Raw genomic sequence first — 544,719 nt, forward strand, 5'->3', positions numbered from 1 at the left:
TGGTCTTTGTCTTTTCCCAGTACATTATAGCCTGAAGTCAGTAATAATAATCCCGAAGTCAGTAATAATGTCTAACAAACTTGGTAGAGACACGTAAGCTTATTATGAAGAGAATATCAGCATAGTGCACTGTATCTGTTTAGTTTGTGAGTTGCTAATGGTTCAATTGCAAGGAAGAAAAATTGCACCCTTGCTTCATTCCTTAAAATGTATTAAAAACTGGGAGGAAAAAGACAAAGACAGAGACTGAAATTTAAGAATGTGTTTATTTACACATTTACAAATAAAGTCATATATATATATATATTTGACTTATATATACACCACACACTATTTTGGCACTATTTTAACTGACACAAACTCACTGAAGAGTCTGAACTCCAAAGATTAAAGCCAACACAGAGGGGTTCAGTGAAAGTGGTGTGTAGCGTGTGCAAGTGTGTGTGGATTTGTGTGTCAGTGGAGATGCTGTAAAAGGACAGCGTGCCAGCCTCATAGTCCACATACATTCCTACTCTCTTAGACCTGGAGGGAGGAGGAGGGATATCAGTGCTCTTCTTATTGTGAAGGACAGAGTAACTGTTATTAGAACAGATAAGGCTCCAGGATTTTTCATTTCGTCCAAACCTACAGTCCTCACTGACTCCCTTTCGCCTGATTGATTTATATGCCACTGAAATATAAACCCCCAACCCCCCACTCCACTCAGTTTCCCAGTAACAGCGTCCAGTCAGACTCTCTCTACACAGAACCTGTCCCCAGCCATCGAATCTCCCTGGATGATCTGGATAGTTCTCTTTCTTCAACACACGGTTCACCTTCCTGTTCCCCTCAGACAGAGAGAGGAGTGTGTTCACTGTATCTTGGTCCAGTGTGAGCTCACAGGCATCTGCACACAACAAGATATACAACACACAATCAGATATGCAACACTCAATCACAGCAGTAAGTTGAGAATAGGAAGTATAAAATTTATAACGTGTGAAAGATTTTGAGAGAGAGGGATGCAGAAGGAGAGCAAGGAATGAAAACAGAAACAGTAAAAGTGGGAACGAGCAGTATAGTGGAACAGAGACAGGTGGTATAGAAAGAAGCAGTCAGAATATAGAAAGTAAAGAAAAAGAAATAAAAAGGGAACTAGAGAGAAAGCATGGGAACTTACATTTTCTTGGTCCTGGTTGTATCCTGATTTTTCCTGCATGCTCCAACCTAAAGAACATAAACACACAAATGAGAGAATGTTCTGAGTTGATGTTTGTCTTTACTGTCCTACAAGATGGTAATCAGCTGACAGATCAGCCTCTCTCTTTACCCAAGTGTACAACCCATACAGCCTCAGATAACAAGAAACAACCACATTCATGAACATGAAGATAAGCCATATTCAGAGACAGGAGGGCTTTTGCACTGGGACACACTATAGAAAGCTGTCCGTACCCGAGTTTGTCCAGTCTGCAGTGTGGATCCTCCAGTTTAACAGAGAGCAGCTTCACTCCCGTCTCCCCTGGGTGATTGTAGCTCAGATCCAGTTCTTTCAGGTGTGAGGGGTTTGAACATAGAGCTGAAGCCAGAGAAGCACAGCCTTCCTCTGTAACCATACAACCAGATAATCTGCAGAGAGCAGGGAAAAAGTGATGCATAAAGTGAGATTCAGAAGCATTAAATTCTGTACATTGTGAATAAATAAATGTCAAACATGATTGAAGTGTTTATTAACATCACACATAACAGTTAAAGAGGTAAGATTTTAGTTAAACAATGATAAAATAGTTGGTTGTTTTATGATATAGAATTCCAGCACGTTTTGCTTAACATTTTATCTTATTTTCTAAATAAGATCAAGTTGCTGAAGCATTACATATCAAAAATTCATTCATGGCAATCTGACCTGAGTGTCTCTAGTTTACACTGTGAACTCTTCAGTCCAGCACAGAGCTTCTCCACTCCTGAATCCTGCAAGTCATTGTTACTGAGGTCCAGTTCTTGCAAGGAGGAGTTTACCAGTAAAATTGATCCCAGAGTTTCACCAGACTTTTCCCCAAGTTTACACCAAGCTAGTCTGTAAAGAGAGAACACTACTCAATGAATTGTTACACAAACATTTCTGAAAGTTGAGGAGCATTTTAACTTAATGAACAGGTTTTCCTTTTTTTTTTTTAAACTTTACAGTGTCACTGTTTCTTTTTTCAAAGAATTTCATTTTACGTATGAGAACCAGCTACTGCTAGTCTCTGAAAAAAAATTCTGCTCTCCTCTAAAAATTCATTTGATTTGAACGTTATGTTTTACAATTGAAAAAATCAATGTGATCAAGTTATGAAACTACAGTAGAGATTTCCTCACAATGACCCAGTATTTCAGTCAGAAAATAAAAAAATGCAAAATGTGACTCACCTGAGTTTCTTTAGTTTACATTTTGAACTCTTCAGTCCATCAGAGAGAAGTTTAACTTCTGATTCCTGCAGCTCAGTGTTACTTAGGTCCAGCTCTGTCAGTGAGGAGTTTGGCGATTTCAGAGCAGAGAAGTGAACTTCGCAGGAATTCATGGTGAGTTTATATCTATTCAGTCTGCAAAGCAAAATGCATACAGCATATTTCAAACAGAACCTGGACTTCAGCCTGAGATAAATAAGATTAGACAGTTTAAAACAGCACACTCCTTTTATTGGTAGTCAAGATTAAAAATGTGAAAATAGTTATTCCAAGTAATTTTGAAGCATGTATATGGGTCCTTTCATCATGAATTTTTCACACAATGTGAAGGACAGCTGAGGTGTTTAAATAAATGGTCTTATAAAGAGCTTATTGTACTTCAATGCCGAACATTTTCCATCCAGAAATGAAATTAAAAGAAAATCTTACCTGATTATCTCCAGTTTACATTTTGAAGCCTTAGGCCCCCCAGAGATCAGCTCCACTCCTGAATCCTGCTCTGTGTTTGGTGATGTCAGAGCAGAGCAGAGAGTTTCATAGGAATTGAGGGTAAATTTACAATCTGTGAGTCTGCAAGGTACAGTAAATACAGAAAAACGGTTAAAACAGAATTCAGGCTCATACGAAACAAGAATTATGAGACTTTCAAATATTAGTATTTTTCTTAAAAAAAAAAAAAAGTACATACACTATGTGCTCAATCTGAATATTAAGAATGTTATTCTGAATATTTCTAGTACTATTAACATTACTTTTCCACATAGACCTACCCCCACCCAAAAGGAAAAACTATCCCTTTTCCTTCCAGTTCAATAAACAGAAATGGAATGAGTGTCAGTAATTCACTAGTGACTTGTCTCAGTTCCAGACTAACCCCTATACAATGGAAATGTCTTATCCTCTTTTTCCAGAAATGAAATCACAGAAATCTCACCTGAGTAGCTCCAGTTTACAGTTTGAACTCTTTAGTGCCTCAGAGATCAGCTTCAATTCTGAATCCTGCAGGTGAGTGTTACTGAGCTCCAGGTTTCTCAGGTGAGAGTTTGGTGATTTCAGAGCAGAGCAGAGACATTCATAAGAATTCATGGACAGCTTACAGCGAGCCATTCTATAAGGCAAAAATACAGTGAATTAGTGAAATTTAAGCAGTGAGTTCAGATATTAAAACAATTATAAACATTTCAGCCTGAAAATAAAAAGTTAAAAAAGCTTGCCTCACCTGAGTATTTCAACTTTACAGTTTGAACTTTTCAGTCCATCAGAGATCAGCTTCACTTCTGATTCATGAAGTTCAGTGTCACTGAAATCCAGCACTTTCAGGGAGGAGCTTGGTGAGTTCAGAGCAGAGAAGTGAACTTCACTGGAATTTATGGAGAGTTTATATCCATTGAGTCTACAAAGCAAAGTAAATATAGCACAGTTAAAATATGGATTTCAGTCTCACAGGAATCAATTTAATATCAATGTAACAAAAACAAAATAGCTAAAGTCTTCTCAGAAAGACAACTGAAGTAGTGCCTCTTAGTGTTTAAGCACCATTTTCTTATGCTTATTCCATTATTATTATTCAGATTACATGATTCGGGTGATTAAAGTATCACAGATTATTTTATTTAAAAATTATAAATCAGTTTAGACCAAGAGTTCCAAATATGGGCAAATCACAGTCTACAGGATGTCATACAGATTCAGTTGTCAATGTCACTAGATGACATTGTGTGCTAATAAGCATATATGTGATCTTAAAATTGACATCATTCCTCCTAATTTCTAAGCCAGAATCTGCCTTATTATGACAATCTGTGCTAAATCTGCCCCTAGTGAATAAATCCAGTCTTAAATGGAGCATGAAACGCTTAAGCCCTCAAAGATTATTCATTCAGTAACGAAATAACAGAAATCTCACCCGACTATTTCCAGTTTACATTTCGAACTCCCACGTCCCTCTGAGATAGACTCCACTCTTGAAACCTGCAGGTCACTGTCACTGAGGTCCAGTTCTTTCAAGGGTGAGATTGGTGACTTCAGAGCAGAGCAGAGAGTTTCATAGGAATGCGGGCTGAATTTACAATCTGTGAGTCTGCATGGTAAACACACGAGTAACTGAAGTTAGAATACATCAAGTAAAATTGAAGCTAATATGAAACAAAGATTGAGACATTCACAGTAGTATGAAAGTGTCACTTTTAGTTCTTAGTTCTACTCTAGCTGCTCTCCCCTTGAGAAAAGTGCCTCATCCTGTTCTCATGTGATTTGTCAATATTTATAATCATTGTACAGGGTGGGCCATTTAAATGGTGAAAAGAAAAACAATGGTGTTCTTGGTTTTTCCATATGTATCCATATAAAATGGCCCACCCTGTAGTTCCCTTTGTACTTTGTAGCATTACTAATTCTAAAATTTATCTAACATTACTGAAAACTAACATTTCCAATGGGTTGAAGTGATGACTCAAGTCTGACTGTACATTCCAATTGTTTTGATATTTGTGGTCAACTCTTAGCTGTGTTCTTTAAGATATTCCTTCATATAAACACTTACTGAAGGACTACGATAAACTGCATTGCAGTGTTACATATTTATTTTTTCCTGTTTTCCTTTAATTATGCACCTGCAGAATTCAAGAACTTTGTGGTCAAATGATTTGCATGTTTAAAATGTTTCAGTAACAATGCTTTTGTAGCGAAGAACAGATCGTGAAAATGATAAATGGGCAGAAATATGGTCAAAACAATTAAGACCAGAAAAGTGAGCTAAGTAAAAAAAATAATAATAATAACACCAAGTGTAAGTGATTTGTTTGCTTTAGCATATAGTGTCTGTTTTCATGTTTTGCAGGTCAAATTTACCTGAGTAATTTAAAAAAAAAAAAAAAAAAAAAAATCAGAGCATGTATTCAAATTTTAATAAATGAACCAGCAGAGGCTTTATACATACACACAGGCATTGGAACTCTTAATTGTAAAACCCAAAACAACAGAATTGCTCTGTTAAAATTTGCCATCTTTCAACGCATCATTGTTGTCTTATTTTATTATTTTTTTTAGCATTCACTGCACTGTACCACCTCTTCTTAAACTATGAATGTCACACCTGACACATTTATAGCCTTATTATCCTTATGCAATGCTAAAGTTATTCATTTATATGTAGTTGACCATTCCTGTGCTGACTACCCAATTCCCTGGCTTAGGGAAAGACCCTCCTTTACAGAATGGTCTTAACATTATCCATTCTGACATGAAATCACAGAAATCTCACCTGAGTATCTCCAGTTTACAGTCTGAATTCTTCAGTGCTTCAGAGATCAGCTCCACTCCTGAGTCCTGCAAGTTTGTGTTATTGAGCTCCAACACTTTCAGGGTTGAGTTTAGTGATTGCAGAGTTGAGCAGAGTTTTTCATAGGAATTTATGGAGAGATTACAGCCAGACAATCTGCAAGGAGTTGTAAATAAAAGCATAGTAACTTTAAAACACACATTAAGTAATTCTGCTTCACAGGACTCAAGAATCATGAAATAATAATTTAAATAAAAAATAACTTCTGGTCTCTAGAAGCTACTGATTTCCTTCATTAATTTATCATCAGCAAATGTGACCATCTCTATAAAAGGAGAAATTTTGCTACAGAATGCCAAGAAAAATAGATCTCAGCAGTCATCTTAGAGAAGCCGTTGTAGATAATTTCTGCCAAAATCAAAAACCCATTTTTACAGAACGGTCTTAACTTTTACCATGTAGGAACAAAACGAGAAATCTCACCTCAGTATCTCCAGTTCACAGTTTGAACTCTTGAGTGCCTGAAAGATCAACTGCAATCCTGAGTCCTGCAGGTCAGTGTTACTGAGGTCCAGTTTTTTCAGGGGTGAGTTTGTTGATTTCAGAGCAGAGCAGAGTGTTTCATAGCAATTCATGGATAGGTTACAGCTGGGCAATCTGGAAGGTGAGATCAACACAATGTGAAGTACAATTAAAACAGAATGTTAAATTTAGTCTCACAGAATGATGAATGATAAGAGCATCAAGACTGCTATAATAAAATTAATGAATTTAGACACTCACATAGCCTTTTTACAGTTCCTCACAGCTGGGATCAATCTCCAGTAGCCCTTCTCGTTGGTATTGTAATTCGTCAAGTCCAGTTCATCCAGCACCTTGTCTGAATTCACAAGCACGTAGGCTACTGCTAAACACTCTCCAGTAGACAGTTTATTTGGGTGTTTCACTGATTTGAAATCTTCCTGAATTTTACTGGATAAAAAGCAGTGATTCATTTCAGTGAGACAGAAGAACAGGTTGATAGATCGGTCAGAAGGAAGATCCTCCATTTGTATTATTCGTTCAATGTACTGAATTGTTTTCTTGATGATCTCTGAGGTTCTCACAGTATGTGTCAATAGACCATGCAAGAGTTTTTGATTGGATTCCAGTGAGATGCCCAACAGAAAACGGAGAAACAGATCCAGATATCCATTCTTACTCTTTAAAGCTGTACGCACAGCTCCTTTTAGCAGCCCTTCCAATGTAACACTCTCAGAGGTCTTCATGCTTCGAGGTTTCAAAAAGTGCAGCTCCTGCATGTTCTTGTTCACATAGCAGTGAAATACATAGAAAGCAGCCAAGAACTCCTGAAAGCTCAGATGCACAAAGCAGTAAACCTTCCTCTGGTAAAGCACAGATTCCTCCCTAAAGATCTCAGAAAATCTACAAATCCCAGAGTACACTGAGGCGTCAGTCACATTAATCCCACACTCTCTCAGGTCGTCTTCATAAAACATTACATTGCCCTTCATCAGCTGTTTGAAAGCCAGTTCAGACAGTTTCAGAAACATGTTCCTGTTGGATCTCACTTGTTCCTGTAGAGCTCTTCCCTCATCTCCCTCCTCATATTTAACATTCCTCATGACTATCTGAGTGCACAGGAAGTGTGAGTACATTGCAGTCAGAGTTTTAGGGATTTCGGTGGTCCCTTGTTTCATGATTCTCTGAAGCACAGTTGCTGAGATCCAGCAGAAGACTGGAATGCGGCACATGATGTGGAGACTCTGTGTTGTCTTAATGTGGGAGATGACACGCTCGACTTGGTGTTGGTCACTAATCCTCTTCCTGAAATACTCCTCCTTCTGTGGATCATTGAATCCCTGAATTTCTGTCACACGGCTGATGTACTGAGAAGGGATCTGATTGGCTGCTGCTGGTCTGGAGGTTATCCAGATGTGAGCAGAGGGAAGCAGGTCTCCTTTGATGAGGTTTGTCATTAACACGTTCACTGAAGACACCTTGGTCACGTCTGACACTTTCTCACATTCTGAGAACTTCAGTGGAATTCTGCTTTCATCAAGGCCGTCAAATATGAACATAGTTTTACACACGTCATATTCCTTTGTGTCCAGACCTCGGAGCTCAGGATGGAGGTCACACAGAAGTCCATGAAGACTGTACTGTTTGTCTTTAATCAGGTTCAGCTCTCGGAATGGAAGCACAAACATGAACTCTATATCCTGATTGGCTTTTCCTTCAGCCCAGTCCAGAATGAACTTCTGCACAGAGACAGTTTTTCCAATTCCAGCAATGCCTTTAGTCAGAACACTTTTCAGTTTTTCCACTTGTGGGAAAATATCTTCTTTTGTTTCTTCTCTGACTGTCACAGCTATGATATTGCCTTCTTCCATTTCTCCCATTGCACACTGTACAGGGTTAAATACGTCTAAAAAGTGAATTGGTGTACACGGCAAGTGCTGTTTCCAGGGTTTGTTTTCAATCTGTAAAACTTCATGTTCTTCATTCAGTACTTCTCTCTCTCCCTCAGTGATGTAGAGCTGAGTGTAAACTCTTCTGGTGAGGATTTTATTTCCTTGTGTTCTTAATCCCTCAAATATACCCTTGTACTTGTTTTTCAGGCTAATTTTATTTCTCTCTGAGATACTGAGCAGTATGTCATCAGCCGGTTTGTGTTCATCCAGCTCCATGGACTCCTCCTTTGGTGTATGTTGTAAATGGTATGTTTTAAACCTCTTTCTGCAGCAGGGACAGGTCAAGTTTCCTGAATGGACAGACTGGTCCCAAAGGGTCCTAAAGCACAGCCTACAAAAAATGTGTCCACAGTTGATAGAGACGGGATCTGTCTGAATCTGCTCACACACTCCACACATGGACTGATCCTGGAGTAGCCCGTCCCTCCCAGAGCTAGAGGAGAAAATAGAGTAAGAGACTATAAGTGTGGGAGCCTAAAATAATATAGTACACATAAAAGAAATATAGTATACATATACAATGAAATACAAAAAGTTAAATATAGTTCCTGTCCAATCTTAACTATGGAAGCTAGTTTCCACCACATTAAAAAAGATCAGCGTAAGGTAGTATCTAGTAAGACAGAGGTAGCCAGAGTGGTGTCCTTTAGTGACCAATGGCTATAAAATATCCAAAGAACAATGGGAAACAAATGTTGACTGTCTATAAAATGTGTGAAAAGTCATCCCACATGTTCCTAATTTCATTCCTTTTATCCAGCAATTTACTGCTATTTCAGTCTCTGTTCACCCAGTTCCATCTTCAATTGTCCATTGAATCTGCTAAACATCCCATCGCTTGGAAATTTGGTCCAGGTCCAAGTCAAGGTTTTTGGCTGCTTCTTGACAAATGTCCTAATGAAAATAACTACCACGTTGTGTTAATGTCTCACCTCATGTCAGAATGGATTCTTTTATTATTTAATTCAGGAGGAAGAAACACTGCATTTTCGCTCTTTACAGACACACAGCTGGGCTCCAAAGGTTCTGCTTTAATAGACTGCAATCTGTAAATGCAAAGTGGGGGCACAACACAGAGTATTTATTATGAGAATTTGTAAACTGCTACTACATCAGACAACTGCAGCTTTAATGACCATCTAAATGAACCAACAGAAGTGAATGTGCACAGCTGCGTATAATTAAATATTTAAACTGCATGCTCTGGCATCATCAATACCTTTGAGGTGAGGAGGGAGAAACGTTGTGTTGTTGCTCTTCAGATACACAGAGCTCTAGAGGTTCTGCTTTGATTGTCTGGAGACTGGAAATGCTAAGTGGGAACACAAGAAAGAGTTGTGTATGAGTATTAGCAAACTGCTTTATCAGAGAACTGCTACGTTTGTGAACCGTCCACCTAATAAAGTCAATTATCTAAAGTGCATCAATTGCAGAGACACATTTCACTGTACAGAAATAGAATTGGATGCTGTTGCAGCTGCATTTGAACCAACTAATAACTCTGTTGCTTTTGTAATGCGTTAAAATGTCTCTGACATTCTAAATCATATTTAATCTGAGTTTGGATAAATGTATTTGTCCTGTCCAATCATCTAGAGACCTTTTAAAACCTGCCAAAGAACTGTGACTTCTTTGCATTGCTTGAAAACCAAGACATGACTAAATGCTGCTTGTTGAAAAATGTCCTGCTGAAAATCAGTACTATGTTGTGTTACAGGTCTCACTTCAGATCAGAAACGGTTCTTTCATTACTGAAATCAGGAGGGAGAACAACAGAGTTTTCGCTCTTCACAGTAACACAGCTGGGCACAAGAGATTCTACTTTGATAATCTGGGGTCTGGAAATGCAACATGAGGACACAAGAAAGAGTTTAAAAGGAGAATTAGAAAACTGTTGGTGAACATTTAGATGAATCAATAGAATTGACTGATTTTGCATAGCTCCATATAAACATATTTCTGTTGCATTCTCAGCAGAGATGGAGCACAATTCAATACCTTGGTGAAGAGGGAGAAGCACTGAGTTGTTGCTCTTCATAGACACAGGGCTCTAAAGGTTCTGCTTTGACTGTCTGAAGACTGTAAATACAAAGTGGGGACATGAGAATTAGCAAAATGCTTCTTCAGGAAACTGCTACATTTGTGAACCTGTCCCCTAATGAACACGTTCAGATACTTTAACGTCCGTCAATTGTTGACAGATATTCCACTGCACAGTTTGTATTATCTCTATAGACAATAGAATTGGATGATTTTGCACAGTTGATTATGAAGTTCATGACACGTAGTGACAAGCAGTTGATCTGTAATCTACAAAATGTTTCATCTCCCTAATCGGTTTAAAAGAGTTGTTGATAAATCTACACTGCACAGACACATCCAGGGAAATTCAGTCCGTCAAGGGAAATTCAGTCTGTAATTTTCTCAGGTGTGGAAAAACACAGACATGAACAATCTACACAAACCTGAGGTCAACTTATCCCTTTTAAATAGAGCTTTAGTTAAATTAATGGTTTTCCCATTGTAATATTGTAAAAGTGCTAGAACTGTAGCAGATATTGTTAAAGATGGGAAAATTAAAGGCATTTGTAGTGAAAGGTGGCCTTACTTTGAGGCCAGTGTTTCTTCTTCACTGCTGAAGTTACAGGGCTCCATCATGAAGCTTTCACTCTTCACAGACATATTTGGGTATTTCCTGTGAAGAGATTTCCTCATTGTTAAAAAAAAAAAAAAAAACTAGACTGGATGCAAATGAAGTTTGAATAAAATTTAAGAGGCAAAGGCAAAATAAATCAAGAAGTTATGGGTCAAAAAACAGCAAACAGACACTGTTTGAATTTTGAAAATACAGACAGAAAATTTAAAACAATAGAGAGATAAAATTTGAAAATAAGAAGTGTTTAACAAGGACACACACTGTCACAGATGTGAGACAATGAAAAACACACCCTGTAGGTATCTTTTGTTAACTGAAATGCTGCTTTGTGGAACAGCCCCCAGTGTGCATCAAAGCTCTGATCATAGTGACTTTACCGGCTGTACAAAATGGGGACCATCAGTTAAACACTCACTGTTGTCACATTATTCATTCCCTTTCTGTCTGCCCACAATCTGGAGCTTTACAGCATTTTACAGCTAATCTACTCATTGAAACCTTTCAATGACAATTTCAATGTCCTAGCCAATGTGACCAAAATGATCCAATAGTTTATTAGCAAGCTGTTATCTCTTATGTTTAATGCCTAGCTAGCTAAGGCAACAACAGTGTCTTTTTCTTTTCCATGAGATAAAATACATCTTCGTTTCACTGGGAGGTTTACATTAATAATTCCTAATGTAAATTCCCTTTTCTGACTGATACTGGAGGATTTATACATTTGGCATGTTACAAAGCTCTGGTGTTTATCACATGCTTTCTGGGCATAAATAGCAGCTAATTTATGTTTTACGCTCATTAACTATTCCTGAGGCTTCCACGGCTTCTCCTGGCTTGTACTTTGTGGATCCAAGCATCACTACATTTGAGTAGTTTGCCCTGTAGGAGTCTTGGTGATGCAACAACAAGGCTTTTCTAACAAACCTAAAAAATAAATCAAAAGTCTCCCTCAATAACTGAGAAAAGTTCAAAGTTTTTAGCACTAACAAAAAACAGACTTCTCCCAATCACAGAATAGACAGCAATCACAAAATGCTAAGTTTTACCCATGATACACATACACTTCATTATTTTCAGAGTGAGTAAACAGTTACAAATCCCAGTCTTCCCTGTCTCAAGGGGCTAACAGTTACAAACAAATTGTGTTCCCTCACTTTAGCTGGACTTACATTCTTTCTCTTTACTATTATGCAAAGGAGAATATCAAACCAAAATTTCTGTTGAGTTTGTAATGCTGTTACTCACCAAGAAGCTGAGTGTATGATGTCCAGGTCACGGCACCAAGTTGTTAGAAAGTAAGTAGGAAGAGTCAAGACTCTGTATGTGGAAATAAATTCAAGTCAACTGCAAGCAACAGAGAGTCACATAAGAGTACAGCTGAGTCCTCACAGTCTGCCGCCACTAAAATCTAACTAGAAGAATTTTAGGAGGGTCTTATATACATTGGGCCTTAGGGGGAGGGAGTAGGAGGAGGGGTGGGGTGATGATGTAGGAAGAGTAAAGGAAAGGAGATGTTGGGGGTAAAGTTGGGGGGTGACTGTTAGCACCTTAAGATAATAAGACAATAGAGGTGTGTGAAAATGTGATGGGTCATGGAGGGAGAAGGGACCATTAGGGACCATTGGGTAACAAAAGGTGAAAACTAAACACAGTTTCACTCAATCATTATAGCAGATATATATATATATATATATATATGATTTTAGATATTTATTTTTTTAAACTGGCCATTCTAGGAGGATAATGTGTGAAAAATGAAATAGCCAGCTGAATAAATCCTTTTGCTGTTTTGTTTTAAAGCTGGACAAAATTATCTTTCTCTGATATATTTTAAATATCATAAAAACATGCATTTTACAAAATAGTACATTTACAAGAAAAGGAAAAACCTTAATTTTCAGTGAAAGTGAATGCAAACAAATAATAATTTTGGAGCATTTCTTTTAGACCATGCATCATTAGGTTTTTACACAATGTGAAGGACAGCTGCGGTGTTCAAATGATGTAGTAAACTAAAAACAAACAGAAATGAAGACATGTTTTTACCTGGACAACTACGATATCCCCCTTCACCATATGTAGTGCAGGGTGTATATCATAAAATAACATGTTCTGTGCTCTACTGGTGTACATTGTATGTAAGATAATACAGGCATTTAAATTCAGATAAATGTTTCATGTTTATTTGTCTAATATTCAGTGCAATGTCTGGGTTTATTCCTAGTTGTATAACTATGAAATGCACTATGTAATGAGTAGGGCACTATTGGGGACAGAGAATGAAAAAGGGCACTTTTCTACCAGATTAAGTCTGGTCCTTGAACTGGTTGTGTTGAAGGTTATTAGAACTTTTGTGCTATACACCCCACCCCCAGCAACCACTGGTTTTAATGGGAACATTTGGGCTGCTGCTTCCAAGTTCTGCTGTTTTAACCAGGTGGTCGCCAATACATTATTGTATGTATCATCAAATATTCTTATTACACAATCCAACACAGGACATTTTCAGCCATCAAAACTGACTGTGTGTGTTTGGCATATGCTGTGTTTAACTCCCTATTCTTTCTAGCTATCAGCACTGGCTCTGGAAGCGTTTGAGCTCAACAGTATTTTATTTGTAACCTATGTAAACGTTGATATACACAAGCACTTCTGTTAATCGCTCTGGATAACTGCCGTAATGTAAATGTAAACCCAAATGTAGAACGCAACTATCCCCCTGAAAACCCAAAACCAAACACCCCCGGTCACTTTGAACTCATTGTTTACCCGCTGCCCTTTAAGACTTCTCATCGAGTAAGACAACTTCAGGTTTTGTCGCAGAAGATGCACTCGCCGTCTCAGTAGTCCCACCGCTGAACAACAGGAAAACACCATGTAATTCTCTGTAACTCCCTGCGCGCATTGTGCTCCAAACACTGCCTTTAAATCCACCGTAACCGCTGCGCAAACATCCCGAGTGCTGAGCGGCCAGGCAGTGCAGGATTCTAGCGTATATTCTTCGTGAATACAGAGCTTGAGACGTCCATTGTTAGACCGTGGTCGTTTTGAACCAATGAAGGGATTTTCACACCACACCCTCTCTCCCCCTTCTCTCTCGATTCCAGAGTTTAGCACTAGAACAAACCGCCGCCATTTGGCAGTTATAACTTTAAACCCCAAAGAACTGCCATTTGGCAGGTGTGAACAGCTCTTCTTGCCTCCAGTGTTATGTAAATGAGGGCATGAGTAAACCCATGAGTCACAGGGGTTGACATGGTTGAGGATCATGTCCAAAGCCTGCTGTGTACTGTAAACCTTTGCCATCTTTGCTTCTCAGTCAACAGAGTAAGTGAAATATGTGGTGACGTGGCTTTTTATCCACATGGAGGTGGATACACACATAATTGTTATTATCATCGTTCACGCTATCACCCATCACACTCATCCCTGTTCACTGTTACCTGGTACTGGCATTGTTCCATCTAACAACATTTTTTAAATAAATATAGAACCCATCTCAGTTCCCTCCATGGTGTATATTTGCAATATTGTACTATAGTGAGAAATGTTTATTCTATTTTATTTCACTCAGCATGTAGCCAGATAGGCTATTTACTTCGGTGCAGTTTATTATATAAAGTTTATGCACTTTATTAACAAGTTTTCCTGTGTCTGCAGTCATCTTTCTCTTTATTCTAAAACTGACACAAAGACATTATTTGAACTATAATTCCAAAACATCTCAAGTCTACCTCCTTTGTACTAATTTTGGATAGTTTTCTCACTGATGATTGGTCAAAATAGCTAAAGTTCAGATTTTTAAACCATTATTTTAAGTAATCTTTTCTTTTGAAAAACTGCAAATAGGTAAAGATATTTTGACACAGATTTATACAAAAAAAAAAAACAACAACCCTCAGCTACTTGTAAAAAAGACATTTTCACTTAAACATTTTTAAAACCCAAAGTAAAAGAATCTTATCAGGACATTTTGTCTTGTTTTAAGTCAAAATAGTCAAAGGATCAACATAGTTCACACTATCACTCATCCCCCCCGTTTAGCACCTAGTAGTGGCTTAATGTACTCCATTTGGCAGTCTCTGGTAGAAGAAGGGGTCATATGCAAATCCTGGTAATTATAGTGTTAGGTGGTACTCCAAAAATCAGGATTTCTCATTTTGCCCCTAACTTAAGCCTAAAGTTGAGGACTCTGTTCTTCCACTATGTCATTCATTATCTGTAACCCTTATCCAGTTCAGGGTCGCGGTGGGTCCAGAGCCTACCTGGAATCATTGGGCGTAAGGCGGGAATACTCCCTGGAGGGGGCGCCAGTCCTTCACAGGGCAACACACACACACATTCACTCACACCTAAGGACACCAGGCCTTCCACTATGTCCTGTCTTGCTAGTTCTGTCTAAGTCAGGGATCAGCAACCTTTACCACTCAAAGAGCCATTTGGACCCGTTTCACACAGTAAAGAAAACACTGGGAGCCACAAAACCCTTTTGAAACTCTAAATGAAATAACACTGCGCATAACAGGTTTTTTTTTTGCCTTTGTGCTGTGTATAAACAAACTATACTGTGTTACATGTATGAAATCAATGAACGACTGCAGAGAAAAAAAAGACGTTGGGTTGAAGGTTAAGTAAAATACTCAATGTCTATTTGAGTCCTTGTAGTAATGGAAAAAAACGAAGAACTTAAATTAAATTATCCACTGGTAGCAAACAATGCTGTCCTCTCTCTGCGTGCCGTTGTTACACCAAATTCTGTGACCGTCGAGTTCTGTGACCCTAGAGGGCGCTACTTCATTGCTTTGGCATAGGGGGTCACAATTTCTGACAGCTGCCGGCAGAATTTGTGACCCCCACTGAATCTCCATATAAACCTTACAAGCATTCCGGTTTTAAGTACATTTATGTAATTAATATTCAGTGGGGTCACAAATTCTGACGGTAGCTGTCAGAAATTGTGACCCCCCCTGTGCCAAAGTTATGAAGTAGCGCCCTCTAGGGTCACAGAACTCGACGGTCACAGAATTCGGTGTAACACCGTCATTATTTTACTGGCGCCGTGCAGTCAGCGGTCAAAAAGTTCAAGAAACCGCACACTGGCGGGTGTCGCACATTGGAAGTTGTGACGTGTATTAAGAGCGACAAAAATATCTTAAATATTAAATATTAAAATATTTTAGATGTTACAAGATCGCCACAACCTTCATAGAATTACATTTTGAAAATGAACGCACTAAAATAAAATACATTTATATAATTAAACACTTATTAATTATTTTAAAAAGCTGAGCCGCATCATAGAGATCAAAGAGCCGCGGGTTTCCGACCCCTGGTCTAAGTGTTTGTTTCATGGAGCTCTTGTTATTTGTACTATGTTAACAGGTGTTACGTGTAAACGACTCGGGTTCGTTCACACCTTTAGCGCGATTCTTTAGCGCGGGTTTGAATGCCGTAATCGCATTCGGATGCGGACCAAAACAACCGCACCTAGACCTTTAAAATGAGATGGTTTCGAGAGCAGTTAGTTTGTGTTGAGAATGTAATCCGTCCTCGATCAGACCCAAATATCAGGTGATGTTTGAGCTAAAACACTTCCGTATGATATGGTTACTATGAAACATGACATGCATCTGTGTATTGGTACTTGACACAAGTTCATTAATTCATTGATATATCTGTAGCCACTTATCCAGTTCAGACACTTTATTAAGTAGCTAATCCACTTACCAACGTCCCCGTTTTTATTTATTGTTGTTTTACAATGGGAGGAGACGGGAAAGTGGAGCACCTGGGGGAAACCCAAGCAGACAAGAGAAAACACCAAACTCGAACCCAGGACCCTGGAGCCGTGTCACTGCGACACTACCTGTTGCATCTTGACAAAAGTTAAATATTATAATGTAATGAGGATTAGACTGACTTTTACACATCTTAAATAAGATGCCTCCTCTCAGGATTGTAGAAACCAAGGAACCAAAAATAGTTTCCCTGAGCTGGAACAAAGCTGGACATATTCTGCTTTTTAGAAAAGCTACATTGTCTTTGTATAATTTTCAGTTGGGTTGTAACCAATAGAAGCACAGTTAACGCCTACATTTACAGACACGTTTAAAAAGTGGCTGCAGTGGAAAAGATTGACAAGTAACTTCTAATGGTGATTGGTTTAATGAAGAGTGACAGCAAACCTACCACCCACTGTTTGCTGGTTCCTACCTTTGGATATCATTTACCCCCACACCACCCCTGCCCACAGTTCCTCCCTTTTATTTCGGAAAGTTGTCAACTGTAGATTAACAGCGTTTCACAGCGTTTGTCCTGGAAAAGGAGCTGAAACTTGAATAGCCCCAGAAGTGTTTAGCGCTGTTAGCACGGGGTTGAGTGGCTTTAATACTTTAACAGACTCTTGAAGAGGGTCCACAGCGGATAAAACATGTTAAAGATGATTAACGGACTTACCGCGTTCAATCCGAAAGAATAAATACACCACTTCATAGTGTCTAACGGCCGCCGGAGCTGTATGTTTCAAAATAAAAGCCTCAGACACTTAATGCTTTAACATTATAGTAATAATAGTTTTATTATTACACTCAGTAATCATTTTATTTTATTTTTAATATTCTAAAACACTTAATGGGTATATACTTAACTCGTCACTGCGCATGGAGTCTTTCATTTTCTATCATTCAGTTGTACGTTTATTATTACTAATAATAGATTTGTTTAAATATATGTGAAGAAGTCACACACAGTGGTTTCTGGGAAGTGTGTCTTAGACCAGGAAAGAAAAAGAAAGAAACAAAAAATAATTATTAATTCAGTGTGGTCTGAAAGCCAGAAGACCACAGCCAGCTACTGGTTTTGAGCTTTATTCCTTAGAGATTTCTCCAGATTCTCTGACACCTTTAATGATATTATGTGTCGTACGTTGAGAAACACGAAAATAAATAATTAAATAAAAACCAAAACCCCACCATCAATAACACCGGCTTTATTTTATATTATAGCTGTTATATCAATTTTTATTTTTTACAAAATCTTCAAAACTGTTTCAGATGGATATACAGATGCTGTCCACTCAGATCAGGGTCACTAACAAGGTCAACCTCATTCACAGAGAGACTGTAATCTTAGTGTTTTTTTCCCCCCAGATGTTCAAAAGAACAGAATGAAGGTAGAAACTCTGTACAGACATAAAATACATCAATACTTTCTCTTAAATGCACACACAACTGATACACACTGTAAAAGTGACTGTAATGTGTGTGTGTGTGTGTGTGTGAGAGAGAGAGAGAGACTGAGAAAATAAAAAGGAGCAACAAAATATGGTATAAAACATGGTATAAAAGAAAAAAGGGTAGAAAACAGCAAAAGTGAGGAAGGGAAAAAGCAATACAGAGAAAGATGGAGTAAAAACAAGGTAGAAATGGAGAAAAATGATAGTAATCAAGAAAGTGAAATAAGATGAAAAGAAAATGTGAATGAAAAAATAAAAGATAAAATAGTTTATGTGCTTAATTATTAAAAGAAAAAAGAAAAGAGTCATACAAGAGAGAAGTTAAGGAAAACCTAAAGTGTCAAAGACAGAAAGAGACAGAAGGAAAAGGATGAAGTTATAGGGGAAAACAATGTTTGTGTGAATGTTTTTGCACACAAATAAAAATAAGAGAACGAAGAAGAAAAAAAAAACGCACACACTGCATTATTTTTTCTGACAGAGGACTCCAAAGAGTAAACTCAACACAGAGGGGTTCAGTGAATGTGGTGGTGAGTGTGTGTAAGTGTGAGTGTGTGTGTGTGTCAGTGGAGATGCTGTAGAAGGACAGAGTGCCGGCCGGACAGTCCACATACACTCCTACACTGTTAGATCTGGAGGGAGGAGGAGGGAGAGCAGTTCTGTTCTTATTGTGACGGACAGAGTAACTGTTATTAGAGCAGATCAGACTCCAGTACTTTTCATTCTCTCCAAACCAACAGTCATCACTGTCTCCTTTTCTCCTGATTGATTTATACACCACTGAAAAATAGACCCCTCCCCCACTCCACTCAGTTTCCCAGTAACAGCGTCCAGTCAGACTCTCTCTGCACAGAACCTGTTCGACTGAATCTCTGGATGATCAGGATTTGACTGTTTCTTCTTCACACACTACATATTCATAATAAAAACACATAAGGAACAAACAATGAACAAAACACACCAAAAACACAAAAAGAAACAAGACCCACAACAAATACATCAGATAAACACAACACAAAAAAGAAGAAACAAGAGAAAAACAATAAGACAGTCTTACTACAACCTACATTTTTTATCCTGATTATCAACCTGGTTTTATCCTAAACATTCCTGCTTGCTCCAACCTAAAGGACATAAACACACACAATGTTAAAACAGAGTTAATGGTTGTGTTTGAGTGGTGTGTGTTCTCACTGTTCTCTCTGAGCCCCACATTCAGCTTCATTCATTGATGTCATTTTTGGAAACAAGAAAGATCATCATCTGTGGTGTTTCATTCTGTCTTTTTATCACAGAGAAATATTCTGTTTCTCTTTCTCTGTGTTTCATTTCCTCCATTTCCCTCTGTTCCCCTCAGCCTTCAACACAGAATAATGCTCTTCAACTGCTCCATTAAACCCTTTCTAGATCCTACACTCAGCTGCTCATTTATTAGGTTCTTCTGCCTTGTACCTGCTCTCACTGACCATTTCATCACAGACCCCTACACTGCCCGACCAACACAACTCTCACACTCTAATATTTCACTGGACCACCTTTAGCTTTGATTACGCTCCACATTCACCACGGCTCTGTTTCTAAAACCTTCTACAACACCACAACATTTATCTCCTCCAGAGCTGTGTTTATTTTTGGAGCCAGTTTTAAATTCATTAATTAGAGATTGTACATTTCTGCAGTCTGTTCTAGAAAACGCCTATAATCCACATAAAAAGATGTTATATGATGCTTAGCTTTACTTCAGTTTCTCACAAGTCTTTAACCACTGAAAACATTTACATTGAACTGTGAAGATGAACTGGTGAAGGTTGTCCTTTATAGAAATACAGCAATAGCTGTAACTGAACACACACAAATAAGAAAAGCTGTCTTTATTTGAGTGTGTCCAGTCTGCAGTGTGGATCCTCCAGTTTAACAGAGAGCAGCTTCACTCCTGTGACTCCTGGGAGATTGTATGTCAAATTCAGTATTTTCAGGTATGAGAGGTTTGAATTAAGAGCTTTAGCCAGACAAGCACAGCATTCCTCAGTATTCAAACGAAAAAAGATCCTCTGTAGAGAACCAGGAAAAGTGTGTGTAAATAAGATTTATTTGCATTAAATTCTGTACATTGTGCATAAATTTGCCAGACGTGATTAAAACCAAACATAAAATCAATTCACAAAACACATAATAGTTGCAAGCTATTTTATTAAATCACAAAAGAAAACAAAAACCAAAAAACTAACATTTGGAACACACCCAGGGTCCCTCCTTTCTACATTTGCGACAGGTGTATTTGTCACACACTTCACAGCGTTCTGTGCTGTGATTTCTGTTGCAGTGCTTCTGTACTTGGCACTGCCTCTTCTTTCCCAGACCAAGTGGAGGATTTAGTTTTGCCTTCATGGCCTTTTTCTCTAGGAAAAACTGCCGAAGTTCATCTGCAAGGCCATGTACAAAGTCTCTCCTGCTCTCGGTAGACCCTGTACATGTCTTGTATAAAATATGTGAGTTCATCACTGCCAGGTCAAGCATGTTGTAAAACACTGCAACTGGCCACCTGCATGTTCCTGCACGAACTGAATACGCACGCACCATCTGGTCCATATCAACGCCACTCTGCAATGAATTTAGAGAAATGATGTTACATTTAGAAAACATGTACTTATAAATTGAAGGGCATGATGTGTGATATAAATACCTGAATTCAGTATAGCAAAATGTACAATACATACCTTCATGTGGTTGTAGTCCGTTACCGTGTTCGGTTTCCGTTTGTGCCCATTGACAATCTGTACTTGTTGGTGCATTGTGCTGAGAATGCAGACCAACTTGTTTTTTCTGGGAGCATATACAGTCAGAGTGGCACTGCCAGACTTATAAACATGTGTCGAGAACTCCTGCCGTCCTTTGGCATTCTTTGCTGGAGGAGGTATCTCCCGACTAATTGTGTTGATCGTGCCAAGCAGAGTAGTCCTCTGTTCTAGTAGTCTGTTCGCCAGTGAAACAGATGTGAAAAATTTGCCTGTTGTGACAGTTCTGCCCTTGCCCAGAAATGGCTCCACAAGTTTCATGACGACATTCTCAGAGAGTCTTTCACCTTTGGGTTGACTTGGGTCCTTTCCTAAATATGGAGTAGCGTTGCACATATATTTAGTCTTCAAGTCAGTCACAGCCCAGAATTTAATTCCGAATTTATCAGGCTTTGTTGCAGCGTACTGAAGGAAAGGGCAGCGGACCTTGGTGGGATACAGCTGTTCATCAACAGTAATGTGTTTTCCTGGCTTGTAACACAGTTGACAGTTATGAATGAAACGCTGCCAGATGTCTGAAATTGCAGCAAATCTGTCGGTTTTCACACGTTCTGCACGGGTGTCCTTGTAATCAAACCGCAGATAGCGCATAATTTCTCTGTAGCGGTCATGGGACATGGTGTCCTTGATTGCAGGCACAGCATATCTTTCAGACCAACACTCGGCCATTGTACCAACTCCGCAGAGTGTGGCTCGTAGAAGCAGAACTGCCATAAAAGCCATCAGTTCAGAGATAGAAAAGGTCCAGCTGCGGTCTTCTTTGCAGGCTTCATGGACTGTGCAGAAAGTGATGATCCTAAGCATCTCAAAGTCAATCAAACTCTGAAAGCTCTGTAGTCTACTCTTTATTCTACGCTGTAAGATAAAAAAATGCCTGTCAAAATTAACATAGGCTCACAGAAACACCAGTACAGATTACCAAATTAACAAAATCTGAAAAAAAAAAACAAACTCATTCAAATCTGTTATTTGGTATTCAATTTCTATTCATATATATACTCATAAAATTGATAGTCTATCGTACAAATAATAATAATCAAACGATGATTTGTTGAGGTATGTCTTTCCTGTAATTATCTAGGTTTTATACTCAACATTAATAGCAATGCAGGCAAAAACAGAAACCGTGCCAAAATACAAAAAAACTCTCATAAATACATCTTCAAAACCACACCTGAAGAATTTTCATGTGTAATAAAATATCAGTCATAACATATAGAAAACAATCTGGGTTACCCTGGCATGCTCTGTAGGTCCAGCTGTTTCACAGAACGTCAACTTTGGGACAGATTCAACGATGTGAGCATTTTTCCCCATTTCCTCCCAAACTGTACCATCCTTTGCTGTAAGTTTTGGAGCTGTGTTGTCTGTCTGTCTTTTCAAACGTTTCTTTTGTGGAGGACTGCTGCTCTCATCATCAGTTGTGCAGCTGTCTTCTGTTGACTCAGTATCTGAATCCTCTATTGCCAAAGACAGTTCCTCTCCACCGTCTGACTCGCAGTCATCCAAGGAATTCAGCAAAGCCAGTGCTTCCAAACCAGTACATTTCCTCTTGTGCTCCATTGTGGGATTAGTTGTCTGCAAACTGGTAGCATGAAAAAATTATTATTCAACTACGTCTTTGCATGTGCTTTTATGAAGGCTCTTAAGAACACGTTTTCAGGTGTAAATGCTTGGTGCGTGAATGGCAGGGGATATGCTATTTCAATAATGGGCTACAATAGTGGTACACGAATGCTTGTTTGCTCATTCCCAGCCAAATGATGGCTTCTGCATAGTTCAATAAGAAAGGCAAAATGTACAACAATGAAGGGCAGTGAAATTAACCAATAAATCAAGATCCAAAATTTTAAACTAACTACTTCTAATATAAACTATAGCCAAAAAGATAGACATAGATTAATAATATTGTGTTTATGCATATATACTGAAATTAAAGGACTCTCACCTGATTATCTCCAGTGCACAGTTTGAAGCCTTAGGCCCCTCAGAGGTCAGCTTCACTCCTGAAACCTGCAGGTCAGACTGACTGAGGTCTGGCTCTTTCAGGGGTGAGTTTGGTGAGTTCAGAGCAGAGCAGAGAGTTTCATAGGATTTCAGGGTGAATTTACAGTCTGTGAGCCTGCAAGGTAAAGTAAATACAGGAGAAAGTGAAGTTAAAATAGAGAATGTGACATGGACCTTCACCCCCAAATCAAACTCGCCCCTTTTCCTTTCACTTCAGTAGACAGAAAAGAAACGAGGGGAACTACAAACATCTGAAGCAGGAGAATACACATAAGAACAGGTAAGTCGGTGCCTCAGTAGTGACTTGTCTCAGGTCCACATTAGCCCCTCTACAACAGAAAGGACGTATCCTCTTTTTCCAGGAATGAAATAAAAAAAATCTCACCTGAGTACCTCCAGTTTACAGTTTGAACTCTTTAGTGCCTCAGAGATCAGCTTCACTTTTGAATCCTGCAGGTGAATGTTAACGAGCTCCAGCTTTTTCAGGTGAGAATTTGGTGATTTCAAAGCAGAGCAGAGACATTCATAGGAATTCATGGACAGCTTACAGCGAGCCAATCTATAAGGCAAAAATACAGTGAATTGTTGAATTTGGCCATGAGAGAGAGCACAGTGAGAGAGGATTTATACATGCTGAACTGGGGCCTTTTATGTAATTTCTTATTCATTAAAAATTGTGATTGTATAAAATACACATTCAGTGTAAACCCCAAACACACACACACACACACACAGATGTGTTTGTTACTTTGATGTTTCTCTTTGCACCTTAGTTAGCACAAACAGTTAGCCTAAAATCCTGTCCAATTTGTATTAATGATGACCCTTCTTTGGTTCATTTAAATGTTTGAAAATTGGTAACTCAAAAACTTTATTCCACTTTCTTGTAGAGAAGATCAATCTATAGCCACCTTCTGCTGTAAAGGACAACACAGTTTGGTAAAATGCTTAGCTAAAGTAATTTTGTATATATAAGCAGTGAGGGCATATATTTAAAACAATTATAAACATTTCAGCCTGAAAATAAAAGTAAAAAAAAAAAATGCTTGCCCCACCTGAGCATTTCAACTTTACAGTTTGAACCCTTCAGTCCATCTGAGATTAGCTTCACTTCTGATTCATGAAGCTCAGTGTCACTGAAGTCCAGCACTTTCAGGGAGGACCTTGATGATTTCAGAGCAGAGAAGTGAACTTCACAGGAATTCATGGTGAGTTTATATCCATTCAGTCTGCAAAGTAAATAAAGCACAGTCCAAACAGAATATGGATTTCAGTCTCAGTTAAGGAATCAGTTAAATGTAAATGTGATAAAAATCTTCCCCCTAGTGAATAAACCCAGTCATAAATGGAGCATGAAGCCCTTGAGACCTCAAAGTCATTTAGTAAGCAAATAACAGAAATCTTACCCAACTATTTCCAGTTTACATTTTGACCTCTCACGTCCCTCTGAGATCGATTTCACTCTTGAATACCTCAGGTCACGGTCACTGAGGACCGGCTCTTTCAGGGGTGAGATTGGAGATTTCAGAGCAGAGCAGAGAGTTTCATAGGAATACAGGCTAAATTTACAATCTGTGAGTCTGCATGGTAAACACAGGAGAAAGTGAAGTTAGAATACAGCATGTAAAATTGAAGCTAAAATGAAACTTAATGCCATGTGTCACTTTTAATGTTTAAAGTCAGATTTACCTCAGTATTGAAATGAAAGAGCATGTCTGCAAATATTGATTAATAGACCAGCAGCATAGGTTTTATCCATATACACAGGCATTGGAACTTAGAATGACAGAATTGCACTATGCCATCTCTCTACACAATACAAGTTGTTATATGGTTTTTGGGATTTTTTTAACTTTAACTTTTAGTCTTACTTTTCTGGTGTGGGTAAATGCAATAATTCCTTTTTGACCATCATTAACATCCTTTCTCAATCTATGAATCATTTCACACACCCAACATATATTTATAGTCTGAGGGAAAGACTAAACATTATCACTTGTCAAAATCTGCTATTTTTGCTACTTCTGCTCTGCAGGCATGGTTCTCTACAATAGAGAATAAAGTTTTGTTTGTGAAAATAAGGATTCTCTCACTTTTGATGACATTAAAAAGTATAATGTTCATATTTTAAGAATAGAAAGGGATATCTGAGGTTTGGCATTAATTAATATTTTTCATTATTAATTAGAGATTTTGCTCATTCTGTTGGAATAAAAGACCCCCCTTTACAGAATGGCTATCCATTTTGGCATGAAATCACAGAAATCTCACCTGAGTGTCAGTTTACAGTCTGAACTCTTTAGTGCCTCAGAGATCAGCTCCACTCCCGAGTCATGCAAGTCAGTGTTATTGAGCTCCAACACTTTCAGGGTTGAGTTTTGTGATTTCAGAGCTGAGCAGAGTTTTTCATAGGAATTTATGGAGAGATTACAGCCAGACAATCTGTAAGGAGATGTAAATAAAGGGCATGGTGCATCTTAAACAGATATTAAAGTAAAGTAATGTCTGCTTCACAGGAATCTAGAATCAAGGAACAATAATTTGAAATTTAACATTAGGTTAAAACAACATCAGATGAACACCAACACAGAGCTGGAGAAATTAAGAACACCCTTGTGGCTCCCATTAGATTTAAAAAGTTAAATAGCTGCTGAACATAATTCATTGGTTAATTTATCATCAGTAAATGTGAGCATCTCTATAAAAGGAGAAGTTTGCCTGAGATGTGTGTTAACAGAATGCCCGAGAAAAAAGGACATCAGTGGTGATCTTAGAGAAGCAGTTGTAGATCATTTTTCCAAAATCAAAAACCCACTTTTATAGAACTGCCTTATCATTTTCCATGTATGAGCAAAACGAGAAATCTCACCTCAGTATCTCCAGTTCACAGTTTGAACTCTTTAGTGCCTGAAAGATCAACTGCAATCCTGAGTCCTGCAGGTCAGTGTTACTGAGGTCCAGTTCTTTCAGGATTGAGTTTGGTGATTTCAAAGTGGAGCAGAGTGTTTCATAGCAATTCATGGATAGGTTACAGTTGGGCAATCTGGAAGGTGAGATCAACACAATGTGAAGTACAGTTAAAACCCAATGAAATGTGAAATTCAGTCTCACAGGATGATGAATGATAAGAGTTTTCTAAAGCTCAGCATGAGGGATTTGTGATATACCTTATTAAGAGATGCAAACATAAGCAGCTCAGTCAGACAATGTACGGTTGTGCCATTCACCCCAAAATAAACTGTCTCTTATGGCTTTTCTTCTAATTTAATGGCAGCAATGGAGTGATTTTTTAAATAAAATTTAAGGAAGTAAACTTGCTCAAAACCATTTTGGACCATTTAGCATCAACACTGAAATATTAAAAATGATTAATTTAGATACTCACACAGCCTTTTTACAGTTCCTCACAGCAGGGATCAATCTCCAGTAGCCTTTCTCATTGGTATTGTAATTCGTCAAGTCCAGTTCATCCAGCACCTTGTCTGAATTCAAAACCATGTAGGCTAACACTAAACACTCTCCAGTAGACAGTGTATTTGGGTGTTTCTCTGATTTGAAATCTTCCTGAATTTTACTGAATGAAGAGAAGTGATTCATTTCAGTGAGACAGAGGAACAGGTTGATAGATCTGTCAGAAGGAAGATCCTCGGTTTGTATCATGCGTTCAATGTACTGAATTGTTTTCTTCATGCTCTCAGAGCTGCTCACTGTGTGTGTCAGTAGGTCCTGCAAAAGATGTTGATTGGATTCCAGTGAGATGCCCAACAGAAAACGGAGAAACAGATCCAAGTGTCCAGTCTTACTCTTTAATGCTGTACGTACAGCTCTCTTTAGCAGACCTTCCAATGTAACACTCTCAAACGGCTTCATGCTTCGAGGTTTCAAAAAGTGCAGGTCCTTCATGTTCTTGTTCACATAGCAGTGAAACACATAGAAAGCAGCCAGGAACTCCTGAAAGCTCAGATGCACAAAGCAGTAAACCTTCCTCTGGTGAAGCACAGACTCCTCCCTAAAAATCTCAGTGCAAATCCCAGAGTACACTGAGGCCTCAGTGACATCAATCCCACACTCTCTCAGGTCGTCTTCATAAAACATCACATTGCCCTTCATCAGCTGTTTGAAAGCCAGTTCAGACAGTTTCAGAAACATGTTCCTGTTGGATTTTAAGAGCTCCTTTTTAGTTCCTCTCCCTTGTTGTTTTAAACACTTCTCCTTCCTCATGATTGTCTGAGTGCACAGGAAGTGTGAGTACATTGCAGTCAGAGTCTTAGGGATTCCTGTGGTCCCTTGTTTCATGATTCTCTGAAGCACAGTTGCTGAGATCCAGCAGAAGACTGGAATGTGGCACATGATGTGGAGACTCCTCGTTGTCTTAATGTGGGAGATGACACTGTCGGCTTGGTGTTGGTCACTAATCCTCTTCCTGAAGTACTCCTCCTTCTGTGGATCATTGAATCCCTGAATTTCTGTCACACGGCTGATGTACTGAGAGGGGATCTGATTGGCTGCTGCTGGTCTGGAGGTTATCCAGATGTGAGCAGAGGGAAGCAGGTCTCCTCTGATGAGGTTTGTAATCAACACATCCACTGAAGACACCTTGGTCACGTCTGACACTTTCTCACACTCTGAGAACTTCAGTGGAATTCTGCTTTCATCGAGGCCGTCAAATATGAACATAGTTTTACACACGTCATATTCCTTTGTGTCCAGACCTCGGAGCTCAGGATGGAGGTCACACAGAAGTCCATGAAGGCTGTACTGATTGTCTTTAATCAGGTTCAGCTCTTGGAATGGAAGCACAAACATGAACTCTATATCCTGATTGGCTTCTCCTTCAGCCCAGTCCAGAATGAACTTCTGCACAGAGACAGTTTTTCCAATGCCAGCAATGCCTTTAGTCAGAACGCTTCTGAGATTTTTTAATTGTGGATCTTTATCTTCTTTTGTTTCTTCTCTGACTGTCAGAGGTATGATATTGCCTTCTTCCATTTCTCCCATTGCACACTGTACAGGGTTAAATATTTCTAAAAAGTGAATTGGTGTACACGGAGAGTGCTGTTTCCAGGGTTTGTTTTCAATCTGTAAATCTTCATGTTCTTCATTCAGTCCTTCCCTCTCTCCCTCAGTGATGTAGAGCTGAGTGTAAACTCTTCTGGTGAGGATTTTATTTCCTTGTGTTATTAATCTCTCAAATATACCCTTGTACTTGTTTTTCAGGCTAATTTTATTTCTCTCTGAGATACTGAGCAGTATGTCATCAGCCGGTTTGTGTTCATCCAGCTCCATGGACTCCTCCTTTGGTGTAAGTTGTAAAGGGTATGTTTTAAACCTCTTTCTGCAGCAGGGACAGGTCAAGTCTCCTGAGTGGACAGACTGGTCCCAAAGGGTCCTAAAGCACAGCCTACAAAAAATGTGTCCACAGTTGATAGAGACTGGATCTGTCTGAATCTGCTCACACACTCCACACATGGACTGATCCTGGAGTAGCCCGTCCCCCCCAGAGCTAGAGGAGAAAATAGAGTAAGAGACTATAAGTGTGGACGTTTAAAATAATATAGTACACATAAAAGAAATATAGTATACATATACAATGAAATACAAATGAAATATAAAAAGTTAAATATAGTTCCTGTCCAATCTTAACTATGGAAGCTAGTTCCACCACATTTTAAAAAATTAGCGTAAGGTAGTATCTAGTACTTTCTCATAGAGAAAAAGTAAGACAGAGGTAGCTGGAGTGGTGTCCTTTAGTGACCAATGATTATAAAACATCTAAAGAATAGAGGTGGAAAGCACATTAACTTGATTTACTGTAATTGAGTAGTTTTTTGTGTACTTGCATATTTTAAGTAGTTTTTATAAATTGTAATTTTACTTTTACTTAGGTTTATTTTACTTGAAGTATTGCATTTCACTACATTTTAAATCACAACCGTTGCTGAGTAAAAATGTAAATAAAATGCAAGGAAAAAAAAACGTGCACAGGAAACTCCTGGAGTTAATGATGGGCTGGAGAGCAATCTACTGCTAAAATCACAATAAATATGGAGAAAGTCCCTCACTGGAGTAGACCCAGCTGAATTCTGAGTTCTTCTGGAAGAAAAAGAACCCCCAGCTATGTTTAAGGGACCACTTTGGCTTCAAGGCAAGAAAGGCCACATCTTTATAATGCAGTGTGAGCGGTGTGTACCAATAAACAAGATAAAAACAAATTTTGGAATGAGGCCAAATTTAGCAGAAAATACACCAGTGTGTGTTGGTATTATTGAACTGTTACCTATACTGACCTTTCTTATGACTCGATCTGCAGCAATTAGATACATTTTATCTCTTATACTTTCATTTTCTACATGTGTATTAACAAACTTTTTTTCACACCTATGACAACGTAATTTCCCTCAAGGGACTCCTAAAATTCATAAAATCTAGCTAGCAACCTACTGGTAACGTGCAACCTACTGGTACTTCGGCAAAAGCAGTTACCTAGCGTGATCAACTTTATGAATCATTCAATATATTTTGGTGTATTACACATACACATCAGTATATCAGCGTATTAGTAGACAGCACTCAGCAGTTTTCCTGTTTGCAGGGACAGACTGAAAGAAGACTGAACTGTGTCACCTCATGTCAGAACGGAGTCTTTTACTATTTAATTCAGGAGGGAGAAACACTGCGTTTTCGCTCTTTGCAGACACACAGCTGGGCTCCAAAGGTTCTGCTTTAATAGACTGCAATCTGTAAATGCAAAGTGGGGACACAACACAGAGTGTTTAATATGTATATATAAATGTAGATATATATGTTTTATATCAAATGAATTTGAAAACTGCTACTACATCAGAAAATTGAATGATTGTGCACAGCTGCGTATAATTAAATATTTAAACTGCATGCTCTGCAGAGATGGAGCACCATCAATACCTTTGAGGTGAGGAGGGAGAAACATTGGGTTGTTGCTCTTCAGATACACAGAGCTCTAGAGGTTCTGCTTTGATTGTCTGGAGACTGTAAATACAAGATGGAACACAAGAAATGGTTTAATATGAGAATTAGAAAACTGCTTTATCAGACAACTGCTACATTTGATACATAAGGTACATCAATTGCTAAGAGACATTTCACTGTGCAGCAATAGAATTGGATGTTGCTGCACAGTTGCATTTGAACCTAATGCCAAGCAAAGGAGCTGCAATCAAGAGTCTACAAACCGTTATTTCTACATCTCCCTCATCAGTTTAGAAGAGCTGTAGATAAAACTACACTGCACAGACACACCATCAATTATCAAAACGGCATAAACCACAGACAATACTTAGTGTTACGAATCTCACCTCATGTCAGAAACAGTTATTTCATTACTGAAATCAGGAGGGAGAACCACAGAAACACAGCTGGGCACAAGAGATTCTACTTTGATAATCTGGAGCCTGGAAATGCAAAGTGAGGACACAAGAAAGATTATTAGCAACCTGCTTTATCAGACAACTGCTATATACATGTATATAAACATATATTGAATATAAACATATTCAAATACATTCTTTGCAGAAATAGAGTACCATTCAATACCTTGGTAAAGAGGGAGAAGCACTGAGTTGTTGCTCTTCATAGACACAGGACTCTAGAGGTTCTGCTTTGACTGTCTGGAGACTGTAAATACAAAGTGGGGACATGAGAATTAGCAAAAATACTTCTTCAGGAAACTGCTACATTTGCGAACCTTGCTGACAGATATTCCATTGCAGTCTGTATTATCTCTATAGACAATAGAATTGGATGCTTTGTGCAGTTGCACTTGAAGGTCATGACACCTAGTGACAAGCAATTCATCTGTAATATACAAAAATGTTTAATCTCCCTGATCAACTTAATAGAGTTGTAGATAAATCTATACTGCACAGACACAGCTACATCCTCACTGACCAAAACAGCCCAAAACACACACATGGTTCTCACCGAGGTTCCATTTTTCTATAACATTAAGGAATATATTTAAACTGAGTCTTGATTAATGGGTTGTGTGAGCTCTTTAAAACCTGCCACAGTTCACTGACTTTATTCCTTGTTCACAACTTTGTCTTTGAGACTTTTTTTTCTTTTGAGTCTTTGTTCACCCAGTTTCTTCCTCCATTTTCCTTTAAATCTGATAAGCTCCCGACAGCACGAAGCCCAAGGATGCTTCTAGAGAAATGTTCTGTCTCACCTCAGGTCAGAACTGAGTCTTTCATGGCTAAATTCAGGAGGGACTTCTTCACTCTTCACAGAATCACAGCTGGGATCCAGAGATTCTGCTTTGACTATCTGCAGTCTGGAAATGACAAGTGGAAACACAAGAAAATATATTATATATAGATCTAGTTTAGTGTAAAATGTAAAAAAAATAAAATAAAATACTGGCTAACAATGAGTTAGGACAATAACTGAATATTTGGCTTATAATTTACTGGGGATTTATAAGATTCTCTATCAAAATATGATTCATAGATAGATCACTCAAATTTGACCCACTCTCTGCTTCAAAGAAACATGCTCAAAGAGCATGGGCAAGCTCTTATTATTATACAAAAAAAGGAACCAACATTTCCAGATGAGTAAATTTGTTGAAAAACAAAAGGCAATTCAGTCTGTAAATCGTCACTGAAGGTAACTTACTTCAAGTCCAATGTTTCTTCTTCACTGCTGAAGATATTAGGCTCCATCATGATGTTTTCACTTTTCACCGACATACTTGGATGTTTCCTGTGAAGAGATTTCCACATTTAAAGAATGACCAGGATACTGTCACAGAGGAAGCTGGATGAAAATGCAGAAAGTTCAAGACTGACTAGCCTGTCCAGTAGGAACCGAGCAGACGGTTAACTGGTATCTGGTTAACTGAGAAATTCTGCTTTGTGGAACAGCCCCCAGTGTGCATCAAATCTTTGATTATAGTGACTCTACTGGCTGTACAAAATGTGGACCATCAGTTAAACACTCACTGTTGTTACCATTGTATCCATTCCATTTTTCTGTCTGCACTTAGATATTTGCCCACAATCCGTGGCTTTATAATATTTTACAGCTAATTCACACATTAAAATCTTTACAACCATTTTGATGTCCTAGCCATTGTCACCCAAATGATCCAACAGTTTATTAGCAAGCTATTATCTCTTATGTCAAATACCTGGCTGGTTAAGGCAACAGCATATTTATGAGCACAGTCCCTTTTTCTTTTCCACGAGACAAAAGAAATCAAGCTCAATTTCCCTGGGAGGTTTTTTACTATTGTCCAACTTATCTAAGGTACTTGCATCTAAATGAACATTAGGAATCCCTACTTTAGTTTCCTTATCCTTAAAAAATTCTGCCTGATATTGGAGGATTTATATCTTCTGAGAAACAAGACTGTGCCTGTGGATGACCTCTGGGTGGGGGACAACACCAAATTTTGCATTTGACATGTCGCTGTTAAGGAGCTTTTAGTAATCTCTGGTGTTTTCACAGGCTTTCAGGACATTAATAGCAATTAATAAGGCAAATGTAAAATTAAAAATGTTTAAATTTCACTATCAGCATAAAAACATTTGGTTGCAAAGAAATTTGATTTCTTTGGCTCTTTGATACACTTATTGATGTCATTTATCTTTTCAAATTGTGATTTATCCCATCCTTAACTAAAGCACCTTCTACAGTGAAGGTGTTTCCCAGTTTCCTCCACATTTCTGAGTAGTTTGCCCTGTAGGACGCAACAACTTGGCTTTTCTAACAAAACTAATGAACAAATCCAAAACCTCCTTCAAAAACTGAGAAATTTTAGTAATGACAAAAAAAAACCAGACCTCAATCACAGAATAGACAGCAATAACAAAATGCTAAGTTTTACCCATGATACACATACACTTCATTCTTTTCAGAGTGAGTAAACAGTCTTCCCTGTCTCAAGGGGCTAACAGTAACAAAACTGTTACAAACTAATTGTGTTCCCTCACTTTAGCTGGACTTACATTCTTTCTCTTTACTATTCTGCAAAGGAAAATATCAAACCAAAACTTCTGTTGAATTTGTAATGCTGTTACTCACCAAGAAGGACCCAGTATGACGTGCAGGTCACGGCATCAAGTTGTTTGAAAGTAAGTAGGAAGAGTCAAGAGTCTGTATGTGGAAATAAATTAAGGTCAACTGCAAGCTGCAGAGAATCACATAAGAGTACAGCTGAGTCCTCACGGTCTGCCGCCACTAAAATCTAACTAGAAGTGTTTTAGTAGGGTCTTATATACATTGGGCATTAGGAGGAGGAATAGGAGTTTGAGGAGGGGTGGGGAAAACTGTTATCACCTTAAGATAATAAGTAAGAAAATACAGGTGTGAGAAAATGTAATGAGTCATAGAGGGAGAAGGGATCATTATGACAATTCAGGTGCGAATGGGGGACGGAAAGGGGTAACGACACAGAGTTTCATTCACTCGCTAAAGCAGTTTATCTGGGTCAGACACACAAAATTTATTTTCCTCTAGTTTCCTCTAGTAAGTAAATCACCATTTAATAAAAATGACAAGAAATCAGGAGTAAATGAATCGTACTTGACTGGTATTAACAGTCACCAACCTGCTAAAAAAAACACTACGCTCCACATTAAACACAATGGAAGGCTACAATTAAATAATGCCAAGGAATTGATTCTGTCAATTCCAGCAGCAGGAGTTGAATATGGAGTCAATTTGTTTTAAACTGACCTTTCTTGGTGGATAATGTCTGAAAAAATAAATAGTCTGAATAAATTCTCTCTCCTATATGTCCTGCTGTTTTAACCAGGTGTGCACCAATACATTACTATTGATACTAGTGATTAGTTCTGGGTGATAAACACTATAACCCCACAAATCCCAGGTCTACTGCTCTTCATCCCAATGCTGGGGTGATTTATATCCCTCTAGTCCATGCACTAGCACATGTGTAGCTGATCCAGAGCTTTCTAAAAGCATGTGTAATGTATTAAACAAATACCAGTCTATTAAATTCTTTTCTTCCATCTTATTTGATCTGAGGCCACTCCTATCCTACTACTATCCACTGTAGCAAATACAGTAGCCATAGGAAGAACAGCAGAAGCCTTTATAAACATGTTCCTGACTCCTCTGGGACCAAAAGTACCGCTCTATAAAGCTGTATAATGTCAGGATGCTTGCTAAGCTGTGCACGGTCCTTTCTTGACAGAAACTCCTTGGTGTAAGTCTCTATCTTTTTTAGCTATTATCACTAGCTCTGTTCTGGCAGTGTCTGAGCCCAACGGTCTTTTAGACTCTAAGCCACGTGTGTCAAACTCAAGGCCTGCGTCATTTGATATGGCCCGCAAGAGTTTAAAAGATCTGATTGACTGCAATCTAGTGGCTTAATGCAGTCGCTTCACGGGAACATAATCTGCATGAATTGGGGGAAATGTAGTTTATGGTCAATGCACGCATTTAGACTTTATTATTATATATTCCGCCATTAATTCCAACTACATATCTCTGCAGGCTGGAGGCCAGCAAGTGGGAGGGGCATACGCAGCAAGTGGGGGGAAACCAGCAAATTGGCAGGCTATGTTTTGTGAGAAGGTGTATGTCAGAAAGCAGCCTTTGTGATTTGAGAAAAGGGCATAGTTTCTATCCAACAGAACTAGGTACCATCTACTAGTAATATCGTTTAAAATATTAGGTTTCAGTGAAAACGAAATACATAGCACTTCTGATATTTTAATTATATATTTTTGGAAATGATTATGGGGTGAACTGCAAACTTATCTTGTACCCAGCACAGTATTGGATTATAATCAGTTTAAATATGTAAACCCTTAAGTAACACTAAAGAATATGGCCCACTATTCAAAAAAATATTTAAAGCAGCCACTTTCCATTAATGGACATGGGAAAAATGGTGCTAATAATTTTCAAATAATCATAATATTCAGCAAACCTACCATGAGCACTCAGTCACAGTGGGTGTATATGACAGTGTAGTCAGTGCATGTAGCTACAAGTGAGGTGAACGTAGTGAAGTGGAAACTCACTGTAATGTGGTGATGGTTTAATGAATTCTGAGACACCCTTGTGGTGCACCCTTTTCAGGTGAATGTGGCTCAACTTAAAACTAAGAATATAAACAGACGCTCAGAGAAGTTCACTGTACTTCATTTAGTTCCTTTGCATGGTTTTAAATGATTCTTTATAGAAGTATGTCCTTGTTGTAGAGTATTATGTATTACTCTTAGCGTTCAGATGGACACATATGCTTTGATTTGGCATCAGAACCAGGTCCTGGAACACCCTACTCACAAAATTAGTTGAATCAAGTTTGTTTGAAAAGGTTTCTAAAAGTATCAAACTATACACACTGTCTGAACTGTGGTGTACAAGGTGCCCTGCAGTCTAGTATCTGTGCCTTAAGAAGTGAGGTGAGAGGCCAGCTACAGTTCATTTTCCATGCCTTAAAAATTCTGGGGTGATGGGGCATGGCGAAACCACAAACATCGCATTGACCCTGAGACCCTGCTCATCAACACAAGCTTTTAGAAACAGCTCCATATCAGCCCTGTTTTTAAAAACAAATAAAAAGGGTTCTTTATCCTCTGGGTCATCTCCAGAGCCTTTATGCCAACTACATATCTCGAAGCCAGTGACGTTCTTGAGTCGTGCTTAAAGAGTTCTTCCGCGCTCACTTGGAGCTGCCTCCGGCCTGCAGAGATACCTTTCTCACTAATTCTAAAGCGTGCATTGACCTTAAACTATATTTCCCACAATTCATGCTGATTATGTTGCCCGCCAAGTGACGGCATTCCATCACTAGATTACAGTGTATCCTCTTCAATTGAATTTTTTTCCAACAAGTGGAATTAAGAAATAGCCCCCCCCCCCCCCCCCGTGTCCTCTTTTTCACCATCTCAGATCTGGTCACCCTATAAATATGCCAAAGTTAGCCTTCAAGAAAAGCAACAAATTGTACAAGAATTAAAAGGCAAACTGCAATGACGACAGAATATTTTCACAATTGAGCTATGGCCCAAAACTACACAGCTGTGAAAGCAAGCTTTATTGTAGCTGAAGAAATCGCTTGCACGTCTAATCCTTGTTCAGATGGTGCATTTTTGAAGCAGTGCATACTGAAGGTCATAACTTGTGTTTGATGATATTTTTCTTTATTCACTTGGATAGTTCGATCGTTGATTGATGGAGTAATATGAGTTTCTTAACCTGACAGATTAACAGGATTTATCTTATGTTAACAAAGCAACAAGCAAACACATTTTACATCTATGCAAATATTTATAAGTTGAATAAGTAATAAATTCAGAGTTATTTAACATTAAGGAGTACTTACATTTATTCTACATTACATTTGGTTACATTTAGTTACATTTATACGGTCTTACAGTTACATCTGGCCCTTTGAGGGCAATCATGCTGATGTGCCCCTCTGTGAAAATGAGTTTGACACCCCTGCTCTAAGCTATTTGTGACCTATGTAAACGTTGATATACACAAGCACTTCTGTTAATCGCTCTGGATAAGTGTCGTAATGTAAATGTGGATGCAAATGTAGCACGCAACTATCCCACAGAAATTCCAAAACCAAACACCCCCAGCCATTTTGTCCTCACTGTTTACACCTGGCCCCTGCCGTCCTTTAAAATTCTTTACAAAACGCTCACCGTCTCAGTAGCTCTCAGCTGAACAACAAGAAAACAAAAAAATCACTGCAGTCAAGCCAGCCTCCATTTGTGAAAAAGCTTGGTCAAACTAGCCCTTCTTTGTTTTGGTAGAACTCTTACATTACAGTAAGAGCGTGTAGAGGAAGGGATTTCAAAATAAAAGTTACTGACAGGAAATTGATTTAAACAAAACAACTACAAAAACACTATTAAATAAATAAATAAATTAATCAAAAGATATATGCTATTTAGAGGATGTGATGAAAATATTAAGACATGTCAATTCAAAATAAAAGTTTTGTATATTATCATATTTCTATCATTTTGATTCTAAATTTAAATTGTTATTAAAGAGAATCCTCCAGTTTGCACACACAACTTTCACTTCATAATGATAGTACACGACTGTACAGAAATTGTACAGAACTTAAGATGTCCTTTGTTAGACCAGTGGTCATTTTGGACCAATGAAGGGATTCACACACCTCCAGCAGTCCCTCCCTGAGATTTTCTCTAATCTCTAAAGAGTTTAGGGGGTACTCCAAATCAGGGATTTTTCATTGAGCCAGCTAACTTAAGCCCAAGGTTTAGGACTCTCTAGTAGGAATTTTAGCTCAGCTCTGTTGCTGTTGGACTTAAGTTATCTGAATAAATTCAGAAATCCTGAGAGAGTCAGAAATGTTTCAGAACATCTTCAGACAAATAGTACTCAGATATGCAAGGAGCAATGAAATGCCAATTCTGCTTTACATTGTTCCACTGTAAATGTTATACCAGGAATACTATCATTTTTACACCAAAGTGTACTTCATGATCTAAATTGCAGTCGTTTTTTTTCTTTTTTTGCTGCCTCTTTGAGAGTTAGGCTTAAGAGCTGAGGGAGATTTAAATGTAATTATTTTGTTATTCTTTATGCTGAGATTTAACCTTTTGACCAAAGTTGATTTATACAATCGATTTTGAATGTTTGAATGAAGTTAACAAATAAAAATTCCACTAAAAGTTCTTTGAATGTTAAGTAAAATGAAGTAGTAGCATTGCATAACTGAGGGAGTATTATTTAATTAAAATTGAGTATGATGTTATTAAGATTTAAGCAAAGTACATCAAAACAGCTTAGTTGTTTAAAAAGGGGAAACCATGTTGGTCAGATTAGTGTCAGTATCAATGACATGAAAAAGTGGTATTGAGTGACCCCTAGTAAAGAGTTATATATTTATATTTCTTTACAAACACTGTAATATTTTAATAATTTCTTATGACAGTACATTTATTGGTATTTATAATTTCTGAGTAAAGTTCACTGTATTATTTTATTAAAAATAATAAAATTCTATGTAATTCATTTTCACATATTGCCACAAAACTCCACAATCGTTTGATAGACAGGTTGAGAACAGTGCAGTTTCGGGAAATCAGTGATCCATTAAAAATAAATCACATACTACTTCATGTAAACTTTATTTGAATTTAAAATTGAATAAAAAAAACAATATTTGGGAAATTTAACCGTGAAACATTTTTCACAGTATTGCTTTTACAAAATTTCATGCTGAATCTTGTCTAATATACATCTTAAACGTCTTAAAGGTTCATGGACCAACTGTAGCTGGATGTCCCACGCCGTCAGCTAATGCTTGAGGGTGATTTAATTTGACCAGGCGTTTAATATGACTTAGAGGTTATGCATAAATTGCTCTGTTCCGTCTGGTGTCCATGATGTTTTCCACTTATCAGTTGATCTAATTTCTGCCTTGTGTCTCTTCTGCGCACTTAATACTAAACATGCCAAAGCAAGATTTTTATGTGAGCAAACGATCCCCAGCACACCTGCTATAAAGCCCATTGTTTTGCTAATAGGAGCACTAAGTGGGAGACAGGGTGGGGAGTCATTTATCTTACATTTGTCTCATTTCTTGTTCAGCTATTAATTTTTTTTATGAAAATGCAAACAGCACCCAGACACTACAAAAATCTTTATAAATATAACACTGTTGGAGCAAGTTAATATTCATAAATGTTTACCTCATAAATATATTACTATACTGTACCAGCAAAAGGAAAGCCACAATAACTGTTTGCAAGTTTTTTACATTTTATTTAAAAAATAAAAAAATATTCACTAAACTAACATTTGGAACACACCCAGGGTCCCTCCTTTCTACATTTGCGGCAGGTGTATTTGTCACACACTGCACAGCGTTCTGTGCTGCGATTTCTGTTGCAGTGCATCTGAACTTGGCACTGCGTCTTCTTTCCAGGAGCAGGAGGAGGATGTTGCTTTTTCTTCATGGCCCTTGCCTGTAGGAAATTCTGCCGAAGTTCATCTGCAAGGCCATGTACAAAGTCCCTTTGGCTCTCAGTAGACCCTGTACATGCCTTGTGTAAAATATATGCATTCATCCAGGTCAAGCATGTTGTAAAACACTGCAACTGGCCACCTGCATGTTCCTGCACGAACTGAATACGCACGCACCCTCTGGTCCATATCAACGCCACTCTGCAATGAATTTAGAGAAATGATGTTACATTTAGAAAACATGTACTTATAAATTGAAGGGCATGATGTGTGATATAAATACCTGAATTCAGTATAGCAAAATGTACAATACATACCTTCATGTGGTTGTAGTCCGTTACCGTGTTCGGTTTCCGTTTGTGCCCATTGACAATCTGTACTTGTTGGTGCATTGTGCTGAGAATGCAGACCAACTTGTTTTTTCTGGGAGCATATACAGTCAGAGTGGCACTGCCAGACTTATAAACATGTGTCGAGAACTCCTGCCGTCTTTTGGCATTCTTTGCTGGAGGAGGAATTGTGTTGATCGTGCCAAGCAGAGTAGTGCTGTGTTCTAGTAGTCTGTTTGCCAGTGAAACTGAAAAATTTGCCTGTTGTGACAGTTCTGCCCTTGCCCAGAAATGGCTCCACAAGTTTCATGACGATATTCTCAGAGAGTCTTTCACCTTTGGGTTGACTTGGGTCCTTTCCTAAATATGGAGTAGCGTTGCACATATATTTAGTCTCCAAGGCAGTCACAACCCAGAATTTAATTCCGAATTGATCAGGCTTTTTTGCAGCGTACTGAAGGAAAGGGCAGCGGACCTTGGTGGGATACAGCTGTTCATCAACAGTAATGTGTTTTCCTGGCTTGTAACACAGTTGACAGTTATGAATGAAATGCTGCCAGATGCCTGAGATCACAGCAAATCTGTCGGTTTTCACACATTCTGCATGGGTGTCCTTGTAATCAAACCGCAGATAGCGCATCATTTCTCTGTAGCGGTCATGGGTCATGGTGTCCTTGATTGCAGGCACAGCATATCTTTCAGACCAAGACTCAGCCATTGTACCAACTCTGCAGAGTGTGGCTTGTAGAAGCAGAACTGCCAGAAAAGCCATTAGTTCGCAGATAGAAAAGGTCCAGCTGCGGTCTTCTCTGCAGGCTTCATGGACTGTGCAGTCTGTGATGATCCTAAGCATCTCAACATCAATCAAACACTGAAAGCTCTGTAGTCTACTCTTTATCCTACACTGTAAGATAAATAAATAAATGAATAAATAAATAAATACCAGTCAAAATTAACAGTCTCACAAAAACACCAGTAAAAAAAAAACACTAAAAACAAAACCTCATCCAAATCTGTTATTTGGTATTCAATTTCTATTCATATATATATATATATATATATATATATATATATATATATATACTCATATATAGTTATTCGTTTGATTATTATTTTTACAATAATTTGTTGAGGCATTTCTTCCCTATAATTATAGGTTTTATACTGAACATAAATAGCAATGCAGGCAAAAACAGAAACCGTGCCAAAATACAAAAAAAACTCTCATAAATACATCTTCAAAACCACACCTGAAGAATTTTCATGTGTAATAAAATATCAGTCATAACATATAGAAAACAATCTGGGTTACCCTGGCATGCTCTGTAGGTCCAGCTGTTTCACAGAACGTCAACTTTGGGACAGATTCAATGATGTGAGCATTTTTCCCCATTTCCTCCCAAACTGTACCATCCTTTGCTGTAAGTTTTGGAGCTGTGTTGTCTGTCTGTCTTTTCAAACGTTTCTTTTGTGGAGGACTGCTGCTCTCATCGTCAGTTGTGCAGCTGTCTTCTGTTGACTCAGTATCTGAATCCTCTACTGCCAAAGACAGTTCCTCTCCACCGTCTGACTCGCAGTCATCCAAGGAATTCAGCAAAGCCAGTGCTTCCAAACCAGTACACTTCCTCTTGTGCTCCATTGCGGGATTAGTTCTATCCAAAATGGTAGCAGGAAAAAAAAAGGTAAGGATTCAACCATGTGTATACATATGCTTTTATTTTACCACTTACATTCTTTCTTTTCACTATTCTGAAAAAGGAGAAAATCAAACCAAAACTGTGTTTTTAGTTTGCAATGCAGTTACTCACCGAAAAGCACTCTGTGTGATGTCCAGGTCACGGCACCAAGTTGTTAGAAAGTAAGTTGGAAGAGTCAAGAGTCTGTATGTGGAAATAAAGTTAGGTCAACTTCAAGCTGCAGAGAATCAGCTGAGTTCTTGCAGTCTGCCGCCACTAAAATCTAACTATAAGTATTTTAGGAGGGTCTTATACACATTGGGCATTAGGGGGAGGCAGTAGGAGGAGGAAGAGGAGTTTGTGGAGGGGTGGGGTGATGATGAAGGTAGAGAAAATGAAAGGAGATGTTGGGGTAGAGTTGGGGGGTGACTGTTATCACCTTAAGATAATAAGTAAGACAATACGGGTGTGGGAAAATATAATGGGTCTTGGAGGGAGAAGGGATCATTAGGACAATTCAGCTGTGAATGGGGAATGGGGAACGGAAAGGGGTAACAAAAGGAGAAGGCATGGGAGATTATGTGGGTCAGACACATAACTTATGTTCCTCCAGTTTAATAAAAATGAGATAAGAAATCAGGAGTGTCTGGATCGTACTTGACTGGTATTAACAGTCAACAACCTGCATGTGCTTATTCTGTTTCATCCTCAACTTTAAAACCAGCTGCTGATTTAAAATCAAATATTCAAATATCAAACATTTATTTAAATATTCTGATCAAACAGTCCAACACCAGGTATTTTCAGCCATCAAAACTGACTAGGTGTGTTTAATTATCTATTCTTTCTAGCTGTAAGCACTGGCTCTGTTCTCAACGGTATTTTAGACTATTTGTCACCTGTGTAAACTGTAATATACACAATCACTTCTGGACCACTCCTGGTTAATCGCTCTGGATAAGTGCCGTAATGTACATGTAAACGTAAATGTAGCACTAAATCCCAAAACAGCCCCCACTACTTTTTACTCATTGTTTTACACATTTTTTATTCATCGTTTAGCCGCTGCACTTTAAGACTTCACGGAGTAAGACAACTTCAGGATTTGTCGCAGAAGATGCACTCGCCGTCTCAGTCGTCCCACCGCTGAACAACAGGAAAACACAAAGTAATTCTGTTACTCCCTACGCGCATTGTGCTGCCTTTAAATCCACCGTAACCGCTGCGCAAAAATCCCGAGCCCTAAGGGGCCTGGTAGTGTATATTTGTACCGTAAATCCATCGTGAATACCGATCTTAAGATGTAAATTTTTAGACCCTCCCTCATTTTCTCTCGTCTCCTGAGTTATAGAGGTACTTCATAAAGCAGGATTTCACATTTGGCCGGGCAACTTAGCACACTTAAATGTGCAGCTTGCTTTTTTAATAATGCAGATGGACAAGCTGTAAATTTAAGACATTCTTCAGTTAGTAAGGTTTAACGTACAGTAATAGTTTTAAGGCAGACTATCTAAATATTTTGTAATTTGTATTACACATATAACCATTCATTCATTATCATTAAGTGCTTATCCAGTTCAGGGTTGAGGTGGGTCCGGGGCCTACCGGGAGTCATTGGGCAGAAGGAACACACCCAGGATGGGGCGCCAGTCCTTTACAGGGCGACACACACTCACACCTATGGACACATTTGAGTCACCAATCCACCTGCCAAAGTGTGTTTTTGGACCATGGGAGGAAACCCATGCAGACATGGGGAGAATACAACAAACACCTCACAGACAGTCAAACCCCTGGAGCTGTCTGACAGTGACACTACCTGCCAGGGTACAGGTTGTACAAATCAAATCAAATTTATTTATATAGCGCCTTTTACAACTGACATTGTCACAAAGCAGCTTCACAGTTTCAGAACAGAACATTTAAATCAAAGCCCAATGGGAGCAACCCGAAGGCGACAGTGGCAAGGAAAAACTCCCTCGAGGCTGGAGGAAGAAACCTTGGGAGGAACCAAGACCAGGCGCAGCAGGTAGTGTCGCAGTCACACAGCTCCAGGGACCTCTATTGCCAAAGGCTGGCGCCCTGAGACCTGAGTAATCTTGGTGGTTCATAGTGCTTGATGAGGTCTCGCAGGTATTCAAGGGTGAGACCGTGTAGGGATTTATACGTGAGTAAAAGAACTTTGTAATCAATACGGAATTTAACTGGAAGCCAGTGAAGGGCCGATAAAAATGGGCTGATATGATCAAATTTTCTAGTTTTAGTTAGGACCCTGGCTGCAGCATTTTGAATTAGCTGAAGTTTACTCAAATTTCTACTGGAGCATCCTAATAAACGTGCATTGCAATAATCTAATCTTGATGTAATGAAAGCATTAACTAATTTTTCCGCATCTGGGAGGGATAAGGAATTTCTTAACTTAAGAAACTTATGTATCATGAGGCAATAGTTTTTAACCAATGTATGTGAATGAAGCTCTACCATGATAACCTAGGATAGTAAATGTACATTTCTGGTAGAATATGTCCCAAAGCATTTAATAATTTTATACCTAACGCATTACTGCAAAGACTTACTACTGAAGTCTTTCATATTCCATGCTATCTATCCTTGTGTTGTACATCTTTTATTACTGTTAACAGATGTGATATTGTGGCGTACATGATAAGATACCCAAGTCTTTTTCAATTTTAATTGAATAGAAACACAAACAAAACCCCACCATCATTAACACCAGCTTTATTTCAGACATCAGTGCTTTTATATTATACATCAGTTTTTACTTTTTTACAAAAACTTCAAAACTGTTCCAAATGGATATACAGATACTGTCCACTCAGATCAGGGTCACTAACAAGTTCAACCTCAATTTAAGCCTTTATTTTCTGAGGTGTTCAAGAGGTCAGAAACTCTGTAGAGATATAAAAGATATCAATACTTTCTCTTCAGCACACACTGTAAAAGAGATTGTAATGGGGTGGGAGAGGGAGAGAGAATGACTGAGGAAACAAAAACTAGTATAAAAGTAAAAAGGGGAGTGACTAGCAAGAGTGAAGAAGAGAAAGAGAAAACAATACAGAATACAGAAAGATGGAGAAAGAAAAGATGAAATATTTAAGAGAAGGTTATAGTGAATACTAAAGAAAAGAGAAAAAAGTGCATGTGCTTAATCAATAAAAACTGAAAAAGGAGGTTTAATGCCTTAAAGAAAATGTAATAAGGAGATTTAAAATGAAGAAAAAAAAAACCAAACTGACAGTGGGATCAGAAAGAAAAGAAATAAAAAAAAATGTGTGAATTAGAGCCCGTTTCTCTGTGCAAAAAAAAAACAAAAAAAAAAAAAAAAAAAAAAAAAACAAACAAACAAACAAAAAAAAAACACAATCTGCAAACACTGCACTATTTTATCTCACACAATGTCACTGAGGACTCCGAACACCAAAGAGTAAATCCAACATTTAGAGGTTCCATAAATGTGATTTGGAGTGTGTATAAGTGTGAGAGTGTGTGTGTGTCAGTGGAAACGCTGTAGAAAGACAGCGTGCCGGCCTCATAGTCCACATACACTCCTGCTCTGTTAGAGCTGTAGGGAGGAGGAGGGATAGAAGTTCTGTCCTTATCGTGAAGTACAGAGTAACAGTTACTAGAGCACTCCAGATTCCAGGACTTTTCATTTGCGCCAAACAAACAGTCAAAACTGACTCCCTTTCTTCTGATTGATTTATACGCCACTGAAATATTAACCTCCCCACTCCACTCAGTCTCCCAGTAACAGCGTCCAGTCAGACTCTCTCTGCACATAACCTGCTGCCAGTAACTGAATCTATCTGGATGACCAGGATACGTTTGTTTCTCCTTCACACGCTCCGCCTTCCTGTTCCCCTCAGACAGAGAGAGACGTGTGTTCACTGTATTTGGGTCCAGTGTGAGCTCACAGGCATCTGCACACAGCAAGATACATAACACACAAATCAGACACACAACACAATAAATAACACAAAATAAGATACACAACTTGCCAAATGTGAATCCAATTTTACCCCTTAGCCCTGGGGGTGTCTCAATTCTTGTTGGGAAAGAGGAGTAGGCTCAAGGGGGATGGCCATATACACCTTGAAACTGAGCATTTTAGGCGTCACACTTCAGACAAAAGGCTATGCCTTGTGAATCACTGGCAAGATGGCAGCACAAGCGACCAAAACAAGTCACAAAATGTAAGTATTTTCTCCTTTAAAAACTGATGACCATTGTATTATCTTAGTTTTAATGTAGTTTCAGTGCATTACGCCCTGAACATTTTTGTTCTGATGACATATCAGATGCATTAAGTGTTGTTCAATTTCATAGTGGAAGATATAACAAATTGTAATTTAGTTTGAAGGAGCAAGATAATGCTCAAAAACGAGGGGAAGGGGTAAAATTTAGGAATGGGATTTACCCTAAAATACACAACACACATACAAAATTCAGCACTCACACACAAGAATAGAAAACAACCATAGCACACACAAAACAGGAGACAGACACATACACACAACACAAAAAAACATAAGAAACAAAATACACTAAGCAACAAAACAATGGACAAAACACACCAAAAGCACACAAAGAAACATAACCCACAATAAACACATCAGATAAACACAAGATTACACAAGAAAAAGATAAAGGAAACAATGAAAAATGAGAAGGAGTTTGTGAGAGTGGGATGGAGAGATGGAAAGGGGGCAGGGAAAGAAAAGGAGTGACTAAACGAGAAAATGACAGACACTGGAACGAAGCAAAAATAAACAACCTACATTTTTTTAGTCCGGGTTTTATCCTGAACACTCCTGCTTGCTCCAACCTAAAGGACATAAACACATACAATGTTCAAACAGTTAATGGTTGTGTTTGAGACATATTTGTTCTCCCCATTTTCTCCATCTGAGCCCTACATTCAGCTTCATTACAGCGCCATTCATTGATGTCATTTTTGGAAAAAGATGAAAGATCATCTTCTGTGGTGTTTCATCCTCTCTGTCTTTTTATCACAGAGAAATATTCTATTTATATATTTAATTTCCTCCATTTCCCTCTGTTCCCCTCAGCCTTCAACACAGAATAATGCAGCAGAGTCACTCTTCTACAACTGCTCCATTAAACTCTTTCTAGATCCTACACTCAGATGCTGATTTATTAGGTTCTTCTGCCTTGTACCTGCTCTCACTGACCATTTCTTCACAGACCACTACACTGCCCGACCAACACAACTCACACATGCTAATATTTCACAGGACCACCTTTAGCTTTGATTATGCTCCACATTCACCATGGCTCTCACTTTAGGCGGAGTGTGTTTTAAGATAACTGTAAAAGATTGCACATTTCTGCAGTCTATTCTGCCTATACAAGAGCCTGTCATCCACATAAAGAGATGTTATATGATGCTTAGCTTTACTTCAGTTTCTCACAAGTCTTCAACTACTGAAAACAGAACTTTATAGAAATACAGTAACAATAGATGATATCAGTAACTGAACACACACAAATACAGCTGTCCGTACCTGAGTGTGTTCAGTCTGCAGTTTGGATCCTTTAGTTTAACAGAGAGCAGCTTCACTCCTGTGTCTCCTGGGTGATTGTAGCTGAGATCCAATTCTTTCAGGTGTGAGGGGTTTGAGCACAGAGCTGAAGCCAGAAAAGCACAGCCTTTCTCTGTAACCATACAACCAGACAATCTGTAGAGAACAGGGAAAGAGAGAGATGAAAGCAAAGTGAGTAGTATTTACTCAGAACAAAGGTTCTTGTTCAGCATAAAACCAGCAAGTACCAAGATGTACATGTATTGTGTTTTTGCATTATGCATAACCACATTTTAAAATTATGATATCTTTTCATAGAGCTAACCCATTTGAGTTTTTGTATGGTATCACATATGGAATGGAACATAACATTGTCTTAACTGTTACTGCTAGTAGGTTGTGAATGTCTACTATTTCAGTCGTTATATAACTTGGGAAAATGATGTTTTTTTTTTATAAAACATTGTGAAGCATTGTATATGACAACAAAAGACAAACCCCAGAACTCTGACCTGAGCGTCTCCAATTTACAGTGTGAACTCTTCAGTCCAGCACAGAGCTTCTCCACTCCTGAATCCTGCAGGTCATTGTTACTGAGGTCCATTTCTTTCAGGGAGGAATATTCCAGTAAAACTGACCCCAGATCTTCACAAGATTTTTCCCCAAGTTCACACATAGTTAGTCTGTAAAGAGAGAGGGCATTAATCAATGAGCCAAATATTTTTTTTTTTAATCAGAAAAGAAGGAAAGTCATTACTTCTTTACTAACATTATTCTTTGTATTTGTAAAAATATTGATATTTTAGCTCCATACAACAGATCCATGTGGATGATCTCTGTAAATATTATTTAATGAGCACATACAGTATAATGCCCCATTAATTTAAAGTAAATAATATAAGAAAAAGAGTAAAACACATGTTGAGTGTAAAATATAAAGTGAGTTATAAAGCCGATATTTTAAAACAATTTCAAACCTCTATACTAGAAAATAAAAAAATTAAAATCCTCTCTGACCTGAGTATCTCCATCTGACAGTTTGAATTCTTCAGTCCGTCAGAAATCAGCTTCACTTCTGATTCCTGGAGCTCAATGTTACTGAGGTTCAGCTCTTTCAGGGAGGAGTTTGGTGATTTCAGAGCAGAGAAGTGAACTTCACAGGAATTCATTGTGAGTTTATATCCATTCAGTCTGCAAAGCAAAGTAAATACAGCACAGTTCAAACAGAATGTAGATTTCAGACTCAGAATCAGTTTAATGAGATTAATGAGTAAAATAATACTTTCCATTATTTACATTATTCAGAGGGGCATTAATAACAGACTCAGTCTGAATATTTTTTCTGAATAGATTTGTAAATATTCAGATAAATAAAACATTGTTTGTAAGTTTCTCTTCACGTTTCATCCCTAAATATAACTTTTCAATTCAGGAAGCAGGAATAGGGGGAGGAAGGGTTACAATCAGCTGAAGTTTTGCCAATTAGTCTCAATGGAAATATCCAAGCCTGCTAAAAAAGCAGTGCATGAATGAATTAATGAATTTCATACAGTCAATCCACTTAACAGGTGGTTTGTACAAAGGTAAGAAACCAGAGAATCCAAAGGAAACACACAGAGACACAGGGAGAATGAACCACACTCCTCACAGGGCTTCCGTGACCCTGGATTTATGTGGCAGCAATGCTACCTCTACAGCCACAGTGTAGATCAGTGCCATATACTAATACACCTATAAAGGCCAATTTATACTTATGCAACACACCTACACTGTCGGCAACATGGAGGTCCTTTGTCAACACAAAGCCTGATGCACACATCCCCAGAAATTTAACTAGGAGTTGTGTTGATGCAGACCTCAACGGCTGTGATTGGTCCGCAGACCAACCCACCAAAAACATGGCCAAAATTTAATCGATGTCACATTGTCAAAAGACAATCACAGAATATTAAAATGTGTATAATTGTAGATCTACTAAAATTAGTATATGATTAGATGCCAGTTTTAAACCTTCTAACATATGAATAATTTGATAGCCATTCCTTTGAATTTTTCCATTTAAGAATGAAATCACAAATCTCACCTGATTATTTCCAGTTTACATTCTGAATTCTTATTTCCCTCTGACTTCAGAGCAGAGCAGAGAGTTTCATAGCAATTCAGGGTGAATTTACAATCTGTGAGTCTGCAAGGAGTAAATAGAGGAGAAAGTAAAAATCAAGAATTATGAGACATTTGTATATTAGTAATTATCCAAATATTAATTATTCAGGGATGTAAAACACTGAGCTCAATCCAAACATTTGTCCTAAAGTTTGTGAATATTTTTTTGTACTATTTACATTCTATTTATACATGGACATTCATCCTCCAACTAAACTCCCTTTACGCTTCCTTTCAGTTAATGCAAAATTCAGATGAGGCATGCTAGACGAATGTGACATCTGAATAAGGAAAAGGAATCTGAGGTTTGCCTCTGTGATCTTAATTTTCAAAGACCCACTTTTACCACATAACCTGAACTTTTCATTCAGAAATGAAATCACACACCTGAGTGTCTCCAGTTTACAATTTGAACTCTTTAGTGCCTCAGAGATCAGCTCCACTCCTGAGTCCTGCAGCTCAGTGTTTCTTAGGTCCAGCTCTTTCAGGGATGAGTTTGAGGATTTCAGAGCACAGTGGATAGTTTTATAGGAATTCATGGACAGTTTACAGCCACAGAATCTGCAAGGTTGAAACAGCACACAGTACAGTTAAAACATGGAATATGAAATTCAGCTTCAAATGAATTAAGAATTATGAGAGTTGTAGAAAATACTACTTTTATATGCTTGGGGTATTTTTTATGTTATATATATCATTAAGATTATAATATCTATTAATTCATCTTCTGTAACAACTTCATCCTGTTCAGGTCATGGGGAGTCCAGAGTCTACCCAGAATCACTGCGCTTAACAGATTCACACAGGCACTCACACACTCAAACCTCTGGACAGTTTTGAAAAGTTAATCCACATACCAAAGTGTTTTTGGACAATAAGAGCACTCAGGAAACACACACACACACACACACACACACACACACACACACACACATATTAAGAACACACTAAACTACTCAAAAACAGAGACCTGACATGGACTTGAACCCCATTGAACCAGGCCATTAGACCATGATTTGATATTTAGAATTTAAAAGATAAAAAGATTGTCTTACCTGAGCACCTCCAGCTGAACAGTTAAACTATTCAGTCCATCAGAAATCAGCTTTACTTCGGATTCCTGGAGCTCAGTGTCACTGAGGTCCAGCTCTTTCAGGGAGGAGTTTGGTGATTTCAGAGCAGAGAAGTGAACTTCAAAGGAATTCATGGTGAGTTTATATCCATTCAGTCTGCAAAGAAAAGTAAATACAGCACAGTTCAAACAGAATGTGGATTTCAGACTCAGAATCAGTTTAATGAGATTAATGAGCAAAATAACACTTTCCATTATTTACATTATTCAGAGGGGCATTAATAACAGACTCAGTCTGAAAATTTTTTCTGAATACTGTTCTGAATATTTTCAGCATTGTTTGTATTCTCTTCTCCACATGAACTTTCACCCCCAAAATAAAACTCCCTCTCACTTCAAGAGGCAGAAATGGGGGAAGAGAGAGTTACATATTTCATATATATTTAACATATATAGAACCCTCTCTATGAGAAGAATGTAAATGGTAGCACACAGCCAAAGACAGTTCATAAAAAATATCCGCACTTAACTCACTGATTTTCTTAAACACGGAAGACTGTTCATTAAAACATGGGAGGTGAAAAGGGCGAGATTTTAAGGCACCGAACTAAAATAATAATAATAAAAAAAACATTCCATGAATGGAAAACATACAACGTGTGTTGAATTCTGATTGTCAGCTGGAGATTATTCCTAGCCAAATTAAAGAGTGAATTAAAGTGCATTACAAAAGCAAAGTTAACTGCTTCTTCAAACCTGATCTTTTTCCATTCAGGAATCTAATCAGGAATAATCACCTAATTATCTCCAGTGTACAGCCTGAAGTCTTATTTCCTTCAGACACCAATCTCAATCCTGAATTGTGCAGGTCAGTGTCACTGGGGTCCAGCTCTTTTGGTGAGTTTAGTGATTTAAAAACAGAGCTAAGAGTAACATAGGAATTCAGGGTGAATTTACAATCCGTGAGTCTGTAAGATAAAGACACATGTAACTTAAGTTAAAAGAGAGACTGTGAAATTGAAGCTCATATGAAACAAAAATTATTAAAACATAATATATTAGTATTCCTCTGATATTCGTAATTCTAGCGTGCATACAGGTCTATATAGGGCAGTTTTTACATAATAATTACAGTATCCTGAGATTTATCTATTGAATTGTAAACAGCTTTAGCTCATTTCTGCTGAAATTAAAAACACACTTTTACAACATAAACTAAGCATTTTCCTTTCAGAAACGAAACCACACACCTGAGTGTCTCCAGTTTACAGTCTGAACAGTTCAGTGTCTCTGAGATCAGCTTCACTCCTGAATCCTGCAGGTCAGTGTTACTGAGCTCCAGCACTTTCAGGGGTGAGTTTATTGATTTCAGAGCAGAGCAAAGACTTTCATAGGAATTTATGGACAGATCACAGCCAGAAAATCTGCAAAATGAGGGAAATTAAGTGCAAACAACAGTTAAAACAGAATAAAAATTCAGCCTCAGTATTAAATTGTTTCTAAGCCCACACTTTGATTTCCACTACAGAATTTTATTTATTATTATTTATTTAATTCAATGCCATCTGAGGGCCTAAAATCACAGCCAGCCAGTACATGGAGACCTCATCTCTTGCATTAAGAGGTTATTCTAGATTCTCTACATCTTTTAATAATATGTACTATAGATAATGTAATCCCTAAATAATGAATATACTTTACTGTTGAGAAACATTATTCTGAAATTGCTGCAGTATTTGCCCATGCAGTCACTGACCTGTTGACAATATATATATATATATATATATATATTGTATATCATTACACTAATTACTAATTTTCTGCAAAAAAAAAAGTCCCAATTTTCCAAAAGTGTTATAACTTTTACCATTCAGGAAAAAAAGAGAAATCTCACCTGAGCGTCTCCAGTTTACAGTTCGAACTCTTCAGTGCCTCACAAATCAGCTTTACTCCTGAATCCTGCAGGTGAGTCTTACTGAACTCCAGCTCTTTCAGGAGTGAGTTTGGTGATTTCAGAGCAGAGTAGAGAGTTTCACAGGAATTCATGGAGAGATTACAGTGAGGCAATCTGCAATGTGAGGTAAATACAGTGAGTGGTACAATTAAAACACAGAGTGTGAGTTACAATAGAACGTCCTGTGGCACAACTGATTAGGCACTCCAAAACCAGTTAAAATATTAAATAAATTAATTCTTATGTAACACTCACACAGCCTTTCTGCAGTTCCTCACAGCTGGAATCAATCTCCAATGACCCTTCTCAGTGGTGTTGTAATTCCTCAAGTCCAGTTCATCCAGCACCTCGTCTGAATTCACGAGCATGTAGGCTAAAACTAAACAATCTCCAGTAGACAGTCTCTTATTTGAGCGTTTCTGTGATTTGAGACGCTCTTGAATTTTACTAGATACAAAGCAGTGATTCATTTCAGTGAGACAGAATAACAGGTTGCTAGATCGCTCAGAAGGAAGATCGTCTGTTTGTATCATGCGTTCAATGTACTGAATTGTTTTCTTGATGCTCTCAGAGCTGCTCACTGTGTGTGTCAGTAGGTCCTGCAGGAGTTGTTGGTTGGACTCCAGTGAGATGCCCACCAGAAAACGGAGAAACAGATCCAGATAACCATTCTTACTCTTTAAAGCTGTACGCACAGCTCCCTTCAACAGCTCGTCCAGTGAAACACTGTCAGACTGCATTGTTTTTCCAAGTTTTAAAACATGCAGTTCCTCCATGTTGTTGCTCACATAGCTTTGAAACACATAGAAAGCAGCCAGGAACTCCTGAAAGCTCAGATGCACAAAGCAGTAAACCTTCCTCTGGTAAAGCACAGACTCCTCCCTAAAGATCTCAGTGCAAATCCCAGAGTACACCGAGGCCTCAGTGACATCAATCCCACACTCTCTCAGGTCACCTTCATAGAACACCACATTGCCCTTCATCAGCTGTTTGAAAGCCAGTTTAGACAGTTTCAGAAACATGTTCCTGTTGGATCTCACTTGTTCCTGTAGAGCACTTCCCTGATCTCCCTCCTCATATTTCACATTCCTCATGAATGTCTGAGTGCACAGGAAGTGTGAGTACATTGCAGTCAGAGTTTTAGGGATTTCTGTGGCCCCTTGTTTCATGATTCGCTGAAGCACATTTGCTGAGATCCAGCAGAAGACTGGAATGTGGCACATGATGTGGAGACTCCTTGTTGTGTTCATGTGGGAGATGACACTGTTGGCTTGGTGTTGGTCACTAATCCTCTTCCTGAAGTACTCCTCCTTCTGTGGATCATTGAATCCCTGAATTTCTGTCACACGGCTGATGTACTGAGAGGGGATCTGATTGGCTGCTGCTGGTCTGGAGGTTATCCAGATGTGAGCAGAGGGAAGCAGGTCTCCTCTGATGAGGTTTGTAACCAACGCGGCCACTGAAGACACTTTGGTCACTTCTGACACTTTCTCACACTCTGAGAACTTCAGTGGAATTCTGCTTTCATCGAGGCCGTCAAATATGAACATAGTTTTACACATGTTATATTGCCTTGCGTCCAGACCTCGAAGAGCAGGATGGAGGGTACACAGAAGTCCATGAAGACTTGACTTTTTGCCTTTTATCAGGTTCAGCTCTCGGAATGGAAGCACAAACATGAACTCTATATCCTGATTGGCTTTTCCTTCAGCCCAGTCCAGAATGAACTTCTGCACAGAGACAGTTTTTCCAATGCCAGCAATGCCTTTAGTCAGAACGCTTTTAGGTTTTTCCACTTGTGGATATATTTCTTCTTTTGTTTCTTCATGTTTCATATCTTCTTCAACTGTCACAGCTCTGATGTTGTCTTCTTCCATTTCACCCATCGTACATGGTGCAGGATTAAATATGTCTAAAAAGTGAATTGGTGTATATGGCAAGTGTTGTTTCCAGGGTTTGTTTTCTATATGTGAAACTTCATGTTCTTCATTCACTCCTTCTCTCTCTCCCTCAATGATGTAGAGCTGAGTGTAAACTGTTCTGAAGAGGAGTTTATTCCCTTGTGTTCTTAATCCCTCAAACAACTTTTTGTATTTGTTCTTCAGGCTGATTTTGTTTCTTTCTGGGATGCTGAGCAGGACATCTGTGCCTTCATCCAACTCCATGGGCTCCTCTTTGGGTGGATGTTGAACATAGCATATTTTAAATCTCTTTCGGCAACAGGGACAGGTCAAAGATCGTGAGTGGAAAGACTGGTCCCAAAGGCTCTTAAAGCACTGCTTACAAAATGTGTGTCCACAGGTGATAGAGACTGGATCTGCCTGAACCTGCTCGCACATTCCACACCTGGACTGATTCTGGGGTAGCACATCTCTCCCAGAGCTAACAATAGTAGGAAACAGAAAAACAACAGTAGGAGACAGAGTGAATATTTCATTGACATACTAGGTTCATGATCATGCCACTCAAAGAATATAAATAATAAATCCTTACACACTATTCTCACTTTTTTTTTTTTTTTTTTTTTTTTAAAGTTCTTAATCACATATCCGGCAGTATACAACAAACAAAGCATATCCATACATACAATTTTAGAAATAAAATACATGGGGACATACATATTCATGAATGAGTAAGAGGATAGATGTAAATTATACTCATCCTATACCCACATGTGTGTATATATATATTTATATATACCCGCCTTACATTTCTAGTATTATTAGGTCCCATACACTATGCCTTGTCATATTTCTTTTTAGGCCCTGACCCAATATTCCAGCTAACATGTTTTCACAAGCAGCAGTTTCTGTCATTAAATGTGGCTATTCATTTAGCTGGCAACTTAGTTCTATTGTTTTAGTATTATTCTTGATGCAATAGCTAAACCAGTAATGAAAATCTCAAATCAACCTTATTTAGTTCTGATATTATTCCTTTTATCCAGCCCTTTACTGCTATTTGATTATATATATATATATATATGCCAAACATCCCACAGCTTGGAGTTATGGTCCATTCCAAGACAACAGCAAAAGCTATTTCTAGACAAAAGTCCTGCTGAAAAGCACTGCCACATTGTGTTAGAATCTCACCTCAGGTCAGAACTGACTGGGTTTTCTCTCTTCACAGACACACCGCTGGGCTCCAGGGGTTCTGATTTAATTGTCTGCAGTCTGGAAATGCAAAGTGGGGACACAAGACAGAGAGTTCAACATTAGAATTAGAAAATTGCAGTGTTGGTGAACCTTTAGATGAACTGAATGATATGAGCTCTAAGCATTCTCTGTAGAGATGGAGAACAATGCAATACCTTTGAGGTGAAGAGGGAGAAACATTGAGTTGTTGCTGCTGAGGCTCTTGAGGTTCTGCTTTGACTGTTTGGAGTCTGGAAATGCAAAGTGAAGACACAAAAAAGTGGGTATAAGATGAGCATTAACAAACTGGACAGTTTGTATAATCTTCGTGTAAATAAAATTGGCAATATTAATGGATGTTTATTTTAACACCATTGCATATGAACCTATGGTCATAACACCCAATTACAAACAGTTGAACTGCAATTTCTAAATGTCCTTGAGCAGTTTAGTAGAGCTGTAGATAAATTTACACTGCACAGACATAGCCATATCCTCACTGACAAAAAGAGCACAAAACACAGACATTTCTGTGGTCTCATTGAGTTTAGCACTGTTGTTCTTGTAAATAGATGTTTGGTGACATTGATAAACAACTGTAATCTGACTCTGCATAAATGCATTTGTGGTCCTGATCTTTAAAACCTTGCCACAGTTCCCTCATTTCTTCCCATGCCTTGAAGATGAGGTCCATTTCTAGAAAAGACAAAAGGCTGCTTCCTGAAAAACCTCACTATCATGTTGTGTTAAAGCCTCACCTCATGACAGAACTAGTTCTTTCATTACTGATTTCAGGAGGGAGAAACGTTGAGTTTTCACTCTTCACAGACACGCACCTGGGCTCTGGTGCTTCTGCTTTAATAATCTGCAATCTGAAAATGCAAAGTGGGGACACAAGAAAGATTTTAATAGGAGAATTAGAAACCTGATTCATTAGACAACTGCAGTGATGGCCAATAGAATTTAATGCTTTTGCATGGCGCAATATGAAAAACTACTAAAATATTCTGCAGTGATGGAGCACAATTCAATACCTTTGAGGTGAGGAGGAAGAAGCGTTGAGTATTTCCTGTTCATAGACACAGGGCTCTAGCGGTTCTGCTTTAATAATCTGGAGTCTGGAATGGCAAAGTGGAGACACAGGAGAGAGGGTTTAATATGAGAATTAGAAAACTGCTTCATCTGGCAATCGCTACGTTCGTGAACCCTTCCCCCAATTAACAATTTAATATAATTTAAGGTGCGTCAATTACTGACAGACATTTCATTGTGCAGTTCGTATTATCTCCAAAAAATTGGGTAGTAGGATTGAATGCTTTGTAGTTGTAGATGAAGAGTATGACACCCAATGCCAAGCAGTTGAACAGACTTCCAGACTCTGAACATTGTTATTTTTACATCTACCTGAACACTGAGCTATAGCTAAATCTACAATGCAGATACAGACTTGCCCCCCACTGATCAAAACACACACATTACTGCATTCTCATTTAGTTTAGCACTTCTGCTCATGTAGGGAGTTATTTTTATTATTATATAATGTATTAGTATTATTTTGTGACATTCATAAACATCTTTCTAAGCTTGGATAAATGAGTTTGTGGTGTTGAAGCAACAAGTGATTTCTTTAAACATTGATATAGGTCTCTGATTACTTCTCTTGGCTTGAAGGTTAAATGCTGCTACTCAAATAATGTCCTACTGAAAATCAGTAGTATGTTGTGTTACGAGTCTCACCTCAGGTCAGAAACAGTTCTTTCATTATTGAAATCAGGAGGGAGAAACGTGGAGTCTTCGCTCTTCACAGAAACACAATTGGGCTCTGGCGGTTCTGCTTTGACAGTCTGAAGTCTGGAAATGCAAAGTGGGGACACAAGAAAGTGTGCTTAGAAACATGTTTCATCAGCCAGTAGAATTTAATGATTTCAAATAGATCGACATGAACATATATTTTAAATGCATTCTCTGCAGAGATGGAACAACATTCAATACCTTTGAGATGATGAGGGAGAAATATTGAGTTGTTCTTGAGAGCCACAGGGATTTAGAGATTCTACTTTGATAATCCGGAGTCTGGAAATGCAAAGCGGGGACACAAGAAAGCGTTTAATATGAGAATTAGAAAACTGCTTCATTAAAACTGCTTACGTTTGCTAACATTTGATGAACCAATAAAATGAACGCCTTTGCACAGCTCCATAGGAACATAAAACTGCTGTTTTTTTAACCTTTCCTGTAACTAACAAATTTAAGGTGCATGCACTGCTGAAACAGATATTCCAACTGAACCTATTGCTGTTAAACAGATGAAGTTCATTCAATCTACAAGGCGTTTATTCTAATTGTCCCTGATCAATTTAGTAGAGCTGTAGATAAATCTACACTGCACAGACACAGTTAGAGCCTTACTGACCAAAACAGCACAAAACACAGACATTACTGGGTTCTCACTGAGTTTAGACTGTTGCTCTTATAAGGAATTATATTTTATCTAACACTCAAACATGTTTCATCCGGAATAAATATTTAGTCTGGATAAATGTGCTTGTCTTGTTGAAGCAACTGGTGATCAATCTCCTCAAACCCTGTCACGGTTCCTGGCTTAAAGATTTAGTCCAAGACTAAGACAACACTTAAGTCTACTTATTGAGAAACGTCCAGCTGAAAAATCATTACCATGTTGTCTCATAATAAATGAACATTGTTCATTGTTCATAATAAATGAACATTTGATGGGTCAGATACTTGGGATTCATGAGGGTGCTTACAAATACATCCATAACAAAGACCACAAGAAAATGGCACTGGCAGGCTCTTGTTTTTTCCCAGAACACAGAAAGCCGGGAGAGTTTAACTTGACCAGATGAGTGAGCTTGGTGAAAAACAACAGATAAATCGGCTTGTACTTTTTCAGATGAAGGAGAAAAAAAGACATATCTGATCCAGTCATAAATAAAAGATTTTGTCAATAATTTGTAGGTTGTTTGACCAGAGCAGGATAGGACCCCCCCCAAACACAAACCCACGGTCATCTAATCTGAATAAAACTATGGAAGTGCAGTTGGACATTCTCAGCTGAGAGTGATATCAGGGAATGCCAGGCTGAAGCTTAGATATACTTGGAAACACCAAATAAGCAGATAATGTTAAACATTGAAAATCTTTATGCCATTGGTCACTGAAAGCCACTTACCTTGATTCCAATGTTTCCTCTTCACTGCTGAAGGTTTGAGGATCCATCATAAAGTTCTCACTCTTCACAGACATACTTGAATGATTCCTGTAAAGAGATTATCTCAGTTAAGGCATTTCTCTACTAATGGATACAGTTCAATAAACATTAGCCTAAGCAGTTACTGGTCACAAAACAGCAAACAGGCTAATAGATGGTTGCCAGACCCTGTGTTGAAAACACATACAAATGGTCTAGAAACAGACAGAGACACAATCCAAAAATGAAGGGTTAATCTAATTTACACTGTGTTTTACTAAGTAATTTACTAAGTGTCACTAATGTGCATCCATGAATAATGCACCTTGCAAGTGAGTGATTGAGTGAGTGAGACAATATGGCTGAACTCCACCACGGAGAGTCAATACCTGATAAAGGAACATATGAATTCATGTTGGATGTCTCAAAAGGTGAGACCCGCTGGACAGAACAGTACTACAATAAGATGACAGAAGTATGCCTCTCTGGTCTCCGTTTAGTCAAACACTTGTTCTCTCACAAAAATCACTTGTCTTTAAGTAACTCTTCTTGATCTGCCCCAAATAACAATGATGATTCTGCTGTGGTCCCCAGTGAAAATCCATTAGGATTCAGGTTGCAAACCACAAACATATTTTGTGTGAAAACTTTAAAAGACCAGATTTATACAAAGATTTCACACATGCCATTAATGAGTCTCACGAGATCCAATAGTTATCAGACGTTTTCCATAGCTTCTCCTAGCTTGTGCTTCATGGATCTAAGCCCGAACCTCCAGTACCGTCTAATAACATAAAAGGCCATTTTTAACTGAGTTATACTTGACACCTTGACCTAAATTTGTTTTTGACTATTGTCATATACCTTGCCCTTAACTATTGTGCTGTTTCTATATTTAAGAGGCTTTCAAGAGTCTTTAACATACATTAGAGCATTTTCACTTAAGAGTAGTGGTGGGGTAACACAACTAATAATTTCTAACAAAAAAAAAACAAAACAAAGAAATCTTCACTCAATATGTGAGAAAACTAATCTCAAACACATTAGTGTTGACAAAAAAAAAAAATCTGAGTGTAGACAACCGTCACAAAATGCTGTTTTACCAGTGACACAAGTACACTTCACTCTTTTGTCCTTCACTTTTAGGGCTAACAGTAATAAAAACAACAATATACTAACAAACTACTGGTATTCAGTTGTATGCTAAATCTGACCAAAACTTCTTTTTAGTTTGTAAAGCCACTGCTCACCAAGTTACTAGGAAGTCCGAAAGAAGAATCAAAAGACTGCAGCTTACGGTTCACTTTTTCCACTTAGACAGTCGTGTATGAGCACAGCCAGATGTATCACAGTCTGTCACAAGTAAATCTGACAAGAAATGTTTTAGGAGGATCATATATACATATGTGGGAGGGTGTAGGAGGAAAAAGGGGAGTTGGAGGAGGGGTAAGAGAGATGATGAAGTAGTAGGATGAAAGAAGATGCATAGGGCAAAGAAAAGTGGGGTGGGGTGGGGGGTGACTGTTAGCACCCTAAGAGAATAAGGAATCTGAAAGACAATACAGGTGTGAGAAGGGAATGGCTCAGGGAGGGAGACTATCTTCGTATCTATAAAAGTGTGAAAAGGGAATGGGTCCAAAAGGAGTCTAACAAAAGGAGATGATGACAAACAGTTTCACTCAATTGCTATGGCAGATGATTAGGGGCAGAGACTTACTTTTTAGATGTTTCTTTATTTTAAACAAAACTGAACCAGTGAATCACCATTTTCTTCAAAAATGTGATGAGAAATCATCAGTTAAATAACTGAATCATACTTGATTGTTACCATCAAAAGCCTGTCTGTGCTTGTAGCTACCACCTCAAATTTAAAATTATCTGCTGCTTTAAAATGTAGAAATAACTCAAGGCACTAAATATCCCCCAATATTAAAATTAAAACAAATAACCTGATTCCAGTGTGATACTCTGTGTGAGAATGTGTTGGTTTAACATTTTCCAAATCTCTACTCCTGGAGTCTTTATTATTTGAGGTTATCATCCATTACCTAGATTTATCGGTTAATAAATAATGATTTTAAATTATGTATGCTGTTGATTTAACAAATTCATACAAAACAAAGACAATCTGAACAAAGCATTGTTCTTCAAATTCACTCTCACCTACTAGTATACAGAAAAAAATTCTTATATTCCTTATTGGTTTTATATTATTTTTTTATATTTGCTGTGCTTATATATAACTTTATACAAGCACCACGCTCACTGAGAAGGCATTATTTTAAACATATATCATTATATTAGGTGCCTAAGACTTCTACTCAGTACTGTACATATTTATCTTTATATATTTACTGGGGATAGTGCTTAATCACAACTGTGTGAATAAATTCTCTCTTTTGGCCTAAAGTTGGAAAAAGGAATTCTCTTTGTGTGAAACTGTCTCTATGCCACAGTGAAAAAGGCTTAATCTCAAATACCTCCCTCCACCCTATGTAGTGCACGATGTATGTCACAAAAATATTGGGTCCTTTGCTCAACTACTGCATTGTATGTCAGCTAATAAAAATATTTATATTCAGTTAAAACCCTGTGTTTTTGTGTAACATTTAGTGCACTAAGTGGATCTTGAACTGGTTCCATTTAGGACCAGAACCTTAGTTCACACCAGCAAACAACAGTGAACAAAAATCTTCATGCCGATATTTATCCTTCAACATATAACCCCCAGAAATCCCAAACCATTCCCACACATCGATCTTGTTTACACCTGGAGCCCGCTGCCCTTTCAAGCTCTGCCTTTTAAAACATGCTTAGTTTATAAATTGACCTCAGGTTTTGGGTTTTGTCACAGAAGATGCACTCGCTGCCTCAGTAGCTCTCACCTCTGAAGAACACAAAAATAGTTATCTCCTTAACTACGTGCACTAACCCTTGTGCTCCAAACACCATAACAGCCTGGTAGTATATTGGTTTGCGTAAAAACCTTAGTGAATACAGAGCTTAAGCTGTCCTTTGTTAGCCCAGTGTTCGTTTTGGACCAATGAAGGGAGGCTCACACATCCAGCAGGGAAGCCCTCCCCCACCTCTTTCCTCTCCAAAGAGTTTCCACAAAGCAGGATTTCTCACTTTAATTTCTAACTAACTTAAGCCCAAAGTTGAAGACTCTCCAACAGGAATCTCTCTCAGCTCTGTTCCCGTTGGACAGGCTTCACTTTGGGCTTAGGTTATCTATATTGCAATTTATTGTTTTGCAGCCTCACAGACAGTTAGACTTGAGAGACGAGAGATCCAGTAATTCTGTTGTGATTCTATATACAGAGGTTTAAACTTTGACACAAATTTTGAGATAACCTTTAAAAACCCTAAGATTTCTGTGTGTGTAAAAAACATTAAACAAAAGGAAACAGCAGCACTGCAGAACTGAGTCATGAACTGGATTATGTGTTTCATTCCTTAAAGGAGTAGAACGTGTTTCACAGTTTGAGCATGATGTTATGTAACATATGCAAACAATGAAGAACAATTGTATAATTAAGTGGTTTTGTTTTTGAGCTTGAAAGAAGTAATAAAAAAAGTAGGGTTCGATCATTAGACTGCATTTGGCTAAGAAACTTAAAAGTGGTTGCATTGATCAGTGGGCAATTGGTATAGGTTTCTATGAAAATATCCCATGCATCTGTGCATTTTTACTGGACATAAGTTTATTCACTGTATTATAATGTAATGAACATAGACTAACTTTCATACTAGATGATTTCACTTGAGATTTCTTATAGAGATTAATGAACAACTTGACACAGTGCAGTAGTCTTTTCAGTTGGATTGATTTGTAACCAATAGAAAGGCAGTTAACGCTAACTTTTGAAAACAGGGGCTGCAGGGGAAACTAACTCCTCTGCGATTGGATAAATAAAAGGTGATTAACAACAAACCACCTGGTTCCTACATTCGGTATCATTACCTCCCAACAACCCATTATAGTCCAGCGTTCAGAAAGTGGGGAACCCTATATTTACAGCATTTTCACACCGCCGTCTCTGTGAGCTTTGTTCGGCAAAAGGACGTCGAGCAAAAGGTCCTCGAGAAGCTCCAGAAGGTTGTAGCGCTCTTAATACGCACAGGTGTGAGCGGTTTAGACAGATTTTTTTATAAAACAGATTCATGAAGATGCTCCACAGCTGAAACATATTATTAAAAGAGGATTAATAAACTTACAACGTTCAACCCGAAAGAGTGAGAAAACAGCGAGCCTAGTCCCACGGCCACTGGAGCTGTATTTTTCAAAATAAAAGACTCAGTAAGGGACATGCCTGAACATCAACATACGAGATTTATAAAAGGTTCTAAAACATTTACCTATTTTACAAACAAATATCTCACACTACTACTACATTCTCATTAATAATGGATGTGTAAAAAAGGCATAGTTTGTTTATATATAGTACTGTACAGAAGTTTTAAACACATAATATTACACTTACTGTAATAATGTTATTTGGTTTTATTCTAATGTTGGGCTTGATTTGTTTTTATTTTTTAACAAATAAACACTTATTACTCAGATAAATAGCTTTTAAAATCTCAATCTCTGGGGCCTAAAACTTTTGCACAGTATATATTACATATAACCTAAAACAAAACAATGCCTTTTTGAATATTAATTAATATCTTTTAAACTAACAAAAACTTTTTAAATGATAAAATACAATAAAATGTAGTTTTTATTACAAAACACATTTTTTAGTTTTATTTGAAAATATAAGATTTAAGCAGGCTACTAATGACTCTGATCAATCACGTTACACATGAAATGTTAGTGTCCTTGAAGGTTTAAGGCACTAGTGTAATAAACTAACAATAAATGAATAAATTACTACTACACTTATCCTCACACATGCATTCCACTTTACACACAAAAAAATGTGAAAACAGGTACATACTTTCAGTGGCTAGATTTTCCTATTGAAAAATCTAAAGAGCTAAGTATAGCAGAGCTAAATTGAGTAGACCCAAAAGTGAGATCATGACCAAATTTAGGGACACAATAAAGCGCCCAGCTAGCAAAATTGTATCGGCCCACACTCGGGCCGAATCACGCATGCCGGAACAAAAACACTACGTCCGGCATTGTCTCGGCTGTAGAGTGGGCCGATAGTTGTGGCCCAAGTCTGTGAAACTCTCGGCCCAGACTCGGCTGAGTGTTGTGGCTGAGGTGCTATGAATGACTCGACCATAGTCCGGTAAACCATAACTAAATCGCGATAACCGGACCACGGCCGAGTTTGAGCCAGAAGCACGCCATTAGTGCCAGACTGGGCCCAGATCTGGCTCATCTTTTGTGTTTTTACAGCGGTTCGCTTCTGCCACCTTCTGTTTTCTCATTCAGAGTTCATTCATTTTAAAGCTGTCCTTCCAGTCCAGTCGTCTTCAAAAACTTAACAATTTCCTCCCTTCAGCGCAGCACTGTCTCCTTATTAAACCTATTTATCATTATGATTTCTGTCGTTCGTGTCCCAGTCATTACATCAATATTCTAAAATATTACAATATTACCAAAGCTTACCTATAACTGTATGGCATTTAACAAGTTAAAATAATGATTCTGTTTATTTAACATTTTTTACATTGTGTTCCAGACAGTTACCAGTATTGGCTTTTATTTTTAGATGTGAGCCACATACGATTTATACGCAGTATTTAATAAAATGCTCTGATCAGTGTAGTGTGCTAACTGCAAGGGCAATCGCCTCGCCAGCCGACAGTGCCTGCGTGCAGCCGGAACTGGGCCATATACAGGGTGCCGCATTCACGCCGAATCACAGCCAGCCGACAGTGCCACCGTGAAGCCGAAAATGGGCCAGATGCAGGGTGCCGCATTCACACCGAGACGGCAGCCAGCCGACAGTGCGGAGCTGGAGCCAGAATCGGCCCAGATCTACCTTGCTAGCTGGGGCAGGGATGCACACCGCCGCCCAGACTGTGAACATATATCGGTCCACTGGTGTAAAAAGGTTGGCAAACCACTGACTGTAGACCATTGCTGGTCCACCACTGTACCACTCAGATTACTGTCCTGTAATCAGAATATAATGATTTATTTTTATCTCCTCAAACAGATTTTAAAGTCACAGAGACCTTTATTCTGGAATAAAAGCTAATACAAATATTATCAAAAATTAAGAGAGATATAATAATGAGTATAAGCCTGATATAAAAAGAAGACGCTGAAAACGTTGACACTGTGCTGGATTAAAATGATAACTAATCTACTATATACAGAATAACAAAAGAACCTAATGAAGGAAAAATTTGTAAATTGGATTGTGAAGTGCTAACATGTGGTATTATATCTAAAACCAGTGGAACACCAACTTTGCCCTCAGTAGATAAATGTACTCCGCCATCTCCTTGCTATCAGGACGGTCTGGTGTCACACAATATTTGCTGATGTCCCTATTAAAACACACCTACTAAACCTGTCAATTAACAGATATTAATATGTGTGTGAGCACTACACCCGCTTCAGCACAGGAGTACTGCACCCCTGATTTTGAGTATAACAATTCTAGGAAATTCTATTAAGGGTATATCTGACTTACACTTGTCTGGCGTATCTCAAGGTGTCCCCAATACAGTCCTCAAACACATAATGTCACCTTGGGGTTGGCTTGTAGTTGGCTGCCTATTTGCATTTATTGGTCCACCTTTAAATCATTCAGCAGTTCCATTATGGTGCCATAATGTACCGCTCCGGGTGACTGTCTGTGAGGAATTTTGTGTGTTCTACCTGTGTCCGCTGGTTTCCTCCCATGGTCCAAAAACACACGTTGGTAGGTGGCATGGTGACTCAAAAGTGTCCCTAGGTGTGAGTGAATGTGAGTGACTAGTGCCCCCACCAGGTTGTGTCTCAGCCTTGCGCCCAATTATTCTGGGTAGGCTCTGGACCCACCGCGACCATGAACTGGATAGGGGCTTACAGACAATGAATGAAGGAATGAAGTATAAATACTTTGAGCAAAATGTACTAAAAGTAAAAGATTTTAAAAACTACTTAAAAAACTACAAGTACACACACAAAAAAACTACTCAAATACAGCAACGTGAGTAAATGTAATTTGTTACTTTTTATCTTTAAGAATGAGGTACAAATTCATTCATTATCTGTAACCCTTATCCAGTTCAGGGACATGGGGGGTCCAGAGCCTACCCGGAATCATTGGGCGCAAGGCAGGAATACACCCTGGATGGGCACCAGTCCTTCACAGGGCAGCACACACACACACACACACACACACTTTTGAATCGGAGCACCCAGAGGAAACCCACACGGACACGGGGACAACACACCAACTCCATACAGACAGTCCCCGGAGCAGGACTTGAACCCACAACCCCCAAGTCCCTGGAGCTGTGTGACTGTGACACTACCACACCATGCCGCCCTGAGGTACAAATATGTTCCCTAATTAAAGGCACAAAATATGTGCTCTTAAGGGTACCACCACAGTGACAATATAAGTGTTGGGTGTTAGAATTATTCAACTGCTGCACAGAATCACTGCAAGATTAAACATGTTTTACTGTATTATGCTCATTGAAACTATAAAAACAAACTAGAGAAAACTGATTCACAGACTCTACTTTATTTTACTGAAGTATCAAAGAGTAAATTTACTCAGCTTAAACAAGGACACTTTATTCCAGTGCAAATAAAGTGTGTAAGTTTAGTCATGCATGTCCTGGATCAGTCCTGTCTCCTGGAGTGCCTACAGATAACAGACTCTTGGAGGATAGTGTCATGACTGTCTACAAGACTTTCTTTAAAACACAGTAGTTTTTTTTACCTTTTGAATGTTTCCTCGCCTTAGTGAGACTAATGCTGAAATGATCACACTTCTCCATGTGTACTGCACTGTGTAGGTCATAAAATTAACGTGTAAAGCTTAATTGCTCGACGTATTTTCAGTATTCTTGAAGTGCACTATGTAGGGAGAATGGCGCTGTTTGTGACGGAGCCCGGAGTGTGCACTGACTAAGAGCGTTGGGCGGGAACGCGGCTCTGTTTACAAAGGTGACGCTGATTATCCAAAGGAAAAGAAGAAACAAAACCGAAAATATCTTAGAGATGATAACGATTTCAGATGAAGACTCTCTGGATTTCACACGGCAAGAGTTTTTATTTTTAATCATTAAGACTGTCTTTGAGTGGAGTGTTGTTATATTTTTGTGCTTATATCTGATTATAACTTAATAAGGCTTGTCATGTTTTAGCCTAAAACATCAAGAAAGATATTAACTTCTATAATGCGTTAGACAAAGCAAAGGCAACAAAACGATGTGCACACGACAACAACAGCTGAATAACACTCTGGCATTCAATATTGAGTTTATTCAAAATTAAATCCAGATGTTTTGATAATTTAAAAAAAGTGCCTGGATAATAATTAATAGAAATTACATTTAAATCAATATATTTGTCAGAAAAATAACTCTCCAAGAATATGTGTGTTACTATGTGGGTGTGCCCTGTGTTTGACAGGGAGTGTTCTTGCGTTGTGGTGAATAAGTAAATATATCTTAAAACTGTCCATCTTCTATCTGTGCATTAGGTGTTATCAAATTAAACAGAAGCCTAAAGCCCTCTGTTAAATTCATACAAAGTAGACTGTCTTTTCTGTTGTGAGATATAGTTATACCAGATGTTGTCAGAACGCACAACTCTTGTGATTGTTGATCTGTAGAGTGTCGAATAGTTTTGGAGAGTTTGTTTTGATTGGAGAATGCCTTTCACGAATCGTATTATGAATAAACATTTTGCACCTATCAGGGAGCAGCATGTTCAGTGTCTGACTTGTGTGTCCCTATGAAGATTAGTAGTCCCATGATGGAAACTCACAAGCGTAGCAGTGGAGGACAAGCCTCTCAGCTAAAGTAAGAAGCTTTAATTAATTTCTAAAACTCATATAGCCTCAGTGTCAAGGAATGTCTCAATACTTTCCCTACTTTCGTGGATGCACTTTTTTAGGGTGAAGAGAACAGCATCTCCAGCACCTGGGGGTGAACTTGTTAAACGGTGCCGATATAGCAGTGGAGAAGAAAAAACACAGAACATCAGTTCAAATAGTTCTGGGCAGAGGTAAAATGGATTGCTGAATAAAATCTACTACACATATCACTTTAAAAGTATGTATAAATGTTTTAAAGTCTCTTGATAAACAGTTTTTCTCCTCTTTGCTTAGAAGAAGAAGAAACAGAAGAAGAAGAAACAGAAGAAGAAGAAGAAACACCTTTATTGATCCCCATAGGGAAATTTCTTCTCTGCATTTAACCCCTCCATGGTAGTGAACACACAAACACACACTAGTGAGCAATTCTTCACACACACATTAGGGGCAGTGAACACACACACACACAACAGGAGCAGGGGACTGCCAACCGTCTCTGAGCCAGGGAAACAGTGTGGGGGTTAGGTGCCTTGCTAGAGGCCATTTCAGCCCTGAATGATTTTCTTTTTTTTAACACTGGAATTGAACTAGCGACACTCTGACCTCATGCTCAATTCTCTAACCTCAAGGCCATGGCTGTTTACTTTTCTGTAGTGGAAATGTGACCATTACAGGAGTCAACCTTTATATTCTGCAGTGTTCCTTTGTCTTCTGTCTTGAAGTGAGTGAAACAGTAAAGACTTCCTTTTTGTATCATAAAGTAATGTGGCTTATGTGACCCATAGCCACTTATACATTCACCCATATTTGTTGTTATATATTTGCTGTTGTGCAATCCCCAGTGGACTGGGTCTGAAAATCTTGAGAACCATTGATTGAGAGTACAGCAGCTTGTAAACAGGAATAAAGGAAACGTGACTTTTCCAAAATACTGATTACTTTTGTCATCCAGCATCAAACAGTCTTAGTTTAAGAAGCGATCCATTTCTAAAACTCAAATAGCCCCAGCATCAATGACAGTCTTTCCACTTCCATTTTGTTCATATTAAGAGTTGATGGAATTTCTCACTACTTTGCTTTCATCCTGGATGTAATATTCTTAGGGGGAAGAGAGCAGCATCTCCAGGACCTGGGGGTGGGCTTGCTAAGAGGTGCAGATACATTATGAAGTCTAAAGACATCAACAGTGGAGAAGAAAAAACATGGACCCTCGGTATAACTAGTTCTGTGAAGAGGTAAAAGGTATTTCTGCTAAAAAAAAAGTGCTACATGCAGCACTTCACTTTTATAACAGTTAAGCTTTTTTCACTTTGTTTAACAACAGTAGGCGAGAGACACAGAGACCAATTTCTCCAGGTTTCAGCTGTGTGTCGATGAAAAGTGACCATTCCATGAGTCAACCTTTATATTTCAGCAGTATTCCAGTGTCTTCTGTTTTGAAGTGAGTGAAACATTAAGGGCTTTGAGTGTTTTAACATGATGTAAATGTATGTGACAAATAGCCACTTACACATTCACCCATGTTTGTTGCATGTTTGCTGTTATTATGGTGGACAATGACGTCCACATCACCGTTAAGCCTCAGTGGACTGTGACTAAAAATCTTGAGAACCATTGATAGAAAGAACTAGACCTTGTAAAAAGGAATAAATAGAAATTGACCGTTTGATAATGATTCCAAGGCATTGATATTCTTCCTGTCAAGCTTAAATCATACCACATAAATAATAATAGTTTGGACAATTGGAAAATCTTTTCCAGTTCCTTCATCCACCCTCTGCCAAATGCCAGGCTGAGTCATACTTCATGAGTGCTGCAGGGTACATCTGCAGCTCTGGCTCTGGCCTACATTTAATAAAAATACTTCAGTGTATTTGAGATCATCCAAAGTGTCTTGTTTGTAGAGGCCTTTTGTACACTGCTTCCATGTTCTTTGAGAATTGGTCATTTATCATTTGTCCATTTACATCCCTTATCATATCAACTTGAGGCTGAAATTTATTTGTGATTTCACAGATAATCTGAAAAACACTCCTTGTTTTTGGCGCAGCAGGTAGTGTCTCCAGGACATGTCTTTGCAACTGAAACAGAGCTCTTCCCTCTCTTGGTTCACAAAACGTAGTCAATTTGGTTTTGGTAAATTCCATCTGGTGATGCTTGAAGAATGTAATTGTAATGTAAAGTCCATCCATCCATTATCTGTAACCGCTTATCCAATTTAGGGTCGCGGGGGGTCCAGAGCCTACCTGGAATCATTGGGCGCAAGGCGGGAATACACCCTGGAGGGGACGCCAGTCCTTCACAGTGTGTGTCAACACAGACACACACATTCACTCACACCTACGGACACTTTCGAGTCGCCAATCCACCTGCAAGATTAAGGTGTAGGGGGCTAAAATATACATGAGAATATTGTAATTATATATCAATCAAGATTTGTTTGAACCAATTTATGGCATTATGGGTATTTTAATTGTGTTTTTAATCAACCTTATCAGACAGAAGTTTATACCAGTGGAAGGAACTGGAGAACTACAAAATCCACCTGAACTAACACATGATGTCCTGGTCAGTTTCTCAGAAATAAACAAAATTAGCCTGAAGAACAAGTACGAGAGCTTATTTGAGGGATTCAGAACACAAGAGAATAAAATTCTCCTGAACAGGGTTTACACTCAGCTCTACATCATCGAGGGAGAGAGGGAAGGAGTGAATGAAGAACATGAAGTTTTACAGATTGAAAAGACTTCTAGGAAACATCGACATGATATTCCAATCAACTGCAATGACATTTTTGAATACACACTCAAGCCCGTGCTTGATGGAAATGAAAGAGATAAAAAAGGCATAAATCTAAGAACCGTTCTGACTAAAGGCATTGCTGGCATTGGAAAAACTGTCTCTGTGCAGAAGTTCATTCTGGACTGGGCTGAAGGAAAAGCCAATCAGGATATAGAGTTCATGTTTGTGCTTCCATTCCGAGAGCTGAACCTGATTAAAGACAAACAGTACAGTCTTCATGGACTTCTGTGTGACCTCCATCCTGAGCTCCGAGGTCTGGACACAAAGGATTATGACGTGTGTAAAACTGTGTTCATATTTGACGGCCTTGATGAAAGCAGAATTCCACTGAAGTTCTCAGAGTGTGAGAAAGTGTCAGACGTGACCAAAATGTCTTCAGTGAACGTGTTGATTACAAACCTCATCAAAGGAGACCTGCTTCCCTCTGCTCACATCTGGATAACCTCCAGACCAGCAGCAGCCAATCAGATCCCCTCTCAGTACATCAGCTGTGTGACAGAAATTCAGGGATTCAATGATCCACAGAAGGAGGAGTACTTCAGGAAGAGGATTAGTGACCAACACCAAGCCGACAGTGTCATCTCCCACATTAAGATGACGAGGAGTCTCCACATCATGTGCCACATTCCAGTCTTCTGCTGGATCTCTGCAACTGTGCTTCAGCGAATCATGAAACAAGGGACCACAGAAATCCCTAAAACTCTGACTGCAATGTACTCACACTTCCTGTGCACTCAGACAATCATGAGGAAGGAGAAGTATGAGGAGGAAGATGAGAGAGGAACTCTACAGGAACTCCTGAGATCCAACAGGAACATGTTTCTGAAACTGTCTGAACTGGCTTTCAAACAGCTGATGGAGGGCAATGTGATGTTCTATGAAGACGACCTGAGAGAGTGTGGGATTGATGTCACTGAGGCCTCAGTGTACTCTGGGATTTGCACTGAGATCTTTAGGGAGGAGTCTGTGCTTTACCAGAGGAAGGTTTACTGCTTTGTGCATCTGAGCTTTCAGGAGTTCCTGGCTGCTTTCTATGTGTTTCACTGCTATGTGAACAAGAACATGCAGGAGCTGCACTTTTTGAAACCTCGAAGCATGAAGCCGTTTGAGAGTGTGAACAAGAACATGGAGGTGCTGCGTCTTTTCAAGCCTCAAGATACAAATTGGTCTCACAGAGTTTCACTGGACGAGCTGCTGAAGGGAGCTGTGCGTACAGCTTTAAAGAGCAAGACTGGACACCTCGATCTGTTTCTCCGTTTTCTGGTGGGCATCTCTCTAGAGTCCAATCAAAAACTTTTGCAGGTCCTACTGACGCACAGAGTGAACAGTTCAGAGAACATAAAGAAAACCATTCAGTACATCAAACATATAATACAAAAAGAGGATCCTCCTTCTGACAGGTCTATTAACTTGCTCTTTTCTCTCACTGAAATGAATGACTCCCTTTTATCCAGTAAACTTCAGGATTATCTCAAGACAGAGAAACACTCAAAAACACCGCTGTCTTCTGGAGAATGTTTAGCATTAGCCTACATGCTCGTGAACTCAGATGAGGTGCTGGATGAACTGGATTTGAGGAAGTACAACACCACTGAAAAGGGTTATTGGAGACTGATCCCAGCTGTGAGTAACTGCAGAAAGGCAGTGTGAGTGTTGTGACTGAATTTTTATTTATGTTGAAGTTTTGATGTTGAATGAGACCCAAATTGTTCCAAGTTGTTTATAGAGCACTGATTTATAAATTTTTCACAATAAATTCTGAAGTAAAATAAAACTTACCTCACTGCGTTAATTATGTGAGGAAAGTGAAAGCAATAAACAAATGAATTAATTATTTTCCTAAAGTAATTCTTGAATCCTCTGGGGCTGAATTTCACATTCTCTGTTTTAAATGTACTATGCACTGCATTTACCTCCCGTTACAGATTGTCTGGCTATAACCTGTCTGTGAGTTCATGTGAAACTCTCTGCTCTGCTTTGAAATCACCGAATACATTCCTGAAGGAGCTGGACCTCAGTAACACTCACCTGCGGGATACAGGAGTGAAGCTGATCTGTGAGACACTACAGAGTTCAAACTGTAAACTGGAGACTCTCAGGTGAGATCAGGTTTGATTTACTCCTGAAAAACTCCAGAAAAACAGAAAAACAGCAGCCAATGAAATTCTTGATTTTGGCAGAAATTATCTAAAAAAAAAGCATTTGGAATTCAAGAATTGATCCCCAGATACATTTCCATTTATGGGAACAAGGAGTGGTAAAAAAAAAATAGTTCATACAAAATGGAAGGTTTTATATATTAAAATGTTATATTTGCAGTTTTCTGTGCCCCTAAAATTAAACATTTTACGTCTAAGTTTTTATTGACACTACTCTGTTATATGTATTCATGTATTTTGTTTTATCCGGCTTTTCATATTTATTTTATTTTATAGATTTTGATATTTGTTCCTTGGGGATATTTGTATTTCTATTATAAATGGATGTGTACAAATAACATGAGATCGTAGAAGTGGGCAAATGTCATATAAAGAAACCTTTCATGATATATTACAGTATATAAATTTAAACTGTTTATAAGGAACCATGTTTGCAGAGCAGAAATCAAAGTAAATGTATTGTGAAATAGTGGGAATTACATATGCAGGTATGTCAAAAGAGACAAAACAAATATAAAACATAACTTAAAATGAGTGTAAATAGTACTAGAGGTATCCAGAACATGTAAATGTTTATGTATTCATCACATAATTTGTTATTTTTGGAGAAATAAAGGAAAATTTTAGTTTATTCACATGAGCCTGTAATTAACATTCTCTATTTAAAATATTCTTTCTCCTGTATTTTCTTTACATTTCAGACTCACAGATTGTCAGTACACCAGGAACTCTTGCAAAGCTCTCTGCTCTGCTTTAAAATCACCAAACACATCCCTGAAAGAGCTGGACCTCAGTAAAAATGACCTGCAGGACTCTGGAGTAAAGCTGATCTCTGGTGGACTGAAGAGTTCAAACTGTAAATTGGAGACACTCAGGTGAGATTTCATTCCATAATTTAAAAAGTTATAAATTCCATTTTATAAATATCTTTAAGTTTGGCTGAAATTGGCTAAAGCTTTTTTATCATTTTCACTCATGAGAATGGTTAACAATTTATGTTTAAACGTCGCAAGGTATTAAACTAGTAACACACCCTGCAAAATATGAAGAGTGTAGAATATAATATGCATATGTAAAATTTGTGACTTTCAGTTCAGGGCAAAAATGCAGTAATATTTCATGGGTTTGGAATGTATTAATGGCTCAAATAATTAAAGATCTCAAATATAACTTAAAATGTTTTGAATGTCATCTGTCAAAAAAATAGTTACCTCAGAAAGTGAAAGGATAAAAGCATAAATGAACCTGAAACTCTATCAGACATGGAGAAAGATTTTAATCAATTTTATGCAGAAATGCTACTGAGGTCCCTAGCATGGAGCTGATGGTTAGAAAATCTGTGTACATTTGTGCTGGGGTCTGCTGAGTTTACATTTCAACTTGATGTTGAAACATATCCAAATGAATGTCTAGTTCAATTAAATTCATTCATTCATTCATTCATTTTCTGTAAACGCTTATCCAGTTCAGTGTCGCGGTGGGTCCAGAACCTACCTGGAATTATTGGGCACAAGGCGGGAATACACCCTGGAGGGGGCTAGATCAATTAAATGTCCATTGAAAATCATTCATTCATTCATTATCTGTAACCGCTTATCCAGTTCAGGGTCGCGGTGGGTCCAGAGCCTACCTGGAATCATTGGGCGCAAGGTGGGAATACACCCTGGAGAGGGCTAGTTCAATTAAATGTCCAATGAAAATCATTATTCTCCAAAATAGTAGCATTACATGAGAAGAAAAAAACCTTTTCCTTTCAACAGGTTTTTACGGCTTTATATACACACTGGCAGATTTAACCAATGGCACACCTTTATGGGATTATTTTTCTCATTAATCTCATTGAATTAATACCCCTGAGCTTTCTGTTTCACTTCACAGACTGACTGGTTGTAAACTCACTATGAGTTCCTGTGGAACTCTCTTTTCTGCTCTGAATTCACCAAACTCGTCCCTAAAAGAGCTGGACCTCAGTAGCAATGACCTGAAAGATTCAGGAGTGAAGCTGCTCTCTGATGCACTGAAACGTTCAAAATGTAAACTGGAGACACTCAGGTGGGGCAAGATTTTTTTCCTGACAGAAATTTTTTAACTTCTTTAAAATGTCAGATGACAAAGGTCTGGCGACATGACTGTAGTTACTTTGTGAGAACATCACTGCTTCAACTTCTGTATATTTTGCACACAAGGCATTTTTTTTGTTTTCGATGCTTCTTTATTATATACTTAAATTGAGTAATATTTATTAAATAATATTTTTACATAATTACTTTATTTTTCAGAGATCTAAGTAAATGGAGCTTAATTTAGCGGCAAAAATTGTGTTTGATATAAAATACAGATATAAAATGGACCAGGCACACAATATGTCATAGTATATTGATTTCAAACACTGTTTTTTCTATATCCTACAATTCTACACTCTGTATCTCGGTATCCATGTCCCTTTAGTCATTTATATGATGGCCTGCTGAACTGCTAAACAGTAAGGAACCACACACAATGAAAGCAATCGCTCATCAGCAGCTGGTGCATCAGGATGGCATATATATATATATATATTCCCCCTCTCTTTATAGACTAGCTTGGTGTAATTTTGGGGAAAAGTCTTGTGAAAACCTGGGGTCAGTTTTACTGGTGAACTCCTCCCTGAAAGAACTGGACCTCAGTAACAATGACCTGCTGGATTCAGGAGTGGAGAAGCTCTCTGCTGGACTGAAGAGTTCACACTGTAAACTGGTGATACTCAGGTCAGTTCTGGGGTTTTATTCTTCATATGTAAAGCATCACCAAGAAGAGTTGTTATGTTTAAAAATAATCTAAAAACACTTTTAGAAAAAGTTACCTAGATGTTGGAGCTAGGAGTTGGACTGGTGGCCTTGAGCATGCTTTAACTGTGCCAGTGGAGCCAGATACCCCCATTGTGGATCTACATATAAGAAGCTGATTTAAATGAGTGGTGGGTATGGAACAGCAGACCTCACTTTTGAGACTTCCAGAAGTGTTATTGGCTTAATTCATTCAAAATATTGGCCCACTGACGTGCTTAACAGATGACCCCTGTGAAAATCTTGTGATGTAATGGGTCCTTAAAGATATGTGAAGGTAACAGGTAAGGCCCTGTTTGTACAATGAGTAATTGATTTTGTCATATCCTGTATACATTTAAATTTCTGTTAAGCAGAATGCACAGAATTTTGTGTTTGCTGGTTTTGTTCTGAACAGCAGCCTATTTTGATCTGAGTAAATACCACTTCTCTAAATTTGCTTATGCCTTTTCCCTGCTATTTGCAGATTGTCTGGTTGTATGGTTACAGAGGAAGGCTGTGCTTCTCTAGCTTCAGCTCTGAGCTCAAACCCCTCTCATCTGAAAGTACTGGATCTGACCTACAATCACCCAGGAGACACCGGAGAGATGCTGCTCTTGAATAAACTTGAGGAACCACATTGCAGATTGAAAACCCTCAGGTGTGAATAACTTTCCATATTTTTGTGTTGAACAACTAATCTGGTGATATCAGCTATTACTGTGTTTTCTATAAAGCTCTATGGATTATTGATTCTAGTTTGTGTGGAATGTAGTCTGAAGAACCCAATAAATGAGCAGCTGAGTGTAGGATCGAGAAAGGATTTAATGTGATCATAGTAGAAGAGCGACAGCTGCATTATTCTTTGTTTGAGGGTGCGAAGAACAAATGGATTTGGGGGAATGATTCACAGAGAAAGTGAAACATTGTTTCTCTGTAATAAAAACCAGAGGTGATGATCTTTCTTCTGTTATCAAAAATAAAATAAATAAATGACACCAGTTATTAAGCTGAACATGGGCCTCAGAATAGAGAAAACCGTGAGAAGGCACAATATTTCAACACAGCCATCAGCTCAGCATTGTGTGTGTTTCTGTAGGTTGGAACATGCAGGAGAGATCAGGATAAAACCAGGACCAAGAAAATGTAGGTTTTCTCGCTTCAGGCTCTTTCACACACACTTTATCACTCTCTTGCTGTTTTCAGTTTTGTGTGTCTGTTTTATATCTGATAATGTTTTGTGTTTATTTTGTGCTGTGTTTCTTGTTGTATGACATGTAGCTCATTGTTGTGTATCTTATTGTGTGTTATATGTGTTCTTGTGTGTAGATGCTTGCAAGCTCACACTTGACCCAAACACAGTGAACAGAGAACTCTCACTGTTTGCTGGGAACAGGAATGTGAAGCGTATGAGGAGGACACAATGGTCGTATCCTGATCATCCAGAGAGATTTAATGTTTGGAACCAGGTTCTGTGTAGAGAAAATCTGACTGGACCCTGTTACTGGGAAACTAAACGGAGTGGGGGAAGGGTCTATATTGCAGTGGCGTGTAGATCAATCACGAGAAAAGGAAACAAGAATGACAGCTGCTTTGGACGAAATGAGAAGTCCTGGATTCTGAGTTGCTGTAATAACTATTACGCTGTTTGTCACAATAATAATGGAACTCTTGTCTCTCCTCCTCCCTCCAGCTCTAACAGAGTAGGAGTGTATGTGGATCATGAGGCTGGCACTCTGTCCTTCTACAGCGTCTCACCTGACACACACACACTAACAAACTTACACACACTCCACACCACATTCACGGAACCCCTCTGTGCTGGGTTTTATCTTTGGGATACAGAGTCCACATTGGATTTGTGTCAGATAGAATAGTTTTTCCATTGTTTCTGTGTGGGATTTGATGTGTTTGTAATGTTTACATTGCTTAATCAAAGATTATTCAGGCTAATTAAAAGCCATTATGAGATCATCAGCGTTGGTTGATGTCAGTGTTCAAGACAGATAAAACCAAATGTTTTCATTATTTGCAAAAGCCCAGTTAATGGAAAATTCTTCATTATTCTGCAGTGACGTAGCATGTAAATAAATACATAAACATGTCCACTCTCACATGTTTGATAAACCAGTGAGTTTCTGCTTATTGCATCTAACCAAGTGACAGATCAGTAATCTAACAAGGATTTCATTAGTTTATATTTGTTTTGGTTGTGTCTTTTAGCCTTCGCCCACTGAGCAAGTTTTAACATGTTTGTCAGATGTTCAAAAGACGTCCGGAGAGACACAAGAAGCAAGTTTTTTGCAACATCTTTTTAAAACATCTGTAATCTCACATCCACATGGCAATGAAGAACTAAAGGATGTCCAATTTTCTAGTTCCCAATATAATAGACATGAAAAGTTATGCATATAGTGCATATCTGAATATAAATGTAAAGCTATATACCAGCTGCTGCCATTATAATCACTCCTTTCATTATTATTTTTTTTATATTATTTTTTAATAATATTTTTTTTCTTCTTATATCATACTCCCAGTTGAAGTCCAGAGAACTTTTAACACATACACTGAGTAACTCTTCTATTTTCTATTTTTTCGCTGCTCTGAAAACATTAACTGGGGTTTTCTATGGAAATGCACACTCAGAGGCTAAATATGGTTTGTAGCAGTGGGCAAACTTCTATTTTATTCAATGTGAGGCGAGATCTGCCTGTTAAAACTCAGAGATTTGCATCTGGACAGGAGTAAAGTGATTAAAATGATAAAACCAATAAAAATTTGACAAAACTGAGATCACACAGGCTGATGAATGGAGTGATTATAATGGCAGAATATTGCATTACTTTTATATTAATATAATTATAGACCTAGGACTTTCCTTGTTTTCATGTGACAACGCATCATATTTCAGGAACTAGGAAATCATACTCTCTTTCTCTGCTCAGGACAACTTAACTCTACTATATTGTTACACTGCAATGAGTCACTTGCTGCTATATTAATGTTTAAAATGTGAGATAGTTCACTTTTAAATAACATTCCATCAATTTAACAAACTACTTTCTTTTTCAGAGTAATGTTTCCTATTCCACAGATTATTTGTTTAGAACATTTCGAAAAAAGGTTGAAGTCATTAATATAAATTAAGTCTATTAAGAAATCTGGGAAAGATTTAGTTGTCTTTAGAGTCAGGTTCTGCTTCTTCTCCTTCCCCTTCATATTGAATTTTGCCATCAGGAGGTTGCTGAAGAGCCTGAAGAAACAGATATTGCACCATTTAGAAATTCTTTGTGTATATGTAGTCTACAGCAACTTCAGCATTGGCGAGAGTACTTGATATTTCTGGGACTAATTAAACAAAACCTCTAATGGGAGGAGACCATTGGATAGCTTACATCATTAAATATGACATACTGTCCCTAAGAAATGTGGAAATTTCTTGATTATAAGATACTGCACTGACAAACCATAACCACGCAAAATGAATACCCAGCCAGAGTCAAACATTAATACCCGGCAAGCATCTAATTTTCATCTACTTATCAATAATCTGCTCATCTTCTATAAAAACAGCAGTTTCAAAAAATATTCAATAACTGATCACATTGCAGAGATTTAATAGGTTTTTTAGCACAAGGGAAAGATTCATTACATCCTGCCTATTGGCAATCTGTGATGGCTCTTGTAACATTACCTGTTTGTCAAGATCTGTGTGTACAAATACTGTTGAAAATATCTGTCAAGAATTTTGTTTGTGGTTGGGTTCAGTAAGGGGATAATTTGGGCACAAATACGGAGTACACAATGCTATCATTCCATATTAAAACACTGAAGAGCAAAGACATTCATATACAGGTCTATTCATTCATTCATTATCTGTAACCGCTTATCCAATTCAGGGTTGCGGTGGGTCCAGAGCCTACCTGGAATCATTGGGCGCAAGACGGGAATACACCCTGGAGGGGGCGCCAGTCCTTCACAGGGCAACACAGACACACACACACATTCACTCACACTCACTCATACCTACGGACACTTTTGAGTTGCCAATCCACCTACAACGTGTGTTTTTGGACTGTGGGAGGAATTGGAGTATGTGGTTTGCAAACTTAAGCCACTCTGTCTATTTTCACCCCAAGACTGAATCGTTTTTTTCTAATGATCTTGTTGAGTCTGTTGATGTCCTTGGCTGTGACACTGCTGCCCCAGCATACAGTGGAAAATACACTACATGTTCATAGAAAGTTTCACATCAAAGGACTTCATGCCTTCCCATCCCTACATGCGAAGTACAATAGAGCTATGCCTCCTTGATGCTGACATAAAGCAAGTCCAGTGTTTTATTTTCCCTGGTAGGCCAGCTGATGTACTGACTGAAAGTGGGTAGGGTACAGGAGAGGTTTGCATGATTCAAACCCTTAGAAACAACAAACGGGGCTTGAGGGTGGCAAGTCTGTAGTGCAGCATGGTTGTGGTGTCACGAGTGGAGGCAGCAGTGACAGATGCCTGTTTGTAAACTACTAACACAAACATGCAAAAGGATATTTTTGGCAACTGTTACAAACTATAGCCTCTTTTCATCTGAGACTTAGCACTGGATTTTTGCGCAGTGGACATCTGACTCTGCTGGGAGTATTTTGAGGCTGGTGTTCAAACACTTACAGAGTCTGATACTTTGTTATACTTTGTTAAATGCTTGTCTAATATTCAGAAGCAAAAAGTAGATCTTACATAGAACACAGCTTTGTTGCACATGCATTACTGAAATCATGAATGAGGGACCTGTTATTCTACTGGGAAAAAGACGTCCAGAGTATCTTGAGCTTGGCATTGGAACACATTCAGAATCTGAGAGAAACACTCAAATATTAGCTTGACCAATGTAGAGAAGCAAAACATTATTTTCTTCCAGTCTTACGCGTATTTCTTCCATCCGATTACAAGTGGCCACCTTAAGTGCCTCTGTTTGCACACAGCATTACAACAGCTTATGATTGTATCTTACATCCCTGCTTTATATGCAAATAAACATTTGTGATCTGCTGAATTAAAAAAATATATATCTGTTTTGTGATTATCAACTGGTTACTACTTTTGAAACACTGTGTAGCATAGTAGCATTTAGGACACAGCCCAGCTAAACCAGCTTCAGATAACACACAAATGTTGGAACGGACACTCAGTTAGTGCTTAGCTGTAGCTGCAAGAACACCTAATACAACCATTATGTGACATGTTTGGTTAGTTTAGATGACTTTGGTTCATACTATGTTCCTACATCAAATGAACTTCACCAGAATTTATTTAGAAACAGACTGAGACACACCTGCTCAGGTCGTCAGTGTCCCCTTGTCTGGTGCACACCAAAGTTTAAATGGCATTGTTTACACATAATCAAACAAACCACAGTAACAGAGCAATTCATTGTAATCAAACCAAATCTGACAAATCTGAAGACCCTAAAAAACACTTACTGTTTCTGCTGCCTTGTGATATTGCAGGTATTTATTAAATTCTAAGAACAATATGATTTAAATAGTTTTGAAAGCCTCAAACATGAAGAGCTATGATAGACAATAAATTTAGCATTTTACTATGAGACCATCTGAATTTATATAATTTAACCTTTATTCAATTGAGATTTAAAGTCATTGAGATAAAAAATCAGGTAGAAAAAAATGTTGAGGATATGTTTCAGGGTTTGTTTTTGTTCTTGTTGGCATTTGAATATTCAGTATCTGGGGCAGCATGGTGGTGCAGCAGGTGTCACAGTGGGTTCAAGTCCTGCTCTGGGTGACTATCTGTGAGGAGTGTGGTGTGTTCTCCCCGTGTCTGCGTGGGTTTCCTCCGAGTGCTCCAGTTTCCTCCCACTGTCCAAAAACACACGTTGGTAGGTGGATTGGTGACTAAAGGGTGTCCATAGGTGTGAGTGTGTTTGTGTGTGTGTGTGTGTGTGTGTGTTAGAGACTTTGCCTTACTGCATTTCAAAATGTGACTTTCAACATAAATTTTGCACATTTCAGTATACTCAGGAATTCCTGCATTCTGAAAAAAACTTTCTGTACTCATCATGATGAAAACTTTAAAATGGAACCACTTGAGAAATGTCTAACCAGAAACACAAATGACCTCTGACAATGCCCCAGGTTAGTGCCTACATATTAGAAACCAAGTGATCTATTTAAATTCTCAAATAAGATCCTTTTTGGCATTACTGATAATCAATTTCCAGTAAAAAAAAAATAATTCTAGTATTGTATTGTTGGTCTAAGTGGACTTAATTGAGAGAAACACTGATCAGGGGAGGTGTCTACCTAATGACTCATGTGAAAAGCTAATGGATGTGGACCACCACAGAGCCAAGACCTCAACTAACCATCTTTGGGATTAGTTTAATCAGGAGATACAACCAGTTCCTGAGACTGAAATTTGGAGGATGTACTAAAGATTTTATTGAGAATTTTAAAGCAAGGTAAATAATATGTTTAGATATTGAGTCTTCTGTGTAATGTTCTGTGAAAAAACTAAACAGAAAGTGGATCATATAAAGCTAATGTTGAGTGGTGTGTGTGCTCCACAAGCTGTAAAAATGGAGTGTATGTCACAACACTAGACAATTCTGAGTGTTAAAAGTGTCCAGAAGGACACACCCTTCAAGAGCTGATATTCAGTCCCGCTCTCATTTCTCCACCTCACAGCTTTCACAGTCCACCAGCTATGAAGCATCTGATCTCAGTGCTGCTCTTCTGCGTCTTCCTGTTTGGAGGTAAACTGATTAACATAAAGTACTCTAATTATTCATTAATTCATTATATGTTACTGCTTATCCAATTCAGGGTTGCAGTGGGTCCAGAGCCTACCTGGAATCATTGGGCGCAAGGCGGGAATACACCCTGGAGGGGGCGCGAGTCCTTCACAGGGCAACACAGACACACACACACATTCACTCACACCTACGGACACATTTGAGTTGCCAATCCACCTACCAACCTGTGTTTTTGGACTGTGGGAGGAAACCGGAGCACCCGGAGGAAACCCACGCGAACACTGGGAGAACACACCAACTCCTCACAGACATTAATTAGAAAAATATAGTCATATTTTAATATATTTAATATTTCATACTTTAAATAAAAAGGGTCACATTCAAAAACAATTATAGCAGGGGTATCCATAATGTTGCATTGTATTTTTTTAATTTTTTATAAATGTTGCTCAGTGGAGCCCTAGCCATGACGCTTATATTAAAGAACAATGTAAACAATGATACGTTCAAACAGCTTCATTTTATTGTTGCTATTTCCATTGTTTTTATATTGTTTTTGTACATTTTGTGTGTATGACTTTGTCAAAAGAGAGGCAAGATGTTTTATCATTTTTTCTTTCTATATTTGTTTCTTTTTTATTTGAAAAGCTTTTCAGGCTTCTGCAGCACTGCAGTGTTACCAGTGTCTGGCAGAAACTTGTGACTCTACAACTGTGAATTGCACTAGTCTTGAAGATCACTGCATGTCCTCAACAGGTGAGATAAATATCTATCTCTGTAATATCTTAAACAAACCCACAAGCCCATAATATGCAGAACTGTAGGAGCATGTGAAGTGTAAGAGTATATGTCAATATTTGTTTTTGAAATGAGACACTTGTGTGTCATATCCTAGCAAAACACAACATTGATATCAATCTGTAGGCTACCTGTGTGTGAATATTTCAGCTGTTGTGTTGAATCACTGAGACGGTTGCTCCAACGTGTTCTAACAACTCATTACACAGACCACTGGTCGTCCCGGGAAGGTGGACATTTCAGTTAGTGAAAGGGGATGACCAAAACCTCAAGAAACCATTGTAACATTTATACAATTAACAGGACAATGTGAGCACATCACAAAGTATGAGAGAAGAAATAATGTATGAAACTTATGTTTGCATCATTTCACAAAAAAATAAAACATTCTCTGAATTTAACTAGTGTTCATATTAATAACGTGAATATTGTCACATCTTAATGGAAGTTGATGAACAAAGGCTTTATTTCAAGTATCAACTCTCATCTATTTTTACCCATTCATCATAATATTTTGAGGTAGTTTAAAGGAAATGTGGTATTTTCAACATATGTCATCAAATCAGTGGTGTCAACAATTACTACAACAACAATTAACAAAGCATTAATTCTGTTCTCTCTCTCAGTTGAACAGAATGGCATAAAGGTGACTGTAAAACGATGTACAAACCAGATTGGATGTGATGCAGCAAAAAAGATCTCTTCAAAGACAACTTGCTGTCAGAAAGACCTGTGTAACGGCGCTGAAGGGGTTAATCTGAGTCTGATGATGATACTGGTTCCTCTGCTCTCCTCCCTCCCCTTCTTCTGAACTCAATGATTTTTCTCTAACTGCAGTAACAGAAATACTAGCACTGTCTGGATATCAGTTAATTTCTCCATTTATTCCCATGTTTATTCATGATGATTAGATTGTAACAGAATTCTGTTTATCAATAAATGATTTGAAGGCTTCAGAAGAGAGTCATTTACTGTCTTTTATGGTGAAATAGTGTTGAACCACTTTTGTCACCAAGTGATTTAGTGCTCCCAATCACATGATATCACTCTGTAATTTCCCCAGGTCTTTGACATTTTGTTAGTGTTCTGTTGTCCTGACAATATGGCCTTGACAATGGTACAATAAAGTTGTGTGACTACAACAAGACTACAACACTAAGTCCATGATGGAACCACTGGGCAAAATTTTAAATCCTGATAAATACATAGTTAAATTCTGCTTCATCCATAATAATTTATTTATTTTAATACTTAAATCATTTCTGGGTTAATTCAGTACTGTGTCAAATAATGGGTTGTTTCATGATGATGTCATGCTATTATTATTTTTATTTATTTATTTATTTATTTTTTGGTGCATGGGTATGGTTAATACTGGCTCTGTTTTAGGACGATAAAAAAACTAACAAACATACACTATACCATTATAATAATCCTCATCATAACACCCTAAATTTGAAATGTATTTATAGGAGAAAAACTCAATGTAAGTGAAGAAAGCAATGCCAAGCACAAGTTTGCTTGATAGCAGCCAGCTAATCTCTGCTGGTAGGACTGTGTTATCGCAGATACATTAGCAGCCAGTACCAAGAAAAACAACAACACAGTAAAATTCACAGAAGGATATTACGATATACAAGATATGAAAAAGTGACTGCACCCTCACTACACATGGGTAGAGCAGACCAAGCTATAAAACCATACAAAAATTAAATGCAAAAAATGGGAAACTATAGAAGGCAAAGGACATTGCATTGACAAACTACAGCAATGTGAGGAATCCTCTCACTGTGTTAATGCTTCTCCAGTTTTAGTGCTGTCACTGCCCAAGGATAAACATAATGTAAGCACTTGGTGACATCACTGGGAAAAGTAATATTTTTAGAACAATGTACTGTATTATTATTATTATTATTATTATTATTATTATTATATAAATGCAATTTTAATTTATTATTATTGTCATAAATGTAACTTATTACCTTTGCAACCATTGTTGCTTATGTTAAAATAGGTTGCTAATTCTAACCTATCTGTTCTTATGTGTGTGTTCCCTGAAAAGTGCCTAATCGTATATCAACAGACATGTTCAGTGGAGCAGAATAGTGCCACCTAGTGTACAGAACAAAAACGTATTCATCATTAGTTTTTGTGTCTCGTCCACAAGGCGGCGCTGTTCTCCAGCTATTTTTTCAGTAAACATAATCTTTTCTGGAGTATTCTGTCTACATCTTTCTTAATGGGCTTTTCTTGATTTCTCTGATTACATCCTTCTTAAAGCTGAGCGACCATCCTCTATTTCCAGCAAACTATGTTTTTATAAGTTTTTTCTTTTTTTAATCAAATTTAATTTAATTTAATTACTTTTGTCCACTTGTCTCCATGTTTTCACCTCAACCCAGACAGCGAGCATATATCGGTCCACTGGCATAAAAAGGCTGGCACACCACTGACTGTACACCACTGCTGGTCCACCATCCGACCACTCAGATTACTGTCCTGTTCAGGATATAACTAATTTTTAATCTTCTCAAACATATTTTAAATGCACAGGGACTTTTATTTTGGAAAACAAACTAATACAAAAATTACCAACAACTATGAGAGATATAATAATGAGTATAAGCCTGAAATAAAATGATTATGCTAAAAATGTTGACACTGTGCTGGATTAAAATTATTTACTTAACTTTTATATGTAAAGGATAACAAAAGAACCTAATGAAGGAAAAAAATGATAAAAAGTGCTATAATGTGGCATTTTGTCTAAGATTCTGTTTAATCACCAGCGGTCCGCCCAGAAAATGCTGTGCCAAACACTAGTGGACCTCCAACTTTGCCATCAGTGGGCCAAAAGTGGACCGCCATCTCCATGCTCTCAGGGAAGGTCCACATATTGAATGTGACGTCCCATTAAGCTCACAATGCCCACATTTTTGGGAAGAGTTTCTTTGGAAATTCTATATTTTCTTTCCTTTTTCCAACTTTTCATTAGGGACTAACTTTGAATTTGTTCTTAAAGCTAGGGTTTGGTGATCTGCCTTAAAAATATTTTTTTTTTGTTATATTTCTCAAAATACTCTTGACATCCTGATAGCAGCCAGTAAGTTTAAAGATCTGACGACATAAAGAAAGAGATTTGTTGTGTATATAAAAAAATAGCAAAAACAGTAAATATTTCATCCAATCGTTTCTTTCGGACCGAAGAAAATGACTGAATGGCTTAACTGACAATCTACTTACTGGCCCAATATCCATACCCTCATACTGGACCTGCAGGTGTATTTGTTTGCACATTTGCGGCTACAAACCTACGTGCGAGTGTGAAAATAAAATGTGAAAAAAACACTATATTTATTACAAAAAAAAAAGTGTTCATGACAGACTTGGTGCAGTAAACATGTATATTACAGAAGAGTCATGAAATAACTGCCAGTGATCTGTAAAAAATCCAACATACATGGTTTCAAATGTGACAGGAATAAAAAGACAGGAAAGACATAGACAGGAAAAAAAAACAGAAAAATGCACAGTCCTATTTCAATCTCTCCCTTGTCTAGACATTATTCTCCCTCTCCCTCTCTCTCTCTGCTCCTGTATGGTGTTGTGTACCCACATTGACCACACTCGATACAGAAAGCCTCGTTTTATAAGTCGACACCTGTGTCTCCGATTGAGTTTGGAATCAGTTGTGGTTCATCTAATTAGGGAACATATTTGTACCACGGTCTGTTATAATCATAGATTTTAATGTTTTGTTTCATCTCCAGGACATTCTTATTTTATTTGACACAGTTCTATAACGAAATTTTACAAATAATCAACTCTCCTTTTGGAGAAGAAAATGTAATGTATCTTTAGGGAACACAACTCAACTCTAAACCACTGTTGTACATTTAAAAGTACATTTACACTGTTTGTACCTTTAGTGACAGTAATATACCTGTACAGTACCTTTTTTTCTGAGAGTGTATAGTTATAAGCACTTTTACTGCACCAAGTCTTTCATGAACACTTTGTTGTCGACCACACAGTAAATATCAGTCATTCACCTGTAAATTATATGTTACCAAAAATGCACACATTTGACACTAAACCAATAAAAGTAGTGGTTTCCAGGAAAAAAGCAGTGGACGTCATAACGTCTGTTTTTTTCCTAGAAGAACTGACACATGGAAAGTGAAACTGTTTCTGTAATGCCATCAACTGTTAGAGTGCTGAGAGCTGCTTTGCTGTGATTGACTATATGTTCCTCTTGGATAAAAACATGTGCCAGAGTTTTGAAAGAACGACTTAATATTGAGGTGGGTTTGCCGTGTTTTGGAGCAGGAACAAGGCGTGCATTGCAGGATACTTCTTTACGACCTTGCTGAATTTCATGGAGTCAAACTGTATTAGACCTGCAGAGTTTCTCTAAAAGGTGGATTGGTAGCCATCCAGCTATGTACTTTTACTGTACAGTCACCTTAATTTTTATGTTTTCCTCTCAATGTCCAGACTATGAAGGTCATGGTGAAACTGCTGAAAAGTTGCCCACTTCGTCCTGTTTCCCTTACATTCATAACAATCACTGAAAAAGACATTTGTGCACAGTATGTAGTGTTCTATCCTGCGTCAGTTGTGTTTAACCTTTGTAGCTAGTGACTGACACTTAGGAGTACAGTGCACCACAGTGCAGAATGTGTATACTATGTTCATGAGAAAGTGTTTAGAGTTTTGCAAAAAAGGCTGCATCAGATCAGAAAACTGTGTCTTCTGGGTGAGTATTGTCTGATTTTTCTGTGTAAATGTAACACTTCAATGAGGATCATTTCTGCTTGAAAATGTGCAGCTGTTTGCTGAGACCAAACTGCAAAACTTCATGGTAGGAGTCTGTGGTTTCACTTTCTCAAAGCTTGCTTCATTGTCATTTGCCCAACCTCAGACTGGTCCTGTTAAAAAAAAAGAGACAGAAAAGAATCTCTCACTTATTGGGTAATAAAGTATGACAAAATACATTTCATAGTTCAGTTGAAGTTCCTTTATCTTTAAAAAATAACTGAAAATCAAATATCCATACGCACAAATACAGTACAACCAATAAACACGCCCTTTAATAAGATTTACTTGTCTTTCATAGTACTTTTATTTTGTAAATAAGCCTCAAGGTTTCCAGTTCTGAGATTACAGACCAAAAGCCTCTAAATTAAAGTCATGTTTAATTTAGAAGAACAATTAAACTCCAACCTTCATTCTTCTTCCATATTCACCAGTGTATAATGTTTAAAATGACCTGACAGTTCAAACAAAATAAAGTTAATACAAATCCAACAAATGCTTAGAATGAAGTGATACTCTCTACATCAGTTTATACCTCCGCATAATAGCACTATTTTGTCAATGAATTAGTAGCTGTTTAAAACCTCTGGCCTGTTATCTTTATTACAATCAGGTGATATTTCTACAGTTGCTCTGTGGCAAAAAGCAACCGATCTGAGATACTTTTTCCAGATAAAAAAGGAAATGTTTCATTGCTTCATCAGTTGAACACGGCAGCTGTCCTCCACTGTATGAAACATTCAGTTAATGAACCAATAGGAATGCTTCAAAATCAAATCACTTGGAATAAAATATATTTACTTTCACTTCCACTGAAATTTAAGAAGGCTATTTTCCTTCTGTAAAATAAAAAAAAAATTGGAGGTTATTTATATATTTATTATTTGTATAATAATAATAATAATAATAATAATAATAATAATAATAACAACAATAATAATAATAATAATAATAATAATAAATCACATTTATAAGCTCCTTTCAGGATACTGAAGAACACTTTACGGTTCAATACCTCATGAAACCATGAGAAGAGAAAGGGGAAATAAAACTACAAACTAGGAATAAAAGTCTGAAAAAGAAGGAACTGAGAGCAAATGAGCATCAGCAGACCAGAGTGAACGTGAAGGTGTATGTGTGGACAACAGAGCATTGAGGTCATCAGAACCAGACAATGTAATGGTTTAAAAAAACAGGAGTAGGATTTTATATCGTATGTGTTGATGGACTGGGAAGACAGTGTAGGGCTTTTAACCTTTAGATTGATCACATACACTCTCTCTCACGCACACCCAGACACCTAAATGCGAAGGTGTCTTCATAAGCAGTGACCTGAGACATGGACCAGACTCAGGGCCCCGAGATCCTGAGCTGTGTGGTAGCAACATTACATGTAGTATGACGGTGTCACCCTAACTATTAATGAATTCATTAATTACATCCTATCTGCAAATAACCTCTGCTGGTAAATAAATAAAGAGTTGTTCCCTTTTTTTTTTAAATGGTGAGCAATCCACCTACCAACGTGTGTTTTTGGATCGTGGGAGGAAACCGAAGAACATGGAGGAAACCCACGCAGACACAGGGAGAACACACCAACTCCTCAAAGACAGTCACCCAGAGGAAACCCACACAGACACAGGGAGAACACACCAACTCCTCACAGACAGTCACCCGGAGGAAACCCATGCAGACACAGAGAGAACACACCAACTACTCACAGACAGTCACCCGGAGCGGGACTCAAACCCACAACCTCCAGGTCCCTGGAGCTGTGTTACTGCGACACTACCTGCTGCACCACCTTTATGTCAAAATTAAGCACAAAATACATATAAAATATTATATAGCCAAAAAATTTTTTTCCTGAATAAAAGTTATAGACCTTTTACAGCTGAGGTATTGTGATGTAGGCTTTTTGTTTTCTTTAATATATATAGTGTTTTCTTCTGCAAAAGAATACTAATATATTATTATTGATTAAATATTATATTGAGGATTTTAATGCAATCATTTTTGTTTGTTTTTGACAACTATTAACATATAAAAAAAATAAATAATTAATAAAGGTTTCCTGTGTAAAACACTTGAATATTCAAAAGGAAACTTCATATTTAAAATATTGCTTACATTTTTGTTGCTCAGTGCTGCATGGCCAAAATACACATTTAATGGGTTTGAAGGGTTTTTAAATATTTTTATTGTACAATGTGTGAGTATGTCCTTGTCAAAAGGAGCAGTAAGACATCTTGTCACTTCATTTATTTTTTTGTGTTTTTTTTTAATCTGACAAGCTTTTCAGGCTTCTGCAGTACTGAAGTGTTTCCAGTGTCGGGGGAAGCATGTGACAGTAGAGTCGTGACTTGCTCTGGTCTCGAAGATCGCTGCATATCCTCAATAGGTGAGACAAAGTTCCATCTTAAAGAAGCCCAACTCACATTCCCTGCAATTTAACAGGAGCCAGCTTTTTCTAGGATGACCAAATGCAGGGTGTTTATACGTGACTGTTTCAGCACGGGTACAATGTATCTTACCAAAATCACCAGCGCTGAATCCCAGCTCCCCTGTTCTCAAACAGAGAAGCTCCTGTCCGACATAGCTGACATTTTAACTAAAGCTAGTTCTGAGCCTGTTAAATACAGACAACTTAGTGTATTGACTTTTAATGGATGCTGATAAAGAAAGACTTTATGAAGTTTTCCGACAATTTCTTCTGATCCATTTATCATAACTATGTTGATTGAATGTAAAAGAGATGTGCTTTTTTCCTTTTTTTTTAATAAAATGAAAAAAGTCATGCCCCCTCCAGGGTGTTTTCCCGGCCTTGCGCCCGATGATTCCAGGTAGGCTCTGGACCCACCGCGACCCTGAACTGGATAAGCAGTTACAGGTAATGAATGAATGAATGAATGAAAAAAGTCATTTGCAAAGTGTGGACAACCGAAATGTGTGTGGCAAGGAAGGGGAACTCTGAGGGAATTGAGCTGGAGTTCTGATTGGCGTCTGCTGGTGCAATCTGAAGCTGGACCTCCGCTTGCGAGTCAATGTTGGAAGAGGAGGAGCTGGGGTGGTGGTGGGGTGTGAATTTTTGTCACAAGAAGGTGAGGGGAGAGGGGTTTTATAGGGTGTGTAATGATTTAGAGGTGGAGTTTGGGTGTCGTCCTTCTCCGAAACTCCTGTTATTTCCTAATAACAGGAGGAAATAAATTTTTGGTCAGTTTTTGTGGCAAAAAAGGAGATTTGGTATTTTCAATATTAATTCTTGGTAGGAGAGAATTAATCTCTCTCTCTCTCTCTCTCTCTCTCTCTCTCTCTCTCAGTTGAACAGAGTGGCATATAGATGATTTTGAACGTATTTAAAAACCTGATTGGATGTGATGAAGCAGAACAGCTCCCTGTAGCAGCATTTTCTGTAACATACTTATCAATTAATTATGTCTTAAAAGGAGTGTAATGTCCTTTAATTTGTTTTATATTTTAAAGATTATTGTAGATTTGTGCAGGATTTTTTTTCTCAGCAGCTAGCTAATCTGTCCAAGTGATAAACAATAGCAAACAGTTTATAACACAGTCTTCTGAATGTTCTGAATCTATCATCCTGAAATCACAGTGTAATTTTTCAAATCACAACTACTACTACTACTACCAATAATAATATGACTAGGAAGAAGAACATAGAATAATTTAAACTATAAAATAACTCTACACTGTGTTATTGTGCGCCTGGTAAAGAACTGGTGCCCCCTCCAGGGTGTGTTCCTGGCCTTTACAACCACACAACTACAGAAAACACTTCAAAATGACCAGAATCTTGGTCTCTCACTAAAAAGTTCACAAATTAGGCTAAAGTTAGCAGCTGCTAACCCTGGCTCACTGCTCTGTTACTCTCAAAAACATGATTATAACACTTTCATCAACAAAACATGGTAACAATGGAAGTGATAAGTTTTGGGTAACACTTAAATTACAGCCCGCTAATTACTGGGTAAGTACAGAGTAAGTACATGTTAAGTAAGCTGTAAGACACAGAAAACCAGAGAATAAAACGTGACTCAAGTAGGCCTTGCATTAAGAATGTGATATTAAATAGGACCAAATGCCTCATCAAACCAAGTTAATGAGAATTTAACAATCTCTTAATTTCATAGTTTTCCTGTAGATTTGCTCTTGACAATGACATTGTCTCTTGACATTGGTGCCTGTTTTTTTTTCTTTGCTCCATGATAAAACGGGTTTTTTTGTGCAGTTTATTTCCAAACTATGTTATTCACACCTTCAGACGATTTGAGCCTGCTTTTATTATGATGGACTCATTTCATTAGCAGATTTAACTTCTCTGAAATATACCTCCTATGTTGAACAGTGAGCGTCCACAGAGTTCAGTAGCGAAGCAGCGAAGGGCGGCGAAACGAGACGAGTCATTGGATAAATGCTGGGTTTTGTCCCGCCCATCGGACGCTCAGCGTCTCTGGGGGTCTATGGGGCAGTGGGCTGGCCTCGGCTGGCCCGGACGCTCAGCTTCTGCATGATGATTGGATGATCTGTCTGAGACTGAATCCCTTTTTGATTGACAGCGAAATGAGCGAATCAGCGATACTTTGGTGTAAAGATCCGTGGGAGAATTACATTTTCATTCTGTTCTGAGTTGAACCAGACTTTCTTAAACCTCTTAGCGGCATTTTCTTTGTTAACGACTAGTGACAAATCGAGCTTCTATTTCTGGTGGGTTTTTTGTAGCTGCTTGTGTTTGGAGACTGACATCTATCACTCTTTCTGACTTCTATCGCAGTTTCTGTCCAGCGGGTGCTGCTGAGCCCCTCCACCGTCACAAAGCACTCACAGGCGGACACACTTCACATGGGCCAAGGCCGTTTAAGCAGCCTAGCTCTGCTGGCCATTGAGAGGACACTAGTCAAGTCCCTAGAAAAGACGCCTTGTTGGTACGACAGGGTCACAGATCATTTTCTTGAAAAGGAACGGAGGGTAGAATTTACGTATAAATAAACCGACAAATTTTATGATGTAGGCCGAAATTGAGCTTCCCCTCCTTGAAAGACCAGCATCCGCCCCTGGCACTTATTCAGCTCAGGGTTGTGGTGGGTGCAAGGTGGCCCCAGTCCTTCACAAGGCCAATCCACCTACCAACGTGTGTTTTTGGACCGTGGGAGGAAACCGGAGCACCCGGAGGAAACCCATGCAGACATGGGGAGTATACTACAATGCATACAGTGAACTTTAAATTATATTTTCCATTAAAAATTATTAAATTCTTTATTTATAAATATCTTACTTCTCAGCAGATTTATTTTGTAATCCCTAAAATATGTCATGGTCAGAAACAAATGAGGACTTTGTTTCTTTAGCTCCGTCATTCTGGCTGTTGGAGCGCCCCTTGCGTCCATTTTGTTATCTTACAGACAAACATCATTGAGCACAAGTACAGGAGTATAAGCCTCCAACCTGGAGCTGCATGCCGTCTCATCAGAGAAAACGGTATGAGTTATCTTCTCTTCTTCAGCTCTCACTATTTGTTACTGGCTGCTCTTTGTAACATACTCTCAATAATCTGCATCATAAACGAATGAGTTGATAGGTGTAACCTAGAAACCCAGCGTAAATTTGCCTCGTTTTGCTCATTGGTCAGCGGCGCCTATGAAAAAATCACCCATTGTTATATCCGTCAGTATATCTCACGTACTACAGGTCCAAAGTCGACAGTCAATGTACCAAATTAAAGTGTAAAATCACTGATTTTCACTCACCGTTCATGAGTAATCCTCATGCATGTGTCAAGAGTACTGGCAAAAAAAATCCAGAAAAAATAGTACACATTTTCAAAAAATAATTAAAATGTGATCCCCGTGGACCCATGTCACACCTACTGCCGCGTAGCGTAGGCGCTCAGCTTTCCAACGACATGTCAATCAAGTCTGTAGGCCAATCAGGGGCAGAGTTATGGCGATTTGCACCCAAGGAGGAGGGACAAACACGCAGCAGAGCGCATGTTTTCAGCGCCTAACAGACCCAGACACGGCGCGAGACACTCAAACGGTTCTGTTTGACAGCCACAAGCTCCACAAACAATATTCAAGTCAATAAACATGTTTCAAAGCTTAGATGTCTTTTACTAGTTAAATTTCCCCCACTGTGAAATTTAAATGCAGCAGGGGTTTGGGGGAGGTTGCCTTGCTCTACAGCCAATCAGAGTGCAGCTCTCGCCTTTTAACACGTCAGTCATTTAAAGGAACACTGTATTCAGTGAGAAACAAGTGTAAACATCAGAAATAAACTCAGTACATCAGAATAAAACACACCATAACTAAGGGTTTTTACTGTTTGGTGAGGGGTGAATGGCCACTTGGTGAGGGACAGGAGACTAGTTTCTCATTGAAAGTAAAGAAAAACACTAAGATGTTGACATTAGGTCTAGACAAGATAAATACACTGTATTTGTGCAGTAAAAGTAATCATTTTCCTTATGGAGAGCTTGTGGTCTAAAGAGACACTTGGAGAGGCCATCTGTCCACTGTCTGCTTCAGCTTCAATAACTTCAAATCAGTAGGAGGTATCAACTCCAAATTTTACCTGATGAAAGTAGACCCCTGGAGACACAATTTTAAAAAGAAAAAAGTAATGGGACTCATGAACTCTTCAGTTTATAGTCACTAACATTTTTTTTTAAATTAGACAAGCGCCTACATTTTTTTGTGGTTTTCATAAGCTTTTGACCACTTCATATATATTTCAGAACTTCTAAATGGTTTCTTTTACAAATTTAAGGGTTTTCTGTAAAAATAAATCATGATAATGCCTTTAGTTTACTCACTGCCTGAGGAATGGGAATATCGGCTTTACATATTGGCCATCGGCCACTACTGCTGTCTGAAAATCAGCATTGGCATCGGCCATCAAAAAACCCATATCGGTCGATCACTAGTTAACACTTACCATTATGAAAATTCTCGTTAAGAATTGTGGAACCAATGCTGGGCATTTACATTACAGAGGAAGTTAGCAAATGAGACACAAACCAAAACAAAATATAAAAAGCCTCCAGTCCACAAAACAGAAGAAAGAAGAAAAAATCATTTCATTTTCAGACAGATTTCATGCTTAAAGTAATAATGATAATGTGCAATTGTAGTACAATGAAATGTGTCTTCTTCATTTAACCCATCTGTGGCAGTGAGCACACACACACACAATATACACGCATATATTTTTGTATGCAATGGATAACAACCTTGTATGCTAATACAATAAATCTCCCATATATCTCCCAATAAATACAAACTTTTATTTATTGCTTTTTCCCCCTGTACTGCAGACACTGAAGAAAATATCTGTGGAAGAACAATCCAAAGCAACATCACTGATATTACATTATTCATTCATTCATTTCATTCATTATCTGTAATTCATTCATTCATTATCTGTAACCCTTATCCAGTTCAGGGTCGCGGTGGGTCCAGAGCCTACCTGGAATCATTGGGTGCAAGGTGGGAATACACCCTGGAGGGGGCACCAGTCCTTCACAGGGCAACACAGACACACACACACACATATACTCACACACTCATGCCTACGGACACTTTTGAGTCACCAGTCCACCTACCAACGTGTGTTTTTGGACTGTGGGAGGAAACCGGAGCACCCGGAGGAAACCCACGCGGACACGGGGAGAACACACCACACTCCTCACAGACAGTCACCCAGAGGAAACCCACGCGGACACGGGGAGAACACACCACACTCCTCACAGACAGTCACCCGGAGCGGGAATCGAACCCACAACCTCCAGGCCCCTGGAGCTGTGTGACTGCGACACTACCTGCTGCACCTTATCTGTAATTATATTTTGTAATTAACATTATGTGCTTTATTATGTGAACAAGGGAGAAAAACGTATACAAAAAAATCCAAGTTCCAATGATTTTCAAGATTCTGTGGAGAATCACAGAAATGTAAACTAAAATAATTTGAGACATTGATATTGAATGAAGGACAGCCACAGGAATCTACACATAATACAATTACAATTATTAATTATTTACGTGGCACGGTGGCGCAGCAGATAGTGTCGCAGTCACACAGCTCCAGGGACCTGGAGGTTGTGGGTTCGATTCCCACTCCGGGTGACTGTCTGTGAGGAGTTGGTGTGTTCTCCCCGTGTCCGGGTGGGTTTCCTCCGGGTGCCCCCTCCAGGGTGTATTCCTGCCTTGCGCCCAATGATTCCAGGTAGGCTCTGGACCCACCGTGACCCTGAATTGGATAAGCGGTTACAGATAATGAATGAATGAATGAATTATTTACGTTCATTAACCAAGTAAACGTGTAAAAAAAATAAATAAAAGTGCCTCGGTCAGACCTAGGCAATAGGCTTCCTCTCTCTGCTCTCAGCAGAAAAATGGCAAAGAGCCTTCCAAACATCGAAAATCATGAAAAGACAGGTGGGTAGTACTGACTTGCTTTTACCGTTATGGATCACTTAATGTAGGAACCCACACTAAATTCGGGAGAACTCTGCATGAAAGCAAACACAGACTGCAAGTGCTAAAAAACTAAAGAACTCGTTACTAATGAGATTCTGTGGTAATTCAAACAGTGAATTGAAACTTCAGTAAATAAAAATGTCATATATTTTTAATGTTAAAGGACTAAAACTAAATCAAAATAGATTTAGTTTTCATTCAGTAAAACAAAATTAATTAAATGTCTAAAATGAAATTAAACCTCACAGATAAGGTTTATAAATAAACATTTTAGTCAAAAGACAAAGTTCGATAAGTCTCTGCCATTCATCATTCATCGTCACAGCAAGGAAAAATAATGCCTTGTATATATGTGCTTTCTAAACTAAATAAGATGAACTCTTATATCACCCGTGTGGGACCTGATGTCACAATTTCTGGTTCCATCAGGTTTTGCTGATACATGTATTACACATGTGTGTTGCATAATTTGGCTCACTGGGGCTAAAAAGTCAGACATGTCACAAGACACAACACGTCTGGTTCAAAATGGAACTGAAATCAAAATTAAAATCATTAACATCCTTATTCAAAATGCCATTTTTTGCAGCTATACTTTCAAAGCAGCAAGAATGAACTGAGGTAATTTATACTAAACTAATGGATTTTTTTCAATGTTTGCTTTTATTGTTGCTTTTATGTTTGATTATCCTTTAGCACATAGAGATTTCTTTGAAATGTAAAATGCATTACAAATAAAATGTATTATTATTATTATTATTATTAATAAACACTGCTTTATATATAAAACACTAAACACTACTTCTTTATATTTTTAGACTTCTGTGAAAGATTGTTTCAGTTCAGTACCACAGAGACTGCAAGGAAAAATATAATTTTATTACATTGCTTAAATAATACAGTATTTTTCCATGGAACTATACAGTTTCACATGGAATTGTCAAGAAGCCCTTACAGAGAAAAACCTGAGGTCTTTGGAGATTACTGTATACTGAACTGTACCTTCTGTAAATACTGACATTCTGTTAAATGTATTTGAGGTTTCTGTGTAATTATATTCTTTCACACAGTTTAGAGTGGTGTGTGTGTGTGTGTGTGTGTGTGTGTGTGTTTTTGACAGTAAATGTATTGGATGTCTCAACATTGGGGAATTTTCAGTGTGAAAAGAATTTAAAAACCCCACCCTATCAGAAAAGCTATTTACACACCCTCTCATTTCCCACTTCATTTTACTTCAACAATCCACCAAAAATGAAGCGCCTGATCTCGCTGCTGCTCCTCTGTATCTTTCTGTCTGAAGGTAAACTGATACAGATTTAACAAGTTATACAAATTATATTACTGGTTATTATCTGCTGATTATTATTATTGATTAATGTTCATATTTATAGCTTTTGATGTGCTTGGGTTATAGTTACTTTGATTAATTTTACAGCTGAGGATTCCTGATGCAGACATGGTGTTTTCTTTAATATTTAGAATGTTTTCTTTGGCCAAACTATACTTGTACAGCCAAGAGCAGTGATTTGGGCACTCCTGATCAAATGACATGTTTTGTTGACAACTTTTAGCATTAATTGTTAACATTATTATCATTAACAAATATTATCAGAAGAAAACATTTCATATTTTAAATATTTTTTGTTGCTCAGTGCTCCATGGGGAAAATGTACATTTAAAGGGTTTTAAAAGCTAATGAAAAAAATAATTTCAGAAGGCAACTTTTGATAGTTGCCCCTTATTTTGGGAGTATGTTTTAGCTGTCAGTTTTTATATTGTTTTTGTACAGTGTGTGATGGCTTTATCAAAAAGGACATAAGACATAAGACATTTAATTTATTTTATTTATTTATTTATTTATTTATTTATTCTTATTTCACAAGCTTTTCAGGTTTCTGCAGCACTGAAGTGTTACAAGTGTCAGGGGCAAACATGTGACCCCACAGTCGTGACATGCTCTAGTCTTGAAGACCGCTGCATATCCTCAACAGGTGAGATAAACAATGTACCATCTTAAACAAGCCCAGTCCCTTCATTCACCGCTCACATTTTCTGCAATTTTACAGGAGACAGTGTAGTTTAAGATTATGTCCAGCACAACACAAGATACAAATTCCGATTTTCCTGGATGACCAGTTTAGAGAGTCTCTATGTAACTAATTTCGCATTGCCAGGGTCTCAAGGAGGAGTCTGGTACCTTTTGCCACCTACTACTGCAGCAGAGGCGATTGCTCTAAGACTGCAAGGGAAGTTCAGCTTCCCCTAAAATGTCAAAAAATAAGTGACCAAATATATACTGTTGTGTGTACATGTCATTGAATAAATATGCACTACAACGCGCTCAACGTTTGTTCAGAATCAGCTTCTTATCACTGGTAAAGACACGGCTTTCCTCTCAATCATTCCCTTCACGGTGCTTTAAACAGTGTGGACGCTCCACGGAGTTCAATTGCGAAGCAGCGAAGTGCAGCGAAACGAGACGAGTGATTGGATAAATGCTGGGCTTTGTCCCGCCCATCGGACGCTCAGCGTCTCTGGGGGTCTATGGGACAGTGGGCTGGCCTCGGCTGGCCCGGACGCTCAGCTTCTGTATGATGATTGGATGATTTGTCTGAGGCTGAATCCCTTTTTGATTGACAGCGAAATGAGCGAATCAGCGACCCTTTGGTGTTCTGAGTTGAATCAGACTTTCTAAGTTCTCTTAGCGGCATTTTCTTTGCTAAAAACGACTAGCGACAAATCGAGCTTCTATTTCTGGTGGGTTTTTTGTAGCTGCTTGTGTTTGGAGACTGACATCTATCACTCTTTCTGACTTCTATCGCAGTTTCTGTCCAGCAGGTGCTGCTGAGCCCCTCCACCGTCACAAAGCACTCACAGGCGGACACATTTCACATGGGCCAAGGCCGTTTAAGCAGCCTAGCTCTGCTGGCCATTGAGAGAACAATAGTCAAGTCCCTGGAAAAGACCCCTTGTTGGTACGACAGGGTCACAAATCATTTTCTTGAAAACGAACGGAGGGTAGAATTTATGTATAAATAAACCAACACATTTTATGATGTAGGCTGAAATTGAGCTTCTCCTCCTTGAAAGACCAGCATCCGCCACTGTACTGCAGGATAAGAGATTTGACTGACTCTCAAAAAGGACCAATCACAAGTCTGCTATTTTGGCATGACATGGAGGTAGGTAGTCATGTCAGACCAGTAGCAGAGCCAGTACAAAACTACACATGGAAGTACGTTTACGCAGAGATACAGACAGCCAATCAGAATACAACTGGCAGAATCCTGAGGCCAGGTTAACGCACTCAAGCTATCAGACTCTCCGTCAACTTGTGAGCCTAGTATGTAACTGTTTCAGCACTGGGTCATTTTAACTGACCAAAATAACCAGCTCTGAATTCCTAGTTCCCCATTTCTCACAGAGAGATCTTTCTGTATGCCATAGTCCATCATAGTTCATGGTTTTTAGAAAACTCTGTTCTTGTTTTCCCATGATGTTCCAGACAAAAAAAAAAAACTTGAACTGGGCTCTGATGATACGGTTACTCAGTCAAACCCTAAGGGTGCTCCAATGTGTTTCCAAACCTTTTACACACAGACAACTAGCAGTGTATTTACATTTAATGGATGCTGACAAAGAAAGGCTTTATCCAATAATTCTTGCACAATTAATCTTAAAAAATATGTTTATTGAGTGTAAAAAGGTCACAAATTAAGATACAAGTTGTGGTTCTGACAGCAGCAATATATTAAATCAGTTTTACTTGTGGCAATACATTTCTCTCTCTCTTTCTCTCTCTCAGTTGAAGGGAGTGGCATAAAGGCGATTTTAAAAGGATGTGCAAACCAGATTGCATGTGATGCAGCACAAAAGATCTCTTCAAAGACAACCTGCTGTCAGCAGGACCTGTGTAACAGCGCTGAAGGGGTTAATCTGAGTCTGATGATGATACTGGTTCCTCTGCTCTCCTCCCTCCTCTTCCTCTAAACTCAGTGATTTATTTGTAACTGCAGTAACAGAAATGCTAGCACTGTGGATTCATGATAGTTAGATTGTAACAGCATTGTCTGTAACATACTTATCAATAAATGATGTCTTAAAAGGTGTGTAATCTCCTTAAATTAATTTTTTATTTCTTACGGATTGTTGTATATTTGTGCAGGATTTTTTTTGTAAACAACTTGCTAATCTGTCCAAGTTATAAACAATAGCAAACAGTTTATAACAGTGTAACATTAAGCGTTGTTTACTCATTGTGTATTGGCGTGTTGTTGTTGTTTGGGACTGAACACAGCTCCGTCATCAGTTCAGACAGATCAATAGAGTTTGTTCCTTCCTTGTTGAAGCATCAATCCAAGGAGCATTTGAATCTCTTCAAAATACCACGGGGTAATTTTACAAGCTGCTGTCGTGAGTTGGATAAAAACAAATCTGATCTCTGCTGCAGCTAGAGATTTTACAAATGGTAGGTTTGTGCTGGATGTCTGCATTTCAATGTGACTGTCAAGTCTCTCTGTCCAATCAGAGCTCTGCAATGTTCACACATCACAGTTTAGTCCCTACTCATCTCGCTTCGAACCACGAACGAGCAGGTACCAGATTTGCAGAATGGAAAAGCAAAATAGCAGAGCCGAGCTGAGTGGAGTAGGGATCATTCAGTGGAAAAGTGTCTTTGGTATTCTCCTGTAAGTTTTTGAGCACCTCAGTTAGAAGCAGTTAAAAATTAGTGGTATTTGACATCATGCCTGGGAAGAAATATGTGTTCCTCACCCTCCCAGCCTGGTGGCATTGTGTGTTATTAGGGGAGTAATGAAAATTAGCCATAACTATATTGGGGAGAACATTGGGTATGAACAAATGTCTGAAGCAGATGGTGAACAAGACAGACACAATCAGAGAAATCATGAAGAGGCCATTAAGAGGCTTAAACACCCAAATACAGCACTAGAATACTCCAAAAAAAATACAATGTTCAAATTTCACACATGTTAGAGACATAACAATCTAACAGCATAAAGATAAATATTACAGATTAGAAACAAATACTACAAATGTTAGAAAATGACCATTTAAAAGATTTTTTAACAGCAATCACTACAGTGCACACACACACTGAGTAAAGAAATGGAGAACAGCACCCCATAGTGGACAGTACACACAAACAAATGATAAATCATTCTTCATTTTCCACACTAGAGGACACTGTTCTCCTGCTCCACTCAACATGTGCAGAGTCTGTGAACAACTGAATGTCTGGCCACTTATTGTGAGATCTGCCTTAAAACTTGACCTTACCCTGAACCTACAGTAGAGTACAGTAGAGTTAACTTTATAACCTTTTCCCTTATTTAAACAAACATGTAAATCTGTGGCCAGAAAGATTAGAAATGGCATGTTTAAAGCTATCATTAAAGCCTAAAAATAACTAGTGAAGTTTTTAATTTTAAATATTTTTCTTTGTATATTTTTCGCTACAGAAACTTTAATAGGTTTGAAACTTGGATTTTTTCCCCCTCAGTTCTTCACATAATATAGTGTAGAGACTGGGGTTTCAGTTTCATTGTCCAACCCCTGTATATATATATATGAGATATATAATTAGCACTGATTGGACCAGTGTACTATAGTTTTATGTATGAATGTATCCAACTGAACCATATATGTATAAGCGATATTGAATCAGATAATTGAGGTGTGTTTAACAAATTCTTGAAAAGGAGCCCAGATTTCAATGTATTTATCCCTCAAACCTCTTCAATTGTATCTCATCTTCTGTAGTAGAATCATAGCAAGTACTTCCTTTACCCAAAGTTTAAATGAGGGCAGTTTGACAGATTTGCACCCCCGGAGAATCAACCTCAGAGCCAGCAGTGTAGGAAAGGCCACAGCATTCGCCTGAGGGGCAGTAAACTGTTCTTCTAATGGAGATACTCCAAAAACAGCGGTTATAGGGTTAGGATCTACTGTCACACCACAAATATGGGAGATTGCCTCAAAAACCCCTGTCCAGAAATTGACTAGTGAATTGCAGAACCAGAACATGTGTCCTAAAGTGGCTGAATGATAGTGGCATCTGGGGCAAGCAGAGTTGATTCCAGGATAAATTTTGGCTAGTTTTGCATTTGAATAATGCAGTCGGTGTACTACTTTGAATTGGATGAGGCCATGTCTTATGCAGAGAGAGGTAGTATTTATGCGTTGTACACTACACAGCCATGTTTCATCAATAAGTGTAACCTCCAAGTCTTTTTCCCATGCCTGCTTAATATGTGGGGGATTGATTTCTTGAAGTGCTTTATAAACGTTTGATACAGTGTCTTTTTCGTACTGCTCTAAGTCCAGTCTGGAATCAACAGCATTTTTATGTGGTAAAGAGCGGAATGAGAAATATTTTCTAGCGAAACTGCGTACTTGAAGATTTCTAAAAAAAAAAAAGGGTCTTTGGTATATTAAACTCTTTCTGCAGAGTTTTGAATAATGCAAATGTGCCTTCTGTAAAAAGGTCTCCAAAAAATATTACACCATTTCTGGACCATGTTCTGGACCAAAGCCGAGTCAGACAGAGGTGGGGGGAACAGATGGTTATTTATTAACTGCAGACATAATTATGCAAAACTCATGCGAACGTGTTGAATGGAGACCCACCTGTACAAACCCTTGTTCCCAAACAGAACTGCAGTCTCTCTCTACACCCACCACTATGTACGAAGTTTACAACTTGTGCATCAGCAAATAGGACTCAAGAGGAACAGGCAAAAACTGGCATCGATAAAACATCTTAACAACGTCAGGTACATAAGCAAACATAACCAACACACAAAACCAAATCAAATTTCTCCTGAGGTTCACTCAAGTTGATGTTTATTCTAGTAAGAACAATTTTTAATTCCTAGAAAGACATGCTTAAATAAATAATTAATAATAAAAATGTTGCCCAATTCATTTGGTGCATCTTTGATTCTGACCCATTAAAACAGGAGAAAACACCAGAATTATGTGCTCCTTTAAATGTTATAAATATATGTAAAACTAAACAGGGAACATTCATTCATTGTCTGTGACCCTTGTCCAGTTCAGGGTCGCGGTGGGTCCAGAGCCTACCTGGAATCATTGGGCGCAAGGCAGGAATAAACCCTGGAGGGGGCGCCAGTCCTTCACAGGGCAACACACACTCACGGACACTTCTGAGTCGCCAATCCACCTACCAACGTGTGTTTTTGGACTGTGGGAGGAAACCAGGGCACACAGAGGAAACCCACGCAGATACAAAACAAACTCCTCACAGAGGGTCACCAGCAGGAATTGAACCCACAACCTCCAAATCCCTGGAGCTGTGTGACTGCAACACTACCTGCTGCACCACCATGCTGCCCAAACAGAGAACAGTGTTTCACAGATGAAGTCATTCAGTTTGAACAAATTGAATTGGTTAAAGACATCAAAATTACTGCTGATACCAAGTTAACCAAACAATAGCATGTTCACTAAGCCCACCTCAAGTGCTGCTGATTTGCTCAATATAATCAAATTTACTGTTATTTACCCAAAGGAAAAGCTGCAAAACAGCAGTGTCATCTGTTTTTAGAGAAGTACACAAGCACAGAATTCTCTTATTTCTAACATTTGAGTTTACAGTAAGGTCATCTGTTAACTATCATTGAACAAACAATAACTGGTGGAGCTTCAAACATTTGAGCCTAAGGTTAAGTTTAAGGTTATGTTTAGAGTTAAGGCTAGTGTAAGGTTAGTGTTAAAACAATTCTAACCTTTTGCAGCTTAGAGTTACATTAATAATGAAATTTTGGTATGAGGGTAGGGTCAGATATACAGATAAGGTTAGGTTTTGGGTTAAGAGATTTTTCACAAAGTAGTGACTTCAAAAATAATTCACTTGAACATGAATACGTATAAATAATATCCATTTTACATGTACTGTAATGTTGTCTTATTAAAATATGTATTAAATCAACTTGAGACCAACCTGTTCAGACACTGCACATGTTTAGTGGAACAGAAGAACAGTGTCACCAAGTGTACAAAATAAAGAAACATTCATCCTGTATCTCTTCCGCAAGGTGGTGCTGTTCTCCAGTCTTTTATGCAGAGTCTGTGTGCTGGAGAGTGAGACTCACTCGGTGAGGGAGCTGAACCCAGTTCTTCATTCTCAGGAGAGAGGGCAGTGGAACCAAAGCGAAGAGCTAAACAGACCTAGAATGTGGTTCTATGGAAGTAAATCTGTCTCAACAGACTTTGAAATATTACCACTTTTGAATTTGTAGCACTGAATGTTTTTGCACTGAAATTATGCATCTGAATTTTGTTGCTTTTGAATTTAAGTCTTCAGACTTCCACTTTCCACTTTATTTGGAGTCTGTTACCTTTCTGCTTTTTTACAAAACAACATCTTGTCTTTCCTTATAATCCTCACTGGACACACCTGTTAATGCTTTTCTGATGAGTTCACCACAGCTTTTCTGTAAAACCTTACATGAAATATCTAGATTTATTGAAGGAAACACCAAAGAGTGAATTTGTTCAGACTGTGACCTCCATTATATAGAGCATGATTTATTGACCAAGCTTCTCAATAGAAATGTAAATATTTGTGCATAAATAGTGGGTTACCAGCAATGTCCTGTTATTTTATCAATTATTACTTGTATTGTTACTTGTAATAATACTATGTTACTTGTAAGGAACTTGCATCTAGCAAATTTACAATAAAACTATTAATATGGACTGAACTGCTTGGTGATACATTTGCATCAGTACAGTGAAAGGGGACACTTCTCTTAATAACGTGACTCAAATCACATTGGTTTTGATGTTTCTGCAAGGAATGTCACAGGCTTGTAGTAGAACATGCGTAATTCCCTTCATGAAAATGTCATCTGCTCTGGGCTTGCAGGAGAGGCACATCAACTGCACATAGGGGGCACCCGGGAACACCCTTGTTGAGGATAATAAAAGAATTAGGACACCCTAATGCCTTGCACATTTAGGTGGGGACGCACAAAACCAGGGCCGCGAGGGTGCAAGTGGTATTTAAATGTTAACTGGTAACAGGTCAGCTCAGAGTGGCAGATGAGGAGTGGCTTGTTATAAACATAGTTCAAATGCCAGTGTCCATGATGGTGTGAGGATGCATTAGTGCACATGGCATGGGTGACTTGCACATCTGTGAAAACACGTTAATGCTGAATGATAAGTTTTGAAGCAGCATGCTGCCGTCCAGGCATTGATTTCTGGGAAAAGCCTTGTTTGTAAGACAAGGCCAATCTACATTCTGCACGCCCTACAACAGCATGACTGCTAAACAAATCCAATACCCACGGAAAACAACTGGCACATTATGTAATCAAAACATGTGCAGCTGAAATCCTATAACATGTACGAATCGGAAACCAGTTCACTTTCAGAACTACCACAACTAGTCTCCTCAGTTCCCAGATACTTACAGCGTGTGATTAAAATGAGAGATGAGGCAACACACTGATAAACTGCTGTCTTAACTTTTTTGGAACATGTTGTTGGCATCAAATTCAAAGTGACCTAATATTTTTCAAAGAACAAACTTTATCCATTTCAAAATTTAGAATGTAATCTTTGTACTATTTGAAATTAAATATAGGTTTTAAGTAATTTGCCTGTCTTTGCATTTTGTTTCTATTTACATTTTGCACACACTTCATTCTCTGACATAATCCTCTCTGTTGGGCATTCAGCTCTCTTCTGCTCTTCCTCTGGGGCCCAGAAAAGTCCATTTTCCAAAGCAAATTTTCAACATGAACTTAACCATCAGAAATCCTAAAGTGAAATTAAGAGACTGAAATATCCACGGAATGATATATGTGTTTTTCTTTTAACAATGCTTTGGAAATATGGGTTATTGAATATATTTAAATAGGTTTTCTCCACAGTGATGACATTATTGGGATGGGTAGAGAGCTCAAACTTCTCACAGTTAGAAAATACAAAGTTTAAATTGCACGCATAAAAAATATAAGCCATTTGTAATTCAGTAAGTATTCATACAGTTATTTTAATTCAGCCTGTATGCCTGACTGTTCTGTCTGCTGATGCTTTGCTGTAAACAGTTTTACAATGTGCCAGAGTGTAGAGACCTGTAAGAACACACTCTGATAGATTTTATTCAATATATTCAAAAATAAATGCATCTTTTTCTACGCTCCTGACAAATGGGTGTTGGAGCACAACATTTTCAATAATAATAATGAATATGTGGTCTGTGATTGTTGCATGCACAGTAAATTCACCAGTGTTAAATCAACACTATTAGTGTTAATACTGAGAGTGTTAAATTATTACACAAACAGTGTTAATTTAATACTAATAGTGTTGATCTAACACTGATGAATTTACTGTGTGGTATAGTAGATAAAACATTTTAAAATACCTGAATGTTCTGTAAGCACAAGAGTGTGTGTGCGTGTGTGTGTGTGTGCGCGCACATTTGTTGGGTGTGTGTGTGTGTAGTGTTGGGAGTGATTATCTTATGATTGTCCCACTCTGTGTTTTTGTTATCAAATGCATAGTTAGTGACTAATGTAAAATTAACCAGAAAGTACTGCAGCACTATTTTTACAAGTTTACTGTAATGTCATTAATTTTAAGTGAGCATATATATATATATATTTGAAGTGATGGAGGATGAACACGGCCACTGTCATCAAGTGAACAGTGGTAACAGAGTCTTTGCCCTCATGATGCTTTTTGAAGTGTTGTATGCTGTGAACTTGGAATATCCAAAGAGACTAAATTACACATTTTGCGGCTGTGCAAATCATTTGTTGAACAAGGAGTAGTAAAATATTTAAATTTTATAACTGATCACTGAAAGTGTACATGTTATGACTCAAGACCGTTCATCACTCAGCCACCTAACAGCACACAAAAGGATTTGAGCATTTCGAGAAATATTAAGCCATTGCCAGTCCATGGGATCGTAAATATACGTTTATAGAAAATGAATAAATCATTTATTCAGTAACACATTTACGTTTTACTCCAAATACAATTAATCATGCTACCTCAGGTTTGCGCGCTGCTGTGTATGATTATCCTCAGGTCAATATAAATGTTTTTTTTTTTTTTTTTTTTTTAATCTTATTAAAAGTGTAATATATTTATTTCATTCACATATTTAGTTCAATACATAATATATTTAATTATTTTTTATTGAAATATTTGTTTAAAAATACTTTTATGCACATATTTGCATAACACACACGAGAAGGACACTCAGAAAAGATTTTTAAAATATATTTTACTTTTTACCTCCGGGCGCTCCGGTTTCCTCCCATAGTTCAAAAACACATGTTGGTAGGTGGATTGGAGACTTAAAAGTGTCCGTAGGTGCGAGTGTGTATTGCCCTGTGAAGGATTGACGCCCCCTCCAGGGTGTGTTCCCGCCTTGCACCCAAAAATTCAGACAATGCATTTGTGAATATGAGACTTATGCCTAAGTGTGTTGAAAAATGAAATGTTCAGGTTTTTTATACTACCAGAATTTTATTTAATTTTTTACACTTTGAGGTTCTTATTTGTCTTATATATGCGCATTATCACATCTAAAACTGACTTCTGTATGACAGTTTGTAGCATTCTCTTTTATGGGTAGTGCAATCACAGCTTCTGATATTTTTAAGTATGTTATTACGTTAAAATTGTATCTTGTTAAGTTCACAGTTCTTGATATGCCACTTGGGTCATTGAATCAACATGAACATTGAATCAGTGCCATGTTGAACCAACATGAAATCAACATAAAATCAATGTGCACAAATAAGTTAATTCTGACGTCGGAGAACAACGCTGATTCAACCATTAAGATGATGAAAAAACAAACGTTGATTCAACATAATTTTGCTATCTGGGAAGCATTCAAATCTCTGTGTCAATGGAAGATCAATAAAAGTCTAATAGTTGTAAATTTAAATGTAATTTTTCTGTACATTTAAATGTAATCATTTAACGTAGGAGCCTAGTATAAAATATTTATTATAAATATGACTATATTATTTTACATGGGTCTTGTTTTTGTTTAAGTGTTTAAATGTAAACATGTTTACCATGTGGTCTCCATGGCAACATTAATGCTGTCAGCTTCAAAACAGCTGTAGTGAAGGTCTATGGCTGTAGACGCTGGTCATGTTCAGGTCTGGGTCAACGTGAAAAAGAGAGTGTCCATGTGCTTTAGAGAGGTTCTCAGACTCAGAGGAACTGCTCCAGCTTCAGTGAGGTGTGGAACATGTTTCAGACCCGGAGCAGAGGCTGTGAGATGCTGTCCAGCTGGTGGTGCCCCACGTCTTCTGTCATCTGTACGACGGCTTCATCGGACGGGTCACCGGAGACCAGCCTGAGGTCACTATCCACACACACTACCACTGCTGGGAGTAACTCCACTCAATATAACGAACACACTGATCTCCACCTCACTCTCTGTTTACTGCAGGTCCGCACAGAGGAGGGTGGGACCCTTGTGGTCCCCTCGGGCCCTGTGATCACATACAGTGTAAGTGAAGCTGCTGGTTTAATTGTAAATTACTTATATTTAAGTGAGCCCTGTTCTCATTGGTTTCCTCATTTAACTTCAGTGTGAATGGGCGGGGCTTAACTGCTGTAGGCTGAATAGGTGGATGTATGGTAATGTGTTGGTGTATGACGCCACAAAGAGGAGTGAATACTAACTGTTCATATTTAGACGGTGCGTATCTGGACCACTAGAGGGCGTTAACAGTGGTCACCGATGGAGAGAATGAGATTCATATGAGCTCTTTAACTTCTGAGCCTGTTTGTAGTGGTTCATTCTAATGTGCACCACCCCCCACCCCCACAGTGTCCCAGGCTCTTTCTGGAGCGGCTGGTCGTTCGGCTTCATGGAGGAATGCAGAGGGCTTTCTGGACTCTGCGTTTCTCCAGCACAGAGTGGCACCGTGCAGACAAGAAGGTGTGCACCTTTATCTGTCCAAGACCTCTGTCTGGTGTTGTTAATCACATCTGTAGCTCTGTAGGGTCTTATTTGCCTGTGTGTGTGTGTTCATGTGTCTTCCAGAGGGTCCATGTCAGGCTCCACTACGTTGAGCTCACGCGGGGGGCACTTGCATATCACTGGTTGATTCACAGCAAGGGTTTTTTCATTCCATCGGCTAAGGCCCAAACCTCCTCCCACTGCACTCATCTCCAGCACCATTCTTTCATTTTCTCTCATTCATTTCACTAGTCGTAGTTTATATCATCCATATGACGACCAGAACTTCTCTTACAGTGCCCTGTTTGGACCGCATTCACCGCGAGGGTCACCCTTGCCCAGGTGAGATCTCTCAGACGTGTCTATGTTCACTTCAGCCTGGTCTTTTGATGGAGCTTGACTCACACTGTGAAGCTGGTGTAAGGAGCTGAGCTGTTGCTGTTGTTTCTTTTTTAGCGAGTTGACGGTCTCCTGACGCGAGTGGCATCCTGCGCGTTCACCGAGGAACACAGCTGCAAAACATCTGGAGGTGTTTGGGTGGGTTCAGTGTGTTCTAGTAAACACTAACACACCTGCTCTTGTACAAACCTCACTTCCAAAAGAGTCGGGGACAGTTTAAAAGTTGTAAATAAACAGAGAAAGCAGCTATTCATTCTGTTTGTAACAATATAGTCAGTGTTTTATCTTAAGAACTTATTCATAATCAGTGTTTATTTATTTCATATTAGGGCCCTCTTTCCTGGACCTGAGCTTTGTAGAATGCCTTTCGAAAAACCACTGCACTGCGCTGTTCCCAAGTACTGAGTGTGTTGTTGTTGTCCAGGTGACGGCCTTGCTCCGCATGTGTCAGTCCCTCTTCATCGGACAGGAGGCGTGGTCCTTCAGAACCAGCTCGGGCACAGAGGTGACCCGCCCTGACCCAGACCCTCGGCCTCAGCCCACTCCTGAGGTAAAGCAGATGTGGGGCTGTTATTACGGTAATTAGAACTCCCTGAATGATATAAGACTGGAGCAGGAGGTGAATGTGTGGTGTTACAGACGTCTGGAGATGCAGAGGCTATGGCTCGGGAGGTGCCCTCTTTGCAGTGAGTACAGGGGCAGCTTTAACCCTTTAGGTCCCACACTGAATAAAAGCGCTGGCATCTATTAACAGAACTGACCTCATGCAAAACCTGCTCCTTCTCCACAGCATCTACTCAGAGATTAAGAGGATGACCAGCTTCCCTCTTAAACTGCGGGCCCTGCGCCCGGCCTTCACTGTAAGTGAGCCACATGAAACGGCTATTTTTCTACCTCATCTGAAGGCCGCTGTCTTTAAGCAGTGATGAGTCTCCAGTCCGTTTTCACTGAAACTCCTTCCATTGCTTGTGTAGACCACACTCAGTGAAGCAGGCTGTCGTTGCAGTCTCCGTGAAGCTGGCCGTATGATGTTGGAGGACCTGGCCGCCCTCAACGACAGGGTAAGAAAATGATCGCTTCATCATATTAAATGATATGATGCAAGATAACTGCTTCACTAATGTGATTCTGTGCATCTCTTTACATCCTGCAGGACGTGAGACTCTTCCAGCAGCTCTACCATCGTCTGCTGGTGATGGCCGAGTATCTCCTGTCGTGAAGGGATTGTAGAGGAGCTGGCTGAGATCGGAGTGAGTCTGAATAACCAGACGTGATGGAAAGCATCGGCACTACTTATGAAACCGGACCGTGTGTGTCACTAACGCTTCCTCTCACTCTCAGATCCAGCTCTTCAACTTCATGGACGTCATCTTTGAGGTTGTGCTGCTGAGAATCCAGGCGGGGGCGGAGCCTCAGATCTGTCCAGTAAGATTTCCTTCTGTTTCTCCAGTGGAGCGTGTGTATGTGGTGTCCATCACTGCTTCTAGAATGGATGTGACCCCTAGGGGCCTAGAATAACTAAATGGCAGCGCTCATGTCATTTGAATTTCATTTTCAGAGGCCAGGAGGATTTCTCCACCACCTGATGGCTGTGATTTCCAAGGTCTCTGCAGTCACCAGGCAGAGCAGACCCAGAGCTGACCAGTGCCTGGTCCTTGTCAGGGTAACACTGACAATCCATCGGCACACTTAACACTGTCTCTGTTTGCAGTCTCTCTTTGCAGGGTTCCCACTGGATCTGAGGAGTTAGTTTGTGGTGTTAGACGAGCTGTAGATGTGTGTTTATACTTCGTGTCTGTAGATGCTAGAGGAAGTGTGTTGTGATTGTGTGTGTAATGTCATTCCTTGCCTTTGTTGACTGTTTTTGCAGGGAATGCCAGTTGCCACGTGATCACAGCCTCTATAAGCAAACACCAGTCAGTCCAGTAGTGCCCCATCTCTGCTGGACTGACTGGTCACCACCACAACCCCCTGTAAGTGAACCATCCTGTTGTTTGTCTACTGTCCATTTGTAATGATCCTGTGTAGAGATGAGACACACAAACAGTGAATCTGAGCCCATGTTTCTGTCTTTCCTCCCTCTGTCTGAGTGGTGGAGCCTCACCACACAGACATGTACAGACCCAATAGAGCCTGACAGACCACAGGAAACCTCTGACTGACTTCAGAGTGAAAAGGGAGCAAAATACGACAAGAACAGCACCTCATTTTTCCTTTTATGGCCTGAATATCTCATTATTCATTCTTTATAAACTCCATAAGCGAGTCTCCAAACGTCCACAGCACGCGTCTGAATGGAGGCTCTTTACAGGGTTCTTCTCCAGTCTCAGAAACAACCTCAAAAGCAGAAAGAGTGACTCCTCTAATGTCAGCGCTGAAGACAAGGTGAGACAGCCGTCTACAAGACTAGATGTGGTATATTTAACACACGAGCACTGGCATAATCACTGCACTCTTCTCTCCTCAGTCTACAGTAGACTGCAGTTCTAATCAATTTCCAACTGCTGCAAGGGACGTGAAGAGCCAGATGCAGATGTGAAATCCTGCATTTCATAAGGACTGAGTAGGAGAGGACACTGAGCCTCAGAGACAGCAAACACATTTAAATTCATCGCTGCAGATGAGAGTCCCCCCCTTGCTCTTTAAACAGTGTTTCTGGACGAAGTGTGTGACAGTTTCTGAACGTCCGGACTCAAGACGCTGAAAACTGAGAATTATGATTATATTAATAGAATTTACAACATTCATCACCTGTATTTGAAGCATAAAGACAACTGAAATAACACTCTGCAGAATTGTTCTCTTAATTAAAATAATAAAAGTTATTTTGCATGTTGTAGCTACTTTTTTCCTGAATAAAGCCATCTTCAACAAACTCGAACACACAGACATATTACAGTATTGTATAATTAAAATACATTTAAGATGATCAGCTTTCAATACGTTCACTACAGATCTCAACCAGTTACTGCTGAGTAGTACAGTGTTCATATTAATATATTTATTTACTGTCTTCACTATATATAGATTTATATATAAACTAGGTATTAATTGCCATTTATGTCTTATAAAGCATCATGTAATGCAAAATATATAAGCCTCTAACATATATACATAGACAGTATATATTGCTGATTATTACTAACATTTTTGTTAAGTTTTGGCCATAGTGGAATTAGCTCTCTAGTTAAAGAGTATCTGTTTATGTTCAAAAACATAGTTGCATGGTTATGGACGCCTTTATTACACCCCGCCCCATGTTACCAACCTGCCCCAAGTGTCCTCTTTGTTGAAAACCAAAAGATGGTCTCCCTGTTGTACATTACATATTAAATATTTTTGGGAGTATTTGCCTACCCCTGTCAACTTAAACTTTAACTGTCAGACATGAAATCTCTCTGAACATGAAGTGTTTTCTTCATTATTGTGTGTTGTATACTGATGCAAACCTCAATGTTAACTTCCACTACCTTCCACTGTAAAATTCACTAAACTGCCAATATTTATTTCATAACTGTTATCTAGTAATGTCATAATGGGTGTTAACATGTTAAAGCGGTGACTGAAGTGATATCCATATTGGGTAACACTGTAGCGCCTTGTCAAGTACTTCCCCAGGAAGTAAAGCGTTTTATGGTGTACTTTCCCACGCTTTTAAGAGTATTTACCTGGTACTTACAGTGTACCTTCCCGTTACCTCTGTACATCTAAAATACCTACCAGCCTGTGTTTTAATTTGAACTTTCCTGGCTCTTACAGTGTATTTTCCTCACATTCTGTGGTGTACATTCCATTGTTTTTAAGGGGAATTTACCTGGTACTTATTTCCCATATCTTAAGCATTAACTTCTTTATATCAATCCATACATATATAATATTTACTGGTTCCTACTGGTATTTATCAGTTTCTTTTCAGTGTAATTTCAGATAGTGGTGTTTTATTAAGGTGTTTTGACAGAACATATAATACATTTTTGTCCCAAATATTATGGAGTGGGCCATATCTTCTCTCAACAATGCCTTATCATAGGGTAAGGTTTGTACTCGCAAGAATTAAATTTCTTAATCACACAGTGTAACCACATTTCACTGCCACACTTACATAGGAAATCCTCTTTCTTCACAGAGTAAGAACAACTGAACATCACTTGTTATTTCTGTGTAATTAATGAATACATACATTTTATAATTCTCATTATTTTGTGACTGAAAAGAGAATTGAGTAACTTAAAATTAAACTGTAAGTACCAGGAAAATAATCTGGAAAATGTAGGCGAAATGTGGGAAACTACATTTTAAATTGCAGGAAATTACACAGTAATACCAGGATAGTATACCCTAAAACAGGGGTGTCAAACCAAATCCACGGAAGGCCGTGTGGGTGCAGGTGTTCTTTTCAACCACGTAAAAGCCCCACACTACTGAAAGTCAAGATCTATTGATTAGATCCAATAATTAAAAAAGGTGGAATGAGGTATGGCTTCTGCGTGGTTGGAAAGAAATCCTGCACCCACACGGCCCTCCGTGGATCTGGTTTGACACCCCTGCCCTAAAACATGGGAAGATACACTGCAAGTACCATGTAAGTACACTGTAAAACACAGGCTGTATTATAACGTGTTACCCTTTAGGTTTATGAATGGAATGCAGGTGTCTTGTGGGTATGAGTGGTGATGCAGAGTGTAGAGTCCACATGCCAGTGTTGGCACTGAGCATGCATTAACAGTGCCAGCTAGGTACAGCCATAGTCACCTGGGAGGCTGATGTAGATCTAAATATTAGATGATGGGTCTGTAAATGAGCTTGGAGGGTGTGGGTCTAGGACTCCAAGCTTCAATGTTAAGCTTTTTGAAAGTGTCTTTAATGAAACATCAATGAAGGGAGGTGACTTCCTGATGACCACTGAGAGGGGCTAGTGATGATATGGTTGCTGACAGGAAAGAGTGGACTGAGAGTGACTAAATCATCAATACGAGAATGAGACTGACTAAGAAAAACCTGTCTAAAAAGCCATTGATATATCTGACATTTGCCTAGACATATGACCAAAAATAAGAACTGGGAAGTGCCCACTAAAAGTTTAGCTAAACACTACTGGCCTATGATCAGAAAAGAAGTAATATCTTCAATGTCTAATTTGTTACCTTCAAAACCAGTTGAAAACACCAAATCAAGTGTATGACCTTGAATTAAATAAAATTAAATGGAACCCAAAGCTGCATAAAATCATTAACCTGATATTTAGCAGGGCCGCAAGCATGAATATTAACATCACATAAGTAAAATTCTATCAGACATAAGTACAACCAAGGCACTGAGCATGCATTAACAGTGTCAGCTGGGTACAGCCTTAGTCACCAGGGAGACTGATATGGGTCTATTATATGAGACCATAATGGGTGATGGAATGGCATTGTGTGTTGATTGTAAAGTGTCCTTGGGTGTCAAGAAAAGCACTATACAAGTGTAACTATCCATAAGTACATACATAAAAAAAAAAAAAAATGAATTCTGAAAAATCTGTGACACAATGTGTGTGGTTTAGCAGATCTATATTCAATAGCAGAGAGCAGGGGGAAATAAGATTGAACCTTAAACACAGATTCTAAACTTTAAACACCCCAACATTTATCATTTGACATCTAAGACCATGATTAAAAATAACTGCAGCATCTCCACTTCCAAAAATATTCTGAGTTGAACTGAAGAAACCACAGTGTAAGTTCCTGGGTGGAGGTGGCACAGAGTCACCAGCAGCTACACAAACTTTAGCCTGTATCTAAGTTATAAACAAACAGCCATGGGAACTAGAAAAATAATTGAAGATGTACATTTTATTGTGGACAGAACAAGCATTTATCAGTGCCACAAAGTCACACATTTAGATTGCAGTAACTGTCTAATAGTGCTTTCTTACTAAAACAGAAGTACCTGCTTGTATCTGGCCAGCTCTGAGTCCTCAGTCCACAGTAGACTGCAGTTCTAATGAATTTCCAACTGCTGCAAGGGACGTGAAGAGCCAGATGCAGATGTGAAATCCTGCGTTTCATAAGGACTGAGTAGGAGAGGACACTGAGCCTCAGAGACAGCAAACACAGTAAATACATCGGAAAACAAAGAATTATGATTATATTAATAGAATTTACAACATTCATCACCTGTATTTGAAGCATAAAGACAACTGAAACAACTTTGCAGAATTGTTCTCTTAATTAAAATAATAAAAGTTATTTTGCATGTTGTAGCTCCTTTTTTCCTGAATAAAGCCATCTTCAATAAACTCGAACACACAGACATTACAGCATTGTATAATTAAAATACATTTAAGATGATCAGCTTTTAATATGTTCACTACAGATCTCAACCAGTTACTGCTGAGTAGTACAGTGTTCATATTAATATATTTATTTACTGTCTTCACTATATATAGATTCATATATAAACTAGGTATTAATTGCCATTTATGTCTTATAAAGCATCATGTAATACAAAATATATAAGCCTCTAACAAATATACATAGACAGTATATATTACTGATTATTACTAACATTTTTGTTAGGTTTTGGCCATAGTGGAATTAGTTAGTTCTTTAGTTAAAGAGTATCTATTTATGTTCAGCAACACAGTTGCATGGTTATGGACGCCTTTATCACACCATGCCCCATGTTACCAACCTGCCCCAAGTGTCCTCTTTGTTGAAAACCAAAAGATGGTCTCCCTGTTGTACATTACATATTAAATATTTTTGGGAGTATTTGCCTACCCCTGTCAACTTAAACTTTAACTGTCAGACATGAAATCTCTCTGAACATGAAGTGTTTTCTTCATTATTGTGTGTTGTATACTGATGCAAACCTCAATGTTAACTTCCACTACCTTCCACTGTAAAATTCACTAAACTGCCAATATTTATTTCATAGCTGTTATCTAGTAATGTCATAATGGGTGTTAACATGTTAAAGCGGTGACTGAAGTGATATCCATATTGGGTAACACTGTAGCGCCTTGTCAAGTACTTCCCTAGGAAGGAACGCGTTTTATGGTGTACTTTCCCACGCTTTTAAGAGTATTTACCTGGTACTTACAGTGTACCTTCCCATGACCCCAGTACATCTAAAATACCTACCAGCCCGTGTTTTAATTTGACCTTCACTCTTACAGTGCATTTTCCTCACATTCTATGGTGTACATTCCATCGTTTTTAAGGGGAATTTACCTGGTACTTATTTCCCATATCTTAAGGATTAACTTCTTTATATGAATCCATACATATATAATATTTACTGGTTCCTACTGGTATTTATCAGTTTCTTTTCAGTGTAATTTCAGATAGTGGTGTTTTATTAAGGTTTTTTATGTTGACAGAACATATAATACATATTTGTCCCAAATATTATGGAGTGGGCCATATCTTCACTCAACACTTTCTTATCGTAAGGTTTGTACTCGCAACAATTAAATTTCTTAATCACACAGTGTAACCACATTTCACTGCCACACTTGCATAGGAAATCCTCTTTATTCACAGAGTAAGAACAACTGAACATCACTTGTTATTTCTGTGTAATTAATGATTACATACATTTTATAATTCTCATTATTTTGTGACTGAAAAGAGAATTGAGTAACTTAAAATTAAACTGTAAGTACCAGGAAAATAATCTGGAAAATGTAGGCGAAATGTGGGAAACTACATTTTAAATTGCAGGAAATTACACAGTAATACCAGGATAGTATACCCTAAAACAGGGGTGTCAAACCAAATCCACGGAAGGCCGTGTGGGTGCAGGTGTTCTTTTCAACCACGTAAAAGCCCCACACTACTGAAAGTCAAGATCTATTGATTAGATCCAATAATTAAAAAAGGTGGAATGAGGTATGGCTTCTGCGTGGTTGGAAAGAAATCCTGCACCCACACGGCCCTCCGTGGATCTGGTTTGACACCCCTGCCCTAAAACATGGGAAGATACACTGCAAGTACCATGTAAGTACACTGTAAAACACAGGCTGTATTATAACGTGTTACCCTTTAGGTTTATGAATGGAATGCAGGTGTCTTGTGGGTATGAGTGGTGATGCAGAGTGTAGAGTCCACATACCAGTGATGGCACTGAGCATGCATTAACAGTGCCAGCTAGGTACAGCCATAGTCACCTGGGAGGCTGATGTAGATCTAAATATTAGATGATGGGTCTGTAAATGAGCTTGGAGGGTGTGGGTCTAGGACTCCAAGCTTCAATGTTAAGCTTTTCGAAGTTGTCTTTAGTGAAACACCAATGAAGGGAGGTGACTTCCTGATGACCACTGAGAGGGGCTAGTGATGATGTGGTTGCTGACAGGAAAGAGTGGACTGAGAGTGACTAAATCATCAATACTAGAATGAGACTGGCCAAGAGAAACTGTCTAAAAAAGTAATTGATATATCTGACATTTACCTAGACATATGACCAAAAATAAGAACTGGGAAGTGCCCACTAAAAGTTTAGCTAAACACTACTGGCCTATGATCAGAAAAGAAGTAATATCTTCAATGTCTAATTTGTTACCTTCAAAACCAGTTGAAAAAAAAAAAAAACAAAACAAGTGTATGACCTTGTATTAAATAACATTAAATTGAACCCAAAGCTGCATAAATCAAACCTGATATTTAGCAGGGCCACAAGAATGAATATTAACATTACATATAAGTAAAATTCTATCAGACATAAGTACAACCAACGCACTGAGCATGCATTTACAGAGTCAGCTGGGTACAGCCTTAGTCACCACGGAGACTGATATGGATCTATTATATGAGACCATAATGGGTGATGATGGAATGGCATTGTGTGTTGATTGTAAAGTGTCCTTGGGTGTGAAGAAAAGCGCTATAAAAATGTAACTATACATAAAATAAAACAAAATGAATTCTGAAAAATCTGTGACACAATGTGTGTGGTTTAGCAGATCTATATTCAATAGCAGAGAGCAGGGGGAAATAAGATTGAACCTTAAACACAGATTCTAAACTTTAAACACCCCAACATTTATCATTTGACATCTAAGACCATGATTAAAAATAACTGCAGCATCTCCACTTCCAAAAATATTCTGAGTTGAAATGAAGAAACCACAGTGTAAGTTCCTGGGTGGAGGTGGCACAGAGTCACCAGCAGCTACACAAACTTTAGCCTGTATCTAAGTTATAAACAAACAGCCATGGGAACTAGAAAAATAATTGATGTACATTTTATTGTGGAACAAGAACAAGCATTTATCAGTGCCACAAAGTCACACATTCAGATTGCAGTAACTGTCTAATAGTGCTTTGTGATATTAACTTCTATATTTCTGACCCTGACTCTCAGCCGAGGTTGTAGGTGTGTAGCAGGCTATTAACAGGTACCAGCCTGTTGTAGACCATTTGAGGGTAGGAAGAGATAATACTTGGGAGTTGTGAGCACTGGACACAAACAGTGCATACTGGGAAACACCAGAGTCACCAGCAGCTACACAAAATGTAGCCCATAAAGCACAAGTTATGAACAAAAAAAAAAAGCACAGTCACACATTCAGACTGCAGTAACTGTGTAACAGTGCTCTGTGATGGTAACCCCTTTATTTCTGGCCCTGACTCATGGCCAAGGTTGTAGGTGTTTAGCAGATAATGTAATGCTTGGGAGTTGTGAGCACTGGACACAAACAGTGCATGCTGGGAAACACCTGCATCACCCTCCATGCCTTTCTTTATTTTCACTAGGATGCCTCCTCATTTCACCCTGTTTTCTATGGAACTCCACTTTGTGGGTAAAGCAGGGATAGGGACAGACCTCCCTGAGACATGGAGACAGAAACCAGACGTGAAAGCTACTCTGTTCTTTTGGATTCCTGTTTCTAAAATCCCACATAGATGTATGAATGATGTAGTATTTGACAATCTTAGAAAATAAAATAAACCAAGAGTGGATCACTATAAAGACTACCACACAAGAATAACACCTAAAACAACAGAACATAGAGGTATGGCAAGCTCATTCATTCATTATCATAACTGCTTATCCAGTTCTGGGTTGCGGTGGGTCCAGAGCCTACCTGGAATAATTGAGAGCAAGGCAGGAATACACCATAGTGGGGGCGCCCACAGGGCAACACGGACACACACACATTCACTCACACTTTTGAGTCGCCAATCCACCTACCAACGTGTGTTTTTGGACCATGGGTAGAAACTGGAGCACACGGAGGAAACCCACGCAGATACAGGGAGAACACAACAACTCCTCACACAGTCACCCAGAGCGGGACTCAATCCCACAACCTCCAGGTCCCTGTAGCTGTGTGACTTCGACGCTACCTGCTGCGCCACTGTGCCACCCACATAGTAAATTCACCCGTGGTAAATTAACAGAGTGTTAAATTATTACATTAACAGTGTTACTTTAACACTAATAGTGTTGATTTAACACTGGTGAATTAACTATGCATATGGCAAGCTGACAAACAAATACATTGGTGTCATTATAGGTTGCACAAGGTGTTCTGCATCCCACACAGACACACTGCAGATCACTGAAATGATTGTGTGTAGTTTTTGCTGGAAGTGTTACTTGTGTTTAAAATTTGTAGCTAGTGAGTGGCAAGGTGCACCACTGCAGAATGTGCTTTTGTGAGTGAGAATTTGTTTAAAGTTTTGCAAAAAGCCTGAATAAAGTCTGTGTTAACTAACTATAAATACTAATTAAGGTTTTGTGAAAAGTAAGCACAGATTATTGTTCAGTTTTTTTCTGAGACCAAACTGTGAAGGCGGCTGTTTTGTTTTCCTCAAAGCCTTGCTACGCTGTTCCTGTTGAGCCAACCACAAACTGTTCCTGTGAAAAAAAATACATTATGCAAATTCAGAAGGGCCACAAAGAATACATTTTGTAGTTCAGCTGAATTCTCTTCACCTCTGAGAGTGTAATTGGAAAATCAACTATCAGATCATGCAAACAGAGTATAATGAAAAACCTTACTCAGTGCATCTTTTGTGAATAAGCCTCAGGACTTAAAGACTCATGACTGGAAGGAGGGACAGCAGAAGGAACACAGACATTAGAGCATACTGAAACGCTGGCACCCATCCACTCCAAGTGTGTTTAAACCCTAGATTTAAAAGATAGTGACTGTGCCCCAAACACTAACTGGAAGATTATTCCAGAGCTGAGGAGCTTTGTAGAGAAAGCTTTCCCAACCCCCCCACTGTTGAAGTCTTATGAATTCTGGGTACTAGTAAGAGGCTAGCGCCCTGAGATTTCAGTTATCTCAGTGGTTCTTAGTGTGTGATGAGGTCTCACAGGTATTCAGGGGTGAGACCATGCTAGGTTTTATACGTTGGTAGAAGAATTGTGTAATCAATACAGTATTTAACTGGTAGCCAGTGAAGGGCTGATAAGACTTGCCTGATATGTTACATTTTTTTGGCTTTAGTTAGGACCCTGGCAGCAGCGTTGTGAATTAGCTGAAGTTTACTTACGTTTCTGCTGGGACATCCTGACCATAGTGCATTACAACAATCTAATCTGGCAGAGATAAGGCTTTTCTTAACTTAGTGATGTTACCAAAATGTAGGAAAGCTGTTTCTCAAATGATATACCTGGGTCAATTACAACACCCAGATATTTAGCTGATGAGCTCGGAAGAACAGGGAAATGTTTGACCGATATGTATAACTGTGTATCATCAGCATATCTGTGGAAGGTAATGCCATGCCTGTTAACTCTGCCAAGTGGCAGCATGTATAATATGAATAATAAAGGTCCAAAAATGGAGACTTGTGGCATTTATGTTTAGTTAGAGGTCACATTTACTTTTACAAACTGGTAGCGATCTGTAAGATAAGACCTAAACCATGATAGAGCTGCTCCAGTGATTCCTACCATCTAATCTTTCTAGCAGAATAGTTTGGTCACTTGTATCAAAAACTGCACTGAAGTCAAGAAGAACCAGCATGGATACGCAGCCTTGATCAGAAGTGAGAAGATGGTCATTTGTTCATGTAACTAAAGCGGTTTCAGTGCCATGTTGTGGCCTAAAACCAGACTGAAATTTTTCATAAATGTTATTCTTATACAGGTATGAGCGAAGTTGCTGGCCCACCACTTTCTAAGATCTTAGATATAAATGGCAGGGTAGAGATAGGATCAAGATTTGCTTTCCTGTTCTGGGGTTTAATAACTGCTAGTTTAAATGCTTTGGGTATGTGACACAGGCTAAGGGACAGATTTATGATTGATAATTTTACTGTGGAAGTTGGTCAAAGGCCTCTAATCTTTCGTCTGTAGCTATGTTTTGTTCTATATCAGCCACATCAGATGACAGACAAGCTGAAATTAATAATATGGAACTAATTGTTTGTCTGATATTTCCAATTTTGTTGTTAAAAAAAGTCTATAAAGCTGGTGTGATTGGCTCGCATCTGGGGATCAGTAGCTGCCTGATTGGTTGTAAGTTTAGAGATCACACTAAAAAGTACTGTCTTTGACTTTATTATTTCTGTGAGGACAGATGTGCTGAACAAGTTTTGGCGAGTGCCCTTCTATATTCAATAAGGCTGTCGTTCATGGCACTGTGAAATACTTCCAGTTTAGTCGACCGCCATTTCCGCTCTAATTTCTTTACAGTTTGTTTTAAGGTGAGAGTTTACGCATTAAACCACGCAGCAAGTTTTTCTGTCATAGCTTTTTACACTTGAGTGGTGCTACACTATTTAAAGTTGATCGAAGTGTATTATCTACATATTCGGTTAGTCTAACTCCAGTGGGTCTGATGGACCATTGACTGAGGTCAGTAGATCTGTGATGTTTTCAGTTAATTTAGGGGCTGTAAAAGTTAACGAGCTCCTTAAATATTAACGTAGGCTCTTCCGTCTGTGTCTGCCCTCCTGACAGCATCTTCCAGTGGTTTTTGCCTGAATCTGCTGCATCTTTCCATGTGCGCTTCTGTTTGGTTATGCCCCTTAATTTTTTTGGTTCCTTTTTTTTCCCCCAAGTTGTTAACCCCATTGTTCTCCAAGTTGCTTTATTCTCATATTTCTTTTCTTTCAGTCGACAACTAAAATAAATCATCGAATCACTTTCAAGCCAGAGATTATCTTGATACCTACCACTCCCTGTGGAATGAACACCCTTGTGTTTGAATAACTTAAGGCTGGCTGACAAGGTCCAATAGAGCAGGAGAACTGTAATATCTTCATTATTCTATCTGCCCAGCATCCCTTGGCTCTCTAATATCTCCACCATCACTGTCTGTGCTGTCTTTTTTGATTATAATAAAAAAATATTGATAACTGTCCTGTATAGACTATGCACTGTATGATATAACTGCATCACATACCCTTGCCAAGAAAACCCAAAGAGCAGCAAATTAAAAAAGGAGCTGTAAAACACAGCCATCAATTTGACACCACATACGTGCTAACTATGATTATTATGGTTTTAACATGGTTAATGATACAGAAACAGAATCCTGATTCACGATTTGTGAATCTGCAGATTATTATTAATTTACTTTCTCTAGACCTGTAAATAAAAAGACACTGTCTTTCGACATGGTTGTTTAGCAACTGAGAAGCTACTCACTGCATCAGTTAGAGTTAAATAACTTGTTGCCAGCTGAAACAATCACCCACAGAGTAATTATCCAATGGGAGGCTCCTTCCTATTTTCTTAGTTAAATCCTGGTGGTGACCTTTGTTTTTGGCAGTGTATATGCCATACAACATTACCATAATTAAGCCCTTTTGACTTGATTGAAATTAATCCCCTTCAACATCACGCAAATAAATTAAAGGTTTGTCACTTTGAAATGACTGTGTGGTTGATACATAAGCACCAGATTGTCAATAGATAATGTCTGCACATAAGACAAGGAAGTGCATAACTAGCTGTCAGAAGTCATACTTTTATCATTCTCTCCTCCCTCACTGTTGCAGCTTTGGACCTGATCTTTCAAAGAAATCTTCAGCTTCAGCACTTAGTCATGCTTTTATTGATGAACCTCAATCATTACAACTTGAATCTTGCAGTATTACCTCCTCACAAACTGCTGAAAGACATCAGGATTACAGCTCAGTTATCTGTGGCAACTGTGTGTACATTTAAAATTACATCTAAAGTATTTCACTGGATCCTTAGACTGCTGTCATGGCACCAACTTTGGGAAAGCCTGACCCAAAAGAGGTTTTACAAGGGCACTGCATCATGTTTTCTCACTTGGAAGGGCATTTGAAAGGACACTTCACAGGTTTTTTAATTACAAAGTAGATGTTGAATTTATCCCACTGTGGGGGAACCTATAGGACACTGCAAAACTTTCTCCACCGACAAGGCTTCCATTAGAAAACTTACACATATATTTTCTAATGTAGATTTTTTGTGTGCCATTATCTCTACTGGAAAGGGCACAATGTCAAGGAGGGGCACAATAGAGGACACTTAATAATGCACCCTATTCAAAGACAACCATATACGGGCAGTTCTTAAGACATCAGTCACCACCCCCCTGCTCCCGCCCCAAGTCCACTGGTGTGTTTTATACAAAAGCTCCACTCACACACTTGCTACTTCACGTCAACAGTCCCCCAACAATGAAGCGTCTGATCTCACTGCTGATCCTCTGCATCTTCCTGTTTGAAGGTAAAGTGATATAGATTTAACAAAATATACTGATTACATTACTGATTGTCTGTTGACCATGAATTATTATCATATTTATATTTGTCCATAGTAAAGAAAGATTTTACCGCAGAGGTTTTATAAGTTTTAAATGTACTCCACATCCTCAAAACACATCATTTGTGCAGAACTTGTACCTTTTTAAAAATATTACTTTTCACTGTAAGTTGCTTGTGTTGTTCTCATTGGTGCATGGCATTAAGGCACTTTGAAAGGTTTTTTTAAAGGAATGAAACATAAGTTCAGCAAAATTTTGTTTTATTGTTGCCAATTCATCATAGGAGCTTTGCTTTTGCTGTTTGTTTTAATATTGTTTTTGTCGTGTGTAGGACCTTCTCAAAAGGGAGTTTAGACATATTCTCAATTTATTTCTTTGTGTTTTTTCTCCTGAAAAGTTTTTCAGGCTTCTGAAGCACTGAAGTGTTACAAGTGTGAGAAAGATCCATGTACTTCATTTACAGAGGAGAGTTGCACAAGCACTGATCCTCAGTGCTTATTCTCAACAGGTGAGATACCACAGAAGTTGGGATGTTATCTTAAACAAATCCACAATCCCCTCATTCACTGCTCAGTCTCTGCAAGTTGGTAGGTGCCAGTTAATTTTATGACTTAATCCAGCACAACACAACATTCCGTTCCAAATTCCAGGATAAATAGTGTAGAGTCTGTATGTGACTGTTTCAGCACTGGGACAGTTTAACTGACTAAAATCATAGTACACAGTGCAACAGTTCTCATGGAGAGAAGAGCCTGTCCACTGTAGTCTCTCCTTAAACTCTTTTCCCATTGCAGTGTTACACCTGCTGTTCCAGAATAAGAACTGAACTGACCTGTGGGAGCTCCTTCATGTTTCTGCACACAGACAAATTAGTGTTATTTTAATAAAAATAGAAAGGATTTATTTAATGTATTTTTGGACAATTTACATTTATCATAAAATGTTAATGCAGTGTAGAAATGTGTGATTTTCAAATAATTTTTTAAAATAGGAACAGAAAATGTTACAAATAAAAGATATAAGGTTTGGTTTGGACAGCAACAAAATACCGCAACTGTTTCACTAACTTGTGGCAATAATCCCTTCCTGCCCTCTCTCAAATGAAGGCAAAGACAACAAGAAGATTCCGAAAGGTTGTACAACCAAGGCTGAATGTGACAAACCAAAAGATGGCACCAAGGACGCCTGCTGCAATGAGAACCTGTGTAACAGCGCTGAAGGTGTTAATCTGAGTCTGATGATGATACTGGGTCCTCTGCTCTCCTCCCTCCTCTTCCTCTGATCTCAGTGATTTATCTCTAACTGCAGTAACAAAGATTAGCATTCTCTGGAAATCAGTTAATTTCTCAATTTCTTTGCCCAGTTGTTGATTCATGATGATTATATTGTAACCACAAATTCTGTCATAAAATAAATGTGAAAAGTTAAGAGGAGCACAGTGTCATTTAATTCATAATGGTTTTAGGATTATTTTAGATTGGTGTAGGATTGTCAGCAATTTGCTAATCTGCGGTTTTGAGTTTCAGAAGTCTTTGGTGCTGTATGTGTTGTAATCTAAAGGGATCATGTAATCTAAATTCAACATTAGTATATTATAATTATCCTAATTAAATTTGTTTATCTGTTTTTGCTTGTGCAAACAAGGTTTCTCCTACTAACTTCTCTTATTGAAAGTGTGTGGACTCAGGAGGATGAATCCCACTCAACACCAAGTGCTGAACTAGTTTACATTATGAAGGTCTCCCAAACCCAGTTCATTTAAAAAAATAAAACTCACAAATTTGTTACATTTATAGATTCTGTATTCTCAGTTTGTGTTTTCAAACATTAATTTCCACCTTAAATGAGTCAGGTTAGAAGGTTAAGTTGGTTTCATTCGCCAGCCTCTTATGAATTTTCTGTTCCACTTTAAAAAGGTGACTATGCGATGCTGAAATTACCTTTAAAAATTAAAACCTTTAACCCAAATTACTTATTTAATATTGCTATTATTCCTTACATTTGTTTTTCATTTAAAACACCAACTTTACTCCTTTAATCCACACATGCATCTGTACTTAACCAAGTTAACACAAAGGAATTGTTGAAAGCGGTTGTGGAGGAACAAGGTGAATACATTTTCATGACCTCGTCAAGGGGAAAAGGGGCTGCCACGGTATAAATAATGCAGCTGACAGGGGCTGTATGATTAGATTAGAAGGAAGAAATAAATGCTCAAAAGTGGTGGACATTGTACATAAGTGTATTGGATTTTCTGTGTGTTAAATTAGTACACAAGCTCTACCTTACATTGCGGTGAAACAAAAACACACGTGTGCTTCTTCCTGACTACACGAACAAGGTGAGCTTTCCATCCACAGAGTTTTATTTGAATTATGAAAACGTGCATGAAAAAACCTGGATGGAAAACAGCCAAAAAAAAAAAAACAAAACAAAAAAACAAAAAAAAACAAAAACCGAATATTTCAGATTTCAGCTGCTTTATATGCACTGCACATGCGACACACTGGAGCCCTGGACTGATCCCATGACCACAGGCTTTTAATGGACTCTTGTTCCCAAACATAACTGCAGTCTCTCTCTACACCCACCTTTTGTACAATGTTTACAACTTGTGCATCAGCAAACAGGACTCAAGAGGAACAGGAAAAAACTGGCATTGATAAAACATCTTATCATCATCAGGTACACAACCGAACATAAACACACAAAACCAAATCAAATCTCTCCTGATGTTCACTTGAGTGCAGCACCATTTTGATGAATTTAGGTCAGGGGTCACCAATCTTATCCACTAAGGGCCAGTGTGGCTGCAGGGTTTCATTTCAATTAAGCAGGAGCACACCTGATTCAACTTGAAACAGGAGAAAACACCAGAATTATGTGCTCCTTTAAATGTCATAAATATATGTAAAACTACAGGGAACAGTGCTGCACAGATGAAGTCATTCACAATAATTCAAACAAATTTAATTGGTTAATTGCTGATACCAAGTTAACCAAACAATGGCATGTTCACAAAGTCATCCAGAGGTGCTGCTGATTTGCTCAATATAATCAAATTTACTGCTATTTACCCAAAGGAAAGCTACAAAACAGCAGTGTAATCTGTTTTTAGAGAAGTACACAAGCACAGAATTCTCTTATTTCTAACATTTGAGTTTACAGTAAGGTCATCTGTTAACTGTCGTTGAACAAACAATAACTGGTGGAGCTTTAAACATTTGAGCCTAGGGTTAAGTTTAAGGTTATGTTTAGAGTTACGGCTAGTGTAAGGTTAGTGTTAAAACAATTCTAACCTTTTGCAGCTTAGAGTTACATTAATAATGAAATTTAGGTATGAGGGTAGGGTCAGATATACAGATAAGGTTAGGTTTTGGGTTAAGAGATTTTTCACAAAGTAGTGACTTCAAAAATAATTCACTTGAACATGAATACGTATAAATAATATCCATTTTACATGTACTGTAATGTTGTCTTATTAAAATATGTATTAAATCAACTTGAGACCAACCTGTTCAGACACTGCACATGTTTAGTGGAGCAGAAGAACAGTGCCACCAAGTGTACAAAATAGAGAAACATTCATCCTGTATCTCTTCCACAAGGTGGTGCTGTTCTCCAGTCCTTCATGCAGAGTCTGTGTGCTGGAGAGTGAGACTCATTCGGTGAGGGAACTGAACCCAGTCCTTCATTCAGGAGAGAGGGCAGTGGAACCAAAGCGAAGAGCTAAACAGACCTAGGAGCGAGTCACTCAAAAAAGGAGGGAAAACAAGGGGGACCAGAGCCCTACAAACTGAGACTTAAAGGTGATGTCTATAGTTGTGTGCGTAGATGCTCCACGTCTTTTAAGGTGGAATATTATATTTGAGAAAATCGACTGTTTCAATGTGGCTCAAGTTTAACTTGTTTGTAAGACTTTACTCAGTGTTTGAATTGCCACACTGTAACCGCTTACTTACCGCTTTGTTTACTTTCATGCAGTTAGCACTCTCCCTAAGAATGTCTCAGTGAGCAAACAGACTGGAGCAAAGTGAAAGTGAAGCCTTGAGACTCTGAAAAACCAGAATTGAGCACAAGGCTGTGCGTGTACTTGGCTTTTAAAGAGTACACACAGGTGTCACAAATGGCCTCTGATTACTTTGTGGCAGCTCTGTGTCTCCCTCTAGTGGCCCAGGGCTGGTACCATACAGAAGAGCATTTATTACTCCACCACATTCCTATTTTGTATCAGTTTAAAGGCATTAAAGGATTTGAACAGTGTAAAGGAACAGTGTAACGAGCCTTATGCTTTTCTAAACTCTGTTTTTACCCTTCTATCTGGATGTTTTTACTCTGGAACGAGCCACTGCCAGGTGACCTCATTCAAGAGCAGCCACCACTGGAAAACGGTCACCTGGAGCAGGGCATGAACCCACAACCTCCAGCACACTGGAACTGTGTGACTGCGACACTCCCTGCTGCACCTCTGTGCTGCCCTTTAATTAATGCAGTTAAATGAAAATGTTAATATAATGTTGTTTTAGAAACCAAGCTTTTATTCATTCCTTCATTATCTGTAAGCACTTATCCAGTTAAGGGTCACAGCGGGTCCAGAGCCTACCTGGAATCATTGGGCGCAAGGCAGGAATACACCCTGGAGGGGGCGCCAGTCCTTCACAGGGCAACACACACACATTCACACCTCCAGACACTTTTGAGTCGCCAGTCCACCTACCTATGTGTGTTTTTGGACTGTGGGAGGAAACCGGAGCACCCGGAGGAAACCCACGGGGAGAACACACCAACTCCTCACAGACAGTCACCTTGAGTGGGAATCGAACCCACAACCTCCAGGTCCCTGGAGCTGTGTGACTGCGACACTACCTGTCATGCCACCCTCCAAGCTTTTATGTTTATTTTAATTTTTTGCTCGTAAAAGTGAAAATATCACATCTTTTACACAGTCAACATTTTATATTAAAGGATCAATCAATATAAAATGTCCAAAACTACTTGTAAAGCCATTCTGCATCAGCAACTATTTAGATCATTTCCCACATTAAAGTGCAAACACTATAAGTTGTCTGTTTATAGGATGGTGGAGCACTGGCAGGGACTGACTAAGAGCATCACCAGAGCTCAGTTCCAGTTCTTAACTTGGTACAGTAAGGGAAGGCTGCAATACAAATAGAGTTTTAGCTTTTTATTTAACTGTAGCTTGGGCAGAATGGTGGTGTAAAAGGTAGTGTTGCTGCAGGGTCCTGTGGTTATGGGTTCAATCACACCTCAGCACATTATCTGTGAGGAGTTTGCTGTGTTCTCCCTGTGTCTGCAAGGTTTTCCACTGGATTCTCTCACTTCCTCCCACAGTCCAAAACAACACACACTGTTATGTGAATAGGTGAAAGTGTGAGTGACTGAGTGAGTAATTGTGCGAGTGTGTGATGCCCTGCGATGGTCCGACACCCTGTTCATGTGTTCCCACTTTGCCTGCCGGCAATTCTGTGTAGGCTACAGACCCTCTACGATCCTGAACAGTTTGAAACAGTTAAAGAAAAATGAAAGAATAATTGTAAGTGTATTATATGTAGATTACCGTTGTTGTCCTTCGTCCTCCCGATGGCTTACTGGTAAATCAAAGTAAAGTGTCAGATTCATAATATGTCAAATGTTTCAGTACAGTTTTTTTTTACTTAAATATCATTTAAAATAATTAAAATAACAGGACTGCTGTCTGGTGACCGAGCTGCCTGGCCACCTCCAGTGTGTTCTTGAGCACAACACATAACCATAATTTACTCTTGGGGCCTGTCACTGTAATCTCACTGATCATGCTTTGGATAAAAGAGTCTTCTAAATAAATAATAGTTCATATTGCAGGTCCAGGTGAACACAGCATATTTGATTCTGAGTCAGATATCAACATTATGAAGAAATAGGACTCGTGTAGAACTAGAATCATCAAAGCAGGTGATTATGTGTAGTAATATGTCCAAATATATTTTTTTCACAGGACTTCAGGTGAAGCCTTTTTTTGAAGCTCATTTATTGCTGTCTGGGTCACTGTTACATATTGATTTTGGATACTGCTTATTTGTTTTTTGTTCCTCCACTGACATGCTTCTCTGCAGTAAACCAATAGACTGAACCAATAAATATTAGTTTGTTATTAGTGGGAGATGGGTGAGGTGCATTCGTATAGAAGTATATTACTGACTAAAGTCGTGGAAATATATAATATAAAGATAATTGAATTGAAATAAACTGAGTCACAAACGGCTTACATTTTTTAATGTAATGAACAATGGCAGGGAGGTTGATTTGAAACTCAGTTGACATATATAGGCCTATAAATAACCTGGACATGCATTCAATGCTCATTGTTGGTTAATTGATGCACAGATTGCAGTGATGCTAGTTTTCAGTAACATGTTGGTACTACTCTTAATGGATAACGTTAGCATTTATTAGTCAACTGTCTAGTAATCGTACAGTAATGCCAGCTAAAAAGCACACTAAGTCTTTTCTGTTTCATTTATGTTAGAGTTTTACTCAAACATTCAGGTGTCATAAACAAAGATTGTGAATAATGAAGTAGGGTGCTCAGTTCCTGGCTTGTGAAAATCGAGTCTGGCTGCCTGTTTAACTGGAGTAACATACTGGCTGTATAGACCACCCAGCAAGAACAGAACATCCGGAGTTGCCCTTTCAGACATGTAATGTATAGCATGAGAATTCCCATGTTGGACACATTCTCACAACTGGAAATGTTCTATGTGGTTTATGCATGGAGGAGGCATGCTGGGAATTCACTGTGTATTCTCCAGAACATTCACATACGTAGCTTACTTGGAAATTACCTGATCTTTGTACTAGGGGGCTGGCACAACAAGATCCATTACATAGCATTAAAGTTTGAGAACTTTATAAAGAGTGGGTGGTGTAATTTCATTTCCAGTGAAGTAGGATAAAGTTTAAGAAGGAATTTAAATGAATGGGAAAACAAATGGTGCTTGATGCTTCTAGGTCAAAAACATTATACAGTTTGACTTGGATAAATACGGGTTATTATTGTATTTTATTTTATTGATGTAAACGCAAGTTTACTGTTCACTAAGTTGACTGGCTCCTGATGTAAGATTTTCAGTGCTCTGTTTTTAATTGTTTGCAAATGTGAACACACTGGATAGATATCATTAAAACAATGTGAACTGCTGCCTTTCATGCGTTTATGCAAGAAAAGAGCTAGCTACTTGCTGTTTGCGAATAGTATCCACAGGTGAAATCTCTACATTCTGAAGAGTCAGAGCATGTACATGCAAAAAAAAATGTTCATGACCCCTCAGAATTTCTAGAACTTAATGGTTTTACAGCTTTCTGTAACCCTACGGTCTTATTGTATGTTCCACATACAATCTTTACACTGAGTGTCCAGAGGACTAATGGTCTTTCCTGAAGTAAAAATATGTCAGCTGGCCCCTAAATCAGGATCCGGGTTCTGGACAGATTTGTGAAAATATTTGAAATCATTAATTAATTTAAAACTTTTGTGAAAAATACTGAATCACCTCAGATTTTGTGAATAAATTTCTTTAAAAGACAAGGTAAGCAGGTTCTTTGAAAATGTTACAATAAAGTTTTGTTTGATACCTCATTGCATTTATGTGTCATTTATTCAGTAAAAACTGTCAAACATTAGTAGGTAACAGTACAGTACAGTAACTGTAGTTTCAGAAAGACAGACAGATAGATAGAGTATCATAGAATTCTTCAAAGGTTACTTAATCATATGTAACCAAACAAGGAGTATTCAATCATTCATTCATTTTCTGTAACCCTTATCCAGTTCAGGGTCATGGTGGGTCCACAGCCTACCCAGAATCATTGGGTGCAAAGGAGGAACACACCCTGGAGGGGGCGCCACCAACATGTGTTTTTGGACAATGCAAGGAGACCGGAGCACCCGGAGGAAACCCACACCAAACTCCTCACAGACTGTCACCCGGAGTGGGACTTGAACCCACAAGAGCTGTGTGACTGCACTATACTAATAGTGTTGATTTAACACTGGAGAATTTGCTGTGCACTGTGCACAACTCATAGATTTGTTTCAATGTTCATTTCACATAATCAGTCCTTTCACTGGAGGTACAGGCATAGGTGAGGAAATCCTGCCCTTAACAGTCTGGTCTCACCTCTCATGTACACACTTGTACCCTCTTTTTATAAAATTCTAAGGATGTTTCCTCACCATTTGCTGTTCTCCAGTCTGTTTGTGCACTGGAAACCGATCTAATATGTTTACGAATATAGTGTCTGTAAATGGTTAAAAAAACAAAAAGAAAACAATAAAAGAAAATGTCTCAGTCCAAAATGTAAGGCTTTTTCTGTCTCTCTCTCTCTGCTCATGGCATCTTGAGATTTTTAGACAACAAATAGACCTCCAAACTGTGAAAAGCATGAACTGAGATGAGAATATTGCTTTATTATTTCTAAGATGTTTTACAAATAAAATAAAATCCTTATTTTTAATGGGAATTATACATATCATTGGCTGCAAACTGCTGCTTTCACTGTAAAAATCTAATAAAAAAGTTGTAAAATACACCAAATCATGCACTCATTATAGTAGAAATATATATATACCTGTTTTCCTGTATTTGTGTTCCCCAAGAACATAATCATATAATCTATGAGAGAGAGAGAGAGAGAGAGAGAGAGAGAGAGAGAGACATTGCAGGAAATGCACAGGTTTGTTTTACACTAAGCTGTTTTGTAGCATAAAAGATAAACCTATCCGGAACTCTTTGTATTTCATGCCCCTGAAGGGAGAGACGTGTGTACTACAAAACTAACTAAACAAAGTGGGTTACTGTGTTTAACAAGTTACTGTGCTGATTTTGTTTATTTAATAATCCCAACAGTTTCCAGTTGCCAGCATCAGCCAGAGTCTGTTATTTCTATTCGTAATTCATATTAGTCATGCCAAATGTGGCCCTTCACTCAGCCACATTTTACCACCGGTATTGGCCCAGGCCCGGCTCTAATGAAGTCACCTAAGTTCGTCAGTGCTCCATATATCTGGTGCCCCAGCCACCTGTGGCATGATAGTACACTAGCTTGGAGCTGCCACAGAAAAGGTCCAATTAACTTTTCATTTCAGCTGATAGCAAGGAACAGTTAAAAAAACATCTGATTTGTTGATCTCAGCACCCTGGAAGTGAGGCTTGAGAGTGTTGTACTTGGAGAATAAATTAGATGAAGCATTTGAAAGGAGAAAGCTGAAATACGCAGACTTGGTGGATGAGGTGGGAGAATGGGTGGCAGGCACATGTAAGACCAGTAGAAATAGGAGATTTTTAGCCAAGTCTGCCACATAATTTCTTGTGCTGTTTAGCTTTAGAGGCTGAAACCTAGTCAGTGTCAAGAAAAGCACAGACATAGTGCTCTGTAAATTTAGAATGGGCACAACTAACTTAAATTAATTCCATTATTCATTATTTGATATTACAATTAATAAACCAGTTGTGTGATAAAACCAATCCTTGGTTATTTGTTTGTGTGTGCACCTTTCTTGTATGGAATTATAACTTCTAGTTCAGATTCCATTTCAGAGTCAAGAACCCACAGCGTGTCAATGAGCATAATTCATTAATAATAGTTAATTCTAGCTAATTCTGTTGTATAATATGTGAAGATGGCTTTCTTGTCTAAGCTGAAAATTAGATAGGTAAATACACTAAATATTATTTAATGGCTCCCAAACATGGAGCTTAGCAAAATGAATTAAATAATTAATTATTCATAAAATAATAATTAATTATCATTGACTCCACTATGTAGTGCTTTTGTCACCGCAACGTGTGCATACTATTTCCTGTACAATATGTACCTTGTCATTGATTTCTAGAAAAGAGTTTTATGTGTCCCTACCAATGTTGACATCAAATCTATGGCCCTGTTTAGGCCACTGGATATTCATTTTGAAATGGGAAATTGAGAAAACCCCATTTTTGAATTGTAAACAGAAAATTGCATAAAAATAAAATGAAATTGCTCCATCTGTTCCTGGGGCAGTGCTCAGGTCGACACCCAAAGTATCGATTCTTTGGTTTGGTTTGTTGTGGCTGCAGTGTCATGGTAGTGTGTGCATGCATAATTGTGTAAATAAATTGCTTGCGGCTTCTGGTAGCAGTGGGTTTGTTTTTTGGCTCTTTGTGTCTGATAGGTTGGCCACACTGGGAAAAAAAAATCAAGATCAACCAAGAAAGCACATCTTTAAAATATCTGAAAAAAAAAAAACACTGATACACCTTACATACACCTAGACATATGACCCACCCAAAAGTTGAGCTAAAGGCCTATGATCAGAAAAACAGTAGCCTCTTAAGTGTCTAATTTGTTTCCATCAAAAACAGTTGAAAACACCAAATCAAGGGTATGATTTGTATTAAATAAAATTTAACAGAACCCAAAGCTGCATAAAATCATTAACCCTCTGAGGCGGGATAAAATTGAAATTCCACATAAACACGTATATAACTCTGCGAGATTTTATCCTAAAAAAAAATACAACATACCTCGGAAACCTTGAAGGGTCTACTTTCCAACTATATATAGGATGAAATGATATATATATTTATATTCTTGTGAGAGAAGCGTAAACAACAACCGGCACATTTTTGAGGCACAAGCTTTTTTGTTCCGCCCATAGACGCGTTCTGCCATTCATATGTTGACACTATGGTAATTCGGCAGCTGCTAGTGGAGGATCATTGGCTGATAATTTGCATGAAAACGCCCATTCGCTTGTTACAAACACAGAGCACATGTCGCGGAATTATTTTCGTGGAGCGTCGTCATGTCGCACTCACGGAAGCTGCACTGCGGAGGAGAGCTTTGTTCTGGAAAATGAAGAGGATTTCAGCTAATCTGACGAAAGCGGGGAGGACAGTGACGAAGAAAGATTTATTTTGAGATGCGGATTGATCCGAAGGAGGATTTTTGTGATAGGTAAGTGAAATATTTCCTTTCAAATGAAACAAACCCACGCTTCGCGCTTACTGTGTACACTCCGCGAATTCCGGATAAATTAAAATAAAGAATAAATTAAATAAGTATTACTTTGTATATGAAAGCATAAATGAATGTAAAAAAAAACTGCTGTTGTGTAAACGGGACATTAAAGTGTAGCCTGTTGCTAATCTGAGTGCATGCTGAGAGTGCTAACATTAGCATGCGAGGCTCCAGTACCATAAGTGTGGCTTATGGCTGTAAATGTTTAGCCTAGTGTGGTAATGTCATGTGTAAATGGCCTGTGTGAATGTAATAGTGTCATCCTATGTAGCTTGTTATGCTATGTACTGCTATACATAGGTCATATACAAGTACTGTATTTGAAATACAAGTAATTATTAGTTGTAGTGACTGTTGGCATGAATAGCTAATCTTTGTAACTGCTCAGAAGCTCACATTTCTTATTATTTTTCTTTCAGAAATGTGGAAAATACTCCACCTCCAAGCAAAGACGACGGCGTCAACCAAGTCTGCAACCACCAACGTGTAAACACATGGTCCTTCCACATCTGCTCTGCAAGTTTAGCATTTTGCATTACACAACTCAGCACAAAACTTTGAAGTGGTACAGAAAACTGTTTCTTCACTTCTTGGACATTGCTGCTACCAATGCCTACATTCTCCACAACAACTTATGCAACAGGACAGCCTGACCCACAAGGCATTCATGGAAGAGCTTGTTGAACAGCTGTGTGGTATGCAAAAACCCCATGGAAATGTGAACAGTGTGATGTCTACCTTTGCATGCAGCCAGACAGAAACTGTTTTAGAGACTGGCATCTTTTGTTGAACTGACTCAAATATATATACACACACAAGGATATACAGTATGACTATCTTTAGTATATTATCACTATGTTTACATGTGAACACATTTTCCATTTATTTTAATTCATGCCAGTTATTTATTTTTTTGTTTTTATTGCTTGTTTAGTTCTCTTTTTTTGAAATAAACTGTGATAAACTCTGCCTCTGGTCTCTTCTCTTTTGACAGCTGTGGCAGTGACAGCTAATGGGCCATTCATTAGGCAGTGGGGTGGGGACCTCGCACCTCGGTTTTCGCACCTATCTTCATACATATGCAATGTAGGAGCCAGTGACTGAGAAAAACAGAGTGTAAATAAACTTGTTATAAACTTGTAAATAAATTTGTTATGTCCTAAGTATAAAATTACATACAATTTATGAAAAGTAGAATCAGCAGTGTGTTGCCAAGACCCGTGTTCACAAAGTTTTGACCTCAAAGGTCCCGGTGAGAAATGTTTAGAATGTGTTTTTTTTCACAGTATATCAGCACTTCTGAAAATTGGTTTTTGGAAAGTCTAAGTTTAGAGTAAATTTAATCAAAATATAGATGTATGACACTCTTACTGGTTCAACATTGTTGTTGCAGAGATAGTTCTGAAAAATGCATGTGTAACACTTTGAGAAAAAATAATTTCAGATGCGTACAATTTGTAAAACAATCAAGGCATGTCAGACTACACCAGAGTGTCTGAAAACCCCTCAGACTCCAGGGGGTTAACCTGATATTTATCAGGGCCGCAAACATGAACACTACAAACCGGATTCCAAAAAGTTGGGACACTAAACAAATTGTGAATAAAAACTGAATGCAATTATGTGGAGGTGCCAAAATCTCATATTTTATTCAGAATAGAACACAAATCACAGATCAAAAGTTTAAACTGAGAGAATGTATCATTCTCTGGATTCAAGATCTGGACTGCAGACTGGCCATTTCAGTACCCGGATCCTTCACCTACATAGCCATGATGTTGTGATTGCTGCAGAATGTGGTCTGGCATTATCTTGTTGAAAAATGCATGGTCTTCCCTGAAAGAGATGATGTCTATATGGGGGCATATGTTGTTCTAGAACCTGAACATAGTTCTCTGTATTAATGATGCCTTTCCAGACATGCAAGCTGCCCATGCCACAAGCACTCATGCAACCCCACACCATCATTGATGCAGGCTTCTGAACGGAGTGTTGATAACAACTTGGGTTATCCTTGTCCTCTCTGGTACGGATGACATGGCGTCCCAGTGTTCCATAAAGAACATCAAATCGTGACTCATCTATGACCACAGAACAGTCTTCCATTTTGCCACACTCCAATTTTAAAAGACCCCTGGCTCAGTGCAAACGTCTGAGCTTGTGGAGCTTGCTTAGAAATGGCTTCCTCTTTGCACTGTAGAGTTTCAGCTGGCAACGGTGGATTGTGTTCACTGACAATGCTTTCTGGAAGTATTCCTGAGCCCATTGTGTTATTTCCTTGACAGTGGCATTCCTGTTTGAGGTGCAGTGACGTTTAAGGGTCCGGAGATCACGAGCATCCAGTAGAATTTTACGGCCTTGACCCTTACGCACAGCAATTGTTCCAGATTCTCTGAATCTTTTGATGATGTTACGCACAGTTGATGATGATAACTTAAAAGTCTTTGCTATTTTACGCTGGGTAACACCATTCTGGTATTGCTGCACTATCTTTCTGTGCAACAATGGTGGAATTGGTGATCCTCTTACTCTCTTGGCTTCAGAGAGACACTGACACTCTGAGAAGCTCTTTTTATACCCAATCATGTTGTCAATTGACCTAATTGGTGTTAATTGGTCTTCCAGCTGTTCATTATATGCTCAATTTCCTTTTTCCAGCCACTTATTGCTACTTGTCCCAACTTTCTTGGGATTTGTTGACACTGTGAAATTTTGAATCAACATATTTTTCCTTTAAAATGTTACATTTACTCAAATTAAACTTTTGATCTGTCATCTATGTTCTATTACGAATAAAATATTGACATTTGCCATCTCCACATTATTGCATTCAGTTTTTATTCTCAATTTGTTTAGTGTCCCAACTTTTTTGGAATCCGGTTTGTAATATCACCCATAATTAAAATCAGACATAAGTACAATGAAGGCACTGAGCATTGACAGTGTCAGCGGCACAGAGTCACCAGCAGCTACACAAACTGTAGCTCATAAAGCCCAAGTTATGAACAAAAGACCTAGGCTATGGGAACAAGAAAAATAATTGAAGATGTACATCTTAATGTGGATAGAACAAGCATTTATAAGTGCCACTTCAGACTGCAGTAACTTTAACAGTGCTCTATGATGACAAGTGTTAACTCCTATATTTCTGGCCTTGACTCTCAGCCAAGGTAGTAGATGTTTAATGGGCTGTTTACAGGTACCAGCCTGTTGTAGACCAGTTTTAGGGTAGGAAGAGATAATTGTTGAGAGTTGTGAGCACTGGACACAAACAGTGCATGCTGGGAAACACCGAGATCACCATCCAAGCCTTTACTTATTCACACTAGGAAGCACACTTGGAACTTCTGTCTGTGGATAAAGCGGGGATAGGGACAAACCTCCCTGAGACATGGAGACAGCAACTAGAAGTGAAAGCTAACTGGCCCTTCAGGATTTCAGTCCCAGAAACCCCACATAGAGGTACAACTGAAAACAGAGCAGGTAGAGAGAGATGGCAAGCTGACAAACACAAATACACTGGCACAAGGTGTTCTGCTTCCCAGATAGTCACTGCAGATCACTGAAACACAGTGTACACAGGTTTAATTGGTATATATACCACATTTTTTTGTTTGTTTTTAATCAGGAAGTTTCACTGAGTATCAGAAAATCTCTTTTACAAATGAGACCTGGTAGTTTTCACTAGTAGTGTGTTAACATGTGTCTTTAACATTTGTAGCCAGTGAGTACCATTTAGAATAAAAGTGCAACACCATGCAGAATATGCTTTTCTCAGTGAGAATGTGTTAAGATTTGTGCAAAAACTGGCATCAGATTTTTGTGAAAAGTAAACAACAATATAATGATCATTGTCACTTGAAATATATGCAGCTGTTTGCTGTGACCAGACTATGAAACTTTGTGGCAGAAGGCTGTGGTTTTTCTTACTCAAAGCCTTGCTAACCTGTCCTTGTAAAGCCAAACACAAATTGTAACTTGAAAAAAAGGCATGATGTAAATGCAAAAGAACCACAAAGAATGCATTCGGCAGTTCAGTTGAATTCTCTTTATCTGTAAACATAACTGAAAGTTATAATGACCTTATATGTAAATACAGTTTAACACTAAACACCCTTTAATCAGAGTAGTAAGAATTCAAGCTGAATAAGATTTCAAATTTTTTAAAGATCTACAGACGAAAACCCATGCACACTAGTGCATTTTTGCTTTTGTATTTCTTAAATTATAAGCCCACTTTAAATAAATCTTCAGACTTCAAATACCACATCCGCATTTATTGAAACTGAAAACAATTAACAATTAGCTTGTTATGCTATGTACTGCTATACATAGGTCATATGTAAGTACTGTATTTGAAATACAAGTAATTATTAGTTGTAGTGACTGTTGGCATGTATAGCTAATCTTTGTAACTGCTCAGAAGCTCACATTTCTTATTATTTTTCTTTCAGAAATGTGGAAAATACTCCACCTCCAAGCAAAAGACAACAGCGTCAACCAAGTCTGCAACCACCAACGTGTAAACACATGGTCCTTCCACATCTGCTCTGTAAGTTTAGCATTTTGCATTACACAACTCAGCACAAAACTTTGAAGTGGTACAGAAAACTGTTTCTTCACTTCTTGGACATTGCTGCTACCAATGCCTACATTCTCCACAGACAACTTATGCAACAGGACAGCCTGACCCACAAGGCATTCATGGAAGAGCTTGTTGAACAGCTGTGTGGTATGCAAAAACCCCATGGAAGTGTGAACAGTGTGATGTCTACCTTTGCATGCAGCCAGACAGAAACTGTTTTAGAGACTGGCATCTTTTGTTGAACTGACTCAAACATATATACACACACAAGGATATACAGTATGACTATCTTTAGTATATTATCACTATCTTTACATGTGAACACATTTTCCATTTATTTTAATTCATGCCAGTTATTTATTTTTTTGTTTTTATTGCTTGTTTAGTTCTCTTTTTTTGAAATAAACTGTGATAAACTCTGCCTCTGGTCTCTTCTCTTTTGACAGCTGTGGCGGTGACAGCTAATGGGCCATTCATTAGGCAGTGGGGTGGGGACCTCGCACCTCGGTTTTCGCACCTATCTTCATACATATGCAATGTAGGAGCCAGTGACTGAGAAAAACAGAGTGTCACCTCACATTTGTTATGTCCTAAGTATAAAATTACATACAATTTATGAAAAGTAGAATCAGCAGTGTGTTGCCAAGACCCGTGTTCACAAAGTTTTGACCTCAAAGGTCCCAGTGAGAAATGTTTAGAATGTGTTTTTTTTCACAGTATATCAGCACTTCTGAAAATAGGTTTTTGGAAAGTCTAAGTTTAGAGTAAATTTAATCAAAATATAGATGTATGACACTCTTACTGGTTCAACATTGTTGTTGCAGAGATAGTTCTGAAAAATGCATGTGTAACACTTTGAGAAAAAATAATTTCAGATGCGTACAATTTGTAAAACAATCAAGGCATGTCAGACTACACCAGAGTGTCTGAAAACCCCTCAGACTCCAGGGGGTTAACCTGATATTTATCAGGGCCGCAAACATGAACACTACAAACCGGATTCCAAAAAGTTGGGACACTAAACAAATTGTGAATAAAAACTGAATGCAATTATGTGGAGGTGCCAAAATCTCATATTTTATTCAGAATAGAACACAAATCACAGATCAAAAGTTTAAACTGAGAGAATGTATCATTCTCTGGATTCAAGATCTGGACTGCAGACTGGCCATTTCAGTACCCGGATCCTTCACCTACATAAGAGAGTTGTGAGCACTGGACACAAACAGTGCATGCTGGGAAACACCGAGATCACCATCCAAGCCTTTACTTATTCACACTAGGAAGCACACTTGGAACTTCTGTCTGTGGATAAAGCGGGGATAGGGACAAACCTCCCTGAGACATGGAGACAGCAACTAGAAGTGAAAGCTAACTGGCCCTTCAGGATTTCAGTCCCAGAAACCCCACATAGAGGTACAACTGAAAACAGAGCAGGTAGAGAGAGATGGCAAGCTGACAAACACAAATACACTGGCACAAGGTGTTCTGCTTCCCAGATAGTCACTGCAGATCACTGAAACACAGTGTACACAGGTTTAATTGGTATATATACCACATTTTTTTGTTTGTTTTTAATCAGGAAGTTTCACTGAGTATCAGAAAATCTCTTTTACAAATGAGACCTGGTAGTTTTCACTAGTAGTGTGTTAACATGTGTCTTTAACATTTGTAGCCAGTGAGTACCATTTAGAATAAAAGTGCAACACCATGCAGAATATGCTTTTCTCAGTGAGAATGTGTTAAGATTTGTGCAAAAATTGGCATCAGATTTTTGTGAAAAGTAAACAACAATATAATGATCATTGTCACTTGAAATATATGCAGCTGTTTGCTGTGACCAGACTATGAAACTTTGTGGCAGAAGGCTGTGGTTTTTCTTACTCAAAGCCTTGCTAACCTGTCCTTGTAAAGCCAAACACAAATTGTAACTTGAAAAAAAGGCATGATGTAAATGCAAAAGAACCACAAAGAATGCATTCGGCAGTTCAGTTGAATTCTCTTTATCTGTAAACATAACTGAAAGTTATAATGACCTTATATGTAAATACAGTTTAACACTAAACACCCTTTAATCAGAGTAGTAAGAATTCAAGCTGAATAAGATTTCAAATTTTTTAAAGATCTACAGACGAAAACCCATGCACACTAGTGCATTTTTGCTTTTGTATTTCTTAAATTATAAGCCCACTTTAAATAAATCTTCAGACTTCAAATACCACATCCGCATTTATTGAAACTGAAAACAATTAACAAACAAAAAATAGACTTAAAGTATATTCAGTACATAATAATTAAACATACAGATTATACAACACTTAAAAAATTTGTTTAACTGTAATGAATCTTTAAAACAGAACGGAAAAAAAAACGGAAACTCCTTGGTGGTAGGGCCCCGGGGGTGGATGAGGTTCACCCCGGGTTCCTCAAGGCTCTGGATGTTGTGGGGCTGTCCTGGTTGACACGTCTTTGCAACATCGCGTGGACATCGGGGGCAGTGCCTCTGGACTGGCAGACTGGGGTGGTGGTTCCCCTTTTTAAAAAGGGGGATCGGAGGGTGTGTTCCAACTATAGGGGGATCACACTCCTCAGCCTCCCCGGTAAGGGCTATGCGGGGGTACTGGAGAAGAGAGTCCGACCGATAGTTGAACCTCGGATCCAGGAGGAACAATGCGGATTCCGCCCCGGTCGTGGAACACAGGACCAGCTCTTTACCCTCGCTAGGATCCTGGAGGGTGCATGAGAGTTTTCTCAACCAGTCTACATGTGTTTTGTGGATCTGGAGAAGGCATTCGACCGTGTCCCTCGGGGTATTCTGTGGGGGGTGCTCAGGGAGTATGGGGTACTGGGCTCTTTGTTACGAGCTATCCAGTCCCTGTACAAACAGAGCAGGAGTCTGGTTCGTATGGCTGGCAGTAAGTCCGACTGGTTTCCAGTCGGAGTTGGACTCCGTCAGGGCTGCCCGTTGTCACCGGTTCTGTTCACAATTTTTATGGACAGAATTTCTCGGCGTAGCCAAGTGGCGGAGGGTGTCCGGTTTGGTGGTCTCAGGATCCCATGTCTGCTTTTTGCAGATGATGTGGTCTTGTTGGCTTCATCGAGCCGGGACCTCCAGCTCTTGCTGGACCAGTTTGCAGCCGAGTGTGAAGCGGTAGGGATGAGGATCAGTACCTCCAAGTCCGAGTCCATGGTACTCAGTCGGAAAAGGGTGGAGTGCTCTCTCCAGGTTGGAAGTGAGATCCTGCCTCAAGTGGAGGAGTTTAAATACCTCGGGGTCTTGTTCACGAGTGAGGGAAAGATGGAGCGTGAGATTGACAGGCGGATCGGTGCAGCGTCAGCAGTAATGCGGGCTCTGTACCGGTCCGTTGTGGTGAAGAAAGAGCTGAGCAGAAAAGCAAAGCTCTCGATTTACCGGTCAATCTACGTCCCAACCCTCACCTATGGTCACGAGCTTTGGGTAGTGACCGAAAGAACGAGATCGCGGGTACAAGCGGCTGAAATGAGTTTTCTCCGCAGGATGTCTGGACTCTCCCTTAGAGACAGGGTTAGGAGCTCGGACATCCGGGAGAGACTCGGAGTGGAGCCGCTGCTCCTCCACGTCGAGAGGAGCCAGTTGAGGTGGTTCGGGCATCTGGTTCGGATGCCTCCTGGACGCCTTCCTGGAGAGGTGTTCCGGGCATGTCCAACGGGGAGGAGGCCCCGGGGCAGACCAAGAACACGCTGGAGAGACTATATGTCTCGACTGGCCTGGGAACGCCTCGGTATACCCCCGGAGGAGCTGGCGTCGGTGGCTGGGGAGAGGGAGGTCTGGGTTTCTTTGCTCCGACTGCTTCCCCCGCGACCCGGACCCGGATAAGCGGTGGATAATGGATGGATGGATGGATGAATCTTTAAAACAGAAATGATATTTACAACAATATAATTTTAATCATAATAATAAACAAAAATGTGGTCAGAAATGGAATTTACTATCATTTACTGTACAGTGGACAACAGCTTTCTTTTTCTTTCCTTAAATTGAATAAAAGTGTCACACCCAATATATCTGAAGTTCTCAACACTTGTATAGTGAAGACAATTTAAGTACATAATTTGTGAAAGTCTCAACTCAATGGTTCAAACAACACTGCAAAGCTATTTGCTTAGCTGTTTAACTTACTAACCAAATGCCTTGCCAAATTAAATTTTTCCAGCCCTCATCTTCTTCCACACATCAAATCTAGCATTTGGCTAGCTGGTTATCCTAGCTTGGAAACAGGACCTATCAAACTAGGTTTATCCAGAGAAGAGTATTTCCATATTTACAACTCCTCCCATTATGTTTACGTATATGAGTAGCAAGGAAAACAATATTTAATATTATCAAGTTTGCAATATGAGCTCAGCAAAATCAAACTTGAGCAAAAATTACCCTATCTATTTGAAAAGCATGTTAGTTAGTCAGCTAAAAAATGAAAGATTGATACAAAATGTAGAGTCAAAGTTTTGCAGAGAAGAGCTTGCTGTGTTTTAGGATTACAATTTGGATCACCATTGCAAGAATTAAACACAGAAAAATACAAGAAGTTGAGAGATACAGAGTGTGCACAGACTTCTGAAGATTTGCTAGCTAAACCGCAAAAATATAAAGGATTTGTACCAAGCTTTACACGGGGATTGACCAGTCAAGACTAGCTTTGTGATATCCCACTAAATCACAATAAACAGTAAGACATTCTCTAAAGGGGAATTTATTAAATACTGTTTGCTGGTGGACGCCACTTCACAAATTTGCCTTGAGAATAATTAAGCATTTGGCAGCAATGTAGTCAATGAAAGCAATAATGACTGGGAGTGTTATGTTCATGGAGATAAATGCCTTGCTGGACAAGCTAGGACTTAAATTTGACAAAATGTGGCAGGTGTTAAAATCCATTGTCCAAATCTGACAGGGAATCTCTGCTGTAGCTTGGAGATTTTACAGATGGAGAGTTTGTGCTGGATATCTGCATCTCGTTGTGATTGACAAGTCTCTCTGGCCATTCCGGTTTACACATTACATGTTTTGTCCTTACTCTGCTCTCTTGGAACCACAAGTGAGCAGGTAATAAATAAGTATTAAATTTACCTAAAAGCAAAAAAGTACAGCAGAGTAGTGTAGGTACTATGCAGTGGAAAAGTACTAAAAAATGTGGAAAAAATTAGCTGCAATATTGGAGAAGAATGAGACTCAACATGGTGACAAAGGCAACCAGACTTACAGTTGTAAGATGGCTCAAACCGGGCAAAGTGCTTAAAAGAGTGTGGGACCAGAGAGCAGAAATTCAAAACTTTTTTGACAAGAAAGGCAAGGGCATCCCAGAGTTCTCAGATATAGACTGGTTGGAATATTCTGTGACTGCACAAATAAATGAAGTAAATGCCAAGCCACAAGGCAAGGGCCTAATTTCACATGAAATGTACAGCATGGTAAAGGCTTTCTTGAGAAAGTTGTAGTTTGTTTCAAGCTAATTGGAGGGTAATATTCTCACCCACAGAAAGCCACACTATCAGCTGATCATCTCCGCAAGAACACATCCATGTTAAGGACCCTGCACTGTGTGTCTTCAATGTGATTTGAAGGCTTCAAAAGAACTGAGAGTAAAATGCACACTTTTCCCTTCAATTCTGTGTCAATAAAGCACCCATTGATGTTCAGCTTGAATTCATAAACAAATGTAAATTCAATGTAAACAAAAACAGAAAGGCTTTTTAGAAGTGTTTCCCAATGACTGCAGGAGCTGTCATTCTTAACAATGTAAGAAACAATGTGTAGAACATTCAAGTCTGGGAGGGAAAATAATACACTCCAATTTAGCTTCAGATCTGAACAAATTTACAGGTGCTTTTATCTATCAAACCATGGAGAGAATGGCCCTTATGTTTAATGACAACAAAAATGATTTACTTGCACTAATTTAGAATGGTGTCTGTGTAGATTTTAGAAAGCCACACCCCGTTTGAAAAGATATTTAGCCACACTCTCACTTCCCAGTTCAGTTCAATTCACCTTAACAATCCATCAACAATGAAGCGTCTGATCTCTCTGCTGCTCCTCTGCATCTTTCTGTTTGAAGGTAAACTGATATAGATTTAATAAATTACTCCAGCTACATTACTGATTATTTTACATATTTATAACAATTGTGTTTGATGTATTTTGAGAATAGTTAGAGATATTTTACAGCTGTAATGCTAAATAGTGTTAGTTTCTGCAAAAGTATACATGTACAGCTAAGTACAAAGGGCACCCCTGCTCAAATTACAAGATTTTTGGCAACTGTTATAGTAATAAAAAATAAAATTTAAATAGATTGTGTCCTGTGCAAGTAACTTTATAAAGTTTTATAATTTAAATATTTCAGTTTAATATATATAATCCACATCCTCAAAACACATCATTAGAACAGAACCTTTGCCTTGACATTTAAAAAAAATATTTATTTTTATGTTAAATTTTGCTGTACATGCCCAAAAGGCATTTAAAACCAGTTTTAAGAATTATTGAAAAAAATAATGTTTGTTTTCATTTTGTTACTGCACCTTGTGTGAGAGAATGATCCTTTTAAAAGGGAGGTAAAGCATCTCATTTCATATTTTCTTTACTTGACAAGCTTTTCGGGCTTCTGTAGCACTGAATTGTTACAAGTGTCAGGGAGAAACTTGTAAAAACCCTACAACTGAGACTTGCACACTTCTTGACGATCACTGCCTATCCACAACAGGTGAGTTAAAACTTTACTTTTATTTCAACAGGAACCAGTGAACCTTAAGACTATGTCCAGCACAGCTCAGTATTCATGTTCCTATTTTTCAGGGTATGTTTCAGTATGCGTTTCAGCAGTGGGACAATTTAACTGACCAAAATCACTAGTGCTGAATCACAGTCCCCCAGTTATCATAGGGAGAAGTTCTTGTTCACTGTTTTATGAACTTAATGTAAAAATATTGTAGCTTTCCCCCTGTTGTTTCAGAATTGGAATTGAGCTCTGGTGAAACCGTTACTCAAGTCTGTCAGTCAGGGGCGGCTGGTCAATTGAGGGAGCTAGGGCGCTGCCCTCCCTGGTGGAAATATATATACTTTTTCCTCAATTAAATAAACATTTCTGTAAAACATTAAATATATGAGATATGAGTATGTTACAAATGTAAAATAATATGCAATATAAAATATATAATGAGAAAAATTAGCTTTTTTCATTTATTGTTCTACTGGTAGTGTTCGGCAGCACGGTGGTGCAGTAGGTAGTGTCGCAGTCACACAGCTCCAGGGACAACTAAGTGTTTGGACTGGAAACTTGGAATTTTTACTTTTAATGCATGCTGATGCAGAAAGGCTTTTATTTTTGAAAAATTCCTATATCCATTCATCATTGGTTTTGAATAAAAAAATTAATAATAAAGAAACAAGGTTTGGTTCTGACAGCAACATTACGTTAGTTTCACTTGGCAATCTCTCTCTCTCTCTCTCTCTCTCTCTCTCTCTCTCTCTCAGTTGAAACCAGTGGCATAAAGGTGCCTTCGAAAGGATGTGCAACTAAGTTAAAATGTGTTGCAGCAGAAACTCTCCTGGTGACAACATGCTGTCAGAAGGATCTGTGTAATGGTGCAGATGGGGTTAATCTGAGTCTGATGATGATGATGATGATGATATTGGTCCCTCTGATCTCCTCCCTACTCCTCCTCTGAACTCAGTGATTTATCTCTAATCACAGAAGCAGAAATATTAGCATTGTATGGAAAAGCTAATTTCTCTATTTGTTTCCCAGGTATAGATTTACGATGATTAGATTAAAACTGCATTTCTGTATTATACATATCAATAAATGCTTTGAATGCCTAAGAGAAGTGAAGTGTGTTTTATTTGGTTATATGTCTTCAAGCCCTGATGCTGAGTATGTGAATGGCAGGGTGAATGTGTGAATGACTGGGTGACCATGTGAAATTATCCAAATGTGTGACTGTGTGAGTGTGTACAGTGTGTGTTCCTGCCTTCCAGCCAGTGAATCGCGATTAACCCATAGTTAAATGGTTACTGTCATACCTACTATTGTTCATGTAACAAAGTATGTTCCTCCTGTTAACCTATCGACTCTTATTGAGGTGTGTGGAAATTCTGAAGTGGTAGGCTCTGGACCCCCCACGACCCTAAAATTGGATAAGCGGTTACAGATAATGGATGGATGGATGGATGGAAATTCTGAAGTGTGAATCTATACACACCCATCTAATGAGCTAATGTGACCATATTTTGGTTTTCAAAGAAGAGTACACTTAGGGTAGGTTGGCAGCATGGGGTCCAGGTGTGTGTGTAAGATGTTGACAAATGCATCCATAATCATGCAACTACGTTGCTGAACTTTAATACCAGATCACCTGGAGGAAACCCACACAGGCACAGGGAGAACACACCAAACTCCTCACAGTCACCTGGAGTGGGGCTTGAACCTACAACCCCAGGAACCTATAGATGCAAGACAATGACACTACTTGTTGCGGTACTGTGCCACCTTCACTGTAACAAGATCTCCCAAAATGAGCACCTAATTTACAAAAATAGAACGCCAGATCTTTTCATAGTTAGGAGCTCACTATAACTTATCGACTAGTGATACTGTTTTGCTACACAAACTCCACTATTATTACAAGCCAAAGCCAAAACTCTTTTTTTGGTACTATATAAAACCCTTGTAGGTTAAGCCAATAAGCTTAACATTTGGGTTAGGTTCAGAGATAGGTTTAAATGACAGCATCAAACAAGAGCAAGACACCTCCATTTCTAACCTTTGGTGTTTAGACATACATTTATTTTTAAATTTAAGGATAAGGCTAGGGTTAGATGTATAGTTAAGTTTAGGTTGAGAGTTAGGTGAAAATTTATGGTTAGGGGAAATTTCAAGGCAGATTTTTCACACCGAGTAGCCAGTAATTGATTGAACATCCACAAATATAACAGTACACATTTCACAAATGCCAATTATATTTTGTACAAATTTCACCATTACTGGGAATGTTCACGGACTCTGCCCATTTATGTGGAGCAGGAGAACAGTGTCACCAAGTGTACAACATAAACAATGATGTATCAATTGTTTGTGCATTTTGCCCACTAGGTGGCGCTCTTTACTCTGTGTCCCTGGGCTCTAGTGTATTTATTACTATTCTTGATCTCTTTAAAGGCAGTTGAAAGTCAAAAAGCCATTCAAAAAGTGGTGTTTGAATGTTCTTTTCCTCATTAGCTTTTTACATTTTAGATTTGACCATGAAATATGGTAGAAGTTTTGAAAATTAAATGAAAAAAAAGCTTTTTTAATTTTGTCAGTGCTGACCCATGCTTGAGTGGAAAAAGAAATTGCAAATGAAGTTATTTCATTGCATTTTTACTTTTGTCATAATATTTGTGCACACCTTTCAATTTTAATTATGGCAAGATTTACCTCCCATAACCCTTGACACTTGACAACCCTTGACAATTATTATTGTTGTTATTATTCTAAGAAATTAAACTCCTTAATAAATAGAGAGTAATTAATTATGGTCTGGTAATAGTGGCAGATTACAAGCCTAAACAGTTGTAACTTACACAGAGTCAGAGATTTATATGTAAATAAACAAGAGGCTGATGCACTGTGTCATAATGGCTTTTTTGGCGCTGCTAAAACCCAGCTCATTGACGACATGACAAAAAGGTGACATGTTTTCAGAGATCATAAACTCACAAGACCGTCTGCCAAATGCCGAAATGTAAATGTTTAATTAGCTGATTTATCACTTTACTGCTGCAGCCACATGTTGTCACCAACGTTTGTTTGTAACGCTACGACCAAGGCTACCAAACAACACGTTTTTCCTGGCCTCGACCTCTGAAACAACTTCTACCGTGCAGTCTCTAAAGTTTCTCTTTTTTGTCTTGTGGTCCTCCACTTCTTTTGTGAAAATGAATGAAAGAATAGAGAAGCCCACATTTAAATATCCATGAGGTTATTTGCATTGACCATTTATAGGTAAATGTGGGTGTTACAGAGGCAACACAGAGAAAACAGCGTTCAGGTGTGTGTACAAATGGTATTATAAATGATGTTTTTTGGGCGCAGGCTATTTTCTGGCTGTTCATGCTCATTTGAAGATCCATGAAGAGTTTTATAAATGAGGCCATTGATCTTTAATCCAGCATCTCACTGATGCGGGGATGGGAGGACTTAAAGTTTACATAATAGTTCCTTGGCTCTCAGTGGTTTAGATAAAGCTTGTGATTTTTAACTGAAGGTTTTCATTCCAAGAGCATTGTTATACTTTCAGAAATGTCCTTGTTCCTCCATGACATAAGAAATATACAATGTTGTAACTCCATCATTAACAGCAGCTTTATTTCATAAAAAAAAGTGTTTGTTTATATTATTTTTTTTAAAACCACACTACATACACAGCAGTTCTCAATGAATCTACAGACATTGTGCTGTCCACTCACATCAGGCAAAACCGAAAGGTGGGGGGAGAAGGAGAGAGAGAATATGAAAAATACAGAGAAGAAAAATAGAAAATACTACAAAGACAGAATGTAGTGAAAGACAAAATGAGAGTTACAGTGTGAGAGAAGAAAATAGAGGGCAAGATGTAAATAGAGCAACCAAGAATGATTAGAAAAAGAAAGAATATTAATAATATAGAAAATAAAGAAATAGTGGAGACCAATAAAAAGGAAATGTAGGAAATAACTGTGCATGATTGTATGTGTGTGTCAGCAGCACAGTGGCACAACAGTGGGTGTTGATGTCTCATAGCCCCAGATTACTGTGTTTGTGGGTTTAAATCAAGTCCCCAATCCCAAGAGCTCACCAGGCATTGGGGATAAGGGAATAGTAACAAGAGAGACATAAATAGAGGAAGAAAAGTAACCGTATCCGAGAGTGAAATAAAAGAAAGCAAACAAGAAAATCTGTATCAAGTGAGTATCAATTAAAAAAAAAAGTATAAAAATCACACAATCATACAACACTATTCTATATGACGCAAACTCACTGAGGAGTATAAGTAATAAAGCCTAAACCCAGCATAGAGAGGTTCAGTAAATGTGGTGCGGAGTGTATGTAAGTGTGTTAGTGTGTGTGTGTCAGGGGAGATGCTGTAGAAAGACAGAATGCCAGCCGGACAGTCCACATACACTCCTACTCTGTTAGATCTGGAGGGAGGGGGAGTGATAGCAGTGATCACATTGTTGTGACAGATAGAGTAACTCTCATTAGCGCACTCCAGATTCCAGGACTTTTCATTAAGTCCAAACCTACAATCACTGCCTCCTTTTCTCCTGATTGATTTATATGTCACTGAAATATTAACTCTCCCCCACTCCACCCCACCATTCCAGTCAGTTTCCCAGTAACAGCGTCCAGTCAGACTCTCTCTACTCAAAACCTGTTCCCAAAACTCAAATCTCTCTGGATGATCAGGATATGACTGTTTCTCCCAAACACGCTCCACCTTCCTGTTCCCCTCAGACAGAGAGAGGTCTGTGTGCACTGTGTTTGGGTCCAGTGTGAGCTCACAGGCATCTGCACACAACAAGACAACATACAATCAGACACACAATAATATATACAAGAAAAAACACAACACTCAACACATAAAATAAATAAATACAACATATATAAAGGCCGGCACGGTGGCGCAGCAGGTAGTGTCGCAGTCACACAGCTCCAGGGGCCTGGAGGTTGTGGGTTCGAATCCCGCTCCGGGTGACTGTCTGTGAGGAGTTGGTGTGTTCTCCCCGTGGGTTTCCTCCGGGTGCTCCGGTTTCCGTCCACAGTCCAAAAACACACGTTGGTAGGTGGATTGGTGTGAGTGAATGTGTGTGTCTGTGTTGCCCTGTGAAGGACTGGCGCCCCCTCCAGGGTGTATTCCTGCCTTGCGCCCAATGATTCCAGGTAGGCTCTGGACCCACCGTGACCCTGAATTGGATAAGCGGTTACAGATAATGAATGAATGAATGAATGAACATATATAAAGATGATGAAAATGAGCAAAAAACAGAGTGTTTAAATTTAGAAGGTTAGGTTAGTTGAGCAAGCTTGGGACCAGAGGGTCACTGTTTCAGTTCCCAGGACTGGCAGGAAAAAATTCATCCATGACTGAAGTGCTGTTGAGCAAGGCACCCAACTCCCAAACTGCTTCCTGGGCACCGAGCTGGTTTGTAGCCTCCTGCTCTGATTGTGTCCTGCCCCTAGTGTGTGTGCCAAATTGCTCACTAGTGTGAGTTTGTATTCACTACCATGGATGGGTTAAATGCAAACTGGATTAATAAAGGCAGTTCTTCTTCTTTAAACACCGTTCAAAAAGCCACTGACAAAGTACAAGCAAATGGAAGGCATTGTGTATCTGAAAAATGCCATATGAGAATTATAAGTAGTTGTGCAACTAACACTGTAGCTGGGTGCTGGAGCAAAAACAGTGACAAACTTTTTATTTCTTTATTTCTAAGAGATAAATCTTAAGATTTCATTCCAACAAATCACCAACAAACTCTCATCAACAAATCGACCTCTTAGCCCAAACTTCTCTCAGTCAGAACCCCCAGGATGCAACCAGAGAGCGAGAGAGAAAGATTAAAAATTAAAAAAAGCAAGATGATAGCAAGAGAGAGAGAAAACATACATTTTCTTGGTCCTGGTCTCATCCTGATCTCTCCTGCATGTTCCAACCTACAGCAGAAAATAACCACACACAGAGTTGAGTTGGTAGTGTTTGAGTGGTGTGTTTTCTCACTGTTCTCTTCGTCTGAGCCCTACATTCAGCTTCATTACAGCTGTCATTCATTTATTTCATTTTTGGAAACAGACGTGTGTCTACACTCACTGTTTGCTCTCTCAACTCCACTGACAACACAGGAGCACTTTGCTGTTGTACAATTACAGACTGTAGTCCATCTGCATTCGTTTTTCAATGGTCAGGACCAATGCTTCATTTGTAAATTACGAGGTAAGGGAACACAGAGGGAGGAGCTATCTGGCAAGCACTGGAGGCTGCCTGCAGGATGCTGTTGGCTGGATATTTTTGATTGTTGCACTAATTTCAGTACAGTAGGAACACAAAGTTTTATAAATCCAGCAGCACTGCTGTGTCTGATCCTTGTCACAGTCACTGAGCACTGAGAATCATACCTACTCTGTGGTGGTTCTCACCTTTAAAATAGTGTGAAAACAGGCATAAAATGTATGCAGAGCCTCATGGATTACAGTCTGTCATTGTAGAACTACAAACATACACTACAAAGTGTATGACCAGTGGGACTGAGAGTATGTACAGTGGGTTCAGAAACAAGGCAGTGATCATAATTTATTGCTAAAGCAGTGTATACTACTACAGCACAGATGTTTCATATCAAGGACCATAAAAACACAATAATAGCCTACGAGACCAGATTAACACACAAGTTCAGCACTCAACGGAAAAGGTTGTCCATACCTGAGTGTGTCCAGTCTGCAGTGTGGATCCTCCAGTTTAACAGTGAGCAGCTTCACTCCTGTGTCTCCTGGGTGATTGTAGCTCAGATCCAGTTCTTTTAGGTGTGAGGGGTTTGAGCTCAGAGCTGAAGCAAGACAAGCACAGCCTTCCATTGTAACCAAACAAAATGACAATCTGCAGAGAGCAGGGAGAGGGATGTGATATTTACTCAAAGAAAAAGAACCAGTAAGCATCAAATTCTGTCCAGTGTGCATTAACATTCATTCATTCATTCATTCATTCATTGTCTGTAAGGGTTTATCCAGTTCAGGGTTGCGGTGGGTCCAGAGCCTACCCAGAATCACTGGGCACAAGGCAGGAATACACCCTGGAGTGTATTCAACCACATAACATTACCAAATATTGTAAATATCATATAATGTGCAATTAATTACTATTAATGTAGTACCTGGAAAACAGAGGCCATTACAGACCTTAATTAGGTAAACTACACTATGGATTTTTTGAGCTTTTATGTTGGCAGATTTATTTGTGATATTAGTTTTGTAGATTAGATCGGCAAGCATATTAAATATATATTTTTATAAATCACTCCTACAAAAAACTGATGTAAGGCTTGAACCCATCTGTGATATGGTGATTCATGGTGATACACATTAAAAATGATTGCTTTGTGTCAGCTTGAGTATCATGTGAATTAGGATCTATTCTATAAAATTTATTTTACATAATTTTTTTTTACATTTTTTTCTTTATGTTTAAAATGTTCTTTTTTTTGTAAATATACAACAAAGATACAATAAAGATGTTGGTGAAACATTTAATATCAAGAATGAACTGACATGACAGTAAATAAAATCACAGCTGAACTCTGACCTGAGTGTCTCCAGTTTACAGAGTGAATTCTTCAGTGCAGCAGAGAGCTTCTCCACTCCTGAATCCTGCAGGTCATTGTTACTGAGGTCCATTTCTTTCAGGGAGGAGTTCACCAGTAAAACTGAGCCCATATATTTGCAAGAGGTTTCTCCAAGTTTACACCCCGCTAGTCTGTAAAGAGAGAGGATATTACACAAGTGTCACTGTGTTTCTTTTTCTCAAAAAGTTTTAGAATCAGCTACAAAATTCAATTATATGAACATGGTAAAAGAATCTTTATTAAAAATGCTTGAGTTCTGAATTTGTGTCAGTTCAGAGTTTTGGATTGTGTTGTATACCAGTAAAATACACCCATGGGAAATTTCAGCTGATTAAATTAAACTTGTGTATGTGCAGACATCAATATTTTGTGGTCCATATGGCCAATGCATCTTCTGGTGAGAGAATGCTGTGTGCACCCGAGCTGACACAATAGACTTTCTTTGACTTTTCTTTTGGACGTTTTGAACTTCATCTACCTCTTGTAAATTTCTGCTTTTTCTATCGGCACTAACTGAATTTGCCTAGTGTAACTGAAAGCCTGTGCTCTTACTGGTGGTATTTACTCTTTACTGCTGCCACTGAAGGACTCTTTACATGCTGATTTATAGGAGGACTACTTATTGTCTGCCTACTGGCTCTATCCATACTGCTTGCTGCCTGCTGTTACTCCTCCTTCCACTTCTCGCGAGACCCTTTACTCCTGCTGTCTGTGGGCTGTTTACCAGCCTTCAACTAGTGAGTCTTTTTTATAGATGATTTCTATGAGACTCACTCTGTTACATTCGCTTGGCTGTCTAACTGGTGTGTTTTCATACAGATGCAAGCTCTCTGCCTCTTTATATGATGTGTTCACTTATTTGACCAAATCCCATTTCACCCCTTAGCCCTACCCCACTATTTTGCATAGGGCTAGGCATGTCTCAGTTAATGTTGGCAATTAGGAGTGGGGTCAAGGAGGAGGGCCATACACCCCTTGAAAGAGAGATTTTTCAGGAGCGCACTTCAAATGATGGGCTATTAATGAAAGATGGTGGTACAAGCAACCAAATAAAGCCACAAATGTCAGTATAATATAATCACAGTAAATAAAATCACAACTGAACTCTGACCTGAGTGTCTCCAGTTTACAGTGTGAAATCTTCAGTCCAGCAGAGAGCTTCTCCACTCCTGAATCCTGCAGGTCATTGTTACTGAGGTCCAGTTCTTTCAGGGAGGAGTTCACCCAAAAAACTGACCCCAGATCTTCACAAGATCTTAATCTAAGTTTACACACACCTAGTCTGGAAAGAGAGAAGTTATTATTCACAGAATAGTTACTCCTGAATATATTAGGAAAATCATGCTGATTTCATTTTACAGATGTAACAAACAAACAACAACAAAGCAAAAGAAAAGCTTCCTACATTGGAAGGTGTAAAAGCTTTCGCTTCACAGCTAAACACAAAAAGCTCTTAGTGAAGATAAACAGAAACACCACAAATAACAGGATAACATCAAGCAGATCAAATTTCAGGCAAATGTTTTACATCTTATTAGACAGGCTCCTTGTAGAATACATTAATACATAAAACCTCTGCTCTTTAGGAAAATCTGTTACTCCACCAACAGAATATTTTTTAAGCCCTGACAAATTTAGAGACAATGTAAAACAAGCTGATTGAATTATTGCTTGTTGTGTTTTATTAGCTAGGAATGCAGCATTTGATATTTACTTATTCTAAATAAAAAAATTTAAAACTAAACAAAATTAATGTTGGTGAAGCATTACATATTAAATATGAACTGACCTGAGTGTCTCCAGTTTACAATGTGAACTCTTCAGTGTCACAGTGATCATAAATATCACTGTATATATGTATATATATGTACATATATGTATATATGTAAATATACAACAAAGATACAATAAAGATGTTGGTGAAACATTTAATATCAAGAATGAACTGACATGACAGTAAATAAAATCACAGCTGAACTCTGACCTGAGTGTCTCCAGTTTACAGAGTGAATTCTTCAGTGCAGCAGAGAGCTTCTCCACTCCTGAATCCTGCAGGTCATTGTTACTGAGGTCCAGTTCTTTCAGGGAGGAGTTCACCAGTAAAACTGAGCCCAGATTTTCACAAGACTTTTCCCCAAGTTTACACAAATTTAGTCTGTAAAAAAAGTAAACACCTCACAAAATAATCAAAGATTTTTTTCTGGAAAAAAAGAAGTACAAAATTATATCTTTTAAGTAAGCAACATCATAAACTGCAGATCACATGACATGCAAGAGGAAAGGCTCTGTGGGAAAGGTTGATGGTGTTGTGTTATTTGATTGGATTTTGAGTTTAAAAGGGCAGCTTTATTTTATTCCATATGTAAATGGCCATTTGAATTGAATAGACCTATCATTATGACATAACCATCTTAATGAATGAGATAGAGACAAGAGAAAGGGGTGCTACTAGGTTTCAGAGGAATGCTAATCCAGAGCTTCCTCCTGCATTTTTTCCAAATGCAAGGAACTAAGAGTAGAGTACATGACAAGGTGATAGGATATAGAAGTTTAGTGAGATATTGTGGGCTTAAACAATTTAGCCATTTACAAGCCAAGATGATTATTTTATAGTAAATGCTAAATTTTACAGGTAGACGGTGTAGGAATGTGTCTGTAATTGTAGAAAGACAAAGTGCTCCTCTAGGGTCAGAAGAGATGAGAGAATGGACAGAGAATAGAGAAACAAGGAGGTGGTCTTTCTGTTATGGTTGATGAGTGTATTTATGTGTGCATAGTGAGTGGACCGTTTACTGTACCTTTCAAACCTTACCTTCTATTCAAGAATGAACAGAAATAAAGCTCACCTGAGTATCTCCAATTTACAGTTTAAGCTCTTTAGTCCGTCAGACAACAGCTTCAATCCTGAATACTGCAAGTCACTGTTACTGAGGTCAAGCTCTTTCAGGGGAGAATTTGGTGATTTTAGAGCAGAGCCAAGAGTTTCACAGGAAACAGTGGTGAGTTTACAACCCGTTAGTCTGCAGGACAAAAACAGAACAGTATAACTAATTCAGGATTGAAGTTGTAAGTGATTATTAAACTGGGGAAAGGGTCTGGGTTACACTATACACACATCTATACTCAGTTTCTCTAAACTTGCTTACACACTCCACAAGCTGTGGGATCTGTGATTCATTTTGTAATCAATATGATTCAGTAGGCACTGACAGCTCTATTAGAAAACTACTATTCACCTGACATGAACCACTCCATATTTTATATCAACTGTAACATTCAAACACTCACACAGCCTTTCTGCAGTTGATCAGGGCTGGGATCAATCTGTAGAAACCCTTCTCAGTGGTTTTGTACTTCCTCAAGTCCAATTCATCCAGCACCTCATCTGAATTCACAAGCATGTAGGCTAACGCTAAACACTCTCCAGTAGACAGTTCCTTTTCTGAGCGTTTCTCTGGCTTAAGACACTCATGAACTTCCCTGGATAAAAATGAGTGATTCATTTCAGTGAGACAGAGGAACAGGTTGATAGATCTGTCAGAAGGAAGATCCTCTGATTGTATTATGCGTTTGATGTACTGAACTGTTTTCTTGAGGGTCTGTGAACTGCTCACTGTGTGTGTCAGTAGGTCCTGCAGAAGTTGTTGATTGGAATCCAGTGAGATGCCCAAAAGAAAACGGAGAAACAGATCCAGGTGTCCAGTTTTACTTTTCAAAGCTGAACACACAGCTTCTCTTAGCAGCTCGTCCAATGAAACTTTGCCAGGCTGCTTCATGTTTCCAGGCTTTAAAAGCTGCAGTTCCTTCATGTTCTTGTTCACATAGCAGTGAAACACATAGAAAGCAGCCAGGAACTCCTGAAAGCTCAGATGCACAAAGCAGTAAACCTTCCTCTGGTAAAGCACAGACTCCTCCCTAAAGATCTCAGTGCAAATCCCAGAGTACACTGAGGCCTCAGTGACATCAATCCCACACTCTCTCAGGTCATCTTCATAGAACATCACATTTCCCTTGATCAGCTGTTTGAAAGCCAGTTCAGACAGTTTCAGAAACATGTTCCTGTTGGATTTTAAGAGCTCTTTTTTAGTTCCTCTCCCTTGTCCTTTTAAACACTTTTCCTTCCTCATGAGTGTCTGAGTGCACAGGAAGTGTGAGTACATTGCAGTCAGAGTTTTAGGGATTTCTGTGGTCCCTTGTTTCATGATTTGCTGAAGCACAGTTGCTGAGATCCAGCAGAAGACTGGAATGTGGCACATGATGTGGAGACTCCTCGTCGTCTTAATGTGGGAGATGACACGGTCGGCTTGGTCTTGGTCACTAATCCTCTTCCTGAAGTACTCCTCCTTCTGTGGATCATTGAATCCCTGAATTTCTGTCACACGACTGATGTACTGAGAGGGGATCTGATTGGCTGCTGCTGGTCTGGAGGTTATCCAGATGTGAGCAGAGGGAAGCAGGTCTCCTTTGATGAGGTTTGTCATCAACACGTCCACTGAAGACACCTTGGTCACGTATGACACTTTCTCACACTCTGAGAACTTCAGTGGAATTCTGCTTTCATCGAGGCCGTCAAATATGAACGCAGTTTTACACACGTCATATTCCTTTGTGTCCAGACCTCGGAGCTCAGGATGAAGGTCACACAGAAGTCCATGAAGACTGTACTGTTTGTCTTTAATCAGGTTCAGCTCTCGGAATGGAAGCACAAACATGAACTCTATATCCTGATTGGCTTTTCCTTCAGCCCAGTCCAGAATGAACTTCTGCACAGAGACAGTTTTTCCAATGCCAGCAATGCCTTTAGTCAGAACGCTTTTCAGTTTTTCCACTTGTGGATTTTTATCTTCTTCTCTTTCTTCATATCTCACATCTTCATCCATCACAGCTCTGGTGTTGTCTTCTTCCATTTCTCCCATCGTACACTGTACAGGGTTAAATATGTCTAAACAGTTTATTGGTGTATCTGGCAGGTTTCGTTTCCAGTGTTTGTTTTCAATCTGTAAAACTTCATGTTCCTCATTCACTCCTTCCCTCTCTCCCTCAATGATGTAGAGCTGAGTGTTAACCCTGTTCAGGAGGATTTTATTCTCTTGTGTTTTGAATCCCTCAAATAAGCTCTCGTACTTGTTCTTCAGGCTGACTCTGTTTCTCTCTGAGACACTGAGCAGAACGTCATCCACTGGTTTGTATTCATCCAGGTCCATGGACTCCTCCATTTTTGGATACTGAACTGGACATGTTTTAAACCTCTTTCTGCAAGAGATAAATAAGTGAAAATGAATGTGAGAATGACAGCAGAATGAAAAGTAACTTTAAATGACTGAGACCATCACAAATAGCAGTAGTGAGTATTTCAGACCGGCTGTATACCTGTGTTTTACTGAGCCACTACTCTAGCTGAGTAAAGGGATTGTAATTTTGGAAACTAGCGAGTGGTTATAATGCTATCGTTGGTGGGTGAAAATCTAGTTATCTGTGAAAATTCAGCTGACAAAATTTACCTGGTTCTCCCACCCTACAATGGCTACCTGTAAAGTTTTGATTTGACTATGTAATACCTTTCTTATAAATCTCTAAATGGTTTAGGCCTTTATCATCTCACTGACTTTCTCATAACCTAACATCATACTAGTTTTTTAAACTCAAAGTGTAAACCTACCTTTTCATAAAAGACTTTGGTTTATCATCAACTTTCAGGCTACTGATTCTCTACTGGTGTTATACTTGACAAATAACCATCCACCTTTTGAAATGACAGAGAAGACTACCATGAACTAATGTGTAGAATCTGCTCTCCAGAGATTGATGCAGGAAAAGACGGATCAAACAAACTGTGAAAGTGTTTAGTCTACTGTTTCATGAGCACTATTTATATCTTAGACTATTCCTTTTAAAATGTGGTCTGTCTGAACACAAACTCCAGTCAAACATGCTACCCAGCTCCTCTTGAGAGGAAAGGTCTCCCAGTGATGTGGAATGACTTTATAGCTTGTGAAATCAAGACTGACAAGCCATTATCAGATGTTATTTTCTAGTCTGAATAGTTTTTAATGAACTAGTCTGAAGTTTCTCTAATGATTCTTATTCACGTTATGGAACAGCCATTGTAGTGATGCCTAGTGTCCTGGACGCTTCAGATATTCTGTACTAAAATCAGCTTTAAATATGACTTTCCCATTTTGCTCAGTGGAGAATAACCTCATTATCTGGGGGTTACAAAGCAATTTGATTCTTCAGTTCATGTGAGATGCACTTAGTAGGAATATTAAAAGTAGTAAATAATATTTTTTATAAATAATGTTTGCTTCTATTTGTTGTAAAATAACAAATAGCTAACTCACTTTGAGTCACACTTTCCACAGCTGAAATCTGTCATATTATCAGGCTCCATCATGAAGTTTTCAGTTTTCAAAGACCCAGGTAAACACTGGAGATGCTGCTGTCTTCTCAGTGTGAAGAAGAAGCATGACTAAGATTCTGAAACACACACTGTAATAAACTTCAATTCACTGAAAGAATCAGTCAATGCAGTTTGAAGAAATACATTTAAGAGTGCATTTGTTTAAATTCCATATCAACACAAAACTTTAATTTCTTAACTAATCAACAGTAATGTATATTTCCAAGGTATTCTTCTGCAGCCAACATCTGCAGATGTTCTTCAAAAGATAACTCAGCACAATGGAAACAGACCCCAGTAAAAACATTGATCACATATCATGAAAATTACTCACTCACATCTGCATTTTCTCTCCATGTTTTACACTTTTTAAAATCTCCATTTACTTTGTCTCCTCTCCTATTTCCGGACTGTTCTTTCTGCCACATTCAGCCCACTTTCCCCCCCTCTCTCTTACTGATTTCCCTCTTTCTTCTCACTCATTTTCTTTCTTTCCTCTTAAAGGTCACTCTTTTAACTGGGTAAACTTGCTTTTCTTGTCATTATACCTATGCACAACAATTTTTTCCTCCGGTTCTGGAGCATCTGTGGCAATGAACACACAAAAACACACAAAATCGGAGCTTCTGCTGTGGCTCATTCTCATTTATATACAAGATAAAATATATAGATAAGGCACAGAGGTCTGCTCTGAACAGGGTTGTTTAGAGAAGGTAAGAACGGTGTTGAGCTGTTTAGGAGTGGTGTTTTACCCAGAGCAGGGTTGTACAGCCTTTTGTTTTAACCAACAGATTTCACATATACACCTACACCAGAGGGCAAATACCAGCGGAATCACTGGGTCGGGTCCAGTTTATATGACGTCACTTCCTGTCACTGTCCGAAACAGCAAGCTCAGTGTATCTCTAACAAAAATCCCACTAACGCGCTTCGGTTTTGTTTTTAAATCAGTTCCCAACACGCTACCGTAAGGTTTAATAGAGGCACTTCTTCGCAATGTTTAGCGGAGCTTTTCCAAAAGGAGGCTTGGCTGACCGCAGTTGAAATCTGACACCGACCATGTTTTCATCCAGATGGAGTATGACTGCCCAAAACAAAAAGCGATAAAAAAAAACGTGTATCTCTTACATAAATCGCACGAACGCCCTTCTGCTCGGACACAGAGCAGAACAGGAGTTTAGTTTAAACATAGCTTTAGCTGAAGAAACACCCAGGTCTTGTACCGCGAAAGAGAAATCCCAGTTTGGCGTTCACTCCACACGGAGCCAACGGAAAGCTCCCCTGGGTTCTAACATTTCATTCGAATATCAGCAGCTCGGCTGTGAATTTAGGTTTATTTACAGCTACAGCAACTTTCCACGGACACAGCGGTTTAAATTCAGAAAGATATTAAGCATTTTCACACCGTCCTCATTGTGAACTTTGTCCTGGAGCTAAACCTGCGGTCAGCAGCTCCAGAGGATTTTAGCGCTGTTAACTCACACAGATTCCAGCCCAAACAGAGTGGTTTTAATCTTTTTGCAGAACCTATGAACTGATTCCCAGGTATTAAATCATATTAAAGAAGATTAATAAGCTCACCGTGTTCAATCCCAAACGTGTGGGATCCATCCTCCTCTCCTTTAGCAAGGCCCCCCGGTCATAGTTTCACTTTCATTAACCCTTCAGACTCCACTGCGCTCTTCTGATGTTTAGAGATCACTCAGTTTATTCCACGAGCTCATTCATTCATTATCTGAAACCGCTTATCCAGTTCAAGATCGTGGTGGGGCCGGAGCCTACCCGAAATCACTGGGCGCAAGGCGGGAACACAGCCTGGAGGGGGCGCCAGTCCTTCACAAGGCGACACACACCCACACACTCACGGTTCCCCCTGTAGGAAAGTATCTATACACCACTGGAGTGGGTCAGGGTCTTTCCTCGCTGATCCTGGATCAGTGCTGGCTGAGATAACGCTGAAAGCTGCTTCTTAAACTGTGGGTTCTTCACGCTGAAGAACTGACCATTTCCAAAGTCATCAGAAGGAGCTCAGAGATGATGCTGAGAGATGATTAATGTGATGGTTTGGTTATTACCAAATTCATAACAGAAACACATCATTCATTTATTAACAACTGTACATTTAGTTTAGAAACAGTGCCAGGAACAAATCCATCCTCCATTTGGTGACACCCCCAACACACACACACACACACACACACACACACACACACTAAGAAAAACAGACACCCCTTTAAATCATCATGGTTTAGAAGAGGAGCCAGAATTAAAGGATGAGGTTACACAGTGGGAAAATTTGGACAACCCCAGTCAACATACATATATATATATATATATATATATATATATATATATATATATATATATATAATTTCTCTAAATGAAAAAAGGAAGAATTATTGCTCATAAATAAAGCATTGAATTCACAGTTTCTGTTTATTTTTGAACATAAAATATTGGGAAATTCAGAAAATAAAAATAGAAGCAGAAGTGAGGAGAATGTGTTCATCTACTTCACCTCAGAAACTCAACCATGTACTCAGGTGTACCCACACTTGTGATGAACTGCACTGAAGCTGCTGATAGAAAGGAGGTGTGTCACGGCTGTTGTGTCAGAACCTCATATCTCTAAAGAGTGCCTTTACAGGAGCAGTGAAGTGAAGCCCTGGTCTTCAGCTTCAGAACAGAACTCACAGCCCTGAAAATTCCAGCTCTGGAGCTTTTTAACATCTGAAGGAGTTTAGAGATCTTTGGCACGTTCTCAACAAGCTCCACTATAAAGTTCATTGCTGGAACCGCCTTGAAACATATTTTACACAGATTCCTGAAGATAGTTGAAGATTTACTGAAGCTCCATCTGACACAACCCCACTGAATATTCACAACCATCCCAACCCCCTGAGGAGACACCATCACACAGACTACACCCTGAATAGAGGGCTTCAGAGTGTGTGTGTGTGTGTGTGTGTGTGTGTGTGGAGATGCAGTAGAAAGACAGACTTCTGTTTTTTAAGAGATTTATTAAATGTTCATAATATTAAACTTTAATAAAAGTATATTTCAGAATTCTTCTTTTCCACCAACAAACATCACTCTTTCATTTCCCCCCACAACAAACCCCCAGAATCCAATCTCACAGAAAGGAGAAGAGTTTCTTAGAGAAGCCCCATCTTTTCCTTCTGTTCCTATGTTTGTGTTTCCTTTCAGCTTTAAGACACATCTCTTAACCCCCGTCCACTCAGCATCAACACACTGTCTGTGCTCAGTTTACACCATTAACCAGATTAACAAGAACAAAGACAGTTCAGTGTTAGCCCACATTTACATTGTGTTTGGCGTCGTTTGAAAACTAAATATTTAATATTTACAAATATCTGAAGAGTTCTGGAGGTGGAAGTGCACTATGACGAGGGTCTGTGTTTACACTGACGACACAGATGAACACAACCCACCCATTACACCCTGATCCCCTCTGTCCTCTTTCCTCCTACAGGAAACACCTTCACTCACTCACACCCTCACTCCTTCATTACAGAGTAACAATAGAAACCTCTCCCATGTTCTGGGCTAAGGCTGGCTCTCTCTGTTTGAAGCTATGTTTCCTGCTGTAGAGAAGAGGCGCTCAGATGGTGTTGAGGAGCCTGGGATACAGAAGTAGGACCGAGCTGGACATGTCAGAGACAGAGAATCCACTGTTTTGTAACTGACTTCCCATAGATTTGATGTGAGAGACGATGGAGACCAGCGCACAGTGTAAATAAACACAGCGCTTTATAACGAGAGAAATCAAATAAACAGCTGAAAAATCCTGTTTACATCAGGGATATAAAAGAGAGAGAAGTGCAGGGGTGTAGTGTTCACTCAGATCCAGGTTTTATCACTGTTTTGTCCCTGAAGAGTCTCTCTGCTCGCTTTCTTTTACAAACTGAACTTCATTTCTGTTTCATCGTCTTTTGTGATTAAAACAAGAGCAGAATCTGAAAAGTGGAGTCACTTTCTGTAAATTGTCCTCATTTTAAAGCAGCAGCTCATTTTACAGAAAACATGGTAAAAAACAAAAGATGGAGGAATGGAGCAACCAATAGAGGAGTGCTAGATGTAGATATTTTATAAATAATTTTCTATAAAGAAAAATCATTGTTTTCTGTGTATTAAAATAAATAGATCACACACAGCACTATTTTATCTGACACAGACTCACTGAGGAGATAAATATAAAACCCAGCACAGAGGGGCACAGAACCTGCCACTGGTCGTTCTGGATGATCAGGATATGACTGTGTCTCCATCACACACTCCACCACACTCTCCACCTTCCTGTTCCCCTCAGACAGAGAGAGGTATGCGTTCACTGTGTTTGGGTCAAGTGTGAGCTCACAGGCATCTGCACACAACAAGATACACAACACACAATCAGACACACAACACACAATCAGACACATGACACACAATCAAAAGCACGACGCACACACAGTTTATTCTTTTATAAAGTTCTCCATGTTAAACCACTTCAAACATTTATGAAATTACTGAAACCGTTTGTTTTATTTGATGTTAGTAAAGTTATTTGTGAAATGTCTTAAAGTAAAACCTTCTTTGAATATTTATAACTCATTTCCACACACAACTAAAACTTCTATGATACATTTCTATGGCGTCACATCACTGTCAAAATGAGAGGTCACAAAAACACCAGGTGGAAAATTTAAATCTGTAAGTTTTAAATGTTTGTTTGTGTAAATATCCCTCTCACAAGCGCAAATGTGACCACAGACACAGGAATTGCGCTCTGATCATAATCTCCCCAACTTTTTTCTCAAATGGTTTTTACCCGCTTTTAATTCTCATGAGAATTTTCCCCGTTCGTGTTTTGAAATGGGAGGTTTGTGACAGTTTGGGGGCGGGGTCAGGGCTGTTTCTCTCAGTGATTGCTATTGGCTGATGTCTCCTGGTTCTGTGACTGCCTCATACACTGTATATGTCCCTCCTACTGGGAGCAGCAGAGCTGCTGTTTTCCCCGGGCAGCACCATGGATAAACAGAGTCGAGATAAGGTCATATTCCACTGTCTACAGTGGGTTCAGATCATAGTAATATGTGATAAACATGTGGAAATGATGTTCACTGCAAGAAGGCGTTAGAAAACTGAGACTGAGTCGATAGTGAGTTTGATTCTCCGACTCATTTGCCAAGAGTCAATCCCTAGTTCCAGATGCTCAAATAATTGATCCTGATTGGCTTTTCCTTCAGCCCAGTCCAGAATGAACTTCTGCACAGAGACAGTTTTTCCAATGCCAGCAATGCCTTTAGTCAGAACGCTTTTAAGTTTTTCCACTTGTGGATCTTTATCTTCTTCTCCTTCATGTCTCACATCTTCATCCATCACAGCTCTGGTGTTGTCTTCTTCCATTTCTTCCATCGTACATTGTACAGTGTTAAATATGTCTAAACAGTTTATTGGTGTATCTGGCAGGTTTTGTTTCCAGGGTTTGTTCTCAATCTGTAAAACTTCATGTTCTTCATTCACTCCTTCCCTCTCTCCCTCGATGATGTAGAGCTGAGTGTAAACCCTGTTCAGGAGGATTTTATTCTCTTGTGTTTTGAATCCCTCAAATAAGCTCTCGTACTTGTTCTTCAGGCTGATTTTGTTTCTCTCTGAGACACTGAGCAGGACGTCATCCACCGGTTTGTATTCATCCAGCTCCATGGACTCCTCCGTGTGTGGAAACTGAACGGAGCCTGTTTTAAACCTCTTTCTGCAGCAGGGACAGGTCAAGTCTCCTGAGTGGACAGACTGGTCCCTAAGGCTCCTGATGCACTGCCTACAAAAAGTGTGTCCACAAGTGATAGAGACTGGATCTGTCTGAATCTGCTCACACACTCCACACCTGGAACTATCCTGAAGCAGCACATCCCTCGCAGATCTAGGGGAGAAAATACAGTAGAAAATATATAGGATAGTGACCCTGGCAGCAGCACACTCCAGAAAATAAGTACATTACAGAAGAACCCTGTTCTCCCATGTGCAGGATCGATAAAATAGAATCAATTGCAGAGAACACACACACACACACACACACGAAAAATCAATAAAAATATCCAATACTTCTTGTTGAGTCGTGTTGTGCTGAAACTCATGAGAATGTTAAGTCATATCTCACCTCGGGTCAGAACTGATTCTCCCATCACTGAAAGCAACATTGAATTGTTGCTCTTCAGAGACACACAGCTGGGCTCTGGAAGATCTGCACTGAATGTCTGCCATCTGGAAAAGAAAAGTGGAGGCACAAGTAAGAGTTTAAAGACACAATCTGATTATTAGTGAATTTAACAATAGCTTCATCTGCTGTAAATGTGTCTACTGTCATCACACAGTAGCGCTGCAGTGCTCCCATGTGCAGGATCAATAACTCAAAATAGAATCAATTGCAGAAAACACACACACACACACACACACACACACACACACACACACGATAAATCAAGAGAAATATCAAACACTGCTGGTTGAGTCGTGTCGTGCTGAAACTCATGAGAATGTTAAGTCAGGTCTCAGCATGGGTCAGAACTGACTCTTTCGTTACCGAAAGTAGGAGGGAGAAACATTGAGTTGTTGCTCTTCAGAGACACACCGCTGGGCTCTGGAAGATCTGCTTTTAATGTCTGCCCTTTGGAAAAGTGAAGTGGAGACACAAGTAAGAGTTTAAACCACAATCTGATTACAAAGAATTATATTTAACCATAGCTTCATCTGCTGTAAATCTACTGTCATCACACAGTAGCGCTGCAGTGCTCTATAGATTAATATTTTCAAGGTTAAACACTAGAAAATACTTCTTCTCATGACATCATTTATTAAGGGAGGGGGGTCAGACAAGTAGAATGTAAAAGGTCAGGGCTGACACTTCTCTAAGTATTTCCTGCTCAAGAATAATTACAGTGAACATAACTCACATTTCTAAATGTGAGTGAAAACAAATCCTGGCTTATTCCTCTTAGATTTCACCCCCTGCTCTACAGAGAGCTCATACACTCAGCAGTGTAAGACACACACACATTGCTCGTTCATGTAAAGAAAAGTGACCCTGGCAACAGCACACTCCAGAAAATAGTGGATTACATTACAGGAGAACCCTGTTCTCCCATGTGCAGGATCGATAAAATAGAATCAATTGCAGAGAACACACACACACACACACACACGAAAAATCAATAAAAATATCCAATACTTCTTGTTGAGTCGTGTCGTGCTGAAACTCATGAGAATGTTAAGTCATATCTCACCTCGGGTCAGAACTGATTCTCCCATCACTGAAAGCAACATTGAATTGTTGCTCTTCAGAGACACACAGCTGGGCTCTGGAAGATCTGCACTGAATGTCTGCCATCTGGAAAAGAAAAGTGGAGGCACAAGTAAGAGTTTAAAGACACAATCTGATTATTAGTGAATTTAACAATAGCTTCATCTGCTGTAAATGTGTCTACTGTCATCACACAGTAGCGCTTCAGTGCTCCCATGTGCAGGATCAATAACTCAAAATAGAATCAATTGCAGAAAACACACACACACACACACACACACACACACATGATAAATCAAGAGAAATATCAAACACTGCTGGTTGAGTCGTGTCGTGCTGAAACTCATGAGAATGTTAAGTCAGGTCTCAGCATGGGTCAGAACTGACTCTTTCGTTACCGAAAGTAGGAGGGAGAAACATTGAGTTGTTGCTCTTCAGAGACACACCGCTGGGCTCTGGAAGATCTGCTTTTAATGTCTGCCCTTTGGAAAAGTGAAGTGGAGACACAAGTAAGAGTTTAAACCACAATCTGATTACAAAGAATTATATTTAACCATAGCTTCATCTGCTGTAAATCTACTGTCATCACACAGTAGCGCTGCAGTGCTCTATAGATTAATATTTTCAAGGTTAAACACTAGAAAATACTTCTTCTCATGACATCATTTATTAAGGGAGGGGGGTCAGACAAGTAGAATGTAAAAGGTCAGGGCTGACACTTCTCTAAGTATTTCCTGCTCAAGAATAATTACAGTGAACATAACTCACATTTCTAAATGTGAGTGAAAACAAATCCTGGCTTATTCCTCTTAGATTTCACCCCCTGCTCTACAGAGAGCTCATACACTCAGCAGTGTAAGACACACACACATTGCTCGTTCATGTAAAGAAAAGTGACCCTGGCAACAGCACACTCCAGAAAATAGTGGATTACATTACAGGAGAACCCTGTTCTCCCATGTGCAGGATCGATAAAATAGAATCAATGGCAGAGAACACACACACACACACACGAAAAATCAAGAAAAATATCAAACACTGCTTGTTGAGTCGTGTCGTGCTGAAACTCATGAGAATGTTAAGTCATGTCTCACCTCGGGTCAGAACTGACTCTTTCGTTACTCAAAGTAGGAGGATTAAACATTGAGTTGTTGCTCCTCAGAAACACACAGCTGGGGGCTGGAGATTGTCATTACCATGACGTACTCATCTTATATCTAGTCTAAACTATAATACTTAAAAGAATAAGTTCAAATAAAAGTTTCTAGTTCTTAAAAAAATACTTGAAAGACGAAGAAGACTTCTTGGAAGATCAGCAGGCTCTTTATTTTCTTAAAGCATTGGAGAGCAGTCTCAGAAGCCTCCTGCAGACTCACTCACAATGAGATACTGAAAACCACAGTTTACATACACTTTTTGGGGTGAGGTCATCTCGCCCCTCCCATTTTTTTCATTAGGTTGTATTCCATAGAACCCCAATTAAATGGTACCCTTGTCTCCTTAAGGATGCAGTATATCATAGAAGTCCAACTAAGAAGGTATCCTTATCTTCTAAAGATGTCGTATATCACACCGTACCAGACAGTCCCATGCTACACCATTCTCCTTCTTTTCTACAGAGTTCAGGCCTGAGTTATAAACTCAAGTACCTTTGACCATTCTAATATCCTCTGCCACAAAACTCATTTGTTTAAAATAATTCTCATGTCTTTATATTATTTGATTATTACAGTCATATGTTTTCTATATTATTTGTTTATTGCAGTCACATGTCTGTATATTTTTTTCTCTGGGGAAATGTCCAATGCCTGATCTATGAATAAGTGAATTCTCCATCAAGATTCTGCTCTGAACGTCTACCATCTGCAACAGAGCAGTTAAAAATATAGAAAGGAAATAGAATTCAGATTTTTACACATCACCGGTTTACATCCAGTCAGGTGAAAATAAATGTAGTTATCCAGTTGTATAATCTAAATAAAGGGTAAATTATCCAACACTTTAATGATTAATATCTATAAGTTGCCGTAACGAGATTTTTTTTTTTTTTGCTGTGGGCGCCATATTGAGTGATGGTCTGGTTTCAGAACGCAGCACAGAAACACACCTCCTCTTCACATCAGGGGGTAAAGCATCCTGTAGTGTGGCATAATGAGGAGAAAAACACTGCTAAAACTGGTTAGACAAATTAACATTTTCGTCATAGGATCTAATGGACAACTAGTGACTTATTCATACACAGATCATATACAAGCTTCATCTTATTTCACCCGTGTTTTATTTCAGTGCAAGAGACTACAGACACAAGCCAGATATTCTTTTGTTTTTTGATTAAAGCATGTCACTGCGCTCTGAAAGTGTAAATGATCATGTTTTTATCGTGACTGTCTTCCTCTGGTTTGGCCTAAAGTTTAATAAAGTAGTTCTCCTTGTCTGAAAGTGTGAGTGATCAGCGAGAGAGGTTTCCATGCCACAGTGAAGACAAAGCAGAATCCCAAATCTCTCTACGACCTTCGTAGGGCTCAGCGTTGATCATAAAATAATGGTCTCTGCACCTGCATAGTGCCTTTTGTTATTACTGTAAATGAATATTTAGTGAGCTATAAGGTTCACATTTCCCTGTCGAATTAGTGACTATTTACTGTCTGGGTGGAGTATTACTCGTTTTATCATCTGTGTTGTACACTTTGTAGGGAGTATGGTGCTATTTTTGGACACAGCCCAAGCTCCTCTACTGACTGACACAAACAAACAAACAAACGAGTTCTGTTTACAAACGTGATGCGGATAGAAGGGTCAGGGTTCCATACTTATATAATTTAATTTTAACGTCTAAATGAGGACTAAAAGTGTTGAAAGAAACAATAAAACAATTGAAATATCACAGTTTTATTTGAGTTGTGTGTTTGAGTAATGAGTAAGTCCCCAATACTCTACATTGTGACATCAACTGAAACCCATGGATGGCAGCACATGACACACACACATGATCTACACCACCATTTAATGTAGAAAGGGTAAATTCAAATGAGACGCTAAGTACAACAGAGTGGGAGAGTCTGATTTTACTGGTGATTCCATGTCTGGTTTCACGAGTGACTGGCATGATAACTTTAGACATAATGTTAATATGAATTTGTCATAAATACTGTAAGCTCAGTTGGAGTGAGTGAGTGTGATTTTCAGGTTTTCCTCTGAGCTCTGAGAAGCTGAGGTGGGAGGTTGGGGGGGGTGTTGAGGCTGAAGTGAGGGGTGCTCCTGTATAACTCTTTTGTTTGGAGACGCTGTGCTCTTAGTGCGACATCTGGTGGCAAAACACTGGAAAGTGCACCTTTCAAAATATCATTTTATACTTGTATCTGCTTATTGCAGTGTGTGCTATTTTTTTTTTTATCTAATCATTTTAATGTTTTATTCTGTGGTTTTTATATTGTATTAAATCACCTCCGGCCATTGTTTGTTTGGTTTCAGTTTTACCACCTCCCAGGGTCATGCCTTCACTTATTGTTACACATTTAATTAATTATGAGTATGTAAATAAACATTTATTTATGTGTAGAGCAGTACTGTATCCTCCACAGAGACTAAGCCGCTATTTCAAATTTAATTTAATTACTACATTATAATGCCGTTTTAAAGTGCCTGTGAATTATTATTTTCATTTTATTGCAGCTCGATTCGAACCAGTGTTCATTTACCTGAGTTATATACCTTTATATAATGTTAATTTATATGCTTTCATGATAATTCATATATATATTTCTCATCAAACAGGAGCTGATTGTCTGTGTGGAAAGACTGGTCTCTGGTGGTGACATCTCTTCACTGCTGGCTTTGTGTTTTAACATTTTAACTCATTCCCCAAACTGTGATCATTAAGTGTTGAATCTCAACACTGGAACTTGTGTTTCAACATCACAGAATCAATAAAACAGACACAAATGACATGTCTAATATTTCTAACAGAAGGTAACACACTTTGAGTCCGGGGGGTCTTCTCCAGTCCAGGGGTCATGAACCTCCATCATAACCTTTTACTCTTCAGAGATAAACCTGGACACTGGACACACTCCTCTGTTTCCTGTGAATACATTTTATCCTTTAATACATTGATAGGACACTGCCACAAAGGAGAAGGGACTGGATGCAAATGCAGAAAAAAAAATTAAATCAGGAGGCAGAGGTAAAAGCAAATCAGTCCCAGGTTAAAATACATCAAACACAATAATACAGGGCGGCACGGTGGCGCAGCAGGTAGGTGTCACACAGCTCCAGGGACCTGGAGGTTGTGGGTTCGATTCCCGCTCCGGGTGACTGTCTGTGAAGAGTTGGTGTGTTCTCCCCGTGTCCGCGTGGGTTTTCTCCGGGTGCTCCGGTTTCCTCCCACAGTCCAAAAACACACGTTGCAGGTGGATTGGCGACTCGAAAGTGTCCGTAGGTGTGAGTGAATGTGTGTGTGTCTGTGTTGCCCTGTGAAGGACTGGCGTCCCCTCCAGGGTGTATTCCCGCCTTGCGATGATTCCCGGTAGGCTCTGGACCCCCCGTGACCCTAAATTGGATAAGCGGTTACAGATAATGAATGAATTATTTTATTCTCATATTCACATTGGGAACTCTAACACCTGCTTTTTTTTTATCAGGTATTGATTGATTCACTGTAGTGGTGTGGAGCTCAACCTGCTTCATTCACTCACCTTAAGTGAAGAAAATGATGAAATGATCTGCAGGGTGTATTCCTCATTGTTTCACATCTGCAACACTTTGTGTCTTTATTAAACCCTCAGTGTGTCTCACCATTGTAAGGTCTGTGTTAGATCTGTGTTAAATTCAGAGCCAATGTTTTTTTTTCACGGGCTTGTGCATCTCTCTCTCTCTCTCTCTCATACATTTTAATATTCTCAGTATTTCGACAGAGTCTACCTGCCCTGTATTATTGTCCATCCATCCATCCATCCATTATCTGTAACCGCTTATCCAATATCCAGTTCAGGGTCGCGGTGGGTCCAGAGCCTACCTGGAATCATTGGGCGCAAGGCGGGAATACACCCTGGAGGGGGCGTCCTCACAGGGCAACACAGACACACACATTCACTCACACCTACGGACACTTTTGAGTCGCCAATCCACCTACCAACGTGTGTTTTTGGACTGTGGGAGGAAACCGGAGCACCCGGAGGAAACCCACACGGACACGGGGAGAACACACCAAACTCCTCACAGACAGTCACCCGGAGCGGGAATTGAACCCACGACCTCCAGGTCCCTGGAGCTGTGTGACTGTGACACTACCTGCTGTGCCACCGTGCCACCCTCCCACTGGATAATGTTCCCATTAATGTTATAATGGTTTAATGTTATTAAAGCTCACCGTCTCAAACCCCAGCGGCTTTGTCTAGTTTCTCTTCTGACTCTGCTTTCGTCCATCTTTAGATGTAATTTTCTTGACATGTCCCCAAGTGCGTCTCGCTGCAGCCTGTAGCAAGGAGGAATGAAACTTTAGGTTACTATGTAACCCCGGTTCTCTGATAGCATGACTGAGGTGTCTCACTGTGGGATACGCCCCCTTTGCGTATACCTCAGAAGCTCTATTACACTATGCCAGCCCCTGGGCTGGCTGACAGCTGTGATGTTCATGCACCGCCCTCAATATATAATACGGAGCACATCATAACCTCATTCAAAACAGGTACACCTCTTCCTTGCTTCACACTCCAAGGAGGGTGGTCTGGTGAGACACCAGTCTCACGTGTTTCGGTGTCTCACTATGGGATATCCTTACTCCCGTATTGCCAGACAAGCCTGTCCCGAACATACTGTCAACCAGCTATGCCTCAGAGAGGCTGGGACTGTTAAATCCCAGAGCCGGCACTCAATACCATATGTGCTACACTAGGTGCTGTCACATCCATTTTATAAAACCTGGTGAACGTATGAGGCAAGGACCAGCTCGCTGCTGCGCACACCTCCTGAATCGAGAGACCTCTAAAGATTGCCCGAGATGTTGCTACACCTCTCGTGGAGTGTGCACGGACGCCCGGTGGAACTGCCAGTCCTTTACTGGAGTATGCCAAAGCGATCGCATCTGAAATCCAATGCGATAGTCTTTGTTTGTAATCGCTTTCCCGGTGTATGGCTTTGCCCACGACACGAAAAGCTGATCACTTTTCCTAAATTCCTTAATTTTATCCACAAAAATTTGCAGTGCTCGCACAAGACATAACGTATGCAGCTGCTGCTGGCCTGGAGAGGTAAAAGATGGAGGATAAAACGCCTGAAGTTCCAAAGGGAGACAAGGCTGAATAACCTTGGGAATAAAGGCAGGATTTGGACGTAAACATACTTTAGAGTCCCCCTGCGAAAACTGCATACTTGTAGAGCACACGGATAATGCGTGTATTTCACTTACACGCTTAGCCGATGCCAGGGCTAGCGAAAGTGCTGTCTTGAAAGACAAAAACTTAAAGTCTACCTGGTTCAGTGGCTCAAAAGGTGTGACTGACATAGCCTCCAGCACCAAGGCCAAATCCCAAGATGGAGACACAGGTTTGGAGACCAGCAAACTACGTCGTGCCCCCTTCATGAAACGGCACACCAAAGGGTGTTGCCCCACAGTTTTCCCTTCGAAGCCCACATGGCATGCTGCAATAGCTGCCAGGTACACTTTAATAGTGGAAAATGATCTGCCTTTGTCAATCAAATCTTGGAGGAAAGCTAGTATAACCCCAACAGAGCACTGAAATGGGGTTTTGAGTTTGTCTGGGCACCATTACTCAAATATCCGCCACTTGTACCCATAAAGGGACCTGGTAGATGGAGCTCTAGCATTCTGAATGGTTTCAATCACATTCAGCGGCAACCCTGTTATGCTGTAATAGCGTTTAAGTGGCTCATTGCCTTTGAGGGCATGGAAACCCTCCAAGGCTTTTGTTTTAGGCTGTTTATGTTTTGCAACATTTTTTGCATTGCACTGCCTCTTAACACACTCAACTTTATTTTGTTTTGCAATGTTTTGTGTTTTATTTTGTTTTGCGACATGTGAAAAACAGGAAACACAGAGACACCTTGCTTTATTGAACACAGCTCTGGAATGAGTGGTTGTGTGTTGAGTGAATGGGCTGGTAGCCAAATGGAACATAAGGGGGGGGGGGTGGTTAATCCATGCTCCACCTGAACATAGTGGGGCCTGGGGGTAAGAGCCGGAGAACGGGGGGGCGGCGGCTCTCCCCTGAAGCAAAAGACCCCTAGGCAGACTTCTTCTTCCTCCTTACCACCTGTGAGGATGGAGGGAGAGGCTGTACTGCCTGTGGCTGCCCCTGGGTCTTCTTGGGCCAGACAGTCTTACTTTCAACGCCCCCACTTTGACTTGGCGGGCCAGGCTGTGGCTTAGGCCGTCTGGGTATGCGGAAACTGGTGGCCGGGCAAGTGGAAGCCTGCACGAAAGAGGGCCGAGGTTGTGCTGAGGGGCCCTGCTGTGGCTTCCTGGGCAAGCACAGCTGAAGGGGTTCATCATCCCTCTTCTTTTCCTCACACCACTTCTGCATTAATGTGAGAGCGGAGCCAAAGATGCCCTCTGGCACCACTGGTGCATCCAGGATCGCATCTTTCTCCCTGTCAGAGAGGTTTGCCAGGTTAAGCCACCTGCCTCTTTCTTGGACCACCATGGTGGCCATCGCTTTCCCCGCTGATTTCCCCGCACATCTCTGGAGACGGAGGGAGAGGTCAGTGACCACACAAATCTCTTCCCACTGAGACAGACCTGGCGTGGCTGACGTCTCGTCCTGCAGTTTAGCTTGGAAGACTGTCAGCATGGAGATGGCATTCAGGGCTCTCACGGAAAGAGTCACTGCTTTATAAGCCCGTTCAGTCATGTTAGACTGAAAGCGGTCAGCTTTGGAGGGCAACGTAGGGTTGCTGGTTGCTGAGTGGCTGGGGTGCAGGTGCGCTGCCACCAGGGGCTCCATTGGAGGCATGCGCAGAAGGCCTTCCTTCTCCATACCTTCCATGTCGAGGGCAGATCCCCCCTGAATGGGAGTTTTGCCAGTAAATGGCTTCTCCTTCCAGAAAGTAGCCAACTCCTTCACCAGTTCAGGAAATATGGGGAGTAGCTGTCTTGCAGCCCGTTTTGCCCGCGGCAGTCTCTTCCCTTCGTAGCGTGACTTTGCAGTCTCCGCGCTCACGGTCGGCCACGGGATGTCCAGCTTGTCAGCTGCGCGCTTAAGCACATCCTGCAGGTCCACACTTAGAAGGGGTGACAGTGGCGTCCCATCTGGGTCATTAGTGGCCTGCATGGCACCGGGATGTTTTGCCATCTGGGCGGGGTGGAGAAATGGAGAGTCCTAAAATTCAACGTCCTCATCCGAGACAAGAAATTCGGAACCGCCATCCTCATAGTCCTCCTCTGCCTCTTCCTCATCCTCCTTTGCGTCTAGCAGGGTGGGCAGGGGGGCGAGGGAATCGAGTTGATCACCCCAGCTAAGAGCCACGGGGTGGACAATTCAATGGGCATGGTGGCCTGCTGTAAAGTCAGCGTAATGGTAGCGCCGGGCACAAGGGGGTCCTCGCCTGAAAAACTGGCTTGGCGTACCAGCCTATGGTGGAGGCTTTTAACGTGCGCAGTGCTCGCTCGAGCCCGGGTCATTCAATGCTGCCTGGGCATGTCGCAGCCCGAGACAAACGGAGCAGACCTGGTGAGTGTCCCTGCTAGAGATTTTATTCCCGCAGGGACACGTCCGCGCTGGTTCTCCGTCCCCAATAGGCACCGCCTGCATTGCTGCAGGGGCGGCACGGTGGCACAGCAGGTAGTGTCGCAGTCACACAGCTCCAGGGGCCTGGAGGTTGTGGGTTTGATTCCCACTCCGGGTGACTGTCTATGAGGAGTTGGTGTGTTCTCCCCGTGTCCGTGTGGGTTTCCTCCGGTTGCTCCGGTTTCCTCCCACAGTCCAAAAGCACACGATGCAGGTGGATTGGCGACTCAAAAAGTGTCCGTAGGTGTGAGTGTGTGTCTGTGTTGCCCTGTGAAGGACTGGCACCCCCTCCAGGGTGCATTCCCGCCTTGCGCCCAATGATTCCAGGTAGGCTCTGGACCCACCGCGACCCTGAATTGGATAAGCAGTTACAGATAATGAATGAATGAATGAATGCATTGCTGCAGCCATTTAGCTGGTGTGCAAAATTGTGCTTAGACTGTGCTGCTGGAAACAATTGGCGTGGTGACCAAATAGTACCACAAGCACAGGAGCTAATGACTAGCCAAAATCGCAACTAACGTGGTGGTTAGGTAGCAGGGCCCGTTAGCTACGTAGCCGTTGTTTGGAGTCAAACCGACTAGAATAATCCGAGCTATGGTGAAGACACGAATCAATAACTTTTTTCTTCCTTAACGACACTAAGCGCCCGTCGACGGAGGTATTAACTCCGTCTGCGGACAGTGAAGCTTAGGTGTCGCAAGGGGAGAGAGAATGAAGGCTTCTGGAGTGAAGCGAGAAGAAGGTTTTGAATGAGGTTATGATGTCGTGCTCCGTATTATATATTGAGGGCGGCACATGAGCATCACAGCTGTCAGCCAGCCCAGGGGCTGGCGTAGTGTAATAGAGCTTCTGAGGTATACGCGAAGGGGGCGTATCCCATAGTGAGACACCGAAACAAATGCTTGAAAGAGAACCTATAGAATGCTGTTGGTCTCTAAATGTGTGAACACATGTAAAATTTTGTCATGATAACGTGACCAAAATTGACACGTTTACACGCTTCTTAAAGTTTTCGCCAATGGGAGGCCTCAAATCTGGGCGTATTTACATATTCATGATAGGATTTACATCACACACTGTAGCTGACACGAAACATAAATCCTTTGTGAGCATAGTCCCTACGTTTCATCTGAATTATTCATAACATAGTGAGCTGAGCACTGACCTATGGCTACGTTGAGCCCTACGTGAGCATTGTGAAGACAGCAATACTAGTAAGCTGATCCCCATAGCAACTGGAAATTTATTTTTCACAATAAAAAAACTCTGGTGTTTAGTACCTTAAAATTTGTAAACATGCATATTATTATATAACTTCATTCATAACATGCTTTAAAGCTTTTCATAATTTTATATCAAACATCACTATTCTCTCACACTATGTGTGTGACACATACTGAGGCGTAATCCATTCACATTGATAAATTATGTGCATTCTTTTAATAGCATACTGCTAAACAATACAGTGTCAATACAAACCTATAACTTTCCTGATCCTCCTCTTTCTGTAAACATGTATAATATTTACATTTACATTTATGCATTTGGCAGATGCTTTTATCCAAAGCGACTTACAAAAGAGGATCTAACATTCAAACTAAGGCACAATTTATACAAAATACCATACATTGAGTGCAATATGCCAGGAAATAAAAAGTGCATTAAAGAAAGACTTTCAGTGCAAGAGATACTCTTGGAAGAGTTGGGTCTTCGAGGATTTCTTGAATGCGGAGAGGGTTTCTGTTGCTCGGATAGTGCTTGGAAGCTCGTTCCACCAGCGTGGTACCAGAGATGAGAATAGCCTCGACTGACCTGTACGGGGGGTTGGTCGTGTTTGTGTTAGTTGGCGCTCCTTTGAGGAACGGAGAGGGTGGGCACTAACATATGGTTTTAAGAGTCTATTGAGGAAGATGAACCAGTGAATACTCTGAAGGCCATCATTAGTGATTTAAATTTGATGCGAGCAGCTAAGGGTAGCCAATGCAGCTCAACTTATAGGGGTGTGACATGTGCTCTTTTTTTGGCTGGTTGAAAACCAGGCGTGCTGCAGCATTCTGGATCGTCTGTAGCGGTCTCACAGCACAGGCTGGAAGACCTGTCAGGAGGGCATTGCAATAATCAAGATGGGAGATTACTAACGTCTGAACAAGGAGCTGTGTTGCATGTTGAGTTAGGTATGGCCTAATCTTCCTTATGTTGAATAGGGAGAAGCGGCACGATCGAGCTACAGCGGTAACGTGATCTGCGAAGGTCAGCTGGTCATCAACCATGACACCCAGGTTTCTTACAACCTTGGTGGGAGCCACTGATAGGGACTCTAGCCTGATGCTGATGTTGTGGAGAATAACTTGCTTGGCTGGGAGGACCAGCAGTTCAGTTTTGGATAAATACAATTGGAGGTGATGTTCCTTCATCCATGTAGATATATAAGAAGGATGGTTACAGGTATGAAATGATTGACAGTCTTGGCTGATCTGAGACCACCTGTGAGACCTGCTCCTTCTCACATGCCCGCATCACTCCTTTTGTTCATGGAGGAGCTTAGTTTTAGTTAACGTTGGCAGGCACCGGTTAATCACATTATTATTTATCATTTCGTGTTACTTTTAGATTTAGACGTGTTGACTCTCATGTTGGGTTCTGCTGTTTGATGCATTAACAGAAACTGTACAAGACTCAGGGTTGGTGACTGGTTCCTTCCTTTGATCTGTTTCCTTTTTATTTTAGTCTGATACTTTGGTCTCTGTTTTCTGTGCTTCCTTGTTTTGTTTACATTCCACATATATTTGTTGTTTTCATGCTTTGGAAGCCACACCCCTCTCATGTCTCTGAAATATCCCCAGGTGTTTTGTGTTCCATATTGATTTATATTCCCAGTTCCTTGTCCCTGTCTTTGTCTGACAGGTTGTGTGTTTCTGGTGTTTCCTAGTGTCCTTTACACTAGCATCCTATACTATTTATAGTTTGCCGTTAGAAAGTTCTGTTTCTGTTCCTAGTATCTGCTGTTACTGTTCTGTTTAATTGTAGCTATTTCTCTGTTGTCTCTTATGGTTTATTTGTTCTCTTTATCAGTATTATTTTTGTCTCTGGTTCCCTCTGCTCTCTCTGTTATTTGGTCTTGTTTCCATTTAGCTTTAGTTTCACGTTTTGTCCTGATCTTATTGTTTTGTGTTTTACTTCTTACTTCTCTTAAACTTTAGTTTGTTGTGTTTAGCATTCTGTCTTTTTAGTTCTCAGTAGTTTTTATTATTCTGTGTTTTCGGGTCCCATACACACATTACACATATGTGGTTGTTGCCTTTTAACAATTTAGTCAGTTTTTAATAAGTTTAAAAACTTCTAAGCAGGACTCATTTTGTGATTGTTACCCTGTGTGAAATGTTGGATGTGTTTTGAAATCATTGTCTGATTTGTTGTCAATAAATATTTTTGACTATGCATTGATTTTAAATAAATTACACATCCTATGCTGTATTTTGTGTATTAGACAGCATAATAACGTTGACAAAATTGTACTCCCCTAATAATATTCCCTATTACAATAAATTACATTTGAGAATAATGTCTACAGAGCAAGTCATGTAGCCAAAATGATTTGATGTGTATCAGGCCTCACCACCCAGAGTAAAGGGGGAGTATCTTTTCAGCAGACGTCAAAAATAGCTTTGCCAAAAATCCTACTCTAACAAAATCCTCCCTGTAGAAACTACAATTAAATGACTTTAATTAACTTTTAAGGGCATCAGGCTTTACACCCCAGAGATAAGTAGGGAGTATTATTTGGCAAGTGTCAAAAATAGTATTGCCAGTGTACTCCCTAACAACAGAAAACGTATATGCCAAAGAATGCATTCACACACCTACATACACCCCTCCCCCCTTTGGTCACCACCACAGCAAAGCAATTATATTTTTATAGCACCTTTAATACATTGTTGTCATTCAAATACAAAATTACAAATACAAAGATAGATGTGGGAGAAAATACAAAAATATATAAAAATCTGATTATGACAAATGAAAACGTACATGATCCTGAGATCTAGCACCTCAGAAAGGCATTTACACAGATAATTACTATTATAACAAAGTTTAAAACAAAGATGACACTCAAATCTGGAGTTTTCCAGCATCCTAAGTGAGGAACAGAAGTGCCTCTGTTAAATACAATATAAATCCCATATATGGCAAAATCATACATGAAACATTATTCATAAGCTCCGTATATACCCATATTTTGTTTATAAGAGATGAATGCGGATAAATGCGTCTGGAGTTTTTAAATGCACTACGTGTTTATAAAAAGAAAGAACAGAAATCACTAGTGTTCTCTGTCGCGTTCAAACTGCTGCAGTGACGCAGGAAAAAAGAAAAAAGGGAAGGAGACGAAGCTTGAGTCAAAGGAGAAAGGAGATAAAGTAAATGGACTTTAAAACGGTAAGCCTTAATAAGGTGTTTGAGCACTATCCCGCAGATTAGAGAGAGGGATCCCTGTGTGTTTGTAGAGTGTTCTCGGTCGATTATTCTCAGAACAAACAGCTTTACTTTTCCCCAGTCGTAAAATTGCGTTCGGTGAACTACGCAGCTCACGCAGATGTTTGTGCGACGTAGGCATGTTCGCTGATATGTTTTTTTCGACTGCAGCTAATCAGATATACTAGATTTTTTTTATATACTAGATCAGCAGTGAACAGTGGCAAAGTAAAATTAGCCAAAAAGACATTATGAGGCCGCTTTCGTTATTAAGCTTGTACGTTTTAATGTATAACTAAAACGTAATTTTAATAATAAATATAATAAAAATTTAAAAATCCATAACAATAATAAATAATTTAAAATGTCTGTTTACCTGCACGTGTCTTTAGTTTAATTTCTCTCACTGTCCTGACTAATTTATTTTTGAAAAAATATTTTTTTTGTTATTTATTTGTATTTCTTTTTTTTCACAGTGTAATTATCAAATTTATGGTAAATGAATATTAGCATATTTTTATTTACATTAATAGCCTCTGTGATTACAGATAATCAGTTTCAGCAGAAATATATAAAAAATCTTTTTTCCTGGGAAGGAAACTGATGCTGATTATTTATGAAATTTATGGAGGAAAACTTTGCTGTGGAAATAAATTTTAATCAGTGTAGTGTTGCATGTATATTTTTTAATCTGATAGTTTGTGTCTTCAGGTTAATTGTAAGTCTTAATATCAGAATATGTGTTTCAGAATCCCAGTCCTACTTCAAAACAAAACCAAAAAAAAAAAAAAAACTAACAGCAGAAATGTTTGGCGCCAAGCTTTATGATGGACCTGCATTATAATACAGACTTCAGCTGTGGAACTGTGACACAAAGTGAGTTACTGTCTATTAATAATTTTAGTGAGCAAAAAGTTATTTTACCACAAATGGTAGCAAACGTTTTTTATAAAAGTGACTCTTTTCTTACTTTTACTTTGCTTATAAAGTGAAACTCACATGAACTGAAAAATACCCAGGTTGACTTAATAGAGCAAACCCACGTGTAAAATAGAATTTAGTACAGAATCATTGAAACATCCAGGCCACAAGGTGTCAGTATAATGGCTGTTTCATAACATGAAAACAAATAATTGGAGAAAATGATATTTTGCTCTTTTGGTCCCTTTCACACCAAGCCGGGGAACAAAAGCGGTTTGGTCTGATCTTCACGTGTCTCTGCTCTAGAGCAGTACACATTGAATTACTGGAAGACATGACTACGGACGCATTCATCAATGCCTAAAGATGTTTCAAAGCTATCCGAGGACTAGTGAGACAATTAAGATCAGATCATGGATCCAACTTTGTTGGTGCAAAGAATGAGCTGCATAGAGCTCCGAACGAATTAGATGAAGAGATAGTGGCAAGATTTCTGGCGGAACGACAGACAGTGCTATTTTGCATGAATGTTCCCGATGCAAGTCACGTAGGGGGAGTCTGGGAGAAACAGATACGCATAGAAAGGAGGGTGTTGAGTTCAGTCTTAGCACAGAGCGCTGGGAGACTAGATGACGCCTCTCTCAGGACATTCATTTATGAGGCCATGTCCATTATAACAGCCGCCCTCTCACTGTGGATAGTATCAGTGATCCCACAAGCCCAGAACCACTGACACCAAATTATCTGCTCACAATGAAATCCTCTGTCCCTCTACCCCCACCAGGCAGATTTGTCAAAGAGGACGCGAGGAAAAGATGGAGGCGGGTGCAGTATATATTTGAGCAATTTTGGTGCAGATGGAGAAAGGAATATCTAGCAGGGATTAGCATCAGGCAGAAATGGCACGCTCCAAGACGAAATGTGCAAGTCAATGATATTGTTATCGTCCAAGAAGATGCTCCTCGCAACGACTGGAATCTGGCCAGGGTTTTGGACATATGCAAGGACGATGATGGTCTTGTCCGCAGAGCTACCATACAGATGCACTTTCAGAGGCGAGCAAAATCTAAGGGACGTAGGTGAACGCCTCAGCAAGCCATCTGTTGTTGAGCGGCCCATTCAAAAGTTAGTTGTTTTCGTAGAGAGCAATAAATTCCCTGTGTCTCAAGATAAATGTTTATAATTTGTCATAAGGGAGAAATTACGTTTTATTTATTGGCTAAGATGTATATATGTGGCATGCCCAATATTGTATGTTTAAGCCATAAACCAAACGGTAATTTGGTGGGAGTGTAAATGATACCATAAGATTTTATTTTGACTGCATTTTGTTATTTATTTATTCATTCATTCATTCATTATCTTTAACCGCTTATCCAGTTCAGGGTCACGGTGGGTCCAGAGCCTACCTGGAGTCATTGGGTGCAAGGCGGGAATACACCCTGGAGGGGGCGCCAGTCCTTCACAGGGCAACACAGACACACACACACACATTCACTCACACCTATGGACACTTTTTGAGTCAATTCACCTACCAACGCGTGTTTTTGGACTGTGGGAGGAAACCGGAGCACCCGGAGGAAACCCACACGGACACAGGGAGAACACACCACACTCCTCACAGACAATCACCTGGAGTGGGAATCGAACCCACAACCTCCAGGCCCCTGGAGCTGTGTGACTGCAACACTACATGCTGCGCCACTGTGCCGCCCAAAAATGTTACATTTACTCAGATTAAACTTTTGATCTGTCATCTATGTTCTATTACGAATAAAATATTGACATTTGCCATCATTGCATTCAGTTTTTATTCACAATTTGTTTAGTGTCCCAACTTTTTTGGAATCCGGTTTGCAGTTTACTGTCTACACACAGCCTGAGCAGCAGCTGCCAACCACCTCAGCGTCTGGGACCTATAGTGTGGGGTTTGGAGCCTTCAGTTGCCTATTCACATTTTCTTGCTGGTCCTGGAAATTGAACCGAAACTGAACTGAAGCTCACTTCTCTAACGTTAAGGCCACAGCTGCCCCCAGGGGTTTAAAAACACTGCTGTGTCTGATCCATTCTTACCAGCGCAACACACACTAACACATCACCACCACATCAGTGTTACTGCAGCACAGAGTAAGATCCACCACCCTAATCAGACCTGCTCTGTGGGGGTCCTGACCATTGAAGAGGAGAGTGGAAGGGGAAAGAAAACTTATAGAGTAACATATAGACTACAGTCTGTAATTTAGACTAATACCTTTAAAACTAGTAAAGAACTTTTGCTTCAAGTGAAGGTTCTTTAAAAGGTTCTTCACACTCACTCATCTCTTAAACAAACATGGTTCTTCATAGAAACAAAAGTGGTTCTTCTGTGGCAGTGCTCAAAAACCCTTTTGTAGCACCTTTATTTTAAGAATGTGTTGAAAATTTCAACTATTTCCACATTTTAAAATGACTTCACTATATTAATATTTCATAATAATAATAATTTATTTAAAAAGCACCTTTCAATACACCCAAGGACACTGTACAATATATAGTATATATTTATTTGTTCATTTATTATTGAATTTTTAAATGTATCTTTACCCTATTAAATGAAATAACAATTACAATATTTAAAAGTAAATAAAAACTAGTAATGTTTAAATAAAAAGAGGACATTCCCACCTCATTTAGACAACACACAGCAGTGCGCAGCTAAATGAGACTCCGGTTCTCTAATCACCAATGTGCTAGGCAAAATAAGACAATACGTAATTTAAATAGACATACTCACAATAAACTATAGACAATACAACTACACAGAATAAGGCACTATATCTATGAAATTAAATAATAGCAGCAAGGAATGGCTGTGTGTTTAATAAATAGGTATACGCAAAGAATGTAATATACATTTGAAGCAGAAAAATATTGCACATGAATATTGCACATCAGGTATATAAATGAATGTAAGTTGTGCTGTATAAAATATGTTCTAATACCTCATTAACCCCTCTACTTATACTCCCCTCACACAGAGATTCACTGCGAAGCATTGCTAGTATTTTCTGAAAGCCAAGCGCACATAGTTATTTGCGCTCTTGTGTTTTAATCTAAGCCTGCCTTTTTGACTCTACAGTTTGGACCTTGCCTTGGAACTGTTTACCTGGTTTCCTATGATTGTTGTTCCAAAGTTTTTGAACTTGCCCTTGACTCTGCTTTTTGGATTTGTGTTATTAAATCCTGCATGTGGATCCTACCAACTTGTCTGCCTTTAAATATGCTAAGTTAGGTCATTAACTGATGTTGCTAGGGTCAAAAAATGCGAGATTTTAGCAGCTGCTCCAGTCACAAAAGCAGGAAGAGAGTGCACTCTGAGTCTGTAAGAGAACACTGGAGCACATGGGGAGGGCAGGCCTAGTGTCAAGTGACCCATGAAAAGTATTTAGTGTTCTGTGTGACTGGGGCGAGTGGAATTGTCATGACTAATATTTAGGGAGAAGCGTAATAATAATTCAAAAAAATGTATTGTTTGCTTCGTAAATGCTGGTGTGTATTGACTCTGGGCTGAAGTGTTTGTGAGAAAAAGCTGCTGTGACTGTAGATGAACACTTTAAACCTGGATTCACTGCAGAACTGATGTTGTAGGAATAAAATCCTTGTATTAAGATGGATTTTCTGTTTGTTCACTCTGTGTGGTGAGTGGAGGTCAAACAGAAACTTCACCAGAGGGACAGGACGTGCCTTTAATTCAGGAAGTTCCAGTGTTCCACTTCCCTTCCTGTGTAAGCATGTTATTCAACAGACAGTGACTGCAAATCCCTTCCCCCAGTTTATTATAGTTATATAACTGACCTTGTTAGGCCAAAAAAAAAATATCATGAGGAAGAAAGTAAAACGCACACAGTAAGGGAACATCATTCTGTATCTTCCAAAACCTGAATTAAGGTTGTATCCTTTTGCACTAAGGCTGCAAGAATCTGTGAAAGGATGGGGAGGTTTTCAGAAATACGAATAAAGATTTTACCTTAAAGGATCAAGTTGTTGATCATGAGTTCAGTATTCCTGCCTTTGAAGATGAGCCCACAACGTCTTCATCAGTGAACATGGACAGATCTGGAATTGTAAGTGGTAACCACTCCATAAGTTTCTCCAAAAAGTCTGACTGTGAACACAAGTAAAGAACAAATGGTCTGACGTTCCTTAGTCACAGTAATTATGGTCAAAAGCACATCTAAAGCTGTGTTTCAACTGTGATGTTCAGTTGCTCTCACACACTTTCACTGACCACATGAGTAGCATCTACATCAAACCAAGTGTCCACTCTCAGCACAAGGGGAAGATGGGCCAAGGAGGAGCAGGATTTTCAATCGGACAAGAGCATGAAACCTGCTGCACTGATTTCTTTTGTGATTTGCACATTAAATGGTCTATGGACTTTGTCTGTACACCGTCATTAATGAAAAGGTGAAGATTCAGAGTGATCACAACATCGCTCGAGATGAACATCAAATTTTTTTTTTTGTTTGTTTTTTTAAAGCATTGTGAAGATTTGTATTTTGTCTTACGTTTAAACCGCTTTGACCAAATGTTTTCACCATTGCTATAGATTTTGTTTCAAACTGCAATGCATTCTGGGAAAGTTCTGCTTCTGAAGTGGACATCAGTGTTGACCCGCTCCCTCACCCCCTGAGGGCTCATTTAAAACACTTCACTATGCTTCAAATAGAAACTGAATGTTCTCCTCTAAACAGTGTTTCCATCTCTAGTGTGTAAATCCAGTTAGTTTTCCATGTGCTAATATTGGCATATTTTTATTTTTCCCTGAGATCACATTTTAAGAAGTCACGCTGCTGTATATAAGAAGGCAGGGTTACAGTTAGCTATGAAATGATTGACAGCCTTGGCTGGTCTGAGACCATATGTGAGACTTGTCCCCTTCTCACAGACCTGCATCACTACTTTTCTGTTCATGGAGTGTTGTAGTGGAGCTGGCAGGCACCAGTTAATCATACTATTATTTAAACTTGTAAATAAGTGGCTCTTTAGCGGTGGCTTGTTCGCCTGCTGGCCACATTTGTGGATCAGGCTGCATTTGTATTTGGATCGGGTGAAATGCGAGAGGAAAGTCTCAAAATCCAAAAACTCACGAGAGGAAATGAACAAATGCATATCACGAAAAACGAGAGTGATTTCATCCACAAATGAAGATTCAGCAATTTACAAATACATTTAATTTATTTTCGCATAAAAGTATGATATATCCATGAAAAACAAACACGTGTTTATGAATGTAACTGTATTTGTACAAACTGCAGACCATGAGACACAGAGTGTGATGTGTTCATTTGTGAACAGTGAAACATATCTGTGACTCGTGTTTAATTTGTGGATTAACATTTACGCATATGTAAAGTATTCTGAGACTAACCTCTCTCCATACCTTTTGCCTATTAACTTATTAATCTTATCGGTGTCAATATATAATGTGTGTTTTAATGTGTGTGTGTTAATAATATAATGTGTAATTTATTTAAAATCAAGGCATAATCAAAATATTTATTGAAAACAAATCAGACATATATATATTGATTATGCCTTGATTTTAAATAAATTACACATCCTCTACAATAAACATTATTCTGTCCTGTTGTATTTACAGAATTTAATTTATTGTATTAAAAGGCATAAATTGACAAAAATGCACTGCCCATTATATTATTCACTGTTAAAATGAGGTACATTTGAGAATTGTATCTACAGAGCAAGTCATGTAACCAAAATGATTTGATGTGTATCAGGTCTCACAACCCAGACAAAATGGAAAGTGATGTTTCAGGAGGTGTCAAAAATATCTTTGAATGATTTTCACCTAACCAAACCCTCCCCATAAATACTACAATAAAATGCATTACCATGTAATGTAACCCAAATAGCTTTGATGTGCATCAGGCTTCACCCTCCAGAGATGAGCAAGGAGAATAATTTTGGCAGGTGTCAAAAATAGCACCACTGCCTGACACACCTAAAAAACTTGATATTTGTGGGGTTTAACCAATCCCTCAACCCTCCTCAAACACACACACACACTCAAAATCCTATGTTGAGTCTACATTTAAATAAACCCTGGATTTCTGGTCAGTCCCACAGCAAGGCGATATTTTTATAGCGCACCTTTCATACATTGTGTTCATTCAAAGTGGTTTACAAATACAAAAATAAAGGATGTGGGAGAAAAGAAATGAAAACATCAAAATCTGATTAAATAAAGGGACACATAAATGACTAAATATTAAAAACATAAGAGTGTTGCTGAGATCTAGTATTTCAGAAAACATTTGGACTGGAGAGTTACTATTAAAACTAAAAAGATTAAAAGAAAGATGGTGCTCAAATCTGCAGTTTTCTAGCATCCTAAGTGAGAAAGATCTGACATGAAATACATTTAAACACCAGAAATAAACATACCCTAGAATTCATGTTTTTCTATATTGATCTTTTAAACAAGGTATTAGAGGGTTTAATGTGAGTAACATTCAAACAATTAAAGCTTAAACACTGTTCCTAACAATGATTTATACTTTCTTTAGCCAGCCTTTCTATTGGAGTGCAGTGTTCATTACTGCTCAGATTACAGTAACCCAGGTCGGTGAGCACCCCTCACAATGTCCAACAATGAGGAGATGCTCTTAGCGTTTGTCAACCTAGTCATGGTTGAGTTGTGTGTCTTATTTTAAAAACGCTTTAATAATACGGATATATTTGAGTCCAAATATATTTAAATCCATTAAAATTATTAGGATGTGCAGTAAATTAAGTTTAACACTTTCTTATAAACAGAAATAAATTGTGAGTGTTATCTGTAGTGTTCATACCGCTGCGCGACGTTGGGAGGTCAGTCTTCGGAACAACGCCCACATCCTGAAACTGAAAGGAGACGAGGTCAGAGTGAGAGGAGAGACCAGATAAAGCTGCTGGTGTTTGAGACGGTAAGCCTTTACAACATTAAAAACGGAGTGTGTGAGGATTATCCAGCGGGTTAAAGAGAGAGTCCCGTGTGTTTGTAGCTGTTGTTCTCGGCAGTTTACTTTCAGCTTTAGTCGTGTTTACTTTTTAACTAGTTACAAAATGGAGTTCAGGAAACTACGCAGCACACGCAGCTGTTTGTGCGAAGCCTGGTTCTGTTTTAATTGTGTTGCTGGAGTCAAGCAATGACCACAGCCGAGTGTGTGTATTAACTGTATACTAGTTTAATGTAGTTTACAATCGTTATTTATCGTAATTTATAGTTTTATGTCGTTACTTTCGGTTTCAAAACTACACCCTTCTCCCTTCGCTGTAGAGGGGGTGGGGGTAAGTGGGCGGGTTCGCTGGCAGCCATTTTCTATTGTAGCCAATCAGACACTAGACTTTTGTTGCCGGTCATGTTTTTAAGCCAATCGCCAACAGGAGCCGTTTGTCTTTTCCCACTGTAGCCACTGTTATTATCCACACCGCGGCCTGGACCAAATAAAAAAAAACTTGGGCTGTGTTTGAAATGATTCACTTGTTCACTCGTTCACTGATCACTATAAAGGCTGCACTATTTAGAACACTATATATCTAGGGAAGCAGTGAGCGACAAAAAAGGGGAATTCAGACAACAAGTACGTATTCCAGAAACAAATTAGCTTGACCTTTCGTCACGAGACACGAGAGAGTTTGGCAGTGTTTTGGCTGAAGCTCCATTTATTCAATAATCTCCACTTTTGTATTCAGTATCAAGATGTCCGTCATACTTGCAGTCCTGTTGGTTTTAGTGAAGATTTGAGCCCTGAGACAGAGAGGTAGACGTGCTCTAAGGACTGGGGACCTGAGACGAGCTGTATTAGTTCATCTGTGAATTAAAATATTAAGCTGTAACCTACTGCTGTGATCACAAAAGGGCTTGTCATTACCTCAGAACACCCACCGCTGAATATTAGCTTTATAGTCAGTTACCAAATTAAGACAATTCAAATACACTGCCTGTTTTTATCAAGTACAAACTTATTGAGAATGGTGTATAATATTTTAAATGATTAGAAAACCCTACAATCTGAATGCATTTTGTGGTATCCTAATTCTCCAAGTCTCCTAGTGAGTGCAACACCACTTTACTCCAGTAGGATGTACTGTGGAGCCACGTGTTGTGAAAGGACCTTCAGGAGAAGAACAGCCAGAGAGATCAGAGTGCACATGTGAGAGCTGGTTGTATTGTCGGAATGCTTGGTGGAGTTCAAGATAAAAATAGTAAAAGTGATTTCTCAGAATCATCTTTATTAAATGATTAAGTTATCACACATTTTTATTACTTATTTTACAGTAAGCAACAACTATTAACTAATGTTTTATACTCAAATCTCATTTACTATTACTAAAACAGTGCACGGCGGCACGGTGGCGCAGCAGGTAGTGTCGCAGTCACACAGCTCCAGGGGCCTGGAGGTTGTGGGTTCGATTCCCGCTCCGGGTGACTGTCTGTGAGGAGTTGGTGTGTTCTCCCCGTGTCCGCGTGGGTTTCCTCCGGGTGCTCCGGTTTCCTCCCAAAAACACACATTGCAGGTGGATTGGCGACTCGAAAGTGTCCGTAGGTGTGAGTGTGTGAGTGAATGTGTGTGTGTTGCCCTGTGAAGGACTGGCGTCCCCTCCAGGGTGTATTCCCGCCTTGCGCCCGATGATTCCAGGTAGGCTCTGGACCCCCCGCGACCCTAAATTGGATAAGCGGTTACAGATAATGGATGGATGGAAAACAGTGCACTGTTAACCTACCTTTTAGAAACAAAACTCACTATACCACAAAAAAGACTGGAAACCTTTATGTTATTAAACCGCTGTACATTGTGGGATATTAGTCCGTAAGTAGTGTACATCAGTTGTTCACTGGATTTACGGTGCATTGTGGGTAATAATCTAGTGTACTCTATAGGGAATCAAATCGCTCAATGAGAATTCGGACAACACCACAAAACGGCAGACACTCCCTAGTAGTAAATAGTACCCTAACTAATACATCTCAACCTAGGTATGCACATTCACACAATCTTTTTGGAATATTCTCACTGACTTTTAAAATCAGAACATGTTGAATTAACCATTGTGCATGCATGTGCACACACACACACACACAACCACACGCAAAATAAATATAAATTTGAATTGCTTATGTTTAAATGCAAGTTCTTCAGTTAACTAAATATAAATTCAGTTAAAGGAACACTAGGTAAGATTTGTATTTTTTTTTCTCCTGGAGCTCTCCCTAGTGTAATTAATTTTGACAGCACTGTACTGTAATAAATTGGGAGGGGGTGGTTTCCTGCCCTCCTCCAAAATTTACATGGTGCAGTTTCTGCAGTGCTCAGCCCACAGTAATGACAGCTGAGGCCCTACTCTTCATTTTTACAGGTCAGTGAAGGAACACAATGATTTTGAAGTTGTAATTTTAGATAAAAATATCATGTAGTGTTCCTTTAACTTTAATTTCAGTCAATTTGGTTAGTTTTCCCATTTTACAAATTGCATCCTTTTTTATTCGTTTTAATAATAAATCTATAGAAAACATTCACACTTGGGCACAAAAATTGAAATTATTTTGCTTTAGTTTCTTCAGTATTCACAACATGCATTATGTTATATTTACATTTATGGCTTTTTCTAACTCTTTTATCCAAAGTTACTTCCAAGGTATTTACAGAAATAACTGGGCAGAACTAAGTAAAGACGTGATAATTTAATGTACAATGACTGCTGGAGATGTGCATTTCTGTCTGATGATAAATTATGCTGCAGCTTTGGCAGGTCATTTTGACATTTTGTGGTTGAGAGTGATATTACTGAGTTCTCCTGAACATTTAGTGTTATGTTCAGAGTATATTAAGGTTCACTGGTCTCTTTTGAACTGTTTATATTTAAGAGAAACAGAAACTTGGTGCTTTTACTTCATGTGTGAACCATGTGATGAACTCTGAACTCATAATCATTTATGGACAAGTTATTGGGGGGGGTCATGAGGTGTTGACGTTAGAGTTTGATTGACCAGTGTAAAGATGTTGATGTTCCCTGCAGCTGTTTAACTGTGTTTTTGTGAAAAGCTGGAATAATCGTAGTCCGATTTTCCTCACGCACGAGGCGTTCTTACGGTGTGAGCATGTGTCGATTAGTGATGAAATCTAACAAATCTAATGAAATCTAAGGGGAAGAGTTTGTTGAAGTAATGAGTTTTAACTTGTTCAGTGTTAAATATATTTTTTTCTTTATGTTTTTTTCAGAATTTCAGATATTTCAGAATCCTAGTCTTACTTCGAATCAAAACCTCTTCCAACGGAGCAGAAAGCAGCATGTCCAGCCTCCAGTTGTGTCTGTGATAACTTCATGATGGAGCCTCAAAACACAACAGACGTCAGCAGTGGAACCTGTCACACAAAGTGAGTTATCATCTGTTAATAATTTAAATAAGCTGTAAGATATTTATGATTGCTTTAACATTCCTTTTATAGTGAAACTCACATATCGTGAAGAAACAAATAGCTTTGTAAACTCCAAATGGACCAGATTATTTCCCATAGAGCAAGTTTCCCCATAGAGGCCCATGTTTAAATGAGATTTTGGTACAGAACCTCAAACATCCAGACCACTAGGTGTCAGTATAACGTCTGTTTCATAACTTGAAGAGTTGAAATTGAGTTTGCGCCTATCAGAGACTATTTCATTATTATTAGTATTTAATTATTTCAGTTCAAACCAGTTAATAATGTCTGCTAATGGCTTATTAGGGCGTTATTACACTTGTCCCATATACCTGAGGCTGCACCTAGTATAGATTCTGCCCTCGTTTGTGGCTGAGGCTTATTACCTCTGGTTTACTCTGACGTACAGGAACTCCTGAATCGTGGGGCAATTGCAAAACTGCACACAGAACAGTGAAATATAGAATTGTGCAGAAGAAAAGGTTTTTTTTTTTTGGTGTATACACATGCTCAAGCAGTAAGGAACAACACTTTTAGGGCATTTCTCCAAGCAAGAGCCACTGTAACCATGGAGACATTCTTGTATGAGATGATGTTTATCTATATAGACCAGTGTGTTTTTCTCCATGCTCTCAGACCACACACTCACTCCACAGAGCTGATCTTAGATGAGACGATACTTAAATAGTCCTACAGAGGGGACGATTACAGAGTCCTGAAAATTTCTCCTGCATGGATCCTTATTTGGGTTACATCCTACTTTGCCCCACCACTAGGTCTACTAGGTCTATGGGACTAACCAGGAGAGAGCTGGCCTTCTTAATAAATGTAACCTGTCTCCTCTTATCTGCAGCTGATATGCTGCTGCCCCATCAGACCACTCCATAAAAGTTTGCTGATGCTACAGCTGTGTTTAAAAAATGATCCTGAGCAAGGAGCTCTGTACTTTCTTTGTAAAGTGCTCTAGTGTTATCTGAGCAGTCCAGACTATTGGTGAGGTGAAAACTCAGGTACTGCATCAGGGGGAGAGTTATGTCTGCTCCTGTGGAAATACTCCACCATTTCTTTGGTCTTCCCTGAAATGATCTGGAGGTGATACGGCATACACCACTCTACAAAGTCCTGTATCAGTGCTTTGTGCTCCACTGTTGTTCTCCTGTAGTTGGCTTTCCCCTCCCAGATCTACCTACTCAGCTCCCTCTGCACGGCTCTCAACTTGTCATTAACTCCTGATCTAGAAGCTAGAACCTCTCTTTTTTCTTTCAGGAGAGAAAGCAGGGTTATAGCAAGTTTGTTGTTGGAGAAACAGAACAGACTTAGCAGGTACAGTGTTCTCCACAAAGAACTTGACATAATGTGTTCTGCAGTGGGTGAAATTATCAGTGTCCTCTCTCTCAGAGCTTCTTCACGCTCCTCAGACAATTTCTTCACTGTGCAGGCGATGGCTGGTTCCCTATGTACAAGGGGATTGTACACAGGCATAAGGTGAACCAGATTGTGATCTGATCTTCCAAGGGGAGGGAGTGGTGAGGAGTAATATGCCTCCTCCTGTGTGGGCATTAAACGGGTCCAGTATTTTATTGTCTGGTGTGGCAGGTTACAAACTTTCAAAAATTCTGCCGACCCACCTTCTTTCCCTTTTCCACTCCCCTGAACGTCAGCTGTAGCTTTCTCTAAATATCCTCACTGAACTCTTTCTCTGTTCTCCACATTTTATTTCAGATGGCAGACGTTCAGAGCAGAATCTCCAGAGCCCAGCTGTGTGTCAATGAAGAGCAACATCTCGATGATTGATCCTGTTAATTTCAGTAGTGAAAGACACTGTACTGATGTGAGGTGAGACACAAAAACAGCAGCACATCTTCACTTCTGACCGTGGTGTGCACTGCTGCTTTATGAAACACTTACTTTAGGCAAAACACTGACCAGCTCTGTGTCAGTTATCGCTCTGTGAATGTTGCGAAATCAGGAGAAATACTGAATACCGAACTGAAGGCCCCTTAGATTAATGTATCAAATCTAAAACACTAAACCTTTGTATAATCTCAGACTGGTCAGTGATATCCGCTAATGGCCACCAGTGATGTTGACTCATAGAAAACACTCAAACCAAAATCAGCTGTAGCTTTCACCAAATATCCACACTGAACTCTTTCTCTTTTCTCCTCTTTATATTTCAGAGAGCACACGTTCAGAGCAGAACCTCCAGAGCCCAGCTGTGTGTCAATGAAGAGCAACATCTCGATGATTGATCCTTTTAATTTCAGTAAAGAAAGACACCGTACTGATATGGGGTGAGACACAAAAACAGCAGCACCTCTTCACCTCTGACCGTGGTGTTATAAATGTGTCAGTTATACGTCAATTTCTGTTTTGTAGTTGCTGCTCTAGTCACTGCTCATTTACATAAATGTCCCCCATTTCCTGCACTAGGTCTATGTAACTAACCAGGAGAGAGCTGGCCTTCTTAATAAATGTATCCTGTCTCCTCTTATCTGCAGCTGATATGCTGCTGCCCCATCAGACCACTCCATAAAAGATGGCTGATGCTACAGCTGTGTTAAAAAAACAATCCTGAGCAAGTGTAGTGTGCTCTGTCCTTTCTTTGTAAAGTGCTCTAGTGTTATCTGACCAGTCCAGACTATTGGTGAGGTGAAAACTCAGGTACTGCATCGGGGGGGAGTTATGTCTGCTCCTGTGGAAATACTCCACCATTTCTTTAGTCTTCCCTGAAATGATCTGGAGGTGAAACGGCATACACCACTCTACAAAGTCCTGTATCAGTTCACTGTGCTCCACTGTTGTTCTCCTGTAGTTGGCTTTCCCCTCCCAGATCTACCTACTCAGCTCCCTCTGCACGGCTCTCAGCTCGTCCTTAACTCCTGATCTAGAAGCTAGAACCTCTCTTTTTTTCTTTCAGGAGAGAAAGCAGGGTTATAGCAAGTTTGTTGTTGGAGAAACAGAACAGACTTAGCAGGTACAGTGTTCTCCACAAAGAACTTGACATAATGTGTTCTGCAGTGGGTGAAATTATCAGTGTCCTCTCTCTCAGAGCTTCTTCACGCTCCTCAGACAATTTCTTCACTGTGCAGGGGATGGCTGGTTCCCTGTGTACAAGGGGTTTGTACACAGGCATAAGGTGAACCAGATTGTGATCTGATCTTCCAAGGGGAGGGAGTGGTGAGGGGTAATATGCCTCCTCCTGTGTGGGCATTAAACGGGTCCAGTATTTTATTGTCTGGTGTGGCAGGTTACGAACTTTCACAATTTCTGCCGACCCACCTTCTTTCCCTTTTCCACTCCCCTGAACGTCAGCTGTAGCTTTCTCCGATTATCCACACTGAACTCTTTCTCTGTTCTCCACATTTTATTTCAGAGAGCAGACGTTCAGAGCAGAATCTCCAGAGCCCAGCTGTGTGTCAATGAAGAGCAACATCTCGATGATTGATCCTGTTAATTTCAGTAGTGAAAGACACCGTACTGATATGAGGTGAGACACAAAAACAGCAGCACATCTTCACTCCTGACCGTGGTGTACACTGCTGCTTTATGAAACACTTACTTTAAGCAAAACACTGACCAGCTCTGTGTCAGATATCGCTCTTTGAATGTTGCGAAGTCAGGAGAAATACTGAATACCGAACTGAAGGCCCCTTAGATTAATGTATCAAATCTAAAACACTAAACCTTTGTATAATCTCAGACTGGTCAGTGATATCCGCTAATGGCCACCAGTGATGTTGACTCATAGAAAACACTCAAACCAAAATCAGCTGTAGCTTTCACCAAATATCCACACTGAACTCTTTCTCTTTTCTCGTCTTTATATTTCAGAGAGCACACGTTCAGAGCAGAACCTCCAGAGCCCAGCTGTGTGTCAATGAAGAGCAACATCTCGATGATTGATCCTGTTAATTTCAGTAAAGAAAGACACCGTACTGATATGAGGTGAGACACAAAACAGCAACACCTCTTCACTTCTGACCGTGCTGTTATAAATGTGTCAGTTATACGTCAATTTCTGTTTTGTAGTTGCTGCTCTAGTCACTGCTCATTTGCATAAGTTTCCCCCATTTCCTGCACTAGGTCTATGGGACTAACCAGGAGAGAGCTGGCCTTCTTAATAAATGTAACCTGTCTCCTCTTATCTGCAGCTGATATGCTGCTGCCTCAGCAAACCACTCCATAAAAGATGGCTGATGCTACAGCTGTATTGTTAAAATGATCCTGAGCAAGGAGCTCTGTACTTTCTTTGTAAAGTGCTCTAGTGTTATCTGACCAGTCCAGACTATTGGTGAGGTGAAAACTCAGGTACTGCATCGGGGGGGAGTTATGTCTGCTCCTGTGGAAATACTCCACCATTTCTTTAGTCTTCACTGAAATGATCTGGAGGTGATACGGCATACACCACTCTACAAAGTCCTGTATCAGTTCACTGTGCTCCACTGTTGTTCTCCTGTAGTTGGCTTTCCCCTCCCAGATCTTCCTACTCAGCTCCCTCTGCACAGCTCTCAACTTGTCATTAACTCCTGATCTAGAAGCTAGAACCTCTCTTTTTTCTTTCAGGAGAGAAAGCAGGGTTATAGCAAGTTTGTTGTTGGAGAAACAGAACAGACTTAGCAGGTACAGTGTTCTCCACAAAGAACTTGACATAATGTGTTCTGCAGTGGGTGAAATTATCAGTGTCCTCTCTCTCAGAGCTTCTTCACGCTCCTCAGACAATTTCTTCACTGTGCAGGCGATGGCTGGTTCCCTATGTACAAGGGGTTTGTACACAGGCATAAGGTGAACCAGATTGTGATCTGATCTTCCAAGGGGAGGGAGTGGTGAGGAGTAATATGCCTCCTCCTGTGTGGGCATTAAACGGGTCCAGTATTTTATTGTCTGGTGTGGCAGGTTACAAACTTTCAAAAATTCTGCCGACCCACCTTCTTTCCCTTTTCCACTCCCCTGAACGTCAGCTGTAGCTTTCTCCAAATATCCTCACTGAACTCTTTCTCTGTTCTCCACATTTTATTTCAGATGGCAGACGTTCAGAGCAGAATCTCCAGAGCCCAGCTGTGTGTCAATGAAGAGCAACATCTCGATGATTGATCCTGTTAATTTCAGTAGTGAAAGACACCGTACTGATGTGAGGTGAGACACAAAAACAGGAGCACCTCTTCACTTCTGACCGTGGTGTTATAAATGTGTCAGTTATACGTCAAAGTTACTGTAAAAGCTAAAGGGGTTTAATCAATCACAACTAATGTCTACAATAATTTGTTTTGCAGTTAGCCCCAAATTACTGCTTGTACCATTGTGTCATGGGAACCTTAGTATCCTTATAGTTATAATGATCATAAAACCACTTTCATCTACCTTTTGTTATCTTCTTTTTTTTTTTTTTTTTTTGTTCTTTGTTTTAAACCCTCACTGATAAATATAGGCCCTTTACAGCTCAGTCAACATCGACTCTGCTGTGATTGTTTTTCATTTTAATTATATAAACGAAGCAGAACAAATCATCAGGCCCCAACTCCACACGTGTGTTCAGTTGGACAAGAGAGACTTTCTCATTTGTAGTCGCTGCTGTAGTCACTGCTCATTTGCATAAATTCGAGTTGAGGTGATCCCTCGATCCCTCGAGTTGATGTTGGTCTTATTGCTTAGTGTAACTCAATCACATAGACATTTGACGTCCAGCACCTTTGACACTTCAATAAAAAAAATAATAATTCTTGCTGTGTCCCACGAGGCTCATTTTAAAGTCCTTTGTTTATTCGCATCCTTCATGTTACCCATAGGTAATGTCATCACGAAACATCAGTTTTTATAGCTGTGCTGAAAATGTTTAATTATACATCTCCAATCTTTCTGTAAATCAGGGATCAAGATCTGTTATCAGACTGACTAGCTCTGTATATCTGCTAATGGCCACCAGTGATGTTGACTCATAGAAAACACTCAAACCATTTGATTGTTATCACAAAAACAGCAGCACATATTCACTTTATGGTGTGCACTACTGCTTAATGAAACACATCCTTGAGTCCTTGAAATGTTTTTTTTTTTTTGTCTGAAAAGGTTTAGTTTTAGGACCTTTATTTGTTCTCTCTTGCACATGTTCCCTGTAGGTAATGTCATCAGGGACCAGAATATCTGTTTTTATCCACGCTGAAGATGCTAGTTAAACACTTTCTTTCTTTCTGAAAATCTGCTGGATCCACACCTGTTGTCAGGCTAACAAACTGTGTATCAGGAATCTCTCTGTGGAGTTGTTGGCTTCTCTTTTTAGTATTATTATGTTTTGTTGTAGTATTGTAACAGGCCGAGAACAGCAACACAGCTTCTCTTCTGACTGTGGTATGGGTGTGCACTGCTTCTTTGATGAAAATTTTTTTATCATTTTTTATTATTTTTAAGCACTATCTTTTTTCCTGGTTGAACATTGAGTCATCAAAATTGCTGATAAGTCTTAGTAATTATTAATAAGACAGACACGTTTACAAGTTTCTTCCTTTGCATATCTCAGTGAGCTGGATGCGTCATAGTTATTGTTTTTTTTAATTTAGGATGCCACTGTGGAGATCAGGGGAGATTCACCAAAGAGTGAAATGCACAACAACTATTTGCTTTGGAGAAAAAAGTTGGACTAAACAAAATGTATAATAATGGATTTAGTTTAAATAGCAGTGTAGACAGTTTGAAAACTACAGAATGATAAGTACCTCAAAAAAAAAACAAAACAAAAAAAAAACCAGAAGAATTGTGAAATTCAGAGTGGCGTGAAGGAGAGAGTCTTTGTGAATAGAGAAGTAGATTTGGTTCGACAGAGAAAAGGACTTGATGTTTTTGTTGAACACATTTGGAAATTACTCTTCAGTGACACCCTGTGGTACTGCATATGATTAGCTCAGTGTGCAAAAGTGGGTTATGTGACTTACATGAAAATGTATCTATAAATCATAAATGAGGTATTTTATTTCATGTGAATGGCTGGATATATATATATACTTTTACCCACTAACTCTTATTCCCTGATTTTATCGGCTGCTTAACAGCTTTTAGAATGATTTTAATAAGGATTATGGTATGAGATGGAAGAAAACATCCATTCTGAGATGTTAATTTACCAATAAAATGTGTATTTAATTTACCAATATATGTATATTTTTGTCTAAGAAAAGTGAATTGAAAAAAATCACCAATCTAATTGAGCTTATGAATGAGAAATTTAGTGTAATTTGGCAGATACTCACTAGCAGGAAGGCTAGAGATGCACACAGGTCACCTTCATTGTATCAGTGACATTTTCCCATTATAGGTTTTCAGAGTGTGTTTATCCATGAGACATTCACATGGTCCATGATGTAGATTTGCCCATCGCATGCTATGTTCACACTCCACTCGTGTGACTTCGTGTGCTTTAGGGTGACACATACTGACTTGTGTCCATGCCCTAAACACTTGCTCTCAAGGCCCCCTGCTGACAGAGAAAATCTGGTCTCCTGGTTTTGGTGATAATTTTTTAACATGCATTTTTACATGAAACAAACAAACAACAAAAACACAGGCTTTGATGTTTACAGTTTAGTTTTGGAAAAATATGATGTGATTTTAATTTTTTTCTTTATTGAAATAGAGCATTATATTATACAGAACATTAAACTGCATGTATGGCGCTACTATTGAGAAGGTGTCAAGTTTGAAATATATAAAGACTGTACATTATTTAATAAGTATACTGGGTTTTGAGTGGGAAAATCCTATTAATGACCTGGACATCAGAATTGTGAAACTTAAAAGAAAAAAATTACTGTCAATCTGTTTAAAAATTTAATTAATACTTCCTCTTGTGATTGTGACATTCATTTTCATCCACCCACTCTAGGAGGGATGTGCTGCTCCAGGACTGTTCCAGGTGTGGAGTGTGTGAGCAGATTCAGACAGATCCAGTGTCTATCACCTGTGGACACTCTTTTTGTAGACAGTGCATCAGGAGCCTTAGGGACCAGTCTGTCCACTCAGGAGACTTCACCTGTCCCTGCTGCAGAAGGAGGTTTAAAACAGGCTCTGTTCAGTTTCCACACACGGAGGAGTCCATGGAGCTGGATGAATACAAACCAGTGGATGACGTCCTGATCAGTGTCTCAGAGAGAAACAAAATCAGCCTGAAGAACAAGTACGAGAGCTTATTTGAGGGATTCAAAACACAAGAGAATAAAATCCTCCTGAACAGGGTTTACACTCAGCTCTACATCATCGAGGGAGAGAGGGAAGGAGTGAATGAAGAACATGAAGTTTTACAGATTGAAAACAAACCCTGGAAACAAAACCTGCCAGATACACCAATAAACTGTTTAGACATATTTAACCCTGTACAGTGTACGATGGGAGAAATGGAAGAAGACAACACCAGAGCTGTGATGGATGAAGATGTGAGACGTGAAGAAGGAGAAGAAGATAAAGATCCACAAGTGGAAAAACTTAAAAGCGTTCTGACTAAAGGCATTGCTGGCATTGGAAAAACTGTCTCTGTGCAGAAGTTCATTCTGGACTGGGCTGAAGGAAAAGCCAATCAGGATATAGAGTTCATGTTTGTGCTTCCATTCCGAGAGCTGAACCTGATTAAAGACAAACAGTACAGTCTTCATGGACTTCTGTGTGACCTCCATCCTGAGCTTCGAGGTCTGGACACAAAGGAATATGACGTGTGTAAAACTGTGTTCATATTTGACGGCCTCGATGAAAGCAGAATTCCACTGAAGTTCTCAGAGTGTGAGAAAGTGTTAGACGTGACTAAGGTGTCTTCAGGGGACGTGTTGATGACAAACCTCATCAAAGGAGACCTGCTTCCCTCTGCTCACATCTGGATAACCTCCAGACCAGCAGCAGCCAATCAGATCCCCTCTCAGTACATCAGCCGTGTGACAGAAATTCAGGGATTCAATGATCCACAGAAGGAGGAGTACTTCAGGAAGAGGATTAGTGACCAACACCAAGCCGACAGTGTCATCTCCCACATTAAGACGACGAGGAGTCTCCACATCATGTGCCACATTCCAGTCTTCTGCTGGATCTCAGCCACTGTGCTTCAGCGAATCATGAAACAAGGGACCACAGAAATCCCTAAAACTCTGACTGCAATGTACTCACACTTCCTGTGCACTCAGACAATCATGAGGAAGGAGAAGTATGAGGAGGAAGATGAGAGAGGAACTCTACAGGAACTCCTGAGATCCAACAGGAACATGTTTCTGAAACTGTCTGAACTGGCTTTCAAACAGCTGATGAAGGGCAATGTGATGTTCTATGAAGACGACCTGAGAGAGTGTGGGATTGATGTCACTGAGGCCTCAGTGTACTCTGGGATTTGCACTGAGATCTTTAGGGAGGAGTCTGTGCTTTACCAGAGGAAGGTTTACTGCTTTGTGCATCTGAGCTTTCAGGAGTTCCTGGCTGCTTTCTATGTGTTTCACTGCTATGTGAGCAACAACATGGAGGAACTGAAGCTTCTGAAGCCAATAACCAGGAAGTGGTCTGACAGTGTTTCACTGGACGAGCTGCTGAAGGGAGCTGTGCGTACAGCTATAGAGAGTAAGACTGGACACCTGGATCTGTTTCTCCGTTTTCTGTTGGGCATCTCACTGGAGTCCAATCAACAACTCCTGCAGGACCTACTGACACACACAGTGAGCAGCTCTGAGAGCATCAAGAAAACAGTCCAGTACATCATATGCATAATAACATCAGAGGATCTTCCTTCTGAAAGATCTATCAACCTGTTCCTCTGTCTCACTGAAATGAAAGACTCCTCTTTATCCAGTAAAATCCAGGAGTATCTCAAATCAGAGAAACACTCAGAAAAGGAACTGTCTGCTGGAGAGTGTGTAGCGTTAGCCTACATGCTCGTGAACTCAGACGAGGTGCTGGATGAACTGGACTTGAGGAAGTACAACACCACTGTGAAGGGTTATTGGAGACTGATCCCAGCTGTGAGCAACTGCAGAAAGGCCATGTGAGTGTTGTTTCTAATATATTTTTTAATTATTATTTTTTATTTATTTATTTTTTTTTATTTATATATATATTTAATTTTTTGTTAATGTATTCCAGTGTTGTTGTTGACTGAGACAAGTTTCCAGATTGTTTTACTGTGAGTAGAAGTTCCTCACTGTGTGTATAATTAGGATGTGATAAATAAAATGAATGAGACGTTACAGAACAGGTGGAGTTTGATGAACATGGATAAGACTGATGTCTTTCTCTTGTTTTCTCTCACTCACACTGTATCTCACACAAATCCCCCATGTTTATAAAAGCAGTATTTTCCTGAAGTCTGATCATTTTTATTCCTGTGAGGCTGAATTTCAAGGAGTGTTCAGATTGTAGTTCAGTTTCCTTGGGTTGGAGCAAATATGTAAATTCAAGCATTGTTATATTTTAGTCCTGGTTTGGTCCTGAACCAAATATGTTTTTAAAAAAAGCGATGATGTATGACGTATGTAAGCGGCGCATGTATGACATTAGTTTTGTCGTCTGAACAATGCCCCACACTGAGCTTAAAGCACTTCTTGGGGCTGTGTACCTGGTGGTATTTTTTCAACTGGAAACACAAGAAGACGTGGTCAAATGGATAAAGGAGTCAAAACAGCACCTGAAATTCCTCCACTGCACAGAATAAAAAAGGAGTTGCTGTTTGTTTGGTGAACACCAGTGTTAAAAGGAAGCGGTCACATTTGCTCTAACAAACCAAACTAACAGACAGTTCCTCACCTTCACATTTTTTACTGTATTATGCACTGTGTTTACATTGTGTTGCAGATTGTCTGGCTGTAAGCCGACCATGAATTCCTGTGAAACTCTCTGCTCTGTTCTGAAATCACCAAACTCACCCCTGAAAGAGCTGGAGTTCAGTGAGACTGAGCTGCAGGATTCAGGAGTGAAGCTGATCTCTGAGGCACTGAAGAGTTCAAACTGTAAACTGGAGACTCTCAGGTGAGATTTTGGATGAATGTCCATGTGGATAATGAGTGTATTCTCCTGCTCTGATTGGCTGTAGTTTGCCCTCAAAAAGTTTAGACCATTGTTTTTACATCCATAAGGTTGAGAGATTTTACTATTTGTGTTTGTACTATATTCTATTTGTAAACTGACATTTATTCCCAAAAGAAAACATTATTCTCAGGCACAGAGACAGAGAACCATTCCTGCAGAGCAGAAATCAGAGAAACAGCATTTTACCAGTGATAATAATAGTAATAATAATAATAATAATAATAATAATTTACAGCATTGTAGTGCAGCAGGTTAGTGTCGCAGTCACACAGCTCCCGGGACCTGGAGGTTGTGGGTTCAAGTCCTGCTCCTAGTGACTGTCTGTGAGGAGTGTGGTGTGTTCTCCCTGTGTCCACGGTCCAAAAACACACGTTAGTAGGTGGATTGGTGACTGTAGATGTGAGTGTGTGTGTGTGTCTGTGTCACCCTGTGAAGGACTGGTGCCCCCTCCAGAGCGTGTTCCTGCCTTGCACGCAGTGATTCCGGGTAGGCTCCAGACCAACTGTGCCCCTGAACTGGATAAGGGTTACAGACTGAATGAATGAATGAATGAATGATAATAATAATAAGAAGTAATACTTAATATGCTGCATTTCAGAAAATCTATGATCATGATGAACATGTGATATGTTCCTTAATTGCATTGAGAAAAGGAAAAAGTGAGACAAGGTTTCCATTCATTCATTCGTTATCTGTAACTGCGTATCCAGTTTTTGACACATTTCTTCACAGGCCTAACACGGTCAGTGCTCCATTTGCAGTTCTCTAAAAAGCTGTGATAGAGCACAACACCATAGTTTATCTGTGAAAGGAAAATGGAAATGTGCTACAACCCACTGAAGACGTTAACAGAGTTAGTAAAGTAATGATATTAATGCTGTTGTGAACAGAGGGACTACTACACATACATAAGACACGACAGAAGATGATCAGTTCAAGGAAGAACTAGAGACTAGACCCTGGGCTAAAGTGAGACTAAGACCAGTCACTCACTCCCCTGCTCTTAGGTGTGTATTCTCCTGCTCCAGCCGAATGTAGTTTACTCTCACTCTGTTTCTGTTTGTGAAAGAAGAGTGAAGAGTGTTTAGTTTGGAGTGAAATTCCTTGTGGAAATAGAATGTAAATAGCACTAAAATATTCAGAATAACATTCAGAACAAATGTACACACCCCTGAATAATTAATATTGGAGAAGTACTGATGTATGAAAATCTCATAATAGGTGAGTCTGAATTTCACATTCTCTATTTTAACTTCACTTTCTCCTGTATTTACTTTACCTTGCAGACTCACAGACTGTAAATTCACCCTGAATTCCTATGAAAGTCTCTGCTCTTCTCTGAACTCACCAAACTCACCCCTGAAAGAGCTGGACCTCAGTCAGACTGACCTGCAGGATTCAGGAGTGAAGCTGGTCTCTGAGGGATGGAGGAGTTCACACTGTACACTGGAGATAATCAGGTGAGAGTTCTGTGTGTTCCTGAATAGAAAAGGTTTGTAGAAACAGTAAGATTTGCTCTAGTTTTACACAGAACATTTAATAAAGGTTGGTCTGTGATTTGGACAGAAGTGATCTAAATGTTTCTGATATTCAACATTCAAAGCTCACATAGTTTTCCATTTAATGGTGCAGAGGATGGCTCTGAGATTGTTTACGTGACAAGGTTTTAAACCAGTCAACTCCGTGTGTTTATTAGGAACATTTGGTGGTTCATCTTTGAGGTAAAGTCTTAGTTTTAATATTTCAGGTGTTATAAATGGACAGCTGTGGTGTAGTGGTCAGAGAAGAGGGTTTGGGGCTGGAAGGTCTCTGACTCAAACCTCATGACCCGCAGGAACAATTGGGGGTGGAGGGAGTGAAGGAAAAGCACTGTCCTCCTTCAGTCCACAGCTGAGGGGCCCTTGAGCAAGGCACCAACCCCCAACTGCTCCTCAGGCAGAGGTGGGCGGATCGATCCAAATATCGATAATATCGACCAATGGAAAAAGATTGAAAAACTCAAGCTTTTTTTCTCTCCCGCTAAAGTCTGTGGGTGTATGTCGTTATTTTTGAGCCACCATTCTGCATGTGCGTGGATATTTCGAGCGAGCTAGAAGGTTTCTGAGCTCGCATAAATATTTTTGAGCGAGCAAGAAGGTTTCTGCGCACGTGTGGGAATATTAGGGAAGGACATAAAGGCCGGAGACCAGTAAATAACTTTCTAAAGAAAGCTTAATACTGCAGTTCAAAAACTGTTCATGTAGAGAGAGGAAGGCAGGTTTAAATCAACTCACCTGAGCAACCCTCCTGAGTTTTACACACACACACACACACAAAACCTCAGAGGTCAGAGACATCGCACGCGCAGAAACCTTCTTGCTTGCTCGAAATATCCACGCGGCAATATCCCCGCGTGAGCGCATGCAGAATTGTGGCACAAAAATAACGCCATATGGCATTGTCAGTGCACAGCAGGCACGCACACTCCCCCCAGCTCCTGTCTTTTGCTTCGCCACCTGCACATGGTGAAGACTAGCGGTATCGTTATCAATATCGGCGATACTGGCCCTGTATTTACTTGGTATCGGATCGATACCAAAACTTCCGGTATCGCCCACCTCTATCCTCAGGCTCCGAGGATGACAGCCCCTAGTGCACTTGTGTGTGTGAATGAGAGAGAGAGAGTGTGATGTTCCTGCTTTGCTCAGAGTGATTTTTATTAAGACTCTGTTCCCACCGTGACCCTGATCAGGATGAAGCTGTAACTGACATTTAACAAATCAATTTATTCCTTCATTCACTGCTTATTTTGTGACATTTAGAGCAGACTGTAGCTATTTTCCATTGAGACGGGGATCCAAGCGGGATAAACGGGACACGGGGAGTTAAACAGGACTAACGGGACAGACAGACGAAAGAACGAAACGACAGAGGAAATACAGCGACAACGTGGAAACCAATAACAGGGAGAGACTAAGGAACACGACAGACTTGACATGGTACACGGAACAATGACCAACAAACAGGAAGTGCAGGAAGGGGACTTAAATACAAGACACTGACGAGACGCACCTGATACAGATAACAAGGGGGCAGGGTAACAAATGACAGACGAGGAGGCGAAACAAAGGCGGAGACTAGGACATAAACAAAACATAGCCATGTGCTAAAATGAGCACATGACCGGGGAAAACAGACATGACGAGACGAGGGCGTGACACTCTCTCTTCCCCCGTTTCTGCCTCCCGAAGTGAGAGGGAGTTTAATGAGAGTTTAATTTTGGGGGTGAAAGTTCACGTGGAGAAGAGAATACAAACAGTGCTGAAAATATTCAGAACAATATTCAGAAAAAATGTTCAGACTGAGTCTGTTATTAATGCCCCTCTGAATAATGTAAATAATGGAAAGTATTATTTTACTCATTAATCTCATACTGATTCTGAGTCTGAAATCCACATTCTGTTTGAACTGTGCTGTATTTACTTTGCTTTGCAGACTGAATGTGTATAAATTCACCATGAATTCCTGTGAAGTTCACTTCTCTGCTCTGAAATCACCAAACTCCTCCCTGAAAGAGCTGGACCTCAGAGACACTCAGCTGCAGGAATCAGAAGTGAAGCTGATCTCTGACGGACTGAAGAGTTCAAACAGTAAAGTGGAGATACTCAGGTAAGACAAGCTTTTTATTTTTTAATTTCTGACAGAAATGTGTGAAAGTGTTTGAAATATCAGATTGTGGAGGTCTGACGGCGTGGCTCTGCTGCTTCAGCTTCATGATTCACTTTATATTTTACACACAGCACATGTTCACTATGTTCTTATATTATTTATATCAAATGGGACATTTTACTGAATGAAACCCATGCAGACACAGGGAGAACACAACAAACTCCTCACAGACAGTCACCCAGAGCGGGACTCGAACCCACAACCTCCAGGTCCCTAGAGCTGTGTGACTGCGACACTACCTGCTGCGCTACCTTAAAATTACAGTTTCAAAATGTTTGTGACGCTCCTCCAACATGTAAGAGTGGGAATAGCGCCTCTCTCACTGCTGTGCCGGGCTGGTCCCCTAAAACCTGGCTATGCAACTTCAGAATCAAGGGGTGGAGAACTATGGTGAGAGCTGAGTAACGATTTATGGCCCCCGAGTGTTTATTTCACTACAAGTAGAATCTAGCTAGAGAGAGAGATGTGTGTAAAAGTTCTTTTGATTACAGTACTATAAACATGAATTACACTCAGCAACAGGTAGGGGGAGCTCAGGAGACAAAAAAGCCCATTCTTACATAGTGTTCCTCTAAGTGTGATCATAAATGTCAATCCTAAATCATAAAAGACCTCCATCCATCCATCCATCCATCCATCCATTATCCACTGCTTATCCGGGTCCGGGTCGCGGGGGAAGCAGTCGGAGCCTCCCTCTCCCCAGCCACCGACTCCAGCCCCTCTGGGGGTATACCGAGGCGTTCCCAGGCCAGTCGAGACATGTAGTCTCTCCAGCGTGTTCTTGGTCTGCCCCGGGGCCTCCTCCCCGTTGGACATGCCCGGAACACCTCTCCAGGAAGGCGTCCAGGAGGCATCCGAACCAGATGCCCAAACCACCTCAACTGGCTCCTCTCGACGTGGAGGAGCAGCGGCTCCACTCCGAGTCTCTCCCGGATATCCGAGCTCCTAACCCTGTCTCAAAGGGAGAGTCCAGACATCCTGCGGAGAAAACTCATTTCAGCCCACGATCTCGTACTTTCGGTCACTACCCAAAGCTCGTGACCATAGGTGAGGGTTGGGACGTAGATTAAATGGTAAATCGAGAGCTTTGCTTTTCTGCTCAGCTCTCTCTTCACCACAACGGACCGGTACAGAGCCCGCATTACTGCTGACACTGTACCGATCCGCCTGTCAATCTCACGCTCCATATTTCCCTCACTCGTGAACAAGACCCTGAGGTATTTAAACTCCTCCACTTGAGGCAGGATCTCACTTCCAACCTGGAGAGAGCACTCCACCCTTTTCCGACTGAGTACCATGGACTCGGACTTGGAGGTGCTGATCCTCATTCCTACCACTTCACACTCGACTGCAAACTGGTCCAGCAAGAGCTGGAGGTCCCGGCTCGATGAAGCCAACAAGACCACAACATCTGCAAAAAGCAGACATGGAATCCTGAGACCACCAAACCGGACACCCTCCGCCACTTGGCTACGCTGAGAAATTCTGTCCATAAAAATTATGAACAGAACCAGTGACAACGGGCAGCCCTGACGGAGTCCAACTCCGAATGGAAATCAGTCAGACTTACTGCCAGCCATATGAACCAGACTCCTGCTCTGTTTGTACAGGGACTGGATAGCTCTTAACAAAGAGCCCAATACCCCATACTCCCTGAGCACCCCCCACAGAATACCCCGAGGGACACGGTCGAATGCCTTCTCCAGATCCACAAAACACATGTAGACTGGTTGAGCAAACTCCCATGCACCCTCCAGGATCCTAGCGAGGGTAAAGAGCTGGTCCTGTGTTCCACGACCGGGGCGGAATCCGCATTGTTCCTCCTGGATCCGAGGTTCAACTATCAGTCGGACTCTCTTCTCCAGTACCCCCGCATAGACCTTACCGGGGAGGCTGAGGAGTGTGATCCGCCTATAGATGGAACACACCCTTCGATCCCCCTTTTTAAAAAGGGTGACCACCACCCCAGTCTGCCAGTCCAGAGGCACTGCCCCCGATGTCCACGCGATGTTGCTAAGATGTGTCAACCAGGACAGCCCCACAACATCCAGAGCCTTGAGGAACCCGGGGTGAACCTCATCCACCCTCGGGGCCCTACCGCCAAAGAGTTTCCCTAAACCTTGGCCACTTCAGCCCCAGTGATAGACGCCTGTCCGGCATCCTCCCTCACCATCTGATCCAACTCACCACAAGGTGGTGATCAGTTGACAGCTCAGCGCCTCTCTTCACCCGAGTGTCCAGAACATATGGCCGCAGGTCAGATGATACGACTATAAAGTCGATCATTGAAATGCGACCTAGGGTATCCTGATGCCAGGTGTACTTGTGGACACCCTTATGCTCGAACATGGTGTTTGTAATGGACAAACTGTGACGGGCACAGAAATCCAATAACTGAACACCACTCGGGTTCAGATCAGCGGGGCCGTTCCTCCCAATCACGCCCCTCCAGGTCTCACTGTCATTACCCACGTGAGCATTGAAGTCCCCCAGCAGAACAATGGAGTCCCCAGAATGAGTGTTCTCCAGCACTCCTTCTAGGGTCCCCAAGAAGGCATGGTACTCTGAACTGCTGTTCGGTGCATAAGCACAAACAACAGTCAGAGCCCTTTCCCCAACCCGAAGGCGCAGGGAAATTACCCTCTTGTCTACTGGGGTAAACCCCAACGTACAGGCGCTAATCCGGGGGGCTATGAGTAAGCCCACACCTGCCTTACGCCTCTCACCCTGGGCAACTCCAGAGTGAAAGAGCATCCAGCCTCTCTCAAGGAGATTGGTTCCAGAGGCCATACTGTGTGTCGAGGTGAGCCCAACTATATCTAGCCGGTACCTCTCAACCTCACGCCAGCTCAGGCTCTTTTCCCACCAGAGAGGTTACGTTCCATGTTCCAAAAGCCAGTTTCAGTAACCGAGGATCAGAACGCCAGGGCCCCTGACCCCGACCGCCACCCGATCCACAATGCACCAGACCCGGATTACTACCTCTCCCACAGGTGGTGGGCCCATGGGAGAGTGGACCCATGTATCTCCTTCGGGCTAAGCCCGGCCGGACCTCATAGGTGAAAGTCCGGCGCTCGCCAATGAGCCCCTCCCCCAGGCCTGGCTCCAGGGTGAGGCCCCGGTAACCCTGCTCTGGGCAAGGGAGGCTGTGTCCACGATCTTATCTTTTTCATCCGTGGTGTCCTTATGGATCACTCTTTGTGTGGCCCATCACCTAGGACCAATTTGCCTTGGGAGACCCTACCAGGGGCTATTGCCCCCGACAATATAGCTCCTAGGCTCACGCAGGCATGCAAACCCCTCCACCACGTTAAGGTGGTGATTCAAGGAGGAGCATAAAAGACCTCATAGATGTCAAATGGGTGAGTGAGTGAAGACCTATGATGCACTTGGGCCCTGTCCAGGGAGTGTTCCTCTTGCAGCCAGTGATTCTGGGGAGGATTCAGACCCACGTGACCCTGAACAGGACGAAGCACTTACAGAAAATTAATGAATGTTCAGATTGAGCTCATTGTTTGTGTTTCTTAATAACGTTTATAACACACAGACCTCAAGTTTATAACAGTAGTGTTTTCCACACGTCATAATTCTTGATTCCTGTGAGGGTGAGTTTCACATTCTCTGTTTTAACTCTACACTGTGTTTACTTCTCCTTACAGATTTTCTCACTTTAATCAGTCCTTGAATTCCTATGAAAGTCTCTGCTCTGCTCTGAAATCACCAAACTCACCCCTGAAAGAGCTGGACCTCAGTCACACTGACCTGCAGGATTCAGGAGTGAAGCTGATCTCTGAGGCACTAAAGAGTTCACACTGTAAACTGGAGACACTCAGGTGAGAGTTGTGTGATTGTGAGTTGAATGTCCATGTGGATAATGTGTGTGTTCTCCTGCTCCAGTTGGCTGTAGTTACCCTCACAAAGTTTAGTTTGGAGTGAAATTCCATGTGGAAATAGAACGTAAATAGCACGAAAATATTCAGAATAACATTCAGAACAAATGTTCAGATTGAGCTCATAATGTACACACCCCTGAATAATTAATGTTGGAGAAATACTGATGTATGAAAATCTCATAATAGGTGAGTCTGAATTTCACATTCTCTATTTTAACTTCACTTTCTCCTGTATTTACTTTACCTTGCAGACTCACAGACTGTAAATTCACCCTGAATTCCTATGAAAGTCTCTGCTCTGCTCTGAACTCACCAAACTCACCCCTGAAAGAGCCAGACCTCAGTCAGACTGACCTGCAGGATTCAGGAGTGAAGCTGGTCTCTGAGGGATGGAGGAGTTCACACTGTACACTGGAGATAATCAGGTGAGATTTCTGTGTGTTCCTGAATCGAAAAGGTTTGTAGAAACAGTAAGATTTGCTCTAGTTTTACACAGAACATTTAATAAAGGTTGGTCTGTGATTTGGACAGAAGTGATCTAAATGTTTCTGATATTCAACATTCAAAGCTCACATAGTTTTCCATTTAATGGTGCAGAGGATGGCTCTGAGATTGTTTACGTTACAAGGTTTTAAACCAGTCACCTCAGTGTGTTTATTAGGAACATTTGGTGGTTCATCTTTGAGGTAAAGTCTTAGTTTTAATATTTCAGGTGTTATAAATGGACAGCTGTGGTGTAGTGGTCAGAGAAGAGGGTTTGGGGCTGGAAGGTCTCTGACTCAAACCTCATGACCCGCAGGAACAATTGGGGGTGGAGGGAGTGAAGGAAAAGCACTATACTCCTTCAGTCCATGGCTGAGGGGCCCTTGAGCAAGGCACCAACCCCCAACTGCTCCTCAGGCAGAGGTGGGCGGATCGATCCAAATATCATGTTCAAGTTTCAAGTTCAAGAAGTTTATTGTCATTTCAGCAGTATACAGTGTTTACAGTACACAGTGAAACGAAATAGCGTTCCTCCAGGACCAAGGTGCTACATAAGACAGTACACAACATTAAAGTGCAACTAGTACAAAGCTAGTGCAAACAGAAAACAGTGCATACACATTAAAGTGCAAAAGATATGGCTAAGAAATACAAAACAATGTCCATACAGTACAATACTATACAATGCAATACAAGACAATGAAAAACCATAAGTACGGAGGGGGTGAGGGGGAGAGACACTGCAATTTAAAGTGTATTTGTGCTGTAAACAGTAACTGGATGTAACCATGAGGTAAACAGTACACTCATTTTCAGTCCAACAGACCAGTGTTTGCGTGAAGAAGTGTATGTGTGTGCTTCTTCAGTCCAGTCTCAGTCTCTAGGTGTTCAGGAGTCTGATAGCAGACTCCTAAATATCGATAATATCGATACCAATGCTGGTATTGGTATTGATCAATACTCATGGAAAAAGATTGATACTCAAGCTTTTTTTCTCTCCCGCTAAAGTCTGTGGGTGTATGTCGTTATTTTTGAGCCACCATTCTGCATGTGCGTGGATATTTCGAGCGAGCTAGAAGGTTTCTGAGCTCGCATAAATATTTTTGAGCGAGCAAGAAGGTTTCTGCGCACGTGTGGGAATATTAGGGAAGGACATAAAGGCCGGAGACCAGTAAATAACTTTCTAAAGAAAGCTTAATACTGCAGTTCAAAAACTGTTCATGTAGAGAGAGGAAGGCAGGTTTAAATCAACTCACCTGAGCCACCCTCCTGAGTTTTACACACACACACACACACAAAACCTCAGAGGTCAGAGACATCGCACGCGCAGAAACCTTCTTGCTTGCTCGAAATATCCACGCGGCAATATCCCCGCGTGAGCGCATGCAGAATTGTGGCACAAAAATAACGCCATATGGCTGAGTCAGTGCAGAGCAGGCACGCACACTCCCCCAAGCTCCTGTCTTTTGCTTCGCCACCTGCACATGGTGAAGACTAGCGGTATCAATATCAATATCGCGATACTGGCCCTGTATTTACTTGGTATCGGATCGATACCAAAACTTCCGGTATCGCCCACCTCTATCCTCAGGCTCCGAGGATGACAGCCCCTAGTGCACTTGTGTGTGTGAATGAGAGAGAGAGAGTGTGATGTTCCTGCTTTGCTCAGAGTGATTTTTATTAAGACTCTGGTCCCACCGTGACCCTGATCAGGATGAAGCTGTAACTGACATTTAACAAATCAATTTATTCCTTCATTCACTGCTTATTTTGTGACATTTAGAGCAGACTGTAGCTATTTTCCATTGAGACTAGTCCCCAACACTGTCTTCATCTGACTGTAACTCTCTCTTCCCCCGTTTCTGCCTCCTGAAGTGAGAGGGAGTTTAAAGAGAGTTTAATTTTGGGGGTGAAAGTTCATGTGGAGAAGAGAATACAAACAGTGCTGAAAATATTCAGAAAAAATGTTCAGACTGAGTCTGTTATTAATGCCCCTCTGAATAATGTAAATAATGGAAAGTATTATTTTACTCATTAATCTCATTAAACTGATTCTGAGTCTGAAATCCACATTCTGTTTGAACTGTGCTGTATTTACTTTGCTTTGCAGACTGAATGTGTATAAACTCACCATGAATTCCTGTGAAGTTCACTTCTCTGCTCTGAAATCACCAAACTCCTCCCTGAAAGAGCTGGACCTCAGAGACACTCAGCTGCAGGAATCAGAAGTGAAGCTGATCTCTGACGGACTGAAGAGTTCAAACAGTAAAGTGGAGATACTCAGGTAAGACAAGCTTTTTATTTTTTAATTTCTGACAGAAATGTGTGAAAGTGTTTGAAATATCAGATTGTGGAGGTCTGACGGCGTGGCTCTGCTGCTTCAGCTTCATGATTCACTTTATATTTTACACACAGCACATGTTCACTATGTTCTTATATTATTTATATCAAATGGGACATTTTACTGAATGAAACCCATGCAGACACAGGGAGAACACAACAAACTCCTCACAGACAGTCACCCGGAGCGGGGCTCGAACCCACAACCTCCAGGTCCCTAGAGCTGTGTGACTGCGACACTACCTGCTGCGCTACCTTAAAATTACAGTTTCAAAATGTTTGTGATGCTCCTCCGACATGTAAGAGTGGGAATAGCGCCTCTCTCACTGCTGTGCCGGGCTGGTCCCCTAAAACCTGGCTATGCAACTTCAGAATCAAGGGGTGGAGAACTATGGTGAGAGCTGAGTAACGATTTATGGCCCCCGAGTGTTTATTTCACTACAAGTAGAATCTAGCTAGAGAGAGAGGGGTGTGTAAAAGTTCTTTTGATTAAAGTACTATAAACATGAATTACACTCAGCAACAGGTAGGGGGAGCTCAGGAGACAAAAAAGCCCATTCTTACATAGTGTTCCTCTAAGTTTGATCATAAATGTCAGTGTGAATCCTAAATCATAAAAGATCTCATAAATGTCAAATGGGTGAGTGAGTGAAGACCTGTGATGCACTGGGGCCCTGTCCAGGGAGTGTTTCTCTTGCAGCCAGTGATTCTGGGGAGGATTCAGACCCACGTGACCCTGAACAGGATGAAGCACTTACAGAAAATGAATGAATGTTCAGATTGAGCTCATTGTTTGTGTCTCTTAATAACGTTTATAACACAGAGACCCCAAGTTTATAACAGTAGTGTTTTCCACACGTCATAATTCTTGATTCCTGTGAGGGTGAGTTTCACATTCTCTGTTTTAACTCTACACTGTGTTTACTTCTCCTTACAGATTGTCTCATTTTAATCTGTCCTTGAATTCCTATGAAAGTCTCTGCTCTTCTCTGAACTCACCAAACTCACCCCTGAAAGAGCCGGACCTCAGTCAGACTGACCTGCAGGATTCAGGAGTGAAGCTGGTCTCTGAGGGAGGGAGGAGTTCACACTGTACACTGGAGATAATCAGGTGAGAGTTCTGTGTGTTCCTGAATAGAAAAGGTTTGTAGAAACAGTAAGATTTGCTCTAGTTTTACACAGAACATTTAATAAAGGTTGGTCAGTGATTTGGACAGAAGTGATCAAGCACTGTCCTCTAAGGTACCAACCCCCAACTGCTCCTCAGGCTCCAAGGATTTCTGCCCACCACTCTGTGTGTGTTCACTGTCCCTAGTGCACTAGTGTGTGTGTGTGTGTGTTTACTGTCACATGTTGAATAAATACACGTTTCATTGTGCATTGAAATTCTTTTAGACCAGAGGATCTTTCTAGAGGAATAAGAACAGAGCACTGATCTACAAAGTGGAAGCACTACTTCAGCGGTCGTGAGACAGTTACTGTTGCTACCACATAGCCCCAGCGTCTCTGGGTCCTAGAGCCAGCCCTCACCTTGAGTCACTGACTTTGAAGAGTTTTTTGTGTTTTCTCTGTGTCTGTGTGGGTTTCCTCCAGTGACTCTGGTTTCATCACACAGTCCAGACACACATGTTGGTGTGTGTGAGATGTTCCTGCCTTGCTCTCAATGATTTTTATCAAGACACTGGTCCCACCGTGACCCTGATCAGGATGAAGCTGTAACTGACATTTAACAAATGAATTAATTCCTTCATTCACTGGTTATTTTGGTGACATTTAGAGCAAACTGTAGCTATGTTCAATTGAGACTAGTCCTCAACACTGTCTTCATCTGACTGTAACTCTCTCTTCCCCCGTTTCTGCCTCCTGAAGTGAGAGGGAGTTTAAAGAGAGTTTAATTTTGGGGGTGAAAGTTCATGTGGAGAAGAGAATACAAACAGTGCTGAAAATATTCAGAACAATATTCAGAAAAAATGTTCAGACTGAGTCTGTTATTAATGCCCCTCTGAATAATGTAAATAATGGAAAGTATTATTTTACTCATTAATCTCATTAAACTGATTGAGTCTGAAATCCACATTCTGTTTGAACTGTGCTGTATTTACTTTGCTTTGCAGACTGAATGTGTATAAATTCACCATGAATTCCTGTGAAGTTCACTTCTCTGCTCTGAATTCACCAAACTCCTCCCTGAAAGAGCTGGACCTCAGTGACACTGCGCTGCAGGAATCAGAAGTGAAGCTGATCTCTGACGGACTGAAGAGTTCAAACAGTAAAGTGGAGATACTCAGGTAAGACACACTTTTTATCTTTTAATGTTTGACAGAAATGTGTGAAAGTGTTTGAAATATCAGATTGTGGAGGTCTGACGGCGTGGCTCTGCTGCTTCAGCTTCATGATTCTCTTTATATTTTACACACGACACATATTCACTATGTTCTTATTCTCATACTATACTAGAGAGAGAGAGAGAGTTATCATTAAGACATGTTTTCTTCTGTCTTCAGTTTAGCTAAAATTAAGTTCATTCATTCATTCATTGTCTGTAAGCCCTTATCCAGTTCGGGGTCGATGGGGGGTCTGGAACCTACACAGAATCACTGGGCAAAAGGCAGGAACACAGAACCCCTTCAGAGTAAAGACTGGAGGGAGAGAGCCGAACTGAAGGAATTCTCAGACTCATTCCTGCAGAAGATACATTTCCGTACGACGCAGCAGTTATTCATGATTTTCTTTGAGTGGATGAAAGATTCTCTCTCCCTCACAGAACACACTGTTAGACCCTGTTCCAGTGATAATGTGTGCTGCTGTCAGGATCACGGAGCGGACTGACTGAGGGCGGACGCATTCGCTAAAACACAGTAAACGTTTATTCACGGAACAATAACAAAACAGAGACTTTTGACATAAGGAAAACAGGTTAAAGTAGACACTACGAAATAAACAGGGTAAACGGGACAGACGGAAAACAAAGTGAAACGACGACGGGGAAAACTACGGAGATAGACAGATAACATGACCGACAGGACTGAAGACAACGGAGAAATGAGAAATGTACGACAAACAGGACGTGAGACAAGAGGGCTTAAATGCTGACACAAATGAGACACACCTGGACAGATAACGAGGAGGACGGGTTAACAAATGTCAGACGAGGAGGCGGGACAAAGGCGGGACTAGAACGTAAACAAACAGCCATGTGCTGAGAAAGAGCACATGACCGGGGAAAACAGACACGACGAGACGAGGGCGTGACAGCTGCTGTTACCTTCTACTGTTATTTAAAGGGTTACTCAGCTCTTTTAATCGTATAGAAACTGTAATCTGACTGACCTCAGCTGGACTACTCTGTTGTGATAGAGGTTTATACATGGACCTATTCTATTCAGATTGAGCTGTTAGTCTGATTATTAGTGGATTATCAGGCCATATGTAAACGTGTCTGATTTGTGCAAAACACCACAGCACAACACCATAGTGCTCTCTCTGTAAATAAGAAAATAAATAAAACAGTGCAATACAAGGAAGACCTGATTAATAATTATTATAAAACATAGAAATAAACATGATCAAAAATGACACATAGCCCTGTGAAGGACTGGCGCCCCCTCCAGGGTGTGTTCCTGCCTTGCGCCCAATGATTCCAGATAGGCTCTGGACCCACCGCGACCCTGAACTGGATAAGTGCTTACAGATAATGAATGAATGAAAAATGACACATAAAAATAAATGAATTAGTACATTCCTGAGATCTAGCACCTCATAAAGGCTTTTTCATATTAGTAGTTTAATAAAATAGTTTATCAGTAGTTTATTAGAATAGTTAATTTCCCAAATGATCTGCAGAACCCCAGCCTTCACCTCTGCTCTTTATTTTAAACACTTAGCAGTACAATATCCCAAACACTTCAGAACTCTGTACACCTCAGTGTTATAAAACAATCCTAGTCTCGTCTGTGTGTTTCCTCCACTGCTGCATGGAGATATAATCACAGTTCAGATGAAATTCAGAGGTGAGCAGAAGACACCAGCTTTATTCAAAGACTAGGAGAAAAGAGGAGGTTTAATAAATGGAGCTAAATGTAACAAAGAACATAAAGTCAAAGGGTGAAAGAGGTCCACTGTGATTTCAGAACAACTGTAAATGTTGATGTCTGCACTTAAACATCATCAGCTGATTTTTCTCAGGGGAGTGTTTTACTGAAATCAAACACCACACACAACTCAGAACTGACACATTCAGAACTCACACAGGTTCAGTAAAGATTAGTGAGTCGTTCAGGTTCTGTACCACATTCACACACCGTCACAAACTGTAGCTGATTCTGATCTCACTTTTCTGAATGACGTTAGAGAAATGAGGCAGTTTGTGAGAAAAGAAAACACAGTGACGTTTCTCCTTCTGTCACTGAGTGTGATGTTCCTATCCAGGTCAATATATGAAGGAGAACCTGTTCATGAAATGTTCCTGTAACTATTCAGTGAGTAATGTCCTCTCTCTTTACAGACTAACTGGGTGTAAACTTGGGGAAAAATCTTGTGAAGATCTGGGCTCAGTTTTACTGGTGAAGTCCTCCCTGAAAGAACTGGACCTCAGTAACAATGACCTGCAGGATTCAGGAGTGGAGAAGCTCTCTGCTGCACTGAAGAGTTCACTCTGTAAACTGGAGACACTCAGGTCAGAGTTCTGGGATTTTATTCTTCATTTTCTATTCTTCACAAACATGACTTAAAAAAAAGAAAGTTATTATTAATTAAGCTCTAGTATAAAATATTAAGGAAAAGACTGAATTACTAGATTATAATTTACATAATGTAATATATAATGTATGATATACACACACACACACACACACTAGTGCACTAGGGGCTGTGAACACACAACCAGAGCGTTTGGGGTTCAGTGCCTTGTTCAAGGACACTTCAGCTGTGGATGTTCCTGCTGGACCTGGGGATTGAACCAACAACCTTCCGGTACCAAGCTCTGTCTCTAACCATTAGCCAAGGCTTCCCTCCATTGGGATTAAAACACAACACAAGTACTTTTTAATGTGTATCTGTGTCTGTAAAAGGAAACACATGGCGTCACATCAATGTCAAAAATAGAGGATGCAGTAACACCAGGTGGAACATTTAAATCTGTACCTTTTTAAAATTGTGTTAGTTAATCGCAAATGTGAAACATATGAAGAGAGAAAGAGAGAGAGAGAGAAATTGCGCTCACACAGATCATAATCTCACTCTCAAACTGTCTGTTTTTTTATTCTCAAATGGTTTTAACCCTCTTCATTTTAAATGTTTTGAAATGGGAGGTTTGTGACAGTTTGGGGTCAGGGCTGTTCTTCTCAAGGGCTGTTCTTCTCAATGAATGCTATTGGCTGATGTCTCCTGGTTCTGTGACTGCCTCATACACTGTATATGTCCCTCCTACTGGGAGAAGCCTTCTACAGAAAAACAAACATGGAGGATGTGTACCGTGGTTATTTGTGTTTCATTTTGAAACGGGGAAAATGTCAAATAGGAGACTACACAGTATCTAAAATTATTTTGAGAGTATGGTTCCAAGGCCTTCCCTCAGCCTCTCTGTGAAGTGAGAGCGGGTGGAAAATAAAGTAAATGTAGCTAGTGAACAGGAGTCGACTCACGAACGAATCTATTCTTTGAGCATCTGGAAGTACGACTCGAGCATCGACTCTTGGCAAATAATTCAGAGAATCTACCTCACTGTCGACTCAGTCTCAGTTTTCTAACGTCTTCCTGCATTGAACATCATTTCCACATGTTTATCATATATTACTATGATCTGAATCCACTGTAGACAGTGGAATATGACCTTATCTTGACTCTGTTTATCCATGGTGCTGTCTCTGGGAAAACAGCTTCTCCCAGTAGGAGGGACATATACAGTGTATGAGGCAGTCACAGAACCAGGAGACATCAGCCAATAGCATTCACTGAGACAAACGGCCCCCTGACCCCGCCCCCAAACTGTCACAAACCTCCCATTTCAAAACCTTTATAAAAGAATAAAATTAGGATCATAACTTAAACAGGGAGGTCATGGTTTAGAAACCTTTACTGGATTAATGTCTGTATATTTACTTCTAGTAATAAGCCCTCTGTGGGACACTGCTGTGATAATGTGTTGTGATTTCATTTATATTTATATTAACTTTACTCATTTCTATTGAGTGAGGTTTTTAACAGACTCTAAAATGTCTTAGATTTATGAAAACAAACATCCAGGTTTTTTTTATTAATTATGTTAAGTTTTTTAAACTTTTTTTTATAAATTTTACATTTAGATTTTAACCTGTTTGAGATTTAAGTGTTTTTGTAAATTAAACAGGATTTGGTGTTTGGTTGTTTGATTCTAAACAGCAGTTTATTTTGCTCTGAGTAAATACCACATCTCTCTCTCTCTCTCTCTCTGTAGATTGTCTGGTTGTTTAGTTACAAAGGAAGGCTGTGCTTTTCTGGCTTCAGCTTTGAGCTCAAACCCCTCACACCTGAAAGAATTGGATCTGAGCTACAATCACCCAGGAGACACAGGAGTGAAGCTGCTCTCTTTTAAACTGGAGGATCCACACTGCAGACTGGACACACTGAGGTACGGACAGCTTTCTGTATTTGTGTGTGTTCAGTTACTGATGACATCTGCTGTTACTGTATTTCTATATCTATCAATCAATCAATCAAATTTTATTTATATAGCGCTTTTCACAAGAGAAAGTTGTCAAAAAGCAGCTTTACAGAGATCTGGGTCCAAGCCTCCTATGACCGAGCCAGGGGCAACAGTGGCAAGGAAAAACTCCCTCAGCACATGAGGAAGAAACCTTGGAAAGAACCAAGACTTATACGGGGAACCCATCCTCCTCGGGTCGACACCGGAGACACAACAGAGAACAGAACAGAAGTAAAAGTGAAGTGATGACAGATGAAGGGGTTATAGTAATGTGAATGTAGTATATTAGTGATATGAGTCTGAGGAAGGAGGAGGTGATCAATGATTATGTGAGAATTAAAAGTAGGTGTAGAGTTAATTTGAGATAAAACAGCATGGCCAAGCATGATATTGTAGATGAGACAAGGCCATGATCTTGTACAGGACACACAGGGGCTGGATCAGGGCAACACCTGGAGAGCAGCAGGACATCTCAAAGCATGAGAGAGACAGGAGAAAGAAAACCAGACAAAGGGAACAAACAAAAATACAGAGGTTAGTAGGGTCATGGTAAAGAACGGGCAAAATTGTCCTGCGAAAAAAGTTCCACGGGTCAGGCAACAGAACCCAGCGACAGACAGCATGTTGGTGGTTACCAGAAAGCTAACTAAAAGAGCTGTGTCTATGGTCGTATGACAGGGTTAATACAGAACAGTGATAATATGAAAACTAGCTCGAACACTAATAGAGAAGGAGTAACCTGAAAGTGAGTGATTAACCAAAAGCTTGTTTGAAAAGGTAGGTTTTTAATCTAGATTTAAAGATTGAGAGTGTGTCTGAACCCCGAACAGTAACCAGAGGCTATTCCAGAGTTGAGGAACTTTGTGAGAAAATGCTCTTCCTCCTGCAGTGTTTTTCTTAATGCAAGGAACTAAGAGTAGATGGGCATCCTGTGAATGGAGTGTACGTGACGGCCGATAAGGTATGAGAAATTCAGTAAGATACTGCGGACATAAATTATTTAGAGGTTTATAAGCGAAGAGGAGTATTTTATTGTCAATGTGAAATTTTACAGGTAGCCAGTGTAGGGACGAGAGAACTGGGGTGATATGGTCAAATTTTCTAGCTCTAGTGAGCACCCTGGCTGCAGCAATTTGAACTAACCGAAGCTTGTGTAACGCTTTGCACGAGCTCCCTGCCAGGAGCGCAATGCAGTAGTCTAGACGTGAACTTATAAAAGCATGCACTAGTTTCTCTGCATCTTTTAATGATAAAATATGCCGAATTTTGGCAATATTGCGTAGGTGGAAGAAGGCGGTTTTGACTGTATTGGATGTGGGTATCAAATGTGAAAGTCGAAGCAAAGGCTACCCCTAAGTTTTTAATGATGATATCTTACTGTTGAATTATCAAGATTGATAGCAGCAATTCTGAGTGAATGTTTCTGAGTATCTGTAACAAGACCTCGGTTTTATCAGAATTTAACATGAGAAAATTTGGCATCATCCAGTCTTTAATTTCAGTTAGACATTCTGTTATTTTACATAGACAAGCAACATCATTAGGTTGTGTGTACAGTTAGGTTGTACAGTTATGTGTCTTCAGTGTAACAGTAGGGATTGAATACCATGCTTAGTGATTAGTCTACCCAATGGCCGCATGTAGAGTGTGAAAAATACAGGGCCAAGCACTGATCCTTGTGGAACACTATATTTAACTAAAGTATGATTAGAGGATTTCTTATTCAGATAAACAAGTTGATAACAAGTAGAATGGTATAAAATGGACAGTAGAACTCACTGCTGTGTTTAACAGTGAAAGTAAGAGCGTTTCTCACAGGACTGGGACTAAACAGCTGTGTGGTCTTTAGAAAACCACTGCTCAGTGTTAGAGATTAATCAAAAAACAAGGCTTCAGTTCACTATGGAGCATAAGGTCATGTGATCTGATGAATCCAGACTGACCCTATTCCAGAGCGATGGGGGTGTCAGAGTCAGAAGGGAAGTGGATGAAGTGATACCCCATCATGCACATCCTCTTTTGTAAGTCGCTTTGGATAAAAGCGTCTGCCAAATGCATAAATGTAAATGTAAATGCACAGTGCCCCCTGTGCAAGCCTCCGGAGGCAGTGTTATGATCTGGGGGTCTTCAGTGGGTCAGGTCTAGACTCAGCAGTGTTATTATTTGGGGGTCTTCAGTTGGTCAGGTCTAGACTCAGCAGTGGTATGATCTGGGGGTCTTCAGTTGGTCAGGTCTAGACTCAGCAGTGTTATTATTTGGGGGTCTTCAGTTGGTCAGGTCTAGACTCAGCATTGTTATGATCTGGGGGTCTTCAGTGGGTCAGGTCTAGACTCAGCAGTGTTATGATCTGGGGGTCTTCAGTGGGTCAGGTCTAGACTCAGCAGTGGTGTGTGGCCGTAAAATTAAGTCCACTGAGGGCCTGAATGGACTGAATGACCAGGTCGTCCCAGCAGTGGATTGTTCCAGGACGACACCAAGATTCATCAGGCTCAGATTGTGAAAGAGTGAGGAATCATTTTCACAAATGAACTGACCACCCCAGAGTCCTGACCTGAACCCACTGAGGGTCTTTGGGAAGTGCTGGAGAAGACTTTACGGAGTTGACTCTCCCGTCGTCAATACAAGATCTCCACCAAAAATGAAGGCAGCTCTGGAGGAAATAAAAGTCGTGTTTTTGTAGAAACAGAGCCGTGGTGAATGTGGAGAGTAATCAAAGCTAAAGGTGGTCCAGTGAGAGTGTGTGAGTTGTGTTGGTCGGGCAGTGTAGGGGTCTGTGATGAAATGGTCAGTGAGAGAAGGTACAAGGCAGAAGAACCTAATAAGTGAGCAGCTGAGTGTAGGATCTAGAAAGGGTTTAATGGAGCAGTTGTAGAAGAGCGACTCTGCTGCATTATTCTGTGTTGAAGGCTGAGAAGAACAGAGGGAAATGGAGGAAATGAAACACAGAGAAAGAGAAACAGAATATTTCTCTGTGATAAAAAGACAGAGAGGATGAAACACCACAGATGATGATCTTTCTTCTGTTTCCAAAAATGACATCAATGAATGACGCTGTAATGAAGCTGAATGTGGGGCTCAGAGAGAACAGTGAGAACACACACCACTCAAACACAGCCATCAACTCACAACTGTGTGTGTGTGTGTTGTAGGTTGGAGCATGGAGGAGAGATAAGGATAAAACCAGGACCAAGAAAATGTAGGTTTCTTTCCCTCTCTCTCTCTCTCCTGCTTTCTCTTTATATCCGTTGTGTCTCATTTTGTGTTGTTTGTGTGTTGTGTAGGTACCACTTCAGAATAAGACTTCACTTATAAAGGTTTATAAATGGTTTAAAGTCTGTTTATTAATAGTTATGTTGTTAACACATTACTAATCAGTTATAACACAGATATAAAGGGCACCAGTTACCTGTTGTTTGCCAAATAGTGAGCCCACATCCGTCTACAGTTAAACCTCAGATCTTGCCGAATAATGACCTCACTGTGCCTCCTCCATCAGTCGACATTAACCCCGTCAGCTCCAGCACATATTTGTTAATGAGTTTAACCCTTTAATGAATTACCCACCACCAGAGTGTCTTTTTCTACTTTAATGATAATGTGGTGAACCTTAACATGTGAAATGACTAAACTCACATTCTCAGGTCTGAGCTTATTCTTTACCTCCACATTTTCACTAAGTTCTCTCACACTTTCAGTATTAGACACAAAAGAGTTCACTGTCACACTTCCTTTCTCTGTGTTACAAAGGATTATTAATCACTTTTAAAGTGTTCACAGTGTAATTAATAACCATGTAATAACAGGCTTTTAAACCATTTATAAACCTTTATTAGTGTATTCTTATTTTAATGTGGTAATGTGTGTGTGTGTGCCATGCTTCTGACTGTGTGTGTCGTGCTTGTTATTGTGTATGTGTCGTGTGTCTGATTGTGTGTTGTGTGTCTGATTGTGTGGTGTGTATCTTGTTGTGTGCAGATGCCTGTGAGCTCACACTGGACCCAAACACAGTGAACACACACCTCTCTCTTTCTGAGGGGAACAGGAAGGTGGAGTGTGTGAAGGAGGAACAGTCGTATCCTGATCATCCAGAGAGATTCAGTTACTGGCCCCAGGTTCTGTGCAGAGAGAGTCTGACTGGACGCTGTTACTGGGAAACTGAGTGGATTGGGAAGTGGGGGGTTGATATTTCAGTGGCGTATAAATCAAACAGGAGAAAAGGAGACAGTTTTGACTGTTTGTTTGGAGCGAATGAAAATTCCTGGAGTCTGATCTGCTCTAATAACAGTTACTATGTCCGTCACAATAAGAACAGAACTGATCTCCCTCCTCCTCCCTCCAGATCTAACAGAGTAGGAGTGTATGTGGACTGTCCGGCCGGCACTCTGTCCTTCTACAGCGTCTCCACTGACACACACACACTCACACACTTACACACACTCACCACCACATTCACTGAACCCCTCTGTGCTGGGTTTTACCTTCATACAGACTCCTCAGTGAGTTTGTGTCAGATAAAATAGTGCTGTGTGTGATCTATTGTGTTGATTGGTCTTTTCTGTCAAACGAGCTGCTGCTTTAAAATGTGAGGAGAATCACAAAAGACGATGAAACAGAAATGAAGCTCAGTTTGTAAAAGAAAGTGAGCAGAGAGACTCTTCAGGGACAAAACAGTGATAAAACCTGGATCTGAGTGAACACTACACCCCTGCACTTCTCTCTCTTTTATATCCCTGATGTAAACAGGATTTTTCAGCTGTTTATTTGATTTCTCTCGTTATAAAGCACTGTGTTTATTTACACTGTGCGCTGGTCTCCATCGTCTCTCACATCAAATCTATGGGGAGTCAGTTACAAAACAGTGGATTCTCTGTCTCTGACGTGTCCAGCTCGGTCCTACTTCTGTATCCCAGGCTCCTCAACACCATCTGAGCGCCTCTTCTCTACAGCAGGAAATATAGCTTCAAACAGAGAGAACCAGCCTTAGCCCAGAACATGGGAGAGGTTTCTATTGTTACTCTGTAATGAAGGAGTGAGGGTGTGAGTGAGTGAAGGTGTTTCCTGTAGGAGGAAAGAGGACAGAGGGGATCAGGGTGTAATGGGTGGGTTGTGTTCATCTGTGTCGTCAGTGTAAACACAGACCCTCGTCATAGTGCACTTCCACCTCCAGAACTCTTCAGATATTTGTAAATATTAAATATTTAGTTTTCAAACGACGCCAAACACAATGTAAGTGTGGGCTAACACTGAACTGTCTTTGTTCTTGTTAATCTGGTTAATGGTGTAAACTGAGCACAGACAGTGTGTTGATGCTGAGTGGACGGGGGTTAAGAGATGTGTCTTAAAGCTGAAAGGAAACACAAACATAGGAACAGAAGGAAAAGATGGGGCTTCTCTAAGAAACTCTTCTCCTTTCTGTGAGATTGGATTCTGGGGGTTTGTTGTGGGGGGAAATGAAAGAGTGATGTTTGTTGGTGGAAAAGAAGAATTCTGAAATATACTTTTATTAAAGTTTAATATTATGAACATTTAATAAATCTCTTAAAAACAGAAGTCTGTCTTTCTACTGCATCTCCACACACACACACACACACACACACACACTGAAGCCCTCTATTCAGGGTGTAGTCTGTGTGATGGTGTCTCCTCAGGGGGTTGGGATGGTTGTGAATATTCAGTGGGGTTGTGTCAGATGGAGCTTCAGTAAATCTTCAACTATCTTCAGGAATCTGTAAAATCTGTTTCAAGGCGGTTCCAGTAATGAACTTTATAGTGGAGCTTGTTGAGAACGTGCCAAAGATCTCTGAACTCCTTCAGATGTTAAAAAGCTCCAGAGCTGGGATTTTCAGGGCTGTGAGTTCTGTTCTGAAGCTGAAGACCAGGGCTTCACTTCACTGCTCCTGTAAAGGCACTCTTTAGAGATACGAGGTTCTGACACAACAGCCGTGACACGCCTCCTTTCTATCAGCAGCTTCAGTGCAGTTCATCACAAGTTTGGGTACACCTGAGTCCATGGTTGAGTCTCTGAGGTGAAGGAGATGAACACAAGATAAATAAATGAATTTAGAGAAACAATAAACTTGTAGGTGACTGGGGGGCGTCCAAACTTTTCCACTGAACTGAATCTGTGACGTCATCCTTTAATTCTGGCTCTTCTTCCAGACCACGGTCATTTAAGGAGTGTGTGTGTGTGTGTGTGTGTGTTGGGGGAGGGGAGGGGTGTGTGTCACTGAATGGAGGATGGACGGTGCTCGGAGGGTTACTTTTAAAATGGATTCCGTTAAAAGGCCCCCGTCAAAGTCTGGTTCCTTCCAAGGCTTCTTCCAGACAGGGAGTTCTTCTTTGCCACTGTTGCCAATGTCTTGTTTTTCGGGGGTTGGGCTGTGGACGCTGCGATGTTCCTTTCACAGAATATTCTCCATAATTTTGAAATTCTAATAATAATAAACTGATAAAAGTGAAAACACCTCTTTGTCTCAGTTCAGCATTTTTTCTCACATTTAATGAACACAGACAAACATTAATGTCCCCACTGCGCATGGAAACAAACACAGAGAGAAAACATTAATATGGTGAAGACGACGTATACAGCTCCTACACTGACCCATCTCTTACCAATGTAAAATACTGTGGCAGTTTATTTAACACAAAAAGAATAAAGGTGTTCAGTTGAACTCAAGTGAATTGTTTACACACAGGAACATTTAAAAACATAAAACACATCAATAGACGATAGACGTACAGTGATAATGTAGATGTATTTTCATGAGCTCATCACACATTAACCCTCCTTCACTGTCAATCATTTTGAAACGTCACTGTGTCGTAGTGAACAGAAAGCTTCATTAGAGATGTGTACACTTTTGTACGTCACTGAACAGATTATACCATTTGAAACTGAAGAAACACGAGGCACATGTATTTAATAAAAGTGCATTTCATTCTGTTCAGTTTTTCAACACAAAGATCTTGGTGAAAAAGTGCTTCAGGGATTAATTATCAGTCCTTTCCCATCTTTTGATTCTGATTCAGTGATTGAAGTGTCACTGTCGTCATGATTAATGATGATGAGAAAATAAGATGAACAATAAAAACAACCATTAATTGCTGTAAAAGCTACACACAACATTGAAAATAACTAATAAAAGATCAATAATGATATAAATAACCATTTAATCGTAGAATACACTCTAAATTGTGTTGTGTTTCACACAATGATCAATGAAAAGTGTTAAAGTTTATTTTGTTATAAATGATACATTTACACAACTATTTTATTCATCGTTCTACAGACTTTTAAGTTGAAGTTGTGGGGTCCCTCTGTGGTTCCCTCTGGGACGGTGTTTTCAGTCATTCTCATTAATCACATAAGACACAAGAATATTAATGTGGGTAAAAACTCGGACATGCATTAACCGTCTGATCGTTTAGAGGGTCCTTGTCGAGTTGTTGATTGACATACATTTGATCCAATCACGTGACGACATCAACCACAGGAAAACAAGGGGAAGGGGGATTAGGACGGGGACGATTAGGATCCACACCGGTTTTTATCGTGATCGACCGGTCAGTGTCTACACACAGATTTGTGCCGGTCGCATTTACACATGTGCACCACACGAGGGCAGCAGCAGCAGCGCAAACACAGCCACACACTCACTGTTTAAGCACTGTTTCCTATTGTACTACACTTGTGCACTTGTTTTCATTAGGAATCGTTAATAATTGCTCCTTATTTTATTCAGGGGTTTTATCAAAGACAACATTTGTCACATTAGTGCACAGTTTTATGTTCAGATGTAAAAGTTTCCATTAAACCCTTTGTACAGAAACGCCCTCTATTGTTAATCAACATTAATTAGTTCATAGCGTCAAATGATTTGATCAAAAAGCCCTCAACACCACCTCATATGTCTCAGTAGTAACACCACTACACACACACTGACTTTCAGCCCCCTGCTCGGTACTGACTGTTTACACCTGGAGCAGGACGACATTTAAACTCGGACATTTAAACCATAACAGACTGTAAAATCTCTTCAGATTCTGTCTTTAAAAAAACACAGTCTCAGGAGAGAGGCGCCGCACCGGTGAAAAGCTCCAAAAGACAATCCCTTACTCACCACGCCACAGTAAACGTGCCTTTATTTCCTGAGTAACGGTAACGCACTGTTCTGGAGCTCCTAGCGCCCAGGCAATGGTAAGTTTTGACGTAAAGTCTTCGTGAATTCAAAGTTGAGGGCGTTCCTTCTTAGATTCAGTGCAGCTGTGGACCAATGAGCGGCTGCCGGCTGTGAGCGGGGTCCTATTCCCCGGGGGAGGGGTGCGCTGCTGGACGCCGCTCTCCACAGGGATTCGCTCACAGCTCTGAGGGGGCGGGTCAGAAGTGATTGACACCTCTGTAAACCAATAGCAGAGACTCAGACGAAGACAAAGAGAGTCGATGTGCCGAGATCACTCACTCTCTCTGGGTCTGGGAGACAGAAGGAGCGCCTGGGAACATATTTTAGAATAAACTTAAATTGACTTGTTTTATCGCAAAACAACCAAATAAAACCTTTATGTTTGGTGACAGACTATTTTAAACGTTTGGACACTTTGAGGTACATACTGTCTACATTCAGAAAATACTGAAAAGTGCATCTGTGTAAGAATGAGTGTTTTAAAATAAGAGCGGTATTTCCAACGAGGGCCACAGGGGGGCAGTGTGAGCCCGCAGCGCTTTACCTCCTCTCCCTCCTTTAATGATTTTGCTGGTAGTTTTATGGAGAGAGATTAGTCTCAAAATACTTTACAAATGCGTAAATGTTAATCCTCAGATGTGGCGGTCACACCCTGTTACTGAAGAAGAATATTCTGTTGTGTTTGAGTATGAGATGAATTTGCTTAAAGCACAACATTACTAAACAAAGTGATGCATCACGCAGGGTTTGACCTGAAAATTAACGGATTCCCCAGATACAAGAAGCTGAGAGGAGAACTAGAGCTCCCAGTGTGCTGTGCGGGTGTCATCAGCTGCACATCCAACAAGCAGCAGAGAGGGAAAGAGTCTGACACCCTGTCCCGGTACAGTACTCTTACTGCACTTCCCAGTAAACACAGGTGAGGTGAAGGTCAGACGACGTCCGTTGATGTTCGAAATATGTTTGAATTTGGACCAAGGTCATTTTAAAGTCTTATTCATTTTAAACCCATATTTTAGTTATAACCCGTGCTGTGTGTTTAATGTTTCAAATAAAAAATTAGTCTGTATTCACAAGATATATATATAAATATATAAAGACCACCTGCAGGACCTGCCCCCTCCCCAAACACGCACTGCTTCCTTTTCTGTTCAGGAGGCGTAGCTGTAATGGAGCTGTTAGGCACCAGTTAATCATACAATTATTTATCATTTCTAATCACTTGTAAATGTATATGTGTGGCTCATCATGCCCTGTTCTGCTGTTGGTTGCACTGACAGAAACTCTGTGTACATCTTGGTTTCAGACCCTGAGTGATTTTAGCTGCTTTTTTTTAACTCTATTTTCCACCTTAAGAAGTGCTGCTAATGGTGTCTACCAGCATCAGCTTAAACAGGGATCCTGTGTCTGATCCATTCACATCATCACAACACACACTCACACACCACCACCAGTGTGTTAGTGTCACTGCAGCACTGAGAACGACACACCACCCAAATCAGACCTGCTCTGTGGGGGTCCTGACCTTTGAAGAACAGGGTGAAAGAGGCCTAACAAAGTACGCAGAGAAACAGATTAGAGTTTCTAATGGTAGAACTACAGAGTGCTGCTGTATGGAGAGTGGAGCTGATAAAATGGACAATGTGTGTAGAGACAGGGGAGGTGTTCCTAATCCAGTGATCATTCAGAGTAAACCTATATAGCACCTTTCATACACCGTGGTGATTCAATGTGCTTTACACACAACAAAATACACTCAGAGATGTGGGAGAGAGGAAATAAACACAAAAATATGGATAAAACAAATAGAAATAGACATGAAATCATAACAACGATTAAATAAAAGCATTAATTAATATGCAAAGTGAAGAAGAGCACAAAAGTTAAGGCTTGGAATACACAATAAACCTCAGCAAAACCATGAAACACATTACTGCAGATAAGGAGTTCACGCTGCTGTAAATTGTTAGATTTTTTTTAACAGGTGCTTGAGGGTTTAATGCAAAGACTAAGATATCTGAGCAGTTAAATCATTGCCCTTTACAATTATACTTTACTTATCCAACCTCTTTCTGTGGCAGTGCTTTGTTCTGCTCAGGGGACAATAACCCAGCTCTGTGAACACACTTCATCTGTTTATAACACAGTTCATTTTAAAAGAGGTGAAAGTCACTAAATGCCCAACAATAATGAGATGCTGTTAGTGACTGTTCCAGGATCAAGGGTGAGTTGTGTGTCTTGTTTTTAAAACGCTTTAATGATTTAGTTTATCAAGAGCTCTTTAATGCAGCAGTGAAGTGGAACACTGCAGAGAAATGACAGAAATAGTGAGTGTTAGCTGTTGTTCACATACTGCCGCGTGACGCAGGGAGGTCAGGTTTCGTTCCTCCTCCTCCCCACATTCCACTTTCCCACTTTTCCCAGAAAACTACAGGAAGAAGCGGACGAAAGCAGTCAGAAGAGAAACTAGACAAAGCCGCTGGGGTTTGAGACGGTGAGCCTCAATAACATTAAAACATTATAACATTAATGTGAACACTATCCCGCGGGTTAAAGAGAGAGCCCTGTGTTTGTAGCTGTTCTCTGTGGTTTACTCTCAGCTTTAGTCGTGTTTTTGATCCAGACACGATGGCGCAGTGAACTACAGCTGTTTGTGCGAAGTTTGGTTCTGTGTTTATTGTGTTGCTGAAGTCAAATATAGACCACATCTGAGTGTGTATTAACTCTACAAGAGTATTATTTACTTTAGAGTCATTATTTATCACAGTTTACGGTTCTATTGAACTGCTTTCGGTTTCAACACTACATCCTTCTTTTTCCTACTGCTGCAGCCAATCAGATGCTAGATTTATTTTTGTTAGTTTTTTTAAGCCAATCACCAACAGGAGCTGTCACGTCAGCCAATCATCTTCTTAGTTTTTCTAGAAGAAGGCGGGTTTGTCGCTGCTATTGGTTTAAAGCAGATCAACTGAAAACCCAGCAGTGAACAGCAACGAAACAGAATCGGGGCGCTTTCTGTCAAAAGACAAAGGGGAAAAACTGCCAAAATACTGCGTTAAAATTTAAAAACTGTTAGAAAATCAGGATTATGTTTTCCTCGGGTACAACTTGAGCTTACTGTTATTGTTAGAAAACTGTACATGAATACAGAAAGGGGGAAAAATCACTGTGAATATCTTCAGACTCTTACAGGGGTTTAGTCTGTGAACCTTCTCTAGATAGAGTTTATTGTTCTCAATGTAGACTTCAACATTTTTAAAGATTTCTCTGGGAGCTTGGGTCTTTCATTTCTCTTATCCTTTAGCTTATATACTGTGTTGCTTATTTTAGATAAAAAAAAATTACACATAGAACAGATCTAAAACTGTTTAGATGTTTATTTTTTTTAACTGAAATTAATTTCCAAAATCATACGAAACCAAGTACAAAGTGTGTCATCAGTTAAATTCAATTTAAAACATTTATGTGGTTCTGTGTGTTTTAACAAAGATGAGGGGAAAAATAACACATCACTTCTCTTCAGTCTCTGACACAGTAACTGTCTTGTTGTGTTGTGTGATACTGTAGTAAACATAAATACATTTTAATATTTAAACAACTGTGATTCCCACTGCATTACTTCTGCATTATTCCAAAGTGCACACTAGCGCACTACAAAGGGTATAAAAATGGTAATGCTTCATTATCAGAAGGGCACTCTGTAGAAGGTCAAGTTCAGTCAGTTGTGGTTTGGGACACAGCATTAATCAGACGCACCAGTGAGTTCAGCCTTTAAAGATGGAACCGAACATACAAATAAAATATAGATAAGTAAACAGTTTTAAAAACAAAGGTCTTTAATGAGCTCGATAAATTGCGATACGACACCAAACCTTATTAATCAAATGTACACAACGTTAACAAAAACATGAACTTGGTCCAAGCATGGTCCAGACTTTCAGGTATAAACACACTTTAAAACACAGTTTAAACATTACATTACAGTAATTACTTCATATGAGCGATGTATGAGATAGTAGATGAAACAGGAGCTCTGTCTGTGTGTCACAAACTCACTGTGTATGTGTTAATGTCACAGGCTGTGTCAGTGCCCTAGTCATTAAGTAATTTGTTGTTTTGTTGTTCTGACATTTCTGCATTAGTCTGAACACACAGTGCACTATTTTCACACCACCATCAGCAGCGTACAACCAATGTAACAGAGCGGATTCTCTCTGGCTCTTTTTTTCTCTATCTCTCTATCTGTCTCTCTTTCTCTCTCTCTCTCTGTCTGCCTCTCTTTCTCTCGGTCGCTTTTTTCTTTCTCTCTGTCTCTCTTTATCTCTCTCTCTCTCTGCCTTTCTCTCTCTGTCTGTCTCTTTGTCACTTTACTGGTTTTATTGAACTGTCTTAGGGCTGAACAGTAATTTTATATCAATATATATATCGCAATATAAATTTTTTCAATAACAATGATATGATTTTAAAGTTAGTTTATAAATATTAATATTGACAAAGCCAAGAGGGTGTTGTTTGATGGTAATGTCATGTTTCTTTCAGTTCTTGGCAGTATTTCTTTGGCTTTTTTTATTGTTTATTTCGATATGAGAATTATCGTATTGACCTAAATTAAGAAATATATTGGGATATAAATTTTGGTTCGTATCGTCCAGCCTTTAATGAGAATATCTTTTCACAGGAAGCAGAGAAGAATGTCCCGTGTCCAGCTTTATCTCTAAAGTATAGAAACTTCATGATGGAGACTCATGACTTCAGCTGCGGAAAAAGAACTTCAGACTCAAAGTGCGTTACTTTCTATTACTGATTTTATACATCATTACTTTTTCCAGTTTTATTGACTCCTGCTACTCACTTGTCAGTGATGTTGATTCCCAGAGGTCCCAGTTGTACGATGCAGCATTTAATTATGGAATATTCGAGGGATAAATCAGAATGTTAAGTTTAAATAAGTAGCACACATTGTCTTAAGCAGATGTAGACGTGAGTATTTTTATTCAGTAAGATTACTTGTTCTGCTGCACTGTGGCTTAATCTGGTTAGGTTTTCTTGAGTTTAATAATAATAATAATAATAATAATAATAATACATTTTATTTCATCTTTAACTCAAGGACACCTTACAGAAAAAAGTAGACAATAGAATAAATAATAAAGAAACAAAAGAGTAAGCAACATTAAAACAAGTTAGAATAAGACAACACAAATGAGTCAGTCTTAAACAGGTGGGTTTTGAGTGTGGACTTGAATATTGTAAAAGTGAGTTTATATTCCTTATGTCCGGTGGTAAAGAATTCCAAATCTGGGAAGCAGATCGGCTAAAGGTTCTACTCCCAATGGTAGTGACACAGGTGGAAGGGACAGACAGATGAATGGAGAGAGATGATCTGAGGGTGTGAGAGGGAGTAGTAACATGGAGAAGATTGGAAAGTTATGGAGGAGAAAAATTATGGATGGCCTTGAATGTGAGCAGAAGGATTTTGTAATCGATGCGGCGCTTGAAAGGACCCAGTGGAGCTGTTGCAAAACAGGAGTGATGTGGTGAATGGAGGGGGTTCTAGTGATAATTATACTATTCATTATATAAGGCTACAAAAATTAACTGACAAAATTTTTTACTGATAATTCTTAAGTAACACAGATGTATTTCTTCTTTTAATCAGAGTGGCTTTTCTTTATGTGTGTGTGTGTGTGTGTATGTGTTTTTGCTGTGTGCTGTGTTTGTGTGGAGTGTTATTGGCATTTGCGGTGTTTGCGTGGTGTGTTTGTGGAGTGTGATGTGTTTTGTGGTGCGTTTGTGGGGTATGATGTTTTTGTGAGGTGTGTTGTTGGAGCGTACAGTGTTTGTGCTGTGTGTTTTTGGAGTTTTTGGTGTTTGTGTGATGTGTTTGTGAAGTGTGTTATTAAAGTGTGCGTTGTTTATGTGGTGTGTGTGGTGTGTTAGTGGAGTGTGCAGTGTTTGTGCGGCGTGTTTATGGAGTGTGTGGTGTGTTTGTGGAGTGTGCAGTGTCTGTGGTGTTTTTGTGGGGTGTGCGGTGCTTGTGCAGTGTGTACAATGTTTATGCGGTGTGTTTGTTGAGTGTGCAGTGTCTATGGGAGCGTCTCTGGGAGTCTATGTGGCAGTGGGCAAGCCTTTTAAATTTTATTTGAGTTTTCTTGTGTGTGTGTGTGTGGTGTTAGTGGAGTGTGTGGTGTTTGTGTGGCATATTGGTGGAGAGTGTTTTTGTGTGGCGTGTTTGTGGAATGTGTAGTGTGTTAGTGGAGAGTGCGGTGTTTGTGTGGTGTGTTAGTGGTGTGTGTGTGGTGTGCTAGTGGAGAGTGCGGTGTTTGTGGAGAGTGCATTTTTGTGTGGCATGTTTGTGGAGTGTGTGGTGTGTTAGTAGAGAGTGCTGTGTTTGTGTGGCATGTTTGTTGAACACACCAACTCCTCACAGACAGTCACCCGGAGCGGGAATCGAACCCACAACCTCCAGGCCCCTGGAGCTGTGTGACTGTGACACTACCTGCGCCGCCACAGGGTTAATACAGGGATAATATGAAAACCAGCTGTAACACCAGTAGAGAAGGAGTAACCTGAAAGTGAGTGATTAACCAAAAGCTTGTTTGAAAGGGTAGGTTTTTAATCTAGATTTAAAGACTGAGATTGTGTCTGAGCCCCGAACAGTAACCGGAGTAAGCTGAGTTGAGGAGCCTTGTGAGAAAAGGCTCTTCCTCCTGCAGTGTTTTTCATAATGCGAGGAACAAAGAGTAGATGGGCATCCTGTGAACGAAGTGTACGCGACGGGCAATAAGGTATGAGAATTTCGGTAAGATACTGCGGGCCTAAACCATTTAGAGATTTATAAGCTAAGAGGAGTATTTTATAGTCAATGCGAAGTTTTACAGGTAGCCAATGTAGGGACGAGAGGACTGGGGTGATATGGTTGAATTTTCTAGCTCTAGTGAGCACCCTGGCTGCTGTATTTTGAACTGAAACTTGTGTAACACTTTGCATGGGCTCCCTGCCAGGAGCGCATTGCTGTAGTCTAGACGTGAAGCATGCACTAGTTTCTCTACATCTTTTAAGGATAAAATATGTCAAATTTTGGCAATATTATGTAGGTGGAAGAAGGCGGTTTTCACTGTATTGGATATGTGGGTATCAAATGTGAGAGTCGAATCAAAGGCTACCCCTAAGTTTTTAATGATGGTACTGTATTTTACTGTTGAATTATGAAGATTAATAGCAGCATTTCTGAGTGAATGTTTCTGAGTATCTGTACCTAGTAACAAGACCTCGGTTTTATCAGAATTTAACATGAGAAAATGTTGCATCTTCCAGTCTTTAATTTCAGTTAGGCATTCTGTTATTTTACGTAGACAAGCAACATCATTAGGTTTGGCTAATATATACCGTTGTGTGTCATCAGCATAACAGTGGAATTGAATACCATGCTTACGGATTAGTCTTCCCAGTGGCAGCATGTAGAATGTGAATAATATCTTCCTCTGAAATAAATGGTATTGACATGGAGTAGTTCCCACTTTACTGCAATATCTGCTTATATTCTTTTGAGGAAGACTTTGCTTTTGACTTTGGAACAACACAGGGATTCTGAATGTAACCAGAGTGGCAGTAGTTCAAATGAGTGAGCCATTTAATGTTTACTTGGTTACACTATAAGGGAGCAACATAACATATGAGTCATGTGTTTCGGAATACTTTGCATCAATTGGCTGTGAAGGTTAAACCAGCTTTGTGCAAGTTATGGACCAAAATGAACACCCGCATGGCTAGCTAATGTGCTGATCAACTATAAGCCAACCATCAACGGATACAAGGGCATTGAGTGCTTTGAGTTCATCTACAGTGCAAGTAAATCCCAAAAAAGTAAAAAGTTTCAGTACTGTTCAGTGTGATGGGACCTAAAACATATGGACTGCTTCCCGTGGCACCTGGCACAAAGACTTACGAACAGGTTGTGACTGTGCTTAAAGATATCTTCACACCGAAAGCGCTTGTTATAGCCGAAAGATTCAGGTTCCACAAGCTAAATCAGGGGGAAGGAGAAACGGTAGCACAGTATGTAGCAGTCCCAAGAAGTTATCTGAACACCGTGAGTTCGGGGCTTACCTACAGGACGCTCTGAGGGACAGATTTGTTTGCGAATTGAAATGCAAAGCTGTGCAGAAACGTCTTCTGACGGAGGAAAACCTCACGTTCAAGAAAGCGGTGGAACACGCAGTGTCAGCAGAGACAGCAGCATGCAACGTACAGCAGTTAAGTAATTCCCTGAAAGTAAATGCAGTGTTTTCGTAAAGTGAAAAATGCCGCCGCTGTGGGAAGGGAAATCATGATGATGATGATGACTGCTGGTACAAAGACCTCGAATGTCACCAGTGCGGGAGGAAAGGCCATACGAAATGAATGTGTAGGGGTAGATCAAAAGGCAGTCACGAGAACATAAACACAAAGTTAGGAAGCCTGAACAGAAAAGCCATGCTCACAAACGCAGCGCGAAAGATAGAAAGGAAAAGATCCATCACGTCGAGGCGAATGAAAGTGGAAGTGAAGGAACGAAAGAGGATAGTGACAGTGACTTGGGACTGTATGCAGTGTCTCAAAAAGGGAAATATTCACGCATATCAGTAGTGCCAACAGTCAACGGAAAGAAAATGGAGATGGAATTGGATACAGGGGCTGCAGTGTCATTGATTCCTTGGGAACTGTAAAAACAAAAGCTGCACAAAATTTCTCTGCAACCCACTGATATCATGCTAAAGACATACACAGGAGAGCCTTTGGCACCAGAAGGAGGTATTACAGTGCAAGTGACATTGAACAAGCAACAAAAGTGGCCGTAGGTGTGAGAGAATGTGTGAGTGTGTGTCACCCTGTGATGGACTGGCACCCCCTCCAGGGTGTGATCCTGCCTTGTGCCCAGTGATTCCAGGTAGGCCCCAGACCCATCATAACCCTGAGATGGATAAGTGCTTAGAGATAATTAATGAATGATATTCATCTTATATTCTAAAATGTGCATGAACTAATGCACTCATTTCCAAATGACAGGGTAATCCTGCATGTTCAGGATTCCATTATACAGATATCCATTATAAAGCATGGCACTATCTGTTAAATATTCCTGAAAAACAAAACTTGCACAAAATTGCACATAAAATTCTGAGCTAAGACTTTTGTTTTATTCATAAAAAAGACTGAAATTGTAGGTGGGTGCTTCTATTATACCTTTTTCTATTCCCCTGCTTATAATGGAAAGTTTCAAAGTAGCTTAACTTAAACAGTCTGTAAACTCTGGGCCCTCACATTCAGACTGTGAAACAGTTTCTTTCCCCAAGCTGTCAGTATCCTGAACAATCAGAGTGTGGTATGAAAAAATGTACAATTCAGGGACCGGACTGAATACACACACACACACAACCACACACACAATCTCACCTTTTCAATCTGTCTACTTGCTTCTAAAATTAAGAGGATAGTGTTTATATTTATGGACAAAAACTAAATACAATGTTTACACTACAATGTTTACACAGAATGGACATAACTGCACCTTACTGCTCCCAGTACTGGGGCGTATTGCACTGTCCCTCCCTTTATTTATTGATTATTTTTTATTGTATTGTAAATAGTCTTGCGTATTTATTGTATTGTCACATATTTATTGTAAATCGTTTTGGTCTTTGTACATTGTTGCAGACATTGCACTTTACATTTTTTTATATTTGCAAAACACAATCAAGTTGTTCATTGAAAACATTTGAAAATTTTCTTTGTACCTTTTGTCAGTAAAGAAAGGGTTTATGAAAATTAACAAAAAAAGGAGAGAGAAAAGTCTGTTTTTACTGCATTTTAAAATTGTCCCAAAAATTTCGAAAATGTGGTAAAAATATATAACATCATAAAACCATAGTGGTATCACTAATCAGCCACATGGCCCAGCACTATCTCCAGTTATTAGCCTGAATAAATGGCAAGAAATATTGTTTAAAAAAGTTATTTTTCTTTTTTTTTATTTCACATCAATTTTCACATGAAACACACTTCTAGAATACATTATTTTTCTTGTATATTCTCTTCACATTTCAGCGAGCAGACATTCAAGCCAGAACCTGCAGAGCACAGCTGTGTGTCTCTGAAGAGCAACATCTCTATGGAACACCCTCTTCATTTCAGTAACGAAAGAATCGGTACAGACCAGAGGTGAGACATTGACACAGCATCGAGCAACATGGAGGTGATTTACAGCAGGAATTTCCTCAGGAAGCGTCCTTTTGCTTTAACAGCTTTACAGCATTCCACATTATACAGTGATCTAATATATGACCAGGAGGTTGTAGACTCCTCCTTCTGAAATAAATGGTATTGACAGGGAGTAGTTCACACTTTGCTTTTGACTTTGGAACAACACTGACATATGACTTTGACTGCTCTCAAGAACAAATCCATTAGTAATGTGAGGTACTGATGATGAACGATCAGTTCTGGAACACAGACACCACTCTGACTCACTCCTGAGGTGTTGAATGGTGCTCCATCAGTCCAGAGAATGCATGTATTGGGCATGATGACCTTCTGTTGATGTCTCACTGTGCGAACGCATTCACTCTTATTGACTAGTGCTTTTGGATTTTACACAAACTTTCTTTAATTGGAAGTGTCTGTCAGTAAAGTGTGCACCTTAAAGTATCTGAATTTGTTCATTAGCTGATGGTGTTTCTAAGGCTTACATTAAATTCTTTCTTGTGTCTCCAGATCACATTTTACTATGTATTACACAATGTAGTGGGGTCTAGTAGAATTACTTTTTTAAATCTTTAAAGTGCACTATTTAGGGGGTAGGTCATGTTTCATGTTTCTTTACTTTTTCGGTTCAACATAAACAATATCTGTCCAGTTAATGACCAATCACAGTCATTGCAGTCTGCAGTGACACACAGTCACATTTCTGGAGAGGTGCACATCATGCTCTGGCATAGGTTCGAGCACATCATGCTACGACAAAAAATCAACTGAATGCTTCTAAGAATGTTCCTGAATAAATATGTTTTAAATGTGACAGAGTGAATGGTAAATATTTTACAGTTTAGAGACTATATCTTGTTTTGAAAGGCACTTTCTTTCGTTAACTTAGACATTTATTTAATTACAGACAGCATGATCCCAAGATAATTAGCTAAACTGATTTGAGTGGAGACATAACCAACATTGACAGGAAAATGAATGATTGCATGTATTGAATAGAAATGAGATACTGTTTATGTCTGTGATACTGATGCATTACTGTGTTCTCTAGGAGGGATGTGCTACTGCAGGATGGTTCCAGGTGTGGAGTGTGTGAGCAGATTCAGACAGATCCAGTCTCTATCACCTGTGGACACACTTTTTGTAGGCAGTGCATCAGGAGCCTTAGGGACCAGTCTGTCCACTTAGGAGACTTGACCTGTCCCTGCTGCAGAAAGAGGTTTAAAACAGGCTCTGTTAAGTTTTCACACACGGAGGAGTCCATGGAGCTGGATGAATACACACCAGTGGATGACGTCCTGCTCAGTGTCTCAGAGAGAAACAAAATCAGCCTGAAGAACAAGTACGAGAGCTTATTTGAGGGATTCAAAACACAAGAGAATAAAATCCTCCTGAACAGGGTTTACACTCAGCTCTACATCATCGAGGGAGAGAGGGAAGGAGTGAATGAAGAACATGAAGTTTTACAGATTGAAAAAACTAGGAAACATCAAGATGACAAAAGATCAGTTAGCTGTAATGACATTTTTTTGCTTGATGGAAATGAAAGAGACAAAAAAGGCAAAAATCTCAGAAGCGTTCTGACTAAAGGCATTGCTGGCATTGGAAAAACTGTCTCTGTGCAGAAGTTCATTCTGGACTGGGCTGAGGGAAAAGCCAATCAGGATATAGAGTTCATGTTTCTGCTTCCATTCCGAGAGCTGAACCTAATTAAAGACAAACAGTACAGTCTTCATGTACTTCTGTGTGACCTCCATCCTGAGCTCCGAGGTCTGGACACAAAGGAATATGACGTGTTTAAAACTGTGTTCATATTTGACGGCCTTGATGAAAGCAGAATTCCACTGAAGTTCTCAGAGTGTGAGAAAGTGTCAGACGTGACCAAGGTGTCTTCAGTGGATGTGTTGATGACAAATCTCATCAAAGGAGACCTGCTTCCCTCTGCTCATATCTGGATAACTTCCAGACCAGCAGCAACCAATCAGATCCCCTCTCAGTACATCAGCCGTGTGACAGAAATTCAGGGATTCAATGATCCACAGAAGGAGGAGTACTTCAGGAAGAGGATTAGCGACCAACACCAAGCCAACTGTGTCATCTCCCATATTAAGACAGCGAGGAGTCTCCACATCATGTGCCACATTCCAGTCTTCTGCTGGATCTCAGCAACTGTGCTTCAGCGAATCATGGAACAAGGGACCACAGAAATCCCTAAAACTCTGACTGCAATGTACTCACACTTCCTGTGCACTCAGACAATCATGAGGAAGGAGAAGTATGAGGAGGAAGATGAGAGAAGAACTCTACAGGAACTTCTGAGGTCCAACAGGAACATGTTTCTGAAACTGTCTGAACTGGCTTTCAAACAGCTGATCAAGGGCAATGTGGCATTTTATGAAGACGACCTGAGAGAATGTGGGATTGATGTCACTGAGGCCTCAGTGTACTCTGGGATTTGCACTGAGATCTTTAGGGAGGAGTCTGTGCTTTACCAGAGGAAGGTTTACTGCTTTGTGCATCTGAGCTTTCAGGAGTTCCTGGCTGCTTTCTATGTGTTTCACTGCTATGTGAACAACAACACGGAGGAACTGAAGGTTTTTAAGACTACATATTATTCATATACATATACATATTGGTCTGAAAGTGTTTCACTTGACGAGCTGTTGAAGGGAGCTGTGCGTACAGCTTTAGAGAGTAAGACTGGACACCTGGATCTGTTTCTCCGTTTTCTGTTGGGCATCTCACTGGAGTCCAATCAACAACTCCTGCAGGACCTACTGATACACACAGTGAGCAGCTCCGAGAGCATCAAGGAAACAGTTCAGTACATCAAACGTATAATAACATCAGAGGATCTTCCTTCTGACAGATCTATCAACCTGTTCCTCTGTCTCACTGAAATGAATGACTCCTCTTTATCCAGTAAACTCGAGGAGTATCTCAAATCAGAGAAACACTCAGGTAATAGACTTTCTGCTGGAGAGTGTGTAGCGTTAGCCTACATGCTCGTGAACTCAGACGAGGTGCTGGATGAACTGGACTTCAAGAAGTATAACACCACTGAGCTGGGTTATTGGAGTCTGATCCCAGCTGTGAGCAACTGCAGAAAGGCAGTGTGAGTGTTGTTTCTACATGTTTTTTTTTTTTATGTATTCCAGTGTTGTTGTTGACTGAGACAAGTTTCCAGATTGTTTTACTGTGAGTAGAAGTTCCTTACTGTGTGTATAATTAGGATGTGATAAATAAAATGAATGAGACATTACAGAACAGGTGGAGTTTGATGAACATGGATAAGACTGATGTCTTTCTCTTGTTTTCTCTCACTCACACTGTATCTCACACAAATCCCCCAAGCAGTATTTTCCTCATGTCTGATCATATTTATTCCTGTGAGGCTGAATTTCAAGGAGTGTTCAGGCTTGTAGTTCAGTACAATATGTATTTAAAAACAGCGATGATGTATGACGTATGCAAGCGACGCATGTATGACATTAGTTTTGTCGTCTGAACAATGCCCTACACTGTGCTTAATGCACTTCTCGGGGCTGTGTACCTGGTGGTATTTTTTCAACTGGAAACACAACAAAAACAGCACCTGAAATTCCTTCACTGCACAGAATACTGCACTCACTGTTTGTTTGGTGAGCACCAGTGTCAAAAGGAAGCATTCACATTTGCTCTAACAAACCAAACTAACAGACAGTTCCTCACCTTCATGTTTTTTACTGTATTATGCACTGTGTTTACATTGTGTTGCAGATTGTCTGGCTGTAAGCCGACCATGAATTCCTGTGAAACTCTCTGCTCTGTTCTGAAATCACCAAACTCACCCCTGAAAGAGCTGGAGTTCAGTGAGACTGAGCTGCAGGATTCAGGAGTGAAGCTGATCTCTGAGGCACTGAAGAGTTCACACTGTAAACTGGAGACACTCAGGTGAGATTTTGGATGAATGTCCATGTGGATAATGAGTGTATTCTCCTGCTTTGATTGGCTGTAGTTTGCCCTCAAAAAGCATTCATTGATTTTACTATTTGTGTTTGTACTATATTCTATTAGTAAACTGACATTTATTCCCAAAAGAAAACATTATTCTCACGCACAGAGACAGAGAACCATTCCTGCAGAGCAGAAATCAGAGAAACAGCATTTTACTAGTAATAATAATAATAATAATAATAATAATAATAATAACAATAATAATAATAATTTACAGCATTGTAGTGCAGTAGGTAGTGTCGCAGTCACACAACTCCAGGGACCTGGAGGTTGTGGGTTCAAGTCCTGCTCCTAGTGACTGTCTGTGAGGAGTTTGGTGTGTTCTCCCTGTGTCCACGGTCCAAAAACACACTTTTGTTGGTGGATTGGTGACTGTAGATGTAAATGTGTGTGAGTGTGTGTCACCCTATGAAGGACTGGCGCCCCCTCCAGGGTGTGTTCCTGCCTTGCAACTAGTGATTCCAGGTAGGCTCCAGACCAACTGCAACCCTGAACTGGATAAGGGTTACAGACAATGAATGAATTAGTAATAATAATAATAATACTTAATATGCTGCATTTCAGAAAATCTATGATGATAATAAACATGTGACGTGTGCTACATTCCTTAAATACATTGAGAAAAGGAAAAAGGGAGACAAGGTTTTCCTTGATTATTCATTAATTCATTCATTATCTGTAACTGCGTATCCAGTTTTTGACACATTTCTTCACAGGCCTAACACGGTCAGTGCTTCATTTGCTGTTCTCTAAAAAGCTGTGATAGAGCACAACACCATAGTTTATCTGTGAAAAGAAAATGGAAATGTGCTACAACCCACTGAAGACGTTAACAGAGTTAGTAAAGTAATGATATTAATACTGTTGTGAACAGAGGGACTACTACGACTACATAAGACATGACAGAAGACAATCAGTTCAAGGACGGACTAGAGACTAGACCCTGGGCTAAAATGAGACTAAGACCAGTCACTCACTCCCCTGCTCTTATGTGTGTATTCTCCTGCTCCAGCTGACTATAGTTTACTCTCGCTCTCTTTCTGTTTGTGAAAGGGACAGTAAAGAGTGTTTAGTTTGGAGTGAATGTGGAAATAGAACATAAATAGCACTAAAATATTCAGAACAAATGTTCAGATTGAGCTCATAATGTACACACCCCTGAATAATTAATATTGGATAAATACTGATGTATGAAAATCTCATAATTCCTGATTCACATGAGTCTGAATTTCACATTCTCTATTTTAACTTCACTTTCTCCTGTATTTACTTTACCTTGCAGACTCACAGACTGTAAATTCTCCCTGAATTCCTATGAAAGTCTCTGCTCTGCCCTGAACTCACCCCTGAAAGAGCCGGACCTCAGTCAGACTGACCTGCAGGATTCAGGAGTGAAGCTGGTCTCTGAGGGATGGAGGAGTTCACACTGTACACTGGAGATAATCAGGTGAGATTTCTGTGATTTCATTCCTGAACGATTCAGCTTTGAAGAAACAGTAAACTATGCTCTGTTTATGAAGAGACCATTTAATAAAGGCGGGTTTTGATTTGGGCAGAAATTAGCTAAAAGTGTTTGATATTCAGAATGATTTCTATTTATGGGGCAGGTTATTATTCTGTTTATATTGTTTTGGATCAGATAAAAGAATATCTCATATCGACTAAACTCCCTCAAGCATTAACCATGACAGAGGACACAAATCAGAGGCTAAGATGCTACACTTTTTAAGATTTATTTATAACAACAAGCACAATTCAATATATAAATAAATGGTATCGATATGAGACATTCAGACCATACGTGAGCCAGAGACATGTCAGAGCAGCCAATCTGTGTTGAAATCAAAATGGAAAAGGCGGAGAACACACACACAAACACACACACACAAAATACTTGCTCGTGATTCAGGTCTCCTTTCAAGATGCTTCTTTATTTTGACTTGTTTTAAATAACAATCATTATCCAGAACATCACAGCAAAGCACAGGTTTTGAAAACTGCTTCTAATCCTTCATTGTCTGTAAGCGCTTATCCAGTTCAGGGTCACGGTGGGTCCAGAGCCTGCCTGGAATCATTGGGCGCAAAGCAGGAACACACCCTGGAGGAGGTGCCAGTCCTTCACAGGGACACACACACTCACACCCATGGACACTTTTGAGTAAGAACACACCACACTCCTCACAGTCACGTGGAGCAGGACTCAAACCCACATCCTCCAAGTCCCTGAAGCTGTGTAACTGCAACACTACTTCCTGCGTGACTGTGCCGCCCTTGAGAGACAGCTGTAGCTGAGATGCTACTGTGCTGTCCCCATGTGTCCTGTCACACTAATACTGGAAGTGTTTCACAGCGGCTATTGTGCCGGTACACCCAGCAGAACAGCGGCTATTGTGCCGGTACACCCAGCAGAACAGCGGCTACTGTGCCGGTACACCCAGCAGAACAGCGGCTACTGTGCCGGTACACCCAGCAGAACAGCGGCTACTGTGCCGGTACACCCAGCAGAACAGCGGCTACTGTGCCGGTACACCCAGCAGAACAGCGGCTACTATGCCGGTACACCCAGCAGAACAGCGGCTATTGTGCCGGTACACCCAGCAGAACAGCGGCTACTGTGCCGGTACACCCAGCAGAACAGCGGCTATTGTGCCGGTACACCCAGCAGAACAACGGCTACTGTGATGTTACACCCAGCAGAACAGTGGCTACTGTGCCGGTACACACAGCAGAACAGCGGCTATTGTGCCTGTACACACAGTACAACAATGTCTACTGTGCCTGTACACACAGCACAACAGTGGCTACTGTGCCGGTACACACAGCAGAACAGCGGCACTGTGCTGGTACACACTGCAGAATAGCGGCTACTGTGCCAGTGTTACACTGATTTCTGTGACCGTCGTGTTTTGTGACCCTAGAAAGTGCTACTTCATGTCCAGCATAAGGGTCCGACTTTTTGACAGCTGCAGTCAGAATTTGTGACCCATCTGAATATTAACTACATAAATGTACTTGAACAGGAATGTTTATAAATTTTATATGGAGATTCAGTGGAGGTCTCACATTCTGATGGCAGCAAAAATTGACCCTATATATCAAGGCTATGAAATAGTACCCTTTAGGGTCACAGAACTCAACTGTTACAGAATTTGGTGTAACACCTGTTCACACAGCAGAACAGCAGCTACTGTGCCGGTTCACACAGCAGAACAGCGGCTACTGTGCTGGTACGCACTGCAGAACAGCGGGCCCTGTGCCAGTCTGCTGGCTGTAACGGCACAGTAGCCGCTGTTCTGCTGTGTGTACCGGCACAGTAGCCGCTGTTCTGATGTGTGTACCAGCACAGTAGGCGCTGTTCTGCTGGGTGTACCGGCACAGTAGCTGCTGTTCTGATGTGTGTACCAGCACAGTAGCCGCTGTTCTGCTGTGTGTACCGGCACAGTAGCCGCTGTTCTGATGTGTGTACCAGCACAGTAGGCGCTGTTCTGCTGGGTGTACCAGCACAGTAGCTGCTGTTCTGCAGTGTGTACCGGCACAGGACCCAATGTGCTGCTGTGTGTACCGGCAGAGTAGCCGCTGCTCTGCAGTGTGTACCGGCACAGGACCCGATGTGCTGCTTGGGTACCAGCACAGTAGCCGCTGTTCTGCAGTGTGTACCGGCACAGGAACCGATGTGCTGCTGTGTGTACCGTCAAAGTAGCCGCCGTTCTGCTGTGTGTACTGGCACAGTACCCGATGTGCTGCTGTGTGTACCGGCACAGTAGCCGCCGTTCTGTTGGGTGTACCGGCACAATAGCCACTGTGCTGCAGTGTGTACCATCACAGGGCCCGTTGTGCTGCTGTGTGTACTGGCACAGTAGCTGCTGTTCTGCTGGGTGTACCGGCACAGTAGCCGCCGTTCTGTTGGGTGTACCGGCACAGTAGCCGCTGTGCTGCAGTGTGTACCATCACAGGGCCCGTTGTGCTGCTGGGTGTACTGGTACAGTAGCTGCTGTTCTGCTGGGTGTACTGGCACAGTAGCTGCTGTTCTGCTGGGTGTACTGGCACAGTAGCTGCTGTTCTGCTGGGTGTAACGGCACAGTAGCTGCTGTCCTGCAGTGTGTACTGGCACAGGGCCTGCTGTGATATACTTCCGGTATTAGGGGATGCACAGTATCATTTCAGCTACAGCTCTTACTGGAGCCCTTAGAGCATCTAATACTGTTAAAAATGTCTTTATTTTGGAAAAATTTGTGAAAAGCCATAGATTTAAATGTTAAAGAATTTATTTAAAAACCCATTTGATACATTCAGAGAATCATCTCATGACTTTTTTTTGGCGACCCACTGGGGATTCGAGCCCCCAGTTTCAGAACTGTGAAGTTACTGTTGTTAACTTTTGCTGTGTTGTGAAGACAGGTGATGGAAAAGAATCTCCGCAGACACGGTTAAAAGTGTAAATACATCTTTATTTACCAAAACAGTGTCTTACGGGTTCTTAAGTATCCCGTGAGAGATGTGTTCAATTCAGCGCTCAGATTCTCTTTCAATATTCTCTCTTCCATGTCTAAAAATCTCTCTCCTCTCCTAGCTCGGACCCCTGCTCTATATGCTTCTCCCTTCTCTCCAAATAAGGCAAACATAGAAGATAGTTCACATTTGCATGTTCTTAAGGGAGGGTATAAAATTTATGGCCTCCTGCCCTCACTGCCAACTTATCCTAAGCATTCCTCTTCTGTGGAGCACAGACACAGCGCATATGGCTGAACATGAAAAACACAGTGAACATTTCTTAATACTGCCTTACGAGGCCTTCTGATTAATATACCTCATAATTACCTCCCTTCGAGACTGTTAAAGTCTCATAAAATTAAGCAACCCATACATGTAAATGTCATAACAAATAAGTGATACCTTCCTACACACAATTTTAACATCACTTGCATTATGATGTAACAAAATTTCATGGAGTGTGAGGGCGAAAAAACCTGTCCAGCAGCCATCTTTCTTGAAAATCCTTCAAACATTTTAGACAGGAAAAATTCCCTCAACGATCCCTTCTGCCCAGGTGATCACAAAACTTGTACTCCAGTCCAATTAAATTTACTCTATATGTGTAGGGAGTTGACATAAGTAAATGTGTACGAAAATCTCAGAAAATAAAATCAAACCAATGTCCAAATTCAGGCTGGTCGACCCATCGGACCTTCCAGTGGACCTGTCCTTACCTGACACACCCCTTAGCCCTAACATCGATAAAAACAAAAAAACTCTAAGATTTCAATACACTTACACAGATTACATTTCATCAGTCTATAAGTCTTCATAATAAACAGTTGTTACAATTTTTAATATCACTTATATAATGGTTTATCAATATCAAAGATTAATAATAATAAACAATTCAATAGAAACATATGACATAATATTGTCTTTTCAGCAATTTTGTCTTCTGATGTGATGTTGATGACATATTGAGCTTCAGCAAGTCTTCACCATTCTGTTTCAAAGTCCTTCTGTTTTATTGTCCTCTTTTGAGTTTTTGGATCCCTGTAGCATTTCAGGAATCTCGAACAACCATCCTCCCTTACAGTGATCTTCCCCCCTTTTCTTTCTGGAAGAAAGAAACAACAGCCAGTATCTTTTGCAAAAATGACAGATGCAAATAAACATCAAATAAACTTTAATAATAGTAATACTAATGGATTAATACGTTTTATAAGCTACAGTGTATACTTCATCCTACAATCTTTATAATTGATTACTAAATAATAAACCTAACAAAATAAAAGATAATGTCATAAGTGAATAGTAAAATATATAATAGTGGATATTCAAAATGGATATCTTTCTACCAGGTTGTTTTCCAACATTTCCTCCTCATGTTTGTCTGAGTCGGTTCTACTTAATAATGGCATCTGTACTTGATCTCCAGGCATTACAACTCCAACCCATTTCAAAATCATAGCTTTTGCACAAGTTAACAACAGTGTACAAAAACAAAACATTATACACACTGCTAAAAGAGCTGCTCCAAAACTTGAGCCAACATTGCTCCTAGTGGTCCTAATTTCTCCAATAACCAAGCATTCACAGACCATCCAGCTCCTTTTGATGGACCAAACACCTCCCTTATATGCTTCAAGGCTTCTATAACACTAGTCATATTATCAGAATTATCCGGAATCAAAGTATAACAGGCATCCACTGTTAGATTCAAAGCTACACATAAACCTCCTTGCTTAGCTAAAATGTAATCCAGAGCCATGTCATGTTTCAACAATGTTAATCTGTGACTTTTTTGAGTATTTGACAAATACTGAAACCCTCTTATTGTTTCATTAGCAAACCCTTGTAAAGTGTACGTAATATTATCTATATGATCCGCTAAAAATGTCACACCATACCATGGGAATAATCCTATACCCCATTTTTCTCCTATACTGATTCTCCAATGATAGGCTTCCAAGCTATGAAACTGAGCCATTTCCCTTTTCTTTCTTCTCACAGAATTATCTTCAGAATTCCCTTCATCAGTTGCTTCAACTTTTTGGAGAGTATAAACCTCATAAGGAAGCTTTAATGTTGCCATATAACAACAGCCCGTCCACCCATATGGTAGAAATATGTATGCTTTATCTCCACAAACCCACCAAATATCCTTAAAATTTCATATAGTCACATTTACAGGCAAAATGTCATACTGCACCATTAATGTTCTACTCTGTTTCCCATCTGGTGTATGAAAATTCACTTTAAACAAAACATCCTTAGGTTTAAGCTCTTTAAAATTCATCTTATAACGAGCACAATCAGATATTCCCATAAACATTCCCTGTCCATTGTGAGTATCATTGGAACAAAACCAGTCTTTAGTCTCTACAGATTTTACTTCCATTGCATCAGGCCGTGCTGTCAGTAGATTTTCATGCTGATCAAGGAAATTCACATATGGCAATTCCATCAACCAAGTACAATTTAATCTAGGTCTAAACAAATGCACTGACATAGCCATAATTTTATCTACTTCAGAGTTTTGCTGATATAATAACCACGATAAAGCATAAGATTGACACATAGCATGCAGTGGTTCTGGTATTGTCTCTAAAATTGATGGCCATGTGCTTGGTGATGGAACTTTCACCACACATGGACCAGTCACCATCTTACTCATTCTTACGGAATGTGTTATTTGCTGAAACCATAAATTTCTAGATGCCCATGGGTCTGTGATTTGTAACACTGAAGAATCAAATCCATATGCTTTCCATTTTGCTTCTCTTTTCTGTAATGCATGGTAATGGTCAATCATTTCTTCAGATGTCCAGTCAAAATCAAAATACTCTCTGTCCTTCTATAGTGATTTTCTGAGTGGTTACTAACCCATTTGAATCCATGTCTTCCATTGGGTTTCTGGCTTCAAAAGTCACTGGACTAATATTCACTTCATGCTCCATATTTAACTCTGGACCCTGTGTTATGTTTATTTCCTTTTCCAATGGAAAGGACATTACTTCTGGAGTCTGGCTTACTTTTACAACATTATGTGATCTTGTTATTTTTCCCTTTTCAACAGTTGTGATAGATTCAGATGTACCCAAAGCAGAAGTCATCATTGGCAGTGTAGTACTATTCATCTTCTTTAATGGCATATCTAAAGTAGTAACCTGATTTGTTACATTATTGCCTTTACTTATTTCTGGAGCTAGAGTAATTGGCTTAATTTGTTCTTTAGTAACCTTCAAAGTCATTGCTATAGTGGTTTGGTCCTGAACTCTTTTAGTAGATGTAAAAACTTCAATAGGACTCTGGTCCTTTATCATCACTATCACTGTACGAGTTACGTACCCTTCTCTCCACACATTTTGAAATGGCACAAACTTAAGCTCTGGCTCCAAATAAGTACAAGTGTATTCCCCTTGATCTTCCCATGTAACATTACGTAAAAGAATTGAACAATCATCTCTAACTCTGAACCACCTAAAAGCATTAAACAAAAGATACTTTCTCTTGTCATGAGGCAAATGATCAACTTCAGGTCCTGTTAACACCACTTTTTCACCACGACTATTTTTCCACTCAGGAGGTCTATTACTCCCTGTATTAAATCTTCCACATTTACAGGGAAGATGAACTGCTTTACCTAATTTTGTTTTAACCACTGTCTTGAAAGGTGATGACGTTGTTGAAATGATCAAAGGCACTAGTGTAGTTAGATGTGTTCCATTTACCCCCTCACTAACTTTTGACACTGGAAAAGTAAAATTCTTTAAAGTTTCATTCTCTTTAGTTCTCATACCGTTTAGGTCTAACCTTTTTTCGAACTGGTCTTGGACTCTTCTCTTGATCCAAGTCTCTGAACTGTTTTGAAATGGAATTACTGCTTTCTGGAATGGGACCTGCTGTTTTTGGGACATATTGGAATTCAATTTCTCTAAACATTTTGTCTTGTTTACAATCTGCTGTGTCATGTCTGGCATCGTCAGAAATATACACAGAGTCATCAGCATCATCCAAACCAGGGACAATCTCCTCTTCAGGAGATCTACTCTGGTTTGTTTCTTGCATGTTATTTTCAACCTGTTCTCCCCCATGTTCTTTTGGTTCTCCTGAACCTGCAACCTCTCCTCCCTTTGAGAAAGGCTCCTCTTCACTTGGTGCTTTAACACAGTGAGATAAATGATACCACGTTGGTGACCCCTTAACTTGAACTGCCATTCCAGTTACTGCGAACAACTTCAAAAGGTCCTTCTCTGCGTTCGTTATACCATTTTCTTCTAAATACCTTTACAAACACCTTGTCTCCAGGCTGCACTGTATTCTTCCTTTGCTCATCCAGCCTCTCCTGCTCCTCCTCTTTTCTTTGCTTTTCTGAAACGTATGTGGATATTCTTTTATGTAAATTAGCTAAGTATGAAACATATGCTCTCATGTCATCTTCTAAAAGAGCTAAACTTGGACCTTTCCCACTTGTCCGCAAACATGGTGTTGGCATTCGTCTGCCTGTCATTAACTCATGAGGAGTCATGTGTAAATCACGCAGCTCACTTGAGCGACACACCATTAATGCTAATGGGAGCGCTGCTATCCAATTTAACCCAGTGTGCTGACAGATTTTAACAATCCAATTTTTCAAGACACCATTCATTTTTTCACAAATCCCTTGACTTTGCGGATGGTACACAGCTCCCAGACGCTGTTAAATTCCCAATTTTTGCAAAATTAATTTCACCGTTTTATCCACAAACTCTTTCCCATTATCTGAGGATATTCGATCTGGAAGTCCCCACCTGCTTATGACTTCTCTACACAAAAACTTGGCAACCGATTGAGCATCCTTACGCTTGGTTGGACATGCCTCAAGCCATCGTGAAAACCTGTCCACAACAACCAGCATATACCTCTTGCCTTCAACTGGTTTTATCATGTCAACAAAGTCCACAACTAACTCACGCATAGGACCCCTTGGTGTTGGAATGTAACCAGGCGGAACCATCAACCCCCTGCGAACATTATTTTTCATTATATTTCATTATCTGCCAATTACATAATCTATCTGTTCAAGCAAATATGGTGCCCAAAAACCATACTCCTTTGTAATATTCCTCCTAACTTCTCCCCTAGCCACATGAGCTAACCCATGTGCCTCTTGAATCATCAGACCTAACAAGTCCAGGGGTGCTACTATCAGCCCCTCATGGTTTCTCCAGACACCAGTAGAATCCCTGCTGGCACCTCGATCTAACCACAATTGATTATCTATTTCAGGAACAGCTTCCTGCTTTAAAAGTACATCATTAAGTGTCACCTTCCCTTCAAAGTCCACTTCATGAGTTACCAAAAACACTTCCCCGAGTTTGTCAGCTCCTGTAATAGCTTTGGCAGCTTCATCAGCTGCTCTATTCCCCTGTGAGACCCTTGATGCATCCATTTTATGAGCTGCACATTTAGCTATTGCTATTTCTTTAGATTTCATCATAGCATGCAGCAGTTTCATTATTTGTGCATGATGCTGTATTGGTGACCCATCAGTTTTCTTAAACCCCCTGTTTTTCCATACTGATCCAAACAAATGACATACATTATGGGCATACGCCGAATCTATGTATATGTTCACTCACTTACCTTCAGCCAACAAACATGCTTCTGTTAACCCCACAAGTTCAGCAAGTTGTGCAGATGCAGGCTGTGGAATTACTTCAGCCTTTTCAACAACAAAGTCGGTCGCCTGTGCTCTTACTATTGCATAGCCATCCCTCAGTTTATCTCCTACACGATAACAGGACCCATCCGTCCAATACTCCACTTCAGCCTCACGCAACGGAATAGCTTGCAAATCAGATCTAAGTCTCGAATACCTCTCTGCGTCTCGTACACAGTCATGTGGTTCACCATCCTCTGGAGTTGGCAAGTTCTCAGCTGGATTTACTGTTACACACCTTGCTAGGGTGACATCTTCTTGTTCTAAGAGCCTATGATAATCTCTAATTCTAGGCATAGTTAGAGTATAGTTACCAAAATTTAGGAGATTTCTAAGACTATGATGGGTAAGAATTGTCACTGGATAACCCATCGTGACAGATGATGCTTTCTCATACATTAAGTACACTCCCACCATTGCTCTGTAGCAACTTGCTAACCCCAATTCCACTTCTGAAAAAGCAGTTGAATAATAAGCAATTGGTTGGGGATTGGTTCCCGTACCTGTTGGCTGACACAGAACTGCACATGCATATTTTCCTCCAGTAGAAGTGGACACGTATAACAAAAAATTCTTAGAATAATCTGGCAGAGCTAATGCTGGAGCCTCTTGTAACCTCTGTTTTATTGTCTCAAAAGCTAAAAGGCCATCCTGTGTCCAGGAAAGATTACAATAAAGCTGAGCATTCCCTGTATCTTTAATCATAGCTCTCAAAGGTCTTGTTAAACTAGCATAGTTCTCTACCCATGCTGAGGAATACCCTGCAATACCCAAAAATGTCATCATTTCTCTAACTGTTCTGGGTTTGGGAGCTTTGCGAATAGCTTCTAACTGCTTATCAGAAATACATCTGTGTCCCTGTTTTATGGTCTGGCCTAAATAAACTACCCTTTCCTGACAATACTGCAATTTTTTCTGAGAGACTTTGTGCCCTTTCTCTGCCAGCATCTGTAACAAAGTAATTGAATCCTTATGATATGTTTCCTCATCTGGTGCACAAAGAATAATATCATCCATGTATCGAATGACAGTACTTTTTAACTTCGGATCTACCCCAACTAAATCATCTTTCAATACTTTATTGAAAATGTGAGGACTATGTTTATATCCCTGTGGTAATCTCTTATACTCATAGAATTGTCCCTTGTATGTGAACCCAAATAAACCCTGACTTTCTACACTTAGTGGAACACTAAAAAATGCACCACATAAATCTAATACTGTGAAATACTTTGCATCCGTAGGAATTTGGGCTAACAAAACATGTGGATCTGGCACTTCTGCTGGGAAGTCTGCTACTACTTCATTTACTGCTCTCAAATCATGTACTAAACGATAAGAGTTATCTGGCTTCTTCACAGGCAACAAAGGTGTATTACTCTGCGGATTCTGTGTTATCTTCAGAACATCTGCCTTCACCAGACCTTCAATTTGTGGTTCAATCCCTTTGATTGCTTCTTCATTCAAAGGATACTGAGGCTTCCACGGAGGTTTTGTTCCTGGTCGGAGTTCAACTTTCACTGGTTGAGCTGACTTCACAAATCCAATGTCAGTGCTATGTTGTGACCATAAACATTTTGGAACACATCGCAGCATTTCCTCTTTCAAAGAGTTTGAATCCATCTTCTCATTGTAAAGTGATTCATGTGTCATCCTGACGACTTGTGGCTGTCCTTGTCCTTGAGCAGTAATCATAATCTTAATAAATCGCTGATCTTCACTCCTCCAGATGGAAAGATTCTCTTTAAGCGGTTTAAAGACAACTTCTTCTGCTTCTGCCATCATTTCACCTATTTGTTTCTGCTCACAATCTTCAGACACCAGTAAAGTCACGTGGTACACTTTTTCCCATCTCCAACTCTTTTTGCAAGTAATCATTTTTGTCTATCTTCATAGCAGCTCCTTGTGGTCCCAAAATTATGCAACATGAACGTAATTCAACTTGCTTTGGTTGATGACTCAGCCATTGTTCTGCATCTGATTGTTCAGCATCCTTAAAGTATTTCAGTGTACAATGAAATGGATACTCTGGAGACTTTGCATCAGGCATGTTTGCTACAATAAACTTCTCCCACATCTTTGCTGGTTCCAAGAATTCTTCGCTAAGATTTCCAATCCAAAATACTGAAGAAGCTTCAGTCTCTGTTTTCATCATTAATTGATCAATCATTTCACTTGGCACTTCCACCAGGCAGCCGTCTGGTGTACATTTTATTGTACAGTTCAGTCTGCACAAAGCATCTCTTCCCAAAAGTGCAATAGGTGTATGTTCTGATACCAGTATGGGTATTGTAGTCTTCAGATGTTTATAGCAGAGCTCAATTGGTTCTGTGAGAGGAATCAGCTGTTTTACTCCCTCAAACCCGATTGTCCGAATCATCTGACCAGACCTGGGGAGGTGTATAGCATCTTCAGGCCAAATACAGGTGAAAGCAGCTCCACTATCTGCCATCATTGTCAATGGTTGATTATTTATTTTCACCTCTATTGTTGGATCTCTCTCCGGCCCTATTGCTACCAGCTGACATCGTTCTCCAGGCATCCCTAGAATCCTGGTTCCGGGCCCCTATAAGGGTTCACAGGTCCCTTGATTGGCCTTGGTTGTCCTCTGAATCCTCCTCTGTATCCTCCTCTGAATCCTCCTCTAAAGTATCCCCTGAAGTTTCCTCCTGGCCGATTGCACTCACAAGCAAAATGACCAAACTGTCCACAATTATAGCACACTTCATGAGGCTGCTGAAAGTTCAGACTGAATCTTCCTGGTCTTCCTCTTCCTAGATTTTCTTGACCTCTTCCTCTCCATGTCTGCACCTGACCAAACACTGGCTGTGGCCAGGGAGTCACTGGAGCATCTGATGTTGACTGGCTCACTTGAGGTTGAGTCTGATCCAGATGTGGTCCTGGCTGATTAGGAGGCTGACTTTGTATGACTACAGCTTGTTTCTTTTCTTTTTTCTTATGGTCCACCAGTTGTATTTGGTTCAGCTTTCTGAGGGTCTCTTCATCCTGTATTTTCTGATCATGTTCCTTCTTTCTATATAGCACCACTTGATGGGCTATATGATCTGTATAGACACTCTTTGCCATGCTTCCGAGACCCACTACTTCTGCCAGTTTACTTCTCACTGGTAAGGGTAGTCCCTTCTGTAATTTGGCTCGCAAAATTGACTGCTCCATCTGATTTAAATCTGGATCATTTCCTGTGACATTTCTCCATACCTGATCGACTCTTGACACATAGGCTCTCGGGTTCTCTTCTTCTCCCAAAGGCTCAATCAGGAGATTGTCAGGATGCACATTGGTTGGAAATGAATCTTTCAATGCTCTCCACATTCAACCTCTGATTGCAGCAAACAGCTCTGGATCATTAACAGCAGTTCTTACATATCGTTCTAGGCCCGCTTTCTGTAGAATTTCTTCCATGGCTGGAACTCCCAGGAAATTTGCTAAAAGTCTCTTTATGTCACCTATTGCAGGCTGCGTTACCACCAGAAGCTCTTCCAATTTTGAAATCCAAGCATGTGCTCCTTCTTGCAAAGTAGGCAACTTTTCCATGATATCTGACATATCTGTATTTTGCCAAGGCTTGTATTCCAAATTCCGTCCACGGACTATCACTGGACATATCTTTTCAAGTGATTTCCCTTTCCTTGGACGCAATGTGTATTGTCTTTCAGATTTTTTAGTGTCTTCATTTTTCAGATCCTCCTCATATGTCTGCAACTCTTTCAGTTGGGTCTCCAGTGAGCTAGAAGCATTATCTAAATTCAATAAACATTGGTCTATACTTTTTTCTACTTCTCTTAAAGCTCTCCATCTGTCTTCTCCTTTTGTGCTGGATGTTGCAGGAAAGAATCCTCTTTCAGAGAAAGATCTCTTACTCTTCCATCCATCATCACTTTCTTCATTCTCTGTTTCATCAGAACTTCCATCTCTTGAGTCCTCTTTCCTTCTACTCACATCTCCTCTTTTTTCTGCTTTAGCTAGCATTCTTCTGATGGCTGGGTCATATCCACCCATGGCCTCCTCCTGGTCACTCAGATCCTCATATCCAAAGGTCCTTCTTCTCATTCTCAGTTCACCTCTAGTCTGCAGACATCGAGTTTTCTTCTTGCTTTTGGAACTCGGATACAGTTTTATCGTTGTCTCTGCTTGTCCTATTTCAATGATGCATTCATCTTCGTCTTCAATGTGATAATTTCCACCTTGACTAATCACTGGAAGCTGAGGGTAGACCTTCTCAGCTTTCACTTCCTTCTCATAAGGTGGTGTTGGCCACATGTGGAAAAGACACATTAATCTCTGCCATCTATTTTTCGACTTTCTTCATAAGTTGATTAATTGTTTCTGCACCTTGCTCCCTTCATCAGTTTCTGACTCTCTTGTTCAAATAACTGGAGAATGCCAAGCTCTATTTCTCTTTTTTCCTTTCGCTTTTCTCCTTGATGCCCTTTCTTCTGTCCTGCTTTTTATGTTGATACAAGTACCTCTATTGTTTTAATTACATCTGGGTTAAGTGTCCCCTCTACAGGCCATGGTTGGTCTATGTCATGCCATCGCTTATAAATTTTTTCTGATATTCTTGCAATGTCTTTTATTAAAGGATTATTTTTCTTAACTATATCAACAGGAGTAACCCCTTTTGAAACATTAGTGCCCATTTTTGGCATAATAATAACTAAATATGTTCCCAACTTACACTTATTAATTATTTCTCTCCCTCTTTTCTCTGTTTATATGCCACTATATTACCGCAATCAATAAAAATTAAACCCCGATTGAATTTGCCAACTTCAGAGAAATCAAACCTTAATATGCAATACAATTCACACCACTAAATCCCATTTACTAAGTGATATAACTACTAAGTGCACCATAAACCTAGATTTATTAAACATTCAATAACTACCTTGTAATTAAAGAATATACAAACTTATATAATGCTCAACAAGTACTTCTAAATATGATTACCACTAAATATTTGCAACCCCATACACATTATAGCAAAGCTTAAATCAGAAACCCCTTTTCAAATAATAATTTTTCTTCATAAACCTCGTTATTAATTCTTTATAATCAAATTATTATCTGAAAAATGAACAACCTTTTGCCAAGCTTTCTTTGAAGACGTCTATGTCATGTACTATAGCACCAATAATGAATTAAATGCAAATAGATAAACAAATATAATGAGACCTATTAATGATTTAATCTAAATGTATCAATGCAGGTGTTTGTGAAAGGAGTTTGTGGATAAAATGACTGGCCTTTGTGCAGTCCGCTCTGCTCTGGGTAACTTCGACCCCCCTTTTTTCCTCCTGTTCCTCGTCTCACCGTCTCCTCACAGATGAAAGAACTCACACACACACACACACACACACACACACCCCACAGGATAAAAAACAGACAAATAGAAATTTAATTCATTCAGCTTACTTTTTAGTAATTAAACATTCAATATTCTTATTTGTATTTTATTTACCAATATTTAATTCATTCATAACATTTTTACCCTTCATTCAATATTGTAAACACCTCCAACAAATCTCTTCATTTGCTTGAAGCCTAAATGACCTTTTTCTCAACCCCCCTTTTTCTCAATCCCCCTAGAAAGGGTCTAAAGTGATTAATGGCAAAACTAAGTTCATCCTCAATGCAGCTTCCTTTAACATCTGGTCCGGCTTAACCAGTTTAACATAAACATGTCACATACTATTTTATGACCACATGATGTAAATTTCCAACCCTACATCCTGGTTCTTAAAATGTATATACTAAGATAAGATTAATGTACTATGTTGTAATCTTCACATATATACATCGCAGTGGTATGTTTAAACCCCAGAAAGCACCAATGTCAAACACTCAAAGTTTTTCCAACATTCACACATTGGCAGCTAAAAAAAAAATTCTCTATAAAGTAACAGTACTTCACAGAGATCTAAACACCATAGACTATAAGATTTAACCCCTTTTTCTGAGCAACAATTGTTAATTTCTTAAACCCAAATGAGCAACATGAAAGCTCAACATTCCAACCAAACATATAAGGCCATTCCTCATTTCCACTGGCCTAAAACAATTACCCCATTCAATGTATCTCAATTTCATCAAACTATTGCATTCAAAGAGAACACAAACAAATTACTGCTCCACCAATTCACTCTCACACACTATGTTAAATTAATCCTCTATTCCCTTTTATTTTAGATCACAAGCACCACACCCATAGAAAACTCACCCAATGCACCCATTCTCAGGAGCTCCAAACTCCTTCACAGCACTATACATCAATTTTTTTCTAATTTGCCCAATAACTATTAGTTTCTATTTAAATCAAATCAACGTGTCTTTTATCAGTACGTCACAAATCATAGTCCTGCCATTTCTCTTTTTCAAGAGTGAATTTTAGGCCTTACACACTTGCAGAAAGAGACCCCCCTGCAAAGCATAAGATCTCAAAAATTCAACAAAATGAGAGGAACTAGACCCATGATCTCTTTTTTCTCCCTATAAAAGCCATCATATGGAGATTTCAAAATTTTTCTCCTTTTTTTTCAATATCAATTTTCCCTTTAGTTGCCATGATTAAACCTTACAGTTTCCCCATAGTGCCCTATTAATTACTCAGCTTTACATCTCACTCTCCTTTCTCCTATTCTCAGCATCTAAAAACCGTCTTTCTGGAGCTCATTTTCTATATTTTCTTAATGTATAGTCTCCAAGAAAGCTCATAAAATCGTCTTTCTGGAGCTCATTTTCTACTGTTTTCTTTAATTTACTGTCTCCCAGAAAGCTCATTTATTTTTACTTTATATTTTTTAATTTAAAAACGTCTTCCGTTCAGGCTCATTGTCATAAATATACAAACCCCTCATTTTATTGAGGTTCATATTAATTTAAATAACTGTCCTTGAACGAAGCTCATAATTTTTACCATTACAAATTTCTTTCCCTATTGATTTCTAAATCTTTCATTCTTTATCATATTTCTCACTTTCTTCAAACACTTTCTTCACTCTTTCTGACCGTCTTTCTCTCTGACACTCTCTGGGCAGAGGTGTCCTTTCCCTACTTTCACTAAACACACCCACAGAAAATGTATGGCTCTTTATGTGCAAGGGAGAGACCAGTTCTCCCCACACACACACTCATGAACAACACAAGAAGGGAGGGGGTGATTCATGTCTTACAGTTTCAAGCAAAGTAGGGCCCTGTTTACCCAAACGTGCATGTCATCATCAGCTCACCTCATCGTTACTAATTAAGCTATTCTACACTTATACTTCAACATTTCCTTTCCTTTTCTTTTTCCTTTTCACTCTTTTCTTCATTATTCCCTTTTATTTCCTTCATTTCTCTATTACAATGACTATAGTTAAAAATTTAGAACGGAGAAACTTTATCCAACACCATCATCAACACAACACTGCATACACTAATGAGTCTATCTCTGTGCAACTCTTTCTGCATCAGACAGCCCAAACACCCAACCAGCGCTCAAATTTGTGAAAATCTCACCTTCTATTTGCCGGCTTTTAAGCGGTAGTTCGAATGCAGGGGCCGTCCGAAGCAGGAAGATCCACAACTCAGCATCCCATCCTCGTCGCCATCTTTGTTGTTAACTTTTGCTGTGTTGTGAAGACAGGTGATGGAAAAGAATCTCCGCAGACACGGTTAAAAGTGTAAATACATCTTTATTTACCAAAACAGTGTCTTACGGGTTCTTAAGGATCCCGTGAGAGATGTGTTCAATTCAGCGCTCAGATTCTCTCTTTCAATATTCTCTCTTCCATGTCTAAAAATCTCTCTCCTCTCCTGGCTCGGACCCCTGCTCTATATGCTTCTCCCTTCTCTCCAAATAAGGCAAACATAGAGGATAGTTTACATTTGCATGTTCTTAAGGGAGGGTGTAAAATTTATGGCCTCCTGCCCTCACTGCCAACTTTTCCTAAACATTCCTCTTCTGTGGAGCACAGACACAGCGCATATGGCTGACCATGAAAAACACAGTGAACATTTCTTAATACTGCCTTACGAGGCCTTCTGATTAATATACCTCATTACCCTTCAATACTTAACCACCAACTTTTTCCTCCTCTTCCTCTGTTCCTCTGTTACCCCTCACTACTCCACCACCCATTCTTACTCCACCACCCATTCTTACTCCTCCTCCTCTGTTCCTCTTTGTCCCCCCTCGCTACTCCACCATCCATTCTTACTCCTCCTCCTCTGTTCCTCTGTTACCCCCTGACTACTCAACCACACATTCTTACTCCTCCTCCTCTGTTCCTCTGTTACCCCCCTCACTACTCCACCACCAATTCTTACTCCTCCTCCTCTGTTCCTTTGTTACCCCCTCACTCCTGTAGCGTAGTAACAGTATTTGAGTTGGTTATGTTTAATGGTGTTTATCACTTATAATAATAATTATTATTATTGCTGAATTATATGACAAAAATATTAATAATTTATCAGAGATTGAAATACTGTAGTGCTAGGGATGAGTTTTCAGGATTTTCAGACTCTTAAGGAACAAACTCCACACACTGTATTATTTCAAATAATGGAAATACTTTATTGAAAGGAATGATAATAGGTTTACATTTACATTTACATTTATGCATTTGGCAGACGCTTTTATCCAAAGCAACTTACAAAAGAGGATCTAACATTCGAACTACAGCACAAATTATACAAAATACCTTACATTAAGTGCAATATGCCAGGAAGTAATAAGTGCATTAAAGAAAGACATTCAGTGCAAAAGATACTCTCGGAAGAGCTGGGTTTTCAATGATTTCTTGAATGCGGAGAGGGTTCCTGTTGCTCTGATAGTGCATGGAAGCTCGTTCCACCAGTGTGGTACCAGAGATGAGAATAGCCTCAACTGACCTGTACGGGGGGTTGGTTGAGGCTATTCTCATCTCTGGTACCACGCTGGTGGAACGAGCTTGATAAACATAGCACAATCATCAAAATCTCAAGGAATCAATGCAGGTGAAACCAGTTCAAATTTAATAATTGGCTAGGCTATATGACTTGTGAATAATGTGTTGCTAAATGATTTAAATAGTGTATACATTTATCAAGAGACTTAATTCGGCATCATCTTCTGAAGATGAGGAATTTACTTGCTTAATCTTGTCGCAACTCAGAACCAAGCCGATGGGTCCAGCAGATTTTCAATCTGTTCATCCGGTGCTTGACTTGTCACAGCTGGAGGTAGGCTGGTTAGTGAGGAGATTCCCTCCAGGATGAGTCAACCACTTTTGTCGTCCTTTAGACGGTGTGAGGTCAGTCGGGGATTCCCTTCACAGAGAACTGCTGGCCTGGCTGGTTTTTCCCAGAGTGAGGGAGAACATTGCAAGGAAGTGCGCTGTTTCCTCCAATCTTCAGAAGCTATATACACTGAATTAATTAGCTAATTCTAATTTCACAATTTTCACTCAATTTCAGCGGTGGCTTTTTCTGGCCAAAATAAGTTTCACCTGCTTTGATCAATCATAAAATTAAACTTGGATTGGGCTACAAGCAACGAACACAAATGGAAAAAAAAGATTACTGACATTTAATTGACCATTTACTCTTTTAGTTTCTGTATTGCAATGCTAACTGACACAAGGCGTCCCCTGCTAGTTTGCATGAAGGTCTGTCTTCTTTTTAAGAGTCTTTGGAAGAGTTGGCTTCGTCAGCGTAGAGAGAAAAACAAAGAGCGTAAAGAGCGTAAGAGAGAGTGTAAGAAGGAGTGAAAACGAGAGTAAGTAAGAAGTGCATAAGGGAACGCGACTCCCTTTTTCATAGGTGGCGCGGTCACGCCCCCCCCTTGGGAGGTCTCTGTCCTTGTTCTTGGGTTTTTGAATATTTGAAGTGTGTGGGGGTGTGTAGTCTTTCAGCACACACACACTCTGTGGAATGCAGGTCCCGTCTTCTCCTTTTATATAAAACAGAATGGAGAGTCAGAGTCTTAATTTTTCATTTCATGATCTGGATCCATACTCCACTACATTCCCCCTGTTTTTCAGTTTTATGGTCCGGCAGGGAGCATGGAGCTGAAAAGAACTTTTGCTGTGGAGGGAGGTGAGATCAGCAAGCATATTCAAACACATTTTCAGAGCTGATGTCTTCCTATCAGTGTATGAGTGCATATGGAGTGTTGATGTTTGCATGCTGAAGGGATTCTAATTACTTATGTGTAGGTCTTGTTCAAATGCAGCCTCAAGAGCTGGTTCTTTGACGTTGCATTCGGCTTCATATCTAAAACTTGGGGGTTCACCTCTCTGGGCTCTCTTATGTCTAACAAACTTAACCATTTTATTAGACCAAGTTTCTAACCTGCTCTGTAGGGCTCGAGTGCATTTGAAATAGAACCATGCTATACCAAAGGTCAACAGATATCCTAATCCTACCAGTGTAACTAGTAAGGTGTCTGGAGTGGACCATGCATATGTGACAGGCTGTACGGTGCGGTTCCTAGGGAGCCATGCATATGTGACAGGCTGAGCATGGTGGTTCCTAGGGAGCCAACAATCAGGAGAATGAGCAGCGGGGCCATCCTACCAGGAGAGATGCTCATGATTAGATTTAGGGTACTTATGGCGAGTCGCTTTTTTTTAGAAAAATTTATCACTATACCCCACTTTTGATAAAAAGTTTTACGTCTAGGATAAGCACTCTACAATAATTGATGATGAGGGACTAGGATCTTGCACCCTGAGTGTCCTCAGTCTGGTTAGAAGCTTGTTGCCTGCTGAAGAGTGAGAGGAAGAGGGGAAAAGAGATATAAGAACTAAGGTGTGAGTAGAAGGCTGTAGTTGTTTGTTAACCAACACCCTTCTTGCCTTTGGTTCTATTGTTTATGACCTAACACAAACGTTAGTATCCCCTACACTATTTTTTTGCGGTGGACCCACTTGAGCTCAGCACTGCCCCGAACTTTGTTGATTTTGATCTGGTACACAACGGGGGACAGTTTGTGATCTCATAGGGACCTGAACGTCGGGGTAGGAATTTGTGGGCCAGATTTCCCCCTGTTTTTTGCGACCTTCCAACAGGTTGGACAAAGATGTAGTACCACACCTTGTCCCCTATTTGGAGTTTGTCATGGGAGGCCTTGTGATCATAGTACGCTTTGCGACCTTCTGCACTTTTTTCCAGTTTCTGCTGGGCAAAGGCGAAAGTGGCTTTAAGATGTTTCTGCAAATCATCCATATACTGATGAGTGGTGTAGGCTACTGCTATGCTAGCTTCACCTGGCTGATATAACAGATGTAGAGGCAGTCTCCCTGTCATCAACTCAAAGGGTGAGACCCCGACCGCTGGAGAGTTGGCATACCCAAAAGGTCACCGAGTGAATGTTTACTGTCGGTTTGCAATGGTGAAAGCTAGCTTGTGTTGGTCTTCTGCTTGCACCGGGATGGTCCAGAAGCCAGAGGCTACATCGATGGTGGAAAAGTATTTAGCGTTTCGGACCGAGGGAAGTTCTTGATCTAATTGCGTCATCGGCCACCGAGACAAGGGAACCTGTTGATTTAGTTTCCGATAGTCGATGGTCAGGCGCCATTTACCATTGGGTTTTATGACGGGCCATAATGGTGCAGAGTACGTGCTGTTGCAGGGTCGAATTATGCCCTTTTCCAGCAAGTCCTCAATGATTTCTTGTACCGGTTCATAGGATGCCAACATAATTTTGTATTGGCGGACAAATGTGGGTGGTGCTCCTGGACGAGTGGGAATGCGCACTGAATGAATGTCAGTGAGACCACAGTCTGTTGAATCTTTGGCAAAAGATTTTTGGTATTTAAGAAGCACTTCACAGAGTTTCTCGCATTCTTCTTTGCTTTGGAGGGCATCGGCCTCCTTTAGAACTTGTTCGACTTGAATCCTAAATTCAGAGTCAGACAGTTCTTTTTAATTGCGTGAATTTAAAGTGTCTTCTCCCATTTCGGGGAGTAGAGATGGTTCCCAGGAGGATTCCGGGGATGAATCTAAAGAAAGAACCATGACCGTCATTTGATCATCATCAGCGAGATCTATTCTGCAAATAGCGTCTTTACCCATGTCCAGAGCCGAGAAGAGAGCAACAGCTCGTGTCGGATGCGTATAGAACACCTTTGATTCGTGATGATCAAGAAGCAGGGATTCAGGCATTGGTCCTATAATAGGGATTCGCAACTCGAAGTCATGGAATTTCGTACTGACCAACCAACCCAGAGGAGATGAATGAGGAATTGTCAAGGGTTGAGTGGTTTCATTATGTACGAACAGATAGGTGGATCTTGCTCGTGTTTCCACCAAAGGTGTGGCTTCGAGGGTGAGACCTAGTTCAAAGAACTGAGGTGACGATTGGAAAAGTGCATGAGCGTGGCTTAAGCGTTGGCCAAGTCGCATGACCAAGCGGATGGGTACATTTGTGGTGTTCGCAGGTACCACAAGTGAACCTTGGTTAGTAACCTGATATACCTCGGGAATAGTTTGTCCTGAGCCTAGGTTACTGGGATCTGAGGACCAGGTTTCTGTTGAAACATCAGTCAAGGACCACAGCACACTATTGAGGGTGTCTACGTGGACATCAAGTCGCACCAAGAAGTCACTTCCAATATAAGCGTCATGTGGCAAGTTAGGGATGACCAAGAAATAATAGGAGAGTACCCTTTTGTTCCACTGGATGGTTAGAGCACAAATTCCATCAGTGGGTGACATTACTTTTGATGTCGGGTCGAGAGGAAAGCGACAAGGACTGCTCACCAAAGGAATATTTGGTTGAGTGAGGCGCAGGGTCTCAAAGAGGGTTTGGCTTATGGTGGACTTGTCAGTCCACAGAGCCAGAATGACATTGTCAACATGATGGTCCTGCATTGTGAGGCCATTCATGATGGGAAGGCCGGGAGTGTCTGTTGTGGAAGGCTTAGTGAAAGTGCACAGAAATGTGCTCCGCTGTTCTAACATGGCATTAGGGGGCCAGGAAGGGACGGCAGTCTCTGGTGTGGCCACCATGGGCTCAGTTTCCTCTTCCTCAAAGTGAGGGATCTGACTTGGTGGATCTCCTATTGATTCAGGCCGGATTTCAAGGCGGCAACACTGAGCTTCCCGGTGGTGTGGGGTGTAGATGGGCAAAGGCTCATGCACTTGTGCCCAGATTTTTGACTTTTTGATGTCAATCAGTGGTTCGAAGCGATTAAGGAGATCTTTGCCGATGAGGAACGGAATTGTTTCAAGAGGAGACACATGAACTGGATGCACTAAAGTAATTGGTCCAATGGCCAAGTGTATTAGTGCCATAGATTGGATCGTGAGGCCTGCATGTGAATACGGCTGAATTTTAAGAGAACAGTTTTGGAGCTGTATCTCACGATTTTCACGCCGCTCAATGGCTCGAACCTGGTGGAACAAGGTGGAAGACATGAGGGTGACATCTGATGCGGTGTCCAGCAGGGCCTCATGTACTAGCCTTCTCTCCACAATGGTGGACAAATAGAATTTGTGTGCAACCCCTTTCTCAGTTAAGTGTCCCATGAATTGTTGGACGGGTGTGTCGCCTTCAATGACCGAAGGGTCGTCTGGCGTTAAACCTTCCTTCCGTCTAACTGAACAACCAAGACAGCACTGGAGGGTGTTTGTGAGTCACCCCCCTGTACCATTTGGTCCTCAGGGATTGCTTGGGTCACGAGGAGATTGCACGGTACGCTAGAAGACGGAGCTTCGCTTGTCACTTCTCCTACATAACTCTCTAACATTTCTGGGGTGTTAGAGGTTGGCTCTGGGTCAGACCGCACAGAGGTAATAGAAAGAACGTCAGGTTTTTTCTTTTCCTTTTTGCAAATCATTGCAAGCATTCGACGGATGTCCTCTAACTCCTCTAGTTAAATTCCTTGCCTTTAAACTTGTCTTTGGCATGATTTTCTTTATTTTGGTACCAGTAATTTTCTTCCATCCATCCATCCATTATCCACCGCTTATCTGGGTCCGGGTCGCGGGGGAAGTAGTCGGAGCAAAGAAACCCAGACCTCCCTCTCCCCAGCCACCGCCTCCAGCTCCTCCGGCCCGTTGGACATGCCCGGAACACCTCACCAGGAAGGCGTCCAGGAGGCATCCGAACCAGATGCCCGAACCACCTCAACTGGCTCCTCTCGACGTGGAGGAGTAGCGGCTCCACTCCAAGTCTTTCCCGGATGTCCGAGCTCCTAACCCTGTCTCTAAGGGAGAGTCCAGATATCCTGCGGAGAAAACTCATTTCAGCTGCTTGTACCCGCGATCTCGTTCTTTCGGTCACTACCCAAAGCTCGTGACCATAGGTGAGGTTTGGGACGTAGATTGAATGGTAAATCGAGAGCTTTGCTTTTCTGCTCAGCTCTCTCTTCACCAAAACGGACCGGTACAGAGCCTGCATTACTGCTGATGCTGCACCGATCCGCCTGTCAATCTCACGCTCCATCTTTCCCTCACTCGTGAACAAGACCCCGAGGTATTTAAACTCCTCCACTTGAGGCAGGATCTCACTTCCAACCTGGAGAGAGCACTCCACCCTTTTCCGACTAAGTACCATGGATTTGGACTTGGAGGTGCTGATCCTCATCCCTACCGCTTCACACTCGGCTGCAAACTGGTCCAGCAAGAGCTGGAGCTCCCGGCTTGATTAAGCCAACAAGACCACATCATCTGCAAAAAGCAGACATGGAATCCTGAGACCACAAACCGGACACCCTCCGCCACTTGGCTACGCCGAGAAATTCTGTCCATAAAAATTGTGAACAGAACCGGTGACCACGGGCAGCTCTGACGGAGTCCAACTCCGACTGGAAACCAGTCGGACTTACTGCCAGCCATACAAACCAGACTCCTGCTCTGTTTGTACAGGGACTGGATAGCTCATAGCAAAGAGCCCAGTACCCCATACTCCCTGAGCACCCCCCACAGAATACCCCCGAGGGACACGATCGAATGCCTTCTCCAGATCCACAAAACACATGTAGACTGGTTGAGCAAACTCCCATGCACCCTCCAGGATCCTAGCGAGGGTAAAGAGCTGGTCCTGTGTTCCACGACCGGGGCGGAATCCGCATTGTTCCTCCTGGATCCAAGGTTCAACTATCAGTCGGACTCTCTTCTCCAGTACCCCCACATAGACCTTACCGGGGAGGCTGAGGAGTGTGATCCCCCTATAGTTGGAACACACCCTCCGATCCCCCTTTTTAAAAAGGGGAACCACCACCCCAGTCTGCCAGTCCAGAGGCACTGCCCCCGATGTCCACGCGATGTTGCAAAGACGTGTCAGCCAAGACAGCCCTACAACATCCAGAGCCTTGAGGAACCCGGGCTGAACCTCATCCACCCCCGGGGCCCTACCGCCAAGGAGTTTCCCTACCACCTTGGCCACCTCAGCCCCAGTGATAGATGAGCCCCCCCCCCCCCCGGGGTCCCCAAGCTCTGCTTCCTCTACGGAAGACGTGCTGGTGGGATTGAGAAGATCCTCGAAGTATTCTTTCCACCGTCCCCAGTCGAGGTCAACTGCTCCCCACCCCCACCATATACAGTGTTGGTGGAAAACTGCTTTCCCTTCCTGAGTCGCCTGATGGTTTGCCAGAAACTTCTCGGAGCCGACCGAAAGTTGTTTTCCATGTTCTCACCGAACTCCTCCCACACCCGAGTTTTTGCCTCAGCAACCGCCAGGGCCGTGGGCCGCTTGGCTTCTCGGTACCTGTCGGCTGCCTCCGGAGTCCCCTGAGCCAACCAGGCTTGATAGGACTCTTTCTTCAGCTTGACAGCCCCCCTCACCCGGGGTGTCCACCACCGAGTGCGGGGATTGCCACCCCGACAGGCACCGACAACCTTGCAGCCACAGCTCCGTTCAGCCGCCTCAACAATGGAGGTCCGGAACATGGCTCACTCGGACTCAATGTCACCAGCCTTCCCCGGGATGCAGTCGAAGCTCTGCCGGATGTGGGAGTTGAAGATCTTTCTGACAGGTTCCTCTGCCAAACGTTCCCAGCAAACCCTCAGCACATGTTTGGGCCTGCCAGGTCTGTCCGGCATCCTCCCCTGCCATCTGATCCAACTCACCACAAGGTGGTGATCAGTTGACAGCTCAGCGCCTCTCTTCACCTGAGTGTCCAGAACATATGGCCGCAGGTCAGATGATATGACTATAAAGTCGATCATCAAAATGCGGCCTAGGGTGTCCTGATGCCAGGTGTACTTTTGGACACCCTTATGCTTGAACATGGTGTTCGTAATGGATAAACTGTGATGGGCACAGAAATCCAATAACTGAACACCACTCGGGTTCAGATCAGCGGGGCCGTTCCTCCCAATCACGCCCTTCCAGGTCTCACTGTCATTACCCACGTGAGCGTTGAAGTCCCCCAGCAGAACAATGGAGTCCCTAGAATGAGTGTTCTCCAGCACTCCCTCTAGGGTCCCCAAGAAGGCAGGGTACTCTGAACTGCTGTTCGGTGCATAAGCACAAACAACAGTCAGAGCTCTTTCCCCAACCCGAAGGCGCAGGGAAATTACCCTCTCGTCCACTGGGGTAAACCCCAACGTACAGGCGCTAAGCCGGGGGACTATGAGTAAGCCCACTCCTGCCTTGCGCCTCTCACCCTGGGCAACTCCAGCCTCTCTCAAGGAGATTGGTTCCAGAGCCCATACTGTGTGTCGAGGTGAGCCCAACTATATCTAGCCGGTACCTCTCAACCACCAGCTCAGGCTCTTTTCCCACCAGAGAGGTTATGTTCCATGATCCAAAAGCCAGTTTCAGTAACCGAGGATAAGAACGCCAGGGCCCCTGACCCCGACCGCCACCCGATCCACAATGCACCAGACCCAGTATTTTTCTTTCTTTTCCTTATTAGAATCAGAAAGCTGGTTCTGAGCTGTTTGCTCATATCCCTTATAGGGATGTGCTGGTTTTCCGCGGCCCGCACCGCAGTTTTCTGCAGGGTAGAAGTCACGACCATACCCAGCCCTGTCCCGAGGGTTCCAGAAATCTTTGCCGCGATTTCTGTCTGGCCTGCGAGGAGGGTAGCGCTTGTAGTGGTGTGAGGGTGGAGGAGATTTCGGGCCCTCACTGGCCCACGGAGTGGGGGAAGGGTCCCGGGTGGATCTTTGTGAATCGGCCTGGGTGGCACCCTCCAACTCTAAATGTGGGGAGTTGGAGTCGACATTAAAGACTTGGGGTGTTTCGGACCTTCTGTTGGGATTTTGTTGTGATTTTATGAAACCTCTGAGTGCCAAATCACGTAGCTGTCTGCTAGACAGGGTGCGAGGGCAAGCTGAGACTCCCAGCTGATGACTAGTGTGGGGATGGAGGTTTTGGATAAATAGTGATTTAAAATTTAACTCTTCCTCCATTCCGGAGTCATTTCTAGGTCCGAAATACATCTGTCTGAGTCAGTTATAATACTGCTGAGGGGATTCCTGGCATTGCTGTTTTACATTCAAAGCAACGGCCAGCCTTGTCTGTGACAGGTAATTGGAGAATTCTTCCTCCAATGCTTGGCAAAGCACATCATATCGCGCTTTCACATAGTCTGGCTGACGTTCAATGAAGTTACTGACCTCTCGGTTGAAGGTCAGTTTAATCACATATAGTTTGTCATCTACTGTGATTCCGGGGAACCATTGGAGGTAGAAATCAATATCTTTCAGGTAAGAAAAGATATCATTAGAACCATCTATTTTGGGATCAAAGTGGGTTATATTGCGCACGAATTTGTCCAGGTCCTTGTATGAGGGACCGGAAGAGTGTAGAGGTTGAGGGGGCCAGGCACTGGGTTGCAGTGCTCTGGGTCTAGCAGGGCGTTGTAAGGGACAACTGACAGGAGACAAAGGGGAAGGCGAAATACCTGTTGATACCAGAGGAGGTGCTGCAGCAGCTCTAAAGGTTATGGTCCCTGAGTCTGGTTCCTGATCCTCACTATCTTCCTGCTGGTCTTGTCTTTCTGTAGCGGCACTAGGTGGCACATCAGGAGTGACCTGGGGCAGTGTGTTCCCTTCAGCCATTTCACTTTGAAGTTGACTTAATTCTGCCTCCACTTTTGCCCGCTGTCGCCGTGATACATCAAGTTCACGTTTGCTGGCCCTGAGCTGTACTACAGTGAAGATGGCTATTTGACCTAATGCCTCAGTTAGGGACTTGCCCTTGAGGATGTCCGTTAAGTGGTTCTCTATCCACTTGGCCACCATGTGGTCACGACTGACCTGTAAGGCTTTCTTTACATAGAAAACTGAATAAAGTAAAATACTTATACATACTTGGGGTATAGCATAATGAGTGTACTGGATTATTTTTATCAAATATATATGTATATATATCTTGGGTATTTTACGATCACATCCCATTACAATATTATGCTAGATGTTTAGAAACTAATTCGTTTTCCTAATCAGAGACAGAAATTTTCCTTCAGGATCGAAACAGTAATACACATCACTTCATTAGTTAGTAGACATTCACTTGAGAATAACAGAGAGTAACATTCATACATATTGCATAAACATGTTTATAAACACTCATGTGTTCGTTAGGCATTTAGAAGGCGGCAGGGCGAAACGTGATTTCGCAAACGTCCACTTGGGGGCGCTGTTGGTCCATGCTATTTGTTTGGTTTGGATCAGGATTGCAGGAGTTCAGTGCAAGGTCAATTCTGGGGCCATCTGTAGATTTTTGGAAGAGATAACCAGTGCGCCATGTAGGCGCAGAGGGCCATAAATGGGTTCTTTTTAATCCGGGTCTTTAACACCTTGTTTGATCTCCTTCGGCTTAAAAGTCTCATAAACTGGTTCTGTTTTCTTCACATTCTTGGAGAAGAGGGGGGGGGGGGGGTCACTGGAAAGTGTCCTGCTCAGTCTTTGGGTCTTTGGGTGTAGACATATGTGTGTGCGTGAGTGTGTGTGTGGGGGGAGGTGCAGAGTCTTTCAACACACACACGCAGTCTGTGGAATGTGGGATTCTGTTCCAAAAAAAATCCTTATCAGAGTGGAGAGACTTTCATTCAGAACTTTTCATTTCTTTATTCGATCCATACTCCACTACAGTGAAAGCTAGCTTGTGTTGGTCTTCTGATTGCACCGAGATGGTCCAGAATCCAGAGGCTACATCGATGATGGAAAAGTATTTAGCATTTCGGATCGAGGGAAGTTCTTGCTCTAATTGTGTCATCAGCCATCGAGACAATGGAACCTGTTGATTTAGTTTCTGATAATCAATGGTCAGTTGCCATTTACCATTGGGTTTTATGACAGGCCATAAAGGTGCGGAGTACGTGCTGTTGCAGGGTCGAATTATGCCCTTTTCCAGCAAGTCATCAATGATTTTTTGTACCGGTCCATAGGATGCCAATGGGATTTTGTATAGACGGACAAACGTGGGTGGTGCTCCTGGACGAGTGGGAATGCACACTGAATGAATGTCAGTGAGACCACAGTCCATTGAATCTTTGGCAAAAGATTTTTTGTATTTTAGAAGCACTTCACAGAGTTTCTCGCATTCTTCTTCACTTTGGAGGACATCGGCCTCCTTTAGAACTTGTTCGATTTGAATCATAAATTCAGAGTCAGATAGTTCTTTTGAATTGGGTGAACTCAAAGTTTCTTCTCCCGTTTCTGGGAGAAGAGATGGTTCCCAGGAGGATTCCACGGATGAACCTAAAGAAAGGACCATGACTGTCATTTGATCATCATCATCAAGTTCTATTCTGCAAATGGCGTCTTTGCCCATGTCCAGAGCCAAGAAGAGAGCAACAGCTCGTGTCGGTTGAGTATAGAACACTTTGTTTCTGGGTGATCAAGAAGCAGGGATTCAGGCATTGGTCCTATAATAGGGATTCACAACTCGAAGTCATGGAATTTCGTACTTACCAACCAAACCAGAGGAGATGAATGAGGAATTGTCAAGGGTTGAGTGGTTTCATTTCGTATAAACAGGTAGGTGGACCTTGCTCGTGTTTCCACCAAAGGTGTGGCTTCTAAGGTGAGACCTAGTTCAAAGAACTGAGGTGACGGTTGGAAAAGTGCATGAGCGTGGCTTAAATGTTGGCCAGGTTGCATGACGAAGCAGATGGGTACATTTGCGGTGTTCGCGGGTACCACAAGGGCACCTTGGTTAGTAACCTGACATACCTCAGGAATAGTTTGTCCTGAGCATATGTTGCTGGGATCTGAAGACCAGGTTTCTGTTGAAACATCAGTCAAGGACCACAGCACATTATTGAGGGTGTCTACGTGGACATCAAGGCGTAAGAATTCACTTCCCATGTAAGTGTCATGTGGCAAGTTAGGGATGACCAAGAAGTAATGGGTGAGTACCCTTTTGTTCCACTGGATGGTTAGAGCACAAATTCCATCAGTGGGTGACATTACTTTTGATGTTGTGTCGAGAAAGCGACAAGGACTGCTCACCAAAGGAATATTTGGTTGAGTGAGGCGCAGGGTCTCAAAGAGGGTTTGGCTTATGGTGGACTTGTCAGTCCACAGAGCCAGAACAGCATTGTCAACATGATGGTCCCATTTTTTCTCCTCCTCCTCTGTTCTTCTGTTACCCCTCACTACCCAACACCCATTCTTACTCCTCCTCCTCTGTTCCTCAGTTACCCCTCACTACTCCACCACCCATTCTTACTCCTCCTCCTTTTTGGTGAGGTGACAGTTGTTTGTCCGTTGTTGTTTCCAGGTTCCTCCAGGTTCAGAAACTAGTGATTCTTTCAGTGAAGTTCTGTTAATGTCTTTGACAGTGTCCACACTCACGAGTAGCTCTTGTCCCTATACTTGACAGGACGTGTGATTGACGTGTGGTTGATGTGAGATGTGATGAACTTTCCATTCATTAATGAGGTCCCATAACAGGAGATTTATCCATTTACAGATATCACAACAACATAATACCAGTCATATTTATGGGATATATAGTCTGTCAGTGTTAAAGGTGACATTCACAAAAAAACCCTTTTTGTTAAATTCAGAAGATGTTTCCTCGCCATTTGCTGCCCTTCAGTCTGTTTGCACACTTAAAACCAGTCTAATGTGTTTACACAGCCACAGTAAACATTTCATGCAGTCTGTAGCTATGTTCCATTGAGACTAGACCCCAACACTGTCTTCATCTGACTGTAACTCTCTTCCACCGTTTCTGCCTCCTGAAGTGAGAGGGACTTCAAAGAGAGTTTAATTTTGGGGGTGAAAGTTCATGTGGAGAAGAGAATACAAACAGTGCTAAAAATATTCAGAACAATATTCAGAAAATGTTCAGACTGAGTCTGTTATTAATGCCCCTCTGAATAATGTGAATAATGGAAAATATTATTTTACTCATTAATCTCATTAAACTGATTCTGAGTCTGAAATTCACATTCTGTTTGAACTGTGCTGTATTTACTTTGCTCTGCAGACGGAATGGATATAAACTCACCATGAATTCCAGTGAAGTTCACTTCTCTGCTCTGAAATCACCAAACTCCTCCCTGAAAGAGCTGGACCTCAGTCGCACTGAGCTGCAGGAATCAGAAGTGAAGCTGATCTCTGACGGACTGAAGAGTTCAAACAGTAAAGTAGAGATACTCAGGTAAGACACACTTTTTATCTTTTAATTTCTGACAGAAATGTTTGAAAGTGTTTGAAATATCAGATTGTGGAGGTCTGACGGCATGGCTCTGCTGCTTCAGCTTCATGATTCACTTTATATTTTACACATAGCACATGTTCACTATGTTCTTATATTATTTATATCAAATGGGGCATTTTACTGAATGTTCTCATCAACACAATTTACTGAGGTCATCCACATGGATCTGGGAGTTAATTTAGTGCCTGAAAATAGTAAATAAATGAAGTGTTGTGTAAATGCTCTTCCATTGATTACAGATACATAATGAAAACTCAGAAACGCAGTGTTTTTCAAATGCCGTACATTTCTGTCAAAAAAATTCTGTTTTCTGAAACATGAAGATAAACACGCAGATAAACAAGTTTTACAGAAGTAAATGTTAGGAAAGAAAAGTCTTTTCATAAGAATTTCTCCAGACTAAATCAGTTCAGTGGCTGAGTTTCATTGCCCTTCACTGCAGCATGTACAAAAGACTGTTCATTTACCTGTTTTCATCCTTCAAGTCTAGTATGCCTGTAGTTTAGTGTTTTGTATGTAGTTATAATTTCCACCACTAGGCGGCTACCCGAATGCACTGATGCATAATCAATGCTAACACACGTGGCTCAGAGAGGTATTGGCATGAAATGGTCTTCATTTATTTGGTCTCATTAACAGTGTGCGTCCATTGAACGTGAGTAACCTTATTTGTGCTTTGTCTCTGGTTGTATAAGACCGAAATATATATATATATATATATATATATATATATATATATATATATATATATATATATATATTCACTGTGTTGTGTTTTATTGAGTGTTTTTAAGTAATTTGGGGAATTCCACTTCTACTTACATGTGGAGACCTGTACCAGATTAATATTAATGGACAAGAAAAATTAAAGACAATTTCAATTAAAATCCTGGACCTGAATATTATCTCCTTTTATCTCAACTCACCTGAACGTATATAATTGTTGTCCTGACCCGCCCCCGGAAGTGATACATGTACAAACCAGTTACAGTCATTAATACAAGCAGGTGACTTTAAATTGTTCTTCTAGACAATAAATTGGAATAAAGTTTTTTTTTTGCTTCTTCGTTTCTTATAAGTTTAAAAAGTCTCATCATTAAAGGGACTCTATGTAGTATTTTTACCTTAAAATTCATTCATTCATTCATTCATTCATTATCTGTAACCACTTATCCAGTTCAGGGTCACTGCGGGTCCAGAGCCTACTTGGAATCATTGGGCGCAAGGCAGGGATACAGCACGGAGGGGGTGCCAGTCCTTCACAGGGCAACACACACACACTCACTCATTCACTCACACCTACGGACACTTTTGAGTTGCCAATCCACCTACAAACGTGTGTTTTTGGACTGTGGGAGGAAACCGGAGCAAACCCACGCGGACACAGGGACACCACACTCCTCCCAGACAGTCACCCGGAGCGGGACTCGAACCCACAACCTCCAGGTCCCTAGAGCTGTGTGACAGAGACACTACCTGCTGCACCACCATGCCGCTACCTTAAAATTACAGTTTCAAAATATTTGTGATGCTCCTCTGACATGCAAGAGGGGGATTAGCACCTCTCTCACTGCTGCGCCGGGCTGGTCCCCTAAAACCTGGCTATGCAACTTCAGAATCAAGGGGTGGAGAACTCTGGCAAGAGCTGAGTAACGCTTTACGGCTCACGAGTGTTGAGTTCACTACAATTAGAATCTAGCTTGGTTTTCCTCATACAGACATGAGAGAGAGAGAGAGAGAGAGAGAGAAAGAGAGAGAGAGAGAGAGAGAGAGAGAGAGAGACACGGACAGAGAGGTGTGTGTGTAAAACTTCTTTTGATTTCAGTACTGTAAACGTGAATTACACTCAGCAACAAGTAGGGGAAGCTCAGGAGACAAAAAAGCCCATTCTTACATAGTATTCCTTGTGTGTGTGATCATAAATGTCAGTGTCAATCCTAAATCATACAATAAATGTACATACATAAATGTCAAATGGATGAGTGAGTGAAGACCTGTGATGCAGTGGGGCTCTGTCCAGGGAGTGTTCCTCTTGCAGCCAGTGATTCTGGGGAGGATTCAGACCCACGTGACCCTGAACAGGACGAAGCACTTACAGAAAATGAATGAATGTTCAGATTGAGCTCATTGTTTGTGTCTCTTAATAACGTTTATAACACACAGACCCCAAGTTTATAACAGTAGTGTTTTCCACATGTCATAATTCTTGATTCCTGTGAGGGTGAGTTTCACATTCTCTGTTTTAACTCTACACTGTTTATTCTCCTTACAGATTGTCTCACTGTAAGCTGTTCATGGATATCTATAGTAGTCTCTACTTTGCTCTGAAATCACCAAACTCACCCCTGAAAGAGCTGGACCTCAGTCACACTGACCTGCAGGAATCAGAAGTGAAGCTGATCTCTGAGGCACTAAAGAGTTCACACTGTAAACTGGAGACACTCAGGTCAGTTCAGACTTGATTTTTAATGCTTCACCAACATTTAAATTTATACCTCTTTAACATTTTATTTAGAGGATACAATGTTGCGCCCCACCCTCTTTTGTAAGATGTATCTAGAAGTATCAAGGGATGAGTGTAACATGGAATGTGTGGTGTAATGTGGAAGTGAGGGAACAACAGAATGCTCTTTTCAGTCTTTATCTAAAGCGAAGTACAAGGTACAATAAAGCAGCAGTAGTGGTATGATAACGGTTTAAGAATACAACAATGCAGATGTAGTTGTAGCAGTGATATGAGAAGTAGAAGACAATGAAAAATCTCAAATGCTAAACCAACCGACTACTACTGGGTGGACTGTGGATGGTGCCAAAGAAAAGAAATAACCAAAAGTTCCCTAAAAAATAAAACTAACCTGCCCCAAAAATACAGCTGTGGCACTCACCCCTTACCTAGTGTGTGTATATACAGGGTTTGTCCTACCATGGAATGTATAGGTGCCTGTACTTGCCTGTCCACACCAGTAGTGGTGGTAGAGAGATTTAACAAGGAAAGAGCAATCCACAGATTTAAAATGGCTAAAGTAAAGCTAGGCTAAAGTAAAATTAGCAGCACCACAACTAAACCTCAAACTTTAGCTAGTGACAGCAACAACAATCTCAATTTGAGCTAGCAGCAAAGATCATCAAACAAAATAGCAACATCTGTAAACATAAGCTAGCAGCAACAAACCTCAAACCATAAGTTAGCAGCATTCAAAGATCACACAGGTAGAAAGCTCCTCCCCCCCTCCATTGTTCCACTTGGTGGGCTTTATATCTATATAGGAGGATTAGGACAGCACTCTTGGGCAACAGCTCCCCCATTGGCTGAACAGGTAATAAACTAGAGAGAGAGGAAGTGAAAGAAAGTAGAGGGAGAAAACAAAACAAACAGTGCCTCTCTGGCACGTAACATACAATATGAAATATTAAGATTAAGTCAGGTGCAGGGCTGTGAGCAGAGCACAGTATGGCCATGTACAATATTTAGACTTTTAAAAACTTAAAATATTGATATAAGTGATATCACTCCATATCTCTGTTCTATCTTGGTATATTTTAATATACAGATATATCGCCCAGCCCCGATATTTAATGCATATTAATGATCTTAAAGGCTTTCATTTATTAAAAAGATTTATTTTACTACAAATGTAACAGTGACAACATTCAGAAGAAGCGACAAAAAAATCTGTAAACATTTGCTTTTTGGAAACAACAGTAACTTTCCAAGATTCTGATTTTATATGAAATAAATACCGTAGCAGAAAGTGTAGTGTGTGAATATAAACAGAAAACATAAGGAAGTATACAAAAAGTAACATTAAAGCTTTATGGTAAATAACAAAATATTAAAATTAAAAACACAGAATACTGTCTGTGCAGAGTCAGTGTACTTTATCTGCTTTGGTTAGAGCTCATTGGCTGTTGAACTCTTCTAAAGGACTTTCCTCGTCCTCCACCAGGTGCTCGAGGTGGTGAAACAGATTAGTTATGTTTCCTCCTTCTGTTGATACTGGCTGCTTTCATTTCTTACATAACACCACGGTTTATTGTTCATCTGATATTTCGTAACAATCCACATCCACACGACTGAAGTCACTCCACCTTTTTGGAGTAAATTCCTCCGCCTCAGAGCCACTTTCCACCGTACTTCACTATGTCTAAATGACTCATGTAAAGAACATAGGCTGCATTCTTGGTAACTGCATGACTTTGTTACGTAAACAAGTCACGATATTGATTTTTTATTGGTTTAAAAATTGATGATTTTATCACTATCAATATGGTAAGGAACAGCCCTAATCACAAATACTTTATATGTGCATCTCTCCTTCTAGTGTGTTGTGTATAGTAAAATGTTGATGGCGAGGGAATGGCTAAGAATTTCTCCAGTGCGATTAAATTCATTCCCATTATAAATTCACGGTCGATGTAAAGTATCAGTTCTGTATTTTATCATTTGTGGCTAAATCCAAAAATAGAATATTGTGTGTAAAACTTTATTTATTCATATTTTCATTTGGTATATTAAATAACGACCCGGCAGTGCAAATCGAACATTAACACCATCATCAAGGCAACTCAAGGCATAAATACAAAGTGCTCACTTTGGTGTTTTTGCACTTGCTTTTGTAAGGTCACGGTTGTCAGAGCTGTTAGTTTCAGAGCAGGGCGGGTTTAGATCCACACTCTGAAACAATTGTACACACGGCAAGAAGGGGACTATATTCTACAGCCGTCTCTGAGGCTATTCCTCATTGTTATGGAGAAGAAAAGGGTTTTCCCTGAGGTGATTCACTGGGGTCAAGCTATTTGCACTTTGGAAATTGATGGTAAAGACATCAGTGCTTCAAATCCGAATGCATGTTTAGGCACAACATTGTTTTTTATTACGGAGAAATTAAATAATATATTGGACTAAAATGAACAAGTTATTATGATAATGTTTAATTTCAAATCACTTTAATGAGACAAAACACTACAGAACTGATACTTTACAGTAGTGTAAAAACATCAAAGTGAGCACTTTGTATGTACGTGCCTTGAGTTGCCTTGATGATGGAAAATAAAAAGACTGACTCTGAATTTATGTTTTGATTTAAAATAAAAAATAATTATTATTCCTTTTTACATTTTATGGATTTGGAGAATGAAATGAAAATCAAACAACTATTTGTTTTTCATTATTTTTATATCTGATTTTAAAATAAAAAATGAACAGAAGGTACATGGACCCAGACGGAGGTGTTTATCTATTCAGTCTAATCTCCAGTCTGATCAAATTCTCAAAACATGCACAGAGTAGCACTTAGTACATGTTTGTTAATCCCCCCCACCCCACACACACACACAAACAAAAGAAAAGGGTGGAGACAGGGTGGAGGTGGGAGCAAGTTTGTCTGACAAAGAAATGACGTGAGTTTGCAGGGTATGTATACGGCTGAGAGGAGGAGTTTGTGCGTGGTCCTACTCCCACAATTATTTTATTACATAACTTCAATTACCATGAGAGAGAGAGAGAGAGAGAGAGAGAGAGAGAGAGAGAGAGAGAGAGGGAGACTGGTCTCATTAAGCCGTGTTTTCTTCTGTGTTCACTTCTGCTAAAATAAAGTTCATTCATTCATTCATTCTCTGCAAGCACTCATCCAGTTCAGGGTCGCGGTGGGTCAGGAACCTACATGAAATCATTGGGCACAAGGCAGGAACACACCCTGGAAGGGGCACTGTAAATGTTGATGTCTGCACCTACACATCATCAGCTGATTTTTCTCAGGGGAGTGCTTTACTGAAATCAAACACCACACACAACTCAGAACTGACACATTCAGAACTCACACAGGTTCAGTAAAGATTAGTGAGTCGTTCAGGTTCTGTACCACATTCACACACCGTCACAAACTGTAGCTGATTCTAACTTCACTTTTCTGAATAACGTTAGAGAAATGAGGCAGTTTGTGAGAAAAGAAAACACAGTGACGTTTCTCCTTCTGTCACTGAACGTGATGTTCCTAGCCAGGCGATGAAGGAGAACCTGTTCATGAAATGTTCCTGTAACTATTCAGTGAGTAATGTCCTCTCTCTTTACAGACTAACTGTGTGTAAACTTGGGGAAAGTTCTTGTGAAGATCTGGGCTCAGTTTTACTGGTGAACTCCTCCCTGAAAGAACTGGACCTCAGTAACAATGACCTGCAGGATTCAGGAGTGGAGAAGCTCTCTGCTGCACTGAAGAGTTCACTCTGTAAACTGGAGACACTCAGGTCAGAGTTCTGGCATTTTATTCTTCATTTTCTACTCACCAACATGACTTTATACATTAAAAAAAAGAAAAGTATTATTTTTTAAGATAAAATATTAAGGACAAGGATTACTAAATTATAATTTGCATAATATAATATATATGTATGATGTATGATGTGCAATTATTTGTCATTGTATAACTAACAATGAAATGTGTCCTCCGCATTTAACCCATCTGTGGCAGTAAACACACCCACACACACACTAGTGCACTAGGGGCTGTGAACACACAACCAGAGCGTTTGGGGTTCAGTGCCTTGCTCAAGGACACTTCAGCCGTGGATATTCCTGCTGGACCTGGGGATTGAACCAGCAACCTTCCGGTACCAAGCCCGGTCTCAAACCATTAGCCAAGGCTACACTCCATTGGGATTAAAACACAACACAAGTACTTTTTAATGTGTATCTGTGTCTGTAAAAGGAAACATATGGCATCACATCAATATAAAAAATAGAGGACGCAGTAACACCAGGTGGAACATTTAAATCTGTACCTTTTTAAAATTGTGTTAGTTAATCGCAAATGTGAAACCCATGAGCACAGAGAGAGCGAGAGAGAGAGAGAGAGAGAGAGAGAGAGAGAGAGAGAGAGAGAGAGAGAGAGAGAGAGAGAGAGGGAGGAATTGCACACAGATCATAATTTCACTCTCAAACTGTCTGTTTTTTTATTCTCAAGTGGTTTTTATCCTCTTCATTTTCAATTTTTTGAAATGGGAGGTTGGTGACAGTTTGGAGGTGGGGTCAGGGTCATTCTTCTCAGTGAATGCTATTGGCCGATGTCTCCTGGTTGTGTGACTGCCTCATAGACTGTATATGTCCCTCCAACTGGGAGAAGCCTTCTACAGAAAAACAAATATGGGGGATGTGGATCATGGTTATTTGTGTTTCATTTTGAAACAGGGAATATGTAAAATAGGAGACTACACCGTATCAAAAATAATTTTGAGAGTATGGTTCCAAGGCCGTCCCACAGTGTCTCTGTGCAGTGAGAGCGGGTGGAATACAAAGTAAATGTACACTGTCAGAGATTTTGTCACCGTGGTGGTACCCTCAAGGGTACATATTTGTACTTTTAATTCGGAAACATAATTGTACCCTATTGTATTATAATTGTAGATTTTAAAATCGTGTTGATTTCATACGTCCTATTTAATTTCCAGGTCTCCAAGATTAGAAACATGTATCCTGCTAGAGAAGAGAATGTAATGTACCTTTAAGAAATAAACTTGGACTTTTAAACACTGTCGTACCTTAAAAGGTACATTTACACAGTTTGTACCTTTAGTGACCAAAAATGTACCTCTAACATACCTTTTTTTTTTCTGAGAGTGTAGCTAGTGAACAAGATCGACTCATGAACGAATCAGTTCCCTGAGCATCATGAAGTAGGGCTTGACTCTTGGAAAATGATTCAGAGAATCAACCTCACTGTCGGCTCAGTCTCAGTTTTCTAACGCCTTCCTGCAGTGAACATCATTTCCACATGTTTATCACATATTACTATGATCTGCACTCACTGTAGACAGTGAAACATGACCTTATCTCGACTCTGTTTATCCATGGTGCTGTCCCGGGGAAAACAGCAGCTCTGCTTCTCCCAGTAGGTGGGACATATACAGTGTATGAGGCAGTCACAGAACCAGGAGACATCAGCTAATAGCATTCACTGAGAGAAACTGCCCTGGCCCATAACTTAAACAGGGAGGTCATAGTATAGAAACCTTTACTGGATTAATGTCTATATATTTACTTCTAGTAATAACCCCTCTGTGGGAAACTGTTGTGATAATGTTGTGTTGTGATTTGATTTCATTAGTGTTGAGTGAGGTTTTAACAAACATCCAGGTCTTTTTTTTTTTAATTATGTTAATTTTTTTTTTATTTTTATAACTTATACCTTTAGATTTTAACCTGTTTGACATTGAAGTGTCTTTGTAAATTAAACAGAATCTGGTGCTTGTTGATTTGATTCTAAACAGCAGCTTATTTTGCTCTGAGTAAATACCACATCTCTCACTTTACTTCTCTCTCTCTCTGCAGATTGTCTGGTTGTTTAATCACAGAGGAAGGCTGTGCTTTTCTGGCTTCAGCTCTGAGCTCAAACCCCTCACACCTGAAAGAACTGGATCTGAGCTACAATCACCCAGGAGACACAGGAGTGGAGCTGCTCTCTGTTAAACTGGAGGATCCACACTGCAGACTGGACACACTCAGGCACGGACAGCTTTCTGTATTTGTGTGTGTTCAGTTACTGATGTCATCTGCTGTTACTGTATTTCTATAAAGCTCTACAGCTCATTGTTCCTTCTTCTTCTGCTCTGCTCTAGTAGTATTTACTGGTTAGAGTATCACCCTTCACCGCTCTTTCTCCACTGTTCAGTGTGACTGTTGTCAGGCTGAAGGCTTGTGAGACACTGAAGTAAAACTAAGCCCCATATAACGGTCTCTTTATGGGGATTGTAGACTGTTTCTAGAACAATCTTCAAAAATGTACATTCAGTGTTTAGGGAAGTACAGGAGTACTCTGGTACAACAGTTCTATGACCTCAATGCTGAAACACTTCAGACTGAAAGATCCTACACTACTGCTGCATCCTGAAACTGGGTCGACTAGTTCATCATTCTCTCTGTATTCCTATCATTTAGGGGCGTCTAAATGGGTCAGGATCAATGGTCAACAGATTGAAGAGCAGACTTTAATACCAGAGTGGTGTTATCAGTCATACAGGCTACAAACCAGAGCAGAGCTTTATTTATCATAATGATATACAGCCATTGACTCTGTGGTTATTAATATTTTAATGTCGTCTATACAGAGAGTCTGGGGAGTGTAATGTAAAAGTTTAGTCGAAGCTGTGTTCTTCCTAAAGTTATTCTGTTATTCGAGGCGTTTCAGTTTAGATTCTCTAAGAGTTTTTGTGTTTATCTGTGAAGCTGCAGACCATCAGTTCTGTTCAACTGTGTGTTTTGTTTTTCCTGAATGATCATGATCAGAGATCACACAACACTTGGTGAAGTAGAATGGTATAAAATTGACAGTAGAACTCACTGCTGTGTTTAACAGTGAAAGTAAGAGCATTTCTCACAGGACTGGGATTAAATAGCTGTGTGGTCTTTAGAAAACCACTGCTCAGTGTTAGAGATTAATCAGAAAACAAGGCTTCAGTTCACTATGGAGCATAAAGACTGGACTCTGGAGCAGTGGAGAAGGGTTATGTGTTCTGTTGAGTCCAGACTGACCCTATTGCGGAGCTGTATGTATGTCAGGGTCAGAAGGGAAGTGGATGAAGCGATGCCCCTGTCATGCACAGTGTCCCCTGTACAAGCCTCTGGAGGCCTCTGGGGGTCTTCAGTGGGTCAGGTCTAAACTCAGCAGTGTTATGATCTGGGGGTTTTCAATGGGTCAGGTCTAGACTCAGCAGTGTTATGATCTGGGGGGTCTTCAGTGGGTCAGGTCTAGACTCAGCAGTGTTATGATCTGGGGGTCTTCAGTGGGTCAGGTCTAGACTCAGCAGTGTTATGATCTGGGGGTCTTCAGTGGGTCAGGTCTAGACTCAGCAGTGTTATGATCTGGGGGTCTTCAGTGGGTCAGGTCTAGACTCAGCAGTGTTATGATCTGGGGGTCTTCAGTGGGTCAGGTCTAGACTCAGCAGTGGTGTGTGGCAGTAAAATGAAGTCCACTGAGGACCTGAATGGACTGAATGACCAGGTCGTTCCAGCAGTGGATTGTTCCAGGACGACACCAAGATTCATCAGGCTCATAGTGTGAAAGAGTGAGGAATTATTTTCACACATGAACTGACCACCCCAGAGTCCTGACCTGAACCCACTGAGAGTCTTTGGGACGTGCTGGAGAAGACTTTACGGAGTGGTCCGACTCTCCCGTCGTCAATACAAGATCTCCACCAAAAATGAAGGCAGCTCTGGAGGAAATAAATGTTGTGGTGTTGTAGAAGGTTGTAGAAACAGAGCCGTGGTGAATGTGGAGCGTAATCAAAGCTAAAGGTGGTCCAGTGAAATATTAGAGTGTGTGAGTTGTGTTGGTCGGGCAGTGTAGGGGTCTGTGATGAAATGGTCATTGAGAGCAGGTACAAGGCAGAAGAACCTAATAAATGAGCAGCTGAGTGTAGGATCTAGAAAGGGTTTAATGGAGCAGTTGTAGAAGAGCGACTCTGCTGCATTATTCTGTGTTGAAGGCTGAGAGGAACAGAGGGAAACAGAATATTTCTCTGTGATAAAAAGACAGAGAGGATGAAACACCACAGATGATGATCTTTCTTCTGTTTCCAAAAATGACATCAATGAATGACGCTGTAATGAAGCTGAATGTGGGGCTCAGAGAGAACAGTGAGAACACACACCACTCAAACACAACCATCAACTCACAACTGTGTGTGTGTGTGTGTGTGTGTGTTGTAGGTTGGAGCATGGAGGAGAGATCAGGATAAAACCAGGACCAAGAAAATGTAGGTTCTCTCACTCTCTCTCTCTGATGATGATGATGATGTATTTGGAGACATTGTGAGATGATTATTTTCTTTATTTGTAATATTTTCTGCTGATTGTAAACAAAGTGGAACAACAAAATTTGAACTAATTTCTCTTTGACACTCACTTTATTTTTCTTTATCAGTCTTTCTTCTTTTTGAATCTCTCTTTCCTATGGATACTCACTATCAGGTTTTTTTTGTCCGCTCCCCTCTCTCTCTCTTTCTCTTCCCCCCTCTCTCTCTCTTTTTCTCTCTCTCCTTCATACTTTGTAAAATGTAGGTTCTCTCTCTCTCTCTCTTCCTCCTTCATGCTCTTTTGCTTTTTCTGTTTCACGTTCTCTTTTCCTTTTCTCTCCTGCTCTTTCTCTTTACATTCGTTGTGTCTAATTTTTTGTGTTTTTTGTGTGTTGTGTAGGTACCACTTCAGAATAAGACTTCACTTATAAAGGTTTATAAATGGTTTAAAGCCTGTTTATTAATAGTTATGTTCTTAACACATTATATCTGTGCTATAACTGATTATTAAAGGGCAACAGTGACCTGTTGTTTGCCAAATAGTGAACCCACATCCGTGTACAGTTAAACCTCAGATCTTGCCGAATACTGACCTCACTGTGTCTCCTCCATCAGTCGACATTAACCCCGTCAGCTCCAGCACATATTTGTTAATGAGTTTAACCCTTTGATGAATTACCCACCACCAGAGTGTCTTTTTCTACTTTAATGATAATGTGGTGAACCTTAACATGTGAAATGACTAAACTCACATTCTCAGGTCTGAGCTTATTCTTTACCTCCACATTTTCACTAAGTTCTCTCACACTTTCAGTATTAGACACAAAAGAGTTCACTGTCACACTTCCTTTCTCTGTGTTACAAAGGATTATTAATCAATTTTAAAGTGTTCACTGTGTAATTAATAACCATGTAATAACAGGCTTTTAAACCATTTATAAACCTTTATTAGTGTATTCTTATTTTAATGTGTGTCTGATTGTGTGGTGTGTATCTTATTGTGTGCAGATGCCTGTGAGCTCACACTGGACCCAAACACAGTGAACACAGGGCTCTCTCTGTCTGAGGGGAACAGGAAGGTGAAGTGTGTGAAGGAGGAACAGTCGTATCCTGATCATTCAGAGAGATTCAGTGACTGGGAGCAGGTTCTGTGCAGAGAGAGTCTGACTGGACGCTGTTACTGGGAAACTGAGTGGAGTGGGAGAGGGGTTTATATTTCAGTGGCGTATAAATCAATCAGGAGAAAAGGACTCGGTGACTGTGGGTTTGGAGAGAATGAAAAGTACTGGAGTCTGATCTGCTCTAATAACAGGTACTATGTCTGTCACAATAAGAACATCACTGCTCTCCCTGCTCCTCCCTCCAGCTCTAACAGAGTAGGAGTGTATGTGGACTGTCCGGCCGGGACTCTGTCCTTCTACAGCGTCTCCACTGTCACACACACACTCACACACTTACACACACTCACCACCACATTCACTGAACCCCTCTGTGCTGGGTTTAATCTTTATTATGACTCCTCAGTGAGTTTGTGTCAGATGAAATAGTGCTGTGTGTGTGATCTGTTTATTTTTAATGCACAGAAAATAACTTATTGATAGATAATCATATATAAAAAAACATATCACATAAAAACATAACATAACAGAGAGACTCTTCAGGGACAAAACAGTGATAAAACCTGGATCTGAGTGAACACTACACCCCTGCACTTCTCTCTCTTTTATATCCCTGATGTAAACAGGATTTTTCAGCTGTTTATTTGATTTCTCTCGTTATAAAGCGCTGTGTTTATTTACACTGTGCGCTGGTCTCCATCGTCTCTCACATCAAATCTATGGGGAGTCAGTTACAAAACAGTGGATTCTCTGTCTCTGACGTGTCCAGCTCGGTCCTACTTCTGTATCCCAGGCTCCTCAACACCATCTGAGCGCCTCTTCTCTACAGCAGGAAATATAGCTTCAAACAGAGAGAACCAGCCTTAGCCCAGAACATGGGAGAGGTTTCTATTGTTACTCTGTAATGAAGGAGTGAGGGTGTGAGTGAGTGAAGGTGTTTCCTGTAGGAGGAAAGAGGACAGAGGGGATCAGGGTGTAACGGGTGGGTTGTGTTCATCTGTGTCGTCAGTGTAAACACAGACCCTCGTCATAGTGCACTTCCACCTCCAGAACCCTTCAGATATTTGTAAATATTAAATATTTAGTTTTCAAACGACGCCAAACACAATGTAAGTGTGGGCTAATGCTGAACTGTCTTTGTTCTTGTTAATCTGGTTAATGGTGTAAACTGAGCACAGACAGTGTGTTGATGCTGAGTGGACGGGGGTTAAGAGATGTGTCTTAAAGCTGAAAGGAAACACAAACATAGGAACAGAAGGAAAAGATGGGGCTTCTCTAAGAAACTCTTCTCCTTTCTGTGAGATTGGATTCTGGGGGTTTGTTGTGGGGGGAAATGAAAGAGTGATGTTTGTTGGTGGAAAAGAAGAATTCTGAAATATACTTTTATTAAAGTTTAATATTATGAACATTTAATAAATCTCTTAAAAACAGAAGTCTGTCTTTCTACTGCATCTCCACACACACACACACACACACACACTCTCTGAAGCCCTCTATTCAGGGTGTAGTGTGTGTGATGGTGTCTCCTCAGGGGGTTGGGATGGTTGTGAATATTCAGTGGGGTTGTGTCAGATGGAGCTTCAGTAAATCTTCAGCTATCTTCAGGAATCTGTGTAAAATCTGTTTCAAGGCGGTTCCAGTAATGAACTTTATAGTGGAGCTTGTTGAGAACGTGCCAAAGATCTCTGAACTCCTTCAGATGTTAAAAAGCTCCAGAGCTGGGATTTTCAGGGCTGTGAGTTCTGTTCTGAAGCTGAAGACCAGGGCTTCACTTCACTGCTCCTGTAAAGGCACTCTTTAGAGATACGAGGTTCTGACTCAACAGCCGTGACACACCTCCTTTCTATCAGCAGCTTCAGTGCAGTTCATCACAAGTTTGGGTACACCTGAGTACATGGTTGAGTCTCTGAGGTGAAGGAGATGAACACAAGATAAATAAATGAATTTAGAGAAACAATAAACTTGTAGGTGACTGGGGGGCGTCCAAACTTTTCCACTGAATTGAATCTGTGACGTCATCCTTTAATTCTGGCTCTTCTTCCAGACCACGATCATTTAAGGAGTGTGTGTGTGTGTGTTGGGGGGTGGGAGGGGTGTGTGTCACTGAATGGAGGATGGACGGTGCTCGGAGGGTTACTTTTAAAATGGATTCCGTTAAAAGGCCCCCGTCAAAGTCTGGTTCCTTCCAAGGCTTCTTCCAGACGGGGAGTTCTTCTTTGCCACTGTTGACAATGTCTTGTTTTTCGGGGGTTGGGCTGTGGACGCTGCGATGGACCTTTCATAGAATATTCTCCATAATTCTGAAATTCTAATAATAATAAACTGATAAAAGTGAAAACATCTCTTTGTCTCCTTTGTCACAGTTCAGCATTTTTTCTCACATTTAATGAACACAGACAAACATTAATGTCCCCACTGCGCATGGAAACAAACACAGAGAGAAAACATTAATATGGTGAAGACGACGTATACAGCTCCTACACTGACCCATCTCTTACCAATGTAAAATACTGTGGCAGTTTATTTAACACAAAAAGAATAAAGGTGTTCAGTTGAACTCCAGTGAATTGTTTACACACAGGAACATTTAAAAACATAAAACACATCAATAGACGATAGACGTACAGTGATAATGTAGATGTATTTTCATGAGCTCATCACACATTAACCCTCCTTCACTGTCAATCATTTTGAAACATCACTGTGTCGTAGTGAACAGAAAGCTTCATTAGAGATGTGTACACTTTTGTACGTCACTGAACAGATTATACCATTTGAAACTGAAGAAACACGAGGCACATGTATTTAATAAAAGTGCATTTCATTCTGTTCAGTTTTTCAACACAAAGATCTTGGTAAAAAAGTGCTTCAGGGATTAATTATCAGTCCTTTCCCATCTTTTGATTCTGATTCAGTGATTGAAGTGTCACTGTCGTCATGATTAATGATGATGAGAAAATAAGATGAACAATAAAAACAACCATTAATTGCTGTAAAAGCTACACACAACATTGAAAATAACTAATAAAAGATCAATAATGATATAAATAACCATTTAATCGTAGAATACACTCTAAATTGTGTTGTGTTTCACACAATGATCAATGAAAAGTGTTAAAGTTTATTTTGTTATAAATGATACATTTACACAACTATTTTATTCATCGTTCTACAGACTTTTAAGTTGAAGTTGTGGGGTCCCTCTGTGGTTCCCTCTGGGACGGTGTTTTCAGTGATTCTCATTAATCATATAAGACACAAGAATATTAATGTGGGTAAAAACTCGGACATGCATTAACCGTCTGATCGTTTAGAGGGTCCTTGTCGTTGTTGATTGACGTACATTTGATCCAATCACATGACGACATCAACCACAGGAAAACAAGGGGAAGGGGGATTAGGACGGGGACGATTAGGATCCACACCGGTTTTTATCGTGATCGACCGGTCAGTGTCTCCACACAGATTTGTGCCGGTCGCATTTACACATGTGCACCACACGAGGACAGCAGCAGCAGCGCAAACACAGCCCCACACTCACTGTTTAAGCACTGTTTCCTATTGTACTACACTTGTGCACTTGTTTTCATTAGGAATCGTTAATAATTGCTCTTTATTTTATTTAGTTTTTTCGAAGACATCATTTGTCACATTAGTGCACAGTTTTATGTTCAGATGTAAAAGTTTCCATTAAACCCTTTGTACAGAAACGCCCTCTATTGTTAATCAACATTAATTAGTTCATAGCGTCAAATGATTTGATCAAAAAGCCCTCAACACCACCTCATATGTCTCAGTAGTAACACCACTACACACACACTGACTTTCAGCCCCCTGCTCGGTACTGACTGTTTACACCTGGAGCAGGACGACATTTAAACTCGGACATTTAAACCATAACAGACTGTAAAATCTCTTCAGATTCTGTCTTTAAAAAACACAGTCTCAGGAGAGAGGCGCCGCACCGGTGAAAAGCTCCAAAAGACAATCCCTTACTCACCACGCCACAGTAAACGTGCCTTTATTTCCTGAGTAACGGTAACGCACTGTTCTGGAGCTCCTAGCGCCCAGGCAATGGTAAGTTTTGACGTAAAGTCTTCGTGAATTCAAAGTTGAGGGCGTTCCTTCTTAGATTCAGTGCAGCTGTGGACCAATGAGCGGCTGCCGGCTGTGAGCGGGGTCCTATTCCCCGGGGGAGGGGTGCGCTGCTGGACGCCGCTCTCCACAGGGATTCGCTCACAGCTCTGAGGGGGCGGGTCAGAAGTGATTGACACCTCTGTGAACCAATAGCAGGGACTCAGATGAAGACAAAGAGAGTCGATGTGCCGAGATCACTCACTCTCTCTGTATCTGTTTCCGCTCTAAAATGAGCCGAAAACTGCATCTGTGTAAGAATGAGTGTTTTAAAATAAAAGCGGTATTTCCAACGAGGGCCACAGGGGGGCAGTGTGAACCCGCAGCGCTTTACCTCCTCTCCCTCCTTTAATGATTTTGCTGGTAGTTTTATGGAGAGAGATTAGTCTCAAAATACTTTACAAATGCGTAAATGTTAATCCACAAATTAAACACAAGTCACAGATATGTTTCACTGTTCACAAATGAACACATCACACTCTGTGTCTCACGGTCTGCAGTTTGTACAAATACAGTTACATTCATAAACACGTGTTTGGTTTTCATAGATATATCATCATTTTATGCGAAAATAAATACATTTGTTTAAATTTACATTGAATATATTTGTAAAATCACTGTCTCGAATTTAAAATGTATTTGTAAAGTGTTGAATCTGAACATTCAGTAATTTACAAATACATTTTAAATCTGAGACTTCGACTTGGAGCAATGCAGAAAGTAACACTGCTCACATCATCACCTCAACAATGAAGCACACTCCAAGTGTCACAAGCAAGAGTCAGTGCTCCTCTTCATACTGCAGCTGTAATGTGATCCACTCAAAAGAAACCCCTCTGATTCCAGTCCACACCGATATCTTACAGAAACATGGACTGAGAGCACTTCAGGCTGCGCTTGAAGACGGTCTGTGGCTTAACCCCTCAAACACCTCCAGCCTCTTAAATCTGAAGAGTGCCCGGTTTTAAACAGTTTTCAAAAACACAGGACCCTTCCTCAAGGGAAATGATGTGACTGGTTTGGTCCCCCACAGTTACACCAGGGTCCAGCACCGTCCAACAGTTCTCCACTGAGTGAATCCCCTGTCAGCGTTGAGCCCAGTTTATATTTTGAATGAATGTGTGTGAGTGTGTGTCGCCCTGTGAAGGACTGGCGCCTCCTCCAGGGTGTGTTCCCGCCTTGGGCCAGTGATTCCAGGTAGACTCCGGACCCACCACGACCCTGAACTGGATAAGGGTCACAGACAATGAATGAATGAATGAATATTAATATGAACACTGTGCTACTCAGTAGCAGCTGATTGAGATCTGTAGTGAACACATTGAAATGCTTTATGCTTCAAACACAGGTGATAAATGTTGTAAACTCTATTAATATAATCATAATTCTTTGTTTTCCGACTTCTGCTTCAGCGTCTTGAGTCCGGACGTTCAGAAACTGTCCCACACTTCGTCCAGAAACACTGTTTAAAGAGCAAGGGGGGGACTCTCATCTGCAGCGATGTATTTAAATGTGTTTGCTGTCTCTGAGGCTCAGTGTCCTCTCCTACTCAGTCCTTATGAAACGCAGGATTTCACATCTGCGTCTGGCTCTTCACGTCCCTTGCAGCAGCTGGACATTCATTAGAACTGCAGTCTACTGTAGACTGAGGACTCAGAGCTGGCCAGATACAAGCAGGTACTTCTGTTTTAATAAGAGCGTTAACATCGCCCTCGACAGCGCCCCTAAGAGAAGAGTGCAGTGATTATGCCAGTGCTCATGTGTTAAATATACCACATCTAGTCTTGTAGACGGCTGTCTCACCTTGTCTTCAGCGCTGACGTTAGAGGAGTCACTCTTTCTGCTTTTGAGGTTGTTTCTGAGACTGGAGAAGAACCCTGTAAAGAGCCTCCATTCAGACGCGTGCTGTGGACGTTTGGAGACTCGCTTATGGAGTTTATAAAGAATGAATAATGAGATATTCAGGCCATAAAAGGAAAAACGAGGTGCTGTTCTTGTCGTATTGTGCTCCCTTTTCACTCTGAAGTCAGTCACAGAGGTTTCCTGTGGTCTGTCAGGCTCTATTGGGTCTGTACATGTCTGTGTGGTGAGGCTCCACCCCTCAGACAGAGGGAGGACAGACAGAAACATGGGCTCAGATTCACTGTGTTTGTGTTTCTCATCTCTACACAGGATCATTACAAATGGACAGTAGACAAACAACAGGATGGTTTACTTACAGGGGCTTGTGGTGGTGAGCAGTCAGTCCAGCAGAGATGGTGCACTACTGGACTGACTGGTGTTTGCTTATAGAGGCTGTGATCACACGGCACCTGGCATTCCCTGCAAATACAGTCCACAAAGACGAGGAATGACATCACACACACAATCACAACACACACTTCCTCTAGCATCTACAGACACGGAGTATAAACGCACATCTACAGCTCGTCTAACACCACAAACTAACTCCTCAGATCCAGTGGGAACCCTGCAAATAGAGACAGCAAGAGAAGAGAGAGACTGCAAACAGAGACAGTGTTAAAATGAACCATGCACATATCTACAGATCCTACTCCTACCATCTACAGAAACTGACCTTGACTTCCCTTGAACTGTACAAACACAGCTACATCAATACAGACACAAATAATACTCACTCTACTCTAATAATATACACGCATTACACTACATTATTATTATTATTATTATTAAAACTAGTGATTAAAAATGAATGAGAAGAATAAAGTGAGGAGCTGAAGGAGGCGTAGATGGTCAGATGTCCTCGAGCCTGTCCAAGAGATCTTCAGCGTGGCTCTGGAAGATCTCCCACACCGCTCTGAACAAAGACCCAGGAGAGCTGTACTCTGACTCCTCCAGCGTAAAGACGCTCTCCAAAAAGAGCAGCATCGCGTTCTGAAAGACAGAAGTAGAGATTCTGCTCAAATGAGGCCAACAAACCCCTTCAAAAGAAAAGCACATCATTTCTACACTGAGCTGCTGCTGCACAGGTGTGTCGTGTGGCGATGGATGGTCAGTGTTACCCGGACAAGGAGCAGGCACTGGTCAGCTCTGGGTCTGCTCTGCCTGGTGACTGCAGAGACCGAGGAGATCACAGCCATCAGGTGGTGGAGGAATCCTCCTGGCCTCTGGAAATGAAATTCAAATGACATGAGCGCTGCCATTTAGTTATTCTAGGCCCCTAGGGGTCACATCCATTCTAGAAGCAGTGATGGACACCACACACACACGCTCCACTGGAGAAACAGAAGGACATCTTACTGGACAGATCTGAGGCTCCGCCCCCGCCTGGATTCTCAGCAGCACAACCTCAAAGATGATGTCCATGAAGTTGAAGAGCTGGATCTGAGAGTGAGAGGAAGCGTTAGTGACACACACAGTCCGGTTTCATAAGTAGTGCCGAGGCTTTCCATCACGTCTGGTCATTCAGACTCACTCCGATCTCCGCCAGCTCCTCTACAACCCCTTCACGACAGGAGGGAGACTCGGCCGTCACCAGCAGACGATGGTAGAGCTGCTGGAAGAGTCTCACGTCCTGCAGGATGTAAAGAGATGCACAGAATCACATTAGTGAAGCGGTTATATTACATCACATCATTTAATACGACGCAGTGATCATTCTCTTACCCTGTCGTTGAGGGCGGCCAGGTCCTCCAACATCATACGGCCAGCTTCACGGAGACTGCAGCGACAGCCTGCTTCACTGAGTGTGGTCTACACAAGCAATGGAAGGAGTTTCAGTGAAAACGGACTGGAGACTCATCACTGCTTAAAGACAGCGACCTTCAGATGAGGTAGAAATACAGTGGTTTCATGTGGTTCACTTACAGTGACGGCCTGGCGCAGGGCCCGCAGTTTAAGAGGGAAGCTGGTCATCCTCTTAATCTCTGAGTAGATGCTGTGGAGAAGGAGCAGGTTTTGCATGAGGTCAGTTCTGTTAATAGCTGCCAGCACTTTTATTCAGTGTGGGACGTAAAGGGTTAAAGCTGCCCCTGTACTCACTGCAAAGAGGGCACCTCCCGAGCCACAGCCTCTGCATCTCCAGACGTCTGTAACACCAAACATTCACCTCCTGTTCCAGTCTTATATCATTCAGGGAGCTCTAATTACCGTAATAACAGCTGCACATCTGCTTTACCTCAGGAGTGGGCTCAGGCTTGCCCCCCGTGTGAGATCAACGTAGTGGAGCCTGACATGGACCCCCTGGAAGACACACGAACACACACACACAGGCAAATAAGACCCTACAAAGCTACAGATGTGATTAACAACACCAGACAGGGGGTCTTGAACAGATAAAGGTGCACACCTTCTTGTCTGCACGGTGCCACTCTGTGCTGGAGAAACGCAGAGTCCAGAAAGTCCTCTGCATTCCTCCATGAAGCCGAACGACCAGCCGCTCCAGAAAGAGCCTGGGACACTGTGGGGGTGGGGGGTGGTGCACATTAGAATGAACCACTACAAACAGGCTCAGAAGTTAAAGAGCTCATATGAATCTCATTCTCTCCATCGGTGACCACTGTTAGCGCCCTCTAGTGGTCCAGATACGCACCGTCCAAATATGAACAGTTAGTATTCACTCCTTTTTGTGGCGTCATACACCAACACATTACCATACATCCACCTATTCAGCCTACAGCAGTTAAGCCCCGCCCATTCACACTGAAGTTAAATGAGGAAACCAATGAGAACAGGGCTCACTTAAATATAAATAATTCACAATGAACCCAGCAGCTTCACTCACACTGTATGTGATCACAGGGCCCGAGGGGACCACAAGGGTCCCACCCTCCTCTGTGCGGACCTGCAGTAAACAGAGAGTGAGGTAGAGATCAGTGTGTTCGTTATATTGAGTGGAGTTACTCCCAGCAGTGGTAGTGTGTGTGGATAGTGACCTCAGGCTGGTCTCCGGTGACCCGTCCGATGAAGCCGTCGTACAGATGACAGAAGACGTCGGGCTCCACCAGCTGGACAGCATCTCGCAGCCTCTGCTCCGGGTCTGAAACATGTTCCACACCTCACTGAAGCTGGAGCAGTTCCTCTGAGTCTGAGAACCTCTCTAAAGCACATGGACACTCTCTTTTTCACTTTGACCCAGACCTGAACATGACCAGCGTCTCCAGCCATAGACCCTCACTGCAGCCATTTTGAAGCTTTCCGACAGCATTAACGTTGCCATGGAGACCACACGGTAAACATGTTTACATTTAAACACTTAAACAAAAACAAGACCCCTGTAAAATAATATATTTATAATAAAGTTATATTACGAGAATAAAGTCTATTTAAAGTTATTTAATAACGTTAATGTTCAAGAATAAAGTGAACATTTTTAGAATAAATAAAAATATGAGGAAGTTTTATTGTTGAAGCTGCGTTCTCAACAATTCTCAACAGTTGACCTGCTACTGTCATATTTCTCAAGAATGAACGTTAAAAAGTGAATAAAACCATAAAGAATGAGCGCTGTGTAGAGGATTACACCGTCAGTGCCACTGTAAAGCTGCTTATTTGTAATTATTTGATTAATTTAGACTGTTGCAGAGGTGTTTGCTGATAACTGTTTTCTTCATTCTGTGTTGTCTTCAGCAAAAGCGTAGTCTACGAAATAAAGGTACAATACTTTAATAAACAGACACAAGATGAAGGAGACACATGAAGCTGGAACTGTCCTTTTTCCACTGGAGGAGCAGGGACTGTGTTGTGGACGATGACAAATTGGGCAACATTAGGTTCTGACCAGCTTTAATGGACTCACTAGGTGTGTAACTGTGTCCTTTTTACAAAACTCGGGGTCACAAATCCCCTCAGTGTCGTATCATCACGCAGTGCCCCATTACATTGAATGAGGAGTCAAATTAAACCTTAGGGCGCCCTCTTGTGGACGATATGAGGTATTGTCTGATCTCATTTTCATCGGTTCAGGCTTCATTCTGTCCACAAAAGCCCCGTTAGGTTTTATTTATTGTTTAATGTGGTAATTGATAAATAAAGACAAAATGTAAAAACAGAAAAACACAAAGTTTCCATTAAACCCTTTGTACAGAAACGCCCTCTATTGTTAATCAACATTAATTAGTTCATAGCGTCAAATGATTTGATCAAAAAGCCCTCAACACCACCTCATATGTCTCAGTAGTAACACCACTACACACACACTGACTTTCAGCCCCCTGCTCGGTACTGACTGTTTACACCTGGAGCAGGACGACATTTAAACTCGGACATTTAAACCATAACAGACTGTAAAATCTCTTCAGATTCTGTCTTTTAAAAAACACAGTCTCAGGAGAGAGGCGCCGCACCGGTGAAAAGCTCCAAAAGATAATCCCTTACTCACCACGCCACAGTAAACGTGCCTTTATTTCCTGAGTAACGGTAACGCACTGTTCTGGAGCTCCTAGCGCCCAGGCAATGGTAAGTTTTGACGTAAAGTCTTCGTGAATTCAAAGTTGAGGGCGTTCCTTCTTAGATTCAGTGCAGCTGTGGACCAATGAGCGGCTGCCGGCTGTGAGCGGGGTCCTATTCCCCGGGGGAGGGGTGCGCTGCTGGACGCCGCTCTCCACAGGGATTCACTCACAGCTCTGAGGGGGCGGGTCAGAAGTGATTGACACCTCTGTGAACCAATAGCAGGGACTCAGACGAAGACAAAGAGAGTCGATGTGCCGAGATCACTCACTCTCTCTGGGTCTGGGAGAGAGAGGGAGCGCCTGGGAACATATTTTAAAATAAACCTAAATCGACTTGTTTTATCGCAGAACAACCAAATAAAACCTTTATGTTTGGTGACAGACTATTTTAAACGTTTGTTCACTTTGAGGTACATACTGTCTATTTTCAGAAAATACCGAAAACTGCATCTGTGTAAGAATGAGTGTTTTAAAATAAGAGCGGTATTTCCACCGAGGGCCACAGGGGGGCAGTGTGAGCCCGCAGCGCTTTACCTCCTCTCCCTCCTTTAATGATTTTGCTGGTAGTTTTATGGAGAGAGATTAGTCTCAAAATACTTTACAAATGCGTAAATGTTAATCCACAGATGTGGAGGTCACACCCTGTTACTGAAGAAGAATATTCTGTTGTGTTTCACTGCAACAACAAGCTGAATGTATGAGAGTAAAGACTATAAGAGAATGTAAACACAAAAGATCCTCAGTGATTTCTCTGGTAAAAAAGAAAGAAAAAGACCCAATGTTCCCATGACTAACTCCACAGCTATTAAGAGCTTTATTTATATAATCAGTTTATATAATCATGTACCAACAGTGTTTTAAGAGAAGAATATTCTTTTCTATTGTTTGTCTTCATGTGATTTTAATGCTGTTTTAATCTATGAAATTAGTCACTTGATAAACCACAGTGTAAATAAATATTAATCGTTTTAACACAAACTCAGAAAAGAAATCAGTGTCTCACTGTTAACAGCAGCAGTGTTTAATAATTCTTCAGTTTAATTCTTGCTATAATTACAAACTTTTATTAATTATTTTTTATTGTTGGGATTAAAACCATGAGCCTGAAGCTAAACGTGACACAGGGGGTGTTTCTACAGCTGTAGTGGCTATGACTCCAGAAGTAGAGGGTGAGGAGGAAGAGGCTGTCGAGTAAAAAGCTCTGTGCCTGGTTCACCTTGAAGAACAAAGCCTTATTAAAAAAACCCAACAATTTCCACTGAGTAAAGTTCCTTGTCGTTCTAATGACGTAGAATCCCTAAATTCTTGAGATCATTAAAGTAACGTTTAGTTTAAATCAGTGTTGGAGCCAGAAACAGACCCTGGACAAAAGTGTGTGGACACAATCATTCTTCCTAAAATAATAAACAAATGCTAATTTTAGCACATGGTCAAGGTTTTTATCACGGGGCGAGTGTTTAACACGAGCAGGACACGAGTAATTATTTAAACACAATGCAGCATTAAATGAACATTGCTCTGAAATGTATTTGATCTAGAAGCTGTTACACGCTGAATATTTAATTGCGTATTAATTTGACGTAAAGTACTTCACTTGATTTTTAATTTTCAGAGAAATCCCACAGTTTTCAGTCGAGTTGAATCTGAAGAATATCACTCACTTTATGAGGTGTTTATGCAGAACACTGGCTCAGAGAAAGAGTGATTCACACATATATATTTACATCAGCTGTCCTACATTACAGCAAAGTATCAACAAACCCACTGTTAATGCCCTTCATTTCAGAAAAGCACTGGAGGAGCAGGTGTCACATTTGGCCTGGAATGATGGCATTGACTCAGGGTGAGGCTGGATACTTCACCTCAGCCACAGCTCCACTGTGTATGAGCCACATGTCAACATTTGGTCCACGCCTGACTCACACAACACACACCATAACCCAAGTCAAGCCCAGCTCCTGAGAGTCGGCCCACGCCTGGCCACACAACACGAGCTGTAACTCAAGCCAGGCCTGGGTCGCGACTGGGTTAGGCTCCGCAGTGAGTTTGTGTCAGAAAGGACAGGCTGTGTGTGTAACTGAGTGAGAGTTTAAGTCTTGTGCTGATGTGTGGACACCTGGGTTTCAGCTTCATGAAGGACACAAGAGGTTTTAAACTGAGAAAAGCAGAACACTCAGTTACACTACACTACACTATGTGTTTGGACACTGACCCACAAATTAGATATAGAAGAGTCTCTCTCTCTCTCTCTCTCTCTCTCTATCTATCTATCTGTCTGTCTCCCTTTCTCTCTCTCTCTTGCTCTCTCTCTCTCTCTCTCTCTCTCTTTCTCTCTATCTATCTGTCTCCCTCTCTCTCTCTCTCTCTATCTATCTGTCTCCCTTTCTCTCTCTCTCTCTCTCTCTCTTTCTCTTGCTCTCTCTCTCTCTCTCTCTCTCTCTCTCTCTCTTTCTCTATCTGTCTCCCCCTCTCTCTCTCTCTCTCTCTTTTTTGCTCTTTCTCTATCTGTCTCCCTCTCTCTCTCTCTCTCTCTCTCTCTCTCTCTCTCTCTTTCTCTATCTGTCTCCCTCTCTCTCTCTCTCTTTTGCTCTTTCTCTATCTGTCTCCCTCTCTCTCTCTCTCTCTCTCTCTCTCTCCTCTCTCTCTCTCTCTCTCTCTCTCTCTCTCTCTCTCTCTCTCTCTCTCTCTCTCTCTTTTGCTCTTTCTCTATCTGTCTCCCTCTCTCTCTCTCTCTCTCTCTCTCTCTCTCTCTATCTGTCTCCCCCCCCCTCTCTCTCTCTCTTTTGCTCTTTCTCTATCTGTCTCTCTCTCTCTCTCTCTCTCTCTCTCTCTCTCTCTCTCTCTCTCTCTCTCTCATTCACAGTGTATATCCAGAACTGTGGAACAGGATTATGTTACAGTCCAGTACATTCATATATTGTGTGTTGATGATTTCTTTATTAAACAGAAAGTGAACACATCCTCCACAGAGAACACACTTCTGTGAACTTTACTGAGCCACCACTGTTTATTTACTGGATTTAACACAATGGGTTAAAAATATAAAATATAAGTTGTGTCCACATTATGCCTTTTTCCAGTCTGTTAAACTTTCCCGTAGAGAATGTTATTTCCACTACAAAGTCTGTCCAAACCCTTTGATGATGTATTTTATGTCTGATGTATAGTTTTTGGGATTTAAGCTCTTCTGACCACTAGATGACGCTAAGCACTGGGTGATGATCAGGAGGTTTCTACCAACAGGTGAAAAACAAGAACGAGGAAACAAACTAAAACGAAAGTGACTCTGAGCTGAAGAAGATTTCAGAGGAAGACGGTCTGGATTTCACTCGGTAGGTGTTTAATCGTTAAGATTATTTTTCTGTGGAAAATTGGCTCATTGCTTACAACAGTGTTTTTTCTGCCATTCCTTCTCTTAGTTATGTTTTTCAGCCCTAAGTTATATTTAAGGTGTTGTTTGAAAAGGTTGAACTACGTCTCACTAAAACAAACAAACAAAAATAATTTAGAAACAGGAACAGTGTGAGTTAGTGTTTTGTTTTGGAAGACTCATCCCAGACTTCTATTCAGGAACAAGGCTATAAAGCTCATCGGTGCTCGTCTACACCTTGGATGAGAGAGAGAGAGAGAGAGAGAGAGAGAGAGAGAGAGAGAGAGAGAGAGAGAGAAGAGAGAGAGAGATCAGTAAAGTTCTGGGTTTTAAATGTTTGAAAACCTACCCAGATATTTTTACCAAAATATGAAAATCATTTACATTTGTTTATTTTATTTATTTTATTTTCTCGCTCTGGTTTTGTCTGCGGTTCGTTGTTGTTCTCTTTTGACGGGAGGCGGGGAAACAGGAGTGACGTAATTTTGACGTCTGTGAATAAACTGAACACGGCCAAGTGTCTGTGACAATAAACAGGTTCATCCGGTTTACTGCAGAGGAATGGAGAGTTTATTCACCTGGGATTTTAAAATGTTAACTGCTGTCGAACAAAGTCAAATAATAAATGGAGTCCAGACAACAATAGAATTAAATAGAAACAACAATGACTACAAACATTTATTTGTGTTTTATAGAAACTAACATTATTATTAACACACAGACAAACAGTTAAATAAAAAGAGAATTTTGTCTCCTTTTACAATAAGTTCTTTAAAAATGGAGTAAACCTGCAGTAAAACTACATAGTTGTTACAAGCTTGATATTCCCACTGTGGTAGTGCAGTATATAGATGTTCATATTAACTTTAACAGACATGAGCTCTTAAAGGAGCAATGTAGGATATTAACTGTATTTAGTCATTAAATGTCCAGGGTGTGATCATAGATTAAGGAAACAGTCAAAGCTCAAACACTGCTGCCTCTCACAGCACTGCAGTATATTCTCTTTGAGAAGAGCCCAGTCCGGAGCAGAGCTCCTATGATCCCGCCCTCTGTCCAATCATTTTACAGTCCACCGTGTGGCCAGGTCTACAAACAGTGTCTCACAGCCATGACATGACCAAGTGAACAGAGTTAATGTTAGATTTTACCAGACCCAAAAAGCCCCACTGCTCTTCTAGAAGTCTCCATGACCAGAGACGGAGTAAAATGAGAGGAAATATTGACCCTGTATTTGAAAAGTGGAGGACGTTTACATGTAACAGCAGATAATTTCTGAAAAAAATATAGAAGTACAGACGCCTCTGTATAGATTAGAAAGTGTAAAGACCGTAGTTTTTGTGTTTTATCTAAAGAAAGTGAAGCAAGGCGATGTTTGAAAGGTTTAAAAACAGGACGGTGTGTTTTTTTGTGTTTTATACGAAGGAGGTGAATAACAACAGGATTGAAAAGTGTAAATACTATTGATTGTTTTAAAGGATTTGAGGCAGATTAATGTGTGTTTCTTCGTGGTATTTAAACAAACTGAGTAAAAATTATGTTTGAAAAGCCTCGCAATTTCACCTATTTAAGGTGGAATGGAGAATAGGCTTGGTAGTACACAACAAATGTTTTTCTCTAGTAGGTAGCTATCGCTACATGTTTTAGTGACATGATGTGCACGTGCTTGTGTGTTTTAAATGGATAAAATGGGAAATACATGTTTCAAAATTAGTTTTGTTTATAAACATAGCACTAGCTTTAGCTTCGCATATCTGTTTAAGGTGGAAATGAGAATTCAATAAGATAGAGAACAAAACAAACAAGACTCACATAAGGTGGAACTTAATGCTTGAACACGAATATTGTGAATAATTGGTTGTATAATATATTTGTTTTGTGTGTTTTAAATGGATGAAGTGGAATTACTCCAAAAAGTTTCAAAAGATATAGTGCTAGCTTCAGCTCGTAAGGTGGAACAGCCCAGTAAACATTTAGCCGTTGATTCAACGTTGAAATAACATACTTGACTGTCGTCTAATCAACGTTTTCTTAAGGTTGAATCATTGGAATCATTGGGAGCAAGGCAGGAATACACCCTGGAGGGGGCGCCAGTCCTTCACAGGGCAACACACACTCACACATTCACACACACTCACACCTATGGACACTTTTGAGTCACCAATCCAACTACGAACATGTGTTTTTGGACCATGGGAGGAAACCAGAGCACCCGGAGGAAACCCACGCGGACACAGGGAGAACACACCACACTCCTCACAGACAGTCACCCGAAGGAAGCCAACACAGACACAGGGAGAACACACCACACTCCTCACAGACAGTCACCCGGAGGAAACCCACACAGACACAGGGAGAACACACCACACTCCTCACAGACAGTCATCCAGAGGAAACCCACGCAGACACAGGGAGAACACACCACACTCCTCACAGACAGTCACCCGGAGGAAACCCACGCAGACACAGGGAGAACACACCACACTCCTCACAGACAGTCACCTGGAGGAAACCCATGCAGACACAGGGAGAACACACCACACTCCTCAAAGACAGTCACCAGGAGTGGGACTCGAACCCACAACCTCGAGGTCCCTGGAGCTGTGACAGAGACACTAACTGCCGCCCTGTTTTTTATTTATGTATTATTTTAAAAATATAATTTTGTATTTATTTATGTATTAAGCCTTATAGATTGATATTATTGTTGTCTTCAAGTTTAATATAACTTGTGTTTCAGAGTAATGGTTTCATAGATCAGAAAGCAGTGTGTTCAGGATCCAGCGGTGTCTGTGAAGAGGGAAAACCTCATGATGGAGCTGCATTGTAAAACAGACGTCAGCGGTGGAGCACCTGACTCCAAGTTAGTTACCATCTAACGATAATTTAAATGAGGGTCAAGTTATTTTATCACAAACAGTAGCAAACTTTATCTATAAAAGCTATAATTACTTTTACATTTCCTATAAAGTGCAAATCAAATTGCTTTGCAATCACCAAATGAACCAGGTTATTATTCACAGAGTCATCCCACCTTACAGGGACAGCCATGTGTAAAATAGATCTCTGTATCTCTGATAGGATCTCTAAAATATCCAGACCACTAGGTACTGTGAGAAAGACTGGCCTGTGTGATCATACAGACTACATTTTTAAAGCAAATGCACAAATATAAATAGGGCTCATGACCTTGAAACACTTAGCAGACAGAACACTTTCACTCACTATTTAATCTGTTAGAATGAGCGACCTGCAGCAGTCTCAGGAGATTCTACACATATATAATATTTTGTGTCTTACAAAGACACAGACCTAGACATAGCACACAGTGGACTTTGCTCAAACTTCACAAAATAAAATAAAATTATGGTCATCATATAATCTCTTTAATCTACCAACTAGTATTGTGTTTAAACACCAGTTAATAAACACAGACTATGTACAGCTCAGTCAGCTTAGACTCTATCATCAGTTCTCACTCCTGTATCATGTAAATGAAATGGAACAAATATTTAAGAACCATGTTCCGTGCATGTGTTCCATGTGATGTGAGAACCTCATTTCTGAATTGGAGTCACTGTCTCTGCTCATTCACATGAAGTTGAGCTGAGCTAAACTCCGTCATGTTTGTCTTACCTCTTAGTGTCACTCGCTCTCATACACAGTTAATGACCTTCAGTGGCTTTGTCCCTGCATCAGTAAAAAACATTTACATTGTACATTATCCATTTCCATTCCTTCTGAAAATCAATAATCAGTATCTGTTTTCAGGCCTGTGTAAGAAATCTCTCTCTGGACGTCACAAAATCCTCAAAAACATTATCAGGAAAAATACTGATCTCAGAACTGCTCCTTTACATTAATTTACCAAAGCTATAACACAAAACAATCTTCACCAAATATCCACACTGAGCTCTTTCTCATTTCTCCACTTTCTATTTCAGAGAGCAGATGTTCAGAGCAGAACCTCCAGAGCCCAGCTGTGTGTCAATGAAGAGCAACTTCTCAATGCATGAACCTCCTAGATTCAGTAATGAAAGACACTGTACTGATGTGAGGTGAGACACAAAACCAGCAGCACATCTTCACCTCTGACTGTGGTCTGCACTGATGCTTTGTGAAACACAAACTCCATACAGTGGTTGTTACTGAAAAGTGTCATCACATTCATAGTATTTTTAGGGACGGGGAAATCAACTGAAATCTTGTGTGTGCACATTCTGATAGAAAGTACTTTTCAAGTTCAACAGGCTTTATTGTCATTTCAGTTATATACCAGTACATAGTGAAACGAAGCAACATTCCTCCAGTCAGAGCATTGCTTTGCTAATAAACTTTACAAATGTAAATCCCTTTGAATTTAACTTGAGCTACTTTACCATTCTCTCTTCTGTATCCATTGTTTTGAAATTAAAAGCCCCCTGCAGACATTTGTAATTGGGATTTCTTGGCATTTAACTTTGGAAGCAGTGGCAGCAGCTAATTTGCAGTGGTGGGCCGCTGCTTCAAAAGGAATGTGGTGGAAATACTGTGTTTGTCATGCCTTCGTCTTGTCACCTCTGTTTTTCCGGCCATGTGCTGAGAGAGAGCACATGGCTATGTTTTGTTTATGTTCTTGTCTCCGCCCTTGTCCCGTCTTTGTTCCGCCTCCTCGTCCGTGTCATCTGTTAACCCGTCCTCCTCATTATCTGTCCAGGTGTGTCTCATTTATGTCTAGCATTTAAGCCCTCTTGTCTCACGTCCTGTTTGTCGTTCATTTCACATTTCACTTCTCTTTGTAATGTTTGTTTCTTATTCCTAGTCGTGCCGTTTCCTTTCTTAGTCATGTCGTGTTGTTTCTTTGTTTCGTATGGTTTGTTGTTTTGCTCTTTCATAGTCAAGTCATGTCGTTTCGTTTCCCAGTCCTGTTATGTTGTTTCCTGTGTAGCGTGAATTTGTTTCGTTAAATCCTTTGTTAAAATAAACTCTACGTGTTCTAGCAAGTGCGTCCGCTTCCGTCAGTCCGCCCAGTGATCCGTGACAGTGTTGGTCTTATTTATTAATGTGTCTAACACATATTGACAGAGAAAATTATTTATTTATTCATGTATTTTCATGTCCCACAAGCTTTAGGTTTAGAATTAGAATTAGATTCATTTTATTGGCCACTGTGCATGCACACAGATCATTAGTTCTCCACATTTAACCCCATCCGTGCAGTGAAACAGGCATTTACACACACACACTGGGGTACGGACTTTGTTTTTCCTAATTGTATGTTACCCCTAGTTAACGTCATGACAAATGGTAATGCTGAAATCTATGCTGAAGAAGTTTCATTCATTCCTTCATTTTCTGTAATGGCTTCATCCAGTTCAGGGTTGCATTGGGTCAGGAGCCTACCCAGAATCACTGGGCGCATGTGATGTGAGAACCTCATTTCTGAATTGGAGTCACTGTCACTGCTCATTCACATGAAGTTGAGCTGAGCTAAACTCCGTCATGTTTGTTTTACCTCTTAGTGTCACTCGCTCTCATACACAGTTAATGACTTTCAGTGGCTTTGTCCCTGCATCAGTAAAAAAGATTTACATTGTACATTATACATTTCTATTCCTTCTGAAAATCAATAATCAGTATCTGTTTTCAGGCTTGTGTCAGAAATCTCTCTCTGGACGTCACAAAATCCTCAAAAACATTATCAGGAAAAATACTGATCTCAGAACTGCTCCTTTACATTAATTTACCAAAGCTATAACACAAAACAAACTTCACCAAATATCCACACTGAGCTCTTTCTCTTTTCTCCATTTTCTATTTCAGAGAGCAGATGTTCAGAGCAGAACCTCCAGAGCCCAGCTGTGTGTCAATGAAGAGCAACTTCTCAATGCATGAACCTCCTAGATTCAGTAATGAAAGACACTGTACTGATGTGAGGTGAGACACAAAACCAGCAGCACATCTTCACCTCTGACTGTGGTCTGCGCTGATGCTTTATGAAACACAAACTCCATACAGTGGTTGTCATTGAAAAGAGTCATCACATTTGTAGTATTTTTAGGGACGGGGAAATCAACTGAAATCTTGTGTGTGCACATTCTGATAGAAAGTACTTTTCAAGTTCAACAGGCTTTATTGTCATTTCAGTTATATACCAGTACATAGTGAAATGAAGCAACGGTCCTCCAATCAGAGCTCTGAATCGCAGGTCGTGTTTGAAGGGCTTTACATTACTTTGCTATTATACTTTACAAATGAAAATCCCTTTGAATTTAACTTGAGCTACTTTACAATTTTCTCTTCTGTATCCATTGTTTTGAAATTAAAAGCCCCCTGCAGACATTTGTTATTGGGTTTTCTTGACATTTAACTGTGGAAGCAGCGGCAGCAGCCAGTTTGCAGTGGTGGGCGGGTGCTTCAAAATGAATGTGGTGGAAATACTGTGTTGATCTTATTGCTTAATGTGTCTCACTCATATTGCCATTTAGATAGATAGATAGATAGATAGATACTTTATTGTATTCTTTAAGTAGCAGTGTAGACAGTCCAAAAGAAACAGAATGATGCAGACTTTAAAAAAAAAAAGATGAATTACAAAGTTCAGAGTAGAGTGAAGGAGAGAAGCACATTTGGTTCGACTGGGAGAAGGACTAGATGTTTTGTTGAACACGTTTGGAACTCAATATTCAGTGATACCCAGTGGTGCAGTATGTGGTTATCTCAGATAGTGTGTAAAATTAGTCCATGTGACTTGCATAGAAATGTATGTGTACATTGTAGTTAAGAGGGTTTATTTACCACTCATGTTTGTTTTTATTAATGAAGGTCTCATTGATAAATATAGGCACTATACTATGGAGAGAGATTAGTCTCAAAATACTTTACAAATGCATAGATGTTAATCCACAAATTAAACACAAGTCACATATACCGGTGCTGGTCATAAATATACCTTTTCATGATATTCTAATTTTATTTCAGTAATTTCATTCAAAAAATGAAACTTGTATATTGTACTCATTCATTACACACAGACTGATACATCTCAAATTTGTATTTCTTTTAATTTGATGATTATAACTGACAACTAATGAAAACCCCAAATTCAGTAACTCAGAAAATTTGAATATTACTTGAATCCAATACAAAAAAAGGATTTTTAGAAATGCTGGCCGACTGAAAAGTATGAGCAGGTACAGCACTCAATACTTAGTTGGTGCTCCTGTTGCCTGAATTACTGCAGCAATACGGAGTCGATCAGTCTGTGACACTGCTCAGGTGTTATATGAAAGCCCAGGTTGCTCTGATAGTGGCCTTCAGCTCTTCTGCATTGTTGGGTCTGGCGTATTGCATCTTCCTCTTCACAGAACCCCATAGATTTTCAGTGGGGTTAAGGTCAGGTGAGTTTCTGGCCAATTAAGAACAGGGAAACCATGGTCCTTAAACCAGGTACTGGTAGCTTTGGCACTGTGTGCAGGTGCCAACTCCTGTTGGAAAATGAAATCTTCATCTCCATAAAGTCAGTCAGCAGCAGGAAGTGTGAAGTGCTCTAAAACTTCCTGGTAGACAGCTGCTTTGACCTTGGACCTCAGAAAACACAGTGGACCAACACCAGCAGATGACATGGCTCCCCAACCATCACTGACTGTGGAAACTTTACACGGGACCTGAAGCAAACTGGATTCTGTGCCTCTCCTGTCTTCCTCCAGACTCTGGGACTTTGATTTCCAAATTAAATGCAGAAGTTACTCCATCTGAAAACAAGACTTTGGACACTGCGCAACAGGCCAGTATTTTTCTCCTTGGCCCAGGTGAGACACTTCTGGCCTTGTCTCAGGGTCATGAGTGGCTTGACACAAGGAATGTGACAGTTGTGGTCCATGTCCTGGATACCTCTGTGTGTGGTGGCTCTTGAAGCACTGACTCAGGCAGCAGCCCACTCCTGTCTCCCAAATTTTTGAATGGCCTTTCCTTGAAAATCCTTTCAGGGTTGTGGTTATCCCTGTTACTTGTGCATCCCTGTTCATTCCACTCAACTTTTCCATTAATATGCTTGGATACAGCAGGAGGGTGTCAGTGACTGCGTTCTGGACATCTGTCAGGTCAGTCCTCCCCATGATTGTGTAGCTTCCTGAACCAGATTAAGGGACTGTTTTATCCATAATCATCAACATTACAAGAAATAAATGCTTGAAATAGATCATTCTGTTTGTAATGATTTGAAATGAAACTTTCTGATGATATTCTAATTTATTGAGATGCACATTTATTTTAGTTTCAAATAAAGTTATGATATACCTATTAAAAAAAATGTACAAACTGCAGACCGTGAGACACAGAGTGTGATGTATTCATTTGTGAACAGTGAAACATATTTGTGACTTGTGTTTAATTTGTGGATTAACATTTACATATTTGCCAAGTATTTTGAGACTAATCTTTCTCCATACTGTACAGCTCAGTCATCGTAGATTTTACTGTGATTGGTTTTCCATTTAAATTCAATATGAATGAAGAACTACCTCATTTCTGATTTGCTGTTGCTGCCCTAGTCACTGCTCATTTGCATAGGATTTATATATTAATTATATACAAGAGGTTTTTTTTACCATTCATGTGAATGACTGGTTAATTACATATACAATGTTTACATGTCAAATATCATTTTGTAATTTTTCCACTAATTCCCAGTCCCTGATCTCATGGTTTTATCAAATGCTTGACAGTGTTTAGAATGTTTGGAAGATTCTAATAGATATGTTCCGCTCAAATCCTGAATTGTTAATTTACCTATAAAATATGCTTTTATTTTACAAATATAAATCTAATATTTTGTCTAAGAAATGTATTTTGAAAAAACTAAATGTGCATTATGAATGAGGAATTAAATTTAATTCTCCAGATACCCACTAGTGGGAGGACTACAAATACATACAGGTCACCTTCATTGTATCAGTGACATTTTCCCATTATAGGTTTTCAGAGTGGGTTTATCCATGAGACATTTGTATGGTGTGTGATTATAGATTTGCCCATTGCATTATTAATTAAATATTTATTATTGAAATTAATAACATTAATAAATACATGTTTAGGGTTTTGAGTGTGAAAATGGTACTAGTGAACTGAACATTAGAAAAGTGTCACTTTGAATAGACATTTACCATCAGTCTGTTTAAAAGTGAAACTAATACTTCCTCTTTTTTGTTGCAGTTAGATTTCATTTATGATTTTGACATTCTCTCTCTCTCTCTCTCAGGGATGTGCTACTCCAGGATGGTTCCAGGTGTGGAGTGTGTGAGCAGATTCAGACAGATCCAGTCTCTATCACCTGTGGACACTCTCTTTATAGACAGTGCATCAGGAGCCTTAGGGACCACTCTGTCCACTCAGGAGACCTGACCTGTCCCTGCTGCATAAGGAGGTTTAAAACAGGCTCTGTTCAGTTTCCACACACGGAGGAGTCCATGGAGCTGGATGAATACAAACCAGTGGATGACGTCCTGCTCAGTGTCTCAAAGAGAAACAAAATCAGCCTGAAGAACAAGTACGAGAGCTTATTTGAGGGATTCAAAACACAAGAGAATAAAATCCTCCTGAACAGGGTTTACACTCAGCTCTACATCATCGAGGGAGAGATGGAAGGAGTGAATGAAGAACATGAAGTTTTACAGATTGAGAACAAACCCTGGAAACAAAACCTGCCAGATACACCAATAAACTGTTTAGACATATTTAACCCTGTACAGTGTACGATGGGAGAAATGGAAGAAGACGACACCAGAGCTGTGATGGATGAAGATGTGAGACGTGAAGAAGGAGAAGAAGATAAAGATCCACAAGTGGAAAAACTTAAAAGCGTTCTGACTAAAGGCATTGCTGGCATTGGAAAAACTGTCTCTGTGCAGAAGTTCATTCTGGACTGGGCTGAAGGAAAAGCCAATCAGGATATAGAGTTCATGTTTGTGCTTCCATTCCGAGAGCTGAACCTGATTAAAGACAAACAGTACAGTCTTCATGGACTTCTGTGTGACCTCCATCCTGAGCTCCGAGGTCTGGACACAAAGGAATATGACGTGTGTAAAACTGTGTTCATATTTGACGGCCTCGATGAAAGCAGAATTCCACTGAAGTTCTCAGAGTGTGAGAAAGTGTCAGACGTGACCAAGGTGTCTTCAGTGGACGTGTTGATGACAAACCTCATCAAAGGAGACCTGCTTCCCTCTGCTCACATCTGGATAACCTCCAGACCAGCAGCAGCCAATCAGATCCCCTCTCAGTACATCAGCCGTGTGACAGAAATTCAGGGATTCAATGATCCACAGAAGGAGGAGTACTTCAGGAAGAGGATTAGTGACCAACACCAAGCCGACAGCGTCATCTCCCACATTAAGACCACGAGGAGTCTCCACATCATGTGCCACATTCCAGTCTTCTGCTGGATCTCAGCAACTGTGCTTCAGCGAATCATGAAACAAGGGACCACAGAAATCCCTAAAACTCTGACTGCAATGTACTCACACTTCCTGTGCACTCAGACAATCATAAGGAAGGAGAAGTATGAGGAGGAAAATGGGGGAGGAACTCTACAGGAACTCCTGAGATCCAACAGGAACATGTTTCTGAAACTGTCTGAACTGGCTTTCAAACAGCTGATGAAGGGCAATGTGATGTTCTATGAAGACGACCTGAGAGAGTGTGGGATTGACGTCACTGAGGCCTCAGTGTACTCTGGGATTTGCACTGAGATCTTTAGGGAGGAGTCTGTGCTTTACCAGAGGAAGGTTTACTGCTTTGTGCATCTGAGCTTTCAGGAGTTCCTGGCTTCTTTCTATGTGTTTCATTGCTTTGTGAACAAAAACATGAAGGAAATGCAGCTTCTGAAGCTTCAACACATGAAGTGGTCTGACAGTGTTTCACTGGAGGAGCTGCTGAGGGGAGCTGTGCGTACAGCTTTAAAGAGTAAGACTGGACACCTGGATCTGTTTCTCCGTTTTCAGTTGGGCATCTCACTAGAGTCCAATCAACGACTCCTGCAGGACCTACTGACACACACAGTGAGCAGCTCTGAGAGCATCAAGAACACAATTCAGTACATCAAACGCATAATACAAACAGAGGATCTTCCTTCTGACAGATCTATCAACCTGTTCCTCTGTCTCACTGAAATGAACGACCCCTCTTTATCCAGTAAAATCCAGGAGTATCTCAAATCAGAGAAACACTCAGATAAGGAACTGTCTGCTGGAGAGTGTTTAGCGTTAGCCTACATGCTCGTGAACTCAGACGAGGTGCTGGATGAACTGGACTTGAGGAAGTACAACACCACTGAGCAGGGTTATTGGAGACTGATCCCAGCTGTGAGCAACTGTAGAAAGGCCGTGTGAGTGTTGTTTGTACATTTTTTTTTAATCAAGTGTTGTTGTTGACTGAGATATTTTTCCAGATTGTTTTACGGTGAGTAGAAGTTCCTCACTGTGTGTATAATTAGGATGTGATAAATAAAATGAATGAGACATTACAGAACAGGTGGAGTTTGATGAACATGGATAAGACTGATGTCTTTCTCTTGTTTTCTCTCACTCTCACTGTATCTCACACAAGTCCCCCAAGTTTATAAAAGAAGTATTTTCCTCAAATCTGATCATTTTTATTCTTGTGAGGCTGAATTTCAAGGAGTGTTCAGACTTGTAGTTCAGTTTCCTTGGGTTGGACCAAATATGTAAATTCATACATTGTTATATTTTAGTCCTGGTTTGGTCCTGAACCAAATATGTATTTTAAAAACAGTGATGACGTATGCAAGCGATGATGTATGACATTAGTTTTGTCATCTGAACAATGCCCCACACTGAGCTTAATGCACTTCTCGGGGCTGTGTACCTGGTGGTATTTTTTCAACTGGAAACACAACAAGACGTGGTCAAATGGATAAAGGAGTCAAAACAGCACCTGAAATTCCTCCACTGCACAGAATAAAAAAGGAGTTGCTGCTTGTTTGGTGAGCACCAGTGTCAAAAGGAAGCGTTCACATTTGCTCTAACAAACCAAACTAACAGACAGTTCCTCACCTTCACGTTTTTTACTGTATTATGCACTGTGTTTACATTGTGTTGCAGATTGTATGGCTGTGAGCCGACCATGAATTCCTGTGAAACTCTCTGCTCTGTTCTGAAATCACCAAACTCACCCCTGAAAGAGCTGGAGTTCAGTGAGACTGAGCTGCAGGATTCAGGAGTGAAGCTGATCTCTGAGGCACTGAAGAGTTCAAACTGTAAACTGGAGACTCTCAGGTGAGATTCTGGATGAATGTCCATGTGGATAATGAGTGTATTCTCCAGCTCTGAATGGCTGTAGTTTGCCCTCAAAAAGCATTCAGTGATTTTACTGTTTGTGTTTGTACTATATTCTATTTGTAAACTGATATTTATTCCTAAAAGAAAACATTATTCTCACGCACAGAGACATAGAACCATTCCTGCAGAGCAGAAATCAGAGAAACAGCATTTTACCAGTGATGATAATAATAATAATAATAATAATAATAATTTACAGCATTGTAGTGCAGCAGGTTAGTGTCGCAGTCACACAGCTCCAGGGACCTGGAGGTTGTGGGTTCAAGTCCCACTCCTAGTGACTGTCTGTGAGGAGTGTGGTGTGTTCACCCTGTGTCCACGGTCCAAAAACACACGTTAGTAGGTGGATTGGTGACTGTAGATGTGAGTGTGTGTCGCCCTGTGAATGACTGGCGCCCCCTTCAGGGTGTGTTCCTGCCTTGCACCCAGTGATTCCAGGTAGACTCTACACCAACTGCAACCCTGAACTGGAGAAGGGTTACAGACAATGAATGAATAATAATAATAATAATAATAATACTTAACATGCTGCATTTCAGAAAACCTATGATGATGATAAACACGTGACATGTGCTACATTCCTTAAATGCATTGAGAAAAGGAAAAAGGGAGACAAGGTTTTCCTTGATTATTCATTCATTCATTCATTCATTCATTCATTCATTATCTGTAACCACGTATCCAGTTTTTGACACATTTCTTCACAGGCCTAACACGATCAGTGCTCCATTTGCAGTTCTCTAAAAAGCTGTGATAGAGCACAACACCATAGTTTATCTGTGAAAGGAAAATGGAAATGTGCTACAACCCACTGAAAACGTTAACAGAGTTAGTAAAGTAATGGTATTAATGCTGTTGTGAACAGAGGGACTACTACGACTACATAAGACACGACAGAAGACGATCAGTTCAAGGAAGGATTATAGACTAGACCCTGGGCTAAAGTGAGACTAAGACCAGTCACTCACTCCCCTGCTCTTATTTGTGTATTCTTCTGCTCCAGCCGACTGTAGTTTACTCTCGCTCTGTTTCTGTTTGTGAAAGAAGAGTGAAGAATGTTTAGTTTGGAGTGAAATTCCATGTGGAAATAGAATGTAAATAGCACTAAAATATTCAGAATAACATTCAGAACAAATGTTCAGATTGAGCTCATAATGTACACACCCCTGAATAATTAATATTGGAGAAATACTGATGTATGAAAACCTCATAATTCCTGATTCACATGAGTCTGAATTTCACATTCTCTATTTTAACTTCACTTTCTCCTGTATTTACTTTACCTTGCAGACTCACAGACTGTAAATTCACCCTGAATTCCTATGAAAGTCTCTGCTCTGCTCTGAACTCACCAAACTCACCCCTGAAAGAGCCAGACCTCAGTCAGACTGACCTGCAGGATTCAGGAGTGAAGCTGGTCTCTGAGGGATGGAGGAGTTCACACTGTACACTGGAGATAATCAGGTGAGATTTCTGTGATTTCATCCCTGAATGATTCAGCTTTGAAGAAACAGTAAACTATGCTCTGTTTATGAAGAGACCATTTAATAAAGGCAGATCTTTAATTTGGGCAGAGATTAGTGTTTGATATTCAGAATGATTTCTATTTATGGGGCAGGGAATGGCTACCAAACTGTTTATGGGTTATAAGGTGTTACATTAACAGCTGAGTGTATATATATAATGTTTATGTAGATATAGCATTTTTAACGTTCTGTGATATTCTTTTCTGATGTCAAAATATTAGTTAGGGGTTATTAAGGTGTTATAAATGTTTTTCTTTCTACAGAGCTCTGTTTATATTGTTTTGACTCAGATAAAAGAATATCTCATATCAACTAAACTCCCTCAAGCATTGACCATGACAGAGGACAGACATCAGAGGCTAAGATGCAACACTTTTTAAGCTTTATTTCTAACAAGAATCACAATTCAATATATAAGTATATAAATGATATCTATGTCAGACATTCAGACCTTACATGAGCCAGAGCCAGTACAACCACCAGAACAGCGGCACCTGTGCCAGTACACCCAGTAGAACAGCGGCTCCTGTGCCGGTACACCCAGCAGAAAAGCAGCTACTGTGCCAGTACACCCAGTAGAACAGCGGCTACTGTGCCAGTACACCCAGTAGAACAGCGACTCCTGTGCCGGTACACCCAGCAGAACAGCGGCTACTGTGCCAGTACACCCAGCAGAACAGCGGCTACTGTGCCAGTACACCCAGCAGAACAGCGGCTCCTGTGCCGGTACACCCAGCAGAACAGCGGCTCCTGTGCCGGTACACCCAGCAGAACAGCGGCTACAGTGCCGGTACACCCCGCAGAAAAGCGGCTCCTGTGCCGGTACACCCAGCAGAACAGCGGCTCCTGTGCCGGTACACCCAGCAGAACAGCGGCTCCTGTGCCGGTACACCCAGCAGAACAGCGGCTCCTGTGCCGGTACACCCAGCAGAACAGCGGCTCCTGTGCCGGTACACCCAGCAGAACAGCGGCTCCTGTGCCGGTACACCCAGCAGAACAGCGGCTCCTGTGCCGGTACACCCAGCAGAACAGCGGCTCCTGTGCCGGTACACCCAGCAGAACAGCGGCTCCTGTGCCGGTACACCCAGCAGAACAGCGGCTCCTGTGCCGGTACACCCAGCAGAACAGCGGCTCCTGTGCCGGTACACCCAGCAGAACAGCGGCTCCTGTGCCGGTACACCCAGCAGAACAGCGGCTACAGTGCCGGTACACCCAGCCGAACAGCGGCTACAGTGCCGGTACACCCAGCCGAACAGCGGCTCCTGTGCCGGTACACCCAGCCGAACAGCGGCTCCTGTGCCGGTACACCCAGCCGAACAGCGGCTCCTGTGCCGGTACACCCAGCCGAACAGCGGCTCCTGTGTCGGAAAAAGATGTTGGTGATATTTCATGCAGTCTGTAGCTATGTTCAGAGACTAGTCCTCAACACTGTCTTCATCTGACTGTAACTCTGTCTTCCCCCGTTTCTGCCTCCTAAATTGAGAGAGGGAGTTTAAAGAGAGTGTAATTTTGGGGGTGAAAGTTCATGTGGAGAAGAGAATACAAACAGTGCTGAAAATATTCAGAACAATATTCAAAAAAATTTTCAGACTGAGTCTGTTATTAATGCCCCTCTGAATAATGTAAATAATGGAAAGTATTATTTTACTCATTAATCTCATTAAACTGATTCTGAGTCTGAAATCCACATTCTGTTTGAACTGTGCTGTATTTACTTTGCTTTGCAGACTGAATGTGTATAAACTCACCATGAATTCCTGTGAAGTACACTTCTCTGCTCTGAAATCACCAAACTCCTCCCTGAAAGAGCTGGACCTCAGTCACACCGAGCTGCAGGAATCAGAAGTGAAGCTGATCTCTGACCGACTGAAGAGTTCAAACAGTAAAGTGGAGATACTCAGGTAAGACAAGCTTTTTATCTTTTAATTTCTGACAGAAATGTTTGAAAGTGTTTGAAATATCAGATTGTGGAGGTCTGATGGCGTGGCTCTGCTGCTTCAGCTTCATGATTCATTTTATATTTTACACACAGCACATTGTTCACTATGTTCTTATATTATTTTTATCAAATGGGGTATTTTACTGAATGTTCTCATCAACACAATTTACTGAGGTCTTCCACAGGGATCTGGGAGTTAATTTAGTGCCTGAAAATAGTAAATAAATGAAGTGTTGTGTAAATGCTCTCCCATTGTTTACAGAAACATAATGAAAACTCAGAAACACAGTGTTTTTCAAATGCTGTACATTTCTGTCAAAAAAATTCAGAGCTGTTTTCTGAAACATTACACAAAGATAAACAAGTTTTACAGAAGGAAATGTTAGGAAAGAAAAGTCTTTTCATAAGAACTTCTCCAGACTCCAGACCCCGGGGGGGGGGGCTCGTCTATCACTGGCGCTGAAGTGGGCAAGGTGGTAGGGAAACTCCTTGGAGGTAGGGCCCCGGGGGTGGATGAGGTTCACCCCGGGTTCCTCAAGGCTCTGGATGTTGTGGGGCTGTCTTGGTTGACACGTCTTTGCAACATTGCGTGCACATCGGGGGCAGTGCCTCTGGACTGGCAGACTGGGGTGGTGGTTCCCCTTTTTAAAAAGGGGGATCGGAGGGTGTGTTCCAACTATAGGGGGATCACACTCCTCAGCCTCCCCGGTAAGGTCTATGCGGGGGTATTGGAGAGTACCGACTGATAGTTGAACCTCGGATCCAGGAGGAACAATGCGGATTCCGCCCCGGTCGTGGAACACAGGACCAGCTCTTTACCCTCGCTAGGATCCTGGAGGGTGCATGGGAGTTTGCTCAACCAGTCTACATGTGTTTTGTGGATCTGGAGAAGGCATTCGACCGTGTCCCTCGGGGTATCCTGTGGGGGGAGTAGTATATATCCTACACCTTCTGTCAAACACCTCTGTGAATGATTTATGACCCCTTGATTTATGATCCCTGATTTATGACCTAGGTGACAGGTCAGTACAGGATGTCCTTATATGGGCTTCCCCTCACACCTACTCCCCACCCCTGACACCCTCACACCCCCCAACATGTGGGGTGGGTTGTGCTTGCAAGTGGTATTTAAAATGACCCTGGTGGATTTCTATGGCTAAACGCTTTTTAAAATGTCTACAGTGTGTGTAAATCAGTCTCTTTTAAGAGAATCTACAGTTACACCAACTATTAGTTCTGAAACCAACGTTGCTTTTGCGCCAAGGAAGAAACGGCGTGGTAAAGCAATTGGTAGCAGCCCTCGCAAATATTTTAGGGGTGTTAAAATTAACCTGTTTGATTCTCGGGCTTATGACGTTTGTGGGATGGTCAAAAGTGGATCAACGCCTTCCAGTGATGTCTGTTAAAAGAAACATCATGTTTGAGGACATTCTTCCAGCAGACCATCCCGACACCCGTGGACCTATGTGGTGTGGAAATTATCGACTGTCGGACATTGAATATACGCCGATTGACACGGGTCGTGGGTTTGTAAACTACAGCTATGGTGAATCGACGGCGGTTGCCAAAGCGGTATCAGACAACAGTTTGTTGGGTCAATATGGTGATGATCTCAGTTGTGTGGACATTGCGAACCCGCATGTTTTTCGACAAGACCCGGTGGATGATTTGGCAACGTTGATGGCTAGACAACTGACAATCGCTGAAGCTCCTGAAGACAACGCTATATCTGCTCCGATTGATGTGGTGGACGGGCAAGTAAGCTCTACGGCGCTAAAACTGATAAAGTCCACTGTCGTTGTAATCCTACAACACATCATAAACAACAAGCTGAAGGAAACATGTCTTGGTTGTGAAGTGGATCACCCTAGTCAACTTCGACATTCGTGTCTGTTTGAACCTGATATCTTCTTTTTTGAAAAATACTATAAAGATATAACAAGGACATTGTTCACGCCCGCCTTAAAACATGCCATAGCTGGGCTTCTAAAGTGTTTTGGAATAGAACTACCCCTTCTAAAAATTCAAGGATGTGTTGAAACAGTTGTCTGTGAATTACAATGCGAGCCGTACATTGTGGAAAAGCTGCAGGAACTAAGAGAAAGCCTGATTGATCAAACCTCTGAACAGTTTGTCAGCGATGCCGTTGACTGTTGGGAAGGTGATTCAAAGACTTGCAGAGCTGTTTAAGTGAAAATGGGGATAGTTTGCGGACACCAAAGTCTGTCAAAGCGTGTGCTGAAACACCGTGTGAACTGCGAATTGACACGTTTGTTGTATAAATGTATTGACGATAGTGTGGATGATTTTACACTCATTAATAGTGTGCATGATGTCAATGTTAAACGTTTACAAAATTTCAAGAATCAAATGAATATTGTTAAATCAACATCGCATGATTGGTGTCATTTGACACAGTTATGTATAGATTCTGACGAATCAACCCTTGTGACTATTAGTAAATTACTGTCTCTCATGCCTAAGAGTGAAAATGTGGTAAAAATTGGTTATGTGCTTTGTCTATGTACATATATAATAGACATTTGTGTGATAAAACTTTCAACAAAGAAACCAATTGATGTTTGTAAAGTGATTGAAACATTTGTTGAATATCTAGTTGAGAAAAATGTAGATGTGTGTGCAAACTTTTTAGATTTCATCGATGCATTGTGAATAAAACAGTCAAACAAACAAATCTGGGGTCATTATTTTCAACAATGCGAACGGTATATTACACGCCGTCTAATTCTGGTTCATTAGGCGGTAAAAATCGTTTGAAACGGGGTGTTTTAGAGAATACAGGATTGTGTCTGTCTGATCAACAGGTTTCAGACTGGTTAGCTGGAGAGGATGCATACACACTCCACAAACCCATACGACATAATTACAAAAGAAACCGGGTTATAGTATATGGCATTGATGCTCAATTCCAAGCTGATCTTGTTGATATGAGTGCGTATTCTAGGGAAAATGACGGATATAAATATATGTTGATATGTATTGACGTGTTCAGCAAATATGCGTGGGCTCGACTGTTAAAAAATAAGTCTGGTATAGAAGTCTCAAAGGCATTTGCGAACATATTAGAAGAAGGCAGAGTTCCTCAAAAGTTACAGACTGACAGGGGTAAAGAGTTTTTCAACAAACATTTTCAAAATTTTGTATCGAAAAACAAAATCAAACATTTTGCTACAGGTAGTGAGCTAAAAGCCAGTGTCATAGAGCGGTTTAATAGAACGCTAAAAAGTCGTATGTGGCGTTATCTAACAGCTGTAAACTCCAAAAGGTACATTGATGTTTTACAAGATATTATGAGCGGTTACAATAATAGTTACCACTGTAGTATCAAAACCAAGCCAGCTGATGTGACGAAAGAAAACAAATCTAGTGTGTTTAAAACGCTGTATGGTGTGAGAAACAAATTAGACAAGAAAACCATATTTAAGTACAAGACTGGTGACGTTGTGCGTATTTCTAAAGTCAGGGGTCCGTTTACAAAGGGGTATGAGGAGAACTATACACAGGAGTTTTTCACTATATCAGACTATATCCGACGACAACCACCCGTTTATAAATTGAAAGATTATGACGGTGACATTATACACGGCCGTTTCTATGAAGAAGAGTTGCAAAAAATCCGCATGTCTACAGAAAAAGCATTCAAAGTTGAAAAAATTTTGGATAAAAAAAAACAGGGTAAAAAAAACAATGGTTTTAGTGAAATGGTTAGGTTGGCCGTCAAAATTTAATAGCTGGGTTCCTGAAAATGATGTTGTGGACATACAAAGCCTTAAAAAGGTGTTGTACTTTGCGAACTAGTTCATTTACATCAAAGGACAAATATGGGGGACAATGGTTTTTGCGTCACACTGCCGAGCAATTCGTCTAATGTCGGTGTACCCCGATAATCAAATTTCTAATTATAGAACAAAACTAGTGAAACCAATCAATCTAAAAGGTGACTGGGAAGTAGGGGTGATAGAGTTTCAATACCCACGAACGTGGACAACCTTTTGTGAGCTAGATGCCACATTTAGCGTAATTGATAAAAAAAATCGGGCAAAACAACACAAATAACTCTACCTACAGGGTATTATAACCATATACCGGCATTAGTTGCTGAGATTAATATCCATCTAGCAGACCATTCAATAGGTCTTGTTTATGACCAAATAAGTCACAGGTTGTTTATTAAGACGTTATCTGATATCGGTTTGATATCTAATGGTAAACTAGCCATCATCTTGGGTTTTAAACCGGGTGTGATACTAGAGTGTGTAGTTAAAACAAATGACCCGGATGTCGTACAGAAAGAGTACGCGCCACACCCTGTCGACATCTATGGTGGTTTCTACTCAATGTTTGTTTACACAGACATTGTTGATTACCAATTAATTGGAGACAGTTTTGTACCCCTGTTAAGATGTGTACATATATCAGGGAACAACCATGATATTGTCACAGTTAGATACAGTAAGCCGCACTACGTGTCGACAACAAAATCACAGATAAACGATATCGCTATAGAAGTGAAAACCGATCAGAACCAGCACGTAAATTTTTCTTATGGGAAAGTGGTTGTAAAGCTACACTTTAGACCTGTAAAACAAGGAATTAGGTTTTGAAATGGAATCTTTCAACAGACTGGCCATGGATCCTGAACGTTACGTTTCTTACTATCAAAGTCAGGCCGGAGGCCACATGCCCGGCTATACAGGTAGCCCAACAATGTATGGTGCTGGATTTGGTGGGATTTTTAGAAATTTATTCAGAATGGCTATACCGTTGTTCAAGAAGAGTTTTAATATAGCCAAACCACATCTAAAAACATTGTAAGCGATGTTGTCAGTAACGGTCTGACGCGTATGATGGCACACAATCAAGATGGGTCGGGCATGTTGGTGATGGCTCGAAAATCTGTGAAACGACCCCCTGGTAAGAGGCGTGGCCGTCCTGCTAAGAAAACCAAGCTTGAGATGAAAAAACACAGTGTCAAAAAGAAGGAGTAAGGGGAAGCAGACAACAACCTCGACCTGTAGGAAACCTGTTAAAACCATTTTCTGATCATGGCTCTACTTCGTCGCATGCCTGAGGAGTGTATTAAATCAGAACTGGACTTGTTTACAGTACCTTTAACACAAACCGCTATTGAGAAAAACACTTAGGTCGAAATTCCGCCGCTGTCAGCAAAATCCGACACTGCCCGGCCTTGCGGGGTTTGTTTCATCCATATGCCCTGCAGTTTCCAGATAAAAGAGGCCTGCAGAGAAGACAGTTTCCAGGGTGTCCCGACCATAGTTGGCGAGACATTCTATCATGCTACGGTATGGGTAGGTACTTGAACTCTGTGATACCAGCCTGTCTCCTAGGGACACGTCGACCTGTGAAAATATTGTAGCTCCAGGATAGTTTATCAACCCCACAGCGGCTCCGTCATCAATGTCGCTTCCGTCAGGTTTTGTGATTTTAAGACGAAGGTATAATAGTGTGTTATTTAGATCCATATAATCTTCACCATGGCCGGCTATGAAAAACTCCAGTGGGGCAGTGTCGGATATTGCTGACAGCGGCGGAATTTCGACATAAGTGTTTTTCTCAATAGCGGTTTGTGTTAAAGGTACTGTAAACAAGTCCAGTTCTGATTTAATACACTCCTCAGGCATGCGACGAAGTAGAGCCATGATCAGAAAATGGTTTTAACAGGTTTCCTACAGGTCGAGGTTGTTGTCTGCTTCCCCTTACTCCTTCTTTTTGACACTGTGTTTTTTCATCTCAAGCTTGGTTTTCTTAGCAGGACGGCCACACCTCTTACCAGGGGGTCGTTTCACAGATTTTCGAGCCATCACCAACATGCCCGACCCATCTTGATTGTGTGCCATCATACGCGTCAGACCGTTACTGACAACATCGCTTACAATGTTTTTAGATGTGGTTTGGCTATATTAAAACTCTTCTTGAACAACGGTATAGCCATTCTGAATAAATTTCTAAAAATCCCACCAAATCCAGCACCATACATTGTTGGGCTACCTGTATAGCTGGGCATGTGGCCTCCGGCCTGACTTTGATAGTAAGAAACGTAACGTTCAGGATCCATGGCCAGTCTGTTGAAAGATTCCATTTCAAAACCTAATTCCTTGTTTTACAGGTCTAAAGTGTAGCTTTACAACCACTTTCCCATAAGAAAAATTTACGTGCTGGTTCTGATCGGTTTTCACTTCTATAGCGATATCGTTTATCTGTGATTTTGTTGTCGACACGTAGTGCGGCTTACTGTATCTAACTGTGACAATATCATGGTTGTTCCCTGATATATGTACACATCTTAACAGGGGTACAAAACTGTCTCCAATTAATTGGTAATCAACAATGTCTGTGTAAACAAACATTGAGTAGAAACCACCATAGATGTCGACAGGGTGTGGCGCGTACTCTTTCTGTACGACATCCGGGTCATTTGTTTTAACTACACACTCTAGTATCACACCCGGTTTAAAACCCAAGATGATGGCTAGTTTACCATTAGATATCAAACCGATATCAGATAACGTCTTAATAAACAACCTGTGACTTATTTGGTCATAAACAAGACCTATTGAATGGTCTGCTAGATGGATATTAATCTCAGCAACTAATGCCGGTATATGGTTATAATACCCTGTAGGTAGAGTTATTTGTGTTGTTTTGCCCGATTTTTTTTATCAATTACGCTAAATGTGGCATCTAGCTCACAAAAGGTTGTCCACGTTCGTGGGTATTGAAACTCTATCACCCCTACTTCCCAGTCACCTTTTAGATTGATTGGTTTCGCTAGTTTTGTTCTATAATTAGAAATTTGATTATCGGGGTACACCGACATTAGACGAATTGCTCGGCAGTGTGACGCAAAAACCATTGTCCCCCATATTTGTCCTTTGATGTAAATGAACTAGTTCGCAAAGTACAACACCTTTTTAAGGCTTTGTATGTCCACAACATCATTTTCAGGAACCCAGCTATTAAATTTTGACGGCCAACCTAACCATTTCACTAAAACCATTGTTTTTTTTACCCTGTTTTTTTTTATCCAAAATTTTTTCAACTTTGAATGCTTTTTCTGTAGACATGCGGATTTTTTGCAACTCTTCTTCATAGAAACGGCCGTGTATAATGTCACCGTCATAATCTTTCAATTTATAAACGGGTGGTTGTCGTCGGATATAGTCTGATATAGTGAAAAACTCCTGTGTATAGTTCTCCTCATACCCCTTTGTAAACGGACCCCTGACTTTAGAAATACGCACAACGTCACCAGTCTTGTACTTAAATATGGTTTTCTTGTCTAATTTGTTTCTCACACCATACAGCGTTTTAAACACACTAGATTTGTTTTCTTTCGTCACATCAGCTGGCTTGGTTTTGATACTACAGTGGTAACTATTATTGTAACCGCTCATAATATCTTGTAAAACATCAATGTACCTTTTGGAGTTTACAGCTGTTAGATAACGCCACATACGACTTTTTAGCGTTCTATTAAACCGCTCTATGACACTGGCTTTTAGCTCACTACCTGTAGCAAAATGTTTGATTTTGTTTTTCGATACAAAATTTTGAAAATGTTTGTTGAAAAACTCTTTACCCCTGTCAGTCTGTAACTTTTGAGGAACTCTGCCTTCTTCTAATATGTTCGCAAATGCCTTTGAGACTTCTATACCAGACTTATTTTTTAACAGTCGAGCCCACGCATATTTGCTGAACACGTCAATACATATCAACATATATTTATATCCGTCATTTTCCCTAGAATACGCACTCATATCAACAAGATCAGCTTGGAATTGAGCATCAATGCCATATACTATAACCCGGTTTCTTTTGTAATTATGTCGTATGGGTTTGTGGAGTGTGTATGCATCCTCTCCAGCTAACCAGTCTGAAACCTGTTGATCAGACAGACACAATCCTGTATTCTCTAAAACACCCCGTTTCAAACGATTTTTACCGCCTAATGAACCAGAATTAGACGGCGTGTAATATACCGTTCGCATTGTTGAAAATAATGACCCCAGATTTGTTTGTTTGACTGTTTTATTCACAATGCATCGATGAAATCTAAAAAGTTTGCACACACATCTACATTTTTCTCAACTAGATATTCAACAAATGTTTCAATCACTTTACAAACATCAATTGGTTTCTTTGTTGAAAGTTTTATCACACAAATGTCTATTATATATGTACATAGACAAAGCACATAACCAATTTTTACCACATTTTCACTCTTAGGCATGAGAGACAGTAATTTACTAATAGTCACAAGGGTTGATTCGTCAGAATCTATACATAACTGTGTCAAATGACACCAATCATGCGATGTTGATTTAACAATATTCATTTGATTCTTGAAATTTTGTAAACGTTTAACATTGACATCATGCACACTATTAATGAGTGTAAAATCATCCACACTATCGTCAATACATTTATACAACAAACGTGTCAATTCGCAGTTCACACGGTGTTTCAGCACACGCTTTGACAGACTTTGGTGTCCGCAAACTATCCCCATTTTCACTTAAACAGCTCTGCAAGTCTTTGAATCACCTTCCCAACAGTCAACGGCATCGCTGACAAACTGTTCAGAGGTTTGATCAATCAGGCTTTCTCTTAGTTCCTGCAGCTTTTCCACAATGTACGGCTCGCATTGTAATTCACAGACAACTGTTTCAACACATCCTTGAATTTTTAGAAGGGGTAGTTCTATTCCAAAACACTTTAGAAGCCCAGCTATGGCATGTTTTAAGGCGGGCGTGAACAATGTCCTTGTTATATCTTTATAGTATTTTTCAAAAAAGAAGATATCAGGTTCAAACAGACACGAATGTCGAAGTTGACTAGGGTGATCCACTTCACAACCAAGACATGTTTCCTTCAGCTTGTTGTTTATGATGTGTTGTAGGATTACAACGACAGTGGACTTTATCAGTTTTAGCGCCGTAGAGCTTACTTGCCCGTCCACCACATCAATCGGAGCAGATATAGCGTTGTCTTCAGGAGCTTCAGCGATTGTCAGTTGTCTAGCCATCAACGTTGCCAAATCATCCACCGGGTCTTGTCGAAAAACATGCGGGTTCGCAATGTCCACACAACTGAGATCATCACCATATTGACCCAACAAACTGTTGTCTGATACCGCTTTGGCAACCGCCGTCGATTCACCATAGCTGTAGTTTACAAACCCACGACCCGTGTCAATCGGCGTATATTCAATGTCCGACAGTCGATAATTTCCACACCACATAGGTCCACGGGTGTCGGGATGGTCTGCTGGAAGAATGTCCTCAAACATGATGGCTTGCGTGTTGTTCGTGTCTTGACTTCGTGTGGTTTCAGTGCCGGCTTATGTTTCTTTTAACAGACATCACTGGAAGGCGTTGATCTACTTTTGACCATCCCACAAACGTCATAAGCCCGAGAATCAAACAGGTTAATTTTAACACCCCTAAAATATTTGCGAGGGCTGCTACCAATTGCTTTACCACGCCGTTTCTTCCTTGGCGCAAAAGCAACGTTGGTTTCAGAACTAATAGTTGGTGTAACTGTAGATTCTCTTAAAAGAGACTGATTTACACACACTGTAGACATTTTAAAAAGCGTTTAGCCATAGAAATCCACCAGGGTCATTTTAAATACCACTTGCAAGCACAACCCACCCCACATGTTGGGGGGTGTGAGGGTGTCAGGGGTGGGGAGTAGGTGTGAGGGGAAGCCCATATAAGGACATCCTGTACTGACCTGTCACCTAGGTCATAAATCAGGGGTCATAAATCAAGGGGTCATAAATCATTCACAGAGGTAGTTGACAGAAGGTGTAGGATATATACTACTGGGGGGTGCTCAGGGAGTATGGGGTACTGGGCTCTTTGTTACGAGCTATCCAGTCCCTGTACAAACAGAGCAGGAGTCTGGTTCGTATGGCTGGCAGTAAGTTGGACTCCGTCAGGGCTGCCCGTTGTCACCGGTTCTGTTCACAATTTTTATGGACAGAATTTCTCGGCGTAGCCAAATGGCGGAGGGTGTCCGGTTTGGTGGTCTCAGGATTCCATGTCTGCTTTTTGCAGATGATGTGGTCTTGTTGGCTTCATCGAGCCGGGACCTCCAGCTCTTGCTGGACCAGTTTGCAGCCGAGTGTGAAGCGGTAGGGATGAGGATCAGCACCTCCAAGTCCGAGTCCATGGTACTCAGTCGGAAAAGGGTGGAGTGCTCTCTCCAGGTTGGAAGTGCCCGGATAAGCGGTGGATAATGGATGGATGAATGGATGGACCTCATAAATGTCAAATGGGTGAGTGAGTGAAGACCTGTGATGCACTGGGGCCCTGTCCAGGGAGTGTTCCTCTTGCAGCCAGTGATTCTGGGGAGGATTCAGACCCACGTGACCCTGAACAGGACGAAGCACTTACAGAAAATGAATGAATGTTCAGATTGAGCTCATTGCTTGTGTCTCTTAATAATGTTTATAACACACAGAACCCAAGTTTATAACAGTAGTGTTGTCCACACGTCATAATTCTTGATTCCTGTGAGGGTGAGTTTCACATTCTCTGTTTTAACTCTACACTGTGTTTACTTCTCCTTACAGATTGTCTCACTTTAAACAGTCCATGAATTCCTATGAAAGTCTCTGCTCTGTTCTGAAATCACCAAACTCACCCCTGAAAGAACTGGACCTCAGTCACACTGACCTGCAGGATTCAGGAGTGAAGCTGATCTCTGAGACACTAAAGAGTTCACACTGTAAACTGGAGACACGCAGGTGAGAGTTGTGTGATTGTGGGTTGAATGTCCATGTGGATAATGTGTGTGTTCTCCTGCTCCAGTTGGCTGTAGTTACCCTCACAAAGTTTAGTTTAGAGTGAAATTCTATGTGGAAATAGAAAGTAAATAGCACTAAAATATTCAGAATAACATTCAGAACAAATGTTCAGATTGAGCTCATAATGTACACACCCCTGAATAATTAATATTGGAGAAATACTGATGTATGAAAACCTCATAATTCCTGATTCACATGAGTCTGAATTTCACATTCTCTGTTTTAACTTCACTTTCTCCTGAATTTACTTTACCTTGCAGACTCACAGACTGTAAATTCACCCTAAATTCCTATGAAAGTCTCTGCTCTGCTCTGAACTCACCAAACTCACCCCTGAAAGAGCTGGACCTCAGTCAGACTGACCTGCAGGATTCAGGAGTGAAGATGATCTCTGAGGCACTAAAGAGTTCACACTGTAAACTGGAGACACTCAGGTCAGTTCAGACTTTAACATTATATTTATACATCTTTATTATTTTATTTAGAGGATACAATGTTGTGCCCCACACTCTTTTGTAAGATGTATCTAGAGGTATCAAGGGATGGGTGTAACATGGAATGTGTGGTGTAATGTGGAAGTGAGGGAACAACAGAATGCTCTTTTCAGCTTTTATCTAAAGTGAAGTACAAGGTACAATAAAGCAGCAGTAGTGGTGTGATAATGGTTTAAGAATACAACAATGCAAATGTAGTTGTAGCAGTGATATGAGAAGTAGAAGACAATGAAAAATCTCAAATGCTAAAACCATCCGACTACTACTGGGTGGACTGTGGATGGTGCCAAAGAAAAGAAATTAACAAAAGTTCTGTAACAAATAAAACTAACCTACACCAAAAATACAGATGTGGCACTCACCCCTTACCTAGTGTGTGTATATACAGGGTTTATCCTACCATGGAATGTATAGGTGCCTGTACTTGCCTGTCCACACCAGTGGTGGTGGTAGAGAGATTTAACAAGGGAAGAGCCATCCACAGATTTAAAATGGCTAAAGTGAAGCTAGGCTAAAGTAAAGTTAGCAGCACCACAACTAAACCTCAAACTCTAGCTAGTGACAGCAACAACAATCTCAATTTGAGCTAGCAGCAAAGATCATCAAACAAAATAGCAGCAACATCTGTAAACATAAGCTAGCAGCGACAAGCCTCAAACCATCAGTTAGCAGCATTCAAGTATCACACAGGTAAAAAGGTCCTCCCCCCCATTGTTCCACTTGGTGGGCTTTATATCCAAGAGGTCCTGCCTCTTCCAGGTGAACAGCTCGTCCTATAGGAGGATTAGGACAGCAGTCTTGGGCAACAGCTCCCCCATTGGCTGAACAGGTAATAAACTAGAGAGAGAGGAAGTGAAAGAAAGTAGAGGGAGAAAACAAAACAAACAGTGCCTCTCTGGCACGTAACATACAATATGAAATATTAAGATGAAGTCAGGTGTTGGATTCCTAGATTATAATTCACTACTCACAAAAATCAGATCATCTTCTCCTACATTATCTCTGCTCTCTGAACACTTCAGGACTTCTGTAAAGTGTTTCCACTGCTGGAGTAACAGTCAACAGCAGACTCTCCCCATGGTGATATTATCAGTCATACAGGCTATGAACCAGAGCAGAGGTTTATTATTATAGTGATATACAGACACTGACTCTTTGGTTTTTATCTTTTAATGTGTTCTACACAGAGTCTGATCAGTGTAATGTAAAAGATCAGACTGAACTCTGTTGTTCCTAAAGTTATCTTGTTATTTGAGGCATTTCTCTTTAGCTGCTCTAAGAGGTTTCTGTGAAGCTTCAGTTCTGTTCTGTGAAACTGTGTGTTTTAATGTTTAAATGAAGCATTTTCTCCCCCCACTGGAGGAAAGATGAGTCACAGTGGGTTGTTTTAGTTTGTTTTTGTTGTTGTTTGTTTGTTTCTCCTCTAAATGAAATCAACATGTCTTTCTTAATCCTTTCAGAAATGTTCCTGTATCTATTCAGTGAGTAATGTCCTCTCTCTTTACAGACTAACTGTGTGTAAACTTGGGGAAAAGTCTTGTGAAGATCTGGGCTCAGTTTTACTGGTGAACTCCTCCCTGAATGAGCTGGACCTCAGTAACAATGACCTGCAGGATTCAGGAGTGGAGAAGCTCTCTGCTGCACTGAAGAGTTCACTCTGTAAACTGGAGACACTCAGGTCAGAGTTCTGGGATTTTATTCTTCATTTTCTATTCTTCACAAACATGACTTTATACATTAAAAAAGTTTTTTTTTCTAAGCTCTTGTATAAAATATAAAGGAAAAGACAGTGTTACTAGATTATAATAAACACTCCACTAGGATTATTAACACAACTAGGGGTGGGGGATATGGCCCTAATTTTGACAATAGCAATGTTCTTGGTGATATGAATAAAACACTGAAAATACTTAAATAAATGTTATATTAATATGAATTATATTAAATAATATATATTTAATAGAGCTGGGCGATATGGACCAAAAATAATATCTCTATATTTTTTAGCTGAGTGGCGATATACGATATATATCTCGATATTTTTCTTCTCATGAGATAATAACAAAAAGGCACTTCTGAGTCAAAGCTACAGGTCCCAAATGTCACACAGGAACTTTTATTAACATTCAGCTGTAGATGTCCATGAGACATTGCTCAAAAATAAACAATTGGCACATATTAAATAATAATGCTCCTTAAATAAAATACTGTTATTTTCCTGTGTCACAAAAGACTCATAGCTGTGCTGTTAAACTGTAAACAGAAAACATACAGAGCAACAATAGCAGAAAGTTTATTTGTTCTTTAAATGTGAGTTTCCTGTGAAGCAGACTTCACCAAAGAGCTTCCTCCTGTGTGTGCTCCTGTACGTCTAGTACTTTGTGTAAATAACAAACCATGTAAACAGACTGAATGAAATAAAAATAAATCCATCCTTCAGTCATCAGTAGGGCTGGGCGAAATGGACAGAAAATCATATCTCGATATATTTTAGTTGAATAGTGATATACGATATATGTTGTGAAAAATGTGAACAAATGTTTTATGAACATTTTATAAACAGAACATTCAGTTTTGTGTGTTAGCTCCACCTCGTCTCTCAATATTCAAATGAAAATCAAATGTCCATGTGTGTTTAAGACAAAGGTTTTCATTAACTCTTCCCCATAATTGTACACTGAAAGGCAGCGCTTCTCGTGCAACTGCGACTGGACAATTGTTATCGTGGGTCAGGAGTTTTAATCAGCCTTTTGGAGCCCTTTTTCTCTACTGTTGAGAAGGGGACCAGACCCTTTTGCTCTGTAGTAAACTACCGCTTTAGTAACACCACTCCACTTCGTACTTTTCTTTTCGTAAGGCACAGCGTTAGCTAATGAAGCTTGCAGTGCTGTCTGAACTGGTTTAGGGAACTGTACTGGGACCTGAATACTTCAGAACAGTGGCAGCAGCACCTCGGAGTTTAACAGCTTCATACAGAAGTGTGTGCTGCTGTTGTAAGTGGTGAAATAGGCTGGGAGTACTCCCACATTTTGATACTACCTCCTTTCAGCATTCCCTGCAGATAGACGTTTCTGCTCCTCATCTGACCGGTAAAATCCAAACCATTTACATATAACAGAACCACTGTTCTTTTTCATGCCCTGTGTTGCTCCATTGTGTGTGTGTGTGTGTGTGTGTGTGTGTGTGTGTGTGTGTGTGTGTGTGTGGGAGTACGTGAGTGTGAGGGTACATGTGTGTGAAAGTGTGTGTGTGTGTGTGTGTGTGAGTGAGAGAGGCTGTGAGCAGAGCACAGAATGGTCCTGTACAATATTTAGACTTTTAAAAACTTAAAATATCGATATAAGTGATACAGACTCACTCCATATCTCTGTTCTATATTGATATATTTTAAAATAACGATATATCGCCCAGCCCTGATATTTAATACATATTAAGGATCTTAAATGCTTTTATTTATTAACAAGATTTATTTCACTACAAATGTAACATTACAACATTCAGAAGAAGGGACAAAAAATCTGTAAACATTTGCTTTTTGGAAACAACAGTAACTTTCCAAGATTCTGATTTTGTATGAAATAAATAACGTATCAGAAAGTGTAGTGTGTGAATATAAACAGAAAACACAAGAAAGTACACAAAAACATTACAGCTTTATGGAAAATAATAAAACAACAAAATAAAAACACAGAATAGTGTCTGTGCAGAGTCAGTGTAGTTTATCTGCTTTGGTTAGAGCTCATTGGCTGTTGAACTCTTCTAAAGGACTTTCCTCGTCCTCCACCAGGTGCTTCTGCTCAAGGAGGTGAAACAGATTAGTTGTGTTTCCTCCTTCTGTTGTTACAGGCTTCTTTCATTTCTTACATAACACCACGGTTTATTGTTCATCTGATATTTTGTAACAATCCACCTCCACACGACTGAAGTCTCAGAGCCACTTTCCACCGTACTTCACTGTGTCTAAGTGACTCATGTAAAGAACATACGCTGTATTCTGGGTAACTGCATGACGTCGTTACGTAAACAAGTCACTTTTTTATAGTTTTAAAAATTGATGATATTATCACGAACAATACGATATGGAACAGCTCTAATCACAAATACTTTATATGTGTATCTCTCCTTCTAGTGTGTTGTGTGTAGTAAAATGTTGATGGCGAGGGAATGGCTAAGATTTTCTCCAGTGCGATTAAATTCATTCCAGTTATAGATTCACGGTCCATGTAAAGTATCAGTTCTGTATTTTATCATTTGTGGCTAAATCCAAAAATAGAATATTGCGTGTAAAACTTTATTAATTCATATTTTCATTTGGTTTATTAAATAACTGTATAATTTAATATATAATTATTATATTTTGTATAATTGTATTATATAAAGAAAGTTTTCTCATTTTTAAAATGTGCTCTCTCTCAGAAACAGGTTTGTATCGTCACCATGTGTCAGTGTGCACTGTCGGGCGGTGCTGATCTGAACTGCACAGCGACAAAAACCCTTCACTCGACCGACAGTCACAGATACGAGGCTCAGCGCGGCCCGGCAGTGCAAACCGAACTTTAACACCATCATCAAGGCAACTCAAGGCAGAAATACAAAGCGCTCATTTTGATGTTTTTACACTTGCTCTTGTAAGGTCACTGTTGTCAGAGATGTTAGTTTCAGAGCAGGACAGGTTTAGAACCACACTCTGAAACAATTGAACACACGGCAAAAGGGGACTATATTCTACAGCTGTCTCTGAGGCTATTTCTCATTGTTTATTTCATTTATTTACGTATATTGTATAATTTCTTATACACAGTGAAACCTTGACTAACGAGTGAATCAACCTATGAATTTTCTGAGAGATGAGCCGTCGCTCTGTGTTTTTTTTTTTTTTTTTTGCTTTATGATGTGAGCCGAGATTTGAGTTACAAGTGAGCGACCTTACACCACCCGCCATTAGACAGTCCAGTGAGAGTTCAGTTCACTTGGTTATCCTTCTGCATGGACGTCCAGACCTGTTTTAGCACCCCCCCCCCCACTCTTTTTTTTTTTTTTTTTGATAGAATCCGCGCCTGTAGTGTTGCCAACTGTCCTGTAAACCACGGAATCGATTCTTCCTTTGACTTATAGACCCCAGCCAGGATGAGGAGCTCCAAAAATGCATCTAAATGTATTTTATTTAACATTACACTTATATAGTACCTTTCTACAAACCCAAGGACGCTTAACAATCAACACTCAACATTCAATCCACACACACACTGCCGAGAAGCGGCAGCCAAACGCACAGCGTACTCTCGACCAGGAATGACCGTCCACCTGGAGGACTGCATCAGGCCCTAGTGTTTCACCCAGGACAGAGCACTGATCCATATCTGGGCACATACACATTCACTCACACATACAGACATTCTTTCACATACACACTCTTTCACTCACACACCAGGACAGTTATGAGAGAAGTCAATTCACCTAAACTCCATGTTTTTGGACTGTGAAAAAAACCAGAGACGCCGGAGGATTTGTCATTCATTCATTGTCTGTAACCGCTTATCCAGTTCAAAGTCACGGTGGGTCAAGAGCCTACTAGAAATCACTGGGCGCAAGGTGGGAACACACCCTGGAGGGAGCACCAGTACTTCACAGGGCGACAAACACTCACATACTCACACCTACGGACACTTGAGTCGCCAATCCACCTACCAACGTATGTTTTTGGACCATGGGAGGAGACCGGAGCACCCGGAGGAAACCCACGCAGACACAGGGAGAACACACCACACTCCTCGCAGACAGTCACCTGGAGGAAACACACGCAGACACAGGGAGAACACACCCCACTCCTCACAGACAGTCACCCAGAGGAAACCCATGCAGACACAGGGAGAATACACCACAATCCTCACAGACAGTCACACGGAGGAAACCCATGCAGACACAGCGAGAATACACCACACTCCTCACAGACAGTCACCCGGAGGAAACCCACACAGACACAGGAAGAACACACCACACTCCTCACAGACAGTCACACGGAGGAAACCCACACAGACACAGGGAGAACACACCACACTCCTCACAGACAGTCACCCGGAGGAAACCCACGCAGACACAGAGAGAACACACCACACTCCTCACAGACAGTCGCCCGGAGGAAACCCACGCAGACACAGGGAGAACACACCACACGCCTCACAGACAGTCACCCGGAGGAAACCCACACAGACACAGGGAGAACACACCACACTCCTCACAGACAGTGACCCGGAGGAAACCTACACAGACACAGGGAGAACACACTACACTCCTCGCAGACAGTCACCTGGAGGAAAAACACGCAGACACAGGGAGAACACACCACACTCTTTACAGACAGTCACCTGGAGGAAACACGCAGACACAGGGAGAACACACCCCACTCCTCACAGACAGTCACTCGGAGGAAACCCACACAGACACAGGGAGAACACACCCCACTCCTCACAGACAGTCACTCGGAGGAAACCCACACAGACACAGGAAGAACACACCACACTCCTCACAGACAGTCACCTGGAGGAAAAACACGCAGACACAGGGAGAACACACCACACTCCTTACAGACAGTCACCTGGAGGAAACACGCAGACACAGGGAGAACACACCCCACTCCTCACAGACAGTCACTCGGGGGAAACCCACACAGACACAGGGAGAACACACCACACTCCTCACAGACAGTCACCTGGAGCAGGACTCGAACACACAACGTCCAGATTCCTGGAGCTGTGTGACTGAGACGTTACCTGCTGCACCACCGTGCTGCCCCAATATCAGAATCATTAGAATCAGAATTTAGCTCAAGATAGTCTTTATCTTCAGACACATCCTCCTCTATTTCACTGTCATGATCAATGATGACTTCCAGAGCCTCCTGGACTGTCGTCCTTTTGCTTTGACTGCTCATTTTGTAATGGTCTGCCTGACAGAGTGTAATGTTGGTAGGATTCCCATGCAGAGAATCTTTTATGTTTTTACCCTCCCCTATTGAGTGTCCACTGAATGTGGGTGGAGTTTTCACACGAGAACATGAATAGTTCATGTCAAAAGTCATAACATCTGCACCTGTGTGTGTGTGTGTGTGTGAGTGAGCTGAAATATGTCTCACAGTTGCAAACAATGAAATACTCTGACACCCTTTTGCCTCCAGTTTGATTGCTGGGTCAAATTGACCCGAACAGTATCTATGTAATATAAACAGGCAGGGGGTGGTTGCAAATATGTGAGATGAACCATTTTCATATTATATGTTGATTACATTAATTACGGCAAGCAGAAGAAGTTTCATACTGAAAAAATACTTTAAACTACTTTTCCTAGATCTTCAAACTTTAAAACGAGTCAATTTGACCCTCAACATAACAGGAGGGTTAATCTGTACCTTGTCAAAGAAATGTTCTGCTATGAGGCACTTACCCCATCTAAGACTGATGTAGAGATACAGGTGAAATTGCACTATACCAATTATAAATACATTAATACCCAATTAATACTTTGACTTTGATGCATATTCAGTGAGTAATGTCCTATCTCTTTACAGACTAACTGGGTGTAAACTTGGGGAAAAGTCTTGTGAAGATCTGGGCTCAGTTTTACTGGTGAACTCCTCCCTGAAAGAACTGGACCTCAGTAACAATGACCTGCAGGATTCAGGAGTGGAGAAGCTCTCTGCTGCACTGAAGAGTTCACTCTGTAAACTGGAGACACTCAGGTCAGTTCTGTCAGTTCAGACTTGATTTTTAATGCTTCACCAACATTAGTTTTATAGATCTTTAACATTTTTATTTAGAGGATACAATGTGAAATATTAAGATGAAGTCAGGTGCTGGATTCCTAGATTATAATTCACTACTCACAAAAATCAGATCATCGTCTCCTACATTATCTCTGCTCTCTGAATACTTCAGGACTTCTGTAAAGTGTTTCCACTGCTGGAGTAACAGTCAACAGCAGACTCTCCCCATGGTGATATTATCAGTCATACAGGCTATGAACCAGAGCAGAGGTTTATTATTATAGTGATATACAGACACTGACTCTTTGGTTTTTATCTTTTAATGTGTTCTACACAGAGTCTGATCAGTGTAATGTAAAAGATCAGACTGAACTCTGTTATTCCTAAAGTTATCTTGTTATTTGAGGTATTTCTCTTTAGCTGCTCTAAGAGGTTTCTGTGAAGCTTCAGTTCTGTTCTGTGAAACTGTGTGTTTTAATGTTTAAATGAAGCATTTTCTCCCCCACTGGAGGAAAGATGAGTCACAGTGGGATTTTTTGTTTGTTTTTGTTGTTGTTTGTTTGTTTCTCCTCTAAATGAAATCAACATGTCTTTCTTAATCCTTTCAGAAATGTTCCTGTATCTATTCAGTGAGTAATGTCCTCTCTCTTTACAGACTAACTGTGTGTAAACTTGGGGAAAAGTCTTGTGAAGATCTGGGCTCAGTTTTACTGGTGAACTCCTGCCTGAAAGAACTGGACCTCAGTAACAATGACCTGCAGGATTCAGGAGTGGAGAAGCTCTCTGCTGCACTGAAGAGTTCACTCTGTAAACTGGAGAAACTCAGGTCAGAGTTCTGGGATTTTATTCTTCATTTTCTATTCTTCACAAACATGACTTTATACATAAAAAAGACATTTATTATTTTACCTCTTGTATAAAATATAAAGGAAAAGAGGAAAAAGTGTTACTAGATTATAATAAACACAACACTGGGATTATTAACACAACTAGGGGTGGGGGATATGGCCCTAATTTTGACAATAACAATATTCTTGGTGATATGAATAAAACACTGAAAATACTTAAATAAATGTTATATTAATATGAATTATATTCAATAATATATGTTTAATAGAGCTGGGCGATATATATCTCGATATTTTTCTTCTCATGAGATAATAACAAAAAGGCACTTCTGAGTCAAAGCTACAAATCCCAAATGTCACACAGGAACTTTTATTAACATTCAGCTGTAGATGTCCATGAGACATTGCTCAAAAATAAACTATTGGCACATATTAAATAATAATGCTCCTTAAATGAAATACTGTTATTTTCCTGAGTAACAAAAGACTCATAGCTGTGCTGTTAAACTGTAAACAGAAAACATACAGAGCAACAATAGCAGAAAGTTCATTTGTTCTTTAAAAGTGAGTTTCCTGTGAAGCAGACTTCACCAAAGTGCTTCCTCCTGTGTGTGCTCCTGTACGTCTAGTACTTTGTGTAAATAACAAATCATGTAAACAGACTGAATGAAATAAAAATAAATCCATCCTTCAGTCATCAGTAGGGCTGGGCGAAATGGACAGAAAATCATATCTCGATATATTTTAGTTGAATAGTGATATACGATATATGTTGTGAAAAATAATGTGAACAAATGTTTTATGAACATTTTATAAACAGAACATTCAGTTTTGTGTGTTAGCTCCACCTCGTCTCTCAATATTCAAATGAAAATCAAATGTCCATGTGTGTTTAAGACAAAGGTTTTCATTAACTCTTCCCCATAATTGTACATTGAAAGGCAGTGCTTCTCGTGCAACTGCGACTGGACAATTGTTATCGTGGGTCAGGAGTTTTAATCAGCCTTTTGGAGCCCTTTTTCTCTACCGTTGAGAAGGGGAGCAGACCCTTTTGCTCTGTAGTAAACTACCGCTTTAGTAACACCACACCACTTCGTACTTTTCTCTTCGTAAGGCACAGCGTTAGCTAATGAAGCTTGCAGTGCTGTCTGAACTGGTTTAGGGAACTGTACTGGGACGTGAATACTTCAGAACAGTGGCAGCAGCACCTCGGAGTTTAACAGCTTCATACAGAAGTTTGTGCTGCTGTTGTAAGTGGTGAAATAGGCTGGGAGTACTCCCACATTTTGATACTACCTCCTTTCAGCGTTCCCTGCAGATAGCCGTTTCTGCTCCTCATCTGACCGGTAAAATCCAAACCATTTACATATAACAGAACCACTGTTCTTCTTTTTCATGTCCTGTGTTACTCTGCTCCAGTGTGTGTGTGTGTGTATGAGAGAGAGAGAGAGAGAGAAAGACTGAGAGAAAACGAGAACGGGGCTGTGAGCAGAGCACAGTGTGTCCCTGTACAATATTTAGACTTTTAAAAACATAAAATATCGATATAAGTGATATAGCCTCACTCCATATCTCTGTTCTATCTTGATATATTTTAAAATATTGATATATCGCCCAGCCCTGATATTTAATACATATTAAGGATCTTAAAGGCTTTTATTTATTAACAAGATTTATTTCACTACAAATGTAACATTACAACATTCAGAAGAAACGACAAAAAATCTGTAAACATTTGCTTTTTGGAAACAACAGTAACTTTCCAAGATTCTGATTTTGTATGAAATAAATAACGTAGCAGAAAGTGTAGTGTGTGAATATAAACAGCAAGCGTAAGGAAGTATACAAAAAGTAACATTAAAGCTTTACGGTAAATAACAAAAAATAAATGAATAAAAACACAGAATAGTGTCTGTGCAGAGTCAGTGTAGATTATCTGCTTTGGTTAGAGCTCATTGGCTGTTGAACTCTTCTAAAGGACTTTCCTCGTCCTCCACCAGGTGCTTCTGCTCAAGGAGGTGAAACAGATTAGTTGTGTTTCCTCTTTCTGTTGTTAAAGTCTTCTTTCATTTCTTACATAACACCACGGTTTATTGTTCATCTGATGTTTTGTAACAATCCACCTCCACACGACTGAAGTCACTCCACCTTTTTGGAGTAAATTCCTCCGCCTCAGAGCCACTTTCCACCGTACTTCACTGTGTCTAAGTGACTCATGTAAAGAAAATACGCTGTATTCTGGGTAACTGCATGACGTCGTTACGTAAACAAGTCACGATCAATTGATTTTTTATAGTTTTAATAATTGATGATATTATCACGAACAATACGATATGGAACAGCCCTAATCACAAATACTTTATATGTGTATCTCTCCTTCTAGTGTGTTGTGTGTAGTAAAATGTTGATGGCGAGGGCTAAGATTTTCTCCAGTGCGATTAAATTCATTCCAATTATAGATTCACGGTCCATGTAAAGCCAACCGTCCCGTAAACCACGGAATCGTCCCGTAATTGGACACTAAAAGATGCATTCCGTTTTACACCGATACAGGACATTGTTTATTTGTTTTGTTTTTTTTTCTTTTGAGGTCACACTTTTATGTTTAAGACAGAAACACGCAGCTCTCCCTCAGCCGGAGAGAGGGGCAGATTCTGCACGGCTCCTAAACAGAGAACACGAGTTTCATTGGTTGTCACCTTTATTTATCCAAATATTTCATTGGTCGTCATCGTTATCCAATCAGCAGCCAGAGTTAGTCCATCATTCAGTGCTGCAGCCAATGGAGTCACAGTCCCTCTGACAGCGGTTTGTTTTGTGGAGGCGCTGAGAGCAGCAGGTCAGTATGGAGAGAGATTAGTCTCAAAATACTTTACAAATGCGTAAATGTTAATCCACAAATTAAACACAAGTCACAGATATGTTTCACTGTTCACAAATGAACACATCACACTCTGTGTCTCACGGTCTGCAGTTTGTACAAATACAGTTACATTCATAAACACGTGTTTGGTTTTCATAGATATATCATCATTTTATGCGAAAATAAATACATTTGTTTAAATTTACATTGAATATATTTTAAGGTCACTGTCTCAAATTTAAAATTTATTTGTAAATTGTTGAATCTGCGTTTGTGCATCTAGTCACTCATGAGTTTTCCATGACGTGCATTTGTTGATTTCCTCTCACAGGTTTTTGGATTTTGAGACTTTCCTTTCGCATTTCACCCAAATACATTCATGCAGCCTGATCCACAAATGTGGCTAGCAGGCGAACAAGCCACAGCTAGGTGCTAAAATAAAGTTTATTCATTTGTTCATTCATTCATTCTCTGCAAGCGCTCGTCCAGTTCTGGGCCGCGGTGGGTCCGGAACCTACATGAAATCACTGGGCACAAGGCAGGAACACACCCTGGAGGGGGCACTGTAAATGTTGATGTCTGCACCTACATATCATCAGCTGATTTTTCTCAGGGGAGTGTTTTACTGAAATCAAACACCACACACAACTCAGAACTGACACATTCAGAACTCACACAGGTTCAGTAAAGATTAGTGAGTCGTTCAGGTTCTGTACCACATTCACACACCGTCACAAACTGTAGCTGATTCTGACCTCACTTTTCTGAATGACGTTAGAGAAATGAGGCAGTTTGTGAGAAAAGAAAACACAGTGACGTTTCTCCTTCTGTCACTGAGCGTGATGTTCCTAGCCAGGTCAATATATGAAGGAGAACCTGTTCATGAAATGTTCCTGTAACTATTCAGTGAGTAATGTCCTCTCTCTTTACAGACTAACTGTGTGTAAACTTGGGGAAAAGTCTTGTGAAGATCTGGGCTCAGTTTTACTGGTGAACTGCTCCCTGAAAGAACTGGACCTCAGTAACAATGACCTGCAGGATTCAGGAATGGAGAAGCTCTCTGCTGCACTGAAGAGTTCACTCTGTAAACTGGAGACACTCAGGTCAGAGTTCTGGGATTTTATTCTTCATTTATATACTTCACAAACATGACTTTATACAAAGAAAAAGACATTTATTATTTTTTCTAAGCTCTTGTATAAAATATAAAGGAAAAGACTGTGTTACTAGATTATAATAAACACTCCACTGGGATTATTAACACAACTAGGGGTGGGGGATATGGCCCTAATTTTGGCAATAACGATATTCTTGGTGATATGAATAAAACACTGAAAATACTTAAATAAATGTTATATTAATATGAATTATATTCAGTAATATTTAATAGAGCTGGGCGATATCGACCAAAAATAATAGCTCTATATTTTTTAGCTGAGTGGCGATATACGATATATATCTCGATATTTTTCTCCTCATGAGATAATAACAAAAAGGCACTTCTGAGTCAAAGCTACAAATCCCAAATGTCACACAGGAACTTTTATTAACATTCAGCTGTAGATGTCCATGAGACATTGCTCAAAAATAAACTATTGGCACATATTAAATAATAATGCTCCTTAAATAAAATACTGTTATTTTCCTGCGTAACAAAAGACTCATAGCTGTGCTGTTAAACTGTAAACAGAAAACATACAGAGCAACAATAGCAGAAAGTTCATTTGTTCTTTAAATGTGAGTTTCCTGTGAAGCAGACTTCACCAAAGTGCTTCCTCCTGTGTGTGCTCCTGTACGTCTAGTACTTTGTGTAAATAACAAATCATGTAAACAGACTGAATGAAATAAAAATAAATCCATCCTTCAGTCATCAGTAGGGCTGGGTGAAATGGACAGAAAATCATATCTCGATATATTTTAGTTGAATAGTGATATACGATATATGTTGTGAAAAATAATGTGAACAAATGTTTCATGAACATTTTATAAACAGAACATTCAGTTTTGTGTGTTAGCTCCACCTCGTCTCTCAACATTCAAATGAAAATCAAATGTCCGTGTGTGTTTAAGACAAAGGTTTTCATTAACTCTTCCCCATAATTGTACATTGAAAGGCAGCTCTTCTCGTGCAACTGCGACTGGACAATTGTTATCGTGGGTCAGGAGTTTTAATCAGCCTTTTGGAGCCCTTTTTCTCTACCGTTGAGAAGGGGAGCAGACCCTTTTGCTCTGTAGTAAACTACCGCTTTAGTAACACCACGCCACTTCGTACTTTTCTTTTCGTAAGGCACAGCGTTAGCTAATGAAGCTTGCAGTGCTGTCTGAACTGGTTTAGGGAACTGTACTGGGACGTGAATACTTCAGAACAGTGGCAGCAGCACTTCGGAGTTTAACAGCTTCATACAGAAGTGTGTGCTGCTGTTGTAAGTGGTGAAATAGGCTGGGAGTACTCCCACATTTTGATACTACCTCCTTTCAGCATTCCCTGCAGATAGCCGTTTCTGCTCCTCATCTGACCGGTAAAATCCGAACCATTTACATATAACAGAACCGCTGTTCTTCTTTTTCATGTCTTGTGTTACTCTGCTCCAGTGTGTGTGTGTGTGTGTGTGTATGTATGTGTGTTTGTGTGTGTGTGTGTGTTAGAGAGAGAGAGAGAGAGAGAGAGAGAGAGAGAGAAAACTAGAACGGGGCTGTGAGCAGAGCACAGTGTGTCCCTGTACAATATTTAGACTTTTAAAAACAAAATATCGATATAAGTGATATAGCCTCACTCCATATCTCTGTTCTATCTTGATATATTTTAAAATATTGATATATCGCCCAGCCCTGATATTTAATACATATTAAGGATCTTAAAGGCTTTTATTTATTAACAAGATTTATTTCACTACAAATGTAACATTACAACATTCAGAAGAAACGACAAAAAATCTGTAAACATTTGCTTTTTGGAAACAACAGTAACTTTCCAAGATTCTGATTTTGTATGAAATAAATAACGTAGCAGAAAGTGTAGTGTGTGAATATAAACAGCAAGCGTAAGGAAGTATACAAAAAGTAACATTAAAGCTTTACGGTAAATAATAAAAAATAAATGAATAAAAACACAGAATAGTGTCTGTGCAGAGTCAGTGTAGTTTATCTGCTTTGGTTAGAGCTCATTGGCTGTTGAACTCTTCTAAAGGACTTTCCTCGTCCTCCACCAGGTGCTTCTGCTCGAGGAGGTGAAACAGATTAGTTGTGTTTCCTCTTTCTGTTGTTAAAGTCTTCTTTTATTTCTTACATAACACCACGGTTTATTGTTCATCTGATGTTTTGTAACAATCCACCTCCACACGACTGAAGTCACTCCACCTTTTTGGAGTAAATTCCTCCGCCTCAGAGCCACTTTCCACCGTACTTCACTGTGTCTAAGTGACTCATGTAAAGAAAATACGCTGTATTCTGGGTAACTGCATGACGTCGTTACGTAAACAAGTCACGATAAATAGATTTTTTATAGTTTTAATAATTGATGATATTATCACGAACAATACGATATGGAACAGCCCTAATCACAAATACTTTATATGTGTATCTCTCCTTCTAGTGTCTTGTGTATAGTAAAATGTTGATGGCGAGGGCTAAGATTTTCTCCAGTGCGATTAAATTCATTCCAATTATAGATTAACGGTCCATGTAAAGCCAACCGTCCCGTAAACCACGGAATCGTCCCGTAATTGGACACTAAAAGATGCATTCCGTTTTACACCGATACAGGACGTTGTTTATTTGTTTTTTTTTTGTTTTTTTTTGTTTTTTTTCTTTTGAGGTCACACTTTTATGTTTGAGACAGAAACACGCAGCTCTCCCTCAGCCGGAGAGATGGGCAGATTCTGCACGGCTCCTCAACAGAGAACACGAGTTTCATTGGTTGTCACCTTTATTTATCCAAATATTTCATTGGTCGTCATCGTTATCCAATCAGCAGCCAGAGTTAGTCCATCATTCAGTGCTGCAGCCAATGGAGTCACAGTCCCTCTGACAGCGGTTTGTTTTGTGGAGGCGCTGAGAGCAGCAGGTCAGTATGGAGAGAGATTAGTCTCAAAATACTTTACAAATGCGTAAATGTTAATCCACAAATTAAACACAAGTCACAGATATGTTTCACTGTTCACAAATGAACACATCACACTCTGTGTCTCACGGTCTGCAGTTTGTACAAATACAGTTACATTCATAAACACGTGTTTGGTTTTCATAGATATATCATCATTTTATGCGAAAATAAATACATTTGTTTAAATTTACATTGATTATATTTTAAAGTCACTGTCTCAAATTTAAAATTTATTTGTAAATTGTTGAATCTGCGTTTGTGCATCTAGTCACTCATGAGTTTTCCATGACGTGCATTTGTTGATTTCCTCTCACAGGTTTTTGGATTTTGAGACTTTCCTTTCGCATTTCACCCAAATACATTCATGCAGCCTGATCCACAAATGTGGCTAGCAGGCGAACAAGCCACAGCTAGGTGCTAAAATAAAGTTTATTCATTTGTTCATTCATTCATTCTCTGCAAGCGCTCGTCCAGTTCTGGGCCGCGGTGGGTCCGGAACCTACATGAAATCACTGGGCACAAGGCAGGAACACACCCTGGAGGGGGCACTGTAAATGTTGATGTCTGCACCTACATATCATCAGCTGATTTTTCTCAGGGGAGTGTTTTACTGAAATCAAACACCACACACAACTCAGAACTGACACATTCAGAACTCACACAGGTTCAGTAAAGATTAGTGAGTCGTTCAGGTTCTGTACCACATTCACACACCGTCACAAACTGTAGCTGATTCTGACCTCACTTTTCTGAATGACGTTAGAGAAATGAGGCAGTTTGTGAGAAAAGAAAACACAGTGACGTTTCTCCTTCTGTCACTGAGCGTGATGTTCCTAGCCAGGTCAATATATGAAGGAGAACCTGTTCCTGAAATGTTCCTGTAACTATTCAGTGAGTAATGTCCTCTCTCTTTACAGACTAACTGGGTGTAAACTTAGGGAAAAGTCTTGTGAAGATCTGGGCTCAGTTTTACTGGTGAACTCCTCCCTGAAAGAACTGGACCTCAGTAACAATGACCTGCAGGATTCAGGAGTGGAGAAGCTCTCTGCTGCACTGAAGAGTTCACTCTGTAAACTGGAGACACTCAGGTCAGAGTTCTGGGATTTTATTCTTCATTTTCTATTCTTCACAAACATGACTTTATACATAAAGACATTTATTATATTTTTAAGCTCTAGTATAAAATATTAAGGAAAAGACTGGATTACTAGATTATAATTTACATAATGTAATATATAATGTATGATGTGCAATTATTTGTCATTGTATAACAAACAATGAAATGAGTCCTCCGCATTTAACCCATCTGTGGCAGTGAACACACACACTAGTGCACTAGGGGCTGTGGACACACATCCAGAGCGTTTGTGGTTCAGTGCCTTGCTCGAGGACACTTCAGTGGATGTTCCTGCTGGACCTGGGGATTGAACCAGCAACCTTCCGGTACCAAGCCCTGTCTCTAACCATTAGCCAGGGCTACACTCCATTGGGATTAAAACACAACACAAGTACTTTTTAATGTGTGTCTGTGTCTGTAAAAGGAAACATATGGCGTCACGTCAACCTCACTGTCGACTCAGTTTTCTAACGCCTTCCTGCAGTGAACATCATTTCCACATGTTTATCACATATTACTATGATCTGAACTCACTGTAGACAGTGGAATATGACCTTATCTCAACTCTTTTTATCCATGGTGCTGTCTCAGGGAAAACAGTAGCTCTGCTGTAGGTCTGTTTTCCCCGCCATGTGCTTTATCTGCACATGGCTTTGTCTGTTATTGTCCTTGTCTCCGCCCTTGTCCCGCCTTTGTTCCGCCTCCTCGTCTGTGTCATTTGTTAACCTGCCCTCTCGTTAGCTGTCCAGGTGTATCGTGTCTGTGTTTAGTATTTAAGTCCCCTTGTATCTCTTCCTGTGATCGGTCATTTGTTGTTTTTCTCTAGTCAAGTCGTTTCGTTTCCCAGTCATGTCGTGTGGTTTCCTTCCTTCTCCGTGTCAAGTCGTTTTGTTTAAATTCTCCTACTCTTGTTGTTTCCTCATTTCGTGTTTGCCCTTAAGTTCGTTTGTGTTTGTTTTGTTTCTTTGTTTTGATATATATATATATATATATATATATATATATATATTAAATCACTGTGTTCTAGTAAGTGCGTCCGCCTCCGTCAGCCCGCCCCCTGATTCGTGACAATGTTAAGGTTTTTAAACTTTTTTTTTTTTTTTATAACTTTTACCTTTAGATTTTAACCTGTTTGATACTGAAGTGTTTTTGTAAATTAAACAGGATTTGGTGCTTGTTGATTTGATTCTAAACAGCAGCTTGTTTTGCTCTGAGTAAATACCACATCTCTCTCTCTCTCTCTCTCTCTCTCTCTCTCTCTCTCTCTCTCTCTCTGTAGATTGTCTGGTTGTTTAGTTACAAAGGAAGGCTGTACTTTTCTGGCTTCAGCTCTAAACTCAAACCCCTCACACCTGAAAGAACTGGATCTGAGCTACAATCACCCAGGAGACACAGGAGTGAAGCTGCTCTCTGTTAAACTGGAGGATCCACACTGCAGACTGGACACACTCAGGTACGGACAGCTTTCTGTATTTGTGTGTGTTCAGTTACTGATGTCATCTGCTGTTACTGTATTTCTATAAAGCTCTACAGCTCATTGTTTCTTCTTCATTTATCCTCTGCTCTGCTCTAGTAGTATTTAATGGTTAGAGTATCACCCTTCACTGCTCTGTCTCCACTGTTCACTGTAACTGTTGTCAGGCTGAAGGCTTGTGAGACACTGAAGTAAAACTAAGCCCCATATAACAGTCTCTTTATGTGGATTGTAGACTGTTTCTAGAACAGTCTTCAGAAATGTACATTCAGTGTTTAGGGAAGTACAGGAGTACTCTGGTACAACAGTTCTACGACCTCAATGCTGAATCCCTTCAGACTGAAAGATCCTACACTACTGCTGCATCCTGAAACTGAGTCGACTAGTCCATCATTATCTCTGTATTCCTATCATTTCGGGTCAATGGTCAACAGATTGAAGAGCAGAGCTTTATTTATTATAGTGATATACAGACATTGACTCTTTGGTTATTACTATTTTAATGTCGTCTACAGAGAGTCTGGGGAGTGTAATGTAAAAGTTTAGTTGAATCTGTGTTCTTCCTAAAGTTATTCTGTTATTCGGGGCGTTTCAGTTTAGATTCTCTAAGAGTTTTTGTGTTTATCTGTGAAGCTACAGACCATCAGTTCTGTTCAACTGTGTTTTGTTTTTCCTGAATGATCCTGATCAGAGATCACACAAACACTTGGTGAAGTAGAATGGTATAAAATGGACAGTAGAACTCACTGCTGTGTTTAACAGTGAAAGTAAGAGCATTCCTCACAGGACTGGGACTAAACAGCTGTGTGGTCTTTAGAAAACCACTGCTCAGTGTTAGAGATTAATCAGAAAACAAGGCTTCAGTTCACCATGGAGCATAAAGACGACTCTGGAGCAGTGGAGAAAGGTTATGTGATCTGATAGTCCAGACTGACCCTATTCCAGAGTGATGGGGGAGTCAGGGTCAGAAGGGAAGTGGATGAAGTGATGCCCCCGTCATGCACTGTGCCCTGTGTACAAGCCTCTGGAGGCACTGTTGTGATCTGGGGGTCTTCAGTGGGTCAGGTCCAGACTCAGCAGTGTTATGATCTGGGGGTCTTCAGTGGGTCAGGTCTAGACTCAGCAGTGTTATGATCTGGGGGTCTTCAGTGGGTCAGGTCTAGACTCAGCAGTGTTATGATCTGGGGGTGTTCAGTGGGTCAGGTCTAGACTCAGCAGTGTTATGATCTGGGGGTCTTCAGTGGGTCAGGTCTAGACTCAGCAGTGTTATGATCTGGGGGTCTTCAGTGGGTCAGGTCTAGACTCAGCAGTGTTATGATCTGGGGGTCTTCAGTGGGTCAGATCTAGACTCAGCAGTGTTATGATCTGGTAGTCCTCAGTGGGTCAGGTCTAGACTCAGCAGTGGTGTGTGGCAGTAAAATGAAGTCCACTGAGTACCTGAATGGACTGAATAACCAGGTCGTCCCAGCAGTGGATTGTTCCAGGACGACACCAAGATTCATCAGGCTCCGATTGTGAAAGAGTGAGGAATCATTTTCACACATGAACTGACCACCCCAGAGTCCTGACCTGAACCCACTGAGAGTCTTTGGGACGTGCTGGAGAAGACTTTACGGAGTGGTCCGACTCTCCCGTCGTCAATACAAGATCTCCACCAAAAATGAAGGCAGCTCTGGAGGAAATAAATGTTGTGGTGTTGTAGAAGGTTGTAGAAACAGAGCCGTGGTGAATGTGGAGCGTAATCAAAGCTAAAGGTGGTCCAGTGAAATATTAGTGTGTGTGAGTTGTGTTGGTCGGGCAGTGTAGGGGTCTGTGATGAAATGGTCAGTGAGAGCAGGTACAAGGCAGAAGAACCTAATAAATGAGCAGCTGAGTGTAGGATCTAGAAAGGGTTTAATGGAGCAGTTGTAGAAGAGCAACTCTGCTGCATTATTCTGTGTTGAAGGCTGAGAGGAACAGAGGGAAATGGAGGAAATGAAACACAGAGAAAGAGAAACAGAATATTTCTCTGTGATAAAAAGACAGAGAGGATGAAACACCACAGATGATGATCTTTCTTCTGTTTCCAAAAGTGACATCAATGAATGACGCTGTAATGAAGCTGAATGTGGGGTTCAGAGAGAACAGTGAGAACACACACCACTCAAACACAACCATCAACTCACAACTGTGTGTGTGTGTGTGTGTGTTGTAGGTTGGAGCATGGAGGAGAGATCAGGATAAAACCAGGACCAAGAAAATGTAGGTTTCTCTCTCTCTCTTTCTGCTCTTTTGCTTTTTCTGTTTCACTTTCTCTTTTCCTTTTCTCTCCTGCTCTTTCTCTTTACATTCGTTGTGTCTCATTTTGTGTTGTTTGTGTGTTGTGTAGGTATCACTTCAGAATAAGACCTCACTTATAAAGGTTTATTAGTGGTTTAAAGTCTGTTTATTAATAGTTATGTTGTTAACACATTAATAATCAGTTATAACACAGATATAAAGGGCACCAGTGACCTGTTGTTTGCCAAATAGTGAACCCACCTCCATCTACAGTTAAACCTCAGATCTTGCCGAATACTGACCTCACTGTGTCTCCTCCATCAGTCGACATTAACCCTGTCAGCTCCAGCACATTTGTTAATGAGTTTAACCCTTTAATGAATTACCCACCACCAGAGAGTCTTTTTCTACTTTAATGATAATGTGGTGAACCTTAACATGTGAAATGACTAAACTCACATTCTCAGGTCTGAGCTTATTCTTTATCTCCACATTTTCACTAAGTTCTCTCACACTTTCAGTATTAGACACAAAAGAGTTCACTGTCACACTTCCTTTCTCTGTGTTACAAAGGATTATTAATCACTTTTAAAGTGTTCAGTGTCATTAATAACCATGTAATAACAAGCTTTTAAACCATTCATAAATCTTTATTAGTGTATTCTTATTCTAATGTGATTGTGTGTGTGTCACGCTTGTGATTGTGTGTGTGTCGCGCTTGTGATTGTATGTGTGTTGTGCTTGTGAGTGTGTGTGCCGTGTGTCTGATTGTGTGTGTGTGTGTGTCTGATTGTGTGGTGTGTATCTTGTTGTGTGCAGATGCCTGTGAGCTCACACTGGACCCAAACACAGTGAACACACTCCTCTCTCTGTCTGAGGGGAACAGGAAGGTGAAGAATGTGAAGGAGATACAGTTGTATCCTGATCATCCAAAGAGATTCAGTCACTGGCCGCAGGTTCTGTGCAGAGAGAGTCTGACTGGACGCTGTTACTGGGAAACTGAGTGGAGTGGGAGAGGGGTTTCTATTGCAGTTGCGTATAAATCAATCAGGAGAAAAGGAGACAGTGATGACTGTTTGTTTGGAGAGAATGAAAAGTCCTGGAGTCTGGAGTGCTCTAATAACAGTTACTCTGTCCGTCACAATAAGAACAGCACTGCTCTCCCTCCTCCTCCCTCCAGCTCTAACAGAGTAGGAGTGTATGTGGACTGTCCGGCCGGCACTCTGTCCTTCTACAGCGTCTCCACTGACACACACACACTCACACACTTACACACACTCACCACCACATTCACTGAACCCCTCTGTGCTGGGTTTTATCTTTATTCAGACTCCTCAGTGAGTTTGTGTCAGATAAAATAGTGCTGTGTGTGATCTATTGTTTTGATTGGTCTTTTCTGTCAAACGAGCTGCTGCTTTAAAATGTGAGGAGAATCACAAAAGACGATGAAACAGAAATGAAGCTCAGTTTGTAGAAGAAAGCGAGCAGAGAGACTCTTCAGGGAAAAAACAGAGATAAAACCTGGATCTGAGTGAACACTACACCCCTGCACTTCTCTCTCTTTTATATCCCTGATGTAAACAGGATTTTTCAGCTGTTTATTTGATTTCTCTCATTATAAAGCGCTGTGTTTATTTACACTGTGCGCTGGTCTCCATCGTCTCTCACATCAAATCTATGGGGAGTCAGTTACAAAACAGTGGATTCTCTGTCTCTGACGTGTCCAGCTCGGTCCTACTTCTGTATCCCAGGCTCCTCAACACCATCTGAGCGCCTCTTCTCTACAGCAGGAAATATAGCTTCAAACAGAGAGAACCAGCCTTAGCCCAGAACATGGGAGAGGTTTCTATTGTTACTCTGTAATGAAGGAGTGAGGGTGTGAGTGAGTGAAGGTGTTTCCTGTAGGAGGAAAGAGGACAGAGGGGATCAGGGTGTAACGGGTGGGTTGTGTTCATCTGTGTCGTCAGTGTAAACACAGACCCTCGTCATAGTGCACTTCCACCTCCAGAACTCTTCAGATATTTGTAAATATTAAATATTTAGTTTTCAAACGACGCCAAACACAATGTAAGTGTGGGCTAACACTGAACTGTCTTTGTTCTTGTTAATCTGGTTAATGGTGTAAACTGAGCACAGACAGTGTGTTGATGCTGAGTGGACGGGGGTTAAGAGATGTGTCTTAAATCTGAAAGGAAACACAAACATAGGAACAGAAGGAAAAGATGGGGCTTCTCTAAGAAACTCTTCTCCTTTCTGTGAGATTGGATTCTGGGGGTTTGTTGTGGGGGAAATGAAAGAGTGATGTTTGTTGGTGGAAAAGAAGAATTCTGAAATATACTTTTATTAAAGTTTAATATTATGAACATTTAATAAATCTCTTAAAAAAACAGAAGTCTGTCTTTCTACTGCATCTCCACACACACACACACACACTCTGAAGCTCTCTATTCAGGGTCTAGTCTGTGCGATGGTGTCTCCTCAGGGGGTTGGGATGGTTGTGAATATTCAGTGGGGTTGTGTCAGATGGAGCTTCAGTAAATCTTCAACTATCTTCAGGAATCTGTGTAAAATCTGTTTCAAGGCGGTTCCAGTAATGAACTTTATAGTGGAGCTTGTTGAGAACGTGCCAAAGATCTCTGAACTCTTTCAGATGTTAAAAAGCTCCAGAGCTGGGATTTTCAGGGCTGTGAGTTCTGTTCTGAAGCTGAAGACCAGGGCTTCACTTCACTGCTCCTGTAAAGGCACTCTTTAGAGATACGAGGTTCTGACACAACAGCCGTGACACGCCTCCTTTCTATCAGCAGCTTCAGTGCAGTTCATCACAAGTTTGGGTACACCTGAGTACATGGTTGAGTCTCTGAGGTGAAGGAGATGAACACAATATAAATAAATGAATTTAGAGAAACAATAAACTTGTAGGTGACTGGGGGGCGTCCAAACTTTTCCACTGAACTGAATCTGTAACGTCATCCTTTAATTCTGGCTCTTCTTCCAGACCACGGTCATTTAAGGAGTGTGTGTGTGGGGGGGGGGGGGGGGGGGGAGGAGTGTGTGTCACTGAATGGAGGGTGGACAGTGCTCGGAGGGTTACTTTTAAAATGGATTCCGTTAAAAGGCCCCCGTCAAAGTCTGGTTCCTTCCAAGGCTTCTTCCAGACAGGGAGTTCTTCTTTGCCACTGTTGCCAATGTCTTGTTTTTCGGGGGTTGGGCTGTGGACGCTGCGATGGACCTTTCACAGAATATTCTCCATAATTCTGAAATTCTAATAATAATAAATTGATAAAAGTGAAAACATCTCTTTGTCTCCTTTGTCACAGTTCAGCATTTTTTCTCACATTTAATGAACACAGACAAACATTAATGTCCCCACTGCGCATGGAAACAAACACAGAGAGAAAACATTAATATGGTGAAGACGACGTATACAGCTCCTACACTGACCCATCTCTTACCAATGTAAAATACTGTGGCAGTTTATTTAACACAAAAAGAATAAAGGTGTTCAGTTGAACTCCAGTGAATTGTTTACACACAGGAACATTTAAAAACATAAAACACATCAATAGACGATAGACGTACAGTGATAATGTAGATGTATTTTCATGAGCTCATCACACATTAACCCTCCTTCACTGTCAATCATTTTGAAACGTCACTGTGTCGTAGTGAACAGAAAGCTTCATTAGAGATGTGTACACTTTTGTACGTCACTGAACAGATTATACCATTTGAAACTGAAGAAACACGAGGCACATGTATTTAATAAAAGTGCATTTCATTCTGTTCAGTTTTTCAACACAAAGATCTTGGTAAAAAAGTGCTTCAGGGATTAATTATCAGTCCTTTCCCATCTTTTGATTCTGATTCAGTGATTGAAGTGTCACTGTCGTCATGATTAATGATGATGAGAAAATAAGATGAACAATAAAAACAACCATTAATTGCTGTAAAAGCTACACACAACATTGAAAATAACTAATACAAGATCAATGATGATATAAATAACCATTTAATCGTAGAATACACTCTAAATTGTGTTGTGTTTCACACAATGATCAATGAAAAGTGTTAAAGTTTATTTTGTTATAAATGATACATTTACACAACTATTTTATTCATCATTCTATACCTCTGTAACACCTCTGTAAACCAATAGCAGAGACTCAGACGAAGACAAAGAGAGTCGATGCGCCGAGATCACTCACTCTCTCTGGGTCTGGGAGAGAGAGGGAGCCACATAAGAGCGGTATTTCCAACGAGGGCCACAGGGGGGCAGTGTGAGCCCGCAGCGCTTTACCTCCTCTCCCTCCTTTAATGATTTTGCTGGTAGTTTTATGGAGAGAGATTAGTCTCAAAATACTTTACAAATGCGTAAATGTTAATCCACAAATTAAACACAAGTCACAGATATGTTTCACTGTTCACAAATGAACACATCACACTCTGTGTCTCACGGTCTGCAGTTTGTACAAATACAGTTACATTCACAAACACGTGTCTGGTTTTCATAGATATATCATCATTTTATACGAAAATAAATACATTTGTTTAAATTTACATTGAATATATTTGTGTGAAATCACACAACACACAGAACAGTTAAGAACACAGATTCTCGTGGAGGATGTTATATCCACAAACTCTCCGCTAGGGGGCGCACATTAAGGGAAAAAAAACAAAAACCCTTAGAACACAAAGTGTGGAGAGATCTGGTGTGAGATGATTCTAGCAGTTTTCCAGTTTTTTAATCTCCTTAAAGCAGAATAATATGAATAAAATATAAATTCATTCATGAAACAGAGGAAAGAGGGCTCCCCCTCCACTTACTGCAGTGAATGTGGTATTTTCCTAAGAGAATGATTACATTTACAGCGTCAGAGAAAGCTGAAGTTTTCCATTTAAAATAAAATGGCATCAACATCAAAGGAAGGAATGTTAAGTTTGAGATTAATCCAATTTCTAACGAAAAAAACTAATGTTCCAGAGGTTCATTTTCTGACTCTTACAAAATACACACAAATCAACATCAAAATTAAACCTTTTCTGAAGAAACACAGCTCCAAGATCATATCATATTTATTATTGTGAAATGGGTCTCCTTCACCTCAGGAGATATGGGCCGTTTAATACATTTTGAATGAGCAAAAGTCACTGTGGCTTTGTAAATTGTGTTAGGTTTAAGTTTCTTTAAAGATTCTCTATTGTGTTCAAAATAAACCTTGTGTCTCACACCATCACTGATGATCTCATTATTTCACTTGGAGTCGACTCAATTATATTCATTCACTTTTAATGTGGGCAGAGAAACAGTCTCCTTTGAATGCACAATGATATTTTTAATGAACTGAATCAACGCTAAAGGGATCGCTTTACACACCTTTTTAAAACCTTTATAACTAAAGTTTATATCACATTCTTTCACAAAGAGTGAAACATTTAAAACATCTCCATCACAATCTAAAAGATCCTTTACAGAAATGAGACCTTTATCATCCCACTCTTTTTTAAATAACGACTTCTTACTGACTGTGATCGCCCTATTATTCCATAAAGTGTCTTCACGAGGAGAGAAGTGATGTTTGAGTATCATTTTCCAGAAAAGAAGAATGTGTTTATGGAAGTGTGAGTTTAACTGGAATCTCACTAATTTCATAGTCACACTTCATAAAGAACTCAGTTCCTCCCAGTTTCTTAAAAATGGACCCAGGAATATGAACCCACACTGAAATTCGCTGCATAATAAATGTTTTTAGCCAATTAACCCTAAATGTACCGACCATGGCTTCAAAGTCTAATGCATTAACACCACCTTCATCACATTTCTCCACCAACTGGGACCTTTTGATAGAATGAGTCTTGTTTTTCCACAGAAACTGAACAATAATAGAGTTTTCTCTCCTTATATTTAGTGGTGATACACACAGAGAATGACACGGATAAACAACCCTTGAAATGCCCTCTGCTTTCGTCAATAGGTTTCTTCCAAAGATCGTCAAACCCCTCATCAACCAACGACTAAGACTTTTTTTCATGTCTCTTCTAAACGTTTTGAGACGTGAACATCTTCTCTTCTCAGTACATTCTCAGAGACTAATCTTCCCAAATATTTAACTCCATTAACAGCTCTGACTGACGAAGTGTCTTTATGTGTACAATTATGAACGGGAAGAACCTCACATTCTTTAAGGTTCAGTCCTAAACCTGACGCCTCGGAAAATAACGAAACTGTATCAAGAGCTCTTTCAACCATTAAATCATTTTTCAAAAACAGTGCTGTGTCATCAGCAAATGAACTAATCTTGTGTTCTCCATCGAAAACATGAACTCCTTGTGACTCAGGACTGTTATTGACCCTGAGGGCTAATAACTGAGTGGTGAAGACGAACAATTTGGGGGAAACAGGGCGACCGTGACGAATGCCTCGCTGGATCTTGAATCTAGAAGTAAGTCCTGGATTTAAGGAAATTGAGCTGTAAACATCATTATAAAACATCTTCATCAATCCACAAACATTTTCCCCAAAACCCAAACATTTTAAAGCACCTCACAAAAAAGGCGTGTTCAATTGTGTCAAACGCTTTGTAAAAATCAAGGAACAAACTCAGGCCGTCGTTGTCAACACACTCACAATAATCTGACATCTCAGATATCAGTCTAATGTGATTATGGATGTTTCTCCCCTGAACAAAAGCTGATTGACTGTCATCAGTTATATCTTTTAGTCCTTTATTCAAACGCTCAGCAAAGACATGAGCTAAAAGTTTATAATCAGTGCACAGCAAAGTGATTGGTCTCCAGTTTTCTACAAAATGACTCTCTTTATTAGGTTCAGGAATTAAGGTAATTACCCCTTGTTTCATTGTGTTAGAGAGATTACGTTCAGAGACACAATCTGAGAAAGCGTTATACAACAACTCTCTGATATCTGTCCAAAAAAACCCTATGAAATTCAGTTGTTGACCCAATCCAAGCCAGGTGACTGTCCGGAGGGCATCTTCAAAATAACCTCCTCTCACTCCTCAATTTTAATCTGTTCTTCCATCAGTTGTTTAAATCCTGCATCAATAACTTTTCTAGATTCTCACAGCGTTTAGAAGAAGAGAACAAACAGTTTCAGAGTCATTAGATTTACACAAGTTACAATAAAAGTCAAATATTTCTCTATCACTTTGGCTTTTGAAACATAACTATTTACATTCAATTTCATAATGTTTTTCTTTAATTGCCTGTGTTTTTCAAGGTTTAAAAAGAGGTATTTTTTCCCCTTCTTCTATCCAACGAGCTCCAGAGCGAACAAACGCACCCTTTGCTTTTTCTAAATATAGGTCTAGTTCACTCTGTGTGTGATTTAATTTCAACAAGTTCCTCAGGAGACACATTAGTTTTCTTACAAAGATTATTAACACTGGTGATAATTTTAAGTTGTCTTTGTTTTTTAAATGTAGACAGTTTTTTACTTAATAAATCACCAGTTCTCTTTTCTTAAATTTAAACCATTCCCATTTACTCACAGGTGTCACGCCCTTGTCATGTCTTGTCTGCTGTTCCCCGCCATGTGCTCTTTGTTGTTGTTCATGTCTCCGCCCTAGTCCCGCCTTTGTTCCTCCTCCTCATCAGTGTCTCATTTGTAGTCCTGTCCTCTCGTTAGCTGTCCCAGGTGTTCCTTGTCTTTGGTGTGCGTTTAAGTTCCCTTGTCTCTGTGTGTGTTTGTTGGACATTCCATATTCGGTCCTCTGTCTCTGGTCTATTTGTCTTGTCTATTCTCCATTCTCATCTCTATCAAGTTGGTTTGTGTCTCTTTCTCTGGTCTGTTTTCTTCTTCTCCTTTGCTGCGTGTGCTCGGTTTGTCTATTTCTCTCTCTGCTCTGTTAGTGTTTCCTTTCCTGTGTTTTGTGTAACCTGTGGTTTCTGTCTCTAGTCTATTAGCTCTCTTTGTCTAAGGATCCTGTTGTGTGATACAAATCTGACTGTCCTTGTTTTGTTATCTTTTGTATAAATAAAAGTATGTTGTGTTATAGCGAGTGCGTCCGCCTCCGTCAGTCCCCGCGATCCTGACGACAGGTAACATTTCCAAGGCATTGATTTATGATATCAGTTGTTTGACATCTTTACAGAGATCAGACTTTTCTAAAAGAGTGTTATTAAATTTCCAAATACGAATGAGACTAGGATCTGACCTTGAAAGCATCAGAGATAAAGAAATAACACAATGATCAGTTAAAGGTGAGGCAGAGGGGTCACATTTGCTGATATAATTTATCAGGGAGGTAGAAATGAGCGAGTACCGTATTTTCCGCACTATAAGGCGCACCTAAAAAACTCAAATTATCTCAAAAGCCGACAGTGCGCCTTATAATCCGGTGTGCCTTATATATGGACCAATATTGAGCCACAACAGGTCTCGCAACTACGGTAAGCAGCCGCCTACTTCATTTTCTTCCGCGCGCGGTGCATGCTGGATATATACCGGTATATATATTTCATTTCCATTTCTTTTTTATGTAAAGACCCCAAAATGGCTCCTATTAAGAGACACGCATATGACGCAGAGTTTAAACTCAAGGCGATCAGTCACGCAGAAGAACACGGGAATAGAGCAGCAGCAGGAGAATTTAACATTAACGAATCAATGGTGCGAAAGTGGAGGAAGCAACAAGATGACCTACGCCAAGTAAAGAAGACTAAACAGAGTTTCCGAGGGAATAAAGTGAGACGCTACATGTTTTACCTTAAACTACGCTGGGTTGTAATCTATTAATAAAGTTGAACTGACCTATCTGACTGTTCTGTTGACATTCCCTTTAGCGCAGCTCCATCTAATTGATGCATAACGTAACCCCCTCTACTGTAGCGTCTTTTGTATGCGCCTTATAATCCGGTGCGCCTTATATATGGACAAAGTTTTAAAATAGGTCATTCAATGAAGGTGCGTCTTATAATCCGGTGCGCCTTATAGTGCGGAAAATACGGTAGTCTGTTCTAGAACTGAAACCATTTCCAGAGGAGGCATTAAACCAGGTGAATTGACAAGTCCCAGGATTTTTAACCCTCCAGTAATCAATCAAATTTGCACTGTTCATCAATTGAACAATCAGATCATCACATTTATGACATTGAACCTTGGAACCAAAATTCAGGCTCCAGATTAAAATCACCCCCAACTATAATGTTATCAGTGGAAAAGGAATGCGTATTGTGTGAAGTGTTTACATAAGTCTGAAATCACAGTCCTGTTTGTGCCTCTTTCATTGTAGCCATAAACACCCACTAAGATACAGTCTTCATCATTAATTTCTGTTATCACAATCAACCCATGCCCACTGGTATCACTAGTGTGACGTATAATTCTACCAGGAAATCTGTTAAACAGAGCCATAACACCAGCTGATGTTGATGTCCCATGACTGACCAAGACTGAATCACCCCACTGTAACTTCCATAGATTCACATCATCTTCAACAGAATGAGTTTCTTGCAGAAAAACGCAATTGGCTTTATTTAACATTTAACCTCCGGTACATTTAACCTCCGGAGCATGACTGGTGAATCAGTACAGCAGACGTTTTAAACGAAGAGCTCTGACTCTGTAGGGTCAACTCTTTTATTGTTAATCAGTGCATATCCTTCCTTTAGAGAAGCTCTCTGCCCTCTCAGTGTGGCGTCCCGTACTAACGGCCACAGCTTCTTACGAGCTCCCCTATCTTCTGTAGAGAAATCTTCCTTGATCTGGGTATGCATCTCCCAACAGACCCTCGAATCCCTGGACCTCTTCCAAACATCGTCTCGGAGCGTCCTCGAAGGGAACTGGATGATTATTGACTGTGGAACGTTGTTTGAAATGGCGGGATCACTCTTCTTACCCAAGCGATGCACAATGTCAATCATTTCACGAAGCCGCTCCACTGAAACGGGCACTACTCTTGTCAAGATGCTGATAACAACCTCTCGTGTTCTCCCTCTCTTTTTCAGCCCGACCGTTTAACCTCAGATTACACCTTCTGTATCGAGCTTGTTCTGTTACAGATTCTTAAGCCGTTTGTTTTCCTCTTGAAGCTCATTATTTTTTTCCTGCAACCTCTCAATGTTCTTCTTGTTTTCAAAAGTAGCAGCAGTGTTCTCCTCAATCCTTTTTTCAAACTTCAGCAGAAGCTCAGTCTGCGTATCCATCTTTTTCGTCAGAGCATTCACCACCAGCAGAATGGTCTCGCCACTGATATCGTCACCGTGAGGGTTTTTGTTGCCTTTTTTTACACTTCTTAGGATGGGGAGGTTTAGTTGGAGTGTGTCTGGTTGATTTTTTTTTTTCCTCCTTGGACATCTGCTCATCAATTTCAATGTCTGCAACTTCACTATCTCCATCGTCATTCGCTGCAGGGAGAGCGGCCAGGCCATAGTCGTGATCAATCATTATAATTATCTCCCGTGTTTGGTAACGTTAACTAAAAGGGTTGTGAAGCTCGTATTTTGTCACAAAAATTCACCAGCTTTCATTAAGGTTTTCATGTACATTTATATTCAAGGACTAAGAGAAAGAAACTATTTACATCAGAGCCTGCAATGTGTGACTACTCACTCCACCATAGGTTTACTCTGAATGATCACTGGATTAGGAACACCACCTCTGTTTCTACACACATTGTCCATTTTATCAGCTCCACTCTCCATACAGCAGCACTCTGTAGTTCTACCATTAGAAACTCTAATCTGTTTCTCTGTGTACTTTGTTAGCCCTCTTTCATGGACATGATGGTCCACACATATACATTTAAAAGTGATAAGAAATGATAAATAATTGTATGATTAACTGGTGCCTGACAGCTCCATTACAGCTACGCCACTCCTGAACAGAAAAGGAAGCAGTGCATGTTTGGGGAGGGGGCAGGTCTCATGCTGCGTTCCAGCTGAACAAGGATGTCGGCTTTCTGTAGTTCTCTGTAGGATATTTCAACTGGAATGCCCCCCACAAGTCAGATTTCATATTCAAAAAGTTGGGGCAGCCTCCCCAGGCCCAAGTTCAGAATCTAAGATGGCTGTACATCAACAGTGTGTAAAAGAAGTAGTATTGTATCTATTTGTGTGTCAGTAAAGCAGTCATACACACACACTGCAAAATTCCTTTTTTATTACTACTTAATTTATTTATTTTTTAACATTTAATAGTGAACTTCTCAAATACTTCACTTGAAACCAAGGCGGCAGGTTCTCTGACCTCTAAACCATACACGGCCACAGCTGAGGGGTAAAATGAGTCGGAGATCAGTTGTTCACAAAGAGTCACAGCTTTTCAAAACACTGTCGAATTTTAAACCGTTGATTTTACTCCAGACGCTGTTCAAAAAGGTAGTTCTCAGACACTTCTTTTTGTCTGTTCTGGTAAGAACAAAATGTATATTATTTAATTAACATATTATATGTTTCCAAAGAAACTCATGATTTGCCCCGGAGAGACGGAGGTGGATGAGGAAGGTACACGTGTGTTTGAGAAGAAAAACTACTGCTGTTTGTACGAGGCTGGAGTTTAACTTGTCTGTACTGTTTTATTCACTGAATTACCACAGAAACTCATTTGTAACTGGAGTTGTTTAGTTTTGTAGCACTGTCGGTCTTTACTTTCATGCCGTTAGCAGTCTCCTGAATTTAGAGTGTGTTCTTACCTAAACAATCTGATACAGCATAAATAAGTAAATATTACTCACCTCTGGAGCAGGAATATAGCAACATCTCCATCTCTTTTCCTGATTTTCAGTGTTTGGAGGCTCTTTGCCGTTTCTCTGCCATGAGCAGAGAGAGAGGAAATCTAGCATGTCTGACTGAGACACTTTTTTAATCTTTTACTTACAATGGGTTCCAGCTTGAAAACAGACTAAAGAGCAGCAAGTGGTGAGGAAACATCTGCATTTTATAAACAGTTTTTGCTTAAAATTGTGAAAGTCACATTTAAATCTGATACATAAACCTCCTCTGTGTTTACAGTTATTTTTTTTTCTTTAAACGTGGGACCCACACAGTCACAGTTCACTCGTTTTGACTGGAGCCACTGCAAATACATTTCAAAATCAATCTTTAAGTTAAAATGTCCTAATAATTAACACAGAAAATCATTCAGACCTAACTAATCAAATCTCAGGAACACAGGTCACCCTTAGGATCAGTTCACCAACACAACTATGTAATTTATACTTACCGGTCCTTCACAGGACAACACACACTCACACATTCACTCACACACTCACTCACACCTATGGACACTTTTGAGTCACTAATCCACCCACCAGCGTGTGTTTTGTACATTTTTATTTAAATTTAAGTGTTAATATTTAAGTCATGCAAATAAAAGCATGGATTTAAAAATGAGACAATTTCTTTTTGATTAAATCAAGTATTTAGTTCACTGTTTCGGTGGTGCAGCAGGTAGGTGTCGCAGTCACACAGCTCCAGGGACCTGGAGGTTGTGGGTTCGATTCCCGCTCCGGGTGACTGTCTGTGAGGAGTGTGGTGTGTTCTCTCAGTGTCCGTGTGGGTTTCCTCCGGGTGACTGTCTGTGAGGAGTGTGGTATGTTCTCCCTGTGTCCGTGTGGGTTTCCTCCGGGTGCTCCGGTTTCCTCCGACAGTCCAAAAACGCACGCTGCAGGTGGATTGGCAACTCAAAAGTGTCCGTAGGTGTGTGTGTGTGAGTGAAGGTGTGTGTGTCTGTGTTGCCCTGTGAAGGACTGGCGCCCCCTCCAGGGTGTATTCCCGCCTTGCGCCCAATGATTCCAGGTAGGCTCTGGACCCACCGCGACCCTGGATTGGATAAGGGTTACAGATAACGAATGAATGAATGAATGAATAGTTTACTGTTTACACACAGCCTGAGTAGCAGCTGCCAACCACCTCAGCGTCTGGGGACTATAGTGTGGGGTTTGGAGCCTTTTCAAGGCCACAGCTGCCCCCAGGAGTTTAAAAACACTGCTGTGTCTGATCCACTCTTATCAGCGCAACACACACTAACACATCACCACCACATCAGTGTCACTGCAGCACAGAGTAAGATCCACCACCCAATCAGACCTGCTCTATGGGCGTCCTGACCACTGAAGAAGAGAGTGGAAGGGGAAAGAAAAGTTGTAGAGCAACATATGGACTACAGTCTGTAATTTAGACTAATACCTTTAAAACTAGTAAAGAACCTTTGCATCAAGTGAAGGTTCTTTAAAAGGTTCTTCACACTCATTCTTCTCTTAAACAAACATGGTTCTTATGGAAACAAGAGTGGTTCTTCTGTGGCAGTGCTCAAAAACCCTTTTGTAGCACCTTCATTTTAAGAATGTGTTGGAAATATCAACTATTTCCACATTTTAAAATAACTTCACTACATTAATATTTAATAATAATAATAATAATAATAATTTATATAAAAAGCACCTTTCAAGACACTGTACAATATATAATATATATTTATTTATTATTGAATTTTTAAATGTATCTTTACCCTATTAAATAAAGTAATGACAATATTTAAAAGTAAATAAAAAAACTAGTAATGTTTAAATAAACAGAGGACATTCCCACCTCTGTGTCATGTGCAATACCCAACCCGGTCACCAGAGGTCCTCATCACCAGAATATTAGCTGTTGCCCTTAGCAACGGATTCATTATACTCATCTGTTTCCAATACCTCATTAACCCCTTATACTCCCCTCACACAGAGATTCACTGTGAACCATTGCCAGTATTTTCTGCAAAGCCAAGTGTTCATAGTTATTTGTGCGCTTGTGTTTTGATCAAAGCCTGCCTTTTTGACTCTAGAGTTTGGACTTTGCCTTGGAACTGTTTGTCTTGTTTTCTCTGATTCCTGTTCCTGCTTTTTGAAGTCTTTGCTCTGCCCTTGGCTCTGCTTTTTGGATTTGTGTTATTAAATCCTGCATGTGGATCAACTTGTCTGCCTCAGCTTCATTACACTCTGATTATTTTTTTTTACTGAACAGAGAACATTAGAGATTCAGTGTAATTTTGTTCAACTTATTTCTGAATTATTTTTACTTGTTTGAGAGTGAAGGGGGGGATGGTAGAACTGCTGTTAACAAGCTGAAGAATTTAAATGTGCTAAAGTAGGTCATGAACTGATGTTGCTAGGGTCAAAAATGGGAGATTATCGCAGCTGCTCCAGTCACAAAAGCAGGAAGAGAGTGCAGTCTGAGTCTGTAAGAGAGCTTTGGAGCACAGGGACGAGGCAGGGGTGGTGTCAAGTGACCCACATAAAAAGTATTTAGTGTTCTGTGTGACTGGGGCGAATAATGAAAGAGTGGATTTCTCATGACTAATATTTAGGGAGAAATGTAATAATTTTGAAAAATTGTATTGTTTGCTTCCTAAATGCTGGTCTGTACTGACTCTGGGCTGAAGTATTTGTGAGAATAAGCTGCTGTGACTGTAGATGAACACTTTAAACCTGGATTCACTGCAGAACTGATGTTGGAATAAAATCCTTGTATTAAGATGGATTTTCTCTTTGTTCACTCTGTGTGGTGAGTGGAGGCCAAACAGAAACTTCACCAGAGGGACAGGACGTGCCTTTAATTCAGGAAGTTCCAGTGTTCCACTCCCCTTCCTGTGTGACCATGTTATTCAACAGACAGTGACTGCAAACCCCTTCCCCCAGTGTATTATAGTTATATAACTGACCTTGTTAGGCCAAAAAAAAAAAAAAACACGAGCAAGAAAGTAAAATGCACACAGTAAGGGAACATCATTCTGTATCTTCTAAAACCTGAATTAAGGTTGTATTATTTTGCACTAAGGCTGCAAGAATCTGTGAAAGGATGGGGAGTTTTCAGAAATATGAATAGAGAATTTACCTTAAAGAATGAAGTTGTTGATCAGGAGTTCAGTATTCCTGCCTTTTGAAGATGAACCCATAAGTAATGTCTTCATCAGTGAACATGGACAGATCTGGAATTGTAAGTGGTAATCACTCCATAAGTTTCTCCAAAAAGTCTGACTGAGAACACAAGTAAAGAACAAATGGCCTGATATTCCTTAGTCACAGTAATTATGGCCGGAAGCACATCTAAAGCTACGTTTCAACTGTGATTTTCAGTTGCTCTCACACACTTTCACTGACCAAGTGCATAGCATCTACATCAAACCAAGTGTCCACTCTCAGCACGAGGGGAGGATGGGCCAAGGAGGAGTGGGATTTTCAGTCAGACAAGGACATGAGACCTGCTGCACTAATTTCTTTTGTGATTTACACATTAAATGTTCTATGGACTTTGTCCGTACACCGTCATCAATGAAAAGGTGAAGATTCAGAGTGATCACAACATCGCTCGAGATGAACATCGAGTTTTTTTTGTTTGTTTGTTTTTTTAAAGCATTGTGAAGATTTGTATTTTGTCTTACTTTTAAACCGCTTTGACCCAATGTTTTCACCATTGCTTTAGATTGTGTTTCACACTGCAATGCATTCTGGGAAAGTTCTGCTTCTTAAGTGGACATCAGTGTTGACTTGCTCCCTCACCCCCTGAGGGCTCATTTAAAACACTTCACTATGCTTCATATAGAAACTGAATGTTCTCCTCTAAACAGTGTTTCCACCTCTAGTGTGTAAATCCAGTTAGTTTTCCATGTGCTGATATTGGCATATTTTAATTTTTTCCTTGAGATCACATTTTAAGAAGTCACGCTGCTGTATATAAGAAGGCAGGGTTACAGTTAGCTATGAAATGATTGAGAGCCTTGGCTGGTCTGAGACCATCTCTGAGACTTGTCCCCTTCTCACAGACCTGCATTACTCCTTTTCTGTTCATGGAGTGTTGTAGTGGAGCTGGCAGGCACCAGTTAATCATACTATTATTTAAACTTGTAAATAAGTGGCTTGTTAGCAGTGTCTTGTTCTCCTGCTGGTCACATTTGTGGATCAGGCTGCATTTGTATTTGGATCGGGTGAAATACGAAAGGAAAGTTTTAAAATCCAAAAACCCATGAGAGGAAATGTACAAATGCAAGTCACGGAAAACTTGTGAGTGACTCGATTCACAAATGCAGATTCAACACTTTACAAATACATTTTAAATTCGAGACTTCGACTTTACAAATATATTCAATGTAAATTTAAACCAATGTATTTATTTTCGCATTAAAATGATGATATATCTATGAAAACCAAACACGTGTTTATGAATGTAACTGTATTTGTACAAACTGCAGACCGTGAGACACAGAGTGTGATGTGTTCATTTGTGAACAGTGAAACATATCTGTGACTTGTGTTTAATTTGTGGATTAACATTTACGCATTTGTAAAGTATTTTGAGACTAATCTCTCTCCATAGTTTTTGCCTGTTAACCTATTAATCTCATCTGTGTCAATAACTTATTATATCATATCATATATACATATACATATATAAATATATATTATGTCTGATTGGTTTTCAATAAATATTTTGCCTATGGCTTGATTTTAAATAAATTACACCTCCTCTTCAGTAAACATTATTCTGTCCTGTTGAATTTACAGAGTTTAATTTAATGTATTAAAGGCATAAATTGACAAAAAATGTCCTCCCCATTATATTATTCCCTGTTAAAATGAGGTACATTTGAGAACTGTATCTACAGAGCAAGTCATGTAACTAAGACTATTTGATGTGTATCAGGCCTCACAACCCAGAGTAAAGGGAAGTGATGTTTCAGCAGGTGTCAAAAATAGCTTTTCCAAAATGATTTTCACCTAACCAAACCCTCCCCATAAATACTACAATAAAATGCATTACCATGTAATGTAACCCAAACAGCTTTGATGTGCATCAGGCTTTACCCTCCAGAGATGAGCAAGGAGAATAATTTTGGCAGGTTTCAAACACACCATGATATTTGTGGGGCTTTACCAACCCCTAACCCTCCTCAAACACACCCTGTCTACAGTTAAATTAACCCTGGTTTTCTGGTCAGTCCCACAGCAAGGCCACTTTTTTATAGAGCACCTTTCATACATTGTGTTCATTCAAACTGGTTTACAATTACAAAAATAAAGGATGTGGGAGAAAAGAAATGAAAACATCAAAATCTGATTAAATAAAGGGAAACGTATACATGATTAAATATTATACCTAAGAACATGAGAGCGTTGATGAGATCTAGTATTTCAGAAAACATTTGCATGGAGAGTTACTATTAAGACTAAAAAGATTAAAAGAAAGATGATGCTCAAATCTGCAGTTTTCTAGCATCCTGAGTGAGAAAGATCTGTCTTGGAATACATTTAAACACCAGAAATAAACATACCCCAGAATTCATGTTGTTTTATATTGATCTTTTAAACAAGGCATTAGAGGGTTTAATGTGAATAACATTCAAACAATTAAAGCTTAAACATTGTTCCTAACAATGATTTATACTTTCTTTAGCCAGCCTCTTTCTTTTGCAGTGCAGTGTTTATTACTGCTCAGATTACAGTAACTCAGGTCGGTGAGCACCCCTCACAACGTCCAACAATGAGGAGATGCTCTTAGCTTTGTGCCCTAGTCATGGTTGAGTTGTGTCTTATTTTTAAAACGCGTTAATAATACGGATATATATGAGTCCAAATATATTTAAAACCATTACAAGTAATGCGATGTGCAGCAAATTAAGTTTAACACTTTCTTATAAACACAAATAAATTGTGAGTGTTATCTGTGAGTGTTCATACCGCTGCGTGACGTTGGGAGGTCAGCCTTCGGAACAACGCCCACATCCTGAAACTGAAAGGAGACGAGGTCAGAGTGAGAGGAGACGGTGTTTGAGACGGTAAGCCTTTACAACATTAAAAACGGAGTGTGTGAGGATTATCCAGCGGGTTAAAGAGAGAATCCCGTGTGTTTGTAGCTGTTGTTCTCGGTTTTCTTTCAGCTTTAGTCGTGTTTACTATTTGACCAGTCACAAAATGGCATTTTAATGGCAAAGACCACAGCCGAGTGTGTAACTGTATAATAGTTTAATGTACTTTATAATCGTTATTTATCATGATTTATATAGTTCTATGTCTTTACATAGAAGGGGGTGCTGCGGTTAAGCCAGCCGACGTTTGAGAAAACACGGTTAAACTAGCCACACGTCAAATTATAATGCGCGTATACTAGTGACAAACCGGTAATACTCAATGAGTGTGAAGACCTGAGCTTATACCCTTCATTTTAAAGTAAAAGTAACGGCATTTAAGCGGTTTATATATTGGTCATTTCTAGTAAGCAGTCCATACAATCAACAGATATCAGTTCAGGGTTTACTACACTATCTATCTATGAAATATGAGATGGTTTTACTATATAGTTTTTATGTAAATGACATTCAAAATCCCTGTAATTGTCCATTGTTTTTTAACATGAGTCAAGTTCACTGCTTTATAATACGGTAATTTTGAATAAGTAGTCCACACAACCAACATATATCAGTTCTGTGTTTACTATACTATGTGTCTATGAAATATAAAGTGATTTTACAGTATAGTTTTTGAGTAAATGACATTCAAAATCACAATAATTGTCCAATATTTTTGAACATGAGTCAAGTTCACTGCTTTATAATATGGTCATTTCTAATAAGTAGTCCACACAAACAACATATATCAGTTCAGGGTGTACCACCCTATGTACCTATAAAATATGAAGTGATTTCACTGTATACTTTTTGAGTAAATGACATTCAAATTCCCCATAATTGTCCATTGTTTTTTAACATTAGTCAAGTTCACTGCTTTATAATATGGTCATTTCTAAGAAGTAGTCCATACAACCAACAGATATTAGTTCAGGATTTACTATACTATGTATCTATGAAATATGAAGTGATTTTACTGTATAGTTTTTATGTAAATGACATTCAAATTTCCAATAATTGGAAAATTATTGGGATTTTGAATGTCATTTACTCAAAAACTATACAGTAAAATCACTTCACATGTTATAGGTACATAGTATGGCAAACACAGAACTGATATATGTTGGGTGTGTGGACTACTTATTAGAAATTACCATTTTATATACCATCAAACTTGAGTCATCATTAAAAACAATGGAGAATTATTGTGATTTTGAATGTCATTTACTCAAAAAGTATACAGTGAAATCACTTCATATTTCATAGGTACATAGTATGGCAAACACAGAACTAATATCTGTTGGTTGTATGGACTACTTATTAGAAATGACCATATTATAAAGCAGTGAACTTGACTCATGTTAAAAAACAATGGACAATTATAGGGATTTTGAATGTCATTTACATAAAAACTATATAGTAAAACCATCTCATATTTCATAGATAGATAGTGTAGTAAACCCTGAACTGATATCTGTTGATTGTATGGACTGCTTACTAGAAATGACCAATATATAAACCGCTTAAATGCCGTTACTTTTGCTTTAAAATGAAGGGTATAAGCTCAGGTCTTCACGCTCATTGAGTATTACCGGTTTGTCACTAGTATACGCGCACTAAAATTTGACGTGCGGCTAGTTTAACCGTGTTTTCTCAAACGGCGGCTGGCTTAACCGCAGTAAAGGGGGGTGGTTATTATCCACACAGCGGCCTGGACCAAATAAAAAATAAAAAAACTTGGGCTGTGTTTGAAATGATCCACTTGTTCACTGATCACTATATAGACTGAGACACGAGAGAGTTTGGCAATGTTTTGGATCAAGCTCCATTTATTCAATAATCTCCACTTTTGTATTCAGTATCAAGATGTCAGTCATATTTGCAGTCCTGTTGGTTTTAGTAAAGATTTGAGCCCTGAGACAGAGAGGTAGACGTGCTCTAAGGACTGGGGACCTGAGACGAGCTGTATTAGTTCATCTGTGAATTCAAATGTTAAGCTGTAACCTACTGCTGTGATCACAAAAGGGCTTGTCATTACCTCAGAACACCCACCGCTGAATATTAGCTTTATAGTTAGTTACCAAATTAAGACAATTCAAATACACTGCCTGTTTTTTTTTTATCAAGTACAAACTTATTTAGAAGGGTGTATAATATTTTAAATTATTATAAAACCCTACAACCTGAATGCATTTTGTGGTATCCTAATTCTCCAAGTCTCCTAGTGAGTGCAACACCACTGTACTCCAGTAGGACGTACTGTGGAGCCACATATTGAGAAAGGACATTCAGGGGAAGAACAGCCAGAGAGATCAGAGTGCACATGTGAGAGCTGGTTGTATTGTCGGAACGCTTGGTGGAGTTCAAGAATAAAATAGTAAACGTGATTTCTCAGAATCATCTTTATTAAATGATGAAGTTATCACACATTTTTATTACTTATTTTACAGTAAGCAACAACTATTAACTAGTGTTTTATACTCAAATCTCATTTACTATTACTAAAACAGTGCACTGTTAACCTACCTTTTAGAAACAAAACTCATATCACTATACCACAAAAAAGACTGGAAACCTCTATATTATTAAACCTCTGTACAGGTGCTGGTCATAAAATTAGAATATCATGAAAAAGTTGATTTATTTCAGTGATTCAACTCAAAAAGTGAAACATGTATATTATACTCACTCATTACACACAGACTGATATATTTCAAGTGTTCATTTCTTTTAATTTGATGATTATAACTGACAACTAATAAAACCCCAAATTCAGTGTCTCAGAAAATTAGAATATTGTGAAAAGTTTCAATACTGAAGACACCTGGTGGCACGCTCTAATCAGCGAATTAACTCAACACACCTGCAAAAGCCTTTAAACGTTCTCTCAGTCTTTCCTCACACACGAGACGGTGTGAGCATGTGTCGATTAGTAATGTTATCTAACGAATCTAATGAAATCTAAGGAGAAGATTTTGTTGAAGCAATGAGTTTTAACTTGTTGAGGGTTAAATGTATTTTCTTTATGTTTATTTCAGATATTTCAGGATCCTAGTCTTACTTCAAATCAAAGCCTCTTCCAACGGAGCAGAAAGCAGCATGTCCAGCCTCCAGTTGTGTCTGTGATAACTTCATGATGGAGCCTCAAAACACAACAGACGTCAGCAGTGGAACCTGTCACACAAAGTGAGTTATCATCTGTTAATAATTTAAATAAGCTGGAAGTTATTTATGATTGGTTTAACATTTCTTATATAGTGAAACTCACATATCGTGAAGAAACAAATAGCTTTGTAAACTCCAAATGGACCAGATTATTTCCCATAGAGCAAGTTTCCCATAGAGGCCCATTTTAAATGAGATTTTGGTACAGAACCTCAAACATCCAGACCACTAGGTGTCAGTTTAACGTCTGTTTTATAACTTGATGAAGAAACACGGATGAAATTGAGTTTGCGCCTGGTCTAGAGTTATGTCTGCTCCTGTGGAAATACACCACCATTTCTTTAGTCTATACTGAAATGATCTGGCTAGTTCCCTATGTACAAGGGGTTTGTACACAGGCATAAGGTGAACCAGATTGTGCTCTGATCTTCCAAGTGGAAATTGAAATTTGAATAAGCCTTTATTAACAGTCATTCAGACATGGACAATGTATACTTTAAAAGCTCAAAGTGTTAGAATCCCACTTTCTGTGGAGCAGAGAGCCCCAGCACAGCCCCATACCTCCTCTAACCCATCAACATTATACATCTGTTTATAAAACAGAAACTCCACTTTAATACGTGGTTGGACCAACCTTTTAAAAACCTGGAAAACATCACAATAATCCCCAGAGTCCACCATCTTCTTTCTGCTAAAATAAATGGCAGATTTTGCTTGACCTGTAAGAAAATTCAGCAGCTGACAGTTTTTTCTGGTGATAAGGAAAAATAAATACATGAATATTAAAACTTTCACCAAACAAATGAAAATGAAAACAATTAAAACTTTCACCAACAGCCGTGATACACCTCCTTTCTATCAGCAGCTTCAGTGCAGTTCATCACAAGTTTGGGTACACCTGAGTACATGGTTGAGTCTCTGAGGTGAAGGAGATGAACACATTCACTTCTGCACTTTTTAATGCAGTTTCTTTTTATTTCTGAATTAAAATTGTAGTTTTGTTTTATTTCCCCAACATTTTGTTTAAAAAAACAATCTGTGGATTTACTGCTGAATTTCTGAGCTATTATTAGTTTTTTCAGTTAAGAATAAATAAATGAATTTAGAGAAACAATAAACTTGTAGGTGACTGGGGGGCGTCCAAACTTTTCCACTGAATCTGTGACGTCATCCTTTAATTCTGGCTCTTCTTCCAGACCACGGTCATTTAAGGAGTGTGTGTGTGTGTGTGTGTGTTGGGGGAGGGGAGGGGTGTGTGTCACTGAATGGAGTGGGGACAGTGCTGGGAGGGTTAGTGGTTTTTTGGAATCGTTAATAATTGCTCTTTATTTTATTTAGGTTTTTTTTTTTCGAAGACAACATTTGTCACATTAGTGCACAATTTTATCTTCAGATGTAAAAGTTTCCATTAACCCCTTTGTACAGAAACGCCCTCTATTGTTAATCAACATTAATTAGTTCATAGCGTCAAATTATTTGATCAAAAAGCCCTCAACACCACCTCATATGTCTCAGTAGTAACACCACTACACACACACTGACTTTCAGCCCCCTGCTCGGTACTGACTGTTTACACCTGGAGCAGGACGACATTTAAACTCGGACATTTAAACCATAACAGACTGTAAAATCTCTTCAGATTCTGTCTTTAAAAAAACACAGTTTCAGGAGAGAGGCGCCGCACCGGTGAAAAGCTCCAAAAGACAATCCCTTACTCACCACGCCACAGTAAACGTGCCTTTATTTCCTGAGTAACGGTAACGCACTGTTCTGGAGCTCCTAGCGCCCAGGCAATGGTAAGTTTTGACGTAAAGTCTTCGTGAATTCAAAGTTGAGGGCGTTCCTTCTTAGATTCAGTGCAGCTGTGGACCAATGAGCGGTTGCCGGCTGTGAGCGGGGTCCTATTTATTTATTTTTGAGCGAGCAAGGTTTCTTGAATGCACACTACAACCTACACATCTTGCTCTCCTGTCCTACGCTCTCGCTCCACACTTACAGCCATTACAATGTGCCTCAGTTTCAGCCAATCAGAAACGTCAAATGACAAAGGTAATTTCTGATTGGATGACTTGACCGTCAAGTGGGAAGGACATACAGGCCAGAGACCAGTAAATAACTTTCTAAAGGAAGCTTAATACTGCAGTCCAAAAACTGTTCATGTAGAGAGAGGAAGGCAGGTTTAAATCAACCCACCTGAGCAACCCTCCTGAGTTTTAAACACACACACAAAAAAAAACACTGAACAAATAGGTTTTAACCCTGGAAAGCTCTATTGAGTTTATCAGAAAAAGACCAAAAAACCTGAATTACTCTTTTGTTGTACCTAAATTGTGAAGCATAGTTAAATCAAATACACACTAATATATGCAGGTGTACGTTACTACATTACAGAGTTATAGTCTACAGAGTTCTGAATAGCTTACCGCAAGCTAACTTTATTGCAGTATTAAGCTTCCTTTAGAAATGTATTTAGATTTAAGAATTACACAATCAGCTAGCCCTGTATGTTGATAACTACCTATCTAGATAGCATTTACAGTACTGACTATTAGTAATAAAGTAATTTCTACAGTAGTTGCAGTACCATTTACCGTTGTTGCTAGCACTAATTTACACCACCCAGTAAACAAGGAACGTCCCTGGACGTTCAAAATAGGTCTAAAAGTAGTCTGTCCGTCAAGGACATATTTTAAACGTCAATGGACGTCCAAAATCCATCTTAATAAGTTAGTTAAGTGGTGACTAATCGATAACGTCAGTGGATGTCCAAAATGCGTTTTATACAATTAATTTATTTCGGGACCAATTAATAACGTCAATGAACGTCCAAAATATGTCTAATAGTCGTCTTTTCAATGTCTGTGTTTGGACGTCTTTTCAACTTTCATTTTCAACCTTAATAGAACGTTGATTAGACGGCAGTCATTACGTTATTTCAACGTTGAATCAACGGCTAAATGTTTACTGGGCATGTACATTTGTGCCAGGGTCAGCTCTGTTCTGGGCGGTGATGTTACGTTATGGTGGGTGGTGTACCACGCCCCAGACGCCCAAGGCTAACACTGTGCACGACCACGGTATCCAATAAATCGACTACGCCACCCCTATATTATGGGAAAGGGGACCCCTTGCTAGGCCACTCAACCGAATGAGTGCGAGGGCCAGACAATAACACACGTGTATCACTCAGGATGCCAAGTCTCAATACAAATTTTATTTCAGTTAAATAAAATTAATACACTAAGAGGAAAAACACTTAATACTGTAGGTACTCTTAAAAGGCTGTATGGGGTTTAAGCTGATATACATATAGACAACAAGTAACATATCACAGACCAATAAGATGTGGCCAAGGAAGTGCCCAAGCCACAGAGCCCTTTGAATTGCACACTAGTCATGCAGTCAATAACACCACCACACAAAACCAATATCATACCACGGTCACTAAAAGCAAGATGACAGCACCACAGTAAACCACCTCCAAAAAGAGCACAACCAGAGCACCTGGGGTGACCCACTCCTTGACCACAAAACAAAGAAAGAAAACTAAAAACAACAAGAAGCACCTTCCTGGGTGCAACTACATAAAAACGGCCTATGATATGCCATCATAAAACGTTACAACTAGCAACATTAAGGCCTAAACCCCAAAACAGTATTAATAAAACCTTTTAATGTGTAAAATAGTAACAAGTGGCTCAGTTAAAACAATGTCCACATATGTAAAAACACAATACACAGGGGAGAGAAAAAAACAGTGGCCTGCAGCACTTCTGGCTGCAGCCCCACTCTATAAAAGAAATAACAAAACATCATTCAGTATATTAAAATACACAATCACAAACATATCCAGTGTCAGTACGTCACCATATCAATAAATCCACACGTTCATGCATGTAAACCCATATGCTATCACCATGGTACCCCAATTTTAAGTGACATACCCGAGTAAAAAGACACTGCTGTTGTCAATGATTGATATACTAACGTTCTGTTGACACAAAATGTATCAGTAGGCGGCAGTCAAGCGTTGTTTTTAGCGCATCAGCTACGCTGCTAACTCAGTTAATCAAGGTAAATACAAGGATAAAAACAACAGATAAAAACTCTACAATGTGGCCAATCCAATGAATATAAAATAAAATGACTGTCTGTGGTGCACTGGTCTGTTGCCGTTCAGAGAGCATTGTCAGATTTCCCCCTAATCATAACCTCCCCCTCACCGGTGTCCGCCTATTTACTGGTCTCCGGCCTGTATGTCCTTCCCACTTGGCGGTCAAGCCATCCAATCAGAATCCAGATAAAGACAAAGAGAGTCGATGTGCCGAGATCACTCACTCTCTCTGGGTCTGGGAGAGAGAGAGGCAGCGCCTGGGAACATATTTTAGAATAAACTTAAATTGACTTGTTTTATCGCAGAACAACCAAATAAAACCTTTATGTTTGGTGACAGACGAACTATTACTATAGTTTGGTTACTTTGAGGTACAGACGGTCTACTTTCAGAAAAAAAATGCTGTATAACTCCATAATCCTCGACTGTTTTTAATTCATATTTTGTAAGTTGTTTTTTAAGACCCTAGTGAATCAGAAAATGTCTGGTCTGTTCTCCTCAGCACCCAGTAACACACTGTTTAACCCTAAAATAACAGGCGCTTTTTTTTTCTTAATCAATAGTCTGAAGGTTAATAAAGGCCTTGGCCCAAGTGTCTACATCAGTTTAAGCCTTTAATGATCATCCTACTTTTTGTAGAACTTAAGATATCTGTGTTAAAGTGTAACCGCTCTAAAATGAGCCGAAAACTGCATCTGTGTAAGAATGAGTGTTTTAAAATAAGAGCGGTATTTCCAACGAGGGCCACAGGGGGGCAGTGTGAGCCCGCAGCGCTTTACCTCCTCTCCCTCCTTTAATGATTTTACTGGTAGTTTTATGGAGAGAGATTAGTCTCAAAATACTTTACAAATGCGTAAATGTTAATCCACAAATTAAACACAAGTCACAGATATGTTTCACTGTTCACAAATGAACACATCACACTCTGTGTCTCACGGTCTGCAGTTTGTACAAATACAGTTACATTCATAAACACGTGTTTGGTTTTCATAGATATATCATCATTTTATGTGAAAATAAATACATTTGTTTACATTTACATTGAATATATTTGTAAAATCACTGTCTCGAATTTAAAATGTATTTGTAAAGTGTTGAATCTGCGTTTGTGGAAGTCACTCGCGTTTATTTGTTTATTTTCTCTCGAGGGTTTTTATTTGGAGCAAACTGGAGGATTTCCTTTAATAAAATTTAGAATAAAAATGACAGGAACACGATAATTTAAAGATCCTTTATTGAAGCGACATGTCCTGATATCTTCATTACATTCACTAAATAGGACACACCTATAATTAAATTATATTACAAACTAATTTAGGGGGCAGTGTGTTCATCTGAACACAGAGTAAAACATAATAAACACTCTTCACAACAAGGACACACTTCCTTAAAGAGTCATTTAAAACCATGCAGAGAAACTAGATGAAGTACAGTGCACTTCTCTGAGCGTCTGTTTATATTCTTAGTTTAAGTTGAGCCACATTCACCTGAAAAGGGTGCACCACTGTCTCAGAATTCATTAAACCATCACTACATTACAGTGAGTTTCCACTTCACTAAGTTCACCTCACTTGTAGCTACATGCACTGACTACACTGTCATATACACCCACTGTGACTGAGTGCTCATGGGAGGTTTGCTGAATATTACGACTGTTTGTAAGTTATTAGCACCATTTCTACCATTGTCCATTAATGGAGAGGAGCTGCTATAAATATTCATTTCAATAGTGGGCCATTTTCGAGGGTCTTACTTAAGGGTTTACACATTTAAACTGATTATAATCCAATACTGTGCTGAGTACAAAACAAATACAGTCCCATAATGTTCTGTAATCACATTAAATACACACTGAAAACAAATCCTAACACAAACACACACACACACACACACACACACACAAACCATTAGGCCATAGCTGCCCCTGTGTTATAACAGAATACGACACATTTCCTTTCCTTTCCTTTTATATTATCAGCTGTGAGATCTGTTCATGTGTCTCTTCTTCACTTTTCCAGATGGAAGGGATCCAAAGGCTGTTCTCCAGAGCCCAGGTCTGTGTCTATGAGGAGCTACAACTCTATGATTGATTCTTCTTTTCACAGCAGTGAAATGACTAATCCTGACCTGAGGTGAGACACTCGGGCGTATGCATCATCGCTGTAATATTACACATTACACTTGTATAGATTCAGTAATGGTTCAGTGTCATACATTTTACTGTATCCACCTTATTTTCACTGCTCTGAGGGACACGGCGCATTTAAGAGAATTTAGTGAAAGATTTTCCTTTCCATATTTCCACTTTTCTTTTAAAACTGGTTTTGATTGTTACGTCCAGTCACTTTGTGTTCTCCTCCCTCTCGATGAAAAAGCTGAGGATGTGGTTAAGACTCAGTATTATGGTCTGTATGGTGTTTGGAGAACTATCCCACTGTTTTGTAACTCTGACCCACAACTAATGCAGAGAAGAGGAAATCTCACATTGAAAAATAATGAAGAGCCCTTTACTATCTTTGTTTCAAAATAAAGTGGATATTCCTACCTTATTCCTCCTTGTTCTGAAGGTATAGGTCATTATCTCACGGTTTACACTGTTCCATAACTTACAAATCCCCATTATCTGACAAGTCAGGTGTTCAGTTATTGTATGAGTTAATTATGAACTGTGATGTTTACAGATTTAAAGATAATTTGGGGATGGCGCTTAATGAACATTTTGCCATTTTTAGATAAAATTTCTGACAAGTACTTTAGCTTCATTGTTTTGTCTCTACTTCACATTTCAGAGAGCAGACATTCAGGGCAGAACCTCCAGAGCCCAGCTGTGTGTCTCTGAAGAGCAACAACTCCATGCATCACCCTCCTACTTTGAGTAATGAAAGAATTGGTACAGACCAGAGGTGAGACACTGACACAGCATCATGCAACATGGAGGTGATTTACAGCAGGAAGTTCCTCAGGAAGCGTCCTTTTACTTTAACATCTTTACAGTATTCCACATTATACAGGGATCTAATATATGACCAGGAGGTTGTAGACTCTTTCCTCTGAAATAAATGGTATTGACAGGGAGTAGTTCCCACTTTGCTGCAGTATCTGCTTATATTCTTTTGAGGAAGACTTTGCTTTTGACTTTGGAACAACACTGCCATGAGATTTTGACTGCTCTCAGGAACAAATCCATTACTAATGTGAGGTACTGATGATGAATGATCAGTTCTGGATCACAGACACCACTCTGATTCACTCCTGAGGTGTTGAATGGTGCTCCATCAGTCCAGAGAATGCAGTTCAGTGTTTGGTATTGGGCATGATGACCATCTGTTCATGTCTCACTGTGTGAACACATTCACTCTTATTGACTAGTGCTTTTGGATTTTACACAATCTGTGTTTATTTGGAAGTATCTGTCAGTAATGTGTGCACCTTAAAGTATCTGAGTTTGTTCATTAGCTGATGATGTTTCTGAGGCTTGCATTCAATTCTTTCGTGTGTCTCCAGATCACATTTTACTATGTATTACACAATGTAGTGGGGTCTAGTAGAATTACTTTTTTAAATCTTTAAAGTGCACTATTCAGTGGGTAGGTCATGTTTCTTCGGTTCAACATAAAAAATATCTGTCCAGTTATTGACCAATCACAGTCATTGCGGTCTGCATTGACATGACGCATAATTACATTTGTGGGGAGGTGCACATCATGCTACGGCATAAAATCAACTGAGTGCTTCCAAGAACGTTCCTGAATAAATATGTTTTAAATGTGACAGAGTGAATGGTAAATGATTTACAGTTTAGAGACTGCATCTTGTTCTGAAAGGCATTTTCTTTCATTAACTTAGACATTTATTTAATTACAGACAGCATGATCCCAGGATAATTAGCTAAACTGATCTGAGTGGAGACATAACCAACATTGACAAGAAAATAAATGACTGTGTGTATTGAATATAAATGAGATACAGTTTATGTCTGTGATACTGATGCATTGCTGTGTTCTCTAGGAGGGATGTGCTGCTCCAGGATGGTTCCAGGTGTGGATTGTGTGAGCAGATTCAGACAGATCCAGTCTCTATTACCTGTGGACACTCTTTTTGTAGACAGTGCATCAGGAGCCTTAGGGACCAGTCTGTCCACTCAGGAGACTTGACCTGTCCCTGCTGCAGAAAGAGGTTTAAAACAGGCTCTGTTCAGTTTCCACACACGGAGGAGTTCATGGAGCTGGATGAATACAAACCAGTGGATGACGTCCTGCTCAGTGTCTCAGAGAGAAACAAAATCAGCCTGAAGAACAAGTACGAGAGCTTATTTGAGGGATTCAAAACACAAGAGAATAAAATCCTCCTGAACAGGGTTTACACTCAGCTCTACATCATCGAGGGAGAGAGGGAAGGAGTGAATGAAGAACATGAAGTTTTACAGATTGAGAACAAACCCTGGAAACAAAACCTGCCAGATACACCAATAAACTGTTTAGACATATTTAACCCTGTACAGTGTACGATGGGAGAAATGGAAGAAGACAACACCAGAGCTGTGATGGATGAAGATGTGAAGAAGGAGAAGAAGATAAAGATCCACAAGTGGAAAAACTTAAAAGCGTTCTGACTAAAGGCATTGCTGGCATTGGAAAAACTGTCTCTGTGCAGAAGTTCATTCTGGACTGGGCTGAAGGAAAAGCCAATCAGGATATAGAGTTCATGTTTGTGCTTCCATTCCGAGAGCTGAACCTGATTAAAGACAAACAGTACAGTCTTCATGGACTTCTGTGTGACCTCCATCCTGAGCTCCGAGGTCTGGACACAAAGGAATATGACGTGTGTAAAACTGTGTTCATATTTGACGGCCTCGATGAAAGCAGAATTCCACTGAAGTTCTCAGAGTGTGAGAAAGTGTCAGACGTGACCAAGGTGTCTTCAGTGGATGTATTGATGACAAACCTCATCACAGGAGACCTGCTTCCCTCTGCTCACATCTGGATAACCTCCAGACCAGCAGCAGCCAATCAGATCCCCTCTCAGTACATCAGCCGTGTGACAGAAATTCAGGGATTCAATGATCCACAGAAGGAGGAGTACTTCAGGAAGAGGATTAGTGACCGACACCAAGCCGACAGTATCATCTCCCACATTAAGACAACGAGGAGTCTCCACATCATGTGCCACATTCCAGTTTTCTGCTGGATCTCAGCAACTGTGCTTCAGCGAATCATGAAACAAGGGACCACAGAAATCCCTAAAACTCTGACTGCAATGTACTCACACTTCCTGTGCACTCAAACAATCATGAGGAAGGAGAAGTATGAGGAGGAAGATGAGAGCGGAACTCTACAGGAACTCCTGAGATCCAACAGGAACATGTTTCTGAAACTGTCTGAACTGGCTTTCAAACAGCTGATGAAGGGCAATGTGATGTTCTATGAAGACGACCTGAGAGAGTGTGGGATTGATGTCACTGAGGCCTCAGTGTACTCTGGGATTTGCACTGAGATCTTTAGGGAGGAGTCTGTGCTTTACCAGAGGAAGGTTTACTGCTTTGTGCATCTGAGCTTTCAGGAGTTCCTGGCTGCTTTCTATGTGTTTCACTGCTGTGTGAACAACAACACGGAGGAACTGCAGCTTCTGAAGCCAAAAAAAATGAAGTGGTCTGACAGAGTTTCACTGGACGAGCTGCTGAAGGGAGCTGTGCGTACAGCTTTAAAGAGTAAGACTGGACACCTGGATCTGTTTCTCCGTTTTCTGTTGGGCATCTCACTGGAGTCCAATCAACAACTCCTGCAGGACCTACTGACACACACAGTGAGCAGCTCTGAGAGCATCAACAAAACAGTTCAGTACATCAAACGCATAATAACATCAGAGGATCTTCCTTCTGACAGATCTATCAACCTGTTCCTGTGTCTCACTGAAATGAACGACCCCTCTTTATCCAATAAACTTCAGAAGTTTCTCAAATCCAAGGATCAGTCAAATGAGAGACTGTCTGCTGATGAGTGTTTAGCGTTAGCCTACATGCTCGTGAACTCAGACGAGGTGCTGGATGAACTGGACCTGAGGAAGTACAAAACCACTGAGAAGGGTTATTGGAGTCTGATCCCAGCTGTGAGCAACTGCAGAAAGGCCGTGTGAGTGTCGTTTCTATGTTTTTTTTATATATATTTATTTCAGGTTGTTGTTGACTGAGACAAGTTTCCAGACTGTTTTACGGTGAGTAGAAGTTCCTCACTGTGTGTATAATTAGGATGTGATAAATAAAATGAATGAGACATTACAGAACAGGTGGAGTTTGATGAACATGGATAAGACTGATGTCTTTCTCTTGTTTTCTCTCACTCTCACTGTATCTCACACAAATCCCCCAAGTTTATAAAAGCAGTATTTTCCTCAAATCTGATCATTTTTATTCCTGTGAGGTGTGTTCAGACTTGTAGTTCAGTTTCCTTGCGTTGGACCAAATATGTAAATTCATACATTGTTATATTTTAGTCCTGGTTTGGTCCTGAACCAAATATGTATTTAAAAAACAGCGATGATGTATGACATATGCATCGACGCCTGTATGACATTAGTTTTGTCGTCTGAACAATGCCCCACACTGAGCTTAATGCACTTCTCGGGGCTGTGTACCTGGTGGTATTTTTTCCAACTGGAAACACAACAAGACGTGGTCAAATGTATAAAGGAGTCAAAACAGCACCTGAAATTCCTCCATTGCACAGAATAAAAAAGGAGTTGCTGCTTGTTTGGTGAGCACCAGTGTCGAAAGGAAGCGTTCACATTTGCTCTAACAAACCAAACTAACAGACAGGTCCTCACCTTCACGTTTTTTACTGTATTATTCATTGTGTTTACATTGTGTTGAAGATTGTCTGGCTGTAAGCCGACCATGAATTTCTGTGAAACTCTCTGCTCTGTTCTGAAATCACCAAACTCACCCCTGAAAGAGCTGGAGTTCAGTGAGACTGAGCTGAAGGATTCAGGAGTGAAGCTGATCTCTGAGGCACTGAAGAGTTCAAACTGTAAACTGGAGACTCTCAGGTGAGATTTTGGATGAATGTCCATGTGGATAATGAATGTATTCTCCTGCTCTGATTGGCTGTAGTTTGCCCTCAAAAAGTTTAGGCCATTTTTTTACATCCATAACATGGAGAGATTTTACTATTTGTGTACTGTTTGTAAACTGGCATCTATCGCTCATATTTTTTTAAGGGAGACAAGGTTTTCCTTGATTATTTTGGCACATTTCTTCACAGTATTCTCCTGCTCCAGCCGACTGTAGTTTACTCTTAACTCTTCTTTCACAGAGTGAAGAGTGTTTGGTTTGGAGTGAAATTCCATGTGGAAATAGAATGTAAATAGCACTAAAATATTCAGAATAACATTCAGAACAAATGTTCAGATTGAGCCCATAATGTACACACCTCTGAATAATTAATATTGGAGAAATACTGATGAATGAAAATCTCATAATTCCTGATTCACATGAGTCTGAATTTCACATTCTCTATTTTAACTTCACTTTCTCCTGTATTTACTTTACCTTGCAGACTCACAGACTGTAAATTCACCCTGAATTCCTATGAAAGTCTCTGCTCTGCTCTGAACTCACCAAACTCACCCCTGAAAGAGCCGGACCTCAGTCAGACTGACCTGCAGGATTCAGGAGTGAAGCTGGTCTCTGAGGGATGGAGGAGTTCACACTGTACACTGGAGATAATCAGGTGAGATTTCTGAGTGTTACTGAATGGAAAAGGTTTGTAGAAACAGTAAGATTTGCTCTAGTTTTACACAGAACATTTAATAAAGGTTGGTCTGTGATTTAGACAGAAGTGATCTAAACGTTTTTTTTTTTTTGTTGTTTCTGTGTGGGGCATGATATGTAACACTCTCATCCCCCGTTTCTGCCTCCTGAAGTGAGAGGGAGTTTAAAGAGAGTTTAATTTTGGGGGTGAAAGTTCATGTGGAGAAGAGAATACAAACAGTGCTGAAAATATTCAGAACGATATTCAGAAAAAAGGTTCAGATTGAGTCTGTTATTAATGCCCCTCTGAATAATGTAAATAATGGAAAGTATTATTTTACTCATTAATCTCATTAAACTGATTCTGACTCTGAAATCCACATTCTGTTTGAACTGTGCTGTATTTACTTTGCTTTGCAGACGGAATGTGTATAAACTCACCATGAATTCCTGTGAAGTTCACTTCTCTGCTCTGAAATCACCAAACTCCTCCCTGAAAGAGCTGGACCTCAGTCACACTGAGCTGAAGGAATCAGAAGTGAAGCTGATCTCTGATGGACTGAAGAGTTCAAACAGTAAAGTGGAGATACTCAGGTAAGACACGCTTTTTATCTTTTAATTTCTGACAGAAATGTGTGAAAGTGTTTGAAATATCAGATTGTGGAGGTCTGACGGCGTGGCTCTGCTGCTTCAGCTTCATGATTCACTTAATATTTTACACACAGCACATGTTCACTATGTTCTTATTCTTATTTCATATTTTATGGGGCATTTTATTAAATGTGTCTCATCAAACCACACTCTCCAACACTATTTACTGAGATCTTCCACATGGATCTGGATTTATGGAGCTGTCGGTTCAGGAACGAGACGAAGGGACTGAAGCACATGCAGAGATGGAGATTTATTAAACAAGTAACGGGAACAAGAAATAAACAAAGGGAGCACAAATGACACAGACACAAAATGAAGGACAAACCAGGGACACAGAGAGGAGCTTATGAAGGAAAACACGATAGGAAACACCTGTGAACGCTCAGGACTCACAGGTGCAGGGCGTGGCTAGGAAACGAGCGGAAAAGACACATGGCAAGAAAAACCGAACTGAACACGTGATCAAAACATGACAAAGGACATAAACACAGGAGAACAGTCACAGATTATAACAGGAGCTCATTTAGTGCCTGAAAAGAGTAAATAAATGAGGTGTTGTGTAAATGTTCTCCCACTGTTTACAAAAACAAACCTTTAGAAACTGTGTTTTTTAAATGATATACATTTCTTTCAAAACAATATGGAGCTGTTTTCTGAAACATTTCACTTGAGAATAAACAGGTTTTACAAATACAAATATAAATGTTAGTAAAGAATTGATGTATTTCCTGAAGAATTTCTCCAGATTAAATCAGTTCAGTGGCTGAGTTTCTCTGCTCTTCACAGCAGCAGGTGTCTATAGTTTGTTCTTCTCTACAATAAGTTGGAGTAAAGGGTTTTGCTTTGTTTTTCTCGTACATTTAAGAAAGTCATCGTTGAGTGTGATCATCAATGTCAGTGTGAATCCTAAATCATAAAAGACCTCATAAATGTCAAATGGGTGAGTGAGTGAAGACCTGTGATGCACTGGGGCCCTGTCCAGGGAGTGTTCCTCTTGCAGCCAGTGATTCTGGGGAGGATTCAGACCCACGTGACCCTGAACAGGACGAAGCACTTACAGAAAATGAATGAATGTTCAGATTGAGCTCGTTGTTTGTGTCTCTTAATAACGTTTATAACACGCAGACCCCATGTTTATAACAGTAGTGTTTTCCACACGTCATAATTCTTGATTCCTGTGAGGGTGAGTTTCACATTCTCTGTTTTAACTCTACACTGTGTTTACTTCTCCTTACAGATTGCCTCACTTTAAACGGTCCTTGAATTTCTATGAAAGTCTCTGCTCTGTTCTGAAATCACCAAACTCACCCCTGAAAGAGCTGGACCTCAGTCACACTGACCTGCAGGATTCAGGAGTGGAGAAGCTCTCTGCTGCAATGAAGAGTTCACTCTGTAAACTGGAGACACTCACGTGAGAGTTCTGGGATTTTATTCTTCATTTTCTACACCCCATAAACATGACTTTATACATAAAAAAAATTTTTTTTTCTAAGCTCTAGTATAAAATATAGAGGAAAAGACTGTGTTACTAGATTATAATAAACACAACACTGGGATTATTAACACAACTAGGGGTGGGGGATATGGCCCTAATTTTGACAATAACAATATTCTTGGTGATATGAATAAAACACTGAAAATACTTAAACAAATGTTATATTAATATGAATTATATTCAATAATATATATTTAATAGAGCTGGGCGATATGGACCAAAAATAATGTCTCGATATTTTTTAGCTGAGTGGCGATATACGATATATATCTCGATATTTTTCTTCTCATGAGATAGTCACAAAAAGGCACTTCTCAGCCGAAATGGACAGAAAATCATATCTCGATATATTTTAGTTGAATAGTGATATACGATATATGTTGTGAAAAATAATGTGAACAAATGTTTTATGAACATTTTATAAACAGAACATTCAGTTTTGTGTGTTAGCTCCACCTCGTCTCTCAATATTCAAATGAAAATCAAATGTCCGTGTGTGTTTAAGACAAAGGTTTTCATTAACTCTTCCCCATAATTGTACATTGAAAGGCAGCGCTTCTCGTGCAGCTGCAACTGGACAATTGTTATCGTGGGTCAGGAGTTTTAATCAGCCTTTTGGAGCCCTTTTTCTCTACTGTTGAGAAGGGGAACAGACCCTTTTGCTCTGTAGTAAACTACCACTTTAGTAACACCACACCACTTTGTACTTTTCTCTTCATAAGGCACAGCGTTAGCTAATGAAGCTTGCAGTGCTGTCTGAACTGGTTTAGGGAACTGTACTGGGACGTGAATACTTCAGAACAGTGGCAGCAGCACCTCGGAGTTTCACAGCTTCATACAGAAGTGTGTGCTGCTGTTGTAAGTGGTGAAATAGGCTGGGAGTCCTCCCACATTTTGATACTACCTCCTTTCAGCATTCCCTGCAGATAGCCGTTTCTGCTCCTCATCTGACCGGTAAAATCCGAACCATTTACATATAACAGAACCACTGTTCTTCTTTTTCATGCCCTGTGTTACTCTGCTCCAGTGTGTGTGTGTGTGTGTGTGAGTGAGTGAGTTTAATTTTAATATTTAATATTTCAAATATTTTTGTCACACTTAATACACGTCACAACTTTCAATGTGCGACACCCGCCGGTGTGAGGTTTCTTGAACTTTTTGACAGCTGACTGCACGGCGCCAGTAAAATAATGACGGCATGCAGAGAGAGGACAGCATTTTTGTTTGCTGCCAGTGGATAATTTAAGTTCTGCGTTTTTTTTTTTTTTTTGTTTGTTTGTTTTTTTTTTCATTACTACAAGGACTCAAATAGACGTTGAGTATTTTAACCGTCAACACAACATCTATTTTTCAGAGTTAAAATGTTTTGTCACATGCAGAAATGTTATTTCATTTTTCTGCAGTCTTTCATTCATTTCATAAATGTAACACAGTATAGTTTGTTTAGCACAAAGGCAAAAAGACACTGTTATGCGCAGTTTTATTTCATTTAAAATTTCAAAAGGGGTTTGTGGCTCCCAGTGTTTTCTTTCCTGTGTGAAACAGGTCCAAATGGCTCTTTGAGTGGTAAAGGTTGCTGACCCCTGGTCTAGTGTGTTGTGTGTAGTAAAATGTTGATGGCAAGGGAATGGCTAAGATTTTCTCCAGTGCGATTAAATTCATTCCAATTATAGATTCACGGTCCATGTAATGTATCAGTTCTGTATTTTATCATTTGTGGCTAAATCCAAAAATAGAATATTGTGTGTAAAACTTTATTTATTCATATTTTCATTTGGTAAATTAAATAACAGTATAATTAAATATGTAATTATTATATTTTGTATAATTGTATTATATAAAGAAGGTTTTCTCATTTTTAAAATGTGCTCTCTCTCAGAAACAGGTTTGTATCATCACCATGTGTCAGTGTGCACTGTCGGGCGGTGCTGATCTGAACTGCACAGCGACAAAAACCCTTCACTCGACCCACACTCACAGATACGAGGCTCAGCGCAGTGCAAACCGTCTTTTTACAACTTTAACACCGTCATCAAGACAACTCAAGGCATAAATACAAAGTGCTCACTTTGATGTTTTTACACTTGCTCTTGTAAGGTCACTGTAGTCAGAGCTGATAGTTTCAGAGCAAGACAGGTTTAGAACCACACTCTGAAACAATTGTACACACGGCAAGAAGGGGACTATCTTCTACAGCCGTCTCTGAGGCTATTCCTCATTGTTTATTTCATTTATTTATGTATATTGTATAATTTCTTATAAATATTTACACAGTGAAACTTTGACTTACGAGTGAATCAACTTATGAATTTTCTGAGATACGAGCCATCGCTCTGTCATTTTTTTTGCTTTATGATGTGAGCCGAGATTTGAGTTACAAGTGAGTGAGCTTACACCAACCGCTATTAGACAGCCCAGTGAGAGTTCAGTTCACTTGGTTATCTTTCTGCATGGACGTCCAGATCTGTTTTAGCACCCCCCCCCCCCCCTTTTTTTTTTTTTTTTTTTTGCTAGAATCCGCACACAGTGTTACTAACCGTCACGTAAACCATGGAATCGTCCTGTATTCAGACACTAAAAGATGCATTCCGTTTTACACCGATACAGGACGTTGTTTATTTATTTATTTGAGGTCACACTTTTATGTTTGAGACAGAAACACACAGCTCTCCCTCAGCCGGAGAGAGGGGCAGATTCTGCATGGCTCCTAAAAAGAGAACACGAGTTTCATTGGTCATCATTATCCAATCAGCAGCCAGAGTTATCTGACCATCATTCAGTGCTGCAGCCAATGGAGTCACAGTCCCTCTGACAGCTGTTTGTTTTGTGGAGGCGCTGAGAGCAGCAGGTCAGTATGGAGAGAGATTAGTCTCAAAATACTTTACAAATGCGTAAATGTTAATCCACAAATTAAACACAAGTCACAGATATGTTTCACTGTTCACAAATGAACACATCACACTCTGTGTCTCACGGTCTGCAGTTTGTACAAATACAGTTTGTTTTGGATTTTGAGACTTTCGCATTTCACTGGATCCAAATACAAATGCAGCCTGATCCACAAATGTGGCCAGCAGGCGAACAAGCCACCGCTAGGTGACACTGTTGTTTTCCCTAGTGTTTCAGGACTGATATGTTCCTGTCAGGGACGCAGCAAAACAACCCCCTGTAGGCGGAACTATGACTCCATTGGCTGCCGCAGTAAATGATAGACAGATAACTCTGGCTGCTGATTGGCTAAATAAAAGTGATGACCAATGAGAAGTTCATATTTTCTTTAGGAGCCATGGGGTACCTGCCCTCTGGCTGAGGGTGTCTGTCTGAAACAAATCACCCGTTTTAACAATTCAACAAAAATACGAAACACATCGCGTCCCGTATCAGTCCAATACGCAACACCGCTTTTAGTGTCCAAATACGGAATGATTTTAAAGTATTTTATTTGAAAACCCTAGCAAAATTAGGGAAGTTCCGCTGGACTTTAACGTTGTTAAATTTAGGGCACCTTCTAGTGTACCCCAGTTATCCCCCTCCTAACTGTCTGTGATATAAAGCTTAATTCAGCAGCTTAGGTGGCATTTTGTTCGAACTTCCACATTAAATATTGCGCAAATGCGTCTCTTTAAATTGTCCCCACACATCCTAAAACAACAGTACCACCTAGCGGTGTCTTGTTCGCCTGCTGGCCACATTTGTGGATCAGGCTGCATTTGTATTTGGATCGGGTGAAATGCGAAAGGAAATTCTCAAAATCCAAAAACCCGCGACAGGAAATGAACAAATGCACGTCACGGAGAACACGTGAGTGGCTCGATTCACAAACGCAGATTCAACACTTTACAAATACATTTTAAATTCGAGACTTCGACTTTACAAATATATTCAATGTAAATCTAAACAAATGTATTTATTTTCACATAAAAAGATGATATATCTATGAAAACCAAACACGTGTTTATGAATGTAACTGTATTTGTACAAACTGCAGACCGTGAGACACAGTGTGATGTATTCATTTGTGAACAGTGAAACATATCTGTGACTTGTGTTTTTTCCATAGGCGAGGCTCTTGTGGGCTTGCTTTATGAGGTATTTAACATGAGAGAATGTTGCGTGCGTGCTTCAAGCTTCAGATTCAAGAGTGCCATCACTAGGAATCGGTTACCAGGTTCTGAATCTGTTATGTATTTCCTGTTAAAACCGAGAAGCGAGCAGAAAACTGTGAAACGAGAGAGCGGAGCTACATCGCTGTCGCGGTTTTCGCTCGGTTTTCATGATTCTGTGCGCTCGTTGAGTCTGACTTGCTCGATTTAGTGTGGTTTTTGCGCTCTCGCAAAAAAGACAGTGATCTCACTCCATAGTAATTAGTGTAAGGGTTAAATTGGGGCAATAGACTGAATAAATGTTATAGTTTTAAATTGTTTTATCTTTTATATTTTTAAGTTTTATTCTGGCACAAGTTAAGTCCAAATATTTAAGGGAATAACTATTCTTTGTTTATTATCACAAATATTCATCCTGATTTATGATTGGTTGAAGAAGTCACGTGATGTAAGGAAAACGGGGAAGTGAGTAGAGTAGAGAGTGAGTGTGTGGCTTCTGACGGTGGAAAAATAAAAGGCAGCACTGCCAGGAAATTATCCGTCTCCATCTGGTTTCTTTTTGAATGAAGAGTAATCCAACCACCCTTTATCGAACCCCTACGTGTACACTAGTGTTATCTTAGCTCCTTGTGGCTTTGTTTAATCTGTACCTCGTCAAAGAAATGTTCTGCTATGAGACACTTACCCCAGACCCCCTGGTTAAAGCTTAGCCCCTCATCATTCATCTCTAGTGACGGCCCTGTCTTGTCCTGCAAACATCTCAGTCGTATCACTGTTTTTATAGCATTGTAGCATTAACGGTGTAGCGAGCAAATTAAGAGATAGAACACGAAAAGAAAAACCTTTCAGAAATGTTCCTGTAACTATTCAGTGAGTAATGTCCTCTCTCTTTACAGACTAACTGTGTGTAAACTTGGGGAAAAGTCTTGTGAAGATCTGGGCTCAGTTTTACTGGTGAACTCCTCCCTGAAAGAACTGGACCTCAGTAACAATAACCTGCAGGATTCAGGAGTGGAGAAGCTCTCTGCTGCACTGAAGAGTTCACTCTGTAAACTGGAGACACTCAGGTCAGAGTTCTGGGGTTTTATTCTTCGTTTTCTACTCCTCACATGACGTTATACATTTAAAATATATATATATTTTAAGCTCTAATATGAAATATTAAGGAAAAGACTGGATTACTAAATTATAATTTACATAATGTAATATATAATGTATGATGTGCAATTATTTGTCATTGTATAACATACAATGAAATGTGTCCTCTACATTTAACTCATCTGTGGCAGTGAACACACACACACACTAGTGTACTAGGAGCTGTGAACACACATCCAGAGCGTTTGGGGTTCAGTGCCTTGCTCAAGGATACTTCAGCCGTGAATGTTCCTGCTGGACCTGGGGATTGAACCAGCAACCTTCCGGTACCAGGCCCGGTCTCTAACCATTTGCCAAGGCTACATTCCATTGGGATTAAAACACAACACAAGTACTTTTTAATGTGTGTCTGTGTCTGTAAAAGGAAACATATGGCGTCACATCAATGTCAAAAATAGAGGACGCAGTAACACCAGGTGGAACATTTAAATCTGTACATTTTTAAAATTGTATTAGTTAATCGCAAATGTGCAACCCATGAAGAAAGAGAGAGAGAGACCGAGAGAGAAATTGCGGTCACACACAGATCATAATCTCACTCTCAAACTGTCTGTTTTTTATTCTCAAATGGTTTTTACCCTCTTCATGTTAAATGTTTTGAAATGGGAGGTTTGTGACAGTTTGGGGACGGGGTCAGGGCCATTCTTCTCAGTGAATGCACAGATATGACCTTGGAACCATAATAATGTATGAGGTAGTCACAGTCATAGTGTATGAGGCAGTCACAGAACCAGGAGACATCAGCCAATAGCATTCACTGAGAGAAACTGCCCTGACCCCGTCCCCAAACTGTCACAAACCTCCCATTTTAAAACCTTTATAAAAGAATAAAATTAGGATCATAACTTAAACAGGGAGGTCATGGTATAGAAACCTTTACTGGATTAATGTCTGTATATTCACTTCTAGTAATAACCCCTCTGTGGGACACTGTTGTGATAATGTTGTGTTGTGATTTGATTTCATTTCTATTCAGTGAGGTTTTGAACAGACTCTAAAATGTCTTAGATTTATGAAAACAAACATTCAGGTCTTTTTATTTATTATTTTAAGGTTTTTAAACTTTTTTTTTTAGAACTTTTACCTTTAGATTTTAACCTGTTTGACATTGAAGTAAATTTTTGTAAAATAAACATAATTTGGTGCTTGTTGGTTTGATTCTAAACAGCAGCTTGTTTTACTCTGAGTAAATACCACATCTCTCACCTCTCTCTCTCTCTCTCTCTCTGTAGATTGTCAGGTTGTTTAGTTACAAAGGAAGGCTGTGCTTTTCTGGCTTCAGCTCTGAGCTCAAACCCCTCACACCTGAAAGAACTGGATCTGAGCTACAATCACCCAGGAGACACAGGAGTGAAGCTGCTCTCTGTTAAACTGGAGGATCCACACTGCAGACTGGACACACTCAGGTACGGACAGCTTTCTGTATTTGTGTGTTCAGTTACTGATGTCATCTGCTTTTACTGTATTTCTATAAAGATCTACAGCTCATTGTTTCTTCTTTATTTAGCCTCTGCTCTGCTCTAGTAGTATTTAATGGTTAGAGTATCACCCTTCACCGCACTGTCTCCACTGTTCAGTGTAACTTTTGTCAGGCTGAAGGCTTGTGAGACACTGAAGTAAAACTAAGCCCCATATAACAGTCTCTTTATGTGGATTGTAGACTGTTTCTAGAACAGTCTTCAGAAAAGTACATTCAGTGTTTTTGGAAGTACAGGAGTACTCTGGTACAACAGTTCTACGACCTCAATGCTGAAACACTTCAGACTGAAAGATCCTACACTACTGCTGCATCCTGAAACTGAGTCGACTGGTCCATCATTATCTCTGTATTCCTATCATTTTGGGGCGTCTAAATGGGTCGGGATCAATGATCAACAGATTGAAGAGCAGACTTTAATACCCAGAGTGGTGTTATCAGTCATACAGGCTACAAACCAGAGCAGAGCTTTATTTATTATAGTGATATACAGCCATTGACTCTTTGGTTATTAATATTTTAATGTCGTCTACAGAGAGTCTGAGGAGTGTAATGTAAAAGTTTAGTCGAATCTGTGTTCTTCCTAAAGTTATTCTGTTATTTGGGGCGTTTCAGTTTAGATTCTCTAAGAGTTTTTGTGTTTATCTGTGAAGCTGCAGACCATCAGTTCTGTTCAACTGTGTGTTTTGTTTTTCCTGAATGATCCTGATCAGAGGTCACACAAACACTTGGTAAAGTAGAATGGTATAAAATGGACAGTGGAACTCTCTGCTGTGTTTAACAGTGAAATTCAGAGCATTTCTCACAGGACTGGGACTAAACAGCTGTGTGGTCTTTAGAAAACCACTGCTCAGTGTTAGAGACTCATCAGAAAACAAGGCTTCAGTTCACTATGGAGCATAAAGACTGGACTCTGGAGCAGTGGAGAAAGGTCATGTGATCTGATGAGTCCAGACTGACCCTATTCCAGAGCGATAGGGGTGTCAGGGTCAGAAGGGAAGTGGATTTAGTGATGCCCCCATCATGCACCGTGCCCCCTGTACAAGCGTCTGGAGGCAGTGTTATGATCTAGGGGGTCTTCAGTGGGTCAGGTCTAGACTCAGCAGTGATGTGTGGCAGTAAAATGAATCCACTGAGGACCTAAATGGACTGAATAACCAGGTCGTCCCAGCAGTGGATTGTTCCAGGACGACACCAAGATTCATCAGGCTCAGATTGTGAAAGAGTAAGGAATCATTTTCACACATAAACTGACCACCCCAGAGTCCTGACCTGAACCCACTGAGAGTCTTTGGGACGTGCTGGAGAAGACTTTACGGAGTGGTCCGACTCTCCCGTCGTCAATACAAGATCTCCACCAAAAATGATGGCAGCTCTGGAGGAAATAAATGTTGTGGTGTTGTAGAAGGTTGTAGAAACAGAGCCGTGGTGAATGTGGAGCGTAATCAAAGCTAAAGGTGGTCCAGTGAAATATTAGAGTGTGTGAGTTGTGTTGGTCGGGCAGTGTAGGGGTCTGTGATGAAATGGTCAGTGAGAGCAGGTACAAGGCAGAAGAACCTAATAAATGAGCAGCTGAGTGTAGGATCTAGAAAGGGTTTAATGGAGCAGTTGTAGAAGAGTGTCTCTGCTGCATTATTCTGTGTTGAAGGCTGAGAGGAACAGAGGGAAATGGAGGAAATGAAACACAGAGAAAGAGAAACAGAATATTTCTCTGTGATAAAAAGACAGAGAGGATGAAACACCACAGATGATCTTTCTTCTGTTTCCAAAAATGACATCAATGAATGACGCTGTAATGAAGCTGAATGTGGGGCTCAGAGAGAACAGTGAGAACACACACCACTCAAACACAACCATCAACTCACAACTGTGTGTGTGTTGTAGGTTGGAGCATAGAGGAGAGATCAGGATAAAACCAGGACCAAGAAAATGTAGGTTCTCTCTCTCTCCTGCTTTCTCTTTACATTTGTTGTGTCTCATTTTGTGTTGTTTGTGTGTTGTGTAGGTACCACTTCACTTATAAAGGTTTATAAACAGTTTAAAGTCTGTTTATTAATAGTTATGTTGTTAACACATTAATAATCAGTTATAACACAGATAAAGGGCACCAGTGACCTGTTGTTTGTCAAATAGTGAACCCACATCCATCTACAGTTAAACCTCAGATCTTGCCGAATACTGACCTCAATGTGTCTCCTCCATCAGTTGACATTAACCCCGTCAGCTCCAGCACATATTTGTTAATGAGTTTAACCCTTAAATGAATTACCCACCACCAGAGTGTCCTTTTCTACTTTAATGATAATGTGGTGAACCTTAACATGTGAAATGACTAAACTCCACATTCTCAGGTCTGAGCTTATTCTTTACCTCCACATTTTCACTAAGTTCTCTCACACTTTCAGTATTAGACATAAAAGAGTTCACTGTCACACTTCCTTTCTCTGTGTTACAAAGGATTATTAATCACTTTTAAAGTGTTCACAGTGTAATTAATAACCATGTAATAACAGGCTTTTAAACCATTTATAAACCTTTATTAGTGTATTATTATTTTAATGTGTGTCTGATTGTGTGTTGTGTGTCTGATTGTGTGGTGTGTATCTTGTTGTGTGCAGATGACTGTGAGCTCACACTGGACCTAAACACAGTGAACACACACCTCTCTCTGTCTGAGGGGAACAGGAAGGTGAAGTGTGTGAAGGAGGAACAGTCGTATCCTGATCATCCAGAGAGATTCAGTCACTGGCTGCAGGTTCTGTGCAGAGAGAGTCTGACTGGACGCTGTTACTGGGAAACTGAGTGGAGTGGGAGAGGGGTTTCTATTGCAGTTGCGTATAAATCAATCAGGAGAAAAGGAGACAGTGATGACTGTTTGTTTGGAGAGAATGAAAAGTCCTGGAGTCTGGAGTGCTCTAATAACAGTTACTCTGTCCGTCACAATAAGAACAGCACTGCTCTCCCTCCTCCTCCCTCCAGCTCTAACAGAGTAGGAGTGTATGTGGACTGTCCGGCCGGCACTCTGTCCTTCTACAGCGTCTCCACTGACACACACACACTCACACACTTACACACACTCACCACCACATTCACTGAACCCCTCTGTGCTGGGTTTTATCTTTATTCAGACTCCTCAGTGAGTTTGTGTCAGATAAAATAGTGCTGTGTGTGATCTATTGTTTTGATTGGTCTTTTCTGTCAAACGAGCTGCTGCTTTAAAATGTGAGGAGAATCACAAAAGACGATGAAACAGAAATGAAGCTCAGTTTGTAGAAGAAAGCGAGCAGAGAGACTCTTCAGGGAAAAAACAGAGATAAAACCTGGATCTGAGTGAACACTACACCCCTGCACTTCTCTCTCTTTTATATCCCTGATGTAAACAGGATTTTTCAGCTGTTTATTTGATTTCTCTCATTATAAAGCGCTGTGTTTATTTACACTGTGCGCTGGTCTCCATCGTCTCTCACATCAAATCTATGGGGAGTCAGTTACAAAACAGTGGATTCTCTGTCTCTGACGTGTCCAGCTCGGTCCTACTTCTGTATCCCAGGCTCCTCAACACCATCTGAGCGCCTCTTCTCTACAGCAGGAAATATAGCTTCAAACAGAGAGAACCAGCCTTAGCCCAGAACATGGGAGAGGTTTCTATTGTTACTCTGTAATGAAGGAGTGAGGGTGTGAGTGAGTGAAGGTGTTTCCTGTAGGAGGAAAGAGGACAGAGGGGATCAGGGTGTAACGGGTGGGTTGTGTTCATCTGTGTCGTCAGTGTAAACACAGACCCTCGTCATAGTGCACTTCCACCTCCAGAACTCTTCAGATATTTGTAAATATTAAATATTTAGTTTTCAAACGACGCCAAACACAATGTAAGTGTGGGCTAACACTGAACTGTCTTTGTTCTTGTTAATCTGGTTAATGGTGTAAACTGAGCACAGACAGTGTGTTGATGCTGAGTGGACGGGGGTTAAGAGATGTGTCTTAAATCTGAAAGGAAACACAAACATAGGAACAGAAGGAAAAGATGGGGCTTCTCTAAGAAACTCTTCTCCTTTCTGTGAGATTGGATTCTGGGGGTTTGTTGTGGGGGAAATGAAAGAGTGATGTTTGTTGGTGGAAAAGAAGAATTCTGAAATATACTTTTATTAAAGTTTAATATTATGAACATTTAATAAATCTCTTAAAAAAACAGAAGTCTGTCTTTCTACTGCATCTCCACACACACACACACACACTCTGAAGCTCTCTATTCAGGGTCTAGTCTGTGCGATGGTGTCTCCTCAGGGGGTTGGGATGGTTGTGAATATTCAGTGGGGTTGTGTCAGATGGAGCTTCAGTAAATCTTCAACTATCTTCAGGAATCTGTGTAAAATCTGTTTCAAGGCGGTTCCAGTAATGAACTTTATAGTGGAGCTTGTTGAGAACGTGCCAAAGATCTCTGAACTCTTTCAGATGTTAAAAAGCTCCAGAGCTGGGATTTTCAGGGCTGTGAGTTCTGTTCTGAAGCTGAAGACCAGGGCTTCACTTCACTGCTCCTGTAAAGGCACTCTTTAGAGATACGAGGTTCTGACACAACAGCCGTGACACGCCTCCTTTCTATCAGCAGCTTCAGTGCAGTTCATCACAAGTTTGGGTACACCTGAGTACATGGTTGAGTCTCTGAGGTGAAGGAGATGAACACAATATAAATAAATGAATTTAGAGAAACAATAAACTTGTAGGTGACTGGGGGGCGTCCAAACTTTTCCACTGAACTGAATCTGTAACGTCATCCTTTAATTCTGGCTCTTCTTCCAGACCACGGTCATTTAAGGAGTGTGTGTGTGGGGGGGGGGGGGGGGGGGGAGGAGTGTGTGTCACTGAATGGAGGGTGGACAGTGCTCGGAGGGTTACTTTTAAAATGGATTCCGTTAAAAGGCCCCCGTCAAAGTCTGGTTCCTTCCAAGGCTTCTTCCAGACAGGGAGTTCTTCTTTGCCACTGTTGCCAATGTCTTGTTTTTCGGGGGTTGGGCTGTGGACGCTGCGATGGACCTTTCACAGAATATTCTCCATAATTCTGAAATTCTAATAATAATAAATTGATAAAAGTGAAAACATCTCTTTGTCTCCTTTGTCACAGTTCAGCATTTTTTCTCACATTTAATGAACACAGACAAACATTAATGTCCCCACTGCGCATGGAAACAAACACAGAGAGAAAACATTAATATGGTGAAGACGACGTATACAGCTCCTACACTGACCCATCTCTTACCAATGTAAAATACTGTGGCAGTTTATTTAACACAAAAAGAATAAAGGTGTTCAGTTGAACTCCAGTGAATTGTTTACACACAGGAACATTTAAAAACATAAAACACATCAATAGACGATAGACGTACAGTGATAATGTAGATGTATTTTCATGAGCTCATCACACATTAACCCTCCTTCACTGTCAATCATTTTGAAACGTCACTGTGTCGTAGTGAACAGAAAGCTTCATTAGAGATGTGTACACTTTTGTACGTCACTGAACAGATTATACCATTTGAAACTGAAGAAACACGAGGCACATGTATTTAATAAAAGTGCATTTCATTCTGTTCAGTTTTTCAACACAAAGATCTTGGTAAAAAAGTGCTTCAGGGATTAATTATCAGTCCTTTCCCATCTTTTGATTCTGATTCAGTGATTGAAGTGTCACTGTCGTCATGATTAATGATGATGAGAAAATAAGATGAACAATAAAAACAACCATTAATTGCTGTAAAAGCTACACACAACATTGAAAATAACTAATACAAGATCAATGATGATATAAATAACCATTTAATCGTAGAATACACTCTAAATTGTGTTGTGTTTCACACAATGATCAATGAAAAGTGTTAAAGTTTATTTTGTTATAAATGATACATTTACACAACTATTTTATTCATCATTCTATACCTCTGTAACACCTCTGTAAACCAATAGCAGAGACTCAGACGAAGACAAAGAGAGTCGATGCGCCGAGATCACTCACTCTCTCTGGGTCTGGGAGAGAGAGGGAGCCACATAAGAGCGGTATTTCCAACGAGGGCCACAGGGGGGCAGTGTGAGCCCGCAGCGCTTTACCTCCTCTCCCTCCTTTAATGATTTTGCTGGTAGTTTTATGGAGAGAGATTAGTCTCAAAATACTTTACAAATGCGTAAATGTTAATCCACAAATTAAACACAAGTCACAGATATGTTTCACTGTTCACAAATGAACACATCACACTCTGTGTCTCACGGTCTGCAGTTTGTACAAATACAGTTACATTCACAAACACGTGTCTGGTTTTCATAGATATATCATCATTTTATACGAAAATAAATACATTTGTTTAAATTTACATTGAATATATTTGTGTGAAATCACACAACACACAGAACAGTTAAGAACACAGATTCTCGTGGAGGATGTTATATCCACAAACTCTCCGCTAGGGGGCGCACATTAAGGGAAAAAAAACAAAAACCCTTAGAACACAAAGTGTGGAGAGATCTGGTGTGAGATGATTCTAGCAGTTTTCCAGTTTTTTAATCTCCTTAAAGCAGAATAATATGAATAAAATATAAATTCATTCATGAAACAGAGGAAAGAGGGCTCCCCCTCCACTTACTGCAGTGAATGTGGTATTTTCCTAAGAGAATGATTACATTTACAGCGTCAGAGAAAGCTGAAGTTTTCCATTTAAAATAAAATGGCATCAACATCAAAGGAAGGAATGTTAAGTTTGAGATTAATCCAATTTCTAACGAAAAAAACTAATGTTCCAGAGGTTCATTTTCTGACTCTTACAAAATACACACAAATCAACATCAAAATTAAACCTTTTCTGAAGAAACACAGCTCCAAGATCATATCATATTTATTATTGTGAAATGGGTCTCCTTCACCTCAGGAGATATGGGCCGTTTAATACATTTTGAATGAGCAAAAGTCACTGTGGCTTTGTAAATTGTGTTAGGTTTAAGTTTCTTTAAAGATTCTCTATTGTGTTCAAAATAAACCTTGTGTCTCACACCATCACTGATGATCTCATTATTTCACTTGGAGTCGACTCAATTATATTCATTCACTTTTAATGTGGGCAGAGAAACAGTCTCCTTTGAATGCACAATGATATTTTTAATGAACTGAATCAACGCTAAAGGGATCGCTTTACACACCTTTTTAAAACCTTTATAACTAAAGTTTATATCACATTCTTTCACAAAGAGTGAAACATTTAAAACATCTCCATCACAATCTAAAAGATCCTTTACAGAAATGAGACCTTTATCATCCCACTCTTTTTTAAATAACGACTTCTTACTGACTGTGATCGCCCTATTATTCCATAAAGTGTCTTCACGAGGAGAGAAGTGATGTTTGAGTATCATTTTCCAGAAAAGAAGAATGTGTTTATGGAAGTGTGAGTTTAACTGGAATCTCACTAATTTCATAGTCACACTTCATAAAGAACTCAGTTCCTCCCAGTTTCTTAAAAATGGACCCAGGAATATGAACCCACACTGAAATTCGCTGCATAATAAATGTTTTTAGCCAATTAACCCTAAATGTACCGACCATGGCTTCAAAGTCTAATGCATTAACACCACCTTCATCACATTTCTCCACCAACTGGGACCTTTTGATAGAATGAGTCTTGTTTTTCCACAGAAACTGAACAATAATAGAGTTTTCTCTCCTTATATTTAGTGGTGATACACACAGAGAATGACACGGATAAACAACCCTTGAAATGCCCTCTGCTTTCGTCAATAGGTTTCTTCCAAAGATCGTCAAACCCCTCATCAACCAACGACTAAGACTTTTTTTCATGTCTCTTCTAAACGTTTTGAGACGTGAACATCTTCTCTTCTCAGTACATTCTCAGAGACTAATCTTCCCAAATATTTAACTCCATTAACAGCTCTGACTGACGAAGTGTCTTTATGTGTACAATTATGAACGGGAAGAACCTCACATTCTTTAAGGTTCAGTCCTAAACCTGACGCCTCGGAAAATAACGAAACTGTATCAAGAGCTCTTTCAACCATTAAATCATTTTTCAAAAACAGTGCTGTGTCATCAGCAAATGAACTAATCTTGTGTTCTCCATCGAAAACATGAACTCCTTGTGACTCAGGACTGTTATTGACCCTGAGGGCTAATAACTGAGTGGTGAAGACGAACAATTTGGGGGAAACAGGGCGACCGTGACGAATGCCTCGCTGGATCTTGAATCTAGAAGTAAGTCCTGGATTTAAGGAAATTGAGCTGTAAACATCATTATAAAACATCTTCATCAATCCACAAACATTTTCCCCAAAACCCAAACATTTTAAAGCACCTCACAAAAAAGGCGTGTTCAATTGTGTCAAACGCTTTGTAAAAATCAAGGAACAAACTCAGGCCGTCGTTGTCAACACACTCACAATAATCTGACATCTCAGATATCAGTCTAATGTGATTATGGATGTTTCTCCCCTGAACAAAAGCTGATTGACTGTCATCAGTTATATCTTTTAGTCCTTTATTCAAACGCTCAGCAAAGACATGAGCTAAAAGTTTATAATCAGTGCACAGCAAAGTGATTGGTCTCCAGTTTTCTACAAAATGACTCTCTTTATTAGGTTCAGGAATTAAGGTAATTACCCCTTGTTTCATTGTGTTAGAGAGATTACGTTCAGAGACACAATCTGAGAAAGCGTTATACAACAACTCTCTGATATCTGTCCAAAAAAACCCTATGAAATTCAGTTGTTGACCCAATCCAAGCCAGGTGACTGTCCGGAGGGCATCTTCAAAATAACCTCCTCTCACTCCTCAATTTTAATCTGTTCTTCCATCAGTTGTTTAAATCCTGCATCAATAACTTTTCTAGATTCTCACAGCGTTTAGAAGAAGAGAACAAACAGTTTCAGAGTCATTAGATTTACACAAGTTACAATAAAAGTCAAATATTTCTCTATCACTTTGGCTTTTGAAACATAACTATTTACATTCAATTTCATAATGTTTTTCTTTAATTGCCTGTGTTTTTCAAGGTTTAAAAAGAGGTATTTTTTCCCCTTCTTCTATCCAACGAGCTCCAGAGCGAACAAACGCACCCTTTGCTTTTTCTAAATATAGGTCTAGTTCACTCTGTGTGTGATTTAATTTCAACAAGTTCCTCAGGAGACACATTAGTTTTCTTACAAAGATTATTAACACTGGTGATAATTTTAAGTTGTCTTTGTTTTTTAAATGTAGACAGTTTTTTACTTAATAAATCACCAGTTCTCTTTTCTTAAATTTAAACCATTCCCATTTACTCACAGGTGTCACGCCCTTGTCATGTCTTGTCTGCTGTTCCCCGCCATGTGCTCTTTGTTGTTGTTCATGTCTCCGCCCTAGTCCCGCCTTTGTTCCTCCTCCTCATCAGTGTCTCATTTGTAGTCCTGTCCTCTCGTTAGCTGTCCCAGGTGTTCCTTGTCTGTGGTGTGCATTTAAGTGATCTATGATTAGTATTATTGCTATGATCACATGGCACCTAGCATTCCCTGCAAATACAGTCCACAAAGGCGAGGAATGACATCACACACACAATCACAACACACACTTCCTCTAGCATCTACAGACATGAAGTATAAACGCACATCTACAGCTCGTCTAACACCACAAACTAACTCCTCAGATCCAGTGGGAACCCTGCAAATAGAGACAGCAAGAGAAGAGAGAGACTGCAAACAGAGACAGTGTTAAAATGAACCATATCTACAGATCCTATTCCTACCGTCTACAGAAACTGACCTTGACTTCCCTTGAACTGTACAAACACAGCTACATCAATACAGACACAAATAATACTCACTCTACTCTAATAATATACACGCATTACACTACATTATTATTATTATTAAAACTAGTGATTAAAAATGAATGAGAAGAATACAGTGAGGAGCTGAAGGAGGCGTAGATGGTCAGATGTCCTCGAGCCTGTCCCAGAGATCTTCAGCGTGGCTCTGGAAGATCTCCCACACCGCTCTGAACAAAGACCCAGGAGAGCTGTACTCTGACTCCTCCAGCGTAAAGACGCTCTCCAAAAAGAGCAGCATCGCGTTCTGAAAGACAGAAGTAGAGATTCTGCTCAAATGAGGCCAACAAACCCCTTCAAAAGAAAAGCACATCATTTCTACACTGAGCTGCTGCTGCACAGGTGTGTCGTGTGGCGATGGATCGTCAGTGTTACCCGGACAAGGAGCAGGCACTGGTCAGCTCTGGGTCTGCTCCGCCTGGTGACTGCAGAGACCGAGGAGATCACGGCCATCAGGTGGTGGAGGAATCCTCCTGGCCTCTGAAAATGAAATTCAAATGACATGAGCGCTGCCATTTAGTTATTCTAGGCCCCTAGGGGTCACATCCATTCTAGAAGCAGTGATGGACACCACACACACACGCTCCACTGGAGAAACAGAAGGACATCTTACTGGACAGATCTGAGGCTCCGCCCCCGCCTGGATTCTCAGCAGCACAACCTCAAAGATGACGTCCATGAAGTTGAAGAGCTGGATCTGAGAGTGAGAGGAAGCGTTAGTGACACACACGGTCCGGTTTCATAAGGAGTGCCGATGCTTTCCATCACGTCTGGTCATTCAGACTCACTCCGATCTCCGCCAGCTCCTCTACAACCCCTTCACCACAGGAGGGAGACTCAGCCGTCACCAGCAGACGATGGTAGAGCTGCTGGAAGAGTCTCACGTCCTGCAGGATGTAAAGAGATGCACAGAATCACATTAGTGAAGCAGTTATATTACATCACATCATTTAATATGACGCAGCGATCATTTTCATTTTTTGAGAATAATATCAACATTTCCGTAATTAATTTAAAATATTTAGAGGATAGAATTATAATAAAGTTATGATTTTTCAAAATTAAAGTCAAATTCTTGTGCATTCATTGTTATTATTTAAAGAATACAGTAAAATTTTGAATAATAAACTTATAATATGTTGAGAATACAGTAAATATTTACAAAGAAATAACATTTTCATATTTCAAGGATAAAATCAATATATTTTTACAATAAAGTTATGTTTTGAGAATATAGTCTATTTAAATATTATTTAATAATGTCAATGTATTAAAAATAATAATAATCAATTTTATAATCAGTTTTTTTTTTAAAAATTAAGTAATTTTTAAAGAATAAAGTGAATATTTTAATAATAAATGAATAAAGAATATGACAAAGTGATCTTCCTGAAGCTGAATCCTCAACATAGTACAGCTTCATTTTAATGTTATTATTAATCTTCATTATTGTGAAGAATAGTGCTAAGAACTGCTTTAAATTTGTATGGAGGAAGATTACGAAAAACCCACTGTCAAAAATACGTCATTGGACTCAGGTAAAATGCACAGAGCAGACGGCACATCGATTCAATACAGTGCGCATGCGTTATGATATATTTTTTCCATTAAACAACCGACTGAGGCCGAAAATAAGAAAATTGCACAAGACTCTCACCCCCAGTTTCTCGTTTCTGTTCATTGATTAGTTAATTAATTAAATCTTTTTACATTGCTGTACCTCCCCAGTGGCCAGATTACTACTACTCTATTCACTTAACTCACCTTTCATTTTATTTCATTTGCAGGAGACACATTGACAAATAATAGAGTCTGCTTTACTGCGTTTTTTAATGCTGCATGAAAATATTTACAAATATTTCAATTAACTTTCAGTTAAAAAGTAATAGAAATACATTTATATCTGTAAATCACATTTAAATGTAATTATATTAATGAAACATATTTTAGATTAATTTTACATTCAAATGAACTTATAAAATACATCAGTCCTCACACAGCATTAAAACCAGTTTACAAACAGACAGAGTGAGAAACGAAGAAATCATTAATTTGTTTTAATACGTCATAAACCGATCAAGCATAAGATTAAAACCACTCACAGATGAGGTAAAAGCACTGATTCTCTTGTAGCAATTACACTTTATGTTCTACACAACAACAAACCTGATCCGCTTATAACTGCTTTAAACGGGCGGGGAACAAAGGGCGGGAGTCTCTGCACAGTTTGGTGATTTTCACACTGGAGCACGTTCACTCATCACCAGGGCTGGGTGAGTGGGCTTAATCTTATGGTTGATCGGTTTATAACGTACATAAATAAATATCCTACAGAGAACTCCTGAAAGTCGACATCCTTGTTCAGCTGGAACGCAGCATGAGACCTGCAGGACATGCCCCCTCCCTGAGTTGCACTGACAGAAACTCTGTGTACATCTTGGTTTCAGACCCTGAGTGAATTTAGCTGCATTTTTAACTCTCTTTTCCACCTTAAGAAGTGCTGCTAACGGTGTCTACCAGCATCAGCTTAAACAGGGATCCTGTGTCTGATCCATTCACATCATCACAACACACACTCACACACCACCACCAGTGTGTTAGTGTCACTGCAGCACTGAGAACGACTCACCACCCAAATCAGACCTGCTCTGTGGGGGTCCTGACAGAGAAACAGATTAGAGTTTCTAATGGTAGAACTACAGAGTGCTCCTGTATGGAGAGTGGAGCTGATAAAATGGACAATGTTTGTAGAGACAGGGGAGGTGTTCCTAATCCAGTGATCATTCAGAGTAAACCTATGTAGCATCTTTCATACACCGTGGTGATTCAATGTGCTTTACACACGACAAAATACACTCAGAGATGTGGGAGAGAGGAAATAAACACAAACATATGGATAAAACAAATAGAAATAGACATGAAATCATAACAACGATTAAATAAAAGCATTAATTAATATGAATAGTTACAATTAAAAGGAAGTAAAAAAAGATGATGAATCTAGTGTTTTCCACCATCCAAAGTGTAGAAGAGCACAAAAGTTAAGGCTTGGAATACACAATAAACCTCAGCAAAACCATGAAACACATTACTGCAGCTATGGAGTTCACGCTGCTCTAAATTGTTTGATTTTTTTCTTTTTAACCGGTGCTTGAGGGTTTAATGCAAAGACTAAGATATCTGAGCAGTTAAATCATTGCCCTTTACAATTATACTTTACTTATCCAACCTCTTTCTGTGGCAGTGCTTTGTTCTGCTCAGGTGACAATAACCCAGCTCTGTGAACACACTTCATCTGTTTATAACACAGTTCATTTTAAAAGAGGTGAAAGTCACTAAATGCCCAACAATAATGAGATGCTGTTTGTGACTGTTACAGAAACAAGGGTGAGTTGTGTGTCTTGTTTTAAAACGCTCTAATGATACGGATTTAATTATGTCAAGAGTTTTTAATGCAGCAATGAAGTTTAACACTTTATACAGAGAAATAACAAATAACGCGTTGTTGTTCACATACTGCCGCGTGACGGTCAGGTGTCGGGGGAACTCACACTTCCTGAAAACTACATTCAGAAGCGAAAGAAATCAGAAGAGAAGAAAAAGCCGCTGAGATTTGAGACGGTGAGCCTTATTTTAATCAACATTAAAACGGCGTGTGTGAACAGTATACAGCGGGTTAAAGAGAGACCTGTGTGTGTTTGTAGCCGTTGTTCTTGGTTTACTCTCAGTTTCAGCGGCGCTTTGTCATTCAGTTATAATGGCGGTCATTGTAGTGCACAGCGCACAGGTTCTGTGTTAATTGTGATGCTGATCTCAAACGTAGACTACATCTGAGTGTGTATTAACTGTGCAGAGTTAATTAAGAGTGTAATCTACTTTAGAATCATTATCACAGTTTTATTATACTGATTTCGGTTTCAACACTACTACGACTATACGACTGCAGCCAATCAGATGCTGGAATTTTGTCAGAGTTTTAAGCCAATCGCCAAAAGGAGATGTTTTTCATTTCCCTCTTCAGCCAATCGTCTTATTAGTTTCTCCAGAAGAAGGCGGCATCTTCGCTGCTATTGGTTTAAAGCAGATAAACGGAACAGGAGCGAGGCTGGATCTGGGTGTTTCGGTGGAAAGAAAAAGGGTCAGAAATAAACCAGTTTTAATCCTCACACCGGGTCACTCTGGTTTACAGTGAATGTAATCAGTGAATGCTGAGGGGTTCTACCTGCTCATAGCAAGAGAGCTGTGCTTTTTGGGAAGCCTTGTTATGGACTGGAAGAGTGTGGGTTCCGGTTTACAGTGTGGTATCCTCTGATCAGATTTTCGTATTCCTCTGAGGTTAATCCAGTCACACTGATTTGTTTGGTTTGATCAGGGACATGGATTTATATATAAAGCTGCTTCCTTTAAAGCTGAACATAGGCTAATTTGTGTATTTGTGGATTTTAATTGATTAAGCAAACTTTCATCACTCTCATGAGTAAACAGTGTATTTACGTTGATAGTTGCATTATACATTGCATTATATTTTCTTTTCAAAACATTAAAAGATTTGCACTGAAATGTAACTGATAAATCAGTAACAAAACAACGGGTTGATTGAGAGCTTCCTGAATCCAAAGAACATTACATTTTTTTACAGTAATTCATTTTTGGATGGAGTTCAAATTGAATGATTGTTGCTGGGTCTAATTACCATGTAATAAATGGATCAAACTGAACCAAAGTCTGATTCGTGTACAGGATGAAAACGCTGTTTTGGGTGGTTTGGACTCCCACAGGAACAGTATAAAAGACATAGATGGATATGAACAGGAGATTTATTTACTGCAATCGTTCTATTGCTAAATTTCCTTCCAGATCAATAGAGTATCTATCTATCCATCACTTCTTCAAAAAAAAAAAAACAGAGTTGCAAACATTTAATTTACTGTAAATGTTTACCAATTCCATAGCTTCCTGACTTATGTTAAAACTGTGTGTCTTCAGTAAACAGTGAACATCATTTGATACAAAACTTTTAAGTGTCTCTGCTTTTTAATGTTTAGTGTTGTACACATGTGGGAGAAGAACATACCACACCTTTCTTTTTTTGCACACAGTGACTGTCTTGATTTTTATGTTGTGTGTTACAATAGTAAAAAAATGTAAAATTCCAACCACAAATTAGCACCCTTCATAAGGTATAAACATAGTAATGTATCATTATTCAGTTGTATTGAATGTGACATACACAGCATTTATCAACCACTTGCCGATCAAGTGTTTACAATGTAAAAAAACACAAACTTTATAGATTTGTCTGGATTTTCAAGTGTTAAAACACTCTCAGGCAAATTCTTCATAGCCATGCTAAAACTGTATGTAGCAGATTTACTGAATAAACACTTTGGGTGCGTCCCAATTGCAAATTGAATACTAATACGAACTAGATATTGAGTATATAGTAGGTTGTATAGTTATGTGTCAAAGCTTACTGAAATCCACAATGTATAATTGGCTCTGTCCCAAACAGCAATATACATCATACAAAGTGCACTTCACAGATTATGAAACTAATACTGCTTCATATAATGTGTGTTGTCATAGCAACAGTTCATTACGTCCCGTTAGTTAGAAACTGTGTAGTTGTGTAATATTTTGTGTAGTAGCCTGCTGAACTCATACTTTTAAATTAGTACAAAGTATGTACTGTGTTGTGTTGGTGTGTATTACAGAATTGGGAGGCAGCATTAAAGGTTTTTGAGGCCCTTACGAAAGCGTTTGGCTGAGATTGGAATGCTGAGTGTGCTGAGTTTTGAGTTTTATCCATAAATATGTATTAGTGTTTATGGTAGTAAGTAAACCACATGAGGTTGGAGTGATGGCCCTGCATTGTCCCAAACATTGTACTTGGATATTACCAGTTATCTTTGATATAAGTGCGTTTGCCTGTTGAAGCCCACCGCTGGGTGTTCAATGTTAAACGGTTCAATGTTAAATCTGAATTTATGGTGTTGTCTCCACATTGGTCAGTTAAGCCTTAATGGGACTGTAGGACTTTACCATGCTGTTACTGTAAATAAGAAGCTGTTCTTAATGACTTTATATTACTGTTTATAGTAGTACAATACTATTATACTTTGCGTTGTACTGTATATCAGTGTTGACTCCATTTTTCCTTGCCACTGTCACCTTTGGCTTGCTCATAGGACCCAGATACCTCTACTGAGAATATGTTTAGCTTTTATTGACATTTTGGATAAAATGTTAACACACTGTATGTGGTTTCACTTTTATATATGAAAGCAGGGTGTAATTGTTGTGTAGAAATAATAGTTTAATTAAACCATGACCAGAGATGCATTCTAAAATCCTGAGATTTTTAGGCGTAGGGTCTGTTCCACGGGTCTCACACTGGGGTCTAACATTAACACCTGTATTTCTTTATTGGGTGTTCACTCATACTGTAGTGATGGGGTGTTCAACCTGCTTCATTCACTCACAGAGAACAAAATTATCTACAGGGCATGTTACTAAGTGCTCCACATCTGTGACACTCTGTGTCTGTCTCTCCTCACCCTTGTAAGATCTTGTGTGTTAAATTCGGACTCAAGGGTTTTATGGGCTGGTGTAACACCCCCTCTCTCTCTCTCTCTCTCTCTCTCTCTCTCTCTCTCTCTCTATCTTTCTCTCTCGTGTGACAGTATCTTAGCAATATACTGAAGTATAAAATCTCTTCATAGGAAACAGAGGAGTGTGTCCAGTGTCCAGGTTTATCTCTGAAGAGTAAAAGGTTATGATGGAGTGTCATGAGCCCTGGACTGGAGAAGACCCCCCAGACTCAAAGTGTGTTACCTTCTGTTAGAAATTTTAGACACGCCATTAATGTTTTCCTATTTTATTGATTCCTGCTAATGATCGGTCTGTAGTGTTGATTCACGTAACCCCAGTGGTATGACTCTGCATTTAATTATGGAATATTGTGGTAATAAGTTATAATGTTAAATCTAAATAAGTAGCACACACTGCCATTTGCAGGAAGCAGACAGAAGCAGATAAAATGACCTTTTTGTAATTGTAATTGATTAACTAGGTTTATTTTCTCCTCATTCATCAGCTGTCTCATCTGTTCTTGTTTATTCTTCACTTTGCCAGAGGGAAGACATTCAGAGCAGAATCTCCAGTCCCCAGCTGTGTGTCTATGAAGAGCAACAACTCAATGCACATTCCTCCTACTTTCAGTAATGAAAGAATCAGTTCTGGCTTGAGGTAAGATGTTAACAATATTCTAATGAATTTCAGTGGCACTCTGCTCACTTTCTGTAATTGAGTATATGTGCAGTTACCTTTAGTGAATATGAGCAAACAGGGCTCAAGCCCAGATATAGACACTAGTTTATTTGCTCTAATAGTAGACATGGTATCCCTAACCTACTAATTAATAGGTTTAATTAGCTTGCCACCCCTCTCCTGATAATAGTTATTTCATGACAAGGGGTGTTTTCTATTGTTTAACATTGGAAATGTTAATTTAGAGAATACAGCAGTACTGCAGGTTAAATTTCTGTTTTTAGTGTAGTCTTAACATTTTATTGCATTTCTACATAAAATTTCCAGACTGCAGACATTCAGAGCAGAATCTCCAGAGCCCAGCTGTGTGTCTCTGAAGAGCAACAACTCAATGCTCATTCCTCCTGTTTTCAGTGATGGGAGAATCAGTTCTGACCCGAAGTGAGACACTAACAACATTCTAATGAAGTTTAAAAAGACACTTGTCAACAAGCAGCTTTCTATATTATTTTTCAGCACTTTTTCTTTTAATGTAAACAAAGTCAATAAAAACAGAAACAAAGAAAGAAATGTAACTAAAGGGAGCATTTATTAATGCTTACATTGAAGAAGAGAGTTGCCTGGGCATAAGAAAATAAATTAGATGGCCACATGCACACAAAACAAGGGGAAATATACTTTTAAAACCAGAAAACACACAGCATGCCGTTAAAGGTGATATTGAGGATTTTAATTTAAAAAAAAAAACCTTTGCGAGCTTGGGTGAAAAAACAAAATGTCACAGTCCGGTATGCTAGGCTTTGTCTCTCTCTCTATCTGCTCACAGCAAAGAAACTGTGTTTGGATGTTATCAGACAACAAAGAGTCCTGTTAATCCTGAGAAATGTTGAAAAGAACGAATCAAGATGAGGATGTTGCTCTATTCCTGCTCCATATGTGTGTGATTTTGACATATATTTTGCTGTAGATGGAACTGACACTAAATTAGGGAGAGCTCTGACTGCATGAAAGTAAACACAGAGGGAAAGTGCTACAAAACTAAACAGCTCGAGTTACAGATGAGTTTCTGTGGTAATTCTAACAGTGAATAAACACTTACAGACAAGTTAAACTCCAGTCGTGTTCCAACAACAGTTGTTTATTTTTTCCCTGACACATAACATTCCACCTTAGAAGATGTGGAGCTTCTGAACATAAACCAGAGAACAGCTTTCTCCATGATTTATCAAACTGAAAAATAAAACACAAAAGGGTGTTTGTGTTTGTGTGTGTGTGTGTGTGTTTTCTACTCTTTCTGTAGTTATGTACTTGCTGTGGAACAATAAAGAGTTAAGGTGGGGGTCACCGTAGAGCAGTTGGCTCTAGCCCTGGAACTAAGGAGTCAAACCTCCTCTCTGGTTCACCGTCGTCAGTGTTCAGAATAAATGAGTCTGTTCTGTTCGGCCGAACACTGTAACTGCTTTCTTTAGCCATTTTCAGCCAAAAAGCTTTGGTCACCGAACATTCAGTGACTTGTTAGTTCTAGAAAAAGTCTAGTTCTAGGAACAGTCCTGTTCTGGAACTAGATCCAGTACAAAGATTTTTTGGGGTGTGTTGCTGTAAAATGTATTAGGTTAAAAAAAAAGTTTCAGGCTCATGGTTTTACTGCCAAAAAGTAAATAAAACTAGTCACTGATGTGAAGTATTAAATTAAAGAAGTTATATAATTCTGTTATTCCAGGTAGGCTCTGGACCCACCGCGACCCTGAACTGGATAAGGGTTACAGACAAAGAATGACTGAATATAATTCTGCTGCTGTCAACAGTGTTTTGAGGCATTGTTTTCTTAGATTGATTAGATTCTAGATTCATTTGGACTTATTACTGGATTAGATTTATTAAACTAGATTTATTTTCATGTGACTGAATGTAAACCAGTGATGTGTAAATACGGGAATTCTATTTCCTTTCTATGTTTTTAACTGTCTGCTCTGTTATGCAACATGAAAGATATTTACAGTTGAACATTTCTCAGAAAGCAGTATTTTAGGTGTGTGTGTGTGTGTGTGTGTGTGTGTGTGTGTGTGCGTTTTCTGTAATTGACTTTGTTTTGGATTCAAGGTTGAAGCCCAGCTCAGACTTGTTCCTTTACTATAATATAGTACATGGTTCTAGTTACTCTGTTACTCTAGTGCTGCCCTGTATTTCCTGGAGTGTGCTGCTGCCAGGGTTATTACTTGGTAGATAAATGAATCATGAATCATATGTGTGTCTTGTTTTACTGATTTAATGAGGTCTCTTTAGAACAGGTCTGAAATGCAAGAGGATTAGGCCACACCTTTAATCACATTTAGAAATGTGAGTCCTGTTCACTGTTATGATTCTTGAGCAGGTGACACTGAGAGGAGTGGCAGCCATGGCCTTTAAGCTTTTACTTGTTTAACACCCTTCCCTGATAATAATGTTAGCAGGATTTGCAGTTTTTCAGTGTCTAGCTTAATAAAGGGGTATTTTCTAGCATTCAACCTGTAAAATGTTATTTAGAGAGTACTGCAGCACCGCTGTTAGGTTTCTTTGACACATTTTCAACAGATGAAGCTGTGGTTAAATCTCTCTTTATAGTAGGTTTTTTAGCTTTAATCTTGTGTTGTCACGTCCCATTTCCAGATTTCAGACATTCAGAGCAGAATCTGCACCTCCCAGCTGTGTGTCTCTGAAGAGCAACAACTCTATGTTCATTCCTCCTCTTTTCAGTGATGGGAGAATCAGTTCTGACCCGAGGTGAGACACTAACAACATAGTAGTGCTTTTCAGCAGGACACTTCTTAACAAGCAGCATTTTAAGGTCTTTCTTGAGTTTTCTTTGTGTGCGTGTGTGTTTTATGATAAGCTATATATATATATATATATATATATATATATATATATATATATATATATATATATATATATATATATATATAATGATAAGCTATATTTATCTTTTGTGTGAACATGGTTCGAGCTCAGCTAAGCTCAAAACATTGCTCTGTACATTCATGACCAGAGTGTGTATGTAGCACTACAGAAGAAGTGATGACCTCTCTGTAGAGTGCTGACCTGTGAAGTTCTTGTGGAAGTTATAGTGAATAAACTAAACAGTCACATGCTTATGAAGAGAGAGTTATATATATATATTTGTAGACGTCTTACAGAGATGTTAGCAGGCCACCATTTTTTCACTCTCTCCTGCCACTGTGGGAGCAAATACTGAGAGAAATGGCAGCTCTTACCTTTATAAAAGTTACTCACTTAACCCCCAACCCTCCCCATCACTGATAACTCGTGTTATCAGCATTTGTTTTTTCCAGAATTTGTTTTCCAAATCCAAGATGTATCGTGAGAATGTGTTTTTTCTCTTGATTAAACTGAAATGTCTTAATTTAAAGGGAATGTCATCACTGCTGTTAGATGAATAGAGACATGTTTACAGCAGATGAAGCTATGCTTCAATCTCTCTTTTCAATCAGTGCGGCTTTAACTCCTTAACTCTCCACATCCCATTTCTAGACCTCAGACATTCAGAGCAGATCTTCCACAGCCCAGCTGTGTGTCTCTGGAGAACAACAACTTGATGTTTAATCCTCCTATTTTCATTGATGAAAGAACCAGCTCTGACCTGAGGTGAGACACAAACACAACATGATTCAGTATGAAAGAAATTTACAGATGGATATGACTCAGAAAGCAGCCTTTTGGACTGAATTAGTTTGAGTGTACAGCAGTTTCACCACCAGGGACCAGCCTTTCCATACAGAGCTATCAGCACCTACTGACAAACAGGAGAAATAACTAAACACTGGCAAATAGAATAGAGTTATTGTGAACCTAAGAGAGCTGCAATAACACACACACACACAATATGCCATTACATTTTTAGTTTCTGTTTCATACATTAAGTTTCCTACTGTTTTCTTCTCTAGTTCAAGGAGGGAGGTGCTATACCAGGATGGTTCCAGGTGTGGAGTGTGTGAGCAGATTCAGACAGATCCAGTCTCTATCACCTGTAGACACTCTTTATGTAGACAGTGCATCAGGAGCCTTAGGGACCAGTCTGTCCACTCAGGAGACTTGACCTGTCCCTGTTGCAGAAGGAGGTTCAAAACAGGCTCTGTTCAGTTTCCACACATGGATGAGTCCATGGAGCTGGATGAATACAAACCAGTGGATGACGTCCTGCTCAGTGTCTCAGAGAGAAACAAAATCAGCCTGAAGAACAAGTACGAGAGCTTATTTGAGGGATTCAGAACACAAGAGAATAAAATCCTCCTGAACAGGGTTTACACTCAGCTCTACATCATCGAGGGAGAGAGGGAAGGAATGAATGAAGAACATGAAGTTTTACAGATTGAAAACAAACCCTGGAAACAAAACCTGCCAGATACACCAATAAACTGTTTAGACATATTTAACCCTGTACAGTGTACGATGGGAGAAATGGAAGAAGACAACACCAGAGCTGTGATGGATGAAGATGTGAGACGTGAAGAAGGAGAAGAAGATAAAGATCCACAGGTGGAAAAACTGAAAAGCGTTCTGACTAAAGGCATTGCTGGCATTGGAAAAACTGTCTCTGTGCAGAAGTTCATTCTGGACTGGGCTGAAGGAGAAGCCAATCAGGATATAGAGTTCATGTTTGTGCTTCCATTCCGAGAGCTGAACCTGATTAAAGACAAACAGTACAGTCTTCATGGACTTCTGTGTGCCCTCCATCCTGAGCTCCGAGGTCTGGACACAAAGGAATATGACGTGTGTAAAACTGTGTTCATATTTGACGGCCTCGATGAAAGCAGAATTCCACTGAAGTTCTCAGAGTGTGAGAAAGTGTCAGAAGTGACCAAGGTGTCTTCAGTGGACGTGTTGATGACAAACCTCATCAAAGGAGACCTGCTTCCCTCTGCTCACATCTGGATAACCTCCAGACCAGCAGCAGCCAATCAGATCCCCTCTCAGTACATCAGCCGTGTGACAGAAATTCAGGGATTCAATGATCCACAGAAGGAGGAGTACTTCAGGAAGAGGATTAGTGACCAACACCAAGCCGACAGTGTCATCTCCCACATTAAGACGACGAGGAGTCTCCACATCATGTGCCACATTCCAGTCTTCTGCTGGATCTCAGCAACTGTGCTTCAGCGAATCATGAAACAAGGAACCACAGAAATCCCTAAAACTCTGACTGCAATGTACTCACACTTCCTGTGCACTCAGACAATCATGAGGAAGGAGAAGTATGTGGAGGAAGATGAGAGAGGAACTTTACAGGAACTCCTGAGATCCAACAGGAAGATGTTTCTGAAACTGTCTGAACTGGCTTTCAAACAGCTGATGAAGGGCAATGTGATGTTTTATGAAGGCGACCTGAGAGAGTGTGGGATTGATGTCACTGAGGCCTCAGTGTACTCTGGGATTTGCACTGAGATCTTTAGGGAGGAGTCTGTGCTTTACCAGAGGAAGGTTTACTGCTTTGTGCATCTGAGCTTTCAGGAGTTCCTGGCTGCTTTCTATGTGTTTCACTGCTGTGTGAGCAACAACAGAAAGGAACTGAAGTTTCTGAAGCTGAAAACCAGGAAGTGGTCTCATAGGGTTTCACTGGACGAGCTGCTGAAGGGAGCTGTGCTTACAGCTTTAAAGAGTAAGACTGGACACCTGGATCTGTTTCTCCGTTTTCTGTTGGGCATCTCACAGGAGTCCAATCAACAACTCCTGCAGGACCTACTGACACACACAGTGAGCAGCTCTGAGAGCATCAAGAAAACAGTTCAGTACATCAAACACATGATACAATCAGAGGATCTTCCTTCTGACAGATCTATCAACCTGTTCCTCTGTCTCACTGAAATGAACGACTCCTCTTTATCCAGTAAAATCCAGGAGTATCTTAAATCCAAGGATCAGTCAAATGAGAGACTGTCTGCTGGAGCGTGTTTAGCGTTAGCCTACATGCTCGTGAACTCAGACGAGGTGCTGGATGAACTGGACTTGAGGAAGTATAACACCACTGAGCCGGGTTATTGGAGACTGATCCCAGCTGTGAGCAACTGCAGAAAGGCCGTGTGAGTGTTGTTTCTACATGTGTGTGTTTGTATTTTTTTTTTATTTTTCAGTGTTGATGTTGCCTGAGATAAGTTTTCAGATTGTTTTACTCTGAGTAGAAGTTCCTCACTGTGTGTATAATTAGGATGTGATAAATGAAATGAATGAGACATTACAGAACAGGTGGAGTTAGATGAACATGGATAAGACTGATGTCTTTCTCTTGTTTTCTCTCACTCTCACTGTATCTCACACAAATCCCCCAAGTTTATAAAAGCAGTATTTTCCTCAAGTCTGATCATTTTTATTCCTGTGAGGCTGAATTTCAAGGAGTGTTCAGACTTGTAGTTCAGTTTCCTTGGGTTGTACCAAATATGTAAATTCATATATTGTCATATTTTAGTCCTGGTTTGGTCCTGAACCAAATATGTATTTTATAAAAAGCGATGATGTATGACATATGTAAGCGACACATGTATGACATTAATTTTGTCATCTGAACAATGCCCCTCACTGAGCTTAATGCACTTCTCTGGGCTGTGTACCTGGTGGTATTTTTTCCAACTGGAAACACAACAAGACGTGGTCAAATGGATAAAGGAGTCAAAACAGCACCTGAAATTCCTCCACTGCACAGAATAAAAAAGGAGTTGCTGTTTGTTTGGTGAGCACCAGTGTCAAAAGGAAGCGGTCACATTTGCTCTAACAAACCAAACTTACAGACAGTTCCTCACCTTCACGTTTTTTACTGTATTATGCACTGTGTTTACATTGTGTTGCAGATTGTCTGGCTGTAAGCTGACCATGAATTCCTGTGAAACTCTCTGCTCTGTTCTGAAATCACCAAACTCACCCCTGAAAGAGCTGGAGTTCAGTGAGACTGAGCTGCAGGATTCAGGAGTGGAGCTGATCTCTGAGGCACTGAAGAGTTCAAACTGTAAACTGGAGACACTCAGGTGAGATTTTGGATGAATGTCCATGTGGATAATGAGTGTATTCTCCTGCTCCGATTGGCTGTAGTTTGCCCTCAAAAAGTTTAGGCCATTGTTTTTACATGGATAAGGTTCAGTGATTTTACTATTTGTGTTTGTACTATATTCTCTTTGTAAACTGACATTTACTCCCAAAATTCCACATTATTCTCAGGCACAGAGACAGAGAACATTCCTGCAGAGCAGAAATCAGAGAAACAGCATTTTCAGTGCTAATAGTGATAATAATAGTGATAATAATAATAATAATAATAATAATAATAATAATAATAATAATAATAATAATTTACAACATTGTAGCACAGCAGGTTAGTGTCGCAGTTACACAGCTCCAGGGACCTGGAGGTTGTGGGTTCAAGTTGAAGATAAAAATGTTTCTTTGGACCGTTCTCAAAGTATTTAAAATTTACCAACTCATGAGAAAATAACAAAAAGGTCCAAAATACACCCTCCCTCTTCGGGGGAGGCGTGTCCGTTACGAGAGAGTCGCAGACACCAGTCGAGTGAAGTTCAAAGCAAATCAAAGTATTTATTTACCAAAATACTGGATCCAGGAGAACTTACACATTGAGACAGTGTAATACCCCTCCCAAGTGAAAATTCTGACCTCCCATCATCTGACTCCGACAGTTATACCCCAGATGACGTATAGCCTGTGGTGAGGCGTTTCTGGCTGATTAGCGTATATTAATATGCATAATTTCACGTGTTAGTACTCAGCTCTTCACGTGCAATATTCAGGTGCCTGTTGTGACCCTGAAGACATTCTTTATCTGGCCAGGCCGACAATGGGCCTCTCTTCTCAGCACTTTTTCCCAAGAGACTAAAATTTAGGGAGTCAGAAATGCACTTCAAGGCCACAAACAGAAGATACAGATCAGCGCCTCCGTGCCCAACACTATGATGTCAGTGTGTTACAATCCTGGAGTGCACATCTGTTCAAGGTTAGACGTTAAGAATTAAAAATGTGTAAATATCAAGTTATCATGCCATGTAGTGAAGTTAGCTTATAATATGTCTTTAGGAGTAATTATCATATGAGTTAGTAGTGCAGGATCAAGCAAAAATGTTTAACTACATGTGTAAGTAATTCATAATGTAAATGCTGGTTAGTCATTCATATAAATGCATATAGGGTACAGGATTTCACACATGAGTATGTAGTTATAAATGCTAATTTAACTAATCATCATTTAAGGATATTTGTCAACAAACACAAAGTAATAAAATTGTTTTCTACAACAATTCCCCCTTTTGACCTGTCCAACTGACATGTCAATACATTTAGATAAATGGTAAGCAATTAATGTTAGATTGGTCTGCCTAGGTCACCCCCGGGTTGGCGAGTGACTTAGGTAGAGCATGATGGCAGATTGTGGTGGTAGCGGGCAATTACACCGCTCCTGTTGGGAGTGGACACCTCTGTCCTACCACTCACCCTCTGGACTAAGAGATTACAATGAGCCCTATATGTGTATGTGTTAAAGTGTATTCTTCATCCGTTGGTAGGGATCTGCGCTGGGGGCAAGGATAGACTTTCCTTGTCGTGCCCCTGCCTCAGGGGATTATTCTGCCCCTATGTTGGTTGAGGCTGCTTGATCAGCCTCTTCTGAGGTGTTGTTTTTCCTTCAGTGAATGTTTGATGTTAGGTGTCGGTGCGGCTCTGCACTGTGTAAGGTGGTTCCACTATAAGCCTTTACCCTTCAGTCGGACTGCACAACTGGTTCTCTCTGTCACCTGGTAGGGTCCTGTCCAGCGAGGTTCGTACCACTTCCGCTTGATGACCTTCAGGAGGACCCAGGGTGAGACTGTCACTTCTGGATCCTTCTCCTCCGTTTCTTCTCCTTCTCTCCTTTCCTGCACCTGTATAGAGAAATCTTTACAAACAGCTTTTAGTTCTTCATGTAACTTTTGGTACTCTGCTTGACGTGGTTTCTGTGGGGACGAAAGCGCATTGTTGGGGCCCGGAAATGGCATGCCTCTCACTAATTCAAAAGGAGTAAATCCTATAGTTCTATTTACTGAACTACAGACACTAATTAAAGCAATTGGAAGGGCCTCAAGCCAATTCATGCCCGTGGCCAGTTTGATTTTTGCTAATTTGGTTTTCAAAGTTTGATTCATCCTCTCCACCTGACCTTGTGAGGCAGGATGATACACACAACCATAGCTATGGCGCAGCCCCAATGACTGCTCCACCCACTGCAGTGTTTTGCTCGTGAAATGACTCCCGTTATCTGAAAAAAAAAATTTTTCCTAGGAAACCCATGGTTCGGAATCCAACAATTAATCAGAAACTTACAGACTGATTTTACATCTTCCCTCAGAGTGGGGACTGCCTCTACCCACCCCGAGAATCTATCTACAACGACCAGGAGATATCTATATCTCCTAATGGGGTCAATCATATCTGTGTAATCCATTTGAATCTCATGTCCATGATAATCTGGCAATGGAAACCTTCCTGGAGCTAATTTAAATGCTTTTGCTACGTTCTGAGTGTTACAAATCTGACATTTAGTGATGTAATCAACCACTAATGCTGACATGTATGGATGCCAACATTGTTTTAGATCTTCCAGTGTCTGTTCTCTTCCTAAGTGTGCCACTGAGTGTGCTTCTTCTAAGATCGCTTCTGCTAGTGACATTGGTAAAACTACTTGTCCTTCTTGTGACGTCCACACCTGACTGTTTGGGCTAGCCCCCTTTGCTAGCCATACTGACTTTTCTTCTGGACTTGCCTGATCCTGTATGTGTCTAAGCTCTTGTCCTGTGGGAATCGGTTCCCAGGGTACACTGGAGTCCAACACAAGCATGTTGTTGGGTTCCGTGTATCCTGCTGCTCTTTTTGCTGCCCCATCTGCAGCTTCATTCCCCCTGTTTATTATTGTGTCTCCCTTTTGGTGTCCTTTACACTTCACAATCGCTACCTTGTTTGGTTTGTGTATAGCTGCTTCTAATCGCATCAGTTCTGTCTTGTGTTTGACGGTTTCCCTGTGCTTGTGACGTATCCAGCCTGCTTCCAGTGTGGAATGTCTACGTGCGCGGCTGTCACTACGTACGCTGAGTCACTATAAATAGTAACGTCCCTTCCTTCTGCCACTTCTAGTGCTGAAATTACTGCTAGCAGTTCTGCCTTCTGTGCTGATGGATTTTGTTTCACCTCGTCTGCAATGACTGTCTGAAACTCATGTGTTTCCCCCTTTGCTTCCTGAACTACTGCGTATCCTGCTCTGACTTCACCTGTATCTGCCCTGTACCCACACCCATGCGTCCATAAATTCCATGACCCTGGAATGGGTGTGGCTTGTAAGTCTGGTCTTACTTTTCCTTGCCTTTCTACCTGTTCCTCACACTCATGTGGTGGGCCTTCCAGCATCCCATCTGCCATATTAACTCCTTCGTGTGTGTATAGGTGATGTTGGGTGCAGTCAATGCTTTGTGAATGCGTCTCTGTCTCAATGGAGTGAGTGTGAACATCTGTGAATTTATGTATGCTACTACTCCGTGTGTGGTTAGAATGCGCAATGGGTATCCTGCTACCAGATGTGCTGTTTTCTGTACTAATTTGGTCAGTCCTGCTACATGTCTTGTGCACTGTGGTTGTCTCCTTTCTATAAGGTCCAATGGGACACTTAAGTACATTAGTACTGCGCTACCTTCCCCCTTTTTCTGAAACAGTACACCATTAATCACAGTGTCTGTTTCAGAAACATCCATGTAAAACAGTAGTGAATAGTCAGGTCTGGCTAAGTCAACTGCAACGGATAAGGCTTGTTTAACATCTATAAACGCCTGTTCTGACTCCACCGTCCAAGTGAGCTTACCAGACAAATTTCTCATCCCTAGAGATTTCACCATGTCCCTAAGAGGTTGTGTTCGTCCGACAAAGTCAAGAATCTATTGTCTGCTGTAACCAGTCAGTCCTAAAAATGCTAACATGTCTTACACAGTCTCTGGTTTTGTGTTTATATTGGGGAATCCAAATTGGTTGTGTAATATTCATACAAAAAGAGACAGGTGTCTGATTAGTATATCCTACATCATCTGGTCCTATGGACCACAATGTGTCAGGCAGTGATGCCAATAATACCTCCATCTGTAGATAATCAGAGTCCTCACAACCATGGTATCTAGGCAGCATTCGATGGTGCAATGTGACTTGAATGGATGAGTTATCAGTGATGTGATATGTCTGTGTTGACTGTGAAAACATGACGCCAGGCAGCTGGGTCCGGACCCAATCCGTGGCCTCATTTGCTCTTTTTACAATAGGGCCCAACTGCTTGGCCCCGTGTCCCGGATGGAGAGCTAGTGAAATGTGTGGTGCCGCCGTGTCAGACAGTTTGTACCAATTACGTTGTTGTGGTGTTAGTGAGACAGAAGATGCCACCCCTTCAGGACCCACATAAATCCCTGTGGTATCAACCGACCACTGTGTGCCCTCTAATTCTGTTTGAAAAGCTTCATAATAAGTTAAATCTCCCCCTACATCATAAAACAGGGTGACATGGAATGGGTCGGGCGGAGGAACGTAGGGTGCCATGGCTGTAATCCAAGGCGACCACTGTTGGAACAAGTCAATTTGTGGTGGTGACGGGTCCGTCTGTCCAGTCACTAAACCCCAGTAAATGTCTACTGACTCATCCTGTTGAGGTCTCATCAGGTGTGTGGGTAATACTGTGTTGATGGCTGACCATGTGGCTCCCGTGTCTACCAGAAAAGGGATTTTGGAGGCCCCCACAGTTAATGACAGCATGGGTTCTGCCCTGGCCCTGCTGTCCTGGTGCTCCTCTGGGCCCCGTCAATGTCCACCCCACGGCTCCATGCTGTATTGGCCAGCAGGAAGCTGTGATGGCTCCGGTTTTGGTGCCGCCTGTGGGTGTAGTGCCTGGTGTGGATAGCTGGTGTCAGTAAAGAGTTGTGCCTTCCATTGTGCTGCCCAGTGATCCAAAGCTCCACATCTTAGGCACGCCCCGGTCTGGTGGTGGACCCTGCCCCTCCACCTACCATTACCCCGCCACCTGCCCCATGAGTAGGGCTGATATGGGAAATATGAAATTAGTCCATAATTATACGGTGGGTTTTGTGGTGGCCCTGTTTGGGTTGGCATATATGTTTGTGTGTTCATGTATGTTTGTGGTGGTTGAATGTTTGGTTGTGGTACTGCAGTCATAGGCATCATGGTGTCAGACTTTGTTTGCTTTTTATTATCATTAATATATTTCCTGGCTTCTGCTAGTTGAACAGTTAGTAGTTCTCTTTCTAACTTAACTGTCTCCTTGTCTTTATTATCTAATTTTTAATGGTACATATTTATATGTTCCTGTTCTAGTGGCCACTAATGGAAACATAGTGCCGACGTTAGTGTCAGTCCTATACCTGTCAGGCGGGTGTCGGTGTCTAGTGCTTCTTCTCAAAATATCTGTTCTGTCTGAGGTGTGCATGTCGCATTCTAAAGTCTGTTGTTTTAATTCCAATTGTCTCTTTTCTTCTAATATGAGGTTTCCATGATACGCAATGTATTGTTCAAATCAGTCATCCGTCTATCACCACATCGTCCGTTTGCACTGTCCTCATCATCTGCTGTGTGTCCGTCATCATGGTCAGAGTCATCATCAGTTGTGACATGGTCCTCTAAATCTGCTTTAATCCTAATGTTTTGTTTAGTTTTTCGTGGCATCTGGTTCTTAAATGGTGTTTTCAGTGTTTGTTTATGGTGAAGGCGCGGTTTATCCTGTTCTATATAATTTCACGTGGTATCTATAATGTCAGAACAGTCGGTGTTAATATTTGTGTGTGCAATTAAAATTGACTCTCGTGGCCTCCGTGATTCAAATGGATCTTCTGTGTGTGCGTTTGTGTGTTTGTCTCTGTGTGCTGCCTGCTCACAGAGCCCCTCCCATCTGTGTCTGCGTTTGTGTGTGTGACTCTGTAAACTCACTGTGCCCGAGTCTACACTGAAGACAGGCAGGATGGTGTCAGCTGGTGGGACGTGGCTTATGTTGTATGGCGGAGGCGGGGCAGTAGCCCCCCCCCTTGTGTTTTGTATACTCACTTTCCACTTCCGCATTCTCGGCAGTATGTGAAGCTGCCGTCGGCTGTGACTGACCTGGTGTTTTCAATCCCTAGTGAATCAGGGTCTCCCCCACAGAGCGCCCACGCAACACTTAGCGCTTTCCGGCTCAGTTTATATAAAAAAGAAAAGAAAAGTTTTAAAGTCAAGTTTTCAAGCTCAGCCAAGAAAAGCAGAACCACCTCAGCCCTGTGAAGAATTTCACAGGCTGATAAAAAAACGTAGTGCGTGTCTTCAAACACAGTATTGAATTAGAAGCAAGCCAAGCCTAATGTACATTAATTATCAAACCGACCCACGAACCGAAAAAGCTCTTTAGTCAGACGCAAATAACACACCAATATATGAAATAGAATTTGTAATAAACAGAAAAAACCAAAGACTATAGTTTAGATAACTGAACACATCAGTCAACAAGCCACCATCGTGCCTATTATGTGGAGTATCAATTTCCAACCGAACAAAACAAACATCATCAGCACACCATCAATAAGCAGTCAAACTACAAGATATATTATAAAAAGTGAAAACAAAATTTTGAGAACTACAGGAATAGCAAGCAAGTTACAAAATATGTTATGATGAACAAAAAGTTCAAACCGAGGAAGAAAATAAATTTATAACACCAACTACCACAGTCAAAAAAAAAAAAAATGCAAACTGAACCGGAAAAATAAGATTCTTAGGACAATAAGCAGTAAACAAAATACCAAATATATATTTATCCACAACCAGGCTAAATTAACCCCAATAACAAAGAAACCAGATTCAAAATTAGAGCAAGTGTTCAAGTAACAATTTTCCCTTTAATTCCCATGTTTAAACCTTACAGTTTCCCCAATGTACCCTATTAATTCCTCAGCTTTACACCTTGCTCTCCTTTCTCCTATTCTCAACCTCTAAAAACGTCTTTCTGGAGCTCATTGTCTATATTTTCTTAATGTATAGTCTCCAAGAAAGCTCATTTATTTTTACTTTATATATTTTTACTTTAAAAATGTCTTCCGTTCAGGCTCATTGTCATAAATAAACAAACCCCTCATTTTATTGTGGTTCATATTCTTTAAATAACTGTCCTTGAACGAAGCTCATAATTGTTACCATTACAAATATTTTTCCCTATTAATTTTTAAATCACTCATTCTTTATCACATTTCCCCACTTTTTCTTTAAACACTCTCGAAACACTTACGAAAACTCTCTCTCTGACACTCTCTAGGCAGAGATGTCCTTTCCCTACTTTTCTCTAAACACACCCACAAAAAATTCATGGCTTTTTACAGCACATGGAGAAACTAGTTCTCCGCACACACAAGCAACTACAGAAGAAAGGGGGTTGATCAGTCCCCTACTTTCTCCTTTTTCTCCCAAAAAAATTCTTTCAGCTGACACACACTCAGCTGACACATACACATACACATACACAGCAAGACACTCCTCTATCGCCCTCTAGCGAGCAAAAACATACACAACAGTCAATTAAACAGCCTCTAAGAATAACACAGGCTCTCAGAACAGACATAAAACATTAATACACCATCAAATTCCATTAAAATACACACCAAAACCAGGTGGGAAGAGCTTAAACCTTTATAAAATCTGCGGGAACAACATCCGCTTCCGAGTAAACCATCCATCCATCCATCCATTATCTGTAACCACTTATCCAATTTAGGGTCGCGGGGGGTCCAGAGCCTACCTGGAATCATTGGGCGCAAGGCGGGAATACACCCTGGAGGGGACGCCAGTCCTTCACAGGGCAACACAGACACACACACACTCACACCTACGGACACTTTCGAGTCGCCAATCCACCTGCAACGTGTGTTTTTGGACTGTGGGAGGAAACCGGAGCACCCGGAGGAAACCCACGCGGCCACGGGGAGAACACACCAACTCCTCACAGACAGTCACCCGGAGTGGGAATCGAACCCACAACCTCCAGGCCCCTGGAGCTGTGTGACTGCGACACTACCTGCTGCGCCACCGTGCCGCCCCGAGTAAACCATAATTTTTTATTTAAATCCACAATAACCCATGGTGGGAACAACATCCACCTTTAGATTATACTTTAGGGGGAACCAATCCCACGGATGGACCACTCCGACCGGGCCATTATCTCGACACCTCGTCAGGTCCGAGGGGGGCACGCCAGCTCCCAGTCCCAGTGATGGCAACCAACCACCATCTATTATATTGTAAATTCCATAATTAATTTTCCCAACAAGCAACCCCAAATGTATAAACTGATAAAAATTATAAAAACATATTTAAAATAAATTGATTTGCTCAATACCCCACTCCGGACCACCGCCGGGGCTCCACACCACTCCAATTTAAAAAGTCCAATATGCAGAATTTGAATAAAACAGGGTCTGCACACCCACCTTAGTATGTTGCGGCCGCGAGTGGAAAGGAGTCCTAAGGTGTCCGGTCTGGACCTCCCGCACGTCGGGGTCACCAATTTGAAGATAAAAATGTTTCTTTGGACCGTTCTCAAAGTATTTAAAATTTACCAACTCATGAGAAAATAACAAAAAGGTCCAAAATACACCCTCCCTCTTCGGGGGAGGCGTGTCCGTTACGAGAGAGTCGCAGACACCAGTCGAGTGAAGTTCAAAGCAAATCAAAGTATTTATTTACCAAAATACTGGATCCAGGAGAACTTACACATTGAGAACAGTGTGATACCCCTCCCAAGTGAAAATTCTGACCTCCCATCATCTGACTCCGACAGTTATACCCATGATGACGTATAGCCTGGTGGTGAGGCGTTTCTGACTGATTAGCGTATATTAATATGCATAATTTCACGTGTTAGTACTCAGCTCTTCACGTGCAATATTCAGGTGCCTGTTGTGACCCTGAAGACATTCTTTATCTGGCCAGGCCGACAATGGGCATCTCTTCTCAGCACTTTTTCCCTAGAGACTAAAATTTAGGGAGTTAGAAATACACTTCAAGGCCACAAACAGAAGCTACAGATCAGCGCCTCCGTGCCCAACACTATGATGTCAGTGTGTTACAATCCTGGAGTGCACATCTGTTCAAGGTTAGACGTTAAGAATTAAGAATGTGTAAATATCACGTGAGTTTTCATGCCATATAGTGAAGTTAGCTTATAATATGTCTTTAGGAGTAATTATCATATGAGTTAGTAGTGCAGAATCAAGCAAAAATGTTTAACTACATGTGTAAGTAATTCATAATGTAAATGCTGGTTAGTCATTCATATAAATGCATATAGGGTACAGGATTTCACACATGAGTATGTAGTTATAAATGCTAATTTAACTAATCATCATTTAAGGATATTTGTCAACAAACACAAAGTAATAAAATTGTTTTCTACAACGAAGTCCTGCTCTTAGTGACTGTCTGTGAGGAGTGTGGTGTGTTCTCCTTGTGTCCACGGTCCAAAAACACACGTTAGTAGTTGGATTGGTGATTGTAGATGTGTGTGTGTGTGTGAGTGTGTCACTCTGTTTCTGTTTGTGAAAGAAGAGTGAAGAGTGTTTAGTTTGGAGTGAAATTCCATGTGGAAATAGAACGTAAATAGCATTATTGATTGAGCTCATAATGTACACACCACTGAATAATTAATATTGGAGAAATACTGATGTATGAAAATCTCATAATTCCTGATTCACATGAGTCTGAATTTCACATTCTCTATTTTAACTTCACTTTCTCCTGTATTTACTTTACCTTGCAGACTCACAGACTGTAGATTCACCCTGAATTCCTATGAAAGTCTCTGCTCTGCTCTGAATTCACCAAACTCACCCCTGAAAGAGCCGGACCTCAGTCAGACTGACCTGCAGGATTCAGGAGTGAAGTTGGTCTCTGAGGGATGGAGGAGTTCACACTGTACACTGGAGATAATCAAGTGAGATTTCTGTGATTTCATTCCTGAATGATTCAGCTTTGAAGAAACAGTAAACTATGCTCTGTTTATGAAGAGACCATTTAATAAAGGCGTGTCTTTGATTTGAGCAGAGATTAGCTAAAAGTGTTTGATATTCAGAATGATTTATATTTATGGGGCAGGGAATGGCTACCAAACTGTTTATGGGTTAGAAGGTTTTACATTAACAGCTGAGTGTATATATTAATAATGTTTATGTAGATATAAAATTTTTAATGTTCTGTGATGTTCTTTTCTGACGTCATAATATTAGTTTTATTAAGGTGTTATAAATGTCGTTCTTTCTACAGAGCTCTGTTTATATTTTTTTGGCTCAGAAAAAAGACTATCTCATATCAACTAAACTCCCTCAAGCATTGACCATGACAGAGGACAGAAATCAGAGGATAAGATGCAACACTTTAAAAGCTTTATTTATAACAACAAGCACAATTCAATATATAAGTAAATAAATGGTGTCCATGTCAGACATTCAGACCTTACATGAGCCAGAGACACGTCAGAGCAGCTTATCTGTGTTGAAATTGAAATGGAGAGAGCGGAGTACACACACACACACACACACACACAATATACTTGCTTGCGATTCAGGTCTCCTTTCAAGATGCTTCTTTATTTTGACTTGTTTTAAATAACAATCATTATCCAGAACATTACAGCAAAGCACAGGTTGTGAAAACAGCATCTAATCCTTCATTGTCTGTAAGAGCTTATCCAGTTCAGGGTCACGGTGGGTCCAGAGCCTACCTGGAATCATTGGGCGCAAAGCAGGAACACACCCAGAGGAGGTGCCAGTCCTTCACAGGGCAACACACACACTCACACACCTACGGACACTTTTGAGTAAGAACACACCACACTCCTCACAGTCACCCGGAGCAGAACTCGAACCCATATTCTCCAAGTCCCTGAAGCTGTTTGACTGCAACACTACCTGCTGCTCCACTGTGCTGCCCTTGAGAGCCAGCTGTAACCGAGATGTTACTGTGCTGTCCCCGCGAGTCCCGTCACACTAATACTGGAAATATGTCACAGTGGCTATTGTGCCGGTACACCCAGCAGAACAGGTGCTACTTTGCCGGCACACCCAGCAGAACAGCGGCTACTGTGCCGGTACACAGAGCAGAACAGCGGCTACTCTGCCAGTGTTACACCGGATTCTGTGACCGTCCTGTTTTGTGACCCTAGAGGGTCTACTTCATGTCCAGCATAGGGGTCAGAATTTTTGACAGCTGCCGTCAGAATTTGTGACCCCACTGAATGTTAACTACGTAAATGTACTTAAACAGAAATGTTTATTAATTTTATATATGGAGATTCAGTGGGGGTCACATATTCAGAAATTGTGACCTTATATATCAAGGCTATGAAATAGTTCCCTCTAGGGACACAGAACTCGACGGTCACAGAATTTGGTGTAACAACTGTTCACACAGCAGAACAGAGGCCACTGTGCCGGAACACACAGCAGAACAGCGGCTCCTTTGTTGGTACACACAGCAGAACAGCGACTACTGTGCCGGTACACCCAGCAGAACAGCGGCTCCTGTGCTGGTACACCCAGCAGAACAGCGGCTCCTGTGCTGGTACACACTGCAGAACAGAGGCTCCTTTGTTGATACACACAGCAGAACAGCGGCTCCTGTGCTGGTACACCCAGCAGAACAGCGGCTCCTGTGCTGGTACACCCAGCAGAACAGAGGCTCCTTTGTTGATACACACAGCAGAACAGCAGCTCCTGTGCTGGTACACACTGCAGAACAGCGGGTTTTACCTTAATTAAATATTGGATGTGTTTGTGTGTTAGTGTTGTGATTTTTATTGTAGATGGCGAGACCAATTACCATGAAAATCATCCATGGTCCAAAATATCCAATATTCAACACTTTATATTCCTGTAGTCATGAAAAGTGCATTTTCTATAAAAACGTACTCGCTAACATTTTTCTATTTTCATTCCAATTTTTGTCTTCTCTTTTTTATTTATTGACTGCCTACACATCAGAGAAAATATGTTTGGCAGGTGAATTTCAAAATATTAATTACAGCAAAAACAGCAAGCCTAGAACAAAAAAGAGAAACATTAATCTACATTAATGCTCTGTGCCAAAACCTTTAGATGGTTATCTGTTATACGGAAATATCCTTTGATGCAGTGAAGGGCAGGAGACTTTGGAAAGACTAAATTATCTTACGTTATTCCAGATGGGAAAATTGTGAGTGCTGGAATTCTGGTTATAGATATTTTTATTAGAACACGCAGTGTTGGTCCCAAATATATTTTAAAGAAAACTTTGGTACTGAATATATTTATAATAGATTTTTTATGTTTTAGATTTTGTTTTTGTAAATCGCTGTCACATTGATCTGTCCCAGTAGATTAATGTTGATACACAGTGTCAGCCAGAGCTCTTTCAATTACATTGTAGAATACACAGTCATATGATGATATTCTGACCACAATATTTCTGTCCATTCTCTCGACTTCACTGACCATACAGCAGCCCTTTGTTCTACAGTTACAGACTGCAGTCCATATGATGCTTTGGATACTTTTTTGGCCCCTTTCATCCTTCAATGGGCAGGTCCCTACCAGGTGTTGCTGCAATCAATAATTAGTACAGAGCCTGTAGTAGCAACGCCTCAGTGTTTTTGAAGGTGTAATTTTAAGGAGAATACCTATTTTTATACATATTATTATACCTATTCCTAATTTCTTAGATTGGCTTGTAAAATATGTTATATAAACAATTTAACAATGTTAAACAAATAGCTTGTAGTTCAAGAATTTTCTGATGTTTTACTGGTCAACACACATTAATAATAAAAAGTCAGTATTACCTTTTAACAGCCAAAATATATGTCACTAATTTTACATAATTCCAATCCCTGGGGGGATTTAATAAAACAGGATTACTGATTTAGCCAGATAACTTTAACATTGTCCATGAGAAATGTTCAGCTCTTCTACAACTGCACAAGCTTAATTTTAGGCTTAAATTCTATGTTTAAACAGAGAAATCCATACTGCTCTAGTCTGGTTTTCCCACCTGAGCTAAATGTATATTGTTAGTTAACAATCTTGAGGCAAAAAGTGAGCAGAGCAGGAAAAGGATACTGTGCAGAAAGTCAGCTTCATGGTAGTGTCAATATCTGTCTATGATAAATGTTGCTGTAATGGTCGCCATAACCAACTCCAATTTACATTGCCTAAAAGAAATAAAATTATTTGTATACCTTGCGCCCATTGATTCCGGGTAGACTCCGGACCTACCACGACCCTTAACTGTACAAGCGGTTACAGACAATTAATGAATGAACATAAGACGCTATATGCACAAGAGCCGCTGTTCTGCAGTGTGTACTGGCGCAGGACCCGATGTGCTGCAGTGTGTACCGGCACAGGACCCGCTGTTCTGCTCTGTGTACCATCAGAGGAGCCGCTGTTCTGCTGTGTGTACCAGCACAGTAGCCACTTTTCTGCTGTGTGTACTGTCACAGTAGCTGCTTTTCTGCTGGGTGTACCGGCACAGTATCTGCTGTGCTGCAGTTTGTAAAGGCACTGGGCCCGATATGCTGCTGTGTGTACTGGAACAGTAGCCGCTGTTCTGCAGTGTGTACCGGCTCAGGACCTGATGTGCTGCTGTGTGTACCGGCAAAGGACCCGATGTGTTGCTTGGATACCGGCACAGTAGCAGCTGTTCTGCTGTGTGTACCGGCAAAGGACCCGATGTGTTGCTTGGATACCGGCACAGTAGCAGCTGTTCTGCTGTGTGTACCGGCAAAGGACCCGATGTGTTGCTTGGGTGTGTACCAGCAGAGGACTCGATGTGCTGCTGTGTGTACCGGCACAGTAGCCTCTGTTCTGCTGTGTGTACCAGCACAGTAGCCGCTGTTCTGCAGTATGTACCGGCACAGAACCCGATGTGCTACTGTGTGTACCTGCACAGTAGCCGCCGTTCTGCTTTGTGTACCGGCACAGTAGCCGCTCTGCTGCAGTATGTACCGACACAATAACCGCTGTTCTGCTGGGTGTATCGGCACAGTAGCAGTTGTTCTGCTGGGTGTACCGACACAGTAGCCGTAGTGACATACTTCCGTTATTAGTGTGACGGGATACATGGGGACAGCACAGTAACATCTTGGCTACAGCTCCTACTGGAGCCCTTAGAGCATCTAATACTGTTAATGTGTTTATTTTGGACAAATTAGTGAAAAAGCCATAGATTTAAAGCAATAATAATTGTATTTAAAACCCCATTTGATACATTTAGAGAAAAATCTCATGACCCCTCCCTTTTTTTGCGCTTCAGAACTCCTGCTACTCCACCACCCATATTTCATCCTCCTCCTCTGTTCCTCTGTTACCCCTCACTACTCCACCACCCATTCTTACTCCTCATCCTCTGTTCCTCTGTTACCCCTCATTACTCCACCACCCATTCTTACTCCTCCTCCTCTGTTCCACTGTTACCCCCCTCACTACTCCACCACCCATTCTTACCCCTCCTCTGTTACTCCTCACTACTCCACCACCCATTCTTACTCCTCCTCTGTTCCTCTGTTACTCCTCACTACTCCACCACCCATTCTTACTCCTCTTCTGTTCCTCTGTTACTCCTCACTACTCCACCACTCATTCTTACTCCTCCTCCTCTTTTACCCCTCAATACTCCACCACCCATTCTTACTCCTCCTCCTCTGCTCCTGTTACCCCCTCACTACTCCACCACCCATTCTTACTCCTCCTCCTCTGTTCCTCTGTTACCCCCTCACTACTCCACCACCCATTCTTACTCCTCCTCGTCTGCTCCTCTGTTACCCCCTCACTACTCCACCACCCATTCTTACTCCTCCTCCTCTGTTCCTCCCCTCACTACTCCACCACCCATTCTTATTCCTCCTCCTCTGTTCCTCTGTTACCCCCTCACTACTCCACCACCCATTCTTACTCTTCCTCCTCTGTTACTCCTCACTACTCCACCATCCATTCTTACTCCTCCTCCTATGTTCCTCCCCTCACTACTCCACCACCCATTCTTACTCCTCCTCCTCTGTTCCTCTGTTACTCCTCACTACTCCACCATCCATTCTTACTCCTCCTCTTTTACCCCTCACTACTCCACCACCCATTCTTACTCTTCCTCCTCTGTTCCTCTGTTACTTCTCACTACTCCACCACCCATTCTTACTCCTCCTCTTTTACCCCTCACTACTCCACCACCCATACTTACTCCTCCTCTTCTGTTCCTCTGTTACCCCCTCACTACTCCACCACCCATTTTTACTCCTCCTCCTCTGTTACCCCTCACGCTCTGTTAATGTCTGACAGTGCCCACACTCAGGAGTAGCTCCTATCCCCAAATCTGACAAGACATGTGATTGGTCGATATGAGATGTGATGAACACTCCATTCATAAATTCATTTCCATAACAGGCCATTTATCCATTTACAGATATCACAACAACATAATATCAGTCATATTTATAGGATATAGAGCCTGTGTCTGTTAATGTGAATCTGTTAAGTGTTGTAACTGTGGACAATGGTACTTTAATAACACTTACATAAATGTACTGAACCAGTTGTAAACTGCAGTCTCCTGAACAAGTGAGGAGTGGTAGGGAGATGTTCACAAGCTGTTTTTAAAACAATAATAATCATGTGACAGTCGGTCTAAAGCCATTGAGAAACCTGTGATAACATTTACCACAGTAACACAGTGCTACACTGGCTTTGTTTATTAGAGTCCAGTTCATCAGTGAGGGGTTAATGTGCAGTGATCTCTAAACAAACAGAAGTGTAATGTAGACCTCTGAAGCTGGGTGTCACTCACTGTGCTGTATTTACTTTGCTTTGCAGACTGAATGTGTATAAACTCACCATGAATTCCTGTGAAGTTCACTTCTCTGCTCTGAAATCACCAAACTCCTCCCTGAAAGAGCTGGACCTCAGTCACACTGAGCTGCAGGAATCAGGAATGAAGCTGATCTCTGACGGACTGAAGAGTTCAAACAGTAAAGTGAAGATACTCAGGTAAGACAAGCTTTTTATCTTTTAATTTCTGACAGAAATGTGTGAAAGTGTTTGAAATATCAGATTGTGGAGGTCTGACAGCGTGGCTCTGCTGCTTTAGCTTCATGATTCACTTTATATTTTACACACAGCACATGTTCACTATGTTCTTCTTCTTATTTCATATTTTATGGAGCATTTTATTGAATGTGTCTCATCAAACCACACTCTCCACCACTATTTACTGAGATCTTCCACATGGATCTGGATTTATGGAGCTGTCAGTTCAGGAACGAGACGAAGGGACTGAAGCACATGCAGAGATGGAGATTTATTAAACAATTGACGGGAAAGAGAAATAAACAAAGTGAGCACAAATGACACAGACACAAAATGTAGGACAAACCAGGGACACAGAGAGGAGCTTATGAAGGAAAACACGATAGGAAACATCTGTGAACGCTCAGGACTCACAGGTGCAGGGCGTGACTAGGAAACGAGCGGAAAAGACACATGGCAAGAAAAACAGAACTGAACACGTGATCAAAACATGACAAAGGACATAAACACAGGAGAACAGTCACAGATTATAACAGGAGCTCATTTAGTGCCTGAAAAGAGTAAATAAATGAGGTGTTGTGTAAATGTTCTCCCACTGTTTACAAAAACAAACCTTTAGAAACAGTGTGTTTTTTAAATGATATACATTTCTTTCAAAACAATATGGAGCTGTTTTCTGAAACATTTCACTTGAGAATAAACAGGTTTTACAAATACAAATATAAATGTTAGTAAAGAACTGATGTATTTCCTGAAGAATTTCTCCAGATTAAATCAGTTCAGTGGCTGAGTTTCTCTGCTCTTCACAGCAGCAGGTGTCTATAGTTTGTTCTTCTCTACAATAAGTTGGAATAAAGTTTTTTGCTTTGTTTTTCTCGTACATTTAAGAAAGTCATCATTAAGTGTGATCATAAATGTCAGTGTCAGTCCTAAATCATAAAAGACCTCATAAATGTCAAATGGGTGAGTGAGTGAAGACCTGTGATGCACTGGGGCCCTGTCCAGGGAGTGTTCTTCTTGCAGCCAGTGATTCTGGGGAGGATTCAGACCCACGTGACCCTGAACAGGACGAAGCACTTACAGAAAATGAATGAATGTTCAGATTGAGCTCATTGTTTGTGTCTCTTAATAACGTTTATAACACACAGACCCCAAGTTTATAACAGTAGTGTTTTCCACACGTCATAATTCTTGATTCCTGTGAGGGTGAGTTTCACATTCTCTGTTTTAACTCTACACTGTGTTTACTTCTCCTTACAGATTGTCTCACTTTAATCAGTCCTTGAATTCCTATGAAAGTCTCTGCTCTGCTCTGAAATCACCGAACTCACCCCTGAAAGAGCTGGACCTCAGTCACACTGACCTGCAGGATTCAGGAGTGAAGCTGATCTCTGAGGCACTAAAGAGTTCACACTGTAAACTGGAGACACTCAGGTCAGTTCAGATTTGAACATTAAATTTATACATCTTTAACATTTTGTTTAAATCAAATCAAATCAAATTTATTTATATAGCGCTTTTCACAACTGATGTTGTCACAAAGCGGCTTCACAGAATTCCATTTAGAGGATACAATGTTGCGCCCCACACTCTTTTGTAAGATGTATCTAGAGGTATCAAGGGATGGGTGTAACATGGAATGTGTGGTGTAATGTGGAAGTGAGGGAACAACAGAATGCTCTTTTCAGCTTTTATCTAAAGTGAAGTACAAGGTACAATAAAGCAGCAGTAGTGGTGTGATAATGGTTTAAGAATACAACAATGCAAATGTAGTTGTAGCAGTGATATGAAAAGTAGAAGACAATGAAAAATCTCAAATGCTAAAACCAACCGACTACTACTGGGTGGACTGTGGATGGTGCCAAAGAAAAGAAAAAAACAAAAGTTCTGTAACAAATAAAACTAACCTGCCCCAAAAATACAACTGTGGCACTCACCCCTTACCTAGTGTGTGTATATACAGGGTTTGTCCTACCATGGAATGTATATGGGCCTGTACTTGCCTGTCCACACCAGTGGTGGTGGTAGAGAGATTTAACAAGAGAAGAGCAATCCACAGATTTAAAATGGCTAAAGTGAAGCTAGGCTAAAGTAAAGTTAGCAGCACCACAACTAAACCTCAAACTCAAACTAGTGACAGCAACAACAATCTCAGTTTGAGCTCGCAGCAAAGATTATCAAACAAAATAGCAGCAACATCTGTAAACATAAGCTAGCAGCAACAAGCCTCAAACCATAAGTTAGCAGCATTCAAGTATCACACAGGTAAAAAGGTCCTCCCCCTCATTGTTCCACTTGGTGGGCTTTATATCCAAGAGGTCCTGCCTCTTCCAGGTGAACAGCTCGTCCTATAGGAGGATTAGGACAGCAGTCTTGGGCAACAGCTCCCCCATTGGCTGACAGGTAATAAACTAGAGAGAGAGGAAGTGAAAGAAAGTAGAGGGAGAAAACAAAACAAACAGTGCCTCTCTGGCACGTAACATACAATATGAAATATTAAGATAAAGTCAGGTACTGGATTCCTAGATTATAATTCACAATTCACAAAAATCAGATCATCTTCTCCTACATTATCTCTGCTCTCTGAACACTTCAGGACTTCTGTAAAGTGTTTCCACTGCTGGAGTAACAGTCAACAGCAGACTCTCCCCATGGTGATATTATCAGTCCTACAGGCTATGAACCAGAGCAGAGGTTTATTATTATAGTGATATACAGACACTGACTCTTTGGTTTTTATCTTTTAATGTGTTCTACACAGAGTCTGATCAGTGTAATGTAAAAGATCAGACTGAACTCTGTTGTTCCTAAAGTTATCTTGTTATTTGAGGCATTTCTCTTTAGCTGCTCTAAGAGGTTTCTGTGAAGCTTCAGTTCTGTTCTGTTAAACTGTGTGTTTTAATGTTTAAATGAAGCATTTTCTCCCCCCACTGGAGGAAAGAGGAGTCACAGTGGGATGTTTTAGTTTGTTTTTGTTGTTGTTTGTTTGTTTTTCCTCTAAATGAAATCAACATGTCTTTCTTAATCCTTTCAGAAATGTTCCTGTAACTATTCAGTGAGTAATGTCCTCTCTCTTTACAGACTAACTGGGTGTAAACTTGGGGAAAAGTTTTGTGAAGATCTGGGGTCAGTTTTACTGGTGAACTCCTCCCTGAAAGAACTGGACTTCAGTAACAATGACCTGCAGGATTCAGGAGTGGAGAAGCTCTCTGCTGGACTGAAGAGTTCACTCTGTAAACTGGAGACACTCAGGTCAGAGTTCTGGGATTTTATTCTTCATTTTCTACTCCTCACCAACATGACTTTATACATTAAAAAAGACTTTTTTTTTCTAAGTTATTGTATAAAATATAGAGGATATATAGTGTTACTAGATTATAATAAACACTCCACTGGGATTATTAACACAACTAGGGGTGGGGGATATGGCCCTAATTTTGACAATAACAATATTCTTGGTGATATGAATAAAACACTGAAAATACTTAATTAAATGTTATATTAATATGAATTATATTAAATATTATATGTTTAATAGAGCTGGGCGATATGGACCAAAAATAATGTCTCGATATTTTTTAGGTGAGTGGCGACATACGATATATATATATCTTCTCATGAGATAATAACAAAAAGGCACTTCTGAGTCAAAGCTACAGGTCCCAAATGTCACACAGGAACTTTTATTAACATTCAGCTGTAGATGTCCATGAGACATTGCTCAAAAATAAACTATTGGCACATATTATATAATAATGCTCCTTAAATAAAATACTGTTATTTTCCTGCGTAACAAAAGACTCATAGCTGTGCTGTTAAACTGTAAACAGAAAACATACAGAGCAACAATAGCAGAAAGTTCATTTGTGCTTCCTCCCGTGTGTGCTCCTGTACGTCTAGTACTTTGTGTAAATAAGAAATCATGTAAACAGACTGAATGAAATAAAAATAAATCCATCCTTCAGTCATCAGTAGGGCTGGGCGAAATGGACAGAAAATCATATCTCGATATATTTTAGTTGAATAGTGATATATAGGAAATATGTTGTGAAAAATAATGTGAACAAATGTTTTATGAACATTTTATAAACAGAACATTCAGTTTTGTGTGTTAGCTCCACCTCGTCTCTCAATATTCAAATGAAAATCAAATGTCCATGTGTGTTTAAGACAAAGGTTTTCATTAACTTTTCCCCATAATTGTACATTGAAAGGCAGCGCTTCTCGTGCAACTGCAACTGGACAATTGTTATCGTGGGTCAGGAGTTTTAATCAGCCTTTTGGAGCCCTTTTTCTCTACTGTTGAGACGGGGAGCAGACCCTTTTGCTCTGTAGTAAACTACCGCTTTAGTAACACCACGCCACTTCATACTTTTCTCTTCGTAAGGCACAGCGTTAGCTAATGAAGCTTGCAGTGCCGTCTGAACTGGTTTAGGGAACTGTACTGGGACGTGAATACTTCAGAACAGTGGCAGCAGCACCTCGGAGTTTAACAGCTTCATACAGACGTTTGTGCTGCTGTCGTAAGTGGTGAAATAGGCTGGGAGTACTCCCACATTTTGATACTACCTCCTTTCAGCGTTCCCTGCAGATAGCCTCATTTGCTCCTCATCTGACCGGTAAAATCCGAACAATTTACATATAACAGAAACGCTGTTCTTCTTTTTCATGCCCTGTGTTACTCTGCTCCTTTGTGTGTGTGTGTGTGTGTGTGTGTGTGTGTGTACCCGGGTGAGTAGAGAGTGAGTGTGTGGCTTCTGACGGTGGAAAAATAAAAGACAGCACTGCCAGGAAATTATCCGTCTCCATCTGGTTACTTTTTGAATGAAGAGTAATCCAACCACCCTTTATCGAACCCCTACGTGTACACTAGTGTTATCTTAGCTCCTTGTGGCTTTGCTTAACCCTCCTGTTATGTTCGTTTTTAGGAACAATGATGTTCCCGGGTCAATTTGACCCGGTGCATGTTTAATTATCCAAAAGATGTCTGAAACCAAAAAAATCCTAACCAGCAGTGTGAATATGTCATTACTATCCCCATTACTATTTATTCAATCAATATTTAGTGCAGTGGTGTTCCTTACCTCTAACAGGTAATGGTTCAAAATAATGGTTAAATTAGGGTAATTCACTTGTTTTACATAAAAAATACAACTTTTTCAATTTTTCACCACTTTATTAATTCTGAAAGACTGGCTGTCGATTCATCCTTTGACTGATAGACCCCAGCAAGGATGAGGAGCCCCAAATATGCATCTAAATGTATTTTATTTAACGTTACACTTATATAGCACCATTCTAGAAACCCAAGGACACTTTACAATCAACACTTAACATTCAATCCACACACACACACTGGCCAGAAGCGGCAGCCAAATGCGCAGCGCACTCTCAACCAGGAACGACCGTTCACCTGCAGGACTGCATCAGACACTAGGGTTTCACCCAGGATAGAGCGCCAATCCATATCTGGGTACATACACATACGCTCACACATACAGACTTTCTTTCACATACACACTCTTTCACTCACACACCAGGACAGTTATGAGAGAAGCCAATTCACCTAACCTCCATGTTTTTGGACTGTGGGAGGAAACCAGAAACCCCAGAGTATTTGTCTTTCATTCATTGTCTGTAACCCTTATCCAATTCAGGGTCGCTGTGGGTCTGGAGCCTACTTGGAATCACTGGGTTCAAGGTGGGAACACACCCTGGGAGTGCCAGTCCTTCACAGGGCGACACACACACACTCACATATTCACACCTTCAGACACTTGAGTCGCCAATCCGCTTACGTACTTGTGTTTTTGGACCATCGGAGGAAACCCACGCAGGCACAGGGAGAATACACCACACTCGTCACAGACAGTCACCCGGAGGAAACCCACACAGACACAGGGAGAACACACTACACTCCTCACAGACAGTCACCCTGAGGAAACCCACACAGACGCAGGGAGAACACACCACACTCCTCACAGACAGTCACCCGGAGCGGGACTCAAACACACAACCTCCAGGTTCCTGGAGCTGTGTGACTGTGACACTACCTGCTGTACCACCGTGCCGCCCCAGTATCAGAATCATTAGAATCAGAATTTAACTCAAGATAGTCTTCGTTTTCAGACACATCCTCCTCTATTTCACTGTCATGATCAATGATAACTTCCAGAGCCTCCTGGACTGTCATCCTTTTGCTTTGGCTGCTCATTTTGTAAAGGTCTCTCTGACACAGTTTAATGTTGGTAGGACTCCCATGCAGAGAATCTTTTATGTTTTGCCCCTCCTCTGTTGAGTGTCCACTGAACGTGGGTGGAGTTTCCCCGCGAGAACATGAATAGTTCATGTCAAAAGTCATAACATCTGCACCTGTACACCTGTGTGTGTGTTTGTGATTGGGCTGAAATATGTCTCACAGTTGCAAACAAAGAAATACTCTGACACCCTTTTACCTCCAGTTTGACTGCCGGGTCAAATTGACCCGAACAGTATCTATGTGATATAAACATGCAGGGGGTGATTGCAAATGTGAGATGAACCATTTTCTTATTATATGTTGATTACACTAATTAAGGCGAGCAGAAAAAGTTTCATACTGAAAAAATACTTTTAACTATTTTCCTAGATCTTCAAACTTTAAAACGAGTCAATTTGACCCGCAGCATAACAGGAGGGTTAATCTGTACCTCGTCAAAGAAATGTTCTGCTATGAGGCACTTAACCAGACCCCCTGGTTAAAGCTCAGCCCCTCATTATTCATCTCTAGTGACGGCCCTGTCTTGTCATGCAAACATCTCAGTCGTATCACTGTTTTTATAGCATTGTAGCATTAACGGTGTAGCGAGCAAATTAAGAGATAGAACATGAAAAGAAAAACTCCCCCAATCTCCTCCCCCTCCCAGTGTCTTTGTCTTTGTATATATATATATATATATACATATATATGCATTTCTTATCAGCATCGTTTATTTTATTAACACTTAATTGGCTTTCAGTGGTAAGACTGATGTAGAGATACAGGTGAAATTGTACTGTACCAATTATAAATAAATTAATACCCAATTAATACTTTGAGTTTGATGCCAGAATCATTCCACTGTCATTAAACAGAAGAACCCCTTGGCTATCAACTGTATCATTTTGCTAAAATGCATATAAATAATCGTAAATATACGTAAATATATAAGATGAGCAGTGGGTGTTTTGCCTCAATAAAGTGATTTGAAATGAAACATTATCATAATAACTTGTTAATTTTAGTCCAATGTATTATTTCATTTCTTTGTAATAAAAAACAATGTTGTGGCTAAATGTGCATTCGGATTTGAAGTGCTGATGGATTTACCATCAATTTCCAAAGCACAAATAGCTTGACCCCAGTGAATCACCTCAGGGAAAACCCTTTTCTCCTCCATAACAATGAGGAATAGCCTCAGAGACGGCTGTAGAATATAGTCCCCTTCTTGCCATGTGTACAATTGTTTCAGAGTGTGGTTCTAAACCCGTCCTACTCTGAAACTAACAGCTCTGACAACAGTGACCTTACAAGAGCAAGTGTAAAAACATCAGAGTGAGCACTTTGTATTTATGCCTTGAGTTGCCTTGACGACGGTTTGATAAAAATAAAAAGACTGACCGTTTTTCTGTTTCTTATTCTTTGAGGATTTATGTTTTGATTTAAAATAATTTGATTTTAAAATAAAATAAAAGAATGAACAGAAGGTACATGGACCCAGACGGAGGTGTTTACCTGTTTAGTCTAATCTTCAGTCTGATCAAATTCTCAAAACATGAACAAAGTAGCACTTAGTGCACGTTTGTTAATCCAGACCATGCCCACAAAGACTGAAACAGAGCGAGGTGAACTCAGAAGTCTTTGGGGAGGAGTTTAGGGTGGCTTATGACTGCGTATGAAACCACACACACACAAATGAAAAGGGTGGAGACAGGGTGGAGGTGGGAGCAAGTTTGTCTGACGCAGAAATGACGTGAGTTTGCAGGGTATGTGTAGGGCTGAGAGGAGGTGTGTGTGCGTGGTCCTACTCACAAAATTATTTTATTACATAACTTCAATTACAGAGAGAGAGAGAGAGAGAGGCTGGTCTCATTAAGACTTGTTTTCTTCTGTGTTCACTTTTGCTGAAATAAAGTTCATTCATTCATTCATTCATTCATTCGTTCATTCTCTGCAAGCACTCATCCAGTTCAGGGTCACAGTGGGTCCGGAACCTACATGAAATCACTGGACACAGGGAAGGAACACACCCTGGAGGAGGCACTGTAAATGTTGATGTCTGCACCTACACATCATCAGCTGATTTTTCTCAGGGGAGTGTTTTACTGAAATCAAACACCACACACAACTCAGAACTGACACATTCAGAACTCACACAGGTTCAGTAAATATAAGTGAGTCGTTCAGGTTCTGTACCACATTCACACATCGTCACAAACTGTAGCTGATTCTGACCTCACTTTTCTGAATGACATTAGAGAAATGAGGCAGTTTGTGAGAAAAGAAAACACAGTGACGTTTCTCCTTCTGTCACTGAGCGTAATGTTCCTAGCCAGGTCAATATATGAAGGAGAACCTGTTCATGAAATGTTCCTGTAACAATTCAGTGAGTAATGTCCTCTCTCTTTACAGACTAACTGGGTGTAAACTTGGGGAAAAGTCTTGTGAAGATCTGGGCTCAGTTTTACTGGTGAACTCCTCCCTGAAAGAACTGGACCTCAGTAACAATGACCTGCAGGATTCAGGAGTGGAGAAGCTCTCTGCTGCACTGAAGAGTTCACTCTGTAAACTGGAGACACTCAGGTCAGAGTTCTGGGATTTTATTCTTCATTTTCTACTCCTAACAAACATGACTTTTTACATTAAAAAATACTTTTTTTCTAAGCTCTTGTATAAAATATAGAGGAAAAGACTGTGTTACTAGATTATAATAAACACCACTGGGATTATTAACACAATTAGGGGTGGGGGATATGGCCCTAATTTTGACAATAACAATATCTTTGATGAAAGGAATAAAACACTGAAAATACTTAAATAAATGTAATATTAATATGAATTATATTAAATATTATATGTTTAATAGAGCTGGGCGATATGGACCAAAAATAATGTCTCGATATTTTTTAGCTGAGTGGCGATATAAGATATATATCTCGATATTTTTCTTCTCATGAGATAATAACAAAAAGGCACTTCTGAGTCAAAGCTACAGGTCCCAAATGTCACACAGGAACTTTTATTAACATTCAGCTGTAGATGTCCATGAGACATTGCTCAAAAATAAACTATTGGCATATATTAAGTAATAATGCTCCTTAAATAAAATACTGTTATTTTCCTGTGTAACAAAAGACTCATAGCTGTGCTGTTAAACTGTAAACAGAAAACATACAGAGCAACAATAGCAGAAAGTTCATTTGTTCTTTAAAAGTGAGTTTCCTGTGAAGCAGACTTCACCAAAGTGCTTCCTCCTGTGTGTGCTCCTGTACGTCTAGTACTTTGTGTAAATAACAAATCATGTAAACAGACTGAATGAAATAAAAATAAATCCATCCTTCAGTCATCAGTAGGGCTGGGCGAAATGGACAGAAAATCATACCTCGATATATTTTAGTTGAATAGTGATATACGATATATGTTGTGAAAAATAATGTGGACAAATGTTTTATGAACATTTTATAAACAGAACATTCAGTTTTGTGTGTTAGCTCCACCTCGTCCTTCAATATTCAAATGAAAATCAAATGTCCATGTGTGTTTAAGACAAAGGTGTTCATTAACTCTATCCCATAATTGTACATTGAAAGGCAGCGCTTCTCGTGCAACTGCGACTGGACAATTGTTATCGTGGGTCAGGAGTTTTAATCAGCCTTTTGGAGCCCTTTTTCTCTACTGTTGAGACGGGGAGCAGACCCTTTTGCTCTGTAGTAAACTACCGCTTTAGTAACACCACGCCACTTCGTACTTTTCTTTTCGTAAGGCACAGTGTTAGCTAATGAAGCTTGCAGTGCTGTCTGAACTGGTTTAGGGAACTGTACTGGGGCGTGAACACTTCAGAAGAGTGGCAGCAGCACATCGGAGTTTAACAGCTTCATACAGAAGTTTGTGCTGCTGTTGTAAGTGGTGAAATAGGCTGGGAGTACTCCCACATTTTGATACTACCTCCTTTCAGCATTCCCTGCAGATAGCCTCATTTGCTCCTCATCTGACCGGTAAAATCCGAACCATTTACATTTAACAGAACCACTGTTCGTCTTTTTCATGCCCTGTGTTACTCTGCTCCATTGTGTGTGTGTGTGTTTGTGTGTGTGTGTGTGAGAGAGAAAACCCGGGTGGGAGCGGGGCTGTGAGCAGGCGACCAAGCCACCGCTAGGTGGCACTGTTGTTTTAGGACGTGTGGGGACAACTCAAATGGAGACGCATTTGCGCAATATTTAATGTGGAAGTTCGAACACAATGCCGCCCGAGCCGCTGAATTCAGCTTCATATCACAGACAGTTAGGAGGGAGATCACTGAGGAACACTTGAAGGAGCCCTAAATTTAACGACGTTAAAGTCCAGCAGAACTTCCCTAATTTCGCTGCAGAATAAGGTTGTCAAATAAAATACTTTAAAATCATCCCGTATTTGGACACAGAAAGCGGTGTTTCGTATTTTTGCGATTGGACAGTTAAAACGAGTGATTTGTTTCAGACAGATGCTTTCCCTCAGCCGGAGGGCGGGTACCTTACGGCTCCTAAACAGAATATGCGCTTCTCATTGGTCATCACTTTTATTTAGCCAATTAGCAGCCAGATATATCTGTCTATCATTTACTGGGGCAGCCAATGGAGTCATAGTCCCGCCTACAGGGGGTTGTTTCGCTGCGGCCCTGACAGGATCAAGTCATTCCTGAAACACTGGGGAAAACAACAGTTCCACCTAGCGGGGGCTTGTTCGCCTGCTGGCCACATTTGTGGATCAGGCTGCATTTGTGTTTGGATCGGGTGAAATGCGAAAGGAGCGGCACGGTGGCGCAGCAATTGTAAAAATTGTACTGTACCAATTATACATAAATTAATAACCAATTAATGCTTTGAGTTTGACGCCAGAATCATTCCACTGTCATAAAACAGAAGAACCCCTTGGCTATCAACTGTATCATTTTGCTAAAATACATATAAATAATCATAAATATACGTAAATATATAAGATAAGCAGTGTGTGTTTTGCCTCATTAAAGTGATTTGAAATGAAACATTATCATAATAACTTGTTCATTTTAGTCCATTATATTATTTCATTTCTCCGTAATAAAAAACAATGTTGTGCCTAAATGTGCATTTGACGGTTTGATAAAAATAAAAAGATGAACTGCTTTTCTGTTTCTTATTCTTTGAGAATTTATGTTTTGATTTAAAATAAAAAATAATTATAATTCGTTTTTATATTTTATGGATTTGGAGAGTGAAATGAAAATCAAATAACCATCTGTTTTTCATTGTTTAATATCTGATTTTAAAAAAAGAATGAACAGAAGGTACATGGACCCAGACGGAGGTGTTTATCTGTTCAGTCTAATCTCCAGTTTGATCAAATTGTCAAAACACGCGCAAAGTAGCACTTAGTACACGTTTGTTAATCCAGACCACGCCCACAAAGACTAAAACGGCGAGGTGAAGTTGAGGGTGGCTTATGACTGCTTATGAAACTAGACCCACCCCCATACACAGAAACACACACACAAAAGAAAAGGGTGGAGGTGGGAGCAAGTTTGTCTGACACAGAAATGACATGAGTTTGCAAGGTATGTATACAACTGAGAGGAAGAGTTTGTGCGTGGTCCTACTCCAACAATTATTTTATTACATAACTTCAATTACCATGACAACGAGAGAGAGAGAGAGAGAGAGAGAGAGAGAGAGAGAGAATGGTCTCATTAAGACTTGTTTTCTTCTGTGTTCACTTTTGCTGAAATAAAGTTCATTCATTCATTCATTCATTCATTCTCTGCAAGCACTCATCCAGTTCAGGGTCGCGGTGGGTCCGGAACCTACATGAAATCACTGGACACAGGGAAGGAACACACCCCGGAGGGGGCACTGTAAATGTTGATGTCTGCACCTACACATCATCAGCTGATTTTTCTCAGGGGATTATTTTACTGAAATCAAACACCACACACATCTCAGAACTGACACATTCAGAACTCACACAGGTTCAGTAAAGATTAGTGAGTTGTTCAGGTTCTGTACCACATTCACACACCATCACAAACTGTAGCTGATTCTGACCTCACTTTTCTGAATGACATTAGAGAAATGAGGCAGTTTGTGTGAAAAGAAAACACAGTGACGTTTCTCTCTCTGTCACTGAGTATGATGTTCCTAGCCAGGTCAATATATGAAGGAGAACCTGTTCATGAAATGTTCCTGTAACTATTCAGTGAGTAATGTCCTCTCTCTTTACAGACTAACTGTGTGTAAACTTGGGGAAAAGTCTTGTGAAGATCTGGGCTCAGTTTTACTGGTGAACTCCTCCCTGAAAGAACTGGACCTCAGTAACAATGACCTGCAGGATTCAGGAGTGAAGAAGCTATCTGCTGCACTGAAGACTTCACTCTGTAAACTGGAGACACTCAAGTCAGTTCTGTCAGTTCAGACTTGATTTTTAATGCTTCACCAACATTAGTTTTATAGATCTTAGCATGTTTATTTAGAGGATACAATATGAAATATTAAGATGCAGTCAGGTGCTGGATTCCTAGATTATAATTCACTACTCACAAAATTCAGATCATCTTCTCCTACATTATCTCTGCTCTCTGAACACTTCAGGACTTCTGTAAAGTGTTTCCACTTCTGGAGTAACAGTCAACAGCAGACTCTCCCCATGGTGATATTATCAGTCATACAGGCTATGAACCAGAGCAGGGGTTTATTATTATAGTGATATACAGACACTGACTCTTTGGTTTTTATCTTTTAATGTGTTCTACACAGAGTCTGATCAGTGTAATGTAGAAGATCAGACTGAACTCTGTTGTTCCAAAAGTTATCTTGTTATTTGAGGCATTTCTCTTTAGCTGCTCTAAGAGGTTTTTGTGAAGCTTCAGTTCTGTTCTGTTCAACTGTGTGTTTTAACGTTTAAATGAAGCATTTTCTCCCCCCCACTGGAGGAAAGATGAGTCGCAGTGGGATTTTTTAGTTTGTTTTTTTTGTTGTTTGTGTGTTTCTCCTCTAAATGAAATCAACATGCTCTTCATAATCCTTTCAGAAATGTTCCTGTAACTATTCAGTGAGTAATGTCCTCTCTCTTTACAGACTAACTGTGTGTAAACTTGGGGAAAAGTCTTGTGAAGATCTGGGCTCAGTTTTACTGGTGAACTCCTCCCTGAAAGAACTGGACCTCAGTAACAATGACCTGCAGGATTCAGGAGTGGAGAAGCTCTCTGCTGCACTGAAGAGTTCACTCTGTAAACTGGAGACACTCAGGTCAGAGTTCTGGGATTTTATTCTTCATTTTCTAAATTTCACAAACATGACATTATACATAAAAAAAATTAAGCTGTAGTATAAAATATTAAGGAAAAGACTGAGTTACTAGATTATAATTTACATAATGTAATATATAATGTATGATGTACAATTGTTTGTCATTGTATAACCAACAATGAAATGTGTCTTTCGCATTTAACCCATCTGTGGATGTGAACACAAACACAAACACACAAACACGCACACGCACACACATACACACACACACACGTATGTACGTTTGGGGGTTCAGTGTCTTGCTCAAGGACACTTCAGCCGTGGATGATCCTGCTGGACCTGGGGATTGAACCAGCAACCTTCCGGTACCAAGCCCGGTCTCTAACGATTAGCCAAGGCTACACTCCATTGGGATTAAAACACAACACAAGTACTTTTTAATGTGTATCTGTGTCTGTAAAAGGAAACATAAGGCGTCACATCAATGTCAAAAATAGAGGATGCAGTAACACCAGGTGGAACATTTAATCTGTACCTTTTTAAAATTGTGTCAGTTAATTGCAAATGTGAAACCCATGAAGAGAGAGAGAGAGAGAGAGGGAGAGGGAGAACGAGAAATTGCGCTCACACACAGATCATAATCTGACTCTCAAACTATATGTTTCTTAATTCTCAAATAGTTTAAAATGGGAGGTTTGTGACAGTTTGGGGGTGGGGTCAGGGCAGTTTCTCTCAGTGAATGCTATTGACTGATGTCTCCTGGTTCTGTGACTGACTCATACACTGTATATGTCCCTCCTACTGGGAGAAGCCTTCTACAGAAAAACAAACATGGAGGATATGTACCATGGTTATTTGTGTTTCGTTTAGAAACTGGGAAAATGGAAAATAGGAGACTACCCCGTATCTAAAATTATTCTGAGAGTATGGTTCCAAGGCCGTCCCAGAGTGTCTCTGTGCAGTGAGAGCGGGTGAAATATGAAGTAAACGAATCTATACTTTGAGCATCTGGAAGTACGACTCAAGCATCGACTCTTGGCAAATGATTCAGAGAGTCAACCTCACAGTCGACTCAGTCTCAGTTTTCTAACATCTTCCTGCAGTGAACATCATTTACACATGTTTACCACATATTACTATAATCTGAACCCACTGTAGACTTCTATTGAGTGAGGATTTGAACAGATTCTAAAATATCCAAATATCTTAGATTTATGAAAACAAACATCCAGGTCTTTTTTTTAAATTATGTTTATATTACATTTTTTTAAATAACTTTTACCTTTAGATGTTAACCTGTTTGAGATTGAAGTGTTTTTGTAAATTAAACAGAATTTGGTGCTTGTTGATTTGATTCTTAAGAGCAGCTTGTTTTGCTCTGAGTAAATACCACATCTCTCTCTTTACATCTCTCTCTCTCTCTTTCCCTGCTCTCTTTAGATTGTCTGGTTGTTTAGTTAAAAAGGAAGGCTGTGCTTTTCTGGCTTCAGCTCTGAACTCAAACCCTTCACAACTGAAAGAACTGGATCTGAGCTACAATCACCCAGGAGACACGGGAGTGAAGCTGCTTGCTGTTAAACTGGAGGATCCACACTGCAGACTGGACACACTCAGGTACGGACAGCTTTCTGTATTTGTGTGTGTTCAGTTACTGATGTCATCTGCTGTTACTGTATTTCTATAAAGCTCCTTCTTCATTTAGCCTCTGCTCTGCTCTAGTAGTATTTAATGGTTAGAGTATCACCCTTCACCGCTCTGTCTCCACTGTTCAGTGTAACTGTTGTCAGTGGCTGAAGGCTTTTGAGACACTGAAGTAAAACTAAGCCCCATATAACAGTCTCTTTATGTGGATTGTAGACTGTCTCTAGAACAGTCTTCAGAAATGCACATTCAGTGTTTAGGGAAGTACAGGAGTACACTTGTACAACAGTTCTACAACCTCAATGCTGAAACACTTCAGACCGAAAGATCCTACACTACTGCTGCATACTGAAACTGAGTTGACTAGTCCATCATTATCTCTGTATTCCTATCATTTTTTTTGGCATCTAAATGTGTCAGGATCAGTGGTCAACAGATTGAAGAGCAGACTTTAATACCCAGAGTGGTGTTATCAGTCATACAAGCTACAAACCAGAGCAGAGCTTTATTTATTATAGTGATATACAGCCTTTGACTCTTTGGTTATTAATATTTTAATGTCTACAGAGAGTCTGGGGAGTGTAATGGGTGTGCCAGAAGGGAAGTGAATGAAGTGATTCGGCCGTCATACACAGTGCACCCTGTATAAGCCTCTGGAGGCAGTGTTGTGATCTGGGGGTCTTCAGGGGGTCAGGTCTAGACTCTGCAGTGTTATGATCTGGGGGTCTTCAGTGGGTCAGGTCTAGACTTAGCAGTGTTATGATCTGGGGGTCTTCAGTGGGTCAGGTCTAGACTCAGCAGTGTTATGATCTGGGGGTCTTCAGTGGGTCAGGACTAGACTCAGCGGTGTTATGATCTGGGGGTCTTCAGTGGGTCAGGTCTAGACTCAACAGTGTTATGATCTGGGCGTCTTCAGAGGGTCAGGACTAGACTCAGCAGTGTTATGATCTGGAGGTCTTCAGTGGGTCAGGTCTAGACTCAGCAGTGGTGTGTGGCAGTAAAATGAAGTCCACTGAGGACCTGAATGGACTGAATGACCAGGTCGTCCCAGCCATGGATTGTTTCAGGACGACACCAAGATCGTCAAGACGACCCGTCGTCAATACAAGATCTCCACCAAAAATGAAGGCAGCTCTGGAGGAAATAAATGTTGTGGTGTTGTAGAAGTTTGTAGAAACAGAGCCGTGGTGAACGTGGAGCATAATCAAAGCTAAAGGTGGTCCAGTGAAATATTAGTGTGTGTGAGTTGTGTTGGTCGGGCAGTGTAGGGGTCTGTGATGAAATGGTCAGTGAGAGCAGGTACAAGGCAGAAGTACCTAATAAATGAGCAGCTGAGTGTAGGATCTAGAAAGGGTTTAATGGAGCAGTTGTAGAAGAGCGACTCTGCTGCATTATTCTGTGTTGAAGGCTGAGAGGAACAGAGGGAAATTGAGGAAATGAAACACAGAGAAAGAGAAAACGAATATTTCTCTGTGATAAAAAGACAGAGAGGATGAAACACCACAGATGATGATCTTTCTTCTGTTTCCAAAAATGACATCAATGAATGATGCTGTAATGAAGCTGAATGTGGGGCTCAGAGAGAACAGTGAGAACACACACCACTCAAACACAACCATCAACTCACAACTGTGTGTGTGTGTGTGTGTGTGTGTCTTGTAGGTTGGAGCATGGAGGAGAGATCAGGATAAAACCAGGACCAAGAAAATGTAGGTTCTCTTTCTCTCTCCCTCACTGTCTCTTCTCTCTCTCTCTCTCTCTCTCTCTCTCTCTCTCTTTCTCTCTCTACATTCGTTGTGTCTCATTTTGTGTTGTTTGTGTGTTGTGTAGGTACCAATTCAGAATAAGACTTCACTTATAAAGGTTTATAAATGGTTTAAAGTCTGTTTATTAATAGTTATGTTGTTAACACATTAATAATCAGTTATAACACAGATATAAAGGGCACCAGTGACCTGTTGTTTGCCAAATAGTGAACCAACATCCATCTACAGTTAAACTTCAGATCTCGTCGAATACTGACCTCACTGTGTCACCTCCATCAGTCGACATTAACCCCATCAGCTCCAGCACATATTTGTTGATGAGTTTAACTCTTTAATGAATTACCCACCACCAGAGTGTCTTTTTCTAATTTAATGATAATGTGGTGAACCTTAACATGTGAAATGACTAAACTCACATTCTCAGGTCTGAGCTTATTCTTTACCTCCACATTTTCACTAAGTTCTCACACTTTCAGTATTAGACACAAAAGAGTTCACTGTCACACTTCCTTTCTCTGTGTTACAAAGGATTATTAATCACTTTTAAGTAATAACAGGCTTTTTATAACCATGTAATAACAACTATTTTTAAACCTTTATTAGTGTATTATTATTTTAATGTGGTACCATTTTGTGTCTGATTGTGTGTCGTGTGTCTGATTGTGTGTTGTGTGTCTGATTGTGTGTGTTGTGTGTCTGATTGTGTTGTAGCGGAGTGACCGTATTCGAACTAGTTATGCTTAATAGTGATTTAACTAATGATAATAATAATAATTATTATTATGGACTTAAATGACAAAAACATTAACAATTAATTAGAGAGTGAATACTGTCACCACTACGTGAGTTCTTCAGGATTTTCAGACACTTAATGAACAAACTCCACACACTGTTATTTCAAATAATGGAAATACTTTATTAAGAGGAAAGATAATATTTGATAAACATAGCACAATCATCAAAATCTCACGGAATCAATGCAGGTGAAACCGGTTCGAATTTAGAGATAGGCTAAGTGATATGACTCGGGAGTGAGGCTTATTATGATCTGATTAAGATATTTTACCAAGAGATTTAATTCAATTACAGCTCTGGAAATTAGGAATTTTAGCTTACTTTTCTGCCGATTTCGGGTTTTGTGATCACAGCCGCTGATGTCTCGCAGATCTTCGCTCTGTTGTTTCTCTGGGGCTTGACTTGTCACGGCTGAAGTTATGCTGATCAGTGGGGAGATTCCCTCCCAGATGAGTCAGCCACTTTTTGACATCCTTCGGACGGTGTGACGTCAGCCAGGGATTCCCTTCACACAGAGCTGCTGGCTTGGCTGGATTTTATCCTTCCCGATAGAAGGGGCTTCAAGATGAAAGTCTGCTGTTTTTCCTCCGATCTCCAGAACCAATCTCGAATTATTTAGCTTATACTTAATTTACGATTTTCCTCTGTCTTAGCGGTGTCTTTTATTCTGGCCACGAATAATTTTCACCTGCTTTGATCAGTCGCAAAATTAAAACTTGCATTGGGCTACAAACACGAACACAAATAAACAAAGAAAAGATTACTGACAATTACTCGACGTTACTCTGTAGTTTCTGTATCGCACTGCTAACTGGCACAAGGCGTCCCTTGGGAGGTCCTTTTTTTAGAGTTCTTTGAGAGTCGGCTTGTCAGCTTAGAGAGGACACAAAAGAACGGAAAACGTACGGTAGCTGTACGAGAAGATTCAGAAAAAGGTGAGCAGGAGAAGAGCACGGAAACCAGAGCTTGGAAGCAGCGTGAAAAGAAGAGAGAGCTTAGAGCTGGGCAACTCTTTTTCAGATGTGGCACGGTCACGCCCATCTGGGAGGTCTCCTTTCTCTGATTGGATCCTGGGTCTGAGGCTCATGTGACTTTCTTCACGTTTCAGAGAGAGAGAGAGAATTCACAATTTTGGCCCTTACAATAATACTGGATAAAATAGAATACTGGATAAAATAAAATACTTATACATTCTTGGGTATAGCATAATGAGTGCACTGGATTATTTTTATCAAATATATATGTATGTATATATCTTGAGTACATTACCAACTATTCTAGATGTTAGAAACTAATTCGTTTTCCTAAACAGAGACAGAAATTTTCCTTCATGATTGAAACAGTAATACACATCACTTCATTAGTTAGTAGACATTCACCTGAGAATAACAGGGGGTAACATTAATACATATTGCATAAAACATGTTTATAAACAGCGGCGCCCTGACGCGTCAGTTATGTATTTAGAGGCGGCAGGGCGAAACGTGATTTCGCAAATGTCTACTTGGGGGCACTGTTGGTCCATGCTGTTTGTCTGGTTTGAACTAGGGTTGCGAGAGTTCACTACAAGGTCAGTTCTGGCGGCCATCTGTTGATTTTGCAGAAGATAATCATTGCTATCTAGCCACTATCTAGGCACCCATGGCTATAACTGGGGTTCTTTAATCCTGGTCTCCAAAACTTTGTTTGATCTCCTTGGCTTAAAAACGTCATAAACTGGTTTCTCCTTTTCTTTACATTCCTGAAGAAGATGGGGAGTAGTCATTTGGGTTGAAGGTGGTGATTCATTCATCCTGGGGTCACTGGAGTGTGTTCTGCTTAGTCCTTGGATTGAAGACATATGTGTGTGCGTGAGTTTGTGTGTGTGTGTGTGGGGGGGGGGGTGCAGAGTCTTTCAACACACACACATTCTGTGGAATGTGGGGTTCTGTTCCAAAAATCCTTATCAGAGTGGAGAGTCTTAAACTTTTCATTTCTTGATCTGGTCCATACTCCAATACATTCCCCCCTTTTTTCAGTTTTATGGTCCGGCAGGGAGCATGGAACTGAAAAGAACTTTTGCTGTGGAGGAAGGTTAGATCAGTTAGCATATTCAAACACATTTCCAGAGCTGATGTCTTCCTATCAGTGTATGGGTGCATATGGAGTGTTGATGTTTGCATGCTGAAGGGATTCTAATTCTTAGGGGTAGGTCTTGTTCAAACACAACCTCGAGAGCTGGTTCTTTGACATGGCCTTTGGCTTCATATCTAAAACTTGGGGGTTCACCTCTCTGGGCTCTCTTATGTCTAACGAACTTAACCATTTTATTAGACCAAGTTTCTAACCTGCTCTGTAGGGCTCGAGTGCGTTTGAAATAGAACCAAGCTATACCAAAGGTCAAAAGATATCCTAATCCTACCAGTGTAACTAGTAAGGTGTCTGGAGTGGACCATGCATAGGTGACAGGCTGTACTGGCCAGAGGGGTTGAGATGACAGTTCTCTAAGAGTGTTATCGCTAGAGGTTAGGTCAATGACTTGGGTTCCCTCATATTCTAGGCGAGTTAGTGTTTTAGTATCTAGCTCGATGGTCTGCTTTGAGAAGAACTCTGAGTTTTCTATGTTGCTCTCATATTGGTCAGGGTTCAGGTGATACAGGGCCAGGTCTCCTACATGTAGGATTGCGTTTACGGGGACGTCTACCCAGAATGTCTGGCTAGGAAGGGGTACCCTTTCTGAGGTGTCATGTTGATCATAGGTTAGTAGGGCCTCTCTAAAGGGGGTGTTAACCAACCAACGGTTTCCAACAATCTCAGCTTGGGTACTGGTTACCAAACGTCGGGGTGTGACGACCACCGGACATTGAGTATTACTCATCATAGGCTTAAGGCCACAAATCCCATTTGCGCTGTCACGAATAAAAGGTTTGCTAGGGCACAAGTAGTGGATGTCTTTAGTGAGTGTGCATATAAGCAAGTTGGGTACCAAGTATAGATCAGGGTTATTGTCTTGGTATGCTACAAGAGATGTTGTCTTTACATGAACATACACTCTAAAAAATGGTTGGGTTGAAATAACCCAAGTTGGTTCAATTTGTCAACCCAGCGCTGGGTCAAATAGGGACAAACCCAGCATTAGTTATTTTAACCCAGCTATGCTGGGTTACCAGTTTAACCCAACAGGCTGGGTTATTGACATTGACCCACTATTGGGTAAAAACAACTATATTGTAGGGTTACGGCAACCTTTGGGTTGGTTCATTTTTAATCAATTTAATGCAAGCATGCACACAAATATTATTCCAGAATATTTTTATTAATAAGCCAACAAACAAAAAAAAATATAATCAGTGTCTAGCTGGAATAAAAGACATACGTACAATAGTCAAGTTATCAAAATATTGTAGATTTTTATACATTTAAAATATTCAAAAATAAAATGTAAATATTGTTTATACACACAGACAACAGGAGAATCAAGCAACACAAAATAATTTACCAAGAAACACATCTAGTCCAGAAGTCCACAAAAAACAAGTTCAAATTATTTTTCTTCAGGTTATAAATGTTATTGAAAATACAATTAATAAATGACAACAAGATATTGGAGGTCAAATACGTAAAATGCTTTGAAGCAAACATCCCCTGCTCTCAGTAGTGTGCTCTGTTCCAGAGCTTCTCCACTGATGATTACAAAAGCTTGAGAACAACGACTGCAGTCCCCAAGCATCAGAACATATGGAAGCTCCCTGGTGTCCTTGGTATGTCTTAAATACTCAGCCATATTACTTCCAACCTAGGAAAACAAGTTGAGCAAAGGTGGGAAAGAGGAAATTGAATTAATGTATGAATGAGTGAATAAATTAACAAAATCACAAACTAACTCACATGGAATTCCAGGGTACAGCCCACAATAGGTTAAGCATTTGTACTATATAACAGAAATAAAAAGCACCTGCACATTTGTGGCCTACAGCCTGGACACTAAGCTTTTAGAGTAATGATATGTTTGGACAGATGCTAGCTTTGATAGCATATCAGTTGCCTTTCTTTGTTATGTTTATCCCAACTTTACATTATATTTTACTGATATTTTTCCCATGTTCGCACATTTAAAATACAAATGCTTTAAATGTAATTGTCTAAAGCCCATAAGAATAAAAAAGACACAGACAAAAATACACTAAGCCTAAATCAAGTGGCGCTGTTTCATCTCTTATGTATATTATTTAATATAATACATATTAAGGAGTCTATGTTACTAGATAACATGACAGACATTAAATTGATTATGGCCAGCAAGAAGAATGTATTGGTCAATGCATTCATTATGCATTACATAAGAAAAACAGCTGCAAAAGCATAAAAATCTATTTTTTCTGTTTCTAGGGAACAGCTTCAAATATATCTCTATATTTTCCTGTTTGAAAACAAAAATTGTGAATAAAAAGCAAACATCTGCCTTTTAAAATGAGGATGTGGGTAATGTTCTGAATGTGGAGTGCACTACTAATTTTAACCACTTGCTGTCAGCATTAAAGATTACTCCTTTAATTAAAGTGGATCAGGCTGCATTTGTATTTGGATCGAGTGAAATGCGAGAGGAAAGTCTCAAAATCCAAAAACCTGCCAGAGGAAATGAGCAAATGCACGTCACGGAAAACACGTGAGTGACTCTATTCACAAACGCAGATTCAACAATTTACAAATAAATTTATATTCGAGACTTCGACTTTACAAATATTTACAATGTAAATTTAAACAAATGTATTTATTTTTGCATAAAATTGTGATATGTCTATGAAAAACAAACACGTGTGTTTATGAATGTAACTGTATTTGTACAAACTGCAGACTGTGAGACACAGCTTGGGATGTGTTTATTTGTGAACAGTGAAACAAATTTATGACTTGTGTTTAATTTGTGGATTAACATTTACACATTTGTAAAGTATTTTGAGACTAATCTCTCTCCATATGCGGTGTCCAACAGACGTGGATATTCTTGTAGTATTTCTACAACTGTTTTGGTCCGATTCTCCCTTATCCATTAGCTCTATGGATTGCAGTCACCTTCATGTATTGTCTAACCTGGCTTGGTGGATGAATGTTGTCCTTAAGCCACTCTTGCATAGCTCTGTCCACAGTCACAGCAGATGCTGAGGAGTAGAGGTAATAAAATACATTTTTTAAATATATTTAAAAAAAAAGAAATGTGATTATTTATTTATATGTGAAGATTTTAAACCTAAATATAAAACAAATCTTTCCGGGTCAGTGCTCTGGGGACAAATACATGCTTTATACATACCTCAATATGCATACAAAAGTTTAAAGTGTTGTGTACCAAATAGTTGTCATTTAAAGGTCATCACTGATTTTTAAGGTAACTGTTGTGTAATATTAAAAATGACACTTGTCTTTTAATGAAAAAAAAAATTATTTTGAAAAGGAGAGTAAAGAATTTAATTACCGAAAGCGCTACAAAACTTAACTACTCGAGTTATAAATGAGTTTCTGTGGTAATTCAAACAAAGAATAAAACTTACAGTTTTCTCCCCCTCAAACATGGCGTTTACCTTAAAAGACGCAAAACTTACGAATGTAAACAATACGGAGAGAACTGTGTTTTCCAACAAATGTAGACATTCCCTTTAAGCGAGACAAAACACCATGAAGCCTGAGTTTTAATCCCAAATAACTCAATACTCCCTATGTAGTGCACTACGCAAGTCATTAACTTACTGAATCTAAATCTTAACAGTGCATTATATATTCCTAATACAACATCATTTATATTTATTCATATGTGGGAATCTGAAATCTATTGCTATCTGCTTGTGTACAGTGTAGTGTATGACTGATGTAATTTAATATAGAGAAAGTGAAAAGCTATTTGTATTTCAGACAAAGACAGATGTGCTGTCTCAGTTTTCCTTATCCACGTGAGCACAGTGACAGCCATGTTTTTAAAAGTCTCCACCTTGGGAGAGCATTTTTGTAAAATCTCAATTTTCAGTGACCTAAAACACTGTGTGGGGATGGGAGGCCAAAACCGAGACAAAACCTTGGTTTTTTTTCGTGTATAGACAAAACGTCTATACCTGAAAACTCACTGTCCTTAAACATTATATACATTGTTGCAAAACTAAAATTGAGTAAGAGAGAGAGAGAGAGAGAGAGAGAGAGAGAGAGGATGCACACAAATTTTACATACCTTCGATTTTAGGAATTAATGTTTGAAGATTCCAGTCTTCGTTTGAACAAATTCATCCATGTGTCACTGCAGATATCAACATAACATTTTAGAAAGACATGTACAATACTTCATAGTACAAGACCAAATTAAAAAAACACCATGTGTAAAGTTAGAAAGTCAAGATGATCCACTGTGTTGACATAATATTGTTGACATAGTATTACGCATTTATTAATGGGTTGCAGCTGACGTCACATTGCCGAGTACCCATCATGTTCATGGGTTGAAATGACAATCTTTTTGGTGTGGGCACCATATTGGGGTGCGATTGTCTGGTTTCAAGGTGCAACACTAATGAATATGAATAGGAAAAATGAATATATTTATCTCATACACAGCTCCTGTTAACAACTAGTTAAATTTAGTGTAGTGCATGTTTTATAAGAGGTACATGAGGAATAAAGGGTATTAAAAGGTAAAATATTTGTGGTTTGTGTTTTTACGAATATAACGAGTGGTATTAATAGGTGTTTAATGCATTTTGAACAAAGAAAAAGAGGAAAGAGACTTTTTTAAAAAGCTAACAATCATCACAGTTACCCCTTTTAAGATGGAAATACTAATTCAAACAAGAAGCTAGTGAATTACGCCAATGTTAGCCTCATATACTGACAGGTTTAAGGTAGAAATAAACATTTGAATACGAAAAATGGAGAATAAAAAGCAAACGTCTTCCGAAAATGACCTTTAAGGTGGAAGGGGGAAAAATAAATAAGGAAGGCAACATCAGCTTCGACTAGTGACAATTTTAACACTAGGAGCACAGAGAGCCGTTGTGTATTTGAGCGCTGTGACTGACTTTACTCCGTGTGTTGTGTTGGTTTTGGTGTGGAAGGGAGACTTTAGTCACAGCTGTCAAACCAGCGGCTCTCTTTGCTCCGGTCTCAGTCGGTCAAATAAGCGCGATGCTTCTAGTGTTAAGGTGGAAATGAAAATTCTAATACGAAGATGGAAAGCTATTTTCTGATTTGACATCGTAATTTTTAGCACTCGTTTCATATAAGTAAAAAAACAAGCAAAGGAGGTATTCATTTCAAAGGAATCACAAGCACTGGTTAAGGAGTGCTGTACAGATTTTTTTTAGCGCATTGGCTTTCATTTAAAAAGCGAACATCCCAATAGGGATAAAGCATGACATACCCTAAGGCTACCACACACGGGCCATATCAGTCCAAGAACGGCAGAAGTGAACTTAATTCAGGTAGGAGCTTATTTAACTCAGCTAACGCTAGCTAGTGCTACCTCACGAAGGTGCAGAGCGGGAAATTTATCTGAGGTATCGCTAGCATAACTGACCTAGTGTTAGCAGGCAAGAAATAACATCAAAGCAACGCCAATGTTAATAAAAACAGTACTTCCAAATTGGGTACACTAAAAGATACAGCGATAAACATCATAAATATAGGTTTAGTAAAAATCAACCTGAGTCTGGTAGATAGTCACGTTAGCCTGGGTCTTTATAATGTCCGTTAGTCAGGAAACTGGGATTTACTCGCTGACTGGAAACATGAACTCAACTAAGATCCAGATTAATACAAAACGGTTTTAATCTATATATTAAAATTATGTAAATGAAAAAAAACTTACAAATATGCTCACGGCCAAAAGAAATTCTTCTCCTCTGGTGTTCAGCTTTGGTTTCTTCGGTTTCTTCTTTTCGCTCGAGCTTCTCTGCTTCCCGCCTATTCCGACGCACGATGTGACTGTTCCCTTTCAGGTCCGCATACACAACCCAATGCTGCTGGGTTGCTTGTTATTAACCCAATTTAAGTCAAAATAACCCAACATCATGACCCAACATGCTCAACCCAGCAATTGGGTTATAAAAATAACCCAGCATTTTTTAGAGTGTAGGCAGAATATTGCCAGAAGCCAACGTTGACAACATCTTTCAAATGGTAGATGTTTTCAGGTGCCATTATGGGAAGGTTAATGATGAATGCTTATTCTCTGTCCTGAGGATTGACATAAATTGGGATGGCACTACCTAAGGTATAGGCTAGGTGGGCCTGGAGATCAGTAACTACTTCTCGAGTTGCTGTAGACAAAATCTCCTGTACTAAGGATAGAGGCACCAGATAGGGAGGAATTCTCCCCATGGCTAGGCTATTCACAGAGGAGCTGATTTCTTGTAGCATATCAGACAATAACATATTCAGAAGCTGGATGTGGGCAAGGTCAAGTTGCACTACTGAAAGCATAGAGTTAACAGTCTGGAGCGTTTTGTTCAAAGCGACACTGTGAGCATTGAGTACTACGACGGTGCCCATGTAGGGTTTGCCCAATTGTTTGCAGGTGTTGCTGCTGCTTGTTTAATTGGGTTTTAATGTTTGGAATTTCAGCCTGCAGTTCTCCTACTTGACGTTTGACAGTGGCTACATTGACGGCGTTGACAGCAGACGTTCCGAGGCTCAGTAGTGATCCCACAGTTGCAGCTGCCATTAGCAACCCCCCTATGAACCGTTTAGACCGTTTGTTAAAACCACTTAGTTCTGATTGCGTTACGGTAAACTTTTGTAGCTGGTGGAGCATATGAGTTACGTCAGCTTTGGCATGGCTGATAGCTTCCTCAGTCCATCTAACTCCATTACGGCCAGTTTGCAAGGTGGTTATCGGTAGGTTTTTACTACACGCTTCGGCGGGATTCAACCGCACGAATACTCTCTGGGTATGGAGGCAACAATTAGTGATTAGCAGTCCTGGCTGGTCTTTCAATATTATTCCGAGTCAGGACCCGGTTCAATCACTTCAGGGAGCACGGCAGTTCCTAGGGAGCTGACGATCAGGAGAATGAGCAGCAGGGCCATCCTACCAGGAGAGGTGCTCATGGTTAGATTTAGGGTATTTACAGCGAGTCGTTTTTAGACAAATTATAAAATTTTCCACTATACCCCCCTTTGTATAAAATTTTTACTTCTAGGATAAACACTCTACAATAATTGACGATGAGGGACTAGGATCTTGCACCCTGAGTGTCCTCAGTCTGGTTAGAAGCTTGTTGCCTGCTGAAGAGTGAGAGGAAAATGGGAAAAGGGATAGAAGAACTAAGGTGTGAGTAGAAGGCTGTAGTTGTTTGTTACCCAACACCCTTCTTGCCTTTGGTTCTATTGGTTTTGACCTAACACAAGTGTTAGTGTCCCCTACAAGTCCCATGGGGGCTGTGTGTGGTCTGATTTGGTTGCGGTGGACCCAATTGAGCTCAGTACTGCCCCGAACTTTGTTTATCTTGATCCGGTACACAACGGGGGACAGTTTGTCTGTGATCTTATAGGGACCGGACCATCGGGGTAGGAATTTGCAGGCCAGATTCCCCCGTTTTCCACGACCTTCCAACAGGTTGGACAAAGATGTAGTACCATAACTTCTCCCCTATTTGGAGTTTGTCATGGGATGCCTTGTGATCATAGTACACTTTGCGACCTTCTGCCCTTTTTTCCAGTTTCTGCTGTGCGAAGGCGAAAGTGGCTTTAAGGTGTTTCTGCAGATCCTCCATATACTGATGAGTGGTGTAGGCTACTGCTATGCTAGCTTCACCTGGCTGATATAACAGATGTAGAGGCAGAGTCATCTGTCTCCCTGTCATCAACTCAAAGGGTGAGACCCCGACCGCATCATGTGGAGTCGCACGTATGGCCATCAGTACAAGGCGTAACTTGACATCCCAGTCTCGCTGGTTTGCTGTTACGTACTTTTTCAGTATGCTAACAACAGTTTGGTTGGCTCGCTCTACCTGACCTGAGCTTTGAGGATGGTAGCTAATGTGGAGGCTGGCTTTTACTCCTAAGAGTTGCCAGAGCTGCTGCATGACCTCTGCTGTGAAATGTGTCCCTCTGTCAGAGTCGACACGGCTGGGTAGGCCAAACCGTGAGAAGACATGGTTCATCAGTAAGTATGCAGTGGTTAGCACTGTGTCATTCGGTGCGGGGAGGCATTCTACCCATTTAGTGAATGCACACTTGACTGTGAGGAAGTACTTGTTACCTCTTACTGTTCGGGTGAGTGGTCCAACCTAGTCTATCTGGAGGTTTGACCAAGGGAAGGATAACCCTTTCTTTTGCAAGGGGGCTCTATGAAGAGGATTTGAAGGTTGAAATTGGCAACATACCAGACAGTCTTTAATGTAATCAGCCACATCTTTTACCATGTGGGGCCATTATGCCACCTGCCGGAGCGCATGGTGTGTTGCTTTGACCCCTTTGTGTCCCGGAGATGGGGAGTCATGGGTGTGCATCAGCATCACCCCCCTGTGGCACTAAGGAACCACAAACGCAAGTGAAGTGTGCGAGTCAGTGGCATGAACAAGCAAGCCTTTGATGACTTGGAAGAACGCTCTGGCGCCATATAGGTCTTTAAGGCCTGGTGTGGTGTCAAGTTCTTGAGCTGAGATGGGACATCTAGATGGGTCAGAGACATGGCTAAGCATTTTAAAAATGGATGGGTCCCGAGCTTGGAGAGTAACTAAGTCAGAAAAAGCAGGGTCAATAGAGCCAATGGTAGTTTTAGCATTGTCAGGTGACGCTGTCGCTACAGTTCGAGTCCGTGTAATAGCTAGGACTTCGATGTCGGGCGGGTTTGGATAAAGGGAGGGATCGAATGTCCATGATGTGCCTTTGTGGGCCCCTTGTTTGGCTAAGCTATCTGCCTGGTCATTGAATTCTTTGTCATCTCCCGGGGCTGGGGAGTGACCCCTCACTTTCTTCCAGTAGATCTGCAGGTCATGTGTGTATACCAAGGGTTCACAAGCCGCAAAAAGCTCTTTGTGTTTGACTGGCTTTTTGTTTGATGTTGTGTAGTTGTTGGTTTTCCAGTTTCAAGTGGCATGTGAAGCTTAGGCGCACATAGTTGGAGTCTGTGCAGATCACCAACGCTTTTCTGGACCACAGACTGAATTGTGATGAGAATTCCTGCTATTTCAGCATATTGGGAGGACTGAGCACCCAATTTGAACATTAGGGGTTCGTGAGGCCACCCGTTTATTCCGACAATACCCACCCCTGCCATTAGGGTGTGTTCTCGGTGGAACGAACAACCATCTACATATGCAGTGACAAGGTCTTTGCATGTGTTAGGGTCGAAATAGTGGTGGTTAGCCATGGTAGGTAAGAGGGTTTCTGGAGTCTGTGGCACTTGGGAAGGAATGTCTCCTTCACATCGCCTGCAGGAAGCAAGGCCTGTGCCTAGAGGGCTCTTGTAGTTTTGTGCGTATCATACTTCCAAGTCAAAGCTTTGGAGAGCCATTAGACAGGAGGCTACTCAAGTGATAGTTACTACACCCTCTCGAAATCGTTGGCTGTTCAGGAAAGTGACTGGCTGATGATGAGTTTCGACAATCACCTTCTCACCACCTAGGTAGTTGGAGAAATGTTTGACTTCCCACACTGTTGCTAGTACTGCTTTTTCGTAGTCACTATATTTGTGTTCAGCAGTCAGCATAGTTTTACTAGCATAAGCTATGACACGTTTGTCTCTGTCATGTAATTGATACAGACCGGAGCTGAGACAGTGGTCAGAGAACCCTACTTCTAGATAGAATTCTTTGCTACTGTCAGGGTAGGCAAGGCATGGGGCTGTATACAGTTTCGATTTCAGTGCCTGCATGGCTTGTTTCTGGGCTTCGCCCCAGGTGAATGGAGTATCCTTTTTTAGTAGGTCATAAAGTGGACGAGCTAGATCCGCATAGTTTTCTATGAACTGGCGTGAGTAGTTGCATACTCCTAAGAAACTGTGGAGTTCCTTAAGATTGGTGGGTGCTGCGAGGTCTGTTACCCCTTGCACTCGACTCACTTGTGGTTCAACACCATCAGTGCTTACGAGCAGACTGACGTAATTCACCTTTGTTCTGCACCACTGACATTTGGAGAGTGATATTTTCGCACCTGCTGTTGTGAGCTGGTAAAGAACATGATCAATCTCGTCAATGTGTGCCTGTAGGGAGTGGTTATGCATGAGTATGTCATCCACATATATGAGGTTGCCTCGCTCGTGGGCATCAGGGCATGCTTTGTTCAAGAAAATGTTGAACTCTGCTGGAGAGTTGGCATACCCAAAGGGGCACAGAGTGAATGTGTACTGTCGGTTCGCGGAGGTGAAAGCTAGCTTGTGTTGGTCTTCTGCTTGCACCGGGATGGTCCAGAATCCAGAGGCTACATCGATGATGGAAAAGTATTTAGTGTTTCGGACCGAGGGAAGTTCTTGCTCTAATTGTGTCATCGGCCACCGAGACAATGGGACCTGTTGATTTAGTTTCCGATAGTCAATGGTCAGGCGCCATTTACCATTGGATTTTATGACGGGCCATAATGGTGCAGAGTACGTGTTGTTGCAGGGTCGAATTATGCCCTTTTCCAGCAAGTCATCAATGATTTCTTGTACCGGTCCATAGGATGCCAACGGAATTTTGTATTGGCGGACAAATGTGGGTGGTGCTCCTGGATGAGTGGGAATGCACACTGAATAAACGTCAGTGAGACCACAGTACATTGAATTTTTGGCAAAAGGTTTTTGGTATTTAAGAAACCCTTCACAGAGTTTCTCGCGTTCTTCTTCGCTTTGGAGGGCATTGGCCTCCTTTAGAACTTGTTCGACTTGAATCCTAAATTCAGATTCAGATAGTTCTTTTGAATTGCATGGATTTAACACTAGAACTACCAAACCGCTGCCATTTGGCAATTATACCTTTAAATCCCAAAGAACTGCCATTTGGCAGGTGTGAACAGCTCTTCTTGCCTCCAGCGTTATGTAAATGAGGCCATTACATTTGAAAGGAGACACTCTACTGCACTCTACACTCTTCTCTGCAACAAGCTGGTGAACCCCACCCCCCAAAAAAAGTCAACATTACCAGAAATTTAGATTCAATGTAGTTTTATTGATGTATGCATAGGAAAGAAACGTTTTGCTTGGTTTTCCTGTACAATGAAATAGTAACAAAGGAAGTAATAAAAGATAAAATAAGCATGCAACAATATGATAACAAAAGTATTCATAAATAGAAATGTAAACTATACAGAAACATAAACTATGCTAATAAGCCTATTTACATACAGTCATTGTGCAGTAGTGCGCTACATTGCTTGTTGTCAGACTTGTAAATTGTCTGAACAGACCTGGCACTGCCACAACATCTCCTTTCTTCAACACAATGCTTAGTGGCATGGTTATTGCCATGGGATTGCATTCAATTGGGCTGTGATGCAGAGGTCTTCCGATCTGTTCTTCATGCCACACTGTGCCATCTTTTGCCGTCTCTGTCAGCCACTCGTGTGTCTCCATGCGACCTCTTTCCTGGAGGTGGTGAAGTCTCCTCATCTAAAGGACCATATGTCTGAGATTTGATTAGTGAAAGGTTGAAATAATGTGAAATTGACACAAACATGGTATTTGAATTATAATTCCAAAACATCTCAAGTATGCCTCCTTTGTACTAATGTAGGATTGTTTTCACAGTGCAAAAAGTGGCATATTGATTAGTCAAAATAGCTCTGATATTTTGTAACCTTATTTTAAGTAGTTTTTGTCTTTTGAAAAACTGCCAATAGGTAAAGATATTTTTACATAAATTTATACAAAAAAAACCAACCCTCAGCTACTTGTAAAAAGGACATTTTTAAATTCAAAAAGTTTCATTACTTTTTAATTACTTTTTAAAACCCAAAGTAAAAGAATCTTATCAGGACATTTTCTCGTTTTAAGTCAATATATCTCACCCCATTGGCATTTTTTTTTCTCTTGACAAGTAAATATGACTCAAATTAAGATAAAATACTAATTTTGAGCAATTTTTACTTAACTGATTTTTTTATTTATATTTTTCAAGATTTTTGTAAGTTTCACATCAAATAATATTGCATTAGATCAACAAATATAAACTAAAAAGCTTAAATAATACTTTATTCTGTGTATTCTAAATAAACAAGTATTATTTCATCATATTTTTAAAAGATCATAATAATAATTGTTATTATTATCAGCAGCTGAGAAAACTGCCAAAGTACCAAAATATGTTTTATTTGTTGAGATTGTTGCCCTGAACTAAACTCCTGAAAGTCTGTGCCTTCTGTGACTGTCAGAGCTTTATCAGTAAACATAGTTCACACTATCACCCATCCCCCCGTTTAGCACCTAGTAGTGGCTTAATGTACATAACAAAAGATGGCCTAATGGGATGCAAATTACCCCAGCACTGCCATTTGGAAGCCTCTGGTAGAAAAAGGGGTCATATGAAAATCCTGGTAGTTCTAGTGTTAACGTGTCTTCTCTCGTTTCGGGGAGAAGAGATGGTTCCCAGGAGGATTCCAGGGATGAATCTAAAGAAAGAACCATGACCGTCATTTGATCATCATCAGCAAGATCTATTCTGCAAATGGCGTCTTTACCCATGTCCAGAGCCGAGAAGAGAGCAACAGCTCGTGTCAGTTGAGTATAGAACACCTTTGATTCGGGATGATCAAGAAGCAGGAATTCAGGCATTGGTCCTATAATAGGGATTCACAACTCAAAGTCTTGGAGTTTCGTATTGACCAACCAACCCAGAGGAGATGAATGAGGAATTGTCAAGGGTTGAGTGGTTTAATTTCGTACGAACAGATAGGTGGACCTTGCTTGTGTTTCCACCAAAGGTATGGCTTTGAGGGTGAGACCTAGTTCAAAGAACTGAGGTGATGGTTGGAAAAGCGCATGAGCGTGGTTTAAGTGTTGGCCAGGTCACATGACCAAGCGGATGGGTACATTTGCGGTGTTTGCAGGTACCACAAAGGAACCTTGGTTAGTAACCTGACATACCTCAGGAATAGTTTGTCCTGAGCCTAAGTTGCTGGGGTCTGAGGACCAGGTTTCTGTTGAAACATCAGTCAAGCACCACAGCACACTATTGAGGGTGTCTACGTGGACATCAAGGCACACCAAGAAGTCGCTTCCAATGTAAGTGTCATGTGGCAAGTTAGGGACGACCAAGAAATAATGGGTGAGTACCCTTTTGTTCCACTTAATGGTTAGAGCACAAATTCCATCAGTGGGTGACATTACTTTTGATGTCGGGTCGAGAGGAAAGCGACAAGGACTGCTCACCAAAGGAATATTTGGTTGAGTGAGGCGTAGGGTCTCAAAGAGGGTTTGGCTTACGGTGGACTTGTCAGTCCACAGAGCCAGAACGACATTGTCAACATGATGGTCCTGCATTGTGAGGCCATTCACGATGGGAAGGCCGGGAGTGTCTGTTGTGGACGACTTAGTGAACGTGCACAGAAATGTGCTCTGCTGTTCTAACATGGCATTAGGGGGCCAGGTAGAGACTGCGGTCTCTGGTGTGGCCACCATGGGCTCAGTTTCCTCTTCCTCAAAGTGAGGGATCTGACTTGGTTGATCTCCTATTGATTCAGGCCGGATTTCAAGGCGGCAACACTGAGCTTCCCGGTGGTGTGGGGTGCAGATGGGCAAAGGCTCACGCACTTGTGCCCAGATTTTTGACCTTTTGAAGTCAATCAGTGGTTCGAAGCGATTAAGGAGGTCTTTGCCGATGAGGAAGTGAATTGTTTCAAGAGGAGACACATGAACTGGATGCACTAAAGTCATTGGTTCAATGGCTAAGTGTATTAGTGCCAGTGATAGATTGGATCGTGAGGCCTGCATGTGAATACGGCTGAATTTTAAGAGAACAGTTTTGGAGCTGTATCTCGCGATTTTCACGCCGTGCAATGGCTCAAACCTGGTGGAACAAGGTGGAAGACATGAGGGTGACATCTGATGCAGTGTCCAGCAGGGCCTCATGTACTAGCCTTCTCTCCACAATGGTGGACAAATAGAATTTGCGTGCAACTCCTTTCTCAGTTAAGTGTCCCATGAATTGGAAGGGTGTGTCGCCTTCAATGACCGAAGGGTCGTCTGGCGTTAGACCTTCCTTACCGTCTAGCTCAGGGGTGTCAAACTAGATCCACGGAGGGCCGTGTGGGTGCAGGTTTTCTTTCCAACCACGCAAAAGCCCCACACTACTGAAAGTCAAGATCTACTGATTAGATCCAATGATTAAAAACAGGTGGAATGAGGTGTGGTTTCTGCGTGGTTGGAAAGAAAACCTGCACCCACACGGCCCTCCGTGGATCTAGTTTGACACCCCTGGTCTAGCTGAACAACCAAGACAGCACTGGAGGGTGTTTGTGAGTCACCCCCCTGTACCATTTGGTCCTCATTGCTTGCCTGGGTCACGAGGAGATTGTGCGGTACACTAGAAGAAGGAGCTTCGCTTGTCACTTCTCCTACATAACTCTCTACCATTTCTGGGGTGTTAGAGGATGGCTCTGGGTCAGGTTTTTTCTTTTTTCTCTTTGCAAATCATTGCAAGCATTCGGCGGATGTCCTCTAACTCCTTAGAGTTAAATTCCTTGCCTTTAAACTTTTCTTTGCCGTGATTTTCTTTATTTTGATACCAGTATTTTTCTTTATTTTCTTAATTAAAATCAGAAAGCTGGTTCTGAGCTGTTCGCTCATATCCCTTATGGGGATGTGCTGGTTTGGCCGCGGTTTTCTGCAGGGTAGTAGTCACGACCATACCCAGCCCTGTCCCGAGGGTTCCAGAAATCTTTGCCGCGATTTCTGTCTGGCCTGCGAGGAGGGTAGCGTTTGTAGTGGTGTGAGGGCGGAGGAGATTTCGGGCTCTAACCGGACCAAGGAGTGGGTGAAGGGTCCCGGGCGGATCTTTGTGGATCAGCCTGGGTGGCACCCTCCAACTCTAAATGTGGGGAGTTGGAGTCGACATTTAAGACTTGGGGTGTTTCGGACCGTCTGTTGGGATTTTGTTGTGATTTTAGGAAACCTCTGAGTTTCCTCTGACAGGGTGCGAGGGCAAGCTGAGACTCCCAGCTGATGACTAGTGTGGGGATGGAGGTTTTGGATAAATAGTGATTTAAAATTTAACTCTTCCTCCATTCCAGAGTCATTTCTAGGTCCGAAATACGCCTGTCTGAATCGGTTATAATAATGCTGAGGGGATTCCTGGCATTGCTGTTTTACATTCAAAGCAGCGGCCAGTCCTGTCTGTGACAGGTAATTGGAGAATTCTTCCTCCAATGCTTGGCAAAGCACATCATATCGCGCTTTCACATAGTCTGGCTGACGTTCAATGAAGTTACTGACGTCTCGGCTGGAGGTCAGTTTAATCACATATAGTTTGTCATCTACTGTGATTCCGGGGAACCGTTGTAGGTAGAAATCAATATCTTTCAGGTAAGAAAAGATATCATTACAACCATCAGGTTTGGGATCAAAGCGGGTTATATTGCGCGATTTTGTTGAGGTCCTTGTATGAGGGACCGGGAGAGTGTAGAGGTTGAGGGGGCCAGGCACTGGGTTGCAGTGCTCTAGGTCTAGCTGACAGGAGACACAAGGGAAGGCGAAATACCTGTTGATACCAGAGGAGGTGCTGCAGCAGCTCTAAAGGTTATGGTCCCTGAGTCTGGTTCCTGATCCTCACTATCTTCCTGCTGGTCTTGTCTTTCTGTAGTGGCGCTAGGTGGCACATTAGGAGTGACCTGAGGCAGTGTGTTCCCTTCAGCCATTTCACTTTGAAGTTGACTTAATTCTGCCTCCACCTTTGCCCGCTGTCGCCGTGATACATCAAGTTCACGTTCACTGGCCCTGAGCTGTACTACAGCGAAGATGGCTATTTGACCTAATGCCCCAGTTAGGGACTGGCCCTTGAGCATGTAGGTTAAGTGGTTCTCTATCCACTTGGCCACCATGTGGTCACGACTGACCTGTGAGGCTTTCTGCACTGTTTCTGCGAGTCCAGGCATCACATCACTGGTGAGGTTGGTCAGAACAGAGAATGCCTCATCCCACAAGCTATCTACATATACTTCCGGGGGAGAAATCCCTTCTGCCATGTTAGCTGTGTCTAACTGCAAGGTGTACCTTTATTCTATTTAATTAGGATTAATCTCGTTAATCTTTTTTAAATTAAAGTGAATAAAAATTCACCTGTACCGAGTGCTCTAAGAATAACTGCTAGTCTGTATGGTGTTTGAGTTCACTTGTGAATCTCTAAAGGAAGCCTGTTAGTAGTAGAGTGTGAAGGGAAAGTTGCTATACGCAAGTGAGCAGGAAAGAATTTTTTTTTTTTCAATAATTAAAGAATTATTAAAAATAAAAAAATTCGAATTAAAGAATAAAAAAGTGAATTAAAGAATTTAAAAAAAATTCTAATTAAAAATTATTAAACTAAATAACAATTTCAAATTAAAGAATTATGAAAGCAAAAGAAATTTTCCAAATTAAGGAATTATTAAAAATAACGAAAATTAAAAATACTTTCCCTTTTAACTGCGTTTACGAGCTGGTATCAAGTTAAAATGCCAATCTCTAATTACTGCACACTGTATACTATAGCTGTATCAGCTTACTGTGTTTCCAAGCCTTTAATCGTAGTTATTCAGATATGCAGAGTTTAGAGACAGCCACTAGAACTGTAATACCAGATCTTGTTAGTGGGAACTGATCAAACAATTTCAATTGCGATAGCAAGTTTGTCCACTAGAGAGCACTGAAAGTAAATTTGAATGGCAACAGCAAACTTCAGTGTTAGGGTTGAACTTAAATTGTAATACCAGACCGGGGCACCAGAGGGTGACAAGCAAGTATATAATGCAGTAGCAGCAATGAACACCAGTCGGCACTGGTGGGAATTCTAATAAACACTGCACGAGCAGACACAATGTAACACAAATGGGAATTTCCACTGTAGCGGGAAGTTTTAACACTAGAGGGCGTTATCAAAAAAATTTAATCTAAAATGGGAACACAGATTTCAAACACTAAGGTACATTAAAATGATTTCATTTGTAATGACAGCTTTTAAGCACCAGAGGACTGCTAAACCCTTAAGGTTGCCTCGGCGGACAACCGCCCAACCACTAGAGGGTGTACGGGAATCAAACGTCAAGGGTAGCACCACACTTGACCACAAGGAGGAGCACGGGAGGACATGCTTCAATGGACGCTAGTTATGAAGTGATTTCCCTGCAATCACGCACTTTAACCACAAGAGGGAATTAGGCGTCCTCTGTTTTGGGGGCGTTTTGAATTTCCCTCCTTAGTTTTAGCTCCGCCCCTTCAAAGGGGTCATTCCTTTCCTGAATTCGAGTTCAGTTCGCCAGGAAGAGCTGAGCAGAGCAGACCGCTCTCTACACAAGCCGTATTTTCGGCTGTGTTCTTTTAGTAACCTCCAATCGCCTAGGGCGCGATTCTTTATTAACGCTGGGAGCAACCCAGTTTTAAAACGAGCGGAGGAATTCGGTTCGGTGGTCCTTCGCGCCAGATTCCGCAGCCGAGGGTCGAACCGGAGGCCTTTACAGTTTTATGCATGCAAAATGGTGCAGAGCCACGCACTTCAAACAGCAAAAAGCTTATTTTTCAACAGTATATACCACAGGACAGATTTCCAACAGTAACACACACGAAATTGCCCACATCAACCTTTGAATCTCAATCGTTATTCAGCAACATAAACAGCAGAAAGGATTTCTATACCCCAAGCTGAGATTATTCATCAGTGTTTAGTTTGTTCATTAGGGAGACTTTTTCCGGCCTCGCTTGGGCGCCAAAAATTAATAAACGATGAATATACCTATGTAGCGGAGTGACCATATTCGAACTAGTTATGTTTAATAGTGATTTAACTAATGATTATAATTATTACTATTATTATTGACTTAAATGGCAAAAACATTAACAATTAATTAGAGACTGAATACTGTCACTGCTACGTGAGTTCTTCAGGACTTTCAGACTCTTAATGAACAAACTCCACACACTGTTATTTCAAATAATGGAAATACTTTATTAAGAGGAAAGATAATATTTGATAAACATAGCAGAATCATCAAAATCTCACGGAATCAATGCAGGTGAAACCGGTTCGAATTTAGAGATAGGCTAAGTGATATGACTCGGGAGTGAGGCTTATTATGATCTGATTAAGATATTTTACCAAGAGATTTAATTCAATTACAGCTCTGGAAATGAGGAATTTTAGCTTACTTTTTTTTTTGCTGTTTATAAACAGCGGCGCCCCGACGCATCCGTTATGTATTTAGAGGGCGGCAGGGCGAAATGTGATTTCGCAAATGTCCACTTGGGTGCACTGTTGGTCCATGCTGTTTGTCTGGTTTGAACTAGGGTTGCGAGAGTTCACTACAAGGTCAGTTCTGGGGGCCATCTGTTGATTTTGCAGAAGATAATCATTGCTATCTAGGCGCCCATGGCTATAACTGGGGTTCTTTAATCCTGGTCTCCAAAACTTTGTTTGATCTCCTCGGCTTAAAAGCGTCATAAACTGGATTCTCCTTTTCTTTACATTCCTGAAGAAGGCGGGGAGTAGTCATCTGGGTTGAAGGTGGTGATTCATTCATCCTGGGGTCACTGGAGTGTGTCTTGCTTAGCCTTTGGTTGAAGACATATGTGGGTGCGTGAGTTTGTGTGTGTGTGGGGGGTGGTGCAGGGTCTTTCAACACACACGCATTCTGTGGAATGTGGGGTTCTGTTCCAAAAATCCTTATCAGAGTGGAGAGTCTTAAACTTTTCATTTCTTTATCTGATCCATACTCCACTACAGTGTGTTGTGTATCTTGTGTGTTGTGTCTAATTGTGTGTCATGTGATTTGATTGCGTGTGTTGTGTGTCTGATTGTGTGGTGTGTATCTTGTTGTGTGCAGATGCCTGCGAGCTCACACTGGACCCAAACACAGTGCACACACACCTCTCTCTGTCTGAGGGGAACAGGAAGGTGAAGAATGTGTGGGAGAGACAGTCGTATCCTGATCATCCAGAGAGATTCAGTGACCGGAGTCAGGTTCTGTGCAGAGAGAGTCTGACTGGACGCTGTTACTGGGAAACTGAGTGGAGTGGGTGGGAGGTTTCTATTTCAGTGGCGTATAAATCAATCAGGAGAAAAGGACTCCGTGTTGACTGTTGGTTTGGAGCGAATGAAAAGTCCTGGGGTCTGTTCTGCTCTAATAACAGTTACTCTCTCTGTCACAATAAGAACAGCACTGTTCTCCCTCCTCTTCCCTCCAGATCTAACAGAGTAGGAGTGTATGTGGACTGTCCGGCCGGCACTCTGTCCTTCTACAGCGTCTCCACTGACACACACACACTCACACACTTACACACACTCACCACCACATTCACTGAACCCCTCTGTGCTGGGTTTTATCTTTTTTCAGACTCCTCAGTGAGTTTGTGTCAGATAAAATAGTGCTGTGTGTGATCTATTGTTTTGATTGGTCTTTTCTGTCAAACGAGCTGCTGCTTTAAAATGTGAGGAGAAGCACAAAAGACGATGAAACAGAAATGAAGCTCAGTTTGTAAAAGAAAGCGAGCAGAGAGACTCTTCAGGGACAAAACAGTGATAAAACCTGGATCTGAGTGAACACTACACCCCTGCACTTCTCTCTCTTTTATATCCCTGATGTAAACAGGATTTTTCAGCTGTTTATTTGATTTCTCTCGTTATAAAGCGCTGTGTTTATTTACACTGTGCACTGGTCTCCATCGTCTCTCACATCAAATCTATGGGGAGTCAGTTACAAAACAGTGGATTCTCTGTCTCTGACGTGTCCAGCTCAGTCCTACTTCTGTATCCCAGGCTCCTCAACACCATCTGAGCGCCTCTTCTCTACAGCAGGAAATATAGCTTCAAACAGAGAGAACCAGCCTTAGCCCAGAACATGGGAGAGGTTTCTATTGTTACTCTGTAATGAAGGAGTGAGGGTGTGAGTGAGTGAAGGTGTTTCCTGTAGGAGGAAAGAGGACAGAGGGGATCAGGGTGTAACGGGTGGGTTGTGTTCATCTGTGTCGTCAGTGTAAACACAGACCCTCGTCATAGTGCACTTCCACCTCCAGAACTCTTCAGATATTTGTAAATATTAAATATTTAGTTTTCAAACGACGCCAAACACAATGTAAGTGTGGGCTAACACTGAACTGTCTTTGTTCTTGTTAATCTGGTTAATGGTGTAAACTGAGCACAGACAGTGTGTTGATGCTGAGTGGAGGGGGGTTAAGAGATGTGTCTTAAAGCTGAAAGGAAACACAAACATAGGAACAGAAGGAAAAGATGGGGCTTCTCTAAGAAACTCTTCTCCTTTCTGTGAGATTGGATTCTGGGGGTTTGTTGTGGGGGGAAATGAAAGAGTGATGTTTGTTGGTGGAAAAGAAGAATTCTGAAATATACTTTTATTAAAGTTTAATATTATGAACATTTAATAAATCTCTTAAAAAACAGAAGTCTGTCTTTCTACTGCATCTCCACACACACACACACACACACACACACACACTCTGAAGCCCTCTATTCAGGGTCTAGTCTGTGTGATGGTGTCTCCTCAGGGGGTTGGGATGGTTGTGAATATTCAGTGGGGTTGTGTCAGATGGAGCTTCAGTAAATCTTCAACTATCTTCAGGAATCTGTGTAAAATCTGTTTCAAGGCGGTTCCAGTAATGAACTTTATAGTGGAGCTTGTTGAGAACGTGCCAAAGATCTCTGAACTCCTTCAGATGTTAAAAAGCTCCAGAGCTGGGATTTTCAGGGCTGTGAGTTCTGTTCTGAAGCTGAAGACCAGGGCTTCACTTCACTGCTCCTGTAAAGGCACTCTTTAGAGATACGAGGTTCTGACACAACAGCCGTGACACGCCTCCTTTCTATCAGCAGCTTCAGTGCAGTTCATCACAAGTTTGGGTACACCTGAGTACATGGTGGAGTCTCTGAGGTGAAGGAGATGAACACAAGATAAATAAATGAATTTAGAGAAACAATAAACTTGTAGGTGACTGGGGGGCGTCCAAACTTTTCCACTGAACTGAATCTGTGACGTCATCCTTTAATTCTGGCTCTTCTTCCAGACCACGGTCATTTAAGGAGTGTGTGTGTGTGTGTGTGTTGGGGGTGGGGAGGGGTGTGTGTCACTGAATGGAGGATGGACGGTGCTCGGAGGGTTACTTTTAAAATGGATTCCGTTAAAAGGCCCTCGTCAAAGTCTGGTTCCTTCCAAGGCTTCTTCCAGACAGGGAGTTCTTCTTTGCCACTGTTGCCTACACTGCTCCTACACTGACCCATCTCTTACCAATGTAAAATACTGTGGCCGTTTATTTAACACAAAAAGAATAAAGGTGTTCAGTTGAACTCCAGTGAATAGTTTACACACAGGAACATTTAAAAACATAAAACACATCAATAGACGATAGACGTACAGTGATAATGTAGATGTATTTTCATGAGCTCATCACACATTAACCCTCCTTCACTGTCAATCATTTTGAAACGTCACTGTGTCGTAGTGAACAGAAAGCTTCATTAGAGATGTGTACACTTTTGTACGTCACTGAACAGATTATACCATTTGAAACTGAAGAAACACGAGGCACATGTATTTAATAAAAGTGTGTTTCATTCTGTTCAGTTTTTCAACACAAAGATCTTGGTAAAAAAGTGCTTCAGGGATTAATTATCAGTCCTTTCCCATCTTTTGATTCTGATTCAGTGATTGAAGTGTCACTGTCGTCATGATTAATGATGATGAGAAAATAAGATGAACAATAAAAACAACCATTAATTGCTGTAAAAGCTACACACAACATTGAAAATAACTAATACAAGATCAATGATGATATAAATAACCATTTAATCGTAGAATACACTCTAAATTGTGTTGTGTTTCACACAATGATCAATGAAAAGTGTGAAAGTTTATTTTGTTATAAATGATACATTTACACAACTATTTTATTCATCGTTCTACAGACTTTTAAGTTGAAGTTGTGGGGTCCCTCTGTGGTTCCCTCTGGGACGGTGTTTTCAGTGATTCTCATTAATCATATAAGACACAAGAATATTAATGTGGGTAAAAACTCGGACATGCATTAACCGTCTGATCGTTTAGAGGGTCCTTGTCGAGTTGTTGATTGACGTACGTTTGATCCAATCACGTGACGACATCAACCAAAGGAAAACAAGGGGAAGGGGGATTAGGACGGGGACGATTAGGATCCACACCGGTTTTTATCGTGATCGACCGGTCAGTGTCTCCACACAGATTTGTGCCGGTCGCATTTACACATGTGCACCACACGAGGGCAGCAGCAGCAGCGCAAACACAGCCACACACTCACTGTTTAAGCACTGTTTCCTATTGTACTACACTTGTGCACTTGTTTTCATTAGGAATCGTTAATAATTGCTCTTTATTTTATTTAGGGTTTTTTTCGAAGACAACATTTGTCACATTAGTGCACAATTTTATGTTCAGATGTAAAAGTTTCCATTAAACCCTTTGTACAGAAACGCCCTCTATTGTTAATCAACATTAATTAGTTCATAGCGTCACATTATTTGATCAAAAAGCCCTCAACACCACCTCATATGTCTCAGTAGTAACACCACTACACACACACTGACTTTCAGCCCCCTGCTCGGTACTGACTGTTTACACCTGGAGCAGGACGACATTTAAACTCGGACATTTAAACCATAACAGACTGTAAAATCTCTTCAAATTCTGTCTTTAAAAAAACACAGTCTCAGGAGAGAGGCGCCGCACCGGTGAAAAGCTCCAAAAGACAATCTCTTACTCACCACGCCACAGTAAACGTGCCTTTATTTCCTGAGTAACGGTAACGCACTGTTCTGGAGCTCCTAGCGCCCAGGCAATGGTAAGATTTGACGTAAAGTCTTCGTGAATTCAAAGTTGAGGGCGTTCCTTCTTAGATTCAGTGCAGCTGTGGACCAATGAGCGGCTGCCGGCTGTGAGCGGGGTCCTATTCCCCGGGGGAGGGGTGCGCTGCTGGACGCCGCTCTCCACAGGGATTCGCTCACAGCTCTGAGGGGGCGGGTCAGAAGTGATTGACACCTCTGTAAACCAATAGTAGGGACTCAGATGAAGACAAAGAGAGTCGATGTGCCGAGATCACTCACTCTCTCTGGGTCTGGGAGAGAAAGGGCGCGCCTGGGAACATATTTTAGAATAAACTTAAATTGACTTGTTATCGCAGAACAACCAAATAAAACCTTTATGTTTGGTGAGAGACAAACTATGACTATAGTTTGGGCACTTTGGAGGTACATACTCAGTTCGTTACTTATTCGCCAGGTTCTTATTCGGATTCTCTGTTCCACTTTTAATGGTGCAGTAGTTGCATTCTGTCGCCGCTAGATGGCAAAGTACGAACACACCTTCCACAACATGGAAAAACTACACCTTTAGCTTAATTCCGTGGATATTAGCTCTTTATTTTCAAAGAGTCTCAAAAATCTGAAAGTCTCACTGAAGACACAATATAACACACTAATAATGTCCTGAAGATGAAGAAATGTCACTGTGGAACTGCTTTGTCATGGTCCTGTGAATATAGCACATGACATGATGAATATGTAGAAACATGAACTGTGGAGTAAATGTCCTGTGGCATTTTTATTTTTTAATTGTGAGATTATCAAGAATCTGATATTGATTTTACAGAAGGTGTCGTACAAATATAACACCCCAAAGTGTAGAGTTTAATTCATAAAGGTGTGTGTGTTTAAACACTGAATGTCAATGTGTATATTCACGATGCCTGGTCATTCCCAATATTATTATATTCTTATTATTATGCCATTTTATAACATAATGTTATGCCATTTAATTAGTCTGGTTGCCTGGCAACATTTTAACATAAAAGAGAGCCTTAAATATGAATAACAATGTGTAAAAAAGCACAGAAAAAACTGGGCAGCTGGACCCATGAGGCTCAACAAGGCAAAGCTTTCAAGTACAAGGTCTAAAGGCCAAACCCATGTGTGGATAGACATTACATCCCACACAGTCAAAGTACCAAGAGGAGAATGTACACATGTAACATTAGTTAATAGGGGGTGGGTGTAAGTACACACTGAGTCTGAGGGAGTTTGGGCCAGTGAGGCTTCACAAGGACTAACTGACTTTGTGTCTATTTACAGAGTAAGAAAAATGAGAGGAGGTTTATTTAAAAGACATTTTTGACCATAACTATTGAGAGCTGGTCTGAATCACGATAAATAACTGTGTTCATACGTTCTCATGTCTCGAGCTGTGAAGACTATGATGAAGATTTTGAACATGGTTTGTAAGAGACTTCAAAAGTTGGTTCATAAAATTTAACCCTTTGATACTCGTGACAGTTACGCCCAGTGATGATGTCATCGTCTGAGTGTTTGACACTGTTGGTCTCTGCTGTTTTAAACCTGTGTTGGTTCTGCTCATCTATCGTGATCTGTGTGTATCTGACCATAAAGCTGTGTTCTTTGATTTTCCGCTCTCGTGTCAACAGCGAGGGCAGCGTCAATCAACGCCAGTTTACATTCCAGAGCCTTAAAAACATCAGTCCTCCTGCTGTTATGGAGATGCTCAGTCAGAGTCCGGTACCTGATTGTTCAGATCCTGATTTGCTAGTGACCCACTACGACGAGACACTGTCACATATTTTAAACCACTTGGCACCTCTAAGAACAAACACGCTTGGCTCCATTTCCTCAGCCTGCTCCTGTGGTGGAGAAAATAAACACAAGTGTTAAGAACTGAACCCTAACAGAGCATTTACAGTCAGAGAGTAGTTTATTAACCTTAAGGTGGTCCACACACAGTAGCACAGAGCACTATGTGAATGAGGACAGAGAGGATGTTTTCACAGAGGGTTTATGAAGGTAGTTTATACGTCATAAGCATGAGATCATCACTCTAAGTCTCTGCAAGCTTCGTTTCCTTAGAGACGTCCCAGTTTGATAAACAAGATGGAGGACAGAATGTTTTGTTTCTGATAAAGCACTGACCTCGAGACTGACCCGACATTCACTTAGTTTCTGAGTTCTGTTGATGATTAGAAATGAATATAGAGACAAAACAAGCACAGGGTCTTTAACAGAGACATAAACACTTCCACTACAATCCCCCCCTTGTCTCTAAGGACACTGAGAACATACAGAAACTCTAGGATCTGCACAAGGAAACTTACATTACTGCACACAGAGGTTAAAAGAGGAGAAAATAATGTATAAACGTTTAATACAAGAACTGAACATCAGCTGTTACATGTTAGACTTTCTGCAACAGTTTCATAAATTCTCATTAAAAACAGCAGTAAAACATTGTAACAGTCATCACATTTAAACCGAGGTATTTGTTTGTTCAGTTTCGATACAGGAGGTGGTTTTAAAGAGTTCTGTCTCATAGAGGAACCTCTTAGTGAAGTGAAGAAGATGGACTGAGAATGGAGAATGGGGATTAAAATGTTCCTGAATGAATTTGCTGGTGAGATTATAACTAATTTGTGTCTAAACCCATCCACGCTTTATTCACTTCATCAAATGTATTTTCAGAAAGTGAAGATTCAAAAGGATCAGTGCTGGAATGTGGCGTTAGTGAACACACAGTGCATGTGTCATGGTCATTACCAGTTGTCTTCACTGTAAAGTTCACATACAGTAAACATTTTTACTGCAGTCTATGAACCTCTCTGTAGTCTCAGGTTTTCTTCCCTGCGTATTTTCACTGTCATCCAGATGGACGCTGTCAGGACGATGCAGATGAAGATGAGTGCTGTCACCTTGCAGAGGTTGAACAAGACGTGAAATTGTCCTGCCATGGTGAATCTGTGGTGTCTGTTCTGGGGCTGGGGCTCTTTTACAGTGTGAGATGTGGACCCACGTGTCCCTCTCAGCAATCTTCACTGCGGTGTGAGTAGTCAGGAGCACCTGGAACGGTCCTTGCCAGCGATCCACTTTCCAGTTTGCCCTCCTGTAGACTTTAGTCAGGATCCAATCCCCAGGCTTCACCGTGTGTCCTGTAACTGCTCGGTAGAGACTCTCTCACCCTCCTGTGCACATCAGACAAAACAGAACACAATGTTGCACAGTATTTTTGCATGTGATCGTCTTCCAAGGCCAGTGTTTCTCTTTTGGAGCACATCCTGTATTTGGCGGACGGCCAAACATTATCTGGAAAGGGGAGAGTTTGGTCCTGGACCACACTCTTTGTCTCAGACTCGTGCACACACCAGCGGCAGGGCTTCCACCCGATTTAGCCCTGTTTCTGGACACACTTTGATCAGGTTTTGTTTTATTGTGCCATGTGCTCTTTCTACCGCCCCTGCACTCATAGGGTGATAGGCACAGTGTTTGTGTAGTGGCATGTCAGTTACTTCACTGATGTGTGTTAAAATGCTGCTAACAAACGATGGCCCATTGTCAGATGAGGTTTTCCTAGGAACGCCAAACCTAGGGGCAGTTTCCCTCAACAGTATTTTTGCTACCGTTAGTGCGTCTTGGTGAGAAGTGGGGAGAACTTCTACCCGTTTTGAAAACACGTCAACGATCACAAGCACATACTTCTTTTTTCAGACGTGGTGTTAATTCAATAAACTCCATTTGTAGGTGATCAAAAGGCCTGTCAGGTTCTGGATGTCCATGTGTGTGTTCATATGAAATGGCTCCTGTTGAGTTCACCTTCAGACGGTGAGACACTTTTTTGAAAAATGTTGTGAGTAATTTGAGAAGCCTTTTACAAACCACTGTTGATTTACTGCGTCTACCGTTCCTCCCCTCGAACAGTGCTCCACTCCATGGGCCATTTTCACAAAGTAAGGAAAGTAGTGGGAGGGTAGACATGGTTTGTTGTTTGGTCCCAACCAGATTTTCCCATTAAACGTACGCCCTGAGTTTCCCCGTGTTTTCACATCTTTAGCTGTTCTGGTTTTTGAATTTCCTCAGGTGTAACATCCTGAGGTTCAACAATTGGGGCTTGTATTAAAAACACCCCAGGGTCAGACGCTGCCTTCTTAGCTGCAGCATCTGCTCTCGCGTTCCCCAATGCTCCTGGGGTTTTATCACTTGTGTGTGCGTGAACATGTGCTACTGCCACCTGTTTTGGTAAAAGAATGGCGTCCAGAAGTGCTGACACTAGTATGTGATGTGCAGGTGCCTTACCTGATGATGTTAGGAAATGTCTTTGTTTCCACAAGGTCCCAAAGCTGTGAACAGCCCCGTAACTGAACCTGGAGTCTGTGGAGACGGTGACTGCCTTTTCTTTGGCTAGTTTTCATGCCTCAGTCAGTGCAACTAGTCCAGCAGCCTGTGCTGAAAAACTGGAAGGTAGGCTGCCTGTAAACACAGTGTCTGTTAGTGTAACAACAGCAAACCCTGTTTTTGTCACGCCTTTAGAGTCTTTGTAGCTGGATCCATCTACACAGAGGATTAAATCAGGATTATCGAGTGGAACATCTTTCAGGTCGTGGAGAGCAGACGAGGTCCAGTGTGTGCAGACGGTCATGGGGCTCCCCGTCCTGTTCTGTGGGAAGGAGAGGAGCTGGGTTCAACACTGTACACCTTTTCACTGTAACATTTGTCATTTCAGTCAATAACGTGTGATTGTTTTTCATCCACAGATTGTTCAAAAGGTTTGTCTGGATCAGGCAGAGCTAACACTGGTGCATTCTGAAGGGCTATTTTTAGATTTACAAACGCCTCCTCCCCTTCTGGGGTCCAGGTTTCTTTGGACGAGGCTGTTAGACTCTTTTTATGTGCCGTGTCGTGGAGCAGAGGTTTGTGCATAATTTGGAATCCACATTCTGCAGTATCCAGTCAAACCTAGAAAAGAGAGGAGCTGCTTTTTTGTAGTTGGCTGTGTGCGATTTCAGAGACTCTTTCTGCACACAGTGACTTTCCCTTTGCTGACAGATCATGTCCCAGATGTGTGACTGTTGGCTGCACAAGCTGCATCTCGTCCCTCTCCGTTCTGTGCTCGGAAATGAAGCAGAGAGACAGTGTCAGTTACACAGGTGTTCTGATCAGGAGAACAACTCAAAAGATCATCTACGTACTGTAGAAGTGCACTAGGACCTGGGAGAGAGAGCTTAGCTCAGTTTCCCCTCAGGGCTGTACTGAAAAAAAGAGGGTGACTCAGCGTGGTTTCTCCTGGAGCCGTTGATTTTATTACAGGCCAAATTGGAGATCTACACGGTGAATCCGGACATCCCATAATAATCCCTCTCTCCAACACACTGTTCAAAACAGGGGTTATTCCATCGATGGCCTCCTTTTTCAGAGGATATTGAGCGGTGCACGGCCTGTAATCACTTTTTGGAGTGATTATTAATTCTGGAGCTCCTTTCATAAAACCATCATCATATTTGCCTTTGGACCACACCCAAGGTTCAATGGCGTCTAGAAAATCTGCTTCGTTACTGACGCTGATTTGTTGAGACAAAAGTGACCCTTCAGCTCGGGCTGAGAATGACACATTTACTGTTGTTCTGTGTGTTTTTGGACATCTTTGAATATTCCCAATGTTCAGTTTCACTCGGCTGTCAATCAGTGATTGTTAAACAAGTTAAAATGAAATTTGACACGTCTTTCCTTTGTTTATTTGTTCCCTTTGCTGAGGAAATGTGAGGTACCTCCCCTCGAAACCACTGACTCTGATCTGAGGTTAAATTCACTGCGCAGTCCGTCCACTGCTCTCCAGTAAATAGAGTGGTTACAGAGACTAACACACTGTCTCTACCTTGGGACACACACATTTGTTCCACATCAACAGGCCAGGTCTCCACACTAGCAGTGCACTGCACATCCCCTGAGGTTGTGACGTTATCGTAATTAAATGTTGCCCATAAATGATTTAAAAAGGGGAACCACAGGTTTGATTTTTCTAACTGCCGTCCCATCCACACGTGTGTAAGATCAGATGGAGTTTGTGACAAATGTAACACGTTTATCTCAACACCCTCCTTCGTGCGTGACACTTTCATTCCTAATTTACACATTAGGTCCCGAGCTAAAAGATCCACAGGGCAGTTTGGTGATAGAAGGAAAGCATGTTTCAGGGCTGTGTCACTTCCTGCACGGTGACACCAAAGCTCCTCAGTGTAAGAGTCCATTAAAGGAGCTCCACCCGCCCCCAATACAGATGTTTTCCTCCCTGATAAACGTGGGTCGGGTGTAAGGCCCCTGTTTTTATGATGTGTGTGTGGTGTGTGTTCTGATCTCTGTGTGATTCATGCCTCCTCTCCCTCAAGCTGTGTCTCTCTCGCTGCTGGTTCTCAGGACGATTAACAGCAGCGTGTCCCACTTCTTTACAGTTGTAACTCTTGTACTGAGAGAAGTCTCTGAAGCCAGTGCCACCTCTTCCTCGTCCTCCACCTCTTCCTCTGTCTCCTCTGAAACCAGCTTTTGCCGCCTCCAGCGCCGCACACTGCAGTTGGTGCTGCTCCTTTTCTCTCTTCTGTTGTCCTTCCTTCACTTCCTCATTCAGTCTTTTTTCGACGTGTAAAGGCCAGGACGGTCTGTAGTCGTCCTGTGTCCACTTCCACACAGTCGTCTCTCACCTTCGTCTGAATGTCGGACTTCAAACCACTCATGAAGCGTTCTTTTAAGTGGCTTTCCCACGGGCTCCTGTCGTTTCCGGGACAGTCGGCGGGTTTCTGAAGTCCGGAGTGAGCTTCGTGGAGTTGTTCCAGTTCATGTAGATAATCAGCGACAGTCTGTCCTTCTTTCTGCTCGCACTGAGACAGTTTGTCCAGATTCAGTCTGAACTGGAAACGCTGCTTCGATCCTTGTACAGAGGGCAGTCACTGAGACTTGAGAGGGTGATCCAGGGTGCCCCCCCTTTACTGTACGTCTTCGGGAAAAGGAAGATCCCCTTGTACTTTAGTCCATTCCAGTTTCATCTTGTGTCCACATACTTCTGTCAGTTCATTCACAGAAGGTCTCCACCCGGTCACAAACTCCGGTCCTCCCTCTGAAATCGGAGGGAGATCTTCACATACATCTTCACGTCTGAAAACAAATTGTTGTTTAAAGTCGACTAGTTCATTTCTATTTAACGTCCCCTCGGGGGGAAAGTGACAGTATTTTTCCACTCGTCTGATTGGACGCAGCTGTCTGGTTCCCTTTGTTTCAGGCCTCTATTAATTCACCAAAAGGAGGGTCATTGCAGTGCACTATTGGGGCTGGGGAAGGTTTCCCTTTCCCTCTCTTTGAATGACTTTGACCCATTTCTGAGATTCTTGGAGCGACCAATAACTGAATCCCTTCACACAGACAGTGTTCTACAGGCGTCACACGTATAAACTCCTTCTGAAATGAAAGATACTCACCAAGGAACTTTGAAAATAAAAGTTCAACCCCCAGGTTCTGTCCTGAGTTTCAGCACGTCAGGGGACGGGAGGTCGGTCCGTGTCCCGTTCCTCAAACAGGTGAGATGGGGTTCAAGGGGAGATCAGTCCCTTTCCACTGGAAACGATCCCCCCTCCGAGACAGTGTTCAATGTCCTGCCGACAACGACACACTGTGGTGGAGAAAATAAACACAAGTGTTAAGAATGAAAAGTCCTGGAGTCTGATCTGCTCTAATCACAGTTACTCTGTCCTTCACAATAAGAACATCACTGCTCTCCCTCCTCCTCCCTCCAGCTCTAACAGAGTAGGAGTGTATGTGGACTGTCCGGCCGCACTCTGTCCTTCTACAGCGTCTCCACTGACACACACACACTCACACACTTACACACTTACACACACTCACCACCACATTCACTGAACCCCTCTGTGCTGGGTTTATATGTTTATTTTCTTTTATTTAATGTTTGTTTCGAAGACAACATTTGTCACATTAGTGCACAGTTTTATGTTCAGATGTAAAAGTTTCCATTAAACCCTTTGTACAGAAACGCCCTCTATTGTTAATCAACATTAATTAGTTCATAGCGTCAAATGATTTGATCAAAAAGCCCTCAACCCCACCTCATATGTCTCAGTAGTAACACCACTACACACACACTGACTTTCAGCCCCCTGCTCGGTACTGACTGTTTACACCTGGAGCAGGACGACATTTAAACTCGGACATTTAAACCATAACAGACTGTAAAATCTCTTCAGATTCTGTCTTTAAAAAAACACAGTCTCAGGAGAGAGGCGCCGCACCGGTGAAAAGCTCCAAAAGACAATCCCTTACTCACCACGCCACAGTGAACGTGCCTTTATTTCCTGAGTAACGGTAACGCACTGTTCTGGAGCTCCTAGCGCCCAGGCAATGGTAAGTTTTAACGTAAAGTCTTCGTGAATTCAAAGTTGAGGGCGTTCCTTCTTAGCTTCAGTGCAGCTGTGGACCAATGAGCGGCTGCCGGCTGTGAGCGGGGTCCTATTCCCCGGGGGAGGGGTGCGCTGCTGGACGCCGCTCTCCACAGGGATTCGCTCACAGTTCTGAGGGGGCGGGTCAGAGGTGATTGACACCTCTGTAAACCAATAGCAGGGACTCAGATGAAGACAAAGAGAGTCGATGTGCCGAGATCACTCACTCTCTCTGGGTCTGGGAGAGAGAGGGAGCGCCTGGGAACATATTTTAAAATAAACCTAAATCGACTTGTTTTATCGCAGAACAACCAAATAAAACCTTTATGTTTGGTGACAGACTATTTTAAACGTTTGTTCACTTTGAGGTACATACTGTCTATTTTCAGAAAATACCGAAAACTGCATCTGTGTAAGAATGAGTGTTTTAAAATAAGAGCGGTATTTCCACCGAGGGCCACAGGGGGGCAGTGTGAGCCCGCAGCGCTTTACCTCCTCTCCCTCCTTTAATGATTTTGCTGGTAGTTTTATGGAGAGAGATTAGTCTCAAAATACTTTACAAATGCGTAAATGTTAATCCACAGATGTGGAGGTCACACCCTGTTACTGAAGAAGAATATTCTGTTGTGTTTCACTGCAACAACAAGCTGAATGTATGAGAGTAAAGACTATAAGAGAATGTAAACACAAAAGATCCTCAGTGATTTCTCTGGTAAAAAAGAAAGAAAAAGACCCAATGTTCCCATGACTAACTCCACAGCTATTAAGAGCTTTATTTATATAATCAGTTTATATAATCATGTACCAACAGTGTTTTAAGAGAAGAATATTCTTTTCTATTGTGTGTCTTCATGTGATTTTAATGCTGTTTTAATCTATGAAATTAGTCACTTGATAAACCACAGTGTAAATAAATATTAATCGTTTTAACACAAACTCAGAAAAGAAATCAGTGTCTCACTGTGAACAGCAGCAGTGTTTAATAATTCTTCAGTTTAATTCTTGCTGTAATTACAGACTTTTATTAATATTTATTTATTGTTGGGATTAAAACCATGAGCCTGAAGCTAAACGTGACACAGGGGGTGTTTCTACAGCTGTAGTGGCTATGACTCCAGAAGTAGAGGGTGAGGAGGAAGAGGCTGTCGAGTAAAAAGCTCTGTGCCTGGTTCACCTTGAAGAACAAAGCCTTATTTAAAAAACCCAACAATTTCCACTGAGTAAAGTTCCTTGTCGTTCTGATGACGTAGAATCCCTAAATTCTTGAGATCATTAAAGTAACGTTTAGTTTAAATCAGTGTTGGAGCCAGAAACAGACCCTGGGCAAAAGTGTGTGGACACAATCATTCTTCCTAAAATAATAAACAAATGCTAATTTTAGCACATGGTCAAGGTTTTTATCACGGGGCGAGTGTTTAACACGAGCAGGACACGAGTAATTATTTAAACACAGTGCAGCATTAAATGAACATTGCTCTGAAATGTATTTGATCTAGAAGCTGTTACAAGCTGAATATTTAATTGTGTATTAATTTGACGTAAAGTACTTCACTTGATTTTTAATTTTCAGAGAAATCCCACAGTTTTCAGTCGAGTTGAATCTGAAGAATATCACTCACTTTATGAGGTATTTATGCAGAACACTGGCTCAGAGAAAGAGTGATCCACACATATATATTTACATTATGAACGCATATAATATCACCTTCTCTTTGATCTTTCTGCTGCAGTAAATTCTCCTCGAGTCGTTTTTCACCAGTTCACAGGCTTCATCCACTTTCATCAGCACAATGACCTGAGGTGTGTCCACTACACAATCACACAGGAGATTACACACATGTAACAAAGCTCAACAATAAACCATTAATAAATGAGGGGATTCTATATAAATAACACTTTAAATTTCACTTTAAAACTTTACAAACGTTACCTTTTTTCAGGAAAAACAGTTGAAACCTGGACTCGTTTCACCACGGCACTTTCAGTCTTTCAGCATCTGAGATGAATCTGGGCTCAGAACCTGGTGCTGTTTATGAACAGAAATGTTATATGGCTCTCTCCTTTCAGAAATGTTTCAGGGTGCGTTTCTTGATGCAGTGGCTGACTGTGTTCAGTTTCATCTCTGTTTCTGACTCAGAAACATGTGCCCCCTGATTCTCCCTCTGTTCCGGGGGCAGGTGGGGGGCATAAGGCACAGTTGGCGAAGCACTGGTATAAAGCACCCACACATGAGCCTAAGGTCACCGTGTCCAGTGCCGAGCAGAGTGTAAAATCTCCCAGCACTGGGCGGTGAATCAGTGGAACTGTGCTCTCTGGAGTGATGAAGCTCCGTCTGATGATACCTCTGTGATGAGCTGGAGATTCATCTCAGCACCGACCCTCACTAACGCCGCTGAATACAATCAAACCCTCAGAGCAATGTTGCAGCACAGAGTTTAAAGCCTTCCTAGAACATAGAAGACTGTTACTGCAGCAAAGTATCAACAAACCCACTGTTAATGCCCTTCATTTCAGAAAAGCACTGGAGGAGCAGGTGTCACATTTGGCCTGGAATGATGGCATTGACTCAGGGTGAGGCTGGATACTTCACCTCAGCCACAGCTCCACTGTGTATGAGCCACATGTCAACATCTGGTCCACGCCTGACTCACACAACACACACCATAACCCAAGTCAAGCCCAGCTCCTGAGAGTCGGCCCACGCCTGGCCACACAACACGAGCTGTAACTCAAGCCAGGCCTGGGTCGTGACGTTTGGCCCAGGTCCAGCTCACACCACACTTGTGCCAGTGCCGTTACTGAACCGTAAATGAATCCCAAAACTGACACAGATTCGGCCCAAATGTGTCTGCTGTCTGGGTCTGTGCTAGGTGTGGAGTTTTATTTAGGCCCCGCAGTGAGTTTGTGTCAGAAAGGACAGGCTGTGTGTGTAACTGAGTGAGAGTTTAAGTCTTGTGCTGATGTGTGGACACCTGGGTTTCAGCTTCATGAAGGACACAAGAGGTTTTAAACTGAGAAAAGCAGAACACTCAGTTACACTACATTACACTATGTGTTTGGACACCGACCCACAGATTAGAAGAGTCTCTCTCTCTCTCTCTCCCATTCACAGTGTATATCCAGAACTCTGTATTATGTTACATTATGTTACAGTCCAATGCATTCATATATTGTGTGTTGATCATTTCTTTATTAAACAGAAAGTGAAAACATCCTCCACAGAGAACACACTTCTGTGAACTTTACTGAGCCCCCACTGTTTATTTACTGGATTTAACACAATGGGTTAATGTATATTGGTTTTGGGATTTAAGCTCTTCTAACCACTAGATGGCGATAAACACTGGGTGATGATCAGGTGTTTCCACAGGTGAAAAACGAGAACAAGGAAACAAACTAAAGCGAAAGTAACTCTGAGCTGAAGAAGATTTCAGAGGAAGACGGTCTAGATTTCTCTCGGTAGGTGGTTTAATACTGCAGTTCAAAAACTGTTCATGTAGAGAGAGGAAGGCAGGTTTAAATCAACCCACCTGAGTAACACTCCTGAGTTTTATACACACACAAAAAAAATAACACTGAGCAAACAGGTTTTAACTCTGGAAAGCTTTATTTTATTTATCAGAAAAAGACAAAAAAAAAAAATTACAGAAAGATTTCACAAACCAGGTAGGTTCAGTTCACCCTCCTTTCATTCCCCTGTATGTTATCAAGGCTACATACATTGCTTTGCCAATATTTATGGCAAAAACACTGAAACACTCCTTTGCTGTACCTAAATTGTGAAGCATAGTTAATATATGTGCTTTATAATTGCTATGTGTAGCAAATACACATTAATATATGCAGGTGTACGTTACTACATCACAGATTTATAGCCAACAGAATTCTGAATAGCTAACCGCAGGCTAACTTTATTGCAGTATAAAGCTTCCTTTAGAAATTTATTTAGATTTAAGAATTACACAATCAGCTAGCCCTGTATGTTGATAACTACTATCTAGATAGCATTTACAGTACTTTCTATTTCTAATAAAGTAGTTTCTACAGTAATTGCAGTAACATTTACAGTCGTTGCTAGCAGTAATTTACACTATGTACACTGTTTTTAGCACATCAGCTACGCGGCTGACTCGGTTAATCAAGGTAAATACGAGGATAAAAACAAAAGATAAAAACTCTACAATATTACCAATTCAATGAGTATAAAATAAAATGTCTGGCTGTGGTGTACTGGTCTATTGCTGTTCAGAGGGCATTGTCAGATTCCCCCTAACCATAACCTCCCCCTCATAGGTATCCGCCTATTTACTGGTCTCCGGCCTGTACATCCTTCCCACTTGGCGGTCAAGCCATCCAATCAAAAATTACCTGTGTCATTTGACATTTCTGATTGGCTGAATCTGAGGCACTTTGTAATGGCTGTAAGTGTGAAGCGAGCGCGCAGGTCAGAGACATCATGCACGCAGAAACCTTCTTGCTCGCTGAAAATATCCGTGCGCCGCAATATCCCTGCACGTGCGCAGAAACCTTCTTGCGCGCTCAAAATATCCGCGCACGTGCAGAATTGTGGCACAAAAATAACGCCATACACATTCGCCTTCTCTGCTGCGTGTGTGAATCTTTTTTTGCAGTTGCGGATTTAAGACCCTGTTTTGACGACCAATTGATGGACCAATAGGATAGGCTTTAGCTGGACCAATCAGATTGCGAGGTTTGTTTAACCAATCGGAATCATTGAATCATTGATTTGTGTCTGTCATCCATAGCGCTTTTCCACCAAAAGAACTCTGGTTCTTGAACCGGTTCCGTTCCTGATTCTTGGAACCTTGGTTCTTTCCAGTGAATTGCCGCGTTTCTACGGACAGCGGGTGTACCCAAGAGTGGCGGCTCTGACCAACGCGCATGGCATCGCGCCTAACTGCACCAGAATCACACAAAATCACATAAAAACGGGCGTGTTCTTGTTTTTGTCCTGTTATTTATTCATATGAAACGTTGTAAATTACCCTGTCAAGCGCCACTGGGCGATAACGGTGTATTTGAAGCTCTGAGCTCTTGGTTACGTTTCTCCGCTGTTCACAAGGTCAGCAGGACGCCTCTGAACTCGTCCACAGCGTCCCCCGCTCATGACGTATTCCTGATTCCCCTCTAAACGTGTAGAAACGCCGCGGTTCACTGGAAAGAACCAATGTTCCAAGAATCAGGAACGGAAGCGGTTCAAGAACCAGAGTTCTTTTGGTGGAAAAGCGCTATTGTTGACAGCAACAAATCAGTGTTCTGCTTTGTTAAACAAACGTGTCTGCAGTTGCTCAAACGCAGTTATAAAGTCCGTTACATTTGTGAGTATTGTTTTACAAACTCAAGATCTTTTTGACTCCATAGAGTTGTCCACACTGAGGTGAAAGTGAAAGTTGCAGAAAGAGAAGAGGGAGACCGCGGTCACGCCATCTGCACTTCGCGAAAACGCAGTCACGCCATCTACACTAGGATTTCTTGTGCGCTTCTACATCACAGTTTACGGTAGAACGTGTGCGAGCGAGAGGGGGGACTCGCAGAAAAGCGCAGATATTGAAAATTCATAAGAAATTAATTTAAAACATAATTCAATACAGTTAATATTAAAAACAGGCCTGATTGGCTAAAAGAACGGTTTGTTACCAGAAAATCTCACTGTTGTATTGAAAAACATGTCCTCAGGTACACAGGGTATACTATTTATGTGCATTTACTGTAAGAATTAGAAGTAATAGGCTTGAAAAAAACTTCAAAAAACCCTGTGGATATTAAATTCCATAAAATGGTTAAATCAAACTGTTACCAGACCACTCCACTGCATTCTTGAAGAGCATGTTCTCAGGTACTCATGGTATAATTTTCATACATTTTTACTGTAGGAATATGAAGTAATATTATTTGATGATGTTTAATTTACATATATGGACAATTTTGAGTTCTATTACAGGGTTAAATCAAACTGTTACCAAACCACTCCACAGCAGCCTTGAAGAACATGTTCTAGAGTACCCAGAGAATAATTGTCAAACATTTTTACTGTAGGAATTTGGAGTAATATCATTTCAAACTCATAAATATGCTGTTTAATTTACAAATATTGCAGAATTTTGAGAGCTATTAAAGGGTTAAATCAAACTGTTACCAAACCATTCCACTGCAGCCTTGAAGGACATGTTCTCAGGTACCCAGAGAATAATTTTTATAAATTTCTACTGTAGGAATTTGGAGTAATAGCATTACAAACTTCATAAGAATAACAACACAATTCCACAAATTGCAGAATGCTGAAGGCCATAAAATGGTTAAATCAAACTGTTACCAGACCACTCCACTGCAGTCTTGAAGAGCATGTTCTCAGGTACCCAGAGAATAATTTTCATACATTTTTACTGTAGGAATTTGGAGTAATATTATTTCAAATCTCATAAAAAATGATGCTTAATTTACATATGTGGCCAATTCTGAGTGCTATTAAAGGGTTAAATCAAACTGTTACCAAACCATTCCACTGCAGTCTTGAAGAGCATGTTTTCAGGTACCCAGAGAATAATTTTTATACATTTTTACTGTAGGAATTTGGAGAAATATCATTTCAAACTTATAAATATGCTGTTTAATTTACAAATATTGCAAAATTGTGAGAGCTATTAAAGGGTTAAATCAAATTGTTACCAAACAATTTCACTGAAGCCTTGAAGAACATGTCCCAAGGTACCCAGAGAATAATTGTTGTACATTTTTACTGTAGGAATTTGGAGTAATACCATTACAAACTTCATAAAAATGATGTTTAATTTACATATATGGCAAAATTGTGAGCCCTATTATAGGGTTAAATCAAATTGTTACCAAACCATTCCACTGCAGCCTTGAAGAACATGTTTCAAAGTACCCAGAGAATAATTGTCGTACATTTTTACTGTAGGAATATGGAGTAATATTATTTTAAGTCTCATAAAAATTTTGTTTAATTTGCCAATATTGCATAATTCTGAGAGCTATTAAAGAGTTAAATCAAACTGTTACCAGACCATTCCACTGCAGCCTTGAATAACATGTTCACACACACACACATACATAAATATAATATGATTTATTATGATATTATGACCACCTCCTTGTTCGTACACTGACTTCCCATTCTCTCAGCTCCACTGACAACACAGGAGCACTTTGATTTGCAGTTTTTACAGGCTACAGTTTTTGCTAAGTCTAACAATTACAAACTGTAGTACATATGTTGCTCTGCATACATTCTTTGCCCCTTTTTATCCCGTTATTCAGTGGTCAGGACCATTCTCAGTGCTGCAGTGAGACTGACGTTGTGGTGGTGTGTTAGTGTGTGACACAACAGTGCTACTGGAGTTTCTAAACACTGTCCACTCTGTAAGACACACCCACCTCACTGCACTTACACCGGTGTAAAGTCAGGGAGTAGCTCATTTGTTGTGACACAGTTTGTGTTGGTCATCTGCTAGTCCTCTAGAGTTTCTTTACCCAGTGAAAATTAGACCGTCTCTGTTCTCACGTTATTTTAGGTGTGTAAACTGAACCAAGCTACATTTATTTTGATCATCTTTCATGATTAAAATAAGCAGAAATTCACAGATCGTGCACATTTCTGTAAACTGTAGCGTCTGTTCATTATCATTTTTCTCCATTAAGTTCTGTACACAGCTGTTATCTTCTTACACCATTTTCTCGTGCACATTTTATGTCATAAATTAATATTCAAACTTCAACAACACAATGATTAATCAAATGTTTTGTTTAGCTGAACATCATAGGGTTTTAAAACTGAAAGTGTGTATTTATGGCTTTGTAAAGCCCTGTTGGACCATTAGCCTCATGTGAACCTCAGCTGAGAACATATTTAGGATTGATTTGACTGATTTAGGAGCGAAGACATAGAGAATGGTGACATAGTGTCTGTACTTGATTGTATTTTTTAATATACACCTATGGGTTTGTATTTATATCAGTATTATTTTGGTGTGAATCGTGATTGCTGATGAACAAAGGACACAATGAACAGTGATTTATTATTTAAGTAAAACAAGACCAGAGAGGCATTGTACTGTCTTCTGGTTTTAATCCTGTGTTTTACAGGGAGCTGTGTCTGTTCCACACTGGGGACCTTTACCACATTTATTTATTTATCAGGTACTCACTGAGTGGCACAGTCTGTTTCTCAGTTGTTGTGCTGTTCATTGCTTCATATCATATGACCCTGTGTGTTCTTATGTGTCCTCTGACCCTCATCACTGTAAAATCTTGTGTGTTACTTCAGTTCTGTGCTATTTTATTGTATTATTAAAATAATCACCTCATTCTGTTTTTAACACAGAGACCATCTGCCCTACCACCTGTTTGCTGTTTTTGACTTAGAACACTTTTGTTTTTGCCTCTGCCTCCAGTCCTCTCCCCTCTGACAGTGTCCTCATCATCCTTTAAATGTGAAAATCTCTTCACAGGAAACAGAAGCATGTCCTGTGTCTGTGAAGAATAAAAATGTCCTGATGGAGCCTCAGAACTTCAACAATGAAGAAGGAAGCTCAGATTTAACGTGAGCCTCTTCTATTGCTTGTTTTAGACGCACCATTCAGTTTTTCACAATTGAGTCCTGCTAATGGCTCATCAGATTTATTCATTCCCAGAAGTCACAGCTGTGTGATGCAGCTATTAATTTGGGCATATTTGGGAAATAATATTTTCAGAGCACACTTCGCAATAAGCAGACAACAAAAATGGAAATGTGTATTTATCTGTCAGTTTATAGCAAACCACATAATGTATATTTGTCATTTATCCCATCTGTGGCAGAGAACACACAAACACACACACACACACACATACACACAAACACACACACACACACACACACACCATTAGGCCATGGCTGCCCCTTTGAATGTTGAATGAACAATTTGAATGTTGTAATTGCGTGGGTGGAATTATTAACTCCAGACTGATATTTAAATATCTGAATTCTCTTTCCTTTATATTATCAGCTCTGAGATCTGTTCATGTGTCTCTTCTTCACTTTTCCAGATGGAAGGGATCCAAAGGCTGTTCTCCAGAGCCCAGATCTGTGTCTATGAGGAGCTACAACTCTATGATTGATTCTTCTTTTCACAGCAGTGAAATGACTAATCCTGACCTGAGGTGAGACACTCGGGCGTATGCATCATCGCTGTAATATTACACATTACACTTGTATAGATTCTGTAATGGTTCGGTGTCATACATTTTACTGTATCCACCTTATTTTCAGTGCTCTGAGGGATGCTGTGCATTCAAGAGAATTTTGATTTTGTTTTCCATATTTCCACTTTTTTTTTAACTGGTTTAACTCCTCCCTCTCGATGAAAAAGCTGAGGATGTGGTAAAGACTCAGTATTATGGTCTGTATGGTGTTTGGAGAACTATCCCACTGTTTTGTAACTCTGACCCAGAACTAATGCAGTGAAGAGGAAATCTCACATAGAAAAATAATGAAGAGCCCTTTCTTACTTTCTTTGTTTCAAAATAAAGTGGATATTCCTACCTTATTCCTCCTTGTTCTCAAGGTATAGGTCATTATCTCACGGTTTACACTGTTCCATAAGTTACAAATCCCCATTATCTGACAAGTCAGGTGTTCAGTTATTGTTTGAGTTAATTATAACCTGTGATATTTAAAGATTTAAAGATAATTTGGGGACGGCGCTTAATGAACATTTTGCCATTTTCAGATACAATTTCTGACAAGTACTTTAACTTCATTGTTTTGTTTACTTCACATTTCAGAGAGCAGACATTCAGGGCAGAACCTCCAGAGCCCAGCTGTGTGTCTCTGAAGAGTAACAACTCCATGCATCACCCTGTTAATTTCAGTAATGAAAGAATTGGTACAGACCAGAGGTGAGACACTGACACAGCATCATGCAACATAGAGGTGATTTACAGCAGGAAGTTCCTCAGGAAGCGTCCTTTTGCTTTAACAGCTTTACAGCATTCCACATTATACAGTGATCTAATATATCTAATATGTTTTACAGTTTAGAGACTGTATCTTGTTCTGAAAGGCACTTTCTTTCATTAATTTAGACATTTATTTAATTACAGACAGCATGATCCCAAGATAATTAGCTAAACTGATCTGAGTGGAGACAACTAACATTGACAGGAAAAGGCATGACTGTGTGTATTAGTTATTACTGTGTGAAATTAGATACTGTTTATATCTGTGACACTGATGCATTACTGTGTTCTCTAGGAGGGATGTGCTACTCCAGGATCATTCCAGGTGTGGAGTGTGTGAGCAGATTCAGACAGATCCAGTCTCTATCACCTGTGGACACTCTTTTTGTAGACAGTGCATCAGAAGCCTTAGGGACCAGTCTGTCCACTCAGGAGACTTGACCTGTCCCTGCTGCAGAAGGAGGTTTAACAAAGGCTCTGTTCCGTTTCCACACACGGAGGAGTCCATGGAGCTGGATGAATACAAACCAGTGGATGACGTCCTGCTCAGTGTCTCAGAGAGAAACAAAATCAGCCTGAAGAACAAGTACGAGAGCTTATTTGAGGGATTCAAAACACAAGAGAATAAAATCCTCCTGAACAGGGTTTACACTCAGCTCTACATCATCGAGGGAGAGAGGGAAGGAGTTAATGAAGAACATGAAGTTTTACAGATTGAAAAAACTAGGAAACATCAAGATGACATAAGGTCAATTAGCTGCAATGACATTTTTGTGCTTGAGGGACATGAAAGAGACAAAAAAGCCAAAAATCTCAGAAGCGTTCTGACTAAAGGCATTGCTGGCATTGGAAAAACTGTCTCTGTGCAGAAGTTCATTCTGGACTGGGCTGAAGGAAAAGCCAATCAGGATATAGAGTTCATGTTTGTGCTTCCATTCCGAGAGCTGAACCTGATTAAAGACAAACAGTACAGTCTTCATGGATTTCTGTGTGACCTCCATCCTGAGCTCCGAGGTCTGGACACAAAGGAATATGACGTGTGTAAAACTGTGTTCATATTTGACGGCCTCGATGAAAGCAGAATTCCACTGAAGTTCTCAGAGTGTGAGAAAGTGTCAGACGTGACCAAGGTGTCTTCAGTGGACGTGTTGATGACAAACCTCATCAAAGGAGACCTGCTTCCCTCTGCTCACATCTGGATAACCTCCAGACCCGCAGCAGCCAATCAGATCCCCTCTCACTACATCAGCCGTGTGACAGAAATTCAGGGATTCAATGATCCCCAGAAGGAGGAGTACTTCAGGAAGAGGATTAGTGACCGACACCAAGCCGACAGTGTCATCTCCCACATTAAGACAACGAGGAGTCTCCACGTCATGTGCCACATTCCAGTCTTCTGCTGGATCTCAGCAACTGTGCTTCAGCAAATCATGGAACAAGGGACCACAGAAATCCCTAAAACTCTGACTGCAATGTACTCACACTTCCTGTGCACTCAGACAATCATGAGGAAGGAGAAGTATGAGGAGGAAGATGAGAGAGGAACTCTACAGGAACTCCTGAGATCCAACAGGAACATGTTTCTGAAACTGTCTGAACTGGCTTTCAAACACCTGATGAAGGGCAATGTGATGTTCTATGAAGACGACCTGAGAGAATGTGGGATTGATGTCACTGAGGCCTCAGTGTACTCTGGGATTTGCACTGAGATCTTTAGGGAGGAGTCTGTGCTTTACCAGAGGAAGGTTTACTGCTTTGTGCATCTGAGCTTTCAGGAGTTCCTGGCTGCTTTCTATGTGTTTCACTGCTGTGTGAACAACAACAGAAAGGACCTGAAGTTTCTGAAGCTGAAAACCAGGAAGTGGTCTTATAGGATTTCACTGGACGAGCTGCTGGAGGGAGCTGTGCGTACAGCTATAGAGAGTAAGACTGGACACCTGGATCTGTTTCTCCGTTTTCTGTTGGGCATCTCACTGGAGTCCAATCAACAACTCCTGCAGGACCTACTGACACACACAGTGAGCAGCTCTGAGAGCATCAAGAAAACAGTTCAGTACATCAAACGCATAATAACATCAGAGGATCTTCCTTCTGACAGATCTATCAACCTGTTCCTCTGTCTCACTGAAATGAACGACTCCTCTTTATCCAGTAAAATCCAGGAGTATCTCAAATCCAAAAATCAGGCAGATAAGAGATTGTCTGCTGATGAGTGTTTAGCGTTAGCCTACATGCTCGTGAACTCAGATGAGGTGCTGGATGAACTGGACTTGAGGAAGTACACCACCACTGAGCCGGGTTATTGGAGACTGATCCCAGCTGTGAGCAACTGCAGAAAGGCAGTGTGAGTGTTGTTTCTATGTTTTATTTTATATATATATTTTCCAGTGTTGTTGTTGACTGAGACAAGTTTCCAGATTGTTTTACTGTGAGTAGAAGTTCCTCACTCTGTGTATAATTAGGATGTGATAAATAAAATGAATGAGACATTACAGAACAGGTGGAGTTTGATGAACATGGATAAGACTGATGTCTTTCTCTTGTTTTCTCTCACTCTCACTGTATCTCACACAAATCCCCCAAGTTTATAAAAGCAGTATTTTCCTCAAGTCTGATCATTTTGATTCCTGTGAGGCTGAATTTCAAGGAGTGTTCAGACTTGTAGTTCAGTTTCCTTGGGTTGGACCAAATATGTAAATTCATACATTGTTATATTTTAGTCCTGGTTTGGTCCTGAAACAAATATGTATTTTAAAAAAAGCGACGCATGTATGACATTAGTTTTGTCGTCTGAACAATGCCCCACACTGAGCTTAATGCACTTCTCGGGGCTGTGTACCTGGTGGTATATTTTTCCAACTGGAAACACAACAAGACGTGGTCAAATGGATAAAGGAGTCAAAACAGCACCTGAAATTCCTCCACTGCACAGAATAAAAAAGGAGTTGCTGCTTGTTTGGTGAGCACCAGTGTCAGAAGGAAGCGTTCACATTTGCTCTAACAAACCAAACTAACAGACAGTTCCTCACCTTCACGTTTTTTACTGTATTATGCGCTGTGTTTACATTGTGTTGCAGATTGTCTGGCTGTAAGCCGACCATGAATTCCTGTGAAACTCTCTGCTCTGTTCTGAAATCACCAAACTCACCCCTGAAAGAGCTGGAGTTCAGTGAGACTGAGCTGCAGGATTCAGGAGTGAAGCTGATCTCTGAGGCACTGAAAAATTCAAACTGTAAACTGGAGACTCTCAGGTGAGATTTTGGATGAATGTCCATGTGGATAATGAATGTATTCTCCTGCTCTGATTGGCTGTAGTTTGCCCTCAAAAAGTTTAGGCCATTGTTTTTACATGGATAAGGTTCAGTGAATTTACTATTTGTGTTTGTACTATATTCTGTTTGTAAACTGGCATTAATCTCTTTAGTGATAACATCCTCACTCCCAAAAGACAACATTATTCTCAGGCACAGAGGCAGAGAACCAATTCTGCAGAGCAGAAATCAGAGTAACAGTATTTTACCAGTGATCATAATAATAATAATAATAATTTGCAGCACAGTGGCACAGTCACACAGCTCCAGGGACCTGGAGGTTGTGGGCTCAAGTCCTGCTCCTAGTGACTGTCTGTGAGGAGTGTGGTGTGTTCTCCCTGTGTCCACGGTCCAAAAACACATGTTAGTAAGTGGATTGGTGAGTCAAAAGTGCCCCTAGGTGTGAGTGTGTGTCGCCCTGTGAAGGACTGGCGCCCCCTCCATGGTGTGTTCCTGCCTTGCACCCAGTGATTCCGGGTAGACTCCAGACCAACTGCAACCCTGAACTGGATAAGGATTACAGGCAATGAATGAATGAATTAATAATAATAATAATAATAATAATAATAATAATAATAATAATTCAGTTCAGTTCAAGGAAGGACTAGAGACTAGACCCTGGGCTAAAGTGAGACTAAGACCAGTCACTCACTCCCCTGCTCTTATGTGTGTATTCTCCTGCTCCAGCCGACTGTAGTTTACTCTCGCTCTGTTTCTGTTTGTGAAAGAAGAGTGAAGAGTGTTTAGTTTGGAGTGAAATTCCATGTGGAAATAGAATGTAAATAGCACTAAAATATTCAGAATAACATTCAGAACAAATGTTCAGATTGAGCTCATAATGTACACACCCCTGAATAATTAATATTGGAGAAATACTGATGTATGAAAATCTCATAATTCCTGATTCACATGAGTCTGAATTTCACATTCTCTATTTTAACTTCACTTTCTCCTGTATTTACTTTACCTTGCAGACTCACAGACTGTAAATTCACCCTGAATTCCTATGAAAGTCTCTGCTCTGCTCTGGACTCACCAAACTCACCCCTGAAAGAGCCGGACCTCAGTCAGACTGACCTGCAGGATTCAGGAGTGAAGCTGGTCTCTGAGGGATGGAGGAGTTCACACTGTACACTGGAGATAATCAGGTGAGATTTCTGCGTGTTCCTGAATAGAAAAGGTTTGCAAAAACAGTAAGATTTGCTCTGGTTTTACACAGAACATTTAATAAAGGTGGGTCTATGATTTCGACAGAAGTGATCTAAATGTTTCTGATATTCAACATTCAAAGCTCACATAGTTTTCCATTTAATGGGGCAGAGGATGGCTCTGAGATTGTTTACGTTACAAGGTTTTAAACCAGTCACCTCAGTGTGTTTATTAGGAACATTTGGTGGTTCCTCTTTGAGGTAAAGTCTTAGTTTTAATATTTCAGGTGTTATAAATGGACAGCTGTGGTGTAGTGCTCAGAGAAGAGGGTTTGGGGCTGGAAGGTCTCTGATTCAATCCCCACGACCTGCAGGAATAATTGGGGGTGGGGGAGTGAAGGAAAAGCACTGTCCTCCTTCAGTCCACGGCTGAGGGGCCCTTGAGCAAGGCACCAACCCCCAACTGCTCCTCAGGCTTCGAGGATGACTGCCCCTAGTGCACTAATGTGTGTGTGTGTGTGTGTGTGTGTGTGTGTATGTGTGAGTGTGTGTGTGAGAGAGAGAGAGAGAGAGAGAGAGAGAGAGAGAGAGAGAAAGAGAGCGTGATGAGTCTGTTATTAAAGCCCCTCTGAATAATGTAAATAACGGAAAGTATTATTTTACTCATTAATCTCATTAAACTGATTCTGAGTCTGAAATCCACATTCTGTTTGAACTGTGCTGTATTTACTTTGCTTTGCAGACTGAATGTGTATAAACTCACCATGAATTCCTGTGAAGTTCACTTCTCTGCTCTGAAATCACCAAACTCCTCCCTGAAAGAGCTGGACCTCAGTCGCACTGAGCTGCAGGAATCAGAAGTGAAGCTGATCTCTGACAGACTGAAGAGTTCAAACAGTAAAGTGGAGATACTCAGGTAAGACACGTTTTTTATCTTTTAATTTCTGACAGAAATGTTTGAAAGTGTTTGAAATATCAGCTTCATGATTCACTTTATATTTTACACACAGCACATGTTCACTATGTTCTTATATTATTTTTATCAAATGAGGCATTTTACTGAATGTTCTCATCAACACAATTTACTGAGGTGTTCCACATGGATCTGGGAGTTAATTTAGTGCCTGGAAATAGTAAAGAAATGAAGTGTTGTGTAAATGCTCTCCCATTGTTTACAGAAACATAATGAAAACTCAGAAACACAGTGTTTTTCAAATGCTGTACATTTCTGTCAAAAAAAATTCAGAGCTGTTTTCTGAAACATTACACGAAGATAAACAAGTTTTACAGAAGGAAATGTTAGGAAAGAAAAGTCTTTTCATAAGAATTTCTCCAGACTAAATCAGTTCAGTGGCGGAGTTTCATTGCCCTTCACTGCAGCATGTACAAAAGACTGTTCATTTACCTGTTTTCATCCTTCAAGTCTAGTATGCCTGTAGTTCAGTGTTTTGTATGTAGTTCTAATTTCCGCCCCTAGGTGGCTACCCGAATGCACCGATGCATAATCCTGCTAACACACGTGGTTCAGAGAGGTATTGGCATGAAACGGTCTTCATTTAATCGGTCTCATTAACAGTGTGCCTCCATTGAACGTGAGGAACCTTATTTGTGCTTTATCTTTGGTTGTATAAGACCGAAATATATATATTTTCACTGTGTTTTGTCGAGTGTTTTTAAGTAATTTGGGGAAGTCAGCTGCTAGCTACTAGCTTTACCTAATTGAGGTGTGTAAGCCTGTGTGTGACGCAGTCCGTAGTTTATGTTTTTCCTAATTAAATGCATCCATAAAATGTTTGTGTGATGTATGCCTTGTGTTGAGTAGGTTACTTTTAGCTGTGATAAGTAATGTATGTGCATTTATGTTGTACATCTTCAGTTCATTTATAGTCAGGTCTTAGCCTCGTGACAAGCCTTTAATGATGTTTATTTATTATGGACATTTTAAGTTGTATTTGTAGTAAGGGGATTACTCATAGACCAGTGTTTCTAATTGTATTTGATTATTATCTCTGTGTAGAACACCACACCCACTTCTACTTACATGTGGAGACCTGTACCAGATTAATATTAATGGACAAGTCAAATTAAAGACAATTTCAGTTTAAATCCTGGACCTGAATATTATCTCCTTTTATCTCAACTCACCTGAACATATATAATTGTTGTCCTGACCCGACCCCTGAAGTGATTGTTAATACACATACCAACCAGTTACAGTCGTTAATACAAGCAGGTGACTTTAAATTGTTCTTCTAGACAATAAGGTGGAATAAAGTTTTTTTTTTAAGTTTTTTTTTTGCTTTTTCGTTTCTTATAAGGAACTCTAATGTAGTATTTTTATAAGGCGGAAATACACCCTGGAGGGGGCGCCAGTCCTTCACAGGGCAACACAGGCACACTCACACCTACAGACACTTTTGAGTTGCCAATCCACCTACCAATGTGTGTTTTTTGGACTGTGGGAGGAAACCCACACAGACACAGTGAGAACACACCACACTCCTCACAGACAGTCACTCGGAGGAAACCCACGCGGACACAGGGAGAACACACCACACTCCTCACAGACAGTCACCCGGAGCGGGACTCGAACCCACAACCTACGGGGGTCCCTAGAGCTGTGTAACTGAGACACTACCTGCTGCACCACTGTGCCTCTACCTTAAAATTACTGTTTCAAAATGTTTGTGAGGCTCCTCCGACATGTAAGAGGGGGAATGGTGCCTCTCTCAATGCTGTTCTGGTCCCCTAAAACCTGGCTCTGAGAGAGAGAGAGAGAGAGAGATTTTTTTTTCTAGTAGTACGTCACACGCTACAGCCAATAAGGTGATTGACCACGTTGATAATCGCGGGTAGTTCTGCTGATCTGGACCCAGTTCTTTCTTTTTGGGTCGAGCAGCCGTCGAGAGCAGAAGGCATCTGCAGAAGAAAGATAGAAAGATGGATAAAAAGCTGGATTTATGTAGTAAAAAAACTGCAGTGTTAGCAAGTAAACCCTCTTTAAATTAAAACACTGAGCTGGTGGACCTGGGAGGCCCTCCGTGGTGAAGAGGAGCGTTATTATCTGGGATACACTGAGTTTTACATCGGTGAGTTAATTTAGTAATTACGGCGCTACGCTAACCATGTATTTTCATTGGGATTGTGGTGATGCCTGTGTTTAAACGTGTCAATATAACAATTTAAAATGATTTATAACCCATATGATTGAGACGAAGCTGAAGAGTTGGATTTGTAGAGGCTGGGAGTGTGTAGTTTTGTGTTTATTGGGGATATTTCAGCCTGTGTGAGCCCACGATAAGCGCGCAACAAAGATGCACGTTGCAAGATTTTAACCCCTTGTGTGCCAAGCAGTGCATTTATCTTTATTTTCTCTGTACATAAATTCCAAATATTGTAAATATATTCAGTTAATTGTTAAAGAAGGTAAAGATGTTGTGAGGATGTGTAGTTGAATTTGAATTGTGTTTAGAGCTGATATGTGTTCATACAAAAACTTGATGTTGACTGAGTATTAATGACCTATTATAGGTCAGGTTTTTGGCTAGATTTCAAATTGGACCTTTGATTGGACATTTGATTGCGAGCCTCCCTGGATTCCGACCCTGGAAGCTGTCCACAAGTGCTGTGGACAACTCTGCTCTGTGAAACCCCCTTCTTTTCACTGTTGCTGAACTTTCACTCCTCTCCAGAGCAGTGGGAGAAACACATACGTTTCCACAGACTGGACCTTTTACACAAACTCAATTCCAACTGCCACCTGTGAAACAAACGGACATTAATTACTCATATACACACACAGGAAAAAGGGAAACCTTGTACTATTGTCATATCATTTGATACACAATGTATTGATTGTGATTGAATTTAATTCGTGCATATACAAAATCTAATTAAGAAGTATTTGTTAATTTATTTTAATTTTGGTATTTGGTGATTTAATCCAAAAGAAGGGATTTTTGATATTGATAGTTATTGGTGTGTGTGTAAAAGACCCATGGCAAGAAAAACAGAACTGAACACGTGATCAAAACATGACAAAGGAAATAAACACAGGAGAACAGTCACAGATTATAACAGGAGCTCATTTAGTGCCTGAAAAGAGTAAATAAATGAGGTGTTGTGTAAATGTTCTCCCACTGTTTACAAAAACAAACCTTTAGAAACAGTGTGTTTTTTAAATGATATACATTTCTTTCAGAACAATATGGAGCTGTTTTCTGAAACATTTCACTTGAGAATAAACAGGTTTTACAAATACAAATATAAATGTTAGTAAAGAATTGATGTATTTCCTGAAGAATTTCTCCAGATTAAATCAGTTCAGTGGCTGAGTTTCTCTGCTCTTCACAGCAGCAGGTGTCTATAGTTTGTTCTTCTCTACAATAAGTTGGAGTAAAGTTTTTATTTGCTTTGTTTTTCTCGTACATTTAAGAAAGTCATCATTGAGTGTGATCATAAATGTCAGTGTCAATCCTAAATCATAAAAGACCTCATAAATGTCAAATAGGTGAGTGAGTGAAGACCTGTGATGCACTGGGGCCCTGTCCAGGGAGTGTTCCTCTTGCAGCCAGTGATTCTGGGGAGGATTCAGACCCACGTGACCCTGAACAGGATGAAGCACTTACAGAAAATGAATGAATGTTCAGATTGAGCTCATTGTTTGTGTCTGTGTTTATAACACACAGACCCCAAGTTTATAACAGTAGTGTTTTCCACACGTCATAATTCTTGATTCCTGTGAGGGTGAGTTTCACATTCTCTGTTTTAACTCTACACTGTGTTTACTTCTCCTTACAGATTGTCTCACTGTGAGCTCTCCATGGATTTCTATGAAAGTCTCTGCTCTGTTCTGAAATCACCAAACTCACCCCTGAAAGAGCTGGACCTCAGTCACACTGACCTGCAGGATTCAGGAGTGAAGGTGGTCTCTGAGGCACTAAAGAGTTCACACTGTAAACTGGAGACACTCAGGTGAGAGTTGTGTGATTGTGAGTTGAATGTCCATATGGATAATGTGTATGTTCTGCTCCAGTTGGCTGTAGTTACCCTTACAAAGTTTAGTTTGGAGTGAAATTCCGTGTAGTAATGGAATGTAAATAGCACTAAAATATTCAGAATAACATTCAGAACAAATGTTCAGATTGAGCTCATAATGTACACACCCCTGAATAATTAATATTGGAGAAATACTGATGTATGAAAATCTCATAATTCCTGATTCACATGAGTCTGAATTTCACATTCTCTATTTTAACTTTACTTTCTCCTGTATTTACGTTACCTTGCAGACTCACAGACTGTAAATTCACCCTGAATTCCTATGGAAGTCTCTGCTCTGCTCTGAACTCACCAAATTCACCCCTGAAAGAGCCGGACCTCAGTCAGACTGACCTGCAGGATTCAGGAGTGAAGCTGATCTCTGAGGGATGGAGGAGTTCACACTGTACACTGGAGATAATCAGGTGAGATTTCTGTGTGTTCCTGAATAGAAAAGGTTTGCAAAAACAGTAAGATTTGCTCTAGTTTTACACAGAACATTTAATAAAGGTTGGTCTGTGATTTGGACAGAAGTGATCTAAATGTTTCTGATATTCAACATTCAAAGCTCATAGTTTTCTATTTAATGTGTCTGTGTGGGGTGTGATCTCTCTGCGTCTGTGTGGGGTGTGATCTCTCTGCGTCTGTGTGGGGCGTGATCTCTCTGCGTCTGTGTGGGTCGTGGTCTCCTTGCGTCTGTGTGGGGTGTGGTCTCCCTGCGTCTGTGTGGGGCGTGGTCTCCCTGTCACCTGACACTGGCCACAGGTGTGTGTGTGTGTGTGTGTGTGTGTGAAACTGTCCAGTTATGAGTGAGTGAGTGATTGAGATACTGGGTGAGTGTGTGATGTCCTGTGATTCACTGGTGTCCTGTCCGGGGTGAGTTCTTGCCTTACACCCAATGATTCCAATTAGGATTCAGTCGCCACTGTGACCTGGTTAGGCCAGAGGAGGAGTTTATGTGGAGAAGAGAACACAAACAGTGCTGAAAATATTCAGAACAATATTCAGAAAAAATGTTCAGACTGAGTCTGTTATTAATGCCCCTCTGAATAATGTAAATAATGGAAAGTGTTGTATTTACTTTGCTTTGCAGACGGAATGTGTATAAACTCACCATGAATTCCTGTGACGTTCACTTCTCTCCTGTGACGTTCTCTTCTCTGAAATCACCAAACTCCTCCCTGAAAGTGCTGGACCTCAGTCACACTGAGCTGCAGGAATCAGAAGTGAAGCTGATCTCTGACGGACTGAAGAGTTCACATTGTAAACTGGAGACACTCAGGTCAGTTCTGTCAGTTCAGTCTTGATTTTTATGCTTCACCAACATTAAATTTATACATCTTTAAAATTGTATTTAGAGGATACAATGTTGCGCCAGACACTCTTTTGTAAGATGTATCTAGAGGTATCGAGGGATGAGTGTAACATGGAATGTGTGGTGTAATGTGGAAGTGAGGGAACAACAGAATACTCTTTTCAGCTTTATCTAAAGCAAAGTACAAGGTACAATAAAGCAGCAGTAGTGGTATGATAATGGTTTAAGAATACAACCATGCAAATGTAGTTGTAGCAGTGATATGAGAAGTAGAAGACAATGAAAAATCTCAAATGCTAAAACCAACCGACTACTACTGGGTGGACTGTAGATGGTGCCAAAGAAAAGAAATAAACAAAAGTTCCCTAACAAATAAAACTAAACTGCCCCAGAAATACAGATGTGGCACTCACCCCTTACCTAGTGTGTATATATACAGGGTTTGTCCTACCATGGAATGTATAGGTGCCTGTACTTGCCTGTCCACACCAGTAGTGGTGGTAGAGAGATTTAACAAGAGAAGAGCAATCCACAGATTTAAAATGGATAAAGTGAAGCTAGGCTAAAGTAAAGTTAGCAGCACCACAACTAAACCTCAAACTCTAGCTAGTGACAGCAACAACAATCTCAATTTGAGCTAGCAGCAAAGATCATCAAAAAAAATAGCAGCAAAGATCATCAAAAAAAATAGCAGCAACATCTGTAAACATAAGCTAGCAGCAACAAGCCTCAAACCATAAGTTAGCAGCATTCAAGTATCACAAAGGTAAAACGCTCCTCCCCCTCATTGTTCCACTTGGTGGGCTTTGTATCCAAGAGGTCCTGCCTCTTCCAGGTGAACAGCTCGTCCTATAGGAGGATTAGGACAGCAGTCTTGGGCAGCAGCTCCCCCATTGGCTGAACAGGTAATAAACTAGAGAGAGAGGAAGTGAAAGAAAGTAGAGGGAGAAAATAAAACAAACAGTGCCTCTCTGGCACGTAACATACAATATGAAATATTAAGATGAAATCAGTTGCTGGTTTCCTAGATTATAATTCACTACTCACAAAAATCAGATCATCTTCTCCAACATTATCTCTGCTCTCTGAACACTTCAGGACTTCTGTAAAGTGTTTCCACTGCTGGAGTAGCAGTCAACAGCAGACTCTCCCCATGGTGATATTATCAGTCCTACAGGCTATGAACCAGAGCAGAGGTTTATTATTATAGTGATATACAGACACTGACTCTTTGGTTTTTATCTTTTAATGTGTTCTACACAGAGTCTGATCAGTGTAATGTAAAAAAAGTTATCTTGTTATTTGAGGCATTTCTCTTTAGCTGCTCTAAGAGGTTTCTGTGAAGCTTCAGTTCTGTTCTGTTAAACTGTGTGTTTTAATGTTTAAATGAAGCATTTTCTCCCCCCCCCCCACTGGAGGAAAGATGAGTCGCAGTGGGAGTTTTTTGTTTTGTTTTTGTAGTTGTTTGTTTGTTTCTCCTTTAAATAAAATCAACATGTCTTTCTTTATTCTTTCAGAAATTTTCCTGTAACTATTCAGTGAGTAATGTCCTCTCTCTTTACAGACTAACTGTGTGTAAACTTGGGGAAAAGTCTTGTGAAGATCTGGGCTCAGTTTTACTGGTGAACTCCTCCCTGAAAGAACTGGACCTCAGTAACAATGACCTGCAGGATTCAGGAGTGGAGAAGCTCTCTGCTGCACTGAAGAGTTCACTCTGTAAACTGGAGACACTCAGGTCAGAGTTCTGGGATTTTATTCTTCATTTTCTACTCCTCACAAACATGACTTCATACATTAAAAAAAAATTAAGCTCTAGTATAAAGTATTAAGGAAAAGACTGGATTACTAGATTATAAATTACATAATGTAATATATAATGTATGATGTGCAATTGTTTGTCATTTTATAACGAACAAGGAAATGTGTCCTCCACATTTAACCCATCTGTGACAGTGAACACACACACACACACATTTGTGCACTAGGGGCTGTGAACACACAATCAGACCGTTTGGGGTTCAGTGCCTTGTTCGAGGACACTTCAGCCGTGGATGTTCCTGCTGGACCTGGGGATTGAACCAGCAACCGCCCGGTCTCTACCCATTAGCCAAGGCTACACTCCATTGGGATTAAAACACAACACAAGTACTTTTTAATGTGTGTCTGTGTCTGTAAAAGGAAACATATGGTGTCACATCAATGTCAAAAATAGAGGACGCAGTAACACCAGGTGGAACATTTAAATCTGTACCTTTTTAAAATTGTGTTAGTTAATCGCAAATGTGAAACCCATGAGCAGAAAGAGAGAGAGAGAGAGAGAGAGAGAGAGAGAGAGAGAGAGGAATTGCGCTCACACACAGATCATAATCTCACTCTCAAACTGTCTGTTTTTTTATTCTCAATTGGTTTTTACCCTCTTCATTTTAAATGTTTTGAAATGGGAGGTTTGTGACAGTTTGGGGGTGGGGTCAGGGCCGTTCTTCTCAGTGAATGCTATTGGCTGATGTCTCCTGGTTCTGTGACTGCCTCATACACTGTGTATGTCCCTCCTACTGAGAGAAGCCTTCTACAGAAAAACAAACATGGAGGATGTGTACTGTGGTTTTTTGTGTTTCGTTTTGAAACGGGGAAAATGTAAAATAGGAGACTACTCAGTATCCAAAATAATTTTGAGACTATGGTTCCAAGGCCGTCCCTCAGCGTCTATGTGCAGTGAGAGAAGGTGGAATACAAAGTAAATGTAGCTAGTGAACAGGAGTCGACTCAAACTAATCAGTTCTTTAAGCATCTGGAAGTACAACTCGAGCATTGACTCTTGGCAAATGATTCAGCGAGTCAACCTGGCAGTCGAATCAGTCTCAGTTTTCTAAAATCTTCCTGCAGTGAACATCATTTCCACATGTTTATCACATATTACTATGATCTGAACTCACTGTATATGTAGAGGATCGGCATTCACTTGTGGAGGTGTAAGGTTATTTGAGCCAGCTGTGAAATGTAATTTGCCCGAAGGATTGGAGCTATTTCCAGCACTTGTTGACGTACCTCCTGGTGCTTCAAAAGTTGTCAGAACCCCAAAACGTAACTAGACACGACATATATCTCCCTCCAAAGACAATACTTGGACATATAGAGGAGACAATTGAGTTCAAACCTGTAAACATCTGTCCTGAAACCGCAACCACACAAACAGGCCAATCTTACTGTTGCTCTGCTCATGTGACATTATGTGAGGGGGAAGAACCCCAAAGTGCATCCCCCGCAGATATGAGGTGGCACCCCAACGTGAATCTAGATCACTTACCAGAACATGAACAGGAAGTAGTTTGACAGTTGCTCTATGAAGAGATGTGTTTGCTCGTGAGGAAGGAGATATTGGATGTACCCCAGGGTTGCAGCTAAAAATAAACACGACTGATAACATACCTGTGCAGAAAAGTTACAATTCCATCCCAAGACCGTTGTACAAAGAGGTTAAGGTGTATGTTCAAAATCTCTTAGACAGAGGCTGGATTAGAAAGTCAGCATCAGACTATTCATCCCCAGTAGTGTGTGTGCACAAAAAGGACAATGGGTTACGTCTGTGTATTGACTTCCGCAAACTTAACCAAAAGACTGTACCTGACCGACATCCGTTACCACGGATACAAGATCTGTTGGATAGCTTGGGTGGAAATCTGTGGTTTTCCATTCTGGACCAGGGCAGTGCATATCATCAAGGATTTGTAAGTGAGGAGTCTAGACACTTGACAGCTTTTAGTACACCTTGGGGACTTTATGAGTGGGTGCGGATACCATTCGGTTTAACAAATGCACCGGCTGCATTCCACAGTTGTATGAAGGGGGTGTTACAGGGCATTAGAGATGAATATTGCGTACCTTACTTAGATGACGTACTCTGTTATTCCAAATCTTTTGATGAACACGTAGAACACCTTAGACAAGTCCTCTGTAGAATGCGACAACATGGTATCAAAATGTGAGCTATTCAAAAAAGAAATACATTACTTGGGGAGATTAGTCTCAGGAGAAGGTGTCCGGATGGATCCAAAAGATTTGGAAGCAGTAATGTCACTGAAAGACAAGAAACCCCGCACAGTCGGAGAGCTCAGAACATTATTGGGATTTCTCAGTTACTACCGCTCATTCATTCAAGATTTCTCTCGACTTGCAAGACCCTTGTTTGAACTCCTTCAGACCCCTACTGAGACAAACAGTGCCACTACAACAGGCACAAAAACGAGCAAAGTAAGACAAACCAAAAGAAGGGACAAAAACCAACTCTCTCCTCGTACACCCATAACATGGACCAGTGAACATCAGGATGTTGTGTCAATGTTCTGAACATTCTGACAAACCCTCCCATTCTAGCCTACCCAGATATTGACCTTCCATTTGTACTGCATACAGACGCGTTTGGGAGCTGCTCTTTATCAAAGACAAAACACAAACTACGATTGATTGGTTATGGGTCCAGGACTCTCACACCTGCTGAGAAGAATTACCACCTAAATTCTGGTAAACTTGAGTTCCTGGCACTCAAATGGGCCATCTGCGATAAGTTTCGTGATTATCTGTACTACGCTCCAACTTTCACCGTCTATACAGATAACAACCCCCTAAACTATGTCCTAAGTTAAATGCGATGGGCTACAGGTGGATAGGGGAGTTAGCAGATTTCCATTTTGATATTAAGTATAGACCCGGAAAGAAAAACGCAGACATGTTGTCCAGACAACCATTAGACTTGCAACAAAGCATGGATGAGTATACAGAAACAGTGTTACCAGACGTAGTGTCTGCAATGTGGCAGGGGAGTAAGGCAGCTCAAAACAATGACGTGCCTTGGATAGCTGCACTACAACTGGCCTGCAATGATAAAATTGTCCCAGTAGACAATGTGTCAAGTATGACACCAAAGGACATTAGAGACACTCAACAGAAAGACCAATCTATCAAACAAGTGATGTCATTGAAACAAAAGGCTTGGACACCAAATGAAAAAGAGAAAAGGACAATGACTAAAGCAACTAGGAAGTTACTGTGTGAGTGGAATAAGTTGGAAGTTGAGAATGGACTACTATATAGAAAAACTAAATACAACAAACAGCTGGTCCTCCCTGAGCAATTGAGGCCCATGGTGCTAAAGTGTTTACATGATGATGTAGGCCATGTAGGTTGTGACAAAGTGATGCATCTGGCCCGTGAGCGTTTTTATTGGCCATACATGCAACAAGACATTGAAAATTATGTAATGAAGAAATGTCCGTGCATCAAACAAAAACACCCAAATGTTCCTCAGAGAGCACCAATGGGATCTATTACAACCACTGCTCCCTTTGAGTTAGTCTCAATTGATTATCTACATCTGGAGCCAAGCAAAGGAGGATATGAATATATCCTAGTTGTCATTGACCATTTCACACGCTTTGCGCAGGCATATCCAACGAGAAACAAGTCGGGTAGGACAGCTGCAGAAAAGATATTTCATGACTTCATTCCTCGTTTTGGGTATCCGGAGAAGTTGCACCACGATCAGGGACGTGAGTTTGAGAATCAGCTGTTTCAAAGATTTGTCAACAATTGTCGGGAATTTCTCACTCACGCACCACACCGTATCACCCACAGTGTAATCCTGTGGAACGGCTGAATCGTACATTACTCCAGATGTTACAAGAGGAGAGAAAGAGTGAATGGAAAGATCACTTATCTCAACTATCACCAGGTGAAAGCTGAAGTAAAGCCTCTCTTATGCCCCACACCTGTACCTGTAACTCAGAACTTTATGCCATATTTTTACCCCATCCAGCCCCAACACTACTGTTATAACTGGTATACTTTCGGGCATTAAATCATGTTAGTACATAAAATGTCAGGAGACATTTTTTGTAAGTGGGGGAGAGTGTAGAGGATCAGAAGTAACTGAGAGAAAGAAAAAAAACACACATCAAAATATTGTTTTGTTATTTACCTATCTTCCTTTCAGTATAAATATTCAATTGGTTTCAGTTAACTCGAAAGGAGTAAAGGCTATTACCTATGTCTGCCAAAGGGGGGCGTATGATATGCAATTGATAGAGAATAGAACTGCGCACCATGGAGGAAGAATAAATCCTCTTGTTGTGAAGTTTACATCAGCTCAACATGTGTGCTCTCTTTATTCTTTATCTCAGGTTGGTAAAAACATGAAAATCAAGTGTACATAATGTTTTTTTTTTTTTTTTTAAAAATACATTATGTCACTAATTAGGTAGATGATATATGATAAATATCATATATGTAGTAAGTAAGTGTGAGCTAATCTGCTAATGCTAGCGGCAGTGCATAGGAATACATGGTGAGACAAGTTAGTCTAAACCAGTGAACGGATAAGGGACCTTTTGAGTGTTAAATAATTAATCTATGAAACGTTTTCATCGAAAATGACATTTACTGGTTATTGTTACTAGATGTACATATTTTGGGTTATTTCCCATCACCAGAAAATGTTATTGGACTCCAGTATATTCAATACTGTACATGGCAGCTAAATTGAGGTCAATTGGTAGGAGATGCCATTTGGAGAACACTTGTAATGCATGCGTTTATAAATATTGTTTCATGGTTCATGATATGCATATATATATATATATATATATATATATATATATATATATATATATATATATATATATATATATATATGTAAATATTTGTACATGTTGGAAACAAAGAAAACTTCTAAGACATGTTAAAGTCAGTTATTGATTTTATGAAGAAATGTAAAACATAACATGAGTAGAATTTGAGATAAGTGCTAGATAATTGAAAGTTTAAAATCATGTGGAAGAATAAATCCTCTTGTTGTGAAGTTTACATCAGCTCAACACGTGTGCTCTCTTTATTCTTTATCTCAGATCACATGCTCCCTGAGTTGAGTCTTAGGGGGGCAACATATACAGTGGAACATGACTTTATCTCGACCTCACTGTCGACTCAATCTAAGATTTCTAACGTCTTCCTGCAGTGAACATCATTTCCACATGTTTATCACATATTACTATGATCTGAACTCACTGTAGACAGTGGAATATGACCTTGTCTCGACTCTGTTTATCAATGGTGCTGTCCTGGGGAAAACAGTAGCTCTGCTTCTCCCAGTAGGAGGGACATATACATTGTATGACGCAGTCACAGAACCAGGAGACATCAGTCAATAGCATTCACTGAGAGAAACTGCCCTGACCCCGCCCCCAAATTGTCACACACCTCCCATTTCAAAACCTTTAAAAGAATACAATTAGGATCATAACTTAAACAGGGAGGTCATGGTATAGAAACCTTTACTGGATTTATGTCTGTATATATACTTCTAGTAATAACCCCTCTGTGGGACACTATTGTAATAATGTTGTGTTGTGATTTGATTTCATTTCTATTGAGTGAGGATTTGAACAGACTCTACAATATCTTAGATTTATGGAAACAAACATCCAGGTCTTTTTTAAAATTATGTTAAGGTTTTTAAACTTTTTTATAACTTTTACTTTTAGATTTTAACCTGTTTGAGATTGAAGTGTTTTTGTAAATTAAACAGAATTTGGTGCTTGTTGATTTGATTCTAAAGCTGCTTGTTTTGCTCTGAGTAAATACCACATCTCTCACTTTACTTCTCTCGCTCTCTCTCTCTCTCTCTCTCTCCGTCTTTCCCTGCTCTCTTTAGATTGTCTGGTTGTTTAGTTAAAAAGGAAGGCTGTGCTTTTCTGGCTTCAGCTCTGAGCTCAAACCCCTCACACCTGAAAGAACTGGATCTGAGCTACAATCACCCAGGAGACACAGGAGTGAAGCTGATCTCTGTTAAACTGGAGGATCCACACTGCAGACTGGACACACTCAGGTACGGACAGCTTTCTGTATTTGTGTGTGTTCAGTTACTGATGTCATCTGCTGTTACTGTATTTCTATAAAGCTCTACAGCTCATTGATCCTTCTTCATTTAGCCTCTGCTCTGCTCAAGTAGTATTTAATAGTTAGAGTATCAACCTTCACTGCTCTATCTCCACTGTTCAGTGTAACTCTTGTCAGGCTGAAGGCTTGTGAGACACTGAAGTTAAACTAAGCCCCTTATAACAGTCTCTTTATGTGGATTGTAGACTGTTTCTAGAAGTCTTCAGAAATGTACATTCAGTGTTTAGGGAAGTACAGAATTACTCTGGTACAACAGTTCTACGGCCTCATTGCTGAAACACTTCAGACTGAAAGATCCTACACTACTGCTGCATCCTGAAACTCACTGCTGTGTTTAACAGTGAAAGTAAGAGCATTTCTCACAGGACTGGGACTAAACAGCTGTGTGGTCTTTAGAAAACCTCTGCTCAGTGTTAGAGATTAATCAGAAAACAAGGCTTCAGTTCACTGTGGAGCATAAAGACTGGACTCTGGAGCAGTGGAGATGTGATCTGATGAGTCCAGACAGACCCTATTCCAGAGTGATGGGGGTGTCAGGGTCAGAAGGTAAGTGGATGAAGTGATGCGCCCATCATGCACAGTGCCCCCTGTATAAGTCTCTGGAGGCTGTGTTATGATCTGGGGGTCTTCAGTGGGTCAGGTCTAGACTCAGCAGTGATATGATCTGGGGGTCTTCAGTGGGTCAGGTCTAGACTCAGCAGTGTTATGATCTGGGGGTCTTCAGTGGGTCAGGTCTGGACTCAGCAGTGTTATGTGGCAGTAAAATGAAGTCCACTGAGGACCTGAATGGACTGAATGACCAGGTCGTCCCAGCAGTGGATTGTTCCAGGATGACACTGGAACAATTTTCACAAGATTCATCAGGCTCAGACTGAGAAAGAGTGAGGAATTATTTTCACACATGAACTGACCACCCCAGAGTCCTGACCTGAACCCACTGAGAGTCTTTGGGACGTGCTGGAGAAGACTTTACGGAGTGGTCTGATTCTCCAGTCGTCAATACAAGATCTCCACCAAAAATGAAGGCAGCTCTGGAGGAAATAAATGTTGTGGTGTTGTAGAAGGTTGTAGAAACAGAGCCGTGGTGAATGTGGATAGTAATCAAAGCTAAAGGTGGTCCAGTGAAATATTATAGTGTGTGAGTTGTGTTAGTCGGGCAGTGTAGGGGTCTGTGATGAAATGGTCAGTGAGAGCAGGTACAAGGCAGAAGAACCTAATAAATGAGCAGCTGAGTGTAGGATCTAGAAAGGGTTTAATGGAGCAGTTGTAGAAGAGCGACGCTGCTGCATTATTCTGTGTTGAAGGCTGAGAGGAACAGAGGGAAATGGAGGAAATGAAACACAGAGAAAGAGAAACAGAATATTTCTCTGTGATAAAAAGACAGAGAGGATGAAACACCACAGATGATGATCTTTCTTCGGTTTCCAAAAATGACATCAATGAATGACGCTGTAATGAAGATGAATGTGGGGCTCAAGAGAGAACAGTGAGAACACACACCACTCAAACACAACCATCAACTCACAACTGTGTGTGTGTGTGTGTGTTGTAGGTTGGAGCATGGAGGAGAGATCTGGATAAAACCAGGACTAAGAAAATGTAGGTTCTCTCTCTCTCTCTTATGACGATGATGATGTAGTTGGAGACATTGTGAGATGATTATTTTCTTTATTAATTGTAATGTTTTCTGCTGATTTTAAACAAAGTGGAGCAACAAAATGTGATGAAACATGAACCTCTTTTTCTTTGATCATTCTTCTGTTTTTATTTTCTCTCTCTATCCCATGCTTTCTGTCCTTTTCTTTCTTTGACCCTTACTTTTTCTTTATCAATGTCTTTTATTTTTGAATCTCTCTTTCTATCAGTGTTTTTTATCTTTCTCTCATTTCATAACCTTTTGTTTTCCCCATTTCTTTTTTCTCTCCTGCTCTTTCTCTCTTTACATTTGTTGTGTCTTATTTTGTGTTGAGTTTATTGTTGTTTGTGTGTTTAGAATAAGACTTCACTTATAAATGTTTATTAATGGTTTAAAGTCTGTTTATTAACAGTTATGTTGTTAACACATTAATAATCAGTTATAACACAGATATAAAGGGCACCAGTGACCTGTTGTTTGCCAAATAGTGAACCCAGATCCATCTACAGTTAAACCTCAGATCTTGCCGAATACTGACCTCACTGTGTCTCCTCCATCAGTCGACATTAACCCCATCAGCTCCAGCACATATTTGTTAATGAGTTTAACCCTTTAATGAATGCCCCACCACCAGAGTGTCTTTTTCTACTTTAATGATAATGTGGTGAACCTTAACATGTGAAATGACTAAACTCACATTCTCAGGTCTGAGCTTATTCTTTACCTCCACATTTTCACTAAGTTCTCTCACACTTTCAGTATTAGACACAAAAGAGTTCACTGTCACACTTCCTTTCTCTGTGTTACAAAGGATTATTAATCACTTTTAAAGTGTTCAAAATGTGATTAATAACCAAGTAATAACAGGCTTTTAAACCATTTGTAAACCTTTATTAGTGTATTCTTATTTTAATGTGGTACCATTGTGTGTCGTGTGTGTGTATGTCATGAGTGTGAGTGTGTGTGTGTCGTGTGTCTGATTGTGTGTTGTGTATCTTGTTGTGTGCAGATGCCTGTGAGCTCACACTGGACCCAAACACAGTGCACACACACCTCTCTCTGTCTGAGGGGAACAGGAAGGTGAAGTGTTTGTTGGAGAAACAGTCGTATCCTGATCATCCAGAGAGATTCAGTGACTGGTGGCAGGTTCTGTGCAGAGAGAGTCTGACTGGACGCTGTTACTGGGAAACTGAGTGGAGTGGGGGAGGGGTTTATATTTCAGTGGTGTATAAATCAATCAGGAGAAAAGGATACAGTGCTGACTGTTTGTTTGGAAAGAATGAAAAGTCCTGGAGTCTGTTCTGCTCTAATTTCAGTTACTCTGTCCTTCACAATAAGAACATCACTGCTCTCCCGCCTCCTCCCTCCAGCTCTAACAGAGTAGGAGTGTATGTGGACTCTTCGGCCGGCACTCTGTCCTTCTACAGCATCTCCACTGACACACACACACTCACACACTTACACACATTCACCACCACATTCACTGAACCCCTCTGTGCTGGGTTTTATCTTTATTCAGACTCCTCAGTGAGTTTGTGTCAGATAAAATAGTGCTGTGTGTGATCTATTGTTTTGATTGGTCTTTTCTGTCAAACGAGCTGCTGCTTTAAAATGTGAGGAGAATCACAAAAGACGATGAAACAGAAATGAAGCTCAGTTTGTAAAAGAAAGCGAGCAGAGAGTCTCTTCAGGGACAAATCAGTGATAAAACCTGGATCTGAGTGAACACTACACCCCTGCACTTCTCTCACTTTTATATCCCTGATGTAAACAGGATTTTTCAGCGGTTTATTTGATTTCTCTCGTTATAAAGCGCTGTGTTTATTTACACTGTGCGCTGGTCTCCATCGTCTCTCACATCAAATCTATGGGGAGTCAGTTACAAAACAGTGGATTCTCTGTCTCTGACGTGTCCAGCTCGGTCCTACTTCTGTATCCCAGGCTCCTCAACACCATCTGAGCCCCTCTTCTCTACAGCAGGAAATATAGCTTCAAACAGAGAGAACCAGCCTTAGCCCAGAACATGGGAGAGGTTTCTATTGTTACTCTGTAATGAAGGAGTGAGGGTGTGAGTGAGTGAAGGTGTTTCCTGTAGGAGGAAAAAGGACAGAGGGGATCAGGGTGTAATGGGTGGGTGGTGTTCATCTGTGTCGTCAGTGTAAACACAGACCCTCGTCATAGTGCACTTCCACCTCCAGAACTCTTCAGATATTTGTAAATATTAAATATTTAGTTTTCAAACGACGCCAAACACAATGTAAGTGTGGGCTAACACTGAACTGTCTTTGTTCTTGTTAATCTGGTTAATGGTGTAAACTGAGCACAGACAGTGTGTTGATGCTGAGTGGACGGGGGTTAAGAGATGTGTCTTAAAGCTGAAAGGAAACACAAACATAGGAACAGAAGGAAAAGATGGCGCTTCTCTAAGAAACTCTTCTCCTTTCTGTGAGATTGGATTCTGGGGGTTTGTTGTGGGGGGAAATGAAAGAGTGATGTTTGTTGGTGGAAAAGAAGAATTCTGAAATATACTTTTATTAAAGTTTAATATCATGAACATTTAATAAATCTCTTAAAAAACAGAAGTCTGTCTTTCTACTGCATCTCCACACACACACACACACACACACACACACACACACACACACACACACTCTGAAGCGCTCTATTCAGGGTCTAGTAACGGATTCTGAATAAAATTCAACATTTTCTCACATTTTAAAGCAGTGAGAATGTGGTGGTCACACCCTGTTACTGAAGAAGAATATTCTGTTGTGTTTCACTGCAACAACAAGCTGAATGTATGAGAGTAAAGACTATAAGAGAATGTAAACACAAAAGATCCTCAGTGATTTCTCTGGTAAAAAAGAAAGAAAAAGACCCAATGTTCCCATGACTAACTCCACAGCTATTAAGAGCTTTATTTATATAATCAGTTTATATAATCATGTACCAACAGTAGAGATGCACAGACTGATCGTCCGTGACCGGAAAAGGCCGGTTTTTATCGTGATCGACTGGTCAGTGTCTCCACACAGATTTGTGCCGGTCGCATTTACACATGTGCACCACACGAGGGCAGCAGCAGCAGCAGCGCAAACTAGTGATGGGAATTTTGGCTATTTTTGGGGAGCCGGGTCTTTTGGCTCGGCTCTTCATAAAGAGCCGGCTCTTTCGGCTCTTAAATGGCTCTTTGTCTTACCACTTATTTCCACTGGTACAGAACAATATTACCTACATTTTACATGACTATATGGACAAAACATTATTGTTCAATATTAAAAATAATAAATAGTGTTGCAATGGCCAATTGTTTTTATGGCTGTCTTGTAATAACTCACTGATTGCACTCACACTGTCAGGCTTGGTAAACAACAGAGACGCTCGCGGGTGTTTAACAAAAAGAGCTTTACTTTCCGGATGTGCAAAGCACACCGTAGAGAGAAGACAATTACAACAAAAGGGGCAATCCAAAGAATAGTGAGGGATAGGCTAGGGTCAGACACACGAAGTAGTAAATAGTAGCAGTCCGTAATCCAAAACACAGAGTCCAGAGAAACGTAAGCAAGGGTCATACACGGGTAAGCTTTCAGAGATAAAGGTCGCTCGGTACGTAACTTGGGTTAGCAATACTTCGCAACGAGTGAAAGCAAGAGTCCGGGTTTATATAGTGAGTGAGTAATTGAGCTAAAACCGAAACAGCTGTGAATTAGAACTCGGGTGACTTGGAACGTGTGAGAGGAGTTCTATTGGTTGGTGCTGTCAGGTGACCATCAGCTGAATCATGGGATTTGAAGTTCTCTGAGTCTTTCCCATACTCAAGTGGCAGAGTGTCCTGCAGTGAGGAAGGAAGCGAGGCGTCCGCAGATACAGGCGTGACACACACATTCAATTGAATAAATAACTGGATTTTTATTTAAACACCTTATAAATAATTACTTGTAAACTCTGAAATATAGCCAATGGAACCCAAAAGGTAGGTATTACAAAATAGCTTATTAAATTAAATAATCATCCATTTATGATTAATAAAATAAACAAATACAGTGGAACCTCTACTTACGAACGCCTATACTAACGAACTTTCCAAGATACGAACCGGGCATTTGAATATTTTTTGCCTCCACCAAAGAACCATGAACCATGAAACGAACCCGAGCTGGCGGCTGGAAATGGCCACTGACCCCAATAGGCGAGTCTCCCAGCGCCCAGACTTGAGTGAGCTTTTAAGATTAGCAAATTGTAGCTTTCGCAATTTAGCATTAGTGTAAATAGCAGACAAAGTGCTAAGTTAAGCCGTATCTACGCTTCGTCACCCCACATTCACCCGCCTGCTCTCCATTATTCCACCCACCTCCCATCATACAGCCAGTTACTCCTCCAGACAGTCGTTTATTATTGTTTCCACTGTATTTCTTTTTTTATTTTTAGTGACGCTACATGTATATTTTTACTAATTTGAGAGTGTTGTACACACATATCAGTGCAAAAAGGGTGACTTTCGGGGTGGGGGCTGGAACACATTAATTGCTTTTCCATTATGTTACATGGGGAAAATTGACTCGAGAAACTAACTTTTCCACTTACGAACCGAGTCACGGAACGGATCAAGTTGGAAAGTAGAGGTTCCACTGTACTCTGCAAAGTGCAAAACATTTAACTGATTTAACATTTTCTTCAACTATTTTTTGGAAGGGAGATTGGCATTCAGGAAAACCAAGTGTCTTGTTGTTCTCTGATTGGTTGAATGACAAGCCTTAGAAAAAATGGCTCGGTCGTAGACGGGAACCGGCTCTCATCGTTCACTTACAAGAGCCGGCTCTTTGAGCCGGTTCGTTCGCGACCGACACATCACTAGCGCAAACACAGCCACACACTCACTGTTTCCTATTGTACTACACTTGTGCACTTGTTTTCATTAGGAATCGTTAATAATTGCTCTTTATTTTATTTAGAGGTTTTTTCGAAGACAACATTTGTCACATTAGTGCACAATTTTATGTTCAGATGTAAAAGTTTCCATTAAACCCTTTGTACAGAAACGCCCTCTATTGTTAATCAACATTAATTAGTTCATAGCGTCAAATGATTTGATCAAAAAGCCCTCAACACCACCTCATATGTCTCAGTAGTAACACCACTACACACACACTGACTTTCAGCCCCCTGCTCGGTACTGACTGTTTACACCTGGAGCAGGACGACATTTAAACTCGGACATTTAAACCATAACAGACTGTAAAATCTCTTCAGATTCTGTCTTTAAAAAAACACAGTCTCAGGAGAGAGGCGCCGCACCGGTGAAAAGCTCCAAAAGACAATCCCTTACTCACCACGCCACAGTAAACGTGTCTTTATTTCCTGAGTAACGGTAACGCACTGTTCTGGAGCTCCTAGCGCCCAGGCAATGGTAAGTTTTGACGTAAAGTCTTCGTGAATTCAAAGTTGAGGGCGTTCCTTCTTAGATTCAGTGCAGCTGTGGACCAATGAGCGGCTGCCGGCTGTGAGCGGGGTCCTATTCCCCGGGGGAGGGGTGCGCTGCTGGACGCCGCTCTCCACAGGGATTCGCTCACAGCTCTGAGGGGGCGGGTCAGAAGTGATTGACACCTCTGTAAACCAATAGCAGGGACTCAGATGAAGCCAAAGAGAGTCGATGTGCCGAGATCACTCATTCTCTCTGGGTCTGGGAGAGAGAGGGAGCCACCTAAGAGCGGTATTTCCAACGAGGGCCACAGGGGGGCAGTGTGAGCCCGCAGCGCTTTACCTCCTCTCCCTCCTTTAATGATTTTGCTGGTAGTTTTATGGAGAGAGATTAGTCTCAAAATACTTTACAAATGCGTAAATGTTAATCCACAAATTAAACACAAGTCACAGATATGTTTCACTGTTCACAAATGAACACATCACACTCTGTGTCTCACGGTCTGCAGTTTGTACAAATACAGTTACATTCATAAACACGTGTTTGGTTTTCATAGATATATCATCATTTTATGTGAAAATAAATACATTTGTTTAAATTTACATTGTATATATTTTAAAGTCACTGTCTCGAATTTAAAATATATTTGTAAAGTGTTGAATCTGAACAGAGATGGTGCACTACTGGACTGACTGGTGTCTGCTTATAGAGGCTGTGATCACACGGCACCTGGCATTCCCTGCAAATACAGTCCACAAAGACGAGGAATGACATCACACACACAATCACAACACACACTTCCTCTATCATCTACAGACACGGAGTATAAACGCACATCTACAGCTCGTCTAACACAATATATGGCAAAACTGTGAGTGCTAAATCAAATTTTTACCAGATCACTCCACTGCAGTCTTAAAGTTCATGCTCTCTTTAGCTTTCATTGTTATCATTAGCTTAACAAAATTTATTGTTTCTATTGTAATTATGTCTTCTCTTTGAATGAACGTAATTCATGTTGTTTGTATGTGTTGTGCTCATTTGAATTTTTATGAGTTTATTGTAATTTCATTGTCTGTTGTGTTTTATATGTTTAGTTTATTCTAACATGACAGTGAGCACTTTCAGGAGGTTATAAAGGGTCATATTAGGCAGGTCATAAAGGTCAGGTCACCATGACAACCATGGTAGGTAACCCCGTTATGCATAAATAAATGAATAATAAATAAATTATGCAACAGCAACTATGTAAATAAAAGTATCACTTCTGACTTCTTACTGAGAGAAAATGAACTGTAAAAAGACAACACACCTATTTTTAAATGATTTAAATTAAAATATTTGCAACATTTTAAAACAAATTATTCAATAATTCCACCTGAAGTAATATAATAATAATAATAATAATAATACATTTATTTATAGGCACCTTTCAGGATTCTCAAGAGCACTTCACACTACAACAACAATGTACTGTGACAAAGATTGTTTTTAGGTTTTAAAGAGAGATAAAGTGCTATCATTTGAACATAATTAAGTCCAATGATATAAAGCTTTAGTCTGATATTGTATTTGGAATTTTAGGAAGTTGACGTCAGTTTTTAACAGTTTTATATTTAATTTACAGTTTCTGTAAAATCATATATTAAATACACAATACTCATTACACATCACTTAATAGGAGTCGATATTATAAACTCACTCTCCACTGCCGCTTAAATATGGAGTTTGTTGTGATTTTTATGTCATGTCATGATTACTAAATATATAGATTACTAATTTATATAATAATATTTATATGTAGATTACTATAGTTTATAAGTTTTTATTTACCACATAATGTAAAGTTACAATGGTTTTAATGATGTAATTTTGCCTCTTGTGTTGTTCCTGTGATTGTCAGGAAATGTCCGTTTGTTATTGTCAACATATTTATGTATTTTTTTATTGCAAAAGTAATTCCATAACCACTCGCATTTAACAACTGCTCACAGGACACTCATATTCAGAACATTTGGAAAGACAAGTCCTGCAGTTCATTTTGATTTAAAAATATAAAAATATAATAATACTACTATTAGTATTATAATATTTATTTATTTATTTATTTATTTATTTATTTATTTATTTATTAGTATTATAATATTTATTATTATAATAGTATAATATACTATTCAGACGAAGACAAAGAGAGTCGATGTGCCGAGATCACTCACTCTCTCTGGGTCTGGGAGAGAGAGGGAGCGCCTGGGAACATATTTTAGACTAAGCTTAAATTGACTTGTTTTATCACAGAACAACCAAATAAAACCTTTATGTTGGTGACAGACTATTTTAAACGATTGGTCACTTTGAGGTACATACTGTCTACATTCAGTGTTAAAGTCTAGTTTTGAACCGCTCTAAAATGAGCCGAAAACTGCATCTGTGTAAGAATGAGTGTTTTAAAATAAGAGCGGTATTTCCACCGAGGGCCACAGGGGGGCAGTGTGAGCCCGCAGCGCTTTACCTCCTCTCCCTCCTTTAATGATTTTGCTGGTAGTTTTATGGAGAGAGATTAGTCTCAAAATACTTTACAAATGCGTAAATGTTAATCCACAAATTAAACACAAGTCACAGATATGTTTCACTGTTCACAAATGAACACATCACACTCTGTGTCTCACGGTCTGCAGTTTGTACAAATACAGTTACATTCATAAACACGTGTTTGGTTTTCATAGATATATCATCATTTTATGCGAAAATAAATACATTTGTTTAAATTTACATTGAATATATTTGTAAAATCACTGTCTCGAATTTAAAATGTATTTGTAAAGTATTGAATCTGAACAGAGATGGTGCATCTACAGACACGAAGTATAAACGCACATCTACAGCTCGTCTAACACAATATATGGCAAAATTGTGAGTGCTATTAAAGGGTTAAATCAAATTGTTTCCAGACCACTCCACTGCAGTCTTAAAGTTCATGCTCTCTTCGGCTTTCATTGTTATCATTAGCTTAATAAAATGTATTGTTTAGATTGCAACATTCTCTTTGAATGAACGTAATTCATGTTGTTTGTACGTGTTGTGCTCATTTGAATTTTTATGAGTTTATTGTAATTTCGTTGTCTGTTGTGTTTTATATTTTTATATATATTTATATTTTTAATTTATTCTAACATGACAGTGAGCACTTTCAGGAGGTTATAAAGGGTCATATTAAGCAGGTCATAAAGGTCAGGTCACCATGACAACCAATGAATAATAAATAAATAAATAAAGTTGCAAATTATGTAAAAAAAGTATCACTTCTTACTTCTTACTGAAAGTAAATGAATTGTAAAAAGACAACCTGCCTATTTTTTAAACGATTTAAATTTAAATATTCGCAACATTTTAAAACATTACTAAATTGGTGATGATTACTAAATATATATAGATTACTAATATAATACTTATATAATAATATTTATATGTAGATTACTATAGGTTATAAGTTTTTAATTTATGACTTTACCACAATGTAAAGTTACACTGGTTTTAATGATGTCATTGTGCCTATTGTTGTTCCTGTGATTGTAAGCTGTAACACTTCAGGAAATGTCCGTTTGTTATTGTCAACATATTTATGTATTTTTATATTTTTATATTGAAAAAGTAATTCCTTAACCACTCTCATTTAACAACTGCTCACAGGACACTCATATTCAGAACATTTGGAAAGGTAAGTACTGCAGTTCATTTTGATTCTATGATATGTGCCGTTACAAATATAAAAATATTTTTGTGAATTTCAGCTGAACAATGTATGTTTTCTCAACAGTGCAGAGAACTGAGAATATCTTTACAAGACATTTCCCAACACACTCAACTGATTCAGGACTCAGGTCAACATCGAAAACTGGAATCTCCACTGAAAGATCCAGGCTGTTGGTCAGGGATGTGCACTGTCCTCGGTGAACACAATACACCTACAAATAGGTACCGGCTTAGAAGGGCACACTTCAGTTACACTAAGGTTTGGGACAAGCATGAAAGACATCTCTGTGTGTGTGTGTGTGTATGTATTTGTGTGGTTGGGGGGGTGGGTTATAAAACAGGTTTACTTTGTTTTAAAGGGTTTTGTCTAAAACTGATGCCATATGAATTTAGGACAAATGACTAAAATATAAGATTCCCCAGGTGCATGCTGAGTTCAAATCACAGTGTATGAAGTGTTCAGTGAAACAAGTGCTGCAAACTACATTTGTCTGCAGGGTTTACAGCAATTACAAAAGCTGTATAATCAATGTCCAAATGTATATTTGATGTATTTCTCGGGACTCTGTGACAGGAGACGCTGTGCAACAGGGGGATGATGTAAAGCAGAAACACTATGTGCAGGAGGTGGAAGATGTACATGAAGGAGATGTGCTGGATGTTGAAGATGTACATGAGGGAGAAGATGTGCAAGAAAGAGATGATGTGCAGGAGGTGGAAGATGAGCAGGAGGAGGAAGACATGAAAGACAGAGATGATGTGGAACAGACTGAAGATGTGCAAAAGAGAGATGTGCAGGAGGTGGAAGATGTGTAAGAAATAGATAATGTACTGGAAGATTCTTCATTCAGTGTCTTCCTGCACCACCATTATTCTTCTTCATTCCACATTCAGCTCGGAGAAATCTAAGTAAAAGGCAAAAAAGAAACCACTTTAAGGGACTACAATGGACAAATGTTACAGCAAAAGGCATTCGATCTGTGCACCCATGCTGCAGTTCTGCATTTCTTGGTCACAGGGTTAAAGCTCTTGGATCAAAGAGAAATGCACCACTTTTTAAATGCTCAGGGTGCTGTACATTTAGTGAGTGTCCAGTTGAAGTAGATGTTGTAGTGCACAGTGAGGCTACTCTGAAAGCACTTGTGTCCTTCAGAGGTGAAACTGCGGTACACAGCGATACTGAACTGAACAGGCGTCCTGTGAGAGCAGAAGAACAACTTCGTACAGATCAACAACTTGTAGACACGCTTCCAAGGGCTCTTCATCTTCAAAATCTGCAGGAACTTCAGAAAGCTGTATTTGAGTCTGGTTGCAGAGATGAAGCCCCAACTCCTGGGGTTCTGAAATCCATCTCCTGGAGACAAAGAGGCAAGAAAAGACCTCATAAAAATGAAACTCTGAGTCTAAAGAAACTGACTCGCCTTACAATGTGCTTCAGAAACTACTCCTCCTTCCTAAAGGAGCAATGCTGTGGTCAAAAAGGAGCACTGACAGTTTTCACAGACGATCAAAAGAGGACACAGTGTATCTAGATGCTACAGGGAGTATTCTAAAAAACAATAAAACAATCCAGGTCCATTTTATGTACGAGATCGTGGAGAGAAACCAAAACAAAGGTTGTCCTCCTTTCCCTGTCGCAACTGATGTGACATGTGATCACACCACTGCTTCTGTTCTTTATTTTCTCAGTGTGTTTCAAACTGATCGAGCCAGACTTCATGGACACAGGAATATAAACCCAATAATGATTGTATGTGATGGCTCTATTGTCCTCATGCAGGAAATATCACAAGTTTTTTGCCAAACAACCCTCAGCGATTTGCTTGTGAAATACTTCAAAATAGTAACTGGAAAAGGCACCACAGAAGACTTCAGTCTCACTGTTCTTCATCGCTGTCTGAGCCACATCATGAAGAATGCAAAGACCCTATGGAAATAAACAGTTAGTAACATTTTGTTTGTTTGTTATTAATGTGTATTAGTCTGTGTAACTGACCTGTAATATGTACATTATAACAACTCTAAACTTTCTATTCCTCAGTCAGTGCTCCCAGTCACTACAAGTTGTGTGTGCATATATTTGACCTCCTGACATCAGCACAATGGCAGAATTAGACGAGGTGCTTCTCAGCTGCACTGTACTTTTCTCAAGTCCATGCAGTTCTGAAAATGTACAGAAGCACTTCACTGACCTCCAGGCACTGCTTATGGCCTTTGGAGACTCTCCTGTCAATGACAGCAGCATTGTTGCCGAGGACCTTGAGGTAAAAACCTCATTATGATTTTCATTAAACTTCTCTCTTTACCCTTTTCCTCAATCCGTAAATATGTGATTTATTTTATAGGTCACCGTAAGTCAAACACCATTTCAAACACATTTCAAGAATCTCATCAGCAGCGCACCTCTGGACCAAGAAGGAGACCCTAATGTTTACTGCTCTAGGACATTCACCTCTTCCTTAGTCACTTACGTCTCGCCCCAGGCAGCTCTGTGGACAGGTTTGACGCTGGGTAGGTGATTCCAGTCTTAGTTCATGCACAGAATGTACATCTGTGAAAAAGTATATCTCACAACAAGGAACATTTCAGGAACATGGTGTTATTTTCGGTGACCTGGGGAGGCGTGGTGAGGGGCTGTTTATCAGCAGTTCTCAAAGAAATGTTCCAGAATTTCAATGAAGACCCTCCAGGTGAAATATACTTCAAGTGTTTCTCAGTTTAAAAGTATGGTCTGTATTTTACTAGTCGTGCTGCTGGAAATAATCTGATATATTACAGTGAAACACGCCATTGATCTTCAGAACTTCACCAAAGACGACAGAACCCAAGGGAATCATGGAGAAGAGCCAGTGGGAGCTCAAAAAAACACGGTTCAATAGACAACGAATAACAAGACGTGATGACTCTGTGAGAAGTGATCAGGACGCCCATGTTGCCCTTTTAAAGGAATGTGGTGATGGAGAACGAACCACGAGGAAAAAAGAGAAAAGGTTTGAAAAAAAAATACACACAAACACATGATATAATATAAAAGATAAATATATATTAATTGAATGTAAATATTAAATTATTAAATAGGATTTATCAGACTCTGCTCAGACAGTCATTTAAGAGTTATTTAAAGATCTGTTTTTCATCTTTCCGGACGTCTACAATAAGACAGTATTCATATGTAACAGTGATTGTATATTTTTATCTTTAAACCGTTATGAATGATTGTATAAGTATTAATTATTAACACCACACTTAGTGCAAAAAGATAAACACGTGCAGCACAGAGAAACCAAACATCTGTATTTTAATTACTATTAATGTCATTATCTAGGAGCAGAAAATACAGAAAGAGGTGTGGAAACAAAGAGAAGGGAATCAGAGGGGAGTCTGTGTCACGCCGATGAAGTAGACATTTTTGTACAAAGTGAAAAATATAAGAACCAACAGTGAGTTCATGAATTAACACCTGAGAGTGTTTTGTTCATTTGTTTGTTTTTAAATGTACAATGTTTTAGATAAAAATGATACAAGATAATGATTAAAATATATTAGGTAATTGTTAAAAATGTAGTGAGTTCCAAAAAAAACCAGTTATTTTGAATTTTTTAAAGACGTCTTCAAGAACAAACAGCACACATTTGAAAGCAGAAGAACCAGTGGACGATGAAAGGGATGAGGACCTCATTTATAAGCGGCCGAGTACAGCACAGGAGCCTTTTTATAGCTCATAGTTTCATGGTCATATTATTTGGACAAAATGTAATAAACACTCTACTATTTGTGTTAAAACTCTATTGACTTGTGCACTGAGGTGTAGTTATTTATTTACTGACATGACTTTTCCAGTTTAAAACAGAACACTAAATCCCCATTGACTTGTGCCTCGCCTACAGCTGACATTCAGGAAACAGCATCAGTGACAGTGAGATAACCACATATCACCACATTAATAATATATTATTCTACAACTGACACTTCTTTAGTTTTTTAAACAATGTCTGTCTTCAGAATTATAATAAGTTTTCACAAAGGAAATATCTGAATGTGAACTAATGCATATTTCTATATGATTAATATCCACAGAGTCATCCCATGACATCAATTACATCTACGCCATCCACATCTTATGAGCCTCTAACTTCAGAGCGTGAGCCGAGACAGAAACAAGTTCATGAAACAAAAGAAACTGTTCCTTTAAAGGTGTTTATTTTATTCAGTCTGTAGCTCAGTACCTTCCAGTGATTCTTGAAGAGTAATAAAGGCTTAGCCACGAAACATTAAAACACTGCACCACTTTAGAATAGGACTACACTTATACACTTTTATTAACGTTTAACAATCTGTTTATTTATGATATTTATTGTGTTGTTAATACATTAAAAATAATTAATGATGTTATAAAACATAAATAGAAGTGGCCTCTTTGCCAAATAGTGAACCCACACCCATCTGCACTGTTAGACCTCAGATCTTGCTGGATACTGACCTTACTTTGTCTTCTCCATCAATCGACATTAAACCTATCAGCGTCAGCACAGATTTCTTAAAAATGGCAAACATTTAATGAATAAACCACCAACAAACTCACTGTTTATACATTAACTATAATGCGGTGTGTACCCTGACATAACAACACAATCAGCCAAATTCACATCATCAAGTCTTAGCTTATTCTTTATGTCGACATTTTCAATAAGTTCTCAGACATTTTCAGCATTAGGCAATAAACACAGGTCACTGCTGCTTTTTCTATCTGTGGGTTACAAATGATTATGAATTATATAATTATTATATTATTATAAGGTGTTTTACACAGGTTTTTAAAACATTTGTAAACCTTTATAACTGTGGTCTTATTTTAAAGTGATACCCAAAGCGTATTTATGTAGTGCTCTATATTTAAATAAAACTGCAGCTTCAGACTTAATTCAGCTTCATTTAAATTACTGATACTGCACTTAGCTTTCAGTTCTCAGCGTTAACATTTATATGTTTTATATTATTTGTAACAGAGAGGTAAAGGAATGAAAACAAGAGCACGGAGAGAAAACCTTGGGCCAGTTTGGGGAAATCATTCACCGCAAGAAGTCATTCCAGCAGCAGCCAGATTGTCGAGACCAGTAATTATTCACCGTGATCAGTGGATTAGCATCTGGACCCGCAGACATGGCTAAGCAGTGATGAGATAGAGTTAGCTTGCTTTTACATGGCACAGAAGTATAATGATATTGATGGCTTTCAGTCATGCCTGTTGTTCTCAGCCCTTCATCGTGGCAGTATTGTTGGTGCCCCAGTGAAGCCATTTGTGCAAGTACTGAATATTAATGACAACCACTGGATTACTGCGAGTGTTGCCGGCCCCAGGTCTAGGGGTGGCTGGGCCAGCAGCAAGGGACACACAGACCGAGCGGCACTGTGTATCCTTAGAGTCTATGGATCTGTGAATCTGTAAATCAGTGAAGAAACACGACAGCAGTGAAGAGCTTAGTCGAAGACAGTGCGAGTTTATTTCTGAACTGCGCATGCTCAGAGTCTAAATTTTAGTGCGTTCTCAATGCAACTCAATGGGATGAAGCGCCATCTAGGGGTTGAGTGGTGTAACACCATATCAAACAAATAAAAATGGCTTCAAAAGCTTTTAGAATGGTTCTGATGATTAAAATAATAAAAGTAAGTGTGAGGAGGGGGTGGTCTGTGTTAAATTAACTGTAGATGGAGGCAATTTTCTAACCCTCTACACAAGCAACATTCTCTGTCAGCCAAATGAGGTGTGCATATATGACAGCTTAAATTCAGGAGTAAACAACAACACTAAACAAATGCTGTCACGGATGATTCGAGCGTCAGCACCTTGTTTCATTATCAGAAAGACTACTGTGCAGATTCAGCAGTCAGGGAGCAGTTGTGGACTTTTTGCCCTGGCCTTTGTAAAGGTGTTGTGTGACAGAGTTAGACCAGAGGAGTGCCTTATTGAGGAAAAACAAACACTAAGGCAAAGACTCTACAGAGGGATATTGGAGAAAAGGGTCCCAGACTGTGCTTACAAAAAAACACAAAGACAGCCAGAGAGGGATGCAGTAAAAGTATATGTTCACTGTGTCTGCAGGACTTCTCATAATAATGAAGTGATGGTGGAGTGCAGCAAATGCAGTTCCTGGTCTCACCCCCCACTTGTGTGAGTGTCCCTAAGTGTGCCCTGGACCCCACAGCAGAGGAGTGGCACTGACAAACCTGCATAGGTTAGTGTTTGAAAGATAAAAGACAAACAAACTGTCCTTAATTTAGTTTGTTCTTCTACATTTCAGAGTCTTCTTTACATTTCAGAGTGTGGTGTTGGTGGTGGGTGGTGGGGGTGGTGTTTAACTTGAAACGCTTGGCTTGGATTTAATGAGTACTTTCAATTAAAACATTTCTCTTGAACATCTGATTTAACGTCTTCATTTAAGGTCCATGTTTAAGGAATTAATCAGTACCAGTTTCCACATTTAAACAGTGTAATAACTAAGCGTCACTGCCACAGTTACCTGGTGTGTGTTTGTTAAGAATAGGGCTGATTTTATTTGGTAAACTTAGATATTAGTGTTTTATGGAGTTAATAAATGTGATTATTTACTGATCAGAAACGACAGTTTGACATCCTACTGCTACAAACTCCTACAGAACTGACATGACAATTATACCCTGGGTACATAAGGATACATCCCAGAATACTTCAGTGGGGTTTTCAAATCACAGTTTGATTTAACCCTGTTATGACGCACAAAACATGGATTTTTAAAAGAATTCTGAATACAAGAGTTCAAAACTGCTGTGGTAAAGACACCAGCCAAAATCACCCCCTGTATCTCAGGATATCGTCTAAAAACTACAGTATTTTTTCTGGTAATAAACTGATTTAACCATTTTACTGAATTTAAAACATAAAAATACAAAACTGATTAATGTTCATTTATTCTTTTTTATATCTTTAAATTGATTAGGTTTTTTCCAAAAAGAATTATTCATAAATGTGCCGCTCTATGACTCAAATATCATAGCGTGAAAACCAAAGACAATCATTTTCAAACTTTAAACACTGTTCTCCAGACTACAGTCATGATCTCTAGTGTCTTTTGAATTGAACGTTTTTTACAGTGTTTAAGGTTCTAATATAACTGTCATTTTCAGGAAATGTGAATTACTAACAGGAGTTAATTATTAACTGCTGTTACCCACAAACACCACAACTACACCATAATGAAACCTTATGAACATTGTACCTGAGAAAAAAGGGACAAGACTGCACTTGTCTCCCTGGTAACACTACAGTTGTCTTTAACCATAATGTTTTGGGAAATTTGAAATATTACTATTCAGTTTGATTTAACCATTTCATGGCCTTCAGCATTCTTCAATTTATGAAATTGTGTTGTCATTTTTATGACGTTTGTAATGCTATTACTTCTCGTTCTTAAAGTAAAAATGTATGAACATTATACTCTGGGTGCTCTAGAACATGTTCTTCAAGGCTGCAGTGGAGTGGTCTGGTTTGGTTTAACCCTTTAATAGCACTCATAATTGGCCATATATGTAAATTAAACATCATTTTTATGAGTTTTGAAATAATATTACTCCACATTCCTACAGTAAAAGTGAATGTAAATTATACCCCGAGTACCTGAGAACATGTTCTTCAAGACTGCAGTGGAGTGGTCTGTAACAGTTTGATTTAACCATTTTATGGAATTTAATATCTGAGTTTTTTCAAGCCTGTTACTCCTAATTCTTACAGTAAATACACATAAATATTACACCCTGTGAACCTGAGGACATGTTTCTCAATACAACAGTGGGATTTTCTGGTAACAGTTTGATTTTTAATTTTAATCTCAGGGAAACTGAATCCCCTCCATTTTATGGACCTTTTTGGACTTTTTAAGGGTTTTAAACCGTTCTTTTAGCCACTCAGGTCTGTTTTTAATATTAACTGTAGTGAATTGTGTGGAATTATGTTTTAAATTCCATTTCATATGAATGTTCAGTATCTGCTCTTTTCTGCGAGTCCCCCCTCTCGCTCTCACACGTTCTACCGTAAACCGCGATGTAGACGCGCACAGGAAATCCTAGTGTAGACGGTGTTACTGCGTATTTGCGAAGTGCTCAGGGTGTGACCGCGGTACTGTAGCGCAATTCGGTGGAGCAGGCCGTGAGGGAGCCCCTTGAACGAGACGGACGCATTGAGAAGGGACTCGGTGATAACTTTCTGCCGAACAAGGTAAGGGCTCCAGCGCCAGTGGAGGCTGCGGAAATGGAAATAGACCCGGTTTTTAAAGCTCCTATTAAACGGAGGAAGGAGCGCGTTGGGAGAAAAGCCAGTAAACAGGTCAGACTTGTGGATGACTCAGACAGTGATGGCGGACTCTCTGGCTCAGGGTGGTCCCTCAGTTCTCAGGAAGATGTTTATTCTTATTCCCTCTGTTTATTCTGTTGATGACATTAATTATTTACTGAAGCGCACCAAAGGGTGTGTGTGTGTGTGGGGGGGGGGTGTTTGAATTGATTAAACAGAAAAGACGTGATGTGGTTCTTCTCCAGGAAACACACAGTGATGAGGGCAATGGAGCAGACTGGACTAAGGAATAGGATGAGCACCTCTCTCAGTGGTGGGGTGGGGCTTTTATTCGCACAGGGTTTTATTCCTGTTCTTATGATGTTGAGGATGTTGTAAAAGGGACACTTTTAAAAGTGAGAGCATGTTTTGATAATGATGTTTTTATTTTTATTTGTGTTTATGCACCGACTCTGGGGCTGGAGAGGGTGGTCTTTTTAAAAACACTTCACAATGTACTAGAGAGCACCCATTTTAAATTTTTGGGGGTGATTTTAACTGCACTACTGACAGTTTAGACAGGAACCACCTAGAACCACGTCCTGCCTCTCGCAGACGGCTGACTGAGATTGTGCTGGCCACTGACCTGTGTGATGTTTGGAGAAGCCTTCACACAGAACAGAGAAGAAGTGAGACCTAGCTGACCTCAAGAACTGGTCGGCCGATTTCTCTGTTGTGCACTGACTATAAACTGCTCTCAAAAGCATTAGCTGCGAGGCTGTGAAAGGTGATGGAGCAGGTCATTCTTCATTATCAAATGTACTGTGTACCTGGCAGGTCGATCTTTGATAATGTACATCTAATTCGGGCACTTTTGGATTTGAAGACTGGGTTCTTATTACTGGACCAGGAAAAGGCATTTGACACTGGTTGAACACTGGTGTCTGTGGAAAGTCATGGAGACACTTGGGTTTAACCCTGGTTTCATGGCCATGATCAAGGTGTTGTACAGTGACATTGAGAGTGTACCAAAGGTTAATGGTGGCGTGTGCACCCCTTTTAAAGTACATAGGGGCATCAGACAAGGCTGTTCTCTGTCCGGGTTTCTCTACAGTATTGCCATAGGACCCCTCTTATGTAAAATCAGAGAACAGATCACTGGTTTTAAGATTCCTCACTGCAACACCTCTTTCTGTGTGTCTGTGTATGCTGATGACCTTGTGGCCTTGGTCAGCTCACAGACAGATGTGAATGTTTTAATGAATATTTTAAATGACTTCTAGGTCTTATCCTCTGCTAAAATTAACTGGGGTAAGAGTAAAGCTTTTTTTAGTCGGGGAGTGGGGAGGTACAGAGCCCAGGCTTCCTGATGGACTGGTTTGGAAGAAAGGGGGTTTTAAGTATCTAGGGGTGTACCTAGGGGACAGAGATTTATGAACAAGAACTGGGAGGGGGTTCTTGAAAGAGTAAAGGGATGGCTATTGACATGGTAATGGCTGGTTCCTAAAATGTCGTATAGGGCAGCGGTCCACAACTTTTTGCACCACGGACCGGTTTCATCTAAGAAAAAAATTCATATGCTCAGGCCTTGCTCGATAATCGTTAATGACGTAATCTAATAATAAATCATCCGCAGTGGTCTTATGTCAAATGCAAACATCAACAGACAATAAACAACCTTTTGTACATAAATTAATAATCAACAACATCTCTGTAAACGAAAATATTTATTTTAGAACGAAAATCCTTTCTAATAAGAAATAATTATAATAAAAAACTAAACTCGATTCAAGTGACAATACTGGTCATTTCTCTATAAAAGGGTGAACATGTCAATCAAATAATAATAATAATAATGTCAATTAGTGAGAGCCCTGAGCATGTTTCTCTGCAACGAGCCGGTCCCATCTCAGAATAATGGGAGACAGTGACATCCGAAGTGTGTTCCGTAGTTTCGTTTTGGTTGCGGTCACTGCAGAAAATCCTGCTTCACAAGATAGGTGGTTGGAAATGGAAGCAGGGCTTTCAATGCGTTTTGGGCGATCTCAGGGTTATTCTGCCTTGATTTTAACCCAGAACACTGGCACAGTTGTTGTTTGAAACATACTTTTAAGGCCACCGTCATTTGCAAAATCCAGCAGTTGATCCTCTTCTAGCACGGACAGGCTCCATTCACCAGGTTTGTTTACAAATGGGTCATGGATCCATTCTTTCGCCGTCCGTGGGTTACGCATGTATGCGTCTGTGCGTCATTCCGCACAGAAGCCACTTTTCAAAATAAAACATCAACATTTAGACTGATAATCAATTAAAAAAAAAATAATCAAACGTTCTGTGTGGCCTGGTACCTAATGGCCCACAGCCCGGTACCGGGTCGCGACCCGGTGGTTGGGGACCACTGATATAGGGGATGGGTACTGATCATTAACCTGGCTGCATCCTCACTCTGGCATAAACTGGCCTATGTGGACCCACCCCCAAATCTACTGGCAGTTATCCAGGCAGTGCTGGTGAACTTTTTTAGGGGGACGGTCTGCACTGGTTACCACAGGCAGTCCTTCACCTGCCTAAGGATGAGGGTGAGCAGGGGCTGATCCATCTGGCCAGTAGAACTGCTGCTTATAGGCTGCAGTTTATTGAGAGACTCCTTTCTGGTCCTGAGGACATAGTCTGGAGAGAACCTGTCAGTAGAGTTCTACAGACAGTGGGGGGTCAAGGCCTGGACAGGGCCCTATTTCTAGTTAACGTAAAGAAACTAGATCTTACTAGAATACCAACATTTTACAAAGGACTTTTTTATAATATAGGATTTTTTTACTTTGCGCAGAGAGAACTGCTCGTCTTTGTACTGGTTGTTAGAAGAACCACTTATTCATGGAGCCCATTTATATATTTCTGACCAAATTTCCCCTGATTTGTCCAGAGTCCTGATCCTATCAGGAATTACAAAGCTGTGAAATCTGGTGTAGTTGGCTGGTTCAGGAATCACTGACGGGGAGACTTTGGCTGCACAGTTGGGAATGAGATCACTACATGTAGTATTTCAACTCGTGCACGGGTGGAGATCAGCCCTCACCGCCGAGGACTGGTTTCTCCTGAAGGACTCTATTACAGGAACTGAGCCCAAGAAGCAGGAACCATTCCCAAACTTGGGCGACTGTGGGGGCCCGCTCCTGGAGTGTAAGGGGAAAACCAGTATGATCTTAGGGGTGGCTAGTGCAAAACTCTTGTACATAGCTTGTGTAAAAGCTCTAAACAAGAAAAGGCTGGATGGTAGGTTTGACTCGCCGTGGCGTAGGGAGCTAGTGTTAGATAATGACACAAAGCCAGAGTGGAGGGTCTTATACAAACCGCCTTTAACCAAAAAACTGCTGACCTTCAATGGAGAATTCTCCATGGCATTGTATCAGTGAACTCTTTTATTTCTGTTTTAAATCCTGGAGTTTCACAAAAATGTGCACAAAGAGAGACAGAATGTTTTACAGAATGTTTTTATACATTTTAATGTTACTTTTACACCACAGCTTTTTATCCTCAGAGTTAAATACGTCCGAAGACAGAAGCACAAATGGCAACTAATAAACTTTGTCCTTGGTCAAGCTAAACTCGCTATTTACTTGAGCAGAAAGAACAAAGTCACACTGGATGAGGATTGTGACGCCATGCAGATTTTTTTGAGGCTAATTAGAGCGAGAATAAACATTGATTTTAACTTTTCTAAAAGCATGAATGACTTGGACTCGTTGGAGTCAGAGTGGTGTTATGGGGAAGCAGTCTGCTCAGTGGAGGAAGGGGAACTCTTAATTGCACCTGATTTCATTTAAAAGGGTCTCTGTTTTTTACTGTTGCCATGTTTTAATTTGTGTTCTTTTACGCATCTATTTATTTATTTTTTTTGTTTTAATTAATTATGATATTTTTTATTGTACAGTTTTGACATGTGGATTGATTTATAATAAAGGTGTGTTAAAAAGTAAAAAGTTCTCTCTCTCTCTCTCTCTCTCTCTCTCTCTCTCTCTCTCTCTGCCCGTCCCTCACATTTTAGACTGGATGGATTGGTTTCTGCTGGATTTAGTTGATTTTACTTAAATGTAGGGCTGGACAATAATTTTAAATCAATATATATCACAATATTAAATCAAATATATGATTTTAAAACACATTTTCCATATTCCTGTATACATTATTTACAGCACGTGTTACTGACTGACGTTCATTACAAGGCACTGTCCACAATTTTAAAGTTAGTTTATAAATATTAATATTGACAAAGCCAAGAGGGTGTTGTTTGATGGTAATGTCATGTTTTTCTTTGGCTTTTTTTTATTGTTCATATTGATATGAGAATGATCTTATTGACCTAAATTAAGAAATAATCAAATCAAATCAAATCAAATTTATTTATATAGCGCATTTCACAACTGATGTTGTCACAAAGCAGCTTCACAGAATTCCAGTAAGACAAAGATTTGACATGAAATGTAAAAACAAATGTAAAACCCTCAAGTGAGCAAGCCAGGGGCGACAGTGGCAAGGAAAAACTCCCCCAGCTGAGGAAGAAACCTTGGGAGGAACCAAGGCTCACAAGGGGTGACCCATCCTCCTCTGGTCAATCTACTGGTGATAATAGTTAGTAGTCCGTGAGAACTTCAGTGTAGGGGCAGCTTCAAGGCACGTGGTGGTTGCTGGAGCGTGGGCAGCTGATCTGAAGCGTGGAGGAGGATCTCGACAGTCATCCATCAGTGTCCAGACAGGTGGGCAGTCGTTTACTCAGAAAGATGTAAAGGGATGGAATTAATTTTTAACTGTTTGGTGTTTGTAAAGTAGAAAATATGAAAAATTCCAGAGTGTGGCTAATGACTCCGGCAGATCTGACTATGACAGTGTAGTGGAGTATGGACAAATATGAATACCAAAGACAGATTTGGACAGATTGAAATGAAGAAATGAAAAGTTTTGAATTAAAACTTCTCCAGTCTGAATAGGACCTTTCCTCTGCGACCAAGTCACATTCCAGAGGACTGTCTGTGCCCGCGGGGGTGCAAAGCCCCACAAACACGCACACACATAAGATCTAACATCAAAGACTAGAGAGAGACACTTTAAAAGTAACACATGGCCCCAACAACCCCCGTCTCTCTTTTAACTAACAGGAACTGTCGAAGATAACCGATTTTATGATGCTTTTAAGAGACAGGAACCTCAAACACAAGGAAGGGTTATAATCCCGTTTATGACGAAATGGCACCTCAATGTCTCGTTATCTTTCACGGGGATCAACAAATGTTCAAACCAAAGTGACCTCGAGTGAACTCCCGTGAATCACCAACCGAAGCATGGATCAACAGCGACATCAAATGGACACTGGTGAAACTACGCCTCGCTCGGAGTCGCCGGAAACCATGACGGAAAATAGTCAACTCTGAATTATTTGTGTATTAAACAAATGTAATGATGTCACTTTCTGTACCCTCAGATGAATGCCTACCTCCTAATGAAATGTGTATATTGTGGACTGTTTCTATCATGAAGAGAAATCCTACCTCTGAATAGGATTAAACGAACTAATATACTTTTCCAGCGTATCGTCATGAATGGGACATAAAGATGAAACCTTATGTAACTGTTTGATATTAATAACCCAGTATACTCATCATTGTATGTTACTAATACGAATAGGAAATTTCGATACGGGAAATGTATATCTTATTACTTATTGTTTAAGAGATCTTTGATCCAGCCTTCCCACTTTTCTGTCTCATGGAGTCAGTCACGTGAGCCTGAACTCGCGTCCAATCAAAAAGAGGACGCCTTCCATTAGGGCGTGACCGCGCCAGCCTTGAAAAAACAGCAGCTCGACTGCTCACATTCAGTTCGAAGTTCTGAAGAGTTGCGAGGACTCTACAGAAGTAACGGACCACGAAAGAAAGCTGGAAAGAGAGGACGCCGACGAGAAACCTTGAACGATAAAGAAACGTTTTCTCTTCCACGCCGACAACGAAACAAAGGAACCCTCTCAGACTTCATCCAAAAAGCTTACGAGAGACGTCTCGAAATTAGCTAAGAGTACGAAGTTTTACTAATACGTCGAGTAATTTGAAAATCTTTCTTTTCTTTTAATCGTGTTTATGGCTTATAACCCAATCTAAGTTTAATCTCACGACTGATCGAAGCAGGTGAACTTATTCGTGGCCAGAGTAAGGAAACACTGCCGATACACCAGGAAGTCTTAGAATAAGTGAGTTTATTGAAGCGGTTTCAGTTCTGGAACTGCAGCAACCAGCGGAAATTTTGTCCAAACGTCCATATAGTTGGACGCTCCCACTCACGACACTGAGCCAGAGGATTCTGCCGCCGGCGTCATCACGCTCCGAGTACGCCAAGGCGACTCAACCGACGAAGAAAAGCCTCCATGCGGACTCAGCCTGGAAACTTCTGAGACCGCGAAATCAAGCAAGACGCCATAACTCCCAGGACCTCAGAGAGCCTTTGTACGCAACGAGTGGTGAGAATCGACGAAAAGTAAGCTAAACTTATGCATTTCCAGAGCTGAACACCGAATTAAGTTCTTGATAAATTCTGTATCAATTAAACCTTAGCTAGTAACTTTAGTCACAAGTCAGAAGCGCCTAGCTCACCTTTAAGCTCGAATCAGTTCCCCCTGCCGGACACCGTGAGATTACAAGGTTGTGCTATGTAATTAAATACTTCTCTTTATTAATAAAACTCTCATTATTTGAAATCACAGTGTTTACAATTTGTTCGTTATTTCCTGAAAATCCTGAAGTACTCATTTAGCATGATTATTATTCATTCTCAAACTAATTATTAATGTTTTAATTGCTTAAGACAATTATAAATCTTAGTTAATTTCATCAAGTCAAATATCAGAGATTGGAGGAGTTTGAATAAGGTCAAGGCTATAAAACAAATTATAAAATTATATGTATATGTATTTGTGGTGTACCTTACTACACTACATATACAACCATTATAATTTTTGGCGCCCACGCGAGGCCAGGAAAAAGGCTTTTTAATGAACAAACTGAAAAACACTGAAACAATATCAGCTTGGGTTTATGAAATACTTTACGCTGTTGTGTTACTGAATAACGATTGAGATTCAAAGCTTGATGTGGGTAATTTCGTGTTGTGTTTGTTACTGCTGAAAAACTGTTCTGTGATATATACCGGTTAGAAAATAAGCTTGGTTGTTTTTGAAAGAGCGCGGCTCTGCGCCATTTTGCATGCATTAAATTGAGGCCTTGGGCACGTCTAAATAGCGCGAAACTCCGCTTTTAAGACTTTGCCTTCGGTTCGACCCCTTGGCCGCGAATCCCGGCGAGAGACCACCGAACCGAATACCCCCGTTCGTTTTAAACTGGGTCGCTACCAGCGTTAATAACGAGATCGCGCGCTAGGCGATTGGGAGGTTATTAGACAGCCGAAAATACGGCTTGTGTGAAGAGCTATCTGCTCTTGTCAGCTGTTCCAGTTAAACTGAACGCGTATTCAGAAAGGAACGAACCCCTTTGAAGGGGCGGAGCTGAAACTAAGGAGGGAAATTCAAAACGCCCCCAAAACAGAGGAAGACAAATTCCCTCTTGTGGTATAAGTGCGTAATTGCAGGGAAAAATACTTCATAACTAGCGTCTATTGAAGCGTGTCCCCCGTGCTCCTCCTTGTGGTCAAGTGGTGCTACCCTTGACGTTTGATTCCCGTACACCCTCTAGTGGTTGGGAGGTTGTCCGCCGAGACAACATAAGTGTTTAGCAGCCCTCTGGTGTTTAAAAGTTGTCATTACAGATGAAATTCTTTTAAAATACCTTAGTGTAAAATCTCTGTTCCCCTTTTAAATTGTTATTTTTATTTTTGATAGAGTATCTGAGCGTTTAAAATCTTTATCCCATTTTAGATTTTAATCTGATAACGCCCTCTAGTGTTGAAACTTCCCGCTACAGTGGAAATTCCCACTTGTGTTACTGTGTCTGCTGGTGCCGTGTTGATTGGGATTCCCACCAGTGCCGACTGGTGTCCATTGCTGCTATTGCATTGTAACTTGCTTGTCGCCCTCTGGTGTCCTAGTCTGGTATTACAATTTAAGTTCAACTTAAATACTGAAGCTCGCTGTTGCCATTCAGACTTACCTTCAGTACCCTCTGGTGGAGAAAACTTGCTATCGCAATTGAAATTGTCGACCAGTTCACACTGATAAGACCTGGTATCACAGCTCTAGTGGCTGTCTCTAAACTCTGCACATCTGAATAATTACAAGTAAAGGCTTGGAAGCATAATAAGTTGATACAACTACAGCAGACAGTGTGCAGTAATTAGAGATTGACACTTTAACTTGATACCAGATCACAAACGCAGTTAAAAGAGAGAGTCTTTTAATCTTGCTATTCTTAATAATTCTTTAATTCAGAAAATTCTTTTACTTTCATAATTCCTTAATTTGAAATTATATGTAGTAATAAATTTCACTTAATATTAAAATTCCTTCCTCCAAATTTTTCGACAATTCTTTAATTCAAAATTTTTAATAATTTTAATTATTGAAATTTTTTTCTTTATATATATTTTCTCTCTTCTTTTATTCACTCGTGCATAGCAACTTTCACTCCACCCTCTCCTACTAACAGACTTCCCTTAGAGATTCACAAGTGAACTCTAACACCATACATACTAGCAGTTACTCTTAGAGCACTCGGTACAAGTGAATTTAGTTCAGATTTAGTTAGAAAAGGGATTAACGGAATTAATCCTAACTAAATAGAATTAAGTTACACCTCGCAGTTAAAACACAGCTAACATGGCAGAAGGGACTTTTTCCTCGGAAGTATATGTAAAAGGTTTGTGGGATGAGGCATTCTCTGTTCTGACCAGCATCACCAGTGATGTGATGCCTGGATTCGCAGAGACTGTGCAGAAGACCTCCCTGGTCGGCCGTGACCACATGGTGGCTAAGTGGGTAGAGAACCACTTAACCCACATGGCCAAGGGCAAGTCCCTAACGGAGGCATTAGGTCAAATAGCCATCCTCGCTTTAGTACAGCTCAGAGCCAGCGAACGTGAGCTCGAGGTATCACAGCGACAGCAGGCAAAGGTAGAGGCAGAGTTAAGTCAACTTCAAAGCGAAATAGCTGAAGGGAACACACTGCCCCAGGTCACACCTGATGTGCCACCTAGTGCCGCTACAGAAAGACAAGGCCAGCAGGAAGATAGTGAGGATCAGGAACCAGACTCAGGGACCGTAACCTTTAGAGCTGCTGCAGCACCTCCTCTGGTATCAACGGGTATTTCCCCTTCCCCTGTGTCTCCTGTCAGTCGTCCCTTACAACGCCCTGCTAGACCCAGAGCACTGCAACCCAGTGTCTGGTCCCCTCAACCTTTACCCTCTCATGGTCCCGCATACAAGGACCTAGATAAAATCGCGCGTAATATAACCCGCTTTGATCCCAAACCTGACGGTTCTAATGATATCTTTTCCTACCTAAAAGATATTGACTTCTACCTCCAAAGGTTCCCCGGGATCACCATAGATGACAGACTATATGTGATTAAACTGACCTCCAACCGAGACGTCAGCAACTTCATTGAGCGTCAGCCAGACTATGTAAAAGCGCGATATGATGTGCTGTGCCAAGCATTGGAGGAAGAATTCTCCAATCACCTGTCACAGACCGGACTGGCCGCTGCTTTGAATATAAAACAGCAACGCCAGGAATCCCCTCAGCAATATTATAACCGACTCAGACAGGCTTACTTCGGACCTAGAAATGACTCCGGAATGGAGGAAGAGTTAAATTTCAAATCACTGTTTATCCAAAACCTCCATCCCCACACCAGTCATCAGTTGGGAGTCTCAGCTTGCCCTCGCACCCTGTCTAGCAGACAGCTGCGCGATTTAGCACTCAGAGGTTTCCTAAAATCCCAACAAATTCCCAACAGGCGGTCCGAAACACCCCAAGTCTTCAATGTCGACTCCAACTCCCCACATTTAGAGTTAGAAGGTGCCACCCAGGCCGATCCACAAAGATCCGCCCTGGACCCTTCCTCCACTCCGTGGACCAGTGAGGGCCCGAAACCTCATCCGCCCTCACACCAATACAAGCGCTACCCTCCTCGCAGGCCAGACAGAAATCACGACAAAGATTTCTGGAACCCTCGGGACAGGGCTGGGTATGGTCGTAACTATTACCCTGTAGAAAACCGCGGTGCGGGCTGTGGAAAACCATCACATCCCCATAAGGGATATGAGCGAACAGCTCCGAACCAGCTTTCTGATTCCTATAGAGAAAAGAAAGAGAAATACTGGTATCAAAATAAAGAAAATCACGCTAAAGACAAGCTTAAAGGCACGGAACTCAGCTCTAAGGAGTTAGAGGACATCCGCCGAATGCTTGCAATGATTTGCAAAGAGAAAAAGAAAAAACCTGACGTTCTTTCTATCACCTCTGTGCGGTCTAACCCAAAGCCATCCTCTAACACTCCAGAAATGTTAGAGAGTTATGTAGGAGAAGTGACAAGCGAAGCTCCGTCTTGCAGCGCACCGTGCGATCTCCTCGTGACCCAAACAAACACTGAAAACCCGATGATACAGGGGGGTGACTTGCAACCACCCTCCAGTGCTGTTTTAGTTGTTCAGTTAGACGGTAAAGAAGGTTTAACGCCAAATGACCCTTCAGTCATTGAAGGCGACACACCCGTCCGACAATTCATGGGACACTTGACTGAGAAAGGGGTTGCACGCAAATTCTACTTGTCCACCATTGTGGAAAGAAGGCTAGTACATGAGGCCCTGTTGGACACTGCATCAGATGTCACGCTCATGTCTTCCGCCTTGTTCCACCAGGTTCGAGCCATTGCGCGGCGTGAAAATCGCGAGATACAGCTCCAAAACTGTTCTCTTAAAATTCAGCCGTATTCACATGCAGGCCTCACTATCCAATCTATGGCACTAATACACTTAGCCATTGGACCAATGACTTTAGTGCATCCAGTCCATGTGTCTCCTCTCGAAACAATTCCCTTCCTCATCGGCAAAGATCTCCTTAATCGCTTCGAACCACTGATTGACTTCAAAAGGTCAAAGATCTGGGCACAAGTGCGTGAGCCTTTACCCATCTGCACCCCACACCACCGGGAAGCTCAGTGTTGCCGTCTCGAAATCCGGCCTGAATCAATAGGAGATCCACCAAGTCAGATCCCTCACTTCGAGGAAGAGGAAACTGAGCCCACGGCAGCCACACCAGAGACAGCAGTCTCTCCCTGGCCCCCTAGTGCCATGTTAGAACAACGGAACACATTCCTGTGCACTTTCACACAGCCGTCCACAACAGACGCTCCCGGCCTTCCCATCGTGAATGGTCTCACAATGCAGGACTATCATGTAGACAATGCAGTTCTGGCTCTATGGACCGACCAGTCCGCCATAAGCCAAACCCTCTTTAACACTCTGCGCCTCACTCAACCAAATATTCCTTTGGTGAGCAGTCCTTGTCGTTTTCCTCTTAACCTGACATCAAAAGCAATGTCACCCACTGATGGAATTTGCGCTTTAACCGTCCAGTGGAACAAAAGGGTAATCACCCATTATTTCTTAGTCGTCCCTAACTTGCCGCACGACGTTTACATTGGAAGTGACTTCTTGGTGCGCCTCGACGTCCACGTAGACACCCTCAATGGCGTGCTGTGGTCTTTGACTGATGTTTCAACGGAAACCTGGTCCTCTGATCTCAGCAACCTAGTCTCAGGACAAACTATTCCCGAGGTATGTCAGGTCACTAACCAAGGTTCACTTGTGGTACCTGCGAACACCGCAAATGTACCCATCCGCTTAGTCATGCGACCTGGCCAACACTTAAGCCACGCGCATGCACTTTTCCAACCATCACCTCAATTCTTCGAACTAGGCCTCACCCTCGAAGCCACACCTTTGGTGGAGACGCGAGCAAGATCCACCTATCTATTCGTACAGAACGAAACCACTCAACCCTTAACAATCCCTCACTCATCCCCTCTGGGTTGGTTAGTCAGTACGAAATTCCATGACTTTGAGTTGCGAATTCCGATCATAGGACCAATGCCTGAATCCCTGCTTCTTGACCATGCAGAATCAAAGGTGTTCTACACTCATCCGACACGAGCTGTTGCTCTCTTCTCAGCTCTGGACATGAGTAACGACGCCATTTGCAGGATAGATCTCGCTGACGACAATCAAATGACGATCACGGTTCTTTCCATAGATTCATCCCCGGAATCCTCCCGGGAACCATCTCTTCTTCCCGAAGCGGGAGAAAACACTTCAAATCCACGTACTTCAAAAGAACTATCTGACTCCGAATTTCGTATCCAAGTCGAACAAGTTCTAAAGGAGGCCGACGCCCTCCAAAGCAAAGAAGAACGTGAGAAACTCTGTGAAGTGCTCCTTAAATATCAAAAATCTTTTTCCAAAGATTCAACGGACTGTGGTCTCACTGACATTCATTCAGTACGTATTCCCACTCGTCCAGGAGCACCACCCACGTTTGTCCGCCAATACAAAATTCCGTTGGCATCCTATGAACCGGTACAAGAAATCATTGATGACTTGCTGGAAAAGGGCATAATTCGACCCTGTAATAGCACGTACTCGGCACCATTATGGCCCGTCATAAAACCAAATCGTAAATGGCGCTTAACCATCGACTATCGGAAACTAAATCAACAAGTTCCCTTGTCTCGATGGCCGATGACACAATTGGAGCAAGAACTTCCCTCGGTCCGAAACGCTAAATACTTTTCCACCATCGATGTAGCTTCTGGCTTCTGGACCATCCCGGTGCAAGCAGAAGACCAACACAAGCTCGCTTTCACTTTCGCAAACCGACAGTACACATTCACTCGGTGCCCTTTTGGATATGCCAACTCACCCGCGGAGTTTAACATCTTCTTAAACAAAGCATGCCCTGATGCCCGCGAGCGAGGCACCCTCATATATGTGGACGACATACTCATGCGTAACCACTCCCTACAGGCACACCTTGACGAGATTGATCATGTTCTTGACCAGCTTACAACAGCAGGTGCGAAAATATCACTCTCCAAATGTCAGTGGTGCAGAACAAAAGTGAATTATGTCGGTCTGCTCGTAAGCACTGATGGTGTTGAACCACAAGTGAGTCGAGTGCAAGGGGTAACAAACCTCGCAGCACCCACCAATCTTAAGGAACTCCGCAGTTTCTTAGGAGTATGCAACTACTCACGACAATTCATAGAGAACTATGCGGACCTAGCTCGTCCACTTTATGACCTCCTGAAAAAGGACACTCCGTTCACCTGGGGCGAAGCCCAGGAACACGCCATGCAGGCACTAAAATCGAAACTGTGCACGGCTCCATGCCTTGCCTATCCTGACAGTAGCAAAGAATTCTACCTAGAAGTAGGGTTCTCGGACCACTGTCTCAGCTCCGGTCTGTACCAATTACACGACAGAGACAAACGTGTCATAGCCTACGCTAGTAAAACTATGCTGGCTGCCGAAAACAAATACAGTGACTGCGAAAAAGCACTACTAGCAACAGTGTGGGCAGTCAAACATTTCTCCAACTACCTAGGTGGTCAGAAGGTGATTGTTGAAACTCATCATCAACCAGTCACTTTCCTAAACAGCCAACGAATTCGAGAGGGTGTAGTAACTAACGCTCGAGTAGCATCCTGGCTAATGGCTCTCCAAAGCTTTGACTTAGAGGTGCGTTACGCGCAAAACTACAAGAGCCCCCTAGGCACAGGCCTTGCTTCCTGCAGGCGATGCGAAGGAAACATTCCTTCCCAAGTGCCACCAACTCCAGAAACCCTCGTACCCACCATGGCTAACCACCACTATTTCGATCCTAACACATGCAAAGACCTTGTCACTGCGTATGTAGATGGTTGTTCGTTCCGCCGAGAACACACCCTGATGGCAGGGGTGGGTATTATCGGAATAAACGGATGGCCTCACGAACCCCTAAGTTTCAAATTGGGTGCTCAGTCCTCCCAATATGCTGAAATAGCAGGAATTCTCATCACAATCCAGTCTGCAGTCCAGAAAAGCGTAAAAACGTTGGTGATCTGCACAGACTCCAACTACGCGCGCCTAAGTTTCACATGCCACTTGAGACTGTGGAAAACCAACAACTACACCACGTCAAACAAAAAGCCAGTTAAACACAAAGAGCTTTTTGCGGCATGCGAACACTTGGTAGACACACATGACCTGCAGATCTACTGGAAGAAAGTGAAGGGTCACTCCCGAGTCCCGGGAGATGACAAAGAATTCAATGATCAAGCAGATAGCTTAGCCAAACAAGGGGCCCGCGAAGGCACATCGTGGACATTCAATCCCTCCCTTTTTCCAAACCCACCCGACTTCGAAGTCCTAGCTGTCACACGGTCTCGAACAGTAACGAAGGCGTCACCTGACAATGCCAAAACTACCATAGTCTCTATTAACCCTGCTTTTTCGGACGCTGACTTAGTTGCTCTCCAAGCTCGAGACCCATCCATTTCTAAAATGCTTAGCCATGTCTCTGACCCATCTACTAATCCAATCGCAGCACAGGATCTTGACACCATACCAGGCCTTAAAGACCTATACGGCACCAGAGCGTCCCTCCAAGTCGTCAAAGGCTTGCTAGTTCATGCCACTGACTCGCACACTTCACCTACGTTCGTGGTTCCTCAGTGCCACAGGGGGGTGATGCTGATGCACGCCCATGACTCCCCATCTGCGGGACACAAAGGGGTCAAAGCAACACACCATGCGCTCAGGCAGGTGGCATATTGGCCCCACATGGTAAAAGATGTGGCTGACTACATTAAAGGCTGTCTGGTATGTTGCCAATTTCAACCCTCAAATCCTCTTCATAGAGCCCCCTTGCAAAAGAAGGGATTATCCTTCCCTTGGTCAAACCTCCAGATAGACTGGGTTGGACCACTCACTCGAACAGTAAGAGGTAACAAGTACTTCCTCACAGTCACGTGTGCATTCACTAAATGGGTAGAATGCCTCCCCGCACCGAATGACACAGCGCTAACCACTGCATACTTACTGATGAACCATGTCTTCTCACGGTTTGGCCTACCCAGCCGTGTCGACTCTGACAGAGGGACACATTTCACAGCTGAGGTCATGCAGCAGCTCTGGCAACTCTTAGGAGTAAAAGCCAGCCTTCACATTAGCTACCATCCTCAAAGCTCAGGTCAGGTAGAACGAGCCAACCGAACTGTTGTTAGCATACTGAAAAAGTACGTAGCAGCAAACCAACGAGACTGGGATGTCAAACTCCCCCTCGTACTGATGGCCATACGGGCGACCCCACACGACGCGGTCGGGGTCTCACCCTTTGAGTTGATGACAGGGAGACAAATGACTCTGCCTCTACATCTGTTATATCAGCCAGGTGAAGCTAACATAGCCGTAGCCTACACCACTCATCAGTATATGGAGGACCTGCAGAAACACCTCAAAGCTACTTTCGCCTTTGCCCAGCAGAAACTGGAAAGAAGTGCAGAAGGTCGCAAAGCGTACTACGATCACAAAGCATCCCACGATGAACTCCAAATGGGGGACAAAGTATGGTACTACATCTTTGTCCAACCTGTTGGAAGGTCGCGAAAAACAGGGGGGAATTTGGCCCGCAAATTCCTACCCCGATGGTCCGGTCCCTATAAGATAACAGACAAACTGTCCCCCGTTGTTTACAGGATCAAAATAAACAAAGCTCGGGGCAGTACCGAATTCAAATGGGTCCACCGCAACCAAATCCGACCACACACAACCCCCATGGGACTTGTAGGGGATACTAACGCTTGTGTTAGATCATAAACGACAGAACCAAAGGCAGGAAGGGTGTTAGTTAACAAACAACTATAACCTTCTACTCACACCTTAGTTCTCCTATCCCTTTTTTCTTTTTCTCTCACTCTTTAGCAGGCAACGAGCTTCTAACCAGACTGAGGACACTCAGGGTGCAAGACCCTAGTCCCTCATCGTCAATTATTGTAGAGTGCTTACCCTAGGAAATTTTTATCAAAAGGGGGGTATCGTGAAAATTTGTATAATTTGTCTAAACGACTC

General features: G+C 40.4%; 9 protein-coding genes, 5 long non-coding RNA genes and 2 pseudogenes across 19 annotated transcripts; 9 read left to right on the top strand and 7 right to left on the bottom strand.

Moving 5' to 3' along the window:
* Positions 1-341: 341 nt before the first annotated feature.
* Positions 342-10,869, bottom strand: LOC136678075 (NLR family CARD domain-containing protein 3-like). Its single transcript, XM_066655903.1, has 15 exons — positions 10,796-10,869; positions 10,186-10,266; positions 9,912-10,025; positions 9,407-9,499; positions 9,120-9,233; positions 8,121-8,620; positions 6,497-8,039; positions 6,197-6,370; positions 5,696-5,869; positions 4,405-4,513; positions 2,863-2,927; positions 1,889-2,059; positions 1,438-1,611; positions 1,163-1,209; positions 342-889 (listed from the first exon to the last, which is right to left on the bottom strand). Exons 1-15 carry the CDS (start codon positions 10,867-10,869, stop codon positions 342-344), a joined length of 3,981 nt encoding a protein of 1,326 aa, XP_066512000.1.
* Positions 10,870-20,176: 9,307 nt separating this feature from the next.
* On the bottom strand, positions 20,177-36,687 carry LOC136687329 (uncharacterized). The gene is made up of 18 exons (XM_066661708.1): positions 36,553-36,687; positions 32,945-33,016; positions 31,535-31,621; positions 31,086-31,190; positions 30,452-30,532; positions 30,214-30,309; positions 29,804-29,887; positions 29,504-29,617; positions 26,265-28,382; positions 25,749-25,922; positions 25,151-25,321; positions 24,286-24,459; positions 23,935-24,108; positions 23,265-23,438; positions 22,821-22,994; positions 22,109-22,457; positions 20,795-21,727; positions 20,177-20,678 (listed from the first exon to the last, which is right to left on the bottom strand). The coding sequence occupies exons 3-18, from the start codon at positions 31,606-31,608 to the stop codon at positions 20,301-20,303; spliced, it is 5,373 nt and encodes a 1,790-aa protein (XP_066517805.1). The 5' UTR covers positions 31,609-31,621; positions 32,945-33,016; positions 36,553-36,687; the 3' UTR covers positions 20,177-20,300.
* A 7,525-nt stretch (positions 36,688-44,212) lies between these two features.
* Positions 44,213-62,221, bottom strand: LOC136687330 (NLR family CARD domain-containing protein 3-like). 2 transcript variants are annotated; one of them, XM_066661710.1, is made up of 21 exons: positions 62,176-62,215; positions 59,208-59,325; positions 57,940-58,026; positions 56,739-56,819; positions 56,484-56,597; positions 55,781-55,864; positions 55,505-55,618; positions 54,923-54,997; positions 54,705-54,785; positions 51,865-53,991; positions 51,550-51,723; positions 50,906-51,079; positions 50,453-50,623; positions 49,639-49,812; positions 48,971-49,144; positions 48,504-48,605; positions 47,438-47,611; positions 46,933-47,103; positions 46,403-46,576; positions 45,656-45,702; positions 44,213-44,797 (listed from the first exon to the last, which is right to left on the bottom strand). In XM_066661710.1, the coding sequence occupies exons 3-21, from the start codon at positions 58,011-58,013 to the stop codon at positions 44,256-44,258; spliced, it is 4,827 nt and encodes a 1,608-aa protein (XP_066517807.1). In that variant the 5' UTR covers positions 58,014-58,026; positions 59,208-59,325; positions 62,176-62,215; the 3' UTR covers positions 44,213-44,255. The 2 variants fall into 2 exon arrangements, with proteins under 2 accessions (XP_066517807.1, XP_066517808.1); XM_066661711.1 differs by lacking the exon at positions 59,208-59,325 and having other exon boundaries at positions 62,176-62,221.
* A 3,778-nt stretch (positions 62,222-65,999) lies between these two features.
* LOC136687331 (NACHT, LRR and PYD domains-containing protein 3-like) lies at positions 66,000-76,771 on the top strand. Its single transcript, XM_066661712.1, has 14 exons — positions 66,000-66,126; positions 66,788-66,891; positions 66,986-67,096; positions 67,200-67,298; positions 68,009-68,140; positions 68,230-68,346; positions 69,404-71,353; positions 71,633-71,806; positions 72,568-72,741; positions 73,745-73,918; positions 74,443-74,613; positions 75,158-75,331; positions 75,770-75,816; positions 76,000-76,771. Exons 2-14 carry the CDS (start codon positions 66,824-66,826, stop codon positions 76,545-76,547), a joined length of 3,939 nt encoding a protein of 1,312 aa, XP_066517809.1. The 5' UTR covers positions 66,000-66,126; positions 66,788-66,823; the 3' UTR covers positions 76,548-76,771.
* A 4,567-nt stretch (positions 76,772-81,338) lies between these two features.
* Positions 81,339-83,182, top strand: LOC136687368 (uncharacterized). The gene is made up of 3 exons (XR_010800443.1): positions 81,339-81,439; positions 82,088-82,195; positions 82,864-83,182. It is a non-coding gene; the product is annotated as an uncharacterized lncRNA (long non-coding RNA).
* A 24,613-nt stretch (positions 83,183-107,795) lies between these two features.
* Positions 107,796-108,718, top strand: LOC136687375 (uncharacterized). The gene is made up of 4 exons (XR_010800451.1): positions 107,796-107,934; positions 108,026-108,085; positions 108,410-108,520; positions 108,626-108,718. It is a non-coding gene; the product is annotated as an uncharacterized lncRNA (long non-coding RNA).
* A 10,792-nt stretch (positions 108,719-119,510) lies between these two features.
* Positions 119,511-127,687, bottom strand: LOC136687387 (uncharacterized). Its single transcript, XR_010800463.1, has 3 exons — positions 127,592-127,687; positions 123,510-123,582; positions 119,511-119,788 (listed from the first exon to the last, which is right to left on the bottom strand). It is a non-coding gene; the product is annotated as an uncharacterized lncRNA (long non-coding RNA).
* Positions 127,688-149,642: 21,955 nt separating this feature from the next.
* LOC136687339 (NACHT, LRR and PYD domains-containing protein 3-like) lies at positions 149,643-161,680 on the bottom strand. Its single transcript, XM_066661725.1, has 11 exons — positions 161,646-161,680; positions 160,006-160,141; positions 158,588-158,917; positions 156,953-158,527; positions 156,511-156,684; positions 155,649-155,819; positions 154,776-154,946; positions 153,625-153,795; positions 152,749-152,922; positions 151,939-151,985; positions 149,643-150,839 (listed from the first exon to the last, which is right to left on the bottom strand). Exons 2-11 carry the CDS (start codon positions 160,056-160,058, stop codon positions 150,286-150,288), a joined length of 3,420 nt encoding a protein of 1,139 aa, XP_066517822.1. The 5' UTR covers positions 160,059-160,141; positions 161,646-161,680; the 3' UTR covers positions 149,643-150,285.
* Positions 161,681-191,900: 30,220 nt separating this feature from the next.
* LOC136687388 (uncharacterized) lies at positions 191,901-194,202 on the top strand. The gene is made up of 3 exons (XR_010800464.1): positions 191,901-191,926; positions 193,691-193,804; positions 194,149-194,202. It is a non-coding gene; the product is annotated as an uncharacterized lncRNA (long non-coding RNA).
* Positions 194,203-194,257: 55 nt separating this feature from the next.
* Positions 194,258-224,634, top strand: LOC136678082 (NACHT, LRR and PYD domains-containing protein 3-like; annotated as a pseudogene).
* A 4,391-nt stretch (positions 224,635-229,025) lies between these two features.
* Positions 229,026-286,663, top strand: LOC136678090 (NLR family CARD domain-containing protein 3-like). The gene is made up of 9 exons (XM_066655927.1): positions 229,026-229,213; positions 238,381-238,494; positions 239,588-241,651; positions 242,296-242,469; positions 243,815-243,979; positions 280,401-280,571; positions 282,652-282,825; positions 285,031-285,077; positions 286,125-286,663. Exons 1-9 carry the CDS (start codon positions 229,026-229,028, stop codon positions 286,661-286,663), a joined length of 3,636 nt encoding a protein of 1,211 aa, XP_066512024.1.
* Positions 286,664-291,545: 4,882 nt separating this feature from the next.
* On the bottom strand, positions 291,546-295,635 carry LOC136687363 (mitoguardin 1-like). 5 transcript variants are annotated; one of them, XM_066661764.1, is made up of 12 exons: positions 295,264-295,635; positions 295,113-295,172; positions 294,678-294,788; positions 294,371-294,571; positions 294,197-294,266; positions 293,996-294,082; positions 293,805-293,903; positions 293,630-293,713; positions 293,392-293,496; positions 292,787-293,263; positions 292,172-292,690; positions 291,546-292,092 (listed from the first exon to the last, which is right to left on the bottom strand). In XM_066661764.1, exons 5-10 carry the CDS (start codon positions 294,242-294,244, stop codon positions 293,123-293,125), a joined length of 564 nt encoding a protein of 187 aa, XP_066517861.1. In that variant the 5' UTR covers positions 294,245-294,266; positions 294,371-294,571; positions 294,678-294,788; positions 295,113-295,172; positions 295,264-295,635; the 3' UTR covers positions 291,546-292,092; positions 292,172-292,690; positions 292,787-293,122. The 5 variants fall into 5 exon arrangements, with proteins under 5 accessions (XP_066517861.1, XP_066517864.1, XP_066517860.1 ...); XM_066661767.1 differs by having other exon boundaries at positions 294,678-295,172; XM_066661766.1 differs by having other exon boundaries at positions 291,547-292,092; positions 292,172-292,437; positions 292,588-292,690; positions 294,678-295,635.
* Positions 295,636-297,928: 2,293 nt separating this feature from the next.
* On the top strand, positions 297,929-349,080 carry LOC136678096 (NACHT, LRR and PYD domains-containing protein 12-like; annotated as a pseudogene).
* A 7,296-nt stretch (positions 349,081-356,376) lies between these two features.
* LOC136678105 (uncharacterized) lies at positions 356,377-445,204 on the top strand. The gene is given in 29 exon segments (XM_066655952.1): positions 356,377-356,390; positions 357,335-357,449; positions 357,689-357,753; positions 374,862-374,975; positions 375,633-375,746; positions 376,948-377,345; positions 377,432-377,739; positions 377,798-377,818; positions 377,821-378,971; positions 379,711-379,884; positions 380,394-380,567; positions 382,479-382,652; positions 387,736-387,906; positions 389,230-389,403; positions 391,359-391,405; positions 392,093-392,620; positions 399,943-400,025; positions 400,126-400,218; positions 402,857-402,943; positions 403,344-403,460; positions 406,419-406,570; positions 406,919-407,032; positions 409,238-409,351; positions 410,120-410,233; positions 410,533-411,032; positions 411,117-412,665; positions 413,428-413,601; positions 444,652-444,825; positions 445,069-445,204. Coding segments are annotated over 29 exon segments (7,149 nt in total).
* Positions 399,463-400,210, bottom strand: LOC136687374 (uncharacterized). Its single transcript, XR_010800450.1, has 3 exons — positions 400,111-400,210; positions 399,698-400,019; positions 399,463-399,569 (listed from the first exon to the last, which is right to left on the bottom strand). It is a non-coding gene; the product is annotated as an uncharacterized lncRNA (long non-coding RNA).
* A 44,101-nt stretch (positions 445,205-489,305) lies between the features above and the next one.
* Positions 489,306-512,697, top strand: LOC136678111 (NLR family CARD domain-containing protein 3-like). Its single transcript, XM_066655963.1, has 10 exons — positions 489,306-489,352; positions 489,838-489,951; positions 491,045-493,093; positions 493,827-494,000; positions 495,035-495,208; positions 500,009-500,182; positions 503,128-503,298; positions 509,266-509,439; positions 511,063-511,109; positions 512,156-512,697. Exons 1-10 carry the CDS (start codon positions 489,306-489,308, stop codon positions 512,695-512,697), a joined length of 3,666 nt encoding a protein of 1,221 aa, XP_066512060.1.
* Positions 512,698-544,719: the final 32,022 nt, after the last annotated feature.

This window comes from Hoplias malabaricus, chromosome 2, assembly GCF_029633855.1.
Source record: "Hoplias malabaricus isolate fHopMal1 chromosome 2, fHopMal1.hap1, whole genome shotgun sequence".
In the NCBI taxonomy this organism is placed as follows: Eukaryota; Metazoa; Chordata; class Actinopteri; order Characiformes; family Erythrinidae; genus Hoplias; species Hoplias malabaricus.

What these genes read in the sequence shown, in the direction of transcription:
- LOC136687331 (XM_066661712.1), top strand. Translation starts at nt 66,824, where the DNA reads ATGAAGATTAGTAGTCCCATGATGGAAACTCACAAGCGTAGCAGTGGA. An exon ending in GGACAAGCCTCTCAGCTAAA is followed by an intron (nt 66,892 to 66,985) that starts GTAAGAAGCTTT and finishes GCACTTTTTTAG; the next exon opens with GGTGAAGAGAACAGCATCTC. An exon ending in TGTAAACTGGAGACACTCAG is followed by an intron (nt 73,919 to 74,442) that starts GTGGGGCAAGAT and finishes CTCTCTTTATAG; the next exon opens with ACTAGCTTGGTGTAATTTTG.
- LOC136687339 (XM_066661725.1), bottom strand. Translation starts at nt 160,058, where the DNA reads ATGATGGAGCCTGATAATATGACAGATTTCAGCTGTGGAAAGTGTGAC. An exon ending in TGTAAATTGGAGATACTCAG is followed by an intron (nt 155,820 to 156,510) that starts GTGAGCTTTATT and finishes CTTTTTTTACAG; the next exon opens with ACTAAATTTGTGTAAACTTG. An exon ending in TGTAAACTGGAGACACTCAG is followed by an intron (nt 153,796 to 154,775) that starts GTCAGAGTTCAG and finishes CTCTCTTTACAG; the next exon opens with ACTAGCGGGGTGTAAACTTG.
- LOC136687329 (XM_066661708.1), bottom strand. Translation starts at nt 31,608, where the DNA reads ATGTCGGTGAAAAGTGAAAACATCATGATGGAGCCTAATATCTTCAGC. An exon ending in TGTAAACTGGAAATAGTTGG is followed by an intron (nt 24,109 to 24,285) that starts GTAAGATTTCTG and finishes TTTACTTTGCAG; the next exon opens with ACTGAATGGATATAAACTCA. An exon ending in TGTGCACTGGAGATAATCAG is followed by an intron (nt 22,458 to 22,820) that starts GTGAGAGTCCTT and finishes TCATGCTACCAG; the next exon opens with TTTGCAGACAACTAATCCCA.
- LOC136678075 (XM_066655903.1), bottom strand. Translation starts at nt 10,869, where the DNA reads ATGTCTGTGAAGAGTGAAAGCTTCATGATGGAGCCCTGTAACTTCAGC. An exon ending in TCTCCCTCCTCACCTCAAAG is followed by an intron (nt 9,234 to 9,406) that starts GTATTGATGATG and finishes TTGCATTTACAG; the next exon opens with ATTGCAGTCTATTAAAGCAG. An exon ending in TCAGTGACAGTGACCTGCAG is followed by an intron (nt 2,928 to 4,404) that starts GTTTCAAGAGTG and finishes AACACAGAGCAG; the next exon opens with GATTCAGGAGTGGAGCTGAT.
- LOC136678090 (XM_066655927.1), top strand. Translation starts at nt 229,026, where the DNA reads ATGCATCACGCAGGGTTTGACCTGAAAATTAACGGATTCCCCAGATAC. An exon ending in AGAATCGGTACAGACCAGAG is followed by an intron (nt 238,495 to 239,587) that starts GTGAGACATTGA and finishes TGTGTTCTCTAG; the next exon opens with GAGGGATGTGCTACTGCAGG. An exon ending in TGTAAACTGGAGACACTCAG is followed by an intron (nt 280,572 to 282,651) that starts GTCAGAGTTCTG and finishes CTCTCTCTGCAG; the next exon opens with ATTGTCTGGTTGTTTAATCA.
- LOC136687330 (XM_066661711.1), bottom strand. Translation starts at nt 58,013, where the DNA reads ATGTCTGTGAAGAGTGAGAACTTTATGATGGATCCTCAAACCTTCAGC. An exon ending in GAGGAAACATTGGAATCAAG is followed by an intron (nt 56,820 to 57,939) that starts GTAAGTGGCTTT and finishes TTGCATTTCCAG; the next exon opens with ACTCCGGATTATCAAAGTAG. An exon ending in AGGAACTGCAGAAAGGCTGT is followed by an intron (nt 51,724 to 51,864) that starts GTGAGTGTTACA and finishes CTCACATTGCAG; the next exon opens with ATTGCCTCACTGTAATCTCT.
- LOC136678111 (XM_066655963.1), top strand. Translation starts at nt 489,306, where the DNA reads ATGGAGCCTCAGAACTTCAACAATGAAGAAGGAAGCTCAGATTTAAC. An exon ending in GAAGGAAGCTCAGATTTAAC is followed by an intron (nt 489,353 to 489,837) that starts GTGAGCCTCTTC and finishes TCACTTTTCCAG; the next exon opens with ATGGAAGGGATCCAAAGGCT. An exon ending in TGTACACTGGAGATAATCAG is followed by an intron (nt 495,209 to 500,008) that starts GTGAGATTTCTG and finishes TTCTCCTTACAG; the next exon opens with ATTGTCTCACTGTGAGCTCT.
- LOC136687363 (XM_066661764.1), bottom strand. Translation starts at nt 294,244, where the DNA reads ATGACCAGCTTCCCTCTTAAACTGCGGGCCCTGCGCCAGGCCGTCACT. An exon ending in TGGCCGCCCTCAACGACAGG is followed by an intron (nt 293,904 to 293,995) that starts GTAAGAGAATGA and finishes TACATCCTGCAG; the next exon opens with GACGTGAGACTCTTCCAGCA. An exon ending in AGGAGCTGGCGGAGATCGGA is followed by an intron (nt 293,714 to 293,804) that starts GTGAGTCTGAAT and finishes TCTCACTCTCAG; the next exon opens with ATCCAGCTCTTCAACTTCAT.